This window comes from Eupeodes corollae, chromosome 3, assembly GCF_945859685.1.
Source record: "Eupeodes corollae chromosome 3, idEupCoro1.1, whole genome shotgun sequence".
Classification (NCBI taxonomy): domain Eukaryota; kingdom Metazoa; phylum Arthropoda; class Insecta; order Diptera; family Syrphidae; genus Eupeodes; species Eupeodes corollae.
The window spans coordinates 112,418,751-112,967,773 of NC_079149.1; the positions used below are offsets into that span (position 1 = coordinate 112,418,751).

Genomic DNA, 549,023 nt, shown 5'->3' on the forward strand with positions numbered 1-549,023 from the left:
ATATGTACGCTTGCAAAGGTAGTAAACTATTCTTGGTATAAACTTCCAACAGGTATAAAAACCGAAAGTCATTTGCAAAATGTATGTCCTTCTTCTAGTGATTAACAATGCAGATAGTTTCAAAACAAATTAAGGACGATAAAATTCAATTTTTAGCGAAATTTAAATTTTTTAATCTTTATTATTTAAAAACAATTGTAAATTGTGGTACTTTAAAAAAATCAGTGTTATAGGTTGTTGTTTTGAGTGTTTGCCAAGAAAATAACAAAAGTAAATATAATGCGAGGTGCAAAAATCACTTAATCCGTAAAATGCAAGTATCGCAAAAACTTATAATCTAAAAAATGACTTTTACCCATAAACTTAGACTTAAAGAAGACAAATCAAAATTAGTTAACATTATTGCGAATACTTTTTCACTGTAGACCAGTGATCTTTTATTTCTTTACTTTGTTTGCACTTTTAATCCTTCTCTATTATCGAATTAGTTTTAAGAAATTTATATAGAAAATAGTGATCAAATTTTACGTGCTATTTGTTCAAACACAAAGCTTAAATCTGGAATGAATTTCATCGTAATAAATCCACACAACATTTAACATTAAAATATTTTCCTTTATTTGTCTTTAAGATTTATACAAAATTAAAGAATAATCAATAATAATCACAATTTCTTAAAATTTTCACTTTACCAATTGCTTCTTAAGGTATATTCCCTTATATGCATATATACACTTTAGATAACACTATAGGTAGAAATAGGTATATATTTTTATATAATTGCAATTTCATTGCTGTCAAGTCTATAAGCCTCATATAGAGCCCACCTCTGTCTTGTGCAGATGTGCATGAAATTTGAAAGTATCTTACATTAGAGATGCATATTCAATAACCAAGAAATACTTATTTTCACTTTGTCTTAATATTGCTAAGTCTACATACTTGAGAAAAGTCCCAACATGAGTATACACAAAGAGTATGAATGCAATGCACTGCACATTATTATTATTATATAGGGAGTCTCTGTGGAAAGATTCATCTTGGTTCTGCCTTTAGACTTCTTACCCCAAAACCGAAACGGAAACCTCAGCCATCTCTTTTAATAAATCTCCAATCGATTGTAAGAAACAATCCAAGGCTTTAACTAATACGATATAAGCATAGCATATATACGAATACGAACTTAACTACTATATAGAGAGATCCTTATTTCCATTCAGCCATAGATTGGATTTAGATTTCCAATTCATCTATAGTTATATAAGATTGGAGATAGAGATGAAGAGATGAAGATGAAAATGAAGATGGAGATGTTTAGATCCTTTCTAGATGCTTAACAAAATTTCTTCGTTTCGCATTGTTGGTTTAATTTTGAAGTGGAAAGTAAGCAATAACGCAATTACGATATAGGAATAGGAACCCTGCCATGTACATGTAAGGATATCGGGATATAGAACATCTTCGCAACTCTGACATATGCAAAAGTGTATCAATCTGCTTCTGCTCTGCCCAACTGCTGCATTTGCTACTTCTGTTATTGTCATTCCGATAAGGGTTTGCAAAGACATTCCAAGTGCAATTTCAAGAAAGGTCTACCATCCACATTTCCATCCCATCAGCGCAGAGTTTCCATTCATACCACCCCAAGCCTTCTTTGTTCAACATTTAGATATATTATAACAGTGAAAGAAAAGAGCAAAAGTAGCTGCATGCATAGTTTGTATAGGTTTGTGGAGAAGGAGCTAAGGGATAGATTGAAGACATTCACACGTCCCACCTCCAGCTGTACAGCAGTAGTCCGTCAGCCAGAAGGAGCTACCTACACCTACTCCCTACATCCATGTGGTAGAGCCGTTCTTAAAACACAAACCATACGCACAAATAGCACACACACAGGACAAGACTCCAACTCAAACTATTTCACCATCCTTACATCTCTTGCCACCCAAGCCCAAGCCCAAGCCCAACACAAGTGAACACAAATCCTCAACCGAGCAAATTTAATTTGGAGAAACTTTTAAATGAGAAACTTAATCCAGACAAGAACACATTTTGGGGAAACGTCCGAATAAACTGTATAATTAATTTTCCATTTCAAGAACCATTAATTGTTTTTGATAATGGCCTCCAGGATCCAGGATGGGAGACAAAGAAGAAGAAGGAGGAGGTCCTCGCCTTTTACTATGATGTAGCGTAGGAAGAGAGCGAGAGATACGTGTGCAGCCTCAAGCAAGTACCAACCAGGACGAACATGAAGAAAGGACCCCAACGACGACCGACCGACAAACGACGAAAGACGAACGACGACGCAGGCAACTCTATAGACGTGAAGAAACAGCGGTACTGAGGTTGTGTATAGTGTATGTGTGTAAATGGAAAGAGATTTAGTGAAATGAGATGGATTGTTGGTGAAATGGATTTTATACTTCGGCCAGCCCTCCTTTTGGCGTTCGTTGTTGGCTTGGCACTACACTCAAGAATTCGAATACTATATACATACACGCACTACTTTGTACCTTCTGTGCTATAGTAGCCCATCAACCGACAGTTGAGTCAAGGAAAAGGCAAGCTCCATAGTTCCAGCTCTTCCATGTATACCTATTCCTATAGTCGTATAGATATAGATCATATACCTACCTACAGTAATTTGCAGGGCCGAGTAAGATATGGTTGGCAAGGACGTTCAGCCAGGATGATGGTGGCAAAGAAGAAATACAATTTTGCTTTAATTCCTTTTGTAATTGCTTCATGCTGCTGGCGAAGATTACACAATAGCGTAATGACCTACCAAGAGTGAGTAAAGACAAAGAGGCGCCACTCATATGAGCCAACTTTAGCCGACCAAAAGCGAATAAGACCGTAACACATAGTAAACATATATGCTTATATCACACGTATACAAGTCATACATTTGGTGCTGAAGAGGGAGTTGAGCGGTGGCGGCAGTGGTAGGCATTCGGACTACTTTCTCAACCGAAAGAAACCAAAAAAAATCGATTTCTTAATTATAACTTTCAACTCAAGGCTTAATGCGACTTTCTTTTTATTCTTCCTTTTATGTAAAGTAGATATGTATAATTGGTATAAGAGGAGGTCAAAATCAATTAAAATTTCAACCAAACTTGAAAACGAACAGCCACAGAAAAAGTTAAGTGCGGATTTTAAAAAAATCAGAAGGAAAATGAGCGTACTAAGTTATCTTCGGTATTTTCAATAAGGGATCTTGCTGTTGCGCATCTTCAGCTCTGATTACAATTTTATTACGAAGTTGGCAGCTCAATATCAGTTTGAAAACTTTTTCCTGACTTAAGGTTGGTTTTGAGCCTTAACCCTCTAACGGTCAAAATAGTAATAATGGTCGGATCAAGTTCATAATTTTTTCAGGTAGATTTAAGATATAAATTCCTTGAGCTTGTAAATAGACCAAAAGATGTAGCGATGTATAGAAGTTAACTCAGGAATTGTTTATGATAAGATGACATTATCACCAGAAGCATTGTATACTTCAAAATGGTAGGCAAATCCGTTTGAATCGCTGGGAACAAATAATTTGACATCCCACTATGTGCGGTTTGTTTGGCATATATTGACGAAGATGGTGTTTCGTCTTGTTACTGCATTTTTGTCCATCGACACAAAGTCTAGCTGTTTTTGGGATTGAGTCGACGTACTCGTTGGACCGAAGTTTCAAAACTAGAGTTTATATTTTCCGTCAAAGCACAACGATTTGTCTCTTCAGTTATAAAGTCAATAATTGCACCAGTAAAAAGCCAATCAAATATTTAAATTGGAATGCCAAGGTTTTTGACACTCAAGGGTAGTGATGCATCACCACAAAACGCAACTTCATTCACGTGAAGGTGCATTGCACGTTTACACCAGATCAATTTGGAAAGCTTTTTTGAGTCCTTTGTAACAGAATTGGGCTCACATTGAATCCCCTAGGAGGAAGCTAAATTGTTGGCCCAGTTGTCTTACATGAAGGCAAGGGAGATCGTGGCTTTTTAATAGATTTTAAGTGGGAATTCAGAATGGCAGTTAAATAAGATTGATTAAGTTCTGTAGCATCAACAATAAAAGTTGAGAAAGCTACTGGATTGCCTATTTCGCTTAAATTTAAGTGCATAGCCTTCACAAATGCATCAGTTGTTTCAGCTTAGTCCATTTGCTGGATGCATTTATCAATTAATTTTTTAAAATATCATCAAAATTATCCGCCTTAATGTTGTCAACAACGTAATTAACATCACAGATGGAGTCATCGCTGCTGCAATAATCATCGTCGCTTTCTACTGAATCAATAAATTCAGCCAATTGATCATCAGTTAAATTTTCAAAATTAATTTTTTTGGGCATTGTCGTTTACAAAGATCCATCTAACAAATATTGACTATTTGAGGATGTTTTTATTAACGTAACTTTCGAAATAGAAATGAACCTCATCACCAAAGATGATTTTTCCATGAAAGTTCTGGTCATGTTGATCCAATCAACAAACATACGAAGTTGCTCATGATTGACCGAATTGAGTTCTAGTGTTAGTTGAGCTTTGAAAGAATTTTAAGTTTTAAAGAAAATAACGTTTTAATGTTGTTTGTGGAATACTTAATTCCAAAGATCGACCAGAAAACAATGAAAATAGGTCTCAATTCTACATATCACCTATTCACTTACATTTTTCTAACAGTTTTACATGAAGGTTCTTTATGAATTTCAATACGTTCAGACGGATAATGTTTTATTTTTAGCAATCACGTAGTTTTTAACTTGTTAAATTTCAAATGATGACAAATTAAGAAATGACAGCTGCCCAAATTACCTTCAGTTTCAAAATAAAACCTCTTAGTGGAAAACCAAAAATGTAAGAAACAACTTTTTAGTTTAACGGACAAAAGTGTAACTGAAAATAAATAGGTTCTCACAACAGTTCGTAGAAAACTAGATCCCTTTGACTTATAACTTTCAACTATTATTAAATACGATTATTGATGTCAGGCATGAAGGAGACCTACACTTTTCATGAAAAGAATTGGTCTTAAATGATTTGTCATTTACTCACACCCATGAATAAACTGTAAGTGGCTCAGGCTTGGACCAAATACAAGACTTCTAGCAAGATAATCTTATGCACTAACCATGAAACCACGGTTACTACACCTTCAGATAAATTGTATTTTAAAAAATACCCAAAATCAGTTTGTCATAGAAAATAATAAACATACAAAAAATACTTCTAAAAATTACCCAAAATTTTGATTATTGGCTCAAATATATTAAAAAAAAAAGAGGCTGGGATACGACCCACATAGATATAACTTCCCACCCCGTCTATCGATTTGTCTTGATTAAAAGTTTGTAGATTTTCTTGTTTTGTTATAAAAGTTGTCAGTGCCATAATTTTAAAAAAAATTAAAAATTACTAACAATATTTTACATCTTATGCAAATAGGTTTATTACAAAATCTTTTGTTGCTAACGAGATTTTAAGTCGAAAACCTTTAAGCTTTTATTTCTTATATATAATAAATACAAATTCGATGAATGAAATTAATAAATTCTTTTATTCACGAGATATCGTGAACTGAACATCAATTTTTAATAATTTTGCGTACAATTTTGGGTGGATTTAATGTTTTATGAAATAACTGACAGTTGGATTTTTATAAAAATTTTACTGAGTGTTTGAAATGATATTTTCTGTGATATGAAATTGGTTTACAGCCAATGTTTAAGTTTGTTAAAAGATATTTGTGTCGAAAATCCATTTTTCCTAAGTTTTAGTAATCTTTTTTTTTAGGATTTTATTTTTTGTAAGAAAAAAATTCTCAAAATTTTACCTGATGTCAAAAACGTTATTCTCTATTGCAAAAAATTATTTTGGAAATAAAATAATTTTTTGTTCGTAAAATATTCTTTCGCAATCTACTCTTCGCATTGTGTGATATGTTAGGTTAGGTTAGGTTGGAGTGGCTGTCCAGTTGTCATTGACGCATGTAGACCTCAAGGGTCCATTGTGATACCACTAATGAGGTTACTCAAGGGAGAGTAATGAACTTAAACAAACCATTTCATACTTTTAATAAAGTTAGAAAGACATTTAGTGTCAATCGTTGCCAGTTCACTGGTGTTATCGAAGAAGGGATTACTGATAAAGTTCTTCCTTCTAATGGAGAGTGCTGGACATGTACATAGAACGTGTTGGACTGTTTCCTCTCGTCCCTGCAGCTTCTACAGAAGTCATTTGTGTAGACCCCTAGCCTCAGAGCATGTCTTCCTATGAGGCAGTGTCCCGTTATTACTCCAATTGTAGAGCTTATACTTTGTCTGCTCAGTGATATCAAGCCTTTTGACCGTTTTAAGTCTATACTTGGCCATATTGGCTTGGTTGCTAGGCAGGTGGTACTCTGTGACCATCTAGCATTTGTTGTTTCTAGAGCATATTACTTGAGAAGATATTTGCATGTAGCAAGTGGTGTTCCTATGTTTTGTTTTTGTCTAACATTAGGCAGAAGTGTTACGTTTTTGGCGAGCTCATTGGCTTTGCAATTTCCCGAAATGTTTCTGAGGCCAGGCACCCAAATGAGGTGAATATTAAACTGTTTCGTCATCTCATTCAGAGATGATCGACAATCGTGGACTATTTGAGAGTTTGTGGAGACAGACGAGAGAGATTTAAGAGCGGCTTGGCTGTCTAAGAAGATTCGTATATCCTTAAAAGATATAACGTTTTATTTGAGCCAGGATAGTGCTTCTTTAATCGCCTGGAAAACACTGCATTGATTGGGAAGTCTATAGGATAGACTAAGATTCAGTTGTTCCGAATAGATACCACTTCCAACTCCGTGATCGGTCTTTGAACCGTCTGTATAGAAGTGTACCGCATCGTCTTCCAGGGGTCTCTCTTCTTCCCAGGAGGATCTTGAAGGGATGGATACATGAAAGCTTTTACCAAATACCATTTTTGGGGTGTTATAGTCTAAGCGATATGCGAAAGATCTGAAACTGTCTAGAATAGTAGTATGTCTATTGTCTAGTATTGTTACTGTTCCATTGAGAGGTGGCTCTAAGCCTCACACTTGAGTTGGTTGCCACCATTTTGGAGAAGATGTCGAGAGGTGTTAGGTTTAAAAGTACTTCCAGTGCTGCGGTTGGTGTTGAGCGAAGGGCTCCTGTGATGCACATACCTGATGACCGCTGGACTTTGATGAGCTTATTTAGATTTACCAACTTGTCCAGTGCGGTCCATCTTGGGAATTTTATATATTCTCGAAAAGAGTATTAATTCTGTTTTATGTTCATTGAGGTCCAATCCACATTGCTTAGCCAATTTTGTTAGCCTGTTTAAGACATTTGGTAGGAGTTCCGAGAGAACTTAAGGGTGCTTCCCAGATATGGATATTGCAACGTCGTCAGCATAGGCAATCACCCTGAAACCCTCTGCTTCCGATGATGTGAGTAGGTCGTTTACTACCAAGTTCTATAAAAGAGGCGAAAGGGCCCCACCTTGGGGAGTGCCTCGATTCACCGATCTGGTGGTAGTAAAACTTCTCATGTTAGAAGTTATTGTCCTGCTTTTCAGGATGAAACTTATTGTGTGATAACTTTATGCAAACTATTATTTCCAAGCCTTAGCAATTTTTCTAGAAAAATTCAATGGAAATTTTGAAATTGTTAAATGAAAATACTGCTTGATTGGTTAAATGTCTCCAATATTTCAACAGAAGAGATTAAACTTTCAATATGAATTTTTGAATTTTCGATGTTACATATATTCTTCTTTGTTATTTTAATTCGCTAAAATGCAAACAATCAAGAGCAAGGATCCCAAATCTTATTCCAAATCTTTTGTTCGTTACACTTTCAAAAATAAATTTTAGAATATTACTTGTTATCTAGGAATCATCACCTATTTAACCATATGAAACATTTTTCCTTAAATTGATTTTTCCATCTCACTTTGTTCTTTCCGGGAATATTCTCGATGATAACACTAGATAAGCCCTTTTTTAAACATCAAGTTGTCGCATTTGCCACAAGGTGTCACTTTGAAAAAAAGATGCAAAAACAATTTTGTATTGTTTTTTTTTAGGGTTGAATATATTTTCAAATTCACACAACAAATTCAAATTATAAACTCGCATATTATTTTTCTTTGTCAACAGTTTGAAGTTAAAAAAGTGTTCAAACAAAAATAAAAAGAAAACCGGAAAAGGATAACAATATTCTAACACCGTATGGTCAATTCTATCGTCCGTTGTCTTTTTTAATATTAAAAATAAGTTAAGCCAACCGAAATATAAAATCCCAAAAATAAAAAAAAAAACAAAATTCTTTTAAAATTTATCCAAGGAAAAACCATATGTTAAAATATGATATACGGAAAAAAAATGCATGGTTATAGATACGTTCAGATGGATTTTTACATACTTTCGAAATTTCATAAAATAAAGTAAAAAATAGATTGTCGGTATTCTGGAGTTAGAAAAGATGGAACCATATGGGGTAAGAATTTTTTCCAAAACACTGACCAATGCGGACGTTTTACTTTGTTTAGTTTGGGTTTTTGTCAAGAAAGCTGCAAAAGATTTGGTATCAATTTTATTTACAAAGATTAAAATTTACATAATTCGACAAACATGAAGGCCGTTTGCTAAGTCACGAACGAAGTTCGTTCGGTTTGAATCCCTAAATGATCCTTATTAACATATTTCTAGCCTTAAACTCGATTTTTTTATCTTGAAGTTAATTTGATACCCTTTTAGGAACTCATTTAGAAGCTTCTGAAAAAAATATCTAAGATTCAGATTCTCTAAGGCTTCTTGATCTCAACTTTCTTATAATACTGTGTTCCCAGGCACTGCCACCTTTATAACACGCATTTTATCGGTTAAAAACAAGACACAAACTGATGCTTTACGCAAATGATTCAATCAATCACCGCAGTTAAGAAAAAATTTCGCAATCGGTGGTGGTGCGGCGTTATAAACATATGCACGCAGAGAACAGAAGAAGAACATGCAATGAGAGGAGAGATTCTTCAGCTTGAGTTGTTCATTAGCCAAACAGGATGTTGATTAACAAAAGGGATGGGAAATCAGATAACTAATCTCGCCTGTATGCACAATGGTCAATAAACAATTGTTCGGCTAATCCACCACCACCATCGCTTGAGGGCATCGCATCAAAACAGAACTCAGAATCAAACACACTGCCACTAACAACAGTTGATCCTGACATTTTGTCCATCATCATCATCATCATCGCAACGTTCCTTGGTCGACACCGGCCGGTCGGTCAGCCATCATTACCCAGTGCCCACCGTTGTTGTTGTTGTAGTTTTTGTGTTTGTTGTTATCTGGTTGAGGACTTCCAGCGACCGACCGACTGAGCGAACGACGATGAGGACTTCTGTAGACGTTTTTATTTGTTTCTCTTAACTCTCAACAACAACAAGAACTGAGAATGACCACTGAAATATATCGCCTCAGGAGCAAAAACTCGGCCCTTGCTTTTATGTAATCCACATTCACATCCACCATTCTGGATGTGAATGGTGTGTGTGCGTAGCAGGGTTAGCATAAATGCCGTATACTCTTGCTATGTACTCTACAATGTACATCGCATCGACATCCTGAATGGACGCTAATTAAAATCCAATAATTTGCAACCCAACGAAAGGAGGAAGAACAAGAGCAAATTAAGCGCAAAAGCTGACTTGTTGTCCGTTCGCCATCATCGTTGTCGTTATCGGCTGAGCTTGAGTCTATATGGCAAACAATGCCAATTGCGAACGCATACTCGAATTCACGTACACTCTGGTCACCGCCCCACCACCGCACCGTGTTATTCCGCATCTATGTAAGTCCTTTGAATTCTGGTCCTGGCTGCTGCTACGATATTCAGCCAAGAAACCCAAGCCAATCATCAGAACAGGAGGGCCACAGCCAGGGCTCCTTCAGTTTCAATACTGCTAGGTAGGTATACTACTGATGCCGCAGAAATAACAATAAGTGGGGAAAAATATCGACAGGGCACACGCAGATTTTAATTGGAACAAAACGTATCATCCATTCAGAACGTCAATTAGACTCGCAGGACGAATGTTAGTTGGTCACTATTGTCGTATACTTAACTACCTGCTCTGCTATGGCTCCCATCATCAGCTGCATACTGCCACCACCACCGTGCTACGCTGCGTTGCGCCATCCGCTCCACAGTTAATTTTTGTTTTCGTTTTTTTTTTTGGAAACACAGGGTGGTGTTGGTGATTCGCTTGCAGTAGTGAAAGGAAGTTTTCGTGTTGTATTTTTAGAAATATAAGATTGCCTAGTGCCAGGGAATCAAGTTGGAAATCCGTTGAGCTGATGATGATGATGACGGAGGTGGCCGGCCGACGCGACGACGCACGGTTGCTCATGCTGATGGGAATGGTAGAGTGCTTGTTAACAACTACTGTGACCTATTCTTCCATTTATAGGATCGTTACAAGTGTTATGGGACCAATTTTAATGACCATTGTGCTGCGCCTGGTGAAACTATATGCTGTTGCAACGCGAAGGCGCAAATAAAAGTTATTTCGCTTATTTGAACTGAACAAGTGTTTCTGTTCAAATAATGGACATTGAGAGCAATTAAGTTTTAACTTTAAAGCAAAATTATTTTGTATTATATTTTGCTGCAAACTCATTAAAAATAATAACAATTTCAAGTTAAAAACCTTAAATATTTGAAATGTAACACTCATAATTTAAATCATTCGCATGTAGCAAAAATTATACACTACATTCCAATAATAATCATACTGACAAAGCATCTAACCAAGCAAGACGTTTTTTGGGCCCCAAAAACAACGTTTTCATTTTTAAGAAAAATGAAAGCGTATGCAAAATTGACGTTTTATATTGGGACAATCTTTTTACTTATAAAGTTAAATGCTTGCGTTTGTTTTTTTTGCCTTATCCCGATTTAAGTTCAAAAATTAATTTTTGCAGTCTAGACGCTGACACTAGGTTTTTATAATCTTATTTTTTGTACGGTCGAATATTTTAAAAATAAAAATTTATACCCTAACAGTCTAACACTCTTGTACTTCACTTATCAAGTTGTATATACATACATAAATTTTTGAGAATCGAAAAGGTTTGAATAACAAGTTCCCAAAATTCTGCCTTCCTTATTTGATTTAAACTAAGCATTTTTTTGGTAATTTTCTGGAATTGTTCTTAGTTTCGAAAAAGTTTATTTACAATAAAAAAAAACTGTCCTAAAACAGTTCATGTATATTCATTTTAAAACTTATAAAAATCTTTATTAATTGACTTTACAGTTATTGAATTTATTGAAATTTTTTAATATTTCATATGAAAAATTTAATTATATATTGATTCGCAAAATAACGTGCAAATTCATATTCAACAGCATTATCAATATTTGATAGCATCAGAAAAACTTTCGGAATTTCTTCCATCTTCCATTGTATTTAAATACAAAATATTTAATATCTAAGAAACTTACTTTTAAGCAAAAATATTTTTTAAAAGAAATACTACACCCTTAAACGTAATTTAACGTACTTTTCGATACATAAAAATGTAAGAACTTAACTAAAAATTGATATTTTCAACATATGTATTAAATTTTTTTGAAACCGCAATTATTTCTGAACACTTCCTTGGAGGAAAAAAAAAAGAAATTAGTATATAAAGTTTTTTATCCACAAGGTCTACTTGAAGCCAAACTTTTTGAGGGCGAATGCAGTTTAATAGAGATAAATTTAAAAGCAAACCATTCGAAACAAAATTTTTAATATCTTTATGCTTCAGGAGATTTTTGACGACTTATCGTCATTTCACCTTAGTTGGAATTTTCTAAAAGACATGATTAGTGTAATAACACTGGGCCACCAAGGTATTTAGCTGCCAATCAAATTTTAATTCTTTTAAGGGTTTTGAACTCTATAAATCGAATTCGACTCCGTCAGGTTTTTGAAATGTATCAGTTTATAACTCGAAAATGTTTACTGAAAATTTGTCATGATTTTCCAAATTTACAATCCCTTCAGTGTTTCGTTCCAAAAATCCTCCCCTTTTATTATTATAATTAATCAAAAACAGTATTGAATTACATTCAAAGTTTTTCAAAAAGATAAAGTCAAATGAAGACCTATAAATCATCTAAAAAACAAAAAAGGAATTACGTAAACTAAGTGAGGTATTAAAATGATTGATTTGAAAAATTGTATGCAGAAGGCAAAGATTTGTACTTAAGAACTTTAAGCTGCGGGTTACGTATATTTTATTTATTATGATTTGTTTTTTGCATTTTCAGACTTTTGTGTACATTTAAAAAATGTGATCTAAAACAAAAATTATGTTTTGAGATTCGAATTCAAGGCAAATTTGAAAAAGTATTGTGAAATCGCAATACAGACAAAAAAAATATGATAAATTATTATAGAGTAAAATAGTGGGTTGCAAGATAAGGGAGTTCAATACTATAACACCAAGTTCATATAGCCTATTGTTCAAAATTGGTCCAACAAAACTTTCGGTTCGTCTAAAAAAAACTTGTATAAGCAAAAACTCACAAAAATTGTATGTCTATTGTGAAATTTTGAATCTCGCTAACAGCTCTAGGGCAAAAGTTTAATTTTTAATTCACAATTGAGAATCAAAACATTGCATTTAAAAAGCTTTACATTTTATTTTTTGGAAAGTGTTTAATTTAGAAATGTTTGCTTTCCAAAGTGAAGTTAAATAAATTGGTCACTGTTATGAGTTACACTTTTAATGTATTCCGCTACTTGGTCTTTATAAGATGCTTCTCCACCAAGGGCGGATTCAGACTTTTAGCATTGGGGGGGGGGGGGGGCAAATACTTAACATATAGACTAGTTTTTACTCACCACTTAAAATGTTCTTTAACGTTTTGTAAAGGAGGCTGACAAAATTTAAATAACATAATGTGTATATTAAATTTACACATCTTAAGCGCTAAACTGACAACTTGAGTTATTAAATTATTTCAGAACACTTCTCCCTGCATATGAATGCATTCCAAGATTCCAACTGTTTTCTAAATATGACATATTAGGGAGCACAATAGTTTAGAGGGTTTTTGTTGATATATTCTTTTTATTCCCTTTTTTATTAATACGAAAAACGCTTCAAAAATTCAAAAACCTAGAAAATGAGATATAATTTGATATTAAGAATTTTATGGCTTTTTTTGACGTACTTTTTTAACTCAATTTTCGGGGGTATATACTTCAAGATTGGAGCTAATACTAGAAAATGTTATGATCTTAAAGGAGTCAACAAAACTTGAAAACTGTAGAGACAAAAATGTATGTTTCTGGAATTTAAAGAAAAACGTTTGCTGAAGTACATTTTTTTAAAAATTATTTAAAAACAAATTAAGGTAAACAAATAAGTTGGGAAGACACTTTTGTGTGGCACTCACAAATTACGTGTTTCGGAATCTCATTTCAATTCAGTTTTCAAGAAATTCAAAGCTTTTATATTAATAAATATGAAATTTTCATTGTGTTTTTCTATTAGCTATAAATTTAACAAAAGTGTGAATTTTGCTGTTTTTGGGACATTTATATTCTTGAAATTCGTGTTTAAATCTCACTTTTAGAGCATTTAAACAAATTCACTTCGAGAAGTAGATTTCCTTAATTAAAGTTTTTGTATTCAACAGAAAATCAATTCTGAAAGAAATAAAATGCACGACTGTCGCTAGACCATGATAATGTATTTCAAAAAGTCTGTTTAAAAATATTTCGTTTATTTTAAGATTCAAAAATATACCTGCAAAATAAGTTCTTCTCAAAAATGTAAAATCCATTTTATTCAAAAAAAAACAGATTACCTTAATTTTTTTTTCGAAAATCATTTTAATTTTTAAATTTGGTGTTAAAAATATTTTTAATTTGGCAAGCACTTGATTAGGTACTTATAAATATATATTTTTGATTTAAATTTCGTGTTTCAGCTCCCTTCAGCTCTTTCCTAGTGACGCTGATTTCGCCCTGACTGTCCTGTGCCATGTGCTTTTTGGTCGTCCAGCTCTTCTTCCTTCTTGTGTGAGCGGATTCCACTGCATTGTAGGCCTTTTCGAAGCGTATGTCCAATCCATTGCCACTAACGTCTTCGTATTATAGATTCTATAGGTTCCTGACCTTATAACCACCACCATCTATGAAGGACCTCATTTGAAATACGGTTTGGCCAGAAAGTCCTTAGGATGTTACGAAGACATCTATTCACGAAGTTTTGCAGTTTTCTTGTTATGGCTAAAGTAACCTTTCAAGTGCTGCTCCTATAAAGAAGCACCGATTTGACATTTGTGCGAAACAGTCATAGCTTTTTTCTTAAGCTAATAGAGTTATTCCTCCAAGTTTTTAACATCAAACCGAATGCCGCCTTTGCTTTACCGATGTGGCAGATGGCGTCTCTGTCGATTTCCGTCTTCGATGGAAACGATACTTCAAAGGTATTGAAAGCTCTCTCTGTTTTTCCACCTATTGCGAGAAAATATTTATTTGTGAGGATGGTCGGGTTCCGAGGCTGATCAATTTTGTTTTGCCGGAACTAACTCTCAGCCCCACAACTTCTGCTTCTCTCTACACACTTGTTGTTATATGATGGAGATCCATGATCCTATGAGAGAATAAGCATACATAATCCGCGTAATCCAATTGCTTTGAATAGGATGTCAAAGTCCATTAGATCCCTCCGCTACCTGACAGAGCTGAGCGCAGTAAACCGTTTATCACCAACCAAAACAATATTGGCGACAGAATACAGCTTTGTCTGACTCCGCTTCGGATTTCATAATCTTCTGACAACCTACCATTGTGCAGAACGTGACACTTGGATCCATCATATGCTGCTTTAATAATAGCATTAATTTTTTTCCGATTCCTCTCCTCCCCAAAGCTAACGAGATATACTCCCTGTTAACGCTATCAAAGGCCTTCTCGAAGTCTGTGTAGTATTGATTGATATTCAACGCACTATTCAACAATGATCCGCAGGGTGTTAATATGATCAATAGAGGATTATCCAGCGCGGAATCCTGCTTGTTTGGCATCGAGTGTGGCCTCAAGGTGTTCTCTAATGAGTTCCAGTATAACTTTATTATGGAATTAAAGGCTAGTAGCAGGAATTTTGTGCAACTTATAAAATTGACGATACATTATTTAAGGTTTCTTCTTAAGAATCTAAATATTCGCTCGTTTTCTTACAAAACAAATTTTATGAAAATAGTTTAAAGCTTTTTCCAAATTCTAAATTGCGTGAAAACAAATTAAAACGATTACAACTTAAATACACATCAAGGACATATAAGTTTTTTGGCTAAGAACGAAATACTTCTTTATTTTATATGCATCCTCTTGAATCCTTAAAAAAACGCCCAACTCTAAATTTCAAGCAATGGTTAGTTCATTAGTGAAATAACGAAGGAGAGAATGAACAAAAGTATGTAAGTTATTTCCAATAAGGATTTCACTTACGCAGCAGCTCTTCTTGTTATCTTATGATTATTTTTTCTTAGCGGAGGAAAAAACCAATTACAGATTTTCATCGTTGTTGGTCCTCTATATGCGATGCAATTGTTATAAGTGGAGTCTTGTCTCACACCTTAAACTCCATCGTCTCCATCGTTTGTCGTATCATAAGTATACTACATCAGTCTTGAGTTTCTGTTCCAATCATCAGACGAAAGGAATTGTAGATCATTAAAACACGAAAATCCTTTTCGTCAAAATGATGGAGACAACCAACGAAGATGATGATGACGATGACGACGACGATGACGACGGTGAACGTTGCTAGCTAGTGTCCCAAATACCGCCCGCTATTACCGCCATCATCACCAAAGTCTTTAACGTCGATGTTGCATATATTTTAATCTTTCACAACTCAGCGCGCTGATGAGAAGACGATGACCATGAAAGCTCACAGAAGGTGGAAAGAGATCAAGAGGCATATTTTTGTTTGTTTGTTTTTGGAAAAATCACGGTAATGGGGGAAGTAGCAAGAATTTGTAAGTCTGGGGGATGGAGGGTGCGATTGCGATGGCGATGAAGATGGTATGGTGGTTATAAGGAGTTTGTAGGCAATGGCTTACTAAAGCCCGCAATAAAAAGGGGACCTCATTTTTTTCGACCATCATTTAGTGAGTGAGTTGGAGTGTTTGGATATATGGCTTTGTTATTCCTAATTGACATTTTGCATTAATAGGGGCACAGGAAAGTTGCCAATTAAGAGCAAAGAAGTTTAGCTCTTCGACGCTGCGGCGGCGGTGCGGCGGCGCACTCGGTTAGTACACTTTTAGTTTCTTTCTGATATTGTTGTTGCTGCTGTCGCTGTCGGTTGGAGGCGAACCCGAAGTCGAAGTTGGTTGTTATACCTTCGTTGGCCAGTCTCGGTCGTCCTTGCTGTCATCGTCATGCACTGTTACCACCAACACACCATCATTATCGTCACATTAACGATACCGTCCATCGTCGATCGTCCTCATCAGAGCGAGGAATAGTTTCGGTAACTCGTTGCGCGATATGTGTTTGAAATTTTAATGAGCTCCTCATCAAGCGCGATCTCGTTTATACTCTCTTTGGAATTTGGAGGTCGTTTTATTTTAAAGCAAAGATCCCGCTCCACTCTGCCAACAACTTCCATTATCTTATCCGAAGCGGTCGGTGGGGCAATATTGGCAATCATAGAATGAAATAAAAAGCGATTCAGTGACGCTTTGGTTCATGCTTTAATGAACATGACCATCATTAGAATTTTGACGATCTGTGCTGGTTGCACTGTCGTACAATCCGCCACCGCCACCGCCGATCCTCCTGGATTTCTTTAAATTGGCTGTTTTTTGTCGCTTTATTATTGTTTCGGTCCGATTCGATTTGATTCTGTTCTGTTTTCTTGTGCTTTGTGGATTATAACGATAATGATGTGGAAAGGCGAGCGATATTGAGGTTGAGATGGACGATGGAATGGGCAGTCTCGGGCAGTCAAGACTCTTACGAATCGAGGGAATGAAGCTGACACTATGGTATTTTGTGAATGTTTGTTTAAGATCTGCCAAGGAGTTTATTTTTGTCGGAGATGAGGATCTCCATGAAATACTAATTTTCAGAGCTTGTTTCTTCAATGAAGGTACTACATGAACCTCATCATATATAAAGTGAGAGGGTAGATCACATTAAAATGTCATTAACCTTTGTAAAGAAACTGCGCTAGCTTTGTTGAAAGTACATATATATTTTTAATGATCTTTTAAGGAGACTGTACTTAATTTTGATTCCATCAACAAAGGATGGTAAAATATTTTAAACGAATACCTGTCATACATTGATATAAGACCAATGGGAAATTGTATGACTACAGAAGTTGTCAGTTATTAGAAATTATGTCATTAATAAAGGAAAATCAAAGTCAATTAAAGGCTGCACCATCAATTTCTGAAGACCGATTATCAAATTTCGAGCTGTATGAGTGCATGTCCTTGATAAGGTTTGACGGGGTGATGGCCGGAAAACATCGATTAAATCTACCTTCATCACTGTTTTACCAGCTTCAAATTTGCGATAGTAGCGAATAGGGCCTTCATTGCTGCTAAGCTATCGATACAAATATCTATGTTTTTGTTTGCAAATTTCTCAGAAGAGAAGGTCTTTAGCCACTACAGACACTGCGAGCACTTTTGCTTCAAAGACACTGCAGTGGTCCGGTAGATTTACTGATCTTTATAGATGAGGATTATATGAACACCTACCAGATCCTACCGGGTCCTGTGTATTGGACAAGTCCATAAAAACCGATGGATTTTTCCATCCATTCTTTCCTAGTAGGAATTTTTGTAAGGGCTTCCTTACTTACTCACCCATCAAACTTCTCCATCTAGCTCGGTCCCTAGCTGTATCTCCAGTTTCGAGCTCCAAGTTGGGTGAGGTCACTTTCCACTTGTGCTAGCTTCCCGATCCACGGTCTTCCTCTACTGCGCTGTCCTGTCGGTGTGGACTCAAAAACTTTCTGGGCCGGAGCATTTGTGTCCATGCGCTCTACGTTACCCAGCCACCTTAGTTGGACTTTTACTCTTCTGGTTAAGTCTACGTCCCTGTACAGCCCGTACAATTCGTCTATCTTCTCCTCGACCCAAAATCGCTGCATACGGGAACGTAGATCACATGAAGAACTTTTCTCTCGAAACGACCCAAAGTTCTTTCATCCGCTTTTGTCATAGTCCATGCTTCTGCACCGTATAGCAGGACGGGGATGATGAGGGTCTTATAAAGGGATACTTGGTCCTTCGAGAGAGGACTTTTCCACTCAATTGCTTTATGAGCCCAAAGAAACAGCGGTTAGCAAGAGTTGTTCTACGTTTGATCTCAGCGCTGGTGTTGTTTTCTGCGTTTATAGCGTAGCCCAATTTAGATAAAATCCTTAACTACTACAAAGTTATGCCTGTCGATAATGAATTTTTGACCTAGACCTAGGTCTTGTATGTCCTATCTTGATGACAGTATGTACTTTCTTTTTCCCTCATTAACCGTTAAACCCATTTTTGCCGCCTCTGCCTCAATGCTTACTAAAGCCCCATTGACATCACGCTGAGTTCTTCCGATTGTGTTGATGTCATCAGCAAATTGGACAGATTTTTGAAAGAAAGTGTCTCTAGTGTTGACGTTTAAGCTCTGCACTGTTCCTTCAAGTACGATGTTAAAAAATCGCATGACAACGCATCACCTTGTCTAAAACCTCTTTTGACATCAAAAGGATCTGTTAAGTTGTTTCCAACCTTTATGGAGCAGCGTGAATTCTCCATGGTCATCCTGCACAAACGGACGAGTTTGGCAGGGATGCCAAAACTAGACATGGCTCAATACAGCTCGTCCTTGTAGATGCTGTCATACGCGGACTTGAAATCGACGAAAAGATGGTGGGTGTCGATTTGGTGTTCATGGGTTTTTTCCAGGATCTGCCGTAATGGAAATATTTAATTGACTGTGGACTTCCCTGGTCTAAAACCACACTGATAAGGACCTATCAGGTTGTTGACGATGGGCTTGAGGCGTTCACATATTACGGCAGAGAAGATTTTATAGGCGATGTTAAGTAGACTGATTCCTTTATAGTTGGTGCAGTTTAGAGGGTCTCCTTTTTTCAGGATCGGGCAAACAATACTGAGGTTCCATTCATCAAGCTTACTTTCTTCCGACCATATCTTACAGATAAGATGGTTCTTGCTCAAAAATTAATCCAAGATATTTGGCCATACCAGTAATGTTTAGAGGAACTGCATTATTAAAAAAGTGGTATATACTTGGAATATTGCTCCTTATAAAATCAGTTCTCACATTTAATCCGCAGCTCAGTCTGCTAACAGTGAAATTCCTTATTTTGAATAATTTTTACACTGATAATTTATCACAGAAAAATTGTGAATGACGATTAATTTACTTTTTAATGAAACCAAATTCAAAGCCAATTTTTAAAAACAAAAATTTCAAATCTGAAGAAAATAAAGAAAAAGTCCTTCCTTTATTTTGTTTACCTACATTTTAAAAATATGTTTATTTTTTTCAAAAACGTGACATGACATTTTTGAGTTTTCAAATTTTCTTCAAGATAAAAAATTAACCACATAACATAAAAAAAAACTTTAATGATATCAATTTAAACAAAAAAAACTAGAACTCAATTTCATTCCTAAACTGTCTCTGGGATGGACACTAAACAGGAATTCCACAAATCAGCAAAAAAAAATTCTTAAAATGCAACAAGTTATTATGAGTGTCTTTTTCCTCTTAAATTTCATAGGTACAATTTTCTTTCCATAATGTATCGGAAATAAATTCAATCGTGGTCATTATGAAAGTCCATACCTTGTATTTTCTACGTATGTTGGTATACACTATGAAAGGATATATGACACATTCATTATAATGTCCTAAATATGATTCAAGGAACATGAAGTAAAAATGTAAAATATATAATACAAGCTCCAATTCTTAAGCAATATTATGTATGTCCTGTCCAGGGTACGTATTACACAATGCTTAAAGAAGTAGGTAGAAAAATATAAAAAGATTCTTAAAATATCCCTTTTCTTTGGTGCTTGTTATTTTGCTTCATTTTTTGTTAGTTTTATTTTTTGTTTTTTGTTGAAGAAAAAACCTAATACGGATGTATATGTATGTACCTATTTCCATTAGTATGGATACAACCCATGATGCCCTATGGTCATATATGCAAATGTTATCCTGGGAAAATGTCTTGTCTTCAGACCAATGAATGCTTTTAATGGTCAACAAGGAACATACACACACTTGTAGTCACATGAACTTATACAAAGAAAAAAAAAATCAGACAACAACAAAATGAACAAACATGACAATACACCGTTTGCAAATTAGCCACTGTCCATATCTGATGGGAAGGATACTATTTTTCCCTCTCTAAAGGTAGATACATCTGTACATCTATATTGTAGTTGAGCCAATCGGTAAGATAAAACCTGAACACAATTAGATGAGTTCCCTGAAATGGAATGCCAAAAGGACCATAGGACAAAAACGAACAACAACAACGACAAAAAAACTACAAGGACTAGTATACGACGACAATGACGAGGACATCAAGGAAGAGAAGGACTAAGTCATCATCATCCTACAATTGAATGCAGGTGAACAAGCAACAACGAGCCATAGCTCGGGACTTGAAGACGACAACGACGACGACGATGACGACGAAGGACACAAAACAAAACGGAAAAAAAAGAAAAATAATTCAGGATCCACTTGTTCCCATTGTTGCCTGAAGTGCGTCACTTATTGTGCTTTTCCACGAGCTCGAGCTTCGTCTCTCTATAGAAGGATCTAATATAATTGATTGTAAACGAAGTACAAGTCCTTTTTTCTGAATCATTCGTCCTTGGCCATCATTTGCAGTATCCCCATTTTGATATGCACACAGGGTCTGAGACACTGAGTCATATACACAACACAATTGATGCATATCAACTGTAAAAATCAAATGTGAGTGAGTCTAAGTATGAGGACCTATGAGTTCGAGTATGTATATGATTGTTGGCTCTATGAAAATGCAAAATAGAATATCCTGTGCTGCTCGATGTATCGAATGTGCATACATACATAATTCTGATTTTGTACACTGACTTTTGATTCATAAATGCTATCAGGATAAAGGACCGGCACCGGGTGTATTTTACATGTAGAAAGGAGTTGTTTTTTTTTCTATCAGACTTATTGCCCCCGCTGAATTTGTTCTTTTTTTTTGTTTGTATTCTGATGATGTCCTGCAGAAATTTGTGTTCGCTTGAATGCAGTAAAATAACGATCTTATATATCCTGATGATGCACAGAGTGTATCTGTACTTTACTATACTACAGTCTTTTGGACATCAATTTGGGTTTCCTTTTTGGTCATTCCTCAAGAAGGTCCTTTAATTTAAAATGTTTCTTATTTTTGTTTAACATTGAAGGTTTTTTGATCTACATAAAGTTAAAAATGTATAACGAGTATCAAAATGGACAAACAATATAATGAACGAAAACTGATACACTCAAGTGGGTCATTAAAAAGGTTCTTGTCTGTAAACAAATGAGTGTGCTATATTCATAAGATGCGAAATCAAATGTCTTACGATAACATGCACAATTATTCTGAAGGAACGTGTTAGAATAAGAGAAGTTCGCAATAAATTTTTGGGGATTTCATTTAAATTAGATATAATTTATTTGAAAAAAAATTCTTGAACTTTAGTTGAGAGTTTGTTCAAAACACTCCTGAAAAAAAAATAATTTTTGAGTGTTGCAAAAAGTTTTTGGGTTGATTCAGGGGGGAAGGGGGATTTAAAGTGAAGTGTATTATCCAAAACTGAAGGTTTTTTAAAAATTGTAGTGGATACGCATTATTTTATACAAAAACACACTTTTAAATACTTTGTATACATTTTATTGGTTTGGAAAAATAATTTCGAAAATATTGGAGCATATGTTTCGCCAAAAGATGTTAAAAAAATTATTTTTTTATATTTTATTTTATTGCGTTTCCAGTTTATATTTTCACTAAATAATCCAGTATAATGACAGTATAGAATGCTATTTTAACGGTTTTCTTCTTTAATTTGATCTTAATTTAAAGCGGTCTAAATTTAATATTTTTGTCACAATGGAGGTTCATAAACATGGGCCTCTTCCTAGGGCCTAGTGACTTACAACTCTCAACCATTCCTGTGTGCTAGTACTGTTTTCAGGGATGGAGGGGACCTACAGTTCAAAGCCGAATCCGAACGGCTGAGTTGAGAAAGCACTTTTCATGACAAGAATTACTCTTGGAGAATTTGTCAATTCCTCGCAAGGGGCAGTACCAGTAAAAAAATTTAGATGGCATATGCAGGGATCGAACAAAAAGATTGCGGCGTAACAGCCCAACGCACTTTTTTTTTAATTCATTTTTATTAATTTAATCTTAAACCTATCTTAGAGACAAAAATTCATAAAACTAGCCTAATTATCCATAACTTACAACTAACTTACTGGTCCCATGCGGACACTCTTAGTTAAACTATAACACTTAATACTAATGCCTTTCGGCCCTAAGACTGTAAAACAAGTATATAAGCCAGTAAAGGTTTAAAACCCCACCCTGACTACCCACTATCAAGTGCCGATTGAAGCCACCAAAACTAGTTCACCCTATCAGTTCGGTCCCGTTCCGACACAACCCCACTGAACCGAAGAAGCTCTGCTCTGCCTTGTGCCATGATTTTACGGGAGCCGCCTATCCACGGTTCGTCGTCTGACGTGGTAGATTAGTGGAACTGCCAATCTATCTAAAAAGAGGAATGCCTATGGTGAAATGAAGCCGCTTAAGCGTGCACTCTCTAGGTTCTCGTCGTTGGGGTAGAATGACAGGAAAATTAAATTGTTGGTCGAAGACATAGCTCTTGTAATGTGACCTCGAACGAGTTTATCACGAAATTGTCCATTCTGTTGATTCGAGCCCCGTTGTATATAACCTCGTTGGTATAGTAATGCACGTAAGAAGATTCGGCTGTTCGATATAAGGGTTGGAGTTGTCCTTCACTACACTTTTGCTCGCTGCCCGTGAAGATCAACGATAGCCATCTTGCGCCAATTCTTGCACGTATCCCTCGTGGCCCTAGCCAACGGAGTGCGGAAAAGAATTGTCTCCGACTTCTGGACATTTATTCCATTGGATATCAGAAACGAGTTTAGTTGTCCGCAGCCCCCTTAGTCAAAGCCCTATGATTTTTCCAAAAACTTTGCTGATGCTCGGAAGAAGACTTATCGACCGAAGATTTGACGGGTTGAAGTTTTTCTTTCCCCTTTTCGGGAGAGGATGAACCACAGCGGTTGAAGAGTGTGGTGTAAATGTCGATTGTCTCCATCGGTAAATGTCTTAGTATAACGTTGGATATACCATCGAAACTTGCCGACTTTTTGTTTTTTATTGAGTTGAAGATGAGCTGAAGCTCAACCTTCGTCACTAACAAGGGACTTGCTCCCGTTTGCTCAGCGATTATGGAATTTGCCAGAGAATCATTATTGAACCGCATGAAACCGCGGTTCTCAGATTGCCGATGTGTGATTTCATTACGGAGGTAAAAGCAATTAAGTAGGGCTCTGTTTTCCAGTTCATGGTTGGGGCGAATGCTAACATTCTGGAAAGTAGCTCCCACCGCCTCCACGTTTTTCTTTGGATCTTTAATTATATAAAAGTCATGGTCAAAGATGGCTTCTTCTGGATCTAATTGCGCTGTCCTGAGTATGTCAATGTTCTTTTCAGTTCTTTGGAGTTTCAGACGTGGAAGGTCATTATCGTTCTTTTTTCTGAATATCTTGCTGATTTTTGGGGAACATACTAGCGTCACTGGAATTAGCTGACGCGGATCTTACGGTCCCAGTTACTTGTTAATTGACAACCTGTAGTTCTCCTTAATCAACAGATTTACATTTTTTATTGACGACTTCAGTGTCCTAACCGTAAGTCGTCTGTACAAGTTTTTGAGCCTTGTCAATAAGCTACTCTTGTGCTTACATAGTGCGTTAATAGTCACGTTTCTTTAAGCGTCCATTTGGTCCCGTTCTTTGTACTTTGGTATTGTCTGTTCTATCGTTTGTTTTATTGTTTCTTCCATCAGTTGTAAATGTCGGTCAATTTCTGTATTTGTCAGGTTTTTGTTGCTTAGTAGGGCTATGTCACTCGAACGAAGTTCTCTCGCTAGGAATAGTCTAGTAATAATTTCATTAACATTTGAAATAAAATTTCTAAGAAATGTAAAACTCGACATCTTTTAAAACTAATTTTTAAAATTTGCAATAATAATGGCGTAATATTTGTTTATAAACTAGTTTTGAGAAAATTCAAGAATAAGGGATTTACAATTCAATTTCTAAACATTTTTATTTTTGGTTCAGACTATTTTTGTGTCAAATTTGACAAGAACTGACAGCATTCAGTTTTTATTTTGGTTGATACCCTGTCGCTAATCCAACGATCAAGTATTTTTAATTTGCTGAACTTTTATTGAAATAGCTTATAAAAACAGTTTCAATTAAAAATAAGAAAAATAAAAAAAAACTACCTTACCGATGAAACGAAAATACCAGCTACACCAGACCGTGCATTAATTTAAATACTGTTTTATTTTTCTATCGCTGACAACCAGAAAAACAAACGAAAATACTATTTTTCGTTTAAACTTATAAACAAATACAAAAAAACTAATTTGACAAGTCACATTATTTCCTTCATCAAAATCTCATCGTTCCGATCTCGTTAATACCTAATGCTGTATATAAACTTTCTAACCTCTCTTCTATGTCTGTTGGAAATCACGGATAACGAAGTGGAAAATGAAATCAACCAATTGGTCGCGATCTCTGACATTTTTCCACTTCTAATTGCAATCAGCACTGTCTTATCATATCTCTCTCATGCTTCCTATCAACTGTTACTTTCCCAGCACGCTTCGTTTTTTGGTATAAAGGAGTCTACATGGTGATAGTGCATCATGCATCACCTAGTTACTGTCTTCCTCCTTTTAGCCAAAAGACTTTTGCAACCTCCCCCCCTCCTTATTATCAATCTTATACAACTTACCACAGTAACAAAAAAAAGACACATCGATGGGTCGCTTGTCTAAGAGGGGAGCAAAGGGGGGTTAACTTAAAGTGCCAGCGATAAAAAAAATTTAAACTATAAGTACACGAGAGGAATAGACCTTATCTCGATTGCAGAGCACCAACATCAACACGGACTAGGAATCAATTTCCAAACCAAATATCCATCGGTCGCATTCAGTATTTTTAATGGGATACACAATTAGTCGCCGTTTTTCCTCCAATTTCTACAAATACCCTTCTGAGCCCGCTGACACCGCGCAGTCACCATCATCGTCAATGGTTTGCCTTGTGGCCGCGCTATATATGACCGGCATCTAGGATCAAGGTGCCTTCTCGCGCAATGATATATTTTAATAAATTGTCGATATCTTTGGATGAGAAAAAGAAGTGTTTAAAGAGGACGAGGTCGCGGTGAGCGAGGTGGGAAAACGCTTCCATCTGAGACTTAGGGTGAATTTCATCAGTTAATTTGTTTGTTTAAACAAAATAAATTCAGATAAATCAGAAGAAGGTGAGGGAGAAAAAGATGAAGGCAACTAAGAACAATAAAAGAAACTAGAAAACAATATTTTCTGTCAGATAAAATAAGTTTAAACCCAATAGTTTTTATTTTTGAAAAGATATTTACCTCGAAAGTAAATTTGGCTTTTTTTAAAGTTTTTAATTTTTGTACATTCGACTTTTCTCAAAAGTTTATCGAATATTGAAAACAATACTTTTTAAAACCTAAATAAAGTTTAAAGCCAATATCTCAAACTATTAAAAAGATATTTAAGCCGAAAATCAATTTTTACCAACTCTTGTTAATTTCTTTTAGGTTTTTATTTATTTTTTTTTAATTTGATTCTTCACAAAATTTCACTGAATGTTGACAACAATATTTTTTTAAGAAAAATATTAGTTTTAAGTCAATATCTCAAAGTTTTGAAAGATATATGAGTCGAAATTAAATTTTTACCAGCTTTTATAAATTTTCGATTAGGTTTTTATTTTTTGTAAAAAAACCTCAATTCAATATTTCTCAATTTTTTTCCGAATTTTGGAAAAAATATTTCTTATAACATACAATTATTTGGAAGCCATAATTTCAAATGCTTGAGAAAGATATTTGAGTCGAATGTCAATTTTTACCAATGCTTTTTTTAGGTTTTGTCTGTCAATTCGATTTTTCTCAAAATTTTACCAGATGTAGAAAACCTTTTTTCCGTTGCACAAAATTAAATACAAAATTGCACGTAAAAAATACCTTAAGTTTCGAAGCACCAACAAGCCTTTGATACGGACGGATTCACTGTGTTGACAACACACGCAAATGAAATAAGGACAATGATCTTCGGATATGTACGTGGAATGTTAGGTCCCTTAACAGACCACGTGCAGCCTAACAATTACCGGAAGCCCTAAACTGCTGCAAGGCAGATATTACAGCCATCCAAGAAGTGCGACGCAAACTAAAAGATTGCGACATCTACTACGGCGACTGCTACCGAGAACAATGACACGTCTATTTGGGTGTGGATTTGTTGTTGGAACTAGGATCAGGCAAAAAGTCTTGAGTTTCAAAAGTGTGAGCGAGCGCATCACGACAATCCGCATCAAGCCTAAATTCGCCAAAATAAGCCTAATATGCGCGCATGCCCCAATAGAGGAGAAAGATGAAGACACCAAAAACATATTCTTTGAGCTCTTGGACAAAATATATGAGCAGTGCCCTGGCGATAACATTAAAATTGTCCTAGGATATTTGAATGCCAAGCTAGGAAGAGAAGACATCTTTGGTGGGATAATCGAGAGATGCAGCCTGCACGAAACCACCTCCGACAACGGATTCAGGCTGGTCGATTTCGCTGCGGGGCGAGACGTTCTGGTAGAGACGTTCTGGTAGCTAGTCATGCATCTCAATATCCACAAAGGGACATGGAAATCTCCTGATCAATCAACCGTCAACCAGATTGACCACATTGCGATCGACGCACGACACTTCTCCAGTATTCAGGATATCCGAACATTCCGAGAGACCAACATTGACTCGGACCACTACCTCGTTGTAGCCAAGGTACCGCTTCGGACATCCCAATCCAAGCCAAAACAAGGTAGTACTGTAAGAAGATTCGACGTTAGACTGCTACAATCGCAAGAGACTGCCATGTTCTTTTCCGATCGAGTCTCTAATAACCTCTTAAGGAGTCCTATGCTTCCTGCATTAAGCATTGAAAACCAGTGGCAACATTGAATTGCAGCCATCAGAGAAGCCACCTCTGAAGTGCTAGGTTTCACACGGCCACCACAGCGAAACCCCTGGTTTGACGACGAATGCCGAAAGAGGAACACCGGCTTCTTAGATGGAAAAAAAGAGCATGACAAGCTCGCAAACGAGGAAATAGAGGGATGACACAACAGGAATGAGGTTCGTAAATTTTACTAAAAGGTAAAAAAAAACCTCCCAATTATACCAGGTACGAACCGCATCCTGTAAAGACAATCAAGGGAACATTGTAATAGAACCACAGTCGATGCTGAGAATATGGAAAGATCACTTCTCCCAATTATATAACGGCGATGACGAACCGAATTCCGCTGTAAGGGAGATAGAACCACTCAACCTAGCCGACGCAGATCAACAATTCCACCTACTCGACCTCGACGAAGTGATGATAGCTATATCTAAACTATAGGGCTGACAGTATCGCTGCCGAACTATTAAAAGCAGCAGGCGATGACTTGGTAGGGAGCATGCACCAACTCATCTGCAAAATATGGTCGGAAGAAAGCATGCCCGATGAGGGGAATCTCAGCATAGTATGCCCGATACATAAGAAAGAAGATCCTCTAAATTGCGCCAACTAGGAAGGTATCATTCTCCCAAACATTGCGTATAAAATTCTCTCTGCAGTATTATGTGAACGTCTGAAGCCGTTCGTCAACACCCTGATCGGTCCTTATAAGTGTGGCTTTAGACCAAATATTCACACTACGGCAGATCTTGGAAAAAACCCAGAAGCTTCAAATCGATACCCACCATCTCTTTATCTATTTTAAAGCCGCGTATGATAGCATCTATAGGGAAGAGCTCTTCCGAGCAATGTCTAGTTTTGGCATCCCTGTCAAACTTATACGTTTGTGCAGAATGACGATGGAGAATGCACGCCGCTCTATCAAGGTCGGAAAAGATCTTACCGATGCATTTGATGTCAAAAAAGGTTTTAGACAAGGCGATGTCAGTGGAGCGTTTTTGAGCATTGCGACGGAAGCGTCACCAAGGACAGCTATAAATTTGAGGTCGTTAAGGACTTTGTCTACCTGGGCACCGCTATTAATGCAGACAACGACAACAGCGCTGAAATCAAACGAAGAATAACTCTTGCAAATCGCTGCTTCTTTGGACTTAAAAGGCAATTGAGAAGTAAAGTCCTCTCTCGAGCATGTAAAAGCACTATCTATAAGACACTCATCATCCTGGTTCTCATTTATGGCGCTGAGGCCTGGACGCTGTCAAAGAAAGATGAGAGCGTCTTAGGATGCTTCGAGAGATAAATTCTTCGGGTGATTTTTGGCCCCGTATGCATAGATGGGGAATGTAGGAGAAGATATAACGACGAACTGTACGGGCTGTACAGTCACACTGACCTGGTTAACAGAATTTTTAGATTTTTTTTTTAGATTTTTTATTTGATCATATTTCAAAAGTTTAACAATATTAGTTGTGTTACCCACGAAGCTTTTGCTTATCTGTAGGTGGTTGAAGTTACAAAGTATTTGAATTGATTGGATTTGAATATTAAACATAATTTATATTAATTAAAGAAAAAAGAAAAAAAAATATATAAATTCATTAGTGGTGTAGTTTAAAAAGAGGTACATAACAAATTTTAATTTACTTTTATCGGTGCATGGTGTTTAAAATTAAAGTCCAACGGCTTAGATGGCTAGGTTATGTAGAGCGGATGGACATCAACGCTCCAGCCCGGAAGGTCTTCGAATCCAATCCCGAGGGACGGCGCAGTAGAGGAAGACCGTGACTCAGGTGGCGCACTCAGGTGGGAGAGGACCTCAACCAACTTGGCGTGCGAAACTGGAGACAGCTATCTAGGGACCGAGCTGGCTGGAGGCGCTTGTTCATTGAGGCCCAGGTCCGCCCCGGACTGTAGCGCCACCTTAAGTAAATTGATATGATAAAAAAAACCACCCATTCGATTTTCTTGAGAGCCCTTTTTGAATTTTTCTACATTATTATCTGTATAGCAAAATTTATTTGAAGTCGATATCTTTACTGGTTCTTGAGCTATGGACGACTAAAAAAACTTTGACGACGGAAAAAACTTACACACGCACTGCACGCACAGGCATTTCTCAAAAATCTTTTATTTCGACTCTAGGGAGCTTAAAATGTCGAGAAATGTAAAAAAATTAAATTCGACAAATCGGACTGATTACAATAACTTCCTATGGGAAGTTTTAAAAATTATTTTAAAGACAATTTTCTGTTCTCTTTTGATATGGTAATCGACATTTTATTCAAATTTAAGGTAGGTTTTGGAACACTAGTTTTAAATTTTGTCCAATCCTCGAATTTCAAGTGCTTAAAAGCCAAAAGAATCTTTCAATTGATTTGGTAATTTCGATTAAGAAATTACTTTTTCCAAGGTACAAGCTATCAGGGTGAAATTCACCTCAACGAACCCGACAGTAATCACCTTGAGCCTTTAACTTTAGGGGATATGCAATTGCCAATAGATGTACATTACCGGCAGGCAGCACTAGATACCATAGAGCCAACAACTAAAGCAGCGCAGCGGCAGTCTCTTGGCTCTGCTGTGCTAATGGCGAGAGGCGAGAGAGTGTTTCAACTTCTATCTATCAGATACAATGCAATGCACATAGAATAGAGTACGAATATATATGTAGGAATGTAGAAATGAAGAAATGTGTATATGTATAGGGATCACTGTGGCTAGAAATATTTCATTAATTAGTTCACTAAATCGATGGGCTATAACATAGTTTTAATTAAGTTCATTATTTTTAATTGGATGCGGTTTGTTCTCTTCGTTAAGCGCAAAAGATATCGACATCAAGCAATGATCATGGCAGCAGCAAAAGCAGCAACAACAGCAGCAGCAGCTAGCATCAGAGCGGCCAACAGCAGGGTTTGCATTTAGTATTTTTGCCGGTTTTGGTTCTCTTTTATATTTAGTTACTTGAGCATTATTCCGGCGAGGACGAAAGACGCGACCGCCTTCATGATGATGATAGTTTTTTTTTGTTGGTATTTGTATTCAGTTTTTCTTTGGCTTAATGTTTGTTGTTTTTGTTTTTTTTCTTTGTTGGGATTTGCTAGTTTGATGCTTTTGCTATGTTGCTTTTGATTTTTCGTCATCCTCGTTGTCGTCGTTTGTCCTCATCGAATCGGTTTTTGTTTTCGATTTCTTTCTTTTTTTGTAAAACAATTACTGTTTGATGCAACTTTATGGGGTGCTATGATATAGACCCCCATCATCATCATAAATGACATGAATTAGATGGTTTGATGTAATTGAATACTTCTTGTTAAAAATATTGATTCTTTGATTTTTTGGTATGGAATGTGATTTTTAGTTAAGATTAAATTTCCTATGATAGTAAACTCAGGATAAATGCATTGATAGGTAAAATATTTTGGAACATCCCGATTGTTATCAATCTTATAGCGATTATTAAACTTAATACCAGAAATAGATATGTAAGTCAACTATGGTAAGTTTCCTAATAGTTAGCAAAAAAAATTAGAATTTCTGTTTGTTAGAAATGTAAAGAGATCATTACTTAAAAATGAAGTATGGTTGAGGATACTTTTTTGTTCGTATTATCAGAAACTCTTCCAAACGGAACTTTGCACATTCAAAAGTTTTTAAAATAATTTGAAATTTTGATGATTTATAAAAAATGTTTCCAGTAGACAGACTTTTTAGCCTTGTTTTATTGAACAAATAATTTGAAATCAATGGAAATAGTCATTGTCAAAAACAAAAAATCTGAAACTCGACCTACAAGTTATGACTTTCACTTCCCAAATTATATTATTTGTTTTGAACCAAATTTTCATCCTAACGAACTTTCAAGAAGAAATAATAATTTATGTTTTATTTAAAACTTGAGTCGAGATACTCAAGATGATATTAGTATTTCTAGTAGGTTTGTTTAATTTTTGTAACAATCAAATAACAAATATCCTTAGAATTCGAACGTAAAATTTTAAATAAACGCACCCACAAAAATAACTTCAGAAACTATTGAAATCAGTTTAAAATAAATATGTATTGCGCCTAAATAAGTACATTATTCATATGGTAATTGGTCTGAGTACGACTTTCAAATCACAATAATGAAAGAAGAACTCACGATTTTGAATGTTGTGCTTTATCTGGGGTTATAATTCGATTCAAAAACCTGCCCTATCTCGCCAAGAGCTTTCAAATACTGCTCAGTGGTTATATTACTACTTTTATTCATTCGTTGAAAAACTACAAAATATTATTGTAATAAAGAAAAATATATGTAGAAACAACTTATATTCTATTGAGAACCAATTTACCCAATTTTGCGGAAAACTGCGAACTCAATTGCAAGTTTCAACATTTGTTAATAAGACAAAACAACTTAAAATTCTTCAGCTAAAAGTCGCAGTTTCGGTGCATACCTCATCTCAGTAAAAACAAAAAGATAGCTTTCAACAATTTAATTTAAAACAAAAGAGTTGATAAGCAAACTTTTGGACACAAAGTTTTTTGATAAGTTTTATAACCTTTAATGCATTATAAATTTAAATTTATTGTTATTCGATATCTTGTAACATTTAATTTAAGATGGAAATATGGTTAATTTTTATTTTTTGACAAGATTTGAGATTTGAATGTTAAGATTTGTTTTTTTGTATCACATAGCTTCATGTTTATCTTGCATCACAAAAGCTAAAAGGTAGTCATAAAAATTCAGCACGAGAATTTAATTGTATTGGCAAGCCAAATACTTTTTTTCGATTTAAATCTGAAGGTTAAGCGACGACGTTAAGATCTCTAAGTTCATAATTCCAATTTAAAAATGCAAATTACCTCTTTTATTCCTCCTTTCCCCTTGTCCTTTATGAATGCGGTCATGTACTGCTTAATAGTCTAACAGTTTTAGAATTCTTTAATAGATTTCATTCGTTGTTTTCTGTCAAATTTAATGATTTTCAATATACCAATTAAACATTCAAACAAACTTTTTCTTGTCTCAAAATTTAATAACTTCTCTTTTGGCTGATTGGAATGAAGTCGAAGGCAAAATTATTAACGTGAAACCAAAAGAACATAAATCTCTTTCCCTGTGTGCTCATTTTTTTTAGTTCTTCCCGATCGTGCATTGCTTAGTTTCAATACCGTATGCCTTTGCCTACTCCTCCAGTTTCGGCATCATCACCATCATCATCATCATCAGCAGCCGAGCCGTTTGGATCACACACAAACTAAGCAACAGACGGAAAAACGCCAATCTAACCAACTAATGAGGATGAAATGAAGGCCAGAAAGGAATGAGATAAAAATCCAAGATTTAATGCCACACTTCTGCAGGACTTATTAAATCACATTCTTTATAACGATATATACCAGAAACAGACACCAAGAGAGCATGGCGCGGCGGCTGGTTGTGGCGGTGCGGCTGGAACAGAGGCGATAGGTTATTCCTCCATGATGTTGCTTCTTTGCCAGTGTTCTTTCCTGATGATCGGTTTTATATTCTTTTGGCCCAGATGATACCCGATGATGTTCGACATGCTCCACAGAGAGTTGTGTGCGCGGTGCGCCATAACGATTATTGGCTGAGATCGTTGACGACCAACGAACGATCGGCGAATTAACAAACGGTTTCGTTGGACAAGTGATACTACAATATCGCAATGTATCTATAAGTAGGCATCTATAAAAAGATATACCTTACCTACACAATACAATTCTGGTATGTAGGTAGAGATATATGCCAATCGCGTGGATGCCGCCACAAAATGAGTGGGAATTGGCGGCCTCAGAGACGAGTCATTTGAACCATGAGAGGGTATTCCCTGATGATATGATGTGAGCTGTGTTTTATCGTGAACTACATACAAAGTTTTACAAAGAAAAACGAAAGTAAGCGCGGAATCTCATCTGTGTCTGTGGGCATTGAATTTAGTTGGATTTTGTCCAATTATTTATCGGGAAACCCCTTTAACAAGAGACATATTCTTATAGAATGTATATTTTTTTGTAAGACAAAAAAGAATGCAATGTTGTGCTTTAATGAAAATCTGAAATTTTTTTTACTGGATTAAGATACATTTAAAAAATTAACTTTTTCTGTAATTTATTTGAACTCATACCTTAAAAACAAATTTTGTTTGTAAATAAACGTTGGTTGTCGTCTAAATCTACCTACTGCTAAAACCAAACGAAAGATACAATAAAGTCCTCAGCTTAGGATTTATATTTTGTAAAAATTTGATTTGCATCTGAAATTGTTGTTACCATGTTTTGTTTGTATATCTATCAAAATCAATTACATTAAAAAACAAAACTAAGCTTAGTTTAAGCTTATTAACAAATCTAGGTTATGTTGGTTTTGTTTTACTTCGAAACAATTTCTCCTATAAAATGTGATCGCTGACGTTTTCTAACAAATATATGTATTGTAATTTTGATAGACGTTTTAAGTAAATAGCGTATAATTAGGTTTATTTTGTACAATTTGGAGAAACGAGCTATGACATTGATAAGAATTTGCGAGCACAGAAGGGGTTCTGCTTAGATATTTAGTTAAGTTTTAAAGTACATATTTTTAAATATTATATCTGAGGCTAACATTCTAAGTTTAGTCAGTATTTAAAATGATGATCAGTAGCGGATGGTGTGAGCAGTACCATGCGTCCTTGATGATCAGTGTTCTACATACAATGTTGGTGCTCAATTCAATGAGAATCACGAAGAACGAAGTTTTCTATAAATGTTCTTTTTTAACCATGTTGCGAAGTATGAACTGTTTTACGTTGACTTTTTCCATTCGCTAGTAAATTGTAAAACTTAATTAAGATCTCAGCACCTCGTGAAAATATTGTTGAGCTTACGTCAACATTTAAGTAGATGGAAACTTTTAAATTTGGTTATTGTGAGATGATGGGCTGGTTTGAGGCTTCTTATTTCGAAAAAGTAAAGTGTAACGATTAAAGAAAGGTCTAATAAATGTTTTGCAGAGGGTTACATTTTATTTTATACTAATATTAATTTTTTAAGCGTTTCCAAACAAAGTAGTTAGCAGCCGTTGACGTGTAGCTTTATAGCCAAGATATATAAAATTCTATTTTAGGCCCATTCAGAAGATTTATTATTTACGATAATGAAAAAAACTAACACTTCAATAAATATTGTTATATTGTTTTCTTCAATATTGAATTTAAGAACATGACATGGACCATCTGTCAATCTCGTCCAACAAAATATGTATATACTTACAAAGATTTGACATTGGTCTTTCGTCAGTACTGTTCTTAAGTGATGCCATTCTAGAGGCTTCATAAACCGGCATATTGATAAAATTCTACGTCCCGCTGGTCTTCTGGAATAACTCAATATCTGTTTAAAATTCTCATTCTTTGAATTGTAGTCTTCAAAAAAAACTAAGATTTAGTCAACTTTGGCATGAAGGTATTAAGCAGTTTGAAAAGCAAGTAAACGCCCTGTGTACCACAACAGGCACTGATTTAGTTTTTTTTTTCATTTTTGTTCTGTTCGTGAATTTAATTTCAAAACTTATTCGTCAACCAAAAATTGAATTATTCAACACCAAAAATATACAAATATTTGATATTTATTTCCGTTTATACAAATTTCTTTTGAGGTACCTACTCGGTTTGTTTTTCTTTAAGATTGTTCTTTTTGAAGAAACTTATTCGTCTTTAAACCAAAATTATAACTTCCTCCTCTCTCCCTTTAAAAAAAGAAAACTGATCCTTTCGTTTACAGAATACTTCCAGTATCGAGCCAAAATAATTCCAAAGACAACTATTTTCGTATCATCCATCATCTGTTATAAAATCTTGAGCTTAATTTTTAAATATGCCCTTGTATGCATTGAAAGTAAAAAGTATGTTCGTTTAGTTTTTGTTTTGTTTCCATATTTATTTCATTGGACTATTTTGCCAAAGAGTCATTAGGCAAAAGAAGTTAATGCGGCTTTTGTTCCATTTTCCAAACTCATTATCCTCATCTATTTAAAATCGTTGTTAAGTAATGCGACAGGCATTTGCCAAACAAAACGGCTACAGTGAGAAATTATTATTGTTATTGTTAGTTAAGCATCCTGTCGTCGAAGTGTTCGTCGTCGTCATAGTCATCGTCGTCCGTCGTTGTATGACTTCGACCGCAACTCAGGAACTCATCAGAGTGTGGCTTGGGCTTCCAACATCACACCATACCATCACTTCACCACTTTTGTATAGTTCCTACATGCTTTGCCTTCTCATCGGCATCGTCATCGTCATAGTCGTCGTTGCCCAGGTGGCAAAGCGGCTGGTGGTGTATGTCGGTGGGATGATGATAAAATGCACTTGTCTGACTACGTCCATGTTGCCATTCCTATTCCATATTCTCCCTTCTATTCTCTCTATTCATCGTTTGTGGCAGGATTATCATCGTTTTACCGCTGTATCTGCCAATTCCTTTAGCTTCAGTGTGAGAGACCAAAGTGTCGGTGGTGTAGACGTTCCGAGCAGTCGTTTATAGCGAAGCAAGGTTTGTGAGTATAGAGCAGCGCTAGCCGCCCCATCATAGAGTCCCATGGAAACGAAACACCCGGTCTCGGTCTCGGATCCTTGCACTAGTGTTTTTGTGTGACGACTATACTTGTACCTAGACGAATATATACGACAACAACAACAACAAAAACGTCAACAACTGAATGTACAACGACCGCTCGCTCCTGCTCTTCCAAACAAAAAAGCGATTTTAATGATTTCGAAATAATTGAGCCCATTTTTGGCTCACGGCTATGGAGGATGATTATGGCGCGGTAATGATTTTGACGTCGACAATGTTATGCTTCTAAGGGAAGGGGCAAAAGCATACCTATACATACTTGTATATTGTATAGTGGAGTATCAAACATACTGCAGAAGACTTAAATTTCTTGCATGAGATGTGTAGAATAAGGATGACGACAGGGCACGATATGTGGTTCACTGATGATGCTAAGGGTCTTGGGGATAAATAATTATGAAAGGCAGCTATCTTTACATATATAGACGTAGAGTAGACTGTATGTAAGGTACTGCAATCGTAATGCGGGTTAAAGGTCCTGCTGAGTTTGAGGGATTGCAATCATTAAGAGTTTCTTTTCTTTTATATAAATTATTATCGCACAGTTTTATTGCTTTGGGGCGAAGATGAAACACAGCTTGTATAGAGTGAATGTATGTCAATGCATTTTCAAGGAGATTGGTTTTTATATTTCTGATGCAGCAGTGTCTTGCTCAATCTCTATTTCTCTTTCTTTTTTTTCTCTGTCTCTTACACTGTTTTCATGTCGATGTCGTTTGGATCTTTTGTCAGTGTCATCCCAACCTGAAGTAAAATAAAGAAATGGAGCGTGCGGCTTTCGGAACACAATTTTAATGGACATCTTTTAGGTTGTTTAAAATACTCAAAGAGTTTTTTTAAATACTACAGGAGACTGTATTATACTTGGAGTGAATGGTTATGCTTTAAATTTAAATATCGTAATAAGAGTGGAATTTAAGTCTACATTTTTAATTTGTCTTAAGCTTGAGCAATTTGCTTAGAGTTGTATTAACGTTTACCGAATATTTTTGACAGCTTTAAGTCAATGAGTTTAGAAAAACGATATTTTAACCCAATATGCACCACCATGATTGAAATTAATTTTACACAAATCATGAATAGAAAATGGTTTGCAATAGTTTTTAGTTAACACTGAGCTTATTTTCTAAAAATTCTTGATGAAAAGTGTTTTGCACATACGTTTTTAAGAAAACTCATTTTCAAAATCAAAAGAATCTGAAGTGCAAGTGTATTTATTTTAGCATTATGGAAATATGTAAGACTTCTAACAGAAACCCACTCACAAAATTGTTATGTTTTTGAAACCAACTTGAAAACTAGTGATTATTCATGAGGACCAAAAAACAAAACTAGTCATATGGATATTAAAGGTAACAGGGTGTTATTTTTGGAAAGATTCACCCTCTTAATACTGAAACTATGGTACAAGATCAATAGCTTTTCAGCTCAATAATACTTGAACAGCTAAAAGTTATACTCGCAGGTAGCTAGAAGTGTGCATTGAAATCGAAATCTAAGGTTTCTTTAATTGCTTTGATGTACTAATGTAAAATATACTAATACGATCTTTTCATGATTTCGTAAGATCGATTGATTAGCTTGCAGCTCAGTTTGCTTTTAATTCGATGCTGTCAATGAGTGACATGACTCCTCCTGTACTTGAAAGCGAAAACTATTCCATGGGTCGAATCTTCTTTTGCACTCGTAAAGTTGCTGAAGTACTAAAAGACCTTGACATTCACAAATCCGCTGGTCTAGATAGTAGACCCGCTATTCTTTTAAAGATGTGTTCTTCAACGCTGGAAAACCACTGCGTAAGCTTTTCCAGCGAATCCTATTCTCCTTCTAACTATCGTCTATTTGCACTTACGTCCCTTGTTCCAAGGTCATGGAAACGCTGATTAATTTTCAGCTTAAGAAATATCTTGAAGAACGGAAGCTTCTTACTGACCGACAGTATGGCTTTCGCTGCAATAGGTCAACTGGTGATCTTATGGTTTATATCACCGAACAATGGAACAAATATTTATATCGTTTTGGAGAAAGTAAGATTATTGCACTTGATATTTCAAAGGCATTTGATGGAGTTTGGCATCAAGCTCTCTTATCGAAAATGCGTGCTTTTGGTATTGATGAATCTCTTCTTTGTTGGGTTAGAAATTACCTTTTGGACCGTTCAATTCAAGTAGTATTGGACGGGTTCAAATCTGATATCCACAAAATAAATAATGGTGTGCCACAGGGCTCCATTTTATCTCCGACCCTTTTGCATATATTCATAAATGATCTTTTGTCTGAAACTTCTAACCCACAACATTGTTTTGCTGATGATAGTACCCTCTGCTTTTCATATTCGTGTTTAGTTTGTTTTCCTTGTTCTTCAGGTGTGGACTACCGAGGGCAGCTCATTAAATTCTGATTTTGACAGCATTGTCCAAAGCTGTCTACTGTCACAAAAGCGTAACCCTCCCCCAATGCCACTATTCATGGGTGGTACTTGCATCAAGGAGATTGAACAACTATCAGTCCTAGGTATGTACATCACAAACCACTTGTTTTGGAGTGATCACATATTTGACATCGCCAAAAATGCTGCCAAGTGTTAGGTTTTCTAGGACGATACAAGAAGTTTTTTACTCCTTCTGATTTGGTTTTAATTTAAAAAGCTTTTATTTGTTCTTAACTCGAGTATAACTCTCATATTTGGGCTGGAGCCCCGATAGCTTACTTAAGTCTTCTGGATATAATTGAAAAAGAGCTCTAAAAATTTCTCTCACCGAGACATTTGCGTCACTTGAACACGGCCGCAAGGTTTCATGCCTGTCATTGTTTTATCGTTATTTTAATAAACAATGCTCTAGCGAAATAGCTAGTTGCATAACTCCCCGTAAGCAATTCAACCGTAATACCCGCACTCCTATAAATGGCCATCAGTTTACCGTTGAGCCCAATTTCTGACGTACTGTTAAGTACAGAGATTCTTTCTTTAGCCGCACTACACGAACGTAGAATGCTTTACTTGACTGAATATTTCCCAATCTTTACAATGTGCAGACATTCAAAACCATTGTGCATCGGTTTCTCCTTTCTAATCCTATCCTCCTTTACCAGTTACTCCCAATGTGTCAAATCATTGTAAGGGTGTTCATAACCCCCTTAGTGGGCGCACAATATAAAACAATAATAGTACTGCACCATCATATTTCATTGCTAATTTCAAAAGTATAAACCTAAGGTCTAGGGAATACCGAATAAAGCCCTCCAAATGCAGTCAAGTTTTGAGTGGAGTATTATTAGACTATTTTTAACAGTTTCTACTTAATCCTTGTAAACATTTTTGTATTACAATTAACCGTATTGTGTATCGAAAAACGAAAATAAACTCAAAGCGATTTGTATGGAATTCGATGAGATATGAACAAAGTGCTATCGTTGAACTGGATATTTAGTTTAGCAAACCAAATAACCACGAATTCGCACGTTAAATCTAATTAGCACAAAAGGCTCTAAGCCCCAGTAAAGGATACGAAGGAATCTCTTTCAATTTCTACGTTGAACTTGAAATAAAAGTTTCAAAGAACATCATAAATGTGTGTTTTGCTATGTTACATTGTTATGCATTTCATCAAATCACCCATCGGCACTGCATACAATTTGCGTATAAGCAGGGTGGACATTTTGCAGGATTGACGTTGTAAGCCTGGAGTTGTAGCTTGGTGACTTGCTTCCATCGTGTGTTAGTCAGTGCGTAGTGCTGGCTTAAAAACCATAAAATGTAAAATAACAATGTTAAACTAGCTTCTTCCATTCTTGAATTTCCGTAAGGAACTCTTTCGATGGAAATTTCAAATTACTTATAGCTTAATTTTGATCTTTACGGTGTCAAATAAATTGGCATAACCAACTGCTTCAAGGACCGCTAATATATATCTTCTTACTGAAAATTGATTTGTGTTCTGAACTGTCAAAACTTTAATTTTGAATATCTTACGAGTACTCCCAATTTTTAAGTATCAAGCGAATCACATTGCGATCACTTTTTCTGAAGGAATTTCGAGTGCATCTAACTGATATCCTTGTCAATATTTAAAAATCGTCATACAAAACAAATTTAATGGCAACCCTGCAAACGTTTGCACATTTAAACACACATACGTACAAAAAATGAACAAAATTAGTAGAATGGCGGGAGATGTGTGTAAATTCTGGGAAGAGTAGTTGGGGTCGTCCCATATTTCTACACTGAAAAACCCGGTTGGCCGGTTCACTATATACGACCATTATGTCTACATTTGCCTGATGAAGCACTCTCCCGGGGGCAGAAAGCAGGGAGAGAGTTACGAGTAGATGTGTAATTTAATTAAGAAGAAATCCAAATCATGCAATTAGGCGCTAGCTGTAGCTAATGGCATGTTGGTGTGCGTGAGCGCGAGCGTGTATATCTGCGGATAAACTTTAATTAATACGCTAAGATACACGAAGCTAAAACGGTTGTAAGGCTATCTACCTATGGCATAGTGTAATATTGTTCTGTTGCTGCAATTGCACTATAGCACTATTATTTATCCAACACGATGGAACGGCTGGCGCGGTGCAGCACGGTGCGGCAGCGAATTGTGTGCGGCGTTTTATTTCAATATAAGCCACCTGTGTGCAAGACTATGTGAATGTGTTTGTGGTTTGTAGTGTGTGTGTGTGTGTTTGTGTGCTTGTGTGCTTGTACGATTGCATATTCAATGGTGAAACTGCAATGAGTGTAATTAAAATTTGTTTATTTGGTTGATGTACGCGAGCGTTTTAATTGCGGGATGATTGGTCAGAATAGGACGTTCATTTGTTTGAGTTATAAATACATACCTACATATGTATGCACTTGTATGCACATACCTAGTGCAGCTTTAATTAATTTGCTGTACATAATTTCTAGAAAGTATGTTCGTAATATACATACGAGTATATGTATATAAATGTAAGGCTATATAGATACAGATACAGGGAAATGGGATCAATTGCGTTTTACCACTAATGGTCAATGCTCGGCCATAGTGTTGAGAGTTCAATCTAATGGGACTAATTAGTATGTGCGGTCGATGGATGACAACTAACGAGCACATTTTCTATGAATATTACGTTTTGCAGGTTTTTAGGTTCGTGTGATGGGATGTTAGTAATTTGAATGTTTCTTTTTATATTGTAATGGGTAAACTATTAATTAGGACAAAACTTTATATAGGTACCCAATTTGAAAGAGAAGATACGCAAATTGGATGTTCTAATTACAAGCACTTTATTGCACGAAAAAAGTTTTGAATCAATACTTAAAATAATTTTGTATAATCCCAAATGGTAAGCAGTTAGAATTAAGGCAAAATTTGGAGCCAAAAAACACTCGTGGAAATGTATAGCTACAGATAATTATTCAATTAGTTTCTTAGAGAGGATGTTAAACTGGTAGATATGTGCATTCAAGAGGACACAAGCGTCCACAGGTTTTTCTCAAAACCAACCTTTGTCTATCAACTCCAACTCTCAACCTCCCGTGGTGAACACCGGTGCCTAGTACCTCAACTGGAGATTGGGTTCCAACCCCAGTGGAGAGTTGTTGGGGGCATCAAATGAGAGAGGTGGAGAGAGGTGGAAAGAGGTGTTTCCACTAAGGCACATTTCCTTATCCAGACGGCAGCGGAGGAATTCCCGAGATGGAATCAACGGTGGCGTCTACAGTTCCAGTAAGGTTGAATTACTTAGTGAACATCTTATAGGGCTTCAGGTTGGGGATTGTGCCATCAGGGTGACTTCCAACAAGCCTTGGATAAGAACGGATTTTCTGTTGAAAACCAACGCAAACGAATAAAGGACAACGAACTTCGAAAATGCACATGGAATGTTAGGTCCCTTAACAGACCACGTGTGGTCAAAGAATAAGCGAAGGCCCTAGACCGCTATAAAGCAGATATCACCGCCATCCAGGAAATACGATGGGATGGCCTGTTCAAAAAGAGGATGAAAAAGTGCGACATTTACTATGGTGACTGCTACCATGAAAACCAACAGCGCTTACTTGGATGCGGCTTCGTCATTGGGCCAGACTTAGGCAAGAAGTCTCGATCTATAGGTGCGTCAATGAGCGCCTCATGACCATACGCATCAAGGCTAAATTCGGCAACATAAGCCTGATATGCGCACGCCCCCACAGAAGAGAAGGACGACAACATCAAAGATATTTTCTTCGAGCTAATAGACAAAACATATGAGCAGTGCCCCAGCTACGATATTAAAATAGCCCTGGGCGATTTTAATGCCAAGCTAGGAAAAGAAGACATCTTTGGTGGAATAATCGGGAAGAACAGCCTGCACTTCCGAGAACGGATTCAGGCTTATAGATTTTTCTCCGGGACGAAACGTCATGGTAGCCAGTACGCGTTTTCCACACCTCAACATCCACAAAGGAACTTGGACTTCTCCAGATCAATCTACCGTCAACCAGATAATCACACTGCGATCGACGCCGGACACGCTTCCAGCATCATGGATGTACGAATTTTCCGAGGAGCTAACATTGACTCGGACCACTACCTCGTTGTAGCCAAGGTAGCACTTCGGATTTCCAGACCCAAGGCGGAAGAAGGTACAACGTCGAACGGCTACAATCGCCAGAGATCACCAAATCCTTTTCCGACCGAGTTACAAGTAACCTCTCTCGAAGTTTCCTGCCCCCAAAACAATGTATCGAAAACCAGAGGCAACATTGCCAAGATGCAATTAGAGAAGCCGCCTCTGATGTGCTGGGTTTCAAACAGCCACCAACAAGGAACCTCTGGTTTGATGAGGAATGTCGGCAGGCAAATGCAGCCAAACAACAGGCACGCAAAGCGGCGTTGCATAAAAGGACGAGAGCTGCTCATGAGCTCCTTGAGCAAAAGAGGCAAGAGGAACGCCGACTTCTCAGAAGGAAAAAGAGAGCGCATGAGAAGCGTGCGGTCGAAGATGTTGAGAGGTATAAAAGCAGGAATGAGGTTCGAAAGTTTTATGAACAGGTGAAACGAAATTCACAGGTACATAAACCTAGAACCGAAGGCTGCAAAGACGAAAGTGGAAACATCATAGTGGAACCGTAGTCAATGCTGAGCATATGGAAGGACCACTTCTGCAGACTGTATAACGGCGACGAAGAACTGAATTCCGCTGTCAGGCAGGATGATCCATTCAATGTAGACGACGAAAGCCAACAATCCCGTCCTCCTGACTTAGACGAAGTAAAGATTGCCATATCTAAGTTGAAGTCAAATAAAGCCGCTGGAGCGGATGGCTTGAATGCCTAGCTCTTTAAAGCAGCTGGGGATAAGCTGGTTAGGAGCATGCACCAACTTATCTGTAAGATATGGTCGGAAGAAAACATGCCCGATGAATGGAACCTCAGTATTGTTTGCCCGATCCTGAAAAAAGGAGACCCTCTAAACTGAACCAACTATAGAGGAATAAGTCTACTTAACATCGCCTATAAAATCTTCTCTGCCGTAATATGTGAACGTCTAAAGCCCATCGTCAACAACCTGATAGGTCCTTATCAGTGTTTTAGACCAGGAAAGTCCACAGTTGATCAAATATTCACATTATGGCAGATCCTGGAAAAAACTCAAGAACACCAAATCGACACCCACCATCTTTTCATCGATTTCAAGGCCGCATATGACAGCATCTACAGGGACGAGCTGTATAGAGCCATGTCTGGTTTTGGCATCCTTGCCAAACTCATCCGTTTGTTTCCAACCATAAAGGTTGGAAACAACTTAACAGAACCTTTTGATGTCAAAAAAGGCTTTAGACAAGGTGATGCGCTGTCATGGGATTTTTCTAACATCGTGCTTGAAAGAATAGTGCAGAGCTCACACGTCAACACTAGAGGCACTATCTTTCAAAAGTCTGTCCAATTATTGGCATATGCTGATGACATTGACATAATCGAAAGAACTCAGCGTGATGTCAATGGGGCTTTTGTGAGTGTTGAGACAGAAGCGGCAAAAATGGGTTTAACGGTTAATGAGGGCAAAACAAAGTACATGCTGTCGTCTAGAAAGGACATACAACACCGACGTTTTGGTCAAAACGTCACAATCGACAAACGTAACTTTGATGTAGTCAAGGACTTCGTCTGCCTAGGCTCCGCTGTAAACGCAGAAAACAACACCAGCGCTGAGATCAAACGCAGAATAACTCTTGCTAACCGCTGTTTCTTTGGACTAAGAAAGCAATTGAGTGGTAATGTCCTCTTTCGAGGGACCAAAGTGTTGCTATATAAGACCCTTATCATCCCCGTCCTGCTATACGGTGCAGAAGCATGGACCATGACAAAAGCGGATGAAAGCACCTTGGGTCGCTTCGAGAGAAAAGTTTTTCGTGTGATCTACGGTCCCGTATGCATCGAAGGGGAGTGGAGGAGAAGATGGAACGACGAAATGTACGGGCTGTACAGCGACGTAGACTTAGCCAGAAGAGTAAAAGTCCAACGACTAAGATGACTGGGTCACGTAGAGCGCATGGAAACCAATGCTCCAGCCCGGAAAGTCTTCGAATCCGCACCCACAGGACAGCGCAGTAGAGGAAGACCGCGGATCAGGTGGCGCGCACAAGTGGAAGGTGACCTCACCCAACTTGGAGCACGAAACTGGAGACATCTAGCTAGGGACCGAGCTAGATGGAGAAGTTTGTTGGGTGAGGCCCTAGTTCACACAGGACTGTAGCGCCACCTTAAGTAAGTAATTAAGTGAGCCATTTATCGAACATAATAATAATTGAGTACAAATTTAATGAGTTTTTATATAAAACTTTCAAGCTCAGTTTTTAAGATTAATTTGAACGTGTCAAAAGCTTGAATAGCGATTTGTGTTGAATAATCCAAATGATAAATCAAGACGTTTTAATCTATAGTTGTTGAAGCAACCTTTCAATCAAAATATGATTTTGTTAGAGGTACTCAGGGTAGATACTTACTATACGTTAGGTATTTTCTCCCAAGTCCTAAAATGTCATGAAGCCTAAAATTGGTCACAAAATCGCCCAAAAAAACAAAGCAAATGTCTTAAACCTTTATACATTTTCAATAATAGAACTCCCAAATTGCCTAAAAGAATTTTGAAATTTGAATTTTATAAAATAGGGGCTGAGATTTATGACATTTATTTTGGGCGTTACGCCGGTTAATATTTCAATCGTTTCTTATGTTTTATCACCCAACGACATATAACACAAATCATAAAATTACATAAAGCCCAAAATAAGATACGTCGTAGGAAAAAAAGTAAGAAGATGTTATAAAGCTCAAGTTAAATGTCCTATCAATGAGACCAACTTTCAAAGTCGTAACGCTAAAATTAAAAAAAAAATGTCATATCAAGTTCTGTGTGGTTTAGCTTTGGGACGCGTTTAAACAGTGAGCTCACTATAGGATTGGAGTAGTTACGAATTGGTGCATTTTAAGTTTCTTTGCATTTACTCGTAAAGAATCTGGATGAAAAGAAAGTTTTAAAAAGCCTTACACTTTCTTGACGTTTCTTGGCGTTCGCCCTTTTTCGTGATGTTTCCGATTGAGCGATAAAAATTAAGACTCAAAATGTCAGAGTGGCCAAAATAAACAAACATTTTTTCAGAATGCTCAAAAGTTGAAACACATCATCTTTAAGTCAATTAGGAATTTGGGCGTTATAATATTTAAAAATTAATTTGGTCCATTTTACATTAATTTTGGGCTTTGTGGCATTTTCTCCTGGAGATAGGGATATTTTCGGGTGATATAATACTTTTAATATGGGCGAAAAGACCTAACGTGGCTTAGGATCGATCTGTATTATTGATTTATCATTATTGGAATCAGAATATTTTTGAAAATAATTTAGTTAACAAAACAAATTCTTGCATCAATTAATACTGTCTTAAACAAAACCTAGGTCATTAACAAGATGGCAAAAGAACCCAATGTCAAACTGAAAAAAATATCCCTACAATAGCTGATTTCAGCTGAAACAGTCTTAGTAACTTATATTTCATTCATCTAAATTTAAATCAAAATGTTTCAAAAAATAATTCTACAAGTTTAGTGTTATACAAATTAAAAAACTGTAAGTGTAAAGCATATCAAAGTGTTGGTCACTCAGGAGATAGCATGGCATAAGTTCCACCTAATAAATGAATGCGGGCAATTATTTGAAAAGCTTAAATTAAATACAAATCCTAAACTTTCAAGGAATTCCTAACACAGCATTAGTGTTATATTTGTGTTCAAGTATTACCATCATTATTTTTGTAGCTATAATTGGCCCTTATAATTCTTAGATGTAGTTACATAGAGATAGTTCGTACAAAACTTCAATAATTATCTAAATAATCTGGCAAATATTATAATTCGTTCAAAATTGGAAAATTCTATCATCAGAAAGTGAGGAGCCTGGCATAGCGAGATATAACTAAGTATTTTAAGTTTTTCACCATTCCGCCCACACCCCCTTCCAAACTGAACCGAAATCATCTGAAATCCGAAATAAAGATGCACTGATGGCAAGCAAACTACAAGATATAATATCTTTGCAAACAGAATACGTCGTCGTCATCGTATATATTTAGTGTACCATTGCGCACCGCTGCTGCCCCACTCAAAAACTTACCTCCTTCTCTTTCGCCCCCTCTCTTGTTTTTTTTTACTTTTTTTGTCCATACTCTTGCTTGAATAGGGTATTATGCACTGTGCAGAGGAGGAACTTTCCCATTACACTCTTCAATATTTAATTAAATTTCTAGAGCGCTGGGCTTCACAAACTTTTTAATTGCACACCAGCTCCAGCCTCCTACACACTTTCCATTGCTCCCATCTCTCTCCCCCAATATCATCAACATCATATCGTTGGGTTGGGTTGGTTTGGGAGGAGCAAGCAAGGAGGTGGCAAAAGCATCAGCAGCAGCTTCACACCCCTATATAACTATGTATAGTATATATATTCCCTGGTAGTATAACTTTTCGCGAAAATTAATTTTAACTACCATGCTTGAACCTACTCGAATACAAAGCAACATCCCTATAAATTTTAAAACTTGGAACATGGTGCTATAACAGCAACTATAATGCTATACAAAACATCCTTGCCGCGCGCCACTGCCGGAGCTGGTATTGGTACTGCTGCTTTTACTTCTGCTTCTGCTGGTTTGCTGATGGTCTGTTGTGTCGGTTGGCTTGTTGGGTTTGTCTCGTTTTTTGAGTCCGTGCTTCATTATATCCATAACGCGCTCGTCTTACATTTCAATTTTTTTTTTTCATTGCAACCTCACTCTTCTATCACGCACTTACACATACTTACCTGTCGGTGTCAAAGACGCGCAATCCACAACCTTAATATTCAAAAAACCCTTTAACATTACGATCATCAGACATGTCTGTCCATTAGCTAAATCGAAATGCAATACAGCAACAGAAACAGCAACTTTAGAGCACAATATCCAACACGCACACTTTCGCAAATGTACTTAACGGAAGCGGATATACTTTAGTGCTAATCCTTATAATATTAATCCTTACTTACTCTCTGTTGAGGAAGTGGTAAAGGTATTGGTAGAAAGTTTATCATGGTGGCATATTTTTTTTTTTTATTTTAAAATAAGATCTGTATCCTCTGTTTGAATAGAACTAAGCCACAAGGCAGGTACTTCAGAAAATGGAACAGGGCCGTATATTTAAGGGTAGAAGATATTTCTGTAACCCATCAGCTTTTGATATCACAATAATTTGTATTTGATATTTTGTTGTTGTTCAAAAGCTGAAGTGTTTGGAAGAAAACAACTTTATTTCCAATCAATCTTCAATCTTATTTTTTCTTTTAAGAAATATTATTTTCAACATTCAATAAAATTTTGAGAAAAATTAAATTGAAAGTTTACTTTCAAATAAAAACCTAAACACAAGAAATAACAGGTACAAATTTACTTTCAACTCAAATTTCTTTTCCAAAATTACAAATATTGACCTCAAACTAATTTTATCTTACACAAAATATTGTTTTCGACATTCAGTAAATTTTGTATAAAAATCCAACTATCCGCTTTTCAGAAAAAAGAGGAAGTCTAATTATTATAAAATTGCAAACCAATTTGAGCATAAGTTAGAAACCTACATTTAAATACCTCGTTATTTAAAAAATGTCACGCTTAAAGGAAAAACTAGCACTGAGATACCAAAAAATCATAGGGCCAATATTTTCTGACTGGGACTTATACAAATAAGCTCTAAAGCAATATAAAAAAGAATTAAGGAAGAGTAAAAGGTCTTTTTGGAGAAACTTTTGTGGTAAAATAAAAAATACTTCAGAAGCTTTAAGACTCAGGAAAATTCTCTCAAAAGTCCTACAATACCCAGTGCTTTAAAAAAAGAAGCAGGCACGTGGACTATCACACATGAAGAATCTCTTAATCTGTTATTAGAGACCCACTTTCCAGGTAGCTCTAACATACTCAACGACTAAACATCAGAGTCTCAAGCTTCTAGAAGAAATTTAGTTGATCTAATAACGCGGGAAAAACTGCAATGGGCCATAGACAGCTTTGATCCTTATAAATCTCCAGGACCAGATGGAATCATTCCGGCCGAACTATGACATGATCATTCCAACATTGGAAATCATTCTGACAAGCTGTTTAAGGTTGAGATCTATTCCCAAAGCCTGGAGAATGGCAAAGGTAGTCTTCATTTCTAAAGCAGGGAGACCCTCCCACGTTAACCCTAAAGATCTACCATCAATCAGCCTATCATCCTTCCTTCTTAAAACCTTGGAAAGATTGATTGAAATTTACATCAGAAATAGCTTAAAACCATGTCTCATTTCCACAGCTCAACATGCTTACTCTAAGGGAAAATCAGTAGAATCAGCACTTCATTCGCTGGTACGTATTATTGAATATTCCCTCGAATACAAAGAATATAACTTAGTAGCGTTCCAAGAAATTGAAGGAGCCTTCAACAACGTTAGTTACCAGGCGATCACAACAGCAATGGATAAGCTGAAATTAGAGAAATCACTCATAGATCTTATAAGGTTCATGCTCAAAAGCAGGACAATAACTTCTTACATGAGCAGTTTTACTACCACCAGATCGGTGAATTGAAGCACCCCCCAAGGTGGGGTTCTTTCACCTCTTTTATGGAACATGGTAGTAAAAGACATACTTACATCATTGGAAGCAGAGGGTTTCAGGGTGATTGCCTATGCTGACGACGTTGCAATATCCGTATCTGTGAAGCACCCCCAAGTTCTCTCGAAACTCCTACAAAATGCCTTAAATAGGCTAATAAAATGGGCTAAGCAATGTGACTTGGACGTCAATCAACATAAAATAGAATTAATACTCTTTTCGAAAAGATATAAAATTCCTCAGATTAGCCCAAAAAAGTTTAAAGGAATACCATTAAGCTTTTCCGACCAAGCTAAATATTTAGGCTTTATTTTAGACAAAAAACTAAATTGGAAGGCAAATATTGATGAAAGAGTAAAAAAGGCTACTGCAGTGCTTTTTACTTGCAAAAAGGCAATAGAATCAAAATGGGGCTTCTCCCTAAAATAACTCATTGGCTATACACTTAATCACACCGATACTCATTTATGGAGATGTCGTATGGTGGACCGCACTGGACAAGATGGTAAATCTCAATAAGCTCATCAAAGTCCAGCGAGCGGTCAGCAGGTATGTGCGTCACAAGAGCACTTCGCTCAACACCAACCACAGCACTGGAAGTGCCTTTAAACCTAACACCTCTTGACATCTTCTCCAAAATGGTGGCAGCCAACTCATGTGTGAGGCTTAGAGCCTCCTCTCAATGGAACAGTAACAATACTGGACATACTACTATTCTAGACAGTTTCCGATCTATCCCAGATCGCTTAGACTATACCCTAAAAATGGTATTCGGTAGCTTCCATGTGTCCATCCCTTCAAGATATTCCTGGGAAGAAGAGAGACCCCTGGAAGACGATGCGGTACACTTCTATACAGACGGTTCATAGACCGATCACAGAGTTGGAAGTGGTATCTATTCGGAACAACTGAATGTTAGTCTATCATATAGACTTCCCAATCAATGTAGTGTATTTCAGGCAGAAGTAATGGAGATTAAAGAAGCACTATCCTGGCTCAAAGAAAACGTTATTTCTTGCAAGGATATACGAATCTTCTCGGACAGCCAAGCCACTCTTAAATCTCTCTCGTCTGTCTCCACAAACTCTCAAATAGTTCACGATTGTCAATAATCTCTGAATGAGATGACGAAACAATTTAATATTCACCTTATTTGGATGCGGGCCTCAGAGACATTCCGGGAAATTGCAAAGCCGATGAGCTCGCCAAAAACGGAACACTTCTGCCTAATGTTAGACAAAAACATAACATTGGAACACCACTTGCTACATGCAAATATCTTCTCAAACAATATGCTCTAGAATCAACAAATGCTAGATGGTCACAGAGTGCCTCCTGCTTAGCAACCAAGCAAATATGGCCAAGCATAGACTTTAAACGGTCAAAAGGCTTGACATCCCTGAGCAGACAAAGTATAAGCTCTACATTTGGAGGAAAAACAGGACACTGCCTAATAGAAAGACATGCTCTGAGGCTAGGGATGTAGATCCCTAGATCCATGCAGCTTCTACAAATAACTTTTGTAGAAGCTGCATGGACGAGGAGGAAGAGGAAACAGTCCAACACCTTCTATGTACATGTCCAGCACTCTCCATTAGAAGGAATAACTTTCTCGGTAATTACTTCTTCGATAATAAAAGTGAACTGGCAACGATTGACACAAAACGTCTCTCTAACTTTATTAAAAGTACGAAATGGTTTGTTTAAGTTCATTACTCTCCCATGAGTAACCTCATTAGTGGTATCACAATGGACCATTGAGGTCTACGTGCGTCAATGATATTTGGACAGCCACTCCAACCTTACCTAATATATGATTTCTAATATTTCAGATCCACAACATTATGTTCCCAATTTGTAAACTGTAAAATTTAAACTTATCAGTGCTAATTCATGGAGTAGAAATGTTTAAAAGTGAATTCAATATCTTCAGCTTTAAGCTTGCTGCTCGTGTAATAAAAACTACTCAATAGCCTCTAAGCTGATAAGTTTTGAAATTTGTTTTACAGAATTTACAGGAAGTAAAATAGAAATAAAATAAAAGAGTTGGGAAAAAACAACTTCGTCCTTTTAAATTTATTTTTTTGCCGGTCCTGGAAAAAGACTGTTGAGCTCATTCAAATTGAACTTCTCCAAACTGAACGCCTTTTCACCTTAATTCTGCTCCTAGCCATGGATGGATGGTGGTATTTTCCTCTCACTCTCAAATAGAATCCCATCTAGTTTTTTTTTTCTACTGCATTTATTCAATATACGCGACCCCAGCCAGAGCCACTGACGTCTTCTTCTAGAACTTTTTGAAATGAAAATTTTCGGGTAGCACTCATCTTACTCTGACACTATAAAAGTATATAGAATGTTTTATATCCGTATTGCAACCTGCTGCAACCCGTTGCTCTGAGTGAGCAATTAAAAAATGAGATACATCTTTCAAGGCGGACGCGCGGTTGTGTGATGGGACGATAACATTTCGTGAAATAATTAGGAGTCCTTAAGTGCTACTGCTATGCTGCTATAGCTTCAGCTTCATATTCAGTTCCATAGCTCCTCGCTCTGCCACTCTTAATATTCCTCATCCTATATTTAAACCAAGAGTATATTTTTGTATTTGATGTTGTAGCGGATGTGATGCACATTGCTTTGGTTGATGTGTTGGCTTATCCTTGCATTGTAACTTGATTCCCTCATCGCAGAGCGCAGCAATGCCACCATCACCTGAAAATGGTTGAAAACACACAGTTAAAAAAAAAGAAGAAGAAATTATTTTAAAAAATAAAATATTATGAATAAGTGAGTGATAAGGGTGAGAGTAGAGCTCTGAGTTGCTTCCACTTCCACTTCTACTTCCACGAGAGACCGTTCGCTGGTTGTTAGGTCCTCAGAATTGCAAAGAAATATACTAATTGCAGTGCCAGTAATTAAGATTTTTACCTTGGTGGCCTGTTAATAAGCTGCTCTGGTTAATTTATTAATGGATTATGTGCAGAGGATTTTGTTTTTTTTTTCTTTTTTTTATAATTTTACTCCCATGATGATTCTGTTTTTATTTCCAAGATTCAAGGATGTTGCAGTAGAGAGTAGGTAGTTTTTTTTTTCTTGATTTTTGTTTGTGTATTTTTGAATTCTTTTCCAGTGAACATCATTAGTAATTAAATGCTTTCAATTAATTTTCATTTTTTTGTTTATAAATAAAATGGTTCTTTCACTTGACTTTGTGTTAATAGGTAACCACTAATGAATGCGTAGCATATGGTAGTTAATGGATATGAGATTTAGATTGCATTTAGAATTTATATACATAAATAATAATATTTCATGGGAAGGTTGAATTGAGTCATTAAGGTAATAATGGACGCATGTAAAACAGAAATGCTTCATTTTACAAAAATGGAATGAAATCTAATTAGATAAGTGAAATGAAAAGTGGTTACTAAGATCTGTATGATTTATTAAGACTTGCAATGATTTTCTAGTGATTCATTGAACTGAAGCATATTTTAACAAAAAACTTTATTAAGAGTTATACTTTTACGTTTGTGACGCGGCAGAAAATTTAGTTTCTTTTTAAATCAAACAAATAATACTTTAATTTTGAACTATTTCAGAAAACAGAATACTCGTGTTTTGTTGGCTTTCTAAAAATAGTACAGTAAAAACTTCCCCAGAAAAACGCATCGGCAGTAGCCATATTTTTGTATTTAAAAATTGGTGCAACTGAAAGAAGATCTTTCAGAATGATAATAAAAAAACACACAAATAGCAGAAAGTTTTGCGAAAGTAAAAAGTTAAAATTAAATGAGCAAGAACAACCTATTTAAACTGATAACATTAACAATTTTCAAGAAGAAATGTTAAGAAAACATCTATAAATTGAGATTCTATAAAAAAAAGTTAATTTAACAATTGCTTCAGCGAGGGGGTTTGTTCGTAGACTACTACATAAACATGAGGTGTTGAAGTGAGTTTGAAGCTCTGAATCGAGTTGAAATGAACTTGATTCGACTAGACTCCGGTAGGGAATCGGAGTTGAGTCAAAATTTGTGAAGAAAAACCTGTGTAGAGGAGTTGGTTTTACAGATAATGCATTATGGTATATTTATTTGCATGTTTGTGTACACAAACTATAGTTTTGGTTTAATTAAATTTAAACAAAATTGACATGAAGTAGGTATTCAGGTATTCAATTCTTCTTTTTTTGGCACGAATTAAACTATCTCATATGCCCTTCATAAGAAACATCGAAACACCATTTGCATTTTATAAAGTGGTTTCAACCCTATTAATTCTTAAATCTTTTTGTGTGGTGGAAACATAGAAGAACTTAATTAGCTTTTCTATTGTTTTCTCTTGCGAAATAAGCCAAGTTAGTCCATTTTCACTAACAAAACTAAATAATATCAACAGAAATAGATTGATTTTTGCCCTCAATGGAAAACACGTGATTCCAAATTCACAACTACTCAACGAACACAGCCATTGAAATACAAATTCAATTTCAATCGTACCAACATTTGCCAACATTTGAGAACGAAATCTAATAAGATCCATTCGAGACTCGTATAAATGTCAAAAACCCATCCGTAGTAAGATACTTTAACTTTTATTTGTAGTTTTCATATTACGGATATTGTTTTTGTTATTCGTGTAAAATCGTTCGTTTTGAAGTTTTGAGAAAAGTCGAATTGACAGTTTTCTTCCAAAAAATTAAAAACCTAAAAAAACAATATTAAAACTTGGCAAAATTGTACTAATTTTATCTCCAAGAAAATATTTATTTTCGACATTCAGTAATTTTCTTACAAAAATACAACTAAAGGAAAAAAAGCCAAAGCAACAAAATTCACCATACAAATTCTTAGTGAAGTATCCATTTCTTTGTAAAGGAAGGGACTCTTTTTCAAATTTGGTAATCAAGGTTTTTCAAATGATACACATTTCAACTCTAAAGTTGGAAGGCAGCTTGAAACATTTCGAAAAATAGACAAACAAACGATTTTATTTTAATTCTTCGGTGAATAGTTATTTGAACCCTAATGGACTTGTTTCCTTACTACAACTACACTCAACACGGTTGCTTCAAACTTGTCAAATTTTTTTCTCATAAAACTTTTCTCATGAACTCTAAGTTTTTAATATTTTACTATTATTTCTTCCACTTTTGGAAAAGAAACATATTTAAGCTAACTTCTGAAAAGCTTTCGAAGTGGAAACGTATCTCTGTTTTCAAAATTTATAAGAACATATTTCGTTTAGTGCTAAGGTCACCAAAAGAAAAATATTTTTTGCATAATTTTTTAAAATAAATTGACACCTTAAAAATACAAATTAAATGAATTTAAAATTTCGAAATTTTGTGAAATATTGAGTGAAAACAATTTTTTTATTGTTAAAACAAATTTGATGGTACTTAAAATAAATAATTAAATCGTTTATTATGCACTGCATATCCGTGCTCCGAGAACCAGCACATTTATTAGTGTCATATTATTTTGTCATACAGTCGCTTAGATAAAAAAGTTTTGAAATGACTTTCCCTAAAAACATAAATGAATATTTTGTTTGGTCTTAAAAGAAATGAATTTTTAACTTTATAGCAGAATTGACAAGAAATACAATTAATTTTCAGATTGTGCAGGGTTTTCCATTTCGCGGTTTTAAAAGTAAACGTAAATAAAACACATATGAAATATTTCTTTTCATGATATTTCTTTTTTATTTTAAAGTTTGAACGTTGACATTATGTGTGAAATACTACACGCGAATTGTTGCAATTATCGATTGTTTTGAGGTAATTTTCGACCACTTTTTAACACATATTGAACGGTATCTCTGCCATAACTAAGCGAATATTGTTTTTTAAGTGCTAAAGAGTTAAAGGTTTATCTGCTTTAGCACGGTCTTTGGTCTTTGGTCTTTCGCGTAGCCCCAAAAAAAAAAAAGTGCAGCGGTGTCAAATCGCATGATCTTGGTAGCCAGTTGTTATCGCCACTTTCTTGCAATAAAGCCATATTCGCTCGAATTTAGTGCCATGTGATATAATCTTGTTAAAATGAAATATTCTTCAAGTAAAAAGAAAGTCGGTTATTGTATGACCGTAACGTTCCGCATTGACGATGATAGTCGTTCCATTGTCGTTTTCGAAAAATTAAGGTCCAATCACACCTCTAGGCCAAAGAGCGTACTAAACAGTAAGTTTTTGTGGACATAATGCCCACTCTTCAATTACTTAAGGATTCTTAGAACCGAAAACACGACAATTCTGTTCATCACTACACCCACCTAGCTTTGTCGATGAAGATATTTTTTTCTCGAAAAATCACCGTCAACCGCCTGTTGTTAAAGTACCCATTCGACGTATCTACGACATTGTCAGCTGACCGGCTTCAGTTGTTGTGTAATTTGGACTCTATATAGATGTAGTTGTAGATCCAAATGCAAAGTACGCCATGATGTGCAGTGAGACAATTTTAATTCCTGAGAACGACGAAGAATCGGCACATTAGGGTCTTCCTAAATACTTTCACTTACAGCAGCTATATATAAACGATGATGCACAAGCACAACAATATCTTTCTTCCTGATTTTTCCAACTGCTTGCGACGTTGGACGATTATGAAAATCATAGTCTCCTCTTAAAGCACGATCCATAGATGTGGCAGAATTACATAATGATAATTGGTTTATCAACTTATATTGACAGTTGTCGAATTTCACTCTTATACTTTTGAAACCGCAAAATATATAACCTGTCATTTTGTATAAAAAATCACACTACCTTCAATTTTTTTTTGCTTCAAAAACACAGGTTTTTGACACTTGGTAATTTTAAAGAAAAATTCAATAGATGGTTTTAACAAAAATATAAAATTCGACAAAATAATAAATAATTAGCTTAACCTCTCACATTTCTTGACAGAAAACAGTTTAAGCTACAATCTATCATGCATGCTTTTTAAAGTTCTTTAACAATAGAGCTTATTGCAAAAAGATCATAAAAATGGGAGTTTTCAGTGGGAGTCACCTTCTATCCTCTTCTTCCTTAAAAATAGATGCAAGCAAACTGTAATACGTGGTTACTTTAGACCAATTCTAAACATCTGTTCTCTTTTATGCTTAAGTTTAGGATTCTTCCAAAGCCGAATTGTTTTTAGAAATCGATAAAAATTACACAAAAATGACTAAATTTGTAAATGCATTTAAGAAAAATACTCAGACTTTTTTTTTCAAAATTATTGCTTTTTTTACCGTTGCTGTTAACTTCTTTCATGCAGTTGACACAATAAATTTGCAAAATAGTACACGCAAAGAAAAATGGATGACCATATTTGATACAAATAAAAAAAATGCGTATACGCCTAAGTGTACAATAAAGTTTTAAATGGAAATAATCGACTACAAAACATTGTGCTTTGCATTAATAAACCAATCACAACTAAGTTTAGGGAGAGGTCAAAAATAATACGATTTATTTTTCCTCTGTAAAGTTCATTTAGGTGATGTTAAACTACATTGTTTTTCTTAAGTCAAATGAAATCCAAACAAATTTATCAAAGCAACATTTTTTTATGGTTAGTGCGTTGGACTGTCATGCAAGGGTCTTGGGTTCATTCCCTGCCTGTGCCACCTAACTTTTTTTTACGGGAATTCACTTTTTTATGCGAGGAATTGACAAATCCTCCAAGACTAATTCTTGTCATGAAAAAGTGCTTTTTCAAATTAGCCGTTCGGATCCGGCATATAAACTATAGGTCCCTTCCATCTCCGACAACTTTACTCGCACACAGGAATGGTTGAAAGTTTTAAGTCACTAGGCCCTGGTTCTTCATGGACTGTTGCGCTACTTATTTTTTTTATTTTAACATTCTTTTCGTCTCCGATATCTGCAAAAAAAAACCAAACACTCAAACTTAAATTTTCCTGAAATATTGAGCCAAGTTTCCCGATTGCAAGTTTCCAGTGCAGGTGCTCAAGCATCTCAACCTCTTTTCATTTTTATAACTCTGTCTAAAATTTGAGTCTGATATATCATAGAGACAGAAAAAAAGAAGCAATTAAAAGTAAATCAAAAAGCAAAACGCAATTAACTTACAACATGAAATTCAATAGAACATCATGCACCCAATTAGGTCCATTGTTTGGTGCACCCTAATGAGACACAATCCAAACATATACACACACAAATTCACTAATATTCACATTCATACACGCATATTCAAACAAACACCAAATTGCTCCAACTAGCAGTTCAATTAGCAGTCTATTCAGATTCTTGAATAAGCCGCCGCATCCACATATTGCAGCAGCACCAGCACCATCAGCAGTAGCAGCAGCTGCACTGTACCGCCACTCTATACCATCAGCCAACGCAAGCTTATAAATGCACAAGAGAGTAAGTACAACACACGTTGCGAATATATAGTCTAGTAGTTTTGTTGTGTATCTATAGGATACAAAAAAAGTGTAGGTTTGCACTCATGGGAATAGGTTTAGCTATTCACAGACTATAAACAGACACACAACGCAACTGACGGAGGTACATTGCATGGCATGATGCATCTAATAAGTTTTCTTTTTTTTTGCAAAATTCCATTCTCAGTGCAGCGGAGCAGCAGCGGCACAATGCGGCGGCTATTTCGCACCTACACACATATTTGGTTCGCATATCCAGAAAGAACAGACAACCTGCAGTTTAAACCACTTCAACTTCAACTGCTACCCAATTACCGACAAAAGGCTTAATTAGATACTAGCTCAAGGTAAAAAGGGCAGACAAATACTCTTAGTCATAATGATTATTATGTTTTATAATGCACCTCAAGATTTATCAAAAATCAAATTTATCTGTCAATTAGGAACAGATTAAATTTTGTATACTCATGCCTACATGCATACATCAAAATAATAAAAGACTTAACATTTTGATTTGACCTTTGAACTGGAAGCGTTGCCGTTAGTGAAATGGCATTAAATTGAGATCCTTTTGGCTTTATACTTTTTCTTCAGTCTTTTTCATTGCTCGAATGATGATATTCATTGGGTTTTTGGGCTATTGTTAAAATAAAGGGTGAGTCAAAAGTGTTTTAATAGTGTTTTAAAAAATTGGGAGATTCACTAGAATAAACTACTGCGCTTTTTGTTTGTATAATAAGCGCACATCCAAGGGGATATTCCTGCCCTAATTGTTTAGAGACACAGTGTGAGCACTGGTAAAGGGAGAGAGGTTTTGAAAGGTTTTGAATTCCTGAATGTTGCAATTGCAATCTGGTAATGACAGAGTGTGGTAAGGCTTTCCACATTCGCGTAGTACGGCTAAAGAAGGAATCTCTGCACTTGACAGTACACCCGAATTTGGGCTCGAGGGTACATTGATGAGTATTTCTAGAGGCGCCCGTATTACGGTTGAACTGTCTTAGGGGAGGAATGCAGTGGGCTATTTCTGTAGAGCATAAACTGTTAAAATAACTTTAAAAAAAGGGCGAGACATGAAACATTTCGACCATGTTGAAGCGACTCAAATGATCTTATGATGGTATTATCACCAATCAATCTAAATTCTCCTTGATCAATGCTGTCCAATAGGCTTAAGTAAGTTACAGGAGCACCCGCTCAGAGATGGGACTAATATTCGAGCTTTGGACGTATATAAGTCTTGTAGATATCAGCCAGATCAGAAAATTAAAAAATTTCTTGCATCGAGTTAGAAAACCCAAACACCTTCCGGAATTTTTGGTGACGTATGTGACCGTTCCACAAGAGGTGGCTGGTGATACACATCTGTCTCCTCGATTCAAGTTCCATCCATGGATAATAACAAGGAAAGAGTATCTCGTTTTAATGATACAAGACAGTATTAGAGAGGATCAAGCTTACTGAATTTAAATATTGAAATATTTTGCTGAAAAGGTCATGGGAGGTGTCTAGTGTCTTGCAGTTTCAAACAAAAATAACTGGCCACTCTTCTTTGAACACAATGCCACCAGCACTGTTACCAAACATGTTGAAAGGTATTATTCTTACTTACTTACTTAAGAAGGCTCTACAATTGTGTGTGAACTAGGACCCCACCCAACAAATTTATTTTCTCTAGTTTGCTTCCTAGCTAAATGTCTCCAGTTGCGCACTAGAAGTTGGGTGAGGTTCTTTCCAATCGTGCGCACCACCTAATCCTCTGTTGCGTTGTCCTATCGGCGTAGATTTTAAGACTTTCCGGGCCGAATTATTGGCTTCCATGCACTTTTCCAACTAAATCGTTGGACTTTTATCCTTCTGGGTAAGTCTACTTCGCTTTTCTCTTCTCGCCTTCTATGCAAACGGGGCAGTAGATCACGCGAAGGTATTGATAAGAGTCCTTTAGTGCTGAAAAGAAAGCTAAACTATTTTGCTCCTAGCCCACAGAAACAGCGGTTGTTAAGAGTAATTCTTCGTTTGATCTCAGCTATCGTTCTATGATAGAGTATTTTTTGAGAAGATCTATTGGTAAAAGTCCGTAAATGAGGCTTCAGCAAAATGGAACTACAATGGCGCTACTTAAAGGGTCGAATAATTTCCAAAAATTCAGAATTTAATTGGCAACCATGTTCTCCCGATTTGAATAAACCAGACTTTTTTCTATAGGTTTAATTTGAGACAGCTATTCGCATATTCCCAAAATATTAATACAAAAAGAATGTACGAAAGTAATAATTAATTTATGTAAGGACTTTTGCACCACCCTATACAAAGAGTTCCCGATGAATTCAACCCCCACTTTCATGCGTGATATTGATACAACAAAAGACTTCTTAATCCACATCCACACATATGCATGAACATAATGTTCTATGGAATAACTGTCAAAAAATAAAACGCCCGCAATGATGGCGGTTAGGCAACGCTTAGAGGAAATTAGCAAAACTTTATGCAATTAAATGAATTTCGGCAGGAGTTATAATTGCTTCCTCTATGTTATGTGTCCTTCATCAATGTTCTTGTCTGCTCCTTGCAAATATAACGCTCTTGTACGAATGCATGTTGTGGCATCACTCAACTTCTCCTCGTATAATTACCAAACTTTTCCCTTTTTGCTTTTTGAATGTGTCAGTGCGGCTGTGCTCGGGTGTTTGGGTGTGTGGTATCTTCCACGCGAATTGTTAAGAAAGTTATTAGAGTGCGCCAACTATTCGAATTGGAGGCAAACCGACCAACCAGCATGATGCATATACAACAGGACCAGACCATTTATGCAGGACCTTGTATAACTTCTATGGGGCTGTCATTTACGGTTTATAGTCGGACTTCTGTCGGAGCAGTTTTATTGTTCTCATATATAGTTTCGGTTTATTTGTATTTACTTATGTTTGCTAATGACGAGAAGTGAGAAAGGGAATAGATGCCATAGTGACATGTCAGCTTCGTCAAGTAGATTCTAATAGATTTCCTAAGTACTGTGAATTTGAGAAGCAGCCTAAAGTGTGGGTGGGAAGAGAAATAGACTCAAAGCCAGAATCTTCACCGGACATTCAAAGACGTTAACCTTAACCGTTAGAGTGTTGTTTATCAATTTTTTTCTACTTTATTTTATAAGAAGAAAGTGAAGTGCTCCCGACGTAGTGAGATGAGACTATACACCTAACTTCTACCTACAATCCTTAATACCATCTTTTTATTTTGAAAAACTATCAAGAGGACAGCTGCTGCTGCCTCTAGTGCTGCAAGGAGCCGATAGCAATCAATTATTAATGAGAACTTTCAAACATTTTATATGCAACTTTCTTGAGACGTATTCATGCATACCTTCTATACACATACAAAGAGAAAAATAACCATTTCCTATACCTATGTGTATTTGTATATGCCAAAAATGGACATGAATGCACGAAGGACATCATCATCTCATCTTAGACGGAATGGACATTTATTATTTATTCAACATCGACAAAATAAAAGTGCAAATGGATATATATCTACCTTTCTATATGTATGTATGTAGTTTTTTTTTTTTCCTTCAAAATTTCGTGTTTCGAGGCATTATATTATTTGGGCGGTTCGGTTGTTAGTTGCTGGAATGAGAGGTGGTATTGGCAGCAACGAGTATGGATGCCATTTGAAGGAGGATGAATGCATTAAAATGTCTTTTTCTTAAGTGCTGTGTGCATGGAAACTTTGATGCCTTGAGTTAAATTCAATTTATTTACAGTGCATTGCTGTTGTTAAGATGCTATATAAATATTTAACTACAGAAACTTACTCAAACATCAAAATAAATGTAATGGTGTTCTTGGAAAGTTCGCATAGTATATAAAGAATATGCCCGAAGCACACGAACCTACTTTTCAAATTGAAAAGGAAATAAAAAATATTTTATTAAGTCCAGCTATATTTTACGACTTGGTCTAATGAGGTCATAAAACTGATGTCATTCTTTTTTTCTTCTTACTTCATGCAACCATGACTTTGAAGTTGATCGTATTGCATGTGTCGCAATAAATATTTCTAGAAGAATTGACTGAAGGACGTAGTATTAAGAGGCTGACCATTTTTGGAAAAGCCATTTACGTCTTAAATGAATTTTCTTTGTATTCTTAAGAGGAAAACACATTTTGAAAAATTGTTCAAAAACCTGAAACGCAATTTCTATCTATAACACATCAAGCTATTTACTCTATCATATTAGGCTTGCGAGCCCAACTTTTGAAATTATGACTACATTCTACAACATTTTCTAAATTTTGGTTTAAGATTAGTTTTGAGTGTTTGCTAGAAATAGCCTTTTCTTTGACTGGTTTTAAAAACCAACAACTTCACGCACTTTTAGCATACTGAATTATGTGTATAGTTGACATGGCAACCTGTTTTCTAAATTAAGGAATACCAGAAGAATAGCAAATTGTTAGAGGAGGAAGAGGCTGGGATGCGACCCACATTGATTACTTCGCAACCGTGTCCGTGTGTAGATTTATCTAAAACTTTATTAAAACATTTTATTAATATTTGTTATGTTATTAAGATAGAGAAAGATAGATAAATTCTTTATTTTAAAAAAATATTTTACAACATAATTTCCTAAGAATAAGAACATGGCATTGACTACCGTCTGCCTGAATTTCATAAGTGATAAAAAAATATATAAATTAAAAAGATAATGTAAAATTATTTAAATAAAAATATTGGAATATTCGAACATTTTTTACGTGATTTGAAACACAAAATTACAATATATAAAAATAATAAAATTTTTTGAATAGTAGGCTTTACTCAAAGTAAAGTTTTGACAATTTTTACGAGATTTGAAACACAAAAAATACAATTTTGTATGATTTGGAACATAAAATGAGATAGGCTAAAAAGTAATTTAATAAGTGAAACTGTTCCGGTAATTAAGAGCTTGTCGACAAAATTTGAATACGTTTAGCCAACCTAGTTTCGTAAAATTCTTGTATTGTTAAAATACTTTTTCGAAAGTGTAATCTAGGACTTTCTTGTAAAATTGGGCAAATATCTAAGAAGTGGAAGATGTCTTCGATTTCTCTTCTGTTGCACAGATCACATAGCTGCGGCAAATCACTTCGGTGTAGTATAAAGTTAAAGTTTAAATTTTCGACTCTGGCTCTAATAATAATACTTATCTTAGCAACTGAGTAATCATTTCTGAAGTAGTTCATGTCTGAATTCAAATGATGATTTAAGTTTCTATAAACGTTTCAAGATGCTGGGGAAGTTGCACTAAAAAGGTTTTCTACATACAACTTTTGGTCAAACTTACCAATAACACCTGCGAAATGCGCTTGCCAGTCGTCAACATTGGTTTCCGAAAGGTTGAGGGAAGATTCTGTTGCTATAGCGAGTTGGTTCCAGTCTTTAAACGGATATGCTTTCGATTGCAGCAATTTTTTCAAAATTATTTTGTGTTCACTTCTTTTCATCACCTGAACAATAAAATCCGCATTAGCCATAGCACAAACATGAATTTATTGTTGCATTAAAGACTTTATATTTAGATACCAGATCAATGTTGGAGTTGGAGAAGAACTAAGGCCACATCAAATTTAGTGCCAACTTGGCTTCTTTATTTTTTATTTTAGCATGTTTAACGAAATCTAAATTGTGGTTACAATGAAATTTTTAGCTTCAAAAGTGCTGTTTTTGTAGAATTGCACTGGTATACCGTCCGTACCTGGTGTTTTATTGTTTTACATTTTTGAGAGCGTAGCTTCCAATTCCACAAGCAAGATCTCAGTATCCAGCTCATTAACTACTGCTTCGTCAGCTGAGAGCAGAGTTTTAAAATGAGCTGCTAGCATCTCAGCATCTAGAGAGTACTTCATACCCTGATTACGCCCACCCAGCTCGTTTACAATTTGCCAGAAGGATTTGGAGTTCGTGCAGTATTCTAGTTCATTTGACAATTTTTTTTTCGATAATCTATCTTTTTAGATAGACATATTTTTTTAATAATCTCTATTATATTCTACGTACTTATTTTTAAAAAATTGGGAGTTTGTCATTCTAAAAAGTTTTAAATAAACAAAGGATTTTTTCGTAGATTTCTGCAGTCACTTAATAGAAATGTATTTTATTAATAATTTATATATTTAGTGCGAGATACAAAATTTGAAATCAATATTATTCCTTGTTTTTCTAACACTTGAGTCAAAATTAAATAAAAACTAGAAAAAATATTATTTTGCTTATGATAAAACAACTTCGAGTTCAATCTTTTTGTGTTATTGAAAATTTTTTTCGAAAATCAAATTTTGCTTATTTTAGTAACATTTTTTGAAAGATCTAATGTCGTTTAAATGGTGATTTCTTAGCTATTATATTTTTGGAAATACTGGTAAAAATAGCTGATGCACGTTTCGTGCTTTCTTTTACTGTTAAAATATTCAGTTTGGTCTAAAATTTAACCATGAATCTTCTTACAAACGAACAGCTCTTGCAAATTATTGAATTTTATTATCAAAACTTATCTCTTAAGAAAGTTTATCGCACGCTTCTTCCATTTTATGGTCACTTTAATCGACCCACTGAATCGGCTATATGGGCTATGGTGACTTTATTTCACACTAAATTTACATTGTTGGACATTAAACCACCAACACGCTTGCGTAGCGTGCGAAATGAAGAAAATATCGGAGCTGTATTTGCGTCGCCGTTCGCAGCAATTGGGCCAACAATATGGACAGTTTTGCGAAAGAATTTAGGTGTATTGCCTTTCAAAATACATCTGGTGCAAGAATTAAAGTCGGACGACCTACAACAACGGACAATTTTTGAATGGGTAAAGTTGGCCGAAGATTCACTTTTTTACCGAAAAATTTTGTTCAGCTACGAAGCTCATTTTTGGCTAAATGAGTACGTAAATAAGCAGAATTTTCGATTTTGGAGCTATCAACGCATCTTGAAAAAGTTTGGTGCGGTTTAAGGGCTGGTAGCATCATTGGACTGTACTTCTTCAAAGTATTGGACCGTAACTGTGAATGGTGAGCGCTAACGTGAGATGCTATCTAACATTTGTTTTACCTAAAATGCAAGAGCTTGACATGTTGAAACCACACAAGACGCTGCCACATGCCACACAGCACGCACAACAATGGACTTATTGAGGGGCAAGTTCAGTGAACATTTTATTTCACCTACGGAACCGGTCAATTGGCCGCCCAGATCGTGCGATTTAACGCCTTTAGACTATTTTTATGGGGCTTTGTTAAAACTCATGTCTATACAGACAAGCCCCTTTCAATTGACGCATTAGATGACAATTGAAGCATTTTTTTGTGAGATACCGGTCGAAATTTTTGAAAGAATACTCCAAAATTTGACTAAGCGGATGGACCATTTGAGGCGCAGTCAAGGTCAACATTTGCATGAAATAATCTTTAATCACTAAATTATATGGACCGTACTATAGATTTAAAAAAGGTTTCATGAATTTTTCTGAATTTTATGAGTCTTTTTTTTTAAACTTTCCTATAACTTTTAAAAAATATTCTTTTATAAGCAAATTTATATTGAGTTTTTCTAAGAACATTATTTTATTTAAACTTAATTTATTTATCTATTTCGCGAAGTATTTTTTGTAGATTTAAATTTTTATGAAAAAGAAACTGATTTTTATAAAAAAAATTGTCGAATGTCGAAAAGAATTTTTTCAGAAGATGCAATCATATTAAAGGCAATATCTTACATTTTTGAAAATATATTTAAGTCGAAAATCCAGTTTTACCAAGTAATTTTTTAAGATTTTTATTTTTTGTAAATAAAACTGGCAATTCGATTTTTTTTGAGAATTTTACTGAATGCTGAAAAGAATATTTTGTACAAGAAAAAAAATTGTTTTAAGCCAATTTCTTCTTTTTTTTAAAAAAAGGTGTCAAAAACGTTAGTAATCGTTTTATAAAACCATTTTGGAGATACAATTATAATTTGTTCGTACAATATTTGGGGTATTTATTTTTTTGTAGTTTTTTGATTTATAAAAAACCGTTAATTGATTTTTTTCAATATTATACTTGTATGGTACTTGGTACCACATGACATTATTTAATATAAAATTTATTTGAAATCGCTAGCGTTATTGAGATATTATGGGTCAACCAATACTTCCCACTAAATATTTTTGAGAATCCTTTCTGTGCCCATATTATACGCATTTAAAGTCGATATCCCTACTGGTTGTTGAGATATGAAGGACGAAGCTTCTTCCCGAGCGTACGAACGTGCTTACTTACCCACACACAAAAATCTGTCTAAAAACATTTTATTTCGATTCTAGGCACCTTGAAATGTTGAAAAATGACAAAATTTTCAATTCTACAAATGGGACCAATAACCATTACTCATTGTATGAAGTTAAAAATGCAAAAAAGTTCTGATATTGTTATCGGGTCATTTGTTCATGTTACTTTTTACTATGACTCAAAATCGAGTAGATTTAGAAACATTTTGTTGTACTTGTAAAATTTCATGTTTTAATTTTTAAGGTGGTGTATTTTCGTTCTCGCATACACCACAAAATAAAAGATACGCTTAGCAGATATCATATGTTTTGAAATGTAAAGATTAAAAAAAAATACTCATAAGAAAAAAAGATAAATTTGTGTTTGTTGTTTTTTTTTGTTGAAGTTCTTGATATTTTTCAGTAAGTAAGAACTTGTGTTAGAACTAAGGCTTTGATTTTTAAGTAAGTTGGTTGTGATTTTGGACTAATTTCGGCCTTTTTCAGTTATTGATGATTTCAACTCTACAGCAAAATGTTTGCCAATATAATTTTAAAGAACTATTTTAAGGCTACTCAACCGACTTTACCTAATTTATGTGTCTTATTGCATAGGTGTTCCATTTTGCAAATTTTCAAAAATGTATACGTGCATTAAAAAATCAAAACATTTAATTTTTAAAAGGTGATACATTAAGTTAAGTGACACATTCTTTTAATTCGTGTTTTTACTTTTAACAAAAACTTCTTTTTTCCAATACCAGCATGAACTCTTTTAAAAAATTCTAATCTTTTATTTATTATAATCAAAAATAAATTAAAAAAATTTACAATGCCTTGCAATAATGAAGAAACATTATTTTCTATCATTCAATCTTTCCCTTGTGATGCAGTGCTTATGACATTTTTCTATTTTATCCCAATTCTTCTTTTCAATCTAACGTACCTCGGCACCATGCTACCGCCCCCCCATTTTGCAGTTTTGCTTCATCATCATCATCATCATCAGCAGCAGCTTTGATGTTAAAACTGGTGTGTTTCTTAAAAGCTGTTAAAGAGAAATCTCTTTTGACCATTACCAGCGTCAACACCATATCACCACAACATAACATCAGCATCAAAAACAATAACGACAACATATCCGTCGTCGTTGCCGTCGTCGTCCTTCTGATGCTTGTTTTCGTCGTCGTCGTCGACTTAGTGTGCATGAGAATCCTTAAATTAGTCTAACAGGAGCATTAGCTTCAGAGTATGTGCGAACATAGATTACACATATAAGCAAACCGTCACGTTTAAGCTCAGGAACTTTGCCTTTATTTTCCTATAGTTGTTTGTTTAAGTATAGAAATTTTTACGGGGGTGGAGAAATTAAAAGGAAAACAACAAGAAGAACAAGAAACATGGGTATGCATCAGTAAAAAAAAAACACACACACTCATGTGGTGCAGAAACCACCGACAACTGGTCCGGTGCAGCCTCTTCAAAAAAACGGTAATTAGGTCCTTTGTGCGCCTTTATAATTAAAACCTTAGGTACGCCATAACCCAACGAACCGTATAAAATGAGGCTGTCAGTTGCTTTTGGAGTTCCTTCCTTCCGTTTATGTTTTCTAGAAAAAAGGGGTTTCCTACTACCTACATACTACCGTTGCCATCCTTTTTTCTATTTTATTTTCAGTATTTTTGGAGTTTTACGTTACGGGACATTGTGTTAGACATTGTGATGTGGGAAAATTCAAAAATATCTCGTTAGTTCGTCTTGGGTTACCTGGGTTGGTCATACATGTGTATTCTACAAAAATCTACTCCTTTACACACGTATGTGTATACCTCTATACCACCATCAGAATGTATAGATGTATAGGAGTGTTGTTCAAGCTTTTGAGGCCTGAAGGCTTCTTAGGCAATTAGTCGACAGACTCTCTGGTAATTCGTTTGCATGAACAGTCTAAGGTAATTGCATTAATTTTTGCTCTGTGTCTGTCCTCTTTCATTCATTAGTCGTTTTTGGGGTATTTTATAGTTTTAATTGTGTTTGTTTGGTAGATAGAAATGAGATTTCATATGTACTTATGTATATAAAATGTAACTTATTTTGATGATTTAACCTAAGGGCCTATAACTATGCACAAAAAATATTAAGCTTCCACAATTTTACCGCATGACATGAACCGAAAACGCACAAGATAAAATGCACAATAAGGATAGCGACGAACTTATGTTCTTATATGGTTAAAGGCTAAACAAAGTGTTAAGGTAAACATATTATATGTAAGAAGATCTTGAAAAGTTTAATCAAAATGTTTGTAGAGAATTTCGAGAAAATTCAAAATGATATTTGGAAGAAAAAAACGCCAAAATATTACACATTTAGGGAGTAGTTTTTATTTATTGTTGCTTAAATCGCCTCCATCAATTAATGAGTGGCTAAGAGGAGGGCTATTTTGTGTCAAATAGAAGAAGATTCTTAATGATGGATACCCATCAAGTCGTAGCAAATCCAAATTTTTTAACACTGTAGTCTTTAATTACATCAATAAAAAATTGAGTTACTGACATTAATTCAAATCCAAATATCATTATTTATTGTGCTATTGAATAGATTGAAAGATAATCTTTTGATTACAATCAATAAATTGAAATTTATTGAAAACTTAATAATTTGTTTAATTTTTTTTTTGCTGCGAATCCTACAGCTTCTAAAATGCATTTACTGCAGATAACGCAAACAAGAGCTTGTTAAAAATATTTAATCATGAAATTTTATCGATCCTAAAATATCGTGCCAAAAAGCTTTATAGTATACACAGGAAGTGATATGTTGATATGGAATTTTAGTAAGCCTAAAAGTTCATCTATTGCTGAAAATGCCTTTTTTTAAATTTTAACTAATTACTGACCTTTTCTGATCATAGCTATACTTGGTCATTCAACATCTGCAGTATAAAAACAAACATTCAATATATCCGAGTTTACAACTCATTTTGTGCTGGAGGGATTCCAAATTTGGGTTAAGAAAATTATTTTCTTCCTTCATATTCGGATGCCAATTAAATAATTCTATGGAAAAAAACTCCATTTTTACATGTGACTTAAGGAAAGTACATATATGGCAACTTTTATGTTCGTAAAAAATACGAACTCGAGATTTTAAACAAAAATGACACACAAAGGTAGGAAAGTTGAAATGACAATTTCGTTGGTTTGTCTATCCTCGCCTTTCAAGTCGTTTGAGTTTAAACTTGAAATCTAAGGGTTTGAGCAGGACAGAGGATTTTTTTCGTAAACTTATTTTGGTGAAAAATCGAAATTTCTAGAACAGCCATTTTTTGTAAGATTTTCTTAAACATTTTTTTCTCAACTTAGATCCTTTCACTATTTATAGGAACTAATGAACTAATTCAAATATTTTTAAGTTCCCATAGGAATTTATTGTAATGGGTCCGATTTGTCAAATTGAATTTTGATATTTCTCGACGTTTCAAGGTCCCTAGAGTCGAAATAAAAGATTTTTAGAAAGATTTCTGTGCGTGAGTGTGTACGTACGTTCGTGCGTCCGTACGTTTGCGACGTTTTGTTGTTAGACACATAATAAGGCAGTACGATGCAGAAAGGGCTCTTAAGAAAATTGCGTGGGCGATATTTTCACCATAGCAGTTTAAAAAAAGATGAACAAAAATCCAACTAACGGCTTTTTTGTATAAACTAAAAAAAAAAATCGCACGTCGAAAATTTTACGAATAAAAAGTGATTTTATCTCCAAAACAACTTTGTGCAACGTAAAATTAAGTTTTTAATATCTGGTAAAATTTTGAGAAAAATCGAATTGACAGTTTTTTTTATAAAAAATAAATATTTAAAAAAACATTACTCAAAGGTAGTAAACATTGATTTTTGACTCAAATATCTTTTCAAAAATTTGAGATTATGGCTTCCAAATAAATTTTATTTATACGAAATATTGTTTTCAATATTCCAAAAAAATTTTAAGAAAAATTGAACTAACTAACTAAAAAAAATTAAAGCCTATGTTTCGATAGTACGAAACTTTACATTTATATCAGTTAAAAAATTGCACAATTGTGAACTGAATTGTATGAATTGTAAACTGTATTGGTATAAATTTCAAACTTCCCGCCCATCCAGCCATATTTTATTTAAAATTTAAAATTAAGAAGATAAAGGAAAAGAAAATGAAATGAAATAAAACCATTTCACACGATAGTTCCGCACATTCAACACGCGTTTTCTTTAATCCGCATTTTTTTGCTTAATTTTAAATTCTTTTAATTTGCGAAGTTATTTAACAGCTCAAGTAAGAGCTAACTTGTTAAATTTTCAGTCTAAACAAAAAAATTAATAAAACTTGGTAAAAATTGATTTTCGACTGAAATATATTTTCAAAACTTTGAGACATTGGCTTTAAACTACTTTTATCTTTTAAAAATATTGTTGTCAACACTCCATTCAAATTTTGAGGAAAATCTAATTTTTTACAAAAGAATAAAAACCTAACAAAAAAAAAACAATACTAAATCTTGCTAAAAATGTACTTTCGGCTCAAATGGCTTTGCAAAAATTAAACATATTTTCATCAAACTTTTTTATTTCTTGGAAAATATTGTTTCCGATATTCAGTGGTTTGTTTTTCAATCCAACAGTCCATTTTTTCATAAAAAAATAAAATCTTAAAAAATAGTACATAAATTTGGTAAAAATGTATGTTCGGTTCTTAATATCTCTCAAATTAATTACATTTATCAAATTTTTAAAAATTCAAGAAATGCTACTTAAATTCGTAAAAAATTGTTTTCGACAAAAAATCTATTTAACGAAACTGGATTTTAAAACTTAACTATTTCTTTATATGAAAAATATTGTAGGTAATTTAACAATTTGTAAGAATAATTCAACTAACAATTTTCTTTACCTAACATGAAAAACTACGAACTTTTAAGCAAGACAAATTGACAGGAGGGATGGGAAGTTATCAATGTGGGTCGCATCCCAGCCTCTTTTTTTTCTAATCAAGATCCTATATTGTCTTAATAATATTTGAATATCAAAATTGTTCATGTTTTTTGAGATTTTTGTGACGCAAAATTCAATATCTCAAAAACGAGTCAAAAGGTGTTACCATAATTTAAACTTTAAAATTAAATTTATTTATATCAATCATACCAAGAATATTTCTAAAGAAATTTTAAAAATTGGTATGTAAAGGGTGGTTAGGTTTCAACGGCCGATATTGAATGTAAATTACACCTTAGTATAAAGTTTTTATCGAAACGATAACGCTAACTACTAAAATGTTAATTCATACAATGGATTGTAAATATATAAATACCCAATTTTTATAAATAAGTCAAAAAATGACATTCTTTTCAAAATAAGTTCATGCACTAAGAATAACATTTTTGACATCTGGAATTTTTTTTCAATCGAAAATAAATTACTTACAAGAAATAAGAACTTTCAAAAAATGGTACTTAAATTGGTAAAAACTGATGTTAGATGCGAATATCTCCAGAATAAATTTCATTATCATACCCAAAACTTTTAGTTATGTTTTTGAATATATCTAATGGGCAACTTTTTTTTAAACCTTAAACCTACAAAAACTGATATAATATTGGTTTTCGACTCAAGAATTTTGAGAAAAAAAAAGATGTTGACTTACTGATATTTTGGTACACTTTTAGAAAAATCGACAAACGGACAGTAATGGGAAATTATCAGTTTTGCTTTAGTTTCAAAGCCGAAGAATGAATGACCAAATATTTTTCATGAGATGAAGTCAGGATTTGAACATTGTTCTGAAAATACTCCAGTCAGAATTAATTATTAAAAATTTTTAATACTTTGTTTTTTTTTTTCGCAAAAAACTGTTATTTGGATTTTTTTGAACTTAATAAACGTCGAAAGCGCAAGTCCTCTTTGTTTTTATAATCGGTATGATTTGTCAAATTCAAAATTTTGACATTTCTCAACGTTTAAAGGTCCTAAGAGTCGAAATTAAATTTTTTTTAAAGAGATGTCTGTACGTGCTGGTGTACGTACCTTCGAAAGTCTATACGTTCTTGATGTTTTTTTCGTCGTCCATAACTTAACAACCAGTAGAGATATCGGCTGCTAATAAGTGTTATTGATAACTGCATTAAAAATTGAGTGGGTGGTTCTTCTACCATAGCAATTAAAAAAAAGGTGGACATTTTGGTTAACTTAAAATATCTTCTACACCAAATAAGATTTGAATTGCATTTAAAATTATATTGTACCGGGATAACAAATTAGTATATTTTTTGAAAAAAAATCCAATAAACGTTATTTTTGATAAATCAGAAAAACTAAGAAAATGGTCTTATATCCAAAATTTTCACAACCACGAATAACCATTTTTGACATCTGGTTAAATTTTAAGAAAAATCGAATAGACAGTTTTCTTATAAAATTAATTTTATCTTTTAAAAAATTATTGTTGTCCCAATTCAGTAAAATTTTGACAAAAATCGAATTAACAGTTTGTTTTACAAGAAAATATAAACCTAAAAAAACCATACTAAAACTTTTTAAAAATTCACTTTGGGGTCAAATATCTTTTCAAAAATTGAAAATATTGGTTTTAATCTAATTTTATCTTACAAAAAATATTTTTTTTGACATTCACTACATTTTTTTACAAAAATCCAATAGTCCGTTTTTTCAAAAAAAAAAATAGTAAGCAAGATTGGTAAAAATTTATGTTCGGTTCTCGATATCTCCTGAACAATAAAAGATATTGTATTGAAATTAATTTCATTGATTATATTTGTTTTTGTTTGTATAAAGAATAAAAACTTTTAAGAAATGCTATTGGTATTTGTTTTCGACTAAAAGCCTCGTTACCAAAATTAGATTTTGAAATCAAACTATTTCATAATGTGTAAAATATTTTTGGTAATTTTTATTTTTTTTAGAATAATTCAACTGACAATTTTGTAACAAAACATAAGAACCTAAACATTTTGAAGCAAGACAAACCGACAGACAGGATATGAAGTTGTCGGTGTGGGTCGCATTCCATCATCTTTTTTACAGTAATTATGAGAGACATTTTATTTCTATTATTATTTTCTTGAAAAATTTAAAACATAAATAATTTTGACATTTTTTTCTAATAACAAAAAAAAACCAAAAAAAGGATCCCTGCTTTGCTTTACATAACATCTCGAAAAGTCATCTCAACAAAAAACAACTTTAATTTCAATTTTTGAATGTAAAGTTCCTTAAATAACAAATTAACTTGTTACACAAATTATCATCTGCAAATACATATTTAAGGGAAACAACGGTAAGTTATCTGTGTTGGCAGCATTCTTTCTTCTTTTTGCTTTCATTTTAATTAGAAACTTAATGTTACCAAAATTCAATACAATTCTAACCACACATACAGAATGGTGGGGGGTTCAGTCTTATGACCAAAACTGTCAATTAGTGCTTTCTAAATGATAAATGAGCAGTGATACAAGCAAAATATGTAAAGTAAGTACCTTGAATGTGCATAATGTCCTTTTATGTACCTTTAGAAGATAGGTAAGCACAGTAATATAATGAATATGGATAGGGCATAGGTAATTATTTTTCGCTTTGATTTTTAAGTAAAATTGCAGTTACTTTAGCTACGTCGTCATCATTTGGATAATAAAAGGGTCCAACATTTAAAATATCACCGCAAAAGTACACGCAATAATTTTTTCCTAATGAGAGAAACACTTGGTTAGGGTTGGTAAACAGGGTCTTTTTGTGATATAAAAGATAAAAGCTAAAAATTAGTTTACTGATGTGTACAGATCTTCTTCACAAAAACGCACAAAATTGCCATAGATTCGCATTCAAGGCATGAAATGCACAATGCGGCTTCAGTTTGTGACAGTAAAAAAATGTGCATAAATTGAGGGGATTATGAAACTGCATTACAAAATCCATTACAGCTGAATGAAAAACGCACTGAAATACTTGAAGTCTTATTAAGTGATTAGAATTCAGAGTAATAGGAATCAGGTTGTATTTTTTATAAAACCTTAAGTCTAACAGTCAACTAATGAATACATGGGGAGTTCCGCTGATAAATATTGTACGTAATTTTAAGTGTAATATGAGCGTTTTTTTTTCAATTGTGCTGTTGTACGCAGTTATAAGAACTGGATAATTAAAATTAAAATTGTATGTTATGCGTTTATTCAGGTATGATGTTTTTGTCAAATTCACTGTATTAAAATTTGGGGTTACTTGTGCAGCCATTTGTTTGACTGAATTTCAAGAAACTTGTGCGTTATGTGTTGGCAAGTGCGTCATTGGTTTTTATCGCCAGAGAGCTGGATTCAATAATCCTTGCATTCATCTAAAAAACCATAAATATTGGTTTTCATCAACTATGCTTGTATGACACCATATTTTTTGCAGATGCTAGGATGTGACCACACTGATAACTTTTCTTTCATGCCCTTGAAAAGTTTTTATAAAAAAGCCGAAAACAGAAAAATAAAAATTGTTATTAATTAAAATTAATAATAATTCATGACTGAGTACAAACTTGATCCTATATTTATTGGCTTTTGTTTTAAAAATGGTACCCAGATTTTAATGTTTACAATTTTACAAACATACTTTTTTTCCTTGCGACATGTAGAAACTATTTTGAATTCGTTAAAAAAATTGAAATATAAATTTCAATCAAACATGACATTACGAGAAGTAGAAAAAAATGGATCCCCTGATTCCGTCCGTTCTGACCCCATCAGCACAAAACTTTGGTTCAAATGAATTCAAATTTGGAATTTAAGGTTTTGAGCCTCATCAGTCATTTTTTCTTTTATTTTTTTAAACTAAAATTAAGAGCAGCTCTTATATTTTTTGGTCGAAAATCGGAATTCGAATTTTCTCAAAAACAAACTAGTAGATATCTTTTTAATATTTTTTTAAATTGCTTTTTTAGTTTTGGTTTTTTCAACATAAAAAATGTGTTTGTATTGCTCCAGAAGGGTACCCCCATAGAACTTTTTTTTTTTTTAAGTTTTCCCAAGAACTAATGAACTGTTCTTATGATGTATCAATAATATTTGTAGATCAAAAACTTATTTGGCTCAAAATTAAAAAAAAAAAAAGTTGTTACGGGTTTAACAATTTACTATAGGATCCACAATCTAACTTTTTTTCAACTAGTGTTTATTTCGTGACTGGTAACAAAAAAAAATCATCTTTTCAGATGAAGCTCATTACACCCAAAACGAATCACTGTTTGGTGCGGATTTTGGTCCAGAGGCACAATTGATCCGTTTTTCTTCGAAAATGTGCAAGGAGTTGCCGTTACAATCAATGGGGATCGTTATTAGGCCTGTTGAACGAATATTTGTTCCAAAAAAAAGGAATAAGAGGATATTGGCAACATTTAGTTTTAACAGGACGACGACGAAGACACACAGCCGAAGCTACACTCGATGTTTTTATAGCATTTTCAAAAAAAGAAGTTGTTTGGCGGACCCTATAGTTAAACCTTTGATATCTAGTAAATTGCTAATTTAAGCAAAGCAACTACACTTAAATGGACCTTTTAATTGGAATTGGACTGCTCTTATAAGAATAATTATTAGATGTCATTTTGATTTAACATTTAAAATATGCAAAATCACCTTTTTAGCCAATTAAATAGCTAAAAATGGATTTAAAAATTTACTTAACCTTTTATAATTCTGTGTAATTGTTTAAAATTTTGAGTAAAAAAAATTGTAAAGTAACTCTTTGGATACATGGGCAAGTTCCTGTGATTGCAACTTGCATTTAATGTATTTTTAAAAGTGTTAAATCATTTTTTTAGTTTTTTTCTATTTCAATTTTCAAGTTTTTCAGATATATTTTCGGCATGTGGATATTTAGTGCAAATATGTTAACATTTAAATGTCTTTATAAAATTTTAACCTACATACATATGTATATCGAATTAAAAAAAATAGTATTTTTAAAAATCCAAAAACAAATTGGTCATTTTTGATAACCATATATTATTTAGACAATGCAAGAGATTATCTAGTTCCCGAGAAAATTCTATAGCAAAATTTTAGATCTAAGCAGTTGAATCGCTTTTGAAATAATAACAAAATATACTTAAAGAAGCCTTACTTACTTACTTAAGGTGGCGCTACAGTCCGGGCGGACCTGGGCCTCAACCAACAAGCGTCTCCAGCCAGCTCGGTCCCTAGCTAGCTGTCTCCAGTTTCGCACTCCAAGTTGGTTGAGGTCCTCTCCCACCTGCGTGCACCACCTGAGTCGCGGTCTTCCTCTACTGCGCCGTCCCTCGGGATTGGATTCGAAGACCTTCCGGGCTGGAGCGTTGATGTCCATCCGCTCTACATGACCTAGCCATCTAAGCCGTTGGACTTTAATGCTGCTAACTAGGACAGTGTCGCTGTATAACCCGTACAGTTCGTCGTTATATCTTCTCCTCCATTCTCCATCTATGCGTAAGGGACCAAAAATCACCCGGAGAACTTTTCTCTCGAAGCATCCTAAGACGATCTCATCTTTCTTTGACATGGTCCAGGCCTCAGCGCCATAAATGAGAACCGGGATGATGTGTGCATTATAGATGGTGATTTAAGATGCTCGAGAGAGGGCTTTACTACTCAATTGACTTATAGGTCCAAAGAAGCAGCGATTTGCAAGAGTTATTCTTTGTTTGATTTCAGCGCTGGTGTCGCTGTCTGCATTAAAAGCGGTGCCTAGGTAGACAAAGTCCTTAACTACCTCAAAGTTAAAGCTGTCCATGGTGACGTTTTGTCCAAGACGTCGTCGTTCAGTGTCCTTTTTTGATGACAGCATATACTTGGTCTTGCCCTCATTGACCACTAAACCCATCTTCTTCGCTTCCGTCGCAATGCTCAAAAACGCTTCACTGACATCACGATTTGATCTTCCAATTATGTCAATATCATCTGCGTATCCGAGTAACTGGATGGATTTTTGGAAGATTGTGCCTCTAGTGTTGACGGTTGAGTTTTGCACAATTCTTTCCAGAACGATGTTGAAGAAGTCGCATGACAGTGCATCGCCTTGTCTAAAACCTTTTTTGACATCAAATGCATCGTCATTCTGCACAAACGGATAAGTTTGACAGGGATGCCAAAACTAGAGATTGCTCGGTAGAGCTCTTCCCTATAGATGCTGTCATACGCGGCTTTAAAATCGATAAAGAGATGGTGGGTATCGATTTGAAGCTCCTGGGTTTTTTCAAAGATCTGCCGTAGTGTGAATAAAGAAGCCAAGTTAAAAAAAAAATGTGTACAAAATTGTATAAATATTTAACGGGTGGTTTTTGAGGAAATTTGAGTTTTCGATTTTGACCAAATCAATTTAATATGAACATTAATCTTTTAAATTGTTGAAAAATGTCTTAAACGAAACTGCTTAAATTATTGATTTAGAAATGTGAACTCAATCAACCCAAGTTGTGAGGTATTTTGAAAAGAAATAACTTAATACAAACTTATACAAACTTTCCTGATTTTGAAGACCAATTTATTTTCAATCAACATTTTTTTAAGAATATAACTTTTGTCATATGTTTTTTTTTTTCAAAAATAGGCTTTTACTTAAAGATAAAAATTTAAAAACAATATTTTTAAATTAATTTTCTTTATATTTCAGAATCTTAAAACCAACGACGAAAAAGAACCAAATTAAATTTTCATCTAACAAAAGTAAGTCAAATTTATAATTTCTGTACTTTGTAATATTTGTTTATTTATTTATCGAAATTTGATCAAATAAAAATTTTGGTAGAGACAGAACTTAACATTTCTTTTTTAAATTAATCTGACCAAAAGTGACTTACCTTGAAATAATCATTAACATACAAATACTTTTAAAATATGTCAACCCTGTATTTTAATGGAGGATATTTTAAAAAACATTATTAAAGATAAAATATTGCATAGATTTGTGTGACGTCATTCATACATGCCTCTTCTTTTAATGTTTGTGCTCACTTCAATGATATTATATCAATGAGGTCAAATTAAAAAGTACTTATTAGCAAGTACTTATTTTATTGTACATCATTTTGTTTGTTCAACATCTTCTTCTTTAATATGCTAAAAGCACCAAATTTTATTACATTATTGGTTCAATAAAACAAATAATAAAATGAGGTTTACTCTTCCAATTAACACTTATTACAAAATCACTTAACAATAAAACGATATAATGAACCTACCTTAAATCTTTAAAATACTGACCCATCACACGCATCACCTGCTAAGTATATTTGTGAATAAGCTTCCGAAAGACGTCAATGCAAATTATTATGTGGGTACAAGACGCAATTCTTCTTCATTCAATTACACACCACGAGTTGCTATTAACACTTTAGAAAAAATTATTATATGAAAAGTTATTTGTTTATAGCACATCAAAATGTTTCTCAATTGCGACGCACGAGCTGAGGCAAATTTTGACCTTTCACTTCTTCAATGTGACAATGAGCCAATTTGAAGAAAAACATCGTAGTGAAATATTAGTAAAGGACACTTTTTAAAAATTATCAGTCACTAATTCAGTATTAGACGTTTAAATGAAAATAGATGTTTTTTTATCAAACTTGTAAAAAAACCATGTGGCCTTGAGAACTGAGAACTTTAGTTTTCAAGATTTCAATCAATGCAATCTTTAAAAACTTACCTATGCAATCAATTTACTCCAAAAATTTGAACCTAAATGAGTGCAATTATCGATCATTTCACGTCGAGAAAGATTGCAATCATCTTTTCGATTGATCGATTGATCGATTGCAATCATTTGAGGCATTCATTTGCACTCATTTAAAGTCTTTGCTCGTTCTTTTCTCCTCTGTGCACACAATCGAAGGTAAAAAGTAATTATTTTGGGTCACACTTGTTTGTACACAAAATTTGTATTCAAATACGTAAAACAAGGTTTTATGTTTGAAGGCGGCTTCCATCCCTTTTCATATACTATCTTGAAAAATTGGAGTATAAAAAATGGCACTTTTATCTCTTTCAAAGAACTGGAACCAAATCAATTTAAAGATAACTTTCTTTTGTATGTAAGTACGCCTACATACATGTATGTTCATATGTATGTATGTAACAATAAGTAAATCATTAACTTATCAAATTGTAGCTAAAAGCTTATGTCCATATGTATATAAATGATTAAATAGTTATATTTATTAACCTACCTATACTTGCATACCCACATCTATCTGAAAACACAAAAAAGAAAAAGAACAAGTGATGCTTTTATGTCCAATATGCCATTAGCCTAATCACTCGTCGAAATATTAAGAGCACATCCATCCATCCATCCATCTATTCTCCAAAGGACTTTTTTTGTATTATTTTTATTCTAAACCCCTGCCATTTTCCCGACCACCATCCCCTACCATCAACCTACCAATAATGGCATATAGAATCTCTTTTTGGAGCCTTTTTTTTTGCTGTTCCTCCAACCCTCAACCCTCTTTATCTCTTCCCTCCAATGCCCCTCATGACCCCTTCCATCTTCTAAATGCATTAAAAGATTCATGATACCGGCAAAACGCTTTTATCATATCAAATTGGCTTTGTTTGTTACCAGGGGGTTGGTGGGGTTGAATTGAATGAATATATACATATGTACCCCTATATTTGTATGTTCATTGTGTGTGCTAGGCGAGAGAGGGGGATGTGTGTTGTGTGTGCAAAAGACGACCGACAACGACGACGATGACTATGATGACTACGATGACGACAACAACGATGGATAAAAGGTTTTGAAAGCAGTCAGCAGGACCAAGAGCAGGAGCAGCAGGGTTGAACGAGCATAGAGTGAGTGACTAAGTGAATTCGCAAATAATAATAACAACTAACAACAAAATATAATTGCACCAATACTATGACATTAAAAAAGGATAAAAAAAAACAATCTTAACTTGTGGTTGTATATTTTGAAAAAATAGAGAAATTTCTACTCTCTATTTTTCTTTCTCTTCTTCTCCGGTGGCGATGAGAATTTTCTCTTTTCGAAATCTTTTAAACATCAGGATTAGGAAAGGACATCATCAGGACAGGGAATCCTTTTTAGAAGCCTTTCATAGGCAAATGCATATAATAATTGTGTATACAGTTCAATATAAAGGTTATGTATCTGCAGCTCTTTATTTATTCTCTTGATTTTTGTCAAAGTGTTGACATTATTTGTTTGAAATTATTTCTAATTACAGTCTTGTATATTTCATCAATTTTAAGTGAGAATAAGGATTGTACCAATTGCACATTTCTTGTTTTAAATCATTAAGAAAAATGTATCGATAAATTGAATATATGGCATATGAACAGTATGATATTTGATGGTAGTAGATTTAAGATTGAAAACAAAAAATGTGTGAGATATCAATAAGTTTTTATCTATCACATTATGTGTGAAATTGTTTAAATTACCGTTGAATTTTCGCTGGATGAAGTGATGAAAAATCCAGTGGTTCGCAGCTTACTCATATAGACCTTTGATTCGAGGATTGGTCCCTAAATCACACGATCACGACAAATGTGTCTTGAGCTGTGGGGCACGTAACGCCATCCTGTTGAAACCATACACCTTCACGTGTTCATATCATCCAATTCAGGCCACAAGAAGTTGGTGATCATAGACTTATAGCTATTACCGTGGGCAGTAATGGCTTGTTTAGCTTTATTTTCGTAGACGTTACGTACCGATGATGGCCCCAGCCCAAAATCCACTAAAAACAGCAACTTTATTTAGATACATTAACACCTCATGAATCTCGCCTGGAATGGAGCTATCCCAAATCCCGCAGTTTTGCTTATTCAGATACCCATTCATCCTAAAATGTGCCTTATCGATAAAGATGATTTTCCGATCAAAATTTCCAATTGCTCCAAAATCCAATTTCCAACACACTACGTGTTTATCGCCGTTATAACTAGCCATAGTTACTTGTCTTTAGTGACATATTAAAATAACACATTAAAAAAAAGTAAGCCCTATTGGAAAAACCCTTAAAGAATGTGCAAATGATTTTTTTGTTTATCAAATACTAAGTAAACTAATGAGTATTAATAAGACTTACATTTAAAAGAGTAATTATTTAAAAAATAAGAACTTAATGAACATACGTATGTAAATAACATAAAATTAGTAAACACTAATATATAAGTTAATAAGTAAGTAGGTACAAATTATTGTAGAAAATGTTTGTTTTAATATTTAATTTTTCTAAAAACTAATTTTTTGCCGTGATCCAGTTAAGCTATTTAGTGAAAAAGTCAAAAATTAACATTTTCAGAAATCGTTCTAAAGAAACAAGACTGAAGAGTTTGTTTCACTTAATAACGGAAATGAAGACTTCTCAGCTTTGACAGTTTATAGGCAAACATATTCTGTATCAGGTTCTCCACTCCCGTCAAATTGTGTGTCAATTTTTAAGTCTGTTTTTGCTGAATTAGCATGAACGGATATAACATTCAAGAAACCATTCAAATGATAAACTTTTTTTTAAATATGTCTTTTTTTCACAAAAGTTTTCGCACACTTTACTAATTTTATAAGCGTCCTTAGTAGAGGGGCATTCAGTAAACCTTATAAAAATAAGGTATCACAACAGGTCTTAGAGAACCGAAGCCTAATCCCTGGCCAGTGCGCGAGTAATGTCACGAATTAAGGGGACCTACAGCTTTTATGCCAAACTCGGCAAATTGGAGAAAGCACAAGAATTATTCTCAAAGGATTTGTCAATTCCGCACAAGAAGCAGTTAAAAAAAAGGGTATGTGATACAGACAGGAATTTAAAACAGGACCTCTGACAAAACAGTCCCACACACTAAACAACACACCGCCACACAGTTCACGTGACATTGGAAGTTTCGCACGAACAATTCAAGAAAAGGCCCAATAATTTAACATTTCGATCAAGCAATGTTCAAGCTAAGCTTGATCTAAAAGCCATTACATTATGCCGTTCAAGGAAACAATAACGGGTGGTATTGGTTTTATTTTATACATTATTATTTTTAAATATTTGGCACACATTTTGGAGAGAGCCTAATGTAGACTTTGAATTCAAAAATGTTTACAGAAACCGGAGATGGGTAAGGCATTCCACATTCGTGTTGTTTAGTTGAAGAAAGAATGTCTATAATTGACTTCAAGAAATTGATCTCCAAAGTTATCCAAATTGCCAGGTTATGGGTGAACAATTGGCTGTATCAACAAAACATCATTTAAAAAAGATGTTGGAAGCGACAAGTACCATAAACAATTGCGGCCTATTACTTTCAAAGATACTTTTGGATTCTATACAAGCAAAAACTTTAGTTTTTTATAACAGAGCCACCTGAATAAACATCAAACTATTCTTCAGGTCTTTTAGATTACCGGCAGATCGGTAAAGAAAGTATAATATTTTTAAATATTTAACAGGCACAATAGGGGTTAGTAATACCCTTAATATTTGTATATAAACACAGTGCGAGCTTTAGGATGATACATATATTTTTGACTGCTTGTTGGAGAAATTCTAAAAGACTGCGATGTATACTACGGCGACTGCTACCGACAACAAAGACAGCGTGTATTTGGGTATGGATTTGTTGTTGGAACTAGACTCTGGCAAAAAGTCTTGAGTTTCAACAGTGTGAGCGAGCGCATCACGACAATCCACATCAAGGCTAAATTCGCCAAGAAAGCGTGATGTCAGTGGAGCGTTTTTGAGCATTGCGACGAAAGTGAAGAAGATGGGTTTAGTGGTCAATGAGGGCAAGACCAAGTATATGCTGTCATAAAAAAAGGACACTGAACGACGACGTCTTGGATAAAACGTCACCATGGACAGCTATAACTTTGAGGTAGTTAAGGACTTTGTCTACCTAGGCACCGCTATTAATGCAGACAACGGCACCAGCGCTGAAATCAAACGAAGAATAACTCTTGCAAATCGCTGCTTCTTTAGACTTAGAAGGTAATGGAGAAGTAAAGTCCTCTCTCTTAATACACTCATCATCCCGGTTCTCATTTATGGCGCTGAGGCCTGGACCATGCCAAAGAAAGATGAGATCGTCTTAGGATGCTTCGAGAGAAAAATTCTTCGGGTTATTTTTGGTCCCGTACGCATAGATGGAGAATGGAGAAGAAGATATAACGACGAACTGTATGGGTTATACAGCGACACTGACCTAGTTAGCAGAATTAAAGTCCAACGGCTTAGATGGCTAGGTCATGTAGAGCGGATGGACATCAACGCTTCAGCCCGGAAGGTCTTCGAATCCAATCCCGGGCGCGGCGCAGTAGAGGAAGACCGCGACTCAGGTGGCGCACCCAGGTGGGAGAGGACCTCAACCAACTTGGCGTGCGAAACTGGAGACAGCTAGCTAGGGACCGAGCTGGCTGAAGACGCATGTTGGTTGAGGCCCATGTTGGAAACTTATCCTCAGCAAAGGTAGGAGAAAATGGCTGAAGAACATGAGTTGGGAGATGTATGGTTTCAGCAAGACGGAGGTAGCTACAGCGGACTCAGTTCGAATTTCACTTGATGTCTTACAACAAATGTTCTCTGGGTGGTTAATGTCTCTGAGAGAAGACATAGGCTGGCCAGATTAAAGTATGTGTGATTTTTTCCTTTGGGGCTACTTTAAGGATAAGGTTTTCAGACATCGCCAACATACCATAGAAGAAATTAAACAGAAAATCATCGTAAAAATCAAGGCCATACCAGTCGAAATGTGCCGAAAATCATGTCAAAGCTTCAGATATCGTCTACAACAGTGTGTCAATGCTGACGGCCGCTATCTTGGAGATAAAATTTTCAAAAAATAATTTTGAAAAATAGGATTGAATACTGATTTCTCTAAATTTTATTATTCGTTATTTATAGACCATCAAAACTCGTAAGTCGGCTCTGCCCCAACCTGTTATACCAGCTAGATTGATCAGCGTCCCTAAAACACACTTAAAACATGATTGTGACTTTTGCTTTCTAGTTCCTCTTTCTAAAAAATCTACATATAACTTCTATCAGTGTAAGCAATTAAAAAATAACCAACTGTAATAAAAATCCCTTAGACAAACAATTTGTTTAGTCTTCATTTTCATGAATTCAATTTCAACGACTTCATTAATAAAACCAGAATTAACACAAAATCATATAAATAGCCACCCCACACCCAACCCACTTGTCAACCAAAAATAAAAAAAAACACATTTCTCATCCCCCCCTTTCCTCCTTTACACACCAAACAGAAAAAATTCATGAAAGATATTTTTAAAGGAAGATATTTTCGTATTCCTACTCGACTTAATTGGCATTCATTACTACAGGATCAAGCGTACACAGTGCTCCGCTCGGTGTTCACTCTGTACAAGGAGTAAACCAAAGAGACATATTGACTGCGGGTTGATGCTGTGTCCTCGATGGTAAAAAGAAGAAATACAGAAAATTAAATCAAACCCAACGTTTTTGTGTTTATTACGGAATTTTAATACCTACACAGGTTGGTAGTACCTGGTAGATGAAATATGGAAGTGTCATTTCCGTAGCGGAAGGTTCGAAAGGACCAATTATTATGCCCAATTGTCTAATGATTCTTCAAAAACAACGAGATGGCAAGTCACATCAATCCCGGCTTAGATTGCTCTGATGTGACTTATCTTCTTAGCATTCAACACCATCATTCTCATCATCATCATCAGGTTCATAATTTCGGAGTCCCCTTTTGTTGGTGGATAGGAATATAATGTTTGCAGGTATACCTAAAGATCTGATTTGTATTAATTTTTTGGCAAACTTTAACCCCTCTCACTTTGCTTCGTCTTGTTTAATGTATGTACTTACCAGCTACCACAAATAACTCGGCAATTTCCTTTGTGAGGCATGGCGGTTTCCACATTCGCCGCGGATGACTACAAGATTCCTTCAGATCGCTGATGCTGCTGCCTCTTCCCAATCCACAGTCTCTATACAGTCCCACAGAACCCCAAATCCCATCCACCACCATGGACACTCTACCATCAGCTATACCTAGGTACAGCAAATGTTCGACAAGCAGAGGCACACAAGGAGCGGAGCGCACAGAGCATATCGCCTTATATCTTCCGTTAATTGGACCCAATTAAGATAGCAAAGAATGCTTTTATATCACGCTGCTTTCTTTCGATTTTTGTTTTTTGTGTGTTCTTATTTCCACCACTACCCTACCCCAGCAGCATGTCATCCTCATGGTTGCGTCCATGTCCTCATCCTGGTCCCCGACCTCTTCATCAACCACCATCACTACCATCCTGTGTTTTATTCATTATTTTATTTTATTTTTGTTGTTTCCTTTTGCTTGCCATTTTAATAACGTCAAAAATGCAGCAGGCACCTTTTCTCACTCGTTCTACTCCACCTCCATTCGACTACTCTGTACAATACCTCAGCCTTATACTCTTCACCTATTACACTTATGGATATGGATGGAGCATGGCTGAGTTGAGTATGAAATAATATTCGAGAAAGAGCAGAAGAGCTTGTGTTTGGGCGAAAGAGGTACCAAAGATACTTACACACGAGCGAAACGAGAAAACCAAAACAAAAACATAGAACATAACAATGGAAAATTAGCGCGCGCGAATATAAGAATACGGTTTGTCAGGCGGGAGATGACGACGACGACGATGCGACGACGTCATCAGCAGGCGGGACAAATCGACAAAAGCAAGTTTTGACATCTTAAGAGTAATCAAATTCGACTCTTTAAAGAGAGAGAGAGTGAATAGAAAAGAGATATCAAGAGAGAGAAAGTGAAAAAAAGAGAAACAGAAAGAAAGAGAGTATGTGTGTGCTATTTTATTGATCTACCTTATTCACTTTATCGGCTCAAATTTGTATAACTATCTCTCTCACAATCAATTAAACTAATTGATATTTTCACACACAAACTCCTTCAGTTTCAATATTATATTTTCCTTCCACTCTCCTTCTCCTGAAGCTGACTGAAGAGAAAGAATCTCATTGCAGTGCAGGCAGAGGCATAAAGTACCGACCAAACGTACTGACACTGAGACAGAGCCAGAGCAGAGCAATGTCAAAGAATGTGACAATATGGGTGGTGGTTGTTCCTTGTTCGTTGTTCTGTGTTCTGTGTTGTTCTCGCTTATTATGAATGTCGAAGTGGGATCCATGTTGGAGCTTGGAGCGGCTTCGGCGTACACAAAACTAAAATGAAAATAAAAATAAAACAACAAAAAAACAAAACAAAAACAACAAGAAATAAAATAATGACGGGCCCTCTTACGGCATCGGGTCCACAACCCGAGACTAGTCTAGTATTGTCTGATGATTCACTTGGACGAAAGTGCTAAAATTTTCCTCCTAAATACGTGTTATTGTTTAAAATTTTTGCGGCCAATCCCATCAAAGTTTATACAACAAAAATAATAAACAATTAACTAATATCTTCGACGAACTGTCACCCAAAGTGAACTTTTATTGTTGTGTTATTATATCGGTTTGCATTTTGAGTGCCGTGCCGGTTGAATGAGTCTCAATCTCAAGTCTAGTTGTAGTTGTCAATTTTGACAATCTACTTACCGTAACTTGTCTTGTGTTGTCCCGGCTGCCTGTCAAACAAAAAAGGGCCAACATTAATTATTGAATATTCAATTCCATTTGCAGAAAAAAGACAAACCCTATATTTCTGTGTCTTCTTGTTGTCTGGATCTGGAGTGAGAAGAAAAGAAAAGAAGAATTTTTTCGAAGGTGCTGTCATTTTAAACGTGAAAAGACAGTGAAGACTTTGCGTCTGTCAAAAAAGGAAAAGTAAAACATAATCGTCATCAAAAAAAAACCGAAACAAAACAAAATATACAAAAAATAATTCCTTATCTTTTCTGTTTTGTTATGTTAAGTCGTTTATTTGTAATTTAAGACGAGGTGAGGTGTGTGTTTTGTGTTTTCATCTCCAAGTCCAAAATTTTGTTGTGAAAAAAAGAGAAGGGCAATGTAATCGTCAATCGAAGAAAGAAAAGGAGGTTTACCGGTTAACTAAAGTGCGTGGTGTTAAGTGTTTGTTTTTATTCCTAAGTTAAAGTTAGTGGTTTCGGTCTTCAGTATTTCGGTGTAGTCAAAGAGTTAAGTGAAGTCTGCCTTCTGCAGCATCCACGGAGACAATAATGCAAGTTGGCAGTACTAAGTTATTCATAAGGTGTCCCTAGATATTTGCAGAATAGTCAAAACAATTTTATGAACACAAAAAGGTAAGTGTTAAAATCTATTATCTAATGGTTTTTGACAATAGTTGTCGAACTATGTATTTATTTTCTAATTTGTTTTGTTGTTGGCGTGTTGTCTAAAAAATGTAAGAAGAACAACTGTCAAAAAGTTGAAAAATCGAAACTTTTCGAATTTATATGGAAAAGAAGGAGAAGAAGGAGCAGAAGATTTAAAGGGAATAAAGAAATTTGTATTGGGAAAATGGACGAATGAAGTAGAAAAACAACAAAAATAATATTTATTAAGAGCACACTTTTGAAGAGAACCATTCAACAGCTTTGGTTTGATATACGAAACAACGTATAAACGAACGAAAGCAGACCAAACGACACAAGTTATTGAGTTCGTTCAAGTGAACTACTCTAATGCACAGTGGTTGTTGGAAGTATTGTTCCCTAAGTGATGTTTTATTTTTGTTTTTTGTTTTGTTTTTATTTTCTTTATAGGAGAGGTATAAGTAATGTAATCTGGTGTAGAAAAAATAAAGTGGTTGATGAATTATTTATTTAATATTATGGTCTTTCCTAGAGGAAATTATTTTAAGTGAACCGAGGTAAGGTTTATACATAAATATATGTATGCAGGAAGTATAGGTACATGTTTGATTTTAAGAACGTAAACACAAGGGTATTCAAATAAGGGATTTGTTTTGATATAAAGTGTAGTTCATGGGCAGCCATCAGGGCAGCCATAACAGCTGATTCTTTTAGATTCTTTTGTTGTTAGTTTTCTTAGGATTCTAATGGTTTCAGGTAACTTGGGATCACCAAAAACATTTCTCATTGTACTATTGGCTATAAATTTTGATGTAAGTTTTATCTTTTTAGACGATTTTAAACTAGAATTCTACGTTACGTTGTTGTACCAATATTATTGACCTCGTTGGTTAAGATTGTGTGACTTTGTACTAATTCCACTGCAGTTTTTAACATTTTTAGAAGATGTATGTAAATAACAACAGTCCGTAGAGAACCAGGGCCTAGTCATTTACAGCTCCCAACCATTCCTAAGTGCGAGTAATTGCAGAGATGGAGGGGACCTACAATTTAAATGCCAAATCCGAACAGCTAATTTGAAAAAGCATTTTTTCATGACAAGAATTACTCTTGGAGAATTTGTTGATTCCTCACAAGACGCAGTACCCGGTGAAAAAAACTTTAGGTGGCACAGGCAGGGATCAAACCGAAGATAATAATAAAAGTTATATGTATTCTGGGGGTATTTCATTATTAATTTAGCTCATTTGATGAAAATACAGCAACTTGTCACTTGAAAGTATCTAAAATAGTATTCCATAAATACCAAATCTGACTTAAATAAGCATTAAGAAGCAGAAAACAATAATTGATTCACTGCTTGAGAAAAAAAAAACTCAATTTAAAATAAGTTGTTCTAAAAAATTATCAAAAAATCCACACAAGAGTCAATAAAAACTAATATTGATCACTCGGGCGTATACTTACTTTTTTTAAATTTTTGTTTCATTTTTATTTCCTCGTGCTGGCAGTGCCTTGTTAAAACTTTTTAAACAATATAAGGATCGGATTATTATTAAAAATATGTTTTATCTTCAAAATGCACTTAGTAAGTCATGAGATCGGAAGAATATTTAAAATAACTCTGCATCACAATACTTAACAAAATTTCATGATATTTTATAAAAGAAATCGGAGGAAAATAGGTATTAAGAAGAAGAAAACAATTGATTCAAGGCTTAAGAACTAAAGCAAAAATCAGAAAAATCCATACAAGATTGAATGGAAAATAATATTGGTCACCCGGGCGTATACTTACTTTTTTTTTAATTGTACCTTATTCGTGTACAATTTTTAAATAAACTTATGATCAGGTAATTGGGAACTACTCATTTTTTACCTTAAATATGCACTAAGCCAGTCATTAGAGCGAAATAATTTTTGAACAAAATCACAAGAATTATCAAAAATTCATGAAATAACAATTTTAATAAATACAAAATTGGAGAAAAATATTCATTGAAGAGGCAAGAAACAATTTCGTTCAAAACTTAAAAGTTAAAGAACTCAATTTGAAACTTATTATCATCAAAAATCCATACATGACTCAATGAAAAATAATATTGACCACTTGGGCGTATACGTACTTTTTTACATTTTTGTTTTATTTTTCTTTGTTTGTGTTTACAGTGTCTTGCTTAAACTTTTTTAATAGTGTTAGGATCGGATAATTATTAAAAATATGTTTTATCTTTAAAATGCACTTAGTAAGTCATGAGATCCGAAGAATATTTGAAATAACGCTGCATCACAATATTTAACAAAATTTCATGATCTTTCATAAAAGAAATCGGAGGGAAATAGGTATTACGAAGCGGAAAACAACTGATTTACTGCTTAAGAATTAAAGCATTCAGTTTGAAAATTATTAGTAGGAAAAATCCATACAAGACTGATTGGAAAAAAGGTCACCCCTATTGCCGATGTCGTAAACATAAGCAAAATATACGACACGACAAAATCTGCATATCACAAGTCTTTTTAAACCAAAAACATTTTATTTTAAAGTGTTTTTGTTTTAAACTTTTGTCACTCGTTTTTTGTGTAAACGTCAAGTGTACCCGTGGCATGTTGGCTAGTGTGTTGAACTGTCATGCCAGAAGTCTTCGGTTCGATCTCTAATTTTTGTCATGAAAAGTGCTTTCTCAAATCAGCCGTTCAGATCCGGCGTAAAACTGTAGGTCCCCTCCATTCCTGAAAACAGTACTCGCACAAAGGAATGGTTTAGAGTTGTAAATCACTAGGCCTTAGTTCTCAACGGACTGTTGCGCCACCCAGTTAATTTTTATTTATAAACGTCAAGTGTCTTCAACACTTTTATTCAGCATTCTGTAAGATGAAAAAAAAACACAATGATGGAAAAAACGACGGTATCTCTCGTTCACAAATTTGCTCAAGACGATGAAATGGAGGCTCGGAGACCTGTAAGCTTCCATATTCAATAATTAATTTCATTGAATTTACTTGTAATTTCTTCGCGAAATATAAAAAGTAAATATTTTTGCACATTTTCAGTTGAAATTAAAAAAAAAAACAAAACCAATTGCAGGCTCTTGTCCATCTTTGTCTTATCAGCGTTCTTTTTACAATTAATCGTGCTTTTTCAATATTTCGCTCTCCGCCTTCTTCATCATTGTCATTATCGTTGCTTGTGTTGTAGTACATTTCAACACTTATCATTTTAATAATTTATTTATATGCGAATAATTTGATAAATATGGAGTAATGGAGTTATTTATTATTATTTTTCTGTTACACTTTCATCGTTTAAAAATCTGCTATAAATTCGTAGCGTCGCAAAAGTTATAGAATGCCACTTAAAAAACGGCACGACAAAGGAAACGAGAGACGGATAAAAAACTAGACGACATCGGTAATAGACATGAATATTGGTCACCCGGCGTATACTTACTCTTTTTTTTAATCGTATCTGCTTCGTGCCTCCAGTCCCTTTATACAATTTTTAAATAATTTTTTGATGGGATAATAAAGACCCATTCATCTATTAACTTAAAACATTCTCTAAGCAATCATTAGAGCGAAAGAATTTTTTGAACAAAATCACGATACATATTAAACAAAAATTCATAAAATAATAATTTTAATAAATTCAAAATTGGAGCAAAATAGGTATTGAAAAGGCAAGAAATAATTTTGTTACTACTTAAAAATTAAAGAACTCAATTTAAAACTTATTATCATGAAAAATAGTAATAAAATTGACCACTTGGGCGTATACTTGCTTTTTTCTTAAAGTGTACCTGCTTCGTGTTTTAAGTCCCTTTATACAATTTTTAAATAATCTCATGATTGGAAATTAATAGAGCGGAAGAATACTAACACAATATTTAACAAAAATTTATAATTTATCAATTTTAATGAAAAGAAAATTGGAGAAAAATAGGTAAAGAGACAATAAATAATTTCGTTACTACTTAAAAATTAAAGAACTTAATTTAAAAATTATTATCAGTATTATCCGTATTATTAGTAATAATATTGACCACTTGGGCGTATACTTACTTTTTTCTTAAAGTGTACCTGCTTCGTGTTTTAAGTCCCTTTATACAATTTTTCAATAATCTCATGATCGGGTAATTGGGAACTATTTATTTTTTACTTTTAATAGGCACTAGCAAGTTAATAGCGCGGAAGAATATTAACACAATATTTAACAAAAATTTATAATTTATCAATTTTAATGAATACAAAATTGTAGAAAAATAGGTAAAGAGACAAGAAACAATTTCGTTATTAATTAAACATTAAAGAACTCAATTTGATACTTATTATTATGAAAAATCCATATACCATTCAATGAAAAATAATATTGACCACTTGGGCGTATACTTACTTTTTTGTGTATTGTAGTTTACTCGTTATTCTAATTGAAGCATTGAGAGTAGAAGTGGTGTAACCCCAAATCGTAATAATTAAGAAAATCACAATTAAAGAAATTAAAGGCATTTTTTTTTTTATTATTGGTTTCCTATTTAGAATAATGGCTAATAAACTTCAGCTGGATAAATATCTCTTATTTTAGACTTTAATCTTGTCTGTAAAAGTGTGATTTATTGGATTTTATGTGGCTTATACCACTTCTGCTTTCTGGATACAGAAATAATTTCAAAAAAGTAAGTTGGTTATACCAATCATTAAAAATACAAGTGCATACATTTTTTTGTATTATGACTTTCTTAGTACAAAATAGTAACAAGTTATGAGTTAAGACTGCTGTGAAACTATCACTCTTCAACCTCATGTACGTATTCACCTAGGCTAACGTCTCTGCCTGTAGAAACCGTTGTCAAGTTCTTATAAAAGTCCTGGTAACTTTGGGGAATAAAATTTAGTAAGGCGTGTAAATCTTTCTTTTTCGCTTCCCTTACGGAATTTCCGTAATTCGAGATCTGTGATTAATGCAGATGTTCTATTTTTAATATCACAGCTTCAAAAAGCACGTCTTTGTTATTGCTGTATACTTGTGAGAAATATTAAAAGGGGTCTTTTTCAAAAATTGAAGCCATTGAATCTTAAGCCATTCCACTTTCGCTTTGTTATCATTAATCTTTGGATTTTTTATATTTGTTTAATATTTTTTCGTGGAAAAGATCACAAATCCATCCATAACAATAATTTTAAATGGATCCTTCCTTCTTGCCGCTGCTATACCCTTATACCAGTCCATAGGGCCAAAAATGTCGTTTAAATACTTATTTGTTTTTCGATAAGACCGAAGTCTTGATCACAAGGTAAGTAAGATTGGCCACTCAACAAGACACAAAACGGACATCTTAATTATATACACTGGTCAGTGCATATAATTAAATTTGAGGCACTGACAAAATGTTTAATATAGTGCCATTTTCTTGGACCTCTTGATCCAACCGACTCATCCCAAATAAACATGTAAGCTTTGTTCTTTTTCATGTCATGGATACGTAGAAAATTTGTCCAAAGCTGCCTCTTATAATAGAACACACCCCTTGAAATGACTGGAGTTGGCAAAGGTTTACATAAGATCAAATGCAATTACGGAAGTGTCATTAGATTCCATTGCTTTTGCCACATCATCTCTTATGCTATTTCTAGCTGACTTCGCTTTTCTAAGATGCAGTTGATTTAGCTTACTGTACAATTTTCGTGCAGAAATGGCGTATGTGTTTGGAGTTGATTAATTTAAAAAAAAAGCGGCGTAAGAGGGTTACGCCATTTCTGTCCTACGAAAAATTGCGTGCAGAAACAATGTTTCTACAATTTTGTGTACATTTATAAACAAATATGACCTACACCACTTCTGCATAGAAAAAAAATATAATTTTGGTCATGTTAGTGCAATAAACTCAAAATCGAAAAATGAGGGTTACGCCACTACTACTCTCAATGCCTCAATTATATTTTTTTTTAAAGTCTTGTTATTGGGCGCCATTGAATTGTTTTTATTTTTAATATAAACAAAGCAAATCATAACAGCGAAAGATAGATTTTTAGTTGAAGTCAAACACATTTTGTAGATTTTTTTAAAATTTGTATGTCATATAAAAAGTCTGAATGCTTGCATCAAGAATTTCAACACTTATACCAAAACAAAAATCAAACAGTTTATCAACTACTTTATACACTTTCAATTTAAATATGACCTATCTAATTTGTATTATGCTCTTTATACCTTTGGTTGGCTTGTGTTTTAATTTTGTTAGTTTAATTGGATTTATGAGGGTAATCGCGTGTCAACTTAGGCTTTCTTTATTAATACTGTATGCAACATTTACATTCCCACTGACGACTGCATACATTTGTTTGGTCTCTCTATTTAATCTTTTTGAATTGTATTTATTTTTAAAATATTGACTTATGATTATTTATTTTTATTGATTTTATTAATAAACAGAGAATCTTTAGGGAATGACTTATATTTACTATTTTGCGATCAGATTTGTTTAGAAAATAAAGGTTATGTTAACATTTAAATCACGAACCAAAATTCATTTGTTTCACCTTATAATAATGGATCTATTTAAATCTATGTAATGCCCTTTGTTCATATTTAGTGGGAATATTAATGATCTGAAATTTTACGTTCAACATATTCAAAAGAAAATTTTAAGTTTTGACATGTGTGCCTCCTGTGAGAATTTACCATCTTATAAAAAGCAACAGGGCCTAGTTGCTTCTAAGAAGTTAACCAAGTTTTTAAGTTTCAATATTGAAAAATTGGTAGGGAATTAAACTTATGCAAACATTTTGTGGAACCCATTTTCATAGTAGATATTAATATTTTTACATTCAAAATCTGAATAATTCGTTTTTATATGTTATTTTGTTTGTTGTTTAGAAAATTCCAAAGAAGTCGTAACAAAAAAATAAATCAATATTTAGAGATTGATAGGATCATCGTTTTTTGTATTTTCATCTTAAATATGTACAGATTCATTCATTTACCTCCATGTTTTGAATGTTTCGACACAAAATATTCATAAGGTATTAAGAATTAAGGATAGTGATTGTAAAAACATTTTTTCTGATAAAATTTACTAAAACAAAATAATTCACACTTCGGTTAAAATTTATCCTAATGAATATTTGATTTTAAAAACAGTGATAATTTCTAGAAAAATAGACAAATTATATCTTTTTACTCTAAATCTTTTTACACAGTATTTTAAGCAAATATTTTTATTTAAGATAAATATCAGATAAAAATTCTATGTAGCTATAAACATACGACAGGGCAATAAAGCTGATAAAAAAGTACTGATTAATTGATGTGCTCTAGCTTCTGAGTCATAAAATGAAAAGTGTATGTATTTTATCTTTATATTCGTAAAGGGTGCCCTAATTTAGCTAAAAAAAACAGAAAAGCACAACAAATCCACACTAATTAGTTTGATAAAAACAAAACAAATTAAAAACTATTTACAAAATTATAAATATGTTTTAAAATATTTAAATACTCAAACAAAAATAATGTACGAGTACCTATTACTTTTTTTCGACAATTTGTATATCATTTTCTTTAAATTAATTTGTGTACAATTTTTAATTTTTTTTAAAGTACATATTATTGTATAGTGTATTATTATCCAGTTACTTGGTATTTTTGAATACATTAGTTTTAGTTTAAAATTTGAATTTTGTTAAGAAAAAGTTTACCAGTTTTCGAGATAACGAATTTCACATTTTTGATAATAAAATATTATTAAAGAAAATATAAAAACTTGTTAAGAAATAAGTTTTGTAAATCCATTATTTGATGGAGGAATATATACATTAATTAAAATGAAAAAATTCAAGTCAACAAAAAAAAATAACGACACACTCCTTAAGCTTTTTCATCTCTTCCTACTCCTCGTGTCCCGTTCCGAGCGGGTGCAAAACAGCATTTGTCCAGCCTATGCCAAAAAAAGGCGAATCCTCATCATTCTCTAATTACCGACCCATTGCATTTAAGTCGCTTTTTTCCTAAGTCATGGAAACGCTGATAAATTATCAGCTTAAGAAGTATGTATCTCGAAGACCGAAAACTACTTATTGACCGGCAGTACGGCTTTCGCAGCAAATGGCCCACTACATCGTTTTAGAGAAAGTAAGATTATTGCACTTGATATTGCAAAAGAATTTGATAGGGTTAGGCATCAGGAATCACTGCTTCATTGGTTTAGTAATTACCTTTCGGATATTTTCATACAAGTAGTATTGGATGGGTTCAAATCTGAAAACCTCAAAATAAATGCTAGTGTGCCCAGGGCTCTGTTCTATATCCAGCACTCTTTCTCATTTTTATTAATGATCTCCTGTCTGCAACTTCTTTTCCAATACATTGTTTCGGTAAAGATCGTACTCTCAGCTTTTCATATTCGTTTTAAGACTGACATCCCTCTTCTTCGAATGTGAAACTGTTCATTAAAAAACCGCGTGATATTTAATGCTTCAAAACACAACGCTGTGTTGTATCGTTAAAGCGAGATACATCCCCCATATCCATGGATGGCACTTGCATCAAGGAGACTGAACATCTCGATATTCTCGGTATGTGTGGAACCACCTTTTGTGGAATGATCAAATAGGCTATGTCGTCAAAAATGCAGCCAGATGTTCCCCCCCCCCCTCTGATCTGACTGTTATGTACAAAACTTATATACGTTCAAAGCCTCTTGGATAGCATTGAACATAGAGCATTTAAACTAATTGGTGATAACACCATCATATTATCATTTACGTCGCTTAAACATCGTCAAAATGTTTCTTGTCTCACCCTCTTTTACCGTTATTTTAATAATTTATGCTCTAGAGAAATATAGTCAGTTGCATTCCTCCCCTAAAACAGCTCAACCGTAATACTCGCGCTTCTAGGAATGCTCAACAATATAACCTCGAGCCCAACTTCGGTTGAACTGTCAAGTACAGAGATTAGTTCTTTAGCCGTACTACGCGAATGTGGAATGTCTTCCCACACTCTGTTTTTCACAGCCATTTCAATAATCAGGAATTCAAAACCAATGTGCATCGACGCATTCTTTCAACCTGTCTCTGCTCTTCCTAGTGCTCTCACTGTGTCTTTAAATAATAAGGGTAGTAATATTCCCTTAAGGGGGTATTCTGGTCTAGAAATTAAAAAAAATCGATTTTTTTTTCTTTTCATATTTTCATAGTTTAACTATTTAAGAATATGTCTACTAGAGGATTTTCCCAAATTCAAATTATTTTCGGAGAAATAAGTATTTTGCTGAGCAGCCATCCAAATCGGTTGGGCTGCAACTAATAGAACAAAAGACATAATGGGGTACTTTAAACGCGTTTTTCTCAGAACTGTCTTTTTGAATCTGATACCCACGATTTCTCAGGTTCTGCCGAACCGATTTACTTGAAATTTTAAGAAAGTCTTCTTTAGGGACTTGTCTACGTCCAGAACTACGGCCATCCCCAAATTTTTATTTTTACTATTTTTAACAAATCGAAGAATGTTCAAAAAAATGGTAAATTTTTTGTATTTTTCTTTAGACAGCCGCCATTTTGTAAAAAAAAATGTTTGTAACTTTTCCGTAGTTCCAGACATTGCGACATTATTGTAGATTAATAATCTTTTTTAGTTTTTGATTTCAGATTTCTAGGAGAGTTAAAATCGTGGGTATGGTCACGCACCAAATTTTTGAGACGCACTACTCTATCAGCTGATAACTAACGGAATTTTTATTTTTTTTTTACTTTTTTATTTTTTTTGTATGCTTCTAATGTGAATAAATAATGTATAAAAAAATTGATGGTAAAATTGTAGCTTGCTTTTTTCTACAGCACTTCAAAAATTACATAAAATTCATGTCTCTAGACCAGAATACCCCCTTAAGTATGCTCTTATTATAAAAACAAAAAAAAACTATTTCATAAAAATCGTGTAGCCGTTTTTTACAGAAAATTCAAATTTTCTATTTTTGTATATTTTTGGAATAAAAAACAACACAAATCATCTAACATCAATATTTTCCAAGTTTGAACTTCATCGACTCAGTAGTTAAAGCTGCAGGGGCCAGATAGAAAGATGACATACGGCCAAAATTACCAGAACTTCTTTGCTCACCTTTAACTTTTACTTTTTCATCCTATCTCTATTATAATTATGTCCAAATTAGCTCCTTTTCAATATAGTTTCCCGATTGTTGACATCACATCCAACGCTCACGTTTTCTAACCAAAAAATAGTCCAAAAGAGCCAATTCGCAGCTATCAGGCGGTAGATCTACTCTACATCGCCAATACGGCTGAGAATTTCGTGATCATATGATCGTTTGTGGCATAGTGCGTAAACCTTTGTAAATTATATATCGGGTGAATTATGACTTTCAATTTTAGTAAAATAAGTTGGATAAGACTGTAAATGATCGCTGTTAACCAAAACATTCTTTCCGGCCTCATATTCGAAAAAATAGTACAATGATGCAACCACTCCACACTTTCACATTGTCACTTTCTGTGAATGTACTTGTTGGTTTTCCCAGCCTCAGATACTGCAATTTGTTCTGTAATCACTTTGCCATCTCGTCGAAAAATACTATTTTTTACCGATCAAACTTGTTATTCGGTTCAAGTTTCTCTGAGGTACTAACTTTGGAAATACACTGACTGACTTCCTGTCAAGGTATCAAAAAAGGAAACAGATGTTAATGTCAAATATCCAATGATTTAAAAAGACATTTAAAAGGGTCTTTTCTTATGATTATTTTCATTATAAAACATGGAACTTTTCTGTGGTATTACGAAACACCTTCAGCTTTTTTTAAATAATTCGTATTCCTGTAACATTCGTAGTACTTTGAAAAACCTTCTAAACAAAAGAGGCTAGGATGCGACTCACACTGATAACTTCCCATCTCGTCTGTCGATTTGTCTTGCTTAAAAATTTGTAGGTTTTCTTGTTTTTTTCAAAAAGTTGTGACTTAAATTATTCTTAAAAATTTTAAGATTACCAACAATATTTTGCATATAATGAATTAGTTTGATTTTAAAATCTATTTTTGCTAACAAGGTTTTTAGTTCAAAACCGATACTAATCTCAATAGCATTTCTTAAAAGTTTTTATTTGTAATATAAACAAATACAATTTTGATGAATGAAAAAAATGTGAAGTCAATATCTTCTACTGTTTCTCAAAATAACAATATTTCTCACGACACAAATTTATCTGATAACTGAAGCCATAACCTCAAATTTTTGAAAATATATTTGAGTAGGAAATCAATTTTTACCAACTTTTAGTAATGTTCTTTTTAAGGTTTTTATTTTTGTAAAAAAGCTGTCAATTCGTTTTTTTATCAAATTTTACCGAATGTTAAAAAAAACATTTGACTGAATATTTTCAACCCAAAACAAATATGTAAGTACTTGTTTTTAAGAAATATAAAAACTCAAAGAAAACAACTGCTTCAAAATCTCAAAAACATTGATATTGTTGTTGTTTGTTGACTTGGTACATGCTATATCAACAAATAACAAGAAACAACAACAATCACAGCATCCAGTTATCAGCTTTTGAGCTAGTGCACACAATGAAAGACAAAAGTACAATAATTTAAAAAATACAAAATCTCTACTAGTCTTTATTGCAATTTCCGTTTTCATTTGTTATTGTTTTAATCAATTACCATGCTCAGATTAATATTCATATTCATATTATCATCTTCTTCTACTTCAAAAAAAAACACTGTATGTTGTTTTCTTCTTCTTCTTTATCAAAAGAATGTGGTGTAGATATGTAAATATCTTTTATACACTCATAAGATACATTTGCTCATAAATTCTTCAGTCACAGTCATCACTCTCAAAACAATCGTCATCAATTTTAGCATCACCACTCGCTAAGTTGTTTTCTTTCATCACAAAAACAAGATGCTGATTATTATAATGGGGTCTTGTATTATCTTTTTTTTTTAAACAAATACCTTTACTCATTGCATAAATAAAAAAAATAATAATAATAACACAACAAATGTACCTATGTAGAGATATATACGCGGTGTAGGAATAACATTAGAAGGTATTATGGCGAGTTAATGAAATATAAACGTCAAAACTCATAATACTTTGAGCTGTATACATTCAAAACAACCTTACAGATACAATTTTGCATTAAGATAGATATAGATATAGGAATATGCCTTCAATAAAAGCAAAAACAACATCAACAAAAAGTAAAGCAAAGTCAAAGTCTCTTTCACTAAGTTTAGTATAATATCAGCTGGTTTTTTGTATGTTTCCTTTATGATACTTTGCTTTGCCTTGCTTTGCTTTTTTCTGCCTTTTTGCTTTGCTTAATTCTTGTTGATATATTCTTCCTTATAGAATTTATTATTATTATTATTACAAGCAAGTGTGTAACAGATTTGTCTACACACAACTTGTTGTTGGCAAAATAAAGAAAGATACTTTTGTATCTATAGGTTTATAGGTATAGGCAGTAGTTTTGTTTTTGCGCTCAAAACTGCATAGAGTCTATTAGTATGCATTTTCAAAAGAGAAATGCAAGAGAAATAAAATACATAAATTATTGAAGAAAATGAAAAAGAAACGAATATTAAATTGGATTAAATATATAGATATAATATACAAATGTACCTATTGAATTCGTTTTTGTTTTGAGGAAAACGTTTGGCATATTTCCTTCTTTTTCTTATGAAAAGAACACAACTAGACGACGACACCAGTGTTTGGTGCTTAAAAATATATTTTTTTTAATATTATTATTCTTGACTTCGAGGAATAGAATATATTTAATCTAAGTGAAAGTTTTTTATTTTTATAAATTGTTTGTATCTTCCTGATGTGTGTGATATAAATCAACGTTAAACAAAAAAAAAATAAAACAATAAAAAGAAAAATTTGCCAAAAATGATGTTTAACAAGATCAACGTGACTTCTTGCTATTCCTACACTCATCTCTTAAATCCGAACGATTCAAAGATGGCGCTAATCAAGAGTAATCATAATTCATAAATATAGTAGATTGTTAGTCGAGCGTGAATGCCTCTAAATTGTTATTAATTTCATATTTTTGTTCTTTCTTCTTTTTTTTTGTTGTGTGTTATTTGTTTAATTGCGCAATCCTAACCTCAACAACTGCGAATTTAATATGCGGTAATATGGTGAATCAAAAATGATGTGTGTATAGTAAAATTTCCAATCAATAATCAAAAACCTTAAGACTTTTTTTTTCAAAAGTGTTAGAATCAAGGTTTCATGAAAAAAAAAATAAATTAAATCAACAAAGCTTCGCGAGACAGATGTTTGATTTTACAATATCGAAAAAATCGTAACTTTTATAAGTACGTAATCAAAACACAGTGTGCAGTGAGTGTGTGGAGCAGCGAGCAGTGAGAGTGACAACAAAGGGGTGGAGTTGTGTCTTACAGCCTGATTAACCCCCAACAAACCCCCCTGGTGAAGAAAACCCCAACAACACACTCCAACCAACCAGAGAAACACGAATTTTTAATCTTGAAAAGTCGTTGTAATATCATAACTGACTGAACTAACTGAGCTCACTGACTGTCTGCCTGTCGCCAGCCTGAAGTTCGTCGTGTGGTTAGTGTGTTTTTTTTTTTGTATTTGTTTTTTTTTTTTGTTGCTCCCACTGACAGTTTGTTTAGTGAGAGTCAGTCGTTTTGACACAATTTAGCGCACTTAAGTAAATTCTGTGAAAATACTTAGTACATACTATAAGACGACCAGAAAGTACGAGTGTATCTTATAATATTATAGCTTAGAGGTCTTTCGTTCTCGGTCTCGGTAGATGTAGCTGTAGCTGTAGCCGTATCCGTACCGTAGCCATAGCCGCCACAGCCGATCGTCGCGATCTCTCTTATATTAATAAAAATAAATACGGTTTGCGCTTCGCGCATACATCATCATATTATAACTAATCATTATATTATTTGCGGTGTGTGTTAGTGATTAGCATTTCGCCGCGCTCGAATAATATGTGATATCAGAAAAAAAGTGGCACTTGCTTCTCAGTAAGCGGGTATACATCAATCTGGAATCACGACGAACGACTACGACGACGTCAAAACGGTATCACTGCTGTAAGTAGAGCCAGTATACCTACCGGTGCGGTGCGGCAACTACTGAAACAACAACAACATAAAATATATACGACTATCCCGCGAACGACCTTAAGAGCGGTTCTTGATTATACCCACAAACATACATTTAGACTTTTAAAGTATATACATTTTTCGAAGAGGAGCGTTTTTCCTAGTTTTTTCATTTTGTATAAACTATTTACTAAAACCGAAGCAGTGGTGGCGGCACGACATATACTCGTATTTGGCGAGTTCTATCGGACACTGTGATCACCGGTCGACGCAGATCTTATCGCACCTTTGAGTAATTGTAAATTTAAAAATATTTTTTTAATATTATTGTTTTATTTTTTTTATTTTCAAAATCCGCACAAACACGTAATGTTTTTAGTTTTAATTAAATCAAATGTGCTTAAAAATTGTTAGTCACTATTTGTTTATAAGTTAGATAAACTATCTTTATCTTTTAGAAATCTAGTGTTTTCCAATAGAAAAAAATTCAAGTTGAAATTCCAGTTTTGAAGATCTGAATTTACATAATTCATATTACAACAGTGATACTATGTTTTTTAATAACTATTCATATAAATATTACAATATTTACATGACTTTCTTGTGACTTTTTGTTCAACCATATTTATAATCAGTGTGAACCACTTGTTAACCCGATGAAAGCTGTTTTGTATGGTTTTTCCTCAATGAATATAGCCTTCTGTCTTAAAAATCTGCTGCCGGTTTTGAAACAAACAAAATAAACCCATTTTCAATGACAGGGATTATCTAGAATTCACAGAATGCTAAACTCGACTTTCGTGATGTTAAAGAAGTTTTCAGTGCATTTAAAAGAGATTTTGTGGAAGTGAAGGTGAAGAAAAGAAATGTCTGATTTTCTACGAAAATTTAATTTCTAAAAACTTTCGAGCTTATTAATAAACCGTTTCCTGAAAGAACTTCAATAGTAAAATTGAATAAAGTAAATAACAAGTGTCATCCCGTAAGGTTGTTCAAAACTTTAAAAAATTATAAAAACCGTAAAAGCTATAATTTCTTTTTTTAATAGTTTGGTACTTGCAGTGAAAAAGAAGTTGAGTTTAGTGAAATTCTTACTAAGTTTAAGTCCAATACAGCTTTCAAAACAGAATCTATGTGTTTTAAATATGTGAAACGTTTTGCATTTGTTTTAAATCGGTTTCTAAACTTAAATAAATAAGAAACATTTTCAAACTTTTAGACTTAGGTCTTATTAGTCCCTCCATTATTTAAAATCTGCATTTTATAAAAGAAACCTTGTCAAATTGTTTAAAAAACATGAAAACAGCAAACATTTTAAATGTGTAATAAAAGTTGACTTCGGTGCTAGTGTTAAAAAATTATGTAATTTTCTTTATTTTTTTAAACTCCTGCTCAAAATGAATGTGTTTTCATATTTATGCATTGAAACAAAAGACAAATTATCAAAAATATTTGTTTAGAAAAATCAAAGGAGATTTATCCATGATTAAGAAAACGGTATGCAGTTGCAGTTCCTTATAATTTTATGAAATTTTTGTGTAACCAATTGAGACGTTTGTGGCAGTATTTCCTCAATAGCTTCTCTTCAATCCATCATCTTTAGGGTCTTAAATTTATTGCGGAGTGTAGGAATTATATTATCATTGATGTTGTGTCACAGAATAAAGTCTATCAATCAATTATCAAGAACTCTTTTTAGCAAAATTTCAACTTTTCTTGTAAAATTGCGACTGTTCCGTGGTTGATTGTGTGGGCCATAGCTCCCTTTTTTAGCTAATTTCAAATATTCGTATGCATTCTCAAAGCGTTTGTTGTTCTATTTTTAGTAATGGTGTAGTTTTTACTCCGAAAATGTCAAACGATGACATCTTCAAAAGTATCAAACTACTAAATAGCGCGCTGTTCAAAATGAAACCTCTTATTGGAAAAGTCAGAGAAATGTTATATTACATAGAATTTTTTTCAAAACTATTTGTTTTAATGTTATTTTAAAGTACTATTTTATTTATAAATTGACAAAATTAGAAAATATGTTTGTGTATCGAATGCCATCGAACTGCTTCGTATTTTTTAATAGTTACGTGTTTCCAGTGTAAATATTATTTAGATGGTGCAAAGTTAAACAATCATTGTATAAAACAAAAAATTTTATAACAACTTAAAAAATAAACAAATATTGACTCTTGTGACATAACTCAAAATACAAATGTGATGCAAAACAGATGTTTTCCACATATGTTTTTTGCTCAAGCAGAGCTTATATCTGATAACATACAAAAATGCCATAACGGAAAACAATATCTTTCTACTGTTTCCTTTGGATTACCCTATTTGGAAAATTTGTACTGGTCTTAAAAAATAAGAACTGATTTTAATCCTAGTTTTGTTTTCAATACAGCGTGAAATCAAATCGTTTCTAAATTAGTTTCTAATTGTTGAAATAAGTATACATTATGTATATTTTTTCTGTTTTGCTTAAAAACGTTTTATGAATCAAAAATGATTCAACTGAATCAATGTAGACATTTCTTATACTCTTTTTATTAGTCTGCACATTCTACAAAACGTATACAAAATCTTCTTTTAATGACCTTTAAATATTATTTGAAGTCAAATTGAGTTTCAAAAGACATTTTACATTAATGTTTCAGTTTTAATTGTTTTCAAAATTCATTCCACATACGAAAATAAATAGTATGGAATTGACGATTATTTACAATAATTGAAGTCAAATATAAACGAATTTAAACCTTTCATTCTGACTTAATTTTGGACTTCTTCTCAAATTAAAAGTTTCATATAAAAAAATTTCTTTCGTGCTCAAATGTTTCATCTTATAAATTCCAAAGCAGAATTGTAAAGGTTGATTCACCAAGCTAATTTATTAACAATAAAAAAAAGAATAAGTCAATGGTTTTTTTAACTTCAAACTGAAATCGGTACGATTATGAAAAAATTGATGATTTTGACATTTCCAACGTTTCATGAATCTAGAACCTCAATCCACTGGTTTTAAAGAGAATTAATTTACATTACGGCGAATGACGTCCTTGACATTTGGTAATTTTTGCTTTAAATAAAAACTTTTAAAAATACATTACAAAATTGAAAAATTTGAATGATGGTAACTTTTATCCAAAATCTCAGCATAAGACAAGTTTTTTCGTAATATTTTGTTTGTATATTTATGTAGTTTAGCACGTAAAAAGTTTGCTTACGCGTGCAGTTTATTTTTAAAGTGCTAATTGTCACACCCCTAATAAAAACTTCATGACCATCATTTATCGTACAGTGGGTCCATTCATATTTAATATTGCTTCAAATTCTTTTCATTATATCGTTCAAATATTTACTGCTATTTAATTTGACAAACATGGTGAAATTCTGTTATGTTACTTTGTAAAAACCGTATAACATAAAGTCTCGTAAAAGTTTGGCTTCATATTCAGTAGCTTAAAAATTGAGGCGTAAAGAGACAAAAACTTTCAAAAAATTATGTTTTAAAAAACTAAGCAAGTAATTGAAAAAAAACTTCGAAAAAGTTAACAAGGATTGAATTTAGAAAAGTAGAATTATGAATTTATTCACGCTCTAGTCAACTTTCGAAAATAATTCAATAATACTTGGAAATGTCTCTTTAACTCGTATCGTTAAGTCTTCGTTTTTTCTTAAATTTTTTTAACTAAAAACTTCTCATTTATTATTTCTGCTCACTGCTTAAGGTATCTGATGTAATTTGTTTATTTTTGGAAATAATTACCTGTCTCAGACTAAAAATAAAAGATTCTTTTTTTTAAGTCATTTAAATTACAATAAAGCAAATACTTAAATATTTAATTGACACGTGTTGACCCCACTTCTAAAATCTTTAAATCTTATTTGTATTTATGGTCAATGACTTGAAGTTGAGCAGTTTTAAAATATTGGCAGATTTTTTTTTAATTTGGGGGTTCCCATCTTTTTTGGTAACACGAAAGTAGGGTTGAGTTGATTCTTACGAAAAGCGTTTATTTTTTTGAGTTGTGAGTTATGTCCTTCAAATAAATTAGTGGCGAAGATTAATGGGTATTCGTTAAAGATCAAAGTCCTTGAACAAAATTGTAGTTCGGTATTTCAAGTTCAAAAATTCCGTATAAAAAGAAGAGAAGTTTTTAAATTTTGTATTTCTGCAGGAGAAAACGTTAAATCCAGCATTTTAGGTTTTCAAATTTTTGTTGTTGTGTGTAACAAAATAATGACTACGCTTTTTAAAAAATTCAAATCTTACGTGTTTGTGCTTGATATAAATTAGTTTTTCGGAACTTATTTTTTTTAATTTAAATATTTTTTCCATACAGAAAAATTCAAGATGAATGGCCGACAGATCTCGAGTCCGCAAAGGAAAATGATCAAAAAGGACTCCCTCCTGGCGGTGCCGAGTGCGCGAATGGGCCAACCGAACAAGGTGGATCCCTTCATAGGCAGAATTCAGTCATCCGGTGATGCGGATGATGAACTCGGCTACACACACACTCTCATGTATGGTCGTTACACCAAGGATTTGGGAGAATATGCCAAAGACGAAGCACGTAAACTTAAAATTCTCGAAAAACGTCGCAAGGAAGAGGACAAACTGCGAGACAAAGAACGTTTGGGAGAGCATCAAGGACGTGCCTTTAAGGTGGCCTCTTGGATATGGCGACACACATTAGCGCGATTTGGCGAAGATTGGGTCTTCTTGGCCATGTTGGGTGTGATAATGGCCCTGCTGTCCTACATAATGGACAACGGCATCAATATGTGTACAAACGCTCGCATTTGGCTGTATCGTGATCTTTCCACATCGCAACCTGTGATTCAGTATTTCGCCTGGGTATCGCTGTCAGTGTGTTTGATATTATTCTCGGCGGGATTTGTTCATTTGGTTGCTCCGCAGAGTATAGGCTCAGGAATTCCCGAGATGAAGACTATCCTCCGAGGAGTTGCACTCAAGGAATACCTCACTTTCAAGACACTCATAGCCAAAGTGGTTGGGTTGATGGCAACTTTGGGAAGCGGCATGCCTCTGGGGAAAGAAGGTCCATTTGTGCATATAGCGAGTATCGTGGCCAGGTTACTCTCGAAATTAATTACATCATTCCAGGGGATCTACGAGAATGAGTCACGAAACACAGAAATGTTGGCTGCAGCTTGTGCTGTAGGTGTTGGATCGTGCTTTGCGGCGCCCATTGGAGGAGTATTGTTCAGCATAGAGGTAACCACCACGTATTTTGCTGTGCGTAACTACTGGCGGGGGTTTTTCGCAGCTGTCTGCGGAGCAACTGTATTCAGGCTTTTGGCCGTTTGGTTCCAGAATGCCGATACGGTGCGAGCCATGTTCCTGACAAATTTCACTTCGGAGTTTCCCTTTGATCCGCAGGAGTTATTTGTCTACGCGTTGATGGGAGTTGTGTGCGGTTTCCTGGGAGCTGGGTATGTTTGGCTGCATCGATGGTATGTGACTTTCATGAGATCGAATAAGAGGATGAGCCGGTTTCTTCAGAAGAATCGATTTCTATATCCCGGATTGATCGCACTGATGGTTTCCACAGTATCCTTCCCACTCGGAACTGGACAATATATCGCAGGTGAACTCAGTACTCACCAACAGGTCACCGAACTCTTCAGCAATTTCACTTGGTCCCGAGATGATTTGACAGTGGAGCAGGCAGCCATCGTGCAGAATTGGATAACTCCTCATACGAACGTGTTCATCAATCTGCTGTGCTACGTATTATTTTTGTTTGTATTTTCGATAGTCGCATCGACAATTCCCGTGCCATCGGGATCCTTCATTCCAGTATTCAAGATTGGTGCAGGCTTGGGCAGAATAGTCGGAGAGCTGATGCATGTGCTCTTTCCGTTGGGTGTGCGTTACGGCGGGAGGGTTTCACCGATTATTCCTGGTGGATACGCAGTGGTAGGGGCAGCTGCCTTCTCAGGGGCGGTTACCCACACAGTATCTGTTGGTGTGATAGTCTTTGAAATGACCGGACAAGTCACTCACGTCGTCCCAGTGATGATAGCCGCACTTATAGCCAATGCCATAGCAGCCCTACTTCAACCGTCTATGTACGATAGCATAATCCTGATCAAAAGATTGCCATATCTGCCAGATCTCCTGCCCTCAAGCTCAAGAATGTACAGCATTTATGTGGAGGACTTCATGGTGCGGAATGTTCAATTCATTTGGCCAGAGATAACCTATCAGAAGTTGAAGGAAGTGCTCTATCAAAATCGTGGACTGCGCAGTCTTCCCCTGGTCGATAGTCCGGAGAGCATGATCCTTCTGGGGTCCGTTCAGAGGTCTGAGCTGCTGAAAATGATCGAGAAGAATATCGGACGTGAGAAACGTATGGAAATGGCTCAGAAGTGGCATAAAGAAGCAGAGCAACGAGCTCGAGAACAGAAACTCAAAGAAATCGAAGCCGAAAACAGGATCCGAAGGACATCGAGATTCGAGGTACTTCCAGCACCCGATATACTTTCACTCGAACAAACTTCCAACGAAAATATGTCCCGCATGGATTCAAAGAAACGACACACAGATCTTTTTGGAAATTCCTTCTTCAACCAACCTCGCAAGTCCATTCTGAAGAAGACGAACTCCTTTAACTTGAAGCAATGTGCTCCGATATCATCGCACAGTCCAACGATAACGCCCTATACGACAATCACCGGGTCCGAGTATCGCATCCGTTCAGCGTTCGAAGCAATCTTCAAAAAATCCACCACCCTCCAGGACGTCGCTCCACATCCAGGCGACAGCAATCCAATCACTCCCGGCGTAAGTTCCAACGAAATTCAACACATTCAACATCCACCTAGCACGCCTGGCATATTAAAGAAGGTCCAACTGCCCCGCGAACGTGTCATCGATATGTCACCCGAAGATCAAAAACAATGGGAATACGAGGAAATGTCCAAGCCCATTAATCTCGAAGGCAGCAACGTTCAGATTGATCCATCACCATTCCAGTTAGTCGAACGCACATCCATCATCAAGGTTCATTCGTTATTCTCAATGGTGGGCATTAATCATGCGTATGTGACGAAAATCGGACGACTGGTCGGAGTTGTCGGATTAGCTGAGTTGCGCAAAGCCATCGAAGACATAAACAACAACAGTTTTGTGGTTACAAACAGTCAACAGCAGCCGCAAGACGAAGAAGCCCAAACGGGCATCAAGCCATTGTTAGATAAAAACAGCAAAAGTGATAAAAATGTAAATGTAACAATAACGTCCATGGACTCTGCACTTTCGAATTCCGAAGCTGGTTCTGATATTGATGTGGACTCAAAAAAACCAAAGCTTCCTGAATAAAATTAAAAAATTAAAAACTCTTGAATATATTGCAATATAGTGAAATATTATATAGAATAAGTAAATTTTATGTTTATCTAAGTTTGTTTTAAGAACTTTAAAAAGCGTAGAAGAAAAAAATGATACCTAAGTATTTGTTTTGTAAAAGAATGATATTCCATTATTTTAATGTGCCTTACATTTTTTAATATTTAAGAAAATTCATAGATGATAAATATACGCAACGTATTATTGTATTTTAATGTTCATTTTGAAAACATTTTATCTCGTTTATTTTTACACATAATAAGTTATATTTACCTGTTAGTTTTAGGACCTCTATAGAGATAGTAATAAAAATGTATATTATTTTTTTAAGGGACATAACGAGTTTTTATTGAAATTTTTGGAAATATTTTTTACTTAACTTGGGAAGCTATTAAGAATAAGGTGAGTATTCTTGGAACGAATCTTAGTTTTTTGCAATACCCTTAGTTATTTAAATCATGTTTTGAAAATGTACAAGTTGTAAATAAAGCCAACTCAACATTTCTATCAATCTAAAAATTAAGACTTGCTAAAGAGTAGTGCAGGATTCTGTTTGTACTTCGACACACAGCCGCTGAAGGGATTTTCTTCAGTTTTTGGAATTTGTTTTTAAATCATTTTCTAGCGACACATAGTAAAACTATTAAAAAAGACTTTCTTTATTTGACACAAATTTTATTTCAACACTTTTTTCAAGCTTTTAAGAATTAAAATACCTATGTTGTGATTCAATGTTTTGAAAACGAGAGGAACATTAATTTAAATACATACAGAAATTAAAAAACATACAAAACAGTAATATTAGATTTAAATACCGCTTATTTTCCTAATCTTCAATTTAAATAGATCATGAAATAATTTTTTTAGTTTTAAGCATTCTTCCGATATTTTGAAAAATAAATGCAAAGAATTTTAATGATTATTCTTAAAAACAATGTGATAAGTGTTTTAACATTTTAGGCTTTTGAGCAAACAACACTAAAATCTTTTTTATTGAAATCTGTCTGCTACCATGTTCCTTATCACTGTTTGTTAATATGTTTAATCCACTTTCCACTATGAAACTATTTAGTAATTTGTAGTTAAGTCCATCTGTTTTCCACTTCCTTAGTTTTTCGAAAATGACTCCAAATTATTTTGATAGAATTTTTAACTCTTATGAGGACAAAAGGAAGAAAGTTCCTAGCTAAAATGTTATGTGCTTATCTTCAAAAACAGTTTGCTTGTTTTTAAAATGCCTGTATATTCAAAATCTAATTTGAATATTTTTTGTTTGTAGGCAATTTATTCCTAGAGAAAGTAAAATTTGGGAAACAAATGTACTTTAAAGCCATTTTTTAAAAGTATCCTTTCAAACACAAAATCTGATTTAATTGTATGTACTAATTTTTGCCCAAACCCCATATTTGAAATTTTGTCCTCTGAAATCCTTTCTTCCGTTGGTACTGTTCTAATAAAATCTAAGTTTAGCAATGACGTTTATAGTACTTAAAGTTAGTTTTGTAATAATTGCTACTTACAATTTTCAAAGAATTAACGAGTTTCGTTAGTTAAACCAAAAGTATACATTTTAAAGTCTGTCCCACCTCTAATAATTTTCTGTGGGCCAATAAAATGTGAATATAAAACGAGGCAATTCTGAAAAAATGCTCGGCAAAAATGTTCTTACAAAAAATCATAACACATTTATTCTAGGTTTAAAGAAGATTCAAGTTTTTTTTTCATAAATCTAAAAAATTTTTGAAAAGTATCGAATCAGGTGAAGTCTAAACCGTATTTGAGTAAAATTTATAAGGCAAGCTTTTTTAAAGTGGTTTAAAGCCAATTTATATGTTTATATAATATGTTTGTTAGAATTTTTAGCTTAGTCAGATTAACATGTGAGCAAAATTCCAAATAAAATTAAAATATACACATAGTACGAAAATATTTTATGAAATGATCCGAAAAGTATGCATACATTTTTGTGTCCATTGCGTGATGAAATATTGTGTGCAGCATCAGACATCATCAGGGCTGTCGTTTCAGTAACTTTGAGAAAAAGGTTGTTTATTGAAACGAAATTCATTAAATTTATCACCTATGGTTGTAAATTGCACTTTTACTCGAAATGTAATTAAAATCGATTTAAAAATTTAAATGAGAGTTCTGAAATTCACTTCAAAACGAAGTGAATTTCCATGAACTACGTTTCGATATTTTCGATCATCGAGTGATTTAAAATCGACCAGGTTGAGTTGGGTTGATTTGAATTCGACGAGATTAATTGTTTAAAAATAATAATAGTTTCTCTTAAAAAAATAAAACTTATGTTTTTTTTATAGAATGCACTTTATTCGTGAGAAGTTGCAGCTTTAGGGAAGGGACAAAACATTTAAAACGATTTTTCAACACAAAAGTCTTCTCTATCACAAACAATATGTGCAAGTTGAAGTGGGTTGACAGCAAGGTGCTTCTTTATCAATCTCGGTTGAATACACACTGTGGTATCCTTTTATCACTACAATCTACGGGAGTAGCCGACCAAGTCACAGAATGTGTATTATTATCAAGATGCCAGCACCATTCGCACTCTGTAATAACAAAAAGTTTAACGCTGCATAAATATTGTTTGACAAAGACTGCGTAAAGCTACGTGAAAAAATAATTCGTTTCAGTACTTAGATTTTAATAAGGAATATAAACAGCTTTGTTCCTCAAAAAAGGCTGAATATCTTCAAACTACTGCAAAAAACTTAGTGCTCTGCAAGGACTCTAAAACATTTTGGAATAATGTGAGGGAACTAGGAGTGCGTAAACATATTTCTTCAAATAATAATGCTCTCGGAGCTGAGGTTTTGGCAGATTACTTCAAAGGATTTTTATTAGCAGATGAGTCTTTGTTATCGTTTAGTTACGCCATGCCAAACAACCATATTCCTGAACTTGATGAACCGATATCCTTGATTGAACTTGAAAGTGTTTTGAAAAAAATGAAAGACAACAAAGCGCCAGGTGCTGATGGAATCAAAACTTGCTTAACCAACTTTCAGGTTAATTATTTACCTTTATTAACGCAATTTTCAAGGGAGGTGAAAGGAGTCTTGCAGAAAACTATAGAGGCATATCTATTCTCAACTCTTTAAGGAAAATCTTAAACTCTATTATTTACGAGAGGCTTACGAAATGGATAGAGACAAGCAACTGCTTAAGTATCTTCCAAACTGGGGTTCGATCTGGTTTCTCAACGGTAGACCAATTTTTTGCACTTACAAGCATAGCAAGACAACATTTGGAGAAAAATAAAAAGCTTCACAGCTGCTTCATTGACTTTAAAGCTGCTTTTGATACGGTCAATCAACAAGCATTGGTTTACAAACTATCTTCTCTTGGCTTTTTGAAAAAATGTTTACTTTTTTATTCGAACTTTGTAAGTTCAACGAAAGCCTTAGTATGGGATGGCAAAAACTTGTGCGTAAGTTTTGAGACAGAAGCGGCGGGAGTTCCCCAAGGATGTATTGTAAGTCCCATTTTGTTTTTACTTTATATTGATGCGGTTTGTGAAATCCTACCGGGTGGTGTAATTTTTGACGAATCTTTGATTAAAGTTTTACTGTATGAAGACGATCTGGTACTTTTGGCAGATAACTCTATTCTTTACAATTGCAAATCAACAGACTTAAAGAATATTGCGACACTTTTGGCATTATTGAAAAGATCCAAAAATTTGCATCAACACATTGCAAATAAAAAATCTAATATTTTATATTTATTTTATTAAAAGCAAAGAAAAAAATACAAACATAAGAAATTATATACAAATTATGACAATGCACAAAATTTTGTATTGATTGATTTGCAAGACGTCACTTGCTTTAATTTTACTTGAAGTAATTTCGAAAAGTATTGGAAGTTATAAACCAATCTAAGTATAGAACCCTGAAAACAATTTCACTTTTTTTTTAATTTAAATTTCGAATTCAGAAACCCAGCTGAATATAAGATATTTTTTTTTAAAGAGGTGAAGAGTAATTTATCCTGTTTTTGTTAAAAAACTGTTTTTCTGTCAATAGAAATCGTACTTAAATAAGTTCCAAAGTATTTCGAATACTAATATTTCTGCTTTTTACTTCAATTTTGAAATACTTTTTTAAAACTCTACGAAGTACCTTCCAACCCGCTTATAATATCATCTGAGCGGCATTTTTAAGCCAATTTTTAATTTTCTAATTCTGTACCAAAACATTTATTTAAGAGAAACATCTCTAATATTATTCTTCAACAAAACTTTTAGATTGAGAAAAAAAGGAACAGATGTTAAAAAATTAAATATACAAACCTCTATTTGTGTCATAATTATTGTACCTTTAATCAATTGAATCTACAACATAATCAAAGCCAAATAAAAATTCGTTTCATCTCAAATACACATTTTTTTTATTATTTGTTCAATATCACTTGTTTTGGTGGCTTAATAAATAAAATAACAGTAAATAATATTGTTTTCCATTCTACCGACATGTTGTATAACACAGGAATGTATACCTACATATAAATTGAAAATCCCCTTTTGATTTAAGGATTTAATGGAGTTTTCGAATCTGTTTCACTATCCGTGCCGATTTCGGACGAACTTATCAAAACTATTGGATTTTTCCCATTTTTCTCTATTTTCATTAATGGCTTCGTTTCGACACATTTCTCCTCTGATTGCATTACAAAACTGTTGCTATTGATATCCTCTATAGCTTTTCGAAGTTCAGCTAAACCAACCACACCTACGAGTCGCCCAATTTTCGTAACATACGCATGGTTAATACCAACCATATTGAAGAGTGTATGAACTTTACTAATAGAAGTTCTTTCAACTAGTTGAAAAGGTGACGGATCAATAGGGACATTGTGTTGTTCCATATCGATTACCCTAGCCATTTCCTCACATTCCCAGAGTTTGCGATCTTCGGGTGTCATATCCATGAGGGAGTCATGTGAATGATGCACTTTCTTGAGACTACCACTGATTTGAGATCGATGCATGCCTTTTTCGATGTCTTGAAGGAAGTTGGATTTTTTGAAGAGTTCCTGCAGACGCCTTTCATTGTCTGTCTTGTAGTCTGCAGTTGGATTTAATGTGAATGATGTTGACTTTTTCAAAATCGATTTAGGTGTCTCCATAGTGGTAGTGCTTAGTTCTTCGGTAGACTTCTTTCCAATACCTAATTCAAGTTTGAGTATATCTGGAGCTGGAGTTACCTCGAACCTTGATGATCGCCGACGTTCTAGCTGATGTTTTTGTTCGTATTCTAGCTGCTCATTTTCCAAGGCCTTTTCTTCGGCCATTTTAAACCGATCGTGTGCAACTATGAGACGTTTTTCTTTACTGATTTGCCTCTGGACCATTTCCATCAACTCTGATCTCTGCACTGCTCCTAAGAGAATCATGTTATCTGGGTTGTCGACCAAAGGCCAACTGCGTATATGCTGATTTTTCACCAATAACCCTTTAAGCTCTTTATAGTTCATCGCTGGCCAAATGAACTTAACATCTCGTTGCATGAAATCCTCTACCCAAGTACTGTACATCCGAGAGCTTGTTGGAAGTAGATCTGGCAGATAGGGAAGCTTCTTAATCAGGATCATGCTGTCATACATCGAGGGTTGGAGCATCTCAGCGACGGCATTGGCTATGAGCGATGCAACCATCACCGGAACAACATGAGTCACTTGTCCAGTGATTTCGAAAATGATGACTGCCTCGGAGACAGTGTGGGTGACAGCACTGGAAAACGCTGCAGCTCCAACAACAGCATATCCTCCGGGAATGATCGACGATAAAATCCCACCATACCAGACCCCTTGTGGGAATATAATATGCATCAGCTCTCCGAACAGTCGGCCAAACCCAGCTCCAATCTTGAACACTGGAATGAACGATCCTGACGGCACCGGGAGTGTGTAGCAAATTATTGAAAAAACGTACGTGAAGAGAACATAGCAGGCCAAGTTCAGGAAAATACTGGTTCCTGGGGTCTTCCAATGCGAAATAATGGCAGCTTGACCAACTGTTGGATCATTGCCAGACCAAGTGAAGTTGCTGAATAATTCAGTGAGTTGTTCATGAGTACTGAGTTCTGCTCCAAAAAACTGCCCCGTTCCCAGAGGAAAGGATATTGTTGCCACAACAAATGCTATAATTGTCGGATACAAGAAACGATTCTTCTGAAGGAATTCGTTGATTGTCTTATTTGTTCGGATAAATGTCACGTACCATCGATGGAGCCACACATAACCAGCCCCAAGGAATCCACAAACTACTCCCATGAGAGAATAGACGAAAAGCTCCTGTGGAGCGAATGGGAACTCCGATGTGAAATTGGTGAGAAAAAGTGCCCTAACTGTGTCAGCATTTTGAAACCACACTGCCATCAGCAGAAAGACGGATGATCCACAAAATGCCGAAAAGAACCCACGCCAGCAATTTCGCACGGCAAAATACGTTGTGGTTGCTTCGATACTAAACAGGACTCCTCCAATCGGAGCTGCAAAACAGGCCCCAATTCCGACAGCACACGCCACCGAAAGCATCTCACTATACCGTGACTTGTTTTCATAGATCCTGTGAAATCTGAGCTTGGACAGCAAAGTTGCAACTATACTCGCAATATGCACAAAAGGACCCTCCTTGCCAATTGGAATTCCACTTCCTAGAGCCGCAGTGAGACCCACAACTTTGACCAAGAACGTTTTAAACGTGAGGTACTCCTTGAGAACAACTCCACGCAAAATGGTTTTCATTTCAGGAATTCCCGAACCTACAGCCTGAGGCGCCACCAAATGAGTGAATCCGGCTGCAAAAAGGACCAAGCAGATAGTTGGTAGAATCCAGGCTATATACTGAAGCAGTACCGATGAATTGAAAATCTCTCGATAGAGGATAATTCGAGAATTCGTACAAATATTCACACCCAAGTCCACCCCGAAGGATATGAACGCCATTATGATACCCAACAGAGCCAGGAAGATCCATTCCTCACCAAAACGTGACAAAGTGTGATCCAGGAGCCAGGAGAATCCTCGACACAACAAAGTACGATTGTAATTCAAGCGTCTCTGTTCGCATAATTTATCCTCGGCTCGTTGGCGTTTTTTATAGAGCTTAAGCTTCTTCGATTCGTCCTTGGCGTATTCACTCAAATCCTCGGCATATTTTCCATACATAAGAGTGTGTGTGTAAATGAGCGTATCAGCAATGTCCACTGTCCCAGAACGGTCTAGCTTTTTAGACTTATTCGCGACGACAATCCGAGGATTCGATGAATTATTGTGCAACGGATTCTTATCCATTTTGACAAAGGGAATTAAAGCACAAAGGTACCGTAATTTGATTTGAGTGAACCGATTGTACAGAGAGAACGATAAGAACTGTCGTCTGCAGAATCCGAATTTAATAAATCAGCTAAAAAATATCTCAATTTTCCTCCAAATCCATCTTAAGCAAATAATACTTTGTTTATATAGAGTCTTTTTTGTCGGTCTCGATATATATGTATGAAGGCGGTATATTGTCACTACCGGTAATTTAATTAAACTTCTATAGAGAATCAACGCAAAGGAAGACAGTGTGTGACAATCTTATACAGATTTTGTATATTTAATTTAAGGTGCTAAAAATGATACTTCAAGATTGATTATATGATTAGTAGAGTATTCATCTTAATCAATATTGAAGCGTTTCAGTCACACTCTTCTATACAGGTAGCAGTTATACATATGTACATAGTTTATATGTAGGAGGAATATATTAAAGGAATAGACATACTACACATAGTGTAGGAATTTTTGAAAATATGTATTATATAAATTTGCAAATTTTTGTAGATTAATTAAGATCTTATTGTGTCTCAAGTCTCGTGAGATAGACTTTTTTCTTCATGTTTCTTTTGTCTCGTAAATAAATATAAACATTTCGAACAATTAGTTTAATACTGTTTTATTTCTTTTTTTCAATAAAAGTTTATTTATTTAAAAAACAATACAAATTATGTCGCTTTAGCTAAGGTAAATAAAACTCCTTGAATCATGTGACTGTGACTTTTTTTTTGATGTATTTATTGATGATTTTATTTCACAATACGCTCGTGGATTCTAATTCTAAAATGTCTGAAAATTTGTTTATTTTGCGTGAAAAAATAGACACGTACTTCTGTTAGATTTTAGCATTTGAAGAAACATCAATAAACGTCGAAGCCTAACAAACTTTAACTCACAACAAATACTCAGTTAAATTTTCTGACAAATTTCTGTTGAATTTTTTGGTCACAAGTGAAAATTTTTGCTTTCAAAAAATATATGGTTGCCACTGTTAAAAATTCAAAATTTAACTTTTCGCAATATGATTTGTGAATAAAATTCGGTTGAACAATGAATAACGTGTCATTTAATATACTTTTTCTCATTGTGGACATGTTTTGTAAGTTACTATTTTTCCAAAACGAATGTATTTGTTTTTAAATATTCAAATTGGTTTTAAGAAAACTCAGGCATCATTTGATTGGCAATTGTTTCATTTGTGTTTACGTGTAGGATATGTCATCCTAGTCTACTATATTCGAAAATTCAATTATTCCAATTTTTAAAGTTGTACTAAAAATATTATTTTATCTAACAAACATTTTATATATATCAATATTTTTACATAATTAGTTGTAAAACTTCCAATGCAGAATATTCGTAAGGAATATAATAGTGGTTCAAAAATTATTATCATTCTTGTTTTTCGTTACTAAATGATAATAACAATATTTTGCAATTAATGAAATGAGTTCGAAGTCAATATCTTTCTTTGTTCTCAAGACATTAGGATCTAAAATCAAGTTTTATCAAGTCTAAGTAGTATTTTCTTATATTTTGTTCTTTATAAATGAAGCTCAAAATTCAAATATTTACTTGATGTCAAAAAAAAATTGTGTTACGTCAAAATTGCAATTTAAATTTAAATTGAAGTCGATAACATTATTTGTTCATTAGTTTCACGCACGACCCCATCTGCGGCACTGGACACCTTACTCTACATAACACCTCTTGATATATTTGGCAAACAAATAGCTGCAAGCTTTGCTATTCGCCTCAATGCTTCTTCGCAGTGGGCTAACAACAACATTACCCACTCCGTAATTCTTAATTATTTAGAATCAATTCCAAAGCACAGAGAAGGTGAGAGATTTTTTCCTCTTCTTCTTTGTCCATACAGCTCCTGCAGAAGTCATTTAAGGCTACACCAACTCGTATTGCATGTCTGCCTATAAGACAGTGTCCCGCAAGGACACCAATTAGGGAGCTAATATGAAGCCTGCTTTGAGATAACAAAGTCTTTAGAGCGCTTTATGTCCAGTGAAGGACACAGTTTTGTGGCTGCGCATGTTGGTAAATTGTGCCATCTAGAATTTGCTATCGCAAAAGCTGTTTCTTTTAGCATAAGTTTACTTGTAGCTATCGGTATACCTCCTCCCTTTGAGGTGAAATTGGCATAACGGTTTCATCCGACACCCAACATAGGTGAATGTTAAATTCCTGCGCCATATCCATAAGAGACGATCTACAATCGAGGGCCGTTTGAGATTTGGTTGAGACACCGTCAAGAGATTTAATAGCAGCCTGACTGTCAGAGAAGATGCGTATATCAGAAGTTGATATCACGTTGGTGGAGGTGTGTACTCTAATTCCGCCTTCCCAAACATTGTAGCGTGTTCCAGGAGGGACTTTTGGCGATAAAAGAAGTCTTGTTCTGGCTAAAAGAAAACGTGATATGAACATCTGATATTCGTATTTTCTCAGATAGTCAGGCCGCTATCAAATATCGGGACTCTGTCTCTACAAACTCTATAACATTCCATAACTGTCTAATGGAGATGGCACAACAGTTTAATATTCACCTTTGCTGGGTGCCGGCCCATAGAGACATTCCAGGTAACTGTAAGGCAGGTGAACTCGCCAGGAACGGTACAGTGAAGCCCATCCTACCACGTGTGGATCATACTGTAAACTGTTGCTAATGCAAGACGCTATGAAGAAGACAAACACCAGGTGGAGCAACATCAAGTCACAAAAAACATCTGGCCAACACTAGATTTAAACCGATCAAGGTGCTTGCTATCTTTAAGCAGATCGCATATAAGCTCGATAATAGGTTTAATAGGAAAGCACGCCAGGTGGCTAGGCGTATTCTCAAATGACTTTTGCAAAAGCTGTATGGACTAGAAAGAGGAGGAAACAGTTCTTCACCTTCTTTCTACATGTCCAGCCTTAGCTCAAAAGCGCAGGATTTACCTAGGAGAATTTTTTTCTAACGATCTAAATCATATCAGCCTCTCACATTTCGTAAGGGACTCAATCTGGTAACATTGAGCTTAGGAGGAAGCCTCAAGATTCATGTGGTATCACAATGGGCCATTAAACTCGCCTAAGTGTGTCCAATTGCATCATTGACAGCCAATTTAACCTAGAAAAAAATGTTCCCTTTAAAAGTGTTTTTTTTTTTTCAAATCTTTATGTTATTTCTGTAAAGCTAAATTTATTTGAAGACCCTTAATGACTTTTTTCGATTGTAACAAAAACGATTTTTTGATGAGACCATGTCTTTTGAATTCGTTAATTATTGATTCTTGTGTGTGGTAGGCACAATCATAAGTGGGTCTTGAATATTGTATCCACCTGTATCTCTTTTTTGCAAGAGAAAAAGTAAGCCAGTTCTGAGTAATTTTAGAGGTATAACTTTAAAATGGAATAAAACAAAGATGATTTTTAAATTAACTTATAATAACAATTTAAATATGATTTCTGGTAATAACTGCCATGGATGACTTGGTCATAGTCCGATGGAGGTCCAATTTTCGATGACTTTTTCAAAAATTTGTGGCTAAATAACTCCGCGAATGTTTGCCTTTTAAGAAATCAATTATTTAAGGCTTTTCAGTGAAGACTTCCTGAATATCTACACAAGAAATAGTTAAGCGGCGATCAATCGCTACTTTGTATCAATTGTCATTTAAAATAATCAAATGCACTCGAGCATATCCAGGTTCCAATTTTCTTTATTGATTTTACATTACCTACCTGCAAAAAGGCACATGACTTAAGCCCCCATCATAACGCGATTCAGATAATATTTACAAAAAGGCAAAAATTAATAACTTTCATAGTGTTCAAAGTTGTTAATTAATTTATATTTACTTGAGTTTTAGTGCAATATATCAAGTGTCATATTTGTCGCGATTTATTTAATCACAAATAACGCAATATAATATCATCAGCCTTATTTACAACAAATAAACTTGCCATTATTTTTAGTGTTGACTTAATAAAGTATTAATAACTAATTAGCTATGAGAGTATTAATTCTTAAGAATACACTGTGAGAAATCTTTTTGAACTAGAATTGAACGAAATTTTGATTTTATGTTTGCTTTTTGTTTCCTGATATTTGACTTGAGGTTTCATGGCGAAAACCAAGTCCATTTGTGGAAAAAGTAATTAACAATTTCAGGATACAAGAAGCTTAAATTCTAAAGGCTTTTTACATAAAAACAAATCTTAAAGTGTTCGCCCTTATCACTAGAAACATTTTCTTAAGTATGTAAACTCTTAAATCAAATAAATTGTTAATAAAATTTTGTAGATCTAAGTTTAAATTCAACAAGTTCCAAGCAAATTTGGTAATTCATAAGAATTAGTATTACGTACTCCTTAACATATGCAACAAAGTAGATCTGTTTCATTTTGGTTGGAAAAAATGCCTTAAGCCAGTCAAATTAATATCAAGGTTTTTATTACTTTCAGCACGCGTAAAAGTAAAAGTCTGAAACGTTTGTCTTAAAATTTGTTGTTTCAGGCTATGACAACACTAGTTCTAAAAATAGTACATTTAAACTCAAGCTATAGTTCTTTTTTAAATGCTCAGCTGGATATTTTAAACATTGATACAATTGCTTAATTTACAAGTTTGTACTTATTTGAATTATTAACATTGGCATTTATTTATATTTACTTGACCCAAAACATTGTACTTTTTCGAGTTAGCAGGCATTTCAAAAAAAAAAAAAAATTATACAAATCCTTTTGTGATTACACAACACACCAACAAAATGAAAATATTAACACACCTGTTTCTCACCTTGTGTACACTATTTTTTTCATTTCAAAATTGATCTAAGACTTATTTGAATTACTTAGTAAATTCTTTCCTAAAAAAAGCAATCCTAAGCTATATCTATGCGATGTTTATACGAACGTACATTAAACTAATTCGAAAATTAAATTAGTAGAACGTGATGTTCATATTAGAACATTTTCGTGTATTTTTGACTTTTAAATAAATTATTTTTTCAAGGTTTTTGACAAATTAGACCCTTTAACTGGTCAAAAAAACATTTTAGCAATTTGGAATTCATCCGTGGCGATCGTGAAAAGAAGTTAAACCGTAGTCTAGACTTTAAAGTATTAAACTATTGTTGAAGTTTTTTTTGTAAATCTTCTATTACTCTTCTATTACGTTTTAATGAAATGATCTTCACTACCATTGACTTTAGACATTGTATTTTTGAACATATAGATCCTTCAGTACATCTTTTATTGGTTCCTGAAAAAAAACCCAGAATCCAAGCTTACCAATGAGGCTCATTTATAGAATCGCATTTAACACACAAATAAACGAACTAATTTTAATAGTTTCTTCAAATGTTTGTCTGAAATTACGATTAAATAATTTTAATTGAAGTCAATTAGATTTAAAAAGTATTCATAAAAATCTTACATCATAAATGCAGGTGTTTGATACTAATTTGTCATGCAACAGTTACTTTGTATAGGTAGTAGGTACATTATATTCTCATTCATAAACGAAAATAGCCAATGCTTTACCATATTAAGTTAAATAAAATATTTTAACCATTTAGCAAATGAAGTGATGCTAATGAGTCAAATTTGTTATTTTAGTGTGACCATTTGAAAAAAATAATTCTAATTTATAATAAAAATCAGACTTTAAAAATGCGATAAGGATCTACTTCTACAAATATTATTATTTCTTTGCTGAGTTTGGATTGGTAATAATTTGGAGGCTCCATAGGAAAAACGAAATAAACATACTAAAACTGATAGCGAAAAAATGAGAATACGTGTTCAAATTCTTATACTGAGTAAAATTAAAAAGTAAAATATTAAAGGGGAAATAGTATCCTTGTATGTAATGATTATAAAAATCCAGTAAATACAATTATTTAGGTACTACCTTTCTATTGGCAAGTCTCTTGTAAACGAGACGAAACGATATTACTTTTAAAGCTTGACGAGACGAAGCTGTATATTTTGTACCGAAATTTGCGGAGAGTCGCGTATATAAAGACGTTCTACATATATACGAGTACTTCTTCTAAATAAAAGAAAAAAGTGCATACATTATGTACATTTTATAATTATCTTTGATTACTCATTAAGATTACATTTAGTTATAAAACTTTTTGATTTGAAAACTGTCATCCTCAGTGACTACTTTTTTTTTTGTAAAATATTGAAGTCCAAAGAAAATATCCAAAAATATTTTCTATTTGGAATTTAAATGCCTCTAGCATGGCCTTATAGGAAGTGTGGCATTCCAAAAACATTCAAGATTTTATTCAAACATAGGTTGATTGAGTTCAAACTTGGAAATTAAGATTTTGAGGAGATTCACGTTGTTCCTTTTTTTATTGTTTTTAATGACCAAATTTTTAAATAACAGTCTTTATTTTTATAAATTGACTTTTTTTTATATAAAATGTTTATTTTTGTTTTGCTGCAGAATGATACTCCCACAGAACCCATATTTTGCTTTTAAATTTCCTGATGAATAGTTAATAAATGTAAAAATTGTTTATATTGTGTAAACAATTTTTTTTATGAAATTCATCAAAAACTATAAGGTTTTGATTTTGTCCCGCAACAACCCGGAATTAAACAACTTTTAAGTTTATGGTAATTTCACTTCCCAAAGGAAGTTATTGTAATCGGTCTGATGTGATGAATTGAAAATATTGACATTTCTCGACGTTTTAAGGTCTATAGTATAAGATTTTTAAAGGGATGTCTGTGCGTGAGTGTGTATGTACGTTCAAACGTCCGTACGTTTGAGAAAGCTTTTTTCGTCGTCCATATCTCAAGAACTATATATCGACTTCAAACAAATTTTGTAATACAGATAATAATGCAGAAAGATGGAGAAAGCATACCATAGCAATTTGAAAAAAAAAATAAAATGTTGGTTAACCAAAAATGTTTCACGAACCAATAACGTTAGCGACCTGAATTAAATTTTATATTATGTATTGCGAGTGAGACAAACAATTCAAATTAAAAAAAATTCAAGAAACTATTTTTTTACAAATCAAAAAACTTAGAAAAAATTGTCACGTCGAATATTTTTATTTTAAGAAAAATAACGTTTTTGACGTTTAGTATAATTTTGAGAACAATCGTATTGACAGGTTTAAAAAAAAATCTTAACCAAAACACTACTGATAGTTATTTAAAATTGATATTCGACTAAAATATCTTTATAGAAAAAGATACTGACTTTAAACTAACTTCATTTTATAGAAAATAGTGTGTTCAATATTCAGTATTTTTTTTTTTATAAAAGTCCAACTGTCAGTTTTTTTGATAAAAATTAAAATATACAAAAAATACTACGCAAAATTGTTAAACAATTGTCAATTCTCGTTATCCCTTGAAAAAATTACGGTATTGACTTCAAAATGATTTTCTTTTGTGCTGAATTTTTGTTTATATATGTAAGAAATAAAAACTTTCAAGCACTGCTACTAAAATTGGTAAGGATTTTTTTTTGACTATAAATCTTTTTAACAAAAATAGATTTTGAAATCTTTATTATTATTATTCAAAAAATGTTTGGTAATTTTCAGTATTTTTTTTTATTAAAAAGCAACTAACAACTTTTATAACAAAACACCAAAACTTACAATGACAACTAAACTTAATTACTTACTTAAAATGGCGCTGCAGTCCTGTGTGAACTAGGGCCTCACCCAACAAACTTATCCATCTAGCTCGGTCCCTAGGTAGATGTCTCCAGTTTTGCGCTCTAAGTTGGGTGAGGTCACCTTTCACTTGAGCACGCCACCTGATCCGCGGTCTTCCTCTACTGCGCTGTCCTGTGGGTGTGGATTCGAAGACTTTCCAGGCCGGAGCATTGGTTTCTAGCCATCTTAGTCGTTGAACTTTTGCCCTTCTGGCTGAGTCTACGTCGCTGTATAGCCAGTACAGCTCGTCGTTCCATCTTCTCCTCCGCTCCCCTTCGATGCATTCGACACAGTGGATCACACGAAGACCTTTTCTCTCGAAGCGACCCAAGGTGCTTTCATCCGCTGTTGTCATAGTCTATGCTTCTGCACCGTATAGCAGGACGGGGATGATAAGGACCTTATACAGCGACACTTTGGTCCCTCGAGAGAGCACTTTACCACTCAATTGCTTTCTTAGTCCAAAGAAACAGCGGTTAGCAAGAGTTATTCTGCGTTTGATCTCAGCGCTGGTGTTGTTTTCTGCGTTACAGCGGAGCGAAGGTAGACGAAGTCCTTGACTATACCTCAAAGTTACGTCTGTCGATGGTGACGTCTTGAATGACAACTTAACACTGATAAGGAATAGTTTTGGACTCAAGTATCATGAAAATAAGGAACATACATTTACTTCAAATTATTTATTTCACATAGAATATTGTTTTGAATATTTTGTTAAAGTTTCAAGCAAGACAAATCGACGGACGTAATGGGAAGATATCAGCGTGGGTCGCATCCCAAACTCTTTTTTTGTTAGGACATTGGAAACGCTAAACCTAATATTGGGATAGTGTTTTGTTAAAAAACTATCAATTCATTTGTAAGTATTATAATCTGACCAAATGTTATCCACAATATTTAGAGATATAAGTTTGAACTCAATATTTTTCAAAGTTCTCAAGAAATTGGATTCGAAAATCAATTTAACTCTTGTTTTTTTAAGTTTTATGTAGAAAGGGGAAAAGGGGACATAAAAGTGTATTTACAAATATTTTAAAATACTGTATCTCAAAATTCTGTAGACAAAATTCTGACTAACCGAAATTCTGCCACCATTCCTTATTTTAAAATTCTGCAAATATTCTTAAAAAAAGATAAATCCTTATGATGATGTGCGCACTTTTTTTCAGCTCACTTGAAACTTTTTGTATTACATATTTGTTCAAACTCGTAAGCTTGTTAAAATGTTTTCTTACGTGAATATGAAAATCTAAATACCCACTTATTTGAGAAAAACAATTCTCGAGTACACATTGAATTTTGTGACATTTTTTTAAATAGTAATGAAGGAATAACAAAAATATTGATACGAATTTCAGGAGGTATACAGAGAATATCCGGCTCTTTCAAAAGTAAAGAATCCTAATTATAGCAACATGATTATGATAAATCAAGAATACGACCGTTTAATTCAAAAATTAGAAGAAAAGTATCCAAATGCTGACTGTGAAACAGGTGTGAAAAAGATAAATAATTTCTGGGAAAATTACCGGAAAGACCTCAAGAAAGTGCAACAATTAAAACATAATAACTCAACATTCAAAACTCAATAAGCGGAACGTTCATGAGCGGATGGTATTCTTCAACCGTTTCGCGTGTTTCCATGACTATTTGTCCAATTCTTTGTTTTGAAATAGCTTTCAACAATTTTAAACCTTTGTACCTATTTCCGATCGTCAACAACCTTAAAGTTAACCATTACCGATTATTGTTGCATTTTGATTTTCAAATTATAGTAGCTTTTTTCGATTAGTGGTGTCACTTCAGACAGAATTTTTTAAAAGTTAATTCGAATCTTCTTATCAACTTTTTTTGGTCAAATTTTTGTCTTTCTTAAAACAAGCTTTTAGACCAAATACCTTTTATTTTCTGCACATCTTTAGTACAGTGTTTTAAAACACAGAATTTAAGACACACAGTTTTAAACTTTAGAAATATGCCTATACTTACAGTTTTGAAGACAAAAATAATTTAATGTACCATTTATGTAATGAGAACATAGAAAACTCAAAAAGTGTTGATCCCATTCGAGCAACATATTGGCTTAGTTCCTTGAAGTTACAAGAGGACTGGGATCGATATTAAAGAATGTTATTATATGATGCTAAGTAAAATTTGGTGTTTTGAATTAATTTTATAATTTTTCAAGGTTATGAACTGGTCTTTTATTGACTCGTTAATTTTTTGTTTATTAAGGGAAATACTTTAGCTTTATACAATTTTTTAGAAAAAACGATTTCAATTTCAAATTTTTAGCAATTTCTCTTTAAAAAACCTTCAGCACTAAATATTTAAATTTCAATTTCCATATTTGAAAAATTAAAAAAAAAACTTAAACTTAGAACAAATATGTATTGATGAGACAATTGTCCTTTTTAATTTTAACAAGAGATACATTTTTTGAAACAAAGAAAACACTCGTATATTTCATGTGATATTTTCTTGTGTTTGAAACTGTATCTTAAAGTGTCTGGAAAATAATTTCGTGACTTAGGGTAGGTGCTCATATATATATGTGTTTTTTCGTTTAAGCTAATACACCCATACAAAACCCCTACTTACTCTCACAAATACCTCTTTTGTTGAATTTCGTACTATATGTTATAAAATTGCTTAAATAAATAAATAAATGTACAAACACGTTTAATTTTTATTTTTCCAACACGTCAAATGACTTGACTTATTTGCAAATCATTAGTTATACGTTATATGGCTTAAAGCTGTGAATTTTTGATGAACAAATATTTAATATTGGTTTTTTGGTTGTTCAATTTATGAGTTCTCAGTTCCCTTATAGCTACTCATACTTTTATACTTAAGGCAATTGGTAGTAAATGTAGATATATTTAGGTGGCAGAAAATTTCGATTAGAAAATATAAAATTTATTATGTGTTTATTTAAAGCAAACAATTATTTATATTACTCGTATAAGAATTAAAGTACATAAAACTAAGTATATTTATCTAAATGATAAGTAGATATAACTGATTTGTGTTGTTTTTCGACAGCAATTTTATTGAATAATAAATAAGAAAGAACTCAAAAGCATTATTAGAAAACGAGATTAAAAGATGTAAGTTATTATAATTTTTAAAGGATTAATCAAAACCACTCTTGAAAGAAAGATTCTTTTGAAACACTCACAATTTTCTTGAATACTCCAATTTCTCAACTCAAAACATTAATTATTATTTTACATTTTGAGGAGATTTAATATCAATCTTGTGTTCCATTCCCAGGACAGTCGGTTGGTGTTTATCGAATTAATTCTTCCTTTGTCCAAAAGCAATATCTACATAACAAAAATTTTCCTCAAGAGAGAGACCATATTATATGCAAATGCCAAAAAAAAAATAAGAAAAGAAAAATTCAAAACCTCAGTTTTCTAGAATTGTCTGTATTTTGTATTCACCCCTTCTTATTTTTCAAAACTGGATAAGGTCTTTATATGTACCTATGATATGCACCTTACCTATGTTTACTATATCTTGTATGATGCATTCATATACACCTATGTGCAGTGTATGTACCTATGTGATACCTACATACATATATGTATGTGTTCGTTTATTATGCCTACATAATCCCCATTATAAATAATTGTTACCCTACAACCAAGTTCTAATTAGAGCAAAACCTTGTCCAAGATAATGAACTGAAATTCTATTGTTATACGAATAAAACTTCTCTCTTTCCCCATCATCATCATCATCTCCATCTCCAACATCAGCTACACACCCACTTGTTCTTTTGCACCCTCCCTCATCTCATTTCATCTAACATCTCACATCTCATCTTATAGCTCTTCATCACCCCCTTACGAACATACATACATACATATATCAAACCTTACCTACCATACAAATGCTGCCATTCGGGTCGTGCTCCTTGGTAGTATATCTTCGTCACTTATTCAACTCTGGCCTGGGAGTTCTTTTCTTGTTCTTGTTCATGGAAATGGACAATGTTGAACAACGAGAGATGAAGAAGACGATGAGTACTTTTTGGAAAATGACTACAACTAATACCATTACTTTAAAAGAAAAGGACATCATTTAGCCAAGGAGCTGAAGCTGAAGCTGAGGCTGATGTCGAGACTAAAGCTGTAGCTGAGGAGAAAGAATGTCTCTCTGATATGGAATAAGATTGAAATAGACAAGAAGGTGAAAAATTTGGGTAATGGTGATGGGCGTATGTTTTGAACGAGGTACGAGGGTTTTCAATTATTTTGTTTGAAAATATGTTTCCCTTTCCACATGAAAGCTCATTTTTTCTTGTTGTTGAAAAAAAAGTCAATGGATACGAAGTTTTTAATTTGATTGATAATAATGGATACCAACAAATATTTGATTAAGGTTTCATTACACAAATTTTTAAAAAGAGAGTCAAATTATATTTTATTTAGGAAACTAGTGTTTTATACTTGAGGACCATAATATCCTTTTTATGAAATTTTCTATGACCGATTTGCACACTTACGGTTCAAAGTCCGCTAAAGCTTCAGGAATTTCTTCGTTTTGAAGGTCTTAAAAGGAATTTGGATCTTTGAAAAATTTTAGACCTTATCATTCACGGGAACTTAAAAAGTTCGTATTCAAACAAAAAAAAGGTCCAATGACATGAACCATCAGATTAATCAGACCCAACAGTAGTGCGTTGGAGCCTGAAAGGCTTTTGAACAATTATTCATAGCTTTTTCGAGCACCAAATTCAACTTTTTTGCGTTTTAATACATTTCAAGGATGCTTTCAGCAAATAAACTAACTACAGGGTGCGCCAGAGAAACTTACTTATTTGGAAGGTCAATAAAAAAAAGTACTTCAGTTATTTGGTTAATTTTATTTTTTTATTTGAGAATACAATGTCCCAATTTTTTTTATGCAGTCTTAAAAATGACATCGGATAAATGGCGACCCCCATTGCGCATACACTGATGAAGTCGATTTTTGAAATTCTTATCCACTCTTCGCAGCATATCAATCGGTATTTTGATTTCAAATAACCACATAAAAAGAAGTCGAATGGAGTCAAATCTGGAGAGCGTGCCGGCCATTGGAGATCGCCTCTGAGAGAGATGAGGCGGTCGGAGAAATGTTGTCGCAACAAATTCATTGAGTCTCGTGCTGTGTGTGCTGTGGCTCCATCTTGCTGAAACCACACGTTCCTAACGTTCAATTCTTCGAGTCTTGGAAGAAAAAATTAATCGATCATGTTCCTGTAACGAGCTCCATTCACGGTAACTGCGCGTTCGTTTTTTTAAAAAAAATAAGGACCAATTATTTCCATTACCGACATCGCACACCAGACAGTAACTCGCTCACAATTAAGTGGCTTCTGGTGAAGCCCACGCGGATTTACACCACACCAATAACGCATGTTTTGCTTGTTGACGCAGCCGAAAATGTGGAAGTGAGCCTCGTTACTGAAAAAAAACGACCGCGTCTTCAGGCAGGTTGTCAATCAGCATTTCACATGCATTTTGACGGGCAACAAAATCGCGTTCAGTTGATTCTTGCACAACAGCCAATTTATAGTAATGAAATTGGAGGTCTTTATGGAGAATTCGTCGAACAGTGGTGTCAGAAATTCCCATAGCAACTGCGTGTTTGCGAGCCGAACGCTGGGGAGAACGCACAACTGACTGCCTCACTCTTTCGATATTTTCTGATAGTCCGTTGAAATCCATTTCTGGGTTCAGCGACACTTCCACACTCCCGAAATGAGTTAACCCACGACAGAATCGAATTACGGCCAGGAACGAGTCTGTGAGGAGGAATTTCAATAGAAGCGAGCGCGGAAGGCACGTTGCGTAGCAACAAGTTAGCGACCGTTAGAAAAGAAACTCTCAACTGCGAAGGACCGCTGCTCTCTAGACCAGAGCATGATGGCAACTGACTTGAGGGAGAAACAAACATGGGAACTTCCCCCTCCAGATGCGCCCCTTTTGCCCCTCTACCCGCCCAACTCACCGCGCGGGAATTTTTTCAAATAAGTAAGTTTCTCTGGCGCACCATGTATTTCGTAGACCTTTTTGATGAATCCGTCATTGTTATGACACAACCATAATCTAGCAGGGAATCGTTCTACAAGCTTTTCTACCTTTCCTGATTATTACTATACACTTTGGCAGGGTAAACTCCGAGGGTCCTGGTCTACGCCATCCTCTCAGCGGAGTCATGACATTTTTCACTGTCTTTTTCTATACATGTATCAGGAAGGACTTTACGGGTGAATTCTTCTTGTGAGTGTGTTTGATAGAGCACGCAAGTCTCGGATCCATAAGTGAGTGCAATAACCACGGTGTTTTGTCTAATTCGACATAAGATCGACAAGAAATTGGCAAACATTACGATCTACGGTAATAATATTTTTAGTTGTTCTTGTTCACACACATGATTCCAAGTATTTGTTTAGGGAAAAGAGACTGCTAAAATTTCACGACCTTAGTAATAAAGTTTCTATTGTAAGTTTTCAAATATAAGAACCGACAAAATAGAGGGTAATTCAAAAAGAAACCTCTTATTGGAAAACTCTATATAGTGAGAGTGACCTTCTCTAAGTACCTCATCAGATTTGTCAGCTTCACAAGAAAATTTGTTTTCTAGACATTTCCCTCTGTTGCAAAGTCGATGCTTTTTGTCGCATTTTTCTTTATTTTTTTTGTTGGTATTTAGCACAATTTTTGAAAATCTTTTCGAAAAATTTATTTTAGAATGACTTGTATGCAAAATATCCTAATTCAATCCAAGCGAAAAGGAATTTTTCTCTTTCGACGCCATCGATCGTGTGCTCATTCCTCATTGTCTTGGCTTGTCTAGCTTGTCTAAAAGCCGAGCGACCAATATGCCAAAGAGGTGGTGGCGGGCGGCGGTGGTGGTGTCGAGCGACGCTATTATAAAATCTTTAAGTAGACAAAGACACAAATAGGAATGTTCTCAGTCAAAGACCAGCAGACGTAACGGCGGAAAATTCATAATGAAACATTTAAATTTGTCTGACACGAGAACAAGATACGAAGACGACCGCAACGATGCGTCAATTCAAAGAGAATACTGTAAAGAGAATAAGTTAGTATTTAAATTGTTTTTGTCGTTTTGTATATCAACTCAGTCGGCGGCGGTGGCTGCGGCTGGCGGTAGTCGTGTTATTTTATAAACTCAATTATTTATTTTCACAGATAATTTCACGATCTATTTGTATAGTATAACCCAAAGCTCATTATTCGCATAATACACTTTTATCCAATGCGAAAAAAAAGTTAATTCTATTTTTTTTAAATTTGTTTTGAACTTTTGATTGTTTTAAAATTTTGTTCTTCGAAATGAAAAGTTAATACAAATATATTTTCTATTCGTAATTTGAATGTAGGTTAGAATTATGGAAATTTTCAAAGAACAAATTAATTGAAAAAATATTATTTAATCAACCCGAAACTGCATTGCAAAAACATTGGGATACTTTTTTTAATGCCGAACACTGCTGTTTTGATTTTGAAACTCGCCATAAATTTTATTATCAAATTTTGTTTTTAAATATGCAATTTTTAAAACATTAAAGTTAACTATATTGAGTCAGGTTTAACATTCCACATTCGCGTAGTGCGGCTAAAGAATGAATCTCTGTGCTTAACAGTACGTCTGAAATTGGGCAAAAGGGTATAGGATAGGCATTCCCAGCAGTACGGGTATTACGGTTGAATTGTTTAAGTGCAGGAATGCAACTGGCTATTTCACTAGAGCATTGTTTACAAAAATAACGATAAAACAATTACAGGCATGAGACCTTGCGGGGCGGCGGTGTTCAAGAGAAGCAAATGTCTCGATGAGAGAACGATCTCCTACCATTTTAAGAGCTCTTTTTTCAATTCTATTCAGAAGACTTGAGGATCCATCCCAAATATTGCAGTTATACTCGAGTTTGAGACGAATAAAAGCTTTGTAAATTATAGCCAGATCGGAAGGATTAAAAAACTTCTTGCATCGTCGAAGAAAACCTAAACACTTAGCAGCATTTTTGCCAATGTCAAATATGTGATCACTCCACAACAAATGCCACCCATGGATAGTAGCATTGGGGGAGGGTTACGCTTGTGTGACAGTAAACAGCTTTGGACAATGCTGTCAGAATCAGAATTTAATGAGCTGCCCTCGGTAGTTCACATCCGAAGAACAAGGATAAGAAACTAAACTGTCATCAGCGAAACAATGTAGTGGGTTAGAAGTTTCAGACAAAAGATCATTTATGAATTTAAGAGAGTCGGAGACAAAAAGGAGCCCTGAGGGACACCAGCATTTATTTTATAAATTTCAGACTTGAAACCAATGAATACAACTTGAATTGAACGGTTAGAAAGGTAATTTCTAACCCAACAAAGAAGAGATTCATCAATACCAAAATCGCGTATCTTCGATAAGAGAGCTTGATGCCAGACTCTATTAAATGCATTTGAAATATCAAGTGCAATAATCTTACTTTCTCCAAAACGATGTACCGATTTGTTCAACTGTTTGGTGAGATAAACCACGAGATCACCAGTGGATCTATTGCAACGAAAGCCATATTGCCGGTCATTAAGAAGCTTCCGTTCTTCAAGATATTTCTTAAGCTGAAAATTGGTCAGCGTTTCCATGACCTTTGAAACGTAAATGCGATCGGACGATATTTAGAGGGGGAGGAGGATTAGCCTTTTTTAGGGACATCCACTCGGAAAGGCACCAGTAGAATAGATGTAAAATCTTACGCAGTGGTTTTGTAGGCTTTAAGGAACACCTCTATAGAACAATAGCGGTAATACTATCCGGGCCAGCGGATTTAATAATCTTACTTAGTTTCCGGAAATTCTTAGTAGTTATTATATTTGTCTTTATTTGAATCTAGATGAATTTAATGAGGTCATAGTTTTAAAAAATATGTTCTCGAGTTAACATCCGTTTTCATCATTGTTTTTATATTTTTGAATATATTTTAAAAACTTGATATACTTGAATTATTTAGACAACGGTTTTGAAGTGCAAATCTAACTTTCAAACTGTTTTGACTTTTTCAGTTTTTTTAGAATCAAAAAGCTTAATGTATGTTTTTTTTTTTTTAATTTAAAAAAATAAAATTTCAATAACCTGAACTGTTAAAGTAATTTTGGAGTCGGGAAAAGTGCACTTTGATTGCCTTGAGGCATATCTTGTCGACTGGTGTCATCGAGCAAAGATTTTTTTGAAGTTTTGTATTCAAAATTGTAAAAATGTTATTATTTTGGGAACTAATACTAAACTTTTTAATTATTTCATAGAAAATTTTTAGTTATTTTGTTTTGAAAACGTCCTTTTTAATAAATTTCGTAACTGTACTGAAAACAGGCCGTTTTCCTTAAATTTTGTATCTACATTTTTGTAGAAGTTTCTTAGTGGTCTGTTCAAAATCGTCATTTTTTCAAACTCTTACTATATTTTTTTTCGAAAGCAGCGTTTCTTTCGTAAACATTAAATACTACTCCCTCGTCTGAGATAACAAACGAAATGTAATTAAAATAGTTAACTTTTAAGAATATTGCCATTTATTAGAAACAAGCTCAAGTTTTTTTATTTTTTATTAAAGCGAAATTATTAAAAAGGCTTACTTTAGAAACATTTTCCAAGGTACTTTTTGGCACTATTTGTTATGATTTTTAAAATTTATCAGAAAAACAAGAGTATCCGAAAATTATTGCGATTTGATTAATTTAAATTTTTGTTTAATAATAACTGCTATAGTTTTGTTTAATCAACTATAAAACCATTTCCGACAATTTGACAAACCTGATTCTTTAGAGAAATTATCAGATTTCCCATTTTTAATTTCCTGATGTTCTTTCTTCTACCTAAGTATTGTAAAGAATCAATGTTAATTCCTTGCAAAGACAGTATTTCGAATGTGAGTGCTGTAAATAAAATTTCGCTGTACATTTACCAGTTTTCTAAATAATGCATTCTTTGAATTCCTCTAGAAAATGGGACATCAAATTTTGCAAACACCGATCATATGACTTTAAGAATATACCAATTATTTTTGTCAGCTGTCAATTGATTGCAATCATTAAAGACTTTATTTATTCTTTTGCATTCAATCTTTAGATCGTAAAAATATAAGTCATACAAAATTGCATTCGCAAAAGATTGCATTCTTTTACATGCCTGATACTAGTTTTTTGTGTGAGGGTTATTTCTGAGAGTTTTGTTGTTTTATCAAAAACTAGAGAACTTACTTTTCTAATGGAATTCTTAGCAAACAAATTCCAAAATGTTTGTTTTTCAAGGTTGTGTTTGTCTTTTTTTTAAAAACATTTCTCTTATTGTAAAATCTAATTTTTAATAATTTCTACCAAGTTCCGTCAAATAGAGTTACTTATTCCCAAAAGGCAAACATAAAAATAATGCCAATTTAAGAGAAAAACAAAACTGAAAGTGTTATTTTCCGAGAAAAAAATGCTGAAATTAGTCTTAAAAAGAACATTAATTTGAGCTTTTACTGACTTTACTTTTTAAACTTCTCTTAAGAAGTTATTGTAATCGGTACAATTTGTCGAATAGAAAATATTGCCATTTCTCGGCGTTTCCAGGTCCCTAAAGTCTAAATAAAAGATTTTTAGAGAGATGTCGTTGCGTGCTTGTTTTCGTTGTCGATAGCTCAAGAACCATTAGAGAAATCGACTTCAAATAAACTTTGTGATACAAATAATAAAGCAAAAAGATACAGAAAGTACTCTCAAAAATATTGAGTGGGTATTTAACACAAAACATCTCACAAACCAATAACGCTAGAGACTCAAAATAAATTTAAATAAATGTTTTTTTTTTATAAATAAAAAAACTGAATAAAAAACTATTGGTCACCGAATATCTTACGAACAAAAAATGATTTTATCTCCAAAATAATTTTGTGCAACGAGGTATAATATTTTTACATCTGGTAAAATTTTGAGAAAAATCTAATTGCCAGTTTTTTGTATACAAAATAAAAACCTTAAAACAAAAACATTACATTGTTGGTAAAAATAGATTTTTGACCTAAATATCTTTTCTTAAATTTAAGATTATGTCTTCAAACTAATTTTGCTTTATAAGAACTATTGTTTTCAACATTGGTCAAAATTTTGAGAAAATTGGATTTACAATTTTTTAACAAAAACTAAAATTACTAGAAGTTGTTAAAAATTAATTTTATTGTATTTTTTATTTTTATAGTTTTCGAAATTCTGTTGTTTTCTTATAAAAACAGTCCGTTTTTTCATAAAAAAATAAAATCTACAAGAATTAGTTCAAAAAATTTGGTAAAAATTGATGTTCGGTCCTCGATATCTCGTGAACAATAGAATATATTGACTTCAAATTAATTTCATTCATCCAATTTGTATTTGTTTACATAAAAAATAAAAACTTTTAAGAAATGTTACTAAAATGGAAAAAAAATTGGTTAACGACTAAAAAATATCGTTAACAAAAAAAAAGATTTTCAAATCAAATTATTTCAATATATGCAAAATATTGTTGGTAATTTAAACATTTTTAAGAATAATTCAAGTGAAAACTTTTTGACAAAACAAGAAAACCTACCAACTTTTAAGCAAGATAAATCGGCAGACGGGATGGAAATTTATTAGTGTGAGTCGCATTCCAGACTCTATTTTTGATTTAAAATTAGGCTTTCTAGAACTTTAACATTTCGAAGTTGAGGAGTAATATTAATCATCCTAGCTCAGAATATTTATTTCCAAAAATATGAAATCAAAATTTTAATAGTTTAATATTTAATAAATTCAACATAGTGTTGGACTCTTTTCAATCATTCTTTGTTTTCGAAACCACAGGGTATCACTTTCTTTGTGCAGTACTTATAAAACTTATGTAAACCAATAACATTACTTCATGTTTTTATTCGATTTGGTCAGTGTTGGAATTCTTCACACCAAAGGCCAAACTTTTTGCAATAAATAAAACATCAACTCATTTAAGGGCGGTCACAGTTTTGGCATTAAGTATACTTATCAACAACAGCTGTATAAATCAACACCACACTTAATAATATACGTATTCATGAATATATATATTTTAATTTATTTTCCTCCAGGAAAATTCGATATCTACCAAACGTTATTTATTTTTGTTTGTATATTTTTTTTTTATTTTAATTTAATTATTTTATATAAAGCCGTCATTAATCAAACGCCTTTTAATTGACATTATAATATTTTAATTGCATAATTAATACCAAAATACTTAACTGTCAAGGCGTAAAGTAATTTATTGGAATTCGTTTGTGAATATCGTAGGTATGGGTAAGTATATAGGACGCAAAAGGCATAAGAATAGCAATGTAGAATAAATAAATATAAGCAAAGCAGGGCATCCATCGTTCGTCGAGTCGTCGTCGTCTTCAACGGTCTTGAAGGAGAGAAACTCATCAAGTTTGTGAAAATGGAGATGGTATCTTTTTGCAAGTCATTCCAAAGAACGAATGCTGAAACAGCTATATACACAAATGAATGAGGTCGAATTACGGGAAAGGAGTGTGAAATTCCTCGCTTTATAAGAGACAGTCCATAGTCCATAGTCATTATATTTTTATAGGATAGTCTAGCGGTAAACCATATATAATTTTTCTTACAAGCAAGCCTCTAACATTTGGTTATTTTGGATGTAGTTTAAACCAAAAAACAGTCTAAGAGTACAGTATTCCCCGCTTAATTGAAAAGATCGCTTTGTTAACAAAAGTTTGGTAAATTTTGTTCTTCATGAATTCAAATGATATTTTAATTGAAGCTATAATCGGCATTATCGTTCAAAAATTCTTGATCTGTCTTTAATTTAAAAGCCTTCAACGCGGCGAAGACCACACTGACAGACTTCCCTCCTAATTCATGTCATATGTCGCCTACGGCGGCGGCGTATTTAACTTTTGATTTTCGATGATAATTATCTAACGTCTCTAACTTAAAAGTAAATAATAACCTATCATCCATGGTCATCATTGAAAAAATCTGAGGTTCTTCGTGTTTTCTAAACATTTACCAACTCAACCGATCGTGTCAAAGTCTCCAAAATGAAATACCTTCAAAAACTAATTATTCAGGAAGCAATTACCCTAATGACAGACAATATACGGCATGTTGATGATAATGATAATGATGATGATCAATTGTTTGATGCTTTTCTCGCCTAATGATTGAAGCCTCTAGCTCTGGGCCCTCTCTAAATCTGTAGACTCCCCCTATCGTCGTCGTCGGTCGTCACAATGATCATTTTTCTATTTTCTCCATAAAATACTGAGATTTTGGGGCTGCCGTGAGTGACGAGCGACGAATGTTTGAAAGACAAAAAAAATGTGTATACGCGTGGGTTTATCTTTTTAGACAGACTATCGACTCCAGGGAACTGTTTCTAAACGTCCGCGAAGTCGCGGTCGTCTCGTAGCGTCGCGTCGCAGTTGAATGTGTGTCTATTGTGGATGGTCCCCCTGTCATTAATGACACCGACATCGACAGCAGTGCGACACGCAGTCCTATGGTGATGGGTATCATCAGGGGACTATCGACAAAATCTCTGGGGGGAAACTGTGGTAAACACATGTTGGAACAAAAGAATACTAGGAGAATGCGCGTTAGCCACCGAGACGCACTGCTAAGGCATCGTTAATGTAGTAAATCGTCTATACGCCCGCCACCGCCGCTGCTCATTCCCGATCCTCGATCTTCGGTCGTCATCATCATCGACACTGACAAGAATCACTAAACCACTGCCATGTCTCAAAAGTCATTTATCAAAGAAGTGCTCTTTCCCACATTGTGCGCATAATGAGCTTGAGCATCCCAGATCTATGGCGCGATCTATCACGGCATGGAAAGCACTGCTTTGCCTGGCTCTAAGGTATGTAGGTACATAAGTACGTGGGGATCATAAACTATGCGTGATCGTGCTCATTGATCGAGTAGATTTACCATAATTTCATTCATCCGGTTTCATGGAGCATATGATTGTGTTGTTTCTTAGATTTGCGGGAGTCATATTAACTCCCGCGACAAAATGTTTTGAAATTCAACGTGCATTTCTTGAGACAATTGCTAAAAATATGTAAATTTTACGTGGTTGGATTTTAAAGATGCCGAAAGGTTTATCAGTTGGATAAATGTACCGTAAAAAGTATTTAAGTAACCTTACTTTGGAGAGACCATGTTAATTCTTAACTATGATATCGAACTTGATGATAGATTCATTAATCAACAAAAGATTCATTAAGAGATATACTAACTTAAGTCTGACGTTAGACGTCTATATGTTTGTATGATTAATTAATATAATACCTAATTAAGTAAGTGAAGTACTATTATAGCTTAAAGTCATTTCCTTATGTGTATATTTTTATTTTATTGTTGATTTTTTATTTTAATTGCACTAGCAACTTGTATATTCGTTTATAAGATTGGTTGCATATTGATAAGAATTCCATTGCAATAAAAAGGAACAGTTTAACGAGCTTAGATAAAAGGCAAACAACTTAATTGATATTTATATAGAAACTGTTGAGTTTAAGTAGCTATACACGAAGTGATTAATTAAATCGTAAGTGGTTTCTTTAGATTATATAGGTTTTAGATGTTATATGAGAAATTAAATGACTTTTTGCTGCAATTACAGTTTTATGACATAATAAATTTACTTATTTAGTTGTAGTTTTTAAAACTACATATAAATTGTATCATGCTTGGAATGTTCGATTATATTGGCATAACTATGATATTATGGAAAGGGATAATGGTTTTATAGATCTGAAACAAAAGTTATAGTTCATAGGGAGTTTTTTTTTAAGGAAATGTCCAAATAGATTATTTTTATTTTACAACATTAAAAATTTAAACTAAGTTTAAGAAAATGTATTTCTTTTGAAATTTAAAATAAAAATGCAACAACTAATTGATTTCATTTTTGAGGTGTGAATCAATTTAATCAACTTTTACTCAAAATTACTAGAGAATTTTTCGAAAAAATAAACTTGAACTCCTTCATGTTTGTTTTGAAAGGATCATACATTATATTTTGGTTATTACTTTAATAACTTTGATAGTTTCTCATCCATGTCGGTTGGTCAATTTTTCCAAAACTAACATAATATTAATAACAATAATACTGCAGTTCAAAACCATTTCTTATAATTTTTTTACAATTTTTGTAGGTTTTCGTGGTTTCTAAAACAAAAATTGTCAGTTAAAATTTTCTAAGAAAATAACTTTAAGTTTTTAACAATATCGTTTTTGTTCCTGATATTTTTTGTCGAAAATCAATTCATATCGATTTCAGCAGCATTTTTTGAAAAGTTTTATTTCTTATAGTAAAATATATCGACTGAATTTTGCTAGGAACATTATTTTCTCTTAGCAAAAATAAATTAAAAAGATTGAAATAACATTGAAGTTCATATCTTTATCTATTCTTAGGATATTCGAAATATTGCGTAATATTTTTTCTAGATTCATTTTTGGATGCAAAAAAAATAATAATTGGATTTTTCAAAAAAAAAAAAATTGTAAATGTTAAAAACACTTTTCATTATTAGATAAAACAAGTTTAAAGGCAAGATATCGAAAATAGTGTCGAAAATCAACTTTTAAAATAACTTTTATTTGTTTTTTTTTTTCAGGTTTTAGTTTCTTTCGATTTTTATCAAAATTTTACCAGATGTTGAAAACGTTATTTTTCATTGCATTATATTATGCATACTGAAAAAAGTATATTTTTTCGAGGCGTCAAATATATTGTTTAAATTATTTTTTTGATTTAAAAAAAAATGTCTATTGAGTTTTTTTTTTCAATATTATTAACTTCCCAAAGAAAGTTCTTGTAATGGGTCCGATTTGTCAAATTGAAAATTTTGACATTTCTCGACGTTTCAAGGTCCCTAGAACAGAAATAAAAGATTTTTAGAAAGATGTCTGTGCGTGCGTGTGTACGTACGTTCGTACGTTAGTACGTCCGTACGTTCGCAACGTGTTTTTCGTCGTCCATAGCTCAAGAACCAGGAAAGATATCGATTTCAAATAAATTTTGTTATACAGATAATAAGGGAGAGAGATGTAGAAAGGGCTCTCAAGAAAATTGCGTTTGTGGTTTTTTTACCATAACAGTTTGAAAAAAAGGTGAACATTTTGGTTAACCCTAAATATCTTACGAACCAAAAACGCTAGAGACTTGAATTACATTTTATAAAATATATTGTAACGTGATATCAAGGTAGTATATTTTTTGAAAAAAAAAAACATTTAACGGTTTTTTTTATAAATCAAAAAAACTGAAAAAAAAATAGTCACCTCCAAAATTCTACGACTTAAATATTATTTCATCTTCAAAACAATTTTGTGCAACGAAAAATAATGTTTTTGACATCTGATAAAATGTTGAGAAAAAATCGAATTGACAGTTTTTTTAACAAAAAATAAAAACCTAAACAAAAATTAACAAAAGTTGGTAAGAAATGATTTTCGGCTCAAATATCTTTTCAAAAATTTAAGATAAAAGCTTTTAACTAATTTTTGCTTATAAGAAATATTGTTTTTAACATAACGACAAATTTTGAGAAAAATCGAATTGACAGTTTTTTACAAGAAATAAAAACCTAAAAAAAATGTATAAAAGTTGGTAAAAATTGTTTTCCGACTCAAATATATTTTCAAAAGTTGTAGATATTGGCTTCAAACTAATTTTATTTCACAGAAAATAGTGTTTTCGATATTCCGTAATTACAAAATAAAATCTACAAAAAATAGTACGCAAATTTGGTAAAAATTGATACGAGTACATATAGAAAAACTTGTAAGTAAGAAAAATCGAGAGACGGGATGGGAAGTTATTAGTGTGGGTGGCATCCCAGCCTCTTTTTTTATTGAAGTCACTAACAGTATTATTTTGTACGATAACACCCACACTAAAGTTATCCCGTCTGTCGATTTGTCTTGTCTAAAAGGTTTTTAGGTTTTCATCTTTTGTTAAAAAAGGCGTCAGTTGAATTATTTAAAAAAAAATTAAATTACTGACAGTATTTTGCATATCATGACATAGTTTGATTTTAAAATATATTTTTGTTAAAGAGATTTTTAGTCGAAAACCTATTCTTACCAATTTTAGTAGCATTCCTTAAAAGTTTGTATATTAACTATGTCTTCTTTTATGATAAAGGGGACCGAACATCATTTTTACCAAAGTTGTGAATATTTTATTTCTTATGAAAAAAAAACTGTTGGATTTTTATAAAAAATATAACTGAATGTCCAAAACGATATTTTCAGTGAGTTGAAAATAGTTTAAAACCAAAATTTTTAAATTTTGAACAGATATTTGAGTTGAAAGTAATTTTTTTTCCAAGTTTTAGTATTGTTTTTTGTAGGTTTTTATATTTTTGTAAAAAAAACTGTCAATTCAATTCTTGTTATTAAATTAAAATTGAATTTTTCTACTGAATTTTGAATACAATACTTTTTATAAAATAAAATTAGTTGAAGCTATAATCTCAATTTTTTGAAAAATATTTTAATAACTTTTAGTAATGTTTTGTTTAGGTTCTTTATTTTTGTAGAAAAAACTGTCAATTCGTATCTCCTCAAAATCTTACCGAATGTTAAAACTTTATTGTTTATAAAACAAAATTAATTTATAGCCTTTATCTCAAATCTTTTGAAAAGATATTTGAGTCGAAAATAAATGTTTACGAACTTTTAGCAATGCATTTTTTGGTATTTATTTTTTGTTAAAAACTGTAAACTCAGTTTGTCTCAAATGTGTATTGAACGTAGACAACAATATTTCTTAAAAGATAAAATTAGTTTAAAGCCAATAGCTCAAATTTTTGAAGAAATATTTGAGTCGAAAATCAATCTTTATCAACTTTGAGTAATGTTTTTTTAGGTTTTTATTTTTTATAACAAAAACTGTCAATTCAATTTTTATTGCAACTTTGCCAGATGTCAAAAACGTTATTCTTCGTTGAACAACATTATTTTTGAGATAAAATCATGTTTTTTTGTAAGATTTTCGAGGTGGCAAATATTTTTGTTAAATGATTTTTTTTTTCAATAATATTGTTTATTGGTCTCTAGCCTAATTGGTTCGTGAGATATTTCGGGTTAACCAAAATGTTCACCATATTTTTTTTAATTGCTAAATTTAAAAAACCTACCACTAAATTTTGTTGAGAGTTCTTTCTGCATTATAGTCTGTATAACAAAATTCATTTGAAGTCGGTATCTCTACTGCTTCCTGAGCAATAGACGATGAAAAAAACTTCGCGAAAGTACAGACCTAGGGACGTACATACGTCTCTAAAGAGTTTTGATTTAGATTCTAGGGATTTCAAAAGGTCGAAAAATGTCACAATTGTCTATTCGTCAAATCCGACCCATTATCCTCTGATAAGTTAAAAATATTCAATACAGAACCGTTTTGTTTTATTTAGGAACCAAGTTTATTTTTAAAACTTCTTGTTGTTTAAAAATGTTTTAAATACTCGTATCTTAGCAAAAATTGGTATCATGGAATTTTGAAAAAGAACATTTCTTAAGTTTCAAATGTTTGAAAACCAAAATGAATAGTCTTTCAATTCAGTTCTTATTAGTTTTCTTTTTAACTATCCGCGCTTTTTCAGCAGCTAATGTCTTACAGAAGTTCTGAGCGCCGTTTCAAAATGGATACAGAATTGTCTACATTCTTGATGCAGAAATATTGTATTTCCATGATGTGTAGCGGAACATTTCTGTGTTTAAAGTGATTTCGAACGAAGTTTTAAAAACTGAAGAAATAATCTTTTTTGTTTTAATTTTTAAAGAAAGGAAAATAAAAAAAAGCTTTGTTACGAAGTGAAAAATTTGTCTAAAATATTCTCTCTACGCAAATATTCTCCAGCGATGCCATCAATAAAAAGTTTTTTGGAAACTTCTTCTAATTCTTATTACTCACTTTCTTTTTCTAAATTTTATAAAAATGTGTAGTACTAAATTTGTTCCTCTATTTTTTTTTTCAAAATTTGTTTAGTTTAGATTATTGTTCAATTCCTTAAAACAATATTTTTTTGGAAATAATTTAGTGGTTTTTATTTTGAGAAACTTAATGTTTTAAGAGAAAAATAGTAATACATTTTAACTACATTTCAAATCTTAAATCGAATTGTGACAAGCGAGTTTCAATAATAATTCAATACAACAGGAAAGTCTTTTTTAAACGTCTTGAAGACATGCGCATAGTTAAAGTAAAAAAAATGAAAAAACATTTATTTGCACAGCAATTTAATTCATAGCTTTATATATTTTAAATAAAAAAAAACATTATCTTTACTTTAAAATATTCAGCAATATTATGTATTTTAAAAAAAAACGTCATCAAGCTTAAGAATTTATAATCTACTCACTTGGAGATATTTATCAAGAAATAAATAGCCATGTCTGGAATTTCTGTCCGAAATGAAATACACAGGAAAATAAAATAGTACTATCATTTAGCGGATTAAATGGTTTCATATTTTTCCCATTTTATAATTAAAGTGAAAAAGTTAAGTCTATCAGAAAAATATAATCCCAAGAGCCCCATTACATTTTGAAATGTATATTAATACAATTTCTATGAAATTGTTAATTGCATATCCTATTATTTGGTTTAATTTTTTGTTATATTATTAAAATTCAGTATTTAGTGATTATCTCAACACTAATTTATTAATATGACAATTGAAACAAAACAAAAACTATAAAAGTGAACAATACCTATCCATAGTATCCCATGTCTGACCTGTCACTAACACTTTCAAATGAATTTTTAAATTAGTTTAATTCTTCCTTAACAATAAATATTTTTTTTCTTTAACCAACACAAAAAAAAAACTATTTTCAAAAATAATTATTCATTCAGTTCATATACACCCATTAGTTATAAGTTAAACTTTTAAATAACCCACGTTAAATACTAATTGAACATCAAAATCCAATTAAAATATGATAACACACAAAAAATAATAAATAATAATACAAAACAAAAAAAAAACATTCTCCCACGTTCTTAAAATTGCTTTTCGTTTATTTTGTATTTTATTATTTAAAAAATTAAATTAATATGAAATTCATAAATAAATGTGATCCATATATCCTTAACCTACCCCCCTCCCCCCCCCCCCCCTAAAAAAACACACATATAACTCCGCAGAACAAAAAAAAAATAAAACTAATTAATTTGTTGATGAAATTTTAATTAAAAACCTTTGTGTGTATTTTTGTTTTTACTTTTTTTTTGATTCAACGAAATAAATCACACAATGTATAAAGACAATACATTTTAATTCCCCATCATCAGTACAAAAGAGAAACATGACCTTTTATTTTTAATTTTATAAAAATTATTAAAAATTAAAATAAAAAAAAACACTTTTAACAAGAAACTTGGAAATTAAGGAAGTAATATCAAAATTGGATTTTCTTTAGAAGTAATCATCAAAGTGATGGAGGAAAATTCTATAAAAATAAATAAAATTTGTGACACTTTTTCTCTTTATTTAATATTTTTATATTTTATTTTAATGACGAATTTGATGAAGTTTTTGATATCGTTTAAATTGTGACATCCTTATGGACACCTCATAGGAAATACCAACAAACATTAAGGACGACATTACCAAAAAAAAAAGAAGTAGAAAAACTTAAATTAAAATTCTTGGAAATTGAAAAATAAAACCAAGTTATTGGTGTGACTTATTTTTTTTAGCCTTTCTCACTAAATAGAAAGTGAGTTCATTTAGTTTCGTCCTTCTTAAAGGTCTAATTTTATGTGTTGTGGGTAAGGAAAAAAGCTTTTCTCATTGTGTACCTCATGATTATGGTTACCACTTCAGTAATTTATTGACATAACCTAATGTGATAGAATTTCAAGCACATAAGAGTGATCTTAGTTAAACCTTCTTATTAATCCTTGCATGGAACTCAAAAAGCTTTACTATCATAAACGATTTTTCTTCAAACTTCAACTGAATATTTGAGTCTTCTAGAACTTGTGGAACAAAAATGTTCCAACCTCAAACGGTTAACAAATTTCCCTTTTATTTAAGGATTTTAAGAATTATTCTATCCGTATATTATAGCTATTGACTGTATCTAACTGTAACTAGTCACTTAGTTTTAACTAAAAAATATTTGCTTGAGAATTTTGTTAATTAAATTTTTCTGCAAGTGGCAACGGTGGTGGTGCCCATCATGGCCCTTTCCCTCCCACACCACTACACCGTTTCGCCTCCTTATCCTTGTTCTCTCATTCTATGGGAAATTTTCTTTAATCTACTCGCATGAGTTATCGCTAATGAGTTTTAATTTAATTAAAAAAAAATTGCCACACGTTATTCTGTGTGGTTTTCCTTGGTGTTGCTAGCTGTGTCTCTTACACTTTGTACACAGTTATAACAGTAGGTATGCTATACGTTACAGCAGTGCACCATCATAGCTGACTTGATGCCACCTCCACCTCCTGGCTTGGCTGATGGAGCTGTTGGATCCGATGGGTTGCCAGAGAGTTAGTACTGATGGTGTTGGTGGATGAAGGGAGGGCTGTCGGTGTGGTGCTGAACGGAGTGCGACTGCCTTTGCCTTCTTGCCTTGCTTGCTGCCATATGAACGAAGTCGTACAATAAAGGTACAATTGTGACTACAACGACGACGAGCGACGTGTCCAATTGTTTATACTGTAATTTACCATCATCGTTTATTCTTTTCCTTTTCAACTTTTGTAAATGTATTTGATTTAATTTCATATCAATGTATGTATGTAGTTGTAACCGGAAATTAAATGTTGGAATTCATTTTTTCTTTATTTTAATTTATTTTTTTATTTTTTTTACTAATAAGAAAAAAAAATATTATATGTAAGTTGGAATGCAATTAATAATAAAAATTGTGAATTGAACTTACTTAATATTATATCTACATGCATATATTATATTTTATTATTACCTGCATGATGGAGATGGGTAGATAAGGTAGATACTTAACTCATTGGGTTTTTGCACTTTCGCTCGGATGATGATGGTGATGATTTAACTTTTGATTTCTCTCCATATATACATAATTAACGATAAAATCATGAATATAATAAAATGTGGACGTAACTTAAAGATTTTATCATGGTCATCATAGGGAACTTTCAATTTTTATATCAGCGATGTTGAATCAGGATAAAAGGAGGAGAAGAATGAGAAGTAGCTATAAAAATTACAAAGTGACAACATTTATTGGAGACATTTTTTTAAGTATTAAAACAGATTTTAATTGTTATTGAAATCTTCTCTACAGAAATAAAGTTCATGGTTTTTAAGGGATATGTGTCAGATAAATTTAAAGATTTTTACTCTAGGAAATGGAAAAGATGTTGGGATGCGCCCAACACTAATAACTTTCTTTTGATGACCATAAAAACTAAAAATTGATATTTGTACAACAAGCCATAGTGTCATACAAAGGATTTCAAAGTTTATGAAACACTACATTTTAGTGCAAGTTGTGTTCTGTTTAGGTATCCGAGACTTAAAACCATTTAGTGGTAATTGTTGTAGGCTTTTATTTTTTGAAATGAAACTTAAGATCGCTTCATCAGAGGTATTTTTTTTCTTTTAGAGTTTTGGATTTCAAAAACTGACAAACTACAAATGAAAAAACTACACCAAATTATTTAGCACTAAATTATCCAGAGGTGATGTTTAAGGGCATGTCTTTAAAAAAAAAACATTGGACCTAGTGTTTAAGTGCTTCGAAAGTTAATTTTGTACATGCACTTAATTTGCTTCCACCATTCACTGATCCGAAATTTTTGTCGGGATGAAAAAAAAATGTATAAAAGTTGGTAAAAATTGATTTTCGACTCAAATATCTTTCTAAAACTTTGAGATATTGGCTTTAATTTACTTTTATCTTTCTAAAAATCTTGTTGTCAACATTCAGTTAAAGTTTGAAAAAAATCGAATTAACAGTTTTAAAAAAAAAAAATTAAAAACTGAAAAAAAAAATTAACAAAAGTTGGTAAAAAATGATTTTCGACTCAAATATCTTTTTAAAACTTTGAGATAATAGCTTCTAACTAATTTTTTCTTATAAGAATTATTGTTTTTAACATTAGAACAAATTTTGAGAAAAATCGAATTGACAGTTTTTTTACAAAAAATAAAACCTAAAAACTATTCCTCACCGTTCACAAGAACTCGGCCTTTCGCAGACTTTAACTTTTCGAATTTCCCGTCTGGACTTGGGCCTCTACCCGTACAAGATCCAACTGACCCAGGAGCTCAAAGTTCAGAACCATAGACAACGTCGTTTGTTCACTGGCTGGGCTTCGAATAGTTTGGAAGAGGACCCCAATTTTGGACGAAAAATCATCATTAGGGAGGAGGCGTATTTTTTGATGAATATGTGCTTTGTTAACAAGCAAAATTTTAGTCTATGGGACCATAATGCATCCTCAAAAATTACCGTTTGGTGTGGATTTTGGGCCGGCAGGGTAATTGCTCCGTACTTTTTTTAAAACGACTTTAGTGAGGCGGTCACCGGTAACAGCGAGCGCTACGTAACGATGATTACTGATTTCTTATGGCCCAAATGGAATCATAGGGATCTAGACGACATGTGATTCCACCAGGACGGCGCTACGTGCCAAACAGCCCTTATTGTAAACCCCTTTTTAATATTTAAGCATTTTCTGAAATGCATAACAGTCCTTTCAGTACATACTGATATCAGATTATCAGTCAGCCCTATCATGAATTCCATCGTAATCGGAAATGTTTACGAATCCCGAAAAACTGTATCATGAAGTCCGTTCGTAGTGGAAACTCCATACAATTTTGCATTACGAACGGATTTCATGATACAATTTCTCAGGATTCGTACAAATTTCTGATTACGATGTAATTCATGAAAGGGCCGAGTAACTATAATTCACTTCAAGTCAGTATTTCGACTGGTCTTTTCAATTATTCCAAAGATTTTTAATTTGGTTTTACAAATAATTAAGTTCCTCACATTTGGTAACATTTCAAAAATAACACTTATTGACAGCTTTTTCAAATTGCATATAAGTACTTTATTTCTTAGAAACTGATTATTGACTTAAATATATTGAGATAGGAAACTTATTGTTGTTTCAGTAATTTAAAAAAAAATTCAACAACCAGTTTTTGCCTACATTAACTAGCTGACCCGGCGAACTTTGTTCCGCCTTAACAGTAATAAACAAGTAGATTTTTGAATTTCATGTTTTCCTTTTAATCATTCATTATACATCTTGAAATTACTGGGAGTTTTTGGCGGAAATCACCAGACAGTAATGTCTTACCAGTTCCATCAGGGGCATCTAGGAAATACAAACCACCATTTTCAGCATCGAATGCCTCCATTATAGTATTATATACATTCTTTTGTTGGGATTTCAACAGAGTTATATTCATTTCAAGTACTAAATCTAATTCCTGGTGATCATGTTCACGTTCCCATTCCAATTCTCTATTGAATGCGTGCTTCATTTCATGATTTGGCGTTGGCATTCCTAAGTTGATTAATAAACTACCACACATGAGGTAACACATATCTTCAATCAAGAGTAAAGCACGATTATGCGTTTTATTAATCCAAGTCTGATTCTTTTTTGTTATACCACGTTTTATAGTGACTGACGTTTTATGTCAAGTCACACGAAAACGCTGCCAAACGCCTATGTCCGTCTCCTGGCTCTAAGCTGCCTATGCCCACCAATTTTCAGCCATATTGGCAAAGCCGTTCTTGAGTTATAAATAGTGTAACTATTACGATTTTCCTTTAAATATAGATAGAAGATAATATGCTCTCAAAAACACTTCAGATTTGGTTATCTCCTTTGGTATATTTACAAAAATACCTAAAGCTTAAACTATTAGTATTTAATGTAATTTTGAAAGTAAGCTCCCTTATAAGTCAATTTAAGTCAAACACAATTTTTAGGCTTGAACATAAATTTATTGAAATGTTCGTTCATATTTTTGTTCAAATCAATAGTTTTTTAAGATATTTTACATTGTTTGACATGCTATAAAAATAAATACGTTATTTACATGCCATTAATAAGAAAGTTAACAGTATAGATCCAAAAATAACAATTTGAAACAAAAACTTGTATAAACAATCAATTTGTTAAGTGTGATCTTATTTGTTTTCAAAAATTAAATTGAAATGATACTGTTCTATGTATTGTTTCAGAACAAATCCTTTTACCAAATAATTTTTGTTCATCTGTTTTAAAAAAAATATATCAATACTTTCATACTTATCAAACGGCAGAAGATTGAGAGAAGAGAATCATGATCTCAAAACCCGATTTTTGAAAATTGATTTTCAAAAATCATTCCTAAAAAAATTTATTTTTGACAGAAATTAAAAATTTCAAATCTGACCTTCAGACTTATGGGCTGTTTTGACATGACAAAAAAATGGAAATTTTACCTAAAAATTAGCTCATTATAAAAAATGTTGGGTATTGTGTTTTTAAGCTGTAAAGTCACTGAAAAATGTTCGTCTACAAATACTAATTTTCAGTTAAGATGAATACTATGACAATTTTTGGAAACAATATTCCAAGAAACACTGAAGGAAATAACTCAAAACTATTTTATACCCTTAAAAGTGACTTTCGGTATAAAAGTGTATTCCAAAACATTAAAAATTCAATATCCAGCGCAATATAAAAATTCATAAGAAATGATAGAATATTATTTGAAACATACAATCTAAAAGTGATATAAATAACTACGAGTATTTAGTATTTTGTCATACACGTTTTTTTTTAAATCTTATTTCACGTGAATTAAAAATAATTATATGTGTCACAAAATAAGCCACAAGAAAATACGTACGTTACGTACGTATACCTTCAAAATTGACAAATCACTTGAACAACTGCAACACAATGCATTACTCAGGCTTAAAATAGAATTACAGCCAACTGACAGAAGAAATCTATTTCCGTTGTCAGTATTATACTCTTAAAGTATTCTTAGTTCTTGTCTGTCCTTTGTCATATACAGCATCCTATAAACATAAGCACAATTAAATAAATACATACACTCGTATATGAAGAAAACAGATCGGTTTTGCGTTGATGATAGGCGCACTCTTAAACCAAAGTGCATGTATTTTATTTATTTTAGATTTATTTGCATCAGATCAATCATTTTGTGATATTTTTATAAATAAATTCTTTAAAATGCTGTCTGGGTCTTATTTCAAAAAAAAAAATCAATAAAGAACTGTTAAGTGGACGAGAATATTTAACTTATCTTGACTTAATGGTGATATTTTTTTTAATGAAAATGAAATGATTTTAAAGATGTTAGCAACTGTCAAAGTTCATTTCCCAATAAATTGGTAATTTGACAAACAAACTATGAATAAATGTGAGCATACTCGTATTTGATAGATGTCAAATAAAAGTAGGTAAGTTTGTTCACGGTTTGTATGTCAAATAATCACATTGTGGAGAAATGAACTTTGACAGTTGGTAACAGATATATTTTTAAATTTTCATCTGTCAAATTGAATGTCATTTATTCAGTCTGTTTCTTTCAAAAGTAACATTTCAAGGTCGCAAATAGATCTGTCTTACAACTTTAGAAAGAACAAAACTTACGACTTTATTGCTGATTTGCTCATGTATCCAAGGTGTAAAATAATACTTACTTTTAATAATTAGTTAAACGGTGTTTTTTTTTTACTTGCATGAAATAAAACTCGCACAATTTAATGTTATGGCCAATATTTTGCTTTATTATAAAGATAAATGTTTTATTGCCTTTATTGCCTGTCCTGCAATGCAGGCATTTTACATTTTCGAAGTCTGTGTAAAATCCTTAATATACGAATGAGCCAGAAAACCTGTCATATGTTTCGTAGAAGGAAAATAACAGTTGCTGTTATTTTCTGCATCTGTATAACAATATTTATTCGACGTTTGAGCGATACAGTCGTAGATTTGTCTTCAAGCTGAAAGAGTTATTCATCCAAACATTTGTCTAACATGCCGGATGCAGCATTAGATTCCCGATATGGCTGACGATATCTAGTTCTGTTCCACCTTCAGCAGATTTTCTTTATTTATTTATTTATTTAGCTTAATACAAGCTATCATAACTAAACTTAACTTAAAACTAGCTTAACATTTTTTTTTTTTTTTTTTTTTTTTTTTTTTTTTTTTTTTTTGCAATTCTTGTTATCAGTTTTCAACATTAATTCATGTGGGCCCTAAGGCCCACATCAAAGCTCTTTAATGTACAAGAACTAACAATTTTGATTTTACTTAACTTAAAATTACAGGGGACAGGGGATTCGGACTCAAAAAGGGAAAAAGTAAAGGGTATCTTTCAGATGGGATTTGGAAATGTTGAAATCGAAAACTACCATAGCAGCGTTGCAGTGACGAAGAATTCTGGACATTGGTTCAAAGTGCCCGTAATTAGTGCGGTGATGAGGGATATAGAAAAGGGAAACAGATCGCAGATTTCGAGGGTTAGTGTTAAGATGAATATCACTCAGGAGTGCCGGGGAATCTATATTGCCCATTAACAATTGGTGAGCAAACAATATATCAGCGTTTTTGCGTCTAATATATAACGGCTGCAAGCCTATCAGTTTTAGTCGATCAGCATAAGGAGGCAAGTTGGATGTATCATCCCAGGGGAGGCCACGTAAGGCAAATCGAACGAAACGTCTTTGAACATTTTCAATTCTGAGTGAATGGTTTTCATAAAAGGGAGACCATACTTGGCATGCATATTCAAGATGAGGACGGACTAGGGAAATGTAAAGCGATTTAGTAACATAGGGGTTGGAAAATTCTTTTGACCATCTCTTAATAAAGCCGAGAGATCTATTAGCTTTATTAATAATTTGGTCAAAATGGGAATGGAAATTCAGGTGTTTGTCACACATAATACCAAGATCTCTAATAGAATCGACTACGTTGACGGCGTCATTAAGGAAGTAGTATACTCTATGAGATGGAATTTGTTTGCGCGAAAAGGTCATTTGTTTACATTTACCTACATTTAACTCTAGGAAATTATGCATGCACCAAACAAAAAAGATATTAAGATCATTTTGTAAAAGTAAGGAATCAGATGGAGTAGAGATAATCTTAAAAATTTTCTTATCATCCGCAAACATTAGGATATCTGAGTTTTTTAATTTAAGACAGACATCGTTAACAGATAAGACGAAGAGAAGGGGGCCAAGGTGACTACCTTGTGGGACTCCAGAAGTTGCATGTATAGGACTGGAGACTGAGTTACGGAAAAGGACTCTATAAGTTCTATTCGCAAGATAGGAGCTTATCCAGTTTATAAATATAGATGGAAAGCCTAGAGCTCTTAGTTTGAGATAAATTATGTTATGGGATATTTTATCAAAGGCTTTGCTGTAATCAGTGTATACGACATCAACTTCTTTGCCATTCTCAAGGGCTGACAAAACTTTGGATATAAATTCAATTAAGTTAGTCGTAGTGGATCTACCTTTAAGAAAACCATGTTGAGCGGGGGAGAATAAAGGCTTGCAATGGAAATAAACGGAATCATAAACTAAGCTTTCAAAAAGTTTTGGAATGCATGAAAGTTTAGCAATAGGTCTATAATTGTTAATTTCAGTTTTATTGCCTTGTTTATGAATGGGAAATATAAATGAATCTTTCCATATATGAGGAAACACACCTTGGGAAAGAGAGAGTTCAAAGAGTGCAGTAAGAGGCTTTGACAGAGAATGCATACATTTTTTTAGAACAACTGATGGGACGCCATCAGGACCAGGGCTAAAGTTTTCTTTGAGGCTTACGATTTTGGCAAGTACCATTTCTTCAGTTATTGTAAACGATGAAAGGGAGGTTTGAGTGCAACCATCTAAATAACTAAAGTAGTGTGGATCAGGATCATGCAGATGTTCAGTATACGATTTGCTAAAGTAATTAGCAAATAGATTTGATATGGTTGTTGGATCAGAGGAGATTATGTTGGAGAAACTCATTGAAGGTGGAAACCCATCAGATTTTCGTTTGACATTTATAAACTTGAAAAATTTCCTTGCATCAGAAAGAAGGTTATTTTCCATTTGGTTAAGATATTGGTTATAAAGGGATTCCCTTAATTCAGAGAAAGAATTATAGGCGAGAAGATAGTTGTTGTGATCAGTATCAGATTTGGACTGTAAAAAGATCTTCCAAAGCTTGTTACGGGTATTTCTTAGGCTACGGAGCTCTCTGTTGTACCAAGGGGGAGCAGAGGTGAAATCTTTTCTACGAGAGAACGGTACTGATTCTTCAATACAGTACGAAAGAATCAAATAAAACCAATTTGTAAGGGACTCAACTGTTAATTGGAGGGATCTTAATTCAAAATCGGCTGAGCTAAGAAGATTGTTAAGTTTGGAGAAATCAGCCCTACGAAAATCATAACAGTAATTTTCCATTTCAAAAAAGTTGTCTTCAAATTCAATGGGGAAGGAGAGATTAAGGGGTGGATGATAGCGATCCAAGGTTGAGAGAAGATGAGGGCTCGGGGAGACAACACAGTTATCGCAATCAGATGAGAATATGAGATCGAGGTGTCTCCCCATAAAGTTTCCTACTCCATTTAGTTGAAAAAGACCACAATCAGACAGACGATCAATGAACAGCGATTCAGATTCAGAAGAGATGTTAGTTGGAAAGAAGGATGTCTGATCATCTGAGGTGGACCAATTGAGATGGGGAAGATTAAAGTCACCTAGAACGATGATTAAATCATTAGGTTGCACTAGTTCAAGCAGATAATCAATGGCATTAACAGCGGCTTGGTATGCTTTAATTTGTTGGGCTGGCCGAATGTAACAACAAAGGACAAAAAGACAAAACTTAGGGAGTGTAACCTTAGCTGATACACCTTCAAATTCGATTGAAGTGGGAATACAGAGTAATGAACTTTCAAAATTATTAGCGATAGCTAAAAGCACACCACGACCGTGTGTATTACTCGCACATTCCACGACATCCATTCGATAGATGGAAAAGTCGTTAGTGAAGAGTTCAGTACTAAGGATATCAGGTGTGAGGTTGGTTTCGGTAAGGGCAAAGATGTCATAAGGAAGGTTTTGGGAGTTGTTAAAGACGGCAGAAGTTTTAGACCTTAACCCTCTTACATTTTGATAGTAAAGGCTAAGACATTTAGGTTTAGTGGTCTTTAGGTTAGGAGCGATAGTATTTCTTCATATCTGCACGGGATTTTTGGATATGAGATAGTCGTTTTGAAGAGATAAAAGACGCAAAAGAGGTAAGGTCTTCTCTCACTTTTTGAGGAGAAATTTCAAGGCCATCATGAAATTTCAAGAAAATTTCCATAAGTGCATCACGTTTGGTAGGGAGGCCTTCTTGGGAGATTAAAACCTTAATGTTTGTATTTGTTTTACCTTCAAAGCAAACAGAATCTGGTTTGTCGTGCAGGAAAGCTAGGTAAAGACGAACATTATTGTAGATTTTGTGGTCTCTAAGACGGGACATAACATACCGATCATTAATATTGGCCTCAGATAAATGTTTAGTTAATTTAACATTTGGAGGGATCATTGGGTTAAAGAATCCTTGAGGTTCTTGGGAAACTGATGAAGAAGAAGTAGGGTTAATGGTGTGAGAATGAATGAAATTTGTATAAGCGGGTATTTTAGCAGGAGCATCAACCATCGGAGAGCAAAAACCAAGACCCGGATGAGAGGTTTTAAAAGAAACTCGTTTGGGTGGAGGCTTTACAGATGTGGGAGAAGTTTTTCGTTTAAGGGACGAAAGTTGGTTGGAGAGAGAAAAGTTTGGAAAGATTTGTGTTTTAAGGGTCCAGTTAGTTTCAATATTTTTTTTGGGATAAGGTTTGATATTAGGTTGGTGATTAGGTTGGGGATTAGGTTTAGGACTAGGTTTAAGATTAGGTTTGGGATTAGGTTTGGGATTAGGTTTGGGATTAGGTTTGGGAATAGGTTTGGAATTAGGTTTGGATTTGTTAGACTTAATTAGATTATTATTGCTACTTATACTGGAAAGCCGCATTTGTCCAATTTGTAAGTATCCTTTTTGGTGATGAAACATCCAGTTATATTTGGAGGGAATCAGGAACTTGAATCTTCTTCCAGACAATTGAAGACATTCGCAGATATTGACACAGTATTCTCTTTTGAAATAGGAGCGAACCCATGTAGCATCAGCATATCCGGGACAATTATTAAGCACGAACCATGTATTATTTGCAGATTCAAGCCTGCTTAGTCTCAAATTCCAGTCCGATAACTTCCAGGAATGGCCACATTTGTTAATTATTTCGTCCTCTGCAATAGTATTCGCTGAGGTGGTTTGTTGCAGAGAGTCAGCAGCCGGGTTTGCCGCAAGAATTTCATCACGAATGGATACGTTCGTGATATCACATGACGGTATGCCGGGTTGTTTAATGATGTCGTAGAGAAGCGATTCAATTTTTTGAGTTTTAACATTAAGGCTTTCAAGCTCGCGGTACACACTCGTATATTTCTGTTCTTGATTGCTTATATCGTAAGCAATAGATATGAGTGCTGTTGAAACCCGAGTAAGCATACAATTAATGTTTTCGAATTCGTTAACGAGTCTGAGGTTTGTCACTTCACTCATTTGATTGGAGGAGGGGGAGAGCCGTGATGACGAACTTTGCAAACAGCAATCAATATCAGATTTTAGTAGGTTTAACTGGTCAGACAAGTTTTTTTTTAGATCGTTTGCCGACCAAGTTAGCACCTTTAACTTATCGTCAATGTCTACACGAAGAGAATTCAACCCACCTATGACGTCACAATATTGTTTTTCCAAAGAACGTATCATGGAAAGGCACTGCGTAGACGATTGTTGACATTGGATGTTTGAGTCCTCAACACTGTTACAAACATGATCAAATTTCTTGGAGAGATTAGAAATTTGATCTTGGCAAACCGAATGTTCGTTAGATAGGGATTCTTTTAAACATTGAATTGCAATCATAATATCCGACACAGATATTTTATTGCATTCATCGCAATAAAACGCAAAATTGCGTAGATAGTCTTTTAGGTAAACACTCGCCTTTCTGGCCAAGCCAGCACAAGAGGGGTGTAAGTATTTCCCACAAAGGCCACTGCACTTTAATAGTTCCGCGTTTGAGTCAACGATGACACACATTTTATTGGCGCACGACATAATTAATCAAAAAATAAATAATATGTTTTTTTGTTAAAGTTATTGTTTAGTTGCTTTTAATTTTTTCTATGCTTGTTAGTACACAAGAAGAAAAAAAATGCTGGTGTAATGGGAAACGGCGATGGGCAGTAAAGTAGGTCGGGTAAGAATTATCACACGCGCTGCGAGTATATTGATATAAATATTTTTTTTTTTTTGATTTGTAATTGATTAATTGGGGTCGGTAAAAAGGTGGCAAAGGGCAACTGAGGAGCGAAAAGAAAATGCGACTGCACTTGACGAAGGTTGGTTTCTTTTAGTACTACTAGACATATTTATCAGAGGTTTCAAAGATGAGTTGATTTTCAGCCCCATGACTTCTGTTTCCCTCTTGACGCTTTTTGCTATTTGATGAAGATCCATTATCATATAAGGCAGGAAGCATACATCGTCTGTGGAGTCTAGATATTGTCAAAGTCCATCTTATTCCACCGTTTTCTCTCAATGCTGACTGCGACATACCTCTGATCACAGATAAGAATAGAATGGGTGACAGTATGCAGCCTTGTCTGACTCTACTTTGGACTTAAAACTTTTCTGACAGCCTATCTCCTATCTATATCTTATCTTATCATCCCCGTCCTGCTATACGGTGCAGAAGCATGGACTATGACAAAAGCGGATGAAAGCACCTTGGGTCGCTTCGAATGAAAAGTTCTTCGTGTGATTTACGGTCCCGTATGCATCGAAGGTGAGTGGAGGAGAAGATGGAACGACGAACTGTAAGGGCTGTATAGCGGGCTATGCTCCGGCCCGAAAAGTCTTCGAATCCACACCAACAGGACAGCGCAGTAGAGGAAGACCGCTGATCAGGTGGAAAGTGACCTCACCCAACTTGGAGCGCGAAACTGGAGACATCTAGCTAGGGACCGAGATAGATAGAGAAGTTTGTTGGGTGAGGCCCTAGTGCTGTAGGACTGAAGCGCCACCTTAAGTAAGTAAGATATGCTTTGCTTGTGCAACCGCAATGAAACCGAAAACGTGTATCATTTTCTAGCTTTGTGCACAATCTTACAAGAAATCCGCAGGCTTTACTTCTCAAAGAGTGTCCTTACACTTGAAGATACAAAGACTCTTTTAAATGGTGTCTCATGTTGGAACATTCTTTGTCTCTATGTGAATCATGCCTTAGGTAACCGTAAAAGTTTCACCGATTGAATTCTAAACTAATATTAATGATGATTAAATAAAATATAAAGTCAAAATTTTTGTCAAGCTTTAAAATTCTTATATCAACAAAATGTAAACAATTATCGGGAAATAAAGAATATATTAATAATAATAATATTAAATAATTTTTAACGATTACATTCACACAAGATTGCGTTCCCCCAAAAACCACAGAAATACTCCTAAAACTAAGGGGTTTGATAAAATAGTTTCTTTTTAATAATTTAAAATTGTTTTTTCTTAAATTAAAGCTTTCAATCAATAATTTTCATTTATTATAATGATATTGCTCTTAAGTTTTTGAATTGCTTCTAGATATCCGACATAACATTAGTCTTACAAAACAGAAGTAAAAAAGAGTCTAATCATAACTCAGAGGAGATTAGTATAATGACGAAGGTAAAAAATGCTGTCACTTTAGCAGCTCTTAAACATTTTGCTTAAGCTGACTTAAAGTATCACTTCGTTCAGAACTTCCATTTCAAAACATGAGACTTAACATATGTACCTTAAAAATAAGATTTCAATTTTTGTCAACGTTGTTCAAGCGTTAAGCTTTAGTTGAAAGAGATAAGACGCTGAATTTCTAATTTTAAAAGAAGCCGCTAGATGTCGTTTCCTTGCCACAATGGGTACATTTCAGAAGCATGGTGATTTAAAAAAAAGGATAAAATACATTATCTAAAACAAGAACTAAATAAATTATTTATTTATTAGAAACTGGTAAAAAAGAAAGTAAACAAAATTAACGATAAAAATAACATCTGTTTTTATATTTTATTAATGACTTAAAAATGAATGATTGATTATTGTGTCTGCATATTCTAACCAGCTATCCACCTGTTGGATAATTATTAAGTCTGTCTCTCTTTTTTAAAATCTTGGAGCAGGTATTTATTTATAGTATATTTGTTTATCCAAACTTTCAAGTAGGTAAGGTACATAGCCATAAACACTTGAAGACATATCTTGGACGTCAGCACACATGTCTAATAATGACTTTTCTATATAAATGCTCAATGCGATTCAATGACTCTTGAAATGTGTATATTTCGCCTCGCGAATAAGTAGTTAGCATTTTTGTTAATTATTTTTTTGAATTCCATATTTAATTAAACCACCGCGCGCCCGCAACTGGATTTTAAAATTAATCATCAAATATAGGTAGTTACGTATATAGTTGGGTATATTAAGTCTCTATAGCTCTCTCTCCCCAATATTTAACATAGGTATGCAGTATGCATGCATCATGCATAGAGGTTCACTTACTTTATTATTGCAATTAAAATTAATCATGAAAATAGCCCAATTAAAATGTATATCTATTAAATCGTGCGAAAATAAGTGAAATAAAAAAAAAAGTTCACCCTTCTCCATCGTTCGGTCGTCGTCGTCGCATTTTCAATAAACCTACAGAGCTACAAAAGCTTTAGGTAAGGTAGGTAGGTGTAGAGATCCTTTACCTCACGCTTGAACATATAATATATAACCGTTGTTGTTTCAATTTTACTCATTCGTAAGTATAATATTACCAACATAGTTTGGTCTCACTCATTGGCATGGCATCACCTGGTCTCAGTTAATTAAACCACATGGATAATTACACAAGATTACATTGATTAATAGACAGAGGCCGGTCAGATATTGCGCCGCCGACAACATTTCATTCGATACTAATTAACGCGAACAACAAGTCTAAAAACTTCATTCGCGCACGTTAATTAATAACCCCCTGCTGTAACAGTGTTTTTTTGTTTTTGTTGTTGTAGGTACCTTTATTTGTGTAAAGCACGAATGAAAACAACAACAACAACAACAACAACAACAAACTAAGTATAAACTAAGCCGACTTATAGGCTTTTAACTGCACCAAGCTCACTAGAGGTAAGGTAAAGCTGTTAGATAGTTGATGGTGCCTGATGGTGCCTATATTAAAAAAGAGGGAGATTCTAAGTCAAAATAACAGGGAATTTGATATGGCCGCCTCTTGTGGACACCTCATATAATTACTAGCCAATTGTTGACTGCACTATAATGTAGGCTTGCGGACTAATTAATTGATTGCTTCTGCTGCTGTTGTTGCTTCTGTTGCATTTGCTGTTGAAGCTAACAGTATATTTGTATAGTTGGTAAGTATAAATGTGGTCATAAGTTAGAAACTTGTTCGTCAGGCCTTTCGATAGGATGGAGTACGGTCTTTTCTACGACTTTTTCGCTACTCCATACCATATGTAATCTTTTTTCTCCATACATTTATATTGTGTGGGGCTCTGGCTGGGCTGACATTTACTGTGTAATATTTTTCCATATTAGGGTAAATTATGAATAAATTATATTATTGAACACATTGAATTATTAAAAGTGTGCTTTCGTTTATATTTTGGTTTCCATATAAGGGTTAAGAAGTAACTTTGATTTTTTGAGTTGAAAGTGAAAGTCCTCTAATCTAGTACCAATTTGAATAACCCCAACTTTTTATATTGTTCTAAAACTTTCAAAATATTGGCCGAGTACCAACACATTTTTAAAGTATTTAAGCAAAGAATGTTCTTTTAGCATACAAATTTGTGTATTAACATTTCTGTTCGGAAGGATTTGGCAACAGGTTCACGTTCTAAATTGTGGCAATTTACTTTTAACATAATAAATTCTTAAAACCATACAAAAAATCCCCATTATATTTATTTATTAACTATTTGGTGCCGTTAAGATGCTAGCAGCATAATCAGTCCTTAATTCTTTCGAAATGAATAAGAAGCTACCTTTTCGTTGAATAGCAAGCAATAATTACGAGCAAGACATGTTGATTGCTTTTTTCTCAATTAATTATTCAGCTAATCTGTCTTAAAGCTGTAAGACATTTGGTTTGTTTAATTTTCAGAAATTGTCTTGTTAACTGATCCAGCGCTTGTGCTAGTTGACGTCTCTCAAATACTTTCTATGGGCCTATGTAAAGTCATTGGTGTATGCTAATAAACTCTTGAAACTTGAAGTATTGGAAGACAATATATAATATTTAAAAAGTCGTAACAGAATGAAGTATGCAATCTTAGCCGCGGTGGATATACTTTGGAAGTCAAAAATTTGTATTAAATAAGTATTACTATAACATTACAAAGTAATCCTGTCTTGCATTATTACTTAACGTTTGAAAGATCTTATAAAAACAACCGTTGCGTAAGTATCAAGTACTTGTTCAACACTTTCTAAAAATTAAATCATATTTAACTTCTTTTAAAAATGGAATTCAAAGAAAGTAGTTGAAAATACTGTCTAAATACTTTGTACTTTGTTGAAAGTTCATATACAACGCTTCTTAAATACAAGCACCAGCAACTAACCTAATACTTATACTTGAAAGTACTGAAGCCTCTGAATACTTAAGTACTTTACTGCTCTTTAAATAAGCCGTGTTTTTCAACACTATTTAGTGTCATTCAAATCTTATAGGTGTTACAATTAAATAGTTAAATGTTACAACTTCTACAAACAAATTCGACAGAGGTGAATTTCGGTTGACAGCTTACATCCTAAGCAATTTTTATAAAGTTCTCAAGAGAATAGACAAATTATTAAAGAACGGTCAAAGAAAAGTGGGATCAAAAGCAAATATATCCAAACTATTCCAAAATTATAAGTTTTATAATCAATGTCGGATACTTTATCCTGAACCACGAAAAATATTCATAATACAAGGCTCAGTTTAAATGGCATGTCTTATAAAATATAGTCTTCGATCTATGAAAAGTCCCTATGTTAATTTTTAACAAATAGAAGATAAATACGTCAAATTTATGAAAATAACAAAATTCATAATCTGTCAAAAACACTTTAAGAGCCACTATGTTCTTTTATTATTAGATTCTAAGAATTAAAATTCCCAAAATTTCATAATTTTTGTATTGATTTCAAAATTGATATGCAAATATCTCTAATGCAAAATATAAATAAATTAAATTGGGTGCCTAGTGACTAACAACTCTCAACCATTCCTGTGTGCGAGTACTGTTGTCAGGAATGGAAGGGACCTACAATTTCGGGCCGAATCCGAACGGCTAATTTGAGAAAGCACTTTTTCATGACAAGAATTATTCTCGAAGGATTTGTCAATTCCTCGCAAGAGGCAGTACCCGCGAAAATATTTTTTTTTTAAATGAAGGTGGTACAGGCAGGGATTGAACCCAAGACCCCTTGCATGACAGACTAACGCAGTAACCATCATGCCACGGGTACTGCTAATGCACAATATGGGAGTTTTAATAGAAAAGCAACAATATGCTATTGTTTAATTTGAAAAATTAAAACAAAACTTTAATCAGAACTTAAATACAACTTTTAATTTATTTTTAAATACAAAGGGGCATATTCAAAGTCATTTATTCAATCCCAGTCTATTTTAAATGGAGTCCAAATTTAACATCTAGGTTAGACTCAGCTGCTATTCATTAAACACTTAGCCGCTCTGTTTAGTAAGAAACAGGTTTGAGGTATATTTTACTACCGTTCTAGTACAATTTCACTTAAACCTATACAAAATTGATTGTAGAGGTGTACATAATAAAATGCCTTAGCTGGAGAGCCAATGTCTTTGAAATCCTTTAAATGATTCTGTTTGTTGTTAGCTGAGAAATGTTATGTAAGTTGCCCTGGTGCTTTTAAGGCTTGGAAGCTCTCCGATATTGGTAAACCTTTAATTGAATTTCGACCTTCAATATTTAGAAGGTAAATCATAAACTTGACAGTTTTTTGTTTAAATCGATACGTTTCATACAAATCGTTCTCATTTATTTTAAAGGGGTCGGTTAAGTAGAGCTATCGTTTTTTGTTGGCTGGTAGTATTCCAAGATCCAGCAAAATATCAAAATATTTATATATTATGCTAAAGGCTGTTGCCATTTTAATTTTAATTTTTAATTTTCAAATAAAGTGTCTCGCTATGTAGTTTTCTTAATCAGTTTGTTTATTTTTGACGTTTTTGACATTAGATCTAAAAACAGCTTAAACATAGGTTCCATTGTGTTTGTTTTTAGACTCGAGGCTATCATTTTAAAATAGGTTTGAATTGTCTATGAACTGAAGTTTAGTTCAGCAAAGACAAAATCATAATTTATCAAATCATAATTTATACAAAAAATAGGGTATCTACTAAACACACAATTTTTTCTCACATGCTTACCTTATGTGATTTTATTAATTTTTGTTTTTCAATTTGATTAACGAATCGGTAAAATATAATTTATTCTGTGTGACGCATATTAAATTTAAACTTTTCTCCAGTTTAGTGGGTGAAGGAAGCTGCATATCCATAGATTCCATAGATTTCACCTTTGTCTGTATCTGACTAACTATATACCTAACCTACTACCCGCTACACCAATCTATACTGTCAAGCTGTGCTATGTCGTAAATTTACTTCGTTGAACAACACCGAAAATATTTGCATAATTAATCTCTAATTAGACACAACAACAACAACAAAAATTAGATTGTATCTTGTATAATATCTACATATTGATTTCGATGCTAAAGTTGCTTGGCTCCTAAAAACATTTATTATACCTCTTTCATATGTGGGCGGTCAAACCCACGACAATCGACAACGTTGCCGCCGCCGACTAACGAAGGCGACGACGACGTGACGACGCACGGTAAAAGAAGCTAAACAGCCATTATGATCATATCATTAAAATTAATTGTTTCAAAAAAATGGTTATCAATGTATAATCGGGCAATTTAAAATAAAAACATTCTAATTAAGAACCTGTTTTACAATATACATATATGCATTTAATTTTTAACTTAAATAAAGTTAAACGAACGAAACAAAACACATTTAGTTTTGTTTTAATATTTTAATGAGGTGACCATGTTTTTTTAAGTATTAAAAAAGTAACAGTACATTGCACAAAAATAAAAGAAAATAAATTAATAAAGTGAAATTGTATACCTCAATTAATAATTATGTTATAATGTTGTTTTAAATAATCGAACACAAATAAATCACAGGTTTTTCAATTAAATTATTTTAAATAAATAAAAAAAAATATTTATTTTTTTATTTATTAGTTGACGTAAAATTAATGAGTGTGGATATTTATCAGCATTTATTTGTTTGTTTGTTTTTGTTTTCGACTTTAATTAATTTCCTTTTACCAAAAACATATATTATGTCAAAAATGTTTTAGTTTAAAAAAAAAGTGATTTACGATATGAGTGATTGTTCAACAACTGCAAAAATATTAAAAAGAAAGAAAACTTAGTACAGTTCTAGGACAATCGTAGATTTTATTTAAATATTTTATTAAAATAAAATCCACTTTAAAAAATTGCTTAAATTTTTTGAATATTCATCGAAATACTCATCGATATCATTAATTCGCAAAATATTTTACTCATTTTTTGAACATTTTGTTTTCCAACTTTAACTAAGACTACAACTGTCAAACTTTTCAATTTTGAGATCAAAATTAATTTTTTAAATCAATTTTTTTTAAATACAGTTTTTGAAAAGAACAAATGTTAAGAAAAAAGTTTACATGACATTCAAAATAAAGTGAATGTTAAAGTTTAATTTATATTTCTTTAATTACATCCAATTACAGAATATGTATATTTATTTCTGTTGTTATTTATAATGTCAAACAAAAAGAGAGTAATTAATTATTATAATATTTTGCGTGTATCATGTGATGTTGTATAATAATTCACTTTGTTTATTTAACAGGGTGTCCCATAGCTAAAGCAAAGTAATAAAGTAACACTTTTAAGATTGGTCAAAAAATAAAACACAATCGTCAAAAATGAACAAAATAAACAGATTTTTTAGAATAACTCGAAAATTTCAAGGTCTATAAAATAATTTACACTGCCATATAAAAATGACAGTTTGTAGGTCACTTTAAAAGTAATTTTTTTGGAAAACATTTGAATATTTAGTTTGAAAAAAAATTCATAAATAAAATTGTTTAAGGAAAAACAGAAGTAAATATCAAGTAACTTTAACAAAAATGCGTATATTTTTGCACAATATATAATTAAGTTTATAATAAGTTATATAAGAGTTTTTAAATGTCTGAAGTTTAGATTTTCAAAACTCAGATTTTTAGGAACTTTACGTTTCCAGGATCATAGATAAATGCTTAATATGTGATGCTTCTAGGATTTTTAGACTTCTGGATTCTGTTAGACTCCATTAAATAATAGTACGGTTTATGATCAACACAATTTAATACCACAATATTTTATCTATCATATTTACTTTAGTTCACATACATATGTAGTGGCTCCCAGCCAAAATGATCCACTTAATTTCTTTGCTGAAAAATTTAAATAAATAGGGAACCAATTCGAAATGAAAAGAAAACCATGCGTTATACTATTTATTAAGATTAATCACTTGTTTTTTTTTTTTAGGACTGATGGACTATCATGCGAAAGGTATTGACAAATTCTCCAAGAGTAATTCTTGTCATGAAAAGTGCTTTCTCAAATTTGCCGTTCGGATTCGGCTTAAATAATGCAATGTGTTAAGTTCCATAAAAAAAGGTGTTTTAACAGTCGGTTAGCCTTTTTACTTTAGCACCGACTTCAGTCTCTTTAGCATTGATTTAACAAGCTTTGAGGTGTATTCTGAGAATATGCTGCCACATTCTTCTAAAAGAGCCTTTTTTAAATCTTCCTTGGATGAAATCGCATGTTTTCGAATTTCGAGCTCCAGCTTAAACAATAAATTTTCGATGGCATTTATGTGTGACGAATAAGCAGGTGGTTGCATGACATGAGGGTAGTTCCAAATTATCCAAGTTTGCACAATTCCAGACATGTGTTTAGGGTCGTTATCTTGATATAGTCGAACTGTCCTTGATGTTGAGTTTTTCAGCACTTTGCACAAAGCTTTGCTTCAAAATATCTAGATACATATTTTTATTCATATTACCTTCGATAAGAACCAGGTTTCCTACGTCAGCAGAAGACATACAGCCCTACACCATAAATTACCCTCTACCTTGTTTTACTGTCCCACGCAAATTCTTCGGCTGAGCTCCATATTTAGCGGCCTCCAAACCCCTTCCATCCAATCCGTAAAGATTAAATTTACAATATTACGGTGTTCCAAACTTCGTCCATGTTAAGATGCTCATGAGCTAATTTGATTCTTTCTATTTTGTTTTTACTGCTGAAGGGCTTTTTTCGGGCACTCCTTCCATTAAAATCGTTATCCCTTAAGATCCGGCGTATTGTTTCAGCGCCGCAATTTTTATGTAAATATTTGTTTGCTTCTTGAGCTAACTTTGGTGCACTTAAAGTAGGATCTTCCTTCACTTTTCTTACAATCCACCGGCAATAACTATCGAAAAATACTTTATTTGGAGCTCCTTTTCCTTACTGACCACTCGATTTTCACGGAAATAACGTTTAATTATAAGTTGCACTTTCGAAGAACTAGTTTTTACCATTTTTGCAATTTTTCAGTTGGCTTTTTCCATTATTAGTTCGCGGGAAATTTCGAAATATTTAATTATGCTATTGAAACACGAATGAAACGGAAAATAAGCTGCTACTCCATACATTTTACCGTTAAAACTGAGTGCATCATTTTAGCTGAAACATTGTTTCTAAACAAAATAATTATTATGACTGGTTAAGCTATTCAAAAGGTCTATATTCTGTATTTTTCGTTACAACCATCATTTTAATCTTTTCATTTTCAAGCGGTTCCATTTTTAATTAAATTTGTCAGCAAAGAAATTGGATGCATCATTTAGGCTGGGAAGGCACGTATGTACTTATTTTATTTATAAAAAAAACATCTTTGTTCCTTGTGAATTTTCCTTAAATCTTCACTTGAAGTTTAATTTATATGCTTAAATTTCTAAATTTCAATACAAATCATTTTTACTTGCGACATTTTGGAACCAATATTTTTTAATTCGTACAAAATTTTGAACTAGATATTTTAATCGAACATGAGAATACGATGGTAGAGAAGTCGAACAAAAATTGTCAAGGTTCCGGTACATTCCTTGGAAATTAATGTTAAAATAAACAGCAACCAATTTACGATTTTTTTGGTTAAAAATTGAAAATTCTAATTTAAAAAAAACGTCCCGATAGATATTTATGCATTTTCACAAAATAAAAATATTTCCTTGGTTTCATTCTTCTTTAACCATATAAGCCCTGAACAACTGCATTCGAAAAATATTTCCTAACACTTAACTTAACTTCAAATCCTACTCACAAAATAACTTCAAGAAGTAAGAAAATTACCAACAAAATTTAAATGTTACTATTTAGATAAAAAAAAACTGTACACTATTTGTGTTTCTTTTTCTAGGCTTAAAAATATTTACATATTTCCAAAATATCAAAGTTCTTGACTTGATGAAATTTCTTGAAAAGGTAGTTAAATAATTTCAAAATCCCTTTTTCTTAGTATTTTTTATAAACCATAATATTAAGTCAGCCGAAAACAAAAATAAAAGTTCAAACGAAGATCAATCATTGATTTAATCAAATACATTTTTCATTAATGGAATATTCATTTCCAATTTCACTCAATGACCACATATCTTAAACCCGTTTTGTTGTGATTGTCGATTAGCTTTATTGATTCTTAATTCGAAAGATGTCATTTTAAAAATTTATATTTACCCTAAAAGTTGTTTGCCCAATTTTCACCAAAACAAAAAAAAAACACAAGTAATTTTTCGCAAAGTTTTCGGAAACTCGTAAACATTCATTTATTACTTGAGCAATTTTTCAAATCCATACCCACTAAATTTGAAAACCACTATAAATAACTAAACCAATATTCATTTGCGAAATCCATGCGACTGGCGGTCTTTGGTTGCCGTGGCCTGGCGAGGAACCTATAAGCTCTCCTTGAATTTCCAAATCAAGTTTTAATAGCTATTAACTTACAAACAAACATACACAAGTATAAGTTTCCGTTCAAATATAAAATAAAAAGTTGGGGTTTTAAGGGAAGGGTATACGTAAGTAGTTATTTGGAATTGATCTTCTTAATGTTTTGGCAGCCAGCTTAACCACTCCAATCATTTTGGCGGATGACTAAGTTAAAGGAAAAAAAGCAGTGCTAAGTGCAGCTAAGGACTGAGGCGACTGATGTGGATGCGAAAGAAAGAGATGATGGTTTTCCTTGCCAAGAAAGGATATATTTATATATGTTATTATCATCATCATCGAAAATAGAAAAAAAAAGAAGGTCAAGGTATGGGAAGAACCTCCTAACGCAACAAAATAGATATACCTTCCTACCTAGTACCTATTTGAAGGAGTGAATTCCATTAAATAGATTACCTACCTGAATGAATTTCGTAAAATCACACTTCCCCTGACGTTTAGTCTATAATATTGAAACTTACCAACCAAACCAACCCTTCTACTTTTCCTATGTATGTATGTGAACGTAGAATGGTGGGTACTTTGGGGTTGAAAAAAAAAGTTTGTTCGAATAAATGTAACAGTACAGTACCTACATAATGTATAGATTTTAAGTGAAATTCTATTTAAAGAGAGAACATTTTTGAGGTAGGTATAATAAAACCACCTTTTTCCTATACACTCGTCTTGTATTTTCAATACTCATACCCACTTGTTCACGCTTAATGTTTAAAAAGGATAGATCGGACCACCATCAAAAACCATCATCAGAGACCATCATTAGTATAAGAAAGAATCCCATGTCTGTCAAAGTCAAGAAGCTTTGAACAAGGTTTTTCGAAGCCCACACATAAACACTTAGATTGAACCATCAAACTTAAATTCGTTGATGCATGCTATGAATGATTTGCCATTATTCGTAAAAGTTAATATAAAGATAAAGTCAAATTTAAGTTCTGCTTAAAAGTAGGTAATTTATATTAAAATACTTAGATTGACAAGGTCTGGAAACTAGCATTTTGGAATCATGATTAATGAGAGGATAGTTTCACACATAGACGCTTCAGTTGGTCAAGTTTATATGCTGAATTTTGAACTTCTTTTTAATATAACAAAAGTGTCGAATAATACGCGTTTTTATGGGCAATACCAGCGAGAACTGCTTGATTGAAAATCTGGATATCTGAAACATGTTTTCAATTCATTTTGAACAGAACAAAAAATTAGTTGCAAATTCACATTTTCACCACGAAAAAGACATGAAAATAAGGTCATATGCTAAGGACATCGTTGTCAACATGGATTAAAGGATAGAAGTCGAAAAATAACGTAAAGAGTTTTTTAATAAGATTATTCATTTTAAGTAGCCTAATTGTAATCCATCTGTCAATTTCAAAGTTGTAATTTTTTGACATTTGAGAAGCAAAAAAATTTTTGTTACTTATAAAATTAATTAACTCTTCTAAAAAGCATTGTAGTAGTTACGCTTCAGAATTTTCAGAAAGTAGCTAGCTTATAGCAAGCGTCAAACTACGATCAGAGGTTCATCATAAGTGCATGTGTTGGTTGTTAGTAAGAAAATAATAAAATTAAAAGGTAACACACACACAAAAAACAAAACATAATTAACATTTAATATAAATTATTAAAAAAAAAAAACAAAAAAGGCTAGGATGCGACCCACACTGATAACTTCCTCAAAGTTTTTAAAACATATTTGAGTCCAAAATAAATGTTTACCAACTTTTTTTTTATTTTTTGGAAAAAAACTTTCAATTCGATTTTGCTCAAAATTTTTCCTAATGTTGAAAACAATATTTCTTATAAGTTAAAATTAGTTGGAGGCCATAACCTCAAATTTTTGAAAAGATGTTTGTGTCGAAAATCAATTTTTAATAACTTTTGTTAAATTTTCTTTTAAGTTTTTATTAATTAAAAAAAAACTGTCATTCAATTTTCCTCAAAATTTTATCGAATGTTGAAAAAATATTTATTATATTATAAATTAAGTTGGAAGCCATAACCTCAAAATTAAATTTTTACCAACTTTGAGTAATGCTTTCTTAAGGTTTTTATTTTTTGTTTAAAACTGTCAATTTTATTGTCCTCAATATTTTACCAGATGTTGGAAACGTTTTTTTTTCGTTGCACAAAATTGTTTTGGAGACGAAATCATTTTTTATTCGTAAAATTTTCGAAGTGACACATTTGTTTCTTCAGTTTTTTTATTTTTTTTTTTTTCAAAAAATTTACTGATTTGGTATTACGTTACGTACGGTCGTACGTCCACACGCACGTACAGACATCTTTTTAAAAATCTTTTATTTCGATTCTAGGGACCTTGAAACGTCGAGAAATGTCAAAATTTTCACAATAACTTCCTATGGGCAGTTAATAAAACAAAGACGTTTACGATAGTGGATCTCTGGTTCTTAACAATTACTTTAATTCCACCTTATTTAAATTTAAATCTATCGATGAACAGTTTAAGTTATATCAAAAATTCACTCGACTTAAAGCTTCATTCTTCCCATAGTTAGTTCTATGAAAGTCAATGTCAATAGAAGCCTTGGTAATTCAATTGCACACAAGATAGCAAATAGGGTGCATCAATTTCACCATTAATGAGTTCATGAAGAAATATTAAGTCATTACTAAGACGCTTTTGATGGAAAGACTACATTTGAAAACGCAGAATACGATGTTCATAGGGAGGCATATCTTAAAGATCATCCCAAGGAAGACCCTTTAGGGCAAAGCAACAGGATGAACAGAAAAGAGCAAGTATGGCTTTCCTGGGGAACACCAGATTGAGCAACAAAAGGTTCAGAATGGCAATTTCTAAATTTTACCTCATAGGATCTGTTATTAAGGTACGATTTAATCCAAGCTAATAAAAATGGTGCAAAACCAAGGGCTTTCAGTTTAAGTAAAATAATTCCGTTACTTAGTCGGTCAAAAGCTTTAGAAAAGTCAGTGTATACACAGTCAACTTCCTAACCTTGTTCTAAAGCGTTTGAACATAATATGTTTGAGAATGTAAGGAGATTTGTAATGGTTGCTCTTTTTTTCATAAAACCATGTTGCTGTTCGCTAAACAGATTTTTCCTAAAAAATGCTAAACTTTCCCAAACAACTTGTTCAATCAATTTTAAAATGCAAGAAAGTTTTGCAATACCTAAGCCTGTAGTTTGTTATATCCTCCTTTTTACATTTCTTGAAAATTAGTATTAGAAATTACTTCTTCCGTATACTGGAAAATTTGACTGTTTTTAGAGAAAGTTTTTCAACTAAAGCATTACTACACTTTTTTAATACTATCGGGAAATTACCATCAGGACCGCAAAAGCGTTACAGATATCAGCAGTTTTATCTAAAGAAAGGTTCTTGTAAGTGAAGTAGAATTTGAAAAGTCATCTGATTTTTTCTTTAGCTTACAAGTTTCCAAAACTTTTTAGGATTCTCTTTCAAAGAGGTTCCCATATCAATAACATAACTAGGTTAGGTTAGGTTAAAGTAGCTGTTGGTTGGGAAGTCCAACACACTTAGACCAAAGTATGGTCCGTTGTGATACCACATGAATCAGTTGATCAACTTAACTCGTCGAATAAATTGGAGCTTCGAATGAAGCGTAGGAGACAACTAATGTCAGAATGTTTTAAATCGCTGGTATCGTTGAAGTAGTAGTCTCCAAGGTGGATTCTACGTCTTTGTGATAAGGCAGGACATGTGCACAGAAGATGAGAGATTGTCTCCTCCTCCTCCTCGTCTATGCAACTCCTACAAAAATCATTTGCAGGGGCTCCAAGTCGAATAGCATGCCTTCCTACCAAGCAGTGCGCAGTCAGGACACCAATAACGTAGCTAATGTGCAATCTACTCAGAGAGATTAATTGTTTTGAGCGCCTGGCGCTAAGATTAGGCCAAATTAGTTTAGTCGCTAAACAGGTGGTGGTGTTATTCCACCTAAAGTTTGTTTTCTCTGTGGCATCTTGCTTTAACATGAGTTTACATGTAGCTAAGGGGATACCTATGCTAGCATTGTGAGCACGCAGAGGTAAAGTTGTTTCGCTTTTTGCAAGTTCGTCTGCTTTGCAATTTTCTGGATTGTCTCTATTGCCCGGCACCCTGAAAAGGTGAATGTTGAACTGTTGACAATTAAGGGCTGTAACATAACTAGCATATACAAAAGTAGAAAGAGACTTAAATTCGTTAAAGAGTTCAACATAACAAGAGAAGAGAGATTGGAGACAGAGTTTTAAGATAAGTTTCACATGCCTTATTTCTTTTGTTACGCAGTAAACGCAATTATTTTGTATATCAAGGGTGACTGCTTGTTTCTTAACAAATTAATTTAATCTTTCAAAATGGATTGAAGTAGTCAAAAATTCATTACAAAAATGGTTCCATTTCCTAATTTTTCAAAAAAAAGAGATCCTTATTGAACACCGAGATTATGTGACTCAAAATCTTTAAGTTTTTTTCAACAATCGATTTAAGGCATTTAAAAAGGGTTTTTAAAAGTGGTTTTTGAATTTATTGACGACATACAACTCGAATCAGTCGTAAGAATTTTTTGAAAACAATATGAAGCTTCAATCAGGTTCATGCACTTTCGCCCCATAAAATGTATAGTCGCTCTAATCCTTTTACCAAGAAGATTATTCGCAGAGTTACGAGTCCATACTGGTTTGGTAAGCGTTTAATCAAAACCTGGAACTTCGACTAAAAACAAAGATCGGTCGAACACATTTGCCGCAGCACATGGGGGGTGCGGGATAATCTGATGCTTTCGATTTCACTTAAGCCTTTACTCAATAGCTAATAAATTTTGTCCTCGGAATAGGTTTTAACTTAGTTGTAAATATATGTAAATCATCTTCGACCATTTCTAGACAAATGAATTAGTAAGCGACCGAAACTATTAATTCACATAAGATGCAAGAGATTTTCATGCATCCTCTTTTGAGCTTGAAGAACTTTTTCTTCGATCTTCATATATTCGTTTAGGAACAATATTTTACAAGCTATCACCATCAAAAGCAAACGCTTGCAACAGCAAAATACTACGTGCCACCAAGCTCACGCCAAAAAACAATATGAATGATTTGAGGGAATTTTCAAGATCACCTCACATGGTATAACAAATGATCAACAACATCGTGTGTGGCTTTTCTAAACCCGTTAGTCTATGCAAATAAGCCACAATAAAACCTAAGTGACCATCAAAGCTCACATATCCCATATCATATTCTGTTTGATTTATGCCTCAAAGCTATGGAAAATTAGTCATTTTAAATAAACGATACCTAATTCGAACGAGACACATATTGATGGCATCGCTAGGCCTTTCAAACGAATTATGAAGATATATTGCATAGGTACACATACCTTCATGTAATTAAATTTAAAGAAATGAAGCACTAAATGACAGACTCTGTAAAAAAAACGTAGATACTATTCTTCTATTCGCTTGTCTAAGTTGTAAATGTAAACATTTAGTAACAAAAAAATAAAAAAAATGGATTCCTAGAGCGCTAAAAGAAGGCAAGGTTCCTAAAATTCTAATAAGTAGAAATACCTAACCTACCCACATTTTTTATAATTTAATATCAAGGTAACCTAGCAAAATTCTTCTCCTTCCTAAGTATAAGTTAGAGAGTTAAGATTGACTATACTCTAGCTGGTATCTTATAAATTGCTGATTTGCGGCTGTTTTGGCAGCACCCCTTCAAGAACCGTGCTTCCATCATCATCGTAACATAAGTCATGCTTGATGGAAACCAACAACTGGTGCTATAATTTAGCTCTTTAATCGGTCACGTCGATTTTGTTTTGATTAATTGCCACGAATCGTCGTCGGTCGTTTTTGTCGTCGCCACTCTTCTCGTTAGTTTAGTTTTTCTCTATTTCATTTTCCATTGCTTCTATACTTTTAGGTAGCTTAGCAATAGAGTGCTTTGCTTTTAGTCTGGCCTCTACCTTTAGCCAGCTAGCTGTAACTGTAAGAGAACATTAGTCATTGGCATCCGACACCATCCATAACATCAAATCCATCGAAAATGCTCATTAGGTTGGCGATAATGTGAATGTGACCGAAAAATAATAAAACCAAAGAAATAGAAATAAAACCGGTAGAGATATACTTAGGAGCTCCATAACAGCTACAACACCCTCACTTTAGCTTAGCTATAACACGAGTACAGCTATAAGCGTTCGTATAGTCCAACGAAAGGTCTCTTCGTGTGCTTGCTTCTCTTCCTCTAAACGAGCTTCCTATACTCTTTGGTTTTTTTTTTTATTTTGAATGTTCGGCTGATAAATTGAATTATTTTTTAATTTGAATTTGAAATTGATTTGATCTGGGAAAATATTGTGTAGATTATGTACATAGATACATATGAACGCGACTACTTGTTACTGACTAACGAAGGCTATGAAGGCTGAAGCTATAGAGCTGAAGCATCTGATAATATAGATGGGGCTTACCGCATGTGTGGTATATGTGCTATTTGGTATTTGGTGGTGATGTTGATGGTGTTCCGACTTAGTTTATGGGTAATTGAATTTGATTTGTAGCCATTGGCTTATTGCGAGTTAAATTTGTTTCTATAAAACAAAAAATAAAGTCAAACAAAAATTGAACTAGAATCCCAAAACACTCTACTCTTTAATGAGATCACCATTAAAAAAATTGTTATTCTTTTTTAATTAAAGAAGAAAAATTGCAACATTTAACCTAATTTTAGAAAACACTCTGACTAAGATGGAATATTTTTATTTTTTTTTGGGAGGGTTTGAGATGTGAATGTGACATTTTTGGGATGTTTCTTTGGAAACAAATTAATTAGAATGATTGGACAGTTTTTTTTTCACTAGAAGTAATCAGCTCAATTCTATATTTAAATCTTATTTTAAAATATATTAAATATTTTTTTTCTTTTCGTTTTAGGTAAGTCCAATTTCTTGAGTTTTCTCACGGATATTTCCTGATGTTAGAAAATAATTTAAAAACACAAAATTTCATCTCAAGTAAGTATTTAGTAAACTCTTATAGTAGCATTATATTCAGAAACGTTTTTATATGTAAAATTTTAAATTGAAGTCGTTATCAACGATTTACATTACCGACATTTTTGAAGACTTCTAATAGCTACAGCGTGGCATAATTAATTCTTTTTTAATTGGTTTTCTTTAAATTCCAATTATCCTGGTATGATATTTTTATAAAACGTCCATGATTCGATTAGCATTTAAAATTTTTAAATAATAAAATAAAAAAGGTCTGGTAAAGTTTAATCTAACGAAGAGTGACAAGACGCTAAGAGTTTACCAGGTACAGGAACACGACTTTGTAACATATTCAAAATTGTTCCACTCTCAATTCATTTTAAATAAATAGTGTGATCTAAGAATCGAAATTTTTTAGATACGTTAATAGCAAGTTTGACGGATATTAAACCAGCATTAAATTTGAAAATTCTTCAAACCAAAAAACATCTAGCATTTGTTGTTTCTAGAGCATATTGCTTGAGAAGATATTTGCATGTAGCAAGTGGTGTTCCTATGTTATGTTTTTGTCTAACATAAGGCAGAAGTGTTCCGTTTTTGGCGAGCTCATCGGCTTTGCAATTTCCCGGAATGTCTCTGTGGCCCGGCACCCAAATGAGGTGAATGTTAAACTGTTCCGTCATCTCATTCAGAGATGATTGAAAATCGTGGACTGTTCGAGAGTTTGTGGAGACAGACGCGAGAGATTTAAGAGCGGCTTGACTGTCTAAGAAGATTCGTATATCCTTACAAGATATAACGTTTTCTTTGAGCCAAGATAGTGCTTCTTTAATCGCCATTACTTCTGCCTGGAATACACTACATTGATTGGGAAGTCTATAGGATAGAATAAGATTCAGTTGTTCCGAATAGATACCACTTCTAACTCCGTGATCGGTCTTTGATCCGTCTGTATAGAAGTGTACCGCAACGTCTTCCAAGGGTCTCTCTTCTTTCCAGGAGGATCTTGAAGGGATGGACACATGGAATCTTTTAACAAATACCATTTTTGGGGTGGTATAGTCTAAGCGATCTGGGATGGATCTGAAATTGTCTAAAATAGTAGTATGTCCAGAATTGTTACTGGTCCATTGAGCGGTGGCTCTAAGCCTTACACATGAGTTGGCAGCCACCTTTTTAGAGAAGATGTCAATTGCTGTTAGGTTTAAAAGCACTTCCAGTGCTGGGGTTTGTGTTGTGCGAAGTGCTCCTGTGATGCACATACCTGCTGACCGCTGGACTTTGATGAGCTTATTTAGATTTACCATCTTGTCCAGTGCGGTCCACCATACTACGGCTTCATAAATAAGTATCGGCCTGATTACCGTAGTGTATAGCCAGTGGGTTATTTTTGGGGAGAAGCCCCATTTTGATTATATGGCCTTTTTACAAGTAAAAAGCGCTACAGTAGCCTTTTTGACTCTTTCATCAATATTTGCCTTCCAATTTAGTTTTTTGTCTAAAATGAGGCCCAAATATTTAGCTTGATCGGAAAAGCTTAATGGTATTCCTCTAATCTTGGATGGGCTAATTTTATAATTTCTCGAAAAGAGTATTAATTCTGTTTTATGTTCATTGACGTCCAATCCACATTGCTTAGCCCATTTAGTTAGCCTGTTTAGGGCATTTTGTAGGAGTTCCGAGAGAACTTGGGGGTGCTTCCCAGATACGGATATCGCAACGTCGTCAGCATAGGCAATCACCTTAAAACCCTCTGCTTTCAATGCTGTAAGTAGGTCGTTTACTTCCATGTTCCATAAAAGAGGCGAAAGGACTCCACCTTGGGGAGTGCCTCGATTCACCGATCTGGTGGTAGTAAAACTTCTCATGCTAGAAATTATTGTCCTGCTTTTGAGCATGAGACTTATAAGATTTATGAGTGACTTCTCTAATTTCAGTTTATCTATTGCTGTTGTGATCGCCTGGTAACTGACGTTGTTGAAAGCTCCTTCAATATCTAGGAACGCTACCAGGTTATATTCTTTGTATTCGAGGGAATGTTCAATAGTACGTACCAGCGAGTGAAGTGCTGATTCTACTAATTTTCCCTTAGAGTAAGCATGTTGAGCTGTGGAAATGAGACATGGTTTTAAGTTATGTCTGAAGTAAATTTCAATCAATCTTTCCAAGGTTTTAAGAAAAAAGGATGATAGGCTGATTGGTCGTTGATCTTTAGGGTTAACGTGTGAGGGTTTCCCTGCTTTGGGAATGAAGACTACTTTTGCCATTCTCCAGGCTTTGGGAATATATCTCAACCTTACACAGCTTGTCAGAATGATTTCCAATGGTGGAATAATCATGTTTGAGCATTTTTGTAGTTCGGCCGGAATGATTCCATCTGGTCCTGGAGATTTATATGGATCAAAGCTGTCTATGGCCTATTGCAGTTTTTCCCGCGTTATTAGATAAACTAAATCGCTTGTATAAGCTAAAGACTCCGATGTTAAGTCATTGATTATGTTAGAAAGTGGAAAGTGTGTGTCTAATAACAGATTAAGAGATTCTTCATCTGTGATAGTCCACGTGCCTGCTTCTGTCTTTAAAGCACTGGGTATTGTTGGACTTTTTGAGAGAATTTTCCTGAGTCTTGAGGCTTCTGAAGTATTTTCTATTTTACCACAAAAATTACTCCAAGAAGACCTCTTACTCTTTCTTAATTCTTTTTTATATTGCTTTAGAGCTTGTTTGTATAAGTCAAAGTCAGAAGGAGATCTATTCTACTTAGATCTGTTGAAGAGTTTGCGACAGCTCTTTCTGAATGGTTCTAGTTCTTTACGCCACCAATAAGGTTTCTTTTTACCCTTTAAAACGGTTACAGGGCATGAAGATCTCATTGATTCATTTAAGGCTTCGGTGAGATGATTTACAGAAAGGTCTAGTTCATCTTTACTGGAGGAGCTTTTAAGAAGGTTGTGATTAAGCAGTTGTGCTAGTACTTCCCTATAACGCTCCCAGTTGGTATTCCGGTGATGTATTTGCTACATCTTTGAGCTCAAACTGAATGTATTTGTGGTCAGAGAAGGAATTCTCTTTTGAGACATGCCACTTTGAAATCATATTGTGGATCGAGTCAGAAGTAAGTGTAATATCAAGTACCTCTTTCCTATTCTTGGTTACAAAAGTGGGTTCATTACCAATATTACTTATTAGTGCTTAGTAAATAATCAAATAAGTACTCACCTCTCTCATTTATATCAGAGTTACCCCATACCGTGTGATGGGCGTTAGCGTCTGAACCAATTAGGAGACCAACTTTTTTCGATTGCGCGTCCGCAATTGCCTTCCTCAAGGTGTTTCCTGGAATTGGGCTGTCGTGGCCAAGGTAGGAGGATATGAGCGGTGGTGGTGTCCTTGTCTCTGTAATTGGGGATTAAAAATATGTTTAAGTCATTTTTTACTAACATGCATGACCTTGGTTCACCTTTCTCCGATGCATACAATATTTTATAGCCAGGAGTCCTGAGACCTCTGATGATGGAGTTTGAGACACACGGCTCCTGTATTAAGACGATGTCTTCCTTGTTCATATGCAGTCGGAGTATCAGGTTGTTCGTGGACATGATGGCGTGATGGAGATTAATCTGTACTAATCGCAGCATTGCTACTATTAGTCAGATCAACCTCCGCCACTGTTTTGTCTGAGGAGGACCTAAGCAGTTGTTAAATGATCTTTTTTATAGAATCTCAATTGCCAGATGTTTTCTTACCATTTCTTCTTCAAAATTGTCCATTTTATTAGATTTAGTTATTTTTGTTTGATAAAGTTACTTATAATTTTTGATTTTCACAAAGTTTTCTTCTTTGTTTTTTATTATTATTCTGATAGGTCTTCTTTCAGTTGTAATAATTTTTAAATGCGAAAATCTTGCTACTGCCGGGTGTTTACTATACTATTTATAGAATGTCAAAAAAACACTGGTAATATGTTAAAGCTAAATTAAATTTTTCAGTCCTGGTCCTGATAAAATAGGTGTGTCTTATGTTTCTTATCCATTGTTTCTTCTTTTAAATTAGTCTCTTAATTGTTCTAAGATCCCTGGTTATTGAAAATATTCATACCATAAAAAAGTTTCTAGAAATTTAGGTAAGAGTTATCGTCATATAGCGAAATTTTCTGCTGTTCCTAAATCCTTTGAATCCTCTGTCTATGACATAGTTTCTTTAAATTGAAAAACAATTCTACAATTAATAATTTACTGAAATTCTTTACTTTTTTTTAACGAATTCGAAAATCACTCCAGTCAATTGCATCTTTACAGACTTTAGTAAGTTATTAATAAATAAATTTAAATTGGATTTACCGACCGTATGTGAATTTCATCATATCATAAAGATAACCTCATGTTCGAAAATAACCTTTCATGTTATTTTAAAGTCAATTCTGGTGTACCTCAAGGAAGTCAACTTGGTAAATTGCTCTTTATTTTATTTATTTATGATTTGCCTTCTGTTTTAAATAATTCTATATTGATAATCAATCGAACTGGCATTAAATATGTTGTGAAGAAATGGTAAAATGTATGGTTATTCCACAAGATCGGTCTTAAATTAAAAGATAACTGTAAAATTGTACTGTTTTGTTCATGTATACTATATGACATATGATACTTAAATTTGTTATTTTAGAGACACTTTCCTACACCAGTAGTTTTGTAGTTGTAGGGTCTTTGTTCATATAATCAATTGCACTGATGTATATTGTTAGTGAATTTCACCTGCAGTGGTATTGAAGTCAGAATTCAAAGCAGTTATCGGTTTGAAGAAACATAAGCTTTCTTTGTCGACAACATTGTTTTGATTTAGCCTTATAGACCGTGAAGTGATGGTATGGTTGAGGTCTGACCACACTTTCGGCTCCAGTATACAACTTTGTTTCCAGAGAAACTATTTTCAACGATAAATGCATATTGTATAGACATGTTCAATTCCTAAAAAGAAATGATTGTTATTTACTAAGACTTGTTTTTTTTTTGCTATGGATGTTATACCAGTTTATTAATTTCTTATATGTTAAAGTTTAATAACTCCTAAACTGAGTTTCATCTTTTCAAGTTCTTAATCTACTCAATAAAAAAGGTCATTTGAAAACAAAAATTGCTCCTTTTTCACTAAAAGAAGTTTTCGGCACTAACTTTTTCTTCTACAGTTTTGATCTAAAAGTACTTCTGAAGTTTTGATTAGAAGTCATCAACTTGTTAAAGTTCTTAAATTCTTAACAAACTAAAGAATATCTGATGGTATTTTCAGTACACAGATAAATATGATAGTTCAAATAATGATATTATTCAAAGTTTAGAAAGATATTGGTAAGTCTTACTAAATAACTTAAGGTGGCCCTGCAGTCCGCGGGGCGGATCGGCCTTCAACCAACAAGAGTCTCCAGCCAGCTCGGTCCCTAGCTAACTGGCTCCAATTTCGCACGATAAGTTGGTTGAGGTCTTCACCCACCGTAGTGCGCCACCTGAGTTGCGGTCTTCCTCTACTGCGCCGTCCCTCGGGATTGGATTTGAAGACCTTCAAGGCTGCAGCGTTGATATCCATCCACTCTACATGACCTAGCCATCTAAGCCGTTGAACTTTAATTCTGCTGACTAGGTCAGTGCCGCTGTACAGCCCGTACAGCTTGTCGTTAAATCTTCTCCTCCATTCTCCATCTATGAGTACGGGACCAAAAATCACCCAAAGAATTTTTCTCTCGAAGCACCCTAAGAAGGCTAAGACACTCTCATTTTTCTTTGACAGATTCCAGGCCTCAGCGCCATTAATGTGAACCGGGATGTTGAGTGTCTTATAGATGGTGATTTTAGATGCTCGAGAGAGGACTTTACTTCTCAATTGCCTTCTAAGTCCAAAGAAGCATCGATTTGCAAGAGTTATTCTTCGTTTGATTTCAGCGCTGGTGTTGTTGCCTGTTTTAATAGCGGTGCCTAGATAGACAAAGTCCTTAACTACCTCAAGATTTAGCTGTCCATGGTGACGTTTTGTCCAAGACGTGCGTCGTTGTTCAATGTCCTTTTTTGATGACAGCATATACTTGGTCTTGCCTTCATTGACCACTAAACCTATCTTCTTCGCTTCCGTCGAAATGTTCAAAAGCGCTCCACTGACATCACGCTTTGATCTTCTAATTATGTCAATATCATCGGCGTATCCGAGTAATTGGATGGACCTTTGGAAGATTGTGCCTCTATTGTTGACGGTTGAGTTTTGCACAGAACGATGTTGAAGAAGTCGCATGAAAGTGCATCGCTTTGTCTTAAACCTTTTTTGACATCAAATGCTTCGGTAAGATCTTTTTCGATCTTGATAGAGCAGCGTGCATTCTCCATCATTGGTAAGTTTACGGATTGTTTCTATAAATTTTACTCGATAACTCATTGATACCAACTTTAATTTGCCAACCTACTATTTGCAGAAATAAGCAATTCAAAAGTTATGCCTGTGTTAATGGCTATTCTGTCCTAAAAAACCAAAGGCTTTATAAGACTAGAGACTCACCAATCATATCCCTATATCCGAAAAAGTGAAGAATAAACTACTTCATGTAGTAAAAGATATTGATTACTCTCTTTCTTAAAATTTAACTTAGAATCGTTAATTTTTTCGAAAGTTTTAAACGTTTATAATTTTTAAAGTATCTCTAGAGTTTTTTTGATATCAGGAGTTTATTTTCTAGAAAACTTTGCATTCATTTCAAATGAGCAGTGAAAATGTACTGACACTTTCAACCAACGAATTACTAACATTTTTTCAGAAAGGGCTTAACTTTAACCGAGTATATTTATTCAATCTTCCTTTAACGCAGCTTACTGTCATCAAAAGCCTATATTAACACTTCTCATACCAAAGTCTTTATTTAGTCAAAAAGACAACCACTTAAAAATCTGTTGACACACTCGATCCCTCAAAATTTTTATTTCATCTACCGGCCGTGCGTCGTATTTTAAGCTCCATATATTCCAAGTGCCGATCTTTTTTTCGCAGTTATTACATAAGTTGCCAAAGGCCAGCAACCTAGAAGATATCCAATATGCACTTTCTAGGTCGAAAACCTCCGAGTTAGTATTCACAAAATAATGTGTTTTCCCTAAACTGAGACACAGCTTAATAATTTTATTGTTAGGAGCCTCATTTCGAGCTTCGTTTATTTTTTATTTTTTTTTATAAACAAACACGTTTATGTTTAATATACCTAAGTAGAGGTAGTTAGGTACGTTTTATAGTGAAAATGAAATCACAACCATAAAGGAAGTACGTTAAGGAATTTGAGGTAGACACTACTTGATTTATACCTCAACCCGAAATGTCAAGTTTATTCACTTTTTTTTCGTTTGTTTTTTTTTTAGTTTTTAAAGTTGGATGTTGATTTTTATTTGTTGTTCTTTTTGCATTTTTCTGTTTTTATTTTCTCTCTGGTTCCACCTTCTGCTGATGTAATTTTTGTTGGTTTCTTACGGTTTTTTATGTTTTCTTTCTTGTTTTTTTTTGCTTATGACGGAATGTACAGTGACTGGCATTAAGTTACTTTTTTTTTGTTGAAAAATTGCAACGTGCGAGTATTACCCGAAGCGCTACTAGGACAAAATAAACGACTAGTTCATATTTTGGTGAGGTACTGAAGTATTTCATTCGCCAAAAAACGTTACCAAACCACACTTTTCTAAATGAAGGGCATTACAAAAAGTATATTTATAGGTATAGAGAGATATTAGATTGTAATAAGTATGCATATAGTTGATACACAAACCACACACCAAAACGGCAATTATTCCAACTATTTGCCATTTCGATTCTTATCTGAACGACCAACGACCAACAACGACGTTGAACGCGGCGGCGATGACGGGGAGGCTAATTTATTTTGAAATGTTAGATTGCCACACAAACACACTTCAGATACAACTTATTCCTAACTAAATACATTCACAGAATAAAAGACGAAGGACGACTCCAAATAACCTGCGACGCAATGAATATAGAACGAAAAAACAGCAGCAAATTAACGTATGTAGCTGCATGGCTTAAAAAGTGTAGAGAATAAAATTTTATAGGCACACAGTGCTGTTTGAAAATTCTTTTAAATTCCATTACCGATTTTTTGAATCGTTTATTTGTTTGAAAACGGTTTTAACGGTTTATTCTTTGAGTGTATTTCCATTGATGATCTAAAAAATGTTCAATTGATATTTTTAGTGAGCCAAAAAAAATAAAGAACTTTAATGCAAATGCAGTCAAAAATTTAAGTTTAATCTGTTTTGTGATGTCAAAAAATTGAAGACAATACAAATTTGCATAAGTTGAAATGTTTTAAATCAATTTATTTCCTTATTTTGAAGATATTTAGGTAAAAAATCAAGTTTTAGCAATTTTAAGTAGTTCTTTTATTTTTAATTTTTGTTGTTATTAACCAAATTTTAAATTTAATAACTAATGAAAAATATAATTTTCTCAAAGAAATATAAAACGATAAAAACTAGGCTTTGAATTGATAAAATAATGCTAGAAACGAAGTCAATCTTTGTTGTAAATATAATAGTGCCGAAAATCACTTTTAACAATTTTAAGCATTTTTTAAAAACTAAAATAGTATTAACAAAACTTTTTTTATAAGATACAACACAACATGTTTGAGTAGAAAATCATTTACAATTTCGTTTGTAGATTTTTCTAAAACAGCGAAACAAAAGGTCAAACAAAAGGTTTTTAGAAAACCCGTCCGTTGATTCTTACAAACTTTACATGATTTCATCGTGTTTGCAATAAATAATAATGAACCAAATACAATTTAATAATGTTTACTTCGTTCAATTGACTTCGTTAAAAAAAAACACCATAAGGTTTTTCTTAGAGTAATTTCTCCACATTATAATAATATTATCTGTCAGAATAAATTCATTTTAAGTCAATATCTTAGCTGATTCTTGAGAAGAGCAAGCTTATCGTATATTTTGTCAAATACGTTTTTTTATACCAATTTGACGTTAATGCTTGTCTACACCCATTAATATCGAAAACAGTACATCTCTCTACTATAAACGTCATTGCCTGTACATAAAAAAATAAAATGTATGCACTAGTTCGAAAAATAACCAGTTTTTTTCAATTACTAAACATTTTAAATTTTCAGAGATGTGTCCTTTTTGAAATTGTATATTCAATTACAAACAAACACACGTATATACTCCCTAAAACTGATGAATTTAGATTGTATCGACATTGAAACGCCGAGAAATGTCAACATTTTCAATTCGAAAAATCAGATCCATTACAATAGCTTTCTATGGAAAGTTAATACTGTCGCAATTACTCGGAACCATTGCAAATTAATTATATTGTACTCCAATGTTGCGTACCCGTGGCATGGTGGTTAGATCGTTGGACTTGGGTCCAATCCCTGACTGTGCCATCTAAAGTTTGCGAAACAGATCCTCCAAAAGCAATTCTTGTTTTGAAATTTGCTTTCTCAAATAAGCCTTTTGGATTCAGCTTAAAACTGTAGATCCCCTCCATCCCTGACAACAGTACTCACACTCAGGAATGGTTTAGAGTTGTAAGTCACTAGGCTCTAGTTCTGAACGGACTGTTGCGCAACCTAATTAAATTATTTTGTTAACTCCCATTGAGTAAAATGACTAAGGCGACGACACCTGTGCAGAAAATTAGGAACTTGTTCTGATAGAGTTGTTAATGGGAGCAAATCACCTGTAAATTTCCAATAATATTATGTTCCTTGAGGTTTTTTTAGGATTTTACATAAAATTGTTTTACACTTTTGCATTAGGGCAGGGAAATATGGGCTGAGTTCTTCTGCCAAAATTTTCATAAATACTCGTATAAACAAACGGCAAAGTTTTTGTGTGAGCTAAGATCACAATTTGATTTGCATCTGCATATCCAAGAACTTTCAGAAATGTAAGCATACAAAAGCATTCATCTTTACAATATTTTTTTCTCAGCTTTCTAACAATCTCGTCTTTGATCCATTAGAAATGTTGAATAAACAGCGCAATTCTCTTAAAGAGCAATTTCTTACGAGCTTCCAATTATTGAGATAGACTGCCAGCCTCAAATATCTATTTTTAGCTTTTCACAGTTTGGGTTTTTTTTCGAAATGACTTAGTTCATTAAAAACAAACTGTTGGAAAATCTGAGTAACTTCTGTACGAACAATTATGAATGCAATTGGGTTTACTTAAAATGTAGACGAAGTCATCCGAAAATAGTTCAGATAAATGTCACTTGGAAATTCATTGATCGTTTTAAGGATTTTTTTATTTTTTTGAAACATTTTTTGAAGGTTGACATCGTTTAAAAGGTTTTCTTACTTCTGTCAATTTGTATCTTATGTTTTCAAAAACTTATCAGAGCAGTAATTTTTAATATTTGGTGATTGCCATTTAAATTCTATCAAATACCTTATATTTCACATTTTGTCAACTTTTCCTATTATGGATTTTTAAACACACGCTTTTGTAATTGTATTAATAAAGTTATTTTAGCATATTTTAGGCAGAAAAACAAACATAGTTATATCGAGCCCTTCCCGCTAATATATCGTAAGCGACAAAATTAATTGAATTGTGAACTACAAATAAAAAGCTTACTGCTGGTCCTTGAAACAACTTATTAATTATGCTTAAGTTATGACATGATAATAGCCTGGAAGGCTCAATGTGTTACTAGCAAATTTTAATAATTAAGTGGCCAAATTTATTGAAAATGTAGCTTATCATATAATGGCGGGTAGGGCTCGATATGTCCACAATAATTGAGACACTTATGAAACGCATGTCACAATTTAACTTTAAAGGAAGTATACATGTCTGACTATAAGAACTGCACCTAAAAATGGCCCAATACTGTAGATTCTTGGGACGCTCTTTTCTTTTATGTCTATAATATTTTAATAAGAATTTACTTATGAGAGATTTGATTGTCGTTCCTTTACTCGATAACAATAAGAATGAAAACTAGTCTTACCATTTTGTCTGCACCTCACTGTACGTATAATTGCGTTTTCATAGCAATGCGATATACATCTATACAATACACTCAAAACCATTCAAACACACACTCATAAAAATCAGGTACCTACCATAAAATAAAAAGTACAGAAAGAAAACAACCAAGCCAAAGCAAAGATGTGGAAGTGTGTTAATTAACCCGTTTGCATGTACTTTAATGGAATTTTTACCTTTTAATGGCTTTGGTAGAGTGGGTACTGATGATGATGATGACGATGATGACGATGGTATAGTATATAGTGGGTATCTGTTTTGAAGTCATTAAGTAGAAAACGCTCAACTGAATATACTCATACCTAGAGGGCAGTAGACATCAGAAAAGCTGCATCGCACAAAAAGGGATGTTTATCATTGATGATGAGGACTTTTTTTCTATGCTTTGTCTTATTCACAAAAATAAAACAAAAACAAAGCAGAAAATCAAAAAAAAAAATACAATACACAGGAATAAGTATAAAAGCAGAAAAAAAGAAAATTGATTGTCCCTCTCTGATTTGTTGATTATAAGATAAGATCATCCTAATGAGTTCGGTTCATATTCAGAACTCAGAAGAAGATAAAAACGATATACTCGTAAAACGAAAACAAACACAAAGACTGAGGTCACAGAGAGTTTAATTCGGATAAAAACAATGAAATGTTTATTTTGAAAAAATAACTATATACACGTAACATACCCTACCTTATACCTACAAATACCTTTACTCGTATAAAGGAAAAAAATCTTCCTTTGCAAGATTCTTTTTCCTTGGAAAAAGTGGGGATAATTGAAGATTTAATTAGTAGATAGTGATTAGGATTTATTTTATGTTAACCAAGGTATTTTTTGTTTGACTTGTTGATTGTACCTATTTATCTAAGCAAATAAAGTTCTAAAACCAATATTGTAGTGCAATCGAAAGCTTTGACCCAGGCTTAATTTTTAAAAACTGAAATATGTAGGTTCAATTTGTATTTGCGATACAAAGAAACTATGTACATAAGTGCAAGAATTGTATTTTAACAAAAAATTGAACTAGAGAGTTGAATCAGACATGACAATGGTAGAAACGAACCGAAAAAAGTACATTCCGTGATTCAATCCGTTTGTCTGGCTATCCTTGCCTTTAAAGCCTAAACCTAAACCATTAATCCGATTGAGCTAGATTTTGGAAATTAAGGTTAAAAGCAGATTCGCTTTATCCTATCTCTTCATTTATTTCTTAGACCAAAAATAAAAGTAGTCCTCATATAAATTTGTTGAACAATTTTATTTTGATAACATTTTGTTAAATGTTTGTTCCTAATGTCTTTTAATAAAAAACATACATTTTTCTATTCCTCCAGAAAGGCAAAGATACCCATAGAACCTTTATTTTGCATATATATTTTAAAAAAGTAAGGAACCAATGTAGTTAATTTTTCTTGTAAAAGCTTTTATATTGCCTCAATAATATATTTTAATAATCAATAACGTTTTCGTTTTGTTTCTTGGATTTAAAAAAAATTCTTTTTTTTTTTTTTTAATTCAATATCTTAAAAACGTATGAACATTTTTTAATGTTATTTAAATTGAAAACAAAATTATGATTTCAAATATCAGCTTTTCAAAATTTTGCTTCCTTAATAAATCTTTTTTTCCACAAATGTATAAACTATTTTTCGATTTTAAAACATTTTTGTCAGGTTAATGAAACATTTTTTGTCAACTTAAAGTTTTTAAATAGTCCACCAAGTCCGTGATTCCGTTCGTCTGTCTGTGTATGACCTCTTTCACACGAGACGGTTTCGTCCGTACGGTTAAAATCCGTACGATTTTTTTCCGTACGGACTTTCTTTTCACACGTAACGTATTTTCCCCGTGAATCGTCTACGTTTGGTTATATTTTAGATATTTTTTTCAGTACAAGTGACCACAAAAACGGATGGTAGACGAATAAAAATCGCCTTTTCTCAATGCCTTCGCGTAGTCACGTACGCCACTGATAAGACGGCGACGGCACGGTCGCCGTAAATTTCAGTCGTTGAGACAGCTGTTTTAAATCGTCCGTACGGAAAAACCCCGTCTCCGTCCGTGTGAAAGCTTTAGTTAATTTTATTACTTTACTATCAATGGCTCACGAATTAAACCCGTACGGATTTTAACCGTACGGGCGCAACCGTCTCGTGTGAAAGACGCCTATCTATCCTCGCCTCTACAGCACGAACCATTCGGTCGGTTGACTTCAAATGTGGAAACTAAAATTTAAAGCCAATCCACGTATGGTGGCTTTCCATTTTTTTTAAATCTTTAAAATTCGAATTTTCTCAAAAGAAGCTCTGAAGAAGCTCTTCTATTTTCTAAATAATATCTAATGATCAAAAATGTCATCATTTTCGAAAAATTTACATAATGTTTCTACGAAATTGAAATGTAATAACTGCACATCAAAAACAGTTTTTAACTAAAATTAAAACATTTTATATACAGGGTGTTCCGTAAGTAATGGATAACCCTGAAATGCCGCATAGTAGACTTTATGACCGTCCTGCTCATTTTTCAGATAAATTAACGGTATAAATAGCAGAACACAACAAAAAAATGCATATAACTTTTCTTGTGGTTGGGATAGAACTTTTTTTATCAGTTTTCAGGACGGTCATAAAGTCTACTATGCGGCATTTCAGGGTTATCCATTACTTACGGAACATCCCGTATACAAAATGTATTTAGAAAAAAAAACCGCTCTAATAGTTTTTAAATACAAATTTTGGAAAATTAAGTTTTTTTGAGAAATCAAATGGCATTCAAATTTTTAAAACAAACCTTTTTGCAGGTACATTTTCAAATTTGGAATTACAGGTAATATTTTTAGACAGTCTCTTTTGATACATGAGCAAGTTTTTGCATCTTAGTCGTTAATTTTGTTTTTAAAGCAATAAAAAAAGGTGTACGGTTGTTGTCCCACCAAACTTTTGAATCTTAACATTCTAAAAACGCAGTCTTACTGGTTTAGTTATATAGATTTACCAAAATTTGTTTGTTAAAAATATTTTTAGACATAAAATCGTTTGAAAATCTCTTAAGATCATTAGTCACTAAAATAATTATTTTAGAGTACGACTATCAATCAAATTGCGTTTTTAGAATTTTCAGATGCGAAAAGACCAAGTTTAAGATTGTCAAGTCGATATTAAGAAGATGTGAGCTTTATAAAATCAGCATTTTGTATGCGTTCAAAAACCAAAAAAGTTGACGAATTTCGACAAATATTGCTAACTGTCGACAGTAATGAGGACCAATGACGTTGCCAGCCCAAAATCCGCAAAAAATATTGATTTTCGGGCATCATATTCATCCAGAAATATCTTTATATAATTTTTCAATGAAAATAATAATAATAAAAGTTAACTCCAAGCCACATTCAGAACAAGAGTCATTGCCTATTTTCGATTACCTGTGATTCATTTGGGTCAGTTAAATTTCAAAGGCTGTGTTTTTGTGAGTGACGTAAAGTCAGATGCCTCAGATTATTTCCGATTTTCAATAGATCTTATGTGCACTCGACGTTAGGCCTTTGGTTGATCATTTACTGAAGTAGTGGAATCAATTTTAAAAATGAATCTGGATCCAGATTTTGAACACAGTCCAAATCGTAAGCCGGATGCTGAATCTTTATGTCTTTCAAATATTTAAACACTTGCACTTAACGTTTAACTACTTTAACTCTGTTTTTGGTTAAAAATACTACCTTTAAAAGTACCAATACATAGACAGCAATATTTTTGTGTTACGAAACAACTCAAAAGTCCGTATGATTCTCCTTTTTTTTAAATTTCAAGTCAAAATTGAAACTCTTGCTACTTTTGAGTATTTTTTTCTGTTGTTTAAATGTTTTTTTACTGCCCCATAAAATACTTCTTAAATAATATTTAGTATCAATTAAAACCTTATACAAAAGTTTGAAGTTTTAAGTTTAAGTCGAAAACCCTTTTCCATTAGTCAACTTTACTTTTCTAAAAAAAAGTGCAAAATATTAAGTACTTTGCATAAGACAAAATAAATTTTATTTTGATTTCTTTTTTGTTCCAAATTCTACCAATTTTTAGTACAATTATGAATTGCACTTTCTTAAAAAAAATTGTTTAACGTTAACAGCAATATTTTGTATAGAATGCAATAATTTTGAAGTTAATAACATTTTTTAGTCCCTAAACATTCCATTCAAAAATTATTAATTAAAATAAATTTTTAGAAGTTCTTTTTATTAAGTCACGGAGTATATTACCAAATTTTATTTAAGTCGATACAATTTTGGTTCGTGAGATGATTGGGGTCAACCCCAATTTTCACGTTTTTTTTTAAACACTATCTGAATTATTTACAAAGCATTTTCATTATACATCTAATGATGGCAAAACAGACTTTAATTGAAGTCGATATCAATGCGGAATCTCGAAACAGGGCTATCAAAAAACAGGTATTCCGAGAGGAGTTACGAACGTACACACACAAACATTTTTCTAAGAACCCTTGATTTAAAGGGTGATTTTTAAAAGCTATAAAAAAGTGTTAAAAAAAACACATACAGTTCAGAAAATGCATGAAATAATTTTTTTGAATCGATAGTACGGCCATTATAATTTAATGTTTGAAGATTATTTCATGCAAATGTTGACCTTGACTGCTCCTCAAATAGTCCAAGGGCTTAGTGCAATTTTGGCATACTCTTTCCAACATTTTGGCCGGTATCTCACGAATAAATGCTTTAGTGTTGTCTTCCAATGAGTCAATTGAAGCAGGCTTGTCTGTATAGACATGAGCTTAAACATTGCCTCACAAAAATAGTGTAAAGGTGTTAAATCACACAATCTAGGCGGCCAATTGACCGGTCTCGAACGTGAAATACGAATTCGCCTCTCAATAAGTCCATTGTTGCGCGTGGTATGGGGCATGTGGCACCGTCTTGTTGAAATTACATGTCATGCAAATCAAGCTCTTGCATTTTTGGCAAACAAAAGTTGGATATCATCTCACGGTACCGCTCACCATTCAAAGTTACGTTACGATTCGCATCATCTTTGAAGAAGTACGGTCCAATGATGTCACCAGCCCATAAACCGAATTGAACTGTGACTTTTTCTAGATGCATTTTTAGCTCTTGGATTGTTTCTGGCTGATATTTACTCCAAAATCGACAATTCTGCTTATTTACTTTCCCATTGGGCCAAAAATGAGCTTCATCGCTGAACACAATTTTTCGGTAAAAAAGTGGATCTTCGGCCAACGTTCCAAGAGCCCATTCAATACAAATCTTACTTTGTCTACTGCAACGTTTGACTTCAATTCTTTCACCAGCTGTATTTTAAAAGGCATAACACCTTAATCCTTCCGAAAAATTTTCAACTTTGTTGAATTACAGAGGCAGACGCCCAATTGCTGCGAACGGCGACAAATCGATAATTCATTGTCATCATTAACACTGGCCGATACAGCGACATTTTCTTCTTCTTTAATGTCCAACAATGTAAATTTGGTGTGAAATTTAGTCACAATGGCCCGTTAAGCCGCTTCCGTGGGTCGATTAAAGTGACCATAAAATGAAAGAATCTCTCGATGAACTTTCTTAACAGAGCACGCATTTTGATAATAAAATTCAATAATTTGTAAACGTTGCAGCAATAGCAAACAGATGAAGTTATCAAAAGAACTTGAAAAAGTAGGACAATAATTTTGTTTTACTTGATGGTTATTTATAGCAAATCCTAAAAGATGACAATAATTTTCTTAGGAGAAATATACATAGATATGTATGTCAGAAGATTTTTTTTACTTGGAATGCTTTTAGTGGAACACAAATAAGTATGGGACAATTTGTTCCAGTTCCGGTTCCTGTCAAAAAGCAATCATCTGATACGGAAATGAAATTATCTTACAAAAAAAATAAACATTAATACATTTAAAATAAATTTTAAGATGATTTTTTTTCTGTTTCCTAACAAGCTTTTAAAGCTCTCGACAGGACATTTAGCTAAATACGTAACCGTATGACGGTGTACCCCATTTAACAAAAGCAAAGTCTTTCTCATAACGATTGTGCTTAGGTTTCATTATGAAACTTCAAATATGTACACGAACTTAATTCCAATTTTGCCTATAATCTATACCTAAGTTGATACCTTTCTCGATTATCGTTTCAAACATATGTATGTATGTAGGTACGTTACCTTTACCTCAATGGGGTATTATCAAGAGCCATCTACATTTTACTGTTAAAAGAATATAAATTTCCACAGCTAGGTGCATTTCTGTTCTGTTTAATATCTCGTCGACTGGTATGGCACATAGGATAAATTGCCATCACTCCCAATCCACCATAATACAAAAAAAGATCACCAGCAAACGAGACGGTTCGATGGACGACTAACTACGACCTGCCATAGGTATAACCAAATGAAATGGTGTTGGCCCCAAAAAGTTGGCTATTGCAAAAGACCATAGTAGCTATATAATATTACCTATAACAACAAAACAAAAAACAAAAAACAAAAGAAGAGATGGCCACGACGAGTTCCGATAAAGTTCGACAACGTTATAGCCTATAACACCAACAACAACTATATACAACAGAAACAGTACTACTTTGGACTTTAATGCTAAACCTATACAATACATCGACTTATACTTGTAGATATAAACATGAGATCTTTCTCGTCCCGTTTTCCACTTAATAGCCCCATTTTGGGATAATTCATAGCCGGATGAATGTATGTGCTGACCGCCCCAAAGGTTAGAGTTCCTCGAATAAAATTAACGTGAAGGTAAGGTTCCTCTAATTATAGGTGTTCATTGCTTGGGTTGAGGTTGATGTTGATGGTGATGTTGATGTTGATGTTTTGTCGTTCATGTTGATGTTGTTGTTTTTGTTGGACTTACTTTGGTGTTATTTTATTTTTGCCCCTCGAGGTAGGTAACATCTGCTATTGCAAGGTTTATATACATTTTTGTCTGGGGTTTGAGGTCTGGCCATGGACGAAGAATGAAACGAAACGATGACGGTGTTGAAGCCGAAGTCGAAGCCACCTCAAACTTTACATGTGCAAGACCCCCCTTTTTTCGTATATCACACCACAAGTCTCTAGTTGTTGGCTAAGGCTTTCGTTTTTACTTTTTTTTTTGTTGCTTTTTGTTCGTCTTTATTGAAGCCGACACCATTATCATTACATTTCATGCTATGTGCACATTTAATTTTTTTTTTTCGTTTAGAGTCTTTCCGAGTCGAAAGTGCGGCAGACAACGGGCATATAGTAATTATTCGTCAGCCAAGTATAAAATAATGGGTGGAGAACTTAGTCTATCGGGAAGCCATTAAATAGGTGGCGCTGATAAATGCTTTTCTACATACCTTTACGAACATACGAGTCTATATCAACATAATGGCAGAGGTTTTTGGATTTTAATCGTTAAGGGATTCTAGAATGGGTATTATTTTGCATTGCATGTGATTACAAATTAAAACTATTTAATATGGAACTTGTTTCGTGAGGGGGTTCTATTTAAGTCAATGGTCTGGTCACATATTAAAAGAACATTGTATGCATTATTAGTATCTGTAAGTCGGTATAGTCTAGTATATGACAGTAAACTGTATTATCATTTTGATCACATTAAAGTTTAATAACCTTTTTTTTGCGTTTTAAATAAAAAGGAAATGGTTTTGTGAGTTGGTCACATATAATAGCACCAATATAATTAGGGATTTAATTATGACTTTACATATATTGATGCAAAATAATTATACCTACTTAAAAGGTTTTAAAATTTGAACTTATTTCAAATTCCATGTTAACTGATTTAAATTTGTGCAATGGAAATGCGGCTTACTCGCAAAATTTCGGCGATCACAAAATTTCAATAATATACATTTCGAATCAATCAAGAACCTTTTGTGAAGGGCAGAAGTTCTAAATAATAAGCAATTTACTAGGTGTTCCAATATTTTGATGTATTTCTCGTTAATGGAACACATATTACCATTATTTTAAAATAGAAATTGTTTGGAAATTTGGAATAATTTTAACTTTTTCCTAGTAAATTTTGAAAATTTAGAAACAGTTTTGAAGCATGTATCGTTTCATTTTAAGTAATAACAGCTGCGGCCTCTAGAAACAAAAATTGTCATTTTAAAACATATTTGGCTAAGGTTCTCATTTTCAATCAGGATCTAAAATTTTCAAGCATTATTAACAACCGATAGGAAGTAATTGTAATGAATCCGATTTGTGCCCTAGAGTCGAAATAAAATATTTTTAGAGAGATGTCTGTGCATTCGTGCGTCCGTATGTTCGCGATATTTTGTTCGTGGTTCATAGCTCAAGAACCGGTAGACATATCAACTTCAAATAAATGTTGTTATACTGGTAATAATGCAGAAATATTCAGAAAGAAAACTACGTGAGTGGGTTTTTTACCATTGCAGTTTAAAAAAGGGTGAACATTTTGGTTTTAATAAAAAATAAAAACATAAAAAAAACATCAAATATCATTTCAAAAATTTAAGGTTATGGCTTATAACTAATTTTATTTTATAAAAAAAAAATATTTTCAACATTCAGTAGAATTTTGAGAAAAATCGAGCAGACAGTTTTTTTTACAAAAAATAAAAATCTAAAAAATAAAATCAATAAAAATTGGTAAAAATTGATTTTCAACTCTAATAACTTTTCAAAACTTTGAGACTTTGGCTTTAAACTAATTTTTTTAATATTGTTGCCATTCATTCGTTTTGGGAAAAATCGAATTGACAGTTTTTTTTACAAAAAATTAAAAACCTAAAAGAAGATCAAAAAATGTTGGTAAAAATTTATTTTCGACTTATATATCTTTTCAAAGATAATTGACAGACGGGATGGGAAGTTACCAGTGTGGGTCGTATACCAGACTCTTTTTCTTCAAATTTTAAAACGTTTTTTCCTGTATTAACTCTCTTCTATGTGATACTAATAGACATCTTGTATTCGGAAATTGTAACTTAAGCTACACTTTTTCTTTAAAAAAAAATTGATAATGCAAAGCCCTTAGTTCAACAGATGTTGTTTTCAGGTATTTAAAGAAAGGCCCTATACTTTCTTGCTATCTCCAACTTACGTAGTGTGGCGTTCTGGCCAACTTTTTCCAACTATTACTAGATTTACAGTTTAAGCTTACTTTTCATTAGATGTTATTGAAATCGGTACAATTTGTAAAAAGACAAATTTCGACATTTTTTTAACATATAGTTGTACAGAGAATAAGACAGAAAGATATAGAAACGGTTTTTAATAAAAAGAGTGGTTGGGTTCTTAACTATAGCATTAAAAAATATATAATTTTTGTTCACCCAGAATATATCACGAATCAATGAAGCAAGCGACGTCAACTTAAAATAATTTTACTTCCTAAATAATATTATCCAAGGAAAAATAATGTTTTGACTTCTGGTAAAATTTTGAGAAACATCCAAATAACGTTTTTAACAAAAAAAAAAAACTAATAAACAAGCAAAGTTGTTAAAAATTAGGCATAATCATTATTTATTTCATAAAGTCGGAATCTAAAAGGACTTTTGGTTTCACTGAAAAATACAGTTTTGGTTTAAAAAAAGAGGGCACTAGGGAGGGATTTTAATTTTTGTTCGCATATATAATATTTATATTTGCTTATGGAAATGGTTTTGGACAAAATTTGGACACGAACTTGGAACATTTTTGGAATTTTTGATTTCTTAAAATGAGGAGCTAAAAAAATGTTTACAAAATTAAAAGACATCGAGATTATTTTTGAAAGTTAGATAATTAACGTAGATAATAATATAAGACAAGTTTTGGTTCCTGTACATGTGCTTATTCATGTTTAATTAAAATGTAGGAAAGAGACGTATTTTGAATTTGTGAAAAACAAAATACCCTGGGAAATATCTTTTAAAATATACATTTTACGTTTTTTAGTTTTTGGAAAAATGGTAAGAACACTTTTTAGAATCTAAAAAAATATATAAAAATTTAGAATTAAAAAACAAAAAAAAAATGAACTAGAGATTTTCATTATCTTTTAAAACCTTGATCATAAATAATAAATAAATAAATTGAGTGACGCAACAGTCCGTTTGAGAACTAGGGCCTAGTGACTGACAACTCTCAACCATTCCTGTGTGCGAGTAATGTTGTCAGGAATGGAGGGGACCTACAGTTTATATGCCGAATCCGAACGGCTAATTTGAGAAAGCACTTTTGCATGACAGGAGTTACTCTTGGAGAATTTATCAATTCCTCGCAAGAGGCAGTAACCGTAAAAAGACTTGATGGCATAGGCAGGGATCGAACCTAAGACCTCTGGCATGACAGTCCATCAGACTAACCATCTTGCCACGATTACTACCACCTTGATAGAGGTAAAAAAACCTGGAACAATTTTCAAAAAATCGATTTTCGAAAAGGGAGGCTAAGTCAAAACAGTTCTTCGGGTCTAAGACCCCCATTTTTAGGTATTTTTCAAAAACAACTTTGGAATAATGCGGAACAAACCGGAACAACTTTTTTTCAAAATCAAACAGTCAATTTTTAATATTTACATAAAATTGATGTTCTTGATATCTCGTGAACAAATGAAGGCATTGACTTCAAAATGATTTATTAATTAAAATGTTGTTTATTAATACCTTAGAAAAATCAAATCTGTATTTATTTTGTATAAGAAATAAAAACGTTAAAACAACTCTGCTAATATTGGTAAAATTTGATTAAAAATATCGGAAACAACAACATACGCTAAATATTATCCTTTGGTTCATTTCTCAGAAAAATTCAATTAACAAGTTTTTCTTCGAAACACGAATTCCCAAAAAATGAAACAAAAACTAATAGAGACACGATTTTCGACTCAAGTATTAGGAGAACGAAGATATTTATTGACTTCATTTTTTGTATTTCACACAAAATATTGTTATTAACATTTTGTCAAAGTTGTAGAAAAATTTACCGACGAGATTGGGAGTTTCATGTCACCAATTTTGTTTGCTTTCTGTCTTGTTTTCTAAACTTTTCTTGAATATTTTCAAACGTTGTAAAAACAAATTGAAAACTTTCTCAAATTTTGAAGAAGAAAATTGTCTTAAATGTTTTTTTTTTTTCAGGAATTAAAAAAAAAATTAAGGTTGAAATGTGTCTACAAAAAAAATATATTTTTTGAAATAGACCAAAAGAGTAAATTCAGTGAAACGAAGAAATAAGTTTTAAATATTACAACTTCAATTTAGTGTATAATTGTTAGTCTTTCTAATTTATCGTTCAAAATTCCATAAACTCTACGAGCTAGTGCACCAACAAAAAATTTTAAAGGAAGCGCTCTGCAACCCATTTCTTTAAAATGGTGGAATTTAATTTGATGATAATAAATTTAAAATTTGGGATGTCCAAAGAAAAATTAACTTAAACCTTAATATTTAAAAACTGATTTTCTAACGTAGCCCTTTATTCTATAACAATCAATGCTTACGTTTACTAAGCTCTGTTATACAAAGTTAAGCACTTTTGCATTTTTATATAAAATATTTCTAATAAGTTTCTTAACTTCCCATAGGAAGTTATTGTAATGGGTCCGAATTGTAAAATTGAAAGTTTTGACATTTCTCGACGTTTCAAGGTCCCTAGAGTCGAAATAAAAGATGTTTAGAAAGATGTATATGAGTGCGTGTGTACATACGTACAGTAGATATATCGACTTCAAATAAATGTTGTTATACAGATAATAACAATAAAAAATTACAAAAAAATTAATAAAAGTAGGTAAAAACTGATTTTCGACACAAGTAACTTTTCAAAACTTTGAGAAAAAAAATTGTTTTGAACATTCGGTAAAAAATTTTGAAAAATTAAATTAAAAGTTGTTAAACAAAAAATAAAAACTTAAAAAAGCATTTCGAAAAGTTCGTAAGAATTAATTTTCGACTCAAATGTCTTTTCAAAAATTTAAAACATCGGTTTCAAACATATTTTATCTTACACAAAATATTGTTTTAAATATTCAGTGAATTCTTGATAAAAATTGAACATTCTGTTTTTTTATTAAAAAAAATCTACGAAAAACTGTACGAACATTTGGTAAAAAAGATGTTTATTTCTGGATATCACGTGAACAAGAGAAGGTATTGACTTCAAATTAATTTCATTCATCCAATTTGTATTTGTTTATATAAGATATAAAAACTTTTAAGAAATGCTACTAAGATAGGTTAAAATTGGTTAACTACTAAAAGATCTCGTTAACAAAAATAGATTTTGAAATCAAACTATTTCATAATATGCAAAATATTTTAATTAATTTTAAATTTGTTTAGAATAATTCCATTGACAGCTTTTTTACCAAAACACGAAAATCTACAAACCTTTTAAGGAAGACAAATCGACAGACGGGATGGGAAGTTATCAGTGTGGGTCTCATCCCAGCCTCTTTTTTTCACAAATTTGAATTTACAAAGTTTCTTTTATCTCTTACAAAACATTTTAAGAAACTACTATTTTATTTTGTTCTTAAATAATAAAAACGACTTTTTAAATTATTTCACATTAGGGAGAGCCTTTTATCTAACATATAAATGTGGGTTACTGAGGCGTATACGTAACATTATTTTTTTGTAAGTATTTTCATTGATATCTCTCTGAAACCTATGTCATGATTGTATAAGCAATGAAATACGACTACACAAATTTCTTAACTCATATAAATTGTATTAAATCCTTAAGCCTCAAACGAAAGCAAACGTAGCCTCAAGACTACACCCAACACCGAAGCCGACGACGAACGTCTCCATAATAGAATAATTCAACTTGTTTATTTCATCACACGACCATAATACAATCACATATAGTGTCAATTCCTATGAAATGATTTTACATACATACATATGTATGTAGATAGGTACAATATACAAAATTGCTTCATAAAAGCCTCATTGCCAATATCCGTTGTTCTACTTTCACTATACATACTTGCATATCCCAGTCAGTAGTCAAGTCAGTCAGCTTCGAGTATAGCCAGTTTTACCATATCACATACCATCTACAAGTGTGCACCTTATAACCATTTTTTTGTTTGTGTGAATCCAATCTTTACAAATGTATCTCTCTATTGTAAGAAATTTTTGCATGACAATATATAGGTTTAGATATTCCTCGACCATCGTCATCGTCTTCGGAAAATTGTTGGAGGAATAGAGTGCGGGGTATAATATTGTTCCTACATGCACGGATGCATGCATAAATGCATACTATAGGTAGTTATAGTATTTTGCAAATAAATTCTTACTTAAATCAAAGCAACGAATATAATTCGCTCGTGACTCGTGTCCACTTTTCAGCGCACACTTTCTCCAGCTTTTATGGCAGGCAAATCACAACGCCGCCGAGTAAAAATGCTAAAACAAAAATAGCTGATATATAGCTTCTTCGTGCTGTTCTTGTATTTTTGTCGGTCAGTGTATGGTGTGCGTCATTTTTTATTTTACAGTGGGGTAGATTTGCAAGGATGTTGGATTCAAGGATAAAATAATTTTGTTCATATTGAAAAGTCTTAACATCGGGCATTTAGGCCCGACAACTCATTTTGGTTTCAACCATTTTTTTTGCACAACTTTTAAGAACGCCTCTTAAAATCATGTTTTTGAAATTTTTGATGACACACGCCAAACTGACAGTATTTTGACAGGTGCTGTTAATGAAATGAATGCATTCAGAGAGAACAAACAATCATTTTTTTTAAATAATTTACTTGATACCCCACTGTGGAACGTTTATACATTAAAGTTCTACTTGTTTTTTTATATTTCTATATTTTTGTATCCATAGTAATTTACATACCTACACTCTTGGAACCATCAAAGCATTGTGAGAAAAAACTAATTTGCGTCGCGCCGCCGTTCGTTCTTCATCGTTGCCGGTTTGTGGAGGAGAAAATGTAAATTAGTTGCAATTCCAACGTCTCACTCGACTGACCAACAATTACTCCTCGAAACAAAAAAAAAAAAAAAGAAATAAAATGAAATTAGATTAATCACTCAAGATTTTAGTTCGTGATATAACTAAATAACTATAAGAAGTTGAAAAAATAAAATAGCATTGACCTTGTTCTTCGTAGTATAAAATTTTGCAAAATAGGTACAACAAAACAAAATTTGGTAGTTTTCACACAGCAGCGCAATTTATGGATTTTACGGTTCACATGTGACAATGAACCCTCAATTTGTTTTTTTTTTTGTATATTATTATTTGCATAAACTTACAACAGGTATAAAGGTGTTTAAGGGTCAAAGACTTCAGTCGGACACAAAAATCTATTTCAAGGTTTTTTTTTCATTAAGAAAAGTCAAAAAATCTGACTCTTATAAAAATCATAAAGCCATGTATACACTCTATGAAATAATGATAAGGACAAACACAAAATACGACTTCTTTAAAAATGTATTATTGGATTTTAACAAACTTATTTTTCTTTTAGTATCTTAACAACCAAACCTATAAGGAAAACCAAACTTGTGGAAAATTAGACTTTATTTTATAATTTTTTATGATTTTTGTATTTTATAGTTTTTTCAGAACGAATAATGTTAAGACCAACTTTTTAAAAGCAATTCTTAGTAAAATTTCAAGTTTTTAAAAAGGCCTTCAATATTTATTGAATAACATCTTGTAGGCGTCGTGGTTTTAATTTTGGCTCACTCTTCTTGAACAACTCTTGTTAAATAATTCATAGTGTTAAATGAAAGTCTATTTTTAAAAACGTTTTGTATTAAAATTTCCCAAACGATTTCAATCGGATTCGGGTTTTGAAACATAAACAGCAGCGTTATCCTTGTGAAAGATACATTCCGCAACAAATATTGTATTCTTGTTTTTTTTTGGGGAATTTATTTTGGTAGAAACAGGAGCTTACGGCACCCCAAAACATCAACTTTTCACGTTCAAAACTGCAAGCATTTCTATGCTGCTTTTCGGTTTGTTTATCATGCCAAAATTGTAAGCAACCGTCTGGGCCTCCACAATTTTACTTCTATCCTTCTTAACCATAGTAAATCTGCTCGCTTTTTGACCAGGTTTAAATTTAGGTTTCTGGGCGTGCTTGACATACTTAATAATCTTACATCTTTCAAAATTTGTTGGTAACACATTGAGGTTTGAAATGTTAAAAATGTTCGCGCTGCTTATCGATTGATTAACAGTTAAGCGTTTGATTTCTGCCTTGGTTAGTTTAGGTTTTTACCTGAACTTCGCTTAACTGCATATTTTTAACGCAGCTTTAACAAAATGTCTATTAAATATTTATTTCTTAAAAGTATGCCACCGATCAGGCTAGGTGTCTCCTCTGTTCTCGGTGATCAGCAACAAGACCCCACTCTTCTTCGGATAATGGCCTTCAGGATGCATTCTAATTATAAAATCATAAGGACGTTGTTTATTCTAATAAATTCAATCACTTAAATGATTTACAAACTAAAGCTATAACAAACCTTTGTTATTTGACGATTTTCTTATTTTTGGTCCTTTTTAAAAACGATTCTTAATTCCAAAACGTGGTCATATAAATTCTTCGTATTGCAATAAAGATCAATAAATTATTGTAAGACTTACGGTACAAGAAAGAGAAATTAAGGTAAACCGTTATAAAAACATAAAATCAAACAAAATGGTTGCCATTCCTTTATAATAATTTGTCGTTAAAATGGACGGAAAAGCAGTGTTTCTCGTTTGTTTACTTACATACTTAAGGTGGCGCGCTACAGTCCGGGCGGACCTGGGCCTCAACCAACATGCGTCTCCAGCCACCTCGGTTCCTAGCTAGCTGTCTCCAGTTCCGCACGCCAAGTTGGTTGAGGTCCTCTCCCACCTGGGTGCGCCACCTCAGTCGCGGTCTTCCTCTACTGCGCCGTCCCTCGGGATGGGATTCGAAGATCAGCTGGAGCGTTGATGTCCATCCGCTCTACATGACCTAGCCATTTAAGCCATTGGACTTTTAATCTGTTAACTAGGTCAGTGTCGCTGTACAGCCCGTACAGTTCGTCGTTATATCTTCTCCTCCATTCTTTATCTATGCGTACGGGACAAAAAATCACCAGAAGAATTTTTCTCTCGAAGCATTCTAAGACGTTCTCATCTTTCTTTGACAGGGTCCAGGCCTCAGCGCCATAAATGAGTACCGGGATATTTTTAACGTGGCCAGGAAGTCACCCCGACAGCACAACCCCCAACCTGGAGGGACAGATCCTTAGTATAACTCCAAGGAAGGGAGGCCGGATAAACCGCTCCTTACAGGCCTGGGCTCCGAATATGTCGAAGAAGCCCTATAAGGTGTTCACTAAGTAGTTCAACCTTACTGGAACTGTAGACGCCACCGTTGATTCCATCTCGAGAATTCGTCCTCTACCGCCTGGATAAGGAGAGGTGCCTTAGTGGAAACACCTCTCCCCTCTCTCTCGTTTGCTGCCCCCAACAACTTTCCACTGGGGTAAGAACCCAATTTCCAGTTGAGGTATTAGGCACCCGATGTTCACCGCGGGGAGGTGAAAGTAGGACTTGATTTACAGAGGTGGGTTTTGAGACAAAACCTGTGGACGCATGTGTCCTTTTGAATGCACATGTCTATCATTTGAACATCTTTTGTTTGTTTATTTATCATTATTTCGCAGAGTGTAAGATCTTAAAAAAAAAAAAAGAATTTATTGACTTTGACAGACTAATAGCAGCCATATTGTCAAGGTGGTTGTCATTTAGTCAGGCTCGAAATCACCACAGATAAATATAGAGCTTAACAAGACTTTAAAATGATTTTTTTATCAAAAACCCAGCACTTATTCTATGGTCTACAAATTCGTCTACTATGACCATTACTTGCCGTGTGGTAGATATAGGGTTTTCCAATGAAAGGTTTCATTTTGATATTAAATAAAATGCACGACAAATTCTTATCATTTTAAATACATTTAAATACGATACAATTTTTAAATTTTGTAATTAGAATTTTTACAAATTATTTGATAGAATGATACAAATTACAAATATAGAATTATTAATTAGATAATGGAAAAGTAAGATAATTGATATTTAAAAGTTTGGTTATTTATTTTTTCAATTTGTATTATTAATTTTTTTCGTAAGCTTCCCCTAAAGCGGTCTCGATTTTTCACCTCACTATACAAATTTTTGTTTATTTGGCAAAGATCATCGCTCCATCTCTTGTTCGGTCGGCCTGTTCGTCTCTTTCCGGTCTCCATTTCGTTGCCAACTTTGTCCATTTTTGATCCTGTAGTCTTGAAATATGTCCTTCCCCACTGCATTTTTGTCCTTTGGTGCTATCTATCACGTCAATCATTTGAGTACTTTGTCGGATGTCGTCATTTCTTATCCTTTCGCTGGGTCTTATTCTGAGGATTTTTCTTTCCATTTTGGATTGACATATCCTTAGCTGGTCAAGAGATTTCGTAGTCAAGCTCATGGTTTGCAGTCCATAAGTAAGATATTTTCGTGATTCTACACTTTGGTCCAGTTTTAAAATCTGTTTGAGGCTCCAGAATTGTTTCCAGCTGTTTGAGATGCTTTACTAAAGTCTATGAATAAAAAGTATATTGGTTGTTGAAATTCATTGTTTCTATGAGTTGATTCATCGTCTGTAGGTGGTCTGTTGTTGAAAAACTCTCTCTGTTCCCTAGGTTGTTTATTAATAAAATCTTGTTTGATGTTCCTGTAGATTGTTTTTGAAAACAGCTTATAAATTGTCGAAATGTTACTATAGGTCTAAAGTTGTTCACATCTACTTTTTCTCCTTTTTTATGTTTAAGTTTAATGGTTGTTTCTCTCCATTGCTTAGGGATTTGCTGAGTTCTTATGATTTCGTTAAACGTAAATGTTAAGATTTTGGAAAGCGAGTCTTTCCTGTATATTATAATTTCTGCAGAGCTTCCATCATTTCCAGTGCATTTGTCCTTTTTCAAATCGTCTATGGTCCTTTCAATATTTTTTTGCTAAACATGGGAGTTTGCGTTGTTAGGAGATTGAGATCTATGTTTTCAATATTTTCTTCTTCAGTTATATGCTTTGTCGAGGGGAATAGTTTTTCGAAGAACTTAGTAGCATTTTCGTTTTACTCTTTTCTATTTGTTATGTTACTTGAATTTTGGCTTTTTTAGCTAATAATCCATTCCTGTTGACTGTTAAGTAATGATTTTGTTTTCCTTATTGATTCTTTTTGTCTAATCGTGTCTTTAGCTATTTTTTCGTTGAACTTGTTGATATCTTTGCTTATTTCTAGTTTGATAGTTTTTCTTAATTCTTTTAGTTCAGTTTTTTCTTGGTCAAGTAATTGTTGCTTGGTTTGTAGAGTATCTGTTCTTGAGATTAAGATTTTTATATTGTTGGATAATTTATCTTTTGATGTTTTGGTGTCCATAATTGATAGTTTTGCAGAGTCTTTTATGATTTTTTCTTATTCGTCATATGTGTTTTGTATGTCACGACAAATGCTTATTTATCCGTAAAGTCTGTTTAAACACATTTCCTATATTTGAAATTTTACAAATTTACCTGCAAAATACTTTGTTTTCAAAAATTTCATTTCTTAAACAAACCTTAATTTTTCGAAATTTGTATTTGAAAAATAATAAAGTGGTTTATTTTTATACATGAAATTTTTAATTCAATTTAAAAATATTTTTAGTATTTAGTTACTTAGAGCTTATTAATATTCGTTTTGAATTTACATTTCGTAAAAATATGATGATCCTTTATTGAGATATGGAATTTCAAAAAAAAATGTTTAATATTTATTATTTTATTTGTTAAATATCACCATCACCTTGAAATCAGTTTATCAGTTCTTGAGAAAACTTAAAAACAAAATAATGGTTCTAGGAGAGTACCTTTCTAGAGCAACACAAAAATATAATTTTTTTTATTGCAAGAAGAAAAATTACGAAAAATTAAAGAAAATTTAAAAAATACCGTATCAGTTCGTTTTGGAGAAAATTTGAATTTTCGATTTTTGACCTAACAATTTGTATGGAGAAATAGGCAGACAGACGAACGTAATAGGGGACCCACTTTTTCCAACTTCTTTATCATCACAATGTCATGTTTTATTAAAATCTCGCGTTCTAAATATGGTCCCTATATGTCGCATATAAAAAAACGAGCATTTTTTTAGACAAATAAGTTAATATCTGTGTGATCCTATAAATGTAGTAGAGAAAAGAAAAAGAACCTAAAGATGTTAAGTCACAAGATCTCGGTGGCCAAATGTGATAAATTATTAAAGAAATAACCACTATTCTTGCAAAATTGGGAACTATGATTTAAAAGTGTTCATCATTTTTTTAGTGAACTTTAAGATTTTCAATTCATTTTTGAGTCATGTACCGTTTCATTTTTATTAATGGCCTTGTTTTGGCTTTTTACATGTCAAAATATGAGAGCATTAAAATTGACAAATGGCAAAATAGTGGGATATTAAAAATGAAATATTTTATTGGAAAACCCGTGCATTTAAGTTCAGAGGATAAGCAAATTGACAACTTCTAAGAACATTTGGTATTATGCACGAGGAATTCCAAAGCAGGGTTATCTCATCTAAAACATAACCAATGTCATTGGCAAAATCAGCCTGTCATGCAAAATTAAAACATTTTGGATTCGACCATTATGTTACTTAAGGGCATCGATAAGTATTTCAAAGAAATACAAAATGTCAATGTTTTACTTTAAAAATAAAAAGAGCTTAAGACAGATCCTGCACAAATATACCCTGAAAACTGTAAAAATATGGTATAACCTTTGACATATTCAAAGCACTATCTTTTATTGAAATATGAGTTCCAAGAAAGTATACAACCTACATAAGTCAGAACTATGTTTGCTAAAAATAATTTTTTTTTAATTAAAAATATTTAATCCTCTTAAAATACCTAGTTATTAATTTTAATGAGAGTGTTAAGAATTTTGTACCTCATACATAATGTTTTCAACATCCATATGTAAGTATAGAAATTGAAAAAATTAAAAATAAAATCACTCAAGGGCACATTACGGACAAAACGTTGAAAAGGTATCAATTGAACTGTTTTCCTTATAGCTTCTTTTCAAAATATAGGTGAGAGGGGATGAAAGGAGGTTGAAAAATGAAAAAAGGTTGTTTGGCTCCTGATAATGATGATGCTAGAAACCCTGAAACTAAGGTAATAGACATGGTGTAAAGAAGACATACGCTCATATGCATCTGAAAAGACCATACCCTCCTATGCTAACCCCGTAAGCCCTATCATTTATACCTCTACACATCTACATTTACCCAAACTAATGATGTATGTATGTACGTATACTTGTATATATCTAAACATAAAATCGTTTCCCTAATCCATTTGTGTAATTATTTCAAATTCTTCCTATCTCCGGTTTCATTTCATAGTCATTGAATTTGAAGCCAATTAAAAGTTAAGTCCTCTCTTCTCTGGATATATATTATACGTACCTATATTGTATGTATGTATGTAGGAAGGTGTACCTTCTGTGTGTACCGTCCTGTACCCTCTCTGCCTCGACACGTTACTCTTCCATCCGTTTTGATGGTGTCTCTCCATTTCCACTCTTTTTCTCTTCTCTCTGAATCTCATACCCACTTCCAGATCGTATATCGTCCTCGTTGTTGTCGGTCGTTCTATTCGTCCTTAGAAACGAATCGGCCACAAAAACAACCCTTAGACATCCTCATCTAACGCCAGCTCCATAATCATCGCATCGCCATCTATCGCACCATTCTGCCTGCCCCCCAAAAAATTAAAGGATGAAAAATTTTACTCTCGCCTTTTCTGAACACGCGACTGTATAGGGAGTAGACCAGATGCAAAAAAAGGGGGGGGAGGATACAGAGTGACGAAGACTACGACTACGACGATAAAAGTAAGAATGGCGATGACTATACGTAACGGTGGTGCACTTTTATTTTTTGTACTATTTTTTGTTGTTGTTATTATCCTTAATGGAGGATTTTACCATGAACTTCTAACTGATGATGATGAAGTTCCGTTCCCAGGCAGGCATGAGACTCCCAAACATTGCATTTCGAACACACATGTATAGCATCTACCTTCCTACCCCTATACCTTATATACAGTTAGGACTTAAAGTGACACAGATATTTGTATTCGAGTATCAGAAGAACTTTCAATTTTCGCACGATGCTGAACGATTTCTTAATTGTTTTCTTCATTTCTTTTCGTTTATTATATTCTTTCTTCTTTTTCTGCCCTTTTTGTTCCCCATCTCTTTCCACTTTGACTACAAAAGAAACGATGTAAAAGGGTACGAGTTTTTTTTTCAATTTTCTTTTTTTTCATTTGATTTGATGAAGGTTGCGGTGGAACAACAATTTTCTCTAACCCCATAACAATTTTCCACCCTCTCCTATTGCCCTTACTCTAATTTTTACTTGAATAACATTAAGCACGCAAAATGCGAGAAGGACGATGACGATGAAGACGAAGACGACGACGACGTCGACGATGATGTTGTGGAAAAATCCTTCGTAATTAAACAACTTTATCCTTCATTAGGAGTTTGTTAAGACTTCTTTTTATGAAGTAAAATGCATACGTTATGTGGTTGTTTAATGATGCCATTGTACTTATTTTAACCAGAGTTGCCATTACAATGGGTTTTCAGAATTCAGAAAACCAAAAATTATATTAAGCACATTTCAAGTGTGAGAATCTCTTCTAAAGGTTTTTAAGTAAATTTGTGTGTTTTTCTGACTTCTTACCATTAAGATGTGGAGCCGAAAGAAGCGTTCTGAAACAAATATCACTATTGTGCCAGAAGACACCGCAGACGTCTGTACTTAATTGACTCTAAAAGACTTGATTAAAATGTTCCTATAAAAGGTGCAAATATTGTATCAGCTTAAACTATTGAGAGCTAAGAGCGTGTTAAAGTTCGAACCATATTGAAATGGACCAAGAGAGAGACAACTTTGCTGTCAGTACTCGGTATGTGTATCACAGATCACCTTTTATCTAATTATCACATATTTGATATTGCCAAAAATGCTATCAAGTGCTTAGGATTTCTCCGACGATGCAAGAAGGGTGAACACCCTTTGTGATCTGGATGTAATTTACACAGCCTTAATTTGTCCAAATATTGAATATAATTCGCATATCTGGGCTGGTACCCCTTAAGCAAGTTTAGGGCTTTAAAAATGTAAGGCGATAGAACTTTAATCGAAATATTTACATCGCTAGAAGACCACAGCTATGTTTCATGTTTTTGTTGTCGAACTAGCCAGTCGCATTCCATCCTTAAACGATCCGGCCGTAATACTCATACTTCCAGGAATGCTCATCAATTTACCCTTGAGCTCAATTTCAGGCGTACTGTCAAGTATAGAGATTCTATCTTAAATCGCACATCGGCTCCTCCTCTTAAATCCTTCCCTATTTTCCTATAGCTCGCACTATTTTTTAATATAAACATACAAAGGGGACTAATAACCCCTTGAATGCCCGTAAATTGTAAAAAATCACTGCATGGAGTATTCTATCATTTGAAAGCCTCATAGTGATTGGATTTATGAAAAGAATTTTCGAGTAGCTCATTGGTCCCGTTTTGATGATTTGGACTTTTTGTAGGATTGTTTTTGTATGGAATTCATGGCAATGTAATCTTTAATCTTTACTTTATTCGAAAGATAATTTTCTGGCATACTTGCACGTGGTCTCATATGTCCAATTTTCGATGACCTTTTCCAACGTTTGTGTTTATAACGCGGTGAATATTGTCTTACGATTGATCTGCGTAGACTCGTGACTTCACATATTCCACGATGAAGTGCTGTGTGACATATTGTGAGGTCTTCTTGAAATCAAAGTTCAGACACATCATGGCTGTTCAACAATAACTGTAACGTCCTGGGCAGCATCATTTTTGAAAAGATCATTTAGAACACCAACACAAGTATTATCAACGCTCAAAATATGGCAGGTGTTTATTAAAGTCTCCTTCATAGTTGATAGTTTAAAAAGAACTCGTACGATACGTATTCCGAAGCGATGTTTATGATTAAGGGATTTCATGTTGGAATGCCTAATGAAACTTAAAATAATTCACCTGACAGCTGACAAAATGGCCGCCAGTTAAAACCTCTAAAAAAAATCCGTTTTAGTTATAATACTGTTGTATTTCCAAAAATGTGTTTCTTTAAGACTGATAAGCATTCTCAACGATCTTCCATAAAGTTCATTCAGCCCATGTGGTAATGTTCCATGAAATTGTGCTTCTGAAGAATTTTATGATTTAGTCGATCATAAGACTGGTTTAACATAAAATAAAATATAGGGTCTTCTATAAGTCTTATTTGTGCTATTTCATACAAATCTTCGGGAGAAATTTAATCTCTTAAACTAACATCTCAATCTTTCTTTAAGACCGAAACAAAAATTACATAAAATTGAACTTCAATAGTCTGTTTTATTCGACTGTGTTCCTATTTCAATAATCTTTCTAGAAAGTTGGTGCATAACACAAATTAAAATCAATTTTCAAGTCTAAGCTGAAATAAAATTGAGTATAAAGTTAATAGTGTTTCTATAAATCTTATTAGTGTTATTCCATGCACAAGTTTGGAGACATTTTTAGACTTCTCTACCGAGTTCTAATTTTTTACCAATGCAAACTTGATATAAGGTAGTACCCGTGGCATGATGGTTAGTGCGTTGGACTGTCATGCAAGGGGTCTTGGGTTCAATCTCTGCCTGTGCCACCTTAATTTAAAAAATTAATTTTCGCGGGTACTGCATCTTGCCAAAAATTGACAAATCCTCCAAGAGTAATTCTTGTCATGAAAAGTGCTTTCTCAAATTAGCCGTTCGGTTTCCTCATATAAACTGTAGGTCCCTTCTATTTCTGACAACATTACTCGCACACAGGAATGGTTGAGAGTTATAAGTCACTAGGCCCTGGTTCTTCAAGGACTGTTGCGCCACCTAATTTATCAAATTTTATGTCTCTCTTTTTCGGCTCTCATACGGAACTAATTTTAATAAATAAGGTGTCAAAACAAAAAGAACTTTTCGTAGACTGTCACAATTTTATTTTGTTGAATATTAATTTATAATTTGTTGACAAAACTTAACTTTTTATTATAATAAAAATATGAAATACTCGGAAAACATTATGTTAATGGTTTGTGCATTTGAATGAACTTATCGAATACACACCATTTTTTTTTGTATATACAAATGCGCGATTCATCCCAAGACACAACTCATTCTAGGACAACTCATCCCGGAAATGAAAAATACTTGGAAGCATACTTAACGAAGACAATTGTTTGTATATTCAACTAGATCGTTGAAAGCTTTTTCCTTTGAATAGCTTAATTTTAATTTCATATGAGAAGAACCAGGATGGAAAATAAATTATCTGAATATAAGAAAGAGGCAGAACATGTATGTTTAGATTATAACGCGATCACAAATGGGTTTTGTAGTTAGTTATAGTTATAAAAAGACATAAATATGTACCAAATGCATTAATTTGGTTACATTTAATTCAAGTTAAAATTTTACCTGAAAAATAAGTTTTTCTTCAAAAATTTAAATGCCATTTTATAAATCAAACACCCTTGATTTTTTAAATCCAAACAAAAAAAATCTGATCAAAACCTTAACTTCCATGTTTGAACTCAATCGACAAAATGGTTTATGGTAGGAGCGTGGACCGACAGACCGGACGGAATCGCGGGACTCACTTTTTCGACTTCACTACCATCGTAATATCATGTTTGATTAAATCTCGAGTTCGAAGTTTTTTACGAATGCAAAACTTGCCATGTAGTTCCTATATGTCGCAAGTAGAAATCCAAGGTATCCGTTATTCCTAATACCTTCAAGTAACATCAATATGACTCTCCATTAATTTCATACAAAACTTTCCAAATATTCCTTAACAGTTCATGCAACTAAACTTACTGTTCATACTAGCACAACAGAATGCAATGAACTTGTCACTTTTACCATCATTTTGAATTTTCTATTTCAAATCAAGCAACATCAGCAACACTGTTCAGGCTCACCCAAGCCCATACCAATTTCCAATTCCAATTCACCAACTCCCACGCAATGAACGGTTTATATCCCCTATTAGAGTTCACTTCATTCCTATTTCGATCTTGTTCGATGATGATAAAAGGGAGAGTTGGGAAGCAAAGGAAAGGGGAGAAGATGAAAAGCAAAATAACGACAGCATGCAGGCAATTACTACACAACAGACAATCAGTCACATGCGTTACTCTATAACCTACCAAGTAGTATAATATGTGGGTACGTACATCTACACACATACAAACATACGTATAGCCTTCTAGACAGAGTAGAATTATTAGGAGAGAAGCTTGGATGCGGCGGCATGCGGGTAGGACACAACAGCACACAAGTCGATTCGATATTACGTCCAATCAGTCGCAACAAGAAGCATACCATACAAACATACTCGTATAGGTATATAACTTGTAGCAAAAGGAGAACGAGAAACGAGAAACGAAAGCGACGACAAAAGAAAGAAAGGACACACAATTAAAATAAATTACCACAGGATTTGTATCACCCTCTTTTTGCTTGTCGTCCTTTATACGTTTGCAATTTTCTGCTTCCATGCGTCCTTCCTTTCTTTTTTTTTTTCTTTTTTCTTTTACAACATGTCTGTAGTTGGGAGCATTTAAGGGCCTTCCTTTCCTATATATGGCTCTGACATGGCTGGCAATGGACTCTTGGCTTTTAGCAAACGAATACGGGATGCTCTTCTCTTAGACCAAAAACACAGAGACAGAGAGTAAAAGGAAATAGATATGCGAGGTGAGTTAGGAAAGAGCAAAGAGCCGAGCATACATCATCAGAAGTGTGCTGAAATTCATTACCTATAACTTGGCATAATAAATGTTCCCACTTTATTTGAACTCTTTCATTCCTTAATATTCAAAGAATCTTAAGAAGTCTTTAATAGAATGAGAGTTGTTTTTAGTTTGACAGATGATAGTCGATATTTCAAGGCTTAGAGTGAGACTCTTTTTAAATGGGAACACTGGTTTTAATATGACAAATCTCCTACCAAAGAGAAATTTCCAAAAATATTCAAGAATTGAAGAGAAAACAAGCACTAAATATTCGTTATTCGTACGTTACGTATAGACGTACCATACTCATAGTTTTGTTTCTCCTTTTCCTTGAAACTTGAAAGTCGAATCGTCCTTAACACATAAGGCATCCCAATTCCAATCCCAACCCCGATCCCAACATCCAACAACAATGCCACACTAACGACTCAACTCAACTCCAAGAGGGTTGTGGAGCACAAAAGCCTGTTAATCAATTCACCCCCAGGTGAATTCTAAAACGTAATAATGGAATTAAATTCGTGTCTGTAGCATAATATGGCTGCACGAAAATTGGAAAAGGTGTGGAATGGCAGGGCGTTACATCAGCCAGCGTCAGGCAAGTCAAGTCAGTGAGTCGAACAGCCAGCCATCGAGTCAGACATCAGGCAATGCACCCATATACGACGCCCGACCAGGATAATACTTAACCACTACTACAAACGTCATATAGGTAGGTGGTCGTCATCCTATGTTTTTCGTCGCTCGTTGCTAGTCCTTGCGTCCTTGCGTCCTCTTCGTTCTAAGTTTGGTTTAGTCGTTCGATTGGATGGCTGCTCTTACTGGGACCATGCTGTGTCATCGGCAACTGGGGGCTGTGCGGTGGTGGTGGTGGTGTTGGCGAAGGAAAGTGGCAGTGGAAAGTTAGAAAGTTTTAATGGACATTCGCCACCCAAATGTATAGTTGCGATGTTAGGGGTGGGAGACTATAGGAGTATGAATAGGTGCTGGTGAAGTTATCCTTCTCAAAATGATGATGGTTAGGAGTCCAAGCCAGGTCTTTTACGAGTATGGATGGAAAAAGGTGAGACGAACAAAATCGGGTACGCTCTAGAACTGTGGTACAATTTTGATGTGGGTCGTCCGATGGGTGCACTGTGTCTTATTCAGTCTAGTCGAGGGGAGCGTGGGTGGACACGAAGTCGGGGGAATAAATGAAATGAAACGAGGTTTTATGACCGACACCCATCTATACCTATAGAGGTATGTTGTGTGCGGTGGTTCTAATGGCATTCATTGTGCAATATGTGGGGCTTCGTTGAAGCGGGATTTTTATTTTATTGGTCTATTCGTATAGTGCATGGGATTAGATTGCATTATTCAATTCTTTTAGAGCTTTTAAGCATTTTAACTTTGGAGAACAATAAAAATTGTAGATACCTGTTTGTGTTGTTAAAATATCTATACTATAAGCCTTATAGGTATACCTAACCTTTGCTATACGAACGTACAATTGGTTATTCTTTAGATGATTGTATAGGTCGTTGTTGTAAACAAGTTAAGAGTTAGTGGCTTATTGGTTATTAATTAGAGCCATACCTCTCCCTTATTTCACGGTGTTCTATACTTCTGTTTTTTCTATTAATATTATGGTGATATTTGATGAACAAGAAGGGGTTAAAAGTTGTTTACAAAATAGAATCAATCATCAAAAAGTGTGATGTGTCCGAAAGGAAACAGTGATGTTGAAAGTTGGTTAAATAATTTAAACCTGAATTTCAACGTTAGTTTGAAGACACCTGATGTGTAGTCAAGGGCAATACGACACGAGCTTGTCTTGGTCTTGACAAAATTAAAGAATTTGAAATTCTGAATTTCTTGAACTCTTTCTATTATTGACATCAATACGTTTTCCGTCTTGACAAATTGTTTTTTTAAAACGAGACCAAAATTTGTGTCTTTCCAATGTCGAAGTCAAGGCAATCTTCATACAATTTAAAATTGAAAAAGTTATAATGTCCATATATGTAATTCTATTACAGGCAGTTTTGTCAGAAAAAAACGAGTTACCCTTTGAATCTAAAGGAAAAAAGCTGAATTTATGTACTGAGCTTTATTCTGTGCATTACGCACAAATGTTGTGTCAAAAGTCAGATAAGCCAATGCTCGAGCATCCCAAAAACGGTTTGACTTATAAATTGTATGCATTCTCAGAAAATTGATTTATCTGAAATAGAATGTGGAAATACGCCTTGGCGTATATGACTTTTGAGATAAAATTTGTAATGTCAAAATAAATCTTTGTGCACCAATTAAGATAATTTCGTTAGATTCCAATGAAAATTCATTTCACCGAACAGTGGAACAAATCTTTCCATCGTTTTGGAGAAAGTAAGATTATTGTACTTGATATTTCAAAGGCATTTGATAAAGTCTGTCGTCTTGCTCTTTTATCGAAAATGCGTCCTGTTGGTATTGGTGAATCTCTTCTTCGTTGAATTAGGAATTTTCCTTCGAACCGTTCAATACAATTTGTTTTGGACGGATTCAAGTCTATAACCCATAATATAAATGCTGGTGTGCCGCAGGGCTCCGTTTTGCCTCCGACCCTTTTTCTCATTTTTATAAATGATCTCCTACCTGCTACTTCTAATCCAATACATTGTTTCGCTGACGATAGCACTCTCAGATTTTCATATTCGTTTCCAGACTCACAACCCTCCTCTTCGGATGTTGAACTGCAACGGCAAAATATGATTAGCTCATTAAATTCAAACTTACAAAGCATTGTACAATAGGTAATAAAAAACCGCGTGGAATTTAATGCTTCGAAAACCCAACCTTGTCTTGTATCATTAAAGTGAGATATACCCTCTTTGTCACTATCCACGAGTGGCACTTGCATCAACGAAACTGAAAATCTCAAAATCCTCGGAAAGTGCATCAGCAACAACCGTTTGTGGAGCGATCACATACGCGATGTCGCCAAAAATGCAGCAAGATGTCTAGGTTTTCTGAGAAGAAGCAAAAAATTTGTCTCCCCGTCTGATCTTGCTTCAATCTTTAAAAACTATATACGTCGGAAACTTGAATATAACTCTCATCCCTGTGCTGGTTCTCCAGTAATTTATTTAAGCCTCTTGGACAGTATTCAAAGAAAAGCTTTTAAAATGATTGGTGAAATTAACATCATCAACTCGTTGACGTCAATTAAACATCGACGAAAAGTTTGTTGTCTCACACTTTTTTACCGTTATTTGAATGGATTATGCTCTAGTAAAATAGCCAGTTGCATGCCTCCCCTCAAATAATTCAATCGTAACACCCACCCTTCTAGGAATGACCATCAGTTTACCCTTGAGCTCAACTTCGGCCGTAATATAAATTACAGAGATTAATTTTTTAGCCGTACTACGCGAATGTGGAAAGCCTTGCCACGCTCTATCTTTCGCTGTCATTGAATGTTCAGGAATTTAAAATCAATGTATACCGACACTCCTATCCAACCCTTCCCTCTTCCTTATGCTCACACTGTGTCTTGGACACATTAGAGGCATACAAAACCCTTTTAGTGTTCGCCAATTATTAAAAATAAAAAGCGTAGATGAGGGGACTATTCATTAAATTTTTAATAAAAAAATGTCCTTACTCCTACAAAATTGCAATAACTTTAAACTTAACTCGAAATCGTCCTAAACACTTTCGTATAAGAGTATACTTAATATGTGGTCGAGCAAATTATTTAAGGGGTGTAAGATGGGGTGAAGCACATTAATGGATTTGAAAAAAATGGTCAAAAACACTTTTGTGTAGCACATTTAGGCTATAATACTATTCTTGGTGCGGATAAATTGTTTGTGTTATTTTCGGATCCGAATTATTTTACGGAAAAACAGTTTTTTTTCAAAAAAAAAAGAAACATAATTTAGGACCAATTGTTATAAAATTGTAATGTACCTCATCCCTGTACGGCCCGTATAGTTCGTCCTGCGTTCGTTATACCTTCTCCTCCATTCTCCATCTATGCGTACGGGACCAAATAGAGCAGCGTGCATTCTCCATCGTCATTCTGCACAAACGGATAAGTTTGACAATGCCAACACTAGACATTGCTCTGAAAAGCTCTTCCCTATAGATGCTGTCATACGCGGCTTTAAAATCCATATAGAGATAGTGGGTATCGATTTGAAGCTCCTGGGTTTTTCCCAAGATCTGCCTTAGTGTGAATATTTGGTCAATGGTGGACTTCCCTGGTTTGAAGCCACACCGACAAGGATGAACGGCTTCAGACGTTTAAATAATACGGCAGAAAGGATCTTATATGCGATGTTCAGAAGAATGATGGCTCTGTAGTTGGCACAATTTAGAAGGTATAATTTCTGTATTATGTATTGAAAAAAACTTTGCTGAGATTCCACTCATCAGGCATCAGGTGCATACTCCCTACCAAAAAAAAAAGAACAAAAATACAGCAGGTGTCGATAGTATAGGTATCAAACGTTGTACTAAGACACATTCTTCAACAATGAATTGAATAATGCATATTATCCAGTGCATTGGAAGACCACTGTGGTCCATCCTCTCCCGAAAAAGGAAAAGGACAACTCCAACCCGTCAAATCTTCGGTCGATAAGTCTTCTTCCGAGCATCAACAAAGTTTTCGAAAAGATCATTAATAGGGCTCTGACTAAGTGGGCTGCGGACAACAAAATTATTCCGGATAAACAGTTCGGGTTCAAGGCGGGTCATGACACAATTCATTCTGCGTCTAAACTCGTTTCTGATATCCAATGGAATAAATCAAAACAACAATGCACAGGTGCTGTCCTGGTCGATTTGAAAAAGGCCTTTGACACCGTATGGTTAGAGGGTCTTTACCTAAAACTGAGCAGGCTTGGTAACTTCTAACACAACATTCGCAATTAAAAATGGTCTTCAACAGGGAGCGGTGAATTCGCCGATTCTCTTCAGCATTTACACCAGCGATCTGATTTTTAGTCTTACAAAGGCAATTGCGTACGCCAACGATCTAATTGCGTACAGAACGGCCCGAAAGGTTGAGGTTATTAGAATTCTCTTGCAACGTGATTTCGACAAGATTCAGCGATATTGTGACGACTGGAAACTGAAAATAAATGTCCAGAAGTCAGGGACAATTCTGTACTGCAAAAGTGTAGTAAAGTACCTCGGTATCTGGTTAGATCAGTATTTATATTTCGACAGACATATCATGCTGCTCTGACCAGGGCCAGAGGAGCCTTCGCTCTGACAAAACGGCTGTTTTTTAGCAGTCGGCTTGACCCCAGAGTGAAGGTAATTTGCTACATGGCCCTCATACGGCCAATGATTGTTTACGGATGTCCTGTGTGGTTCAACGTTGCCCCTTCCCAGATGGAGAAGTTTCGGGTGTTCGAGCGGCAGTGTTTACGACGCTGTACCGGCTTATATCGAACAGCCAAATCTTCTTATGTGCATTACTATTCCAACGAGGTCCTATACAACGGGGCTCGAATCAACAGATTTGACAATTTCGTGATAAAACTCGTTCGAGGTCACATTGCAAGAGCTATGTCTTCGACCAACAATTTAATTTTCGGGGCGTTCTATCCGAACGACGAGTATTTTGAAAGTGCACGCTTAAGCGGCTTCATTCCACCAGAGCTCTGGCATTCCTCTTTTTAGACAAATGCGGTCTGATACAGGATAGATTGGCAGCTCCGTTAATCTACCACGTCAGACGAAGAACCGTGGATAGGCGACTCCTGTACAAACGGGACGTCATGGCACAAGGCGGAACAGAGCTCCTTCGGTTCAGTAGAGCAGTGTCCGAACGGGACCAAACTGATAGGGTAGATATTGGGTAGTCGTGGTGGGGTTTTAAGCCATGGCTGGCTTACATACTTGTTTTATAGTTTAAGGTTTAGTTTTAAGTAGAATAGGCATGGTGGCACAAAAAAAAATAAAAAAATAAAAAAAAAAAAAAATGGAATATAAAAAAAAGACAATAAAATATAAAAACGAAAAACGTTAGATTTGCTGCTGTGGTTGTTCTAGTTTTAAGTAGTTTATAGGTAGAATAGGAAGTTTAAGTTAGTTTTAAGTTTATATTAATGACCTTATTTTAGGTAGTTTTTAGGTTAAAATAAAAAAGGATCTTGATATTAGTTTTTTTTTCAAAATTATCTAATAAATACAAAAATAAATAAAATATGAATTGAAGTAAAATAGATCTTAGGGCCGAAAGGCATTAGTAGTTAGTGTTATAGTTTAACTTAGAGTGTCCGTATGGGACCATTAAGTTAGTTGTAAATTATGGATAATTAGGGTAGTTTTATGAAGTTTTGTCTAGCTTTATGATAGGTTTAAGAATGAACTAATAAAAATGAATTTAAAAAAAAACTCCCTACCATCAACATAGACTGCTGTTCTACTACGATCTTCCCCTGGTCGTCCTAACAGTCTTCTGTTCGTCCCTGGTACCTCTTCTAAATGTTTTAGAACAATGCTATGAATTCCCTCACACAGATTTTTAAAGCTTATTACTTGAGAGATGGACAAAAAAACAAACTTTGAAATCCATATAACACTTCGTCACAATTGTTATATCTTGTTATATCTTATTATCAATCTTAATTCGAAAGTGATCGTATTTTGTAAAAACCAATGAAATTTAACACATTTTTGGTTGACAGGTGGGTTTCCACCCACAAAAGAATGCCTCTCACGATTTTAAAGTAAATACTTATTTCTCAAAATTATTGAAACCGATCTTTTAAAAACTTAAATTATGTTAAAATATTACCAGTGCTTTTTTGGGAAAGCGGAATCTGTTTCGATAAAACGTAAAGCACGAAATCCTTCTGCGGATAGAGATTTGACTTTAATTCGAAAATTGAAACCAAATATTGGTCTACAAAAAAAGTTATGGATTTAATGAAATTTAAATTTAAAAAACAAAAGACATCCTCTTAGCTTTTGCTTACCGATATAAATAACAGAGGTGAGTCTCTTTTTGATTATATTCTAACAAGTAATCTGGTAGTAAGTAATGTAGGTAGTGAACCAACCTTCGTCACAAAAAATCGACAAGAAGTTTTAGATCTAACTCTTGTCTCGTTAAATCTCTCAAATAAAATATTGAATTGGAGAGTATCAAAGGAGAACTCGTTCTCCGACCATAGATACATCCAATTCTCACTTATTGAAGAGACCCCAAAACCGATCCAATTCCGAAACTATAGGAAAACAGATTGGCCAAAATATAGGGCGACTTTGAAAAATCTGATTAAACCAGAACTTTCGGATCCGCCCTTGTGCGCTCCTGAACTCGATCAAAAGGTCGATGAACTTACAGCAGCCCTCAATAAAGCCATGGAAACTGCCTGCCCCCTCACAACAGTGCGAGGAAAGAAGAAACCATATTGGTGGGCTGCTGAACTAGATATACTCAGGAGAGGCTGTAGAAGGCTTTTCAATCAAGCGAAAAAGACTAGACATCCCCAAGATTGGGATTCCTATAAAGAATCTCTCAAAAAGTATAAACTAGAATTGAGAATAGCCAAAAGATCCTCATGGAGATCCTTCTGTAACTCAATAGAAGAATCCGCGGAGGCATCAAGGATAAGGAAGATTCTCTCCACAAGTCCAACCATGCCTAGTTATCTTAAAAAAATCAGATGGTACATGGACTAACTCTTGCGAAGAAACGCTAAACCTGCTACTAGACACCCACTTCCCAGATAGCTCCCAATCCGTTAATACAACATACAGTCCTGGGTCGGGTATTAACTTAATTTTTCCTCAAGGTCTGGTTACAAAAGAAAAATTGACATGGGCTCTGAATAGTTTCAAACCTTACAAATCTCCAGGTCCAGATCAAATCATACCAGCTGAGCTACAATATACCATTGATATAACTTCGTCCATCATTGAGATGATCTTTAAAAGTTGTATAGATCTGGTCTATATACCTCGGCGCTGGAGAGATGTAAAGGTAGTTTTCATTCCCAAGGCGGGAAAATGCTCGCATGTCAACCCTAAGGACCTAAGACCTATTAGCCTATCATCTTTCATTCTCAAAACTCTGGAACGATTGATCGATATCCATATACGTAACAACATTGAGAAGAGACTATCAATGTCTCAGCATGCTTACTGCAAAGGGAAATCGGTAGAAACAGCCTTGCACACTCTGGTAAGAACTATCGAATACTCCCTAGATAAAAAGGAATACACTATGGTGGCCTTCTTGGATATTGAGGGCGCTTTCAACAACGTTGACACATCTGCTATCACTTCTGCTATGACGACCTTAAACGTGGAATACTCAATCTGTGAGTTGATTAATCTAATGCTAAAAAGCAGGATCATCAACTCCAGTTTGGGAGATTTTTGCACAAAAAGGTCTGTCAGTAGAGGCACTCCGCAAGGAGGTGTTCTGTCCCCTCTCCTGTGGAACATAGTGGTTAACCAACTACTAATATCCCTTGAGAGGGATGGCTACAGAGTGGTTGCGTATGCCGATGATGTTGCTATCGCTGTCACAGGGGAACATCCTAATACACTGAGAGACCTCCTCCAAAATGCACTCAATATGCTCACTAGATGGGCTGATAACTGCGGACTTAGTATTAATCCTCAAAAAACAGACCTCGTCCTTTTCACACGGAAATACAAGATCCCAGTAATTGTACCTCCTTCGATAAAAGGTATACCACTAATTTTTACCAATGAAGCCAAATACCTTGGTCTGATATTGGACAAAAAATTAAGTTGGAAATCCAATATACAGGAAAGAGTTAAAAAAGCTACAGTAGCTCTTTTCCTTTGCAAGAAAGCTATAGGAAGCAAATGGGGTTTTCAACCTCGCATAACCTACTGGCTATACACATCGGTCATCCGACCAATACTTATGTACGGGGTTGCAGTATGGTGGACTGCACTGGAGAAAGTCACATACTGCGACATACTCAGCAGAGTTCAGCGCACTGCATGTCTCTGCATAAGCGGGGCATTGAGAACCACACCCTCAGCAGCGTTAGACACTCTCCTCCATCTGACACCCCTCGACATCTTCAGTAAACAAGTGGCAGCGAGTACAGCGATAAGACTCGACGCCTCATCTCAATGGACCAACAACAATGTGGGACACTCTATCATTTTGAATCTCTTTGGTTCTATACCAAAGTACATAGACTACACTATACCTAAACCCCTATTTGGAAAAAACTTCCAGATATCCATTCCATCCAGAGATGAATGGGAGGACAAAAAACTCCTGGATAACAAAAGTATTCATTTTTATACAGATGGATCTAAGACAAATGAGGGAGTTGGTGGTGGCGTGTACTCAGAAAAGCTTAATCTAAGCATCTCATTCCGCCTCCCTAATCATTGTAGCGTTTTTCAAGCGGAAATTTTGGCGATCAAAGAGGTTCTCTCCTGGCTAAGAGAAAACGTGATATCAACTTCTGATATCCGCATCTTCTCTGACAGTCAAGCTGCTATCAAATCCCTTGACGGTGTCTCGACCAAATCTTTGACGGCCCTCGATTGTCGATCGTCTCTTATGGAGATGGCGCAGCAATTTAACATTCACCTCTGTTGGGTGCCGGGCCACAGAGACATCACAGGTAATTGTAGAGCCGATGAACTCGCTAAAAATGGAACCGTCAAACCTATTTCACCTGAAAGGGAGAAGATAGGTATACCGATAGCTACATGTAAACTTATGCTAAAAGAAACAGCTTTTGCGATAGCAAATTCTAGGTGGCACAACTTACCAACATGCGCAGCCACAAAACTCATATGGCCTTCACTGGACCTAAAGCGCTCTAAAGACTTGTTATCTCAAAGCAGACTTCATATTAGCTCCCTAATAGGTGTCCTTACAGGACACTGTCTTATAGGCAGACACGCAATACGACTAGGCGTAGCCTCAAATGACTTCTGTAGGAGCTGCATGGACGAAGAAGAAGAGGAAACAATCTCTCATCTCTTATGCACCTGCCCTGCTCTTTCACTCAAACGCAAACTTCATCTGGGGAACTACTCTTTTGATAATCCCAGCGAACTAGCTAAAAAGGATATTAAATATCTTCTTCGCTTTATAAAAAGCTCAAAATGGTTCTACTAGTTAGAAGTAATTCTCTAGATTCATGTGGTATCACAATGGGCCTTTCTCTTGGCCTAAGTGTGTGGATTATAAATCCGCAGCCACGTTAACCTAACCTAACCTAGCTTTTGCTGTTTTAAGGGATGAAAACAGACATTTTTTTCTTAATTTTAAACACAATTAAGACATTTAAGACAGCCCCAATCTGTCTATCGAATTTGATGATTATGAAATTCGATGCATAAGGATAGTTATTGGTTGGCGGTGAACGATGTCAAAATCACCAAAAATCAATTTTTCCATTATTATTTAGACTTAAGTTATACCTACTTACATACTGCTATACAGTATGTACAAAATTTGTCAAATCATACTATTTGAGCATATATGTATGTATAACATATAGATTTTCAAAAGTGTAAAAATATTGCTTTATTATGTTTTATTTCGTAAAAAGGATTAAATTTAATTTTCAAAATTGTATTGTGGCATTGCTTGTAGTGTAGGCGTGTTGTATACACTCAACTCATGGTGTACACTTTCATGTGTTCTGGCATTCTTCCAGATTGAAACTAAAAATTTAATTTTCTTAAATGGCCTCGAAAAAAAACAGTGTATACATAGAAATAAATTTGAAATAAAAACAAAACTATATCTATAAGAACTATACGATATTCAATCAATGCCAAGAAAAGAATATAAAATCCACCTTTTTTTTATACCATCATCAGGCAAACAATAAATACATACATAAAAAAAGTATCTTCAATATTTTTTATATATCATGTGAGAGAAAATTAAAGTGGGTTCTTTTCGTGAATAAAAATGTATGTTCATACAGTTCATTTTATAAAATGTGCAGTACTCACGTCTTACGTGTAGACATATACACTTACCTAAATTATATTGAGTAAAATTTTGTCTTACGTTTACATTACCAAGATTTAAAAAACTGATGCTCTATAGGACCCATTTATGGTATCATAAGATAAAACGTCAACTATTGTCGGCGAAAATTCCTTCTAAAAAAAGTAGGCATTTTTAATTTAATCAAGTAGTATTATGGTAAATATGTTAGCAGTTTTTAAATGAATTATTTCTTTAAGAATATTCAACATAGATACATTTTGTGCTTCTACTATTCTTGTTAAAAACTTGATGGGATGAACATTTTAATCTGAAAAATGCCTAACTATTTTTGCCGTATGTAGCTAAATTTTCAAGAAAAATTAAAAATTTGAAAAAATAATTTTTTTTTCATTAATTTGTTAACCATTTATAATAGAACTGTATAATTAAAAATTTTTAATAATTTCAGATTTTTATTGTTAGATTTTAGATTTAGATTTAGATTTATTCATTGAATGCATACACAGTAAGACGTACATCTTATAATATTAGTGATATGCTAAATTACAAAACATAAAATAGTTAACAGGCTACTTCAAAGATGAATTTATATAAATTTTTTGAGTTTAAATAAAATTTAATTTAATTTAATTAATAATTAATAATCTCATTCTTTAAATTCAAATTGATTTATTCAGTTAAAATTACAATTAGTATATAATATTTATGTACATATGTATATTTATACAAATTTTTGTAGTTCAGTTCGTTATTTAAAATCATGTAATATAAAATTCGTACATATTAATCTCAACTCTCAACTTTATGCGAGGTTCTTTGAAAATTAGGCACTTTGAAAATGACTTCGGAGTTCTAATCGAAACCTAGTTACTCCATTTAAAGTTTTCAAGTTTCTAGGCAGAAGATTCCACAGACGAATAGCGTAAACAAAAAATTGTTGTTCAGAGGTACGACAGGAATAATGAGGGTGCATAAGCATTAAGGATCTGCTTGAGGAACTGAATTGAATCCTATTATATAAACTAGAAGGTTGTTGCGTGTTTATTATGTTACAGAGTAGGAGTAGAGTCCTGTACCGCATGAGATGATCAAAGGAAAAGTTGTAAATTTGGCGTGAAAATTCCGAAATACGATCAAAACGACGTAGACCAAAAATGTAGCGAGCTATGTTATTAAAGGCGACATTCAATTTCCTTCTACTGTTGGCATCACAGTTGCTAAAAACTTCGCAACCATAAGTTAATATTGGGATCACAATCGTTTTGGCAATCATCATCCGAGTGTTCAAGGGCGTAAAATGTTGTGACGACCATAACATTCTAAGAACCCCATAAACCTTACCCACCGCCACATTGATATGGCTGTCCCAAGTAAGTCTCCTGTTAAACAACATGCCTAGATTTCGGGCATTCGATGTAAATTCAATTGGTATACCATTCAAGCAGATGCTTGGAAAATACTCCAGGTTAATTGCTGATTTATTGATGATAACACATTTTGACTTGGTAGGATTTAAGAAAAGACCATTATTCTGAGACCAATTTGATATTTTTTCGAGATCTTGGTTGATAGTATAAGCTCCATCTTCTATTAGCCCCAGGGGACAACTATAGATCAACTGTACATCATCAGCAAACATTTGAATCGCACATCCCGAAATCTGAGTTGGTATTTCATTAATGTATAGAGAGAAGAGAAGGGGACCCAAAATAGAACCCTGGGGAACTCCTCTGGTTGTGGGAAGGAATGACGAAATTTTGTTATTAACCGACACCGCCTGAAGTCTATCTTGCAGATATGTTTTTATCAACTTAACCGCCAATGGAGACAAACCATAATAACTAGAAAGTTTCTGACATAAAACGTGATGGTCCACCGTATCAAAGGCTTTTGAAAAGTCTAGTAATACTAGAAAAGATACTAGGTTATCATCTAATGCCAATCTTATTTCTTCAACTACATTGACTATTGCTGTAGTACAACTGTGCTTCTCACGAAAGCCAAATTGTTTACTTGACAACAAGTTCTGTGATCTGATATGGACATTGAGCTGTTTTTGGAGAATTTTCTCGAAAACCTTGGACAGGAAAGGTAATATGGAGATGGGCCTGAATTCATCCGTGTTTCGACCCTTGGGAATTGGAATGATTTTTGCCCTTTTCCAATCATCAGGGTAAACGCCCGTCATAATTATAGTGTTGAAGATATGGGTCAAATAGGTTAAGATGTATGGTAAAATTGCTTTCACAAAAACTGGATGTATGCCATCGATTCCAACCGCATTCGATTTGATGCTAAGTAAGCTTTCAACGATATCTGTATTATCAATACCAACAAAGTCAAATGACATACCTTGGTGAGAAGTATTAAGAGATTCCCGAGTAAGTGATGAAGATGAGTTATGAGAGAGATGTGGAAAAGGAAGCGAAACAAAGTTTTGGTTTAATACATCTACATCTATGTTCCCATTATACTCAATATTAGATCTACCTACCCCTAATTCTCTTAATTTTTTCCATAATTGGCGTTTGTTGGCTGTTCCTAACTTTAAACTGTACGCTTCGATTTTAGCGGATCTAATTTTAGCATTTGCTTGGTTACGAAGAGTACGATAGGTTTCGAAGTGTATTACAAGTCTATATCTCTTCCACTCACGGTAAGCACGATCCCGTTGAAATAGAAGCCTACGAATTTCATTCGAGAACCAAGGACGTTGATAATTTATAGCATTTATTCTTCGGATTGGTATATGGTTGTTAAAAAAATTAATATTTTTTTAAAAACCGAAAATAAAAACAATAATTATAAAATATTATTGAAACAGTATAAGAGCCTATGCAGGAAAATCATTGAAATTGGTTGATTAGTTCTTGATAAAACTTAAAACCAATTTAACGGTTTTATGGGGGGTACCCTTCTGGAGCAATACAAAAGTATTTTACAAATTTTAGAGACAGGCGGGCGAAATCGGGGGCCCACTTTTTTCGACTCCTCTACCATCGTAATTTCATGTTTTATTAAAATATAAAAGTTCTAAATTTGTTTACGAATGGAATATTTGAAATATACAAAGTTTGTATATTTGGGGATTCAAAATATGAAAAATTATATAGGGTCCGCCAAATTACTTGTTTTGTTTGAAAATGCTATACAAACATCGAGAGTAGCTTCGGCTGTGTAGCACGTAGTGAAATCCTTTTGAAACCAAATTTTGTCAATATTCTCCTCTTCAATTTTTGTTAACAAAAATTTATTTAACATGGCCCGATAATGATCGCCATTGACTGTAACGGCCACTCCTTGCTCAATGGTTAAATTATGACGATGGACCAAAATCCGCACGAAACAGTGAATGTATGTGGGTTTTCTTTGCCCCAAATGCAACAATTTTGCTTGTTTACATACCTGTCAAGATCAAAATGAGCTTCGTCTGAATTCTTTTTTCCAAAATCGGAATCTTCTATAAGTGTTGTTCCCAGCGTTGTTCAAGCGTATATCCAACCATATTCGTCCAGCGGAAGGATAAAACTAATTATCTGTCAAATCAGACACGAGCTTAGTGTTACCATTCACGAAATTAGGACTAGTTGAAAAAAAAACCTTAGATAGCGGACTCTATATTTGTCAGATTTGTGTTACATTTTAAGAAAAATCGCAGTGACAAAAAAGTCATTTATTAAAATTTCAAGAACAAACAAACTCTCATTTTTTCTAGATAAAATAATAATAAAAAAAACTACACAAAATTAGTAAAACCGATTTTCGAAACGAGTTTCTCGAGAATAAATTAATTTATTGACTTCAAAATTATTTAATTCTATTAAAAAATTGTTTTAACATCAAATTTCTTAAAACAATCGAATCGTCATTTTTTCTAAGGAATACAAACTTTTATAAAATGCAGCTAAAATTTGGATTTCGACTTAAAAATCTTTACGAAAAATTGAGATATTGGCTTCAAATTTATTTTATTTTATGAAAAATATTGATTTCAACATTCGTCAAAATTTTGAAAAAAATTAATTTACATGTTTTTTTTATAACATATAAAAATTCAAAAACACCATTACTAAATGTTGGTAAAAATTGATTTTCTTTTTGCAAAAGTTTGAGATTATGGCTTCAAAGTAATTTTTCTAATCAGAAATATTATTTTCAATATTTGATAAAATTTTAAGGAAAATCGAACTGACGGTTTTTTTTAACAAAAAATAAAAACATTACTAAAATTAAAAATATCGGATTAAAACTAATTGTCGCTCACAGAAAATATTGTTTTCGACATTCAGTAAATTTTTTATTAAAATCCAACATTCAGTTTTTTCAAAAAAAAAAAAAAACAATAGATACTGACTTCAAATTAATTTTATTCATACAATTTGTATTTGCTTATATAAGAAATAAAAGCTTTTAAAAAATGCTACTAACTTTGGTAAAAATTCGTTTTCGACTAAATTTCTAGTTACCAAAAAGAGATTTTGAAATCAAACTATTTCATCATATGCAAAATATTGTTGGTAATTAAATTTTTTAAGAATTATTCAACTGGCAAGTTCTTTAACAAAACACGAAAACCTATAAATTTTTAAGCAAGACAAATCGACAGACGGGGTGGAAAATTATTAGTGTGGGTCGCATCCCAACCTTTTTTATTTAAGTTGATTTGTGCCCTCAGGTTAGAATATATTTTACCCACGGATCTCTCTGGATTAATTTTGATCCTCAGGATACGATCAGGATTTTAATATTTAGAGGTTGAGGAGCGGTTGGGATACATTGAACAGTTAAACCATCCTGATTTGTTGGGGTATTTCAGAATATCCTTCAGATGAGAAATCACGCCTTGCATGTGTTTTCAAACTTATATAGGTATCTATATGGAGAAATAAGCTAATGACCAGTTCTATTTCAATTTCAAAGGAAAGACCATTTTAACAAGAAACCATATTAGAACCGCACTAATAACGGATAACTTAATTGTTCCACCTGCATTGAAGTTTATGTATAAAATTATTTTTTTTACAAAATTTTTGAATCTTCTTATCCTGTACTGAAATTAAAAATGTTCCTGTTTCAATGTTCACATGCAACTGAACTTTACACTGCATCATTTCATACCCTTTTGTTTTTCTTTTTTTTCCTAAACAATTTGTTGGTTTCTTTTGGATGATGACCAGAAAATGTAAGGGCATTTGGTTGGTATAGAACACTACTCCAGGCATTTGGCCAGTAACAAAACTATAGCATACTTTTACCTACATAAACGAACGAAAGCTGGAAAAAGTTTAGGTAGGTTGTAAGGTATAATGTACGAGTACTTAATAACATACAAGAGCAAATTTAATTAATTCTATTTAGAAACTAATTGTTGGACAGAAAATAGTTTTGCAGGAAGATACCTTCCTACGTCCGCAGAGAATTCTCTTTGCTATACCTCCTACCCAGGTTCACCTGTGAGAAGGATGTGAATTTTCATTAAAATTATAAATTAAAACTAGGTTGATACGTATAAGGTAGGAATCACAGAGTCTGTAAATATTTTCACCCGAACTTGAATTCAGTTTTTAGGAGTTTCAAATTAAATTTGAAAAACACAAAACATCTATTTTGTCATCCTCTGTTTTTCCAACGCTATTTTTTAGACTATCATCGGTCAGAGAAGCCGATCCCTAGAAGCCAAGATGATACTTGGAATTGCGTCATATCTCATAATATTTTTATCTCAAGAGATAAAAAAATGATTGCCCCATCAAAAGATAGAGGTAGGTAATAAGGTACACCTGGGAGTTCCTCGATACACACTCACAACACAACACAGCACAACACACAAAGAAAACAACAAATTGACCTCCGAAATTCCATTGAATCATCAGCCATTTTTGGAAGTCTTAGGTAGATGTTATGAAAATGACGCGGTCACCGAAGAAGAAGAATTCTCGTAGGAATGGATCAAATTTCAATTAACCATTCTTGGGACTGCGTCGTTGTGCTTATGCGGAATCTCATCACAGCATTTTTAAGACGCATTACTTTAATTCGATTTACACTTATAGGCTTGAGGCAGAGTTGCAGCTTTGGTCATAAACATAACTATCAGCATTCGGCAGCCTGCCGGCCGGCCGGTACTTTCTTGAAACACCACCGACCGACGAGCGACGACGCTATAACTTTGCTGGTAACATCGGCATGCAGCTGTTTGACGCGGACGTGGTACAATGTTGCAACGACGACGACGCATCGTTCGAAATCCAGAGTCGATCGGCGACGACGACGGCTGGCGGTGGGGCGTACTCCATTGGTTTCGAATTATTTCGCCTTCAGAATACCGCTCTCAGCCCGCTCATGCTAATGCGCGCTAGAGGCAATCGTGTGTGTTCCGAACGCACCGGCCCGGCCGTTTATTACTTTTTAATAATGCTGTTAGATATAATATCTATATACAATATTCACACACACGGAATTACTACGTAAGCCTACTTCATACCAAACCAAACAGAGAATGGTCGTTTGCCGTTTTGGATGAATTACCCTCTCATAGCTCTCGAGCTGAAAGCTTGAGTTGGAGATCATGGCTTGGCATATTTTTCTTGACTTCATACAGCTCAGCAGCGGTCCACCGAAGATAAATCAACATTTTTGAAAGATAGGTTTTTTTTTATAGAGTTACCTATGCCAACTAGAAATCGTTCGAACACTGTTAATTAGCAATAATGTTTTGTTTGCTAATTAGCACCTTGCTTCGTGGAGTTTTTTTCGTAATTGGTTGTGCTATAGGGGCGTAACTGTGTCTTAAACAAACGCCCACAATACGTGAGAGAAACTCCATTAAATCGTTAATTAATCATGAAACTCGAAAGAATTTGAATATTTAATTGCCATAGATTTGTTGTTTGTTTTTCGTTACCTATACCAACTCCTTGTTGTTTTTGTTGTTGTTGCTGTTTAGGTAACTGGCTTTCTAAATTGAAAAAAAAAGACTATATGGCATTTTCAAAAGAAGATAGATGCATTTTTTTATACTGGAAGACATTAAGAAGAAGGTGTGTAGTTGAATTAATGAGCTGTTTTATGCGAATTTATTTTTGAATATAAAAATAAATTATGTACCTTTTAGGTAAAGTTCATTGTATTTTATAAGAAATGATCGTTATCCAGGTCAGAGATATAATAAACAAAATAAACAGGATCTTAATCAGTGGCTTAATATCTTTTTTAATTGTGTATTTTAAGAGATGATCAAATCAAATTAATCGATAAACACAAATCTATATAGAAAGTAGAAATATACAAGTATTCAAAGTTTAATTGAAATTCAAAAGTCTAGTATTTCGATTTAAGTGTAATAATATATAACCTATATAACTTAATTATTCAGTAGGTCAAATAGTGTGGAAAAGGAATGAGATTGGTCTAAAATGGATAAGCCCGTGAAAATAGAAAGCTAAGACCTTAACGATTAGACGACAAAATTTTTTAAAAGACATGTTTTGGAAACTGTTTGTATGGGATTAAGAGACACCGGCCCTAGTAGCCCTAATGGCTCTGATTTGATGAATTAAAAATTTTGACATTTCCCGACGTTTTAAGCTCCCTTAAGTCGAAATAGAAAAAGATTTTTAGAGAGATGTCTGTGCTTACGTGTTTACGTACGTTCGGACATCCTTTTTTGTCTTCTTTAGCTCAAGAACTAGCAGAGATATCGACTTCAAATATATTTTGTTATACAGATAATAAAGCAGAAAGATGTAGAAAGAACTCTCAAAAAAACTGAGTAGGTGCTATTTTTACCATATAGCAATTTTAAAAAAAGGTGAAAACTCTAGTTAACACAAAATATATCACGAACCAATAACGCTAGCGACTTGAATTAAATTTTAAATTGAAGTCCATTCTAAAAATAAATGGGTTTAACCAAATTTTTTCAAACTTACTTACTTAAGGTGGCGCTACAGTCCGTGGTGGACCTGGGCCTCAACCAACAAGCGCCTCCAGTCAGCTCGGTCCCTAGCTAGCTGTCTCCAGATTCACACGCCAAGTTGGTTGAGGTCCTCTTCCACCTGGGTGCGCCACCTGAGTCGCGGTCTTCCTCTACTGCGCCGTCCCTCGGGATTGGATTCGAAGACCTTTCAGGCTGGAGCGTTGATGTCCATCCGCTTTACATGACCTAGCCATCTAAGCCGTTGGACTTTAATTCTGCTAACTAGATCAGTGTCGCTGTACAGCCCGTACAGTTCGTCGTTATATCTTCTCCTCCATTCTCCATCTATGCGTACGGGACCAAAAATCACCCGAAGAATTTTTCTCGAATCATCATCCTAGGACGCTCTTATCTTTCTTTGACAGGGTCCAGGCCTCAGCGCCATAAATAAGAACCGGGATGATGAGTGTCTTATAGATGATGATTTTAGATGCTCGAGAGAGGACTTTACTTCTCAATTGCCTACTAAGTCCAAAGAAGCAGCGATTTGCAAGATTTATTCTTCGTTTGATTTCAGCGTTGGTGTCGTTGTCTTTGTTAATAGCGGTGCCTAATTAGACAAAGTCCTTAACTACCTCAAAGTTATAGCTGTCCATGGTGACGTTTTTTCCAATACGTCGTCGTTCAGTGTTCTTTTTTGATGACAGCATATAGTTGGTCTTGCCCTCATTGACCACTAAACCCATCTTCTTCGCTTCCGCCGCAATGCTCAAAAACGCTCCACTGACATCACGCTTTGATCTTCCAATTATGTCAATATCATCTGCGTATCCGAGTAATTGGATGGACCTTTGGAAGATTGTGCATCTAGTATTTGGTTGAGTTTTGCACAATTCTTTCCATCAAATGCATCGGTAAGATCTTTTCCGACCTTGATAGAGCGGCGTGCATTCTCCATCGTCATTCTGCACAAACGGATAAGTTTGACAGGGATGCCAAAACTAGACATTGCTCTGTAGAGCTCTTCCCTATGGATTTTGTCATACTCGGCTTTTAAATCGATTAAGTGATGGTGGGTATCGATTTGAAGTTAGTGGGGTTTTTCCAAGATCTGCCGTAGAGTGAAAATTTAGTCGATAGTGGTCTGAACCCAATCAGGTCGCTGACGAACGGCTTCAGACGTTGACATAATATGGCAGAGCGGATCTTATGTACAATGTTAAGGAGACTGATGCCTCTGTAGTTGGCGCAGTTTAGAGGGTCTCCTTTCTTATGTATCGGGCACACTGTACTGAGATTCCACTCATCGGGCATGCTTTCTTCCGACCATATTTTGCAGATGAGTTGGTGCATGCTCCGTACCAAGTCATCGCTTGCTGCTTTTAATAGTGCTGCAGCGATGCCGTCAGCTCCAGCAGCTTTGTTTCACTTAAGTTTAGATATAGCTATCTTTACTTCGTCAAGGTCGGGTAGGCGGAATTGTTGATCTGCGTCGCCGAGGTTGAGTGGTTCTTTCTCCCTTACAGCGGAATTCCGTTCGTCATCGTCGTTATATAATTTGGAGAAGTGATCTTTCCATATTCTCAGCATCGACTGCGGTTCTACTATTTTTTCAAACATTCTAAGTAAAAAAACAACCGGCTCAATTTTTTGGAAGTGCTTTCTGCATCTTTTGACGTTACCCGTGTTTTGTTGGAAAACCTATCAATAGTATAGTAAGATCTTACACTAATAACAAAAACAATATCCGCAGTATGAATACTTCCGATGAAAGTTAAAGTAGAATCTTAGCACGATGGGTTTTTGATATTTATACGACTCTCAAATGGATCTAATGTGATTTCGTTCTCAAATGTTCGTAAGATTGATATTGCATTTGTATCTCGATGGCTGTGTTCGTCGAGTAGATGTGCATTATTTGGAATCCTGTGTTTTCCAATGGGGAAAAAAATCAATCTGTACCTGTTGATTTTATTCAGTTTTGTTAATGAAAATGGACTAACTGGGCTTATTTTTCATGAGAAAACAAAGATAATTTAAGTTTTGCTATATTTCCACAAAAATTTTATCTCAGTCAAGATTAAATAAATCTTGTTGGTTTCCACCGCAGAAGAAGATCTAAAAATGATAGTTTGATTCGTGTTAAACATTGAAGAACTAAATTGTTCAGCTAATACATTTTTTGTACACAAACATGCAAATAAACAGACACAGGTTTTTCTTCACAAATCTTGACTCGACTCCGATCCCCGACCGGAATCGAATCAAATCAAGCTTATTTCAACTCGATTTAGTTATATAAAGAATTGAGGCGCTTAGCTTCCAAACCCCATAATGTTAGTGTGGTAGTCTACGAACAAACCTCCTTCTTAAAGTTTTTATTTTTTATAGAATCTTAATTTTCAGAAGTTTTCCTAGCATTTCTTCTTGAAAATTGTCCGTTTCATTAGTTTTAGTTAGTTTTTTTTGCTGAAGTTAATTTTAACTTTTAATTTTCAGAAAACTGTATTTTATTTGTTTTTTTTTTGGTTATTAGTATTTTGACAGGTCTTCTTTCAGTTGTACCAATTTGTAAATACAAAAATGTGGCTACTGCCGAAGGGTTTTCTTGTGAATTTTCTACTTTACTATTTATAGACATCTTATAGACATTAGTCGACATCTCTAACAGTTCTTGAGTCATTTCATCGACTTTTATCAACATTTACTTAAATTCGATATCTCTAATAGTTCTTGGGATACTGCTGACGATAAATGGTATCAGTACACACGCACATCATCTCTGTAAAAACATTTGATTTACATTCTATGGACCTTCAAACGTCGAGAAATTTTAAAATTTTCAATTCGACACATCGGACCTATTACATTAACTTTCCAGCGTTTTGTTTTGAATATACAAAAATGTTATACATTTTGCTGAAAATTATAATTTTTTTTGCAACTTTTGTAGTTAAGTTTGTGAACCATTTAAGAAAAACTTATTTCAAAGCTATTATTTTAAGATAAGCATTTCCAAAATATGAATGTAGGTTAAATGCAATTTCGTCACATTTTATAGACATGGTGAAAAAATGAATATGCCCTTCAAATGTGTTTGATTAAGACCCAAAACTTATGTTTTTCTCTGTATAAGTCTTAAAGCTCTTGGAGATCCCTAAAGCTGGAAACACCACAATCGAATTTCTAAATTCTAATGATGCAGACATTTAGGTCTCTTTTTGTGCTTATTTAGTGCCCTAACCCCGACTTGGTTCAAAAATCCCTTTCCTCACACACTTTTGGTTTTCCCAGCTTTACGTAAAGCACAAAACACCACACCTTTAAATTCATAACTTCAAAAAAACTGATGATGAGGAAATGTAGGGCTCTTTTTGGGCTTCTAAGTTAGTGAAACCCAACTTGTTATCTCAAACCTTTACCCCCTTAATCAAGTCGCATGAACTTAGAATCATTAGAATTTAGAAATTCGATTGTGGTCTTTCCAGCTTTTCGGACCTAGCTTTTGGATGATATCTGAAACAAATGGAAATATACATAAATATTAAAACATGGTTTCCCAGTTATCTTACAAAAACAACTCAGTAACCGACAAATTAATCCATTTTCCTTTTTTTTTTCTATTCTATTTTCTAAGAGTTTAAGGACATAATCATAAAGTATTGACATTTTAACGCAACTACCGAAAACATATCTAAAAGAGATGATATTCCAGATTAAATAATTTCCGAAAAAAAATAACGACAAAGAAAAGATACCAAATTAATATGTATATCTAAAAAGCCAAAACTTAACTAATTCTATATAATATCGTCGCACTATTACTCAAAATATTAATGTTCTCTGTTTTTGTAACATTCACAATAAAAAAGAGTGGGTGAAAAATACTTTTTAACAAAAGACTCAAGTGCGTATCTTTATTTAAATCAGAAAAGTTTTCGAAAACAATGGACAATACCAATATCTCCACATTTCAAGCCCCTTCTTTTTTTGTTGTGCTAAGATTTTAAATAGAGGTATAGAAACATTTATGTAAAACACGTTCAATTTGTAATTAAATAATTTTCCAGTGGCATTGGTTCGAATCCGGTCGATTGTTTGGTACAACATCCGCTTTTTGCCGCTATAATAATTTCAAATATATATAAACTGGCTCCATAGCGCAATATTGAAGCAATAAATTACCCGTCAGCGGATTGCAACAAAAATCTAACAAAAGATATTTAGTTAACTGCAGACCAGCAATTATGTTGTTGCCAAACTATGCTAAATCTGATTGTGATGGCGATGATGGTAATAGATGCAGCACTGCTCTGCCGCCGGGCGGGAGATACAAACCAAGCAAGAATGAATGGACTAAGGATGTTTGCTTCGGTGGTTTTCTATGTGAAAACACTGGCCGACAACGATGACGATAACAGCTACGACTCGACTACGGCGGCGGTGGTTAGGGCTACGATGACGACTTACGACGACGACGAACGATACCATACCAACTAAATAACCAACAACGCCCGCAATCGTTTCGCTAACCCTTTTTTTTTGTGCCGGCTGTTTGCGGTTTGCTGCCTCCGAATATCAACCAAACCATCCGAGATCCGACCCACTGCGGCAGTTCTGTATTTCAAGACCTACATGCATACCAAACCAGCTCTAACCATCATCATCATCAACAATGAATGGCATCCATTCACCATTCACATCTCTCGACTTCATGCACACATCATATAACATTTGCGGATCATAAATTTTCTCTTGTGAAAATCATTTGCACTTTTTCCAAAGTTTTCTTTTCACTCCTCCTCCGACATGTTGTTTTTTATTTTTTCACTTTCCTGTTTGTCCTTCCTTACTACGACTTCTGAGAATGTTTTTTTTTATATATTTTTATCGTTGTTGATGTAGTGTGATTATTGAGACGATAATTGCAATGAATATGAAAGTATCGACAAAGTTATATAAAATTGAGATAAATGTTAGACGGACTGCTAGCCGACCTGATGATGATATTCCCGCTCGAAGGACCAAAAATTATGATGTTTACTGGGTTAAATTTTTGTGTTGGGTAAAAGAAAAAAAAAACCCAACCATCATTATATTCACTGGGTTTTCACATGTGTATGTATGTTGAAAATATAAGTAAAAATATATTCTATAAAGAAGGCCATACAACAAACATGTATGATTCTATACAATTTCGCATGAAAAAACAAAGAAAATAGTCGAATTGTTCACGCCAAATAAATTGTTATGATATACTTTCGTATACTTTTGGTTGTGATGATGATGGTATTTCTTTAGATACATTTGCATAGATATTTTTTTGTTTTCATTTTATTTTTATTTTGTTCGTTGTTAAATGTAGTTTGCATGGAAATGTATGATTTTTCATAAGAACTTTTATTTTGTATTATTTTTAAAGGGTTAAAGTAATCTTCATTTCGTCGTGGGTAGGTTTAAAATATTTGATGATTTAAAATTGAAAAATAAATTCCTTGTTGAAGGTTATAATTTTTAAAGGATTTTTGTTATGAGTATTTTGTGGAAACTGTGTTTTTTTTGCACGATTGTTGATAGGTTATATGAGTAATAAAGGGTTTTGCTTAAAAAATGTTTAGATTTTGACAGTTTATTGTAATAATAAAGACAGGTTTCCAAATAATGTGTACTATTAAGTTCAAATCAGCTTTTATCATTAAATTTCAAATATCAAACAAGTTTTACAACACTCCATTCTCAACAAACTTTGCCAAACTATGCTCAATTTAAAACAAATTCAACGATACCTATTTTGATATTCAAAATAAAGGCTCCTTGTTAAACGGAACTATAAAAGTGGTTTAGAAGTTTAAAAAATGCAAAGAGATTTAAAATATTTAAAAAAAAACGAGGCTGGGTGCGACCCACACTGATGACTTCCCATCCTGTCTGTCGATTTGTCTTGCTTAAAAGTTTGCAGGTTTTCGTGGTTTGTTAAAAAAAAGTTTTTAGTTGAATTATTTTAAAAAAATTAAAATTACCGACAATATTTAGCATATTGTTCGCGAGATATCAGTTTTTACCAAATATTCGTACTTTTTTTTGTAGAATTTATTTTTCTATACAAAACTGACTGTTGGATTTTTATACAAAATTACAGAATGTTGAAAACAATATTTTTTGTGAGATAGAGTGAGTTTCAATATTTGAGTCGAAAATCAATGTTTACCAAAATTTAGTAAAAATGCTTTTTCAATGTTTTATTTTTGTTCAAAAGCTGTCAATTATTAAAATTAATTTAAAGCCTATATCTTAAATCCTTCAAAAGATATTTGAGTCGAAAATCAATTTTTACGAACTTTTAGTAATGGTTTTTTAGGTTTTTTTTTTCTTAAAAAACTGTCAATTCGATTTTTCTCAAAATTATATGGAATGTTGAAAACAATATGTTTTTATAAGGTAAAACAAATTTTAAGCCAATTGTTTTAATTTTAGAAAAGATGTTTGAGCCAAAAATCAATTTTTACCAACTTTTATTATTTTCTTTTCAGGTTTTTATTTTGTGTAAGGAAAACTAATGATTAGATTTTTCTCAAAGTTTTACTGAATGTTGAAAACAGTATTTTTTAAAAGAAAAAATTTATATAAAGCCAATATCTCAAAGTTTTGAAAAGATATTTAACTCGAAAATCAATTTTTACCAACTTTTAAAAATTTATTTGTAAGGTTTTTATTTTTTGAAAGAAAACTGTCAATTCCATTTTTCTTAAATTTTTTCCGAATGTTGAAAACAATATTTCTTATAAGATAAAATCAGTAGGAAGCCGTAATATCCAATTTTTGAAAAGATATTTAAGTCCAAGATCAATTTGTACCAAATTTGAGTAATATTTTTTAGGTTTTCATTTTTTTATAAAAAAAAACCCTCGATTCGATATTTCTTAGAATTTTACCAAATGACAATAACTGCAGTCACTAAAAGACTAAGCCTTAAACTGAAAACTTCTCATTTGTGGACCTCTGCCGATATTTCTGAAAGTTGTACAAGATTTTGAGAAAGTTAAAAAAAAACTTTGAAGTTAAAACAGGGTTATCCATTTTGTGGTTTCAAAAGTAAACGTGAATACAACACATAAAATATGCTTTTGTTCATGATATCTCGTTTTTAGCATAAAGTTTGAACGTTGACATTATGTCTGAAATACTTAATAAATTAAATGACCACAACGCAAATTGTTGCAAGCATCGATTCTTTTAAGGTAATTTTAGGCCGCTTTTTGACACATCTCTCTCACATAACTTATCAAATGTTGGTTTTAAAGTGCTCAAGGGTTAAATGTTTATCTGCATAAACACGGTCTTTAGCATAGTCCTACAAGAAAAGTCCAGCCGTGTCAAATCGCATGATCTTGGTGGCCGGTTTATATCGCCACGACGAGAAATTACGCGGCTATTCGAGTTTTGTTGCATGTGGCACCGTCTTGTTGAAACTACATATTCTCCAAGTCGTATTCTCAATACCAGGTAAAAAAAAGTCGGTTATCATATGACCATAACGCTCCGAATTGACGGTGACAGTCGTTCCATAGTCGTTTTCGAAGAAGTAGGGTGCAATCACACCCTCGGACCAAAGAGCGCGCCAAACAGTGACTTTTTGTGGATGTGATGCCCTCACTTCAATTACTTGAAGATTCTTAGAACCCCAAATACGACAGTTTTGTTTATTAACATAATCACCGAGTGAGAAAAGTGCTTCGTCGCTGAAGAAAATTTTGTTTTAAAAATCGCCGTCCACCACCTGTTGTTTAAGAACCTATTCGACGTATCTACGACGACGCGTTCGCTGTGAATTTTCATCTTGCTTTAGTTGTTGTGTAAGCTGGACTTTATATAGATGATTGTAGGTGTAGATCCAAATGCAAAATACGTCTTAATATGCCGTAAGACAGTCCTATTTCCTGAGAACGATAAGGAATCCAGATACTAGGGTCTTCGGCAACACTTTCACTTTGGTAAAAGATTATGCACAGGCCTTACATTATCTGTAACCAATCCAGTCTCTTCAAATTTCTTCACAATTTTGCCAATGGCTTGTGTAGTAGGACGACTTTGTAAACGACTTTGTCACGACAGTTGGCTGTGGAAGAATAACCTTTTTTTTGTAGTAGGTTATAACAAATTTTAAGCGTTGTGCAATAGTTAAGCGATTTATTTCCGTAAATGTCAGACTTTCAACTGACAAAAAAAATTGGTTTAACAATTTAGTTCGACCGATGTCAAATTCCAGCCACATACTTTTGAAACTTCAAAATGGATTACTGCTCTCATAATACTTGAGTCGAAAACTACTTCTTGTTATTGTTTTTGCGTAGGTTTTCGTGTTTTGAAAAACAAAGTTAAGTAAAAGTTAGCAATATTTTGGATGTGATAATATGTTGAGTTTGAATTCAACATCTTTAGTTGTTCTCGAGATTTCATATCGAAAACCAACAATTTTTACCACTTTAAATGAATATTGGCAAGTTTTCTAAGAAAAATTACTGGATGTAAAAAGCCTCGAAAAGAATATAATTTCTTGTTCGCAAAATATTCAAGGTGAAAATTTTTTTCATTTTTTTTATCTATAAAAAAGAAGTCTTTATGGTTTTCTTCAAATTCATACGAATTAAGAACTACGTCAAAACGTATCATATAAGATTTTATTGAAGTCAATACCTACAATTATATTCAGAAACAACCAAATTATTCGTTTTTTTTTAAATTGCTATAAGAATCAATACTCTTGAAAGTACATCCTTTGAAGTTTTAAAAAAAAAAAAATATTTTTTACCCACCCTGAACTTACTTCAACAAAATATTTGAGTGTGAGTGATGCAATATTCTAACTTTTAATGTGTGGGTAAATAACCAATTTACCAAATTTCCAAAAAATAATAAATTAAAAAAAAATAGAACTTACAACTTTGGAAAATATAACATAACTATTGTTATTTTTTTATTTTTACCCCATTTATTGGAGAATATTTTAAGCTTAGCTTTCTTGTGCAGCATTCAATTAAGAGGAAACGATACAAATTGAATAAAGTTTTTTTTTTCACGGATACTGCCTCTTGCGAGGAATTGACAAATTCTCCAAGAGTAGTTCTTGTCAAGAAAAGTGCTTTCTCAAATTTGCCGTTCGGATTCAGCTTAAAACAAAAGGTCCCTTCCATCCCTGACAACAGTACTCACACACAGGAATGGTTGAGAGTTGTCAGTCACTAGGTCCTAGTTCTCAAACGGACTGTTGCGCCACCCAATTTTTATTTATTAATACAAATTGAATTCAAAATTTGTTTAAGAACTGAAGCTTTTGATACGTTTAACTTAAAAAATATTTTTTTCGCGCATTCCAGTATGAAATCCTTTGAACTTCCTTTAAGTGAAATTTAAATAAAATTCGATTTTAATCCTTTTCTATTGTATTTTATTTTTGTATGACATTAGCCTTAATCCTAATTCTCCAGGTGCTTTGTTTACACAAAAATTATTCCCCCTACCTTATGGCGTCCCTTAAAGCACCTTTCTTTTTTTACTCTATTGACTTCAAAGAAATTGTATACCGCCAAATCTTGCATAAAATGTACTTACTCCCTTTTAACCTTTACTATAAATCTCCCCATCATTGCACTTTCATCATCATGACATTTTGTCTATAGAATCGTTAACCGCTGTTTATTTTCCCGTCGATTTACATTTGTGGCATGCAACATTTCCCATCACAACATCAAACTTCCAACAAAAAAAAATAAAAGAAACTGCACATCACCAAAAATGTCCTTCCACCAACCATCATCACTTACTATACACCTAATATGTATACAATTGTATGTCCTTTCATCAAAAAAAGAAAAACCAAAGGAAGCTAAACTAAAAGCATAGCTTTGAAGTAAGCTATACACACCTCCAGCTCTCTACAGACGCAACAATAAAATTAAATAAAACAAAACCAAGAAAAAAACATGAACTAAGTCTATGAATAGAAGGTCGAGATCGTGGTAGGTTTTTTCATATCCCGTATATTCGTCTCGTCACCAACAAATACATTTTTTTTTTTGTTAAGGAAGCCTCGCGCAAACAAACCTTATACCACCTAACCTAGGTAAGGTATGAGCAAACAAAAAAAATAAATTCAAAAGGAAGCCATAACAAAAGAATTTCGTATCTAGAAGCAAAAGAAAATCAAAATCCTAAAATCTGACACAAAAATGAGTGAGATGCTGGATGTACTTACTTTCGCTTAAAACCGTCATAACACTAACAACATCACACGAAATAGAGCTATGAAAAGAGCATTAAGGTGAATCTTGCCAGCTTGGCTCTGTCTTACGACTCATATTTTCAAAAAAAAATCTGAGGTTTCAAAATCGTAGTATTTTTTTAATAATGGGGTTATTAATACCCTTAAAGTTTAAACACAGTACGACCTTTAGACAAATAGGGAAAGATTAAAGAGGAGATACCGATGCAGATTGGTCTTAAAGTTTTGAATATCAAAACGATGGGGAAAAACATAGTTGGGTAAAGCATTTCACATTCTCGATGTGCGGGTGAAAAAAGAATCTCTATACTTGACAGTACGTTCGAAATTGAGCTCAAAGGTAAACTGACGTGCATTCCTAGAAGTCCAAGTATTACGGATGAATTGTTTGAGGGAGGAAATGAAACTAGCTAATTCGACAGAATACTGTTTATAAAAATGTTAGTAGAACAACGAAAGGCATGAAACATTGCGGGTTTGTTCATGTGACGTAACTGTTTCGGTTAATTTTTTTTTGGATCCTATACAAAATACTTGAACTTGTTTTGGGGCACCTGCTGAAACGTACGTATTATATTCAAGTTTTGGCAAATGAAGGCTTTGTAAATTACATCCAGATTAAAAGGAGTGACAAATTTTCCTAAGCACCTAGCAGCATTTTTGGCAGTATCGAATATGTGATCATTCCATAAGAGGTGATCTGTGATACATATACCAAGTACTGGAAGTTGATTAGTTTCCTGGATCCAAGTGCCGCATCAGGTGTGGGTAACGCTTCAACGACAGAAGTTATATGACCCTTGTTTAGAATGTGTTTAAAAGAAATATGTAACCTGATACTGCGAACTATTTGAAAAAATACATCAGGTAAAAACTTGGGGCTAAGATCACAATTAAGCTAAAACCAAATCATCTAAAATTCCGCTCAAAGACCTTCAAAATAAAAAGTGTCCACTACCAAATTTTATCAAAATCGGTTCGTTTGTTTCAGTCTTAATTCGAACCAACAAACTGTTTGATCAAAAACCACTCATGTCCTATCAAACAAATATGAAAAGTATTAGAAGGACGAAACTTAAGAAAAAGGATCCGTTTTGAAATAGAAACTTCTTTGGTAAACTTCACCTTATTTGCTTCGGAGTTTTCTATAAAATGTTGTCGTCACTATTCACTAACTTCTTTTGCAATATCATGCAGTGCGAATTGTATACAAACGGAATAATCTTGTATCTATATGCAAAAATGTTCTCACTCTTTGAAAAACACTTCCTTTCGCCTTTCGCATCGTATTCGTCGTCGGCGTTGCGTCTCGTCGTTTCGTATAGCACTACTTTGCCAGAAGAATTGTAGTTCATGTTCACTCCGTTAACAACAACGCCAGGCTTCGTATTCTCGTATAGTTATAGTATAGTTGAAGTCCCGTGCCTTGCCCGTCGCGTCGTCGTTGTAGGTCGTCACTTCATTCCTAGACCGGGATCAGGATTTTTTTTCCTGTGTTATAGAATGATGCCAATGGTGGTGGTTGTGGGTGAACAGAAATCTATTGGAAAAGAGGAAAAAGAATTACTATGCCATTAGAACCGTTCTTGTTGTTGTTGTTTTGTCGTTGAAATATACAACTATGTAGATACACCATGTGATACAGTGAAGATAACAATTTTTATGATTCAGCCAAGGTTGGATTGGGTTGGGGTTTAGATGGATGGTTATAAAGGAGGGTATGCAAAGACTGGCAGTAAGTGCTATGGGGAGAAGGCAGAGGGCTTAGAAGCTGAATTCAAACCTTATCTTACATACATAGAGAGTACACTGTGGGAACTGATCCACCTGTTGTCTTTGTTGCTGCGCTGCCGAGATTATAATGCTTGCATTTAAAAAGGAATTATAAGCATTGAAAATGTGTTTTCTTGTTTTTTTTTTAAGTTTATTTATTTGATCTTAGGATTTTTTGAAAAGAGACGAAAGAATCTCCATCGACTCGATGTTTAGTAACTTATAGGGGCATGGGAGGGTTGCATAATGAAAAGAGGTGTTTTAATTTTCATTCAAGTGAAAGACTAATAAACTGTGAACTTATGGTCAAAAACACCAAGATGAACATTTTCCAAGAATAATTCAAATAAAGGAGATTTGGTTTTATACATATTTTACTTATAATAGTGTGATACCTGTGAAAGCAAAATCAGCATGAGTCTAGGAGTTCTTCAAATTTTTCGGAATTAAGTTTTTATTCGAAACCGACATTTATCTGATTACAAAATTAGGTATGAATAATACATATAAGTAAAAAAGAAGAAGAAAGACGTGATTTTTCTTATGATTTTCTTAACGCTTAGATATGATTTTAAACATGCAAATTAGAAGGAAGCTATGCATGCTCTCATAAAGGAATTCTCAATTTGAGGTCTTATTTGGAATAGTCCGCTATGTAGGCAGCTCTTACTTTTAAAGCTGTTATCATTTGCAAAATAACCAGTTAAAACTCTTACCAGAAACGGCAACGCATTCAAATTATTTAGAGCTCACTACAAAAATGAAACGTTTGCAGTCGCAGTTCACAAAACTATAACAACTTCGTTCAAAGTGAAACACCTTCTCAGACAGCTTTCTTTATCGCTTATTTATACTATGAATACGAATATAGTACCCGTGGCGTGATGGTTAGTGTGTTGGACAATCTTGGGTTCGAACCCTGCCTTTGTCATCTAAAGTGTTTTTTACGGGTGTTGCCTCTTGCCAGGAATTGACAAATTCTTCAAAAGTAATTCTTGTTATGAGAAGTGCTTTCTCAAATTAGCCGTTCGAATTCGTCTTAAAACAGTAGGTCCCCTCCATTTCTGACAACATTCCACAGGAAAGGTTGAGAGTTGTAAGTCGCTTGGACCTAGTTCTTAAAGAAGTTTTGCAATACCTAATTTATTTATTTTGATGATAACGAAAGCTAAACTAGTTAGAAGTCATAAAATTTGCTTACTTAAAAAAATACTTTGACCAACTCTGAAAATTTGCAAATCTGTTTTGGTTGAATTTAAACTTTTCAATGATGAAATGGTTTGCAATAAACACACGAATTTCGATTTTATGATTTGGAAAAAATTGTTCCACTGAAGGCGTTAAAATAATTTTCGCTCAATCCGGACATTTTTTTCAATGACAGAAATTTTCAATTATGACTTTAAACGCCTTGTCGAAAAAATTCGAATGATTGGTCGAGTGATATGATATTACAAGAAACAAATACTCTTCAACAGTTTTAATAATTTAATTTTAGATCTAAAAAAGAGGCTGGGATGCCACCCACACTAATAACTTCCCATCCCGTCTGTCGATTTGTCTTGCTTAAAAGTTTTTCTATATGTACTCGTATCAATTTTTACCAAATTTGCGTCCTATTTTTTGTAGATTTTATGTTTTATGAAAAAACGGACTGTTGGATTTTTATATAAAAATAACTGAATATCGAAAACAATATTTTCTGTGAAATAAAATAAGTTTAAATTGAATCCAATCTTTTTAATTTTTGAAAAGCTATTTGAGTCGAAAGTAAATTTTCACCAAGTTTTGATATTGTTTTTTTTTAGAGCTTTATTTTTTGTAAAAAAACTGTCAGTTCGATTTTTTTCAAAATTTTATCGAATGTTGAAAACAATATTTCTTATAAGATAAAATTAGTTTGAAGCCAATATTTCAAAGTTTTGAAAAGATGTTTGAGTCGAAAATCAATTTTTACAAACTTTTGTTATTTTTTTCGGTTTTTAATTTTTTGTAAAAAAAAACTGTCAATTCGAATTTTTTCAAAATTTTACTGAATGTTGACAACAATATTTTTTGAAAGATAAAAGTAGTTTTAGGACAATATCTACAATTTTTGAAAAGATGTTTGAGTCGAAAATCAATTTTTACCAACTTTTATTAATTTTTTTTTAGGTTTTTATTTTTTGTAAAAAAAACTGTCAATTCGATTTTTCTCGAAATTTGTCCCAATGTTGAAAACAATATTTTTTATAAGTAAAAATTAGTTAGAAGCTATTATTTAAAATTTTTAAAGAGATATTTGAGTCGAAAATCAATTTTTACCAACTTTTGTTAATTTTTTTCGGTTTTTAATTTTTTGTAAAAAAAATTTGTCAATTCGATATTTTTTCAACATTTTTAGAATGTTGAAAACTATATTTCTTATAAGATAAAATAAAATTGAAGCCTAAAATTCAAGTTTTTGAAAAGATATTTGAAACAATATTAAATTTTTACCAACTTTGAGTAATGTTTTTTTCTAGATTTTTATTTTTTATAAAAAAAAAACTGTCGATTCGATTTTTCTCAAACTTTTATCAGATGTCAAAAACATTATTCTTCGTTGCACAAAATTGTTTTGGAGATGAAATCATATTTTAGTCGTAAAATTTTGGAGGTGACAACATTTTTTTTTCAGATTTTTTAATTCATAAAAAAACCGTTAAAAGGATTTTTTTTCAAAAAATATACTTCTTTGATATCACGTTACAATATATTATAAAAAATTTAATTCAAGTCTCTAGCGTATCGGGTTCTTAAGATATTAAGGAGTAACCAAAATTGGCACCTTTTTTTTAAACTTATATTTTCTGCATCTTTCTGCCTTATTATCTGTATCAAAAATCAAATCAAATGGGGTGGCGCAACAGTCCATTGTGAACCAGGGCCTAGTGACTTACAACGCTCAACCATTCCTGTGTGCGAGTACTGTTGGCAGGAATGGAAGGGACCTACAATTTAAGGCCGAATCCGAACGGCTAGTTTTGAGAAAGCACTTTTTCATGACAAGAATTACTCTTGAAGGATTTGTCAATTCCTCACAAGAGGCAGTACCCGCGAAAATTAATTTTTTTTTAAATTAAGGTGGCACAGGCAGGGATTGAACCCTAGACCCCTTGCATGACAGTCCAACGCACTAACCATCATGCCACGGGTACTGTATACCAAAATTTATTTGAAATCGATATCTCTTCTGGTTCTTGAGCTATGGACGACGAAAAAAACGTCGCGAACGTACAGACGTACGAAAGTACTCTAGGGACCTTGAAACTTCAAGAAATGTCAAAATTTTCAATTTGACAAATCGGACCCATTACAATAACTTTCTATGGGAAGTTGATATACCTGTTCGACCTTTTAAAATAGAAAATTACATGAAATCTTATGGTTTAGGTTTTATTGAATGGATTAAACTAATTTTTAGTAATGTGTGCTGCCTCCTGATTTCTGAATTACTTCAAGTAACCTGTGGTGTATGGATTCATAGGGAACTGTCCAGGACCGTTTTATGGCTTTAATTATCTCTTCGGTTTTTGTTAATTTTTCTTGAAAGTCGTCTCTACACTTTTCCCATGATATTAAGGCCATGGTAATAGGTTCACATTGTGCCACTGAATCAAGGCTTTTGTTGTCCGTGCGGTATGTATTGGTATGTATTATCTTATTGGAAAGCACATCGTTGTCCACCCAATAATTCAGAAAACTGCGGAAAAGCTTGTTCCAGAATCGTTTTGTGAGTGAATGCCGTCATTTTAGAGCTTTGAAAATCCAATTCCACTGTCTCGTAATAGGTGACTGCTCCCCATTCCATGCTGATTTGCTGTGCCGTTTTCCAAGATAGATTTCTTCCTTTCTTAAATCATGAAAATAGCAACTATGTACTTTGTATTTTTTTATTAATACTTCTTGGTTCTATCTAATTAATACTCGTGATAAGCTTCCAGACAATCAGAGTATCCTTTTATCTGATTTAAAACACGAGTTACATGCAGAGGCAATAAGCATGCTAACAACTAGAATGCTGCTCATAATAACGCTATTCTGAAAGACTCATTCCATCCTCAAATCTTAAATGTGAACAAATTAGCACATGTATTGCATAAAATGTTCCACTGTGCTTAACAGCGTTTATTTATCACAAACTAAGAGGAGAGCATTCAAATAGTTGTAGTTGCACATTTATAAAAGCATTGTGTTCTCTTGCTGTACTTAATCTCAACTCTAATCGTGAGTCCGTTATCTCTATGATCTGGATCTGTAGAGCTTTTTAAATAATTATAAATATACAACGCTGGATCTCATTAGTGTTTCGACCGTAGTGTAAGCCACACCATTTTTGTTGAGAACTATTAATAGAAAATAAATTATATTTAAAACCTTATTATTTGTTTCTATTAAAAAAAACAAAAGAAGGGAGTTTCTTATAAGGAAACTCGTAATTCACGCTGATAGGTAAATTTAGATCTTGTCCCTGCTCATGTGACACAAAAAAAGGTACTTTTTATGACCTTCTTGTCTTTATTAACTTAATCACAAATGTTTGTTTCCAATTAAAATTTAATACAATCATCATTTATTCTACATTTGGGTTTTTCTAAAAAATCTAAGGGTTTAAGAAATATAAGCAAATAAAAAACGAAAAAAGCTTGTCCCTATCCATGTGAAACAAAGTGTACATTGTAGATAAAAAGTAAAAAATAATTAAAGACTCGAACTTTTTTAAAACAAAAGTTTTGAGATTATGAATTAATGAATTACTGACAAATATTCTAAAATTATAACTAAACAAATGAATGTCTAAAAAAAAATTTTTTCTTAGAACTTTTTACCCATGAATTAAAACGATAGTTTTGATATTTCAATAAAAATCATGGATACCAATAATTTCTTCTTTTATTAATATGAATTATTCTAAAATATAAGTCATAAGTGACAATTTTAAATAATAAGAGATATAACCTTGAATTGGTATAATTCTTACACCTTTGTAGTAGATGACGTCATCATCACAAAAAAGTTGTGTTTCACATAAACAATAATACAAAATACTTCTAGCTTACCTTTGCAGGTAGGTACATTTACTTTTTGTCTTGAAAAAGGTGTGTAATAACGATCTTTTCGGTTCGACGATCACTCTTCTATTCTTCAATTTCATCCCTCCATTATTTTTCGTTTTTGTTCGTATTCCCAATGAAAACTATTCATTTCGATTACAACAACAAATTGTATTCATAATTTTACTTTTATTCTCATACTATTCACATTTTGTAAGTGAAAAAAATGCCACTAGTAAAAGTATATAAACTATGAAAAGTTATCGCTTCTCGGCCTTATGGCTAAGATCAAAGTGTAGTATCTGTTCTTATCAGCTTAACATCTGATAGATCCCCCATCGGGGGACAACAAATGTTAAACTGATTTTTGGAAATAGACGGAGTGCTAGGAGCTTGCTCCACCTCTGTCGCGGGTTGGCCCGGTATTGCAGTACCGCCGGGATCGGCCCATCTTTAAAATTCAAGTATTAAAGACTTTCACGTGTGTAATAAACATTTAAAAGACTTTATCATTGACTTTAAAATTAAGAATAAACAAAATGGTAAATAATGTATTTGAAAAAAAGTTGAAATTAGTTAATTGCTACAAATGTGCGTTTAAGTTTTAAGGATTTTGTTGCTTTAATTAAAAAATTGAATATTCATGAGTAAGTTTAAGATCGTGTGATTCCTGACCTGATCCTAAAATTATTAAGAACAATTTTTTAATATTTTCAAACTTAATAAAGTAATAAGCCGTGTTTATTTTTCTCGTGATCCAAATCAGATCATATAAACATTGGCGTTACAACAACAAAGAAAAATTCCGCCTTGAATTTATTTTTGTAGTCTAAAAATTAGTTTTTCTATTTCACAATAGGTGGCATTTTGTTATTGGTATTTTTTTTATTTTTTGGTAACACTTCCAGCTCCAACTATTTTACTAACAGTTTTACCTTTGCATTTATATGATATTCAATATCTATTAATAACTTAAGATTTATTTATTTTGTATGTAACCTATAAAATAATTTAAATGTTTAAGAAAACAAAACTTTTTTTAGTGAAAATGAAATATATGTACATAAATAATTTTTCCCCTAAAAATTAAAAAATTTAATTTTTGAAAGGTGCTATTTTTTTCAGATTGATAGATAAATCTTTATTCATTAAAAAGATACATAATAATTTTCACCAGAAAAAAAAACTTTCAAGCATGGCATTAGAGCCGTCTGCCGAATATTATCAAGACGTTTACATTGAGAAAAAAAAATTAAAAAAGTATGGAATATAAAATAAAGAACATATATAAAAAAGAGGCTGGGATGCGACCCACACTGATAACTTCCCATCCCGTCTGTCGATTTGTCTTGCTTAAAAGTTTGTCTATATGTACTCGTATCAATTTTACCAAATTTACGTACTATTTTTTGTAGATTTTATTTTTTATGAAAAAATGGACTGTTGGATTTGTATATATAAATTACTGAATACCAAAAACAATATTTTCCGTGAAATAAAATAAGTTTGAAGCCAATATTTTTAATTTTTAAAAAGCTATTTGAGTCGAAAGTAAATTTTTACCAAGTGTTAGTAATGTTTCTTTTTAGAGTTTTATTTTTTTGTAAAAAAACTGTCAATTCGATTTTTTTCAAAAGAATATTTCTTATAAGATAAAACTAGTTTGAAGCCAATATTTCAAATTTTTGAAAAGATAGTTGAGTCGAAAATCAATATTTACCAACTTTTGTTAATTTTTTGTAAAAAACTGTCAATTCGTTTTTTTTTTCAAAATGTTACTGAATGTTGACAAAAATATTTTTTGAAAGATAAAAGTGCATTAAAGCCAATATCTCAAAGTTTTGAAAAGATAATTCAGTCGAAAATCAACTTTTACCAACTTTTATTATTTTTTTTTTAGGTTTTTATTTTTTGTAAAAAAACAATCGATTCAATTTTCCTCAACATTTTTCAGAATGTTGAAAACAATATTTCTTATAAGATAAAATAAGTTTGAAGCATAAATTTCAAGTTTTTAAAAAGGTATTTTAATCGATATTCAATTTTTACCAACTTTGAGTATTGTTTTGTTTAAGATTTTTATATTTTTACAAAAAATACTGTCAATTCGATTTTTCTCAAAATTTTATCAGATGTCAAAAACATTATTCTTCGTTGCACAAAATTGTTTTGGAGATGAAATCATATTTTAGTCGTAAAATTTTGGAGGTGACAAATTTTTTTTTCAGTTTTTTTGATTTATAAAAAACCCGTTAAATGGATTTTTTTTTCAAAAAATATAACTCTTTGATATCACGTTACAATACATTATATAAAATTTAATTCAAGTCTCTAGCGTTTTTGGTTCGTAAGATATTTAGGGTTAACCAAAATTTCCACCTTTTTTCAAACTGCTATGTTAAAAAAAACCACAAACACAATTTTCTTGAGAGCCCTTTCTGCATCTTTCTGCCTTATTATCTGTATAACAAAATTTATTTGAAGTCGATATCTCTTCTGGTTCCTGAGCTATGGACGACAAAAAAAACGTCGCGAACGTACGGACGTACCAACGTACGTACACACGCACTCATAGACATCTCTCTAAATTGTTTCCACTCTAGGGACCTTGAAACGTCGAGAAATGTCAAAATATTCAATTTGACAAATCGGAACGATCACAATAACTTCTTATGGGAAGTTAAAAAGAATATATAATCAACTGTTTTAAGTTCATTCAACGTAAGAAATAAATAAAACTCACATATTCGAAACTAAGCGTTTTAATTAACTAGATAACGGATCGTTATACTTTTTTCAATTTTCATTCGTTTTTATTTTTGTTTTTTATTTTAACTTTTTAAGATAATTTAATGATTTTGTCAACATTCAAGATTTTGTATATTTTTCTAAGTTCAAGCATGAAATCAGAGAATTATCGTTAAACCTTTATAAGTACTTTCTTGTTGAGTGACTTAAACATACTTTCTCGTCTTCATCTCATGAATTCAAGAATAAACAAAACAGCAATTTTGTAAGGGCTTGCAATAGCATTTACTCATATTTTCTTTGCTTTAATTAATTAGGTTCCGACGTTTTGCAAAAAAAAAAAATTAAATAGGTGCACATATTTATCTTAAATAAACCTAAATTCTGAACCTATGTATGTACATAAGTACATATTTTTGTAAACCTATTTTTTGTTTGAATAAAAATAATAAATTTTAAATTTTTGGCAATTTTATTGGTCTATTTTTTTAGAGCATAACAAGTATGATGGGTATAGGTGGCCTAAAAAAAAGTCCTCTACTCCATAAAATTCCTTTCTATCTATCTATGTAGATATAAAGAAGAGAGAAAGATATAGCAATTGATTGCATAGGTCAAAATTGATGTTCATTAAAATCATACAAGTGTATGAATTCCCACATGAAAAATACAAGCACCATCATGGTGTGGTGGTGCTATGACAACCACTAATTGCCCAATCAATTATTTACGAATTTCTCTCTTCTGTACAAAATTCAGCTTTCACTGAAATTGATGGTTCGCAGGTATGTACATATAAAGCGTATCTGTTGTACATCCTGATACCACTTATACCTATAACCTAAATGTAGATATACCTTTACCTCTCATAAGGATATAGGTACGTTAGATAGATAGGTATATGCAAACAATATTATTGGTATTCTAAATTATATGAATGTAATATCCTCTAAGCGATTCTTAATTATACTTCAATTAATTTTTAGAAAATATCTAAAACACCAATCTAAAGCTTGTCGAAGAATAAAAGGAAGTGCAGAATGCGAGCAGGGTGAGGTAAATAAAATCTAAAATTATGTTGGTACGAACGTTCGCTCGCTCGGTTCGATGGAAAAGTTTGCCCTTGCATAAAGTTAGGTTAAGTATAAGTATACTCATGTATATACCTACACCTACTATAACACTCCAATAAAACACACCCTTAATGACCACGAGCACGACAAAGAGCAATCGCGAAACTAATCCACTTCACATTTTATCCACTGGTGCTTTAGATGATAATTTTCATTTTTTACTTAACCCGCAATAACGATATAGAGCAGCCGCCCTCCCTCATACCTACATACACCCCCCATGGTTCTATATCCCTTCTGTAGATACCAACCAACGTACCGCACCGCCCGCCACTACCATCCCATAATAGCAACCCATAATGTTTGTCTTTAGAGAGGAATAGAGACGCGTCGATCGTATCCGTGTGCGCCTTTTAAACGTTTTCGATTAACCGCTGCCGTCACAAAATAAATTGCATTTTTCAACCCTCTTATACCTACCCATACCTATATTCCCCTATGGTATATGACGGCATGGTGCGGTGGGTGGAAGGGTGAATGGGTGGACGGGCGCACGACCCACCATCAGATTTCCCTGTGGAGGGAAAACCGCCATCAATTTTCCATTACCTATACCCAAAAACAATTTTAAGGATTTCGCGCTATTTGTTGCTGGGGTTTGTTGTTGGTGGGACTTTTTGAATAGGTATATACCCTTTACCCTTACCCACTCTTGACTCCACTATAGCGTGAAACTTATATGAGTATCCTTGTACTGCTGCCATTGCTGCTGCTATACTTATATGAGCTTGAAACGAAAGGAGCACATCAGAGTGCCTGGTGGAGATGGAGACGACCAAGGACCGTGAACCAAGGATCGAGGACCGACCAACGAACAAACGAAGGAATACACAAACATCAGCGCAAGTAACGACAATGAACGGAGGACCCAAAAAATATTAGAAGTTACCCCTTTGCAGTGAGTGAACGAAATTTGTTGTTGTTTTGTTCTTTTTAAATTCTTCGTTTCCACCTTCTTGCTGTATTCATATCGAGAAAGCTATAAAACAGGACGGAAAACAGCTAGAAGGGTGATGGGAAAGGGAACAAGAATATAGTTTGAAATGGTTCAGTTTGTTGTTGTTGTTGTTTGTTACTTTCGTTTCCTTAAAGTGTATTTCGCGCGTCAAAAAGAGTTCAATGTCACAGCTGGAATTGAATTATTTTCTATTGATTGCAAAATCAAAGCGCGGGGGTTGGAGATAGCGCGGTTACAATACATACAATAAACGACCTAGAGTACTACTACTACTTACACAGCAAGACGACGAACGTCGATGAAGACTATGGCGGCAAATAGAACTTAGAATATTATAAAAGGGAGGAAGGAGGAACATATTTGGGAGAACGGATTTATAGAAAGTGTGACCATATCTCCGTTTTTAAAAGAATGGTTCAAAAAAACTGAATTAAAGAAAAGTACACAAATGGAGGAATACTTAATTAATGTAATCTCTATTTATATTTATTAAGGATGCAAATTAAAAAGCTATAGATTTTTAGTTTTAATGTTTCTGTACCTAAAAAGAAGTTAAAGTTTTTAGATATATTTTAGACTAGCGGCCCGTCCCTGCTTCGCACGGTAGACATAAATAGGTAAAGATATTGAAGTTATAAGCATATTAATAAGAACGACCATGAATCACTAATTTAGAAATAAATTCTATCTTTATCTTAAAGCTCCCTGTACACTACGTTGCCTGTGGTATTTGTAGGTGGCAACAAAACGTATTGATTTTCAGGAGATCCTACTCGAGAAAGTGCCGCATACAATTGCCTGTGTGAAAAGCACTCTTTCCAACAATGGAAAAAGTTTGTCCCTGGGATTTATTTATTGTTAGGGCAAAGCAAATTTTTAAAGGAAACTGTAACCTTTTAAAATATATGTGAAAATCAGTTAATATCATCGGGATCTACGGAACATGTTACTTACATGATATTTGGCACAGTAACATTATCACTTTATTCTTTGATCAATAGTCTTGTACCATAACACATATTGGGAGGGCTTAAATTTCTTAAAAGCATAACAGGCGTACCTATTTTTAATTTTAGTTCAGGGTTAGGGAATTTAAAAATTCCTGTAAGTAGTGCAATGTATCTTCGATGTTGCACACGGTGTCAGCAGATTTTAACATTTAAAACCATCTGGTTCTTTTTCAATAATAATTTTGTTTATCTTATTTATAATCTATAATATTGTCGAACAGTTTTTTGTCCTATCATTAATACGGGTTGGCCTCGATATCCCGGTTTTTATATTCCCGTTTCTTAAAATCATGTCTTTTATAATCATGCTTTTCATAATCCCTATTTTTTATAATCCCGCTTTTTGCAGTCCGGTTTCTTATAAACCCGTTTTTTATAATCCTTAAGATTTCTATAGTAACCTAGTACTAAATATAGCCTATGTTACTTAGTGATAATGTAGCTTTCTAATACAAAAAGAATTATTAAAATCGGCCCAGTACTTTTTGAGCTTATTCGTTACATACAAAAATACAAACCTTTCCTCTTTATAATATTAGTGAAGATTTAAGTCTCGATTAAATTATTTTTTTTGTAATTTAGATTCCAGAGTTCATTTGTTTACTTCTCAAATGCAAGAACAAAAGTCTAAGAGACTAACGTTATTTCATTTGTGTTAATAAAACTTAAATTTATTTAATTACAGTGATAAAAACCGAACTTAATTCGAAAATGTGCATAACTACAAGTAAAACTTTCAGAGAACAGCTTGCGTGGGCACCGCAGGGGCCATGCCCAACGGACGCCTTAAACGTTATTTTGCATCTTCTACCAATCGACCCTTTTATTAAATACATAGTTTCCTGCAGCGCTATTAGGCTGAAGGAATTAAAAAGCTGGTTGTCAAAACCTTATGGTCACAGCAACACTACGAAATTGATTCCCTCAGATATTATCTCGGTAGACACTGACTACTGCACTCCTACTTTGAACCTTAGTAAGGGTTTTAAGATTATTTTCCCATCGAGAGAAGATTGGGAGGATGACATCGTGTCGATAGGTTTCGACACAACCATCTTTACTGACGGCTCAAAGATGGAGTGCGGAGTTGGTTCTGGAATCTTTTCTGAGTCCCTAAATGTAGCCAAATCCTTTAGGCTTCCTGACTTTGCTAGCGTTTTTCAGGCTGAACTGCTATGGCAATAAGGGAGGCATGTAAGATACTAAAACCGAAATGCGGCTATCTTTACAAACAGTCAGGCAGCTGTCAAAGCCATTAACTCGGCCATATCCTTATCTAAATTGGTCCAGCAATGTCGCGATGAGCTTGCGAACATGAATATTAACCTCGGTGTCACCCTGATCTGGTTTCCGGGCCATAATGGTATCGTTGGAAATGAACGGGATGACGAGCTAGCCAGGCAAGGATCGGCCCTTCATAGCTCACTTGCGGAAATGGTTAACATTCCTCTTGGTGCTTTGAAGGGTAAAATCTTTTCTATCTACCAAACTAATTCAAACCGAAGGTGGAGCAATTTACCCAACTGCATTATATCTTGGAAGATATGGCCCACCTATAATAAAACCCGTACAAACGATCTTCTATTCAGGCCAAGCAAGACATAGCCAGGATTGTTGCGGTTCGTACCGGCCATTGGCCTATAGGAGTTCACGTAGAGAAGTTGGGTATGCTTACAACACCTTTTACCGTAGCTGTAGTGACCAAAGAGAAAGTGAAACCATTATCCATTTCCTCTGCAAATGTCCTGCTTTGGCAAACACTTGAATGAAATACTATGGAAACGCATTCTTTCAAGAACTTGATGAGCTATCCGAGACAAAGATTAGAGACCAAATCTTTTTCTCAATGCGACAAAATGGCTCTAACATAATCGCTATGAAGCTTCTCTATAAATCTATCCCTTTCAATCAAAGGTCAAACGAGTTTTTGGTATCAAAACGGCGCACTACAGCGCTGTCATAGATTAAGTAGCTATACACTTATGTTTGTACTTTTTTTGTTTTTTTATAATAAACGGGCACTCAAGGGTTTATTAATACCCTTAACATGTTTAAAGTTTAAACACAGTGCGAGCGTTAGGAAAATAGGGAAGGATTAAAGAGGAGATACCGATGCACATTGGTCTTAAAGTTTTGAATATCAAAACGATAGGAAAAAACATAGTTGGGTAAAGCATTTCACATTCTCGATGTGCGGTTAAAAAAAGAATCTCTATACTAGACAGTAGGTCCGAAATTGAGCTCAAGGTTAAACTGATGTGCATTCTTAGAAATACGAGTATTACGGCTGAATTGTTTTAGGGGGGAATGCAACTGGCTAATTCGATAGAACACTGTTTATAAAAATATCGGTAGAAAAACGAAAGGCATGACGTAATTGTTTCGGTTATAGTTCTGTCGCCTATCATGGTCAAAGCTCTTTTTTGGATCCTGTCCAAAATACTTAAACTTGTGTTAGGGGCACCTGCCCAAATATGCAAGTTATATTCAAGTTTTGGACGAATGAAGGCTTTATAAATTACAGCCAGATCAGAAGAAGTGAAGAAATTCGTGCACCGTCGAAGAAATCATAAGCACCTAGCAGCATTTTTTGCAATATCGAATATGTGCTCATGGATAGCAGCATCGGGGGTGTTTTACGCTTTAACGACAGAAGACAGGATTGAGTTTTCGAAGCATTAAATTCTACACGGTTTTTGATTCCCCATTGTACAATGCTGTCGAGATCAGAATTTAATGAGCTTATCATACGCTGCCGTTGAAGTTCGAAGTATGAAAAGCTGAGGGTACTGTCATCAGCGAAACAATTTAGTGGGTTAGAAGTTTCAGACAAAAGATCATTTATAAAAATAAGGAAGAGCGTCGGAGACAAAACGGAGCCCTGGGGCACACCAGCTCTTATTTTGTGAATATCATATTTGAACCCGTCCAACACTACTTGAATTGAACGGTCCGAAAGGTAATTTCTAACCCAACGAAGAAGGGATTCTTCTATACCAAAAGCACGCATTTTCGATAAGAGAGCTTGGTGCCAAACTCTAACAAATGATTTTAAAATATCAATTGCAATAATCTTACTTTCTCCAAAACGATGTAAAGATTTGTTCCACTGTTCGGTGAGATAAACCATGAGATCACCTGTGGACCTATTGCTACGAAAGCCATACTGCCGGTGATTCAAGATATTTCTTAAGCTGATAATTAATCAGCGTTGCCATGACCTTGGAAAGAAGGGACGTGAGTGCTTGTGTACGATAGTTAGAGGGGGAGGATGATTCGCCTTTTTTAGGGACAGGCTGTACAAATGCTGTTTTCCATCCGTTTGGAAAGAGACCTGTAGAGTAGGAAAGATGGAAATCTTACGCAATGGTTTTGCCAGCAGCATTGAAAAACACTTCTTCAAAACATTAGGGGATATACTATCCGGGCCAGCGGATTTGTGTATGTCAAGGTAGAATCGTTTACGCTCTCATGAACAGGAGGACGCATGACACTCTCCAGTAGCGTCGAATTAACAGCAAACTGTGCTGCAAGCAAATTGGCTTTATCGATCGAGCTCACATAGAGAGCGTCATTGTGAACAAGCGTTGGAACCGAGGATGACGTGGTGTTTCGTACGTTTTTTACAAATGACCAGAAATTTTTACTACCTTTGGGACATTGTATTATTTTTTGCCTTAATTTTTGGTCATGCAAAAATTTGGTTCGTCGAATGTGGCCGTTGCAAGTCTTTCTAGCTTGTTTGAACTTATTCCGGTTTTCCTCAATGGGGTTGGCTTTATAAATCCGGAAACTTACATCTCTGATCCTAATTACCTCTTTATACAGCTCGAATCAAACCATGAGTTCTCTTTAGGTTTGATTAATGTTACCCTATTCGGGATATTCAAAAACTTACAAAATTATAGAGAAATTCAGACAAAAATGTACTGCCGTCACAGTTTTTAAACTTTTTTGGTTTTGAAGTATCCTTATGAAACCTTTTATTGGAAAGCCTTAAAAATGTCTTATTAGTAAGAGCAAATATCCTCCCTCATTATAGAGCACAAGTCGTTCAAGTTGCTCCCTTCCTTGGCTATTTAGTCATGCATTGAGTCAATGTTTCAACACTTTGTTAATGGTTTCGGGATAAAGCTCATATATTGCTGAATGATATTGGCTTGGCTTAAGTTCTTGAATTGTTTTCAATTTGTTATCATCGGTTCTTTACAATTTCCACACAAAAAAATCCAAAAGGCACAAATACTAGCTAGCTCCAAAGTTGGAATTGATATTTTTTGTATTCATGCCTTTAATCTCAGTCAAAAAAAGTTTCCTAACATGGTTCTGTAACGTTGTCCAAAACGTTGTTCTGAGAAGAATAATCCGTTCACTATTACATAACTCCACAATCTACTCCAAACTTTTTCTTTTGTGGATTCATTGGCTTCCCGACTAAAACGTGCCTGATTTTCACCTAAAATCGTTACCCAATTCAAACTCTTAACCTCCGAAATGCGGAGCGATATCAAAAATGAAACCATCACTAAATTTCTCATGCTATTATTTTAACACCATTAGTCCGATTTCATTTACTCATAAAAACAACATTGTTTTTAGTTACGTTACATAGTTCATAGAAAAATCTGACCAGAACAAATATTTTTACCTAAAAATAGTACCTAGAGGATAATTTATTAAGTGCTACCATTATTTAAATTTAAATGAAAAAAAATAAAATATTGGCAAAATTTTGCAAGAGAGTGCAAAATTTGCAATTTCCAAAGGATTAAGTTTTTAACTTTTCAAATACCATATTCTTGGCTTAAAGCCTAAAAGTTTTTTATATTTCATTTTAGAAGCCTCAAATACAAAATTTCGTCAAAATCAATAAATTATTTTTTTTTTGGAAAATGTAGAAAAAGATTAAGTTTAGAGCTCTACTCCTTCTAAGATGATAAAGCAGAAATTCAAATAGAGTCTCTTAAAAAAATTTGTTGAACTGAAATTCACAATTTATGTCTTAGTTTCGACTAAAACTCATCTTTTTTCACAAAAATGTTATATTTTTGTCAGGACCAAAACTATTTTGCCAAAACAAATGGCCACACTATAAGTACCCCCCTAAATAAAAACAAATAAACACCATTTGGGTGCTCCGGAAACAGCAGCAGTATAGCAGCAGCAGCGCGCAGAGAGTGAAATAGATTGACGGGGGGCATTGCCTTTGTCTATATATATATTGTCGGTGGTATTACTATACTATATATTAACCTAAACTAAACGGAACGCACACACATATATTACACAACATAAATCAAATGATATCTCATTAAAATATAATTTACGACTTCGAAATGTATAATACTCAATAACACCCCAACATACCTACCCTACCAACCTCTCTCCAAAAAAAAAACAATAACAACAACAACCGATATGATGGCATCGGATGGTGCGGAGAGTAACATCGGCCGTCCAAACTAAAGAACAAAGTTCAGATGGCATTTGAACGAGTATTAATGAAATGGCTAAATCAAAAGGAATTACGTTCCTCTATATTTATATATATTGGTGTATGTAGATGTATGGGTAGGTGTAACACTTACACACACAAACAAATATTATCATCATCATAATCATCGTTGTCGTCGTCACAAGGGGTGCGAGAGGTATGTTTTTGGGGGTGTGTCAGAGTAGGATGGTTTTAGTTGCGTAGTGTATACAATATTTAGGTTACGTATGTTCCAACAGCTAAAACAGTATTGTTGTTGTTTTTGTTGTTGTTGCTGCTGTTATTACCCTTGATTGCAATGGGATGGTGCGGAGAAAAATGAGCACTCAAATACTTTTTTAATAATAAAACGAAATTATTTATGACTCAAATTGAGAGAGAGGGGTGGTTGCTGTATGGCTCGGTGGATGGCGTGGCGTACGCGTAACGTTGGATCGGTGGCTCAGGGGGTGAAATATGATGTTAAAAGGTGTGGGTTAGGGGTGTCTCTTGCTGTGCTTTTGTCAGTTTATGCCTTCTCCGTCCCCTTATACTCTGTATATCTCATATATGTGATTGGGTCACTTTTAATTAATAAAAGTTGAAAGAGTTTCGTTTCTTTTTTTTTTTTAATAAACAATATTATTTCGGGGGATGAAGATAAAGACAGAGGGTGTGGGCTCATAAAAATTGATTGTTATTATTTTGTTTACAGTGTGTATGTGCGTCGTTGCGTACGGGGTTCAACAGTTGGAAATATGACCTTTTTTCAGAAAAAGTCTAATTAAATGAAAAACATGAAATTGGCCCACGAAAATTTATAATACTCAACTAATTACACTTTAATATGAGAACTGAAAGGGTTGCAGAGATCACTAAACTTTCCAATTAACAGACAAGTAAGTGGTGTTGAAAGTTTAAGGCAGTTTTTATAAATTTTGATGACGAAAGTAGTTAAGTTGAAAAAAATAGCTTAATTTTACAGTAAAATGCTTTTCCCTACACGTTTTCCAATCAGAAATAATTATTTTTTTTTTCAACATTAAATGCCTTTTAATATTGATAAAAGTTAAAAACTACCTATGACAAAAAAAAAATATAATGGACTCCAAAAATTGATTAAGTTCGAGGTTGCTAATAAAATTTAAAAAAATATCATTTAAACTATGTACGAGTACGAGTACACCGTCGCCATCGTTCAGCTTCATCAGAAATTTGTATAGAGACATCTTTTTCCCTTAGATAGGTAGCTGTGGGTATAAGTTCTCGTACATATGCTTTTATACCCTCTGATGATATAGACACAAACAAAAACCAAAAAACACACGTCAAACTGTCAGCAGAATGGTGTCCGTCCGCGCTTCAACAAACAGCAATTAAAGTTTATCAATTGTTCGAAAATCATCCTATATATGGCCTCCACTTAATCTCATCCTTTCAACATCTCCCACCTAGTTGTTTATATGTATATACCCTTATTTCCTCCCTTCTGATGGAGTTCTAGCTCCCGTTCCAATCTCATTCCCGAATTTGTTCATCAGTCGCTCTCTCTATAATCTTTCACGTTCAATTAAGCACTATTCATCGTTGGACGATCGAGGATGAGGCGGTAAAATTATTGAAATCAAGCGGCTTCGGCATAATGGGCGAGGGGTGGTGGCGCCAGGCATGAAGGAGACACAAGAGAGGTGCGCTTTATATCGACTTTCTAGCAGCAGCTTCAGTTCTGCTTCGTTGAGAGACGTATTGAAAAAAGTGCGGGAGTGAGATACCTACTCGTACTCGTACAGTACGGCGCGGCGGTGATGTGGTTCACTTTGGTATATGTCCTACCACACCACAAACGTAACGAATTAAATTGAAGAATTTCCCTATTTGATTATTCCAATCCACAACAGGAAGAGGATACGTCCTCTCATATCCGTCCCTAGTTCGAATCCAATGATGGTCTTATGCTCATTCAAATATATACGACATACACACATCCACATATCTATGTATGTGTGGTGTATGGTATATTCAAAATATCTGCCGCCTGAAAAGATTGAAACTGACGCAACTCATCGTTACCCGATGTTACATACAATTTCGTCGCAGTGATCCTGATTCCTGCCATCAGCACCACCAGCGCCATTTAATGACTATCCGACACATATACGAAATTCTGGCAAAAATGATTCCACCATTGGTCTTTCTACCGCCTTCCGCCTACCATAGCTTTGCCAACAACCCCCTCAAGTCCAACGAAAACACGCATCCCATATAGGTACATACGAGTATATCCAGATTCATGACCTACATGCGCTACATCCCCCCCCCAAAAGGATACCTACCTATCTACCTATATTGGATGATGAAATGATGATGGTGATTGAAGTTCGAGGATATTCAGAAATTATAGAGAAAGAAAGAGACGGAGGGATAAATTTTGTGGAGAAGTAAGAATCTACCTACAGCATAATGCTGAAGCTCTTGGATATAGGATATGTGATGTCTACTGATGGTACTCCTACGGTAACCTACGTACGTAAATTGATGATGATGCTGCCGATGCCTGGTTTGGTTAATTTGATGGGTAATTGATGATAATTGCGAAATTCATTTCATCAAATTTTGAACCACAGAGAGGGTTAAGTCGTTCGACCAAACGTCATTAACATGAGATATGTAGAGAGAAAAGGTTGTTTTTGGCGAAACCTATACCTCTACAATGAGTTTAACAACTGCACATGCTTGCTAAATCATTTTGTTTATTGAATTAGGAAGCGTTCAGGTTGATGTGTCTGTTTAAGAAGGAGTTGCAAAGGAGGTTACTAGCGGTTGGTAAATGACTGTAATAGATTTGAGGTTGTAACAAATCAACTGTCCAGAAAAAGGATTAGAAATTGGAAAAAAAACTCCTGAATTTCTGGAACGCAAAAAGACAATTTGAGATTTTATGTGCAAAAAAGTTTTTCAAACATTGATATTAACAGTTTTTAAGAGCATACTATTTGAGAGGATTTTAAAACACTAGAAACAAAACTAAAGGAACACAAATATTTTTAGGGTTTTAGTAGTTTCTTATAATGTAGTATCTCAAAGAAAAAAGTCGTATTGAAACTTAAAAAAATGTTGTCCGTGTTTTTAGTTTTGAGATGTTTTAAAAAAATGTTTGTCTGGATTTTTTAAAACCAGAAAAATAATTTCTCGATCAAATTGAAACCTCACAGGATTATTGTTAGTATTTGCAACGTTGCAATAGATTATGCAAAATCCTTTGTTGATGTTCAATGTTCGATGTTGCACTTTACATCATGCATGTTGTATAAAATATATTAATATGATGTATGGAACATGCTATTTTTGATATTTTATGTTCGCTGTTTGATATCCAATGTCCATTGGTTCAGTGTTCGCTGATCGATGGTTGATGTTGCATTTTGTATCAAATGTAGCACATCGAACTCAATGCATCTAAAACGTTATATGCAAATTTTGCTTCAAACACATTGCACCGAAAAAGTTGCATTCCTAGTCTAGATCCTGGTCTTGGTCTTGGTTTTGGTTTTGGTCTTGGTCTTGGTCTTGGTCTTGGACTTGGTCTTGGCCAGTTGTCGGTCTTGGTCTTGATCCTGATCTCGGTCTTGGTCTTAAACTCGGTATTGGTCTTAATCTTGGTCTTGTCTTGGTCTTGATGTAGATCTTTATCTTGGTTTTAGTTTTGGCCTTGGTATTGGTATTGGTCTTTGTCTTCAAAATACCCAATCAAAAAATTGTTTGTTTAAAAATTGGTGTTAATTTACTATATCTTATGCAATTTTTGGATACAAGGCTCTATGGTTCTTAAGCATCGGTAAAACTAAGTGACTACAGATAGCCTCTTATCTACGAATTGGAGTTTTTAAGTGTGTCCTAATTTTAAATTTCCATACAACCTTCACTAAAGATCATTGAAATATATCCGTAAGTTTAAGATTTCATTTTTTTTGACTTCTTTAAAAAAGTAATTGTTAAGGACATCACCATTAAATGCAAGCACTACAAATCAATCGTAACTAATTTGGTTTGACCTCTGGATTGCACGATGTGGACGTTGAAAACGTGTTGTAAGATCAGCGTCACAAGTTACATTTTGTAGAAATAACTACAACAGACATTATTATTAAAATTAGGGAGTAGAGATATCTCTTGACCCTTTTAGACTTTGTCTGATGTCAAAATCTTATGCTAATGATCTGCAATTCGATACCCTTAAAGTCAACATAACCCTCACTATCTTCCAAATTATATCTATATCTGATCTAATTTGTCAATGTGCAAGGCCTATACAGCGGAACTTAAGAACAGTATCGCATTTCACTTTTCACTGGCATATTAAGTTTTCAAAAAAAACTTGTTTTATACTATTTTAATAACAACCCTCCCTTTTTGGAAAACCCTTTTGCATTATTTTTTCTCATATGTTTGATACTATTATTTTATTGGATATTGGATGAGACACAAGAGACTCAGTGCTTAATTTGACTCAAAGTTTAATTATATTTCTAATATAACTTCTTACTCGATGTTATCTTTTCGGATTATATTTAAGGAAGTTTAAGGTAAACTGTCAGTGCTCCCTGTTTCTCATTAATTAAATGATAAGGAAGTTTAACAAAAAAAAGTTTGATAAATTAATTAAATATTATGTAATTTTCTTGTGATAATCTATAAATTCTCCATTAATCCCAAACTTTGCTATAATTCACAAAAGCTTAAGTCAAGTTCAAATCTGATATCCACACAAAAAAACCTGGTCTACCGCAGGGCTCTGTTTTGTCTCCGATACACTTAATAATTTTTACAAAACATCTTTTGTCTGAAACTTCTAGCCTCAGATTTTCATATTTGTTTTTAGATTTACATCCTTTTCCTTCGAAAGTGGACAGCGTATAATAAGTTCATTGAAATCTGGTTTTCATAGAATGTATACTTTAATTTTTAATGCTGTCTACTGTCTTAAAAGCATAGGCTCCCAAAACCACTATCCATGGGTGGCACTTGGAGACTGGAAAGCTTTTCTAGGTTCTAGGTATATGCATCACAAATCATCTCTTATGCGGAAAATTCTTCAAAGTGGTTAGATTTTCTTTGCTGTTTTTAAAAGTTTTTGCTTCTTCTGATCTGACTACAATTTAAAGAGCCTGAAGCAAAATTCCAACTACTGCACCATTAACTCACTTGAGTCTCTTAAAATTTAAAAATGAGCGTTGTAAATGATTAGCGGTTATTTCTTCTAAAACATTTGTATTTCATGAGCATTTTGCAGACCTTCAAAATCAATGTGTACAGGTACATATATCCTTTTTAATCATATTCCCCTTTCCTAACTGATCATATTGAATTTTTGATCATTATTAGGGCATTCGTATCCCCTTTAATGGACTAAAAATATAAGAGACACAGAATTCAAAAAAAAAAGAGGCTGATGCGATCCACACTGATAACTTCCCATCCCGTCCATCGATTTGTGTTGCTTAAAAGTTTTGTAGGTTTTCGTTGTGGGTTAAATAAGGTGGTTTTTGAGTTATTCTTAAACATTTTAAAATTATTATCAACAATATTTTTCGTATACAGAAATAGTTAAGTTTGAAAATCTAGTTTTGTGTAAATAGATTTTTAGTCAAAAACTAATTTTTACCAGTATAAGAAGCATTTGTTAAATTTTTACAAATTGGATGTATGAAATTTATTTAAGAGATATCGAGAGATGCGTTCCATTTCTTGTAGATTTTATTTTTTATGAAAAAACGGAGTGTTGTATACTGAATCGAAAATAATATTTTCTGTATTAAAAATGTGATTTTATTTATCAGATTAATTGTTCACTGTTTTTGTTTTAATTTCACAGTTATAGCATTAGCTTTTGCCGTCATCCAGAAGAAAGAGTATATTCTAAACAAGTGCAATATAAATAGAATTGTTAATATTTACAAGTTGTATTAAGTAATTGACTAAACAAGTTTGTATCAAGATTCATAAGTTTCGTTTTGTGTTGATTTCAGGTGCAGGCTTTGTTCAGGATTAGGTATCGGTATTTTAGCGCTGTTTTGACGTAATTGCTCAACACGTTACACTCCTGTCCATTTAGGATTCCTTTGGCTTCATCTAAAGTTAAGACGCTCTTTCCCTGATTGCAGCAAGAATAGGGCACGTTGCTAGGAAGTGCAGTACGTCTTCTCTTACCCTGTGGTTGCATAGGGTACACTCTGTGTTTTCATCTGCACAATATAGTCGATAATTCAGATGTAGTAACTTTCCTCTCGCTTTAAAGATAGTAGAGATTGTCCACAACGTGTAGCGGTCATCAAAAAAGTAGCTGGCGTGGAGGTTGTGCTGCAGACCCTTGTACATACTTCGCGTGTTGCTTCGTTCTGCCATCTCGGTGAACTTACAGACATAGTCTTCTTTAATCCTTGCGAACAGTGTACCGAAGCTACACTTCCAAGTATCGGTCCCACTTTCTAGCAATTCAATATTATTTGATTGCTCTAGGACCATCCACTCTCTAAAAAACTACGATTTTCGGTTAAGAAGATGCCGTGCATAATCCTGATAAGACGATGACTTGGCAGAGCCATTACTTTCAAAATGTAGTTAAAATGCATTTTTGGTGCAAAGATGTACAGCGGAGAAAGTCCAGTCTCTAGATGTAGAATGTAGTTAGGGGTGTTTTCTGGAAGCCAAAATATTTTTGTTGATAAAGTATCTCAAAAGCTTTTCTTTGGTCATATTGAAGAAATCCCCACACCTGGGCAGCGTAGCACATTATCAATCTCATCAACGCTTCAAAGAGCTTACATATATTTGGCGCTCGGGGCTACATATTTTTTGCTGAGGACCCCTTTCCAATTGCAATTGATAGCTTTTTTCCATTCTGTTAGTTTTGCATTGAGATATTGGTTGAATGAAAGCTTTGGTGTTATAGTAACTCCAAGATACTAATACTCCTTAACCACCTCTAGGTTCACATTTTCCCATTTCCACTTTTCATTTCTTGCGAATCTGCCTGTGCAATTTCTAAAGATCATGATTTTTGATTCATTTGTATTAACAGTGAGGCTCCAGAGACGACAATATGCTTGTAGTTTATTTATCATTATTTCCATCATTCACGGCTAAGTCTACGTCGCTGTACAGCCCGTATAGTTCGTCGTTCCATCTTCTCCTCCACTCCCCTTCGATGCATACGGGACCGTAGATCACACGAAGAACTTTTCTCTCGAAGCGACAAAAGGTGTTTTCATCCGCTTTTGTCATGGTCCATGCTTCTGCACCGTATAGCAGGACGGGGATGATAAGGGTCTTATATAGAAACACTCAATTGCTTTCTTAGTCCAAAGAAACAGCGGTTAGCAAGAGTTATTCTGCGTTTGATCTCAGCGCTGGTGTTGTTTTCTGCGTTTACAGCGGAGCCTAGGTAGACCGTTAAACACATTTTTGCCGCCTCTGCCTCAATTCTCACAAAAGCCCCATTGACATCACGCTGAGTTCTTCCGATTATGTCAATCTCATCAGCAAATGCTAGTAATTGGACAAACTTTTGAGAGATAGTGCCTCTAGTGTTGACGTGTGAGCTCTGCACTATTCTTTCAAACACGATGTTAAAAAAATCACATGATAGCGCATCACCTTGTCTAAAAACCTTTTTTGACATCGAAAGGTTCTGTTATGTTGTTTCCAACCTTTATGGAGCAGCGTGAATTCTCCATGGTCATCCTGCACAAACGGACGAGTTTGGCAGGGATGCCAAAACTAGACATGGCTCTATACAGCTCGTCCCTGTAGATGCTGTCATATGCGGCCTTGAAATTGATGAAAGGATGGTGGGTGTCGATTTGGTGTTCTTGGGTTTTTTCCAGGATCTTCCGTAATGTAAATATTTGATCAACTGTAGACTTTCCTGGTCTAAAACCAGATAAGGACCTATCAGGTTGTTCACGATGGGCTTTAGACGTTCACATATTACGGCAGAGAAGATTTTTAAGGTGATGTTAAGTAGACTGTAGTTTAGAGGTTCTCCTCTTTTCAGTATCGGGCAAACAATACTGAGGTTCCATTCATCGAGCATGCTTTCTTCTGCATATCTTACAGATAAGTTGGTGCATTCTCCTAACCAACTTATATCCAGCTGCTTTAAAGAGCTCGGCATTCAAGCCATCTACTCCAGCGGCTTTATTAGACTTCAACCTAGAAATGGCAATCTTTACTTCGTCTAAGTCGGGAGGACGGGATTGTTGGCTTTCGTCGTCTATATTGAATGGATCATCCTGCCTGACAGCGGAATTCAGTTCTTCGTCGCCGTTATAAAGTCTGCAGAAGTGGTCCTTCCATATCCTTAGCATTTACTGCGGTTTCACTATGATGTTTCCACTTTCGTCTTTGCAGCCTTCGGTTCTAGGTTTATGTACGTGCATCATTCACGGGGTTTCAGAGAAAATGAAGATATTATCGTCTGCATACATCAACGCTTTGACGTCGACACCAGCAAAATTAATTACATCGGCAGAGCTGATGTCAAATCATCTAGGAAGATATAAAAGAGAAGCTTAACCCCCGATGTCGTTTGAAACCACGGCAATCCTTCGTTTCCGTCCCATATTGCCGTTTTATTGTTTTCGTTCAGGCATTTTATTATTTTCAACGTTTTTGTGGATATTCGGAGGCAACTGAGGACTTCTTTCTAAAAATCTTTTATTTTGACTCTAGGGACCTTGAAACGTCGAGAAATGTCAAAATTTGACAAATCGGATCCATTACAATAACTTCCTATGGGAAGTCAAAAAGAGTCTTGTATGTTATAGAACAATATTTCATTTTTTCCATTGTCTTACAGATTTTATCAGTTTTGCCTTGATTTCGATTTCGGATCATCAGGAATGGAGATTCGGTTTTCAGCCGCACCTCAAGAATGTGTAACGATTTGTTGAGCTATTCCCTTTCCCTCTTTTATTTTCATATAAAAAACATTGAAACGAGTGCACCGGTATTTCCTCTTACATCCTTCAATACATAATGCTCGTACTGTTTTTAAATTTTAAACACTCTTTTTGTGTTCGCTCCATAGACATACAAATATATAGCATCAGTTTTTGAGACTATTTCGAATGTTGATGCAATACCAAATCATAACAATTTTATATATACAAAGATCTTAAACTTTATTGACATTTTTTTGTATTTATTTCCAGGAACTCTCATGTAAAGATACAAAAACGCATTTGTAGTGAATGATGTAAGTTATTTTAATTAATTATTATACATATTATCTTATAGTTCGATAGATTTTAGTATAAGCATAGTTTAGTTTATATCAATCAATCAATGTAACCTAACAAACCTATTCGCAAATTTCCCTAATGTTAATTGTTTTTGTATTTATTGTAAAAATTGCAACTTAATGCCACAAATTGTGGCTATTTTCCACACCGATTTCCAAGCAATTAGTAGCACTTTGTTAGGCTGTATACAATATACATCTGCCACATTTGTACAAATTCCACTATCCAATACAGTACACACACAATACAATAAAATAAAATAGATGCGTGCAAATTTACGTATGTACCTTAACACTGTGTGCTCCTCTCAGATACGCACTTTTATATAGAAAAGTGGATAGATATGTGCCTTACCTATGAGTATGTTGAATAAATATATGGATGGATGAAGGTAGTGAAAAAGACTGTGTCAGTCGTTTTTGTATACACAAGTAAATTACGTCATTTTCCGCTTCCGTCAATGTAATTAAATTATAATGCCTTACAGTTGAGGGATGAGGCATAACATGGGATAAACACACGTACATATGTAATGTATGTTGTATAGATACATATTAAGGGACAACCTATGGACAATAGGTGCGTTTATGTTTAATATGCGTGTTGCACCATGAAGTAGAAGAAAAGTGCCGCGCGAATCTAATATAATGTCGTAAAGCATTTGTCCATAGTGTGATGCGTATCCATCCCGCCCGTTGGACGCACGTCCGTCCGTCGTCGTCGGTCGTCATCTAATACGTCCTGGTTTCATGTGTGATGTATGATATTTGCTACATAGAAGACCTAACCTCTCTCGGCATACTGTTTGTTTTATGCCATAAACTCGGTATTCAGTATTCAGCTTTACAGCTCTACATATGTTTATCAACCTACAACCAACTATAGAACAACCTTACAAAATGCCCGCAGCTTGCCAAGTTAATTAACGAGCCGAAACGAATTGAGCCAAAGCCAATAGAAAACATCTAAAGCAAACGGGCTTTTTACCAAATTTTAATTAACAATACCTATTTTGCTGCTTGCTACTTTCTACATGCAGTATGCTGTTGCTGTTGCTGCTGATGATGCAGATGAAAATGTATTAGTATAGGATAAGGTAACAACATTTGTATATATTGTTAGTATAGTTAAGTTATTATTGGACATAAGAGCAGGTTCCTGTACTCCTACGTTAAACTCGTTGTTATACTTATTATGTGAGTTTGTTTGTATAAAGAATGGTATAGGGTGCATTATGCGACTAATTGCATTGTGGGTGGAATATTGTTTTGTTCTTTCTCGTTTTGTTTTATGTTTGTATCTATAGACAAGGTTTGAAGAGAAAATTAAGTAAATTACAAAATTCCTAGAAGTTTACGGACTCAGTTTTTTTTTAAATCAAAAAACAATTATTTATTTATGATTTTGTTCTTTAACCATTTCTAACCTTTGCAACCTTCAAATTAATTTGACAGCTGAAATTAGCTAAAATAAAAAAAGGCTTATAATCTTATTGGTAAATTTGGAAAATGAAGTTTTATTAACCTTTATTACGGTATTATCAAATTATTGTGTGCAAGAAAAAACAAAGTTTTCCAATACTATAAGTATGACTTTTTGTACTGTTTTTTTTTCTTGTTGGGAAATATGTTTTTGAAATAAGAAGTCGTTTAAAAGGGACTACACAACTTTGAAAGTTGAAGCTTTCAAATTTTTGTTCATCATTAATTTTGTTTAAATCACTATAGACCATATTTTAAATGGATCTTTTATTTGGAAAACGTTCCGCAATCTTCAATCATTTTATAAAAAAGTAGTGAATATATTTCAATATAGTGTTGAACACCCTTGCCACGTAAAAAGTATGATCTGCCTATGAAATGGCCATTAATTGCGATATATTCAGGATGCCTGTTGATTTTATGTCAAAATAACTCTGCCTTTCCCCGACCATAATAAGGTGGAATGTATGACATCTTCTTTACTAAAACTTGCAATCTTAAAAAATTAAACTGATTACCTAGGATACTCCAGGAGTTATCTGGGTGAAAATGTTGTGGATATTCATAATACCTGAGTATCGAAGCCATTCCGAAAAACTGTGGATTTTGATCGACAGTATCATTGGTTGATATTTCCTTGCGACTAGACCATCGATAAATACGTAAGTTGGATGATATCAATCCCAACAATCCATGTCTCGGGAATTTTCCCAGTCCCAATTGGAAATTCTTACGCTACTGCTTATGCTAAGCTTTTTCATCTATTCAATTCCTCAGGTCTCGTTCCGAGCTGTTGGAAAACTGTATTTGTCCAGCCTATTCCCAAAAAAGATGAATCTTCCTCACCCTCTAATTATCGACTGATTGCACGTCCCTTCTTCTCAAGGTCATGGAAACGCTGATTAATTATCAGCTTAAGAAATATCTCAAAAACCGAAAGGATCTTAATGATCGGCAGTATGGCTTACGCAGCAATAGGTACAGTGGTGATCTCATGGTTCATCTCACGAAACAGTAAAGCAAATCTTTTTGGAGGAAGCATTTAATAAGGTGTGGCATCAGGTTCTCTTATCAAAAATGCGTGCTTTCGGTTTTCATGAATCCCTCCTTCATTGGATTAGTAATTACCTTTCGAATTGTTAAATACCAGTTGTATTGGATGTCTTCAAGTCTGAAATCCATAAAATAAATAATGGTGTGCCCCAGGGCTCTGTTCTATCTCCAACACTCTTTCTCATTTTTATTAATGTTCTCCTATCTGCAACTTTTCTAATCCAATACATTGTTTCGCTGACGATAGTAGTCTTAGCTTTTCAAATTCACATCCCTCTCCTTGTGATGTAGAATTGCAACGACAAAATATGATAAGCTCATACAATTCCGACTTCGACCTAAACATAATTGTACAATGGGGAATAAAAAATCGCATTGAATTTAATGCTGCTTAAACCCAATACTGTCTTGTATCGTTAAAGTGAGATATACTCCCTTGCATCACACTATTTTCTCGCTATGTGTATCCACAACCACCTTTTGTGGAACGATCACATCGCAATGTCGCCAAAAATGCCGCAAGATGTTTGGGTTTTCTAAGGCGATGCAAGAAGTTTTTTTCCCCCTCTGATATGGCTGTTATCTACAAGACTTATATACGTCCAAAACCTTAGTATAATTCCCATACCTGGACTAGTGCTCCTGCAACTTATTTAAGCCTCTTGGACAGTATTGAGCGTAAAGCATTTAGATTGATTGGTGATATTACCATCATAAGATCATTTACGTCGCTTAAACATCGTCGAAATGTTTCTTGTATCACCCTCTTTTACCTTTATTTAAACGGATTATGCTCTAGAGAAATAGCCAGTTCCAAACCTCCCCTTGAACAGTTCTACCGTAATACTCGGGCTTCTAGGAATGCTCAACAATATACTTTCGAGCCCAACTACAGTCGTACTGTCAAGTATAGAGATCGGTTCTTTAGCCGTACTACGCGAATGTGGAATGCCTTGCCACACTCTGTCTTTTCCAGCTATTGCAATATTCAGGAGATCAAAACCAATGTGCACCGACACCTCCTTTCGACCCCTCTCTCCCTTTCCTAGTGCTCACACTGTGTCTACATAATAAGGGTAGTATTATCCTCTGTCATGATGGTTATTGCGTTGGACTGTCATGCAAGGGGTCTTGGGTTCAATCCCTGCCTGTGCCACCTTAATTTAAAAAAAAAAATAATTTGCGCGGGTACTGCCTCTTGCGAGGAATTGACAAATCCTTCAAGAGTAAATTGTGTCATGAAAAGTGCTTTCTCAAATTAGCCGTTCGGATTCTTCCTAAAATTGTAGGTCCCTTCCATTCCTGACAACAGTACTCGCACACAGGAATGGTTGAGAGTTGTAAGTCACTAGGCCCTGGTTCACAACGGACTGTTGCGCCACCCAATTTATTTTTTATTATCTCCTTGAGTGTTCGCTTATTATAACAAAAAAATCTCCTTTAAACGACTTGGCCATGTGAACTGAACACCGAGATCGAGCGGTTTGAGAGAACTCAGAAGCCAACATAACCCATACACTAAACCGATTGAAAATTGGATATTTTATTTTAGATGCTTTGAAGCCTTCCCCAAGGCTTCTTGATCGATTAAGACAATTGTTGTCTTGCACATAATTTTAATATAATGACGTTTTCAATAAGGGCCGATAAATATTGAAATGGAATAAAACAAGCTGTGTGTTTATTTGAAAGGTGCATGTCAGGAATATGACATCGTTCAAATGCCCGCCTTTGCTTCTCACGAGAACACGGATCCAAGAGGTCCAATTTTCAAATTCCTCACAAATCCCGCTGAATTTGAACGATTGCCTGTATTATAATCACTTTTAGGGCATCGGTCAACTGTTGTTTATTGCATATAGACCTTCGACTTCAAGAAACCCCAGAGGAAAAAGTGTAGCGGGGTCGAATCGCATGACCTTGGTGGCCAATTCACATCACCAGTGCGAGAGATAACCTTATCCTCAAGTCGTTCATACAAATCGTGGCGTTTTCTGTTTGGCACGTAGCACTGTCCTGCTGGAACCACATGTCGTCATAAACTTTGAGATCCTGGATTGCCCAAATCCCGACGCAAATTTCGCCAAATTGAAGCCTGCGAAAGACCGAGTTCTTTCTACTGTACACTTTCACGGAGTGTGGTGATGTTTTTGGCCAATCTTGTGTTCCTTGAAAGTGCAAGTGTTGGCTGATTGTTTACTGAACCGCTGCGGTCGTCTCAAATTTGGCGACCAAACGTTAAGGAGTCGACTGTGAAGGGCCACCACAACTACCGTAAAATGGGGGCAATGCGCACAACGTTTGCGTTAACGAACACTCATTTCGATTATAAAGTTTTATCATAAGAAAGTGCTGTTCAACTTGTTACTTGCCATAATGATTTGGCATAAACAACTGAATGATAAACAAACGATTTGACAGATGTCAATTAAAAACCCCTTTACCAAAATGTACGTGCATTTATCTTCTACAAAAAATTTGCAAGTGTGGCAATAGGTAACAGCTCTTGCACTTTATTGTTGTTCAATTGATTTGGGAAAAGTCATCGTCAATTGTGGCTCTAGAGCGGTCGTAACTTTCTTGTTAGCATCGTTTTAAATGAAGTATGGTTATGGACCAATTGTTTGAATAACTAATAACGTTGCCAACTGTCCTATACCTGTTAAAAAAATACCCATCAAAGCAGACATAACATTTCAAATATGTACTTTCGTCAATATGTTGCTTTTAATATTTCATCATTCGAATAATGGTCTTTGATAACCCCGAAAAGTTTTCACCTTTTTTTTTATCAAGTTATTTGTAGAGCTGTAAATGACTTTCAGCCTACGATATTTTCTAATCTCTTTGACATGTTTATTTATCTATTTCCTTATTTATTTATTTTGTCTTTATATCTTTAATTCCATAAACAAATTACCTAAACATCGGTCAATGACATGTTTGCATTAAGGTTTTGATGACTTCCGAATCTACAAAAAACTTGTTTTTTTAATTTTAATTTGTTGTATGTGTTTATATCTGTCTAACACACCCCTGCTCTATGAAACTTTATTAGAAAATTCCTTTTATTCTTTATTAACCCTTTTGTCAACTTCCTTTAAACAAACCTAAATATAAGTATAAGAAAACTACCCCAGGCATGCAAATTAAAAATTTTTCATTTTGTCAAAAGCAAATAAATCAAGAGGCACGTGTCAGTTTTTCCATTAAATGCATCATGTACAGCTCTTCTTCAATGTTCCTTATAAGTTATGTAGGTTTAAAATTTTAACCAATTTCATCCGAATCAGATAATAAGCAATTTTGCTTCTGCCACAACAGACAAACAAAACAAATAGGAAGATATGAAAAAAGGACAAAAGGCCAACCTAATATGTATTACATGATAGCCAGTGGCTTATTATTTCTACCTTCTCATATAAGGTAGATATCATTGGTTATGGTCGGAAAGTTCTAAGTTCTCGTATGCAAAAATAAGAAAAGTTGCGTAGGTAGGTAGGTATAGGTATAAGTTCCAAGTTTCAAGTTCTAACCACCTATTCCTTTATACCCATCAACAACTTTTTACGTCAGAAAAATGAAAAGAAAGAAAGAAAAAAGAAGTAAGACAAGAAAAAGTATAGGTTAGGTAGGAACCTCCGTCGCCTTCACTACATCGTCCTTGTTAAACATTATTTTCTGTTTCCTAATTTGTGAGGATTTCCCAAGCAAGCCATCAGCAAAGCACAAGGAGAGAGCAAACGTAAGTATAATATTTTTGATTTGCTTCCCAATTAATTTAATGAGCACGCCAGACAGGATACACAGAGAGACATATTTTTTTTTCTTTCTTTAGATAATCCCTTCATCTCTTCTTCTTCATCGTCATCTTCTTCTTCTTCTCGAGAATTACCTATAAGCAACGACCGACACGATGATAATGATGATGATAAAGAAGAGAAGAAAGAAAAAAAGAATATAATATATCTAAAGATAGACGACAAGGACGATGATGACGACCGAAGCAATCAAATTACTATGCAACATAACTAGCGGTAATAATCCGATAATATCCTTTTTTCTATTAGCATTTCAATACAAATTCTACATCTCATCTCTTATCGTCTTTTTGTTTTTTTTTTATCTTGCTCCTTCTTGTCTTCATCCACGTGCTATGAGTTCTTGAAAAGCATTAATATCATCTACGTCTTCGAGGGCAATATCTTTCATTTATCTCTGGTGTGGCATCCGTGGCACCCGCTCTGCTACTCCTGTGTGCTCTGGTCTGGTCTGACTCTACTTTTTCGTCCTTCTTCGTCCTTCCCGTACGTCAGTCGTCCTGTGAATGTTTCCAAAATCCAAACATCAAACTCAATAATAAGGTGAAAATATTTGCAACCACACATGATCGAGTTCTTGTGTGAGTATATGGAGTTTAATACCCATCTCCACACACACAAACAAAGAGAAATATTATTAAAATACCTATATCCTGTTGCTAAAACCATACTCTTGCATATATACATATATAGATAGACGGAGGTAAGTGCGAAATAAGTTTATAAATGTGTGTACCTTTCTATTCGCACATCTGTGGTGGAATTTAATTAAATAAAGGCATTCCGGTCATTTTCCTTTTGTGCTGTTTTCCTTCTTTATACTTTACCTACTTCCCTCCATATTCTCACACTTCTCATCCTTTATTTTCTCTTTGTCTCTTTCTTTCTAATACGACTTTCTATATTACCCCATCCCCAAAATATACATTTTAAGGATTTTAAATTGCAAAAGATACGTAGTTTAGGTATAGAGATATAGGTTAGGTTAGGTATAGGTATAGGTACCATCAGAGTCGAACAGGAACGGAAACGGAAAGACGAAGGATAACAACGGAATAAAATTCATCACTCTCCCGTGTTCCATCCTCATCTCATAGTGTTCTATGGTACTTTGCTCTGAACAGTGTGAGATTTTAATTTAATTTTGTTGCTTTTCTCAACTTCAACAAACAAGAATAAAACAACAAAAACGAAAACGAAAACGAAAAAAGGATGTTAGGATTTGATATGATCCCTATAGAGCAGAGAGACGAAAGAGCACACTTTCATTAAGGGAAATTGAGTGAGTGAAATTTACCCTGCGATCCTGCAAATTAGTTTTGCACTGTGTCTGATGTTGATATTCGATTTCATTATGTTTTTGTGATGATGCTAAAAACTCATCCATTCATTAATAGTATCTACATATATATTCCTATACATCTGTATCTGTAGATATCTCTTGAAGGAAATTTTATGGGGTGAGAGAAAAAAAGAATCCTTCAATTAGACGGATTGCTAACAAAAATATATACAAAACAGAAAGTACGTAGGTGCTATATTTGCGGCCTTATAAGTCCTTTTATGACATCATTAAATATTTCTCATCATCATTTCTCTTGTATATATAAGTTTTTCTATACCTACCTAGCGATAAAATTGTTTGTGTGATTTATTAGTCAACTGTTATGAGTTTAATTGAAAATCGTAATTTCACAACCGCCTCTGCGAATAGTCATTTTCACATCCATACAAACTTATTTTGTGTGTGTATTTATTGTATATCCACATAGATATAAATATGCATAAAAGCATTTGATTGATTCCCCCTTGCCATTTACTGCACGTTAATTAATTATTTTCGCTTGAGTAATTAATCCTTGCAGGAAATATCTTTAACCATTGTGCGTAGGTTAACACAAAAAGAGACCAACAGTGGGGTTGTAAGGTTTTTGTTTGGTTATGGAAATAATAAAATATGTGTCAATGTTTTGTACTTTTATAATATTTAAATAATAATAAATAATAATTATGTAATCGAATAATTAAAAGAAGAAATTCAGTTTACTGGAAAAAATTCAGTTAAGTCAAGTGTATACGTACTTTCTTATAATTTTGTTGTTTTAATTTTATTCGTGGCAGTTTTATGTTCTCTTCAAACTGTATTTATTGCGATTTTAAGATTGGCGATCTGTTAAAGATTTGATGACCATAATTTCTAATCTTGAACGTTTGACAAGAACAAATTCATCTCTTAAGTTATTTTTGAATTCAATTCGAAGCTGCTACCTTATTCTTTCTATGAATTATGAATGTCTATCTATGTAAATCTTGTGTTCTGGTTTTGTATTTGATCAACGATTATTTTGTAGGTAAAAACGGTTTTGCCAGAGGTATTGGGTTAGATCTCTGCCTATGTCATCAAAAGTTTTTTTTTTTCACGGGTAGGTACTGCTTCTAGCGCGGAATTGACAAATTCTCCAAGAGAAATTCTTGTCATGAAAAAGTGCTTTCTCAAATTTGCCGTTCGGATTCGGCTTAAAATTGTTGGTCCCCGACATCCCTGACAACAGTAGTAAGTCACTAGGCCCTAGTTCTCAACGGACTGTTGCGATACACAATTTAATTATTTAAAAACGGTTTTGGAGATATGAATAAAATTAAAATTGATTAATTCGTTTAACCTGCCAAAAACATTCACACTGTCGAATACACACTAAAAACGATGACATTTTTAGAGAAAACAAATTTAAAATATTTCTCTCATTCTTTAGGGTCTTTTGACTTTAAAATTTGGTGCTGTTTTAAAAATTGTTGCTGTTGAGAATCGATCTAGATTTTATTTGTATGTTGATAAAAGAATGTTTAGGACATTGAAATTAATTTCTTTAATTTAATTGAATTGAATATTTTCACATTTGTCTGTGTGTGTGTTTACGTAAGTACGTTAGAAAAGAACCAGTGAAGATATCGAGGTGAAATAATTTTTGTATGCAGATAATAATGCAGAAAGTTTCAGAAATTACCCTCAACAAAATTGAAAGGGTGGTTTTTTACTTGCGGCATATGGGAACTACATATATGAGAAGTTTTGCATTCTTGCAAAATTTCGAACTCGAGATTTTAATCAAACATGATATTACGATGGTAAAGAAGTCGAAAAAAGTGCGTCCCGCGATTCCGTCCACCAGTCCTGTCTGTTTGTCCACGCTCCTACAGCCTCAACCATTGGGTCGATTTAGTTCAAACTTGGAATTTATGGTTTTGATTAGATTCGTGTTAGGCGTTATTTTCATTTTTTTTAAAGATAAAAACTAACAGTGGCCCCCATGCAATATTTTCGTCAAAAACGAAAATTCGAATTTTCTCAAAAACAAACCGATAGATTTTTTTCGATTTTCCCTAAAATTTTATATTTTTAAACTTGGCTTCTTTTAGTAAGAAAAACATAGAACCGTTATATTGTTTTTTTTTTTTATTTTCTCAGCTACTCTTTTACAGCCCTAATAATGAATGATTATCATAAGTCCAATATTTGTATGTTTTGATTTAAAAAAAATATATTAAATTTTTGTTTTTCAAAATTCTATATCTCAAAAACGGGTAAACATTTTTTTACGAAATTCAAATGTAGAGCTTAAATTTTCAATCACTAAACCATGCATACCAAAAATATTTTTAGAACAAAATTAAAAAATTGTATGCATACAAAATTAATTAAAAAAAAAACACTCGAACAATTTTCGAAAAAAAAAATTGTTAAATCTTTGGTTTTTTGACCTATATAAAAAAATTATTTTTCAGGTAAAATTTTAAATCTTAAATTAGTTTTTTTTTAAATTATATTACTTGTATTAAATGTAACCCCCTCCCATCTCACCGTGCTTGATTGCGAAAGAGAGCATTATTTTTACAAAATTTTGATTATATTCCTATCTTTTATCCAAATTAATGCATTTGGTACATATTTATGTAATTTTATAACTATAACTATTGTAAATACCAATGATGGCATCATTTCTTATTCGTTTTACACACCTACCTAACTACACAGCCAATAGGCTATCGCTTTACAATTTACACATACATACATGTGCTTCCTCTTTCTTATCTTCGGATAATTTATTTTCCATCCTGGTTCTTCTAATATGAAATTAAAATAAAGCTATCCAAAGGAAAAAGCTTTGAACGAACTAGTTGAATACACAAACAATTATTTTCGTTAAGTGTGCTTACAAGTATTTTTCATTTCCGGGATGAGTTGTCGTAGGATGAGTTGTGTGGTGGGATGAAACTAGCTTACCGACAAAAAATTGTGTGAATTCGATTCATTCAAATACACATCCCATTTCCCCTGAACATAATATTTTCCGAGCATTTCATATTTTTATTATAATACAAATTTAAGTTTTTCAACAAATTATAATTTAATATTCAATAAAATACAATTTGTTTAATTTACGGAAAATTTTCTATGTTTTTACACTTTATTTGTTCAAATTAGTTCCGTATGAGAGCCGATAAAGGGAGACATGCTTACAAAATAATATATATGAGACGTCCATAACACATTTCTATTCAATTACTAAACACCTGCATAAAAAAAATATTTTTAAGAAAAAATGGAAAATTTGTATATATAAAAAAATGAATTTAAATAAAACCGGTCTAACGATTTTCAAACAAAAAATTGAAAAATTGAGGTTTTTTTTACAAATCAAATGGTATTTATATCTTTAAAGAAAAACTTATTTTACAGGTGTATTTTTAAATCTTATATAGGTACTTTTTTAAACAGACTCTTTGCATACAGGAGCAAATTCGTGCGACCCAGTTGTGTATTTTATTATTCATACAATTCAACATTTTCTAGAAAAGCGGTGGAAAGTATTTTGTACAACATACTACATATTGTGTATTATTGGTATTTTTACCCTTTTTGGTGTTTAATAAAAATAAAGTGGTTTGTCTAAATAATTTTTCTGATGTTTAAAGTTAAGAGATTATTTTTTTTCTGAGACTATGCAAATAAGCAACATTTTTTTTTAAATTACTGCAAGAATGGGTTTTAATGCTCCGATAAAAGTTATATCACAATAATGTATGTGTTTCCGTTGTTTTTCAACCTTTGATTTGTATATCAACTCACTTTTCTGTAAAATTACATCTTCCACCTAAAAGGGAGAATGTATTATTTTCTTCTTTTGGCTCAATCATCTTACTCCAGAGTTATGGTATGCCTCGTGACAAATTGAGTATTTTTGTTATTTTAGTATCAGCTTTTCGGTTTTTTAAAGCGTTTTGTAGCAAATTTTTGAAGAACTGTATTGTAAAAATCGGAACATAAATGGCAATTTTAGATTCAGCCTAAGTTATATTAGTGTGTTGAGAGACATTTTTCTGGCTACCTACAGTTTTGACCAAAACAAAATGAACTTTTACTGCCTTGATTATTAAATAATTAAAAAACTAATTTTGGATTCAATGATTCTTATGGAAAATAAAATATAGTTGGTTTTTGATAGTTCCTTAAATATAGCACAATTAGTACAATTCTTTAAATATAAGGTCAAAACCAAAGAAACTTTTTTAAAATACATTTATTTCTTAGACTTACTGAAACAGGAAGTTTTATAAAAAAATACTAGCTTTTTTATAAAACTTCCTGTTTTTAATCACATCAGCTAATCTTTGAGGCATTAAGTCCATCAAATTGTTATTATGCTATTTGAGATACTTTCCCAAGCAATTTTATTTTAATCAAGCAGATCATTTTTATTTTGTTGTTGTTGATTGACGAATTGTAAAGACTACTTTGCAATTCATTGATCAACAACTTTTCATAGATGTTCTATGAGGTTGAGATCTGCGGAATGTGCTATGCATTTTAAATCTGGTTTTCTTGAAACCACATTTTTACAGTATTGGATGTGTGCTTTGGGTCGTTCTCCTGCTGAAATATCCATTTTACAGGCAGTTGATCCTCAGCGTGTAGCAGCATTACATTTTGCAAAATATCACGGTAAATAAAACGATCGATATGTACAATCTATTTGGAGAATCAGTCCCAGTTTGAAGCAAAACAAATCGAACCTGGGGTTGAAAGTTATCAGTGTGGGTCGCACCCTGACCCCAGCCTCTTTTTCAATTTTATTGTTTATGGTGAACACTTATTTTTGTGCAGTAACGATCTCAAAAAAAAATATTTTAAAGTGGTTGATATATCTCAATACAGGTACAATAAAAAAACTGTACTCAAATTTTATAAAAAATAGTCATTCCTTACTTTGTATAATTTTAAATATAAAAACAGCTTTAAATTCCCAAATTCCCTGCAGTTTTTATTCAGAAATAAAACATTTTAAGCACTTTTAAATATTTTAACTTTTAATACAATTTATTATATTTAAAAAGAAAATACCTGTGAATAAAGTTCATTTTATTTTACTTTTAATTTTAAATTCTATGAATGTGATGCAAAGTTTAAATCAAAACAACTTTTTTCGAAGAACGAAATTATTTGTTTTTTTTTTGCATAAATTAAAATTAAATAAAATTCGTTGTTTGAAAAATAAAAATTGCCAGAAAAAAAAACAAAGGTTGTTATTAAAAAATGTATACAATTTTACTTAACATCGATTGACCATGCACACTTTAAACCTAAAATGGTCCATCCAGAATTGCAAGTATCTTTATCGAAATATTGTATTATATATTTATATTTCTGCATTTTAGAAAAGTATAAAAAAGATACTTATACGTCATAGTGTCCCTTCCAATAGTTTATTTTACCTATGAAGACATTAAGGAATAAACAAAGTGTACTTGTCTAGTTTTGGATCTTTGCTCATTTTTTAGAAAACTAGTACTGAATATACTTTACAATTTTTTTCATCCGAAGAATTTTATCCATGATTCCTAATATTTGTAAATCGATTTTCGGATTTTTTTTTGGTTTCATCAAGTAAAATATTAAAAATACATATTTCTTGTTATGCGTACCTTAAGCACGAAAACCTCCAAACAACACTGTAGCTAGGCTGAACTCCCTAAATCATTAAGAATTGTGTGCTAAGGGGACATCAGAATTAATTACATTAGTATCTGTATAGCTACATAAATATATATATTATATTCGTTATACTCTCTGTAGACCATAGTGTTAGCGGTTCTTATTCTAATTAAATTCATTTTTCACGAATTCTATTTACTCGCCCTTTTTTTCAATTCTCGCATTCTCATCCCTTAGACATACGTATTATCTTTATTGTTACTCTTAATTACCCTCAATTCAACCTTGATCTTTCTTTAGGTAGTTATATGACTCACAAGGATATTAAATATATGTAGATATGTAAGATTATAGGTAGTTTGAGTTGCATGCAATATAACACTCAATAAACTGATTGTGGAGTGCCATATGTATAATATAGAGTATCTTTCTCGCTCTCTCCCTCGCTCTCCTTCTATTTGTAAATATCTTCAAATTAATTAAAACGATCCAATTAGTAATGGAATAATTGAAATTGATTTAATATTATGAATTTCATTTCGTCCTGTGGTCGGTCGTCTAGAGAGTAGGTATACGAATGTGAGTGTAGTAGTGGTATGGTTACAAGTCTCCAATTCTACCTATACATGTATGTACAGACACACATCAACATATCGCAGTCCTCTTATGCCCATTCTCCCTTTTCTATAACAAACATTTTGTGCGAATGACTACGCTAAAGGCCATATAATGTTGTATGAAACATGAACAACATTCAATTCAACCATACACACATTTTCTCTCATATTCCCTTGTATAATGATTTGTGTCTGTTGATGATGGGAGGGTAGAGGGTGAGGATAGGGAAGATTTTTCCACAAATAAACAGTGCTGTGGAAAAAATAATTAATACATGAAGTTTTCTCAAAAACCATCAATATCTTCAATTGAGGATTATTCCAGAAGTTAAATCAATATAAAGGGAACGGGTTGATTTTGACATCTTATGACAGTGGTCATATTTTTAGTTAAGATTATATAACTTTGGATTTTGGAGCAGTTGGAAGTTGATCCTAACAGTTCGCTGATCGCCAACTTCTTGCGGCCTATGTTGATACGTGCAGCTCAAGATACAATCGATAATTTGCGCTATCGGTTTAATGGCATGATTATCACGCTCCGAGATGACGTGAATTAGCCACCAAGTTCAAGATCGTATGATTGCAGGTCTTTGCAAATAAGCCGTAATACATCGCAGCCCTCGAACTGAATTATGTTCCATCTGTCAAATTTAGCCTGATTTATGCGCCAAAATCATCAAAAACTGGATCTTTCAAATGCGCACCATTCAATGGAAACCCGTTTTAAGAAATTTTATTTACAATTTCAAAATTTTTAAATAGACAAATAATAATATCAGTTAAAAGGCCTTTTCGGCCTTGGAAACATAAAAACACTATTGACATGACATTCAAACATACCCGTTCAAAGTCATACACGGACTTGAACTCAATAGCCACCGGAAGTCCTAACAGAAATCTATACTTGGGAAAACGGCCGGTTTCATAATAAAAAAAGAGGCTGGTATGCGACCCACACTGATAACTTCCCATCACGTCTGTCTATTTGTCTTGCTTAAAAGTTTGTCTATATGTACTCGTATCAATTTTTACCAAATTTGCGTACTAATTTTTGTACATTTTATTTTCTATGAAAAAACGGACAGTTGGATTTTTATAAAAAACTACTGGATATCGGAAACAATATTTTCTGTTAAATAAAGAAGTTTAAAGCCGATATTTTTAATTTTTAAAAAGCTATTTGAGTCGAAAGTAAATTTTTACCACGTTTTAGTATTGTTTTGTTATTTGTAAAAAAAACTATCAGTTATTTCTTACAAGATAAAATTAGTTTGAAGCCAATATTTCAAATTTGTGAAAAGATATTTGAGTCGAAAATCAATTTTTACCAACTTTTGTTAATTTTTTTTTTAGGTATTTAATTTTTTTTACAAAAGCTGTCAATTTGATTTTTTTCAAAATTTTACTGAATGTTAACAACAATAATTTTTGAAAGATAAAAGTATTTTAAAGCCAATATCTACAATTTTTGAAAAAGTATTTATACTTTTATACATTTTTTTTTTTAGGTTTTTTTATTTTTTGTAAAAAAAACTGTATATTCGATTTTTCTCAACATTTTTTAGAATGTTGAAAACAATATTTCGCGAACGTACGAATGTACGGACGTACGAACATCTTTCTAAACAAATTTTATTTCGACTCTAATGACCTTGAAACGTCGAGAAATGTCAAAATTTTCAATTTAACAAATCGGACCCATTACAATAACTTCCTATGGGAAGTTAAAAATCATCGCTCTCGGTCTTTTTTTTTCAACTAATACTCACCTGAAAGTACCCGTGGCGTGATGGTTAGTGCGTTGGACTGTCATATCAGAGGACTTGGGTTCAAACCCCGCCTGTGCCATCTAAAGTTTTTTTCTGCACGGGTACTGCCTCTTGCGAGGAATTGCCAAATCCTCCAAGAGTAATGAAAAGTGCTTTCTCAAATTAGCCGTTCGGATTCGGCTAAAAATTATGGATCACCTCCATCGCTGACAAACCTTACTCGCACACAGGAATGGTTGAGAGTTGTAAGTCACTAGGCCCTAATTCTCAACGGGCTGTTGCGCCACCTAATTCATTTATTTAATATACTCACCTGGATTTACGGATTTTGAAGCCGCTCAAGATCTGTTTTCTTTCAATTTGAGAATCAAAAACATGCATATTTATAGATAGCCAAGCTACAATCAATTCCATCTCCACCATTGTCACAAATCCAAAGCTTGCAAGACAGTAATGTACGGAGCTACGTTCATTTAACAATTCCAACACGGTTAAACCCTTAGTTGGGTCTCAGGATATAGTGCAATTGAAATATATGAAAAATTGGTCAATGATGTACACGCCACTTTATATACTTTTGAAGTTTGCAAGTTTTCGATAAATCTGTGGCCGAATATTTCCAAGAAAACTACAATGTGTATATGCCACTAAAGAATATCCTTAAGTCCTCCCAAAAGCCATGTAGAGACCTCAACATAAATTCACACTCACTCTCCTCCACCTATCCCAATCCTTAACATATCCTGGGTAGGATGCTTTCCGACCATTCCTAATGCTTCGTGATCCCAGAAACAGACATTTTTAAAAATTTGGACCATATCATTTTTATTGAACACCACCTTCATAGAGTCTTTGAGTCCTTCCAAATGTTGTGAACTATTTTATTCACCCCAGTGTTAAGCGAGAAATGTTTTTCCCAATACTTATTTATTTTTGTTTCTTTTATTTTTGCATTTCTCTTCATATCCTGCGTATATCTCTTTGTTCATCATCAGTGTGTTTGATGATGTGTGAGTGTGTGTATAAGAGTATGTTGTGTGTATGTATGTACGTGTAACTGGACCTCACGCAAGGTGATAGCGGTAAATTGAAGCAGAGGGTACATCAACAATTACCCCTCGTCCTGTTTTCTTGTTTTTTTTTTGTTGTTGTTGCTGTTTTTTCTCTAAAGGTTATGTAGGTACAACTGAGCACATTATTTCTTTAGCTTTATTTGTTGCGTGTGTGTAGAAGCTATGATGTGATGGTAGCATAGCTATATACATATAGCAGCTATAGCAGAAGGACGAAAGGACGTGCATATGTATGGAGCAATTTATCCTTCTTGCAATTTAATTAAATTACTGTAATTGCCCGGTGTACAAATGCGAATTGATGTGTGTGCACGAATGAATGAGGCTGCTCTGTGGCGTACGAAAGCAAGCAAGCTATAGCGGCAGGAGAATTGACGAAGTCAGAGTCAGAGTAAGTGCAGAGAAGAGGTGCTCTGTGGTATAAAGACAGAGGATTGTTGTATGTTTGAGGGTGGTGGGGTAGGGTTGAGGGGGTAGTTTTGGGAGGCCGGACGATGACGACGATGATGATGATGATGACGATGATAGAGCGAATTGCTAGATGCAAAATGAAATTGCTTTTTGGCATTTCAATTATTTAATTAAAAGAATTGCACATACTTTATTGCTTGATGATGATGATGATGACTACGAAGGGGATGGAATAGGAGTTGGATTTAACGAGAAGGATGGGTATGATAGGGGTGGAATAGCACCACACCGCTCGCTAGTATCAGTAAAGATTTTATATCTACCTATTGACCCTGCGCCTACAAGATAATGTCGTTATTCCTTTCTGCTTCACTTCAGTGGTAGGTATTTTCTCGACTTTAGGTTCATCGAGAGGTCTGTCTTGCCGCTTGACGTTGATGTTGCTTATGCTTAGCTGCAAAAGACATAGGAACACCAATTTTGAAAATAACACAGCCCGGAAACCAACTTAAAATAGGTTCGTTTCTAAATCTCTATGTGGGTATCTCTATACCTACACCTTATCTCTAACCAACCTAACTTATTTTGTAAATTCATTCATGGATGTAAACGTGGGGATGTTTTTGTGTGTAAACATTTGCCTCTAAATATTGTTGGTCTTCGTTTTCCGTTTTAGTCCTCATTCTCGTCCTCGCTCGTCATTTTACTATGTTGCCGTGCGTTCGTCCTTGAATTGATTAAAATTGTTCAATGGAGAGAGAGCACATACAACCATCATCATCATCATCATCATTGGTCGCCTGCCCTGGCCTAGCCTGGTACATGGATCTTCCCGGCCGGTCGGTCGGTTGGTCTCGGTCTACAACGAAAATTAGCCGGCAGCGGTTTATTGTTAGATTATTCTCATCTGGAGCTGACATTCTTCAATTTTGATTTATTATTCAATATTGTGTGTGTGTGTGCGTTACTAACTATATCTACCTACCTATTATACGCTTGCAGGGTAAATCTCCCTCTCTGGCTTCTGGACGACGACGATGATGATGATGATGATGATATGACTATGAAAAACGGAGATATTTGAAGTGGGGTGGTAAACGAATATTCCAATTACGAAAATTTAATTAAATTAAAAAAAATATATAAAATCTCACTGTGATATGCCTCTGCCTCTGATGAGGCTTTAGCTCTTATATACCTATCTACCTACCTACGTACGTACATTTATGGAAAAGATATTAAAAATTTTGTTTATATGCGAATTGCTCGTCTCTGAATTCCGGACATAAAGAAATACCAATTTGTTCGGATTTTGTATGTAATCAAACTACATTTAATTTTACAAAAATAGCGGTATTTTTTGACTTTTTTTCCGCTTTGACCGATAGGTATTTTCTTTAAAAGTTTGTATATACCACGAAAGCGGAATTTAGTTTAAGTTCTGGAATTACTCCTCCAGAAAATGAGCAAAAACTTAAAAATTCTTTTGAGTCCAATATTTTCTACAAATGTGGGAAAAATACTGGCCTGGTATTTAATTTAGCCAATTTTTTTATAAAATTTTCCAATTTTTTTTTTAACAAACAAACACAACAAATACAATGAAATCACTAAACTGAATAGTAACTTAAAATTTACAAATAATTTCTAATATGAGATACTGCCATCTTATTGGTCCAATTTTACAGGAATTTTTTGAGCATATCCGGTCTTATTTAGACAATGGTACGAAAAAACTTGGCTTTTCAACGAATGTGTAAAAATATCAAAATCTAGTTAAGTTTTGTGCTTTCGTAATCGTTTGAGCAGCTCCAACGATATTAACACCTTGACCAAAATTGTTGAATAACCGTTTTAGAAAAAAGAGGTTAAAAGCAGTAAAGCGAATAATTTGTCAACTTACTGCCCACTTATCAAAAATATCCGATGTTTTTTGGATATTTTTGCTAATATACAACAAAAAGGCTTAAAACGTCTATTAACTTATCCTAGGAAGTTATTGTAATCAGTCCGATTTATCGAATTGAAAATGTTGGCATTTCCCGACGTTTCAAGGTCCCTAGAGTCGAAATTTTTAGAGAGATATCTGTGCGTGCGTGTGTAAATACGTCCGTAAGTTCGGGAAGTTTTTTTCGTCGTCGTCCATAGCTCAAGAGCCAGTAGAGATATCGACTTCAAATAAATTTTGTTACACCGATAATAACACGAAAAGATGCAGAAAGGGCTCTCAAAAAAATTGCGTGGGTGATTTTCTTACCATAGCAGTTTAAAAAAATAGGTAAACATTTTGGTTTACTTTAAATATCGCACAAACCTATAACGCTAGAAACTAAAATTAAATTTTATATTATATATTGTAACGTGATATCAAACAAGTATATTTTTGAAAAACAATCGGATTTTTTTTTTATAAATCAAAAAAAAATGAAAAAAAAATAATTGTCACCTCGAATATTTTACGAACAAAAGATGCTTCACCCTTTAAAATGATTGAATGCGACAAAGAATAACGTTTTAGACATCTGGTAAGCTTTTGAGAAAAATCGAATTGACAGGCTTTTTCTAAAAACTGAAAACCTAAAGAAAAACATTACTAACTTACTTACTTACTTACTTAAGGTGGCGTAACAGTCCGGGCGGACCTGGGCCTCAACCAACATGCGTCTCCAGCCAGCTCGGTCCTAGCTAGCTGTCTCCAGTTTCGCACTCCAAGTTGGTTGAGGTCCTCTTCCACCTGGGGGAGCCACCTGAGTCGCGGTATTCCTCTCCTGCGCCGTCCCTCGGGATTGGATTCGAAGACCTTCCGGGCTGGAGCGTTGATGTCCATCCGCTCTACATGACCTAGCCATCTAAGCCGTTGGACTTTAATTCCGCTAACTAGGTCAGTGTCGCTGTACAGCCCGTACAGTTCGTCGTTATATCTTCTCCTCCATTCTCCATCTATGCGTACGGGACCAAAAATCACCCGAAGAATTTTTCTCAAATCATCATCCTAGGACGCTTTCATCTTTCTTTGATAGGGTCCAGGCCTCAGCGCCATAAATAAGAACCGGGATGATGAGTGTCTTATAGATGGTGATTTTAGATGCTCGAGAGAGGACTTTACTTCTCAATTGCCTTCTAAATTCAAAGAAGCAGTGATTTGCAAGAGTTATTCTTCGTTTGATTTCAGCGCTGGTGTCGTTGTCTGCATTAATAGCGGTGCCTATGTAGAAAAAGTCCTTAACTACCTCAAAGTTATAGCTGTCCATGGTGACGTTTTGTCCAAGACGTCGTCGTTCAGTGTTCTTTTTTGATGACAGCATATACTTGGTCTTGCCCTCGTTGACCACTAAACCCATCTTCTTCGCTTCCGCCGCAATGCTCAAAAACGCTCCACTGACATCACGCTTTGATCTTCCAATTATGTCAATATCATCTGCGTATCCGAGTAATTGGATGAACCTTTGAAAGATTTTGCATCTAGTATTTGGTTGAGCTTTGCACAATTCTTTCCAGAACGATGTTGAAGAAGTCGCATGGCAGTGCATCGCCTTGTCTAAAACCTTTTTTGACATCAAATGCATCGGTAAGATCTTTTCCGACCTTGATAGAGCAGCGTGCATTCTCCATCGTCATTCTGCACAAACGGATAAGTTTGATAGGGATACCAAAAGTAGACATTGGTCGGTAGAGCTCTTTCCTATAGATGCTGTCATACGCGGCTTTAAAATCGATAAAGAGATTGTGGGTATCTATTTGAAGTTCCTGGTTTTTTTCCAAGATCAGCCATAGTGTGAATATTTGGTCGATAGTGGACTTTCCTGGTCTGAAGCCACACTGATAAGGACCAATCAGGTTGTTGACGAATGGCTTCAGACGTTCACATAATATGGCAAAGAGGATCTTATACGCAATGTTAAGGAGACTGATGCCTCTGTAGTTGGCGCAGTTTAGAGGGTTTCCTTTCTTATGTATCGGGCACACTATGCTGAGATTCCACTCATCGGATGCGATGCCGTCAGCTCCAGCAGCTTTGACTTAAGTTTAGTTATAGCTATCTTCACTTCGTTAAGGTCGGGTAGGCGGAATTGTTGATCTGCGTTGCCGAGGTTGAGTGGTTCTATCTCCCTTACAGCGGAATTCGGTTCGTCATCGCCGTTATATAATTTAGAGAAGTGATCTTTCTTTCGACTGCGGTTCTACTACGATGTTCCCCTGATCGTTTATGCAGGCTTCGGTTCGTGGCTGGTACCCTTTTGAGGTTTTTTTTACCTTTTTGTAAAATTTACTAACCACATTCCTGTTGTGACATCCCTCTATCTCCTCGATCGCGCGCTTCTTATGCTCTCTTTTTTTCCATCTAAGAAGCCGGTGTTGCTCTCTCCTCTTCTGCTCGTAGAGCTCGCGAGCAGCTCTAGTCCTTTTGTGCAGCGCCGTTTTGTATGCCTCTTGTTTCGCTGCGTGAGCTTGCCGGCATTCGTCGTCAAACCAGGGGTTACACTGTAGTGGCTGTGTGAAACCTAGCACTTTAGAGGTGGCATCTCTGATGGCTGCAAGGCAATGTTGCCACTGGTTTTCAATGCTTAATGCAGGCAGCATAGGAATCCTTAAGAGGTTATTAGTGACGGAAAAGGACATGGAAGTCTCTTGCGATTTTAGCCGTCTAACGTCGAATCTTCTCACAGAACTTCCTTGTTTTGGCTTGGATCGGGATATCCGTAGCCGTACCTTGGCTACAACGAGGTAGTGGTCCGAGTCAATGTTGACCTCTCGGAATGTTCGGATATCCTGTCGTGCGTCGATCGCATCGCAATGTGGTCAATCTGGTTGACAGTTTATTGATCAGATTTCCATGTCCCCTTGTGGATATTAAGATATGTGAACTGCGTACTAGCTACCAGAACGTCTCGCCCCGCAGCGAAATCGACCAGCCTGAATCCGTTGTCGGAGGTGGTGTCGTGCAGGCTGTATCTCCCAATTATGCCATCAAAGATGTCTTCTCTTCCTAGCTTCGCATTAAAATCTCTTATGACAATTTTAATGTCATAGCCAGGGCACTGCTCATATGTCTTGTCCAAGAGCTCGAAGAATATGTCTTTGGTGTCTTCATATTTCTCCTCTGTTGGGGCATGCGCGCATATTAGGCTTATGTTGGCGAATTCAGCCTTGATGCGGATTGTCGTGATGCGCTCGCTCACACTGTTGAAACTCAAGACTTTTTGCCTGAGTCTAGTTCCAACAACAAATCCACACCCAAATATACGCTGTCTTTGTTCTCGGTAGCAGTCGCCGTAATATACATCGCAGTCTTTTAGTTTGCGTTTGCCCGGTCCATTGCATCGCACTTCTTGGATGGCGGTAATATCTGCACTAATTGTTCGGCTGCACGTGGTCTGTTAAGGGGCCAAACATTCCACGTACATATCCAAAGTTCGTTGTCCTTATTTCGTTTGCGTGGGTTGTCAATAGTGAATCCGTCCGTATCCGAGGCTTGTTGGTGCTTCGCAACTAAAGGTATTTTTTACTAGGCCAGGAAGTCACCCCGTCGGCACAACCCCTGAATTGAATGCACATATCTACCATTTGAACATAAAAAAAAAAACATTACTAACAGTTGGTAAAAATGAATTTTCGACTCAAATATCTTTTCAAAAATTTTAGATTATTGTTTCAAACTACATAATTGTTTTTTTTTTTTATAGGAAATATTGTTTTCAACATTCGGTAAAATTTTGAGAAAAATTAAATTAAAAAACCTAAACAAAAAAAACAATAAAACTCGGTAAAAATTTACTTTTGACTCAAATGTTTTTTTCAAAAATTCAAAATATTGGTTTCAAACTTGTTTTGTCTCACAAAAAATATTGTTTTCGACATTAAGTACATTTTTTTTTTTAAATTCAACTATCGGTTTTTTTATGAAAAAATAATAATTTGAAATCTGCCAATGAAATAAAACCTTGTTTTGTTTTCTATGTTAATTTAGTAATTTAAAACATCAACGTTCGAAAGCGTACCGTAGTATTATTAATTAGCTGTTAATAAGTTCTTATATAGTAAAAATGTTGTCTTTCTTTATTTTCTATGTTTTTTTTTTGTGTCTTACTTTATTCATATAAACAAGAAAAAATTGTATAATATTAACTTGTGTAAGCATTGCAACAGTGCCTGCAGCCCTTTTACCTAACTTATACCTAGCCTTTCACTAAAGTCGAAAATTCATGTAAAGGATGGTTAGATTCTAAGGGCCGATGTTGAATGTGAACCACAACTAGACTTAAAGTTTTGTTCTGCATTTCATTAGACATCTCTCAATTTCAGATTTAATCAATTTGAACCATGTCAAGACCTACAATCGAGCAACGCGTTAAAGTTATTCAGTATTATTATGAAAATTATGAAACAAATTTTTTTTTACTAATTTATCAGAAATTAATAACTTTTATCCTAAAAGTTTCTTGTATAAAAGCAGTTACAAAAAAAAGCAAAGCAACGTCTGCTCGGACAGCTAGTTATTTAAAACTACAAGTGACATTTTCAGTTTTCAGCTCAATTGAAGTATCAATTATTATTTTCTTTTTATGAAGAAGATAAATTAAAACTTTCATCATAAATTTGCGAATTTATATCTGCTTACAGTGTAGGTCTACCTGAAACTTATGTAAATGCTAAAAGTGAAAGTATATAATTGGCTTCAAATGAATGATAAGATACTTTCTTTAAGATGTCTACTGATTATTTTGTTGCGCTGACTAAATTAATTTTAATTACTTTGCCAATTACTCAATACAAATTAACCTAAAGCTTCTTTTCTTAGTTTAAGATCTGTCAAACTTAAACTAAATAGATAAATAAAACCGCTTCTTACAGTTTTACTTTAACAAAATTAGCCATCTATAAGCACCTGTAAATATCTTTTATTTATGAGTATGGATGTATGTATATGAAAATCTATATTTAAATTAAAGAAAAACGAATCTTTGAATCGTTTAGCAATCGAAAATAATTGCTTGTCATCTCTAAGGTTGCTATAACAGTGGTATAAGTTATAGGTTTACGGCATATACTGTTTAAAAGTAAAAGAAAAAACGTGCAAACTAGTCATGCTACTGCCATCACTTAACTTCTTACCAAAGTAACAACTCACGTTCCCTGTTATTGCTCTTTTCATCTCACTTTGTTGGCATATATATGAGTTTAACTTCTTTGGAGGTAATCACTTGTCAATATACCATATAGCTTATGTTGAAAGAGTTAGACATCAGGTAGTCAGAGAGGTATAACGAGGAGGTTTATATCGACTTTTAAACTCTCAAAGGTCGTATCATCATCGTCATCTAATACCCAATTTAACAAAACATCAAACGCAGTTCATTTTAATTAATTTAAATACTTATACCATCATCATGGATCAGTAAAGAACCTGAATCCGCTCCCGTTCTTGGTGAACCAGCCACCGCACCGTCGAACTTCCTTACAACCATCATTGTAGACTATTGAGACCGTCGGACGACGACGAGCGAACGGTCGGTGGTAGTCAAAAAGCTGTATAGAAGCTCTAGCTCTAGCTCTAGACTTTATACTTATATGAGTCTATATTAATTGCAGCGATCCGTCTCCACTCATTATCTCTAAGTTTACATGAATCCCAATCGAGAAAAAAGATACACAAAACCGAGTTTTCATTTATTTTGTATTTTCTCTCTATGCCTTTACCCACCCTCACCCTCAATTTCGTCCATAAGAAAAACAACAAACGGTCTTCGAGACTTCGAGACTTTGACTAGTCATTTATTTTGTAGGCTAATTAAAACGAAAAATGCATTTGGCTATGTGTTTCTATGTTTCTATGTATTATTGTCGAAAGTCAGCGGGAGTTTAACTATAGGCACAGTGTTCTGCCTTACCAACTACCCCTCAACGCCCTCTCCCTCTAGAAGTGGTATATATATTAGATAAAAAGACGAAGGGAGGTATTATGGTCTCCATTTGGCGTGTCAACGACTATAGGTGGAAAAAAAACACTTTTTTGTTGGTGTTGTTTTTGTTTTATTGCTAAAACAACAATAAAGTATTAAAGGTAGATCTTATACCTCTAGCCTAAAGCTAACGACGACGACGACGGCGAACTAATGAACTCCGCCGCTAGCAGCTAATCAGGCTAATAAAGCAAAGGCTCCACCACCACACCATTAATGTGACACCATTGCCTCCCTGCTGTTGCTATTGCTGTTGCTGGCTGCATTTAATATAACACAGGGAAGGCGGTTCGGCTTCAGCTTTGGATTTGACTATATGGCTGCAGCACGTTATATTGGGTTGCGGTTCTATGCAATAAAGCTACCTAACGTACTACTTGCTTTTCGAATTATTGCCAACAGAGGTGGGTTCTACCATATTTTTTAGAGATGTTTTTTTATTAATTTATTAGTATTTAAAAAATCAAATAATTTTTAACGAAATATTATAGGGATTTCAAATCTCCAACAAAGAAATAACTTCATTACGGATTGTTGAAACATTTTTCACCAGTAAAGTTCTTAAAATGCCCATCAAAAATTATATCTTTTAATTCTTACTGTTTTTGAGGGGTTTTGACAGACCCAGGACTTTTACCTACAACAAATACCTCTCGAAAACATATGCCTCCTAGACCCGGGGAGATTGCTAAGAATGAAAATAAATATTTTCATAAAAAACATCCTTCCATAACCGGACGCCTCGCATTCCAAAACAAATTCCTTAGTACACGATCAGAGTCTGATTATGAGAGAATTCACTGTACTTACATTAGAGCACAGAACTTTTTTTATCAAATAGGTTTTTGAAAAAATAAAAGGTTTTCTTAGGAAACTTTATTCCAGTTTGTAGAGAATTTGAAAGTTTACAAACAGGAAAAAAACTGATTCAGTAATTTTGTACGATTGAATTTCAGATACAGAAACAGAATATCTTGTACTTTTGACTTTTTGACTGACGTAAATAAATATCAATCATCATTTATGAGGTCAAGCATCACATTATTGGTATAAAATAACATTTAAAGCAAATGCATCTTGTTGACTTCTAATAAATAATTTACCTGCAGTTAAAGTATTAAGTATCATACACTGAACGATCATCAATCAATCTTGATTGACACTTTTGACGGATGTACATTTTTGTCCACAAATTAGTATAATTTTTAAAATTGATTTGGCGCCAGTCAAGTAAAATTGTATTTTATCATAACAAGCAAGACTGATAACAATATACAAAAATTTCAATATTGTAAATATAATGACTGATGTAATGAGTGATATTTAGTATAAATCATCAATCAAAATTATCAACTGTCTGACTGTCGGTTGAATAAAATATTCTTGATAAAAAAGCAATATAGAGTATTTGTGTATAGGGGTGGTTGTTTAGTGGTTTCTTTTAACATTATCAGCTGTTTCCTGGTTAAAATTTTGACATCAATTCAATTTTATATCTCCGCGAGGTTAGTGCTATCAATAGTCCAAAATCGAACGTTATCGTAACAAAGCAAACAATTTGGTGAGGATTTTGGTGTGGTGGTCTCATTAGGTGTAGATTTAGACGTCTTTTGGTTCATGAATGATGGATGGAAGGAATACCATACCCCATGATCCATGATAAAAACCATTTTTTCGGAAAACCAAATTTCCAAATTGTGATTTGACTTCTTTAAACTCTTATTGAACCATTTTTTTGTTTCTAGATCTTCTCAGGAACCATTGAACCAATTTAAATACTATTTTTTCTTAAGAACTTTTATTGTCTAAATAATATTTGATTATCAAAAATGTCAAATTTTGTTGTGGGTTTTTAAAATATAATTATTTTTTTTTTCTTCAAAATTCGATATCTCAAATCGAGTCAACATTTTTTAACGAAGTTACTTACTTAATTAAGGTGGCGCTACAGTCCTGTGTGAAATAGGGCCTCACCCATAAAAGTTCTCTTTTTAGCTAGGTCCGTAGCTAGATGTCTCCAGTCTTCCTTTACTGTGCTGTCCTGATGTGGGTGTGTATTCGGAGACTATCCGGGCCGGAGCACTGATTTCCATGCCCTCTACGTGAACCAGCCATCTTAGTCTTTGGAATTTTACCCTTCTGTCTAAGTCTACTTTGCTGTACAGCCGGTACAGCTTGTCGTTCCATCTTCTCCTTCACTCCCCTTCTATGCATACGGGCCCGTAGATCACACGAAAAACTTTGCTCTCGAAATGACCCTTGAAGTCCTTGACTACATCAAAGCAACGTCTGCCGATGGTGACTTTTGACCAAGACGGCGGTGTTGTTAGTTCTTTCTTGACGACAGCATGTACTTTGTTTTGCCCTCATTAACATTTTTTCCGCCTCTCCCTTAATACTCACAAAAGCCCCATTGACATCACGCTGAGTTCTTCCGATTGTGTCAATGTCATCACTCACCAGCATATGCTAGTAATTGGACAGACTTCTGAAGGAAAGTGAATCTAGTGTTGACTTGGGAGCTCTGCACTATTTTTTCAAGTACGATGTTAAAAAAATCGCATGACAGCGCATAGTCTTTTCTAAAGCCTTTTTTAATATCGAAAGGTTCTGTTAAGTTGTTTCCAACCAGAGTAAATTCTCCATGGTCATCCTGCACAAACGGACGAGTTTGGCAGGGATGCCAAAACTAGACAAGGCTCTATACAGCTCGTCCCTGTATATGATGTCATATGCGGCCTTGAAATCGATGAAAAGATGGTGGGTGTCGATTTGGTGTTCTTGGGTTTTTTCCAGGATCTGCCGTAATGTAAATATTTGACCGACTGTAAACTTTCCTGGTCTAAAACCACACTGATCAAGACCTATCAGGTTGTTGACGATGGGCTTTAGACGTTCACATATTACGGCAGAGAAGATTTTGTAAGCCATGTTAAGTAGACTGATGCCTCTGAGGGTCTCCTTTTTTAGAAAGTTAAAGCAGTTAAAATTTATAAAAAAAGATTATAGAATTTAATTTACAAATATTAATTTAATAATATGTTCCTAAAGCTCCTATTGGAGGATCAACGTAAATGGTAACCGCTTTGACTCTCTGACGTAAAAACGGTGACAAAATTTCCCAAGACTGCAACGTCGTGTAATCGTCAATGGAAAATGGTGTCAACATTTCAACTCATAACCGAACTTTTGTGATCGCGTAATGTCTGAGACAACGCTATGAGGACTGGATGATTTGTTTTCGGGACTATAGGTCCTATAGCATTGACCCTGTCCTAACATTGACAGGGCAGAATTCAGTATGGATACAATAGTGGCAATGATTTTTATATGATCTTCCATGTTTTGATAATAATTGTTATACAATGAGCCTTGAAAGATCGACTGGCAGTGCAGTGATAGAATCGCAACAAATTAAAAATAGTTCAAAGGCTTAATACATACATTTTAATGACGAAAATCGAGGCATTGTTCGAACTCCCGCTATTGGTTTTTTTTCCGGAAACATTTTAATAGAATGTTAGCGAAACTCTGCGTCATAAGAGAATCTTCTGTCTGTTCTGAGCCTTGAACTCATTTGTTAACAATTTCTATATAATTTAGTTACATTTGGCAACAGTGTTTTTGTTAGTTTAGCTGATGGCGCGTTGTCGTGTCGTTTATATCGCAAAATAATTAATGCTTAATTAAAAGCGAAAATAATGAATGAATAATGAGTGGCATGCAATTTATAATAAACCTAATAATTGACAGAAAATAATTATTGTTATTTGCGTCAAAATAAAAATTAGAAAAAAAGCAAAATAGAAAAAATACCGAAAAGAAATCGAAACCTGGAGGAGGGTAAGGAGGGGGTTGCGGATGATGGAGGTATTTTTTGTATAGATTATGTGGTTTTGTTGTATGATGCTTTTAAGCACTGGTTGCACTGACTGGTGGTATAAACTTTACATAAAGTAGGTATAGAGCTCTAAACGATGCTGATGATAGCGAAGAGATAAGGAGTATGCTGCCTATAGTAACATTTGACTATATGCATCTACATAATACTTGAAGCTATAATATTTCGAACTAGGGAAGGCACGAGCATGAGCGAGCGGTAGCGAGACTGTTATATTGATAATAATCATTAAATTGAAATCCACTAATGAATGTACAATGCATTTAGGACTCGGCTGCTGTGCAATTATTTATTAAAAATTAAAAAATAGAGGACAGCAAATAGTATATGTCTACAAATAAGTTGCAAATAAAAAAAAAACATAAGCTGGGTGTCTGTGCATAAGGAGGATAGGGGTGGTTGATGGTTTGTGGTATTTTCCATTCCATATAGTTGAAATTGGATTTTTTTTATTTCCGCAATTGTCATACCTACTTACTGGCTATAAATAAATATTATGATGTGGAAAGTCCATTATGCACATGTTTAAAAATATATATAGGTATTGGCAATCAACATAAGTATTAAAAAGTAATAGATTATCTTTGCTATAGATATATTTTTTTTGTTCATTTGATGTTATTAATGGACAAATTTTTTCACAGGAATAAGCAATTACTTTTCTCATTCCTAAAAATAAATTACTTAAATAATCAACTGACATTTTGACATCAACCATCGCAAATCCATAAGCAGATAATTTGAACGGTTTTATAATTCCATTTTGATAACTTTTTAATTTGATTTTATATGGATATTTTTTAAAGAGATATGTGGAGGTGGAACTAAACGGTTCAGAAGATATTATTGTATCTGGTAGTATCACGGTAACTTATCTTCATCTTTTTTCATCTTCCCATTCAGAGAAGTGAAGTCAATCTTCGACAGTGATAAACATTTTAAGTGATATTTTAAGTTTAACTGATATTTTGTTGGTTCCTTAAATGCCGTCGAAATACTTTATGCATCTGACTGTAGCATTAAGCTTGCAGCGGTTACCACTCGGACTCGAGAAATTGGCGTTGAAGTGTTTGTAATAGTTTATTAAGTTCCCATAGGAAATTATTGTTATAGGTCCCATTTGTCGAATTGAAAATTTTGACATTTCTCGACGTTTTAAGGTCTCTAGAGTAAAAATAAAAGATTTTTCGAGAGGTGCCTGTGCATGCGTGTCTACATACGTTCATACGTCCGTACGTTTGGGAAGTTTTTTCGTCGCCTGTACCTCAAGAATCGATAGAGACATAGACTTCAAATAAATTTTGTTATAGTGGTAACAATGCAGAAAGATGCAGAAAAGGCTCTCAAAAAAATTGAGTGGTTGGTTTTTTTACCTTAGCAATTTAAAAAACTGGTGAAAATTTTTGTTCGACCAAAATACATATGTCAGGAACCAATAAAGCTAGAAAATTGAATTAAATTTTAAACTGTGTAAAATGAAACTAAACAAGTGAATTTTTGGGAAAAAAATCCAAATAACGGTTTTTCTTATAAATCAAAAAAAAAACTGAAAAATAATTTTTGTCACCTCAAATAATTTTATGGAACGCACAATAATATTTATGACATCTGGTAAAATTTTGAGAAAAATCAAATGGACAGTTTTTGTTACCAAAAATAAAAACTTAAAAAAACATTACTAAAAGTTGGTAAAAATTGCTTTTCGAAAATAAAAAAAATTGGCTTCAAAATAATTTTATCTCACAGAAAAAATTGTTTTCGACATTCAATAATTTTTTTTATATAAATCCAACAGTTTTTTATAAAAAATTATAATCAACACAAAATAATACGGTTGTCGATATCTCCTGAGCAATAGAAGATATTTACTTCAAAATAATTTCATTCATCCATATTGTATTTGTTTATAGATGCAATAAAAATTTCTAAAATTGGTAAAAATTGGTTTTTGGTTGCATCCCAGCCTCTTCTTCTGTTTACTAAACTACAATCCCAACGTAGTACGTGTTACATAATGATAAAAAATAAATAAATAGCGACTTACAACTCTCAACCATTCCTGTGTGCGAGTACTGCTGAGAAAGTACTTTTCATGACAAGAATTAATCTTGGAAAATTTGTCAATTTCCCGCAAGAGGCAGTACCCGTGAAAAAAAACTCTAGATGGCATAGGCAGGGATCGAACCCAAGACTCTGGCATGACAGCCCAACGCACTTCTTTTTTAAATTCATTCTTATTCATTATTTCTTAAAGCTATATAACTATAAAACTAGCCGTATTATCCATAACTTACAACTTACTTACTGGTCCCATACAGAACTCTAAGTTAAAATATAACACTTAATACAAATGCCTTTCGGCCCTCAGATCTATTTTACTGTAATTCATTTTATTTATTTTTGTTTATTAGAAAATTAAACCCTATCAGTTCGGTACCGTTCGGACACAGCCCTACTAACCCGAGGGAGTTCTGCTCCGCCTTGTGCCATAACGTTCCGATTGTACAGGAGTCGCCTATCCACGGTTCGTAGTCTGACGTGGTAGATTAGCGGAACTTCCAATCTATCCTGTATCAGACCGCATCTATCTAAAAAGAGGAATTCCTCTGGTGAAATGAAGCCCCTCAAGCGTGCACTTGTCGTTCGGGTAGTGCCCCCCGAAAAATAGATTTTTGGTTGAAGACGTTCATTCGAGCCCCGTTGTATAGGACCTCGTTGAAATAGTAATGCACATAAGAAGATTCGGCTGTTCAAATAAGCCGGTACAGCGTCGTAAACACTGCCGCTCGAACATCCGAAACTTCTCCATCTGCGAAGGGGCAACATTGAACCACACAGTAACCACAAACGATCATCGGCCGTATGAGGGCCATGTAGCAAATTACATTCAATTTGGAGTCAAGCCCACTGCTAAAAAACAGCCGTTTCGTCAGAGGCTCCTCTGGCCCTTTTCAGATCAGCATTTATATGTCGTGAAGATCAACGATGGACATCTTGCGCCAATTCTTGCACGTGTCCCTCGTGGCCCTAGCCAACGGAGTCCGGAACAGAATTGTCTCCGACTTCTGGACATTTATTTTAAATTTCCAGTCGTCGCGATATCGCTAGTCTTGTCGAAATCACGCTGCAAGAGAATTCCAATAACCTCAACCTTTCGGGCCGTTCTGTACGCAATTAGATCGTCGGCGAAAGCAATTGCCACAGCCCAACGCACTAACCATCATGCTACGGGTACTACTGACGTGATAATTAGTCAAGCCAAATAATGTCTTGGATTCAATACCTTCTGTTCCGCCTAAAGTTTTTGTCACGGATCCTTCCTCTTGCGGTATTGACAAATCCTCCAAAATTAGATCTTGTCACGAAAAGTGCTTTCTCAAGTTAGCCGTTGGAATTTAATTTAATACCAATAGCTAAACTGTTACTATTTTCAGACTAATTTAGCGATTCAAAAACGGATTGGATTTTTTTAAATCTGTCCTTTTTTAAAGAATTTCGATAGATACGTGTCAAACCTTTGTGCATGCTGTTGATATGTTGTGCGAATTTTTGGACTTTCTTTGTTACTTTAGTTATTCTACTTTTTGAAACTCAACTCAAAATAAATCAATTTAATAGTTGTAACTCCTTTACAGATGTCAGAATTTGTTCCTACATCATGGCGGCAAACTTAAACTTAGCGAAAATATTGAAACACTATTTTTAGTCTCAAAACGTTGAAGTAGTATTCAGATCTTTGTTAAATTGTTTCTCGATGTTTAATAAAAATGGTAAAATGATAAAAGATGGTCTCGCGTTTTTCAGAATTTTGACATTGAAATTAAAATCGAGTGCTTAAAGAAAAAACAAAACTTTGAAAAGAACAAGTTTTAATAAATTTTAAATTCCGAAAACGAAAAAAGTCAAATTTTGCCTATTTTAATTGTTTGACATATTGAATACAGTTTCGAAAAGAATAAATTTGGTACTAAGAATTATTTATTATTTTATATACAATGTCAAAATGTGTAAGTATGTTACCAAATCGACGCCCGAAAAGTATAAAAGCACCAATATTAGTACGAAAAAATCCAAATTAATACCTAAAACATCCGCCAAAGTTGAACAATTTGTACATATCTACATATTACGTACATTCAATCGACTCAAATTGCACCTGGTTTTGAAAGTTGTTCCAAAAAGCTTATGTGTTTTAAAAATACAGACATTTTTTCAAAATTGTGAAAATCGGTAAAAATATTAAACAAATTGAAACGTGAAAATATTAAAAGTTTAAAAAGTGAAAAGCCAAATTTTTTTAATTTTAAGATTTTCTAGCAAAAATATGTTGTATTGGAGCAAAATATTTTAGAAACTTGTTCATAGTCAGTCACTTTTTAGAACCCAACAAATTTTAAAGGGCGGTTTAATTTTTTGTTTTTAATATTTAAAAATTTAGAAGAATAACGTGTAGACGAAACTTTGGGTTCAAATCTAATTTAGTCATCGAAATTTGCAAAAATACCAAAAAATAGAAGTTTTTTTCAAAGTAAAGTAATTTAAAAAATAAACTTAGAAATTGACTCCAATTAAATTTCATTCTCGACCTTATAACCGTTTTTAAATGAAAAACAAATATTTTCAAGCTCAAATATTTCCAGAACAAAAACTAAAATTTAAAATTAACTTGCAGTCAAATCTGAATAATATGAGACATGACGTTTTAAGGAACTTTTGGAATTTTCAATAAACCTTTTTTTTTCTTTTTATCAACTTTATTTCGCAACAATTTACATATCTTTTTTCAATTTAATCCTTGAGACTTATAAAATAATTAAAAGCAACTTTTTATTGGTCATAAAATTGTCCCGGATAGTCTAATTGTTTTATCACCGGCGTTGTGTACCCAGTAGTCTTTTGTGGTAGATTTGAAGTTGTTGACAGTCGTTCTTGCTGATGTTGGACTTGGTTCTGATGATCTACCATGTGATGAGATTGTTGTTGTTGTTGTTGGGTCGAATATTCATTGGGATCTATTGTCCCTCGTACTTGGGATGAAGTACTATTTATAACCATTTGCATTTGTGATGAAGAAGATGAAGCATTCACAGGCATCTTTGGTATAGAATCAAACGTTAAGACTCCCACTTGACCTTGAAATATAATTTCACTGATAGCCCTTTCAGCAATGATTCTCTGAGATTTGGTCATTTCACGTAGATTTCCAGCCCATGCTTTACACATGTGATCAATTGTATCTGGGACTGGGACGACGACGGTAGCGTTGGCGGAAACGCCACTTGAAATTGCTGGTGGTTCTGATGCTGTTGAAGGAGTGGGCAAGACATTATAGTTAACCAACAGATTATCATCGGGTGTCTTAATCTTTTTTGGCATTGGCTCAATATAAGGTTCTTCTGCAATATGTTGTCTTTTACTTTTTGTTGTGTCTTCTAATTTTATATCCATACTGTAAACCTACATTCAAAAACATCATCATTTTATTCAATTAAAAGTAAAAATAATTAAGCATATTTTACTTACCGGATCATGTTCTTGTTCCTCATCTTCTTCGTTATCGTCTTCATTATCATCGTGCTCATCCAACATAGAATATTCATCAATATAAACTTCCTCTTGTTTAGCATGGATATTGGCTTTCGAAGAACCAGATTTTGAATATTCTTTAAAATTTTTAAGATGTCTTAAAAAACTGAATTTTTCAAACCACCATAGATTCGGTGTATAGAGAGGCATATCACCTCTTGCCTCTGACCTTGATATTCTTTTCATTTCTCTTCGAAAATTGCTACGCAAAGTATTGATTTTTTTCTTCACATCCGTTATGGATGCATCTTCCTTATATTTTTTCATTATGTTAAGTAATTTATTGTATGCAATAAATTTTGTATGCCTTGATGTGTATTCAGGAGATGAATTATCCCATAATGAAGGACACAATTCGTAACAATCGATAAATTCACTTAGAAAGTTTTTCCCTGCATCCATTTTTACACGTCATCAAAATAATAACAACAACGACACAAAATACACAACAAAACTGTAGTCTTACGTTACGAGAAACTTGTATGACTGACGAAAACGATTGAAAGTATTTCTGTATCTACCAAACGGTAAACCTACCCGCTCAAAAATGCTTTCGAACAAAAATACACCAACACTACTTTGATTGACAGTCAAGTATACACTCATATCCTCATCTGATGGCTGAACAAACACAGTCACGCTTCACCACCAATACCAACAGTCTTCCGGCTGACTGTCACTCTTCTACAAACTCTGCTACTATACAGTGTGTGTATACAATGACTCACAATCAGCTTATAGCAGTATTGTATACATTTGTATGAGTTTTGTGTATCAGTTTTGATGGTGTTCATGAGTTGACGCTGTCAGTTTGGATCGATAAAATGGCAGGGGTGGATTTATAGAAAACAGAGAAATCGGGTATTGTTATTTTGTGGTGCACTTTATAAAATTAATAATGGACGTGTGTTTTTAAAAGGCTATGACCATGAAATAAATTTGATGTAAAATTCCGGATTATACAAATTTAAAACTTTTTAATAAAATGGTAAGGCCTTTCTCATATCATATCTCTTAACATTTTACTGATATTACAAAAAGACGAACTACCATCATTCAGTGCACAGTTTTTAATAACAGTTAATCAGTAATATCGTAGCTGGGAAAGGATTATATTTTCGGAATCACCTAAGAATTAAATAAAGTGAAGACTGTACAAAAATTCAGGCTTTTAAATGAAGAAAAAGAAGGTGTCCATAAAAATAGAAACAAATAGTCTTCTTTTAGTAAATATGTTAGTGACTCTAGGTGTCAAATTGATGTCATTTTCATTTGTCAAGCCTTTTCCTCTAAACCATTCTGAATAGGTAAAGAGTTCTAGAATAGTACCGGACAACTTTCGGCAACTTCGCACGCATTCAACTGTCCTACTACTATCAGCCCTAAAAATGGAATAGACGAATTCTAACTCAAGGTCTCTTAAAAAATTTCCGCTGTCCTTGTGTTATAAAAGAAATCCGGATTTGTCAATTTGTGTCGCTCACAATAACTCGATCTTTCGAATATCGCAACTTGGCGAATTTTCGTCGTGAGTCGTAACTTGTGCATGCAACTTATAAAGGGTCGCCAAATAACTTCTTTTTTTGAATGCTATAAAAATATTGAGTGTAGCTTCGGTTGTGTGGCACGTAGCGCTGTCCTGTTGAAACCAAATGTTTGCCAATATTTTCCTCCTCCTTTTGAACAAAAATTCGTTTAACATGGACCGATTACGACCAAAATCCGCACCAAACAGTAACTCGTTTTTGGTGTATCGGCTTTTCAATGTATGCGTGCGGGTTTTCTGTGCCCAAAATGCGACAATTTTGCTTGTTCACATACCCGCCAAGATCAAAATAAACTTTATATGAAAATATGATTTTTTGGCCAAATAGGCATCTTCTCTAAGCGTTGTTCCCAGCGTTGTTCAAGCGTATTCACAACCATTTTCGTTCAACAGAAGGATACAACTAATTATCGGTTAAATCCGACATGAGCTAAGTATTACCATTCACGAAATAAGCTCTAGTTAAAAAAAAATTTAGATGACGGACCTTATATATCTCGAAAACGACTTTAACGATCTTGTATATTAATGCAAATATAACTCGCAAAAACACGGAAACTTTTTTCCAGAAACCAGTCTACCAATTTCAAAAATGTCCCAAAATAACTCTTGACATATTTTTCGGAGATTTTTAAAAGGTGTTGCTCCGTACTTTAAGTAAATTACGAGCGCAAGTAAGTGCGTTAAATATGTATTACCCAATTTAGTTTTTTTTACTCTGAACACTTGTAAAGCCTTAACCATTGGAATATTCGGAGTCTCCCCCTTTTCTTTGTTTTTAATCTGGGAACCCTATTGTTTTTTCTTAAAGGATGACGCTACCTTTAGTCTCAAAATAATCTTCATCAACACGTTACATGTAAAACTCTCACCGAGAAATGCTGGGGCTTGGTGAAGTCACGTGGACGTTACTGGGCAATAAGATTGAGTGATTTGACTCTGTGTGATTTGTCTTGTTGCATTTTCTGAAGTTGCAGTTCTGGCGAAAAAAACTACCAGGCAATCATAACACATTCGTCAAACTCAGACCGATTTATTAGCTAAATATAAATAAACAATAAATAAGGTGGCGCAAAAGCATTGAGAACTAGGGCCTAGGGACTTACAACTCTCAACCATTCTTGTGTGCAAGTAAATGTTGTCATTAATGGGGGATTTATTCGCCATAGTCATTGAAAATTGGACATGTCGAAACGAGCCCAATCATGTGAAGCCAACGCGAACGATCTTATATCATATATACAGTGGTGGACAAGAATTTAGCACAATTTGTTGATGAAATGAAAAATATTGTATTTAAAAGTTTTTGTTGTACTGAAAGCTGCAAGTTTATTTTATTTATAAACAGTATGGTGGGATATGTATATGTTTTTACCGAAAAGAACATTGTACAAGTTATACCTGTAAAAAAGGAATTACAAAATATGTTAAAAAAAACTTCTTTTATCTGGATATTTGTTTGGCACTCTTTAAGTTTTAGATGGATAACTTTTAATGTATGCAACTAACCATTATGGAGGATTCAGTATTTGGTAGGGAATCCATTGTTTTTTATGACGGCACTGATTCTTCTAGGCAAACTCTTAATCAAAGCCACACATCGGTGTCTTGGAATGCTATACATTTTTCGGCTTCCTTTTTTCAATTAGGTGTTCCACATTATTCCACAAATTTTCGATCGGTTTAGAATAGGGAGATTGCCACTTTAGAACGCTAATTTTGTTGACCTCCTAGCAATTCACAAGGAAGGACTAACACCGTGCCAGGAAAATGCGGCCTAGAACACAGCATTACCAGCACCATGTTTGACTGTTTTAACTGTATATCGAGGATACTTTTTGCCATCTGAACCAAATTGACAGAATTTGGATTCTTCGCTTCAAAGCACGTTTTTCCAAAAACTAAGTGGTTTGTTCAAATATGTTTTTTTTTTAACGCGTGGCGTACGCTGGGTGAGGCAACCATGTTCATTTTTTTAATAGGGGCGTCTTACCGTCCTCGATGATATGTTTTCATCTTAATTTTCTTTTAGTTCGTTGCGGAGAGTCGAAACGGATCCTTGGCTGACAAACGATTAATTACTTTGTCTTCTTTTCGTGTGGTCTTCCTTTTACGAGAACATTGCTCCATGTTTTGAAGGATTCCGAATTCTTCAAAATGCCGAAGCGCGTTGTTAACCATTTTTTCTGGTGCACTCCAACAGCTTGGATATGCCAGAAACTGTCCTTCCCTTGTCTGTCATCTGCAAAATTATTTTTCGTTTATCTTCTGAGCACCACTGTCCTTTTGCCATAACTATTTAAGTACATTTTGATTTATTTAATAAGTTGATATTAGCAAATACCGGATTACCTCGAAAAGTGCACTTTTGTTCAACTAAACGGATTAAAAAATGTATTAGGATTAAAATGTGCTAAAAATAGTAGTTTGAATTACAAACTTATGCAATTTTCTCAAAACAAACACAAATTCATTTATTTTAGTTTTTAAGATGGTTGTCAATGACAACATAAAATTAAAAGTTGCTTAGAACAAAACTTTTACAAGTAAAATAACGATATTTCTTATCTTCTTCAAGTGTGCTAAATTTTTGTCCACCACTGTATGTACATACAAAGCTAAAATAGTGTAATAAATTTAAAGAAAGTGACTTTTAAAAGATACTGCGCATTGAAGCCATGTGTTCAATTGTATTTTTAAACTAAAAGTCAAAGTTTTAGACTCTTAATTAAACGAATTCATGGATATCAATGTTTTTTTTATCTGAATAAAATTAATTCCCTAAAGGAAACCTTACAAAAAGGTTATAGGTACAAATATGCAGCAAAGGCAATGTTTTGAATAAGGGACGCATATATTAATGATTCTTCAAACTCTAACCCTCTCTAACCGAAAAAAAAATGTTTCCATCATGTACGTAAATACGTAGGTACCTACCAACGTTCTAAACTTTACACCTTCAACTTTGACACCTAGTTTTATACATCTGTACAACAGGGCTATGCATCTACCCTGGTAGAAGGGTAGGTGTGTTAAATTAATTCTGACCTAGGTCACAAAATAAATGGAGTTAGTCTAGAACCCCGATCTTTCACTGCCACTTCTCATCAGCAGATTTTCAAAAATGACTTAGGTAAATCTAGGGTGTATGTCAAATAGTATGAAAAGAAAGGAACCTCTATTCTGCACTCATTTAGTTCAGTTTGATGTCCTATTCTTTTGATCTGCATGGAGATCAGGACATTTGGCAATATCTTACTCCGTCCACTTTACCTCTTCTTTTGGTTTCTGCTTTTCTGGGTAACGAAGGAAAATTGTTTACAATCTTTACCACACCACTGTGAGTCTGGCCAAACATCAAGGGTATTTGATTGATGACTCTGAATGGATTATACACTCTCTCTGATTACTTTGCCAGCTATACCTACCTTACTCATATCTGTAGGTATGTACGTAGATAGGTAGCTTCCCAAACAAACAATCCTAACTAAATCTACACAACATCACTTCTTCTTGTTCAAACAAACAATTATTATTGCTTTTGCAAACTCAAAGCAACACGACAACAATGCCAAAAAATCAAAATACAAAACTAAAAAATACTGAATACAATTTCAGAAACCAAATCAACTCAATCACTTAAAAGTCTCAACTTTAAAAAAAAAAAACTCAATCAGAATCCCAAAAAGCAACCACTCTCCGGCCCAAAATAATTATAAATCCTTTTTTATATAAAATTTATACATATACCTACCTACCTACAAACATATTATATATACCCGTCCCGTACCTCTACAACATACCTACAGTATATATAAAATTCCTGTGAATTAATTTGGGCCGAAACTTTGATACGTAGAGACTTCTTTTATTTTGTTGGGTGTTGTTGTTGTTATTTTCTTTTTTATTTCTTATGCTCACTAATTACATTTTCTCCTTCTTAATTATGCTGCATGTGCGACTTATCCCTCATACCCTCTTCCATAGCATAGCAGCAGTCCGCGGCGACGACGATGATGACGACGACGACGATTACGATGACATTCAACCAAACACAACAACGGCAGCAATGGCAACCCAGCAATATCCAGAGCCAGAGCCAGAGCTAGAGTCAACCAACAGCATAAACAGAAACAGCATCTTGTTGTTGGTGCTGTCTCATTCTGGCACAGAAAGCAATTAATTTCCTTTTTGGATGTGTTGCATTGCATGCCGGATGTACGGCAATGTGTGCGTTGTGTGATAATTGGATTTTTGTTCTTTTTCTTTTGTGTTTCGTTCTCTCCTGTCAATTTGTCGTTTTTGTTTTTTCTTGTTTTCTTCTCTTTTTTTCTATTTTTTTCTTATTTATTATGTTTTGATTGTGTTGAGAGGTAATTTGGTTCAGTGTATGGGTTTTTTGTTGCGTTTTCATCATTTTGTTTTAGTTTTGTTATAATTTGTTTTGCTTTACATTTTATCCTTACCATTGTCATGCAACTGCACGAAGAAGTGCAAGAAGTGATAGTAGGTGATGTGTAGATTATGAGAAGAATTTTTTCGTGATTAAATTGGCAAAAGGACAGAAACAGAAGTAAAGTAAAATTGTTTTTGACCATGAATGCCGGGGATAAGAAATTAGAAACAGTTCACTTCACACTAATGCAAAACGTGGGTGTTTCATTTTTTGTTACAACGAACAAAACGAAAGAGAAACTTAAGAGAGTTTGATTTGACAGTAAAATATTGAGGAAGAGAATAGAGAGCGAGGCAACAACATACAAATACAACACAGCTCAATGAGCGGCAAGAATCCAGAAAGAAAAATAGTGTTTCCGTGGCAAGATAAAAGTGCATTTCTGAGTGTTAGCAAATATCGTTCCTTCTGTCAGGTACGGTTTATAAAGAAATTTTGTTTTCAAGTGATTTAATCACAGTTTTGTGTCAAATTGCAACGAATTCTTTTATATCACACTGAACTTGAACATCGTTTTCAAATATTTCAGCTCTTAATTTCTTTTTCATCTTGTAAATGATCTTGGGAATGATTTTGAGGTCTCGAGGCTTAGCTTCTCTATATTTATGGGTATGCCATAAAGAAATTTATATTTTATTAGATTTTGTGTTCTAGGAGTGTTTTGGTTATACCTACCTTACCTACATATCAAGGTTGCTAACGATGAAATCATAATAAAGACGGTTTTTATATTTTACTAAATTGAGGTTGCTTAATGGAGTTTTCATTGACACATACGGATTTTATCGATAAACAATGTAATTTTTGAGATAAATTTAGTTTGAAGGCAATTTCTTAAATTGTTGCTAAGGAATTCGAATCCAAAATCAATATTTTATTTATAAGTACTTTTTAAATTTTATAAAATTTAAGCAGATGTCAAAATATTGTCAGTTGAATTTGTCTTCAATTTAAACTTTTTAAGTCTATTGATGATGATCCAATGTCAAACTATGATTCGCATCTATTTTTGTTATACCACATATTCATGAATCAATTAATTTCAAGAAGTTTAAGCAGAATTATATTTGTAGGTTTTAAATTATAATTTAAGTAAACGGTGATTTCTTAAGAGCTTGAGAACTTTTAAAAAAAAAAAACGCATACAATTTGCAAAATCTCATCGATTCTTTATTTGAAACGTTAGATTGGTCCATGACATTTACTTTTTGAATATAATTTCATTTAAATGTTGACCGCGGCTGCGTCTTAGGTGGTCCATTCGGAAAGTCCAATTTTGGGTAACTTTTTCGAGCATTTCGGCCGGAATAGCCCGAATTTCTTCGGAAATGTTGTCTTCCAAAGCTGGAATAGTTGCTGGCTTATTTGTGTAGACTTTAGACTTGACGTAGCCTCACAAAAATAGTCTAAAGGCGTCAAATCGCATGATTTTGGTGGCCAACTTACCGGTCCATTCCTTGAGATGAATTGTTCTCCGAAGTTTTCCCTCAAAATGGCCATAGAATCGCGAGCTGTGTGGCATGTAGCGCCATCTTGTTGAAACCACATGTCAACCAAGTTCAGTTCTTCTATTTTTGGCAACAAAAAGTTTGTTAGCATTGAACGGTAGCGATCGCCATTCACCGTAACGTTGCGTCCAACAGCATCTTTGAAAAAATACGGTCCAATGATTCCACCAGCGTACAAACCACACCAAACAGTGCATTTTTCGGGATGCATGGGCAGTTCTTGAACGGCTTCTGGTTGCTCTTCACTCCAAATGCGGCAATTTTGCTTATTTACGTAGCCATTCAACCAGAAATGAGCCTCATCGCTGAACAATATTTGTCGATAAAAAAGCGGATTTGCATTTTTCGGGATGCATGGGCAGTTCTTGAACGGCTTCTGGTTGCTCTTCACTCCAAATGCGGCAATTTTGCTTATTTACGTAGCCATTCAACCAGAAATGAGCCTCATCGCTGAACAATATTTGTCGATAAAAAAGCGGATTTTCTGCCAACTTTTCTAGGGCCCATTCACTTAAAAATTCGACGTTGTGGCAGATCGTTCGGCTTCAGTTCTTGCACGAGCTGTATTTTACACGGTTTTACACCAAGATCTTTGCGTAAAATCTTCCATGTGGTCGAATAACACAAACCCAATTGCTGCGAACGGCGACGAATCGACATTTCACGGTCTTCAGCAACACTCTCAGAAACAGACGCAATATTCTCTTCTGTACGCACTGTACGCATTCGTGTGGTTGGCTTAATGTGAAATAAAGTAAACTGAGTGTGAAACTTGGTCACAATCGCATTAATTGTTTGCTCACTTGGTCGATTATGTAGACCATAAATCGGACGTAAAGCGCGAAACACATTTCGAACCGAACACTGTTTTGGTAATAAAATTCAATGATTTGCAAGCGTTGCTCGTTAGTAAGTCTATTCATGATGAAATGTCAAAGCATACTGAGCATCTTTCTCTTTGACACCATGTCTGAAATCCCGCGTGATCTGTCAAATACTAATGCATGAAAATCCTAACCTCAAAAAAATCACCCTTTATTTAAATTAAACCTAATTCATTTATAAATTAAGAATTATAAATGGATTTAGATCCTTAAATCAAAGTTTGTACAAATTGTTATGAAAAAAATTGTATTTGATTAAAAATTAATGGAAACTTCCGTCAAAAAAAATTAAAAGCAACATCGATAATAAATGATGTAAAATGAATGCCAAGGAGCGAAATTTTAATGCTTGAAATGTGAACAGTCGTGAACTAAATTTTAAAACTAATTTTCCTCGGAATACTGACATAATACCCAAGTTCAAATTTCCAAAAAAAAATCCTCTCACTTTAAGAAATGCACAAGTTCGTTATCCCCAAGCGTAAAATCCCCAAAACAAAATCACCAGGATCTAAATCCCCATACATATAATTCTCAAACGAAAATCTTAAATTTTCAATCACCGTCAATAACTGTTGGTTTTCATCATTTGTGTGTAGGCCTTGATAATGTGTGATGCATGTTCTTAAAAATAATTTTGATTTGAACGAAGTAGATCTACTTGGGTATAGAATCTACTTAGCTTTTCAAGCTCTACTTCTTGTATTGAACAAAATAGTCAATCAATACATGGAAATACAACAGCACTATTAATTCCAACAAACTTTAAACGTCAGTAGTTGCGATCTGAACGAATTTACTTTCTTCGTTTATGAAGCATTAGTTAAGGATTGGGATTAAATTTCATTTTCAATTATATAATTGAATAATGATTCGCTCTTTTTTGAAAAACTAATTTAAGCTAAGAAACATTTTCTTATAAACTCACCGTCCTTTTCTAAAATTATCTGCTTAGTTTTTTTTACATTTTTTATTAGAAGTCCCAACCCTGGTCATCGTTCTACTCATCACAAATCTTTAAGCGCAGATTCAACATATTTCGAGTATAAGGCGCCAAAAATAATTTCCTAGATATACTTGAAATATGTTGGATCTGTACTAAAGGATTTTGATTTTGTAGGTTTTGAAATGGCAAATTTTAGTTTTGGGGATTTTCAATTTTGGTTTTTGAGATTTTTGAATTGGAGATTTTGTCTTGGGGATTTTTGCTTTGGGATTAGGGTACCCAAATCATTTTTCTCATCTTCAGAAATGAGTAATATGATCATCAGGAACATAAGGAGTTCTTGATTATTATAGTTCTCATTCAAAAGATCAATCGAGCTTACAATTAACAGCAGAGAAATGTTTGCTACTTTTCATTGGTATGTCACATTCTGAGGGTACTAAAATGATGATATGTTATATTTTATGAAAAAATCATTAAATATTTGAACAATTCAAAATTAATTTCTACAAATACAAAATTGAATAAATTTACATTTTTTTTATTCTGATTTTTAAATGAAGCTTTAGGATTAAGAAGGAAGTAAGTGGCGTTTTTTCGTTGCTACGTTTTTTTTTTCGTTAAATGAGAATGCCTAATGAAAGTCTTCTCATTGAAAATGTACCCTCTGTGCACCTGTGGCGAGACCTTGGATTCAAACCCTGCCTGTGTCATCTAAAGTTTTTTTCACGGGTACTCCCTCTGGCGAAGAATTGACAAATCCTCAAAGAGTAATTCTTGTCACAAAAAGTGCTTTCTCAAATTCTTCGTTCGGATTCAGCATGTGGGCCCTGGCAATATTACTCAAACATATGAATGGTTGAGAGTTGTAAGTCACTAGGCCCTCGTTCTCAAAGGACTGTTGCGCCACCTTCGAAACAAGTTCTGAACAACGAACTTAGAGTCCTTATACCTATCTTGAAATATTTGCAAAGTAACCGTTCGTAACCCTTTTGAAAACTAAAATTACGGATGATTAGCCTTGAATTATAATATACTATTTCATGATACAGTTTTTCGAAACTGTTCCATTTTCAATGTTATAAAGGGTGGCATTTTTGCTGTTTTTTTGGCCACACCGGTTTAAACAGCTCACGCACGTTTCGTGTTTTCTTTCACTGTCAAATATCTTTAGTTTGGTGTATAATTTAACCACGAATCTTACAAACGTTATGTTAACAAATGTTAAGAAAGTTCATAGCACGTTCCTTTTATTTTATAGTCAGTTTAATCGACCCACTGAAGCGGCTTTTCGGTCTATTTGGACTAAATTTCGCCAAAAATGTATATTGTTGGACATTAAACCACCAACACGCGCACTGTGTTGATGTATCGGCCAGTGTTACTGATAACCATCAATTATCGTTTCGTTGCCGCCTATATTGGGCCTCTGTTACTCAACAAGGCATTTCAAAATACAGCTGGTGCAAGAAATGTAGCCAAACGATCTACTGCAACCAAACATTTTCAGTGAATGGGCTCTTGGAAAGTTGGCAGAACTTCCTCTTAATCTAAATGCCTTGAATATTTTTATATTTCACGCGAGTTTTTCTGTTTTTATGCACTTGAATAAATAATTTATGCCTTTGGAATGAAGTCACACTTCAAAATTTATTTTATTAATATTGCAACAAATGTTTTTTTTTCACTCTTTATTTATTTACTCATATTTATCAAATACCAAAATTTCCAACTGAAAGTTATAGTTTTTTCTAAAGGAAAGTTAAGCCTAGTTTAACCTCCTCTCTCTGTGTAAAGATTAACCAGAAAATAGTAATTCCTACTACTAGTACCAATTTAACATTCAACTTACTTCAGTAACACTGTCTACTCCAGAAATATTTGAATTGAACCCACAGAAGAAACATTTTACATCGAATAAAATCCACCTATACAAATGTTGTGTTTTGAATGAAAATCCCTATACACATACGGAAAGAGAATATCTATATGCTAATGTATTGGAGAGAGTTTCTCGTTACTTTTTTGACATTTACCTCTTCTTGTTGGCTCGCTTACGCTCTCGCTCTTCTTTTTGTTCTTCTATTTTACTGTTTTTTTTTTTTTACACGGCCATTGCGCGCAAACACATAGAAGAAGAAGAGAATATAAAATTTAATTGAAATTCAAGAAGTTTGTATGTGCCAATTAGCGGTGATACTGGAACACAGAAGTACAGTAATTAAAAAGCATCAAATGAAAAATAAATACTCATGGTCGTGTTGTTGTCCCCCTTTAGCTCTATTCTTGACTCTCGCCCGCCACCTACAACCAACGCTACTTCTTCATCTCTTCTTCTTCTTCCTTCTTTTTCTTCAGTTCTTCCATCCACATTTCTTTTTCAACTGAAAATAACGAAACGAACGTACGAACGAAACAAACCAACGAATAAAAATGGAACCACTCTGTCTGTACACTGTATAGTGTTGTTGTATTTGTGAAGGGAATGTCAGTGGCGTACGGGAAGGGTATACGACGGCATACGGTATACAGATGGAGTAAATATACGGGATATTATAATTGTAAGAGTGGTGGTGTGTAGTGTGTTGTGTTTTCGGGAGACTTGGCTACCGCGTGGAAAACCTTTCAAAAGACAGTCGAACTTTGTCGTACGTGAGTGGTCGTTGTGTTTTATGGGATTACGCGTCTTCGCTTTTAAAATCCTCGTCTCTTTCATACGAATTTATTTACTTTTGTTTTATTTGTGAACAAAGTTTATAAATAACAAAAGTTTGATTACACTATGTTTTTTAATAAAAATATTATTATAATACCAACGTAAATGTTAACGTGTCTAATACGTGTACTACCTACAAGCTTACTGAAAATTAAAAATGTGCTAAGGTGCTAATAATTTGAAAATACCTACCAAGTGCTTTGAAATTCATTAAAAAATTGTATTGCATTAAAAAAAGTGCTTGTTAATCAATCACACAAAAATAAAATATATCAAAAAAAATATAAAAGAAGGAAATAAAAATAAGAAAGAAAATAATATTAAAAAGGGAGAATTAAAAGCTTGTGTGGTTTGCTTTAGTGTCTCTACTACGGTTGTATTTTTGTTGTATTTATTTTGTTTTTGGTCGAGTTTTGTGGTTAAACGTCAGTTTTTATTTTTTTGGGAAGTGTGGATTACTTGCAACAGCAGCAAAAGCAAAAGCATAAGCAACAGCAACATCAGCAAAAGCAGCAGCATCATCTGCGTTGGAGTAAAAATTAATTAAAAAAGTGTAAGATATGTTTTAACTCAAAATTGTATTTCTTTTATTTTTTTAAATTATGTTTGCCATCGATTTGTGTTAATTAAGTTGAGAAATATCTCATTGGATGATTTTATTTCTTCCTTTTGTTGCTTGCATTCGATTTCGTTAAGTGAAATATAAATTAGGTTTTGTTGTTGTTGTGTTTTGTGTGCAATAGGTAAATGTAATCCAACAACACAAACCGTTGGTTTTTCCTTTTGGTTGGTGTCAATTTTGTATTTCATTATTTTTCCATTGCCCTTTCCAACAACGTTCCCCTTTTTGTTCGTCTCCTCTTCTTGTTGCCTGGAATTTATTCTTCCTTTAATTTATAAAGAAGAACAAAAATGTAGACCATCTGTTACTGAGTCAATAAGTTTGAGTGGAAAAGTGAGTGTCGATATTTTTGGTGCTGATTTTTAGTTAGTTTTTTTTTTTGTACCTAACTTCCTATGTACATTTAGAATTCCGTAGCACTTCAATACACATGCATTGCTACGTATAATAAATATTGCATTATGAATGACAGTTAAAAGCGGAAGTTACAGTGGTGTTTCAAAAAGTTAAAACTCACTAAAAAAAAGTTCCTACGTACTTATTGGGTGGTGCAATGTTTTGATTAATTTAATGAGATATTTCGAATCGCTGTTCTTGTTAAAAATATTAGGAAATGTCATTTCATCATCAAATTCGAATTTGACTTTTTCTTTTAAATGCACTTTAAATTGGAAAAGTACCTATCTAGGTAGGTAAGGTACATGACAAAAAAGTCAATATTATTTTAAGATTTATTAGATGTCAAATAAAGTACCTTGAATAATAGCACTTGTACCTATCTAATTCTATTAGAACATACCTACCTACTCAAGATTGGGCGCCAGTCAATTTTTTTTGTTCGTATTTTGCTGAGATAACAGGTTGTTCAAATGTTAAATCAGCTGAAATTGACAGATAACAAAAACAATCTCAAAACAAAATTATGTAGGTAGCTAGGAAGCTTTTTTTTTATAGGTATGTACCTTTTACAGTGGCTGTCATATTATCAAGGACAGTGAATCTTTTTTTAAGTACTAAAAATAAATTCATAACAACTTGATTTTAAGTATATGGAGTATGTATCAAAATTGTGGTTCATCTTGAACTGAAGTGGGAGCTGTTCCCTCGAACCATATTTGACTGTCTTTTAATTTGAATGTAGAAAACGTTTTAGTTTATTATGAAGACAATGAGTTAAGTCATAGGCTCTCACAAATTTATAAGATATCTGTTTTCTTACTGTGTAAGCTTTATAAAATAAATAAACTGACACTTTCGAGGAAAGTTTTAAACAAGTTGATCTTTTCTCATATTTTAGCTAGGGAAGTCGTTGGATTTCAATCCAATATAAAGTTACAAAATTTGTATACCTACCAACATAGTTACAGTACCTTGCATAAGTATAATCGTATCTGACAAAATTTTATGGGAAACCTTCCACCCTTACTATTTTTTTTATTGAAATACATCACTGATCAAGCAAATTGAGAAGAAAATTAAGTACCGTTATTTCCTTTTCTGGTGTTTAAAATACTATTCACTAGATTTTCAAATATGAAGTCGTCTAGAGTCCCATTTCGTCACAACTGCCTCTCGTAGCTTGGCAACACTTGCAAATTGCCTATTATGGGCATACATTTTGCATGTTAAAATGTCCCCAAAAATTTTTGATGGGGTTACAATCTGGAGAACATGGCGGCCATTCCATCAAATTAATGTTGTTCGATCTGCACCAGTTCAAACTTTGACCACTTACATGTATTGGGGCATTATACAGCTGGAAGACATGCTCACTCGACGAAATCGTCTTAAAAAAGGTACCAAGGAGTTACTTTCAGGTGCGGTTATACTAATGCAAAGCACTGTATTAGTAGGTACCTAGAAAATCAGCCTGAGTTTTAAGTCTTCCTTGTACTGTCTTAACAATATTAAGTTTTTGAAAACAAAAGATTCGTGTCGGCGATGTGTTTAATTTATATTTCTAGCTCAAATTGATAAGATTTCTCCAACTTTTAGAAAGTTAAATTACAGGTAATCTTAAAATAAGACAAGTATACCAATCCCTAAAAACAAAAACCTAAGGAAACTGTATTTAATTTTTGATAAACAATAAACCGATTGACGAATGATAGAATTTATCAATTGAAATTAAAATCGGTATTGCGGAAGTGAATTCATAAAATATGCCATTGTGAATAGTTCTAATTTTTATTCATGTTTTAAATGTTATTTTCCTTAAATCAATAAAATTTTAAACAAAATGAGTTAACTTAACGTTTTGGTTTAAAAGATGAGAATTTAAACGGGGGCGACTTTCCATTACCGCAGCACGAATTTCCTTCTGATTTTTTTTTGTACAGTTAGGTAGGGGTCTCAATAGAACATGTTTTAAATATTAGGGCGAGGAAACAACTTTAAGTCATAAAAAAAAATATTTTCTTTTTCGGACTTAACCCTACTTTTTTTGTATTGCATTTTTTGAGCCTAAAACAATTTTTTTTTAATTGATAGCACGGCGTACTAACAGCTAGGTATGTTAGGGGGGGCATGCTGCCCCCCTGCAACCTCCCTGCTTGGGGTCACTATAGGATTTGGGGTGGGTGCGAGTTTGGGTATATGCAAAGTACTTTTCCATTTGAGCACTAAAATACAAGAAATTACCAAGAAAAAAAACAAGTATGGCAACACTGAACAAAAAACAGGGAAGAAATGTCAAAATCAACCATTTTTGAGTGTTTTGTATGGAAAAAAGTGAACTTTAAAAATTAATTAAAAATAGAAATAAATGTTTCCTCGCTCTAAAATTGCTATAGTTATTATTTATTTGCACATATCTATCGAATAAAAAAATCCGCTAGTCGAAATTCGTGCTGCGGTAATGGAAAGTTGAGCCTTTAAACGATTCTGTTTTTGTCAAAACGGCTAGATTATTGCAGTCACTTTTTTAAAAGTTTGTTTTGGAAGACCTAAGCTATTTACATAAAGGGTGATTTTTTAGCTATAATCTGCTTGGCAACACTAGTAAGCTGACGCATGTTTCGTGTTTTGTTTCACTGTCAAACATCTTCAGTTAGGTCTATAATTTAACCATCAATCGTCTTACAAACGAACAGCTCTTGCAAATATACAGCTGGTGCAAGAATTGAAGCCGAACGACCTGCTGCTACGTAAAATTTTTGATGAATGGGTTTTTTGAAAGTTGGCAAAACATCCACTTTTCCACATTTTTGGCTCAATGGGTGCGTTAATACGCAGAATTGTCGATTTTGGAGTGAATATCAGCCAGAAGCATTGTAAGAGCTACTAACGCATTTAGAAAAAGTCAGTTTGGTGCGGTTTATCGGCTGGTGGCATTATTGAACCGTACTCCTTCAAAGATGGTGTGAATCGTAACACAACTGGGAATGGTGAGCGCTACCGTGAGATGATATGCAACTTTTTTTCCAAAATGCAAGAGCTTGACTTGCATGACATATGGTTTCCAAAAGAAGGTGCCACATGCTACAGAGCACGCGCAACATTGGGCTTATTGAGGGGCGAGTTCGGTGAACATTTTATTTCACGTTCGGGACCGGTCAATTGACCGCCTAGATCGTGCGATTAAACGTCTTTAGACTATTGTTTGTGGGGCTATGTTAAAGTTAAACTTCAAGTCTATACAGACAAGCCCGCTTCAATTGACGCATTGGAAGACAACATTTAAGCATTTATTTGTGAAATAACGGCTGAAGTGTTGGAAAGAGTATGTCAAAATTGGACTAAGTGGATGGACGATTTGAGGTGCAGTCAAGGTCAACAGTTGCATGAAATAATCTTCATTAAATTATGTGAACCGTATTATCAATTCAAATAGAGATTTCATACATTTTTCTGAATTATATGTTTTTTTTTCGAAAAACTTTCATATAGCTTTTAAAAAATCACCCTATAAGCTACAACTTTAGAACAAAATCTTTTGGCGAGTTCAATTTCAGTTCTCTTCAATTAAACTAAGTGTAGAACTGTTTTGTATAACTTACTACTTTGTGAAAAAAAAATAATTAACAATTCTAAAACCTTAATCAATAATTTAACACTAACTTTCTTAAATTAAAAATGATGAAATTTTTGTTCACAATAACGATTTTTTCCATTCAAAACAGATAATTAAAAATATTCACAATGGATCAACAAATATTCAATAGAAATTAATTAAAAAGCATCAATTGTTAATAATTGATCTTCGCAATGAGGGTGAATAGGTAGGTATTTACCTTTTATAAGAAATTGAGAGCTCTATTTTCTTAAAAACAGTCTTAACATTTGATTGCCCTGTGGTAAAAAATACTTAAATCTAAAATTACAAAGCCATTATCATTCTCTTATAGGAAAAGGTTTTTCCAACATGAGATTTCATCATCATGGTGCCGCTGCTTGGTGCGGTGTTTGGACTGACAATATTAGCTGGAAGTCTGAGAGTGGGTTATGTAAAATGTCTGCTGTAGTCAACAAATACTGCATACATATGTTGAATATATGTTCTGGCAAAAAATTCCCAAAATATTTGAAAAAGGAATGCTTAAAAATAGTTCAGCTGACTTTTTTTTTAAATAAAACTTCAAACTTGATAGTTAGCAAATTTACTTTCCAGAACATTCAAAATTGATGATTAGGCAATTTTTTTTTTAAAGAAAAAGGCAGATCACCAAAGAGTTATTTTACAAGTAATACAAACGTGGAACGTGTTGTTGTAAAACCAACTCTTTGGCTTTATATAAAACGGGAAAGCAGTCAAGTATATCAAAAGTCCATAAACGACGTTCCTACAACATTGGCCATTGTTATCTGCGACCACTCCCCCAGAACTTTTAAAGATTAAAAATAATAAATAAAACAAAATTGTTGGTATACACAATCTGCACAAGCTTGTGCTGTTAATTAAAACAAAAATTAATTTCCCTACCCAATAATGTTGAAAATTAATTAGGTGGCAATAAAAAGGAAATAAAAAATTATGTTTTTTTTTTTTAAAAAGATAAGAAATACCTACCTTTGGCATATTGTTGATAATTGTGTGTGTTTTTCAAAACGACCATTGTAAACCTAGTAACATTTTTCTTTAATGCTTAAACACAATGAAATTCAAATTAGCAACAACAAAAATTATACTATGTAATAAAAACTTTTTTTTTACGAGTTTTAATATGACTATACAGTTATTTATTATTGACGAGGTAATAATTTGCAAGAGTTAAACATTTTAGAGAGATTTAAAGGCTATAAAAAATATTTAAATAAAACCAGTCGTCGTAGGTATACCTGTGTTAAGTAGGTAGGTAAATAAAACTATAAAATGTGTTGCTTAATAATTAATAAGTCTAAGTCCAGTGTGTCTAATTTTTGTTTTGTTTGGGGATTGCAAGATCATCATTAAAAAAAAGAATAACTTTATAAAATGAGGCTGGGAAGCGACTCAGACTGCTAACATCCCATTGGTGCCCTTAAAAATTGGCAAATGATATTTTTTTGTAATAAGGCAAGTTGTTGGTTTTTTCCGTTTTTCCCACAAACAAAATCAATTCAAAGCTGCGAAGCGGTGAAGTGATATTGTCAAGACGGCTGATGACACAATTTGGGATTCTGGTCCGCGATAGATCGACATCCTCTATGAACCAAAAGTCGTCAAAATCCATGTCTTTTTCATTTTAAAATAAGTAGGTTTAAATGGACATGTAACGTTTACCGTTGGCATAATGGCTAAAACACAAACACGCTTCAGCTTCGGCTTCGACTGCGTTACGGTAAGCCTACTTCGAAGTTGCTTTAAGTCACACTTTCAAAATGACATTTCTAAAATGGCACATCTGTCATTAGCAGTTGTTATTTTTCCTTAAAATAAAAAAATATGAGTTTTAAAATCGAAGAAATTAAATTTATCGCGGAAGTAGCTTACACAACCTATAATAACCAATGGGAATCCCTCCAAAAGCAAATTTATTTTGTTTCTTGACTTTTTTACAGCTGTTGAGCTGTCAGACAAAGCAAATGTTCAGCAAATTTGAACCACAAATTCCGTTTGGAGTCACATTACATAACATTAGGTTATTTCCTTACGACTGTCAAATGAAACCTGAGGTCGAAGCTTCATTATGATAGCTTTTATTGAATTCCAATGGCTGAACTCATAAACGTCATTTTCAGCAGTCACATCCTCACATTTCTAAATACCGTACGATTATAGGAACAATGGATGTTGTCCACTAGGATACCATTTGCTCGAATTTTTGTTACAAAATTTGCGTACAGCAGGTCCGCTTGGTGTTTCGTTTCGGTCAAAACTTCTATTCACTATTCAGGCCCTACAACAAACACTTTAGAAATGTGTTTTTAATGTACACCAAAGTTATTTAAGTTTTAAGCGAATTTTCATTAGTGGAGGATTTCTAGCAAGAATCAGCTGTAAGTGTCAAAATAACTTTAGATTTAAAAAGAAACCACTAGATGGCCTGTACTTAACATTAATTGCGAAAAAGATGTTATAAATTGAGGGCTGGCTTCAGTATCATTGCAAAACCCATTTATTTTATTTCCCTGGCTTGAGTTTTTATAGTTTGTAAAAAAAATGAAAAACCAAGATTTTTCGCAACGACATGTCTTAATAATTTAGTACAAAAATTTGTGACAAACCATTCAGCTTCTTATGGCCTCAATTGTTTTAGGCATTACCTTTTCCTGAAATAATAAATCAACAACGGTCATTAATTTTAATTTGGTTCTTAGTCACTTAAATGTGCAATCTCATCAAGCAAAAGATATATATCAATAAATGTTTCAAAATAGTATTTTCTTTAAAAACACAACACCAACAATAACAACAACCAACAAAAACAACAACAAGAAAGCCAAAAAAGCAATTAAATCAATTATAATGACCATATATATACACACACTGATACATTAGACAGGACTTTAATTAGTTTTCATATAATTAGTAGAATTTTAAGTACTTATTTTCCTGATGGCAACTACAACAACAAAAAAATAATTATTTTATTTTTATAATTTATGTTAATGTGCAAATATTTTAAGTATGTTTTGTTTTAGAGCGTTTGCTTTCAAAGATTAATGATTATTGCATTTGGCAAGTGGGTTACCTATGTAAAATTCCTACCTATAAAGTGAAGAAGATGATGCCTTGAAGTCTTAAAGCATGCATTATACCTACTATATACATATTTATGTATGTTTTTATCTAATTATATTTTTAAAAATAATTTAAATATATTAACTATAGGAACTAGCACTAGATGATGTGCAGGTGGTTCTTGTTTGAAATTATGTAGTTTCATTTCAAAATCTAGGAGCTGTAAATATATTCTGAAAATAACTTTTTAATACTTAAAACACAAAACCCATAATTTTGAAATTGCTTGTATCGTTTGCATAGCACATACCTCATAAACACCTACTAAAAGGATGAATTGCGTATTTTGGGTGAGGATACTTTGGCGTATACACTTGTGTATATCACCTCCTTGTTTTTAAGTGACGCAACAGATTTTCAAAATTTTTTGAAATACATAAATCATATCAATGAAATTTTGTGTAAAGGCTTTTTCCTAAATTATTACAAACGCAGTTGCGTCAGCTTGTAAGACAAAGGAAGATATTGAGAAGGTTATTAAGTCTTTAAATGCAAAATATAATTGGTATATACCTATTAAGAGATACGAGTGTAGAATACAAAGTCAGCAAAACTAAATTGATTCAGTTGAAACTTTTTTGACTTAGACATTTCTTCCCGCTTGAGTTTGTACAGTTTTTAAGAAATTGGAGTGTTTATAACCATTATTTCTAGACACTAAGACTTTTTGTTTATATACCAGCCTTGTTATCTCATCAACGGCTTTTAAGGAATCATTACCGGATTGGGTATTGGGTCTTCCATTAAGCGTTTTATATTTATTTAAATTTAAATAACACAAAGATTGTGTAGGTAAAATTCGGAATATATTGATTTGAAAGGGTTAGTGTATCGATGTTTTTTTGTAATTTTATCGATACCAATAATATAAAGCTGAAGAGTTTGTTTGTTTGTATGTTTGCTTGTTTGTTTGAACGCGCTAAATTCAGGAACTACTGATCCGATTTGCAAAATTCTTTCATTCTAAGATAGCCCGCTTATTGATAGAAGACTAGTTATAGGCTATAGAACATCACGCTTAGAATTATACGATGTGAGCAGCAAATAAGAAAGTGTCAAAATATTAGATGTTTTGCCCTTTGAGAAATTCTACTGCGTACGCTGCGGAACGATTAAAGTTTTGCTAAAAACCTGTATGACGCATTTGTTTCCCTTTATATCCTTTTTAATGCTAACAAAATGTTTTCTAAAATTAAGCATTCGAGTAACGGAGTATAAAATTAGTCAAAGGCTAAATCAGACCAAAATGGGCGAAAGGCATGGACTATTTTTATTTGCGACTGTGACTTCGTAGATTCCAACCCAGTCAAATCACACTATCTCAGTTGCTATTTTTCGACTTTGCTAGCATGTGAGGTAAGCTTCTGCTGAAAAATTTTCAATTTGACGTCATTGAAATCGATCCGAAAATTTTTTTGAATCAACATTTGACGGAGTTCCGCTTTGATTAGAAATGAAAATTATAAATCGATCGATCGGAAATCACGCAAAGAATTTTTTTTGATAAAAAAAAAGTTTAGTTGTACATTTATTTTTCTCTAAAAATGTAGTTTTCTATTTTCCGCACGGAAATTCATTTTCCTGAACAGCTGATACTTTTATGTTCAAAAGCGAAACGAAACATTCCACCGATTTGTGTTCCAATTTCACACAATTCCAATGAGAGATTTCTGTCAGTAAAAATTTGTCGGTGGTTTTCAATCAGGAAAAATATTTCTATGACATAAATTTTAAATGATCCCTATAAACGACCTGTCAAAAAATTCCAATGTTTGTTTTTAATGATGAAAACCAATGATAGCTATAACTAGCGCCTTAGAAGACCGGTTTTCTCAGTTTCCAATGGTTCCAAAGTGCATTCAGCTACCGTAATGAAAGCCACAGACCAAGGTGTTGTGAGCGACGGAAAAACGACTGCTTCATTTTTGAATCCTTCAAATTCTTACGGTCAGTAACACTACATTTAGCAGCTATTTCTTAATTTATTTACAGTTATTTCAAATAATCCTTTGAAAAGGACTATTACTGGGACAGTACATATTGCCAACTTTGCAAAAATTTCTATTTCATTGTTTCCATAAGTTTTGACAGGTGTCACATATACAACATGGTACATTTACCAGTCCAGTCAGTAACACTACATTTAGCAGCTATTTCTTAATTTATTCACAGTTATTTCAAATAAATAGGACGATTATTGTGACAATAAGTATTGCCAACTTTGCAAAATTTTCTATTTAATTCTTTCCATGATTTGTTCCTGAATGAATGACATTCATTTTGACAGGTGTCACATTTACAACATGGTACATTTAACTGTCAGAGTTTGACATTCACTTATGAAATACCCTTTTGTGTGATTGTAAGTTAGTAGGTGCCTAATTAGAAAGGTATCCACTTTCTTTTGAAAACAGCAAATTAAATCAGTGTGTTATTTTTTTTTTAAATTGGTTCTCACTAAAATTATGCCATCAAGAATGAATCTTTTCATCTACTTCTTCACTTGATGCTCTTACATATACATTCATATGTATATATTTCGATTTGCCAAATGAAATATGAAAAATACAATTTGAAAGCTTAATTAAGATATCTTGTCACCTCCGCCGCCGCCAATACCGCCGTTGCGCCGTTGTCGTCAATGAAATGAACAAAAATAAAAATCATTAAAACAAATTACAACAGAAATCCATAAATGCACGGCGCACTGCACAGAACATCACATCACAGCTCGCCATTCATTTTGGACAGATAACAACAACAGCAACAAAAAGATATACAGAACTACCTTCCTGCCACCTTCATAAAAATATAGGCATATAAAATACCTGAGATAAATGCCCACCATCGATATTAAATAATATTTGACACTTCAACAACACCGTTAACAAGCATTTCGCCCAATTAAAAATAATTTCCATTCACCCAATACCTTCCCCACTGACTTGCCACCAAACCACCGCTATCGCTCGTTCTTCTTGTTTTGTTGTTGTTGCTGTTTGCTTGGCGTCGGTGGTGGTGGTGGTAATAATATGGTTTTGTGTGCGCACCTTTATATTTCATATGAGGCGTGTACAACGTATATAAGTAAATAACTATAACTCTGGCCGAGTCCGCGAAAAAATGGAAACAAAAATCCAAAGTTCTGATCCAAAAAAAAAGACAAACGAAAACCCTACCCTCCATCATCCGTGAATCATTTTCATCTTCTTTTGCCTTGGCGCGCAAGTTGCCTTTTGTCGACATCGGCATCGACATTTGACAGAAGATAAATCCTGCAAAAACCCAAAACAGTATGGCATCACCCGCTCTCGCTGGCTGGGGCTGCGCCATCATCATACCTCCGTATCTTCTGCAATAACATTTATCAGAGGCATTAACTTTGCTGCTCATCATCTCATCGCATCGCACCCATCAACCTGGTCTGGTTCTGGTACCTATCTGAGGTGAGGTGAGTTTGAGTGAGTAAGTTTGGCTGATGCAGTGAAGCCAGTCCAAAAGTCACAGTCAGTCAGCATTTTTCTGTTCAGCTAAAGCGGGAAAGCCGATAATATGAAAGAACTGTCATCGCCATTATTATACATTTTGTACTACAGGGATGTTATTTGCGATTTACTTTTAATAATTATAATTGCTTGATGTTTAAATATTTAAAACGTCATCAGGGAATGGGAAATAAATTTAAGTACCTTTGTTGATTGATTGAGATGAGCTTTATTTCAGAAAAAACACAGATAGTAAGAAAGAACAAAGAAGTATATGCAGTGTATTGTTGAATGACTTCTTACATATTAAATGATCAGTAAAAAGACTTTTAATAAATTAAATAAATATTTATAGTCATCTTTTGTTCTTTTAATTAACTTAAAAAAAGTTGTTCCTATAAGACTTACGTTGAAGGTGAGATGTAATATGATGATGGATTAATAAGTTGATCTGATTGTTTTATTCTTAGTGGATAAATTTCAAAGTCTTTTCATGCTGGCAGATAGATGGCGTCAGAAGTGTAAAAATAATAAGTAAAATAAAATGAAATTAGAGACTATAGAAAAAAAAGATTGATCTGAGATCACTTTGTTTAGATTATTTCTTTATTAAACAAAAAAAGGAAATTAGTCTAAAGCAATTGCTGTCACTTTTGACGATCACATCTTGTGAGGTTTCCCATTGGTAAATTCGAATTTCACTTTTTGAGCAGTGAAATTTAATTGAAAATTGACTTTGTTTTTTGCATGTGTATTGTGTAGTTGTCAAATTAAAATTGAGACATCTGAAAAAATAATAAATCAACTTGATGCATATTAAACAAAACTTAGCGAAATATTGTCAAAACGTGTAAATGTCAGAAATTAAAAATGGCTGCGTGAGAAAACACGAGAGTTGACAGTTGAAATGAGAAGAAAAAAGAAAAAACGAGGACGCTAATGATTTCAAATTCACCATCTGACATATGGAAATTGAATTCGTATTGATACAAATAGTATACAAAAAATAAATTAATTTGACCAATGGATACAAATTTGCGACTGTGACAGATGCAAATCAAAATAATACTTGATTTATTTTACCAATGAAACAGTATTATTGAATCTTGTCATTTCGTATTTTTGTCACATATTCCTGATATGTAATTGTGTTTGAAAAAACAGCAATTTCACTTAAATTTTTGTTTTCAGAAAATTGTGTTAGCTCTACTTTCTGAAATTTTATACTATAAGTCTTAACTATCAAAAAATGGAAAGAATATTTTTGTAAATCTTATTCACATTATTTTTGGACTCCAATCATAAGTTTTGGCCACTTATTACAAAAATTTTGACTTGGGTAAAGCTATTTTAGGTTTTTCATTTTTACTAACCCTAAGTTGTCCAATTGTATTTTTACTAGAGTTGCCAACATTTTCTTTTTTTTCATACTTAGCTCAAAATTCGTTGACAAATATGCAACATCTATAGATTAAGGGTCATAAATTACAACTCGTAACCCTTTAAACATGTTAAAAGATCCAATTGAGCCATAATTTTAGATGTGCTCTGTCCGTAATTTCTGGACAAGTTCAATTATTATTAAAATTGTGTTACAAGAAATCGAGATTTCAATTTAAATTATATCTTGGTTGACGAAAAAGTATATAATATGTGTTTTTAATCGTTACAGAATGTCTTAAATTTTGCCGAATTTTAATACTATTGATCAATATTTTATTTGATGGCTACAAATTCTTTTAATACCTTCCTATTTCTATACAAATTAATATAAGATTGCATTTGAAAAAAAAAATCCTCAAAAATTATAAACAATACTTTAAGTCACAACTAGACTTTTTTGAAAAATCGTTAAACAAAAAATACCCTATTTTCTCGTGATTATCATTTTGTAGTAATCTTTTAACCGACACCTGTCATATTGTTTTCGTGTAAATTTTCTTACATTTTCTGCTATAAATGTATTTTTATTTAAAATTATATTATAAGCTTAGACTACAAGACAAAGGTTGTAGGGTTTAGTCCGCATTTTGTTCATAACTTTATTTCTTAGTAAAAAAAATACTTTAACTCTCCAACTGCCTCAAAATCACTGTATTCCCTGCGGCTTACCCCACTAAACCTAATACATATAAAACTCACCCAAAATTCATAAAAATGCACCCAACCAATAATATTCCCTTGGCAACCCTGTCGTCCTTAAAAAGTTAATTTTTCTTAAAATTAACTCTCAACGACACGATGAGAAACAAAAAAAGAATTGACATCTCTGGAGTGGGTTGGCAGAGGTACCTACCTTACCGACCAATGTAAGTACTTACTGTTGCAGCAGCAGGTACACCTACTTTCTGCCGCATCCTGAATGAAGTAGGTACTGACTTATTTATATTATGTATATGAACGTGGCCCATTTTAAATTGAAATTAAAAAAAAACCCAAGGAGTCTACCAAAAACCCGGTAAAAGTAGCAAGCACAACTTTTGGATAGACGGACACTCACTTTACTTACTCACTCACTCACTCAATCGTCGTCGTCGTTCGTCGGTGTCGTCATCATCATCATCATCATAATAATCGTCGAGTTGTATCTTCGTCTTGTCATTCTTAACGAATGTAGAGCCTCGTCGAATGTAGCTTTGTATGTAAGTATCTATATATTTAGTATATGGCCGCAGCGGTGGCGTGGTATGGAATCGAGTAGAGCGGAGCGGTGCGGTAGGGTGGTGGCGGTGCGGCGTTGTCGTTTTAATGAAAGTCGGCGAAAGAACAAACCGCATCCAATTAAAAATAATGAACTTAATTAAAAGAGTGATATTATAGCCTGTCGTTTTAATTAATTAATAAATCTTTCAGACTTTGTCGTCGTAGTCGTTGTCGCCGTCATCATCATCAGCAGCAGCACCACCAGTACCCAGTACCAGTACCACCAGCAGCAGCATCATCATCATCTACGGCCGGAGTCAGTAGTAGTTCTCTAGTGATGATGATGATGATGATGATGATGATGATGATGATGATGATGATGATGATGATGGTGGTGGTGGTAATGGTGGTGGTTGGCTTCAGCTTCGGCTCTGACTCTGGATCTGGCTCGGAATCTGAATCTGAATCTGGCTGTTGTTATTATTTCCATTCCGCTTGATATACTAGGCCTATCTCTCCTTCTCCTGCTCCTACTCCTCTTGTTCAGATCGCAATGCGTTTCATATAGTTGATTCGTCGATTTTATCCAACTTATTGTGGTACATACATCTATAACATGGGTGGTGGGTTGATTGGAGCATATTGGGTGGGGTGGTTCTACTGTGTCCTACTCCTGATGATGAGGATGATTTCTCTCGCTTTTTCCCACTTTGCCAAACATCGCCACATTGGTTCTTCCTTTGACGCGTTTGTATTTTTTTTTTGTGAGCATACAACCAGGCGCGTCTATATGAAATGATGAAGAAGAAGCCTGATGATGGAGCAGCAACAGAGTACAGAGTGGAGCAGAGGCTTAAAGAGTAAAATAAAATGCACACCGGATAATTATCCACAATCACAGATCCATTCACTCTCTTTCTCGCACTTTCTGGATCCTCTTGATGAGGATGGTGGTCGTTGTACCTATCAGTATGGTGGTGGCTTCAAGTTTGGGTTCGAGTTCGGGTTCCTGCTGCTGATGATGATGATGGTGGTGGTGTGGTGGATCCTCTTCATCAACTCTGTATACTTCATTCTCCATAATCAACATCTTCATCTCTTCGTTGTCGTCATCGTCATCATCATCGTCGTTCGTCTCCGTCGTCATCGTCATAGTCGTCGTCGCCGGGTATCATAATCATCATTGTTCTGTTCCGTTTGTTGTTGTTGTTGAGTTTGAGTGTTGCCGTTTGCCGTTGTTGTGCTGTGTGTTGCTGTTGACATTGTCACCATTGTCGCATCGTGTAGGCATATAAATAATCAACAACAAGTAATTATTGTTATGCTCTGGCATGACACTGAGAAGTGTCATCGTAACTTAATACGAGCTGACAGTTGTTGTGTTGTTATCCGTTGTGCTGGGTTGTTGAGGGACGATGACTGCTGTGGCGGCGGCGGCGGTAGCTGTGGAATATCCCCCCTCTGTCCATACATCCATCAAGCAGCGGTATGCTATTGCTCCTATAAGAAAGACACTCCAAGGGGGAGCACGTTTTTTTTTCATTTTTGATTTTCTTTTTTATATTTTTTTCTCCTTTTTATTGAAATATCCTCAGTTTCATTATTATCACTGGTGATGGGGCTTTTATTCATTTATTATTATTTTTTGTTGTATTTTATTTCTGTGCGAAACTTGATACTAATTATGATTGACGTTTGGGGACTCATCATCCAACATCATTATAATTAACCGCAATATGCAATCGGTTTTTTTTTTTGCTTATAATATTGTCTTTTTGTATATATGTACATATTTATGTATATAAGTAAAGTATGTACCTATGTACTCCACAAGAGTGTCGAGTATATGAAAAATGAGAATATGAACTTTTTTTATATTTTTTATTTCGTTTGTTTGACTTTTTTGTGTGACTGTTAAATTTGACATGAGGGAATATTATGGTAGATTGCTTGGTCGGTAAGGTAGGTAGACAGATGTGTGTATGGTTTGCTGTCAAAGTCAATTTATGATAAAAGTGTGGATATTGAAAAATATGTATAGATGGGTATATGTATGTATTATTTTTTAATTTTATTTAATTTGTTAAGTAGATAGGTACACAACATCAGAGAAGATATATTATAATGGATAGTGTCTTTGTTTTTATGAACATATTCATACCATTTGAATGAATAAGATAAGGTCGTTGACTTATGATTATAATTTTGTTTTAATAGTTCCGGACAATTCACAGGGGGTTTAAATAGGTATATATTAATAGCTTGAAGAAGAGACAACCAATATAATATAATATTAGCTTAGTGTGGGAACATACATTCTTTTATTAATAAAATTAATGAGGCACACGAATGCATGAGTAATATTCAATAGATTATAGAGATTTACAGAAAAGATAAACTTATTTTTACCAAATTGTAGCCATTAACCATCATAGAGCTTTTTATAGATGATCAAGAAATTTGAAAATTTTGTTGACGAGATATAAACTAATCAATCTTCCCGACCCAAAAAATGTTAATAACAAAAATGTAAAAATTCTTGAACTGACTGTAGAAGACTTTTTAAAAAAGATACATGTATGTAGGCAAAGAGATTCAAGGACCAAAATGACTTTTTATCAATACTATTCTTAGATTTTGTTCTTTTTTTTTCAAAAATAGTGAGTATTGTAGCATTTTTGTAAGCATCTGATAACTCTATTCATATTACAACTAAAACCGTTTACGTTGGGGATTTATATTTAGTTTTCAGAAGTGACTGTAAATGATCAATTTGTTCGTTAGTTATTATCATTTAACGCAAACGCCTAAGCCGATTCCAATCCAGGTGTTTGAAGCATTATTTCCATCAGAGTTTAACTACAAATATACCTAACGGCTTATTGAAAGAAAATGTGTTTACAATTCAAAGAAGTAAGAAGCTTTTGCAGTGTATTTTATGTTCTTAAGGCAGAGATTGATACATTGAAATAACAGTTTTTTGTGTGATTTATAAAAAAAACGTCTTTTAAAACTTGAAATATATAAACGCTTATTTGATCATTAAGTGATCATCATTTCTGCATAGGTATTTTTGAACCTAGAAACTAATATACAGAAGTGTTTTTAAAGGTTAGGTGTGATTATGGTCGGTACTTGAGATTCAGGCAATAACAAAAAGGTACAGAAACTAGATTGCTTGCAGTTTATAGCCCAAATTGTAATTTATTCATACCCGTATTTATAAAGAAAACAGTGTTTAAAAAAGTGTTTAAGAAAACTACACAACGGAATACAAATATTCCGGACTCAAATGAAACGGTAGGCAACTGCCTTTAGTTTGAGTTCGGAAAATTCTTATTCCAAGGAGTAGTTTTCCATAACACGGGAGCGAACAACTAATGTTATGTATGTATATTTTCTTTATAAATACGGGGGACAGACTCTAACAGATATTTAACTAAATGGACGAGTTGATTTTGACAGCTCCTCGCCATACTGTTTCTTTTGCTTTCTGTCAAAATCAATAACTGAAGGCAAATCAACTTTATTATCAAAAGAACTTTGGAAGTTGATCCCAATTTTGAAAATGATGCTGGCCAGGCCATCACCGTTTACAACAACGATCGCAGTAGGTCGATGATCACCAACTTCCTGTAAACTAAATTTAATGACATGAACACCGAATACATATGGCTTCAACAGGATGGCGCTACGTGCCACACAGCCAAACAAAACAAAATCGATACTCTGCGCAAGTGGTTTCATGGAATGTTTTTACTCGCTCCGAGTCGATTGGAATTCGCCACCAAAATAATGTGACCCTTTAGCATTTTTTCTTGTGGGACTTCCTTAAGTTGCATGTCTATGTAAACAAGCCACAAAACACCGCGGCCCTCAAAGGCAACATCATCAAAACTTTCGGTCAAATTCAGCCTGATTTATGTGCCAAAGTCATCACAAAATTTGATCTTTCGCAAAGATGTTTTTGTATATCTCATATACAACTTGTTTCATTCAATTTTAAAATATATATAGATGTTGCCCAAGCTTTTGACAAGGTTTGGCATGAGGGACTTGAGTACAAACTGCAAAGGGATCTTCCCAGGCAGTACTTTGAAATATTAAAATCGTACATCTCAGACCGATTGTTTAAAGTAAGGTACGATCAAGAATACTCGGAATTGAAGAAAATAGAAGCCGGTGTACCACAAGGAAGTGTCCTAGGTACCCTGTATTACTATATTTACTATACATAAAGGATATTCCTGTTGGTAATCACACCATAATGGCTACTTATGCAGATGATACCGCAATTTTGGTACCCGACAAATGTGTCTCTAAGGCAGCAGTAAAACTACAAAATGCCGTCAACACAGTGAGAGCTTGGATCGAAAAATGGCGTATAAAACTCAATGAAACAAAATCTTCACATATTAACTTTACAAATAAAAAGATAAACAATGTTCCAATAATCACTAATAATCAAGCTGTACCTTACGCTAATACGGCCAAATACCTTGGAATGACTTTGGATGCAAAGCTTAAGTGGAAAGAGCACATCAGAAAGAAAAGAGAAGAACTAAACTTGAAATATAGAAAAATGTACTGGTTGCTTGGTAACAATTCTGATTTATCAATCCAAAACAAAATAATGCTGTATAATCAGCCTGTTTGGACCTATGGAATCCAATTATGGGGATGTACAAAGAAAACAAATACCGAAATCATCCAAAAATTCCAAAATAAAGTCCTTCGTGGAGTAGTTAATGCACATAAGAAATACCGATCTACATCGTGACTTACAAATAGAAATGGTTACAGAAGTTGTTAAAAAATACGCTGTATCGCACAACTAGAGACTGCAAAGTCATACTAATTTTGAAATGGAGTCCGTCTTGAATATAAGAAACCATGTTCGGAGATTAAGAAGAACCAAGCCTCATGAGCTTATGGTCTAAAAAACATGGGAAAGTATTAAAAGATTAAACTTCCCCCAAAGTGATTGTACAAAATTAAGAAAGAAAAATCGGAAGTCGATCCTTCAAGATTGGTCCTGATGAAGAGGTGGTTTTAGTGGTTAAAAGTCCCACACTACTTGGTGTCGAATACTGCTACCACTGGTTTTAGTGGTTAAAAGTCCCACACTACTTGGTGTCGAATACTGCCAAGTGTCTTTTGAAGATTTCCTCCTGTCAAAAAAAAAAAAATTAAAATCAGCCCGTCGTTAACGGAAAACCAATTGAAAACCGCCTTTTATTGCGATTTTTAATTTTATTTTAAAGATTTACTTTTGCATATAAAAAATAGTCTATTAAAAATGTACATCCAATTTCCTTATAAATGCACATAGTCCAAAAATCTCCGTACAGCAGCTTTCTTTTTCTTGATTCGAGATAAAATATTTACTTTAACAATGTATTGAAAACAGGTTTGTGAAAATCATGATCACAATTCTTTTAAATTTGGTAAAAAAGTGAAGGTGGAAAGTAACTTTTTTTTTGTCAATGTTACCACTTTTGTTTTTTTACATTTATTTTTAGTATTTTTTTTTTAAACGACACTAAAAATTGGCTGCTGCACTAAAACTTTTTGGACTTAGTGTAAACAGTTTTTAATTTAGTTGAATGTTTCATTAATGAAATTAAAAAAATCAGAAAAATATACAAAGTGTATTTACATCCGAATTGATCAGCAAAATTTTGAATTTTTCGTCCAATGATCAATAAATGTTTGGTCCCTTTTAAAGCCACCTTAATCGGTTCTGTTAAGGGGATTAAAAGCTTCAACATTTTTTTTTGAACAAAAAAAAAAACATACAATTTAATGTAGAATTCTTTTTTTGAAGAATTTTATTAATGAGTTTATTAAAATTTTGCACCGCAATTTTTGAAATTCAACTCAAGTGGCCATTTTTTTTAAATTGTAACTAACGCACTATTTTTGTTCAAGTACTTTTTTCAAAATGTATTTTTGTGTTGATATTCTATTAAAATTGCAGTTCCATTTATCGGCGTGCTTCCGGTTTTAATACACTGTGATTATATCAATCTTAGTTTAAAATCTAATCAACATAAATAAGCTCACTTTGACTATTCATTTGCTTTTAAGTTAATTACTCATTACGTATACAGTTCAACGTTCAATATTATTTTTTTATAACCTTGAATTCCATGTTTTTTTATACATTCAATATTTGTATACAGTCATAAGTCTGCTTTGAAAGACCGCAAAAGCCTTATCAAAACTAAACAACACATTTGTTTACTTATAATAAATATAAAAGAAAATATTTATCGCTTTATGAACTACTAATTATGTATTTTAACAAATATTTAAACTCAATTCTGACAATTTTCAAACCAACAGACATTAACTTTATTTATGACTTGTTGTTGATGACATCCCTGCTTTTTTTCTATGAGTGTTATGGATCATAATGCAGGTAGTATTTATTTGATATCTAGATACAAAAATAGTCACATTCGACGACCGACATTCTTGTTTGCGAAATCTCTAAATAGTTACCTATGTTAGTACAATGATTAAGCTTTAATAATCTAAAGTTTATGTTTATTTTGTTTTCTTTCTAACGGTTGTCTAACTCGACATGATGTCAATACAGAATCTAATCTAGGTGTCAATTAATTGCACGTATTTGTTTTTGTTGTTGCTATCGATAAGAATCAAAACTGATTAGGCAACTTTTACTAAGGGTATTATATGAACCTAAGGGTGTGTGTTTACCTTACCTAGTACTTGATGGATTTAATGGGAACATAACAAAATAACTACGTGTATCTATTTAAGTATATCTAAAATTACTTGGGGCTTGTTAGTTTCCTGTTTGATAATAAAATTAAATAAACATATGTACAACTGTGTCTGTAATGGCTATCGTTGCGGTTCTTATCCGAACTACCTACTTAAAGTTGATAACAATTCTATAAATCGTTATTTTTTTGTTGGTAGTGAAATGAAGGGAATTCTAGCAACTTTGTACCTACATGATGTCTTCAGACCAAATTGTGTTGAGCCAAATTGAATACATTTTTGAAACTTGGATTTAAACTGAATGTAAATATTTACCAATAATTGTATTAAAAAGTTTTCACTTGTAAGTGAAAAGAAAAAAGTATTAAAATGCAACTTTTTAGGATCTCAAACAAAAGAATTTGTCAAATAAGATGCGGTATAAGATATGATGGTACCGCGTCATATTTGATGGATAAATCGGATAGAGTTGGTGTGAGGAATTACGTTTCCTTAACAAATTCATTTTTTAGTAGTTTTTAATTTTCTAGAAATAGGGTAACCAGACATCCTCTTTTTACATACAAAGAATTATGTTTGTCCAAACAACTGTTACTTCTTATTAAATAAATATTCAATTTTATAACATCGTTTTTTCACAAACTTTAACACTAAGTTTGTGGTGTGAAATTGTTCTGAAATAATTTTGTATATACAATAATTACATGATCTCTCTAAATAACTCACGATATTCCCCTTTTCGTCATTTTTGATCTGATGGTAACTCTATCTCAAGAAGGAAGTTATAAATTCAGTTCACCGGTAGAATTTTTTTAAAAATGTGAATTAAGATTCTTTCGTCGGACAAAGTACAAGTTACTTGCGTCACCCAATTTTCCTAAAACTGTGATTCCAACTGTCGTATTAATCTTATCGGTAAAAAATCATACTGATAAATGCGTTTAGGAGTCAGGCTAACTCACGATATACGCAAATTACAGTAAAACCTGCTTTAGAGAAAACTCGAATATCGGAAATTCTCAGGTATTTGTTGAGCGTTCAAATTTGTAAGCTTAACTCGTTTAAGTGAACAACTGAAACAAATGTTCATCAAAATTTTATATTTTTTACAAAAAATTATCAAAAAAAATCACTTTGTGGAAAAAATGGAGCAAAAACTTCACTTTCACCGTATTTTTATCTCAAAAATTACATACGAATTTTTGATTTAATGCAGCAACTAAAAATTAGGTATCGCAAGAGCTCGTAGAAAACCAACGCCTAGTGACTTGCAACTCTCAACCATTCTTTGTGCGAGAATTGTCAGGAATGGAGAGAAGTTACATTTTTTATATCGAATCTTGCTTTTGAAGGATTTGTCAATTCCTCCCGAGCGGCAGTACCCGTGAAAAAAATACTTTAAGTGACACAGGCAGGGATTGAATTAAAAGCACTACGCACTATTATCCGTCACGCCACGGGCGATACGCATGCAACTACAAAAAAAAAAAATAAAAAAAGAGGCTGGGATGCGACCCACACTGATAACTTCCCATCCAGCCTGTCGGTTTGTCTTGCTTAAAAGTTTGTAGGTTTTCGTGTAAAGAATTAGTTTATTTTTAAAATCTAGTTTTGTTAAATAGATTTTTAGTCAAAAACATTTTTTTACCAATTTAAGCATTTCTTAAATTTTTACAAATTTGATGAATGAAATTAATTTGAGAGATATCAAAAACCGAATATTAATTTTTACCAAATTTGCGTACTATTTCTTGTAGATTTTATTTTTTTTTATGAAAAAACTGACTGTTGGATTTTTATAAAAAAACTACTGAATATCGAAAACAATATTTTCTGTAAAATAAAAAAGTTTGAATACAATATTTTTAATTTTTGAAAACCTATTTGAGCCGAAAGTATATTTTTACAAAGTTTTAGTAAAAAACTTTCAATTAAAATTTTTCTCAAAATTTTACTGAATGTTGAAAACAATATTTCTTATAAGTTAAAATTAGCCATAATCTCAAATTTTTGAAAAGATATTTAAGTCGAAAATAAATTTTTACCAACTTTTATTAATTTTTTTGTTTAGGTTTTTATTTTTTGTAAAACAGCTGTCAATTTGATCTTTCTCAAAATTTTACTGAATATTGAAATCAATATTTAAAAAAATGAAAATAGTTTAAAGCCAATATCTCAAACATTTGAAAAGATATTTGAGTCAAAATCCAATTTTTACAATCTTTTTTTTTTTTTTTTTTAGGTTTTTATTTTTTGTAAAACAGCTGTCAATTCGACTTTTCTCAAAAATTTTCAGGATGTTGAAAACAATATTTCTTATAACTAAAAACTAGTTGGAGGCCATAATCTCAAATTTTTGAAAAGATATTTGTGTCGAAATTCAATTTTTACCTACGAACTTTGAGTTATGTTTTTTTTGTTGAGTTTTTATTTTTTGTAAACAAAACTTACAATTTGATTTTTCTCAAAATTTTAAGTTATTTTGCGTTTCAAAAAATTGTTTTGGAAATAAAATTATTTTGTATTCGTAAAATCTTCGAGGTGACACATTTTTTTTTTTTATAAAAAAACCGTTGATTGGATTTTTTTTCAAAAGATAAACTTGTTTGGAATCACGTTACATTTAATTCAAGTCTCTAGTGTTTTTGTTTCGTAAGATATTTAGGGTTAACCAAAATGTGCACCTTTTTTTTAAAACTGCTATGGTAAAAAAACACCCTTGAGAGCCCTATCTGCATCTTTCTGCCTTATTACCTGTATAACAACATTTATTTGAAATCGACATCTCTTCTGGTTTTTGAGCCATGGACGACGAGAAAAAAAGTCGCGAACGTACGGACGCACAGACATCTTTCTAAAAATCTTTTATTTTGACTATAGGTACCTTGAAACTTCGAGAAATGTCAAAATTTTCAATTTAACAAATCGGACCCATTACAGTAACTTCCTATAGAAAGTTAATAAAGGGTGGGCTAAATACAAACTTCCTTTTAAAAATGACCAAATAGGAGCAAACATTTCCATTGATTATGAATCCAATATTCTCCCTTGATTGTCTTCACAGTGACCCAACTTGTCACTCCAATTTTTCAAGACCTTGTTAATTGTTATGATAGGCTGTAGCTCACTTTTTGGTTGGTTGTTATTGGCCTTAGAAGCTTGAATCATTTTTGGCATTCTTAATTCCCCAAAATTCCAAAATCCGCTACAAACTTTCACTTTTTCGTAAAACACTGGCCCCTCAACAATATACATCAATCTTATTTGCTGACGTAGACCCCTAGATGTAAAAAAAGGTCACGTCAGCTAAGATGATTTTTCACTAAAACTTTCAAATTCAAGCTGCTCCTAAGGCCCTTGCCATGGTGGGGGGAGCATTTAATTGCTGAATCAGTTAGACATTGTAAGTGAAATACAAATCGGAGGTAAACAATTCTCTTCTAGTGCGTAAAATGTTGATCTTTTCAAATCGTGATGACGAGTTGATGAAGCATCGTTCTCTTAGCTTTAGCAGTGATACTCTCGCATGCGCGCACTATTTAACCAAAAGTCCCAAAAGTATTGCTTAAACTTGTTGTGCTCTGTGTAAGCCAAAACTTCCTATAAAGTAAAGCATTGTTTGTGAAACACTTTATTATTTCGAAAAAAAAGTTTTGAATATGACCCGAAAAGTTTCAATCGTAAAGCAGCTCAATTTCTTATGCGAAAATATGATAATGAATTTCTATTAAAATTTTCACTATAAAACACCTACCATTGTCAAAATAACTCATAAAATATAAAAAGAAACCACTAGATGGTTGACCCTATATGTATCCAAATCCCAAAACATTCCTTATACCATAGATTTCCCGAACAAATTAATAACTACCCAGGTAACTAACCCGTCCTACTTACATATCTACGTATGCATAAATACATACATATATCTATAATAACTAACCTCTTATCCTTATAGTTAATTGATAATAATATAATTGACAACTCATAAACTAATTAACAAGAAAAATTGACAACAAAATCGCTTTATAATCTTATTATATTCAATAAAAATGAACCTCATTTTTTTTCTTTTTTATTATTATACCTAAACATAGATACGTAGATAGGTAGGTAGGTAGGTATACTTTGATAATATTGTAAATACACCCAATTAACAATAATTCTTATCTCTTCAATGTTGTTCACTTTGTCTTACTTTTCTCCCCTCTTTGTTTAATTAATTTCAGAGATAGCAGCAATATACATATAGCAGCAAAAGGCGCACTAATATCAATAATAATCGTCATCATCAACATCGTTGTGCCGTCGTTGTTGTTGTTGTTGATTGTGTGTAACCGTCGACGACGACGTCGTCATCATCATCATCATTATCATCATCAAACATAATTATCGGAAACATAGCGACATCGACCGCAGGCATAAGAGTAGATAAATAAAAACAAAAATAAAAACAGATACTCAAAGATATACTTACTGACTAAACTCAAGCACACTGCACATCCAATCCATGAGAGTTTTATTAACTCACAAATCTGGTTTAGTTGCTGTTTTGTGTCGCCTGCCCCTCGACCTCGATCATCCCCCCAAAGCACTCTCTTGTTCTTCTTCCTTCTTGAGTATAGAACGAAGAGTATAGGGCAACAAATGAGAATACAAATAAAAAGATACAAAAACAATAAATACAATCACAGCTCACCAGACCCAGCAACATCCTTCGGATGCATACAACAAGCATAAGCATCAGCATCAGTAGATATACAGCCTCTTCTCGCAACAACAAAAAATAAGTATAACTTGAAGTACTGCCACCTACCTCTCAACTTTCAAGGAGAAATCTCAGAACATCTACCTACCCTATAAAAAGATACAACTCCTCGCTGCTTGCTCTCTCTCTTCTTCTTTATAGATACATTCGTACCAACCTGGTGCAACCTGTTGGATCAGCACGAAATACTAAGAAAAACACACGAAAAGGTTGAAATAACAACAACAACAAAATACAAAAATATCGCCGGTGTGCCACGAAAGAGCTGCACAAAACAAATTGCCCACAAAAGATATAAAAATACTAAAAAAAAAAATATATAATTTCAAATAACGACGGCGACGACAAAAAACCGTCAATCTCCAAAGAAAAATTAAAAACACTTGTCCTCAATTGGAAAATTAAAATACAAAAAAATAACGGAACTTTACACAGGAAAAAAGGCCAACATTGCGCGACACAAAATTTACTTAACTTAGAATATCTTCGAGACATAAAATTCAAATTCAAAGAAGAATAACAAAAAAAAAAGGTCACAATAATAAAATTACAATAAACGCGAGTTTACAAATCGCATGACAGACTCATATTCATCGTCAGATCTAGAATCGTCTGATTTTTTGCCTTATAATAAAAACGTCAAACTGGCGGCTACCGTAGCAATGAACACCCCTTACCATCCGTATTCGGATATAACGCCACCACATCATCCGCCAAGTCCGGATAATAACAATTATCCGCCAATGCCTGGCGGATATCACAATGGGCATAGTGGCGGTGGTGGCGGCGGCGGAGGTGGCGGTGGTGGAGGAGGCGGTGGCGGAGGTGGCGGTAGGGGTGGAGGACACACACCGCATCTGACGCCAATGGAAGACGTTTCGCCAGACTTTCACCACCACCATCATCATCATCAGCACCATCACCAGCAGATCACCAACAATAATAATCCGATAAAACAGTGTGCCGGTTGTGGGGGTAAGTTTTTTATTTTATTTTACTTTTATTTTCTTCTCAAGATTTGATAAGTTTTTCTTTTTTTTATTTTTTTTACTACTTATATTCTACTACAGTGCTACGTGCTTATGATTTTTTTTTTGGTTGTAGAAATAAATTTAAAAGAAGGTTTAGAAAATGTTCAAATGGTATTGAATTGAGGCAAGGAAAATGTTTAATAACTGTTATTCCATAGAGAAAACTCAAATAGTTTTACAGCGTGTTTTAGTAAAGTACAGGATTTTTCCTGTATTTCGAAATGCGACCCACGCTGATAACTTCCCATCTCTCTGTCGATTTCTCTTGCTTAAAAGTTTGTTTTGTTTGTTTTTGGTGTTTAGTTTCCGATGTATTATTCTTTAAAATTTAAAAATCTATTTTGGTTAACGAGATCTTATTCGAAAACCAATTTTTACCAATATTAGTAGCATTTCTTAAAAAAATGTATTCCTTCTATAAACATTACATTACATTTCACACTACTCTGCACATAAATGTACTGAGGAGAGAACACAGCACCTTGAGCAACTAGACTATGTAAGGTGATAACAACACAAGACATTAATACAGGGCAGAAGGACATAAGAGAAAAAACAACAGAAAGAAAGAACACATGACAACAGCACGCGGTAGGTTTCGAGACGGTCCTCCATCTTTCTACTAAGCATTCATTTTTATTAGTTCATTCTTAAACCTATCTTAAAGCTAGACAAAAATTCATAAAACTAGCCTAGTTATCCATAACTTACAACTTAACTATAACACTTAATACAAATGCCTTTCGGCCCTAAGATCTATTTTACTGCAATTCATTTTATATATTTTTGTTTATTAGAAAATTAAACCTATCAGTACGGTCCCGTTCGGGCATAGCCCTACTAACCCGAGGGAGTTCTGCTCCGCCTTGTGCCTTAACGTTCCGATTGTACAGGAGTCTCCTATTCACGGTTCGTCGTCTGACGTGGTAGATTAGCGGAACTGCCAATCTATCCTGTATCAGACCGCATCTAAATACTCGTCGTTTGGGTAGAGTGCCCCGAAAATTAAATTGTTGGTCGAACCCATAGCTCTTGCACTGTGACCTCGAACGAGTTTTATCACGAAATTGTCAATTCTGTTGATTCGAGCCCTGTTGTATAGGACCTCGTCGAAGACCATCTTGCGCCAGTTCTTGCACGTATCCCTCGTGGCCTCAGCCAACGGAGTCCGGAACAGAATTGTCTCCGACTTCTGGACATTTATTTTCAGTTTCCATTCGTCGCAATATCGCTGAATCTTGTCGAAATCACGCTGCAAGATAATTCTAATAACCTCAACCTTTCGGGCTGTTCTGTACGCAATTAGATCGTCGTCGCACGCAATTGCCTTTGTAAGACTACCTATTAGATCGCTGATGGAAATGCTAAAGAGAATCGGCGAATTCACTGCTCCCTGTTGAAGACCATTTTTAATTAAGAATGTTGTGGTAGAAGTTACATTGCCAAGGGGAACCGAAGCTTTATCAGTAACTAGACCGTTACCTCCTTCTATAAACAAATACAAATTGGATGAATGAAATTAATTTGAAGTCAATATCTTCTATTATTTACGAAATATTGAGAACCGCACTATTTTTTGTAGATTTTAATTTTGTATAAAAAAAAATGTTGGATTTTTTATACAAAATTTACGGAATGTTGAAAACAATATTTCCTGTGAGATAAAATCAGTTTGAAGCCATTTTTCTTAATTTTTGAAAAGATATTTGAGTCGTAAATCAATTCTTACCAACTTTTAGTATTGTGTTTTTAAGGTTTTTATTTTTTAGAAAAAAACTGTCAATTCGATTTTTCTCAACATTTTACCAAATGTCAAAAACCTTATTCTTCGTTACACAAAATTATTTTGGAGATAAAATCAGGTTTAGTTCTTAAAATATTCGAGGCAAAAAATATTTTGTTTAAAGTTTTTTTTTGTATTTATAAAAAAACCGTTAATTTTCTTGAAAGCCGTTTCTGCATCTTCTTGCATTATTATCTGTATAACAAAATTTATTTCAACTCGGTATCTCTACTGGTTCTTGAGCTATGAACGACGAAAAAAACTTCAAGAACGTAGACACGCAAGCACAGATATCTCTCTAAAAATCTTTTATTTCGACTCTAGTGAAAAAAAAAACGTCGAGTGCTATCAAATCGCTAGATCTTGGTGGCCAGTTTATATGGCCACGACAAGAAATTACGAATCTATGTCTGTTGCAATAAAACCAAATTCGCTGAAGTTGTGTGGCACGTGGCACCGTCTAGTCTCGTTGAAACGACCACATCTTTTCCAAGTCGTATTCTTCCATAGCAAAGAAAAGTCGGTTGTCATACGATAATAACGCTCTGAAGTAACGTTGACAGTCGTTCCATCGTCTTTTTCGGAGAAGTAAGGTTCAATCACACCTCCGTACCAAAGAGCAGACCAAACAGTGACCTTTTTGTGAATACCCTGATGGTTAGTGCGTTGGACTGTCATGGCAAAGGTCTTGGGTTCAAAACCTGATTGTGTCTGTACTGCCTCTTGCGAGGAATTGACAATTTCTCCAAGAGCAATTCTTGTCACGAAAAGTGCTTACTCAAATAAGTCGTTCGGAATCAGGTTTATATTGTAGGTCCCATCCATCCCGAGAACATTATTATTTAATGGCCTCTTCAATAACTTGAGGATATTCAGAGCCCCAAATACGACAATTATGTTTTTAACCATATCCACTAGTGAGAAACGTGCTTCGTCGCTGAAGAAAAATTCGTTTGAAAAAATCGCCATCCGCCGCCTGTTCTTCAAGCACCCATTCGACGTATCTACCACGTTGTGAATTATTAGCTGGCTTCAGTTGTTGTGTGAGCTGGACTTTGTGTAAATCCAAATTCAAAATACGCCATTAGGGTCTTCGGCAACACTTTCACTTACATCTGCGATATTTTTTTAATTGCATGAGCGATGTATAGACCATACAATGTTTGTAACCAATTCAGTCTCTTAAAATTTCTTCACAATTTTGCCAATTGCTTGCGTAGTTAGACGATTATGTAACCATGATCTCTTAAAGCAAGATATGTGGCTGTGGCAGAATCACCATTTTTGAAGTAGGTTTAATTTTAAATATCCCTCTAATTGGATTTTCAGTATTTGTAAAGTAAAATGTACACCATTTCTAAAAATAGAACGATACACTTTTTAACAACTTTTTAAACTGTCAAAATTGACTTAAAAAGTGGTGAACATTTTGCACTCACAGTTTGAAATTTTTTTTTCACAATAGCGAACAGTTCCTAAACCGTGTGTGTTGTTTAAGAACAACAGAGAATAAAACCTCAATTGTTTAATTTCCGGAATGGTACAAACGAAACTACCCCATATTTTTCAAAAAGACTTAGCTCTAAAGGCTTTAAAAGAACTACTAGCAGGTCCTTCACCTTCGAGTGTATCAAAATGATCCGGATTTTCATGATAAAACAATCTACAATATTTTGGGACATTTTCATCTCATGGGTTATGTAAAAAATAGAATTTTCTTATTTGAATGTCGGAAAATGAAACAATAGCTGATAAAAAAAAACTCTCCATTCTCAAAGAAGGTATCACATTTTGGTGCAGATTTTAAGTTGGATGATTGGATATTAATTATTCGAAAATGAGGTCAGTGCAACACTTACGGTGAATTGATTGTGTTTCGGAGTTCTGATTAATGTATTGATTAACGTTTATTTCTAACAACAAGACATTTTGGAGCTAACATTTCTTAACCGTATTTTTCTTGAAGAAGTGATCGATATTGAGCACAACGATCTTGCAGTAACTTCAGACTGACTTTTTTATACAGATCCACGTCAAAGATAAAGTCCATGCTCGACAAACGACTCAGTACTTTAAAGATCGAATTCGTAAATTTTTCGAGGACATTAAACAGTATCCGTCGTATTTCAATTGTTAAAAATAAACCTCCATTGAATTGTCTTCCAAAATATTAATTTGTTAATGAAACTAAAACTTTTTATTGCAAAGCACTGCACTTACGTAGGTACATATGTGCATATGTCGTTTTAAAGCAATTTCAAAACCTTATAAAATATCTAATTATGAACCTTAATACATTTTATAAAAAAAAAAAAACAACACCTTACTGTTTCTGTTATTATTGTAATTTATGAAAGCCTTTTACAAATTAAATCTAAAAATGAGGTATCGTAGAGAGTATCCTGAAACGTGGTAAGCAGATGTACCTACTGACTACTTTAAAAGATATATTCGTGTGAAAGGTGTTTTTATGATATGATGATATAAGTAATTTTTAAGCACATTTTCTTCATAATAATAGTATTTAATGTTTAACAAATTAAGCACAACGCAAAACGTCTGTTATCATCCAATTTTTAAGTATACCGCGATTTACTGAATCTTCTGCTTTTATTTGTTTTGCTTAATAATAAAATAAAATCCAAACCATTTTTCTTCCAATAAAACAATACGAAGGCTCCACTTTAAGACCTTAAGTTTACATATAAATGTTGTGCATTATAAAAGTAATAAACTTACAACTTTCTTTAAAGTGAACAATCAAAATTTATGTTTGCAAATATTTAAATAAAATGTGTAGGTACCTAGGTATTAATATTATAAAATACTGACCATAACAAGAAATAGGTTTAAAATTGAGCTTCAAAGAAAAATATCGCAGCTAAAAAAAAAGAAAACTTGTCCCTTATAAAGTAATACGATGAACTTCAACATATTTTAGTAATCTGGGTCATTAGATTGTTACTACCTATAGACTCATAAGAGTACATAACCTATCTAATTGAATATAATCAGCGAATTCATTAATAAAACATAAAATCTTTATCTTCAAAATTATTGAACATTAACCACTGCGATAACCATTCAAAATTCCAAACGGAAATGGTGATTGCCTAGGTATTTATGATACCTACGTACCTAGTTATAAGTACAAAAATAAATTGAATAAAAGACCTTAATCAAGTTCCCGTCATGTAAAACCTATAAATTGCTATAGAAACATAAAAGCCTTCCTACACTCACTTAGATTCGTAAATGAAAGAATTTAAGTATGTACCAAAATGAAAAAAAATACAACAAAAGAATTCATATCAACCACATCTCATTATTGTACTTACGTCCAAGTGTACCAATTACTCCGAATATGTATGTACTTAGGTATAACATGTACTTAGTTATCAAGAACACATTTTTACTTAAAGATGAAGAAAAAGAAAAATCATTAATGAACAAAGAAAACAACAAAAAAAATCATCCCCAACTACTTAACCAACAACAAAAAGAAAAGAAAAACACATCTTTTTAAAAATTTTGCACACCTGGTGAAGGTGATCCTAAGAACGGTGGTGGTGGTGCCCAGGGCCAGAGTCTAGCCCGGTGGTTGTTTTATAAAATTCAAAAAATTCTCTTTACCTGAATTTATTTCTCGCGATCATCAGTTCGATATCATCGCATCGGTTCGGTATACCTACGACTTACCTACCAACCTATTAATTTTTTTTGTTGTTGTTCTTGAGTAGGGAAGTAAAAAACCACCAGAGCACCATTCTCAAAACATCGAATGATCGAGTCATCGGAACTCAAACTCACAGCGCAGCAATCTTTTTATTGTGAATTTTATGATTGTGTGCGTCTTCTACACATTCTCAAAACTCTGTGTGTTCCATATTCGATACGATACGACTGCCGACGCGACGCCGATGATGACGACACGATCAGTTGTTTAAATGAAGAATTTAAAGGCAAAGAAGGAAAGTGTAAAATAGAAGAGATCTTTTTCGTTTTGAGTTTTTATAATTCACATTTAGTTTGAGCAGAAAAATTCATAAGTAAGCGGTTGAGATTTGAAGAAGTTAGCTTTGCGCAGAGGCGATATCGTAACCAATGAGGTTCTACCGAGGTGCGATTATTGCTAGTTGAAAACTTTAACCAATACCCCGCCATGAGGACGTGAAATACCGTCCGCTACGGCAATTTTTGCAAGCCCGAGAGGGCTAATAATAAATGCTTCATTCCCACACATCACTAGAATTAAGGATAATCAGAAATAAGAATAGTTTGAGCATCATCTAGTTAGCCGCGTTTTATTATCACCATGATCCATGATTGAAAACCAAATGTTTGGGTTTTGATTGTGTTTTTTTTGCTTTGTTTTGAAATGGCACTTTTGAAAGAACGAATTTGTCACTGCTAGCAAACTTTAAATAATAAAAAATATAATATATAGATCAATGCTGTTATAATATTATCATGATCTGATCCGGATCATAGATAGTTAATAATAGAGCTTTTTAGCAACAGAAGTTTGGTTTGTAAGCTTGTGTTGTTGTTGTGGTTACGACGTGAGTCTTAGTTCCCTAATAACTACTACATGGACATTAAAAATGTTACTTTTGTTAGTTATTAGTTAATTAATATTATTAGTTAAGTACCGATTGTAGAAATGTAGATTGATCTAGAATCGATATGTTTTCCTTCTTTTTTTATTCTGTACTCAAAAAAGTTTTTCCAGAAGATATTGCCAATGAAAAACTTTTATGACTGACACACAAACACGTTTCGTCTGCGTTACGTTGGGCCCTTTTGAGGCTGCTTTGAATGACATTTTTAATATGACGTTTCTAAAATTTCTGTCATTAGGTAGCAGCTGGTATTTTTCTCAAAAGTTTGTGTTGATTTTTCGTGCAGTTAAAAAAATTATTTTGAAGTCGAAAAAATTATATTTATCGCGGAAGTAGCTTACACAGCCTACAATTAAAACCAATGGCAATCCCTCCAATAGTAAATGTATTTTGTGTATTGACTTTTTTACAGCTAATCTGTCAGATAAAGCAAATGTTCAGCAAATTTGAACTAGAGCTTCACATTACGTAACATTACGTTCTTTTCCTTACGATTGTCAAACGAAACGTGAGGTCAAAGCTGTGAGGTGATAGCGTGGATTGAATTCCTATGGCTGAACTCGTAAACGTCAGGCGAAGACAAAGCTGAAACGTGTTCGTGTTTCAGTTTCAGCCATTATGATCCCGGTTTTAAAATGTTTGTATTAAAGGTATTGCAAAATAATTTCTACTAGGTCAATACTTGCTTTTTTAAGTTTGCCGGACTCATGGAAATTTTTATCAAGAACAAAAAATAATCTAAAACACTTTTTTTCGATTCCAAGATCTTGAGTATGAATGATGGAATACAGTATTAAAGAATTAAATATCGAACTGAAAGTGGAAACCCAACCTTAGCTCTAGGTACTTAAATATTTGGTTAAAAGGTAGTAGTAGTTTTTTTTAGTACATTTTTAATTTTTCTTCTACACAACCACCAAAGTAACCACTTTAAGTGTCAAAAATTTGGAACACGTTTGGATTATTTTCCAAAAAAATGCAATTTCAATAAAAATAAAAATTAATAATGGTGACATAACTTTTAGTCTAATTAAATAAAACTGAAGTTTACAAGTAAATATTTCAATAATAATTTTAATATATGTAATTTTTAGCACACGAACAGTATGAATCAAATTTTTCATAGAAAACGTAAATTGCTATTTTTAAACATCTCACTATAATATTTGTACTAGATCCAAAAAGCAATTTTTTATTAATATATTATTTAAGAATTTGTATGTTTTGTTGTTTTTTTTTAACTGCGAAAAATTCCTTACAGTACAAAAATTGAGTACTACAACAAATTTGTAGATACAAAATGATTTTTTTTTTATTAATATAGATATTGTACTCGTATTTCAAAGTTTTTGAGAATTTCTATTTTTTAACAACGCACGTTAAAAATTCCTCATAATCAAAAAATTGAGTGCTACAACAAATTTGATGCTGCCAAGAACAGAATCAATGCATATTTTCTGAGAAATTGAAACTCTTTTCAAACATTTTTAGTTTACGAAAATGTAGTTTAAAACTATTTGCACGTTATTTTTCATAAAATTTTAAAATCAGTATCGTCGCGTCGATACAACAGAAGTACATATGTGTATATCATTTTTTGTATAAATGCTTCTACCCCTATAATTTGGTTGATTGAAGGTTGGTACCGTTTTGAAAGTTTTCTTGCGACTAGTAGATTTTAGTATTATTTTTATCTCGAATAAATAAATAAATTAGGTGGCGCAACAGTCCATGAAGAACCAGGGCCTAGTGACTTACAACTCTCAACCATTCATGTGTGCGAGTAATGTTGTCAGAGATAAGAGGGACCTACAGTTTATATGCCGAATCGAAACGGCTAATTTGAGAAAGCACTTTTTCATGACGAGAATCACTCTTGGAAGATTAGTCAATTCCTCACAAGAGGCAGTACCCGTGAATGAAGTTAGATGGCACAGGCAGGGATTGAACCCAAGACCCCTTGCATTACAGTCCATCACGCTAAGGGTATTACATTTTTATTTTTATCTCGAAACGGCTTCAAAAATAGTTTATTTTAATTGTATATGTTCTCTAAATGTTTCAATTGCTTCCTCTATATTTTTAAGTGTCACTTCTACTCAATAAGTTTTGCTTTTTCATAGTACACACGAAATAAAAAATGAAGGGGTTTTTGGTACCCATTTTAAGTAAAAATCTTTGTGCCAAGAATTGCTAAGCTTGAGAGGGTTTGGGTTGGATCTCTTGTCATGAAAAGTGCTTTTTAAATTAGCCGTTCGGATTCGGCTTTAAAACTGTAGGTCCCCTCCATACCTGACAGCAGTACTCGCACACAGGAATGGTTGAGAGCTGTAAGGCCCTAGTTCTGAATGGACTGTTGTTCCACCCAAAAAAAAGTATTGCATATACGGAGAAAAAACAATCCACATTCGGTTAGTACGGTTAAAGAACAAATCTCTTACTCAAGGGAACGATCGAATTAAGGCTGATTAGTTGAATTGCATTGTATAACGATTGAGTTGCTTAAAGCTCTACGTGTTTTTTGTTCTTACCACAATAATTCTAAAATTGTGTTAAACATTCTTATTTATCCTTTTTTTAATAAACATTTATTTATTTTTGTTTTAAACAAATTTCTTTGATTTATTTCAGAAAAAATAGCCGATAGATTCCTGCTACACGCCTTAGACCGATATTGGCACAATTCGTGTTTAAAATGTCATTGTTGTGGTGAGAATTTAGCGGATATGGGTTCAAGTTGTTACACACGAGGGGGTCTGATATTATGCAAAAAGGATTACACAAGGTAAGTTTAACTCTATGACTTTTATATTACCTAATAAACACATAACTATAATAGAAAAACTAACAATTTATTGGCACTGGAATAATATATTTCCATCAATCAGTTTGTCAATCTGTCTCATCAAATCCCCCCCCATCATCTCCTATTCTATAGCACTCCCTTAAATGATTGTATATTTGTGTTCAGTCAATTGCGGATCTCTTCTTAGTACAAATATATCTACATTATATTAGAGTATGTGTACGTCTGAGAAAACACATTAAATTAGCTCCTTGTATAGGATTTTATACATATGTTTGTATGTGTGTATAGTGTGGTGTTTGGTATGTGCCTTTTTCGTCTTTTGATTTGTATGATGTTGTGTCTTGAGGTGTGAAAATGTCACGGCTCAATGATGATTCAGAGTTTTGACGATTGAAGTAAGGTGTTATTGGTTTTTATCAAACACATACCGCCGTATACGGTACGACTGTGTGTGTGTGTGCATAGGTTAGTAATGAAATTACTTTATACGTACATAAGCAATCATCTTCTTCCTTTTTTTCTTACCAGCAACACAAGACAGAGTATGATTGAATGTAATTTTTGTAAGTCAACAGCCGCCAAAATTGACATCACTGATTCGATTAATCTATCAAACAATTTCACACGTGTCTTAGTTGAAGGTATGTCATTTGAAATTAGTTCTTTATCTAATCTTTTACATCAAACTAAGTGTGATATACGTATACATACTTATGTACTATATCCCTTATCTCTTGATTCTATAAAGTCACTGATTAAAAGCCAAATGAAGAATTAAATGATCAAATGAAAACAGAAAGAAATTAAAAGTAAATGGATGTGTAGCTGAATAAATTCACTACACTACACGACACATCAAACCCATACAAACTACCACGAAAACCTTTAGCAATCAACTTTCATCCTTAATTAATTTTTCATGCAATCAACCAACAAACAGCTGCACCCTTAAAAACAAAATTTCATACCAAAAAATGAAGACAAATATACATACACATAAAACACAGTGTACGAGTATGTTTTCATTATCATCAAAAAGAAAAGTTTTTGATACTTGTATACAATGTAGGTAGGTGTTGTGAATGTATGTGAATGTAATTCCTTGAATTTTGTTTAAGGTTTGGCTGCGAATTTTTAAATAGGATACCAAGAATGAGTGCATCATCAAGAAGGGAAGAACTAATTTCCGCAATACATTTATGTATGTAGGTACCTTCTTTATATAACGTATTCTCTTGGCTTTTATAGAAGCCAATTAAGTTAACACAATATACCGCCCATTTATTAGTAATATGTATCGCCTTACATGATTTTTAAGTTTTTACTTTTCAATTAAACTGAAGACAGTATTGCCAGCGTCTAAAAACTTAAAGATATAATTTTTTATGAACTAAAGAAAATCTACACAAATAAAGGGTGATTTTTTTGAGGTTAGGATTTTCATGCATTAGTATTTGACAGATCACGCGGGATTTCAGACATGGTGTCAAAGAGAAAGATGCTCAGTATGCTTTGACTTTTCATCATTAATAGACTTACTAACGAGCAACGCTTGCAAATCATTGAATTTTATTACCAAAATCAGTGTTCGGTTCGAAATGTGTTTCGCGCTTTACGTCCGATTTATGGTCTACATAATCGACCAAGTGAGCAAACAATTAATGCGATTGTGACCAAGTTTCGCACTCAGTTTACTTTATTGGACATTAAACCAACCACACGAATGCGTACAGTGCGTACAGAAGAGAATATTGCGTCTGTTTCTGAGAGTGTTGCTGAAGACCGTGAAATGTCGATTCGTCGCCGTTCGCAGCAATTGGGTTTGTGTTATTCGACCACATGGAAGATTTTACGCAAAGATCTTGGTGTAAAACCGTATAAAATACAGCTCGTGCAAGAACTGAAGCCGAACGATCTGCCACAACGTCGAATTTTCAGTGAATGGGCCCTAGAAAAGTTGGCAGAAAATCCGCTTTTTTATCGACAAATTTTGTTCAGCGGTGAGGCTCATTTCTGGTTGAATGGCTACGTAAATAAGCAAAATTGCCGCATTTGGAGTGAAAAGCAACCAGAAGCCGTTCAAGAACTGCCCATGCATCCCGAAAAATGCACTGTTTGGTGTGGTTTGTAGGCTGGTGGAATCATTGGAATGTATTTTTTCAAAGATGCTGTTGGACGCAACGTTACGGTGAATGGCGATCGCTATCGTTCAATGCTAACAAACTTTTTGTTGCCAAAAATGGAAGAACTGAACTTGGTTGATATGTGGTTTCAACAAGATGGCGCTACATGCCACACAGCTCGCGATTCTATGGCCATTTTGAGGGAAAACTTCGGAGAACAATTCATCTCAAGGAATGGACCGGTAAGTTGGCCACCAAGATCATGCGATTTGACGCCTTTAGACTATTTTTTGTGGGGCTACGTCAAGTCTAAAGTCTACACAAATAAGCCAGCAACTATTCCAGCTTTGGAAGACAACATTTCCGAAGAAATTCGGGCTATTCCGGCTGAAATGCTCGAAAAAGTTACCCAAAATTGGACTTTCCGAATGGACCACCTAAGACGCAGCCGCGGTCAACATTTAAATGAAATTATCTTCTAAAAGTAAATGTCATGGACCAATCTAACGTTTCAAATAAAGAATCGATGAGATCTTGCAAATTTTTTGCGTTTTTTTTAAAAAAAGTTCTCAAGCTCTTAAAAAATCACCGTTTATAACTAAATTTTCTATATTTAAAATCACAAGGGTGATTAAAAGAGCTTTATCTGTCTGATTGATCAATTAAAACTACGACTTCCCCGTTGTGGCCATACAATTACTAATTAAACTGCACAAATTAAAGTTGGTCCCTATGGCGTATACTTGTTTTTTTTTTTTTTTAATGCAGAATTCTGAAGCAGATTTTATTTCAAACATTGATTATGTTATGATATAAGGTTAGAAGTAGTTTGATTCCAAAAAATCACAGATTTGTTGTTTGAGCTTGTAACGGGTGACCACACAAAGATGCCCATATTTCTTTTTTTGTCTCGCTCCGGTGGTAACACTGCTATGGTGTCTTATGCGCGATCCAGTTGAAGTACAGATCAGTTCAAAGTTCCTAGTCATAAACGCGTGCCTTCATGACAAACTGTCAACAGATGGGTTCAAAATTTTCGTGAATCCAGATGGTGAGATGATTTTGGGTAATCTTTTAATGAGCGATGAAGCTCATTTCGGGCTCTCCGGCGCCGTAAACAAGTAAAACTTCAGGTATCGGGCCGAATATTACCCAGTCTGGATACACGAAAAGCCATTACACAGCCAGCGTTTAACGGTTTGATGCGCGGTACCGGAGGGGGGCATTGTCGGTCCCTACTTCTTTGATGGAACGGTAAACGGAGAGGTACAGAAACCTGTTAAGCAATTCCTCCTCCCCGAACTTCGCCGTAGACGTCGTTAGAGTTGAACAATATTCCAACAAGATGGTGCGACGTGCCATACTGCCTGCGAAACGCTCGCTCTGTTGAAAAAAGCGTCCGGTACTCGTTTACTCTCTCGATCGACAGATTTCGCTTGGCCGCCTCGTTCTCCCGATATGACGGTTCCGGATTCGACGAAAAATTTCTGAGATTTTGTCAAAAGATTAAACGATTGTGTAAGCCAAAACGGGCACCATTTAATGGATGTAAAATTTCATAAAAATTTGTCTAATCTGTATTTTCGAATAAAATTTGTATCGTTGTTGTACGTGGTTTGGGTTTGGAGTTATTTCAAAAAGAAATATGGTTATCTTTGTGTGGTCACCCTGTATTTATATTCAAACATTTAAGTCCAGTAAAATGACACTAATTGTATTGGGACTTTTTGGTATTACAATCAATTTTTTTATATTGGCATTGTATTCACGCATTTTGCAACTCCTATTTTCCATCAAGTCCTTTCAGGGCTTAGATCACGGAATACTTGTATGATATTAAACATAAGTGCTTGAATATTTTCTGAATTGCAGGGATGATATCGGTCTTTAATGTTATCCCACTCACAAACTTTTGAAAGAGGTCGAATCGTAGTTTCAAGACGGCTCAAAACACGATTTGGTAATTTGTTGCTCATAAGATCGACTGAGGCATTGTAGGCTGTGTTAATCTGCATGAACCGAACGTCGTCTATATGGTCGATAGCTTAATGCAAAGTCTTAGGTCGAATAAAACGTTATCGTGCTTATTACCTTCCAATATCCATACAAAAAGACGTTTACTAATAATGATCAAAACAACACTAAGTTAGACATCCATGGCGTATACGTACTATTTTCTAGTATTGAATTCATTTTCAAAAAATCGTGTTAATAGTTTAATTTTTAGCATTATATTGGTTAAAATATTTAATAAGTATTGTTTGTCATATAATTCAAGTAACAACACTTTGAATTGCGGCCACGTCAAGTAAAGTCTCAAAATTCGGACTTAAAGCCAATCTTTCCCTGTAAATAATATATAGATGCTGAAATTAAAAATTTCAGTGAGAACTGACTTAATGTGAAAACATCAACTTTTTATTTTTTTTTTGATAGTTCAACCTTCTTTTTTAAATCGTAAATTAATGTTTCACCTTAGAATTTGAATACATACAGTGTTGGAAAAATTAATAGAAACAAGCTTCGTCTTCATTCTTTTAAACACATAAAAAGGCATTTGTGGGGTGTAGGAAAATAAAAACAACACAGATGGATTAATAATAATTTATTGCTCAAATACAACAATTTTTTTTAAATATAATAATGGGAAATAAAGATAAAAAGTAGTAGTAGTATTTTGTTTCGAGTAGTTTCATCATGGAAAAACTAATCGAAACAAAATAAAAATGGTACTCTTTGTGTAGCGAGAAAGTAACTTAACGGTAGGTATTTCAAATTCCTTGAATATTTTGTAGTGGCACTTTTATTATAATAACTGCCTCCTCTGTTCGCCCCATCAAATTCGCCAATTCGGGTCGTGTCTCTACAGGTATTCCCTTAGAATTTTCGAACATAACTCGTCTTTCGTTTTGGTTTTTCAATCTCCGATCCTTCGATTTTAAGATGCCCCATAAGTTTTAAATTTGGGTTAAAGTCGGGGGATTGTGATGGCCATTCCATAACATTGATTTTGTTTTGTTGTAAGTATTTGATAGCCAATTTTAAGGGGTCGTTACCCTGTATGAACTCCCATTTAATTGGCACCTTCTCTTCAGTTAATATTAGAATAACTGAATTTGAAATGTTAACATAATCCACCCCGCACATCTCATCTGTTCCAAAATATTGGTCCTAAACCAGATGCTAAAAAATTTCCTCAAATTCCCACCACGCACCTTGCTGAACTGTCTTCGTTGTGTATTTTGAGTTAAACTTATGGTCTTTTGGCCTTCTCTCATACATTTTTCCATCTGAAGTATTCAAATTGATCTTCGTGTTATTCAACTACAAAACGTGTTTTCCAATAAAAAAGGTGTAAGTGTTTTTTTGCTAAGGGAAGTCTTTGTATAATGTTTTGCTTTGTTAAAAAATGACACTTTTTGTTGACTTCTACCAGGAAGACTTGCTTTTATTGGTTGGTTTCTTATTGTTCTAGCTATTACTGATCCGTTTAATTAATTTTTGAGTTCTCTTAAAGGAATAAATGGTTTCTTCTCACATACGAGGTGTGTTCAAAAAGTTCGTTTACATCATTTGTCCCCTTTAAAGTAGTCCCTCCAGATATAATGCACTTATGCCAGCGCAGCGTTTTTTCCAATCTTCGAAGCACTCTTGATATTCACTTTTTGATTATGTCCTTTGGCATTCCCAGCGATTGGACCTTTATTTCTTCAATCGAGAAAAAACGCCGTTCTTTCACGGATCTCGCAACTTTGGAAAAAGTAAAAACTCACACGGAGCCATATCTGCTGAATATGGAGTTCGGGGCATGACTACGGTATTGTTTTTGGCCCAAAAATTACGAGCAAGCAACGACGAGTGAGTAGGTCCATTATTGTAGTGCAAAAGCCATGAATTGTTTCTCCATAAATCTGAGCTTTTTTTCGGATTGCTTCAGGCAAACGACGCATAACTTTAAGGTAATAATCCTTATTAACCGTACGACCTTGTGGTAAGAACTCTTGATGCACTATGCCATTATAACTTGGATCGTCGTTGAAGTCATTTAACAGCTCCTGGGCGATGTTCAGATTGTGATTGTTTTTTTTGGTCAAAATTCAGCAGTTTCAGCAAGAATCTTCGAGCTCTTAAAAACCTTAGCAACTCCATAGACAAAGTAAATAGCGAATATGGCTGAATATTGCATCATATTTTAGGGGCATGTATACCAACACAATACAAAAAATGTTGACTTTCGGACTCTTCAGACCCGCGAAATTTAAAAATTCCGGATACTTTTTGAATACACCTCGTATTCTTACTAACAGCGTATCAAAACGCAAAAAAATTTATCTTTTTCTTAATCTTGTTCCGTCGTTAGGGATGAATGTAAAGTTTTAAATACTTTTTTCTTGGCACAGCTTAAGGTTTTTGCAATTTCAACCAACGTTTTTTTTTAGTTTGTCTTAGTTTTTTCATTACTTCACGTTAAAAGGGAGTATAATGTAATTCACGACTCATATTTATTAAAATTACACATAGATGACTTTTAAAATATTTGTTTAGTACCGAATATAAAACATCTAAAGAACTTATAAAAAAATGGATCCTTACGATAAAATAACACTTAAAGCAGGTTGCTTCTATTATTTTTTCCAGACGAAATCATCATTGGCCTAGAACTTTTTACCATCAAGTAAAAACAAAAAGTTGTGTCCAAAAAACAATTTTGCCATTTAAGAACACTTTTAGGTACGAATAAAATATAGAAAGACTAACGACAAAAGACTTATGATGAAGAAACTTGTTAACTTCCCATAGGAAGTTATTGTAATGGGTCCGATTTGTCAAATTGAAAATTTTGACATTTCTCGACGTTTCAAGGTCCCTAGAGTCGAAATAAAAGATTTTTAGAAAGATGTCTGTGCGTGCGTGTGTACGTACGTTCGTACGTCCGTACGTCCGTACGTTCGCGACGTTTTTTTCGTCGTCCATAGCTCAAGAACCAGAAGAGATATCGACTTCAAATAAATTTTGTTATACAGATAATAAGGGCTCTCAAGAAAATTGCGTGGGTGGTTTTTTTACCATAGCAGTTTAAAAAAAAAGGTGAAAATTTTGGTTAACCCTAAATATCTTACGAACCAAAAACTCAAGAGACTTGAATTTAATTTTATATAATAAACTGCAACGTGATCTCAAAGAAATATATTTTTTGAAAAAAATCTATCCAACGGTTTTTTTCCAAATCAAAAAAACTGAAAAAAAAAATTTGTCACCTCCTAAATTTAACGACTAACATATGATTTCATCTCCAAAACAATTTTGAGCAACGGAGAATAATGTTTTTGAAATCTGATAAAATTTTGAGAAAAATCGAATTTACAGTTTTTTTATAAAAAATAAAAATCTAAAAAAAACATTACTCAAAGTTCGTAAAAATTAAATATCAATTCAAATATCTTTTCAAAAACTTAAAATTTAGGCTTCAAACTTATTTTATCTTATAAGAAATATTGTTTTCAAAATTCAGTACAATTTTGAAGAAAATCGAATTGACAGTTTTTTTTACAAAAAATTAAAACCTAAAAAAAAATTAATAAAAGTTGGTAAAAATTGATTTTCAACTCAAATATCTTTTCAAAACTTTGAGATTTTGGCTTTAATTTACTTTTATCTTTCAAAAAATATTGTTGTCAACATTCAGTCGAATTTTGAACAAAATCGAATTGACAGTTTTTTTCAAAAAAAATTAAAAACCGAACAAAAATTAACAAAAGTTGGTAAAAATTGAATATGGATTCAAATATCTTTTCAAAAACTTGAAAGTTAGACTTCAAACTTATTTTATCTTATAAGAAATATTGTTTTAAGCATTCTGAAAGATGTTGAGAAAAATCGAATTGACAGTTTTTTTACAAAAAATAAAAACCTTAAAAAAAAATTTATCAAAGTTCGTAAAAATTGATTTTCGACTCAAATATCTTTTCAAAAATTGTAGATATTGGCTTTTAACTACTTTTATCTTTCAAAAAATATTGTTGTTAACAGTTAGTAAAATTTTGAAAAAAATCGAATTGATAGTTTTTGTACAAAAAATTAAATACCTGAAAAAAATTTAACAAACGTTGGTAAAAATTGATTTTCGACTCAAATATCTTTTCAAAACTATAAAATATTGGCTTCAAACTAATTTTATCTTATAGGAAATATTGTTTTCAACATTGGATAGAATTTTGAAGAAAATCGAATTGACGGTTTTTTTACAAAAAATAAAACTCTAAAAAAAAACAAAACAAAAACTTGGTAAAAATTTACTTTCGACTCAAATAGCTTTTCAAAAATTAAAAATATTGGCTTCAAACTTATTTTATTTCACAGAAAATATTGTTTTCGATATTCAGTGATTTTTATATAAAAATCCAACGGTCCGTTTTTCATAAAAAATAAAATCTATAAAAAATAGTACGCAAATTTGGTAAAATTGATACTAGTACATAGAGACAAACTTTTAAGCAAGACAAATCGACAGACGGGATGGGAAGTTATCAGTGTGGGTCGCATCCCAGCCTCTTTTTTCTATTATTTTTTCCAACACTGTATATATTTTTTCAATTAGTGTTCTCTTTTGTAATTATCCACATCTGGCAACATTTTCATTATACCTTCATTTTAAAGTACCACCAACAAAAACTTAATAATTCGTAACATACCGTCAATCCTCTATATATGTACATATACATATGTATACACACCTTTCGAAATTATATGTACCTTGACTTTTATATAGGTACATTATGAAGGGATATTTTAGCTGAATTTTAATATTTCAAAACTCATCAAGAATCGATATTAATTACCTGACTTCATCATATATTCCATCTTTGATCTTAAGGACGTGAGTATAGTTTGTATAAAAAGAAAGAACAGACAAGGCAGGTTTTTGCGGAATATACCTATACATGTGTATATTTACTTTATGTATATAGATATGATGAGAACTAGAGTGCTTTATCATCGCCATCATTATTATCGTGATCATCAAAAACATACACACATACCCTCGCAGAAAAAAAAAACACTCATGTTCATCATCATAATACCATGCTATTGCAATATTATCCTTCTTAAGTTAAGTGAAGAAGATATATGTAGGTACGTACCTATAGAATATACACAGGTGTATGATGGCAACTCAAACTGATGGTGTCAGGTGTATAATGCACACCAGGTAGTTATATCAAGGGTATTTTCTCAAACCAAACCAAACCGAAACTGAACCTAACCGAACCACCATATCACCCCGGATGACTCTCAACTTATATTACACTATATTCGTGTAGTTCTAGGTTCATAGGTTCCTATAGTATATCCCCGCATGTAAACCTTGTTTTCCTTTATAATGGATTTAGTTTCTCAACCCTCATCGTTGTCGTCGCTCGTGCTCCATACACATTCCTCTGTGCCCTCATCTCATTCATCTGGATATAAAGAGAAATTTGACTACTCTCTTGAACAACAACAACAAAAAAAAAACAACAACAACAACGATATGAGTATATTACTATTATTTTATTACAAAAAAGAAAAAGACGGAAACAAAAAAAATAATATAGCAGCCCCTCTGACACTTCTTTCAGTGCTCCATATAAAAACCTACCCTACCTATAGTTGTATAGGTAGAAGAAGAAAAAAAGAGAAGAAGGGAGTGTATTTCACCCGAAAACTAATTTCCAGATTGAAAACTTCCTCATTGAACTGATTTCGTGAAGCTTTTAAAATTTATAACTTCTTTCCCATATTTTTGCATTTTAAGGGATGAAAAATGAAGAATGTGTGTGGTTTGAAATGGATGGTGTGGGTGGTTGGGTGCTGAGGGTGGATTGAAGTATGAGAAGAAAATGAATGAGTTCCTTTAAGGATATATTGCACATTCACTACAATTGAGAGACTGTGTGAAAATTTGTGCCGGGTATGGGGGTGGTTGGGCCGATATATAGTGGGATTCAGTTTGGTTCAATTGGGTTCTGTGTGTCAGGTGGAACGAAGAAGATTGCTTTCGTCGTTTTAGTCGTCATCGTTGTAGTCCACATCGTCCTCGTCCTATTCCTAAACTTAGTCAGTTGATGTTGTCCTCCTCGTCGTCATCGTCTTCGGGAAATGCCGCCTTATACGATACCTCACTACTCGCCTGCTGCCATTTAGAAATTGCATGTCTGTCGATTGGTCGTCTATGTATGTATGTATGTATAAGAGAAGAGGTAGAATGGTGTGTGTATAATTTCATGAATGTGATTATTTGGCACACACAGAAATGCTTTGTAACAAGTCAAGCTTTTTTTTCCTGTTTTTACTTTTTCTCTTTGGCATGACGGCTGGCACATCCATAAGAGAAAATATGGAGTGGGTAATTTGATCAGTTTGAAGAACAACAAGGTAAAGATGGGAGAAAGGGACTGTTTTTTTTTGTTTTTGTTTTATTATTTTGATGGCTGATGATGATGATGACGATATGAAGGAGGTAGGGATGTAGGGGGGAGGTTTGAGGGTGAGATAAAATTGAGGAATGTCTATACGATGTCTGAAAGATTGTTTGCTTTCTCGTTTAGGGTATACTCGGATAATCATATTCTTGGTTCTCTCTATAGTCATATTCTTAAGTTCTTAAGTAATTTAATGTACTATATTTTTTTTGAAGGTTGCACTTTCCCCATACCACTTTTTGAAAGTAATTTTCGTTCCTTTCAAAGCTCTGAACAACTGCTCTTTTTTTTTTTTGTTTTAGTTTTTACATTTTAAGTTATCAACATTGATGAATTATGATGGAATATTGTTTATTTTATTTGGTGTATCATTTTATTAAAATAAGCTCAATTGTATAACAAAACAAGAAAGTCCTTAAATCTGCATTTGCAATTCTTGACATTAGGCAAAAAGGACTTAAGTCAAAAACTGCTCGCACAGACTCAATAAACTTAAGACGTTAATATCAAAAGAAATACAAATTTGTCTGTCCTATTTATTGCCTTAAGACTAAATTAATATGATATTTCGTAGTTCTTGTAGGCTCAAGGTCTAAGCATCAATACAAAAAAAAGAGTCCGATAACCAAATCAAAAACCTAAAATGCAATTTTTTGACTGAAGACCTTTCAAAGAATTATCAAAAGAAAGAAATTAAACACCGTAAACAGGTCTTTCTGAGAATTCTAAAGAAAGTCGCACTTACCGTATATGAGTGGCTCTTCAAAACTTTGTAGTACTTTATTATTCGTTATGATTAAAGTTACATACAAATAATCCAATAGAATTTTATAGAATGTTCTTTTTCTAGAACTTTTCAATTTTCGAGATATTTATTTGGAAAACTTATAAAGGGTGATTTTTGTAGCTATTATCTTTTTGGCAACACTTTTTTGAACAGCTGACACACGTTTCGTGTTTTGTTTCACTGTCCAACATCTTCAACTTGGTCTATAATTTAACCATTATCTTAAAAACGAACAACGCTTGCAAATTATTGAATTTTATTATCAAAATGCGTGCTCTGGTGAGAAAGTTCATCGCGCGCTTCTTCCATTTTTTGGTAAGTTTAATTTACCCACTGAAGCGGCTATTCGGGCTATTGTGACCTAATTTCACACCAAATGTACCACCAACTCGCTTACGAAGAGTGCGAACTGAAGAAAATATCGCAGCTGTATCGGCCAGTGTTAATGATGACCATCAATAATCGATTCGACACCGTTCAGCAATTGGTCGTCTGTTACTCAACAAAGTGGACAATTTTGCGGAAGGATTTAGGTGTGATGCCTTTACCTACTGCGAAGTAAAATGTTTGGTGAATGGGCTCTTGGAAAGTTGACCGAAGATCCACATTTTTACCGAAGAATTGTGTTTAGCAACTAAGCTCATTTTTGGCTCAATGGGTACGTAATGTACATAAGCAGAATTGTCGATTTTGGAGTGAATATGAGCCAGGAGCATTGCTAGAGCTATCAATGCATCCAGAAAAAGTTTGGTGTGGTTGATGGCCTGGTGGCATCATTGGACGGTAGTTCTTCAAAGATGATGCAAATTCTAACGTAATTGTGAATGGTGAGCGTTACCTTGAGATGATATTCAATTTGTTTTGCTCAAAAAGCAAGAGCTTGACTTGCATGACATATTATTGGTTTCAACAAGACGGAGACCACATTCCACACAGCACGCTCAACAATAGACTTATTGAGAGGCGAGTTCGTATTTTATTTCACGTTCGGGACCGGTCAATTGGCCGCCTAGATCGTACGATTTAAGGCCTTTAGACTATGTAAAAGCTTATGCCTGTACAGAGAAGCCCGCTTCAAAAGACAAACATCATTGAATCATTTATTCATGAGATATTGGCCGAAATGTTGGAAAGAGTATGTCAAAATTGGAGTAAGCGGATGGAACATTTGAAGCGCAGTCAAAGTCAATATTTGCATGAAGTAATCTTCAAACATTAAATTGTATCGACCGTACTATCGTTATAAATAAAGATTTCATGCATTTTTTTGAATTGTAGGTGTTTTTTCTTGAAAAACTTTCCTATGACTTTTAAAAAATCACCCTTTATAACAGGTCAAGTGGTCATTGGACGGTTAATGTCTATTTCCAAATTGAAAGAACCGCCAACTGCGGATACTTCCAATTCAGTTTCTTTTACTTTAACAAAAAAAAAATGTTGGTTACCGTGGCGTATACTTACTTTTTTAAAAGTTTCTTTAAAAAATGCTTAAATATCTACCCATTTATCATGAAATAGCTATTTTAAGACATCTATCAGAGCAAAAACATTCGAAAGCATGACTTAAAAAATAAATATCTATCAAGGAGTAATCCTTTCACCTTATTTATAGGTACAAACGCTGTCTGTTGTTGTTGCAATAAGAAAGTTACCATGTGTTTTATATTGTACATTTCTTCGTATTTATTTCTCACGTCAATTTCACGGAAAAATTCCAAGAGTAGCATCTTGATTGCATTCTATCGATCGTGTATAAAATATACACAGACAAACCTACTTATAGAATACATCTTGTACTTCTATTCTAATTGCATCATTCCATCACTTAAAGTTCAGAACATTCATCACTTTCAACTCTATAAACAAATTCAATGTCCAAAACATGAAGAAAACTCTTAAAAATTTACATAACTACACATTTATGTATATACATAGAACATACTTATATATAGAAAGTTGCAATTTCACGCCTTTGCTTTTCATCTCAACTTTGTATATATATTTTCTTACATGAATATTTCTACTCTTTCGATAAAATACTTTATATTGAAACAAAAATGAAAATAAAAAAAAATAAGAAGAATAAGAAGAAATATGCAAAATAAACACTCACACAATTTTATTCCTTTTTGGTGTTTTTGATCACAAAGACAGCTCAACAGAAGTAAGTTAAATTGCTCAATTAATTAAATAAATGTGTGAACTATATCGTAGACGATTGAGGACGAAGACTACAAAAAAAAGAATCGAGACTTTCTACTGAAATGTTTACTTTATGTGTGAATATGGGAATCCTTAGGAGTAGTTGTTGGTTTCTTATCTATCGGTACCAAAAAGTCTCTTTCTCAGTAAATATAGATATTTGTCATTTGTCAGTTTATTTTCGACCTCACTTATTTCGATTCCACCAAAGGAATAAGAAGTGTCATGATGGAATATGTTGATGTATGTGTATTTGTGTGTTAAGTTGTTTTACAAAGAATTACACTCTTTGTTTACTGGGTGTTTTTTTTTTTTTAGAATATTCACTTTTAAAAAATGTCTAATGGAATGAAGTCATCATAAACAGAGTGGCCCTATTTTAGTTTTCAATTTGTAGGCGAGTTTGGAAATATATAAACTCAATGCTTTGAATCCAATCCGCCGTAATATTTTTCAGGAAAAAACTTTACAATAGAGGTTGACATTTTAAAATTTTGCTTAATCAGTGTTTGGTCTAGGAAGTGCCCTTTGAACATTTTGATAACACTTACATTTTTGTTTGGCATGGTTTTTCGTTTTTCATTATTCACAATCTTTTTGAGTAGTTGGCATCCGAATCGTCAAATTTCATGACTGCTGCAAGAATCAGGATCAATTTATCATTGTTATTTGTGGCATATTGTCATAGAACTTTGTCTTCAAAAAAGCACAACTTTAGCATGACTAATTCCCACCACTTGAAGTAGCTATGCTCCCGAATTGCTTGTACAAAATTTCCAATGCAGAGTGAATTGTACGGAACGGGGTACAGGTATTATGTCGTTGGTGCCAAAATTATCGAATTCTCTCCAAATGAAGTTGGAAATCATCGACCAATAGTTTACTTACTTACTTACTTACTTACTTACTTACTTACTTAAGGTGGCGCTACAGTCCGGGGCGGACCTGGGCCTCAACCAACAAGCGTCTCCAGCCAGCTCGGTCCCTAGCTATCTGTCTCCAGTTTCGCACGCCAAGTTGGTTGAGGTCCTCTCCCACCTGGTTGCGCCACCTGAGTCGCGGTCTTCCTCTACTGCGCCGTCCCTCGGGATTAGATTCGATTTACAAGAGTTATTCTTCGTTTGATTTCAGCGCTGGTGTCGTTGTCTGTGTTTATAGCGGTACTTAGGTAGACAAAGTCCTTAACTACCTCGAAGTTATAGGTGTCCATGGTGACGTTTTGTCCAAGACGTCGTCGTTCAGTGTCCTTTTTTGTGGACAGCATATACTTGGTCTTGCCCTCATTGACCACTAAACCCATCTTCTTCGCAATGCTCAAAAACGCTCCACTGACATCACGCTTTGATCTTCCAATTATGTCAATATCATCTGCGTATCCGAGTAATTGGATGGACCTTTGGAAGATTGTGCCTCTAATGTTGACGGTTGAGTTTTGCACAATTCTTTCCAGAACGATGTTGAAGAAGTCGCATGACACAGTGCATCGCCTTGTCTAATTCATCGGTAAGATCTTTTCCGACCTTGATAGAGCAGCGTGCATTCTCCATCGTCATTCTGCACAAACGGATAAGTTTGACAGCGATGCCAAAACTAGACATTGCTCGGTAGAGCTCTTCCCTATAGATGCTGTCATACGCGGTTTTAAAATCGATAAAGAGATGGTGGGTATAGATTTGAAGCTACTGGGTTTTTTCCAAAATATGCCGTAGTGTGAATATTTGGTCGATAGTAGACTTTCCTGGTCTGAAGCCACACTGATAAGGACCAATCAGGTTGTTGACGAATGGCCTTAGACGTTCACATAATACGGCAGAGAGGATCTTATACGCAATGTTAAGGAGACTGATGCCTCTGTAGTTGGCGCAGTTTAGAGGGTCTCCTTTCTTATGTATCGGGCACACTATGCTGAGATTCCACTCATCGGGCATGCTTTCTTCCGACCATATTTTGCAGATGAGTTGGTGCATGCTCCCTACCAAGTCATCGCCTGCTGCTTTGAATAGTTCGGCGGTGATGCCGTCAGCTCCAGCTGCTTTGTTTGACTTAAGTTTAGATATAGCTATCTTCACTTCGTCAAGGTCGGGTAGGCGGAATTGTTGATCTGCGTCGCCGAGGTTGAGTGCTTCTATCTCCCTTACAGCGGAGAAGTGATCTTTCCATATTCTCAGCATCGACTGTGGTTCTACTACGATGTTCCCTTAATCGTCTTTACAGGCTTCGGTTCGTGGCTGGTACCCTTGGGAGGTTTTTTTTACCTTTTGGTAAAATTTACGAATCTCATTCCTGTTGTGACATCCCTCTATCTCCTCGATCGCGAGTTTCTCATGCTCTCTTTTTTTCCGTCTAAGAAGCCGGTGTTCCTCTCTCCTCTTCTGCTCGTAGCAGCTCTAGTCCTTTTGTGCAGCGCCGTTTTGTATGCCTCTTGTTTCGCTGCGTGAGCTTGCCGGCATTCGTCGTCAAACCAGGGGTTTCGCTGTGGTGGCCGTGTGAAACCTAGCACTTCAGAGGCGGCATCTCTGATGGCTGCAAGGCAATGTTGCCACTGGTTTTCAATGCTTAATGCAGGAAGCATAGGAATCCTTGGGAGGTTATTAGAGACTCGATCGGAAAAGGACATGGCAGTCTCTTGCGATTGTAGCCGTCTAACGTCGAATCTTCTCACAGTACTTCCTTGTTTTGGCTTGGATCGGGATATCCGTAGCTGTACCTTGGCTACAACGAGGTAGTGGTCCGAGTCAATGTTGGCCTCTCGGAATGTTCGGATATCCTGGATACTGGAGAAGTGTCGTGCGTCGATCGCAATGTGGTCAATCTGGTTGACGGTTCATTGATCAGGAGATTTCCATGTCCCCTTGTGGATATTAAGATGCGTGAACTGCGTACTAGCTACCAGAACGTCTCGCCCCGCAGCGAAATCGACCAGCCTGAATCCGTTGTCGGAGGTAGTGTCGTGCAGGCTGTATCACCCAATTATGCCACCAAAGATGTCTTCTCTTCCTAGCTTGGCATTAAAATCTCCTAAGACAATTTTAATGTCATAGCCAGGGCACTGCTCATATGTCTTGTCCAAGAGCTCGAAGTAATTTAGAAAATGCAATGATTTTAAAATAAATTATAAAATCTTTGGGATATTTTAAGATACCCCTTCATCTACTTTTTCTGAGTAAAAACAAATAAATTATAAAAAAATAATTCCCCGAGACACCCTGTCGCTGTCAAATTTCTTAATATACTACTAGAAGACACTCTACAACATTTGTATTTGTGTGTGTGTGTGTGTGTTTGTATTTGTAAAGCAATTTGAATTCAATTTTCTTATCCATTCAGAACTATCTATAAAGGTATAGATATTCTACAGTTAAAAGGACATATGTATATTCGAAACTATTTCATCAAAATTGTAACCGCATAGTGCAAATGTATGTTGTATGTCTGTATGTTTATATGAACACGGAAAACGAAATTCGAATTCCTACGTCCAAAATCACTAGAGAATTTTCAATCTCTTGTATAAACACAATCACCTTGATTGCGAGATAACGAACAAACGTAACCTATAACGATAACGAATGATTGAGACTATGGTAAGGACATACATATAAATTTGATGATAAAAGAGGCGGGAAAAGTATACATTTATAGATATGAATACAGGATGAAAAACATTATAAAACACAAACACATACAAAACACAAATTCATGCACACTCACATAAAGTTGCATTGAACTTTTTTGAAGAAATAAAATGAATAGAATTATTAAATATGTTTCATCGTGTATATTGTATAAATTGATGACCCAAAGGATGTTGACAACAAAATTAAGACGAAAGAAGATGCAATCAATAATCAATAAAATAGTTGAATGAATATTAATTGAAAGTACAGATCTAGATAGAAAGATGGACAGAAGCTCATCAGATGTGTATTTTAATCTGATTTGGCTTGTGTTTTTTTAGGTTATTAAAACAGAAGAGAGCTTCTAGGGAATGAAAAAGGACTATTATATTTCATTCAAAAATATTTAGCCGTATTGTAAAGTACTGAGATATGTTCTTTTGCCGCACTACAAGAATATGAAATGCTTTACCATAATATCATTGCAATTCATTCAGAAAAAAAATCCTTTCAAAGTATCTCTTTTCCTAATGCTCGCACTGTGTCTATGGTATAAAAGGGGTACTAAAAACCCATCCGTTCGAAAAAGTTCCCCATAGTAGAAACAGTTGGGTGGAGCCTTAAACTCAGCTTCTTCTTGGCGCCCAAAGTACATACCAAAGAGTATCACAAAGGAAGAAAAGAAGGTTTTCTTGTACTTTTAGTTATTCCATGAACAAAATTTCAATCTTGAAATTGATAAAATAAAAATCGTGACGTAGACTAAAATTTGTAATAGGTTAAATTTTATGAAATTTGTAACATTTTAACCCCAAAAAGTTGCTTTAAAGCCGAGTGTTAAACTGACTTCCGTCCTTCTTGATTTCTAGAATTCCTTTTATGGCTTGATAACAGACCCCATCGACGTAATAAAACAAGCACACAAATTTGACAAACTAAAATGCCTTAACCACCCCCCCACCCCAAAGGCACAAAAATCCTTGCTTTAATGGATTATTTTAGACTTTTCAATATTTTACTTCAAAATGTCATCCAAATTACTAAGCTAGTCATGATTGATGGCTAAAATTAAACAAGGATTTATTTTAAACCCGCTCTAAAACACACTTTTAAGTACTCACTATCGCTCTTCTTCACCGCCGCCCTCGATGTTGATGATATTTCTTTTCAATAGCGGTAAATTAATGTTATATTTGTGTAGCTATTTTATTTTTATAAAAAGGGATATATGAATCAAAGTGTATCTACTTTTGCCTTAACAGGAACTGTATTCTCTCACTCCTGGAAGTGAGTTACAGACATTTGATTTGCAAATTGAGGCTCTCCCAAAATCAACGACGACGACGAGCTACGACAACGCCATCTACATCGCCATCATCAGCCGACCATTCGGTGGCCGACACACGATGACGGAGTGTGTGGTTGCAATAAGATAAGCACATATAGTCAAAAGTTCGTTGTTATTAACAAGGAATTTTGTATACACATCCACCTTCTCCCCTCACCACCCCACCCCACCCTTCATTGCTTGTTTTTCCCGTGGTCGTTGTCGTCCGTTCAAATTCGTTTTACCGCTCAGGGCCTGAGAAAACCCTGATCCAATTAAATGTGTACACATCACCGAAATTGCCGCATTCCTCTATAAACACACACACACACACACACACACACATATACATACACATAACTATAGCTTGGATATGAAAACAAATCTGCGCCCACCACACAAACAAACTGTGACAACAAGATAGCGACGACGGTGCTGATGATTACGACGACGACGACCGAAACGACCAACAACCCACAACGACGACGAAAGGGTGATACTGCCTGTCTATACCCATGACCAAGCCAGACCAGTCCCATATTCATAGGAAAGAGTATTATGGGTATATGGTATTTCCTTATAACCCTATAGGAAAGGATAACGATGACAAAAAGAAAATAAGGATATTGTGGTGGATATAGGAACCAGGTATACTCTGAATTAATTTTCTGTTATTAAACATCGAGAGAAAGACAAGGGAAGAAAAGGTATAGTTTTGAATATCGATGCTGTACAAAATTTTCCCTTAATATCTCTCGTTAACTTAAACTAGATCTTCAGGTGGAATTAGAAATTCCTTAATAATTTTTTTAATGTATATAAGGTAACAATAGCTACCAAAAGGTTTTCTATTCTTTTATAATACTTTCATTTAAATATCTATTGCAGGATCAAGTAGGTTAACAGTTATTAGAGTTGGTGTTTGTTATTTTCCATTACAGATGGAATTGTATTTTTAATTATCTTCTATTTGGACTTAGATTAAAGATGCTGAAGAATTAAAATTAAACAAAGTTCCTACTCCTCTGAAACGTTATCGAAATTCTCTACGGCTATAAGCAGTCTTTTTCTTAGAGTGTTATTATGTAAATATATTGGAGGTTTGTTAACACCTTTCTTCTTATTAGAATTCGTTTTTGAATTTCTTAGGAAAAAATATCGGCCAAGTGAAATTAGACCAACTTTCAACTTTACTTTTGTAAAGTGCAATAAGGCCAAATTATTTTGAGACTTAAAACAAATTATTTTTACTTGAGGTATGTAAAAGGGGGGCATGCTGCCCTCCTGCATGTTTAATAAAAAAAAACGTTGAAAAAAGGTGTCAAAGTACAGTTAGTCACAAAATATTATATACATTTTTATTCGGATTAAATAACTAATTTTACGTATTTTTCCGAAATTTTAAAGTTCAAATTTTCATGAAAGACCAATTTGCATACTTCCGCTTCAATTCTGTTTTAAAGAAGCTGTTTGAGGCATTCGATTCTTAATTTTTCTCATTTAGGGGCCAGTTATAGCTTTCATTGAAATCGATCCGGAAACATTTTTGAACCGATATTTAACAGTGTTTCCCTCTGATTAGAAATGGAAATTATTTACCTACTGATTAATGGGAAATCACACAAAGAATTTTTTTTAAATAAAAAGTGTAATCGCTTATTTATTTTTATGTAAAAAGTTATTTTTCTATTTTCCGGACGAAAATTAATTTTCCTGAACAGCTGATACTTTTATGTCCAAAAGTGAAACGAATCATTCCACTGATTTGTGTTCCAATTTCACACAATTCCAATGACAGATTTCTGTCAGTCAAAAATGTTCGATGGATTTTAATCAAGACATTTTTTTCAATGGCAGACATTTTTCATGATAGCTATAAACGACCTGCCAAAAAAAAATTCAAAAGTTTGTTTTCAATGAGACACACCAATGGTAGCCAATGAGGTAAACCAATGGTAGCACCGTATGATCTTAAAAGTGAAATATCTTTTCATCGATTGTCTTGGTGAAAAAATATCATAAGGCCTTTTTTGTAGGAAAGTTAATTTTCTTCAAATTCGATCATGACTTTTTTTTATAAAACAAACTTTCCGAAAGATATTGACGAAAATCGGTTTTAGGGGGCTTTTGACCCCTCTCATAATATAGACTTAAAAGGACTCATATCTTCAGTCATTCTTCATATTTTCCTAAGAAATTCAGATCTACATCAAAAGTTAACAGATATCAAGACCGAAAAACCTCTTATCCAAACAAAAAATTACATTCGTTTTAAAAAATCTATGTGATGAAAATGAATAATTTTTTTCAAGACATACAAGTTTATTAACAATTCTTTGTTGGATAGATAATAATTTATTTCGAGTACAAATTTCATTGATGGTTGTCTATTTTGTTTTTTTGTTTAATGCCGCGTGGTTCCACTCGAAACACTCAAGACTCAATGACCGACCTTATATGACCGAAACGTTTTCCAAGGTCTTTTTTATTTTAAATAAGTACATAGCTTGCTGTTAAAAAAAAAACTGAAGTAAAAAAAAAAGTCGCTCGCCAATGTACTATGTTAAAATAAAAATCGATCTAGCTTCAAACACCACCCACCAAAAAATAAACAACATAATGTCGTATCTTCAATTATTCGTGATGACATCATGTTGTGTGTTTTTTGACTCAAACAAACAGAAAATCAAAATCCAAATGAGCTAAAACAAAGGCGAAGCGAGGAGGAACTAAAAATGTACATAAAGTCAAAAATAAAACAACACATACTTTCTATATACAATACAATACAATACACATAATGGACATGATACAAAAAGTACCTACATAGACACATTATGTACAAAAACTTTAATTAATTAAATTAATTGAATTGTTTAGAGAAAAGCAATTTATTATTTCATTACGATAAGATTAGGTTTCTTCAATGAATAACCTGAACAAAGTGTATGGAGAATGGAATTGAGGATGAGAATGGAAGAGGAGGTCGTGTAGTATAAACGAGCAGGAGCAGGAGCAGTAGCAACTCCCATCAGCACAGATTGCTGCACACACGCAACATTCATACATACATATACATATGTATAAACTCTTTTTCCACATACAGACATACATATAGCCACCCTGAAATATACAAAAGCCAACAGAAAAATGTGTTAATTGAATTTCTAATTAATGAATTCATTAAATTAATTTATTTAATTGAATTACGAAAAGGGAAAAGTGTGGGAGGTGAAGAGAGTGAGTGGCGATGGAGAGGGTGGTTATATGTTGGTGGGGTGTTGTTGTTGAAGTTGGCAGCCAATGCCAGGCCAAGGCATGACTATATGCTGGCGACACCACCGGTTTTAGTATGGGAAAGAGTCATCATAAGCATCATCCATCCATCAGTGCTGTCGTTTGTGTGATTTTATTTTTTTTTCTGTCGAAGTTCAAGGGTAGAATATTCTGATGAAAGTATCATCAACAAAAATTCGCACTAACTAGCATGAAATTTAATTATACGAAAGAAGAAAAAAATTAATGCCGTTAAAAGCTGAAAAAAAGGATTAACTTTTTGAAATTTCAATTTGGAAAGAGATTTTGGGGAATATAGCACAAAATTCGTAAAAAAATTGTACCTACTCTAGAAGCACTTTCGACATCAGTGGTTGTAAGAAAAAGGACGCCTATTGTGTATTTACTGTGATGAGGAAAGAAATTTTGGAAAAATGTTTTTTTTTTTGTTTATTTAATTGAAAAGCAAAGCTTAAAAATGGTTGTACATTTTTTTTAAGCTACTTTATTGCTTGAACTTATGCGTTCAGTAGGGCTATCGTCTCTGTGGTAAGAGTATTGTTCTAAAAAAAAGTCACAAAAATACGAATTTGGTTACGGTAGTAAATTTAAAAATGATTAAATTTTAAAACAGCACAAATTATTGAGTTCAAAATTAATTGAAAAAAGTACATAAAAGTCATAACACAAGTATTTTTATTGGATGCCATTAGTGTCACATCGCTTTTTTTATTCAAAAATGTTAAAATGTAAAAGAAACAACTGTCATTAGCGTCTAAGACATTTTTCTTCAAATATAAGTTTTAAAGATTAAACAAGAACAATCCGTCAATTAATGACGAATGCCTTTTGAATAGGCCAGTGACTTTATTAGATGTCACAAACGTCACAGCTTTTATTTTATTATATTAATTTCATTACAGCGGTCGAATATTTGTGTATTTTTTTTTTGAAAATATGAATATTTTTTTCACTGCCTAACCTTAGAATTGTAGTACCTGTGGCATGATGGTTAGTGCGTTGGACTGTAAGACCCACATGACTTGGAGGTTAGGACACTGAAGTCTTCAATAAAAAATGTCAATCTGTTCATTAAGGAGAACTACAGGTTATCAATTAACAAGTACTAGGACCCCAAGATCCGGTCTGTTAATTCGAGTGACCCTAGTACTCGTATGTTCCCTAAAATCAACAAGATATTCAGGAAAAAGAACGACAATGACCTTCCGAGTCTGAAACTCCAAAAAACTCGTTTCTGATATCCAATGGAATAAATCAAAACAACAATGCACAGGTGCTGTTCTGGTTGATTTGGAAAAAGCCTTTGACACCGTATGGTTAGAGGGGCTTTACCTCAAACTAAGCAGGCTTGGAATAAGCAAGCCATTGTTGTATATACATTATGATATGCTTAACGGTAGAAAGTTTTTTGTCAAAAGTGGCAATGTAACTTCTACCACAACATTCTCAATTAAAAATGGTCTTCAACAGGGAGCGGTGAATTCGCCGATTCTCTTCAGCATTTACACCAGCGATCTGATAGGTAGTCTTACAAAGGCAATTGCGTACGCCGACGATCTAATTGCGTACAGAACGACCCGAAAGGTTGGGGTTATTAGAATTTTCTTGCAGCGTGATTTCGACAAGATTCAGCGATATTGCGACGACTGGAAACTGAAAATAAATGTCCAGAAGTCTGTTCCGAACTCCGTTGGCTGGGGCCACGAGGGATACGTGTAAGAATTGGCGCAAGATGGTCATCGTTGATCTTCACGGGCAGCCATTAGTAAGCAAAAGTGTAGTGAAGGTATTTATATTTCGACAGACATATAAATGCTGTTCTGACCAGGGCCAGAGGAGCCTTCGCTCTGACGAAACGGCTGTTTTACACCAGTCGGCTTGACCCCAGAGTGAAGGTAATTTGCTACATGGCCCTCATACGGCCGATGATCCTTTATGGTTGTCCTGTGTGGTTCAACGTTGCCCCTTCGCAGATGGAGAAGTTTCGGGTGTTCGAGCGGCAGTGTTTACGAAGCTGTACCGAAGTATACCGAACAGCTGAATCTGCTTATGTGCATTACTATTCCAACGAGGTCCTATACAACAGGGCTGGAATCACAAGAATTGACAATTTCGTGATAAAACTCGTTCGAGGTCACATTGCAAGAGCTATTTGTTCGACCAACCAGAGGCATTCCTCTTTTTAGACAGATGCGGTCTGATACAGGATAGATTGGCAGTTCCGCTAATCTACCAATTCAGACGAAGAACCGTGGATAGGCGACTCCCGTACAATCGGGACGTCATGACACAAGGCGGAGCAGAGCTCCTTCGGTTCAGTAGGGCTGTGTCCGAACGGGACCGAACTGATAGGGTGAAGCAGAAGAACCAGTTTTGGTGGCTTCAATCGGCACTTGATATTGGGTAGTCGGGATGGGGTTTTAAGCCTTGGCCGGCTTACATACTTGTTTAGGTAGTTTAAGTTAGCTTTAAGTTTTATATTAGGGACCATATTTTAAGTAGTTTTTAAGTAAAAATAAAAAAGGATCTTGATATTGTTTTTTTTTTTTTTAATTTTCAAATAAATACAGAAATAAATAAAATAAAAATTAACGTCAAAGAATTCTGGTATTACATATTCGTTGACTAGAATAACAGAAAAGTATCCTGACAGTGTTTGTGTCATAATCGTAACAATTTCGTTTAAATATGCAAACATTTGGCCCCACAAAAAATACTATTTTTCCTGATATCCCAGCATATGAAGGGAGGTGTTATGGACGAAAAAAAATAACAATATCTAAAACTTCTTCAACCTCAGTTGGAACAAATTGGCCCAAATTTTAATACAAATGAGTTTAAAAAAGGTCCCATAAAAACCCACCTAAATTCAAGGTCGAAAAGTTTATAAAACAAAAATATTACAAATATTTTTACACAGCACTCTTTTTTGTTGTTGGTATAGGTAGGTAACGTACTCGTATATCCGATCCGTTGTAATAATAGAGGATTGGCCTACACGAAAAGTTTGTTTTTCTTTTCGTTAATTAAAGCCAAATTGGAAGTTGTTAATTTTGCACTGCGTCACATGCTGTATAGCTGTTATAAGGTAAACTAAGAGACTCAGTGAGTGAGTTGAGTGAGTTTGAGTGAATGAGTGAATACTATATGGAATGGAATACCCTTTGCTTTTTACCGACCAACTCACCGTTCTTGTGTTGTTATTATTTATTTGTTTTTGTTGTAATGTTGGAGAATATATATTATATGTGGTGCTGGGTGCTGGGGTGCTGCTATATATTCCCTTCATCTGCTGCTAGATGGATGGCTGGCTGGTTGGTTGGCTGAAGCCTGATGGTCGGGTTGGCTTGGCTTGCACAATTTATCCGAGAAAACCTATTATAATGAGAGCATAGCAAGTATAGAGGAGGCTCGTAAAAATCCAATGCTATTTGCCATATTCTGGCCAATTAGTGAACGAATGAAACGAACGTACATAGTTTTGGGAGCAGTGTGTTTCTGTATGTATGTACGTATGTAGGTACCTACTAAAAGCCAAGTTCCAATCTCTCCCCTTCTTTTATATGCCTGATGATCCCTCGCATCGTACCACACCGCACCGCACTGCAACAACACGGCACGGCACAGCACTCGACCCCTTCTCCATTACTCACTCACTCCTCACTCAGTCACTAATAACTGAAATGTCAAGAACCTAAAAACGAACTGCTTGCTGCTGCTGTTGCTGCGGTGCTGGTTCAGTGCCTGTAACTGGGCTAATTAGTGACAAGACTTTTTGACTTTGACTTTTTTTGTACCTACTCCCGTCGTCATCGTCGTCGTCGGTCGTCTCGGTCCTTTTTTTGAGTTTTGTTTGAGTCTTTGTTTGTATTAGTGTTTGTTAACTGGATGTATGAGCCCGCAATGGGACAGCATCCCCATCTGGCTGCAAATCACCGAAACTCGTCTTTTCCTCCTCATTTCTCACCCCCCCCCCATAACATCTATGAACGACGCCACCGCACCGTCACTTTGTTACTTTTGTTATTTATTTCTTTTTGTAAGTTCATTCTTTTTTTTCTGTTTCTGTTTCGTTTTCGTGTTTTTTTATTTCTTTGTTCCTATCTCCTCTCCAGTTCAACTACACTAATCCAGGCAAAAGTTGAAGTTGAGGGTAATTCTGTGGTACTGGCTGTGTGGTGTGGAATGGCAGTGTCTTAGTATAAGACGAGAGGTTTTTGGTTTTTTTTTTGTGTGTTAGGGTTTGGGCTGTCGAATGACGGGTAAAACGGGAAGACGCGGTGGGGCACGGCTCGGCGGTGTGTTGGGAAGAAAGTAGCTATGAATCTATGAATGTATGTTTGTAGTTAGGCAAATGTGGGGGCGGATTTGATGGATGACAGAAGTTGAGGAACCAGTAATTTATGCTGTAATCTCGTTCACTTTGTCTTACACTTCAATGGGAGTTTTATGGACTGGCAAACTCTAATTGGCGGCAGTGATTTAAGTACGAGATATATTTTTCTTATTTCTTATTTTTTTTTTGATGTTGTATTCTTCTCCTAGTTACTGACTGATGTTTATTTTTTCTTCTTCCTTTTCTTTGTAAATTGGCATTTGGGTTGAAGTTGAGTTCTTTTTTTCCTTCGTTTCTTAAGAATAATTGTTTAAGTTTTTTTTGTACTGTTGAAGAAATGTGGCAGGTTTGAATAGAGGTCAGATGTGGTAGTAATTTGAAATATTCAATTTTTCGACAATTATAATAAATTTTATAGAGCTGTTGAACATAGGTAACTACCCACTGGATTAATTTATGTAGCACTTGTTCAAAAGTCTTGGTTTACAGGGTGACCAAATTAGAACTATGTTTGTGTAGAAAAAGAAATTGAAATTGAACAGAAATAGTTTGAGATTTAAATTCTTTTTATGCGAATTAAAATAAGTTAAATTCAAACTATCCCATTTAGGTCAAAATAAGTTGACAATCGTTAACTTGACTATTGACAACAGAGATGACCTGACCAAGTTCGTTCTCAAAGAAATATTTGATGAATGTCGCTCTTAATGACATTCACTTCGTTCCATATGATACTGACATTCTGTCAAGATTTCAAGCAGGAAAAAGCTGTCAATGTCAACAAATTGACCTTCCTCTGTATTAAGTGAGTGAGCATCCAAATTTGGCTATCAAAGCCCCTCTTTTGCTATTGAAAAAAGCTTGTAATGCAGATTCACTGTGATAAGCTTTTTCATATCAATGAAGAACAACAGAGTACTAATCGAGTAATCTCAAAAACCATATTTAATAATTTGTGCAGTTGGTCTTTATTCTCGAACTCCTTGAAAAACACCTACTTTTTCACACTCTATAAGCATTTTTTCACACTTCAAAAATACACAATTACCACAATTTACCACCACCCCTTAAAAATCATTCTTTTAAATTCTTGAGGTATATAAATCAAATGGCAAACACTTCTTCAAAAACCAAGAAAAAAAATCTTTTGAACGCCTTCTCCTAAATTAAAAGCATTTTAAATCTATATCTATACATCATGCATAGGTAGAGAGTCCTGTGAGTGAGAGAAAACTATATGAAATCTAGGTAAAAGGACAAAAATAAGGAAAAATAAACAAATCAAAATAAATTTAAAATAATAAAAAAAACACAGCTCTCACTCTTTTTCTCTCCAAAAAAAAAACGTCAACCCAATGTAGAACAACACCACAGGCGACAACTTAATATTCCACTAACAATAGAAGGACAACTTTCACAATAAACAACAACAAAAAAAAATCAATTTTCTAAAAAAAAGGAAGAAAAATCCTTCCATTTTTCTCAACACCACCACCGCTGCCGTACGCCGCGCCAAGCCACGCCACGCCGCCGACGACGACAATTTATTTCAATTTCAATTTAGTCGTCGTCGTCGTCAAGCCAAGGCAAAGCAGTCGAGCCTATAAAGCTTTAAGTCGAGGCCAGGCTAGGCCAGGCGGGTGTATACTCTATATGTATATGCACAACAAAAAATACATATAGCGAATTTAATGTATTGCAAACACGCACTTTTGTCCTTTGAATTACTTTCAAATCAGTTTTTCTGTTTTACTTGCTCCAAATTTATGTAGATGTGTACTATATAGACCTTCAGCATACCATGATCTGTAAAACATTATTTATAATGGATAAGGAGTAATGAAAGTGGAGAAGGGATGGAGGACAAGCAGGCAAATATTACGACAAATATAAAGAAGGACACAAATCGGGAAAAAAGCCAATGTGTCTTATAATATTTCATTATAGACCGAAAATCCGATTGTGATTGTGTATACTCCTTGAATGAGGGGGTTGGTGCTGCTGGTGGTGGAGTATTTCTGTAACGCCACTGTGGATCAAGCCATGTTCTCGAAAACACAAAAATAACTTACTCATTAATATCTCCTAACAAGTTGTATCATCACGAACACAAATACAAATTTAAAAAAATTATCTTAAATCCAAGCTCCACTCTTAATCTTTTATCAGTCAAACCAAAAAATGTACGCTTATCTTTTGATTTACCGAAAAGGGGGCGTGGCAGTTTAAGAGTATCTATGTTTAGTTTCAATTATAAGTGACTCTGTCCCACTGTGACTTGTTTGTCGTTGCTACTATTGCCGATGATGATTACCTAAGTTAACGTGGGCTGTTTAGTCAACCTTTTCTTTTTCTTTTCTTAGAAATTCACTTCTTCGATCAATATGTGACAATCGAGCGCATATAAATTGACAATTGACACGAAAATTAACCAGTTACCCATCGAAAAAATACTTTCACTGTCACAATCGGGATGTTTGATCGGTGTAACGCGGTGTGGTGACGGTGACGGAAACACTGATGGAAGAGATGGAGACGAATTGGGGGCATATTTATAAACGGATTATTGGGTTGGTGGAATCTCCCAATTGTATATTACGTTAACAGTAATTCTATTATGACAACGTATTTTTTGATTGCCTTGTTAATAGTCAGGACGACAAAGACAACGACAACAATAACAACAAAAACTATACAGTTACAGAAACATCAACAACCGAAAAGACTCGACACGACTTATAGAAGCAGTTCTTGGGCGCCGTCAAATGAACGTGACGTGCCATCATACTCGTATACATATATATAGTCCTTCTCATATATGTACATATTTGTTAGGGTTATGAATGAAGAAAAAGGACTATTCTGTTGTTATATAGGGTGAGGATTGAGGGTGGATTATTGCAATAAACTGTCAATCAATGAGGGTAGAAAATATGATTACAATATTTACACACATACATATGTAATTTCATATAGTATGTATTAGACGTGTACGTGTATTTAATAATATATTGTTGTCATGATGGCGTATATTTGTAGATTGGCAGGAAAGTGGTAATGATTTGTTTGGTACTTTGGTTTATTGAATAATGTTATGCAGTTAAGTGTTTGGTGGTGGTAAACAATATTGTGGCTGATTTGAATTTGAAATTTTAACCATTTACCTTTTATATATATACTCGTACATACATGAACACATTTAAGAGGTAATAAATTATTAAACCTAAACTAAACGAAGAGGGAAGATTTAACTGGAATATTCGATTTTTAAAACACACCTGGACAATATAGGGTAGCTCTTTTTTGTACCCTTAATTGATATACATACAAAGGTAACGGTAACGTGTGGTATATCTAAGTACTTATAAATTATGAAAACATTAAACAAATGGAAACAATGAGTTTTGTTGTTACTATTGCGTTTTCCAATAAGAGGTTTCATTATGACCTTAAGAAAAAGCCAGTGTTTTATAAGAGAAATCAATGGGTGTTTATTTCATTGTAAAGAAAATGTAAGTCATTACTAATGAAATACAATATTGCAACGCCCATATTCGACGGACCAAATTTTTACATGACCAAAAACTACGGCAAAAAATACTGCAATGTCCCAAAGGCAGTAAAAATGTTTGATCATTTGTAAAAAAACATGACGAATTCTTCCTCTTCATCGGTTCCTACGCTCGTTGTCAATGAAACTCCTTTTGTTAGCTCTTTAGAGAAAGCCAATTTTTTTCGCACTCGTACTGTGGCAAGAGTCCTTAGCGATCTAAACACACATAAATTTGCTGGTCCGGATGGTATCCCCGCTATTCTTTTGAAGAGGTGTTCTTCAACGCTGTCAAAACCACAGCGTAAGCTTTTTCAGTCCATTCCTAAAAAAGGTGATTCTTCTTCAACCTCTAATTACCAATTGATTGCACTTACGTCCCTTCTTTTCAAGTTCATGGAAACGCTGATTAATTTTCAGCTAAAAAATATCTTGAAGATCGAAAGCTTCTTAATGACCGTCGGTACGGCTTTCGTAGCAATAGGTCCACTGGTGATCTCATGGTTAATCTCACCGAACAGTAAAGTAAATCTTTACATCGCTTTGAAGAAAGTAAGATTATTGCGCTTGACATTTCAAAAGCATTTGATAAGATTTGCCATCAGGCTGTCTTATCGAAAATGAGTGCTTATGGTTTTCATGAATCCCTGCTTCATTGGATTAGTAATTACTTTTTGGAACGTTCGGTACAAAAAGTATTGGATAGATTCAAGTCTGAAATCCATAAAACAAATGCTGGTGTGTCTATCTCCAACCCTTTTTTTCATTTTTATTAATGATTTCTAATCCAATACATTGTTTCGTTTACGATAGTACTCTTAGCTTTTCATATTCTCTTTCAGACTCACATCCCTCTTCTTCGGATGTGGAACTCCGACGACAAAATAAGATAAGCTCGACTTAAACAGCAAACAATGGGGATTAAAAAACCACGTGAAATTTAATGCTGTCTTGAATCGTTAAAGCGAGATATACCCCCCTTGCCATTGTCCATAGGCGATGCAAGAAATGTTTCACACCTTCTGATCTGGATACTATCTACAAAACATACATATATACGTCCAAAGCTTGAGTAGAACTCCCATCTCTGGGCTGGTGCTCAGCCACTTGCTTAAGCCTTTTGGATAGTATTGAACGTAGAGCATTTTAATTTATAGGTGATAATACCATCATAAGTTCATTTACTGTAACTTCACAAATTCCATTTTTTAAGACTTGAATCTGTATATAAAACTGGAAACAACATTATCTCTTACGTGAGTAAGAGATGCACTTATCTGGGTTGGTTAAGTGCAATAACCTCTTTTATAGAAATAATATCGTCAAAAAACTTTTCATGTAAAATAAACTAATCCATCGAAACAAACCGCGAACCATTAAGGAACATTTTTGGTTGGATTTACAAAAATCCAAGATGCGACAATTCTGCTCTTTAACGTAGCCTTCAAATTTACCTTAATACTGAAGATGATTTAATACGAATCATTTTGATGCATTTTAAAAACCTATTTAGAGAAGATACGACATCGTTTTATGCTAACTGAGACTTTAAAAGTCTTAATTAAATCTGTGGAACGCCTTGATTTTTTACCTGTTCAAGAACAACGAACACAGTTTTCATTCAATGAGTCTTAACCGAATAGCCAAAATATGTCCAATTCAAAATGAAACTTCTTATTGGAAATCCGTTAATCCACATCTAATTTATTTAATTTTTAAATATATTCAAGAGATTTTATGGCTTCTGTTTTTGAAAACCTCTTCGCGAAAACTTAAAAGGTAATTTTGTTGAAGTTGTTTTCTCTAATTTACATGTGTGAAGTTTAACCAAAACTGCTTGGATAGTTTTTGAGAATTTTCAAATAAATTTAAAAAACTTTAAATGGAGTTATGTTTTTTGTTAATTGAAAGCAAATATTATAATTTTTCGTCCTGAAAAAGTCATTGGAGTTCTCCTTCAAACATTTTCAAACATCCAATCGATAGAATTAAGAAAGATGTGTTAAAATTGCTACTTTCGGAATGCTCCACCATTAGAGTTCCAATTCGTTCAAAATTTTAATTTAAAAAAAAAAATTGAACTCAGTGCTTTGGCTTAAAACCAATTTTACTAAACCAAAAACTAACCCTCCATCGCAATGTTTACTCCGTGAAAAGATATTAAGATACTCTTCCATAGTAATTTTGGAAACCTTATAGCTCCTTCCTTCTATATACATATGTATGCACGAAGCACCACGGAACTAATAGTAAAACATAAACTATAAACACTTGGTTTAGTCTTTAGTAAAATGTAATCAAAATAATGGACTCTGTAATAATTTAATGAGAAACACTCAAGCCTAAGAGTATATGAAAAAAGGTACAAGTTATAAGGGAGAGGAAAAGAGGGTCAGAAAGGTGAATGAATTGTGAAAAATGTTATCGCTATTATAACACGCACAATTCAATGTCCTGGTAATGACACTGGGCCTTGCTAATACACGTTTTTCTAACAAAAAAAAAACAAAACCCTCTCTTCTATGAGTTATTGCCTGTTTTAAATGACAGCTAAGCTACCTACTACCAACGTCGTCGTCGTCGCCGAACGATGAGTACAAGGATGAAGATCAGAGGACGACGACGTACACGGCATATTCGATATACCCACTATACAGTTATTCCTCCTAAATTGCCTGCGCCTGTGCTTAGAATTTTGTTGGGTTTTTGTTTCTATACTTTTTTTTATTGCTGCTGCTGTTTCTGTTCCTGCTCTAAGGACTCAAACTGAGAGCGAGGGTTGATGGCCGCTACCACCATCACCACTACCACCCCTTGTGTCCATTTATCAAATTAAATTCATTATGTCGAGGGGTGTCTCTTCTGCTTTTCTATCTATCTATCTTATGCCCTCTATGCGATAATTAAATGAGATAATTAAATTGAATCCTTTTGTTGTATGTTTTGTTTTGCAAGAGGTTGGGTTCGGGGTGTTATGTGTCTGTCGCTGTGTGCGTGTGTACATATCTGTATGTGAGTTTCGTTATTATCAACGGTGTGGAGCGGCGTTGGCGGCAGCAGCAGGGTCGATGCGAAAACCATTCTTTTAATTGTTTTATATGAGAGAGATATTAAACTTCACAGTAGAGTTGTTGAATGAATTTTCAACTGGAAAAATAACATAAACTAATTTTTTTAACTCAAATGTGTTTTTCGAATTCATATCTTAAAGTTAGTTCTTTTTATCTTATTATACACATGCAAATTAATTTCTATTTTTATGATACTCCTTCCCACTGTATGTCGCATTGAGTAATGAAATTGGTATAGCAAAAAAATGTAATGGATTTTGGCGTCAGCATAGTGTCGTCTTTCTGCTTGAATTTGATTCAATCTCATTTTACCATCATCCACCCCTGTTATACCATAAACACACTCACTTCTACAACACAAAGCAACATCCCTATCGCTCGCGCCGGCAAAACTTAAAAGGGATACCAATTTGCAATTATATTGTATAAATGTAATAACATCTCTTTGCTTGTTGATGAAATTTAATCGATTTAGAAAATTAAAAATACTAAACTTGAAGAAAATTAATTTATTTGATTACACAAAAAACAACAACAATAATAATAATTTTTTTTATTTTTTTTTTTAATTACAGTATGTTCGGATGTTCGGGTACATGCTCGGGATGCGGACAAACGATACCACCCAATGAATTGGTAGCTAAAGCGATGACACCAATCAATCAACAAACAACGAACTTAGATAACCAAAAAAATAGTCCAAACAATCTATTTGTGTTTCATTTAAAATGTTTCTCATGTACGAAATGTGGTGCACATCTGAGACCTGGAGATAGGTAAGAATATTTTTAATTTGCCCTAATTTTTCTTTTTTTACAATTTTTGATTGTGTTTTTGATAAAAATCTATGACTTACAAACTTCTTACTGAGCCAGAAATATTTTTTAAAAATTCTAGTTTTCAGGTCCCTGAAGGCCTATTAAATAAGCCAAATGGGAGAAAAAAATGCACCAAATTTTCCAAAAACTTCCAAAATAAAGCATCAAACTATATTTGAAAAAATATGATCCGCAACTAGGGAAGCAGTTAAATGTGGGGTTTAACTGTTTCACTTGACCTTTTTGATTTCGGAAACTATCCGAATATTTCGATATTCCGATTACGGATCACTTTTAATTGGTTTTTATCTGAAGTATCAAACTATACGAACAATTATGATCAACATTATCCATATACTCGAATTTAGTTCTCAAAACCGTTTAGTATGTCAGCTGGTTTAAAATCTAAAACTAACTTCAGGACTCAAATCTCTCATTTGAATATTTCGGTTTCTGATACTATCTAAAACTAACGTCAGCACTCAAATCTCCCATTTGAATATTTCGATTTCTGATACTTTTCGGATAGTTCTATAACCTCATCCCGGAACCAATAAAATCCGAACCTCAAGTACCATTTCCAAGAATTCGGATTTTATCTGAATTATTTACCTATTCACACAAGTGTTATCTGAATAATCCGGATAGCCTGATGGCAATCTGAGACTAATTTATTAACCTACATCAGATTTTTTGACATAATCCTGATAGTAACGATTCTTTACTGTTTCATTTGACGATTTCTGACACTACCCGAATAATTCGATAATCCGGATCTGATGAATTTCAGCCTTAAACAGCGTATCGGACACAATCCGGATAGTAACTATTCTCAACTGTGCCTTGTGACAGTTGCCGACATTTTCCAAATAGTTCGATAATCCGGATTAAGTGAATGTCAAAACCCAAGTTTCTCTTTCAACTATTCAGATATTTGACACTATGCGGATAGTTTAGTAGCCATTCATGAATAACCTTGACTATCCGGATACAATGTTTGGATGGTTCGATATGTGATCCAAAGTATCCAGATTTTTTTAAACGATCCAAAGTATCCAGATTTTTTGAAACGCAAGTAAATACGGGAGTCAATGTTGTGACTATTGTTTTAGCAAATCTCTGCTTCTTAAATGGTCTGGTCTTTCTTACAGCTTCTTATATAAGATCTGTTGAACTTAAATCCACTTAAAAATAATTAAAAACCTTGTGGAATTCCACTTGAAACTACTTAATTTAAGAGATATCACAGTTATTTCGTTTACAAAATTTACCCGGTAGTCCCTCTTAAAAACACAATTAGGTAATAAAAGTTGCTTTTATTTGTCCTTTTAAATCAAATCATCAAACATTTTAGAACATTTAATTTAATTTAATCATTTTTATATCCTTTCAGATATACAATGTTGGCGGGTAGCTTAGTATGTGAGCAGGACTGGCATAAAATAATAAAAAACACAACAACGACAAATGGTACAACACCAGCTGTTCGAAAGGGTAAAGTCGGTAGGCCTAGACGTACCAAAGAGTAAAATCAAGTTAAATAAAAACAAAACAAAAATAAAAATCATCCTCCTGCAACAAGAAAAAATTTAAAAATATTAAAATAGCAAACAAAAAAAAACATACTATTCAAATCACACACAAAAACACACACACACGATAAAAACAGAAGACATTAAAAACTACAAGAATTTTTATAATTTAATTTTAATTAATAATTTTTGTTTAAAACTAAACTTACCCCCCTCCCATAGATCAGGTGCGGAATCTGTGATCTGCTAACATCGAAAATTATAAGAAAGTAAAAAACAAAACTAAAATTTAAATAAACAAAACAAACAAATGTTATTCTAAAGTCCTGATCTAAACCTAAATAGTATATCTCTAGTCGTTTTGTACATAAATACAAAAAAAAAACAAAAACATTTTTAAAAAACGTATGAAAAGGTGTTGTGAATAATAATAAAAAAAATACAAACTTTAAAAAACGCTCTCTAGGTTTAAAAATTGAGAAACTAAATGACACCCCAAAAAAAGGCATTCATTTTAAGTCACAAATTCAAATTTAATAAACAAATGAAAAACAAAACAAAAAACATACATTTATATACATAAAATATTGTGTACCCTAGTGTACACTATGTTTACACTTTTATTACTCACACTTCCCGTCCTTTGATTTTTATCAACAAATCATTAATTAAAGCCTGTGGAACAATCGGAAAATAAAAACAAATATTTAAAAAAATAAAATTCTCAATAAATAAAAAGAAAAAATTAAAATTATTACCTAACAACTATTAAAAATAGTAAACAACACACACACACAGACACGACACAAAAGAGAAGAAAACATAAAGAAACAAAAAAAATTAAATTATAAATTTCTATAGTAATTGTATTTAAATTATAAGAACATTTAAATTATTGCAAAAACAAAAAACAACAAAATATAAAACTTAAAAAAAAAAACAACAACAACCAATCAATACCTTAAAAATGAGAAAACGTGGAACAAATAATTCTTTGTACCTATTTGAATTAAATAATTACCTATTAATTATACCTTAATTAAGAATTATGTGTTAAATTTTGTACTCATATTATTTTTTCAATTTGTAATATTATACTTTTATTTTGTGTTAAGTTAAGTTGTATTATTTTGTTTTTATTTATATAATTTTTGTACACTTATATCCTTTTTTTATTTGTCTGTATGTAATTTTTTTCTAAATTATTTTGTTAATTAAATTGAGACGAAGGAAGATATCTTAACTGACAAATTTGACAACTTGATCTTAGAACCAGAATAAAACGAATTTAAGATCTAAGTAAAATAACTCGAATAAGATTAAGCTAAGCACAGGCGATTTAAGGATCTTTCATTTACAAAATGGTCTGCATTTCAGGACTGTCATTCCAGAAGTCTGGGGTTCGATCCATGCCTGTGCCATTTAAAGTTTTTTTTCACGGATACTTCCTCTTGCAAAGAATTAACAAATCCTCCAAGAGTTATTTTTGTCATGAAAAGTGGTTTTTTGGATAAGCGGTTCGGATTGGTCTTAAAACTGTAGGTACCCTCCATCCCTTGAGAGTTGTAATTCACTAGACCCTTGTTCTCAACGAACTGTTGCACCAACTAATTTATATATTTTATTTTATATCAAAAACGTCGTTCTTATTGATTCTCAGACAGTTTTTGAAATTGTCGAATGTCATTGTTTAATGTAATTTACAGTTCTTTAACTATCCTTAAAATCTCTCTCTATTGAGAATCTGTACACCCTGTGTAAAATTGTAAGATATTTAGTTTATGTCAACTCATTGTTAGCTATTATCAAAGTACTGACTTATTTGAGAGTCTTCTGTACATAGTTCTATACCAAAAATAACAATGAACGATCATTGTTTTGACGAAAGGCTCTGTGTCTTATACTCTTTGATAAAAAATAAATACTTTTCCATTACAAGGTTTCATTATAACATTAAAAAAGTTGCATTTTTAGAGATATAGAACTTTTAAATGGAATAAAACAGAGATGACTTTTTTAAATTTTGAAGAAATTTACTTTATTCGAAAGGTCTTCTTTTGGCTTTATAATTTAAATACGATGGCGAATGTTATATCTTAAGTGAAATATTATGATGTTTATTTCGTAACCTAAAAGTTTCAATGACCAATGAACATATTTCAGCTGTATGTCCTCAATAGCTTCTAGAGTTCAATCTTTAAGATCTTGATTCTGGATGATTGACATATACATATAGAAGTGAAAAGGTCATACAAAACAAGATCTCGGTGAACAATTGTGGTCACGTTTTCGATAAATCACAAGGTTAGAAAACTTTTTCTGAAAAATTGTAATTGTTTTGTTGAAAATAAACATCGTCGCCACATCAATTTATTCTAATTCCTGACAAAAAATTCCAGCCACAAAAAATCATACTTCCTTACTTCATTCACAGTAAAAGTTGAACCAAACCAGGGTTATTTTCGAAAAAGTAAGGTCCAAACACACCGCCATCGCTAACGCCAAAAACTGACACATTGTAGATAGAAAGGGCATTTTAGAAGCCCCAAATTTGAAAACTCTTGATAACGTAAAATTTGCCCATTTTCTAAAAACGATACCCACAAGTGCTTTTGCATCCTGTGACTGAAAAATATTCATCATTTTGTAGTAAATTTTAACAATTTCAATACGAGCTTGAATCGTGAATAGTTAAATTTTTAGTAATGGCGTAGTTTTATCTTGTCAAATGTCAAAAGATGACAGCTTCAAAAGTACAGCTCAGGCATATGAAGAGCTATTCAAAATTAAAACTTTTATTGGAAAACACTTTTTTCACAGAATAATACTTAGTACTAGTAAGTTTTCAACCACGCGAGGGGCTCTTAACCTTTTACTTGTTTAAATAACAAATGTAGTGCCTCTTAATTCTGCCGAACAACATTATTCTGGCATAATAATTCTTTTCTTATGAAAGCGGTATTCATTGTAAAGAATTCCTAATAAGCTTTTCAGAACCGATCCATATCATTCAAATCAATTAGATTATTCAGAACTCTTAAAGGGATGCATTACAATATGTACTTAGAAAAACAAGAATATTAAACGGAATTTAAAATGCATTCATTCACTGTTGCCTGATAAGAAATTCTTAAGAAAAAAGCTTCTATTTATAGGTTTGGTTTCAACTTCGAAAGTTGCCAAGAAAGTATCATTCGTTTATTAAGAACTTTAAATGGTAGGAGGTCGTGATAACATTTAAAATGGTTTTATCTAAAGTTTATAACTTTTTAACCCAAATCATATAATTAAAATGAAACAATTTTTAACATTTGGTCCCTAATTGTGATTTCTCTTTTGTAAATCTGATTCTACAATCCTAAAACTTACCAAATAAGTAGTTTTCACTCAGTTTAATCTTGCCTTAACGTTAAAATAAAACTAACAGCATGTTAAACTAACACACAATAAATGTTTGCAAATGTAAGAGCCTATGTCAAATTTGACTTTGTTTAGCCCGATTTTAAAGGAATAGTTCGCGTTCACAGCTAAATTGGCTCAAGATTGAAAACTTAACATCCAGCTTTAACAATTTTTTGAATTTTTAAAAATTTCACATTTAAAAACCTATTGGTAGTTCCTAGATTCAAAAAACCGCTTGTGAATGTCTAAAATGTTCAGCTACCTTGAGATAAATTTCCTGGGTTCTCATTTTGTATCCTTTTTTGTTTTTATTCTTTCACCAAACAAAATCCTTAATACAATTTTTAAAGAAAACAAAAATCACAATTCACTCAATGACAATGTAAAATCAACGAAATTATGACAAATTAAAACAAAACAAACAAACAAAAATCTTGTAAACTATGTAAAAAAAAGTTATTTAAATTTAAATAAATACAAAATAATAAAAAAGCAACAAAACAAATATAAAGAAAAATAAAATGAATATTCAATAATAAGAAATTCATGTGTAGTTGAATAAGTTATATAAAAAAACATAAAGTGATAATAAAATAACTATTTCAAAACTATAGTTATGTTACTTAAATATTATTATTATTATTATTATTATTATTATTAAATTAAATTTAAACAAACAAAAAAAAGAGACACAACTTTAATAAAATTGTGATGAGAAAATTTATGTTGATGACAAAAGGAAAAAAAATGTTAACATCAACAATAAAATAAAAGAAAGAAACTGCTATTGACGTGACGTGTCCTCCACCAGGCTCTAATTTTTTTAATTTTTTTTTTTGTAATTTAGTTTTTAACAAAATTTAGATATAGATTTAAACAAAAAATATTGTTTTGGCCCAATTTATTATAATATTATTATTTTTTTTACTTAATTTTTACTCACAAATCGTGGCCAGTGTATATAAAATGTAAATAGCAATAAATAGTTATTACTTTAATTATATTATTATTAATCTATTATGTAAGTTTTAAGGTTACAAAAAAAAACAACAAAAAAACAAGAAACTGAAATTAAAAAAAAAAGAAAATACAAAAAAATAACAATTATTGCCGAATAAAAATCTCCTGATAATTGCAAATAAATCAAAAAGTTTTTTTTCTTTAAATTTTTGTCATTGGAAATTTCAGGATCTAGGTAGGTATCTAAATTTTGAAAAGGACAATTTTTTGCGAAAGAATATAAAAGCGTTTTTTTTTAGCATACTCGAGTCTGTTTAGAAGAGATTTGTAAAGGTACCTACATACTTTATAAAAGCTTCAAAAAAGTGAGTATTGTACAAACAAGATTTCAAGAGTGTTACTAAAATCTGAATTGAGGAGTTACAAGATCGAGCTCGGAAAGTCGTCGATCAAATTTAAAATGTCCTTGGAGTACAACTCAGCTGAAAATCTGTTAATTTAGATAGATTATTTTTTTACTTATCTACTGATAAAGGTATTTAGGTTAAATAACACAAGACTTCTTACGTAGCTAAAGTTAAAAAAAGATTGCATACTTTTAGGGGCAACGAATAGCTCTGAATCTTAATGTCAATATTGTAGGATTTTTATTTATATTTATTTTTTTAAAAGTCTTTATTTTATTACTTTTCATTAAGTTTAGTTGTCGGATAACAATTATCGAAGTGAAGACAAATTTTTGATAATTTCATTAAGATTTTTCCAAACAAAAATTTCAACGACCAATTGCCCAGAAATTTGATCGATTTCACTTTGTTCAATATTTGTGACGCTTTATTGTAGCTTGTAGTTGACGTATGAAAATGTTTTATACACCAAAATGACAGTTGATTTGTCAAGAATATAAGAAAATTAAAAATTTTCAAAATCGATTGGAAAATAGAACTGATACGAGTCAATTTGTCAGAAAACGTAATTTTTATGCATAATATCGTTTAATTCCATCAATTTTAATGATTTACTTAATTTTTTAAATTAATATTATTCGTAACAAATTAAGCTTTTAGAAAACATGTCACTTTTTTAAATCGGTTCGGTATTTTCGAAGTTATAGCCATTTAAGTGTTCCAGTTAATACAAATTTTGAATTTTCCGTGCATTAGCCTGGGATATTATTCGATTTTTTTGAAATTTCAAATGTAACGGTTGTTACATTGTCATTGTTATTTGTTCAACTTTTAATCAAAATCTACGATTAGTTTTTAATACCTATAAATAAATAATTAAAATCCTCGTGACACGGTATTGGTTTTGGTATTCTCAAGGACGATATTATATGGATTGCAATTATTAATGATTAATTTAAAACCGTTAAGCTGCAGCAAGTCAGTTTCAATCCTCCCTCATTGAATTAATAATAATAATAACATATTGCATGTCTATGATTTTTCAAAAAGGGATTTTCATAACTAACCGTGTGCATACTACAGAGAGTATAGTATACAACATACATTTCTAATTGATTTCCTTATCATAATCATATTTTAATTAATAATTTTTTTTTAATTTGCGCCGATCCCGACGTTACTGCAATACCGGGCCAACCCGCGACAGAGTTGAGGAGCAAGCCCCTGGCTTCCAAAAATCAGTTCAACATTTGTTGTCCCCCCATGGGGGATCTATCAGATGTGACGCATGTTACTACACTTTGATCTTACAATATCCACTATTACTTGTGCTGAATTTCTGCTTATACTCAATGTGAACTATATGATAACAAAAAGAAAAGATCATATACACTTTGGTGTTGTATGAGTACAAATTTTGTTTGTTTGGCTGACAAATTAAAGGATGAGAAAGTGATGTTTGAAGAAAGGCAATAGTTATTAGTTATCAAGAATATCAAGATACCTATCAAGTATCTAGAAGAGGAGAGGATTCGAGCGGTTGCTATCTTTTTCAAAAGGCATTTACTTTTACAACTGAGATGTACCTACCTATGTTTATTACCTGCATGTCATTGTCTGTAGGTATGTAAGGTACGAGGTACGACTGATGTTTGTCATATTTTTGTATAGGTAGGAAACCAAAAGCTAGGTACTGAGTATTGTCCTTTGTCTAGGAAGCTAACCAACCTAACATAGCAATTAAAAATTGTCATGATACTTACCTATTTAAAGCTTGCGTAGATAGGTAAGCCAACTGAAGGTACCTCATAGCGTCCTACACCATTAGTTAAAAAATAAACAAAACCAACTTTTTTACATATAGGTATGTAGATAAAAACTTTATTAGAAAAAACAAACCCATTAACGATAACTACACTGGTTAACAAATTAAAGCTTTTTTGCTGACACGTAAACTAAATAATTTTGTTGTCCTGAAATAGAATGAAACCTTATAATTTACGTAATTAGAGCGGCTTTTTCAGTTAGTTCTTTTAAAATATGATATAGCTTAGGGGCCGGTTTTACCTATCTTTAAAATCCAGCAGTAAAATTGTTGTTATTAGCTTTTAAACATGTTGCAGATTAATTTCTAGCAAAAGATTGATGCAATAATATGAATCCTATACTCAAGTATTTTTTTCAAAAAGAATCAATGCATTTAAAGTTTTATTTAATTTATAAATCAATTTTAATTTTTTTTAATGATGAAATTTAACTGACTGCCAAAAGCCAAAAAAAAAATCCATTTCGTTTTACTGTTGGTATTCCAATTTTTTACTGTTCCGATCACATCATTAACAATTTTACCGATGAAAGCAACAGTAAGAAATTGTCTGAAGAGCGAAGCTCCATGTTATGATCGAAAAAAAATAACATTTAACAACGTAAATTTACTGATTGCTATAATGGCTGAATCACAAACACGCTTCAGTTTTGTCTGCGTTACGGTGGGCCTGCTTTGCGGTTGCTTTGAATGACATTTCTATTATTTCATCCCTGAAAAGAGCAAATATTTTGTTTGTTGACATTTTGTTTATAGCTGTTGAGCTTCCGTTTGGAGTCACATTACGTTACATTACATTCTTTTCCTTACGATTGTCAAACGAAACGTGAGGTCGAAGCTCCATTGTGATATCATGCATTGAATTACTATGGCTGAACTCGTAAACGTCAGATGAAGCCGAAGCTGAAGCGTGTTTGTGATTCAGCACTAAACGCTCATCAGTAAAACATTTCACATTCATCATGTTTCAAATTTTACTGGTGGATTTTACTGATAGCTATAAGATAACCCCTTAGATATGAGATGGTGCCAAGGATTTGATTTAACTCTATAATAACGTTAAATACCTAAGAGGTTTTAAAAAATGAAAATCTTGTATGTTATGCTTTAATGGTTTGGAAAAATATGTTTTAGAGCTTATTTTTGTCGTGATTCCGAATTCGTACTCCGATTTTAGATAGGTAAATGTTTAAATCTAAAATATTTGTTTTTAACATATTTTGTACATTTTTTTCAATATGATTCAAAAAACTGATGAGATAATCTTGTTTTTACTGTAAAATCGATTGCTTTTTCCTTTGAAAACCGTTTTAAAATAAATGGTTAAGAGTTTCCTTATTAAGGTGTATGTAGGTCAAGCGAAGAAGGCTGACAACTACCATCAAGTGATACTGAAAACGTTCGAAAGAAATAATGAAAACAGCAATTATCGATTTGGAAAATCATCAAGAATTTAATTGAAGATAAAAAAAATACATTGACTCAGAAATCGTAATAGGTATAAGTATTTTTTTTTTCAATTTCATAAGGTTATATCTCAAAAACCTGACCTGATAAATTGATTTCGAAGTCGAATTCCACTCAAGGCTCAAGTTATCAATTTAAAAAAAAAAACTTGTTGACGAGTATTGTGGAACGTTGAAATGAGTGCCTCGGCTGGCTTAAACACAATCTGTCATTCTAATTTTAACAGACCTTGTTGATGTTTTCGGGCTGCAGCTATTTGTTTGGATGAAATTGGCTTCAAGTGCTTGAATCTTTTCCGAGGCTGCCAACTGATATCGCCTAAACTGCTAAAACACTATTTGGGAATTTCATGCAAAACAGATTGATCGCGCATCATCTTACATCATCCAAAGATCGTCAAAATTCAAGTATTCAATTCCAGTTAAAAAGGACCCATAAATAAAGGTCTGTAACTTCCACCGTTGACCGAAATGGTTTCCATAGCCTCAATTATGAAAATTCAATTATTTTCCGCAGAAAACTGTCCCATCGAATCTGCGTTAAGGAAGAAAATTGCAAAGTGTGCCTTCAATTTCTGCGTCAAAAAATCCTTTTTATCAAATAATCGAAGATTTTTTTCCAGAATTCTCCTCAGGTTATTGAGTGAAATGTTGAGCTGTTGAGATCAATAGCGAGTTAATTTGAATTTCTATAGCAAGGACGTCTTTGTGAACGGTACGTACGACGATGTGGACCATGGGTTTTGTCCATTTTTGCATCAAACTTATATACAGCAGGCTCTGTGGGTGCTTCATTTCGATCCAATTTTTTTTTTAAAATAACGTTTTACCTCGTAGAGATATAATACTTTCTTCCAAGATTTTGAGCGGAAAACTGCTATCAGTGGTAGCCTATAATATAAAAAGAAACCATTAGGCTTATCATCTTTTTTTTAATTTAAATAGATATGAATGTTAATATGATTTAATTTTTTTTCTAATAATAAAATTTGTGTATTTAATTAATTTTGTAAAGAAAAGTTAGGTACCTAATCTATTCCTTTTTTTCTAGATACCTACATCTGTTGAGGGTATACCTATAAAAATACATATCAAGCCTCAAACGTCATTTTCCTCTTCTGTTCTAAAATGTTGTTATGTTCCACAATGGTTTAATTAAAACAATTAGTCCTCTCTCACTATAAGAGCACTCCGAAGTATTATCTTGTTTCCAACACAAAAGGGGGGAAAAAATAGTTCATCGATCAGAAGAAAAAGTCCTTGTACCTACCGAACCTATACACAGCCATTCTGATAGATGCGGATAAAGAAAGGTAGGTATACTAGTACCTCATAGTTTATATGGAACTTCGAAAATCAGCCTCATCTATATTGGACTCATAAAGTGCGCTCCTTCTCCTTGTAGTGTTGAGCGCTTTTCTTCTCCAATTAAAATTCACAATTTGCATAAACATGAATGTATCTAGTCCTTTACAAGGACAAAACACTGAACTAACGACTGATAACAAAAGATAGAGACACAGAGACCTTATGTACTTATATTTATTATAGATGTAGGTATACCTTCATATATTGATCCAATCATAGTGGAACAGATTAAAAAGAGTGTTGTAGCTTGTAGCCACTTTAGATTCTTTTTTGGAATTTCTTTCCGATTTTCCCTCATCTTTTTCGCTTTGGAAGAAACAAGTCCTAGGTACGGTACATATATAAAAAACCATATTCATCAGCGATCCAGCGCACTATCTTTTTTATACTCTTGTATAGGCAGATAGGTATAGCTGCCTTTACCTACTTCGACTATGATGACTACAAGCAACAACGAGACGCGACGAACGACGGGGACGACCTCCTCTTCATCTATTCTTTATACCCCGAGCAACGAACGACGACGACGACCCCCACCATTGCACTCTTGCCACTGTGAAGTGGGCATTTCAAGGAGTCCATTTAAGTGCTTCGAGAACGTTAGTCAATCGGATAAATACTTAAAAGCTTTTTAATTGAAATAAATCTTCAATAAAGCCCCATCATCATAATTGATTGCAATGTGCACGTTGCAGCTCAGCTTCTCTTCTACTATACTCGTACTCTCCTATACTACTGTTAATGGTGTCGCACTGTTATTTATGAAAAGATTTTCCTTAATGTGTTTTCATTCTCTTACCCTTTGTTTCAATCGTTTTCTTTTGTTTCTTATTATTTTTTTTTTTGAAATTTCTTCATAGATACATGGACTGTTTTACTTAACGGTATGTATGGTACTTTGTAGGTAGATATTTATTGTTAAAAAGATAATGATCTGAGTTTGTGAAGTTCTTGATGAAATTTCATGGTTAAATGAGGGGGCGGGGATGTAACTGTTAGTGATTACCTATAAATCAAAGAGACAATTCAAAGGAACTTCACTTTAAATAAAATTCGAAAAACAACAGGTGTAAGGATTCATCTTTTTTTACAATTAGGTTTGCTCTTAACCAACGTACGCCATTTCATTTAGATATTACAATTTCTTATATATATAAGACTTCGTAATACCAACATAATTATTTCTTCTGAAAAAACATTCTTTGGCTTTTGAAATCTGCTAAAACTATTGTTTTTTCTTAAGATATCTCAACAGCTTTGGGTTTGTTTTCATAGACAAATTTAGAAATATGCTTAACTTATGCAAAACATATTTTAGTACGTTCTATCAACATTTCATATTCTCCCATTCATCTTTTCCTTAAACGCTTCTGGACAGAGAGACGATGAAAGCAATTTACAAAACTGCTACCGAGGTTAAAAGGGATAGGGTCTACCCTACCAGCTTTTAACTATTTGAAGTATAAAGCTTTTTGAATATGAAATGTGTTACTTAGTATCACGTTGGTAATAAGGAGTTAAAAAACTGGGTTTCACTATTTTTTAATGGATTTCGAAAAGCATTCACGTTAAAAACAAGAAACTACAAAAACCCAAAATAGTAAACTTGATCGTACCCTCAGAAGCAAAGAGATATAAAATGTTGTTTTTTTTTTTAAATTAAGGAAATAATTCGATTTTAAAATTGTAAAAAATAAAATAATTTTGATCTATTACACTTAGTTTAGTTTATTAGTCAATAAAAAACTCTTACAGACTAGAAATAACAATTTTATAAATAAATGAGAAAAACAAGATTTAAATAAAAGCATATGAAATTTAAATTAACAAATAGCGATAATAAAAAGTTATTTAAATATTGAATTTACAGATACATATTATATATTATTCAATAAAAGAGATAAAATTTTATGTTTAAAAGTCTCTCTTGAGCAATTTTCAAAAAAATCTACGTTTTGACAAATTGAGTTTTCCGCCTTGATGCTACGAGATATTGGTTCATTATAACCATAATTTGTCCGATGAAATTGTACATAAAATAAAACAGTGGAACGAGTATATCTTGGGGGAATATGAAAACTAATTTTTTTTAACAGAAATGAGCATTCGATTCGAGATGTGAGAATGTCCCGAAAACATAATTGAAAAGAACTTCCTGCGAAGCTCGAGAGTATTAATCCCAATTAATAAACATCGACTACTGTAACTGGGCATTTCCAAATTCCAATTAAGTTTGGAGATAGCATACCTTACCTTGTAAACCTTTTTTGCACTTTTTCGATTATAACTACTGCCGTTAAATAATATGGGTTCCAAACCACAGAACAATACTCTAAGATCGACCTTACCATTGAGAAAAAAAGACTGCGTAACGTAAAAATGTCTGAAAATTTACGGGCATTTCTTTTTATGAACCCTAGCATAGAGTTTGATTTAGTAACTGAAAAGTCAATGTGCGATTTAAAAATTTATCACCCAGGATAACACCTAGATTTTTTTTTAATTGACTCGTTGCAGAGTTTCAGCGTGCAAACCGTAGCTAAAATGAATGATATCTTTTTTCCTGGAGCAGGAAAGAACTTGTCATTTCGATACGTTCGAATGCAGAGAATTTAATTCACACCATTGGGAGAGTCTAGAAAAATCATCTTGAAGAAGGATACAGTCTTGACAAGTATCTATTTTTCTATAAAGCTTTAAGTCATCAGCGTATAAAAGGCACTGAGAATTTGTAAAAATCTCAGAAATGTCATTAATAAATAAAAGGCATAATAGAGGGCCGATGTGGCAACCTTGCGGAACTCCTGAAGGAACATGAATATATTCTGAAAAAGAACTCTCAATTTTTACAATCTGCACTCGATCTGTTAAATAAGATTCTATCCACTTAAGGAGGTTCGAGTGAAATCCTAGACATCCAAGTTTATGAAGAAGAAGCTTGTGGCTTACTCTGTCAAAGGCTTTAGCAAAGTCCGTAAAGACAGTATCTGTTTGGAAGTTTTTCTCAAAGTTTGATAGAACATAATTGACAAAAATTGTAAGATTTGTTGAAGTAGACCTTCCTTTTATAAATCCATGTTGGTAAATTGATATATGCTCACGCACAACGAAGTATATATTGTCGGAAATAATTTTTTCGAAAAGCTTGGGTATAGTTGAGATCTTACAAATTGGTCTATAATTTTAAATATCTTGTTTGAAACCCGCTTTAAAGATAGGAGTTAGAAATGATACTTTCCATTCATTCATAAATAATCCACTTTGAAGAGAAATATTAAATAATATTGATAATGGTTCTGCTAGAGAAGCAGCTGCTTTTTTGAGCAGATTTGGTGATAATCCAATTAACTTCTGAGAGATAAACCACCCTTTTAACATGCAACATATGGGAACTTATATCAAGTTTGCATTGGTAAAAAATTAGAACTCGGTAGAGAAGTCTAAAAATGTGGGTCCCCCGATTTCGTACATCTGTCTAATTTTTCTTAATTTGGCTTATAATTATACAAAAAAATATGTTTGTAATTACACAAAAAGATGCACCTATATAAATGTTATTTTGTTTTTAAGTTTTCTCGAGGACTAATGAACCTATTTTAATAATTGTCTGCACCACATTTTATACAGTGTTAATATTATTTGATGATCAAAATTGTCGTTGATTTTATTTTTAATTTTTAAAAAAGTACTTTAAATTTTTTGTATGAAATTCAATATTTCAAAAACTTCATTTTCTTACGAAATTGAAATGGAAAACGTATATTAATAAGCTCTTAAAAACTGCATACCACTTTTCATCCCATCCCATCCCATCCCGTCTGTCGATTTGTTTTGCTTAAAAGGTTTGTAGATTTTCGTGTTTTGTTAAAAAAGTTGTCAGTTGAATTATTTTAATAAATCTAAAAATTACCAATAATATATTGCATATGATGAAACAGTTTCATTTCGAAATTTACCAATTTTTACCAATTTACGTAACATATTTTGAAAGTTTTTGTTTCTTAAATCAACAAACAAATTGGATGCACGAAATCAATTTGTAATCAATATTTTCTATAGTTAACTAGATATAGAGAACCAAACATCAATTTGTACCGTACTATTTTTTTGTAGATTTTAATTTTGTATGAAGAAACTGAATTTTGGATTTTTATAAAAATTTACTGAATGTCGAAAACGATATTTTCTGTGAGATAAAATAAGTTTTCAGCCAATATTTTTAAATTTTTGAAACGATATTTGAGTCGAAAATCAATGTTTAACAACTTTTATAGTAATGCTTTTTTTAGGTTTTATTTTTTTGTTAAAAAAACTGTCAATTCGACTTTTCTTATAATATTATTCTTTGGTGAACAAAATTGTTTTAGAGACAAAATCATTTTTTGTTCATAAATTTTCGAGTTGACAAATATTTTTACTCTCAGTTTTTTTTTTGAATTATAAAAAAAACGTTAATTGGGTTATTTCCAAAAATATACTTGTTTGGTATTACGTTACAGTATCTAATATGTAATTTAATTTAATTCACTAGCATTATCGGTTCATGAGATATTTTGGGTAAACCAGAATTTTCAATTGTTTTTTTAATTGATATGGTAAAAAAACCACTTACTAAATTTTTTTAAAAGCCCTTTCTGCATTATTAAACTTTTGGAACGTACTGACCTACGAACGTACGAACTTCCGCTCATACAATTTTTTTGAGAGTTTAAATCACATTTAAATCTTTGAAAACGGACGCATTTAGGCCAGTTTAATGGCCCATTGTGTTACCACATTAATCTTGAGGCTTCCTTCTAGGCTCAATGAAACCAGCTTGAGTCCCTTACTAAATGTGAGACGCTGATTATGGTTATATGATTAATTTCGTCTAGATCTTTATAGAAGAATTCTCCTAAGTAATTCTTGGGTTTTTGAACTAGAGCAGGGCAATTACAGAGAAGGTGAAGAACTGTTTTCTCATCTTCCTCGTTCATTCTGCTTCTGCAAAAGTCATTTGATAATACGCGTATACGATAATACGAGTGGCGTGCTTTATTATTAGACAGTGTCCGCTTATAACACCTATTATCGAGTTTATCGAGCAAAGGTTAAAATTAAAATGTTGTGCCATCTCCATTAGAGATGATCGACAGTTATGGACTGTTATAGAGTTTGTAGGAACAGAGACCAAAGATTTTATAGCGCCCTGACTATCTGAGAAAATACGGATATCAGATATTGATATCACGTTTTCTTTACGCCAGGATAAGACTTTTTTTATCGAAAAAAGTTCTACCTGGAACACGCTACAATTATTGGGAAGGCGGAATGAGAGACTTAATTTCAGTCGTTCAGAGTATACTCCTCCATCAACCTCTTCTTGTGTTTTTGAACCATATGTATAAAAATGGATTGACTCATCTTCCAGGAATGTCCTATTCTTCAAGAAAGATCTGGTATAGAAATCTGATAATTTCTGTCGAATTGCAGTATTTTCAATATCTTAATAGTAATGAGTATGGAAAATAACTTTTAAAAAATTAAAAAATGAAAAATAACAAATTTCTGAGTATAAAGTTCTCAAATTGGTATTTTTAAAGGAGGACAGCACTTTAGTGGCATGAATGTGCAAACGTATATTCAAATCTAGCTATAACTTTAGGTTCCTTTAAATCATGTTCATATTTCGTCGTTTATTTACTTTAATGTATTATGAAAGTAAAACTAAAAAAGTCAATTGTAGTTTTGCATTTAACGTTAGGCTAGGCGCACACATGCAACTTTTAGTTTCGAAACTATTTGGTTTCTAAACTAAGCACTATAGACTTATTTGAGAGAGAAACCATTCTGTCACCCATTCGAGCAACGTTTTAGTTTGTGTTTTGACATAAAATAGACGATCACATCGAATCGATTCTTAAGTTTGTGTCACAATGAATTATAAGGTAACTGCGCGGACATTCAACTAAATAGTTGAATAGTTTTCTGTTAGTGCAAGAGAGAAAAAAACTTAGTCAAGGTGAATATATGTTTCCCGTGTTTGCATTTGGGCGCCTAGCCTTACAGTTTTTATATTGCTAACCTTATTTTGTTTCTAAAAAAAGTGACTTGAATTTTTTATTTTTAGACGTCACATTTTCTCACTCACAAAATTAGACCCTAATTGATACTGAACAAATATTTTCATTTTATTGAAGAAATATTTTTAAATTAAAAATGAAAATTTGTTTTCTTAAGAAAATTGAACAATTGAAAATGTGACAAGATATAAAATTTATTTAATAGCAGTTTAACTTCTTCTTAAACAAAAAAATTAAATGCTAAACGAAGTTTTTATTTTAAGTCCTAACCGGTAACAGGTGATGAGGTAAACAAAAGAAAGCCTTTTCTTAAATCTACAAAAAAAAATAGAAATCAAAATTTGGAATGAGGTACTTCCTGTAAAACAACTTGTTTCTTAGAATATACTTTGAATTCATGTCCTTAAAACTTATTTATTTCAGCAAGGAACACCCTGTATTTCCCATCCTTTTTCCATTATACTTTTTAAACATTTTACAGAACATATAATATCGTTAATTATATTTATGATTGTTTACAAAATTGTACTTGTTTGAGATATGTACGCACATTAATTCTAATTGAAATAGTAAGTAAGTAGTCCGTACCGTACCTATGTATGTAAAGTACATTGCACAGCGATTCTCAATGCTTATTGAACCATAAGGTTGAATCTCAAATCCAGGATGAGCCTGATTAATCGAAATGTTCCTGACCCATCGTCGCGTCGCTCGTCCTTTTCATCGACTGTTCGTTCGTTAGTTGAAAGTAAACTATATATAGAATTAATTAGACGCATGTTATTCACCATTCACCCAAAGTAGTATGAGTAAAATATCTCCTGCTATATATTGAACACCAAGATCTGAAATAGAACACCAAACATCTCCCCAAAATCACCCACACTCCTTACCCTCATTAACATCATCGTTCCTATGTTCTGTAGCTGAGGAATCCTAGATTGGTGGCTTTTTGTGTTGTGCCTCGTTGTTGTTGTTGCTATATTGGTATCACAAACAAACGCTTAACTAACAGTTGACGGTTGCACCCTTTTCATCAGGGGTTTAGAAGAAGTATAGCGATGGTGGTGGTGGTGGTGGCAGTGGCATGCTTGGCGATGTTTGTGTTTATGTTTGTCTGTATGTAGAATTGCGCTGTATTTTGCAAATTGAATGTAAGGCAGTTGATATGGAACACAATGGCTAATTAAAGCGAATGTTATACACAATTAATTAAGCTAATTAGTAGAGAACCCATAGTCATAGCGAGTCTCATACAAAATACAATGCTCCCCCGCAAAAAAAGTCAGGGATGGAAAATATTAAATTTTCAAATTTGCTTAAAACTGGTATAAGATCGTACCGAAATTGTATGAAAAAGGAAATAAATAATAATTGGTTTAATTCGTAGGTAATTAAGGGTGTCCAAAGTCCCCCAAAATCCTGCTATGGGTTTTTCTACATGCATTTAAAGAAGGTGCAAGTGTTATGGAAAGGGGGTTTCAAGTAACTCAACATTCTATCAAAATACACTTTAAAATTTTGTTAAGTTAAGAAGCTTGTAATATGTGTTAAATTTATTGAGAAAAAGAGAGGGCGTTTTTTAAGATCGACACTAACTCCGAGATTTTAGAAACATAATACATAAAATGTTCAAAAATGCATTCAGGGTGAAAAGTGGCACACATTTTATTTTGCGCTTAAATATAAACACAATCGTATCGAAATCGATACAATTGTAACGAATTTTCCATCCCTGATTATAGAAGTAGGTACACTGCCGCCGTATATCGTATACGAATACATTTTCTTTTTCGTGTTGCATTTGTGTGTGTGATCTAAAATTTCCATTGAAATACACATAAGTAGGTATATGTGGATTGGATTGCATTAGAGGAAATAGGCATTGCGTGCATGTTAAATGGCATGCCGTGCTATAAGAGCTTATAAGCAGATATACATATAACTGCAGGTATAGCCTCTTGTTCGAACTAATTGAATGACGATGCTTAGGGTTGCGTTTTTTTTGTTTTTGTTTTAATTCTGCAATTAAACTGCATGCAAACAGTTTTGTATTGCATTATGCATGCAGATAGAAATGAAATGAAATTTATTAGTGGTATACGCCTCAGCACATCAACACTTTTTTAATATATCTAAATTTGATCATTAAAATACTACGTTGTAAGATTACAGTGAAGTCTCTTAAGCAGAGAACCTGCACGCTTCTTTAGTTAAAAAAAGTTCTTCTTAGTTGTGGGCAAAAGAAAGAATAATTTTGACTATATGGCGTCTCTAGATCCAGAAACGTAATCAGTTCTTCGGCGAAAAATTTAATACTTGTAGATGTAACAAAGCAAGATTTTAAGTTTATTTAATAGCAATTGAGACTACTGAAATTCACTTAATATGGGTCTTACATAAACTAAGGTGCTAAAAGTTTAGGGAACTTCGACCTCTCAAAGTCCCTCACCTCGCGGAGAATTGCTGGACGCATATGTAAAAATGGTAAGTTTGTAAAAAGCTTCAATTACGAATTACATATCTTAACACAATTTTACATTGAAATTGTCTTAAAAAGTCCTTTGTATAGCACATTCTTTTTAAAACAACATCAGCGTAGCGGAATATAAGGGATGATTTTTTAGCTATTATCTTTTTGGCAACATCGGTTTAAACAGCTGACGCACGTTTCGTGTTTTGTTTCATTGTCAGTCAAAGATCTTCAGTTTTGATCATTTTACAATAAACTGTCTTACAAACGAACATCGCTTGCAAAATGTTATATTTTATTGTCAAAATACGTGTTAAGAAAGTTTATTGTGCGCTTCTTCCATTTTATGGTTAGTTTAATCGACACACTGATGAGGCTATTCGGGTTATTGTGACCAAATTTACATTGTTGGACATTAAACCACCAACACTTTTACATAAAGTGCGGACTGAAGAAAATATCGCAGTTATATCGGCCAGAGTTAATGATGACCATCAATTATCGATTCGTCACCGTTTGCAGCAATTAGGCCTCTGTCCTTTCAAAATACAGCTGGTGCAAGAATTGAAGCCGAGCGACCTACTGCAACGTAAAATTTTTGGTGAATGGGCTTTTGGAAAGTTAGCAGAAGATCCACTTTTTTACCGAAAAATTGTGTCCAGCGACCAAGCTCATTTTTGGCTCAATTTGGTACGTACATAAGCAGAATAGTCGATTTTGGAGTGAACATCAGCAAGAAGCATTGCAAGAGCTACCAATGCATCCAGAGAAAGGCATAGTTTGGTGCGATTTATGGGCTGGTGGCATCATTGGACCGTACTTCTTCAAAGATGATGCAAATCGTAACGTAACTGTGAATGGTGAGCGGTGCCGCGAGATGATATCAAACTTTTTTTTTTGCCCAAAATGTAAGAGTTTGACTTGCATGACATGTTTCAACAAGACTGTGCCACGTGCCACGTAGCACCCGCAACAATGGACTTATTGAGAGGCGAGTTCGGTGAACATTTTATATCACGTTTGGAACCAGTCAATTGACCACCCAGATCGTGCGATTTAACGCCTTTAGACTATTGTTTGTGAGGCTATGTTAAAGTTCAAGTCTATACAGACAAGCCAGCTTCTATTGACGAATAAGAAGAGAAAATTGAAGCATTTATTCGTGAGATACCTTTAGGAATGTTGGAAAGAGTATGAAATAATTGGACTTAACGGATGTACCATTTGAGGCGCAGTCAAGGTCAGCAATTGCATGAAATAATCTTTAAACATTAAATTATATGGACAGTACTATCGAATCAAATAAAGATTTCATGCATTTTTCTGAATTTAATGTGTTATTTTTAACTTTTGTATAGCTTTTAAAAAATCACCCTTTAAAATAAACACTGAAGAAATGACATGGAACAGGAAATGCGAAAATTTGATATTGTAAATTATAGATGACATGAACTTGATGATCGCAATAGGTGAAGACATTTATTTTTACATCGATGATTTTGATAAAGGCTGGGAATGAACGATAAGGAATAAGTTGATTATAGTTTAACTTGCCTTCATGATAGAACTTATCTTACTAAATACATAAACTCGGGCTTGAATATAAATAAAGGGTATATTAATAGGGACTTCTGAAATTTGACATTTGATTTGGCTGTCATTCATTTAGTCTGTTTTGCCTTATTGCCGGGATAAAGCGTTGAACAATATAATTCTTTCAAAATTTAGTTTGCTTCATAAGATTTAAAGTGTGGTGGGAAAATATTAGCCTCCTGATTAATATTATGGTAAACGGTCAACCGATATTAGACGAAACACAAGATTAGTTAAAGTCTGCAGAAGTATCCAGGTCAGTCAATTTCACGTCGATCACAAGACCTTTTTCTTTCTCTTATCACAAACCACAAATGTGCTAGTTCATGTCCATGACTTGGGCTTGCGCCCACATAATTTCCACTAACAGAAAGAAGAACGAAGTGTTTTCGTTGAAAAGCATCTCGAACTGTTTGGAAACTGAACTTAACTTTCATCTGAAATATCATATTTAGTTTTGACGAAAATGTATGGATGAACAATTCCGTAAATAAAATGACGTTTTCGAGGTTATATCAATTGACGTAAGATTCAAAAGCATCCAATACTTCCCAAAGTTACTGTTTGGGCTGGTGGAATCACCGGAATCTTAAAATTGGTATAAAGTTTTATTTTAAAAATTCATGTTATTAAAAATAAAAGGATACACTTTTCAACAATGCACTGTTGAAAATCACTACAAAAACAGTTAAAACTTTTCAGTCAGTTCAAACGTGATGTCTTTCCATTTACAATGAAATTAACATCTATCGGTTTCTCTTACAAAATAGGTGATTTTTTTACTGTATTCTACGACTTCAAAGATTTGCATTTTGTCAGAAATATAACTAAAATTGTTCCTTCCAATTTTTCAATTTTTGTAAAAAACTTGAAGAATAAAGTTTTCAGGATTCGATATTTCAATTATTGTCTATCGCACAATTTAATTAGGAGTAAAAGGAATACGAAAATCATTTGACTTATGGGTGTAGAAATCAAGCTTACTGAGAAAAAATTTAAGAAATATTTTCTGGGCAAATATCAAAATGAAACTTTTAATCCGTAAAAAATGATAAATCAAGCCCAAAATTTCCTCAATATTTCTCAGCAAAAACTAAGATTTCTGGTAAATAATTTTATTCCTTAAACTGAGTGAGATCACTGAGATCGAATTTTTTCTGTTTTCAACTGATCAGTTCAGAAATATGAGATTTTGATAATATTTTTCATGTTTTTCTAACTGCTATTTTAGTTCTTAACTATTATCATTAAGTGGTATCAAATGAATACCCAAGCTCACACATAATTGGACAAAGGTTTTAAAATATTCCCTGAATCAATATCGTATTTAATAAAATTAATTCAAGTCTCGACAAACTTCGTTAGATCAACATTTTCTATATTCCCCTATATTATATACCTTGAAACAAAAGAATAAAACCTGTATTTTCGAAGAAAAGAAGCTTCCCTTTTAGTATAGATTTTATAAAGAAAATCAAAAGGAAGTTTTCATTGGGCCTCTCCCTGTTCAACGTCATTTCAGCATAAACTTATAAGCATAACTCGCGCTTCATATAAAGGAAGTATTCCCGTCAACGAAAAATTTCATACAATAAGAAAAAAAAAATTATGCCACACAAGTGGGCAAGGAAGGGGAGAACAAGGACGAGATTGAGAATGAGAAGTAAACTCAAGTAGACGGATTCATTGAAGTAGTCCAGTGAAGATCAACGCTGTACACTTCACTCGCACTGGTTAAGCTTGAGCATAAAAGGGACGCAAATTTTGTTGGACCAGCACCAGCACCCTTACCCTTACCCAACAAGCGCGAGGCAAGTCGAAGCCAGGGTATACTAAGTATAGCAATAGCACGACAATTTCCCTCAATGACTCTTAGTCAACAGGAGAGACCATGTTTTAATTAATATCTTGTATCAAGTTTTAATTAACTCGCCTTCTGGTGTTTCGTGTGATGATAGAGGCAAAAAAAACAACTCCCTCTACCCCATCATGGAAGATATTCCTATACATCACCGAAGAGCCACCCCCCGAAAAACCACCCCCACCCCAAACCTACATTAAGGCGCAAGGTAATCCCTTTCACTTGGGCTGTATCCCTGTATCTGTATATAATGCCAAGCCAGCGAGTCTTCACTTGCCCCTTCGTCGTTGTCGTTGTAGTCATCGTCGTCGAAAAGTTGTTTCGCTGGGTTTTGCTTTTGTTCCCATCGCGTTGTGTCACTAATTATATTACAAGGAGGTGCGCCGAAGCAGGCGGGGTATCGTCGTCGTTCACGTTGTCGTATAGTACACAGGATGTTTTATTTGTGAGTTTGCATAATGCGCACCCAGAGCCAGAGTGACAAAGTCTCTGGGACGAGCGAGTGAGCGACGCTACCCGACGCAAAGCCGATGAAGACGACGACGAAGAGAAATCGCTCTATAACAAGGACTCAGTTTCAGGATATTTGAAAAGATACTCGTACTACTACTATACTCCAGTTCTACTTCTACTCTCTTGTATCTTGTATCTTGTACCCACTGCGTTTTAGCTTATGATACTTTTATTTGGCGTCACTGAATCCGCTTTTGTCACACAGACGGTGCTTTAAATAATTGGATATGTTGTTGGAGGAATGGAATGGTGACTGACATCGCCTTCACTTATATTCGAAGTTCGATGGAACATGGAAGGAGGATGTTCCACACAGATCGTGTATACGGTGTGGTGTACAGAGTGTACGTGGGTAGATATAATTATTTAGCGCATCACCCGGCGACAACAACGAACGCACGGTTATAGAAGAGAGGAGAGGATACCTAGAAGGAAGGATATTTTCCTTTTTGGATGCTAATTGAAAGCTTTTAAAATTGTTTTGTTGTTTGATGCAATTTGAATACAAAATTAATGGGATTGGTTCAACAAAAAAAAAAAAACAAAATTGAAAATCTTATTAGTGTCATTATAAAAAGGGGAAGAATTGTACTTTTCTATGTATTAACTCTATTTTTCGGAATTACTAAAAGCTCAGGGCCCCTATCGAGTAAGACCAAACGATCGCTCTATAAAATAATACCATAGAACACGGATAAGGCCTCACCTTAAGCACTTATGTTTTCAGGCAGTTATAAAAAACATTAAAGAAAATTGAAAAAGGAAATAATTTTGGTTTTCAAAAACAAATGATAATTTTGCGGGTTATTCATTTAACTGGGTTTTAATGTAGTCAATTTTGCAATAGCTTTCTCGATAATTTTTTCTTAATAGAAATGTGGTAAACGCAATATTCAAAACCCCTCTCAATATCAAATATTGCCTTGTACAATTCCACCCAAATTTTTGGAACACTTTTTCAAAGGGTATCGCGAGAATTCTTCTTATTTTGAATATAAAACTGATGTCATATTTTCAATAATATTTTGATTTTGAATTAGTAAGAACTCATTTCATATAACATTCCACTAATGTGCAAATACTATTCTTGATGTATTGACAAGTATTTGAAAGCTTTTTTTCACAGACTATTCAAACTTGCTCAGACAATACATTCTTGGTATTTTTCTAAATTTCCACTTCGTGAATGAAGATTCTATGATTGTTTTCAAGCGGAATTTGTTTAGCTTACAGAAAGTTGAAAAATTTGTCTTTCTTGAATATTTATTTTACTACTTTTGAAGTAGATTATTAAAATAATGCATTAAATTTTTTTAATCCAATTTAATTCTTACCGAATTTCGCTTGGCGATGGAGTTCGTATGGGGAATCCACTCGCTCAAAAAAAGGATATTGTCAATTTGTGTAAGAGAATTTGAAGGAATCTAATGGTAGATCAAAATCATTGTAAAATAGGTCACAAGGGATCAATCATAGATCAATGTGTATGAGAACGAAACTAAATAGTGAGGACGTTTCAGATGAACCAAAATCAACAATATTTGTTCGTAATCGAAGCTGATGGATGAATAAAAAGTCACTTTGGAATTGTATACATGTACTTTTTTAAATGTGCACAGCAAAGAAATAAGAGACATATTGTCAATATTTATTATCAAAACCTGAACTCTAAGAAATCAGTTAAAAGAGATGATCAGTCCAAAAATCTTTATATACATATTTTTCTAAATGAATTTCATCTCTCTGATAGAAGTCCATCCTGTATGCACTAAACTTGTGTTAAATATTATTCATATTTTCAAAACATGTTGCAAAGTCCAGTAGAGACATCGACTTCAAATAAATCAAATGCAGAAAAGACTTAAAAAAAAACTGAGTGGGTATTTTTTTTACCATAGAAATTAAAAAAAAAGAGGCTGGGATGCGACCCACACTTTCCATCCCGTCTATCGATTTGTCTTTGTTAAAAGTTTGTAGGTTTTCGACTTTTGCTAAAAAAGTTGTCAATTGAATTGTTTTAAAAAATTTAAAAACTACCAAAAATATTTTGCATATAATGAAATAGTTTGATTTCAAAATCCTTTCTAAACGAGATTCGAAGTCAATGTCTTCTATAATTCACAAGATTTCGAGAACCGAACATAAATTTTTACCAATTTTGAGTTCTATTTTTTGTAGATTTTATTTTGTATGAAAAAACTGAGTGCTAAATTTGTATGAAATGTCGAAAACAATATTTTTATAATTTGAAATTAATTTTGAAAAGATATTTGAGTGGAAAATAAATTTTTACGAACTTTTATTAATTTGTTTAGGTTTTTATTTTTTGTAAAAAAAACTTTCAATTCGATTTTTTTAAAACATCATCAAAATACTTTCTAAAAATCTGTTATTTCGACTCTAGGGACGTTTAACAAGACCCATTGCACTAACTTTCTATGGGAAGTTAAAAATGTATCAGTTCATTTTGAATGGGGATTACTGTCGATATGTTTAGTCTTAAAAAAAATCTGCTTGAAACCTTTATTTCCAAGTTTGAACTCATTCGACTCAATGGTTTGGGCTATAAGGGCGAGCCCAGATAAACGGACCCACTTTTTTTGATTTATCTACCATCGTATAAAAATTTAAAAAAATATAAAATCTCAAGTCCTACAATTTTTACGAATGGAATATTTATAGTTTCTGTAGTTCGCAAGTAAAAATGCGTATGCTGTTTACGCAATTGAGAGAAATGCAAGGTTTTATTATAGTGATTTTTGCAATAGCCTTTTCTATCATGTTTGCGTATAGATCAATATACGATAAGCAATAGTTAAAACGTCTGTCAACATAATATTATAGGTATGACATTATAGAAATTTTCGGACGGTTTTGAAAGTGTATCGCAAAAACTTGATTGTTCTAACTATTTTTAATTTTTTACGGATTTTATGTTTTTATATGATTGATTTCGAATTAGTAAGAAAGGCATAGACTTTCATAGGAGAAAAAAGCAATATTTTGTTTTAAAAAGGGGAACCCTGTGGACCTTAAAATGGGACGTGTACTCCAATTGCTTCAACATAAATTCGATACGTTGTATTGCGCTGTACGAGTCATTCTCTATGTTAACTAATACAAGTTCAAACAAAGTTAGAATTTTTCATATAACGTTTCAAGAACGTTTGAAAATGTTTTTTCATGTGGTAATATTTGAAAGTGCTTTTCTCACGGACTCCTGAAACAATTTGAATGCAGTGACTGCTGTTTTTTAAATATCCAGTGCCACTAAAATAATACATTCTATGCATTTTTTGACTTTTTGACTGTTACTCAATTTGTTTTTCTAACGAGCTCAATTTAATTTATTACGGAAAGTTGAAAACTTTTTCTTAACTTTTCAACGATTTTTATATCCTAACTAATTTAGTTCTGCATGCCTTACGCTCAGCTACGAAGTTCGAAGAGATTGTTTACATTCAGGTGTTGTTCCAGAATCAACAGATGCAATGCAAGATGTTCACATGGGAAAGCTGAAGAATGAGGCTACAAACTTTACTTGGAAGATCCACATATTTTAACGATAGCTGGGATATTACTGTAAGAAAATGTTTAAGGAATTTGTTGGTAGATCAAAGTCTGTGCATTGTAAAATAGGTCATACGTGCAGATCATTAGGAACATGAAACTTTCAAGTTGAATCAATTTCTACAAAAATGGTTTGTTCTTGAAGCCCTTCGAAAAAAAATGTTTCTGCAAAAAATAAAATAAAGGAAATTTTAACATTGATAATCATGAAATCTTTAATCATAAGAAATCTGTTGAAAGGGTTGAATTTTTAAGAATAAAACATTTAATTTTTGACTCATCTGTTGCACAGACCCTTTTTATTCTTGTTGTTAGTAAAATAATCAAATATGAAAATGGTTTTTGGCTACAGAAAAAGCTATTGATGCCTTGGGGAACAAAAACAGTTAAACCATTTAAAATAAAATGAACGCTAAATAGGCGGAATCGAAACAGTTTTCACCACTGCGGGCAAGAAATACGGCGGCTATGTTTACAAAATCAAACGTCTTTATTTATTCTTCTTAATAAATTTATTTTAAAAGTAGCCCACCAACTATATCGCACTTGTGACAACTATTATTCCTTTTTTCAAATAATGTAGCAAAACTCTATTCCAGTATCTTCTTCAATTACTTCTTTGGATTGAATTCTTTGTCTTCTATTGATTAAAAACAGTCTCGAATTTTTGAAAAAATTATCACCAATAACGAGATTACGAATCGAGCTTTCATTTTTCCTTCATCAGTTCAATAACAATTGTTTCACTGATCTTTTCTATTTTTAAACAAAATTTGAAACGTCTTAGAAGATCGACGGTTTGGAGCACTAATTCTTTGATTTTGTTGAAATCCAGCGCATAAGATCCTATTGTACCACACAGAAATTATAAACATTATTTAGTAAAAGTTATTAGCACTTAAACGTGTCTGGAATCTGTGAGACCACGTAAGGTAATAGGTTAAGGTTTTGTATGTTTCGAAGTTTTTAATTCAAGTGAAAAGACTGAAAACACACCATATTGTAATAAATATCTAAGGATTGATATTCATTCAAAGCCCCTGCCATTTGAACATCTTTGCTTATGAATCTTCTGTGTCATTCTTTTTAGTGTGTGTAAAATCATTAGCCTAATAACTATAATAAACCCTATAAAATCCATTGCATATGCTTTGAGTCGTCATATGTAACTGACAGAGGGGCTTCTTAATTAGAATCACATGCTTTTCTGAAAAGCGATGCATAAAGAAAGTAGCACAAGTTGACTTTTCTTTCAGATGCTCGTAGATGGTTGATTCTAGAAGTCGCCCTCTTACTTCTAATATTCTCATATTCAACTTTCTATCAATAAAAATTATCTTCTAAAATCTAAACGGACTTGTTTTATGAAAACAAACAATAAGTTCGTACCTACACTACATACATACATACGTTTATGTATAGTCGCGTATAATTAGTTTTTAGTTCAAACAAAAATCTTCACCCTATTTTTCTTAACCCACTTTAAGCAAATAAACCCTTTTCAATTTTTCCACTCCACTCATATCATTGTCAAAAAAAAATACGAAAAACAAAAACAAAAACGAAAAAAAAACACCACTAACAACGGCGACACATCACTATCAAGATGCTGTGCGAGATTCGACGCGACGACAAAACGTCCGACCGCGTTGACGATGAGGATGAGAAGGACGACGCGACGACGAGCGACAAGGAGGACGTCGTCGTTGGGTGGGCATCAGGCACTATAAGCACCATTACCAGTACCAGCAGCAAGCATCACCATCAGGGACGACTATAGGACGAAGGGAAAACGCGATGATGATGAAGATGAAGAGAAGGAGGCTAATTAAAATTTAATTAAACAAATAAAGTGCTATCGCACAAAAAGCAGATAAATTAATGAAAATTTTAATTGCATTTTTGCTGCCGTAAGGGAAATCCATTTGTGCTCTCCAACTTTTGGTGAGCGAGTGTATAAGCTATAAGCAGGAGGGGATGTGTAGGTACACATTCATACAGACGAATATAAAATATACACACAAGCCGAAGGACTATGCGATATTATAGTAACTTAGTCCTCGGATATACATACATATATGAACAACATTCACATACATTTAGTTTATAGGTTCATATGTGGGACGACGATGTAGACGACGACAACGTGGGAGACGTAATGGCATCCGAAAAACTTGATGACGATGTTTACGAAACCAACAGCAGCGGTATGTTGAGCTGCGATTATGTCCTTAAACTGATGGCAATATAGCTGACATCTAATTCAAAAAGCGCTCCCTTATTATGGTCAACACGAGATGCAATTACAAAAGTGGGTGTAAGTATATTTGGTGGGTTATACAGCATCCGCAAGGGGGACCCAACCAAACCAGGAAGGCTAAGAGGACCACTCGGAACCAAATTCAATTTACAAGGCGTCTTCTTCGTCTTCATCGTCGGTCGGTCGACTTAAACGACGACAATGGAAGGAGGCGTCGTAGCTGTAGTCGTTCACTGGGCTGTTGTATTGTTTTCCAGGACTATCAGAGGCTAAGTTTTTGCTTCCATTGTTTCTTTTTTCTTCTTTAACAATTTTTACGTTTTTCTCGTTCATCTTTTCTGGAGTTGGAAAGGGGCGGGGGATGGTTGTTTAAAATGTTCTTTCATTACGCACCCCCTTGAGAAAAAAAAAGTCAGCAGCCCCAACAGCACTAGGGGTAACAATATAAAGCAATAAATAACCCGCGAAATTTAATTAAAAAACCTTTTTCCATTATAAGTAAAGTTTGCATCACATCATGTTGTTTATACAAAAACACGGATAGCGCTGTAGGAAGCGATGGGAACGGCCGACAGGACGCAGCGTGGTGCGACTCGGCTGGGCTTTATACCCTGGCCTGGCCGTCCGGCCGGCCGGCGGCGCGTTACGAGGAGGCCAGAGAACGAGAAGTGATGGACATAGTGAGCCACATTCGAAATGATAAGGGAAGCAAAGGCAGACAGTGATGATCAAGGATGGCGCCTAGCCTGACCGACTATACAACGCCAATATAATTTTCCCGTATATTCCACCAAAATTTGGAATGAGAGGGAGTTTGAGGACATATCAAAGTGGACAAACTAGGTGATGCATACATGAACCTCGCCCAGTTCCATATTCGTTTAAAAATGAAAATCGGCCTGGACTGGGCTTGGATGCGTCCAGCAGCGCATACAGATCCATGGTACAGGTCCAGGTCCAGGCACAGTCACAAAAACCGAGTGAGTGAGGGTATCATCTCTCGTGTCATTTGATTGATGTATGTCAGTTAAATAATTTAATTACATGGGAACCAGATGTTTGTTGGAGGCAGATCGGCCATATCTTTCATACCAGCTAGACTATGGGTCTAGGGGTTGGTGATGGTCCGCATATATTTTTTTCTCAGTCTTTTCATTTCACTTTATATTGCTTTAATTATTTAAGCGGTTAAAGATATGTATGTATGTAGTGTAGGTGTGTGTAGGTGTGCTGTCGTTTTTCTTTGATATTTTGATTAAAATTAATTTAAAATCAGAAGAATGTTACGATTATGTATGTTTCTGTTGAATTTGCAAAATGTTGTTTTTTGAAAAGTTTTATTGTACGAAAAAAAAACACTTTAATTGTTTTTAAAAGTAAAATCTGTTTTTTAATATGTATATATGTTTACTGCAGAATAGAGGATTGGCTTCGAATATTCTTTGAACGTTATAATTATGACATATTTTTGGGTCTTTTGACGCTTTTTTGAAAGAATCAAAGAGGAATTTGAGTTCCTGCCCTATGTTACATTTTAATGTATTCATTGTAAAATTATTAAGAACATTTTAATTAATGGCAGGATGTGTATAAGCCAAAAGGATTTTCTGAAAAATTGACTGGCCCAAAATATCTCATCAATCATTTACATCGGCTTTAAAATCACTGATTGCATTATGAAGAGTTTGTTTGTTTGAACGTGCTGATCTCAGGAATCACTGGTTCAATTTGAAAAATTAGACAGCCCATTTAATGGCATCACATTACGAGCGGGCACCAATAAATGTTTCAAAATCGTGTATTGCATTCCTTTGAGAACTTCCACTGCATGTGCTGCAGAAACGGAATAAGTTTTGCTAAAATAATGAATGACAATTTTTTTTTTCATTTTAATTGTTCTAAAAAAAGTTCCACGACAGTATACAGTGCCGTTCGAAAAATGTTGGTCAAACTTTTTTTTCGAATTTTGTCAAATGTGTTGAAAAGACAACATATTTTTGAATGAGGTTTTGTTTTATCATGCGGTTTAAATCATTTTTTGATACAATTCGAATTTTGAGATTTTTCCAAAATGGACATGGAAGCAAAAAGTGATAATGGCGAAACATGAGGTTTTTAGGTACCTGCCTCATTTTAAGGATTAAAGAAAAATATTTTATTCAGAAACACGTTGTATCTAATTAGTAATTGTACCTCCTTTTGCTTTTATCACGGCTGCATACCGGCGAGACATTGAATGAGATAGGGTTTTCCATGTGGATGCAGGTATCGTGTTCCAGGTTTATGTAAGTAGTTTTTTAATTCATCAACTGACTCTGGGCGCTTCTTCGCAACCTCAAGTGTCTTTATAGATTAAATATTCTCAATTAGATTGAGATCTGGACTGTATCGAGGCTAAATTTGTACATCGATATCATTTTCTTCGAAGTACTTTTTAACCTTAGAAAAAAAATCATTACCATGACTCGAAGGTAAACTTTTGGATTGACTTTGGATTCTAGAAAACTCATTCTACCTTTTCCATCTATAGAGAAGTACCCATATATTATCACATCTTCAGTTTTGGGGGGCATCCACAAAATTGAATCAGAACGCATTCTTTCTTTTGGTTTTACTCGGATCCTTCCATCTCTAACATAAGGCTTAAATTTTGATTCCAATTGAGTCCAATTAAGGTTCTCCTAAGCCCAAAACAATGGTTTTTCTTCGACTCATTTTTAGAAAATCCGTGTTCAGTACCGGCTTAAGTGCTTTTAGTCCAGCTTTCACAAGGCTTTTTCTCACTGAGCTTGATGAAATTACTTTGCCTGCAGCTCGACACAGATCTTTTTTAAGGCCCACCAAAATCCTTAATCGATGCTGAAGACTGTACAACACCAAAAAACTATCTTCCCCTGGGGTCGTCGTTTTTGGCTTCCCTGAGCCTTTTTTCCTGGTAGTAGTCCCGGTCTTATAATTTTTTTAAATTCAATGCCACAGTTTGTTGAGCAATATTCAGTCTATTAGAAATTTAATGGTTGTCAAATTGCGACGTGACAGACACCAAATATTGGCTTTATGTTCCGAATTGATATTTCCTATTTTTGTTCCCACAAAATCACTTCAGTTTGGTAATGGACTACTATCACGAGCCAAATGCACCTCTTATTATTAATAACATCTACTTTTATACATTATTTGAATGACATGTTGCTGCCTAGTGCAACAAAAAAAAACCATAGCGTTCCTAAATTTCAAGAACTGGTCTCGAAAAGAGTAGTAAAATGTTTGACCAACATTTTTCGAACAGCACTGTATGTCTATCTTTTAAAGTTGGTCGTTGGTTGGTAAAGTCACTATATACTTGTTTATGCTAACCAATTTTGTTCTAAAAAAAAAAAACAAATCATGCGAGCGCCGCGGAGCAAAGCTGTACTAGATAAATAAAATTTAAGGAACTTATTGACTTCTAAACCTCGTCTATTCCTGTATACAAATAATTTCATTAATGGAAGGAGACTTTGCAACCATGAAAAACATAACTTACGACACAGACACGAGATCTCATGAGAAATATCACATATTGTTTTGAATGGCAAAAGAAAGGTTTAAACGAGTTTCCAACTTATTATCCTAGGTTTAGCCCCTTTTTTCGTTATTTAACTGTTAACTTGAAAACATTTGAAGTTATAAATAAATGGCTCTTTGAAAAGAAAAAACAACTTTATCCTCAAACATCCTCGTTAGATCAGTCGTTTTTAAAATTATTAAGTTTTAAAAAAAAATAAACTAAATGGTACAAAAGTCCGTTGGGAACTAGAGCCTAGTGAATTACAACCCTCAACCATTTCCGTATGCGAGTAATGTCAGGGATAAAGGGGACCTACAGTTTTAATCCAAATCTAAGCTTGTAATTTAAAAAAATACTTTTTATGACGAGAATTACTCTTGGAGGATTTGTCAATTCCTTGCAAAAGGCCAGTACCCGTGAAAATAAAAACTTAAGATGGCACAGGCAGGAATTGAACAGAAGACTTCTCCCATGACAGTCCTTCACACTACCCATCACTCCACCGGTATTTATTCCCTACAAATATACGTTTTGCATTTAAATTTTGTATACAATTCGGCACCTTTTTGAAAGATTGAAATTTGAAAAAATTCAGTGTTTTTAAAAACCCCAACAAAAAAATGTATTTTAGATGTTTGTTTGATTGAAAAAGGCAAGTTAAGAAAAAAGATTTTAGATTTCTTATTTTGGACAACTGATCTTTCAGAACTGCTTTTAATGATTGGAAATCAGATTAAAATTTTGTACCGGATTAACTCAATTTGAAGTACCACAATTTTATAAGAGAAATATTTTCCAACTGGTAATTTTAAAAACCTTGTTTGACCAACACTATGACAAAGGAAATTAAAATTTGTCTGAAAATTGGTCCCTGTTGAATAGCTTAAAAAAACAAAAGTTCTTAAAGTTGATACAGTTTAACGTGTTAAACTTAAGTCAAAGTGACAATAAGTTTCATTCCCTCAGATTAGATATTTATAAATCAAAATTCCAAATGAACAATTTATCAATGTTGAATTGAATTGATTCTGAGTAGTCATTTGAAATGTCACTTCTGCTGTACACTGCGGGACAAGAGGGAGGTTGATGTAAGGTATGCACAGCCATTCTCATAAGGATCAACAAATCTGACCTCTCACATTGTACCCATAATTACTTATAAAAGCTTTTAATATTAGTTTTGACAACAATACAACAAATTCCTTTTGTTTTCAACTGTCACTGTCAACATCATTAACATCGTCATCATCATCGTCATGATCATCATAATCTTCATCCATATGATTTTATTGTGTACATATGGACAAAGTGTATAGGTACCTGGAAAGTGCAACCTATATAGAAACTTCTATTAGAACTCTATCCAACTGCAACTAATACTGTACCCTATTAGGGACTTCGTCAAATCTCCACCACATCCATATTCCCCATATTCCATCTCCATCTCCATCCTTGAAAGCTTTAACACTGCATGAGGAATAACGTCTATACGTCTAGTAGTCTATAGATACTTACATTTATACAAAGTATAACATTTTCATCCGCCCACATTCGGAAACTAACTAAATAACAAGATGTCATTCGGATGCTAAAACCGGATGTCACTCGGGAGAAGGACAACAGCCGAGCACTATAACCCAAGTCCACCCCCATTCCCTCCGGTAAATCATATAGAAACGCTAACGTATTCGTATAAGGGTAGGTTAGGTTCATGTCCTGTATACGTTCGAGAACGAGATTCCATTCTGGATATACCCCGCTTGTAGAAGGTGGTATAATAACTGAGGCAACAAGGAACGAGGAACAAGGCACACAGCATCAGGACATCAGAGCAAGCATATACTATACCATACCATCATCAGCCATGTGCCAGACCAAAGCAAATGCAGAAAATAGCAAATTGACATGGACGAGAAGCTTGGGCTGAGCTTGTGGTCAATTAGGTGCAAAATGTGGCATGTCTAATAAAAATGGAAAAGTTATGCATTCATAAACTGCCATCTAATTGCTTGTTAGAGAGTTCTGATGGATCCGTTTTTCAACTAGAGAACTCTAGCAATTAAATTTGTTGCTACTGGTGGTTGCCTTTCCTAGAAACCTACCAACCTAGCTACCCTTCATATAAATATAACATGGCCTTATGATATGGACCTGGAAGTTTCAAAAACCTAAAGAGTGAAAGAGAGGCATAATGAATATGAGACAAGAGGATTGCAATCTATATAATACGAGTAGTTTTCTATTTATTTTATATATTCTATAAATTTATATCATGTGAAAAATATTTGATAAAATCAAATCATATCTATACATCCACAAACATATAGATACATATACTATATACCGAGTTTTTACTAATTTCATTGTGCATATAAAATAATGACTTCATACATAACTAATATTTCTATGCCTAAACGAACCTACAAATTCATTGATATAACTCAAATGTACGTTCATATCTAGATACAAGTATAAGGAAAATGTCATGCAAAATATTTTAATTGAATTCAAATAAATTTTTGTAACATGAAAGTCCTAAAAATTATAGATACGTATTTGGGTTGGTTATAGGTGCAACATACTCGTGCATAACAAATAAATAATATAGAAAAACCTATGAACTATACAATCAGATTTAGTTTGGAAAATAAGTCGTTAGAAAAATCTGTTTTGTATTTTGTTTTTTAATTTAAAAACGAACTAGGAATGTATTTTTTTATTTTAACGAGTTAAGGTTTTATAATATTTGATAATATTAAAGCAAAAACAAATATATGTGCAATCAATTATTTTCTTTAACAATACGTAAAGGTTGTTAGGTGAAAAAGAGTTTGAAAAAACTAAAGTGGTGAACTAATTAAATGTTTTCCAATAAGAGGTTTCATTGTGTTATTATTTAACATTTGGTATTGTAAAACATACACAAAAAATAAAAATTGGACCGAAATTTTGCAGTTCGCTGTCTTGCAAGCAGGGTTTTCCTACTGTGATATTTTGAAGGGTAATTCACCCAAGGGCCGATCCAGACTTTAAATCAGGGGGGGGTCACACTCCTAACATATAGACGCGTTTTTACTCACCGCTTTAAAATATTCTTTAATGTTCTGTAAATGAGTCTCACAAAATTTAAATAATATAATTTGCATCTTAAACTTAAACTTACACGATTCAAGTGATATAGTGCACAACTTAAGTTATAAAATTATTTTAGACCACTGTTGTCCACCAAACTATGGTCTAACTTTTTAATTTGGACGACTCCCTACACGTGGAACGTGGAACTATTTCAAGATTCCAACAGTTTTCTAAATATGCCATATATAAGATCCAGAAAACAATAGATTAGAGGGTGCATTTCATGCAGAAATGTAAGAAATTGTTTTGAAACGTAGAGTTTTTGATAAATAATACACACTTTTCTTGTTTTCATTTCTATTGATGAGAAGAACGCTACCAAAAACTTAAAAATTCAAAAAAGGACAGAGGATCTGATATGAAGAATTGTCATGCTTTTTTTGAAGTAGTTTTTTCGAATTTAATTTTTGGAAGTCTATTATTACTATCGCTATTAGTCTGCTTACTTGTAGATGCTAAAAACTATTTTGATCTTAAAGGAGTTAACAAAACTTAAAAATTGTAGAAAAATTTTTTGTTCTTGAATTTAAGGATATAGGTTCATTCAAGTACATAATTTCTCTTAAAATTAAATAAAAACAAATTAAGGTCAACAAATAACTTGGGTACAAACTTCTGTAAAACACTAACCAATTACATGTTTCAGTATCTCTTTTCATTTCAAATCTCAAGAGATTCAAAGCATTTATATCAATAGATGTGAAACATTCAGTATGTTTTTCACTTAGCCATTAGTTGAACAAATGTGTCACTTTTGTTGCTTTTGGTACATTTATATTATAAAAATTCATATTTAAATCTCAGTTCAAGACCATTCAAAGCACATTCACATCAAAAAGTGGAATTATTTAATTTTTTAAGATCTTAAAAGTTTTTGTATTCAACAGAAAATCAATTTTAAAAGAAATAAAAGGCACAACTTGGTCGCTAGAACTTACTAATTTCTTCCGAAAACTCTGTTTTAAAATATTTATTATATTTTAAAATTTAAAAATGTATCCGCAAAATAAGTTTTTCTTAAAAATTTAAATGCCATTTTATTTTCCGAAAAACCTAGAATAACATATTTTTTGTTTTGGAAAATCAATAGAGCGTTTTTTTTATTAAATTGATTTTTGTATAATATGAAATTTTTAAATTTTGTCTTAAAAATATTTTTGGTATGCAGTTTTTCAGTGTAATTTTCGAGTTTGAACTTAACTTAAGACACAAGGCTTTGAGATGTCGGTGCCAGTACAGACAGACGGACGGAGTCGAAGGACATCCTTTTTTCGACTTTTCTACCATCGTAATTTAATGTTTGATTAAGAGCTCGAGTTCAAAATTTGTTACGAATTACGAATTTTTTAGACGAAAGCGAGTTTCAGTAATTTTCCTATTCAGAGTTTCTTTATAAGAACCGAAGTCCAGTCCTCAGTTAGAATTAATACTTTTAGCAAACAAAGTTTAGGAAAGTAAAATACTAATTTCATTTTCCTATATACAAAATAACTTATTACAATTATTATGGGAGTCAAATACACTAACGCAATCCGAAAGTTTTGAATTCAATAGAGTTCCTACGGAAATAAAAAAAATATCTCCCAGGGGGGGAGGGTCATGATCCTTAAGACCCCCAACACCCTTGATCCGCCATTGAATTAGCTAACTAGATTAGGGTTGGCCATGAGAATAGACATGTTAAGATTTTGTTTAGTGTCGGTTTCGTCTCAGTATCGTTCTTAGTCTTGTCTCGGCCTCAGTTTTTTCACGATTTTTGTTTCAATGGTAGTCTCATCCCGTCCCAAATGTGTCTGAAAAGGGTATATTTCCTTTTTAACTTCCCATAGGAAGTTATTGTAATGGGTCCAACTAGTCAAATTGAGAATTTTGACATTTCTCGACGTTTCAAGGTCCCTAGAGTCGAAATAATAGATTTTTAAAAAGATGTCTGTGCGTGCGTGTGTACGTACGTTCGTACGTTCGCGACGTTTTTTTTGTCGTCTATAGCTCAAGAACCAGAAGAGATAGGTGAAGATTTTGGTTATCCCTAAATATCTTACGAACCAAAAACGCTAGAGACCTGAATTAAATTTTATATAATAAACTGTAACTTCATATCAAAGAAGTAAATTTTTTGAAAAAAATCCATTTAACGGTTTTTTTACAAATCAAAAAAACTGAAAAAAAAAATGTGTCATCTCCAAAACAATTTTGTGCAACGAAGAATAATGTTCTTGACATCTGATAAAATTTTGAGAAAAAATAAAAACATAAAAAAAAATGTATAAAAATTGGTAAAAATTGATTTTCGAATCAAATACCTTTTCAAAACTTTGAGATATTGGCTTTAATTTACTTTTATCTTTCAAAAAGTCTTGTTGTCAACATTCATTTAAAGTTTTAAAAAAATCGAATTGACAGATTTTTTACAAAAAATAAAAACCTAAAAAAAATGTATACAAGTTGGTAAAAATTAATTTTCGACTTAAATATCTCTTCAAAAATTAAAAATATTGGCTTCAAACTGATTTTATTTCACAGAAAATATTGTTTTCAATATTCAGGAAGTTTTATATAAAAATCCAACAGTTTGTTTTTTCATAAAAAATAAAATCTATAAAAAATAGTACGCAAATTTGGTAAAAATTGATACGAGTACATATAGACATACTTTTAGGCAAGACAAATCGACAGACGGGATGGGAAGTTATCAGTGTGGGTCGCATCCCAGCCTCTTTTTATGGTATTCATATCGACTTATTATTATATTATATCTCATTCAATGAGGAAATTGGAAAGTTTTAGACGTTTGACAGCTTATGGGTTAGCAGATATAAAGTACATTATTTTTTGATACCATTTTGTTTCAAATGTTATTTCAATCATTTCTGTTTGATTTTCCGAAATTTAATTTGACAACAGAACATTATATTCTATCAGAAATAAATGTTTTATTTACCCTTTTCTGGGGAACAATGTTTTTTAAAACATCAAAATCATAGTCATTTTTCAATAAAATCTAGCAGTTGGTGTTTTTTTAGATCATCCAATCCAATCGGTTATACGAAACGAGACAGAGACTAGTCTTGTCTCGTTGATAGCCTTTGTAAAATTGTTACAAATTATAGTTGAATTGAAAAGTCTGAAATTTCTTGACGTTTTAAGAGGGCATGTAAGTACGGTCGGTAATATTTTTTTCAAGAATCGTCAGAGATATAGACTTCATATAAATTGTGTTTAACAGACGGAGAAAGGACTTTCAAAAAAATTTAGTTAGTAGCTACAGAAATTAAAATTAAAAGTGAAAAAAAGTTGGTTACATCGTTACAGCATGATATTACCTCCAAAATAATTGTACGCATCAAAGAATAACGTTTTTGAGATTTTTTTTTTTAATCGAAGGGTCAATTGGAAAAATGATTTTCGACTCGAATATTTTCAATAATTTTTTAACTTCAATAAAAACACAAACTGATGTTCGATTCAATTATTTCGGAAATAAATAACTTGTATACACAATTTTCTAAGAAACAACAAATTTCAAAAATTGCTACTTAAATTCGTAATTGTTTTGGACTAAAAATCTCGGGAACAGAAGCAGAATTTGAAATCAAACTTATTTTATCATAATTAAATTATTGTCAAAAACTTTTTTACAAATTACGAAAACATACTAAAAACTACAAACAATTATTAGACTTGGTTTTCGACTACATTTTTTAGAGAAGAAAGAAAGAAAACCTTTTTAATCTTACACAAAATTTTGTTTTGATTTTTTTCCTAAACTCTTAAAAAAATCGACAAACAGGCACGTATAGGAAGTTCTAAAAACAAACATACTCGAAATCTGTATTCGTATTCGTTTAATATAAAAATGACAGAAATTAATATTAACGTTGAAACTCAAAAATGTAAAGAACAGTTTAAAAAGTTTGTCTCAAAGTTGAAATAAAAACGGACAAAATTATGTTAAAGTTTAGAATGGTTAAATTTTTTAAAACTTTTTTTTTTGGAAAACTTAAACCTTAGCATTTGAATTTTTTTCGGAAAGAAAATTGGAAATACCGAGAGCCAAATCCTGTTGTAGTTCTTACCTTGAGATCGTAGTACAATTTTTAAACATTATTCACGTTAATATATCACTATGAAATACTTTACAAAAAAATAATAATATATAAATATAATATATATAAATATTTTACTTATATATTTACTTATATCTTTAGATAAAATATCACTTTTCACACAACAAAAAAATTCGAGATAGTCCAGACGTTTTTTTTTTAAATTTTAATAATCAGATGTCAAAAAGAACATTTTTACAGTTCAACATTATTCTGAAGGTTATATTGTTTTTTGCTTTTCAGTGACTTTGATTAACATATATCTGATGAATTTATTTTTAGATAATTACAACTTTGTGTAGAGTCAAAATTTGTAATAGAAAATTTAACTAAAGTTTATAAGTAAACAAAAAATTCTGAAAACTAAGTTTTCTTGAAAGTTCGTTTTACACATTTATCATCCGTGGAACAAAATGTATTTGATGTATCTCTTTTAGTGAAAATTTGTCTTATAACAAAAAAATAAATTTTGCAATTTTTGAAGGATATTAATTTTTCAATTTGAAACATTCACTAGGCATATTATTTCGTTACGATTTATTGACTTAACCAAACCCAAAATCTGTAATTCTCTAAATATATTCCCTCTAAAAAGAATAAAAATAAAAATTGTATGCTATGGCGTATACGCACTTTTTTAATTTGTTGATTTCTTAAACATCTTTGGTTTTTAAATTTTAGATAATTTGATGCTGTCAGTTTTAAACAAAATTATTTGAATTAATGAAACATCATTACTAAATAATTAGTTATTTAATTTTAAGAAATTGTTGCAAAGTAGACCATTGTCGAGATATAAAAGTTTTACATTCACTTGTCTATATCAATTGACAAATTGTTATTTATGGAAATAACATTCATAATAACAACAACAAAAACCATATGTTGCCCAAACAAAACGGCCTTATAGTCAACCCATTTTAGTAAATAAATAGAAAACAACGCATCATATTATGGGTACAAAAAGATCCTTTAGATACGTCATATAGACCTCCTTTTGTGCTGTATAACATGAGAGCCTCGCTTTCAACAAAAAATTCCAACCCACCAACTCCAACCCACAAGACGAACGAAAGCTATTTGCTCCCTTTTTATCCGTATAGCTTTATATTTTATTTTTTTTTGCTTTTAAATATTTTTTTATCGTCGGTCGTGTAAAACTAAATAAAATTAAACATCTGCAAATGTTTCAGCATTCACTCACCTAACTCTTATTCTGTGTTTTGTTTTTTGTCCTCAGATATCCCAGGTAGGTAGGTAGGTAGGTACCTATAGGTCTAGGTTTGTATATACATAAAGAGGATAAACACAGATGTACATATGTATCTATATAAAAGTCTACACAACCTTTGCAACATATATAAACGTAAATTATATACAAGCATGTGTATATCTATATATATATGCGCATTTGTGTTTAGTACACCATTTCAGTTTCCAGATATTATTATATGGAAGCATTCATTAGAGCTCACTAATTACTCCAAGCTTTAATGAATAAGCTCTAATGAACCACTTTCCGTTAATTAAAAGTAGAGTAAAGTGGTCTGAGAGCGTCTCCTCTCCACCAACAGCACCCTTTAGCTCAACCATAACCCCAGTATGCTATACACATACTTATATATATTCCCTCTTTTTCTCTCTATCTCTTTCCCACGCTACTCTTGTAGCTCCTTACTCTTACCCCTAAGGATCTGCAGTAGCATTAGCAGCAGTTGTTGCCAGCACAGCAACATTTGGTTTATGATGACTAGTGGTCCAAGTCAGAGGGGTTCTTAGATTGGAATGGAGATGGAGATGGGGATGGGAACAGAGTGATGCGACGGAGCAGGAGGAGGGGGTGGTTGTTGGGTTTGGTGGTGTATATGAATAGAGGAGACGTTGAGCTCTAAGTTGAGGTGGAAATGTAGATGGATGAATGGTGGCGGGATGTGAATAAGGATACTTAAGGATTTAGTTGGGTTTTCTTGGTTAATTGGCAAAAGCGGTACGACTACGACTACGACGACGAACGGCGATGACTACGGACGAGAGGTTGTGTGATATGCCTGGCTTGGCTAGCTTAGCTAAGTTGATGATGATTGCGTATAGCTACACTAACACTAATACATATAAATACATGATAATGATGATTATTATGTTGACGGTCGGTTGTAGTGGCAATAATGATGATGGTGGTCGAGCAGCAATATCCTGTTTCATTTCATTTCATTTTGCAGGTGTTTAAGTAAGTGTATACAATACACATACAATAATAATGTACCTCTAAACCTATGTTCTTAATAGAAGAAGTAGGTACAGATATTACTTACCAAAACATTGAATAGAAAACTTAATGAAAATTGTAAGATTTTTCAATAGTTAATAGGTATAAAAGATATGATTTTCATTTCATTTAAAACGATATAATTGTTTCTTTGTTTAATAATAATGGAAGTTTTTATGAAAGAGATAAGCTTTTTATATAAAAACTCATTGAAAAATTCGAACAAAATAAAATGACGAATTATTGGTGATATTTCTAGGTTTTGAACTCAATTGTCCTTAAACGTTAAACCATTCGATGTTTACATTTTGTAACACAAATTTGGGTCAACAACAGTGCTGATAACCCTAACTGGTTCACTATAAACCGCTATTAGGTTTGAAATCATTTAGAATGAAAGCTGTAGACCCTATTGAGCTAAAATAATATCGAACTTGAAAAAAAAAAACAGAATACATATGAAGGTTTTCTAATCTGTTTTAATATTATAAAACTTAGGTGTATGTTTGTTTGTTTGCTTGTTTGATCGCGATAATCTCGGGAACTACGTCCGATTAAAAAAAAACTTTTTTAGAGTTAGATAGCTTATTTATTGAGAAAGGTTATGACACTTCACGCTTAGTGGAGCACTAATAAAGATTTTTGCAAACGGAACATCATATGTTTATCTATTAAGTTTGACTCACTTTACTCTATTCACTATACTAAAATAAAGTATGGGAGTAATGCCGCGAGAGCAGTATCATGTATTTTTTTTGTCGAATTTAAGATTTCAAAACTTTTAAACTGTTAAAAATTACTGTAGGAGCGCTTTTTTGACGAGTTTCAAGAAATTAATTGAGAAAGAAAACTATAAAAAAACTATAATATTTACAGATTGAAAATTTTAAGAATAAAATTATTATACCGTTCAAATAAACTAAAAACTCTTACGTTTTTTGACACCTTGTACAGTTTTAACAAGAATTTTAAGCATAATAATAATTTTTTGACAACTTGTTTTTAGTAATGTTGTTAATTAAGCAATTTGTTGGAAAATTAAATTCATCGTTTTTCTTATAAAAAAAAAATAAACAAAAAGTCTAAAAACTACAATACCAAGATCGTTAAACGTGTCGAAACTCAAATTTTTGATTTTATGTGTTGTGCATGTAGATTTTTTAAAGTTATGTAAACGAAAATTTGGTTTGCTAAGGCCCTCAGATACTCTAGAATTACCGCCAGAAAAATCTTTGAGAGCTCGATTGAAAGGATTGGGAAACTATTCATGATTTGCTAATACTCAAAACTTCAAAGGGATTTATTTCAATACTCCAATTTTTCAAATTCTTCGGTCATTATTGTAACTAAATTACAGGAGCTGTAAGTCATTTTAAAAAAGAAGACGTCGTTAGAAAAAAATAATAAAAAAAACTACTGTAAGCAGTAACTGTTTAACACTTGAGTTCACGCGCCCTATTTTTATACATCAATGCACGTGGCCTTCTATGGTAGACCATTTAATAATGTTAATATTTTTTATTTTAAAAACATATAAATGAAATAAATATTTTTGCGTAATGTTCAATTAGCCTTAAACATTGTAAAGTATTTCAAGTCTAATAATAATAAAAACTTGTAAGTTATGAGAAAAACTGTAACTGTTGTCTAATATAGTAAGCCACGCTCGCACTCTAGTGTTAAGAAAAAGTCTAATAAAATGTCGTTTACGCAATTTCGATTTTTGTATAGTATTAAAAAAAAAATAGTATATAAAAAATGTAAGTTCAAATTTTAAAAGCCGTATATGACTTCTATCCAATACCAAACATTAGCCCTCTAACACATTAAGCAATAAGCATCTCTAAAAATAGTCTACAATAATTTATTGGTAAATAATATGTATAAATATGATGTATTATACACATGCATGTATATGTGCTAGGTTGCGTTTAATTTCACTAATTAAAGCCTATACTCATTAGCGAAATGGATGTTGGATTTGTATCCTCAAACTTATCAGTGTCAAGCTTTTTATACCAACACCATCGCATCGTCATCATCAAAAATACCAACCACCCATTTAGACTTTTAGAAAGGAGCGTTGTTTGCTTACAATTTTTAAAGGGGACATTTATAGAACTTTACATTTGTTGGTCTTTTCATGGTTTAAAAGAATGAACAATTTTTCCTGGAGGTGCTTAGGAGTTATAGACACTTTTGAAAGGTTTACAAAATTCTATCGATCCATGGTGGTTAAATCCTTTAAAAGCCCTTTTTCCATGACGTTTTATTTAAGAGCGTTTAATTGTTTAAATGAGACAATACTATCGAAGTTTTTTGAAATGATGTGCAACGTGTCTGATTTTTGTTAAGTTTTCTCTCTGTCAACATTTTAGTAGTATTAACCCCCTTATAGCTACGTCCATGCATCATACACAAACAAATAAACCAAATTCCATTACGATGGAAAATATAAACGTTGTTGATCGTTCTAAAGCTAATTATGGTTTCCCAAATATAATTATACCTCGCCCAAAAAATATTTAATTAATATGATAGAAAAAAAACATAGCTCGCTATATGATATGTGAAGGAAGGGACAATGACGAGGATGCGAGACTCCGCGCCGAGCCAGCAACGATGATATGAACGCGAAGCTTCTAGTCAGTCCTCTAGTATTTCAAAAATTTTATTTTTATTTTGCCTCGTCTACTCCCATTTTGCTATAAAAAGGGGTTTTCAATTTTAGCTTTTTTTATTTTGAGTATGAACGAAATTCATCAATCATGTGAAGAAGTCTGGATGTTGCGGTTTTTGTTTGTTTGGTTTGGTGAAAAGGATGCCGGTGGAGTAGTGTTTTTCTAGAGGGGAATGTACATTTAAGATCTTGTATTTTGTATAAGAGGGCAAGATTGAAAGGTGATTGAAAAGTAAAACAATCTGAAAGATATTATTGGAGAGCGTCATTTAAAGTGTTAAGTTCTTTTTAAAGCTGGTTTATTTTGACAATTGTCCACGTTTAAAGGTCAGTTTTATGCACAAATGTATATCAATGGTTGGTAAAACATTACATACCAAATTATTATAAATTTGAAAACAAAAATTTTAATACATATTTGCAGGTTTCTATAAATATTAAAGAATAAATGATATTGACTCAACGACATAATCATCAATTTTACTATCAACGATTTTTAGTGGCTTGTGGAAGTGGGATTATTTGATAGATGTTTTTAATGCATCAAAGCAATTGTTCGTTTACGCCAAGTCACATTAAAGGTAAGATCTATATTGATTTATAACTGATCTTGGAGACGAAACAAATCAACAGTCGACTTGATTTGCACTCAAAGCCCAAAATGTAATTATAATATCAATTTGAATCTTAAAAAGCAAAAACGTGGTTGAGCCCAAATATCTAACGAACTAATCAATTTAATAATTTCAATTTAATATTGCGCATTGTGATGTCATACAGAGGTGGAGGATTTTTGTATAAAGAAATTACGATTTTAGTATATTTCTTAAAAAATTAAATTTTTTTTTTTTTTAAATAAATAAAAGTCTTACCGCCATACTTAAAGACACTTACTCGTATTTGCAGTTTTTCTCTTTGTTAAGTTATTGTAATCGTTCCGATTTTTCGGATTTGAAATTTTAACGCTTCTCGACATCAATTTTTGAGAGATGTCTGGGATGCGTACCACACTGAAAATTTCCCATCCCGTCTGTCAATTTGTCTTGCTTAAAAGTGTGTACGTTTACGAAAGTAGTGGGGTAAAAAAGTTTTCAATTGAATTATTCTTAAAAATTTTATAGACCAACAATATTTTTCATATCAAGAAATAGTTTTGTTTGAAAATCTGGTTCTGTTAAATAGATTTTTAGTAGAAAACAAAACTTTACCAATTTTAGTAGCATTTCTTAAATTTTTACAAATTGGATGAATGAAATTAATTTGAGAGATTTTAAGAACCGAACATCAATTTTAACCAATTTTGCGTACTATTTTTTGAGATTTTATTTTTTTATGAAAAATGGACTTAAAACTACTGAAATTCAAACACAATATTTTCTGTGAAACACAAAAATATAAAGACAAGATTTTTTATTTTTGAAAGCTTATTTGAGTCGAAAGTAAATTTTTAATAAGTTTTAGTATTGTTTTTTTTAGGTTGTTATTTTTTGTAAGAAAACTGTCAATTAGATTTTTTTCAAAATTTTACTGAATGTTGATAACAATATTTTTTAAAAGAGAAAAGTAGCTCAAAGCCAATATCTCAAGGTTTTGAAAAGTTATATGAGTCGAAGACCAATTTTTACCAACTTTTTTTGTTTAGGTTTTTATTTTTTGTAAAAAAAAACTGTCAAATCGAGTTTTGTCAAAATTTTAACAAATGTTAAAAAACGTTATTTTTCGTTCCAAAATATTGTTTTGGAGAAGAAAATTTTTTTTTCTTAAAATTTTCTAGGTGACAATTTTTTTTAGTTTTTTTTTGTTTGGCATCACTTTACAATAAATAATTTAAAATTTAATTTAACTCTTTAGCGTCATTGGTTTATGAGATATTTAGGGTTCGTCAAATTGTTCACCTTTTTTAAACTGCTATGGAAAAAAAACCATCCACGTAATTTTCCTGAGAGCCCTTTCGGCATCTTTTTATTCACTATTATCTGTATAACAAAATATATTTTAAGTCGATATATGTATCTTCTGATTCTTGAGCTATGGCCAACGAAAAAAACGTCTGGACGTACGATCGTACATACACACGCACTACTCTAGGGACCTTGAAACGACGAGAAATGTCAAAATTTTTAATTCGAGAAATCGGACCGATTACAATTACTTCCTATGGGAAGTTAAAAACTGGAAAAAGCAGTAATTTTTTTGTATAAAAACAAAACAATCAGTTGTTTTCCTAAAAATTAGAATCTACAAAAATAGATAGCAAAATTGGTAAAAATTGATGTTTGGTTCTCAATATCTTGTAAATCATAGAAGATATGGACTGCAAATGAATATCATTCATCCAATTTGTATTTGTTTGTAAAAGGCCGGGTTTCCATTTCCAAGAAAACTTCTGCAAATAATTGATAGTCTAAACACTTTTGCATCGACTCGCGAAAGTTCTTGCAGCTTATCGAAACAGTTTCGTATACCTTGCGCAAGTGGTATAAAGCAATTTTTGATAAGGTGGATACAGGATTTCTAAATAAATACATCAGGAAAAAATTTATTATCAAAGATTCAACCTGCTTAATGCTTACCTATTGTCATTAAATTATATGTACATAATAGATGCTAAGAATCGCAAAGCCAACAGTAGTCTTTCCTTCGGTGATATTGACTCAAGGAATCGATTGTCTTGTTTTTTTTTTTTAATAATATGACCCACTTTCAATATCAAAACTTCCAAATCAATTGCGTTCCTGAGAATGAAGTATTTTTGAGCATCTTCTATATTTAATTCGTTTAATCTATATATATAAAAGAAAGTCGTGTTAGTTACACCACTTATAACTCAAGAACGGCAGAACAGATTTGGCTGAAAATTGGTAGGGAGGTAGCTTAGAGCCAGGAGACGGACATAGGATACTTTTTATCCCGTTCGACAGCGTTCCCGTGTGACTTGACATGAAACGTCAGTCACTATAAAACGTGGTATAACAAAAAAGAATCAGACTTGGAATAACAAAACGCAAATGACAGCTATGTAATTGACGTAAAATGACAGCTATGCAATGACGTATGGATGACAATTTGATATTTGTAAGAATTCAATATAAAAACAATTTCTATTAAATAAATAATTAAGAAGTGGATTGAAGTGAAGTGAAGTTTAATTAAAAGTGAAGTGAAGTTTAATTAATAATGCCGAGACCAAGACGATCAAATCTTTCCCGACAAAGCCGTAATGCAAGAAAAATTCAAAATACTGCAAATGAAAGGACTGAAGAAGAAAAATAAATTGCACGTGAAAAGCGCCGCGATAGTATGACTCGACTTCGTGCTTCTCAATCACGAGAGAAAAGTGAAGCAGCCCGTGAAACAGCTCGGTTGGCAATGCAGAATCGTCGAGCGAACAACAGAAGGCAACAAATAGATAATTTGCGACGCAGAACAAGATATTTAGGTGATTTGAATCCAGCAGCGTTTCGAAAAGACGAACTTATCAACAATGTATTTCCAAATATTATTTCTAACTACAAAAATAGTGAATGGTTGAGTGAGCGAGCAATTTTAGCGGCTGAGAATAAAGATGTAGATGACCTGAACTACATAATTCAAAATTAGATCATTGGAACAATGCATTCATTCAAATCTATTGACTGCGTCACAAATGAAGATGAAGCCACCAACTATCCAATTGAATTTTTAAACTCTTTGGACGTGCCTGGCTTACCACAGCAAAATTTACGCCTAAAGGTTGGCTCCGTAGTAATCATGCTTCGAAATATGAACCAACCAAAACTGTGCAACGGTACGCGTTTGGTGGTTAGTAAATTGATGAACAAGGTAATTTACGCAACGATAATAATAAGAAAATTCAAAAGTGAGGAAGTTCTCAGTCCGAGGATCCCGATGATCCCTACCGATATGCCGTTTGAATTTAAAAGACTTCAATTTCCGATACGTCTTGCATTTGCCATGACCATCAACAAATCACAAGGCCAATCCTTAAAAGTTTGTGGTTTAAATCTAGAACATTCATGTTTTTCCCATGGTCAATTATACGTGGCATGTTCACGGGTCGGAAGACCACCTGCGTTGTTTGTTTTTGCGCCTGATAACAAAACAAAAAATGTCGTGTATCACAAGGTACTTAAGTGAAGAGCAACCTAAGTACTAAAATACAGAAATAATAATGAATGATTAATGTAGTTATTTAATTTTTTTTTGTATTTTTTTCCAATAAAAAAAAAACACAATCTGCTTATTTATTGCCATTAAGGCGGAAAAAAGTTCGTCGGGTCAGCTAGTAAATTATAAAAGGCATCAGCTTCCCGATTTTTTAAAATCAAATCTCGAGCCCAAGTTGATCTTTTTTTATAATATAATTATCATCGAAGCTGCTAATCGTTGACGTTTTCTCACCATGACTTCATAAATTTAAGTAAACAATTAGATTTCTTGCGACATTAATTGCTCTCCTGGTGTAAATACATCTGCAATAAATTGCGACATTTATTGGAGAAGAAATTTCAAGAATTCCTATGACAATGTAAACGTGACTGCAAGAAACTTCTGCAAGACTTCAACGAGTTCTAATGGAAACGCGGCCTAAGATATAAAAACTTTTCAGAAATACTTCTAAAATTGGTAAACATTGGTTTTCGACAAAAAATATCGTTAGCAAAAATATTGGGATTTGAAATCAAACTACTTCATTATATGCAAAATTTTGTTGGTACATAATTTTAAAATTGTTAAGAATAAATAAACTGATATTATTTTTTAACAAAACTGAGAACCTATAAACCCTTTAAGCAAGATAAATCAACAGATGGGATTGGAAGTTATTAGTGTGGGTATCATCCCAGCCTATTTTTTTTTATTTTTTTGTTTGTTCAACCGCGCTAATCACGTTCACATTTCATTCTTACATTTCACATTTTACGTTCTTACATATAGATTTAGAATTAGAAACATTTTTTATTCATTCATTTTTTTATTTCCATCTTAAATCTAGTACAATAGCAAGTGTAAACAAATATAGGAACTATATGAAAATTGTAAAATTCGTTAAAGGATTTTAAACTCGAGATTTTAATGGAACATAACATTACGACGGTAGAGAAGTAAAAAAAGTGGGTCCCCTGTTTCCGTCAGTCTGTCTGTCTTTCCTCGCCCCTACAGCACAAACCATTGGGTCGATTGAATTCGAACTTGAAAATTAAGGTTTTAAGCCGTTTCGCGTTAGGCGTTTTTTAAAATTTTATTTAACAAAAGTCCCCATATACATTTTTTGATCAAAAATTTTAAATTCTATTTTTTTTTCTAAAATGAACCGATAGATTTGTATTCAATTTTCTTTTATACTTTCTTTCTTAACTTGGCTTCTTTCAATAAAATAATATATTTTTTCATTGCTCCTAAAGTAGTCCTAAGGAAACGATATTTTGTTTTTAAGCTTTCTCAAGAACTAATGGACTGTTTTCAATAATGTTTTGTTCTCTTATACTGCCTTTATAATATTTGATGATCTTGTTTTCTTGAATGTCTTGTTTTTGTTGCTTTTAATGAAATATTATTATTGTTTTCGAAATTCGATATCTCAAAAACGGGTCAATTTTTTTCCGTAAATCAAACATTAAACATATATTTATTGTAAATCCGCATACTAAAAATATTTTAACAATTAATTTTGAAAATTGTATATTTAAAATTTGTATTAAAAAATCCGTTCTTACGATTGAAAAGAAACTTTTTTTTTTCAGGCACATTTTAAAATCTTAAATTATTGGAAATATTTTTAAACAGACTCTTTAGATACATTGATCAAGTTCCTGCTACCCATTCGTGTATTTTATTTATTTGGATTTTGGACATCGAGAGGGTTATAGTTTCTTATTTTAAAAAGTATGCATCAAAAATATAACATACCTCCTGTTTGTGTTTTAAGTTCGTTTTTGAATTTATGTGCATATATTTAAACAGATTTAAAATGGTTGTGTATTACAAAATTGTCTACTTACATATATAAGAATAGATAATCAAATAAACAATATTGATTGCAAGTGTATTAATAAAACTTGAGATTCAACCGAGCATTTTATTTAGTCTTCTAGTTGGATGGCGTTGCATACAATAGAACTTTTACGATATTCTTCAACTTTACCAAACTGTAGCATTGCCTAATCTACTAGTAAATAAGTTATAGATACAATGGGTAGGTTCATACATTTATTCAAAAATCATTGTCACTTAGGCGATGCTTTATAATTCTGTAATATTTAAGAGTAAATACTTTGCTTGATTTTTACCCATCTTTGTTTTAGTCCAATTACCAAATGCAAATAACACAAATCACGTAACTGCCACCCTTATAAATCTTCGCGTGTTGAAAATATTCATTTAAAAAAAAACCTTCGAAAGTCCTTTTATATTCAAAATGATTATAATGGTGGATATTTTCGATTCCAATTCCAACCACGTTCAATCCACACACCTTTCGGCTGGTTGCAAGTTGTGAATAAAAAAAGTGAAAGAAATGTTTAATAAAAATATTGACAAAAGCAAATAACAGAGATTGAAGAATTATTACGCTTCGTCGGAACCTTAATTTTACACAATTACTATCGAAGATCCTCCTCCAGGACGAACTCCGCTATTCCAGAACAAAATTTATACATCGTCATTGCAATGAAATATTTTTGAAGACAAATTGAACAAGCAATTTGCCACATTGAACCCAAAATTTTGGAAACTGCTATATACAGTTATACCAATCCCCACCGTAGTCTTCTATAAACTTGGAGAAAAGGGGATGTGGAATTTTAAAGGAAGATTGTTTCGAAAATTACATGTGTAACATTTTGTTTGTGTGTTGTGTTGTGCTGTGTTGCGACGATGCATTGCATCGCATCTCAGGACATGAAGCCAGGGATAGCACATAAGGCTCCACTATTCTCCGAAAGTGAAGTGAAGGCCAGTATACAAATTAAACTCTCTTTCTCTGAACCATGTATAGTATGGTATGAAACGGGTTGTGTTTCGTATGATGTGGAGGTATATTTTGTGCAAGGACGATTGGATTTCGTGGTGACAGTGTGGCATTGTTGACGCTAGCTCGCATATTCAATCGAAATACTTCAATTGGACAATATTACCGAATACGTGCTAGGAATTTCAACAATTTTGAGGAGCCAGTAAGTCCTAACATACATGTGTCTATGTATAGAGGACGATTGTGTTGCCTAAAAGCAATCAAAATTCTTGACGAATTACCAGGGAACATGGACGAAAACACACATCAGTTGAGTTAACGTGAAATGGTTTTTGTTGTGATGTTCATTTATGCTATTGAGAAGTTTAAAATTTTGTTTTATTCAGCTTGCGTAGTTTCAAGGAATTCCAGGATCAATCAAATTAAATAATCATTTGATAGAGGTAGAAAAGGATCAAATTTGTAGTAAATTGTCACATCTTTTTTTTGTATAATGAAGATAAATAGCAAATAGATGACCAGTTGAAAACCATGAAATAAGATGTTAAAAACTTTTAATAGAGGTTCAAATGTCTGTCTTAAATTCGGTCCATCTTGGAAATATCTGGGTTTGAGTATAATTTCTTGGGCCTACTTCCTGAAAATAAGATCTTTCTATAAAGGCTTTTAAATTGTATTTTTATTGGATTTTTGTTAACAACCATAATGTCAAATTTACGTCTTTCAGTTATTCAGTTTGTTTTTCAATTTTGTTTGGGCAAACTGGTGAATGTATATATTGCTTCGTGGCTTGGCCTTGTCTCCGTTTGAAATGCACCTGAGCTCAGAAGATGAAGGTAATAGATTAAAGCAGGGATGCATTGCATAAGCTTATTTTTCTTTCAAGCATTTGGAAGCTCAATCTTATCAAGTTTGGAAGATCTCACTTCACATCAGATCCAAAAAAGTCTAACGTATTCTTAAAATGAGTCTGTCGTTTTGTCTTGCTTAAAAGTTAGTAGGTTTTCTAGTTTTTTTGATTATTTAAAAAACAATTAATTTACCAACAATATTTTGCATATAATGAAATAGTCTCATTTTAAAATTTAGATTTCTAGTTGAAAACCAATGTTTACCAATTTTAGTAGCATTTCTTATTTTTTTTATTTTTTATAAACGGTGATTTCTTAACTGTTGTTTTCTTGGCAATACTGGTTTAAACAGCAGACGCACGTTTCGTGTTTTGTTTCACAGTCAAACATCTTCAATTTGGTCTATAATTTAACCGTGAATCATCTTACAAACGAACATTGCTTGCAAATTATTGAATTTTATTATCAAAGTGCGTGCTCTGCTAAGAAAATTCTTCGTGCGCTTTTTACCGAAAAATTGTGTTTACCGACGAAGGTCATTTTTGGCTCAATGGGTAGGTAAATAAGCAGAATTGTCAAATTTGGAGTGAATATCAGTTAGAAGCATTACAAGAGCTACCAATGAATAAAGAAATAGTCACAGGTTGGTGCGTTTTATGGGCTAGTGGCATCATTGGACCGTTTTTGTTCAAAGATGATGCAAATCGTAACGTAACCGTGAATGGTGAGTGCTACCGTGAGATGATATGCAGATTCTTTTTGCCCAAAATGCAAAAGCTTGACTTGCATGACATGTGGTTTCAACAAGATGGTGCCACATGTCACACAGCACGCGCAACAACGGACTTATTGAGAGGCAAGTTCGGTGAACATATTATTTCACGTTTGGGGCCGGTCAATTGGCCGCCTAGATCGAGGGATTTAGCGCCTTTAGACTTTTAAGTGTGGGGCTATATTAAAGCTCACGTCGATACAGACAAGCTTGCTTTAATTGACGCATTGGAAGACAACTTTGAAGCAATTATTCGTCATATACCGGCCAAAATGCTGGAAAGAGTATGCTGAAATTGGACTAAGCAGATGGACCATTTGATGCGCAGTCAAGGTCAACATTGGCACGAAATAATCTTTAAACATTTAATTATATGGACCGTTCTATCGATTCAAATAAAGATTTCATGCATTTTTCTGAATTGTATTATTTTTTTTTGTTGTTAAAAATTTGCGTTTTTTTTTGTAGATTTTATTTTTATGAAAAAATGGACCGTTGGATTTTTATACAAAATTTTATCGACTACAATATTTTTTTTTGTGAGATAAAGTAAGTTTTAAGCTAATGGTTTTTTATTTTTAAAAAGATATTTGAGTAAAAGGTTCAATTTTACAACATTTAGTATTGATTCTTTAATATGTTTTTTTTATTTTTATAAAATAACTGCCATTTACATTTTACTCAAAATTCAACAGAATGTTGAAACAAATATTTTTTTTTTTAAATAAATTTGATTTGAATCCAATATCTCAAATCTTTAAAATGTTATTGGAGTCAAAAATCAATTATTACGAACTTTTATTAATTTTTTTTAGGATTTTATTTTTTTATAAAAACTGTCAATTCCATTTTACCAGATGTCAAAACTTTTAGTTTTTTATCATTTTTGGTTCGTAAAATATTCGAGGTGACAAATATAATTTGTCAGTCTTTTGATTTATAAAAAACCCGATAATTGCATTTTTACCATCAGTTACGATATATAATTTAAAATTTAATTTAAGTCTCTAGCGGTTCTGGTTCGTGAGATACTTTGGGTTTACCAAAATGTTCACTTTTTTTTAAAATGCTGTGGTAAAAAACCACCCACTCAATTTTCTTGAGTGTCCTTTCTGCATTATTATCTGTATAACAGAAGTTATTGAAAGTCTATGTTTGGTACAGGGTCTTGAGCTTTTGATGGAAAAAAAAGCTTACCATACTAACGTACACACACACGAACAAAAATCTTTTATTTTGAATCTAGTGACTTTGAAACGTCAAGAAATTTCAAAACTTTCACTTCTAAAAATCGGACTTCTAAAAATCGGACCGATTACAATAACTTTCTATGGGATGTTAAAAATTAATGAGTGATTTGTATCTTGGGCTGGCTACATGAAGTCTTTTGGCGGAATCACTATACAAAAGATGACCTGGTTAACCATCAGCATTATGAACAAGTGATATCAACTTCTTTTCGGTGAAAGGAAATGATCCAGTGGCCAACACCTCCAACAAGACAAAATTGTCAAAAAAAAACATTAGAATTCAAACCTAAATTGTTCTAAAAAATATCAACATGAAAAAATTTCAGTTTTTGATCCAGTTCAAGTTTTCATAGGAGAAATCATAACCGTTAATTTTCACTCAAAATTGTGTTAAAATTTATTTTATAATTCCATTCGTGAACGTTATTTTGATTATCAACGCTTAAGGGACTGCAACATTTGTGAACCACCATGTATGGATAGTTTTAGTTTTGGCAATCCTTTAACTGACCAATTTAATAACTTACAGTTTAGGGAATTAATGTTAAGTCTTGAAGTAAATTTTTTACTATCCTTTATATTTGTTTGTAATAGTCTAGTATAAGTTACGCCTGTAAACAAAATTTGGAGGAGACAGCGTTAATTAATATTTACAAAAAAATTGCGTCGACGCCTCAGTGACTTTGCATTAAAATTTGCATTTAGAAGGCAATTAACGATCGTATGTATTTGGCTAAGTTCTAAACAAGGATTGCGTGTTAAGGAACAAACCTTTTAAGCTATTGTGAAAAAGGTAAAGGTAGCATGACAATGGAACTTTCTTCTTCTGAGTTGATTCTGAGTGCAATATACTCGTACAAATACTTTAAACTTTTGTTTCTGCTTATGGCTTTGTGATAAATGACAAAGCAAACTTTTTAGCCTGTTGCATAGTATTTACCTGCTGTTTTTCTTCGTTGTGACAATTTCTTACCATATCAAAGGATCTTTCTTTGAATTTGCTGATTTTAAAATCACATTTTAGTCACAGATAAACCAAATAAATGGTATTTCTCTTTTGTTTTAATTTCATTAGCATCACAAGCCTTAAAATTCTTTAGATACTTGAAAAACAAACTTAACCATATTTAAGTTGCATTGTACAATGAACATCCAGTTAAACATAGATTGGTACACATTGGATATCCAGTTGAATGAATCTCTCAAAACCGAGAAAGTAAATTCGTTATAACAGACGACATCTTTCTTAACCATACAATAGTTCTTCTAGGACAGCGTTTAGAAAATAGAGTATAAAGCAAAACAAGCGACAAGTTGGAAAATCAAAATCCTCTTTTTGATTTAACATGCGGAAATTTACTTCTAATTTAGTGTCCTCTTCTTGTCATTTTGTTTAACACAACACAACACAAAACTCACAAACGCAAAGAATGAAGTGATGCTTAAGTAGGTACAAGGTTTATACTGATTTTCTTCGTTTTTCGTTAGTATATGTACTCAAAACCTCATGAGACTAGAGCGACATTGTGACAAATGTTTGCGTTAACGTTTACATTTGAAAATTCGAATTGAAGAAGAAAATTAAGAGTATCACAAAGAGCTTTGATGTCCTTTAGTCCTTTATGCGAATAAACATGCCAAGAAACTATCGTTGTCTGGCTTTGTATGTATTTTAGACTATGCAGAATTCCGATGGTTTGAGTATTTTATAGTTTTCCTTTTGTGGAAAATTGTTTAACACTAAAGTTTGTGTAAGGTGTGTAGTTAAGGTTTCTAATGAAACATTAGCTTTAAGGGGACAGACTTAGACAACTAAATGCCTAACAACGTTTTCTTAAAAAATGAACAAATACTAGAAAAGTCCTTGGTTCCTGCGTTGAGGTAGTTTGACACAAATTGACAAGACTGCGTGAAAAGTCCTTAAAAAAAACGTCGTAAAATTGGGTCCCCCTATGACAGTGAGGGTAAACTGTTTTCTGGCCCCCTATAACTACCTCCTTGATAAACTTTTTGGCTATGCAAATCCGGTGCTAGACTTGGAGTAAAAGGTATTACAATCAGCAGATATTGTGTGAAGAAGAGTTGTTCTTTGAACAAAATTCTGTAAATTAGAAGGCCCAAGCAATTGCTGTGCAAATAGAAGAATGTACCAAAATTAATTCTTAAGAAGGACAAATGTGGAATTACAGAATACAGAATATTTGGTGTAAAGAAACATGCATACGTTGTTGGTTTACATTACTTTATTTTGTATACGTAGATTACTGTAGGGGTATGCTTTTGTAGAAACCTAAATTTCCTACAAAAAACACTCGTATGTTGAAAAGTTGATAAGAAACTTCCTTACCTTCAAATCAACTACTGAGGTAGAAATTGTTAAGATGACAAAATTTTTATTTTTATTTTCCTACCTAATAAAAAGTCATAAAAATGCCTTCCTCCCACGTTTTGTAATGATGATGGTGCGCAGCACTGCTTAAGTTCAAAAATTGCCCTCTATGTGCCAACTGAAATTTTGACCATCTGGGACGCGTTTTAAGCGAGGTATTCGCATTTCAAGTTTGAACATGGATTTTTGCCTTTAACTTTTTGTAACAATCAAAGATAGGCACAGCAATTGAAAGGACAATTCTGAAATTTCAGCCTTCTAGGTGGTCTAGATCAGGAACTAAAGGAGTTCAAAAACTACACTCTAGGTGCCAACTTTTGACCATCTAGGAGGCGTTTTAAGCAAGATATTCGCATTTTTAGTTTGGGTTCATGGATTCTATTTCTGCCTGTGTCACCTAAAGTATTTCGCACGGGTATTGTCTCTTTCTAGGAATTAAATAGTCCTTAAAGAAAAATTCTTCCCATGAAAAGTGCCTTCTTAATTTAGCACTTCGGATTCGGCATAAAAACTATAGGTCCCCTCTATTCCCGTAAATTACTCAAACACAAGTATGGTCAAGAGTTGCAAATTACTAGCTCTAGTTCTTTAAGGACTGAAACTACACCTAATTTGTTTATTTTTTTTCTCACAAGAGCTATTAAATGATTTTACCTACATTCCGCGGGATGAATTTTCTTTGGTACTACTCAGCTCGTTTAGCAGTAACCTTTTATAAATTGTATGGGGGGCTTTGATTTGTACTTACGTACGTACATATTTAGTGTTTTGTTGTGATCTTTGAAATGGATGTTACTAATCATGATAGAAACTGTAATTTAACTAAAATAATATATACAACATAAAAATGTACGTATACGCCCAAGAGTACCAAATTTCATTAAAACATGTGACATACAAACTGTCTGAGTAATACAATATTATGACAGTAATTTAAAAAATTATGTACAACTTTCCAACACTTACCTTTTTTGAAATTAAGTTTTGCTATTTTTTTGGTGTCCCTGTCCAGTGAATATTGAAATCTTTTTCTGGGTGTTTTCGTTGTTAGTTTTTGAAGAATGTTTGCTAAAAATAAAAAAGGCACCGATATTTTTTTATTCAGAAAATATGTAAACCATTAAAAAATATTAAAGAAAATGCTGCTTAATGGGATTTTGTTCCTAATTCAAAAAAATCCACAATTTTCGAAACTTATAAAGTAATTATTTTTAAATCACTTTACTTAGATTCTTAAAGTAATGAATATTTTAAAACTTCAAAATACTTATTACTAATCATATTTTTCTACGCTTTATCTACAGAAGTGCTCACTTATTTTCTCCATATTTTTTTGAAATAATTACAATTTGTAAATGGTTCCAAAGCAAGCAACAATAAATTTTTTTTCATTTTTTGAATTAAGAAAACGGTGTCCAAAAAATCAAATCAAAGAATTAGAATATTTTTATTCAAAACATCTAAAATATCGAGAGTTTGTATTTATTTTTAAATTCCTTATTTCAAGTAGATTATTATTGATTTATATATGTTTGTCTTTTTATTTTATAGACGTTTATTGATTTTAAAAAAGGATGCTCCTGTTATTGACTGGGAATACTATAGACAAAATGTTCGATCAAAAAATGTGCCAATAGTGAATGAGTTAGAGAAACAATATAAAAGCTTTTGTGTGCCATATCCTGAGGATATTTATGCTAAGAAATTTGACGAGCTCAAAGCTATTGTTGAGGTTATTTTGTTATTGTTTGTATCTAATGCAAAATCCATTTATTTTTAAAAGAAACTTCACGACTTGTTTGATTCCTATCTGTCCTATCTATGTCAACCATTTTTATATCTTTTAAGGTTGAAGTTGCAGAATTTATCAAACAATCCAACCAACGTATTGCTAAGTATGAGGAGAGAATTGCTACACTAAAATCTATGCTGCCATATGATCAAATGACTTGGGAAGATTACTGTAATTTATGTCCAGAAGAAGCACCGGATTTTTTGAATAAACCAACTTTCTGGCCTCATAACAAAGAAGAACAAATTGGATATGTGGAGAACGAGGAAGATGTCATGAGAAGACTATACTATAAGGACTACGTGTAGTCAATATTTTATGTTTTCAGTTGTATGTTTCATTTTCGAATTATAATTTTTGATATACATATGTACTTGGCCATAATTTTTTTCTAAAATACGACCGATTTTTTTAAAATGTAAAACTGCTTACAGCTTTTCTATATGAAAATAACGATTTTTGTATACCCATTTTTTTGTTTTCCAAAGTTGCATTTCTAATTTTTGTTTTGTTTTTGTTGTGAAAAAAATTTGTAAACAATTTTAGTAATTTTTAATGAATGCCGTATCTCAATGAAAGACTGTCATCCCTTTAAAAAGAAAATTTGGTCAAGTCAGTGGATTGTTAAGGAAAAATCCAAAATAATTGTTCAAACAAAATTTCTAACTTTTCTTCAAAAATGTACTTGAAAAACTTGTCACAATACAAAAATCGCAACTTTGATACGGACACAGAATTTTAAAAATTCAAAAACCGAATATTTTTAATGCCTAAATTCTTCTGTTTTCAATAAGTGTTGCATTGTTTTTTTATTTTTTTTTTTCAAAGGTAGGGCAATCAGTTTTTTCAGCCGTACAGCCTTAGCCGTTGAGTAGATTGCATGCAAACTTGATAATAAAGATTGTGAGCGGATTCGAGTTAGGCGTTTCTAACAAGAGCAAAAGATTTTTATGAAAATTCTCATTTTTCTTAGCATGGCTTCTATTAATATAAATTGGTCCTGATTCGAAGAATCTGTTTGCAAAAAATACTTGTGTTTTTAAATTTAACGATAAAATAAGCTTTTATTCCATTTTATTAATTAAAAAATACTTTGATTTTTACATTTTTTTCGAAAACCTTTGGAGCATTTTTTTTAAATTAAAAATGTTAAAAATTATTTTTTTTTTCAATTTGGTTTTAAAAATATATTCTTGTATGCTTATAAATATCCGTTTAACATTGAAATTCTTTTAACAACAATTATTTTTGAAATATAGAATTTTGAAAGTAAATAATTTTTCTTTTGAAAATCAAACAAATATAATTGAACCAGTTTAAAGCTTGTGCAGAAAAAAACGTATTGAAATCTGTTCGTGAGCTCTTGAGAAATTTTAAAACAAAATAACTGTTCTATGGATTTATCATTACTGAGTAATACACAAATATTGAAAGAAGCCAAGTTAAGAAAACGATTTTTGAACAAAATTTCATACAAATCTTGCGGTTCGTTTTTACGAAAATTCGAATTTTGTATTTTTAACCTACAACTTTGTTATTTTCAGTCTTGAAATAATGAAAAAAATCTGCTTAAAAGTTATATTTTTAAGTTTCAACATAATCGACAAAATGATTTGGTCTGTACAGGCGAGGACAGACAGACGGACGTAATGTCTTTTTTGATCAAAATATCGAGTTTGAGATAGTCTACGGTTGCAAAACTTCCCATAGAGGTTCAATATGTTGAAATAAAAAACAGCTCTAATAAAAATAAGTGTTTGGGAAATAAAGGAATAGGTCATGAAGTATATTTTTAATTATTTTACAAAAACATTTTTAACTTCCTATAGGAAGTTTTTGTAATCGTCCGATTTTTCGAATTAAAAATGTTGATATTTCTCTACGTTTCAACGGCCTTAGAGTCTAAGTAAAAGATTTTTAGAGAGATGTCTGTGCGTGCGAAGTTGCGAAGCACCAAACAGCCTCGGATACGGACGGATTTACTATTGACAACCTACGCAAACGAATTAAGGACAACGAACTTCGGATATGCACGTGGAAGTTAAGTCCCTTAACGGACCAGGAAATACGATAGGAGGGGCCAGGCAAACTATGGTGACTGCTACTACGAAAACCAACATCGCTTATTTGGATGCAGCTTTGTCATTGGAGCCAGACGTAGGCAAGAAGTCTTGAGCTACGATATTAAAATTGTCCTAGGTGATTTTAATGCCAAGCTAGGAAGGAAAGACATCTTTGGTGGAATAATCGGGGAAAACAGCCTGCACTATAACACTTACGACAACGAATTCAGGCTCATAGATTTTGCTGCAGGGTTGAAACGTCATTGTAGCAAGTACTCGTTTTCCACACTTCCACAAAGGAACTTGGAGTTCTCCAGATCAATCTACTGTCAAACAGATTGACCATATTGCGATCAACGCCAGACACGCTTCCATCATCAAGAATGTCCGAACTTTCTGAGGAACTAACATCAAATCGGACCACTACCTCGTTGTAGCCAAGTTAGCACTTCGGTTTTCCAGATCCAAGTCAAAACCGGAAGGTACTGGGAGAAGGTACAACGTCGAACGGCTACAATCGCAAGAGATCGCCAAATCCTTTTCCGACCGAATAACAAGTAAACCATTGGCAACAATGCCAAAATGCAATCAGAGAAGCCGCCTCTGATGTGCTGGGCTTCAAGCAGCCACCAACAAGGAACCCCTGGTTTGATGAGGAATGTTGGCAAGCAAGTGCAGCCAAGCAACAGGCATGCAAAGCGGCGCTACATAAAAGGACGAGAGCTGCTCATGAGCTCTATGAGCAGAAGAGGCGAGAGGAACACCGACTTCTCAGAAGGAAAAAGAGACGGCATGAGAAGCGTGCGGTCGAAGATGTTGAGAGGTTTAAAAGCAGGAATGAAGTTCGAAAGTTTTATGAACAGGTGAAATGAAATTCGCAGGTACATAAACCTAGAACCGAAGGCTACAAACACGAAAGTGGAAATATCATAGTGGAACAGCAGTCAATGTTGAGAATATGGAAGGACCACTTCTGCAGACTGTATAACAGCGACTACGCACCGAATTCCGCTGTCAAGCAGGATGATTCTTTCAACATAGACGGTGAAAGCAAACAATCCCGTCCTCCCGACTTAGATGAAGTAAAGATTGCTTTATCTTAGCTGAAGTCTAATAAAGCCGCTGGAGCGGATGGCTTGAATGCCGAGCTCCTTAAAGCAGCTGGAAATAAGTTGGTTAGGAGCATGCACCAACTTATCTGTAAGATATGGTCGGAAGAAAGCATGCCCGATGAATGGAACCTCAATATTGTTTGCCCGATCCTGAAAAAAGAGAGCCTCTAAACTGCTCCAACTATAGAGGAATCAGTCTACTTAACATCGCCTATAAAATCATCACTGCCTTAATATGTGAACGTCTAAAGCCCATCGTCAACAATCTGATAGGTCTTTATCAGTGTGGTTTTAGACCAGGAAATTCCACAGTTGATCAAATATTCCCATTACGGCAGATCTTGGAAAAAAAACCCAAGACTTAAGCAGAGGCGGCAAAAATGGGTTTAACGTTAATGAGGGCAAAATAAAGTACATACTGTCGTCACCATCGACAGACGTAACTTTGAGGTAGTCAAGGACTTCGTCTAACTAGGCTCCGCTGTAAACGCAGAAAACAACACCAGTGCTGAGATCAAACGCAGAATTACTCTTGCTAACCGCTGTTTCCTTAGACTAAGACATCAATTTAGTGGTAAAGTCCTCTCGAGGGACCAAAGTGTCGCTATATAAGACCCTTATCATCCCCGTCCTGCTATACGGTGCAGAATCATGGACTATGACAAAAGCGGACGAAAGCACCTTGGGTCGCTTCGAGAAAAAAGTTGTTGGTCTGATCTACGGTCTCGTATGCATCGAAGGGGAGTGGAGGAGAAGATGGAACGACGAGCTGTTCGCACTGAACAGCGACGTAGACATAGCCAGAAGGGTAAAAGTCTAATGACTAATATGGCTGGGTCACGTAGAGCGCATGGAAACCAAGGCTCCGGCCGGAAAGTCTTCGAATCCACACGAACAGGACAGCGCAGTAGAGGAAGACCGCGGATCACCCAACTGGAGACATCTAACTAGGGACCGAGCTAGTTGCTGAAGTTTGTTGGGTGAGGCCCTAGTTCACTCAGGACTGTAGCGCCACTTTAAGTAAGTAAGTAAGTCGTGCGTGCGTGTGTACGTTTGCAAGTTTTTCATCTCCCATAGCTCAAGAACCAGTAAAGATATCGACTTCAAAAAAATGCACAAAGGACTCTCAAAAAAATTGAGTGGTTGGTTTTTTTGCCATTTTTCTACAATTTAAAAAAATTGAAAATGTTGGCTAACCCAAAGTATTTAACGAACCAATAACGCTAGACTTTAATTTAATTTTAAATTATAAATTGTAACGTGACACCAAACAAGTATGTATATTAAACAAAAAAATCCAATCAACTTTTTTTATAAATAAAAAAAAAGAAATTTTAGGAGCAAAAATGACTTTATCTCGAAAATGATTGCATGCAACAGGAAAAAAAACGATTTTGACAGTTTTTTTTACAAAAAATAAAAACCTAAAGAAACATTACTAAAAGTTGGTTAAAATTGATTTTCGACTCAAATATCTTTTAAAAAATTGGAGATTATGGTTTCAAACTAATTATTTTATTATATAAGAAATATTTTTCCAACATTCAGTAAAATTTTTATTAAAATCCAACCGTCAATTATTTTTCCATAAAACAAACAAAAAATAGTACGCAAAAGCTACTAAAATTGGTAAAAATTATTTTTTGACTAAAAATCTCGTTAACAAAATAGATTTTGAAATTAAACTGTTTCATCATATGCCAAATATTGTGTGTAATTTTTAAATTTTTAGAATAATTCAACTGTTGACTTATTTTACAAAACACGAAACCTACAAACCTTTTAAGCAAGACAAATCGACATACCGGATGGGAAGTTATCTGTGTGGGTCGCATTTCAGCCTCTTTTGTTTTTTGGAATTTGTACTTTATTTGTTATCAAAAAATACTCCAATACGAACTCTTTCAAACTGGAATTTAACAGTGAATACAATTTTTTAAACAAATGAAAATAACAATTAATACAATCGGTCTTGTTCTAGATAATTTGGTCGATAATTAGAGGCCGCGGTACGAAGTTTGTCAGGTCAGCTAATATGTTATTAATAAAATATTCTAAAATCAATGCTCTTTCCACATGTTTGTGAGAAGTTTATGTAGTAACTTAAAATAGGTTGGTAGTTTTTGATTGAATTGCAAATGTTATTGCCTCTGGTATTATTAAATCAACCAAGACTTGATATTGCTTAAATATAGATATTATTAGTAATTCATTTTCATAAATCTGCTGATTCGTAATTTTGTAAACCTTAATGAGTGAATCCTATAAAATGTACATTTTAGTTCATTGGATTCCATAAATTCCATCAAATTCATGTTCTTAATTCAACAAAAATATTAAAACAAAGCAAAAAAAAACTTAATTTAGAAAATTCACTTAAAAAGGACGGCTACACATATTTTGTGTGGTGTATATTGTGTCTAGCGTGTATATCAGTGTGTTTTAGAAGTTTCCTTTTTTCCAACTTTCAATCTTCTATTTGTAGCTTTTATCTGTTTCGATTTAAACTGGCGCCGCCCAGAACTCAAAACCACCATTTCTATCATCCTACAATATATATATAAGTATATTATCCTGATGGAAACATCAACCCTACACAGAGCATCTCATGATTCTAATGCTACACTAGTACCTACTACTCGCTGATGCTTCTGCTGTTCTGATGATGATGATGATGTGAAATTTTGCTTCCACAAAAATTCTCATTCATGACCGCCTCAATTGATTTCAATTCACAAAAAAAGCAAACAAAAAAATGAAAGAAATAATATGGTTTAGTGTGTTTTTGAGATGGGGAATGATGGGGTTCGAATCCTTCATGGGTGTCTCGAGAATCACGAGCAAAATATACTCACATCACACAACACACAACAACTAAACTATGTACCCTGAAAAATAGAAATGAAGATGAAGAAAAAAAAAGGAGTTAACTCCCAGCGTTCCGTTCGCAGAGTCGTCATTTAGAATACAGAAATCATCATCATCATCATCGTTGAGGTTGTGGTAAATCTTCTCGAAGAGAGCTAAACTGCTATTTTTCGAGAATAAAAAAACGGATAACCATCAATTTAACATTTATTAGGGATACTTTTTGGATACAATAATAATCAAACATTCTTCCCAGTTGCGCCGCCATAGTCGAAGTCACAGTCGTAGTCATAGTCATAGTCACAGTGACAGTTCGTGTGTCTTTTCAATTTTCCTAAAACATTTTAGTTCGCCCATCGTGATTTTTTCGCATAACACCCCCTTAACATCAGGCATATCCGAAAACCCCAATTCTCGTCTTTTAGGTGTGTTGATGTCGGTCGGGAAGGGAGTCGAGATGATGGAATGGATTGGAATGAACGAATCCTTGCCATTTGTCGAGGATTTTTTTCTTCTCTCTGATGCTGAGTTACTCTTCATGCTTTCTGATGATGGTGATGTTGTTGCCGCTGCCGATGCCGCTGCTGTGTTATTGTTGATGATGATACCGCTTCGCCAACTTCATCATATGATTCAATTTCTGATCTTACTCAGCCCGTTTGGTTTTTTTGGCAGTTTGGGGATGATGGAATGCCTCCATCAACATCATGGCCCATATAGAGTATAGGTATATGTGTGGAGCATATCTTTCAGCAGGGTGCATTATCCCAATTGGCGTGATATATACGATGGGATCGAACGAAACGCAAGGGATAACTTTTAGCCAGCAAACTAGAAAAAGGCGGTCCACACACAAATCCTTCCGTTTTTAACTTGATATGATGCGGCGATATGGCGGCTTCCCTATATTTATACTCCTATTCTATGCATATATGTATGTGTGTAATATGTGAAGTTATTGCGGGTCTTTGGGAGGATGAATTTATCCCAAACCAGTCAATCAGTAAAAATTTGTATCGTCGAACTCTCGCCACCGAGTCGGTGTAGGTGGCGTTGTTGTTGTCGGTCGTCCTCGTTGCGTCGCGTCGGACGCGATTTGAGAGTCGCCGAAAAAATCGTAACCTATTTTTTTTTTAAAGTTCGGTTTGGGTTCTGGTGGATACTTTTCTGTCTTCCGATTGATTGATGAAAAATGCCATTGGGGATTGGTTTGCGTTACTTCAATTCTCGATGAGAGTATAAGTGAAACTTTCCACAATATATTTCGCATGATGATGGTTTCACCATCATTCTTTGGAATCCATATTCATCCAATTCTTAGTTTGACAATGTTTTTTTTTGTGTTGTTTTTACTTTTTCATTTTTGTTTTTTGTTGAAAAGTTTGGGTATCCAATCCAACCCCTTCGTGGTATATATGCTAATTTAATGAAAACGAATTTGAGATTTCTCATGATGAAAGTTTTATGTTCATAGGTAGGTTTATATGTAGGTTTAGAGTTGGTAATGGTTTTGATGGTATAGATTGAGTTATTCTGTTCGACTTTTCAGACTTTTGGGAATCAATTTTATTTATAGTCAGTAAAGATTGATAGTTCTAAAAATATAGTTTTTTGTTTATTTTCGTAAAACATTTAAGTAGGTTCTAGGTTATTTTGGATTGCTTAAAGTTGCGGACACTGAATCCAGCTAACCAGGGACAATTTGTTGATTTCCTTTTCTATGAGGAAATTTTGTATTCTAATGAAAGTAATGTCAATTGCATTATGTTGGAAATGTAACATCGCCTTCTTAGGATGACAGGCATTCAAAATACACATTTTTTTATGATTCTAGCACATAAATAAATTAGGCTGAATGTTACCGATGGCTACTTTGGTAAGAACTCTAGAAAACATTATAAAAGTGCTGGCCACTCTCTGAACTCCTAAATTTGAGATGACTATTTCATTGAAACGCTGGTGCAGAATTTTGATTGTACAATGCGCTATAGCAGATATCAACGTTTTATCATCACCAACCTTCTGCAAACGCCATCTTTGAAGCCAAAGCAGCTATTAACCAAACAAGATCACCACAAAAAATCAGTTCTTGAAGTTCAAAAGAGTTGGGTGGTCCTAAATTTGGAAATTTTGTTTGCTTACGCGTTCAGAAGTGTGCCTCTAAGAGCTCCGGAGCCTTCTGAAAATTTCTAGCTCAATTAAATGTACTGGTCTAGATTAAAGACACGACACAAGTTTTACCTAGGTCTGGTTTAAGGAAGGCCAAGATTTTGGAGCAACTTGTAATAGCTGTCTCGCTCAAATGATGTTGGTTTTAAGTGCTTGAATTATTTTAAGATTATTAACATAATACCGGTCTTTCATGGTGTCCAACAAAAATAAGTAGACAGAATTCAAATCGAACCCCTGAGCTGAGCTTTCCAAAGGACATCTTTAAGACGGCTGATAGTGGCTGAGTGCCAGTTAGCATGGCTCTGTAACACCCACCGTAAAAAGTTTCCAGCGTCATTTTTCAATGACGTTGCCGATACTTTACAATCGCTACTGCCATGTTCTTTGGATGTATTGGTTGTTTAACAATAACTTGTGTGTTTTTAAATACTAGATACGTCTTCAGAGATAAAAATAATGTGCCCTGTTGAAAAAGATATTTTTTTTGTCGAACTCACGCTGTTCAAGGGCCCACATTCATTTCGGTTAAAACTTCTTTTTAAAAACCACACTGATTGGCCTAAGTTTGGAAGTAAGGTTTGAATATTTTAAAACGTTCCATCTAGCGTAAATTAAAGTATTTTATCCGCGGAGCCATGATAACCTATGATTTGAAAATAAACAACACAGCAGTAATCTGAGAAGGACGATAATAGCAAACGAAAAATGGATAAAATGCCAAGAACGTTGCCTGAATACAACATCCATTTTAAGTAAATACTACATAGCCTCTAAAATATGACCGCTTTCAATTTTTAAAGTGTAGAAGTTATTAGAAGACACTGTCCATTCAATAATTTATGTAGGTAGGCGGCATTATTATCTTTTTCAATACTGATAAACGTCAATAATTGTTAAAATAAAATAATATAATAATAATCACATAGTTATTACGCCCAACGTATAAATAACTATGGATGCATAACTTTGTTTTAATTAATTTGAAAATTATAGTCTATTATAATAATACTTCTTAAAATACCACATAATTAAAAAATCACATGCATCGTGGTTCGAAAATCATATACTTAAGTATGTGTGTATTGTAATTTTACTCATTATAAACATTTACAATGGGAATGTAATTCAATTAAAATGATACCCCCAAAAACACCTTTATTTACGATTATGTCATCTAAGAATCTCTAGATTGGTTGTAATAATAATTAAATCTTGTTCTTATCAACCAAATTTCATGTTCACATAACTAAATCATCAATTAATTAAAACAAAGTCTTTGCCAAAAACCTCATACACTCGTATAGTGAAGAGATGTGTGTCGGTGTATATGTCGCCCATAATCCGTCACTCGAAATCTAAAAACAACACTTTCAACACTATATGAATATAGATTTAGACGCATTTGAAAATTAGTCAATTCCTCTTCCTCTTTGAAAACAACGCAGCCCCCTTCTACTAATCCATCAAATATCATTTCAAAACTTAACATAATAAACTCATACGGAACCGCATCAGTACTATACAGCACTCCATATCGCAAAAATCCACCCGCTCACACCCTGAAACAGACTTTCAAAATAGTGTTGCTCATTAAGTTGTAGGTATATGAAGGTATGATGTATTAGACCTCCTCGCTATCGCTGTACAATACACCCTGGCTGAGTAATGTGTATTTATTTTTTCTCCTCGATATCGTTGTAGGTGCCGTTGGAAGAATTAGCAACTGCACTATACTACATCACCATCATTAGAGCCAGCATCAACATCATCCTCATCGCTGCCATCATCAACACAATCATCATCATCATAATTATCATCATCATCATCACCATCGCCGTCGTCGTCGTCCTTGCCATCAGCATGATGGGTTCTTATCATCTTAGCGCCAGCTGGATCTATAGCTTCAGCTTTACGACGAGTGAAGGCGGCGGTGGTGGCAGTGCATCGCAGTGGTGAGTGGAGTGCAGCAGTTGGTGATGGTGGCGTCCAACAACGCCTCCGTCAACGATGTCGACGAAGTCCCCCCGTATTAGCATCAGGAGCAGTATTAGCAGGATCAACATGACAGCTGAAACGAACGAAATGTTTAATTACCTAACCTCAGATTGCACTCAACTCCATATGAAAAGTTGTTAACTCTTCCACTCGTCTATATGAGTGAAGAGTGTTTTCTCTGTGTTTTTTTCTAGTTTTCTGTTTGGTTCTATTCTCCGTCCCTATATCATCATCCTTCTGGCAGTGTTTTCAATTTTATTTTTTTTCTTTATTTTCAATTTTACTACTTCAACATCAATCCAACTAGCTACGTTTGCTAATAGCCCACATACATATACAAGTACAAATACAACACGCCGAGGTAGCATTTGAAAAAAAGAGAGCACTAAGTTGGCCCGTATACTCGTATATCGTATATGAGCCAGTCAGCGTACCATTATGTCAATCCGCCTAACGATACCCACTCACTATATAATATACATATGTACAGTGCCTCTACACAATTATAAACCACTATAGGTAATACAACCAACAGGGTTACCTTGTGACGTTAAATGACCAATGACAAATGACTCTATCTTTTGACTATTTTTATCAAAATTAAAAAATGTAAAATTTTTGACAAAATAGTGAATAACGTGGAAGCGTTTAAAGAATGTTCATTTTCGGATCATAGAGCTAGTTCGTAGAGGAATGAATTCCTTTGAGTCAAAACACAAATGAGCCATCCAACAGTCAATACGATCAATTCACAAATTCAAATAAAAAAAAGAGGCTGGGTGCAACTCACACAGATAACTTCGCAACCTGTCTGTGGGTTTGTCTTGCTTTTAAAATGTTTAGGTTGTCGTGTTTCGTTAAAAAAGTTGTCAGTTGAATTATTAAAAAAAAAATATTAAAACAATATTTTGCATTTGATGAAATCGTTTAATTTCAATTTCTGTTTTTGTAAACGATATTTTTAGTCGAAAACTAATTTTTACCAATTTTAGTAGCATTTCTTAAAGTTTTTATTTCTTATATAATCAAATACAAATTGGATGACAAAAAAATTAATTTGAAGTCAATATCTTCTATTGTCCACGAGATATCGAGAACCGAAAATCATTTTTTAAACAATTTACGCATTTTTTTTTGTAGATTATATTTTTTATGAAAAAACGGACTGTTTTATAAAAAAATTACTGGATATCGAAAACAATATTTTCTGTGAGATAAAATTAGTTTTAAGCCAATGCTTTTAATGTTTGAAAAGATATTTGAGACGAAAGTACATTTTTAACAACTTTTAGTAATGTTTTTCTTTTTAAAGTTTTATTTTTTATAAAAAAAACTGTCAATTCGATTTTTATCAAAATTTTACTGAATACTTTACTTCATAAAATAAATAGGTTTTGAAGCCTTTATCTCAAATAATTATAAGAGATATTTGAGTCGAAAATCAATTTTTACGAAATTGTAGTAATTTTTGTTAGGTTTTTTTTTTTTAAACTGCCGACTTTTCTTAAAATGTTACTAAATGTTGACAGCAATAGTTTTAAAAGATAAAATTAGTTTAAAGCGTATATCTCGAAGTTTTGAAAAACTATTTGAGTCGTAAATCAATTTCTACCAACTTTTATTAATATTTATTTTATGTTTTTTATTTGTTTGATTTGTAAAAAAATATAGGTTCGTGAGAAATTTGGGGTTAACAAAAATGTTCACCTTTTTTTTGTAATTGGGTAAAAAAAAACCAAACACTCAATTTTGTGGAGAGTCCTTTCTGTATTTTTATCCGTATAACAAAATTTATTTGAAGTCGTTATCTCTACTGGTTCCTGAGCTAAGGGCGACGAAAAAGCGTTGCGAACGTAAGGACGTACGAACAATATTTACAATTGTACAATAACTTCCTATTTGAAGTAAATTAATACAACTTTTCAGAAATATTTATCTTTCGAAATCATCATTAAGAAAATTTTGAATTTCTTTACAGCATTCAGAACACAAATATTGCATCCGATTTCAAGATGTGCTCCAAATTGTACACCCAAAATATCATTTAGTTTTTAATACTTTATACTTTATTTCCTAAAAAGAATTATTTTTCATTTATTCAGTATTTTCAAAATTAGTTGTACTGCAAGATTGGATTAAAATTAGTTTCGAGTTGAAAGTTTTACATGCATTTCGTAGTGTCGATAGTGCATTTTAATACTTTTTTATTCGAATGACATCTATGTTTATCAAGATTTTGAAAAACTTAAACGTCTAAAACTCTTCAAATTTAATTTTGTCCTTAACTTATTTTTTAACAAACTAATAAGTTGAAAACTTTTGTATAAGTATTATAGCATAAACGGTTCTTATCAGATAAATATAAGTCATTTCTAAAAATAATAGTATATTAGTTCAAAATGCAAAACCAAACCCCTATTTATAACACTTTAAGATTTCACAACCAACCTCTTTTTTAGTTCTCCTACGGTTTTTTGGTTTTAAAATACCTTGAAAAATTGTTCGGAAAAGTTTATTTTGCGAGATTTTGAGAGTCTTTAGGTTCAAATGAAAAATAATTTGATTTTTTTTTAATTTAATAAAAAACAAAATATTAAAAAACTCGACAACAAAATTTTGAATTGTTGTTTTTGTTAGGAATTTAGAATTGTTTTACAACTTCCGTCAAAAAAACTTAGATCATATATTTTTTTAATAAGCCAAATGATCAATTAAAAACCTTCAAAAGTTACGAAAATATTTACACTAAGGAGAGCTTATAGCTATGAATATGTGGATCATTGTATGGCTTTTGAAAACTTTTGTAGACCTTGAAAATCTTTAGTTGTGATTAGTGGAAGTATAGTTTTCCGTCGGCTTTTTTGGTCGCTGTAATTTTCACAATGAAACAATTAAGTTACATAAACTTTCCCAACGTTTAGGCGGGGGTTGCTGGCTTCCTCAGGGGAACTTTATTAAAAAAAAATGACCTTAGTTATATCAGTGGGGTACAAATACAATATTGTTTACTCATACAAGGAAAATAACAATTTAATATTTATTATATTAATATAAATTAAAAATAAAACTATACATATAATAAGCACTTCGAGGAATGAAGTTGAGTCTAAATTGAATAAAGCACAAATTACATTTAAGAAGAGAGAAGAAATGTTTTGTGTGTCTTGTTTTCGGTTCATGTTGTTTTTGTTATTGAGAATATGTAATATTTCTTCCGGCCTTCAAAGTTTGGAGAATGACCGCTTTCAATGCTGTGACTGGCCACGGCTCTCTTCTTAGAATGTTTTAGTTTTATGTCGGACTTATGATTTGAGATGCGTTGTTCATAAGAAGTTGTTTTGTGGTCCCAATATAACACAAGTTGCACGGTTCATTAGATTTACCATTGCAGTTAATTTTGTAGATCACATCTGTTTTTTGTCCTTATCAGGTTTCGTCTTGAGTTTAGTAAAACAATGGTCAAACTATATGGTTTTGTGGTGCGTTCTAACGGGGTCATCAATATTTTCTCGTGGAATTTGCATTTTGTATTTGAAAAGGAGACTTTGAATTGTGGCAGAAGGATTACCATTATCACTTGAGATTTTGATGTCTATTTTGAAAATTTTATTCACGAGGCTGGACGCAGTATTAATGATAATATGCCTTGGTTTGATCGAAAATTAACTAGTCTTCCAGATGCTGTTGGTTTTTGATATCAGTCGAAGAGCAAACAATTTTCTTCACGGTAGATTTTTACACTGTTTTGTTAGCCTCATTTTCAATTGTGAACTGAATTTTTGGGTGGAATCCGTTTAGAATTTTTAGTACTTTGTCTATGTTTCTTTTATCCATTATTGCAAATATGTAGTTAACATATTTTGCTATGAACGCAACGCAAGTTTTCTTTTAAGTTATTTAAACATTCATCTAAAACGTGATCCAAAACCAGATCTGCAATAGTCGGAGTGGTGGGTTGCCCATTGGCATCCCAAAGATTTGTTTGTAGATGGTGTCTTTGCATTGAAGAAAAATTGTTTTCTTTAAGACAATAGTGTAAAATATCAATTATTTTGTTTTGTGCGATCTTTGTGCTTTATATATCCCATTTCTACTTGGAAATGGTGATAGCCAGTTGAACGAGGATGTTAGTAAACAATGAAACTTCATCAAACGAGACTAAAACATCATTTTGACTTAGTTTTACATTCTTTGCTTTTTCAACAAATTCCAACTATTTTTTAATAGAGTAGCTTGAATTTGTTGTCATGTAAAATTTTTCAAACATACTTAGATAGCTCATAACATGGTGCATTCATGGATGGCGTAATCGGGCGCAGAGGCATATCTGTTTTATGAATTTTTGACAATCCGTAAATAGATGGGAACTATGCGGAGTAAGTGGTAAAGTTTTCCTGAAGAAGGCAGCAACCCCTGCCGAAACGTTGGGAAAGTTAATGTAACTTAATTGTTTCATTGCGAAAATTACAACGACCAAAAAAGCAGACGGAATGCTTCCACTTATCACAACTATTACACAAATTGGTCAATAAATCAACTCAATTGAAAATCTTAAGTTATTATAGGAAAATAGATTTATGTTGAATTCATGATTCGGCACTTTTCAAGTTTTAGTTTTTTGATTAAAATAAGGATTTTGTATTCAGTTTTTTAAAACTGAATTAGTTTTCTTTTTGGAAAATAAAATGGACTAAATACAATTTTCGGTTATTTTCAAATTATGACGACCGTTTTGGGGAATTGTATTTCTAGTTTTTTTCATGTTCTTTTTGTGCTAAATTCATTTTTCAAAATCGGTTAGTTATTGTGACAGCTACTATTTTCTTGAATGATTCTTTTGTGAGTAAATTTGAAACATAATGAAATTTATTTTGGATTTTAATGCAAACTAACAAATAAAACTTCAAATCATAAAAAAACGGTACCTTCTTCAATATTTCAAACAAAAAATGTAGTTGTCTAAAATACAAAAATAAAGAATCACGTTCTTACCATAAATAAAATAAATAAATGCCAATATACATTATATGGACTTAAATTTAAAACTTAAAGTAGTAGTAGTTTGTCTTTGGTAATACCTTGAACTTCCTCTTAACGGACACCTCACTTAAATTCAAGGTTGTTTTAAGCAAATAAGACGTAAGTACTATCAGAATTGAAAAAATATGCTTTTGTTTAATTCTTAAGCGGAAACTTTCGTATGATTTTTTGGATTTCTACTTAAAAGAAATTTTGCTGTAGTGAAATGGGCTTTTCTTTAAAAGCATTAATTATGTTAAGTCTTTAAGGAATTATTAGCTAACCGCAAGTCACTAACATTTCACAATGTTTTTAAACCTATTAGAACGGAAATTTCTTAAAATATCAACAGAAATTGATTCATTCCATTTTAATTTTTGTTAATTAGAGAATAAATTATATCCATTTAGAAGATACTGAATATCAGCGCACTTTAAGGCACAATAATTACTAAACCACTGTTACTAAACCTTACAAATTGACATAAGACTAAGCTTAAAAACTTATTATTGAAAACCGGACACAAACTTAATTTTAAATTAAATTATTACCGATATTGTTAACAATTTTTTGTAAGTAATTTCTAATTTGGCAAATTCACAAATTCACAATGAACAACTTTATGTTATGGACATATTTGAAGTTTATAGTTAATGGAGATCGATAAAGAGGCTTCTATATGAGTGTATGAATCGACATGATCGTGTTATGTTGAGGACTGGTTCCATTGTTTGGCTACTTTCAGATTTCTGTATCACTTCTAGACTATGTTATGGGGTTACTTCCATTGATCTATAAAAAAAAACCCTAACACCCCTATCTAAGTGTCGTTAGAATTTTCAAAGATTGGATAAGAGCGTGGTGCACTTTTAATCAGCGGCTACAAGTCCCATACATAAATTTTTGGCGGCTTTACTTAACATTACATTAATGACTATAGTTCTGAGATTTACATATCTATTATATACTTTTCGGTTTATTTAAGAATAAATGAAGACCAATGTAGTTGTATTCTATAATTATCATAGAAGAACAAAGTTTTAAGATTCGTTTAATAAAAAGCAAAGAAACATTTTTAAAAGGTAACCCTGGTTGCAAATACCTGCTGAAATTTTCCTAGTACCTACAAATGGCGAGAGACGTATTAGCACGGCATCAACCACGACAACGTCGACAAACCAAACTACGACGGCAATGACGATGATGATGATGACGATGACGACGACGACGATGGATGATGACTATACGATGAGTCCTTTTTGGCTCCATCCTTCTTTTCATTCCTTCTCCAGCTCCATCTATCTATTTTCTATACACATATGCAGCACCACACCATTACCAACCCCCAGAATGGACGAACCGTTTGGAAGGAGTGATTTTTCATTTCAACTAATGTCCAATTACACTAATGCATAAAAGCTTTTTCACATATCCCTCCAACTCGTCAATTTATACTAATGAACGTGAATTTTTAGCTATAAGCTTAGAGGAAAATTGGAAGCATGAGTAAGTAAGGCCAGACACCGATTCACCCATCTCCATCAGATGATGATGTTCCTCCTGATGCTGATACTGATGATGATGATGCGAGCAACGAATGTGCCCTGAGAGCATCCTCATAAAATCAAAATAAAAAACAGCAAACAAAAATAAAAAAAGGAGATACCTAGAGGAAGAACTTAAAATAAAGTTCTCTTCGTTGTCATTGTGTGATGTTCTGAGTTCGGGATGGCCAAAACGCCAAACGTTAAATTAGGACGACAACGACAAACGTCGATACGACTGACGACGACGACGGAGGGCAAAAATTCAGAAATGATTTCTGTTTCTGGTGGTCGCCGCATTTCACAGTCACACAGCACATCGACATACGACATCACGCTTGTTTTTAAGAGTAAAGTTCAATTGTATCTACAAACTTCGACTACGACTACTAGATAGAAGGTATCGGAACTGGTACTGGTACCTTTACCAATATCCTTTTCTCTTCTACATAATCTGTCAGTATTCCGATTCACATACACACATACGAGTAGACCTTGCTATATTGGTAGTTACCTGTACATGGCCAATAATTCAATATTTGAAGCTTGTATACTTCAGTTTTAATGCCAAGCCATTAGAATGAACGAGTTGAATGAATCGATGTGATGATGGGCTAAGTGATTTTTCCTTAACCCCACACGACATCAGGTCTCAGGCCCACACCCGCACTTCCACCGCATATATGCTTGACAAATGTCTCACATGGAATTTCATTGAGAGCTATTATTATTGGATTGTCGATAATCGACGACGAATGATTTGGTAGAATTGCTATTTTTTAAACTTGTTCATTGGAAAAGTGTGATATGGGAAAAGTTTTGAGTTTTTTTTTTGTTGGAATGCAAATGTTGATTTGATAAATTGGACTTTCAGAAACATTGTGGAATTCTTCTAGGTGGTAAATTCGAGATCATAGTATTTATGTCGAATGTATGTGTCGAATTTTGAACACCAAACTTTGATTTAATGATAGTACTTTAATGAGTTTTTTTACTTTTTAAATTCACCTTAAATGGTGTTGAAAAATTGAAAATTATAATTTCTTGTTTTTTTTTGAATGAACGGTTAAAATGTTGGAACCGAGAAAACACGAGACGATACTACTTTTTGAGCTTCCACGACGAAACCGATGCGAACGATATATTTTGTATCAAAATTTGACTGAAGTTTTTTTTTGGATTTAAAATTTTTCTTCTTAATATAAGAAACGAATGTTATTCTGATTGGATTATAAATAAGAAACGTCATTAATTATTAAATTTTGTTAAAGAATAGCTAAGATACCGATGCATGCAACAAAAACTTCTAAGTAGTTTTAACACTTACAGAACATATGATTGTCAAATTTAGGATGACTATGATCGACGTTATGTTATAATTTTAAATTAAATGGTATAAGTCTGTCAAAAAAAGAATTGCCTGCATATTTGACAACCCATAAACTGTCAAATGTCTATACATCTTCCGACTTGCCTCATTTATTATTAAAGTGAAAGAAATCAAAAAAAGACACTGGGATGCGACTCACACTGACAACTTTCCATCCCGCCTGCTGATTTGCCTTGCTTTAAAGGTTTGTAGGTTTTCGTGTTTTGTTAAAAAAGTTGTTGATTTAATTATTCAAAGAAATTACAAATTTCGCAAATAGTTTGATATCAAATTTTTTTAGACAAATTTTCAAACAATATAAGGACAAAGTATTGAATACTACTAATTTCGTAAACTTCTTGAATATGTCGAAAGAAAACAGTTCACGAGAACATATCGAAGTCCTTTTGAGAACTATGTTTGAAAATGCAGCTTTAAGATTCTTAAGACATTGGAAACAACACGTAAAGTCAAACAAAATATTCGAAATAAACAAAAAACAAATTGAAATTATTTGAATTTTTTACTGTTACTGAAGTTTGCTAAATAAGTACAGGGTTATCCATTTTTCGGTTTCGAAATTTAACGTAAAACACGTATAAAATATTTTTGTTCATAAAAGTTTTTTATGTTATAAAGCTAGAACGTTGACATTATTTGTGAGTTGATGCAAGCATCGATTCTTTTGAGGTAATTTTCAACCACTTTTTGACTTTTATTAGGCGGTATCTCAGCCATGACTTAACGAATTGGTGGTTTTGAAGTGCTCAAAAGTTAAAGGTAAACCCTTATACCAAAAATAATTCCAAATAATCCTGATGACCAGTTGGATTCACCTCGACGAGAAATTACTTGCCCAGGAAATGTCTCTCCCAATAAATCCATATTTGTATGGCATTTAGAACCTTTTTGTTGAAACCACATATTCTCTAAGTCGTATTCTTCAATAGCAGTTAAAAAAAATCGGTTATCATATGACCATAAAGGTCTCACTTAACGGTGACAGTAGTTCCATCACCATTTTCGATGAAGTAAGGTCCAATCACACCTCCGGACCAAATAGCGCACCAAACAGTGACTTTTTGTGGATATAATGGTTTTTCTTTAAATATTTGATGATTCTCAGAACCCCAAATACCACAATTTTGTACCCACCGAGTGAGAAATGTGCTTCGTCGCTGAAGAAATTATAATTCGAAAAATCAATGTCCACCGCCTGTAATTCAAGCACCTATGTGACGTATCTATGACGTTGTGAATGGTCAGCTGGCTTCAGTTTGTGTTTGAACTTGGCTTTATAAGGATGTAGGTGTATAATCAAATGGAAAATACGCCACAATGTGCCGTAAGATAGTCCTAATTCCTGAGAACGATGAGACACACTCAGCTCTTCGGCAACACTTTCACTTACAGAAGCGATAATTTCAGTGGTACGAGCGGAATCCAATCCAGTCCCTTTGAATTTTTTCACAATTTTGCCGATTGCTTGTGTAGTTTTTCAATTATGTAAACCATAATTTCACTTTAAAGCAGGATATGTGGCTGTGGCTAGAAGGTTTTAACAAATTGTATGCGTTGTACGATAGTTAAGTGATCGATTTTAGTAAATTTCAGATTTTCAACTGAACAAAAAAAAATTGCTTATCAACTTTGTTCGACAGATGTCAAATTCCAGCCCTATAATTTTGAAACTGCAAAATGGATAACCCGTTATAAAAATCGAGCTTTAATTTTCGATTTTATTTACTGCTACAAAATAACATTTTTAACATTATTGTTTAGGAGAAATATTTATATTTTATTTACACATAGTTTATAATTATAATGTAATCGAAAATTTATTACAAATCTAGAATTGATTGAAAGAATTAATTGTTCCGACTTCTGTAGCACCCTTTTTTAATTGTATTATTTTGGTAGTACCAATCATGCACGAATTTAGTACCCTTTTTTATTATTATTAGTTGCACTATTTTCGGTTGAGCTTAGATTCGATTTACCCTCAAATTTGTTATGTTCCAAGCTTTAGACGATGGAGGCGGTTGACATTCAGTTGATAAATTTGTTACTTACGATATGACCTTTGAAATTAAGTGGAAAACTACCACTTTATGAAATCTTTTAAAAAAAAACACACAAATTAAAAATAACAAGAATGGGATATTTCATTACCATTTTTGATTTGATAGTAACTAGCGAAAATAATGATTAATTTTTCTCGCCCTTACCACAACTTACTTAATGTCGAATCCTAATTTCTAGCATAGGGTACCTTAAAACTGATAGTTCATGTATTGATAAGGGTTATTTTCAATTTAAGAAAGATAGTTTGTCAAGAAAAAGTAAACAATGATGTTTTGAAGAATACGTAGTAAATCTTATTCAAATTTGTTGCTGGTACTAAAAATTAAGGAAACAAATTTGATCCAATTTAAAAAAAATGTCTACACAAATAAATATTTTTTTTCCCTAAATTAAATCATAAATTAATTATGTCATTTTTTTGCCTCAAGGTTTATTTAGAAAATTTAAAAATCTTGCCTCATTATAAATCTTTTTTTAGGAGAAGGAGGCCTTTAAATGAAACCCGTGAAGGGAGTTCATAATTTTCAATGTAAACAATTAAAAACTGAGTTCATGTTCTTTTTCAGAACCATGTAAAATGTCAAAAATATTATTAAATATTGGTCCCTTTTCATAAACATGAAAAGAACTTGGTCAGTAAATATCCAATTGGAACGAGAATTCGATGTTCTTAACAAATTTGTATTTCAAAATTATATTTTATCAATTAAATCTATCTGGTCCTACATCAACAGTAAGAACGAATTGATTGGTATTCCCAGGTGTATGAATTACGAGTACCTTGCTTCAACATTTTCAAATGTGTTAAGTATTTGTGATTCCTTCGCACACTGTTTTGAATCTAGTTGCGCTAATTCGAATGTAAGTTCAGCATGGACAGCCGAATATTTTTCTTTTGAATGTAATACAGATATTGGTTGTTTAGAATTAAATATTTCCGAAATTGAAGATGGTCTCTTGAGTTTAAATGATAACAGTAAAACAGGGCCAGAATCAATCCCACCCATTGTTCTTAAATAATGTGCTGTTTCTCTAGCTGAACTGCTTTTTCTAAATTTTGAATAGCTGTTTAAAGAACGTCAAATTTTTTCCAACATGTAAGAAATCATTTTTAAACCCTATTAACAACTCAGGGTCTAAACAGCAAATATCCAACTTCCATCCGATTTGTAAAATGTCGTGTGTTCTTTAACTTTTCGAGAAATTGATATATGAAAAAGTAACACTTTTAGTTAAGGAACACATTTCACCGCTACAACATGGTTTTGTTGCAGGAAAATCAAGGACGACTAATCTTTCTATTTTCTCCATTTCATCTTAAATAATCTCGAAGAAGAACATAAATTAATGTAATTTACATCGATTTTTTAAAGGCGTTTGAAAGAGTAAGTAACTCTATTTTAATTAAGAAATTAAAAAACTTTGGTTTTCAATCTAAGTTTTCTTAAGGGTCGTCTTAAATTTGTTTGCATTGACGAAGTTCTCTGAAAATTAATTTTAGTTTCATCTGGTGTGCCCCAAGGTAGCCATCTTGGGCCCTTTCTTTTCCTAATTTGTATAAATGACTTACCTAGTATTTTCCTCAATTCTAGTCAACTCCTTTTCTCCGATGACTTAAAGTTTTTTCATTGCATAAAATGAATTAATGACTGTCATCTCTTACAAGACGATATTTCCCCTGGTTCACAACGGACTGTTGCGCCACCCCATTTGATTTGATTTGAACCCGCTGTGTCAGAGAACCAAACTTAATTTTAAATTATATTGATTTTGATTTTCAATTAGTTAGATCTTCTTTGAAAAATAAACTATTACTATATTTTCATTTCAATTGATTTTATATTGTAATTATATATGAACAAATTAATTATATATTTTATTTGTATATATTTTTCATGTTAATTCTACTTTAAGTATTTATATTTAACTTAAGTTTATTGAATAAATCGTTCCCATGTAAATATTTATCTAGTAGTCTTATTTTAGATTTTAAAATCTTATATTTATGAATAAATTAATAAATAAATAAATAGGTAAAGAGTGGTTCATGCTGTTATTAAAATGTCTTAAGTTTTTGAATGATTTGCCAATATTGCTGCTACCAAAAAAAAAACTAAAAAATTAGTATCCTAACTTTCAGAAGAAAAGATATATATGTTCAGAGTAAGATAAATGAAAGAAAACAAATCTATACTCGCCAGAATTTGTCAACCTACAGTCGAACCGTTTTGTCAAAGGAAAGTACGAGTTTAGCAGGTATGACTGCTTCAATTAGAAGTTAAGGTCAAGCTGCTTTCCCTTCTGATTTTAAACGTAGCTAAGACGTGATGAAAATATGACAAATGTACCTATACATATACATTCCTTAACAATATTGGTACCTGTAAAACAATTGAGTTTGAACCTCAATGACGTCTATTATAAAATTTCGAAAAATGGAATAAATTTAATAGCCTGAGGTTGAATATGCGTTTCATTGATAAAAAAGTATAAACCAAATAAATTATAAACAAAATATAATTACATCAAATATGTGTGTATTTACTTATCCTGATGGAAGGTATTAAAATAATTAAAGTCTCTTTGATTTTAAAATTGAAAAACTCACATTTCATTGTAAATGTAGGTAAGTATGTGTATCTTTATATGAATAAGGTTAACATTATGAAGTGTAACCAATGTCAACCGATTTTGTGGAATGGGCATTGCATAAATGAAAAGCGTTATTTTTTAATCTCCTAGGTAGGTATATAGATACATTTGGAGGTAATATTTTTAAAAACCTTTTAAAGCACCAAATAGCATTAACACTTTTGTAGTACATAACACATCATCAGGAGCGATGGGAGGCTTTGCTTGATGGCAACACTAAAGTAAGCTTGGCACGATATTCATCATCAAACAAAAAAAAAAAGAAGAAAGAGGTGGTCGGTCGGGAAATCGGAAAAGTTTGTGGTCAGTGTAAAAGGGGATATAAATTCATCTCCCAATTAAAAGCTTTGTGATAATTAATAATTAATTATGTGAAGTTTCAGCCGTAATTGAGTCCCTGGTGGAGGATTTAAATCATTTTACCCCCCAAAAACATCGCCATTGTGATTGCAATGTTTTTCTTTTTTTTTAAATTCGTTTAAAGAATTGTATTTTTTTTATTTTTCATTCTGCAATTTGTACGTACAATTGTGATGCTGATTTTCTGCCAGGTCCAGGTATGGTTTTTTTTTGTGTTACCTACACACAAACCTTAATGTCTATATGGAAATGAAAATCGAGAAACCTACATAGTTATACATGGTACATGCCTACCTATACCTACCTACCTACCTACATACATATACATTTTGAGGGGTACTTTTAATTAGTTTACTAAATAACTTCGGAATATATGGTGAGCTAATTAAATTTTTAATTGCAGAATGTATGGCTAGGGTATAATAATAATTAATGAAGGTTTTGATTAAAATTAAACTGGTGGAGATGTGTTTTTTGTGGAATGAGGATGAAGAGGAAAGCCTACTCTATATAAAATATATATATATTATGGATTGGACAGAGTGTTACAATAATATAAATGTTCATACATTTATACTAAAAACCCACTTACATATACGAGTATATAGGAATTAAGAATTATTTTAATTAATTTGGATAGATGTTGTGGTTGAGGAATATCACACTTTGTGCATGAGGTATGATTTTTCAATATACATACATATATTCACCCATAAAACGGCTAAAAGAAACTTTAATTTATAGATGTAATTTTCCGAATTGAAAATACCATCCAATTGATCTTTTCAAAACTATTGCTTTTATTTGTCGAAACTTAAGTTGAAATGCATGGACTTTAATAATTATTATTTAAATCAGGGGTTTGTAATACTTAGCCCATAGGTTCGGTTTAGAAAACTGTAGCTTTTCAAACAATTTGAAGTTTATTTTTAGAAAATTTAAGCCGTTCTAGTTCGAAAAATATCGTAAAATAGCAATGATGTTAGCTCCCCGTAATTTTTTGCAAAACTTCATCAAGAATGGTTGAAACATTTTTTTATGAAATTTAATGTCAAAATTGTTTGTTAAAAAAAATAAATTGCATATTATCAGAATATCAAATAAGAATAATTATGAAAATCGCTTTTTATTTTCAAAAACAAATATTTTTACCACATCAAAATTTTGACAAAATTTGAAGCTTTGGAAACTCGAATTCTGACCATGTCGTTTGGAATACTTTTTTCCCTGGTACATATTCTTCTGGAAGAATATTTAAAACGTCATATTTTTCTAGAAATGTTTCTATATATAATGACATCTTTTCAGTATCATTTCGATACCTTCTCGTTTTTCAGCTCTCATCTTATTCAACAGCCAAAAATAATGGATTTCAATGGATTTCAAAAGTTATAAGTATGCTTAGTAATATACAACAAATATATGCATATATTGTACATTAATTTTTGTATAGCCTTTATAAATGTTTTTCGGGTCACTATGGTGTATGAGTAATATTTTGTTTCTTTTCGTAATTTTCAAGTTTTTAATTAGAATGCATTAAAGAAATGTTTGTATTTATTTTGAATTTATGAAAGGAGAAAATGTCTTCCAATCTCCAAAACATTAACAGTTGCTAGCGGACATATTATTGAAGTTACGGTTGTTTAACTACCCGTCATTTATTCCTCCTGTTTTTTTTTTCAATACATTATGGACTGAAGCTTTTACAATTGTTGTATTAAAATGGGTGTTATTTTTTTTTTTTTTTTACACTTCAGAATTTCAGAAAGTAGTAAGCTTATAGCAAGCGTCCAACTACGATCAGAGGCTCATCATAAGTGCATGTGTTAATTGTTAGTAAAAAATTTTACAATTATAGCCTAACACACGCACAAAATACAAAACAAAATGAACATTTAACTATTACAGAACAACAAATAAAATGAGAACGTTTACGATAGTGGAGCACTGGTTCTAAACAATGATTTTAATCCCACCTTATTTATATTTAAATCTATCGATGAACAGTTTAAGTTATATAAAATGCTCATTCGACTTAAAGCTTCATTCTTGCCATAGTTAGTTCTATGGAAGTCAATATGTATAAAATCAAATGTTCGCAGGTGATGAGTTCCGCCCCGGTAATTCAAATGTACACAAGATAGCAAATAAGGTGCATCAATTTCACCGTTAATGAGTTGATGAAAAAATACTAAGTCATTATTAACACGCCTTTGATGGAGAGATTGCATTTGAAGAAGAAGAATACGATGTTCATAGGGAGGCAGATCATAGGGATCTTCCCAAGGAAGACCTTTTAGGGCAAAGCGAATGAATTTCGTAATAGGGAGTCCATACCTGCGAAGCATATTCAAGATGAGGACGAACATGGCAATTATACAAAGAAAGGGTAAAATAGGGATCATTGAACTCCTTTGCCCAGCGTTTTATAAAACCAAGCATAGAACTTGCCTTATTAACAATAAAATTAATGTGATGTGTAAACTCTAAGTTTGAACAAAAATGTACACCTAAATCTTTAAATGTGGAGACACGACAGAGTTTTTGCTGTGATATACAATAGTCAAATACGTTACTGATTAGTTTTTTAGTGAATGTTATAGTCTGGCATTTAAAAGGGTTGAGTAAAAGGCTATTTTTCCCACACCAAAATGTGAAACTATCAATGTCGGCTTGTAAAAGAATACGATCATGGTTGGACTTTATTATTTTGAAAATCTTCATATCGTCAGCAAAAATGAGAAGTTCACTTGAGCGTAGACATGACGATACATCGTTAATAGACAGGATGAACAGAAAAGGGCCAAGATGGCTTCCCTGGGGAACACCAGATTGAGCAACAAAAGGTTCAGAATGACAATTTCTAAATTTTACCTCGTAGGATCTGTTTTCAAGGTATGACTTAATCCAAGCTAAGAAAAATGGTGGAAAACCAAGAGCCTTAAGTTTAAATAAAATAATTCCGTGGCTAAGTTGGTCAAAATCTTTAGAAAAGTCAGTGTATACACAGTCAACTTCATAACCTTGTTCTAAAGCGTTTGAACATATGTTTGAGAATGTAAGGAGATTAGTAGCGGTTGATCTTTTTTTCACAAAACCATGTTGCTGTTCGCAAATAATATTTTTACTAAAATATGCTACGCTTTCACAAACAACTTGTTCAAATACTTTAGGAATGCAAGAAAGCTTTGCAATGGGCCTGTAGTTGCATATATCCGACTTGTTACCTTTCTTGAAAATTGGTGTTAGAAATGACTTCTTCCATATACTGGGAAATTCGCCTGTTTTTAGAGAAAGTTTGAATAAAAACGTAAGGGGTTCAACAAAAGCATTACTACACTTTTTTAGTACTATCGGGGGAATACCATCAGGACCGGCTGAGCAGTCATCATTCAACGCAGATAAAAGATCAAGGACCGTACTCTGTAGCACAGGTATGTGACTACAGCTAGTTTGCGAAAAAATGTGAAGATTTTGAAAATATACTTCATCAACTTCTTGAGGGCTATTAACAAATGACTCACTGAAATTCGATGCGAAAGCGTTACAGATATCAAAAGTGTTATCTAACGAAAGGTTCTTGTAAGTGAAGTTAACTGGAAAGCCATCTGATTTTTTCTTTGAGTTTATAAATTATTTATAAAATTAGAAAGAGATTTAAATTGGTTAAAGAGTTCAACATAAAAAGAGAAGTTGACTGGAGACAGAGTTTTGAGATACGTTTTCCATGCCTTATTTCTTTTGTTACGCAGTAAACGCAATTCTTTCGTGTACCAAGGATGGCTAAAGTATGTATTTCTTGATTTCTTTAAGGGTAAATTTTTTTCAAAACAATAATTAAGGATCCTATAAAAATTTGAAACTGCTTCGTCAATGTTGGAAAATGCTAGTGTATCAGCAATTCCAGAAATGGTTAAATCTTCAGACAACTGCTGGAAATTGGCTCTTCTGAAATCAAAATTATATAAGCAATCAAAAGAATTACTGTGATTAGTAAGGTGATTACTTAAGTAAAAAAAATGTCCAAAGGGGGGTGATATTTGTCAATATTAGTAATTCCTGATCTAGATTCTAGAACAAGAGTACTAATAGCGTCAGAAGAAAAGACTAAATCGAGAATTCGATTCTTTGAGTTTTTAATACAGCTTGTTTGCTGTAAGTCAGTAAGAAGGACTTTATCGAGAAGAGATAGTTCCATTTGTGAAGAAGAAGGAGAGGCTTCAAAGCAGGATTCGTCTTCGGATGGAATCCAGTCATTTCATGAAAACATTTCTATTTTGCGATGCATAATCGTCTTACCGAGATGACCGTTTTCTTTGACTATTGTGTGGAAATATTTGAGCACATTAGTTTGAGCAAATAGGGTTGTAGACAGAAACCGAAAGTTCCAAAATACCGTCATTTTTTTTTTTTTTTCAATCCAATTTTTTTGTATCCTTTCGGCATTTTGGAGTTTCAGGATTGTGGATTTCTAGGTATCCGTTTGTACAGAATGACGATAGAGAATGCACGCTGCTCTATCAAGGTCGGAAAAGATCTCACCGATGCATTTGATTTCGAAAAAGATTTTAGACAAGGCGAGGCATTGTTATGCGGCTTCTCTGGAAGTGCAAAAATCAACCGTCAACACTAGAGGCACAATCTTCCAAAGGTCCATCCAACTACTCGGATACGCAGATTATATTGACATAATTGTCAGTGGAGCGTTTTTGAGTATTGCGACGGAAGCGAAGAAGATGGGTTTAGTGGTCAATGAGGGCAAGACCAAGTAATTATATGCTGTCATCAAAAAAGGACATTGAACAACGACGTTTTAGACAAAACATCATAATGGACAGCTATAACTTTGAAGTAGTTGAGCGCTGAAATCAAACGAAGAATAACACTTGCAAATTGCCGCTTCTTTTGACTTAGTAGGCAACTGAGTAGTTAAGTCTTCACTCGAGCATCTAGAATCACCATCTATAAGACACTCATAATCCCAGTTTTTATTTATGGCGCTGAGGCCTGGACCCTGTTAAAGAAAGATCAGAGCGTCTCAGGATACTTCGAGAGAAAAATTCTTCGGGTGATTTTTGGTCCCGTACGCATAGATGGAGAATGGAGGAGAAGATACAATAACAAACTGTCCAACGGCTTAGATAATTATGTCATGTAGAGCGAATGGACGTCAACGCTCCAGCCCGGAAGGTCTTCGAATCCAATCCTGAGGGACGATGCAGTAGAAGAAGACCGCGATTCAGGTAGCACACGCAGGTGGGTAAAGACCTCAAACAACTTGGTGTGCGAAACTGGAGGCAGCTATCTAGGGACCGAGCTGGCTGGAGACGCATGTTGGTTGAGGCCTAAGGTCCACCCCGGACTGTAGTGCCAGCTTAAGTAAGTAAGAACTTTTTAAATTTTTGTAGATACATGGTTTTTGGATTTTTGGAATTTTAGTTTTCGGGATTGTGTCCGTCTCCTAAAATAATAGCTGTCAAAAATATTTCTGAACTGGAATATTTGGTTTTTAAATTCTACTTAAAGAAAAAAACTAACATATAGAATTTGATTGTAGTTGAAATTCAATATAACAAGAAATACTACCAAAAATTGGTTGAAATTATTTGTCTCAAATATATTAAGAATAAAGGAAGAAAAGTATTTTCTTCAAACTTATTTCGTGTTAAACAAATATTAGAATCTTTTATAGCCAATTTCTTGATGAAGTTATAAAATAATTTTTGTATAAAGTTCGACTCAAAGTTCTGACATTTTACTAACAAAAATAAATGAAATCGGTTAAGATGTCTTCTATAAAAAGATTTATCTACTTTTTATCTGGTCATGTTGTTCTCGGCAAAAATTTTGACGCATGAAATAAGTAAAACTAAAATAAAGTGGATGAAAAGTTAACACTTTATGAGTTTAAATGCTTATGTAAATTTTACACCCTATGAAACTGTCAACGTGCACAACATTTTACAATATGCAGCTCCTATTCATGACTATTTGGCTAACCGTCTATTTTTATGTATTTTCTTAAAATATTTATTTTGCACATACAAATTGTGAACCTAATTTTGTGGTCTTAAATTTAATCGCAAACTGGAATACATCTAAAAATTAGAAATTTGGAAGAAGTAAATATATTGCTAAAACGGGTTTAAGAAACCAAGACTCCCCAATTTGAGAGTTTATAATTCGAATTTCTATCTCAAACTGAGATCTTAATCAGAAATCTAACGTTTGAGAACTTGATGAAGAAATGAGTTAGGGCTTAATCGAGTTAATCGAATTAATAAAAAAAACTAACAGCTTTAAAACAAGAAAAACATTGATACAAGAAAATTTACTCTAAAATGTTAATAACGTTTGTTCGACTTCAATATCACGAAATCAATATGTCTATGTTAACTGGCAAAATTATGTAATGTTGAAATACTCTACACTTTTTCATTTTCAATTTTCTTGCTGTGTTTAAAATTTATAAATGTAAATTTTAATGTAGTAATATAGATATAATCGGCAGACGGCTTTTAAGCCATGCTCGTAAATCTTTTATATTAAAACTTTTTTACTTTATATGTTGATGAAATAAAGAAAATAAATAATAATATCACGAAAACCAACAAAAGCTTTATAAAAGTTTTTGAACTTTTAAAGCATTAGTAACTCGTTAAGTTAAATAAAATCAATTGAAAGAATTTTTTTAAAAAACAAAAACTACAAAAACACTATCAAAATTAGTTAAACGTCTTAAATATCTCGGCCATCATACCGATACCAGAAATTATCTGACATTCGGATTTTAGGAAAAATGTGTGGGATGCGACTGACACTGATAACTTTCTATCCTATCTGTCGATTTGTCTTGCTTAAAAGTTTGTAGATTTTCGTGTTGGGTTAAAAAAGTTGTCAGTTGAACTATTCATACAAATTTTTAAATTACGAGTATCAACTATGTTTTTCATATCAAGAAAACGTTTAGTTTAAAAATCTAGTTTTTAGTCGAAAACAAGTTCTTACCAATTTTAGTAGCATTTCTTAAATTTTTATAAATTAATTTATTTGAGAGATATACAGAAACTAACATCAATTTATACCAAATTTGAGTACTATTTTATTTTTTATAAAAAAAAGGGCTGTTAGATTTAAAAAAAAACTACTGAATATCGAGAATAATATTTTCTAGTAAATTTTTACCAACTTTCAGTATAAGGTTTTAATTTTTTGTTAAAAAAAAACTGTTAATTAGATTTCTCTCTACTTAATGTTGAAAACAATATTTCTTATAAGTTAAAATTAGTTGGAAGCAATATCTCAAATTTTTAAAAATATAAAATTAATTTTTCTCTTAAGTTTTATTTTTAAATCAATTTTTAAATTCAATTTTTGTCAAAATTGTACAGAATGTCTAAAACAATATTTTTTATAAGATAAAATAAGTTTGAGGCCATACTCTCAAGTTTTTGAAAAGATATTTGAGCAGAAATTCAATTTGTTCCAACTTTGAGTAATGTTTTTTTATGTTTTTATTTTGTATAAAAAAAACTGAAAACTTGATTTTTCTCAAAATCTTACCAGATGTAAAAAACTTTATTCTTCGTTGAACAAAATTGTTTTGGAGATGAAATCATTTTTTTTTCGTAAAACTTTCGAGGTGACAAATTTTTGTTTTCAGTTCTTTCGTATTATAAAAATAACGTTAACTGGATTTTTTTTTCAAAAATATACTGGTTTGGTATCACGCTACAATATATTATATAAAATTTAATTCAAGTAAGTAAGGTCATTGGTTTATGAGATATTTAGGGTTAACCAAAATTTTCTTGAGAGCCCTTTCTGCATATTTCCGCATTATTATCTGTATAACAAAATTTATTTGAAGTCTATAACTCTTCTGGATCTTGAGCTATGGGCCTAGTGATTCAAAACTCTCAACCATTCCTGTCTAAGAGTAATGTTGATGAAGGGGAACTACAGTTTTAAACCGAATCCGAGCGGCTGTTTTAAGACAGTAATTTTCATAACAAGAATTACTCTTAGAGGATACATAAGTATAGTATTATTAAAAAAAACAACTGATTACCATAATTAATTACATTACAATTAGTTTAATATATAATAATTTTTGTTATTGAATTTGTTATTTACTTTTATTTTAAATAATAGCATTGATGGCGATCCTTCTTGTCCGTTGAAAATAATCGTCATTAAATGGATTTCCGTTCCACTGAGGTACTCTAAAAGGCTTGACATTAATAATTGAAGTTTTTTTTTGTTTTCATTCATTCATTTATTAACCAAACAATAATGACAATAATATTTACCGTGTGTACCGGTGCGCACTTATGAAAACAATCAGGGTGTTAACAATTTTACTTTTATCTTCTTACTCTTCTCTTCACCACTCCTATACCGTGTACCCTACCCTATCCTATAATACATATACATATTCGTGAAAATGAATGTATTACATTTCCATTTCATAATAATAATAATTATTTTCATATCACATACATACATACATACACATACTTTATATTCTTATAATAAGATAGCCATATCAAATATGTTATTATAATATGAACGGCAACAGCCTGCGGCTTATATGGTACATATACTGTATCTCCTTCATACATATATTGTATGTGTAAAATATTTGGTTGATTTTAAGGGTTATAATAAAAAATTAAGTTGACATAATGAATTCGATTATGTGGTTTCCATTATGCCATTAATTGGCTGTTTTGTTTAACAAAGAGCAAACTTAATTAGGGTTGATTGCACTGATTAGTTGCCTCAGGATTGTAATTTATTTTTGCAGTGTCTACATATGTATCTACAAACATATATGTGGACTTTTTTACACATTATTTGACGCATTAATTTATTTACTTGCATACATATACATATGTATAATCGAACAGAAAATAATTGTATTTAAATAAATACAAGTTTAGTACATCTAAAATAAACAAATGTAACTTTATGCAAATTTAATGTTTACATTATTTGTTATGATTGTATAAAATCTGAAATAAAAGTCATTATATTTGATTGAATTCAAATAATGTTGATTTTTTGAAATTTTAATTTAATATATTTATAACCCATACACTAAAATTACAAAATCAAAATTCAAAAACAAGCTTGTAGAGTGGACGTAGATATTAAACTGGATGATGAAGTATAGGACGGGATTTAATTTGTGATCTTGTGAACTTACAATTTGATGTTAGAATATTTACCAGAAAGTTCATTGCCGAACGAATTTTTGGACTAAATTTAGGACTCTTTTTAAGATTACTCTAAATGCCTTATTTTTCGATAATTCCTTTTTTAAGAAAATCTCCCTTCAACTAATGATTCTGAAGAAATTCACTATTTTTACTATTCCCATGCGTTGAAAAATTTTGATTTTTGCTACGAAATAGCCACTTGGATTATTGGATTTCGTTACTGAAGACGTGATTACGGATGCAATATTAAATCAGTTTAACAAAATTTTGCTTCATTGAAAGCTATTTGATATTACAGACTTTGTCAAACCATTGACATACATATTGTAGTTTTAATACTTCAGATACATATATTCTCATATTTAAAAAAATGCAGTTTGTAAAAGATTTGTGGGATTTGAATTTGGCCTATTTATTTCAAAACAAATAATTTTTAAAAATTTTAGAAAATTATAAAACCGAATAGCAACATTTTAATATTTTTTAAATGGACCGTTCAATTTTCGATTAGTATTATAAATTTTACATATTCTTCAAAATAATTTTTCTTGTTCCAATTTTTCCAATTTTCTTTTCGTTTTGGACCGTTAAAAAAAAGAGGCTGGGATGAGACTCAAACTGATAACTTTTCATCCCGTCTGTCGATTTATCTTGCTAAAAAGTTAGTAGGTTTTCGTGTTGGGCTTTTGAAATTACTAACAAATTTATCTTATGAAGAAATAGTTTAGTTTGAAAATCTAGTTTTGTTTAATAGATTTTTAGTCGAAAACAAATGTTTACCAATTTTGGTAGTATTTCGTAAATTTTTACAAATTGCATGAATGAAAAATAATTAATAATTAAAAAAATAATTAATTTGATTTTTTTGAATTTTTACCAAATATCGAAAACAATATTTTCTGTGAAATAAATAAAAATTTAAAGACAATATTTTAAATTTTTTAAAAACCAAGCTATTTGAGTCCGAAGTAAATTTTTACCACGTTTTAGTATAGTTTTTTTGTTAGGTTTTTATTTTTTGTAAAAAAAAACTTCAGTAGATTTTTCTCAAAATTTACTGAATGTTGAAAACAATATATTTTATAAGTTAAAATTAGTTCTTTCAAGTTCTTGAAAAGATATTGTAGTCGAAATTTAATTTTTACCAACTTTTGAGTAATGTTTTATTTTAGGAGTTTATAAGATATTTAAAATTTTCACATTATTTTTAAACTGCTATGGTAAATACCCATGCAATTTGCTTGAGAGCCCTTTCTGCCTTATTATCTGAATAACAACATTTTTTTGAAGTCGATATCTCTTCCTTTTCTTGAGCTATAGACGACGAAAAAAACGGCGAGAACGTTCGTACACACGCACTATCTAAAAACCTTTTCTACTCTAGGACCTTACAACGTCGAGAAATATGGGAAGTTAAAAATAGGAAATGTTAAGTGAATCGGTCAGAAGCATTACTTCTTTCAAAGTACCACAATATGTGTCCTTGGACAATAATTATCATGAATTTGAAAACATGATATTACGATGGTAGAAACATCCAAAAAGTGGGCCTAGCGCACTATGGGACAAAAAAAGCTTGGAAATCTCATAATTTTCTAACTTTTATATTTCTTCGCCAATTCGTAAGGAAATTTGAGTGATTCAATAGTATGAGCTTCAAAGCTTCTTCGCAGTGGCTTAACAACAACATTAGGTATTTAGAATCAATTCCAAAGCACATTGGCTACATTATGCAATTCGATAGAAACTTCCAGATTTCTATACCGTCCAGATCATTCTGGGAGGAAAGATCATTCCTGGGAGGCGAGTCAATCCGCTTTTATGCAAATGGTTTGAAAACAAAAGGATGGGATAATGGAGGTGTGTACTCTGAACGACTGAAATTAAGTGATATCAATATCGTAGATAGACAGGCCGCTATTGAATCTCTAGACTCTGTCTTTACAAACTCTATAACAGCCCATAACTGTCGATCATCTCTATTGGAGATGGCACAACAGTTTAATATTCACCTTTGCTGGATGCCGGTCCATAAAACATTCCAAGAAACTGTAAGGCAGATAAAATCGAGGAATGGTACAATACAACCCATTCTACCACGTTTGGAAAATGCTGGCATACCAATCTTTTCTTGTAAGCTTTTACTAATGCAGAAAACAATGAAGAAGTCAAACACCTGGTGAAGCTACATCACCACCTGCCAGGTCACAAAAAATATCTGTCCTGCACTAGATTTAAATAAAAGAGGCTGGGATGCGACCCACACTGATAACTTCCCATCCCGTCTATCGATTTGTCTTGCTTAAAAGTTTGTCTATATGTACTCGTATCAATTTTTACCAAATTTGCGTACTATTTTATTTTTTATGAAAAAACGAACTGTTGGATTTTTATATAAAAATTATTGAATATCGAAAACAATATTTTCTGCGAAATAAAATAAGTTTGAAGCCAATATTTTTAATTTTTGAAAAGCGATTTGAGTCGAAAGTAAATTTTTACCACGTTTTAGTATTGTTTGTTTTAGAGTTTTATTTTTTGTAAAAAAACTGTCAATTCGATTTTTTTCAAAAATTTATGGAATGTTGAAAACAATATTTCTTATAATATAAAATTAGTTTGAAGCCAATATTTCAAATTTTTGAAAAGATATTTGAGTCAAAAACAATTTTTTTGTACAAAAACTGTCAATTCGATTTTTTTCAAAATTTTACTGAATGTTAACAACAATATTTTTTGAAAGATAAAAGAAGTTCAAAGCCAATATCTACAATTTTTGAAAAGATATTTACCAACTTTTGTTCATTTTTTTTTAGGTTTTTATTTATTGTAAAAAAAATGTCAATTCGATTTTTCAACATTTACCAGAATTTGACAAATCGGACTCATTACAATAACTTCCTATGGGAAGTTAACAAGATCGCATATAAGCTCGATAATTGGTGGCATAACCAATTCTAATAGGAAAGCACGCAACGCGGTGCGGCGTATTCTCAAATTTCTTTTGCATAGCTGCATTAACGGGAAAGAGGAGGAAACCTTCTCTGTACATGCTCTACTCTAGCTCAAAAACGCAAGAATTACCTAGCAGAATTCTTCTTTAAAGATCTTAATCATATTAGCATAGTTAGCCTCTCACGTTTCGTAAGGACTCAAACTGATTTCATTGTGCTGGTTAGTACGTTGGCTGTCATGCCAGAGGTCTGGGGTTCAATCCTTGCCTGTGCAGACAGGAATGGTTGAGAGTTGTAAGTCAATAGGCCCTGGTTTTCTACGGACTGTTGCTCCACCTGATTTCTTACAAATATAAGATGATTTGTATGCTAAGAGCTTTTTTTGCTTCATCCTGTGTTTGATTTCAGAAACCCAAACATTTTTTAATGGAAAATTTAATATATTTAAGTTTGGGAAAAGTTTTTATTCAAACTTAAAACGGTTAATTAATGTAACAAGAAATAATTCTGTTGATAGGGTTGCCACTTTTATATGTAAATTATTAGAATACAAAATTCACATTTGAAATCAGAAGTCTTTTAAAAACTCTAAATAATATTTAAAGATTGTTTGAAAAGTAATTTATAGTGATTGGATATCAACAATTTATTTTTTAAATAATATATTGAAAAGTAAATTGTACGAAGAAACCTTTGAATATTTTTCCATAATTTGACGAATATTCTGGTGAGATAAGGGGTGTTGATATGGTATTCATAAAAAACGTACATAATATTACTAACAATGTCTTCAGGACTTACCACTCATTCAAAAATTCAATTTGGTTAATTTGATATCACAGCCCATCCATCCTCACGATTTTCACTTTATAAAATTTTTCAAATTCATTTTTGAGATGCTCAAGGTCCCATAGTGCTGCAGTTCTGTCTGTTTCTCTTTCCTGGCCACAACAGACTATATTAATGGGTCGATTGAAAATTATGGTTGCCCTATAAAAATTGAAAACCAAAATTATTTTGCCATACAATTTTTTTTAAAACAAAAATCGAAAAATCGAACTTTTTCAAAAACAGCATGAAGGATTTTCATGAGATGTCGAATTTAATGTTATGTATACACATATACATACATATTTCCAGGTATTACATTTGTAAAATGTTTAAATATTAACTTTTTTTAAAGGTATATTTTTGTATCAATGTTGATACTACTTTTAAACATACACTTTGAAAATAGGAGTAAGTTTGTACGACCCTGTCGTGGAAATTTTGCATTTTTGTCTCCACTTTCCTTTCTTTTTTATTTCTATGATATAAGAGAGAAAGCTATGCACAAAATTTTAAAAATTCAGAACTAAACACCTGAAAGACAGTGACAAGCCTAAGAAATACAATCACGAGAAATACACGAATTTAATACCTTTATCCTGACTGGAATGTCTGTGTCAATCCAATTTTTTAAAAATGTAGCCAAACAATGTATTTCGAAAAAGTTGAGTTTTATAGTTTTTGGACTTCTACAATTGAACTGGCCTTGAAGTTTCATATGTTGTTTTTATTTCAATAAGTTAAGTTAATACCATTTCATTCCAATAATCCTGGGACTTGAATGCCATGACAACTTTTTTTTAAACTATAGTTTTCCCTATATTCAAAAGTTATTGTTTTTTGCCCATATTACGTCTTAGAAAAGAATACATGAAAGTTTTCAGATCAAATCGCTTTTTGTTTTGAGATGAAAAAATAAAGGAAACAAACATCTCATTTCAATATCGCGCAATTCCCGAATCATATACGGACCATCCGAGCTAGATCTTTTTCTTCAATGACTCTTCATCCACTTATAGCTCATCCAATATTTGCATACAACCAACTGAATCAATTCAATGCCACTTCATCTTCAAAGAACACATCCTGGAAGCAGGATTGTTGCTACTTCTATCCCCCTTCACCCCCTCCCACTATCAACCTTTCAATATATGTATGTACTGTATTGCGATGCATCGACTGTTTCAATCGAACAACGGAAGCATGTTGATTCTGAAACTCATAGGCGATTTGTATCTCAATTTTCTGATATTGATTCGGCTTTCGAATTCTTCGTTTCGTTTGGGATTCTTTTTCGAGGGTGTTTTTTTCGGTTTTATTTTTGAATTTGTATTATGTTTTAGCCTGCTCCAGAGAAGTCCCCACACCATACACCCACAACATATGTATATACATCACGGACGAAACATATCCGCTGCATTGCAACAGCGAAGCACCTGAGCTGATTTGAGATACTCTTGAAAACGCTGCCCACGGTGTGGTTGCCGCTTTATTGTCGTCGTTTTTGCACCTAGAACGTGCATCGCAGGTGTAAATCAAACTAGCTTCATCGTGTATAGCGTATAGCAGTGGCACAAGCACAGGGACAGAGAGATAGTCGTAGTATAGCGTATAGCTTTCCTCGGTCCTCGCATCGCAACTATAGTAGTTAGTTGTTTCTGCAAATTGGATTTTAAATTAAAAATAAATGTTAGTCAGAGCCGCTACAAAGCAGTCAAAATTGCTTTCTTTGTTTCCAAGCTGGTGGTCCTTGTTGCGAGCAAGGCGGTGGTGATTGGTGAGACTTGAGTGGGTTGGGGTTGGATTTGGGTTTGGGGATGATGAAAATAGTTTGATATGTCTGTTTGCAAATTGAATTTTCCTCAAAATGGACATGTGTGTGGATAGGAGACTGTGAACAGAGCGCAGAGAAACAGAGTTCTAGCTTTCTGCTGGCTGAGCTGTGCTGGGCTGGAGTGAAGAAGGGAGGGTTTTTCCGCGATTGATTTTTCCTTCATTTACGACATTCAACCAGCCAGCTATATATACCAACCAGTAAACCAGTACCAAGCAGTCCTGCAAGTAAGCCAGAGCAGCAATAGCTTCTATGTGGAAAAGTCATGCGAACCAAAATCGTATACTAAAGCCAAGCAGCCAAAGCAAGCCAACTTCATGGCCATCACCATCCACATCGACATCGACATCGCCTTCGTCATGGCCATCCCAGATCCAACGAAGGAACGAACGTCTGGAGTGCCCCCAACAAAGGGATGAAAGTTAAATTAAATTGAATGAAGGAGATTGACTTTGGCGATAAAAGCAATAAACTGGATTGTTGCTTCGAGTTTTAAGATATTAAATTGGATTTGGCTGGGAGTTTCGTGTCCATTAACTGTGCAATTAATTAGCGAAACGTCTAAAGGGAAATTAACTTGAAATTATTAAAACCTAACACGCTTCAATGGTTATTAGCTATGTATTTGTACATATTTTGTATTTGTTTATGTATAGAGGGCGATTTAATCAGGATTTTCCAATTTGCTAAACAAAAGTTTTTATGACACACGAAAACAAAAGAAAACAACATATTGTGACACACCAAAAAACTCTTATTGTCTGTTTTATATCAGACAAATTGGGACAAGCAGTTTACGAAGAAGTTATGAAATAGAATTCTAAATTTTAATTTGGAGAACTTAATACAAAATTTGCAAACTTTAAACAATTTCTTTTTAAAAGAAGGACTACTCAAAGAATATTTGGATTCTTAAAAAAATTAAGCTTGGTATTTTAATCATTTCGCAATTTCGCACAGTGTATTAATTTCGCAGTTCGTATTACTTAAAAGAGTTTTAGCATTTTTTGCGATTTGGAATATCATCAAGATGACAATTAAATCGTCCATTATTTTTAAAATTGGTTTTTCTAAGCTCCAGAGAAAAACATTCATCTACATTTATCATTGGTAGAACACTCAGAGTCCAGGTCTTATCTACTTCGATATATGTTGTCTACGTCAATGTCCGCCTCCAGAGGATGTGCACAACAGAAGTCTAGAAGTTCTGGTCATTTACAATTCGACTTGTAAATGCTAAAAAGGCATTTCTGATATTGCTCAATATGACTCAAGACACAAATCAGGAAAAAGAACAATAACCATTTCGTTAAGTTTTGTATTTATCGTCTTGGTTTGCTATTTTATGAAGTAGATGGAATAGCAAATAAGTCTACTTATAATCGAATTATCGAATATCATACCGAAATAATTGTTGACATCATTCCAGAAAAGCAAGGTAATTGTATTTTAAAAAGGGTGGTTAAATTTTAAAGGTCGATGTTAAACGTCAAATTTTTGTCTGCGTTTTATTTGAATTTTCTCAATTTCTAATAAATTTGAACCATGGAAAGATCACAATCGAGCAACGCGCTAAAGTTATTCAAGCTTTTTATGAAAATGAGCGTTTAAATAAAAATGCAAGTGATTTTTTCCGTCAATTTAATCGTCAAAATATGCGTACAATCGAAAAAATGATGCAAAAATTTAAGCAATCCGGGCCTGTAAGAGATGTAAAAACATGAGTGCATACGGCAGCTCATATTGCAGAACAAAATATTGCTGCTGTTTGCTATAGTTTGGTAGTGTTGGATAATTCAAACTTTGTCAATGGTCAGAATGATGACAAGAAACGGCAACAGCGGATGATAATTCGAAGAAATTCATCGTCAGTGACTAGCCACATTTTCACCTCAGTGGACTCTTCCATAAGCAGAATTGCCGTATTTATGCGAATAGTATGTTTTCCAAACTAAACCCGGTCAGGCAGTTACTGTGGTGTTCGCTGTCGTGAGATGATAATGAACTTTCACGGCCCAAATTTGTAAGATATGGATGGTGACAAGATGTCGTTTCAACAAACAAGACGGTGCTACTTGCCACACAGTTAAAGAAACAATGGTTTTTTTGCGCAACAAATTCAATGGTCTTGTTATCTCACGTGGTGGCGATGTCAACCGGCTGTCAAGACCAAGTGATTTTATACCGTTGGACCTTTCGATTTTGAGATCATTTAAAAGAAAAAATGTACGTTTATAAGCCGGTAGCAATTCAAAAGATAAACGATGATATAATTTGGCACAATAGTGGCTACAGAGCCGCAATTATGTGTCACAACTATCGAAAATTTGGACACCAACGGCTGGAGATATATAGCTGAGGTTGAGGCAGCAATTTTCCCGATATTTTGTTTCATACATAATTATACCATACCAATATTATCATAACAAAAAGAAATGACAATAATTTCCTAAATAATTTGTGTCACATTAAAAATCAACATCAATCAACACCTGTCCTTAAAATTTAACCACCCTTCATCTCAAAAGAATTCTTAAGTAATTAAAGCGTAAATTTTGTGAGGTATTACGTGAGCCCTTCCTTTCCGATTTGTTAGATCAAAATCTTTGTTAGATTCAATAAATAATCAAGTTTTAGACGAAGATAAGCATTTGAAGATTTCAGACAGTACAATTTCTTGCATTGCTTTGGGAACATTATAAAAACTTAGCAAAATTGTAATCAACATTGAATATGTAATCATTGCATAAAAGATAATTTGATGTGATAAACAAGCCGAGTTCTGAAGAAGCAAATCTCACCCATGGAAAGCGGCATAGGAAGTGAGGTTACGCTTAACAGACAGTCGGCAGTTTTTAAACCATTAAATTCTACACATAGCTTATTAGAGAATAAAAGCGATTACAAATTTAAAATAGCTTATCATAAGTTTGAGTTCATTGTCCAAAGGGAAAAAATATGAGTCTAAAAAGGCACATGATAAGCTAATGATTCTATCACCAGCGAAACAGTTCAATGCAGTTGCAAACAAGAAATATTTATTAAAATAAAGAAGAGAGTCGGAGATAATATGAAGCCCTGCGGAACACCATTATTTATTTTTATGTTTAAGATAATGAAAAATTAAATACGACTTGTATTGAATTCTAATAAAGGAGATTTCTAATTCAATAAAAGAGAAATTCGTTCATATTGACATTTTTATTGAAATATTTATTAAAATAAAGAAGAGAGTCGGTGATAATATGAAGCCCTGCGGAACACCATTATTTATTTTTATGTTTAAGATAATGAAAAATTAAATACGACTTGTATTGAATTCTAATAAAGGAGATTTCTAATTCAATAAAAGAGAAATTCGTTCATATTGACATTTTTTCATAAGAGAGCTTGAAAATAAACTTTATTTTAAAGCTATAATCTTTTAACTATTTACCTAATTTTCTACCAGGAAATATGAATAAGAATATGAAAAATTAAATAAGGTGGCGCAACAGTCCGTTGAGAACTAGGGCCTATTGACTTATGACTCGCAACCATTTTTGTGTGCGAGTAATGTTGTTAGGAATGGAGGTGGCCTACAGTTTTAAGCCGAATCCGAACGGCTTATTTGAGAAAGTACTTTTCATGATAAGAATTACTCTTGGAGGATTTGTCGAGTTTTCGCTAGAGGCAGTACCCGTGAAAAAACTTTTTGGTGGCACAGGCAGGGATCGAACCCAAGACTTCTAACGTGACAGTCCAACTCACTAACGATCATGCCAAGGGTACAACGGAATAAGAATATGCTACTATTAAAAATATAAAAAAACATATAACTTAATTTTATTGTGTGTTTGCTTAGAACGCCTTTAAAATTTTTCTTCAAATATAAAGTAAGGGGTTATAACTACCCTTTACATGTTTTATCAAAATCCGATCATTATTAAAATAGGGAAGGATAAATGGGGAGATATTGAGGCACATTTTTCTTAAAGTTTAAAATATCAAAATGGGAAGGCAAAATAGCTTTGAGTATTCAACATGTACGGCTGAAAAAAGTATATCTTTACTTTCAACAAAAAAAAAATATGACAAAATAAATTAGAAAATTTGTTTTTCTGCAAAACGTAAGAAAAAAACTTCTTATTGGAAGTAGTGTTTTAACGCTGTATAGAAGTCGGGAAAATCGCAAATGCCAAACCATGCGTTTTTGACTACGCACATTTAGTTTTTAAATTTCCTTCCCAAAACTTGTCAAATGATGTTCACGATCTGATGTAACTGTTTTTTCTTCAAAATTTACAAAAAATACTTTTTCAAGGTGTTGGCTCTACTCAACATATTTTATTTCGAAGCCCCAAATAAAACGTACGTTAAGGAATGAATTAACAAAACAAAGGAAAAAAAATAAAACTTAATTAAGGTGAAGTAATTAAAATAGCTTAACATGTATGTATGTGAACAATGTACCATATGCCCATCCCCTAGATTCTCTTCCCATAGTCCCATTATTCTGCTGCTTCTTCTTCTGCTTCCTTACCACTTTTTTGATGTTAAACCGCATATAAAATGAAAGTAGCCCAACACATAACTAAATGATTAATCAAAGGAAAGTTTAATTAAATTACCTGCCATGGGGTAGGAGTAGGAAGTATAGGCAGACACTGTGGCAAGTGACTGTGATGGCAGAGGGTGGATGGCATACTTTATACCTATACCACTTCACACAAACGAATACTTTTTAACATTTGTTCGGCAACATAATTCACTCCACCGTCAGAGAAAGAGAATTCACTATACTCTTGATTGTACGACCGACCGACCGTCCAACCCGACAGACTCCACGCCGCGTTTTCCTTGTGCTATATGAATGTAGAAGAGCGTGCGATGTCGGTAGGTACGGCACGGCGCGGCGGTAGTGTATGGTATCATAATAGAGGGTTGGAAATTGTTTTTATTATAGTGGTGGTGGTGGTTGATTGGCTCCTTCTTCATCAGCAGGCACGCGCGTTCATTTAAACTCATCTTAAATGAAATTCACAAAGTGAAACAACCACATCACTCCACTCCACATACCACCCACTATAGCACTAGCACCATCGCTAGCTCCATCGCTGCCAACGCCACCGACAACATCTCCTACGAACCCCACCCTATGGCCCATCACATCCAGACCATCACCCAATCTCCCCATACCCAAGCTCACCCTTGTCTCGTGCACTTTACACACAAAATTACATGATTATAGCTCAAAAGAGCTTGTTTCAAAATTAATTACCTTGTGTAATTGATAACAGCCTCATATAAACGCTCAAAGGGATACCACACAACCACCTTGCTCTATGCGGGTTGCTTTTTCTACCGTCCTATTCCCTCCCCCCAATACTCCTCCCTCTCATACCTTAAACAAGCAATAACAGCTTATCAATAGGCTTTGTATATCTATAGTGATTGTGTTTTGCCAAGGGTTTGAGGGCGGTTGGACTGACTATCTGTAGGTACCTTTGCCTTATAACCTACCTTATACCTGCTTTGCTAGGTTAGGTTGTGGGAGATGAATGAATGAGAATGAGAATGGGCTTGGGATTGAACTTAGAAATTGGTGTCGGTGTCCTTACGGTGTTTTTGTTGGCCCGAAATAATAATTGGGTGCCTATATGTGTTTCGTTGCTGTTGTTGATATTTCAAACCCTCTGGGCGCCTTTAACAAGACTGATGAGAGATCGGCCGACCGGCGGAGGGAGAGGGTTATACCAGTTTTGGATATTTCATAATTTCTAAATATTCTTGTCCATTTTCTGACTCTAAACGGAGGTAGGTATACACCTACATAATACTGAGTTCATGTATGATGCAGCACGCAGTACCAGATATTTACGTGTCAGCTGGACTCTGGTACTCTTATAAGCTCAACGTTTATAGAACCTGCCTTTGCCTTGTGTATATAAATGTATATTGCTAGGCGTATTTTGTTGATAGATATATATTTGTAGATACAAAAATACCTAGATACTATATGTTGGTACAAAATTTACTCACGTAAATTTCTGACAAAACACCCTTAGGGTGCTTGCTTTTAAGTTAACTAAGCCAATATGAGAGCTGTCACAAACAATAAACGAACAAAGCTTTATGGGCCATTTCCTTTCAAAATTTGATTGCAAAATTTTCTACAAGACTACTTTATATGTGTTTATAATAGCTATACTAATACCTACACATACCTCTGTATACATACATGTATACATATTTTGGGAACATAAAACATAACAAATATTATGTATGTAATCATAAATGCTCAGGTGTGTACATATATTGTATTCGTATATCGTACAGAATTTGATTGTTTTAGGGTTGAAAATCTGTTTTTTGAGCAATAGGTTATTATTTTTGAATAGGTATAGACATTCGTGTGATGCTTGCTAAAGGGTATTGTAAATATTTTCGAAAGATTTGTTTCTTTAAAGGAACTTGAAAGGTATTTTCTTTTTTATTAAATTGAAGGCAGTAGTGAGTTAGTCAAATAATGATTCATCATAATCTACGAATATTTGCGGTATCAGTATCTTCCATTATAAATGTATATCTTAAATAATCTTGAGAATGCTGCTTCCATCAGCAAGCTTTAATGATTTTTTATCAGTTATGGCTTGTAATTCGACATTTTATGATCTTTCTTGAACTATTCATTAGTTTTCTGACAAGAAATTGTTTGGTGACTCATTAATACTTAACTTTAAAGTCCTTTTAACCTTCCATGGAAAGTTATCGTAATCGGCCCGTTTTTCCGAATTAAAATTTTTGACATTTTCCAATGTTTCAAGAATCTAAATCAAATGTTCCTAGAGAGATCTCTTTGTGTGCGTGTGAACGTTGGAGATAACTTCTCTCTTCCGCCATTTATCTAAAGAACCTGCACACAAAATAATAATTAAAAAAATATTTGGTAGGTGTTATAGTAATTTAAATGAAATGCACGACTGGATCGAACAAACTTGCTCCTTTATAAAAAGAGACTGTTTAAAAAAAGGCCCAATATAATATTTAAAAATATACGTGTAAAATACGTTTGTCTTCAAAGATATAAATGCCATTTTATTTGTCAAAAAAACTCCATTTTTCAATTTTTTGTTTGAAAATCGTTAGAACGGTTTTATTTAAATTAATTTTTTATATATAAAAATTTTTAATTTTTTCTTAAACATATTTATGTTATGCAGTTTTTTAGAAATTAAATTGAAATTTAGTCTGGACGAATCATCATCATATATGTATATTATTTCGTCAGCATGTCTCCCTTTTACGGCTCTCATACGGAACTTATTTTAACAAATAAGGTGTCAAAACAAAGAGAATTTTCCGTACACTATGCGAATTTTATTTTATTGAATATTCATTTATAATTTGTTAGAAAAACTTAACTATTTATTATAATAAAAATATGAAATACTCGGAAAATATTATGTTAAGGGAAATGGTTAGTGTATTTGAATGATTTTTATCAAATACCCACTATTTGCCCGTAAGCTAGTTTCATCCCAAGACACAACTCATCCTAGGACAACTCATCCTAGGAAAACTCATACCGGAAATGAAAAATACTTGTAAGCAAACTTAACGAAAACAATCGTTTGTGTATGCAAACCTTTTTCCTTTGGATATCTTTATTTTAATTTCATATAAGAAGAACCAGGATGGAAAATAAATTATCTGAAGATAAGAAAGAGGCAGAACATGTATGTTTGAATTGTAAAGTGATCGCCTAGTGGTTGTGTAGTAAGGTTGGTGTCTTAAACGGATAAAGAGGTCATCCATTGGCGTTCTCAGCTCAGGTACAAGAAATTGCTATTCATATGTTATTTACAGTCAGGCTCTTGTGCCGTTTGGATTTTAGTTACAGTTGTAGAGGTTGTACGTAATACCTAAATAGGTATAATGTGTATACTTTGAACAAGTGATTTTAATAGAAAATACATATACTCTTTTTTGCCGGTTCTTTAACTTGTACTAAGTGCTTTTGTGGTTATTTAGAGCACTAATCCCAATTTGGTTCAAAAATCCTTCCCCCTTGACATCAAGCTGGGAACACCACAAGTTTGAGTGGGAAGAGATTTTTGAACTAAGTCGAAATTAGAGCACTAAAAAAGCACAAAAAGAGCCCTAAATTTCTGCATCATTAGAATTTCGAAATTTGATCGTGTTTTCAGCTTTACGGACCTGAAATATGTTGAAATTCTCACTTCCTTTACCCTACACAAAATTTTGATATTATTTTTTTGTAAAACCTTTAGAAACATCAACAGTCGGACACTCATTTAAAGTTGTTAGTGTATTTTGATTTGCTATTATTCGCATTTCAGTTTCTTAAAAGCATTTGAGGCAATATTGGTGCAATTAGAAAAAAACAAGCTATCCCATCTCTGGCATGTCGTTTTTAAAATTAGGCCTCAAATTCGGCTAATGAAATTGATGGTTTACTCAGTTGTAATAATACTTATTCTTCCTTTTAAATCTGAAATTTTAAAAAAACGACATTTAGTCTTTGCAGAGTAAGCAATACTTGGCTTTGGTCAAAACAAGACCTGTGATTTATCGGAGATACCGAAATGATGTGTAAAGGCGTATTGGTGTATTTATTAAACCAAAAAGTGCCAATTGGGTCAATAGAATTTCTTAACTCCTTAAGCTGGAAGACTGCCTTTAAGATAAAGGAAGTAATTTTTCTAGATTATGCAAATTCGCCTAAGGAAACAGAAAGAATATTTTGTGATGATATTTGACCGAAATTTCACATATACACTTTAGAGAGAAACCCAAAATTAATACAAGTTTTCTAAAAATCCAAACTCAAGGCATTTTCCAGTATAACTCCAGCATTACTGTTATTACAGCTACCATAAAATCCCATACAAAATTAGAAATATTGTTATAATTGATGAAATTCTAGTAAAGCTTCAGGTTTTGTCAATAATAGATTTAATTTTTTAGGGAAATCAATGTAAAGAGGAAAGTATGAGATTAAAAAAAGAAAAACTAGATCAGCGAAAATATTCCAGAATCACTTTTCATAAAATGTTCCATACTAAATCCGCACTTTTGCGGTGGTAACCTCGATAACCTCAAGAGTTTTATCTTTCGGGCCTTATATAGAAAAAGTGCGAAATTCTTAGATTACAAATCTTCGGTAGATCAGTTTGATCAACTTATCAGGTCAAAAAAATGTTCTTGCAAAATTATGATTCTTTTATTTCTTAGGCAGAAAGAAGTGAAACTTTTTGGAAAACAAAACATTATTAATATGAAAAGCTTCCAAATACTTACTTTATGCAAAATATCATTGCTGATTGATGTTTGTGAAATGCTTGGTTATACAAAAATCGAAAAACCTGGGTTTTCATTTACATTACGGGCCACAGCAATATTTATAGTTGCCTAAGAGCTAAACTAATAATTTCGATTGCTCACATTACGAAATAGTTCAAAATTGTCTGTCAGTTTCATTATTGTCGGCCGAAAAGGTGCTTGACGACACGGCTCAGTTTAGTTTTGGAAACTATCACTGCAAAATACAAATTGTAACAATTTAAATGCTTGTTGAAACGTCTATAATTTCTTTATAGTAACAAAATAATTTTAATCCATTAAATGACAAAATATAACAGTTTCAAATGTAACAGTAGCAACCCTAAAACGCTGTTAAACATGAAACGAATTATTGGATAAACCCTTAATGTTAATGACTTTTCACCTTGATGGCGGCTTTTTTGTGTAATTGGTCTTGAATCTATATTACTTAAAAACAAAAATTCAAATCTGAAGCCATTAGGGTCAAACTTAAAATAATTATATCAGGACTTAAAGGAAGCTCAGGAACTACATAATTATTTCTTGGTAAGAATTATAGTCATCCGATTTTCTAGAGCCTCGAAAGCAGTTCAATAGAAATTTTGTTGCGAGATTAATATCTAAAGACCATTAACCATGGCAAAATGTGAAAAAATTTGCCCTGCTTTTAAACACTTGTCTAAGTGCCATAGATGCGGGCAGACATTTTTGTAAGGGAAGCAAATGAGTTTTTTTTCAAGAATATAGAATTGATAGTTATTCTATACAAAAATTATGGGAAAATAGTCAAATTTGTATTTATAAGGTTCATTCCATTTTTTAAGAAAAGTTATAATTGATTATGAAAAAATGTGTGAAAGCTGTTAATGCGTTAGTTTTAACCCCATACATACATTAAAACTCTAGTAAGCCCCTTGAGACCAAAACCTCAAGCTTATATCTTAACCCATGCAATAAATTTGTTTAGCTTGTAAAAGAAAATATTACAATAATTTAAAAAACTCGTTACTTAATTTTGTCAGCTAAACTCTAAGAAAACAAGAATCTTTCTTTCATAATTAGAAAAAAACTTTTGAAAATGGTTTTGTTTATTTATTTTCAAAGATGTATCAAAACTGCACCATAAAGCATGGTCTTACCATTATACAATACTTAAAATGCACAGTAGCTAACTCTCGATGTCAGAAAATTATTTCCAGTTCATTCTTTGCTGAAACATCCCAAATATCAAGTATCTAAAAAAAACACTGTACTCTTGGTTGGTTCGGTGGTGGCGGTGCTTGTACAGAAACATACACACACAAATACTTACTATGATATACAATCTCCTCCTGACGTTATAGATGGTATATTCTTCAACCTATAAAGAGGAAGAGGAGAAAGCCAAGCCAAGCCAAGCCATCCCTAGCAAGCAAGCATCAAGCAAGCAAGCAAGGAAGGATGTTTAATTTGTGTTGGAAAACATTTTCAGATCCCCGAATTAATTATCTCTCCTCCATTTACATGGAAACTTTTATTTGCTCAAAAGATAAAGCAAATTAATTAGAGAGCCAATTAAAATTTTAACTAAATAACAAGCGACGGGAAAGGCGAACATTCACTACAACAATAAACCATCAGAATTGGTGAGGACGGTTTTTCTGAGGTAGGGAAAGTCGAATATACTCGTATTCTCTTAGAAGCCGAGGGTTTTGGGCGGTAGACGGAGGCAGTTAGAGCCAAACAAGAATGGTTTTGGTATAAAATGTATAGAAGAGACTCTATGCCATCATACAAGGACTCTATACTATACGATTCTAGTAGGTACTATTGGAAGTACCTTCCTTTGTATCGTATAGAATTTTTTGGGCATAGTGTAAGGATAGAGTCTTAGTTGCACTCGGCCTCTATTTCATTGCTTTGCTGTGCCTCTGCATGTGACTGAGCACTGAGCCTGGTGCATTTGCTTCTACATCTGCATCTGCCTTTGCTAGTCGATCACACTCGCTCCGGCATCAGTCAAACGGCAACGAAACGCGCTGCTAGTGAAGGGCCAGAATTGTTATATATGGAAGCCTACGTTCCTATTGCCTGAACTTGTACCTTCTATGTGTCTGAATTCGTATATATGGTGAAAATAGAAACTAAAATGTAACCCCCTAAAGCATCGCCGGCTGGGTAATAAAGTGAGGGATTTTGTAGCCCCTTTTTGCAACGACCAACCACCACCCACCCCCTTTATTCCTCCATATAAACAACTTTGTATGGAAATCGTATTTCAAGCTTCGTTTTCTTTTTTTGTGTTGTTGTTGTTGTGTTTTTGTGCTCTCAAACTCTGTTGCTGTGTTGTTTTGCATTTAGTGTTTGACTGGGATTTAAAGGTTTTTCGTTGTTTGCTCGAACACTAGAAAAAGCTTAGGGATGAAGGTGGCACTAAAGGGGTTAAGACGAGAATCACGATTCATGAGTCAAAATGAATGTTAACTTATACTCGAATATTCGAAGGGCTCTATGCAATGCTAATAAGTGTGAAAATTGCTTACTTTTTTGTGGATTAGTGGTCTACATAAGATAAACAAATAAATACGTTTAGGGGTCTGAAGTTGATAATATTGTTAAATGGTTTGTAATAAGATAAAAAATAACAATTAATTCGATCTTAAGTTAAACAAACTACAAAAACTGGTTACATTTAAAAAAGGATACGATTATTTGAAAATAAGCAAAGTTCAAGGCTTGGAATCCTGTTAAAAAGAGCCCTGGTTGATGATCTTAAACAGTTTAATAATCTTTTTAGATTTTCATGAGTTTGGTAAAAATTGTGCAAATCTCATGGTAGTCAAATAATAAAAAAAATATAACAAATTTAATGCTAGGTTTATAAACTTTTTAACAGAATCAAGTAAATTGAAGTGGACTCTGATCGAGAGACATCAATTCACGTCAAGCCGATTTTCACCTTCTAGTCCATTTTAATAAGACGAAAAGTTGAGTCAACCTCGGAATCAGAGGTAACAAGCTAAATATTAGTCGATATACCTTCCTCTTTGTGTTGTGAACATCTTAAAAAAAGTAATGAATAATCAGAACTCGCGAAAAGCTTTTTTGTGAGTATCTCCATTGATATAAGTTTAAAGTAGTTAACACCTTTATACAAATTATCAAACTTAAGAAGTGAGTTTTACTTAAATATTTTTGAGACAAAAAATGTGAAAAATGTAGTTAACATTCAACAATTATAATTTTTATTAAAATTTATAATTTTTTTAGCAAAATCCAACGCAAGTTTTATCTTTTGAAAATCAAAACCTTCATATAAATCAACAAAGATTGGTGCAAATTTACTTAAGTCTCAAACATATTCAAAAACAAATAGATATTGACTACATATTTATGTCATTGTTTAAAAAATCTCGTTGTTTAAATTTTTTAATATTTATTAAAAGAATCGAATTGATAGTGTTTTTGTAAATTAAAGTTCTTTAAATAACAATTTCGTTTACCAAAAATATCATTTGCAACTTTTTAAAGTTTGTTTGTGGGTTTCATCCAAGCCTAGTTTTTTTAAGTGCGTTTCACTGGAAAATATAATAATGTAAGTGTTCCAGTAGTACCCGTGGCATGATGTGCAGTGGTCTTGAGTTCAAATCATGCCTGTGTCATCTAAAGTTATTTTTTTACGGATACTGCCTTTTCCGAGAAATTGGCAAATCCTCTAAGAGTAGTTCTTGTCATGAAAAGTGCTTTCTCAAATTAGTCGTTTGGATTCGGCTTTAAACTGTAGGTTGAGAGTTGTAAGTCACTAGACCCTATTTCTTAACGGACTGTTGCGTCACCAATTTTTTTAAATGTTGACAAACTTACTTCTTATATAACTGATTTAGTGGAAGGTGTCTTATGTTGTTTTTGAAAATATCACTTAAGAATTTTATTCTCCTCTCAACGCATCAATTTTAGTGACTTGATTTTGTTTTTGGGACCAGAAATAAAAGCTTAAAAAGGAAACTCTTTTTTGTCACCATTCCCTTGCTTACTGAAGCTTAGGGCAACATGGAGCAAGAATAAAATCATTATTAGAAAATATTCCAAAAAAATAACAATTGCAATTAATAACTCTGTCAATTTTTGCGCACATAGTTTTTGTTTTAAAAAATGCCAACATGTTTTTAAAACAAATTATTTATTATGGAACAATAGACAATTAATTTTTAAAAACTTGACAAAAATAGTAAGGATTAGCCGCAAAAAAGATTGACCAAGGGTAGAAATATTTGAAATACTTCGAATAGTTTCAAAAACTTAAACTATCGCAAAAAATAATGGTTTTTAAGTCGAAAACACTGAAATTAAAAATTATATTTTTATAACATTATTTTATTATAAAAAGTTTGGTAAACATTTTAGGTCAAATAAAAAAAAACACATCTAAACATTTTGTTTGAAAGTCCTTTTTATGTCTAAAGCGACCCGAAGGCATCACTCTTGTATGCACACATGTGTTGTTGTTGGGAAATATCTCCTGTTTGTAGTCAGGTACGCACATTGATTTTCGGTGTCAGATACAAAGCGAGTTTTTGTATTTCGGTGTCTTGGTCGTTGCGATGTGTATAGTAAGGACGCGCACATCTGTTTAGCACCAGTTGGTATTTAAAAAATAAACTTAAAAAAAATATTTTAACAAAAGAAAATACCATATTTTACAATGAAAATGAACTTTAACGGGTACTTAACAAGGGTTTTTGAATTTCTGTATTTTTCTAAAAGTAATCCATTGAAACAAAGTGTAAAAGTAAGTGATTTTTTTTTGGATTGATTACCCAAATTGCTAAAAATGCATCATTTGAACTTTGAAGGGAATGCTTTGAATTTATTTTAAATTACATTTCCTTAACTTTAGAGTACTTTTAAGAACCTTGCTGAGTTAATTGCGTTACCAATTTTACAGCATTTTACAAAAATTGTAGAAGAAGCTAAGTTGATTGAGATTATTATTTGTGTACCTACGTATTATGAATCATAAGCTTTGTTTTATAGACGAAGTGTCTTTTGATTTCTTCTTTTCAAAAATGTGAACAGTTTTGAATTTGGTCAAAAAACCAAAAGCTGTTCAATTGTGAGCAACTTTTTGATAATAATTTTAAGTACCATTGATTTTCGTTTTAAAATCCCATAACAAGTTATTGTAATCGGTCCGATTTGTCGAACGTCTGTACATTCGAGAAGTTTTTTCGTCGTCCATAGCTCAAGAACCAGTAGAGATATCGACTTCAAATAAATTTTGTTATACAGATAATTATGCAGAAAGATGCAGGGAGGACTCTCAAGAAAAAAATGCCTGGGTAGTTTTTTTACCATAGCAATTTAAAAAAAGTGAAGACTTGAATTAAATTTCAATATTATGTTTCTTAACGTAATACCAAACTAGTATATTTTTGTAAAAACAAAACTGAACAAAGATTTTGTCACCTCGAATATTTTACGAACAAAAAATGATTTTATGTCCAAAATAATTTTCTGCAGAATAACATTTTTGATATCTGGTAAAATTTTGAGAAAAATCACATTGACAATTTTTTTATAATAAATAACAACCAAACAAAAAATTATAAAAATTATCAAAAATGGATTTTCGAATCAAATATATTTTCAATAAGTTTAAGATTATGGCTTCAAATTAATTTTATCTTATCAACAATATTGTTGTCAACATTGAGTAAAACTTGAGAAACATCTAATTCTTTTTACAAAAGATAAAATAATTCTAAAAGTTGGTAAAAATTGACATTCGACTCAAAATGGCTTAAAAATACATATTGTGTTCAACATTAAATTTTGAGAAAAATCGAATCGAAAAAATATTAAAACTTGATACAAATTTGGAATAAAATATCTTTTCAAAAATTAAAAACATTTGCATCAAAGTAATTTGAACTCACATTATTGTTTTCGACATTCAGTTAATTTTTGATAAAAATCCAATAGTCGGGTTTTTTATAAAAAATAAAATCTACATAAAAATGATTTTCGGTTCTCGATATCACGTGGACATTCTACTAAAATTGGTAAAAATTGGTTTTCGGCTAAGAAACTCGTTGATAAAAATAGATTTTGAAATCAAATTATTTCATCATATTCAAAACATTGTTGGTAATTTTAAAAATTTTAAGAATAATTCAACTGAAAACTTTTTTTTTAACAAAACACGAAAACCTACAAACGAATGGAATTAAAAACCACGCTTTGAAACCTTCAAAACTTATTTGGGCTTTGAAAAAATGTCACCAAAATCTTTGAAAAATAATAAGAAAAGTATGTCAAAGATCTAACATTGCATAGTTTAAAAAATATGAAAAATATTTTACAACTTGAATTAATATTTCAAAAACAAGCAAATACCAATAAAATTATTATATGTATCGCTCCTTGCACTCACGTAATTAAATTAGTTCGACTTATAATTATTATTATAATTTGTTATTATATTTTTCTATTACTTAAAACTTTAACAAAGAAAATACAAACAAATATTACTCAGAAAAATTCCAATGAAAGAACAACGCACTCTCACGAACAAAATAAAATGTAATCTCTTAACTTCTTTTGTTATAATCTAACAGATACAAGCATCAGCTTTAGCTACAGCATCCCCATCCCTGACGTTTGTGTGACAAACAGAATTTTTATTTTAATGAAATCTATGTATAGACAGACTACTTATATCCAGAAATTTCATTCGACAATTGCATGAGTTATCTCTTCTTATTTGTATGTTTGGATGGGGCTTTGAATTTCAGCAATAACTGTGATTAATTTTAGCTATATAAAGTCCAGGAATTAGCAATCAGCTAAATGGCATCCCCTCGCCAAAGCTCTCAAACTATACTCTACTTGTACGTACAACATACATATGACATGATATCAACGAACCAAGGACGTGTCGTCGTCGTCGTCGTTGTTGCCGTCGCTCGTCGTTCATCGGCAATGACGAAGGGCGACTAGTCACACTCCTTGGTATGATCGATGTGCTCCGTCGAAGCATTTTCCATACAAAAGTTCATATGTACATACGATACATCTATAAGAACAACTTCCAACAAACTAAAAACCCCATCTTGTTGTATATGTGAAGGATTCGCACATTTCCCTGGATTTATTTCTATCCAGCAATCTATCTAATAGCATTCTTTATAATCCTGAAGTGAACATGCCATCGAGTGTTCTCTAAAAAAAGAAAACATAAAATGTCAAAATCCTTAAATAACGAGTCTGAGTTTGAGTTTGAAGGCTTTTTAGATTATCATATCCTGCCACACCAACAACACAACATGTATTATTTATTATTCATATAATTAGTGTGGTTGGGGGTGTGGTGGTGGTGGTGGGGTTGAGTGAGAATGGTGTTTTGTTTTGGTTCCAAAGAAATACTAAACACATTCTTGTTAAATTATAATTAACTGAATCTATAATGGTTCGATAGAAAATAAGAGAGGAAGGATCATAACATGAAAGGGGTCATCACTTACGATATGTGAATAAGTGAAAGATTAAAAACGGTTTTAGTTGGAAAAGGGGTTGACTAGACTAAACTATAGCTTACTTTAGTTTTGCTGTTGGTTTAAATGGTCCATTGAAAAGAGTATCTAATGTGATGAATCAAAGGTTTTTGAAGTCACATAAAATTCTCGGAATCGAAAGATTAAGATGAGAAAAATAAAAAGTGAAGTATCATTACTATATATTATAATATGCGAGGTTAACCACGAGACCAGATCCTACAAGGCTTTTTTAATCTCGTTTCAATAACGGTCTTGTTTAACTGGGACCGTGTCTCAAAACCGAGATTTGTTTATAAATTCTTTTATCTTTCATATTCATTATGAAAAAAAGTCAAATTTTGAAGTTATTATACTTAAGGAAACTATGATACGAAAACAGCCTTACTTCGAAAAAAATCCGACATAGCTGAGTTTTCGTGAAAAGCTTTAATTACACGATCTTATAGAACTACCAACAAAAATTGTCTTCCAATTGTTTCGTATATTTTTTTTTGTTTTGAAAAAAGTTTTAAAGACAAATGGTACCTCCAGCGATTCTTAAGTTGACAAATTTGGAGAAAATGATAGGAACTATTTGGATTTAACGCATTACAAGTATGTCTAAGAATTTCATTAATTAATTTTTTTTGCTATGTTCTATCTTTAAAATATTTCAAAATACCGCCGAGAAAACGCAATGAAAAAAAATGTTTTTTCTTGCATTTATAATAATAACAGATAAATGTCGAAAAGTATGGTTTAATCGTCAACAAAATTTCTGAGCATTGGAAAATTGTGGAAGAAGAAAGATGTAGAGTGAGCTACAATTTTTATCATAAAAAACCTACAGCTTTCGAGTATTATGCTTAAAAGTGCACTTTTTTCGTCGCTCTTTAAAGTGTTTAGTACTTTAAAAAGAAGCTCTACACCAAAATTTAGCTTTGTCGGATTTTTTTCCAAGGTCAATCTTTTATTTTCGTCGACTTTTTTTCTTTCAATAGAACCATAAAGAAGCTTATATTTTCTTGAACGAATGAACTGAAAAAATATTTCTTCATTAGAGAAGTGTTGTCAAAATGGTCCTTAGACCTTTGAACCTTGAAAGTTGTTGAATGTTTGCAGCAGTTTCATACAATTGTCAGATTGGCTGTGAGTTATTTCGTTTGGTGTACTAAACCCCCTTGGACGGGTGCTAATGATACATTTTTTCATGAAAATGGACTTTATATAGTCCAAGTCTAGTGTAGATACATTTGAATCTGTTATTTCACTAAACGATCAACCACACGCAAATTGTCAATCAAACGAAGGATCTACTGAGAACATTGTCGTTGTAGAAGGAGTGTGCAGGAGGATCTGAGGGAGTCAATTTTGAATGAATTTTTCAACGAAGAAAGATCTTATAAACTGTCTTTATAAATGCACAATTTGTGAAAATCACTCTGATTTACCTGAAGATCACTGTTTCTCAGTATTTCTGGAGTTTTTTAAGTGTTATAAGAATTTGAAAATATTCGGTTGACCGATTAGACAATTTATTCCATAAGAAGGCCTTAGCTTAGCACCAATTAAGTTTATTAAGCATATTCTTGTGAATTTGGATAAATTAATTTGATAAAAACTGAATTCTCTGTGATACAACTTAGTTCAATCCAGCAAAATTATTTCCTATGAGATTTCTTTAAGTAATATTTGAGATTGCGAATTTTTCAAGAAGAAGAAGTCCTTAATATTCGTACCTACTTTTATTTTTTTTAATTCGAAAACCGTAAGGTATTTAGGTTACAACCTAAAGAAAATGTCCAGTTACTGTTAAAAAGTTCGAGCTGGCTCTTTATTATTTACAATTGACATTTATAGCAATACCAATTTAGCCGATTCCATCCAAGCTTCCAAACGGATGTTAAAAAGTTTTTTTTCAATTGGCGCGGTTATATTTTGGAGCCCCGTGGCTACCATTTTTTTTGGTACATCTGTCAAATCTTTTGTTTATTATTCAGTTGGTTATGCCAAACCATCATGGCAAGTTACACAAATGAACAGCACGTTCAAAGATAAAACTTTATTATCAGAATGAGTATTCATTAACGCAAATGTTGCGAGCATTGCGCCCATTTTAGGGTAGACGTGGTGGCCCTGCACAGTCGACTCTTCAACGTTTGGTGGCCAAATTTAAGACGACCAGTTCAATAAACAATCAGGAAACACCCATACGTTCAAGAAACGCCAGATCAGCCGAGAACATCGCCGCGGTCCGTGAAAGTGTACAGCAGAACCCAAGCAATCGCCGTGCATAATAACTCGGCCTTTCGCAGACTTCAACTTAGCGAATTTTCGTTAGGACTTGGGCCTACACCCGTACAAGATCCATGACCATATCACCAACGTAGTTTGATCGCTGGCTTCGAATCGTTTGGAAGAGGACCCCAATTTTTGCTGAAAAATCATCTTTAGTGGATTTTAGGCCGATGGCGTAATTGGTCCGTACTAAAAAACGAGCGCTACATAACGATGGTAACTAATTTCTTATGGCCCTAATTGAACCATATGGAATATGGACCTAGACAACATGTGGTTCGAGGAGGACGACGCTACATGCCACACAGCAGACCCCACAATTGACATTTTGCAAGAACGGTTAGAGGTTATTTCTCGGACTAATGATGTGAATTGGCCACCAAAATCATGCAATTTGACCCCATTAGACTTTTGCATGTGGGGTTTCTTGAAAACACAGGTTTATGCAAATAAACCACCATCGACCGATCGGAAGAGCCATTGCAAATTGGACCACTTGGACCCGTGCCGAAGACGTGACGGACTTGATGGCTACCCGCCCTTATTGAAAAACCCTTTAGTTTATATCTATATTATTGGTCACTTTGTAGTTAATGATAATGTAAATGAAAATGTTTTATAGGACCTTAAAGACAAAATTTGTGAAGTTATTGAGCACTACGTAAAGTTACAAGAAGAGGATATGGTTTAAGCTTCGAAAACGGTCTAATTTTAATATCAGCAGAAAATGTTTAGTTCTTGACATTCTTAAAATTCATTGCGACCAAAAATTAAAAAAAATAATTACTATTTATAGCAATTTAATTAAGAGCGTACATTTTTTGAATAACCAAATAGGCATTTATTTATTTTCATTTAAAAGTTGTTATATAGAACTTTATGATGGCAGAAAGTTACTATCATTGGTTATTTTTTCGTTAATCAACTAAACAACTATGAGCTTCAGGAGCTTTTGCTTAAAATGACAACATATGATACAGTTCGTGCCCTAATTGATTTATTGAAATTGCTAACCACAAAATTTCTCTTTATGGAATCGTAAGTTGGCCTCTAAGTTCGTAACACCGATGCTTGACTATTTTTTTGAGGATATGCCCGAAATAATTTACCAATTGGTAGATACAATTTGACAGGTTACTGCTGATATACGGACACATTTGTCGGAAAAAGTTATCGAAAATTGGATTCCCTGATTAGACCTAGGTCCGAGCCAGCCGTGGCGGTCATTTGCAGAAATCACATATAAGTTTTAATTCATGAAATACATTTTAGATCAATTTAAAAAAAAACATTTTTGTATTGTGCCATCTAAAAGATCTACACCACTACAAAAACAGCAGATTCTAAATAAAATGACTGCAGATGGTAGTTATCATAATTTGGTCTGACTTGATAAGACTCTGACAGTGGCCTGATCTTTGAATTTCAGGGAAACCAACGTCGATTTCAACAAAGTTCGAAGACCCAATAAAAACCCTTTATAGGTCTTCCAAACACGATGTCCTTGTGACTTTCATTTTGATATTAATTTTTTGTAAAGCCTCCAAAATCCAACCGTCTCCATTTTACCATTAAAATATTACTTTACATTGAAAGTTTTGGTTTTGATTTTTATTTATTTTTTTTGAACTCATCCATATATCGAAGCTTCATATCGCATCTCGGTGGGTCCATGCGACTTCTACTTAGTCTATAGAACATACATCGATTATATTCGAACACGATGGAAAGCAAGCAGCAGGCAGGAAAACACAGGCAGCAGGCTGAACAGAAAAAAAAAACTTTCAATCCTCTGGATGAAACTGGAAACCTTTTACTCGAAATCAATTCATATCACTTATGGAGTAATATTTTATCCTGGCGGAATAAAAATCAATAAGCAATCCTTTTTATCCATCCAAACTGTAATTCATTCATTAAATCTAATTCAATTTTTTCTTGTTCATCCACTCCACTCCTCGCTTTTCTCTTCTCGTTGGTGTTTTCTTTTTTTTTTGTTCTTTTTCATTTTGTTTTTCTTTTTTCATTTAAGAGAACAACTTCGCTGTCTTTACTCGGGGGATGAAACAAAGCAATTACATTATCGCATACATTTCCATTATTCCAACTCCAATCTAGTCGCAGTGGCATTAGAAAATGGGGTTGGGATTGGTTTTGGGTGCGAAGTGAAAAAGATTGAGGTTGGGAGCTGGGTGGCGTTTTGGCATATACCTACAAGCTAGAAGCTATAAGACTATAAAAAGAGCGAACAAAAATAGTACAGAAAGAAGATGAGGAACGCCATTCCAGAGGAGGAAGGGGAAGGAAATGTCGTCATTGTCATTGCCATGAGTGCTTTGGATGAAAGGAAAAGGGATCAACTACTATCAACCGGGATGACTTTAGAGTACAAACACACTCTTTAGATCTGGGTTTTGAAAATTGGTGGAGCACTTTTAGCGCGAAAGTGAAGACGATGGTGCACGGTGAAGGTGATGGAAACTGTGATGGTGAGGGGGATAGTGACGGTGACGAGCAGCGATGAAGGAATGAATGAAAATTCAATCTGTTGTAGATGCTCGACATTTTGACACCATCCAGATGGAGTGGTTTAGATTATAGACGCATACGCATACCATACATATACCTGCTTAATATTCACTCAAATCGATAATAATATAACAAGGATTATTATATTTTTGGAAGTCAAATTTTAAATATTAACTTGTTGATGCTTGAAAAATAAGCCTGTTTTCAAGGGTTAAGGTTTTTTATTTGATCTTCAAAATAGGGAAGATTCATGGAGATACCTTTGATACGAATTATTTCGGTCTGATTCTTGAGTCAATTCTTTCGACTGGCAATATTTATAATGGTGCCTTGAGCCTTGAGCCTTATCATTTTCTTTTCGAAAGTACTAAAAATAGAGAGCTTATCCGGTTTTCAAGATAGACTAATTGATTTATTCGAGCTATCATGTGATATCTATACAGTTTGAAGTTATGAATTATTCCTATTTTGTTGACACATTACCCGTGGCTTAAGCATATTTAAATAAGACATCATAACACTTAGGTATGTTTTTAGAAGAAAACTAATTTTGTAAGGAACCTGGATAAAAATGAAACAAGTTATCCGGACATTATCCATTATCAGAATAGCATAATAATGACACCCGAGAATAATTGTTTCAAAAAGATATTAAAAAAAGATACAAAAATAGTGTCGAAGCGATATGTATTATCCAGATAATTTTGTTCAAAGATCCGAATTCAAGAAAACAGTTTTTTTAACATCGTTATTACCATAATATTAGTGGAAAGTGCCACCAGTGAACTATTAGAGAACTTGGAGAAACTGGATCTAAAATAAAAAAATGTGTATGTTATCCGAATACTATCCGTCCAACCGAAATATCATCAACTGGTCGGTATCCTTATTTTTTTTTTCATAAACGGGGAAAAAAACACATTGATTTTTGGGTTTAAAAAAAACTTTATCCGGAACTAATGAAAAATCTTTGTAGTCAACTCTGATTTATTCAAGCTGTGGTAATACTTTTAGACTATGAGAATCTTCTAAAATACTTATTTTAAAAAAAAAAAACAATTTTATTTGACTTTACAATTATTACAATGAGTCAATTTTGTAGGTCCTTATTTTATATTTGGATAGGAAAAAAGTGTTATCCGAATCGAATTAAAAAAGCAATTTGTTAATTTGTTTAGAAAAACAGAGACCTCATACCTTTAATATCAGTTATTAGGATAGCAAACACGAGTTACTTGAGATAACTAGGATACAAATAAGACACCTTAGTTTAAAATAAAATATGATATTTAAGCTTGTTTAATATTATCGAATAACCACAGCATACAAATCAAATGGGGTGGCGCAACAGTCCGTTGTGAACCAGGGCCTAGTGACTTACAACTCTCAACCATTCCTGTGTGCGAGTAATGTTGTCAGGAATGGAGGGGACCTACAATTTTATGCCGAATCCGAACGGCTAGTTTGAGAAAGCACTTTTTCATGACAAGAATTACTCTTGAAGGATTTGTCAATTCCTCGCAAGAGGCAGTACCCGCGAAAATTAATTTTTTTTTAAATTAAGGTGGCACAGGCAGGGATTGAACCCAAGACCCCTTGCATGACAGTCCAACGCACTTTTTTTTTTTTTTTTTTTTTTTTTTAAATTCATTTTTATTTAATTCAATCTTAAACCTATCTTAAAGCTAGACAAAAATTCATAAAACTAGCCTAAATTATCCAAAACTTACAACTAACTTAATGGTCCCATACGGACACTCTAAGCTAAACTATAACACTAATTACTAATGCCTTTCGGCCTTAAGATATATTTTACTTCAATTTAAATTTTATTTGTTTTGTTTTCATTAGAAAATTTTGAAAAAAACTAATATCAATAACCTTTTTTATTTTTACTTACAAACTACTTAAAATAAGGTCCTTAAATAAAACTTAAAACTAACTTAAACTACCTATTCTACCTATAAACTACTTAAAACTAGAACAACCACAGCAGCAAATCTAACGTGTTTTGTTTTTATATTTTACTGTCTTTTTTGTATGTTTTTTTTTTATTCCATGTTTTTTTTTTTCTTTGTTTTTTTTTTGTTTTTAATTTTTTTTGTTTTTTTTTTATTTTTATTTTTTATTTTTTTTTTATTTTTTTTTTTTTGTGCCACCATGCCTATTCTACTTAAAACTAAACCCTAAAACTATAAAACAAGTATGTAAGCCGGCCAAGGCTTAAAGCCCCATCCCGACTACCCAATATCAAGTGCCGATTGAAGCCACCAAAACTGGTTCTCCTGCTTCACCCTATCCGTTCGGTCCCGTTCGGACACAGCCCTACTGAACCGAAGGAGCTCTGCTCCGCCTTGTGCCATGACGTCCCGACATGACAGTCCAACGCACTAACCATCATGCCACGGGTACTACAACCACAGCATACACATGATGTAAATATTTAAAATTAAGTGGTGATATATATTATCCGGATAATAGGATAGTTAAATAAGACACATTATTATAATTATAAAGACATTTTCGCATATCCGCAAAATTTTAAGATTTGAGTTCATGATTTGTTTGTTGAAAAAATTTGTAAATTAAAAAAAAATGTTTTTATATTTGGATATTAAAATTAGCGGTCTGAGTTATCAGGATATATGGAATACCTTCATGAAATTAAGATCATAAATTAAAATTCGGAAAATTTTGAACCTAAACAACTTATCCGAATGATTTTGGATTCAAGGGCAATACCAACAAATTTTTCAAATGAAGATGATAAATGTGTAGCTTGCCGGATAGTCAATATTTCAAGTTATTGACGGTTTCATCATATTCTTGTTCCATGTTTTTCAAATATCCTGGTTTCAAAGTGAGATTTTTCATACATAGGAGATACAAATTTATCCAGATTTTTTCCTCACTCACAATTCTGAAAATTTGAATTTAAAATATGATCATTTTTGATAAAAAACATATAAAAACCAAAAACATCTTATCCGGAAACTATAGAATAGCCAAACTTAATTATCCGAGTGTTCAAAAATCTTTGTAGTGTTAGTAAGAAATATACGTATATGCAAATATGAGATCTTATTGTAATTTTATTTGAAAAAATTGTTTCATTCATTCGATGTCTAAAAAAATATTCGTACAGTAAGATTTATTTAAAAAAAAAAGATTAAAGTAAGAAAAATTATCCGAGTAATCTATTGGAGTTATCCGGACATTATCCACTATCAGAATAGCATAATTTTGACACACTAGGTATAGGAATACTGCCGGATATAAACAAATTTCATTTTTTAAAAGAGCTATAAGGAAAGATAGAACTATTCAAATGTCTTTGCGGTCAACCCAAGCTGTAGTTATACTTTTGTACACTTGAATCTTCTAAAATAACAATTTAAAAAATAATATTTTTGGTTAAAAAACTATTACAATTAATTATCTGGTTTGGTCTTTATTAAAGTGTTTTATCCGAGCTGCTAGGATAGTCACACGATTAAGAAAATCGAAAGAGAAACAAAGAGCTCAAATCTTTATTATCAATTATTATTAAAAACAATACTAACCTGACTCCTTAAATAGTAGTCTATTTATGGAAATTCAATATCTGGACACAAAAATGGTAAAAATAAATCATGTTAGTTAAAAAAAAAGACTTTGTAGGTTTTTGAATGCTTTCGGATATCCAAAATATGGATGTGTTTTAAACATTTTAAGAAGTCAGATATCTTATCCGGATACTAGGATAGCAAAATAAGTAAAAGTATTTTAGTAATCATTATCATTATTTGAGTATATCCACAAGTCTTTCAAGATTCGATTTCATGACTCTTTTGTTGAAGAGATAACTAAATTTAAATAAGAAAGCTTTAAAAACTCTCATGGATAAGTCAAATAAGCAATCTGAATAATTAGGATATTGTAGAAATGTAACAACATATCCGGATAATTTTAAAAAATCCGACTTAAAATGGAGCCAAATGGAAATGAAATATGAACAACTTATCCGGATAGGGTTTTATCAATTAAAAGTAAAGTTTTTAATACAAAAAAGATACAATTTTATCGAGTTATTATTTTTCAATTTATAAATTAAAGGATTTTTATTAAAAATATGAATATTTTGGATAAACACATGTGTGAAAGAAAAGATAGCTTATCCGGATATTATCGTCAGCAAAATTAAGTTTTTTGAGTTGTCAAAAACTTACATACTCTGAGGTTCTTGCTAAGAAATACGTATATGTACATTTATAAGAAAACTTATCCTGAAATTATCCGCAAAGCAAATTCAGTTATCCCCGATATCAGTAAGCAGTGATTCAAAATGTTTTATTTAACATTTCACTACTGCACTTATGTATATACAATAATTCTTTAACTAAGTAGTTCATATTTATCAGACAAAACTAAAACTGACAAAAAATATGTAAAAATAAATAAATTGATTGATTTTGTTTAAAACCATTTTCATACCACAATGCCTACACCAAAACTAATTCAATACTCCCATTAATGGTTTTCCGCATGAACAAATCCTAATATGTTGTGAATTTTACTCCTTTTCCACTCAGATATATGTATGTATGTATATATTTATATGTAGCTAAGCTATGGGAGGATTTTGACACCCATAAAGTGACACATTTGAAAAGAGGGTCGGAAACATAACAATCATGTAACCGATTTTAGTAATTAAGTGCAATTAGCGAATTGAAAGCCTCATCTGGCAAATTGAAGTTTTCCCTTATCCCATGTCCAATGTCCAATGTCCATGTCCGTGATGTTCAATGTCCATGTCCTGGCTCACCCATCGCCATCACCGACCACGAACACTCTGCCATAGTCATAGCCATAGCCATCATCATCATCACGCATAAAATCTAATGTAATGAATGAAATTAAAACAAAAAAAAAACACCTAACATTTTTTGGGTGGGTCTCGCAGCTCTCTCCCTCTTTGTCCTTATGCGAGTATCATACGTAGATATATAAATTCTATGGCTAATGTAATAGGCCCGGGAATGTGTGGCCCCACACAACACATTGGCCGTGAAATAGTTTTTGTTTATTAATTTGTTAATTGAATTACAGTTTATACACATATACATACATACGTACAAAGGACGAATATGTACATTATGAAGCTTTTTTTTAGTCCTTATTTTTTGTTTTGTCGGCCTGTTTGTCGTCATTAAGGAGATTGAATTGCTCCCTGTGACGACCGAGCTCGTTGGTGTGGTCGTTCTAGGACTAGGAGCTGGAGCTGGAAGTTTGCTTCTAGGATCTGATAGCTATTTAATTTCTTTGTAAATGTCAGCGTCGTCGTTGAAGGTGTGATTGAAAGTAGCTTGGTGTAATTAAAATGGATTGCAAGAGTTATCTAGATATGGGCGTTGGTTGATTGTATACACAATAAGTTACGTTCTTGTAATATAATTAAAGGGTAAAGTCTGTAACGTACCTTACCTATACGTATAGCAGTAATTTGTCATTATTATGTTAGCTTGTGGGTTTCGTTGAGTATAGTAGTTGCGAATCTAATATTATTTAACAATTTGTATTGTGTCGTGTTAAAAATTAGAAAGAGGGCGTGTGTTAGATCAAGGACTTTTTTGTAATTAATTAGAAGTTACATTTTAGAATAATTCTGGGGCTCTTACTTAGTGTGGATTATGATTTATGCTTAAAACTCGATCTCCCACAAGCTTCTAGCGTGATGAAGTTCTATACGCACATAAACCATTAGTTACACACCAGTGGGTCCTTATTTATGGTTACTTTAGCGAAATTATGTTCCTAACTCTGGAAGGGTAATGTGACTTTCATATCTATGTTTAAATATTTGCATGCAATCTTTTTTGTAGTTAAAAGGACATCAGATCCTTTTAACTTACATCTAATTTACCTGATTAAATCTCGAAAAAATCTCCCGCATTCTTATCAAACTAACACATCCACATAATTATACACATACATAAGAGTATAAGGATATCTATAGCACCCATGCATATGAAAGTCAGTGTATATACTATCTCCACTTATTATGACGTGGCAATTTCAATTTAACCTCATCTTGTACCCACAATTGAAACCTGAAATGAGGGTAACTGAGTGAAAGACGTAATTAGTGTATTTGACGTTAATTCACTTAGAGCAGATTAATGAGCATAGCATCATGAAGGATGTACTGTATACTGTACATAGAAGTGTATATGATGCTTACGTATATTGTATACCATACCACCCCCTTAACTGTGAATGCTTCATCAAATTGCCAATTCTATACAACATTTTACGTATCTCGTATATCTATGAAGCTATGGTTGTATGAAAGTATCTTACATTTTGTAGATGTGTATGTTAATTATATCTACAGTAGATATTATATAAGGTTTTGGTAGTTAACTTGAACATGTGTTAAGTTCAGTGTGCATTTTTTGGATTAGAAAATTAAAAGGAGATGAATTTAATTAAATATAAGCGAGGATAAAATGCATCGACAAGAAAATAAATTACAGGGTGAAACTTAAACTTTTTAAGAATGTTTTTTGTTGTCAGCTTGAAAAAAGTTTAAAATAAAATTAAATATTTCTATTGTGTTACTTGAAAAAGTTTAAATATATTTTTTGTTCAACTATTAACTAATTCAAACTTTGTTTTAAGTTGACAGTCAAAGGCTGATAACTCTAAAAAGTTGATAAAAACACTTATAGAAGATTTGGTAAAAATGTTTGTCTTCAAAATTATAAGTGATCATCACAACAAAAACAAAAATGGTACTTCAGAATAAAGACAAGGTTAATATGCGACCCATGGTGATAACTTCCCATTACATCTACTAATATGTCTAAAACTTTAACAAAATATTAAAAACAATATTTTGTGTGAGATACAAATTTCAAGTCAATATTATTCTTCGTTTTTTTCTTGATTGTTTAGTCCAAAAAACCATTCCGTATCAATTTTTTTTATGTTTTTGTAGGGTTTCGTGTTTTGTAAAAAAAAAGTAGTAAATTGAAATTTTCTTAAAAATTAACTTAGAGTTAGCAACAATATTTTGCATTAGATAAAATAAGTTTGATTTCAATATCTGTTTTTTTTCCCAAGATTTTTAGTTGATAGCAAGTTTTTAGAATTGTTGACAGTTTTTATTTCTTATACTGATTGGATTTTTAAAGACATTATTTTACGTTAACAACAAAATTTATTACAGGATAAACTTATTTTGAAGTCAATTCCTTCATTTATTAACGAGGTATTGAGAATCGAACATAAGTTTTTACCAATTTTGTGTAGATTTTAAAGAAACTGACTGTTGGATTTTGTAAAAATGTCTTCCTTTCATTAAATTGATTTTTTTTTAAATATATTCGATTCGAAAATCAATTTTTAGTAACTTGCTTACTTACTTACTTAAGGTGGCGCTACAGTCCTGTGTGAACTATTGCCTCACCCAACAAACTGCTCCATCTAGCTCGGTCCCTAGCTAGATGTCTCCAGTTTCGCGCTCCAAGTTGGGTGAGGTCACCTTCCACTTGTGCGCGCCACCTGATCCGCGGTCTTCCCCTACTGCCCTGTCCTGTGGGTGCGGATTCGAAGACTTTCCGAGCCGGAGCATTGGTTTCCATGCGCTCTACGTGACCCAGCCATCTTAGTCGTTGGACTTTTACTCTTCTGGCTAAGTCTACGTCGCTGTACAGCCCGTACAGTTCGTCGTTCCATCTTCTCCTCCACTCCCCTTCGATGCATACGAGACCGTAGATCACACGAAGAACTTTTCTCTCGAAGCGACCCAAGGTGCTTTCATCCGCTTTTGTCATGGTCCATGCTTCTGCACCGTATAGCAGGACGGGGATGATAAGGGTCTTATATAGCAACACTTTGGTCCCTCGAGAGAGGACTTTACCATTCGATTGCTTTCTTAGTCCAAAGAAACAGCGGTTAGCAAGAGTTATTCTGCGTTTGATCTCAGCGCTGGTGTTGTTTTCTGCATTTACAGCGGAGCCTAGGTAGACGAAGTCCTTGACTACCTCAAAGTTACGTCTGTCGATTGTGACGTTTTGACCAAAACGTCGGTGTTGTATGTCCTTTCTACCTATAGACGACAGCATGTACTTTGTTTCGCCCTCATTAACCGTTAAACCCATTTTTGTCGCCTCTGCCTCAATACTCACAAAACCCCCATTGACATCACGCTGAGTTCTTCCGATTATGTCAATGTCATCAGCATATGCCAGTAATTGGACAGACTTTTGAAAGATAGTGCCTCTAGTGTTGACGTGTGAGCTCTGCACTATTCCTTCAAGCACGATGTTAAAAAAATCACATGACAGCGAATCACCTTGTCTAAAACCTTTTTTAACAACGAAAGGTTCTGTTAAGTTGTTTCCAACCTTTATGGAGCAGCGTGAATTCTCCATGGACATCCTGCACAAACGGACGAGTTTGGCAGGGATGCCAAAACTAGGCATGGCTCTATACAGCTCGTCCCTGTAGATGCTGTCATATGCGGCCTTGAAATCGATGAAAAAATGGTGGTTGTCGATTTGGTGTTCTTGAGTTTTTTCCAGGATCTGCGGTAATGTGAATATTTGATCAACTGTGGACTTTCCTGGTCTAAAACCACACTGATAAGGACCTATCAGGTTGTTGACGATGGGCTTTAGACGTTCACATATTACGGCAGAGAAGATTTTATAGGCGATGTTAAGTAGACTTATTCCTCTATAGTTGGTGCAGTTTAAAGGGTCTTCTTGCAACTTGCAGCTACATTTTTTTTTAATTTTCGTATTACTTCGATTTTTCTAAAATTTTTACCAAATGTCGAAAATGTCATTCTTCGTTGCATAATGATTTGTTTTGCAAAATATTTGCAGGACGAATGTTTTACGTTTTTAGGATATATTTTTTTGTTGACTATATCCCAAGAACCAGTGAAGAAATCGACTTCAAATAAATTAGATTTACAGATAATAACGTCAAAAGATGCAAAAAGAATTTCAAAAAAAGTTGGATGGGAGTTTGTTTTATTACAGCTTTTCCAAAAAAAAGTTAAAAATTTGATGCTATACAATGTGACTGTACGATCTGTCGAATTAAAAAAGTTGACATTTTAAGCGTTTCGAGGTCCCTAAAATCCAAATCAAAGATTTGTAGATAGGTGTCTTCGTGTACGTAGGTTCGTATTTAGGGATATGGACTTAAAATACATTTTGTAGTACAGATAGTAAAACAGAAAGATGCAGAAAGATCTTGAAAAAAAGTGAGTTGGTGGTTCTCATTTGCGACATTTAGGAACTACATCTAAATTTTGCATTCGTGAGAAATTGGAATCACGAGATTTTAATCAAAAATGACATTACAATGGTAGAGAAGTTGAAAAAAGGGGGCCCCCGATCCCAACCGTCTGTCTGTCTGTCCTGGCCCCTACAGCCAAACTGATAGATTGTTTTTATATGTTCGATAATTTTTAATTTTACGTAGGAAAATGTTATAATCGGTCCGATTTATCTAATTAAAAATGTTGACATTTCTCGAGGATTCAACGTCCCTATAGTCAATTAAACAAAAAATGTTTGTTTAGTTTAAATATCTCACGAACCAATAACTCTAGAGACTTGTATTTTATTTTATATTATATATTATAACGTAATACCAACATACATATATACTTTTGGAAAAAATTCCAATTAAGGTTTTTCTAAAATTTCAAAATCAAAATAATTGAAAAAAAATATTTGTCACCTGGAAAACTTTACGAGGGAAAAATAATTTTATCTCCAAAATATATTTATGCAACGAAGAACAACGTTCTGACATCTGGTAAAATTTTGAGAAAAATCGAACTGACAGTTAAAAAAAAAATATTACAAGTTGGTAAAAACTGATTTTCGAATCGTATATATTTTCAAAACTTTGAAATTTTGGTTTTGAACTAATTTTCTTATAAGAAATATTGTTTTCAACTTTCGCTAAAATTTTGAAAAAAATTTAATTGACAGTTTTTGTTTACAAAAAATAAAACTTAAGAAAAAAAAAACAATACCAAAACTTGGTAAAAATTAACTTTCGACTAAAATATCTTTTCAAAATTTAAAAATATTGGCTTCAAACTACTAACTAATATTGTTTTCGATATTCGGTGAATTTCTTATAAAAATCCCAAAATCCATTTTTTCATAAAAAAAAGTATCAACGCAAAATGGGTAAAAATTGATGTTTGGTTCTCGATATCTCGTATTGTATTTGTTTATGAGAAATACAAACTTTTAAGAAATTCTACTAAAATTGGTAAAAATTGATTTTCAACTGAAAATCTCGTTACCAAAAATAGATTCTAAAATCAAACTATTTCATTATAAAGCAAGACATTGTTGGTAATTTTTAATTTTTTTTTTAAATAATTCCACTGACAGTAGTACCCGTGGCATGATGGTAAGTGCGTTGGACTGAATGGTCTTCAACAGGGAGCAGTGAATTCGCCGATTCTCTTCACTATTTACACCAGCGATCTGATAGGTAGTCTAACAAAGGCAATTGCGTACGCCGACGATCTAATTGCGTACAGAACGGCCCGAAAGGTTAAGGTTATTAGAATTCTCTTGCAGCGTGATTTCGACAAGATTCAGCGATATTGCGACGACTGGAAACTGAAAATAAATGTCCAGAAGTCGGAGACAATTCTGTTCCGGACTCCGTTAGCTAGGGCCACGAGGGATACGTGTAAGAATTGGCGCAAAATGGTCATCGTTGATCTTCACGGGCAGCCATTAGCGAGCAAAAGTGTAGTGAAGTACCTCGGTATCTGGTTAGATCAATATTTATATTTCGACAGACATATAAATGCTGCTCTGACCAGGGCCAGAGGAGCCTTCGCTCTGACGAAACGGCTGTTTTTTAGCAGTCGGCTTGACCCCAGAGTGAAGGTAATTTGCTACATGGCCCTCATACGGCCAATGATCGTTTATGGTTGTCCTGTGTGGTTCAACGTTGCCCCTTTCCAGATTGAGAAGTTTCGGGTGTTCAAGCGGCAGTGTTTACGACGCTGTACCGGCTTATATCGAACAGCCGAGTCTTCTTATGTGCATTACTTTTCCAACGAGGTCCTATACAACGGGGCTCGAATCAACAGAATTTACAATTTCGTGATAAAACTCGTTCGAGGTCACATTGCAATAGCTATGTCTTCGACCAACAATTTAATTTTCGGGGCGTTCTATCCGAACGACGAGTATTTTGAAAGTGCACGCTTGAGCAGGTTCATTCCACCAGAAGCATTCCTTTTTTTAGGCAAATGCGGTCTGATACAGGATAGATTGGCAGTTCCGTTACTATACCACGTCAGACGAAGAACCGTGGATAGGCGACTCCCGTACAGTCGGGACGTCATGGCACAAGGCGGAGTGGAGCTCCTTCGGTTCAGTAGGTCTGTGTCCGAACGGGACCGAACTGATAGGGTGAGCAGGAGAACCAGTTTTGGTGGCTTCAATCGGCACTTGATATTGGGTAGTCGGGATGGGGTTTTAAGCCTTGGCCGACTTACATACTTGTTTAGGTAGTTTAAGTTAGCTTTAAGTTTTATATGAAGGACCTTATTTTAAGTAGTTTTTAAGTAAAAATAAAAAAGGACCTTGATATTAGTATTTTTTTAAATTTTCTAAAAAATACAGAAATAAATAAAATATAAATTGAAGTAAAATAGATCTTAGGTCCGAAAGGCATTAGTATTAAGTGTTATAGTTTAACTTAGAGTGTCCGTATGGGACCATTAAGTTAGTTGTAAGTTATGAATAATTAGGCTAGTTTTATGAATTTTTGTCTAGCTTTAAGATAGGTTTAAGATTGAATAAATAAAAATGAATTTGAAAAAAAAAAAAAAAAAGTTTGTTGGACTGTCATACCGGAGGTCTTATGTTCGATCCATTCCTATGCCATCTAAAGTCTTTTCACTGGTACTGCCTCTTGCGAGGAATTGACAAATTCTCCAATAGTAACTCTTGTCATGAAAAAGTGCTTTCTCAAATTAGCCGTTCGGATTCGGGTGTAAACTGTAAACTGTAGGTCCCCTCCATTCCTGAAAACATTACTCGCACACAGGAATGGTTGAGAGTTGTAAGTAACTAGGCCCTAGTTCTCAACGGACTGTTGCGCCACCCACTTTTTTAACAAAACACAAAAACATACAAACCTTTCAGTTTTGGTCGCATCCCAGGATATTTTAAGTTATTATTTTTTGTAATTTTAAAAAGTTTTGATTGATTGAATTTTTTTTATTACATTTAGACGAAATCTGAAGAATTGGTGTTCATTGCTATGATCCCGTAAGAAAAATGTCTTATTGTAATTTTTAAAAACATTGCGAATTGTTAACACTAAGCAATTCGTTGGAATTTTCGAATTGAATACTATATTTCAAAATAAGAACATCAATAAACAGAAACTACATAACAAAAATGTGGTTGATGGTTTTCATATTAATTTCTTTCATTGACATCACAAAGAATTGGTTTAAATTTCAAAAGCATTTATCAAACGGTTATTTTTATGTAAATGGGAAAGACTGAGAACAAAGTATTTTTTGGGATGGTTATTAAAGAAATTACAAATTGTATTGTTTTTTTTTAATAATATTTCACTTTTAATAATGACGTTTATGATAACTTTAAGTAAATATATTTTTTCTTTTAACAAAAGAATATAAACTGTAAAAAATACTACAAACTGGTTTAACGTTTTGAATATCTCGACAGAAAAAAACTTAACCTTTAGTTTTTTATTGCATTATTTTCGGAACTTAAGGGCAGTAATCTGAAGTTTAAATCCACAAGCACAGGACAGCGCAGTAGAGGAAGATCACGGATCAGGTGGAGCGCACAGGGTGAAAGTGACCTCACCCAACTTGGAGCGCGGAACTGTAGTCAACTAGCTAGGGACCGAGCTATATGGAGAAGTTTGTTGGGTGATGCCCTAGTTCACACAGAACTGTAGCGCCACCTTAAGTAAGTAAGTAATGGGAAGTTTATAAGAACCCAGATTCTTTTTTATCATTAATTTATCACTGAATATAAAATTTGTCAAAGATTCCAAAAATCACTTTTTGATAAAAATATATCTAAGTAAAAAAATAAATTCGTGTTTTGATATTATGATACACCAAAAAGAGACCAAATGATAACAAAAATTAATGATTATTACTTAAACGTAACAAAAAGAATATGTCCAAACTTAGCTGTTGCTAGTCTTTAAGAAAAATCTGGCCATTTTCGATAATAAGGTCTCCCAAATTATCTTTAAAAATCAAAAAGAAAATGACTGAATTGCACGATCTTGCTCCTCTATCCAAAGACTGTTTAAAATAGAACTTATATTTTAAAGTTTTTAAATTAACGAAAAAAATAAGTTCGTTTTCGAAAATTTAAGTTTTTTGGTTTCGAAAATCTTAGAGCTGTTTTTTTTTTAAATTAATTTTTCAATGCCTTACGTGAATCGGCTTAAAACCTGGATTTTAAAGGTTGAAATCAATCGAACCAATGGTTTGAGCTGTAGTAGCGTGGGTAAACGGATATACGGACGAAATAAGGTAACCCACTCTTTAAGACTTCTCTACCATATGTCATATTTTATTGAAATCTCGAGTGCCAAATTTTGTAGCAATACTTGCCATATAGTTCCTACAGTCGAAAGTAAAAAAGTAAAGTGTTTTTTACTCAAAAAGACTGATTTCAAGCAATGTTCGTTTTTGATCATTTTAATTTTAAATTTTTTCCTTCAAAATCTTAAAATAAAAATAACAACAGAAAATCTTGTTGTTTCAAAAATTCAGTATAAATATTTTCTGGAGTGTTCGAAAATTGCCAACTTGTTATTCATCTTTAAGAAAAAAGGAAACAAACTGTGCACTTTTCAAAATTAATAATTTTGTTATTATTTGAACAATATTCTTAACGTGATTTGGTGCTCATTGTATTGATTTTTAATTTAAATATATTAGCGTTTTGTTTCTGAACATATTAAATCATTTTTTTAGTCTTTTTTAAAAACTAATAGTAGATTAAAATAAATCTGCCGTATTAAGCTCAATTTTTCAACCTGTGATGTCAAACCTTACATTCTTTCCCTCTCGTATTCCAATTTTAGTATAAGAGAACTATATAAATTAATTTCATCACCTTCACCACACAAAACTATTCCAAACAATCTGTCTTCAAATGATAATAATAATTTTACAAAGAAGGACAATATAATAATAATTTTATAAAATCAAGAATAAATGTTCACGTAGTTTCAGCAGTTCAGCATCAGCATAGCGAATTTACCTTCTATTCATCCAGACCTGATGATGATGATGATGATGGTGTTGTGGTAGCTGGTATAGCTGTTAGCTGATGATCACGATGACGATGAGGAACACCAAACCAACATTATGTACACCTCAAAAACTGTGTAGTGATGAGTATAGCACTATGTATGCTCCCCAATTGAGCCCGACCCCGCTTCAACAGCCACCATATAACCAACAGTCCTAGCATTTTAGCCTTGAAGGCCTTGAATTTGACGTGCATACGCCTAGGGGCCCAAATGTATTCCCATACCATTCAATTTAGGGATTGTGAATGTAGCAGTTATGTTATGGTTGACTGTTGACTGAGACGACAACGACTATTGCGACACAGCGACGGCGACGGTTGGTGCGGTGTTTTGGTTCCTGGAGCCCGGTGTGCTTGCTGCTGCAGACAAAAGTGTACAACATTTCATTTTGGCACAATCAGAAGCTGTAATTTGCCGATTCAAACCTCGTTACGAACGTTTCATGTACATATATTGTATAGACAGAGGTATAGAGCCTCATGATGAGACGTTTGTTCTGCGCTTCATATAAATGATATTTCCACCATCATCATTCTCATTCTCATCGTAGTCATCATCATCAACAGCAGCATTGGGAACTGATTCATGAATCCAAGTTCCAGGGGACATTTTGTTCAAGTGATGTGGTATAGAGAAAGAAGGCTAGGCAGTCATCATGATTTTTCCAGGATGGTATTTGCCTAAATTTAAGGAGCCTGATTTTTTTAAAGATATCAATTGGACATTTCTTACATCATTTGGGTTTGAGAAATATGGTTTATTATGCTTTTTGCAACTCTTTATTTTTCAGGACAATTTAAGGACCAAGAACTTTTAGTAGCAAACAAAACACATCTAACCTTTTTCTTCTGCCTTGATCTCACTTAAAACCTCCAGACAGCCCTGTTTAAAAATAAGCTCTCACAACCAATACATACACTTGGTATAATAACGAGAGACCAGGGCCAAAATCCTTGTTGATAGGTGATAGCAAAATCATGTAGGATGAAGAACACCCGGGTATTGGCACAAATGTAATGTGGTTAATTAGGAAAATATTGTTCTCTCGATGAGCGTATTATTCAATAGAATTCTAAAACTGTATTTGTGTTTACTAGTATGTGTCTAACTTGTGATGGTTATTCTGTATATACATATATAGGACATAGGTAGGTAACAGAACTTGATCCTATGTCAACCTTACCACCTGATTTTTGCCATCATCCTTTACAACAAGGAAGTTAGAACAAACCACCCCGTTAGTAGTCGTCGTCGTCGTTCGTGTCCTACCTTACTCTATGAATGATATAAAATTTATTTCATTTGATGATGTACATTATGCGTATGTGGTGAGTAATTCTAGGTGACAAGTTCACATCGCATATAAGGTTAGATAGAAGTCGTAATTAGAATCGTATTAGAGGGTAAAGAATGTTAGAGTTAGTAGTTGCATCAAACAAACATTTTTGACAAGGATGATGGTGACGGTGGGAGAGGATTTTAAGGGTTTGTTCATTGCAATTAAAGGTATTGTTGTTCAATTTAATTTTTAACTTTGAAACATTAATTGTCTGCGGTTCTGTCTCAATAAATTTGGCATTTTCTCCAACTTTGATGGAATTGCTTAGTTAAGTCAAAAATATTCAGTATACAAATAATACAGCCACCACCAAACACCACCTTTCCGAGAAAAACGGTGAGCATACAATACATAGAAAATCTTAACCACTATAAAAGTTTACCTACTTACCAACATTCAAAATAATTTTTGTAAACCGTTAATAAGTTACGTTTTTTATATCAAAGGTCAAGTAAGTTTGTTAATATTAACAAGCAAGTTATTTAATATTAACCAAGTTAGTTGGCTTATTAAACAGAGAAGGTTGGTTGGTTGGTTAAAGTCGAGTAAGATGGTCCATTTAAATAGAGTAGGGTGGCTAATATCAGTAGAGAAAGTTGGTTAGTTAAAACTGGGTAAAGCAGTTACTTATTTCTTAGTGGGTTAGTAATAAAAACATAGTTTTCACTAGGTAAGCTTAAACGGAGTAGTATTGTTAGTGGAAAGGACGATCATGGTAGGGGTCTTGGATTCAATTCCTGCATGTGCCACCCAAAAGTTTTTTTCATGGGTACTACTCCTTGTGAGGAATTGACAGATCCGCCAAAAGTAATTCTTGTTATGAAGAGTGGTTTCTCAAATTTCCCAAGAATTTGGCATGAGAACTGAAGGTCCCATCGTTCCTGAAATGACTCGCAGACAGGAATGATTGAAAGTTGTTGGCTAATTTCAACAGAGAAGGTTGGTTAATAAAAACCAAGCAAGATTAGTTTTAACAAAGGAGGTTAGTTTTTACGAGAAACTAATTTTATTAGCTAAATTCAATTTCATTAATTAATTTTTTGATATTAACAAGATAGTTTTCTAAAATCAAATACGTAAAAATGGTATTAACTGCTTAGTGAATTCGTCGTCAATAGCTTTATACCATTAGATAATAATGAAGAAAAATGCAGAGAGGACTCTCAAAAAAATTCCGTTGGTATTTTTCTTACCATAGCAATTTAAAAAAGAGGCTGGGTTGCGACCCACACTTATAACTTCCCATCCCGTCTGTCGATTTGTCTTGCTTCAAAGTTTGTCTATATGTACTCGTATCAATTTTTACCAAATTTGCGTACTATTTTTTGTAGATTTTATTTTTTATTAAAAACCGGACTGTTGAAGTTTTATATACAAATCACTGAATATCAAAAACAATATTTTCTGTGAAATAAAATAAGTTTGAAGCCAATATTTTTAATTTTTGAAAAGCTATTTGAGTCAAAAGTAAATTTTTACCAAGTTTTAATATTGTTTTTTTAGAGTTTTATTTTTTGTTAAAAAAATTGTCAATTCGATTTTTTTCAAAATTTTATCGAATGTTAAAAACAATATTTCCTATAAGATAAAATAAGTTTGAAGCTAATATTTCAAATTTTTGAAAAAATAGTTGAGTCGAAAATTAATTTTTACCAACTTTTGTTAAATTTTGTTTAGGTTTTTATTTTTTGTAAAAAAACTGTCAATTCGATTTTTTCAAAATTTTACTGAATGTTAACAACAATATTTTATGAAAGATAAAAGTAGTTTAAAACCAATATCTACAATTTTAGAAAAGATGTTTGAGTCGAAAATCAATTTTTACCAACTTTTATACATTTTTTTTAGGTTTTTATTTTTTGTAAGAAAACTGTTAATTCGATTTTTCTCAAAATTTGTCCTAATGTTGAAAACGATACTTCTTATAAGTAAAAATTAATTAGAAGCTATTATCCCAAATTTTTGAAACGATATTATAGTCCAAAATCATGTTTTACCAACTTTTGTATGCTTTTTAATTTCTTGTAAAAAACTGTCAGATCGATTTTTTTCAAAATTTTATCAAATGTTGAAAACAATATTTCTTATAAGTAAACATTAGTAAGAAGCTTTTATCTCAAATTTTTGAAAAGATATTTGAGACGAGAATCATTTTTTACCAACTCTTGTTAATTTCTTTTCGGTTTTTAATTTTTTGTAAAAAAAATGTCAATTCGATTTTTTTCAAAATTTTACTGAATGTTGACAACAATATTTCTCACAAGATAAAATAAATTTGAAGCCTACATTTGAAGGTTTTGAAAAGATATTTGAATCGATATTCAATTTTTACCAACTGTACTGTTTTTTTTTTTTAGATTTTTATTTTTTATAAAAAAAAATGTCAATTCGGTTTTTCTCAAAATTTTATCAGATGTCAAAAACATTATTCTTTGTTGCACAAAATTGGTTTGGAGATGAAATCATACTTCAGTCGTAAAATTTTGGAGGTGACAATTTTTTTTAGTGTTTTTGATTTATAAAAAAAGCGTTAATTGTTTTTTTTTTCAAAAAATGTACTTCTTTGATATCACGTTACAATTTATTATAAAAAAATTAATTCCAGTCTCTAGCGTTTTTGGTTCGTAAGATATTTAGGGTTAACCAAAATGTTCACCTTTTTCACACTGCTATGGTGAAAAAAACCACCCACGCAATTTTCCTGAGGGCCCTTTCTACATCTTTTTGCCTTATTATCTGTATAACAAAATTCATTTGAAGTCGATATCTCTTCTGGTTTTTGAGCTATGGACGACCAAACGTCACGAACGTACGGACGTACGAACGTACGTACACACGCACCCACAGACATCTTTCTAAAATTCTTTTATTTCGATTTTAGGGACCTTGAAACGTCGAGAAATGTCAAAATTTTCAATTTGACAAATCGTACCCATTACAATAACTTCCTATGGGAAGTTGGTAAAAATGTTGGTTCTCCCAAAATATCTCAGTAACCAATAAAGCAACCAATGAGCAAAATCTAATCTACACTTTTTTTTAATAAAAAATATAAACCTAAAAAAAGCATTACAAAAATTGTTTTTTGACTCAAATTGGATATTGGCATCAAATTAATTTTATTGTATAAAAAAAAAAAAAAATTGAGAAAAAAATCCAATTTACAGTTTTTTACCAAAAGATAAGAACCTGAAATATCTTTTTTTAAACATTAAAAATATTGATTTTAAACTAATTTCATTTCACTAAAAATATATTATTTTGTTTTCGACATTCAATATATTTTTTTTAAATACAACAGGCCGTTTTTTTTTATTTTATTGATATTCTCTATATCTCGCGAACAATAAAAGATGTTGAGTTCATGTTAATTTCATTCACCCAATTTGTATTTGTTTATATCTATAAGAAATAAAAACTTTTAAGAAATGTTACTAAATTTGGTAAAAATTTGTTTTCGAATAAATATCTCATTACAAAAAAAGATTTCGAAATCAAACTATTTCATCAAATGAAAAGTATTGTTTCAAATTTAAAAAAAAATTTAACTGACAACTTTTTTCACAAAACACGAAAACCTCCGAACTTTTCAGCAAGACAAATAGATAGACAGGATGGTTAGTTATCAGTATGGGTCACATTACGGCCTCTTTTTTGTTTTTAACCTAGAAAGGAAAAACCTTAATCGAGTTTTCTCTGATATTTTTTTACAAAGTAACTCGAAAAAGTGTTTGTTGGTTATTATTAACCGAGATTTAGTTAATTCTTACTCTTTAATGTTTTTGAGTGTCGGCTTACTATGTGATCATTATTTAAATAAATTTAAGCCTTCAAGAACTAATAATTTTTGTTTGAAATTTAATAATTTATAACTACGTTATTACTATATAATTTACAATAAGCTGATTAACTAAAAATTTAAATTTATTGGTATTGAAATTAAATTTGTCTAAGATTTGAAATTTAACAATTTAATTAGGTTTACAGATATATGATATGGACTTAAATTGAAGACAATTAAATTAGCTTGAAATCGTAAAGTGTGCTTATAGTTATGACGAAAAACTAGCTCACCAGGTTGCAAATCGGCAATAAATAATTTTTACTCCATAAAATCAGCTAACAAAATATTGTTTCAATTTTGCATTTTAACTCATTTACAATTAGACACTGCAGTGTTTTGTAATAGCAATGATTTGTCTGAATTTTACTCATTAATTAGTTTAGTGTAGTTTGTTTATCAAACAAAGTTGCAATAGGTACTTTTGTGATTACTTTATAATGTAATTACCACCAGAAAAGTTATTTAGAATTAACAATAAGTTTGATTTAAATAAATATCTACTAACATTAAAATCAATCGTGTCGGAAACAGTGTTTTTTTCTCTTAAACACCTGGATAATGGTTCATTGGCAGAATAAACAGTTCTATGGAACATTAAAAAACGATTGGTTTCGAAGCTATAACATAAATCCCAATTAGAGCTAAAATTTGTGAACAATCAATATGATCTCCTAATATGTCACGAATGAACATAACCACTGTTAACTTTTTACGAATGTGAACAGGCAAAATACCAAGTAAATTACATCTCGTTTCATAGGTAGGAAAGATCTTTGTTCCATTGAAGTCTTTTCGCTACAATTATCGTAAAACGTTTTTGGATCTTTTCGAATCTAATATGAAACCTAACGTTGAACTGCCTTTAGGAACTTAAAAACCTATATGCTTTACAAGTCAAATTTTGTATCAAAAATCACACACTAAGATCTTTTTTAAATGTTAAAAACGACAAGGTCATATGATTGATTTTATAGATGAAATTAATTGGGCAACGGTTTCGAGAAAACGATAAGCTTTGGCATTTGTAAATTATCAAATGTAAAAAGTTAGTTTGACACCAGACCGATAAAAGATCAAGATCTTGTTGCAGAAGAAAACAAGCATGTTCAGATTTTATACAACGAAATATTTTTAGATTATACGCCTACATCAATTACTTTGCAAGGAATGTCGTTTATAAACAACAAAAAAAGAAGGGGACTAAGATGTTTTCCTTGCGGAACACCTGACGTAACATATACCGGTGTAGAAATAAAGTTATTTATACGAATGTACTGAATACGATCCTTGTTGCTGCTTGCGATAAATTAACTTTGTTTTAATGTATAAGTTTCTTTCCAGCACCAAACAGCAATTTCAATATCAGTGCCATAAACAAATGTAAGTCATGACCAACTAATGCACCTTTGCAAATCATCAGCACGAAAAATACAAATCTTCTATTACTCGTAACACCTGCACCACTAAATACAGATATGGAACATAATACAGAGCATCAACATCAACGCATCGGCTGCCCTTGACACATATATGTACCTAGTTTTCCTTCATCGATCGTCGGTCGCTTCCAAATAGCGGGAGTTGCGACCGACAACGATGACTTAGTTTAATGGCTGAATCAAAAACACGCTTCAGCTTCGGCTTCGTCTGTGTTACGGTGGGCCTGCTTCGAGGTTGCTTTGAATGACATTTCTATTATTTCATTACTCCAAAGAGCAAATATTTTGTTTGTTGACATTTTTTTACAGCTGATGAGCTGTCAGACAAAGCAAATGTTCAGATAATTGAACTAGAGCTTCCGTTTGGAGTCACATTACGTTACATTACGTTCTTTTCCTTACGATAGTCAACTGAAACGTGAGGTCGAAGCTTCATTGTGATAGCATGCATTGAATTCCTATGGCTGAACTTGTAAACGTCAGGCGAAGCCAAAGTTGAAGCGTGTTTGTGTTTCGGCCATAAGTTACCTAAGCTGAAGCAGTAGCAACAACCAACAACAAGTGTTATGCAGTCGCATAGATGGAAATCGGAATAAAGTATAAAAGCCTATACTGTGTGGGCGTGGGATACAGTTCATTATCATTTTTTATCGACACATCATTTCCGCATCAACTTAAATAAAGAATAAATTAAAATAAAAATTGCAATTTTATCGCTTTTCATTTTCTTATCACGTTTTGGTTCATTTCGCCTTTTTGGCTCACTTTGCTTTTGGGAAATCTTTGCTTTAATATTCGGCTAAAAAGCTAGCCGCATCAATCCCTTAAGTATGAATTTAGCCATTTTAAAAATTTTGAGTGAAAACCTACTTTATTTATCTTCATAAGAAACGCATCGTGATAGACTATGTCAAAAGCTTTAGAAAAGTCATTATAGACAACATCATACTGATAACCTTCTTCAAGTGCATTCAAGACTAAATTAATACAAATAGTGAGGTAAGTTGCAGTGCCGATCTACCAGCTACAAAACCATGTTGTACTAAAATGTTAGGCACTAAAAAAAATCAGAAACAATGGATTTAATGCAAGAAAATCAGATATGTTCTTTGACAGAGCTAATTAAAGAGCTGATTTGATACGCAGCTAAACTTAGGTGAAGAGCTCCATTGATACGCACACAAATATTACTTTTATAGTGCCTTTCAAACATTTCTCAATTTTGGAAAATCCCAAATTCCTTTTAAGACTTTGCTTTTACTTTTGCGATTCGACAGTTTTTTTCTGAAGAAATTTTGAACGGTTAACAGTTTTGAAAGGACATTTCCGTACATTCTGAAACTATACAGTTTTTTTATTATTATGATTTGTGTTTTTGTTCAACTGGGTAAGCTGTTTTATTTTGATTATGGTTTTTGGAATTTCGAGCCTTAATGGCTGTAAATGTTTGAAGAGTAAACAAGCATAAGAAAAAAGGAAAAATCGGTATAAAACGTTAATGAATTGGATTTTCATCGTTTTCTTTTGCAGGGTTAACATCATGTTTTAAAATAATATGTAATATAAAAGTTAAAAGTCATGCCTTGTAGTTAATTGAAAGAATCATTCGATAAAGTTTTTAAGACTTACTGATTTTAAAATGAAGCCTCATATAAAATTGATTTTTGAATTTTGACTATAAAGAATTTAAAAAGTAAAAGAGAATCAGGTCAAAATGACTTGGTCAATCTTATGACTCTTGTAAATTAATTTTATCTTTTATTTTAAAAGTCACCGGTTTTAACTTTTAGTTAAAAATTTAAGTTGATTGCCTTTGACTTTACTGATTTTTGATCGTAGCCACCAAATTCTTGAAAACTCTGATATACGAAACAACTAATATTGCAAAAATATTTGCCTTAAATTTAAGAATTTTTGTGGTACCCGTGGAGTGATGATCTTGGGTTCAAACCAAGCCTACACTTTTTTTTCATGGAATTAACAAATCCTTCAAGAGTAGTGCTTCTCCCAAACTTGCCCTTTGAGATCGTCTTAAACTTGTAAGTCCTTTCCATCCCTGATTACATTACTCGCACACAGGAATGGTTAAGAGTTGTAAATCACTATAGTCTCTAGTTTTCAACGGACTTTTGGGCCTTGTAATTTATTTATTTATAAATATAAGATTTGACCACCCAACACAAAAATATTCTACAATAAAAGTTAAGTCTTAATAATTTCGATATTGTTATTTCCAGAATAGCGAAATGGAACAACAATTGTTACTGTTTTTGGGAATGAATAGCCAAATCGCTATTGCAACATACATCATTCTCAATTTGGACGTAATTAGCTCAAATATGAAGATGACCTTGTTTCAGTCAAAAATGTCATTTAAGAAAATAACCAATTTTAAAATCGCTGTATCAAAATCAAAACAATTAAAATCTCAACTTCAATACCTTTATAATCACACTATACCAAAATATTGGAAACACATGTCTGCTTACAAAAGTAGTAATTATATCCTCAAGGTGAATAAAGCACAAACAATGTGGGGTTACTTATACAACCTTCTTCATCATACCTAAGTATCCCCGCTTATAGAAAACTGCACAAGCATAGAACCTGAGTCCTTACTGACTGATGGTCTACCAACCCAACATACCCCCCAAACACCCTTCTGCACAGCTATATACATAACATCGCTATAGTTTGAGTGATAGCGTGTGTGCCAATGTTCGTGTTTCCTCATTATTTCATCAATCCCCGCGAGCAAAACTAAAGACGAACAAAAAAGCAAAACAAAAAAAAATAATAAAAATAACGAAGCTAAAATTTCTCTCATAATATTTCTCCCCTCTGCAGCGCTCTTCATCAATTTGCGAAGCTCTTTTTATCGCAATTAATTAACTAGCAAATTAGTTTGATTGATTATTTGAGAACTGTTTGTGAATACGGAATTTCATTAAATTTTAATAAGCTCGTTAGAGGCATTAACGAACAAGTTAGCTGATGCTATATGAGTATACACCTATACATAGATATAGAATAGTCCTTTTAGTCTTTATGTATAGATGTGTGTATGTTTATAGAGTTTCCTGCCCTTATATAGATATGAAGCATAGGTATAAATAAAAGGGGTAGCAATGGAAACATAATGCAAGGATAAGAGGTGTGAGGTTGGATGATGGAGGCTCGGGTGGTTGAATTTCAGGCCATTGGTATAGTATATCGCTCGCGCGTAGGACGAGTATTTAATTATCGCGCAGATAGGTGGTGGAGGTACACCTACCCCCCGCTCCAAACATATACCCACTATAAATTCATAGTGTTTGAATTAGCTAATTAATTCACGTATTAATGTTCAAATTTGCTTGTATAACATTCGTCCTGTTCAGATTAAATCAAAATGCCTCAAGTGTTGTACGAGTATACATAGAAAAACATACATAGTATCTTCAAACGGTGTATAGATTCACTTATGGCTTGCATAAGGTAAGATAAGTTTAATATAATAATAATGGTGGAATATGCGAGCAAGAGGACTTCAAACAGAAGGGCAGATCAATATTGAATTAGGATAAAAGATTTTGCGGGTACCCAAAACCCCAAACGCAGTGAACATGGCGTGGCCTTGGGTAGGCTGGACGAGGCGATGATGGAGGTATTGATATTAATTATGGAAAATTTACACATGATTTACTTAATCATTGATTTCCAAAACTAAATGTGGTGACGGCCAGCAAAAGATAATGTATGGCCTTGCCAGGACTTATAACTAATTAAATTGGAAAACTTTTCAATATTATCTACATACGTTTAGTTATATTGGAGTATGATGTAATATTTAATTAATATTAGATGTTGATGGAATTGTTTGTATTAGTTTAGATTTCTGTGATGTAATTATTTAATAATTAATTGACGATCTTGAATTTATATGTACTTAGACAAATTTTAATTAAGGATTTGAAAATTGACTCTTTTTTGCGTTAGAAATTGAAAGAAAATTATGAATTTTAATTAAGTAGACTTAGGTAATCGGTATATTTAAATCCCCTTAACTATAATTTTATATATTTCCAAAAAAAGGAGATATTTTGATTTAAAAGTAAAATCGTCCTGGTGTGCAGAAAGAATTCAAAATAAAATCAGTCAATGCTTTTTTTTTGTATTTTAGCGAAAAATAATAATTAAACAAATTGTTGGCCTCTCACAATAACAAAAATTGTTAACAATTCAATGAAAATTGTACTCTACATTAAACATTAAACAAAATTAATAGACATACAAAAAAAATGCAACCTTTTTTTGTCATTAAAAACCTATTGCTTTAATGTATACAAAAAACATTAACAATTGGATTCTTTAAGAAATTTGTTTTCAAACTTTAGCCACCAACTTTTTAACTTTCCATAGGAAGTTATTGTAATGGGTCAGATTTGCCAACTTGAAAATAAATAAATAAAATGCACGACTGGGTCGGACGAAGTTCCTTCTCTATGCAAAAAGTCTGTTTAAAAAAGTACCTATATAAGATTTAAAAATATACCTGTTAAATAAGTTTGTCTTCAAAGATATAAATGCCATTTGACTTGTCAAACAAACCGCGCAATTCATCCCAAGACACAACTCATCCTAGAACATTTCATCCCGGAAGTGAAATATACTTGTAAGCATACTTAACGAAAACAATTGTTTGTGTATTCAACTATTTCGTTCAAAGCTTTTTACTTTGCATAGCCTTATTTTAATTTTATATTAGAAGAACCAGGATGGAAAGTAAATTATCTGAAGATAAGAAAGAGAAAGAATATGAATGTTTAAATTGTAAAGCGATCGCCTATTGGATGTGTAGTTAGGTAGGTGTCTTAAAAGAACATAGAATAGTTCACTTGACGTGCTCAGCTTCATGCAGATAGATAGATAATGACATGTTTATAATGATAGTGAAAGAATGTTATTGGAAAGTAGAAGGTACCTACTACAATCCAATCACATTCCTTCTTTCCTACAAGTTTTCAGCGCAATTATGGAGCAATTACGTTCAGTTTTTTTTTTTCGTTAAAGTACAAGAAATTGCTATTCATGTGTTGGCCAAGCTCTTGTGCGTTTTGGATTTTAGTTATGAAGTGACATGGTAAGCAGTAGTTAAAGAAGTTGTACGTTTCTTTAACTTGTACTAAGTATTTATTCTTTTATTTAGGCGAAGGCAAGTAAAACAAGATGACGAGAATAAAATTTGCTCATAACGACATCAACTGGACCTTTAGAAAATGGGGGAACATACTATTTTCGGACGAGCCCAAATTCAATTTGAAGGGTTCCTAAGGTTCAAAGAGATTCAAGATCCCCGTCACGCCAAAGCTAATGTGAAACACGGAGGAGGTAAGATAATGGTGTGGGGATGAGTTTCAAGGCATTTACTGTGCCGATTCACCAAATAAATGGTACAAGGTATCGTTTTATGTACCCTGACATTTTGCAAAATGTAATGCTGCCACACGCTGAAGATCAACTGACTTTGAAATGGATATTTCAGCAGGACAACGACCCAAAGCACACGTCCAATACTGTTAAAACGTAGTTTCAAGCAACCAAGATTTACCTATTACCCATGGCCGACGAATTTTAAAGACTAATTCCAAAAATAAAAATGATCTTCTTGCTTAAAATAAAATGGCTTGAGAAAGTATCTCAAACAGCATAATAACAATTTGATTGACTCAATGCCTCGAAGATGTGCTGAAGTGATTTATAAAAAAAATACTAGAAATATATCAGTTAAGTCTAAGAAATGAATGTATTTTTTAAAAGTTACTTTTGTTTATTATTGAAAGAATTGAACTATTAAAAAAAAAAATTATTTAAATTTCTAAAATAAAAATATAAAATTATGGAATTTGTTTTTTATTTAATTAATAATTGTGACAGTAAAACTTGTTTTTGTTTTGGCCAACACCGTAGGTAGCCAGCAAAATCTCTCTCAACCGACGCATATTAGTTAGGTTGATTCTGAAATTACAAGTGTCTGCAGATGTTACTGTTTTTACATTACAGTTGTTCAAAAATTTGCTAAAATAATTTAAAAAAAGACCGACGAGCTTATAATTACTAAAATAACAAAAATAATACATTTGTTACGAGGCAGGCTATAACTCTGGAGTGAGATGGTTGGGCCAAAAGATGACAAAAATAGAAGAGGTGGAAGAGTTAGTTTTACAGAAAAGTGAGTTGGAATTCAAAATCAAAGATTGAAAACAACGGAAACACCTACATTATTGTGATATAAATTTTATCGGAGCAATAAACTTCATTCTTGCAGTAACTATTAAAAAAATGTATCATTTTTCCATACTTTCGAAAAAAATTAATCTCAACACTTAAAACATTGTTTTTATTAAATACCAAAAAAGGGTAAGAAATATCAATAATCGAAAAATATATATATGTAAAGGGTGGTTTTTTAAAAGTTATAGAAAAGTCTAAAAAAAAATACATACAATTCATGCAAATGTTGACCTTGATTACGCAACAAATGGTCCATCCGCTTAGGCCAATTTTGTAACATTCTTTCCCACATTTTGCCCAGTATCTCACGAATAAATGCTTAAATGTTGTGTTCCAGTGCCTCACAAAAAATACTCTAAAGGCATTAAATCGCACGATCTAAGCGGTGAATTGACCGGTCCCGAACTTGAAATAAATTGTTCACCGAACTCGGCTCTCAATAAGTCCAATGTTGCGCGTGCTGTCTGGCAAGTGGCACATCACATTTTAGGCAAAAAAAGCCTCACGGTAGCGCTCATCATTTACAGTTACAAACGTGAAAACGTTATATTACTTCAAATAGAATCGATTCAAAGTCTTAAGAACTATAAAAGTTAAGTTAATTATTATTGTTTGTAAGCATAGATCACTGATATTTCCACTTTCTGAGATATTGCTGGAAATGTTCTGTTTGAAGACTTAAGAAGAGCATAAAAACATTTCATGAGAGATATATGTCAATTTGCTTGGGTTTTTAAGCCAATACCAATTTACGATACTCAACTCTAAGAAAATTGATAACCACACTATTGCAGTGTGCACTTTTTCACTTATTTTGAAAGTTGTAGGTAAAGAGTAGCGAAAGGTCTTGAACAATTATATTTCCTAGACGACAATGGAAGATATAGTTCATGAGTCGCTTTAAACTCTACCAACATCAGCTTTATTTAAATTGCTGATATTAGTTTAATTCGTGGTATTAAACTTTCATAGTTAAAAAATATAATATGGCAAATATCAATTTTGAAACAAAAAATTATAAAAATCTATTAATGTATTTACTTTAACTATTAAATTAGGTCGTCATCAAAATAAGCTTGACCATCGTTCTCCTATATTATATCCCATTGTCTGGATATTTTTCCCTTAATAAAACAATATAAGAATAGACAAAACAAAAAAAACAATCGAACCGTAAACCAATCTCACTCAATTTCACTTTGCCATTGCCATGCCCCCTGTGTCGCTGTAGCCGCCTGCCGCCTTATTTAAGGTACATCAGAGTCCTTAAGTTCTTAATTCAGACAGACAATTTTTCGATTAATATAACAACTATCTAATGCGACGTCATTCGCTCAATTAGCTACTTAAATATTTTGCAAAACGAGCCTTATCGTCCTTTCACCTACCGTCCTTACCCTTGTTGGCCCAGTCCTTCCCTATGTCCCTCTCCTTTTGACTCACACTTCTCTCCATCTCTGTGTTATTCGTTTAGCGTTTGTATTCATCTTGGTTTATATTCGTATTCCTCTTGGCAATTGTAATCCAATAACAGAGAATGTTCTCAACGATTTCGATTTCCTCTCGAAATTACCCGAAATAACAATTCAACTTTATCCAGTTGTAATTGGCTTAAGCTAATCTTGATTTTGAAGTATAATAATGTAATATGAGCAGAGCATTGTTGGATTGTCTGTGGCTGTGGCTATATGGCTTGGCTGGCTGGTTGACTGGGTGGAAGTGGATATGGGATTGTTGCCCAGGCAAAGCAAAAGTAAGGCGGAAGGGTGCTTGGGTTCTGGGAACTAAGACAAGGACTAGGACGAGGGAAACCCATTCACCCATTCGCATTTGGCTCATCCAAAACGGCTACATAATAGCATTGGTTTGTATAGTATATATGCTGTCGAGATCGAGATGGAACGGTGCCTTCTCATAAGGAATGGTGCGGTTGGGTAGATTTGCTCTACCATGCCGCCGCTGGCAGCATTCGTGGTTAGTGTTGAAAAACCGATTCCAAATCTTATTTGTTTTTCTTTCAAACAATTGGAGGGCATGAAAAATCCTTGCCAAAGGAGAAAATTCCCGCACAAACACACTTATATTTATACGGGTAGGTTATTGTGAAAGATGAAAATCTTTCATGGGAATATAACCTTACCTCGGGCTCGGGGTCTCTGCAGCTTCATATGGCTTCAGACAACCAACCAAAGAATCACATCAATCGAAGGAAAGAAGTATAAGGATTCACCATCGCATCGCATCGGCACAGAATCAGCATCAGCATCAGCGTATATAGAGTAAAAGAGTGAACCCTTGATGGTGGTCCATGATGGTCAAGGAAAAGGATTTCTAAGTTTTTCCTTTTCTGGATGATTATGGTTGAGTAGGTGGTAGAGCGCAAATATGGACTTGGTCAAAACTAACATATAACGGCTTTGTTTTGGAGCATTACTTTAAATACGTATAGATATACAAATTGGCTATAACATAAGGACTTTTTGGAGCTATAACCGTCTGCAACGCATTACCAGGGCATTTTCTCATTCTCATTCCAATTTCAATGTATATTTGGATTTTATATTTGGACCGCTTGATGCTGGAGGCTATGCACAGCACAGCATACACAGAAAACAGCCACAGCCATTTGGGTTTAAAATGTTTGTTTGAAATAGAAATAGGACAAAAGAAGAAAAGATGCAATCATTGGGTCTTTTGTAAATGTTTATCTCGTTGAATTTAGCTATTTAAATTGTTTCTTTTTGATTCGTTGATTTTTTTGTGTAAGGAGGATATTTAAGGGATTTGTTTTGGATTTTCATTACTGGATTTTATTCACTCTCAAGTCAAAACTTATAGAAAAATGAAATTTTAAGCCCCGTTTAAAATATGTTCGTTTTAAAGGATAATAAAGGATGTCTCAAAAAATACCAAAGGACTTGAAAGCTGCAACTCTTAAATAGCAGCTGATAAATGCTGTGAAATTGATTTTAGTTTAGGGTTACCAACACTTTATTAACTTCAGTTGTAATATCGCGATCATTTTGAAATGGCTTGAAAGTTTTATTCAAATTTAATTGTTGGTAATTATTAATTGAATTATTCAAAGCCGAATGCGAAATTTGGTTTCGAAATTCTTGAAACTATAAAAAATGGGTTGCGGATAAATATCAACTTCCCATTGGAAGTTATTGCAATCGGTCAGATTTGTCGAATTAAAAATGTTGACATTTATCGACGTTTCACGTTCCCTGAAGTCTAAATGAAAGCTTTTTCGAGAAATGCCTGTGCCTGCGTGTGTACGTACGGTGGCGATTTAAATTAACGGTTTTTTTGTAAATCAAAAAATATTTGTCACTTTGAAAATTTTACGAGCAAAAATCCAAAACAACTTTTTGGAACAAAGAATAACGTTTTTAACATCTATTAAGATCTTGAGAAAAACTGAATCGGCAGTTTTTTTACAAAAAATTAAAAACCTAAACAAAAAATGACAAAATTTGAATTAATTTTCGACTCAAATATTTTTTTAAAAATTTTAGATTATGGATTCCAACTAATCTTAACTTATAAGAAATATTGTTTTCAATATTCGAAAGAGTTTTGAGAATAATTAAATTGGCAGTTTTTTAGTTTTTTTAGTTGGTAAAAATTGATTTTCGACTTAAAAATCGAGTTGAGAGTTTTTTTTACAAGAAATAAAAATCTAAAAAGTTTTTAAAAATTGATTTTTAACTTAAATATCTTTTTAAAATTTTGAGATACTGAATGTTGATTCGTTGATTTATTAAAATTGTATTCATTGGTTATATAAGAAAAAAAAACTTTTAAGAAATGCTACTAAAATTGATAATCATTGGTTTTCAAGCAAGACATTGTTGGTGGACAATATTTTCAAAAATAGCTGAAATAAGTTTATTAACATTTTTACAGTTTAAATTTGATTACAAACTCATTTCGAAAAAACGAAATTTATTAAAATTGTATTTAAGAAATTTTCCGGAAAGTAAAATTTGAAGTTAAGATTCGTAAACATTAATTTATAAAAGAACTATTTTTCAACTCTGGCCAAACTCTGTTTTGATACTGATATTTATTAATTTCCGATTGTCCGATTTGTAGAATTGAAAATGTTGACATTTCTCAACATTCCAAGGTAAGTAAAATCTACAATACAGACTTTTAGAGATATGTTTGAGCGTTCGCCGTCCATATATAACATAGAAATATGCAGAAAGGACTTTCAACAAATTGAGTAGTAAAAACGATATTAATTATAAATCAAACAACTGGAAAAAATATTCTTGTACCCAGAGTATTTTGGAACAGAAAAAAAATGTATGCAGCGAAAAATTGCGTTTTTGATATCTGGTAAAACTTTTAGAAAAATCGAAGTAACAGTTTTTTTTTAAATAAAAACTAAAAAAAAACATTACTATAGCATGTTAAAAATTGATTTTCGACTCGAGTATCTTTGCAAAAATGATAATTATTGGCTTTTAATTAATTTAATTTTATACAAAATATTGTTTCAACATTCAGTTATTTTTGTTAGAAAAGTTTAATAGTAAAGTTTTGTATAAGGATACAAATCAAACACAAAACAACCAAAGCTGGGGGTAAAACAAAAATTGACTTTAAATATTTATCTCACGAAAAACATTGTAATTAAATTTTTGTTGGAATCGACAGAAGAGATAGGAAGTTATCAATGTCTAAGTCTAAGACTTTTTCAATATTTTTTATTTTATGGTTTGTTCAAAAATATCAGAGGTTTATGCAAACAAATTACTTCAAAGCGCGATAGTTTACAATTAAGATTTTTAAATTTTTCCCTATATTAGTTTTTCACATTTTTTTGTGAAATGTCATGATATGGGTCGCTAAGGTTTTTAGTCTATAAACTTATTTCAGTTTTGGTCTTTGACAGCTGTCACTTGATTTATACTCAGTTTGGCTTGCCGTTTCATAGTGAATAGACCTACTCCTAAATAACGTTTAAAAATTGTTGAAATTGTAGGATTTGCTCACGCGACTCCTTGGAAGTTAAAATTCACCACGTATTTGCTGACATGAGGCCTCATTTGCTGCAAAAAATTGTGGGAAATTAGGTTGGGTTGTAAAATGGTTACGACGGCCACTTTCCTTATTATTAGTTATTATTAAAACACAATAGTAAACAATTATCTTTAGAATAAAGCCAATTTCTTGGCCATATAATTAAATTATATGCGTTTTATTTATTCTTGAAAATTACCCTTTATTTGGCATATATTGCGTCCATAAGAAAATTAGAGATTTTTTTCAATTATTACATTTCCATGGTACAAAAGTCAGTCTGTCCTCGCCCCTAGAGACTTAACAATTGGGTCGATTTAGTTCAAAATTATAAATTAAGGTTTTAAGGACATTCGCGTTATGTGTTTTTTTTATGACCAAAAGTAAGAGAAGTCTCCAAAATAATTTGTTGGCCCAAATTCGAATTTTCATAAAAACTGCCGAATAAGTTCTTTCTTTTTCTTCTTTCAATAAAAAAATATATTTTTTGTATTGCTTCAGAATGGATTCCCTTTGGAACCGCTTTTTATATTAATACATATTTTTTTTGAACAAGCTCTTATGTACATTGTAAAAATAATATTTGAAAATATTTTTTTTTTCAAAATTTAGTATCTCAAAAACATATACAATTTTTTTTACAGAAAGTAAAATATAAAACATAAATTTTCAAGCAGTTAATATCTGCAATCAAATGCAAAATTGTTAAAAAGTTGTCAATTATTTTCATATTTGTGTTTTTTTTTTAAATCATTTCAATTTGTTTTCGAGATGATAATTATTGACACGAACTCGAGATTTTAATCAAACATGATATTACGATGGTAGACAAGTCGAAAAAAGTGGGTCCCGCGATTCCTTCCGGTCTATTTTGTCTGTCTGTCCACGCTCTTACAGTCTAAACCATTGGGTCGATTGAGTTCAAACTTGGAAGTTAAGGTTTTGAGCAGATTCGCGTTAGACGTTTTTTCATTTTTTTTAAGATCAAAACTAACAGTAGCCCCCATACAATTTGTTTGATCAAAAAACGAAAAATCGAATTTTCTCAAACAAACCGATAGATTTTTTTTTTAATTTTCCCTAAAATTTTATTTTTAAACTTAGCTTCTTTTAATAAAAAAAACATATTTTTGTATTGCTCAGGAATGGTACCGCTCATAGAACCGTTATTTTGTTTTTTTAATTTTCTCAGTAGCTTATGAATTGATTTCAATAATTTTTTCCGAATAAGCTTATTTATTTCTTTAACCATATTTTATTATCAAAAGTGCAATTTTTTATTTTTTGGATTTTTAAAAATAATATTGACCTTTTTTTTTAAATTCGACATCTCAAAAACGGGTCAAAATTTGTATACAAAATTCAAATACAGAGCGTATATTTACAATCTATAAACAACTGCAAACCAAAAATATTTTTTGAACAAAATTGAAAAATTTTAAAGATACAAAATTAATTAAAAAAACCGCTGTAACGATTTTCAAAAAAAAAAAAAAATTGAAAAATCAAGAGTTTTTTTTATATATAAAATGGAATTTAAATTTTTAAAGAAAAACTTATAATTCAGGTAAAATTTTGAATCTTAAAATATTTTTTTTAATTATTTTAACTATTTTAAAAGTAAATTATTTTGACAAAATTTTAATTACATTTCTATCTTTCATCCAAATTGACGCATTTAGTACATATTTATGTATTTTATAACTATAACTATTGTAAATACCAACTATGGCCGTGTAGCGCCATTTCATCGGATTAACGAATATTATATGTTTAGTCAACAACCTATTTTAAAGTGTCTATCAAGAATTAATATCTTTGTACTTTTGTATATACGATTTTAAAATATTATTCTTTAAGAAAAAGAATGTTTAACACATATTTTACTTGCCTTCGCCTAGATAAAAGAATAAATACTTAGTACTGGTTAAAGAAACGTACAACCTCTACAACTACTGCTTACGTGTCACTTCATAACTAAACCAAAACGCACAAGAGCCTGACCAACACATGAATAGCAATTTCTTGTACTTTAACGAAAAAAATAAACTGAACGTAATTGCTCTATAATTGCGCTGAAAACTTGTAGGAAAGAAGGAATGTGATTGGATTATAGTAAGCACCTTCTACCACCAATAACTTTCCTTCATTATCATCAAAAACATGGGTTTATCTATCTATCTCCATTAAGCTGAGCACGCCAATTAACTATTCCTTATCCGTTTTAGACACCTACCTAATCACAAAACCAATAGGCGATCGCTTTACAATTTAAACACATGTTCTTCCTCTTTCTTATCTTCGGATAATTTATTTTCCATCCTGGTTCTTCCAATATGAAATTAAAACAAAGCTATCTAAAGAAAAAAGCTTTGAACGAGCTAGTTGAATACACAACCAATTTTTTTCGTTAAGTATGTTTACAAGTAAGTATGTTTAAAAGTCCTAGGATGAGTTGTGTCTTGGGATGAAGTGCGCGTTTTTTTTTTGACAAATCAAGTATAATTTATATCTTTGAAGACAAACTTATATTACGGGTTTATTTAAAAATCTTATATAGTTACTTTTTTAAACAGATTTTTGCATACAGGAGCAAGTTCGTACGACCCATTCGTGCATTTTATTTTGTTTTAGTTCTTGTTATCAGTTTAAAATATTAATTCATGTGGGCGGTAAGTCCCAAACACAAGCTTCTTTAATGTGCAAGAACGAACGATTTTAATTTTATTAGACTTCAAATTAAAATCTTTCAGATGTTAAGTTGAATATCACTCAGGAGTGCTGTGGAATCAATATTGCCCATAAACAATTGGTGAGCAAATAATATATATTAGCGTTTTTGCGTCTAACATATAAAAGTTGCAACCTATCAGTTTTAATAGATCGGCATAAGTAAATCGTTAACAGAAAAGATGAAGAGAAGGAGCAAGGTGACTACCTTGTTGGACTCCAGAAGTTGCATGTATGGGACTGGAGACTGAGTTACGGAATAGGATTCTATAATTTCTATTCGCAAGATAGGAGCCTATCCAGTTTATAAATATAGATGGAGATCCTAGGGCTATAAGTTTGAGATAAATTATCTTATGGGATATTTTATCAAAGGCTTTGCTGTAATCAGAGTATACAACATCAACTTCATTACCATTCTCAAGAGCTTACAAAACTTTGGATACAAATTCAATGAAGTTAGTCTAAGCGGATCTACCATTAAGAAAACCATGTTGAGCAGGGGAAAATAAGGACTTGCAATGGAAATAAAACGAATCATAAACTAGGCTTTCAAAAAGTTTTGGGATGCATAGAAGTTTCGCAATAGGTCTATAATTGTTAATTTCACTTTTATTGTCTTGTTTATGAATGGAAAATATTAATTAATCTATTTATATATATGGGGAAACACACCTTGGGAAAGAGAAAGTTCAAATAGTGAAGTTAGACGTTGTAAGCGTGTTTTACAAAAGTATTGAAGAACAATAAAGGAAAATAAGTAATTTGAAATGCTTTTATAAATAAATCTCAATACGACCTTTTTGGAGAAAAAGACAGCATTTTATAAAACTAAAAATCAATTTAATTTCATTAATTATTTGCATTATTTATTTTTTCCAAAGATTTAAGCTCATCATCTTCCTTACTTTTAAAACAACTAATAAATAAAATATTCATAAATCCAATTCCATTATTCAAGTTCATAAATTAAAAATTAAAAAAAAGGCAATTATTTCCTGTTTAAGTGCCTCTGTATCCAAAATACAAAAATATACACACACATACTAACTTTTGATAACAATTTTATAAATAGAAAGAACTCTTTCCAAAAAATTCATATAAATTGCAATCACCCAAAAAATCAACCCTAAAATATTAAAAATGTTATTTTTAACTTTTCATTTTCAGTTTTTTGTTTTTCTTTTTCTTCTTTTTTTTGTGTGTGTGTGTTGCTTATAAATTTCCAATCAATTTTCTCGTTCGCTTAAATTAAAATACAAAAATTAATGAACCTTTTTCAAAAGCACTCATACATACATTTATATGTATATGTGTGTAGGGTAGGTATATTGTATATGTATATTGAAGAGGTAACTTAACCTGAAAGCGCCAATTACTTTTTAAACAACCACAATATTCCAACTTAATTGAATCGATGAACAAAAGCATATACACCATCAGTAACCACCCCCTCACCCTCTTCTCTGACTCTACACCAACCCTATACCTCCACCCTTAGTCACTTAACCATATCGTCAGTCTCCATTCAAAAAATTAAAACAAAAAAATAATAAAAAAAAGGGTAAAGAAAATTGATTAAAATTATTAAGAGCAGCTAATTGAAAGCAAACAACGTCATCATCGTCACAACTCATATGAAGGACCGGTATGCAACCCTCACCCTTCTCTGCTCTCCGATCAAAAACTTCTACTTGCCGCACGAAGGATATCTTTTCTTCCGTGCATATATTCAGCCATCAGCTACTCGCACCCTCACCCTTACTCAATCTCAAACCCCGGTCCTCACATTCACATCACGTGCAAATCGTATAAATCGGCAATAGAGCTCCTCGTCCTTGGTCCATTCCGCGAAAGTATGTAAAACTTTATCCTCCCGGAACTATAAGGCATCATCAGGCATAGGTAGCAAGGAAGGTATACGCACGCACGCCAGACGCTCAGATTCTTCTACCCAAACCAAACCACCCTCACTCTCGCCCAGCATCCACTATGGCTGCCCCAACAAGCCAAGAATTGTACTGCCGATTGCATCAAAAAACACTATCCTCTTGCAACTAACTGTATGCGACCAACGACCGACCGACCGACCAACGATGACAGACGATTTGACGAACGTCAGAGGAGCTTGCAACGATCGCCACTCTGAGCGTTCGTTGCTTGACGAGTGTTTGTGACCGGACTACCTCCCAATCCTAATTTACCAACTATACGACGAGGATGAAGAAGAAGGGGCAAGAGAAAGAGGACAAACCGCCTGACGTGTGTGTGGGCGATGATGTGATTGCAAAGTAGGAAGAGGGCCCGGTGGCAGCTGATTGTGTTGTTCGTCGAAAATTGCCAGAGAATGCTTAAATCCTTGATTAACGAATCCAATTAGGGCGCTTGTTTCAACATGATGCAGCAAGAATGGATCCAGGATTTGGAATATCTCGTGCAATGTGCGAATGCAATTCCTAGGTAGTTAGCACGGCTCTAAGCTTAGAGTATACTATACCTATATTCCCTCTCCCTACAGCTTACCGATACACCGCCTGCCGCACGCCGCCGTGGCTGCATGCGCTGTTCCCTTTCAATTCCACAGAGGCCAACATTCTAGGATAGTCTAGGGCAGGCGGCGCATCTGAACTGATTGGAATGGGCAAGTAAAGTCGAATTGGTGCCATACTACAGCTCCATGGCTCCTCATATACTCGTATATCTGAAAAATATACACATGGAGGGTGGATAACACCAGGGCAGGACTAATGAAATGCTTCTATAGCTAAAAAACATGGCCCAAAATCTAAGTCCTATCAAAGTCAAAGGAGCTTAATTTGGGGTTTAAAAATGCTCATGAAGAACCAAGGCTTTTAAATTCCGTACAGCACTTAAGCCACTTTTGTTTACAAATCAAGGCTGGCGTAATTTAAGGGACCCATCAATTTTGTGCTTAACCAAAAATACATGAAAAACTACAAAAGTGAACTTTTCCAAATAACAATAAGTCCGCTCCTGTCTCAAACAACTGAATGGATGCATAGTTATCCACGAATAATTTCCGAATACGAGCGACGACGTATAGGTACGTAGTTTTGAATCTCAAACGATGGCACCATCGCCATCGCTTCGTATCACTGTGGGAAGAAAACTGGTCCAATAGACCACCGCACTCACCGTCCAATCATTTTCTAAACCAACATGTTCTTGTACTAGTTTTTGGGAGTTTGCTTGGAGGGGGGGCCGGGCCCAGCCAACTTGATTATAATCTAACATCGCCTTCATACACAGGGAAACACACCGGCATCGGCATAGGACCGGAGCGGAGGAGAGGGATGATGATTGTATTGTTGTTAGATGCATGTGGAGTAAGGGTTGGGATTTTGTATGGTGGTGAACGATTCAGTGATGATGATGATGGTGCTAGGAGGATCCTTTTCGTTAGCACACGTACCACGAACGTACCTATATAGATACGGCGAATATGCATCACTTTTGGGTGGTGGCGGAGGGTGGTTATAAAGGTTGCTGCAGCATCAGTGCTTTGGATGCAGGGTGCTGAAGCCGATGCTCCTGTCGTGCAAGGAACCATCAGTAGTTTCGAATAATAGGGAATCATTGTACGAACATGCAAGTTGATAATTGAATACAGGCAAACGAGGACATAGACAGGCTGACATTTGTTTTCATGAAATTTGTAAGAGAATTCCCCTAGAGGATAGAAAAACGAAGAAGAGATACCTACAGAGATACAAGGAGCCCCCAAAAATGCGTTTATATACTCGTATGTGTAGACGAGATGCAATTAAATTGATATTCTTATATTATTAAAAGTTCACGACTATTATGTTCAAAAACAAGGCAAATATGGGTTCAATGTACGATTTTATTTAAATTAAAAATATAAATATCCTTTTCTGGATAATAGTTGAACTTTGAATTGTTGTACACCGAAGATTATTTTGTAGACAAATACGAAAAAAGAGGCTGGGATGCGACCCACACTGATAGCTTCCCATCCCGTTTGAAACTTTTTCTTGCTTAAAAGGTTTGCAGGATTTTGTGTTTTTTTAAAAGGTTAATAGTTTAATTATTCTAAAAATTTAAAAATCACCAACACCATTTTGCATATGATCAAATAGTTTGATTTCAAAATCTATTTTTGTTAACGAGATTTTTAGTCGAAAACCAATTTTTACCAATTTTAGAACTATTTCTGAAATTTTTATAAGATTGGATGAATGAAATTAGTTTGAGAGATATCAAAAACAGAACATCAATTTTTACCGAATTGGCCAAATATTTTTCATATATTTTTATTTTTTTATAAAAAAACGGACTGTTGGATTTTTATAAAAAAAACTACTGAATATCGAAAAAAAAATTTTCAATGAAATACAAAGTTTGACGACAGTATTTTAAATTTTTGAAAAGCTATTTGAGTCGAAAGTAAATTTTTAATAAGTTTTAGTATTGTTTTTTGTTTTAGGTTATTTTTTGTAAAAAAAAACTGTCAATTCGATTTTTCTCAAAAATTTGCTGAATGTTGACAACAACAGTTTTTAAAAGATAAAAGTAGTTTAAATCCAATATCTTGAAGTTTTGAAAAGATATTGGAATCGAAAATCAATTTTTACCAACTTTGAGTAATGTTTTTTTTTGGTTTTTATTTTTTATAAAAAAGACTGTCAATTTTATTTTGCTCAAAATTGAACCAGATTTTAAAAACATTATTTTTCGTCCCAAAAAAATGTTTTGGAGATGAAAAACAAAGCAAAACTTAATTATTTTTTCTATTGTTTTATCTTGCAAAATAAGTCTAGTTAGTCCATTTCCATTAACAAACCTAAATAATATCAAAAGTTACAGATCGATTTTTCCGCAATGGAAAGCACATGCACAACAACTCAATGAACACAGCCATCGAGACACAATTGTAGTATCAATCGTACGAACATTTGAGAACGAAATCACATAAGATTTATTCGAGACTCGCATAAATTGAAAAAAACCATCCGTAGTAAAATTATACTTTAACTTTTATCTGTAGTATTCATACTGCGGAAATTGTTTTTGTTCTTCGTGTAAAATCCTACTACACTATTGATAGATTTTCCAAAAAAACTCAAATATTGTTTTTATTTTTGTGCAGGTTATATTTTTTTTTATTTATTTTTTTATTTTTCTGAAAAAAATATCATTTTTCGTAAATCAAAAAAACTGAAAAACAATATTTGTCGAATATTTTACGAACAAAAAAATGGTTTATCTTGAAAACAATTTTGTGCAACGTTGAAAGTTTTTTATAAAAAAATAAAAATAAAAAAAACATTATTAAAAGTTGATAAAAATTGATTTTCGACTCAAATATATTTTCAAAAACCTGATATATTGCGTTCAAACTAATTTTATTTTATAAAATATACTGTTGTCAACATTCAGTAAAAATTTGAGAAAAATCAAATTAAGAGTTTTTTTACAACAAAAAAAGTAGGTAAGAACATAAAAAACAATACTAAAAAATGGTAGAATTTGATTTTCGACTCAAATATCTTTTTAAAAATCAAAAAAATTGGCTACAAACTAATTTTATCTCACAAAAAATATTGTTTTCGAAATTTGGTGATTTTTATTTTTTTAAATCCAACAGTTTCTAATACAAAATTAAAATCTACAAAAAATAGTGCGGTTTTCAATACCTCGCGAATAAAAGAAGATATTGACTTCAAATTAATTTCATTCATAAATTTTTTTATTTATTTATGGAAGATATACAAATTTTTAAGAATTCCTTCTAAAATTGGTAAACATTAGTTTTCGAATAAAAATCTCTTTTACCAAAATAGATTTTGAAATCAAACATTTCATCATATGCAAACTATTGTTTGTAATTTTATATTATTTTAAAACAATTCAATCGACGACTTTTTAACAAAACTCAATAACCTACAAACCTAAGACAAATCGACAGTTATCAGTGTGATGTATTTTTATTTTGAAATTTATAAATTATTAACTTCCCATAGGAAGTTATTGTAATGGGTCAGATTTGTCAAATTAAAAATTTTGACATTTCTCGACGTTTCAAGGTCCCTAGAGTCGAAATAAAAGATTTTTAGAAAGATGTCTGTGCTTGCGTGTGCAAGTACGTTCGCGACGTTTTTTTCGTCGTCCATAGCTCAAGAACCAGAAGAGATATCGACTTCAAATAAATTTTGTTATACAGATAATAAGGCAGAAAGATGCAAAAAGGGCTCTCAAGAAAATTGCGTAGGTGGTTTTTACCATAGCAGTTTGAAAAAAAGATGAAAATTTTGGTTAACCCTAAATATCTTACGAACCAAAAACGCTAGAGACTTGAATTAAACTTTATATAATATATTGTAACGTGATACCAAACAGGTATATTTTTTGAAATAAATCAATATAACGGTTTTTTTATAAATCAATAAAACTGAAAAAAAATAAAAAATTGTCACCTCTAAAATTTTACGACTGAAATACGATTTCTTCTCTAAAACAATTTTGTGCAACGAAGAATAATGTTTTTGACATCTGATAAAATTTTGAGAAAAATCGAATTGACAGTTTTTTTTTATAAAAAATAAAAATCTAAAAAAAAACATTACTTAAATTTCGTAAAAATTGAATATCGATTCAAATATCTTTTCAAAAACTTGAAATTTGGAATTCAAACTTATTTTATCTTATAAGAAATATTGTTTTCAACATTTTGAAAAATGTTGAGAAAAATCGAATTGACAGTTTTTTTACAAAAAATAAAAAACCTAAAAAAAAATATAAGTTGATAAAAATTGATTTTTGACTCAAATATCTTTTCAAAACTATGAGATTTTGGCTTTAATTTACTTTTATCTTTTAAAAAATATTGTTGTCAACATTCAGTTAAAGTTTGAAAAAAATCGAATAGACAGTTTTTGTACAAAAAATTAAAAACCGAAAAAAAAAATAACAAAAGTTGGTAATAATTGATTTTCGACTCAAATATCTTTAAAAAACTTTAAGGTAATATCTTCTTACTATTTTTTTCTTATAAGAAATATTGTTCTCAATGTTAGGACAAATTTAAAAAAAAATTGAATTTACGGTTTTTTTACAAAAAATAAAAACCTAAAAAAAATGTAAAAAAGTTATTAAAAATTTATTTTCGACTCAAATATCTCTTCAAAAATTTTAAATATTGGCTTCAAAGTAATTTTATCTTATAAGAAGTATTATTTTCAACATTTGGTAAAATTTTTAAAAAATTCGAATTGACATTTTTTTACAAAAAATAAAACTCTAAAAAAAACAATACTACTTGGTAAAAATTTACTTTCGGTTAAATAGCTTTTCAAAAATTAAAAATATTGGCTTCAAACTTATTTTATTTCACAGAAAATATTTTTTTCAATATTCAGTAAATTTTATATAAAAATCCAACAGTCCGATTTTTCATAAAAAATAAAATCTACAAAAAAAAGGTACGCAAATTTGGTAAAAATTGATACGAGTACATATAGACAAACTTTTAAGCAAGACAAATCGACAGACGGGATGGGAAGTTATAAGTATGGGTCGCATCCCAACCTTTTTTTTATTTAATGAAATATGCAAGAACTTTAAAGTGCTTTTAAAAGACAATACAATTATCCTTCCGACTAAATAAACTTTATCATAAAAAGTACTAAGGCTTTGGGTTTTTGATTTATGTCAATCCTTGTTGTTTATAAATTCTAATTGCAAAAGTTCTAGCTGTATAAAGCTTTTTATAGGAAATATGCTTCTGTCACAAAAAGTTGTAATTAATTTATTGATTGGGACAAAAGTTGAGAAAAAAATTAGCTGATGCTTAAACCACAAAAAAAGCTTCTTTTTCTTATAGCTTTTCAAAATTTAAAGGGTGCAAGAAAAACTACACACAAATTATTTTAATTTTATTTAAATACTGTGGTTTTATGATTGATAATTGTGATTTTTATAAAATTCGCATATCCACATTTAATTTAGAATATATTAAAATCTGAGCAATACAGAAGAATAATTAACATTATTTTTTAATGTTACGAAAAAAACCTTAATGGTAAACTTAGGAACCTTATCCTCTCGAAATATTTATAATATAATCAGTAAATTGGGAAATTAAGTTAAAATTTTCGAATTAAAAAGAAATCGCAATACAAAATTTATAAAGAAACTATGCTGTACACTGAAACACACAATATTTGCAGCTGGTTTTGAGCTTTTTTCTAGTCTATTTTTTTGAAAAGTTTTTAACTTTGACAAATATCCGAATTTCCATTAAAATTTCAATGGAGCTTGCATTACGTTTTTTAATGCCAAACCTTTTTGTTTTGAATTCATTTTTATCAAACAATTACAATTTTCTTACATAATGTACATATTTTCTATGTAGAATTTTGTTTTCATTACATTTTTGTATTTTTATTAATTCTTCGAATCGGAAAACATTTTGTTCGCATGAATTTTTTTAATGCACAAAATTAATTTCTCATTTTGTATCAATTTTTTAATGTAAAATGTAATTTTTTTGTACAAAATGCATTTTTGCATTATATTTACTCCTGCCGTAAAATTTCAGGAGATTTAGATACAAATTAAAAAAAAAATATGCTTAAGACTTGAAAAAAATGAGACTTAATTTAAAAAAAAAAAACATGGGAGCATCTATTTAACACTTGGTTAATTAATATAAAAACCACTATTTGATGAAAGATATTTTGAAAAGCATGCTCATAAATTATGAAATTCAAAGTAATTAGGTTTCATTCTAATACACTTAATTATTATAACTTACATAAGTTTAACGCCATTGATGTATTTTATTGTCACAAATGTATGCATATTGTTCCATAAGCATTTCTCCCTTTTCCGAGTTTCACACTGAACTAATTTTCATAAGAAAAAGAATGGTAAGTAGACTATGTGAATCAATTCTTCAATTATTTTAATCAAACATGTGTTGAATTTACTTACCATTTTTTAAATAAACAAAATGAATTCGAGAAATAAGCTTAACACTTTCCAAAAGTGTTTTTATTAGTTTTTAATTGTAAGAAGACTAAATGTGATGTTTGTTTATCTTGTAAACGTCATTTCTCATTGAGTTGTCAACAGGAGAAGATCAACAAACTGGAATGTCAGTCTAGGTTATGTGAGAGTGTGTTTCGTTTTTACTCTCTCACCTTACACACACTTTCTCACAATTAGTTTTCAATGCGCTCAAATATCTAAAATCAGCAATTATTTACGGAATTCGAATTAGTTTTTAACGATAAATTAAAACGTATACATTTTTGTAGGTTTAAGACAAATAGTTAACTTTAAAATAAAATAAGGGAGTTCACACATGGGCACATTTAAAAACCAACTTCGGATCTGGAACCGAAGCTAAAGTCATCAAACGTATCATTTTCCATAACATTAACCTTTTTATTAAATATAAATTTAATAGAAAATAAATCATCTAATCACGATTAACAAAAACACCTAAATATTTTTAAGAAGATTTATTCCATTCAAAGTTCTTTTCTCCTTTTTTATTCGTCTACTCTTTTTTGAACACCAATCCTCCCCTCAAAAATTTACTTTTTCACCCTTTCGTCTTTTTGAATCAAGAAACTCTAACTTAAAACTCGAGTTGGGAAATATTGTTCTTAAATTAACTTTCATTTCAATTTAAAAGAAATTAGTAAGACCTTTTTTGAATAATCTTGCCAGACAATACAATAAAAAGAAAAATAATTTTCAAGTACCTGTTATTGTAATTGAAAATATAAACATTTCAATTAATTGTAATTACAAAAATGAAATTACTAATAAAATGTAATTGAAAATTTTGATGGGTTTTTGTTTATGTTCTTGAGGGTGAGCACTTGAAAATTACGTTTAAGGCAATTGAACATAAAACAACTAGCATTGCAGAAAATTCTTTTGTATGTAGGCGTGCCATAAATTCTCTTACAGAACTTCAAGACCTTGTTGGCCAAACATTAATTTGATATGCATTGTTTATCTTATTTTTCTAACGATTTACATTTTTAAGCAAAGAATAAATGAAAATTGGGTTTCAGTTTCCCTATTTTTACCAAAAAGTGAGGCACTAAAGAAAATAGAATCGCAATAATTCCCTATCATATGTAAGAAATGATTTCGTGCAAAATTTTCTCGTTTTAAAAACCACTGGGAATCGCAATATTTTTGGAGAGTTAGGTTCTTCTTCAATTTCCTATATCTTCAAGACATGATGACTTTCTCAAAATAAAAAAAAATATTAGTTTAAAAATCGAAAAAATTGAATTTATCGCGGAAGTAGCTTACACAACCTATAATAACCAACAAGGATCCCTCCAAAAGCAAATGTATTTTGTTTGTTGACATTTGTTTAAAGCTGATGAGCTGTCAGACAAAGCAAATGTTCAGAAAATTGAACTAGAGCTTCCGTTTGGAGTCACATTACGTTACATTACATTCTTTTCCTTACGATTGTCAAACAAAACGTGAGGTCGAAGCTACATTGTGATAGCATGCATTGAATTCCTATGGCTGAACTCGTAAACGTCAGGCGAAGCCGAAGCTGAAACGTGTATGTGATTCAGCCATTAAGGACTTTCATCAAAGCTAAGGTTTGTCATTTCGATTTAAATATTTTCTTAATTGAACTTATAACTATGAGCAAATAAATGAAACAGCAATGATAGAAAATATTCTCTTATCTACTTGTAACAGAACTTATGGCACGACTACGTAATGTCAAGTAAAATAATTATATTTTAAAGTAATTGAAGAAGAGTATGGAGATTTCAAATACTAGTAAGATTTGTAAATGAATTTCCACCTCCACCTGAGGCAAATAATACAAAATTTAATAAATTTCGTAGGCCGAAGTGAGGGTACCTTTCAGATTAAATTAAAACACACACAAAATTCAAGGTGTTTGTTTTTTTTTTATTATATTCATTTAAAAATTGAATTTTCTAATGAATTTTTTCAATATGACAGTAACAAAAAAAATTAAATGTTTAAACGATTTTATCATTTTCTCTTTCAGAGAAATTGTATATGAATATATGTATGTATGAAATTCTTTGCAATAAGAAATAACTATTTGTGTGTGTATATTATGAAACAAATGTGTTTATAAACTTAATAATATTATTTTTTTAAAAGGTATTTTAAACAAACTCTCTATAATGAAATTGTATATTTAAGTTTTCTATAATATAAACTGATCCAACATTTTTTGTTTTATTTTATTTTTTTTGCATACAAATTTGTGTTTTGTTTTTCAAAATTAAATATAATTTTTTTTGAAAATCCCTTAATATTTGATGTATGTTTGTATGAAAAATGTTTTCACCTATTTAATATAATACATAATTATTGTTATTAAAAATATATCACTAGCAACTAAATTCAAA

General features: G+C 33.1%; 6 protein-coding genes, 1 long non-coding RNA gene, 2 other non-coding genes and 1 pseudogene across 12 annotated transcripts; 5 read left to right on the forward strand and 5 right to left on the reverse strand.

Moving 5' to 3' along the window:
* Positions 1–85,774: 85,774 nt before the first annotated feature.
* LOC129949389 (uncharacterized) lies at positions 85,775–86,721 on the reverse strand. The gene is made up of 3 exons (XM_056060821.1): positions 86,613–86,721; positions 86,516–86,544; positions 85,775–86,140 (listed from the first exon to the last, which is right to left on the reverse strand). The coding sequence occupies exons 1-3, from the start codon at positions 86,691–86,693 to the stop codon at positions 85,840–85,842; spliced, it is 411 nt and encodes a 136-aa protein (XP_055916796.1). The 5' UTR covers positions 86,694–86,721; the 3' UTR covers positions 85,775–85,839.
* LOC129949388 (actin-binding LIM protein 1-like) lies at positions 86,169–388,987 on the forward strand. Of its 2 annotated transcripts, XM_056060819.1 has the most exons (6): positions 86,169–87,180; positions 267,688–267,731; positions 339,395–340,908; positions 350,001–350,154; positions 383,526–383,726; positions 385,162–388,987. In XM_056060819.1, exons 3-6 carry the CDS (start codon positions 340,509–340,511, stop codon positions 385,295–385,297), a joined length of 891 nt encoding a protein of 296 aa, XP_055916794.1. In that variant the 5' UTR covers positions 86,169–87,180; positions 267,688–267,731; positions 339,395–340,508; the 3' UTR covers positions 385,298–388,987. The 2 variants fall into 2 exon arrangements, with proteins under 2 accessions (XP_055916794.1, XP_055916793.1); XM_056060818.1 differs by lacking the exons at positions 86,169–87,180; positions 267,688–267,731 and adding an exon at positions 314,403–315,053.
* Positions 99,895–108,752, forward strand: LOC129949384 (chloride channel protein 2). 3 transcript variants are annotated; one of them, XM_056060815.1, is made up of 2 exons: positions 99,895–100,803; positions 105,653–108,752. In XM_056060815.1, exon 2 carries the CDS (start codon positions 105,664–105,666, stop codon positions 108,655–108,657), a length of 2,994 nt encoding a protein of 997 aa, XP_055916790.1. In that variant the 5' UTR covers positions 99,895–100,803; positions 105,653–105,663; the 3' UTR covers positions 108,658–108,752. The 3 variants fall into 3 exon arrangements, with proteins under 3 accessions (XP_055916790.1, XP_055916788.1, XP_055916789.1); XM_056060813.1 differs by lacking the exon at positions 99,895–100,803 and adding an exon at positions 100,841–101,613; XM_056060814.1 differs by lacking the exon at positions 99,895–100,803 and adding an exon at positions 100,841–101,607.
* On the reverse strand, positions 113,073–116,059 carry LOC129949386 (chloride channel protein 2-like). Its single transcript, XM_056060816.1, has one exon. It carries the CDS (start codon positions 116,005–116,007, stop codon positions 113,239–113,241), a length of 2,769 nt encoding a protein of 922 aa, XP_055916791.1. The 5' UTR covers positions 116,008–116,059; the 3' UTR covers positions 113,073–113,238.
* On the forward strand, positions 247,416–247,609 carry LOC129952983 (U2 spliceosomal RNA). Its single transcript, XR_008782422.1, has one exon. It is a non-coding gene; the product is annotated as a U2 spliceosomal RNA (small nuclear RNA).
* Positions 301,643–303,112, reverse strand: LOC129949387 (uncharacterized). Its single transcript, XM_056060817.1, has 2 exons — positions 302,382–303,112; positions 301,643–302,315 (listed from the first exon to the last, which is right to left on the reverse strand). Exons 1-2 carry the CDS (start codon positions 302,844–302,846, stop codon positions 301,686–301,688), a joined length of 1,095 nt encoding a protein of 364 aa, XP_055916792.1. The 5' UTR covers positions 302,847–303,112; the 3' UTR covers positions 301,643–301,685.
* LOC129952991 (U4 spliceosomal RNA) lies at positions 346,823–346,962 on the forward strand. The gene has a single exon (XR_008782424.1). It is a non-coding gene; the product is annotated as a U4 spliceosomal RNA (small nuclear RNA).
* A 2,237-nt stretch (positions 388,988–391,224) lies between the features above and the next one.
* LOC129952984 (U2 spliceosomal RNA) lies at positions 391,225–391,385 on the reverse strand (annotated as a pseudogene).
* A 2,021-nt stretch (positions 391,386–393,406) lies between these two features.
* LOC129951277 (uncharacterized) lies at positions 393,407–442,065 on the reverse strand. Its single transcript, XR_008782168.1, has 3 exons — positions 441,999–442,065; positions 394,084–394,251; positions 393,407–394,016 (listed from the first exon to the last, which is right to left on the reverse strand). It is a non-coding gene; the product is annotated as an uncharacterized LOC129951277 (long non-coding RNA).
* A 229-nt stretch (positions 442,066–442,294) lies between these two features.
* LOC129951740 (ATP synthase subunit d, mitochondrial-like) lies at positions 442,295–443,197 on the forward strand. The gene is made up of 3 exons (XM_056064049.1): positions 442,295–442,506; positions 442,584–442,764; positions 442,881–443,197. Exons 1-3 carry the CDS (start codon positions 442,388–442,390, stop codon positions 443,130–443,132), a joined length of 552 nt encoding a protein of 183 aa, XP_055920024.1. The 5' UTR covers positions 442,295–442,387; the 3' UTR covers positions 443,133–443,197.
* Positions 443,198–549,023: the final 105,826 nt, after the last annotated feature.

Excerpts from the sequence above, each read along its gene's own strand:
- LOC129949386 (XM_056060816.1), bottom strand. The coding sequence starts at position 116,007 with ATGGATAAGAATCCGTTGCACAATAATTCATCGAATCCTCGGATTGTC.
- LOC129949389 (XM_056060821.1), bottom strand. The coding sequence starts at position 86,693 with ATGACAGCACCTTCGAAAAAATTCTTCTTTTCTTTTCTTCTCACTCCA. Across the intron at positions 86,545-86,612 it reads AGAAGACACAGAAATATAGG|GCAGCCGGGACAACACAAGA; the intron begins GTTTGTCTTTTT and ends TTTGTTTGACAG. Across the intron at positions 86,141-86,515 it reads ACAACACAAGACAAGTTACG|TTTTGTGTACGCCGAAGCCG; the intron begins GTAAGTAGATTG and ends TTTTCATTTTAG.
- LOC129949387 (XM_056060817.1), bottom strand. The coding sequence starts at position 302,846 with ATGGATGCAGGGAAAAACTTTCTAAGTGAATTTATCGATTGTTACGAA. Across the intron at positions 302,316-302,381 it reads AGGAACAAGAACATGATCCG|GTTTACAGTATGGATATAAA; the intron begins GTAAGTAAAATA and ends TTTTGAATGTAG.
- LOC129949388 (XM_056060819.1), top strand. The coding sequence starts at position 340,509 with ATGACAGACTCATATTCATCGTCAGATCTAGAATCGTCTGATTTTTTG. Across the intron at positions 340,909-350,000 it reads ACAGTGTGCCGGTTGTGGGG|AAAAAATAGCCGATAGATTC; the intron begins GTAAGTTTTTTA and ends GATTTATTTCAG. Across the intron at positions 350,155-383,525 it reads TGCAAAAAGGATTACACAAG|TATGTTCGGATGTTCGGGTA; the intron begins GTAAGTTTAACT and ends TTTTAATTACAG.
- LOC129951740 (XM_056064049.1), top strand. The coding sequence starts at position 442,388 with ATGGTTCCAAAGCAAGCAACAATAAATTTTTTTTCATTTTTTGAATTA. Across the intron at positions 442,507-442,583 it reads AAACATCTAAAATATCGAGA|ACGTTTATTGATTTTAAAAA; the intron begins GTTTGTATTTAT and ends TTTATTTTATAG. Across the intron at positions 442,765-442,880 it reads AGCTCAAAGCTATTGTTGAG|GTTGAAGTTGCAGAATTTAT; the intron begins GTTATTTTGTTA and ends ATATCTTTTAAG.
- LOC129949384 (XM_056060815.1), top strand. The coding sequence starts at position 105,664 with ATGAATGGCCGACAGATCTCGAGTCCGCAAAGGAAAATGATCAAAAAG.